The sequence below is a fragment of the Sinohyriopsis cumingii genome, chromosome 7, assembly GCF_028554795.1.
Source record: "Sinohyriopsis cumingii isolate HCF-2022 chromosome 7, ASM2855479v2, whole genome shotgun sequence".
Lineage (NCBI taxonomy): Eukaryota > Metazoa > Mollusca > Bivalvia > Unionida > Unionidae > Sinohyriopsis > Sinohyriopsis cumingii.
Genome location: NC_142967.1, coordinates 39,807,624 through 40,376,351, shown reverse-complemented (window position 1 = coordinate 40,376,351; position 568,728 = coordinate 39,807,624). Strand labels below are relative to the sequence as shown.

The 568,728-nt window shown below is 35.2% G+C and overlaps 8 protein-coding genes, 1 long non-coding RNA gene and 1 other non-coding gene across 16 annotated transcripts in view; 5 read left to right on the top strand and 5 right to left on the bottom strand.

The window, feature by feature from the left end:
- The first annotated feature begins 10,623 nt into the window (after positions 1-10,623).
- Positions 10,624-20,903, top strand: LOC149795080 (free fatty acid receptor 4-like). The gene is made up of 2 exons (XM_089964030.1): positions 10,624-10,878; positions 19,597-20,903. Exon 2 carries the CDS (start codon positions 19,659-19,661, stop codon positions 20,769-20,771), a length of 1,113 nt encoding a protein of 370 aa, XP_089820156.1. The 5' UTR covers positions 10,624-10,878; positions 19,597-19,658; the 3' UTR covers positions 20,772-20,903.
- A 48,707-nt stretch (positions 20,904-69,610) lies between these two features.
- Positions 69,611-69,683, bottom strand: LOC149795079 (small nucleolar RNA SNORD36). The gene has a single exon (XR_016422511.1). It is a non-coding gene; the product is annotated as a small nucleolar RNA SNORD36 (small nucleolar RNA).
- Positions 69,684-72,499: 2,816 nt separating this feature from the next.
- On the top strand, positions 72,500-76,199 carry LOC149795078 (galanin receptor type 1-like). Of its 2 annotated transcripts, XM_089964786.1 has the most exons (3): positions 72,504-72,655; positions 73,380-73,531; positions 74,783-76,199. In XM_089964786.1, exon 3 carries the CDS (start codon positions 74,837-74,839, stop codon positions 75,980-75,982), a length of 1,146 nt encoding a protein of 381 aa, XP_089820912.1. In that variant the 5' UTR covers positions 72,504-72,655; positions 73,380-73,531; positions 74,783-74,836; the 3' UTR covers positions 75,983-76,199. The 2 variants fall into 2 exon arrangements, with proteins under 2 accessions (XP_089820911.1, XP_089820912.1); XM_089964785.1 differs by lacking the exon at positions 73,380-73,531 and having other exon boundaries at positions 72,500-72,655.
- A 12,850-nt stretch (positions 76,200-89,049) lies between these two features.
- Positions 89,050-176,168, bottom strand: LOC149795077 (PACRG-like protein). Of its 3 annotated transcripts, none has more exons than XM_089964781.1 (8): positions 176,102-176,168; positions 127,893-128,128; positions 122,477-122,544; positions 119,853-119,943; positions 115,293-115,427; positions 114,320-114,427; positions 96,678-96,758; positions 89,050-94,369 (listed from the first exon to the last, which is right to left on the bottom strand). In XM_089964781.1, exons 1-8 carry the CDS (start codon positions 176,106-176,108, stop codon positions 94,313-94,315), a joined length of 783 nt encoding a protein of 260 aa, XP_089820907.1. In that variant the 5' UTR covers positions 176,109-176,168; the 3' UTR covers positions 89,050-94,312. The 3 variants fall into 3 exon arrangements, with proteins under 3 accessions (XP_089820907.1, XP_089820909.1, XP_089820908.1); XM_089964783.1 differs by lacking the exon at positions 176,102-176,168 and adding an exon at positions 134,829-134,873; XM_089964782.1 differs by lacking the exon at positions 176,102-176,168 and adding an exon at positions 134,764-134,851.
- Positions 135,070-353,518, top strand: LOC149795075 (cilia- and flagella-associated protein 46-like). Of its 2 annotated transcripts, XM_089964779.1 has the most exons (71): positions 135,070-135,232; positions 136,535-136,668; positions 142,278-142,409; positions 143,612-143,676; positions 147,096-147,260; positions 152,996-153,119; positions 161,533-161,627; positions 163,709-163,873; positions 165,274-165,354; positions 167,634-167,666; positions 176,120-176,197; positions 180,154-180,253; positions 181,203-181,301; positions 182,629-182,819; positions 185,498-185,594; positions 187,859-187,990; positions 194,483-194,600; positions 196,273-196,284; positions 200,236-200,365; positions 204,594-204,728; positions 205,675-205,855; positions 207,144-207,277; positions 216,286-216,498; positions 218,867-219,095; positions 219,709-219,858; positions 230,878-230,988; positions 231,896-232,074; positions 232,741-232,872; positions 234,844-235,015; positions 237,628-237,795; positions 240,220-240,290; positions 244,544-244,619; positions 258,778-258,885; positions 260,372-260,528; positions 261,888-261,938; positions 267,745-267,936; positions 270,295-270,464; positions 273,168-273,392; positions 275,257-275,325; positions 279,261-279,409; positions 280,323-280,421; positions 284,624-284,777; positions 285,311-285,406; positions 289,023-289,076; positions 289,466-289,573; positions 291,154-291,252; positions 291,836-291,942; positions 293,218-293,308; positions 293,877-294,020; positions 294,518-294,598; positions 295,856-296,002; positions 297,367-297,437; positions 300,885-300,963; positions 301,511-301,597; positions 305,118-305,234; positions 307,821-307,910; positions 309,501-309,590; positions 310,834-311,016; positions 311,993-312,090; positions 315,116-315,213; positions 319,544-319,737; positions 328,200-328,318; positions 334,594-334,820; positions 337,741-337,844; positions 341,200-341,260; positions 343,773-343,808; positions 345,262-345,364; positions 346,812-346,924; positions 348,312-348,393; positions 351,074-351,210; positions 351,872-353,518. In XM_089964779.1, exons 1-71 carry the CDS (start codon positions 135,184-135,186, stop codon positions 352,183-352,185), a joined length of 8,655 nt encoding a protein of 2,884 aa, XP_089820905.1. In that variant the 5' UTR covers positions 135,070-135,183; the 3' UTR covers positions 352,186-353,518. The 2 variants fall into 2 exon arrangements, with proteins under 2 accessions (XP_089820905.1, XP_089820906.1); XM_089964780.1 differs by lacking the exon at positions 196,273-196,284.
- LOC149795076 (uncharacterized) lies at positions 210,174-211,525 on the top strand. Its single transcript, XR_016422084.1, has 2 exons — positions 210,174-210,267; positions 211,079-211,525. It is a non-coding gene; the product is annotated as an uncharacterized LOC149795076 (long non-coding RNA).
- Positions 353,519-362,959: 9,441 nt separating the features above from the next.
- Positions 362,960-375,642, bottom strand: LOC149795074 (synaptic vesicular amine transporter-like). The gene is made up of 12 exons (XM_089964029.1): positions 375,268-375,642; positions 373,833-373,922; positions 373,505-373,545; positions 372,619-372,682; positions 369,981-370,076; positions 369,163-369,241; positions 368,674-368,725; positions 368,133-368,196; positions 367,561-367,680; positions 366,437-366,482; positions 365,972-366,059; positions 362,960-364,372 (listed from the first exon to the last, which is right to left on the bottom strand). Exons 1-12 carry the CDS (start codon positions 375,356-375,358, stop codon positions 364,268-364,270), a joined length of 936 nt encoding a protein of 311 aa, XP_089820155.1. The 5' UTR covers positions 375,359-375,642; the 3' UTR covers positions 362,960-364,267.
- A 16,951-nt stretch (positions 375,643-392,593) lies between these two features.
- Positions 392,594-420,248, bottom strand: LOC149795073 (uncharacterized). The gene is made up of 2 exons (XM_089964778.1): positions 420,114-420,248; positions 392,594-397,296 (listed from the first exon to the last, which is right to left on the bottom strand). The coding sequence occupies exon 2, from the start codon at positions 397,292-397,294 to the stop codon at positions 395,747-395,749; it is 1,548 nt and encodes a 515-aa protein (XP_089820904.1). The 5' UTR covers positions 397,295-397,296; positions 420,114-420,248; the 3' UTR covers positions 392,594-395,746.
- A 29,971-nt stretch (positions 420,249-450,219) lies between these two features.
- LOC149795072 (rab3 GTPase-activating protein catalytic subunit-like) lies at positions 450,220-550,333 on the top strand. Of its 3 annotated transcripts, none has more exons than XM_089964774.1 (25): positions 450,220-450,253; positions 454,956-455,008; positions 457,063-457,138; positions 459,244-459,412; positions 464,691-464,769; positions 465,818-465,937; positions 468,782-468,947; positions 469,772-469,871; positions 472,973-472,999; positions 479,421-479,502; positions 482,748-482,816; positions 494,412-494,485; positions 495,625-495,714; positions 500,971-501,137; positions 501,404-501,520; positions 504,322-504,494; positions 505,619-505,673; positions 507,363-507,994; positions 513,782-513,863; positions 514,843-514,948; positions 516,534-516,655; positions 525,975-526,071; positions 529,980-530,080; positions 532,832-533,050; positions 545,537-550,333. In XM_089964774.1, the coding sequence occupies exons 1-25, from the start codon at positions 450,239-450,241 to the stop codon at positions 545,777-545,779; spliced, it is 3,234 nt and encodes a 1,077-aa protein (XP_089820900.1). In that variant the 5' UTR covers positions 450,220-450,238; the 3' UTR covers positions 545,780-550,333. The 3 variants fall into 3 exon arrangements, with proteins under 3 accessions (XP_089820900.1, XP_089820903.1, XP_089820902.1); XM_089964777.1 differs by lacking the exon at positions 545,537-550,333 and adding an exon at positions 535,692-535,961; XM_089964776.1 differs by lacking the exon at positions 472,973-472,999.
- A 9,322-nt stretch (positions 550,334-559,655) lies between these two features.
- Positions 559,656-568,728, bottom strand: part of LOC149795071 (C-type lectin lectoxin-Enh6-like) — a 14,806-nt gene continuing 5,733 nt past the window's right edge. The window contains exons 3-4 of the mRNA XM_089964028.1: positions 561,682-561,873; positions 559,656-560,053 (exon numbers count right to left, since the gene is read on the bottom strand). Of these exons, the coding sequence (XP_089820154.1) occupies positions 559,821-560,053; positions 561,682-561,873 (425 nt within the window). The 3' untranslated portion in view covers positions 559,656-559,820. The remainder of the gene's footprint in view (positions 560,054-561,681; positions 561,874-568,728) is intronic.

Below are 568,728 nucleotides of genomic sequence, written 5' to 3'. Positions count from 1 at the left end.
GTGGAAAATGTCCATTCATTTCAAGACTGAACCTTGCAGACCTCTAACATTTATAAATATAATTGTTATGTTATAACAATAACATAACATAACATGATATGACGAAATTGCTTTTGTCGTCGTCAGAACATACGAGGTGCATGAAGGGTACAACACAACAAAGTTAGTTTCTTCGATACGTCTAATATAATATATGGTGTATTTTAGAAGTGTACCTGGAAATACTAAACTACTTCATTACCAACAGTTAGTTCCAGAGAAATTAATTACATATCAATAGGATGGCATGTGTCATGCGTGACATAAATGTGTGCTTAGCTTTTGTCCATGGTTGGAGACTGTACTGTAAGAAAGGGTCATTTATAAATAACATATTTACATAAGCTATTGTCCATGATTTGTTGCTTGTTAAGATAATGATCATTTGTAAACGACGTGTTCACATGGCCTTTTTGCTTTAAGAATGTTCCGGACGCAAACTACAATTTGATGGAATCATTTATTTGAATGCCTAGATCTTGGTCAATGGGCGTGTGTATATAAATATAAGCCAAATCTTCATTCATGTTGTACGATCAGTCTGTGGAATCATTTTCAGTTGTGTTTAGATATAATTTTAGCTCAGTCATTAATTTAAATTATTCACTGGAATTAAAAAGAGATCATTTACTTTTTAGACTAAAACACTACCTTATGATTATTGAAAACTCATTCAAAGACATTCTGTGTTTCATCATTGTGAAACATCGGGACATTCAAAACTATTGCAATTCATTTAAAGAGAAATATGTCGTTCACTACAGAAATTTGAAGTTTTGCGAGTAACTGCGATTTAAGGTGGCACATATATCTTATTTTATCAGCAACTATTGTTTAATCCACATAATAAGAGTTGAGATAAAAAAACATCAATAAATGAATTTGAGATTTTTGTTTCTGAAACTAATGTATAGCAGTGTATTCAGTAAACGATGGAATATCTCAGGAAAATAACAACGGTGCAATTATATACAGGTGATATTTATTTATTTATTTATTTATTTGCATGTTATAAAGATATAACTTTTGCAAAGAGAACAACTTTTGTTGATGGCATAGTACTGTTCATCTTTACAAAGCAATCGAATCAGATTAAATAAATCAGTTAATAGTGAATTCACAGCGTTAATCCAAATGGTGAATGTATGAATAAAAACCAACAATGTGAAAAATAAATACGGTGAAAGAATGACAACTGGTATTTATTCCTTGTGATAAAACAGAAAACTGACATGAAGCATATCATCAAGCTGTATGTTGTTGTTGTTGTGGGGTTTAACAACATTTTTCAGCACAAGATAGGCTATACATGGCGGCCAATATTAATGGTGGAGGAAGAAAGGGGGAAACCCCCGGAAAGAACCACCGACCCATGAGAAGCTACTGGCAAGCTTTCTCACATACCCACATAGGCCGAACCCGAGACTCGAACCCACGCAGACAGAGGTGAGATGGCAGTGATCCGTAACGGTGAGCGCTTTAGACCACTCGTCAAGTTGGATGACTCTAGTGGCTATACAAAAAGATATCCGACAAAGGAATGAAATAAGTTACAGGACTGACTTAATTAGAGAGTTTGGTGAGATAAGATCAAAACTATATTTTTATAAGATGGACAAAGAAGAAAAGAAAATTTACAAAGTAACACAAAATATGTGATTGAACAAAATGCAAAATATGAAATGTGCACAACTGTTTTCTCAATCGCAAGGAAGATATGAATTAACTCAGGTCATGTAATTGCTAGATGTAGAGCATCTAAATGAGATTAAAAGAGTTGTGTTGTTTTGTTTTATTAGCAGGTTAATGACAACCTGTTGACATTACCTTACGGTCACATCTTTACCTTGTAATAACAAGGTATTAACGTCTCATTCAAATATGTTTCTTTCGTTCACTTTCAAACTTTCTACAATTTCTTCTTTTGATTGTTTATGAATAACATGGTTTTCTTCAAACGCAGTTTCCATTTCTTCCTTCCTGTACAATACAACAACAACAACAACAACACACACACACACACACACACACACACACACACACACACAACAGAGTTGTACTTTTTCACGATCATTCAAAATGTATATGTTATGAGGTGGTGATGGTGGTTATCGATGTCAAGAGGATGATCGACCTCGGGGTCATAACCCGAATCGAGTGAATAATAAAAATATGAAACTATTGGATGGAATAACTTTAGATCTGGGCAGAGATAGCGAATAGAGCAACACGATGCCACATATACAGAATATAACAATTAAATTAATAAAATCAACAAAATTAAAGTGTACGAAACACTTGAAGGATAGACTTCTACGATATAATAATTACGAAAAGTTATTTTAAAAATGCAATTAGCAGTTCCACTTACACATCTATGACAAATTTCATCACAAAACCGAGTAAACGTTCGAACCTAATTGTCCAGCATGACTTCATAACCTAATTTTGTTGCTGGTCACCCTCTAGAATCAACGTAGCTTGATGGTTGGAGTCCACTTGTACAGCATCACTGCTCCCTATGGTCTTCTTTTTATATTCAGGCGTGGATTCTTTAATCAGCCCGTGATCCTTTCTAATCGCTGTGGAATCTACCCAACGTTCTAATATTCTGACGTTAACGCTTAAAATATGATAATGTAAACTAGAATCATGTTCTACATAATTCTCTGGCATGAACTAACATTCCATCTCTTATCCCCTTCAGAGTTAGCCTTATATTACAAACAGGCGCTAACTGCTAAATTTGGTTTCAGGACACAACTTTTTATACTATACAGTAACTTTCTTACATATCGCTTCATTACATTGTACAGGAACTTAATGTACTCGCCTAATACATACAGCCACATTTACTAATTGATTTAAAGCATAGACTGCTCTAGCCTATTAACAAATAGGCACCTGCGGGGTGAACTATGTATTAATCACTATCTTGACTAATAGGACACATGTACACATACGAATGACACTAAATAGATGCATGGTCTATCTTGTTACTCCAATGATAATTCAACTAATTCTTGGTTTAAACAAATCAGATCTTAGTTATACAAATGAATTAAATAAATTCAGTTCTTGTCTTAATTACTTTATTTGCCAACTAACGATTCATCAGCATAAACATCATTCAGACCTGATAATAATCAATTCCTAGCATACATTATTCGCATGACATATAAACAAATAAATTCAAACTGTTACCTCAAGATACCTATGATGTAAATAATGCATGAAATTCTTAGAATATGAGTCCTATAACATTCAAGACAAATTAATTTAAACAATTATTTTAAGACTGGTAGAAAAGAAATACTGCATGAAATTTGAGTCGCCGTACTTTGTGGTTTCGAGAATAGCTGGCTCCCAATTAGCAGAGTCGTCTCTTAAAGACTTTCAAACCCGTCCTTTGAACAATTTTTAAGTGAAACATACTTTATATTTTACTCGGAGTCAAGACTTCTTTGCCTTCTGCAGGAATAGTTAGACTGACTAAGTTTGCGGTGTAGGACATTTATAAAACAGAAAACTTCACTTGCAAACACACCAAAAACCGTTACTTATCCAATCAGACTGACATAAGTTTCAAGTTATGACAAATATTTCAGCAAGTACAAACGCCGTTTGTCGTTTATATATAGCATGAACCAATTCACATACTCTTGAACAGTTCCCAGACACAAGTATTAGAAGGACACTCATCAAGAATCAATCATGCTTCCACCAGATCCATTAAAATACTGTATCCTTTACTCTGACATGGATGTATTTCCGTGCCTAATCACATGTGTTACAATGCCATCTGCAAAGTTTACTCAGTTATTTTTACAATAACATCTACAAAATTTGAGCTGCTAAAGTCTACCACTAAAAGCTTCATTTTTACATCGTAAAGAGTATCATACTCACCAATCATAACTAAGTATGTGTATCTTGATTTAAAAAAAAAAAACATAATTAGATGATTTCTTAACTTTAAGAAATGATGATTTTAGGAACTGCTAAACTCGGCATTAACCTACATTTGTACCTCAGTTTGATGGGATTAAAGCAGCACTGTAAATATTCGAAAATAAAAGTTCCTGTTTTCAATAGTATTACAGCCGCTCTGTTAATAACACCCAAAAATGGTGAATTGGGAGGGTTGTCACTATAGGTTTTCTACTTTAATTGGGATATCGCTTCGATTACTTCAATCCCACTTGAACCCTTATGGGAATACTGAGGTCTAACAAAAAGCTACGTGCTTCTGAAGTAATCCAACCCACATACATTTTAAACTGTTCCAGAGATTAAAAGTGCATTGGAGTTTCATATCCCTTGTTATCCGAAGCAATGTCAAGTCATTCCCTTGAAAGAGGTTTGACATAACCGCACTAACTTGCAATATATTCAATCCTTTTGCAATGTCATACTGGATCATGACTCGACAAGAGAAAGCTGGCGTGGTCATTTATTAATTGCGCTGGACTTATGTTATACTCGTCATGTGACAAATAAATGTTATGCTAGTGTGTGGTTAATTTTTCAGCGCGAACATTTCAAAAGCACGAAAATCTCTTTTCATTATTTTAGATTGTACTAAAGAAAGCTGGTACATAAATACTTTAGTTAGTTATAATATACTTTGTAAATTCTCCCGTTCGTTTATTTCCTTTTATAAGATTATTTTCAACAATCTTTAACAAAATATAATATCCTGGCCTTATTCTTGTAGTATTTATATTACTTTCATATTAGCAGATAACTTTCTTTATAGCCGATGTTATTTTTCCGGTTATAGGCGCTTGGTTGAAAGATCATTGCGTTGATATCACTTCAGCTATGGGACCGTCCACAAATAATTGATACACATTTACATACATTGATTAAAGGTACACGCTCTGTCCAAACTAATCCTCTCAAAAAGTTGACTTTAAGTTCTGTTGTAGAACAAACAAAAACGAAACGATGAATGTGGGCTTTCACAACCACGACATTCTGACAATGTGATTTGGAGTAATTTGCAGCACCGCCTAGTAAACAGTTGTATTTGTTTGACATAATGGCAATATCACGTTCATCTACAATTATTATATGCTGGAACGATGTCTCAAACATACATCTCAAAACGACAGTCTCTCTCTGTGATTTGAATTTTTAAGGTAGCTTTAAAATAACTTCAGTCATATCGCTACTGTGTCTGTAGCGTGGCAGTTTCTAATGATGTCTAACACTAGGGCATTATGTCGCAGAAATATAGCATCATCCTGACACCAGACCGACCAGTCCTAACACTAACCTCGTAAAGCTGATGCCCTAGCCAAGCAACTGTTAGTACCATTTTTACAAGTTTTTGGTGTGACTCCGCAGTGGTTTTAACCTGCGACCTCCCACATCCGAGGCTGACTCTCTAACCACTAGACCACAGGAGCAGTGTAAAAGCTTCGTATACCATTGCTGGACTGAAATTTGCTCCTAACATTATGAAATCTGTTTTGCAATGACTTCAGACAAAGGCATATACTTTTCTGCATGTAATGACTGGCCATTTAGTTTTATGGAGTGGAATGGGATAAATTCAAGATAGCTTGTAATGAACTAATTGCATCCATTATGTCAGTTCAAAATTCAAGTGATTTTGGGATGAAGGAAAAATAAAGCATAAACTGGTTAGAAAATATTCCATTTCCCAACCACTCATCCCGGAATATTAATTGGTCGGTCGCTATATACATGAAATTTTGTGACTCCCGTGCTAGTGTTAAACAATACTAAAACGCACAATACATAACACAAATATTCAACACAATGAACACAGGCCAAAAGTCGGTGTCAATCAACTGTTGTCTTTTTTGCGCTACATGTCTGCGGCATGATGCCACAGTGCTAGACACTACTGTAAATTGCCACATTACAGACATCGTAGCGATATGACTGCAAAATACGTTAAAAATCTAAATCACATCACATCACTTTTTGCGCCAGCGCAAGGATATTTGTGATGAGGGGTGAATGGGTCTTGTTGGGCACTGTAAATAAAACAGTACAAACCCTCTGGGGCCAACCAGACACAGGAATGGGTCACGTTACTCGTTCAGCCAATGGAATATAGTTTTAGGGCGTGCCTTGCAGTCCTCAGCTTAATTTTTTTTAAAAATGATTTTGTAATCTAATTGTTCCCAAATATTGTACTTCGATTTCTTGTTAACTTCTCATACGCACTTCATCACAAACAACTTTATACATTTTTTCCAAGTCATCGAACATTATGCTTGATCAGTTTTCAACTTGATCATTATCAAACTCATGTCGCATGAAAAATAAACTTTATTAATATCCTGGTATAAGTATTTTGCACTGACTGTGGCTTTTTAATCGTACATGTACCATTAAGGGCCTCTGGCGGCCTAGAGGTATAGGGCGTTCGCTTGTACGGATCATTGACATTTTACCTTTGTCCTAGTGGGTTATTCTTGGGCTCGGCCAACGTTCTTACGTGAAAAAGCTAACCAGTAGCCTCCCGTGGGTCAGTGGTTCTTTCTATTTTTTCTCCTTTACTTCCTCCACCAGTTAAACTGGCTGCCGTGCATAGCTTCTCATGTGTTGACAAATTGCTTTCAGCCCACAAACCACTGGATGTACTATGCACGTTGTATCTTATCTTTCAAGTTTATCAGATCACAGGCATGCTTTATATTTTTATGTAATGTTTAATTCTTTTCTCTGGGTCGAGTATTCCTATAATTCAGTAATATTACTGATCTCTGGGATGGACTATTATTTACTGAAATTACGGTGACACGTGCACTATTCTTTCGATGTTTAAAGGAGACCAGAAACCAATGGAAATATAGAATAATAATAAAAGTACTATAGTAGAAAACCTTATTCTGAAGTATCATCTGCGACCGTAATGCCAGTATTAAAATATTGGCCTATCTTCTAGGAGCTGAATTTCCGTGACCTCGTATGCAAAATTTCCGCGCCTATTCGGTTACTTTCGGGATGTGACGTCATAGTAGCGACTCCAGCAGCCCAAGTGGGAGTTGCCAGAGTAAAAGACAATACCGTTTTGCGTTGCTTATGGGTGTAATAGAACATTAAGAAAAGCCTGTGGACAACATTTTTTTTTCTTTCCGAAAGATAAAGGCATAATGAAAGAATGGATACATTATTACAAACGAGTCGATTTCAAAGCAACACCATACAGCACTGTGTGCTCGTTACATTTCTCAAAGGACTGTTACGAGAGGGATTCTGAAAAAATGGCAGCTCAAGGATACTCAAATGCTAGGCCTAGACTAAAAGTTGGCGCTGTTCCAGACATAACGTTGAATATTTTAAATCCTGGGAAAAGTGTTAAACGTGCGAGTTACGAAAATAGGCAGAAGGCCGAGTAAGTGACCACAAAATGCAACAATCAATTCACAGATCTTTTATCTACACCAGCAGTGCTAAAAATAAATCTGATAGCCCGACACCCTGGGCCCCTCTGGTTTTAGTTCCGGCCCATCCTGTATTCAAAGTGAGGTGCCCGTCAGGCTTGTCGAAACAAAAATTGTTTGCCTGAGGAAACTTGGATCGCGCTGGTGAAATTAGTAAATGTATTTTCAAGATGTTGACATACATGCCATAACACGGCACAATCTAAATCAAATCACTACTGTCCAAGGTGAAATTTAGATTTGGTTTTAATCAAATGGAAGCTTTGCCAAAAATAATATTCTAAACCTGTCGTGTTTCGAGAAAACACAATTTTCAGTAATCTTATAAAAATTACAAATTTAAAAAAAAATCATTGTATACATATAGTATGTATAAACGGTAATCTGTAATGATTGGAACTGATATAAAACTATTCCTTGGGCAGTTTAAATAGTATCGATTAAAAGAAAAGAGGTCAAAGTTTCACATTAAATGGCTGACAATAGAAACGGGGGGGGGGACTATTGACCCAACCCCCAACCCCTTGCCCCAATGTGCGAGCGCCCATGGGACGTACCATTTCTCCATGTGATACGCCTTATTATTCCCCCAGGACAAGCCCATTTTGCATATTCTGGTCAGCTCTGGCTAAATTGCAAAATAGCTAAAGTTTTGATTTAAGTACGCAAACAATAAAGCCGGTGTGACTAATGAACATACTCCTTATCCTTGCATTGATCTTGTGAAAAGGACTGCCCTTCGGACATACTTCAAAGAAACCATGTTCGACAGTGTGTGTATGTGTAAGCACCAGCAACTGATTGCCAAAATAAACGATACCTATTTTGTTGTTACTTACGATGCCATGGACTTCAGGTTTAAGTCTTAATGCATGTAATCCTGTTTGCTGAACAAAATATTTATTCAGAATTAGTTCTTTAGGGCCACATATACTGCATGGTATATTTTGTTTTATTCCTTGTAATTTAATCGTGGTAATTAAACTTTACATATACGGTAGAGGAATGTCAGGTGTTAACTGGCCGAGTTTTTTTGACGGAAATGGAGATGCGATTTTGTTTGCAGAGAAAATTTCACAGTGATCATTCATTTAAGCTAATTGGTGACAATTTTATTCTTTTAATTTTTTTTTTATACTATAGTACTGTTGTAGTTGTTTAAAAACATCTGAAATTTACTTGAATAATGTTTAATTTTCACGTTCTATTTACTGAAGAAGAAAAAAAGAAAAAAACTGTTGTGTGATATTAATTATTTCTTCCAGTGCCGGATTTAGACGTGTGTGCGTGTGATTTGAATTTTTAACGTAGCTTTAACAATTTTTCAGTCATATCACTACGATGTCTGCAGTGTGGCAGTTTAGACTTTGGATTGCATACGTTATATCTATTTATAAATGGTTTGGGGTTGGGTTTTTTTTTTCTTCTGACAAATGAAAAATGACAGACATAATGTAATAATCGGGACTTCGCTGCGAAAAATTTAGAGATATTACGAGATCGGGATGTAGATGAGGAAATACCACCAAAATCGGGAGGTTTTTCTCCCGGCTTGAGAGTTGACACGTATGAACTGTCTGGGCTTGTGGAATTTCAGTCAGGGCTTGAGTTTATTTAAGTCACCAGCCCGGGGCCTGTGCCTAAAAAAAATTCTTTTAGCACTGACCAGTACAGTACATAAACTATTATATCAGACTGCAGATTCAAGTTTTGAATGTGCAACCCAAATGTGGTCTCCTCCCGTCTGCCTCGCTCGCCAATGTTTATGTTTGTATTCGAGGACTGGCTAGTATTGCGTCACGGTACCACGTGATCTGTCATCTCATTAAAACTCGGAAAAACTCGGCAATTTACGGAATCGTGGTGACTTCCATGCAATAAAATCACTACCCGCTTACGATATTTAATTTATAAACATGACAGTCGAATTAAAATCTGTAGAGAATTACATACGTAGAAGGAAAATTTTGATTTCTAGTCTCCTTTAAGATATGTTATGCCCACCAAGTAAGAAAGTGCAGAAATGTAGTTCTCGTATTTTATTTTGCAAAGTGTATGCAGTGCAAGCTTATGATTATTATCTTTATGTCTACGTTAATACTTAAAGTGCTTTTTTCTTCCTGTGATGTTTAAATTGTATACAATTGTCTTGGTTATGAAGTTTCCAGTCTTTGTCGTATGCTGCTCTGGTAACTGCACAGGGCTGTACAAAGGATTGCGGGTCAGACTACTGCTGTTAAACCTGCATTATGTTAGCCAAATACGCACCCCTTATCTTCATTTTCTCATATCTCTCACTTGCCTGCATCCGGCGAGTGCATGTTATCTTTAAACTATAAGTGTGAAGGAAGTTATGATATGGGATTAATAAAGGCAAATGAATTGCACGTTGGTTGGCAAATAACTGTTTTAGCAGAAGTTGTAAATGTTTTAAATCTTCATAATTTTTTTTAAAAAAACGAACACACTAATGTACCTTCGATGGTTAGTTGAAAATCCCTAATCTTTTCACGTGTTACCTAATGTGATACAGGATACCTTTAGACCCACAACCACCACCACCACCACAACCACTCCGACGCAATAATCGGTACCCATCGTGGACTATACATAAATCAAGAAACATAAGGTAATAAACACTTCACAGTCCGTTTGCTCGTTAACACTATTATCTTTAGTTCTCTCCATCTTAATCAAAATCGGAAAATGTCAGAGTAATTGAAATTGTACCATGAATCACAGAGAAGCGAACCCCTGCAGGATAGTTGCTTGAATTTTAGTCCAATGTCTTAGGATGAGGAAACATAACGGACAGATAGACAAATGTAGAGGAAAAGGACGAATTTACTTATTCTTTTTTCAAGTTTGTAAAATGCTCAAAATATACAAGAAAAATTAATGAAAAGGAAATGTTACGTAAGACAAATGGGAACAATTAAACTGTTACATTGGTTAGGAGATGCGCAAAGACACTTATCTACACACGCACTCACGAACAGATACCATAATATCATCTTTCGAAAAGTGGAGAGCTATAATAAGATCAAGTAGCATTTTCTTGGTCTCGAGGTTAACTTATAATGTGTTGTCAACAGGTTTTTAAGCGTGATGTCCTTCCCAGTATCTGATAAAATAATCATAACTGTCGTCAATTTCAAGCTCGAGTCAACCTGTTATCATTCGATGTAATTAACGGATATAATAATAAGATTATAGAGACACATCATCATACGATAAGGTAAAGAGGTGCTTGTAAATCGATAAAATTTTTGTGATAACCGACTTTGCACGCAGTTTCTTCACGGAAACGAATCTTTACACAAGGAAACAATCACTCGTAGCATCTTTTATCGGTCACATCTGCGAAAGGAGGAGAGTCATGAGTCATCCTCTTCTGCACTCCGAATTACAGGTAATATATACGAGAGTGGGGTGGGTATATTTATAGGTAATGTATACGAAGATGGGGTGAGTAACAATAATATTTATGGTATCCGTTTTCCCCTAGATTTAGATGGTTCCTTTTCAGGATTCCGTCTTTAAACATTCTAATAGTGGCTTGACCAATTTTCCACGTACAGTATTATATCCGTCGGTAAATACCTCACTTCAGTTTGATATTATTAGAGATACGACAGTTTCTTCTTCATCGTTTTCTTTTCTTCTTTTTTGTGGCTTCTTCTTGCTTTTCTTCTTCTTCTTCTTCTTCTTCTTCTTCTTCCTCTTCTTCTTCTTCTTCTTCTTCTTCTTATTATTATTATTATTTCCATCATCATTATCGTCACCTTGTTCACTGATGTATTAAGGACCCAAGCTGTTCAGTCTTTTTTTATACAGTTGATAAACAACCCTGTTCCGATTCTACTTTATTAAATTTTAAAATAATTGCCCAAAGTTTTTGTTTCAAGTACGTATGTCCAATTTATAACTGTTCAAAGTAAGTGAGAAGTGTTTTCTTGCATTTAACTGACACAGTATTTGTATTTATAATCTTTTGGATCTAACGTTTCATAATTCTTATTTCTTGACAACTATTAAATTATGAACTAGACGTGCGGAATCAAGGTTTCCTGCACGATATAATATTAGCTCTGGTTTAAAATTGTAGATTTGCTTTCCACGACCAACATATGGCATTTTTACAAGGTTTTCATGCATGCACTTTAATTTCACAATAATATATCATGATAAGGGAATGGATGTGATGGCTCAATTATTGTTTTCCTTCACATTTAGTGATTATTATGGCATAGTCAGATTCTTAAAGGCAAAGTTATTGTACCAAACATTAGCATGTTACATAAAGAATGCTCAAAGTCATCAGTTCTAATTTATCATGCCTTCAGTGAGACTTTTGTTGTTGTTGTTGTTGTTAAGTTTAAGGAAATTTGTTATTAGTATTTTCTATAATGGTATTTGTTACTAGTTGTTTTCTTCAATGGTATTTGTTACTAGTGTTTTCTAAAATGGAATTTGTTACCAGTGTTTTCTAAAATGATATTTGTTACTAGTGTTTTCTAAAATGGAATTTGTTACTAGTGTTTTCTATAATAGTATTTGTTACTAGTTGTTTTCTATAATGGTATTTGTCACTAGTGTTTTCTAAAATGGAATCTGTTACTAGTGTTTTCTAAAATGGAATTTATTACTAGTGTTTTCTATAATGGTGTATGTTACTAGTTTTTCCATAATGAGATTAAACATTTAATGAATGGTCGCAATTTAATGTTTATAATATATACATCTGGATCACTTTCAAAACAAAGAAAATTAAAAGAAAAGAAAAATAAACATTCAAGTATAGAACTTAGATAGCATTAAAATAATCTTTTCTATAGTACTGAACCCAAGGCGAAGTTAAAATTTTGCTTGTAAGTCAAAATTAAAATGATAATGTATACAACTGGCCCTTGTAACGAAAGTAACATACGATGTTTAATTGAACGCGTTCTGAATATTTTATTGTAAATTTTTGGTTTCTTTGAACCAGCTAACAAATTTAAAGTCAATCGATGGGCAAAATAACATTCTATAAACTGATCGGCCGCTGTACTGGATGCACACCGGACGTATGTAGATATATGCGTGACGTATGTTTGTAATTATGCTCGCACAAAAAGAATAAAGAAATTATAATTTTTTAATGAGGAAATTAATAATTTAATTACTAGAAATAGAGAAGTATACAAAACTGTTACTTCCCCTTAGTAACGATATCCCATCTATAGAGGAAGCCAACAGGAAATGACGTATATATTTATCCCCACCAGACGAAGTATATGCCTCCTGTTGGCGAAAAATAAAACATTATGAACTATGGATAGGGAATATTGAGATGAAACTATTGAAAACTAATTTAATGTTCAGCCTTATATGTGTGTACGATGCACTAGACTGTGTCGCTTTCAAAACTGTTCCGTTGTTTTGGCTTATTTTCAAAATTCCCGTTAAACAGGTAAAAAGGAATTAATGCTGACTTCCCTATGTCGCCCGACTTTGTAAAAAAAAATCGGCACACTTAAAGAATCCAAAGTCAGTTTCTGGAATTGACTTGCTTTGTAACAAAATAACTTTGTATTTAATATCCTGTCGGCAAGTTTAAGCAAGGAGTTTATTGCTCGCTGCCAGTTTTGTTTATTCATCACTCGGGCGTCTTTTTGTATGCCATATGTAACCATAGTTGAAGTTTGCAGGGTAAATATTATACAGAGCCAAAACTTGCTTTAATAATACTTTTGTAACACATGCTAGCGAAAAGGTTATCATTTGCACTCACAATGAATATATTTAAAAAAAATGATTTTATTTGCGAGATACCATTGTATAGTTAACCTGAATACAATAAATACAATCTTGGTTATTTTGAACCTTATAACTTATCAGGGGTGAATGACAGGTGCCTTCAAGCAATCGGGCGATATTTTCGTCTCTTTTTCAGTTTTGTTATTTGATATAAGCGATACACACTACAGTAAGGATGCATATGACAGCTGGCATCCGCTACGTATACGGAGTTCGTGGATGTTTTTTTCTTTAAAAAATTTCGCATGACGAAAAAAGAAGGAATGAATGATAACAATGCAAGGTTAGTTTCTTTATTTTATTTTCAAATAAGTGTTTATCTATTTTTTTGTACAGTGCGGGGGTGGTGAGGGTGGGGGCAAAAATTCAAAACAAAATTATTTCCTTTCTTGTTTGTTTGAAATAACGAAGCAAATCTGATTGGCAATAATGACTAGTAAAGACAATCTTTCAGTTCAAGCGCGCACACAATAAGACATCAACTCGAAAAATAAAAACAAACAATAAAATTAACTGGTAAGAGCTTCATCCTGCAGCAACTAAACACTGACAAAATGCTCAATATTATTCTCTCTCTCTCTCTCTCTCTCTCTCTCTCTCTCTCTCTCTCATGTAATCCAGTGTGTATTATCGGCAGCAGTGTTACAACCTGAAGCCTAAAATTAAATATATTTGTTATAATATCTCATGTACTGTACGCTACTCTTACAAAAATGCATACGTATTTTAGCATAAAAATAAATGTATATAAGTATTTAATTAGAATGAGCAAGATATGTCAGTTTGTGTTTTCTCTCATAAATATGTACGTTACGAAGTATGATTATTTTCTTTAAAAAGAATATCAAGATAGTTCAGTTTAAATTGGTTAATTTTTTTCCTAAAACCTATTATATTTCACAACCTGTAAAAATTGTCAAAAACATATATATAATCTTACATAATATCTACTTGTTGTTTGAAGAAAAAGAACTTATTCAAACTACTGTTAAGTTGGGCAGAATTGTCCTTCAAGTCGGGACGAATTGTCTTAATTTCGGCCAAATTTGGGCCGAATTGTCTTTTGGCCAAATTGACTATAATCCGGCATAAATGGTACAGCTTTCCCATCCCTCACCCTATTCGATCCCCCAGTTTCAACCCACTTTTTTCTTCTTCTTCTGGTAAACAAGATCTTCCGGAAAAAGAAAGATCCCTTTTGTCCAATGATCACTCGTTTGGTTACATCCATATGTAACACAGTGCACCACATTTGCTGTACAAAAGCACGATCGTAAGATATATCATATAGACATTTACGTGGAGAAATTAAACACTTGAATTGCTAGGTTGAATAGAAGGGATAAATGTAAGCCATATCCGTTTTTTGCACGCGGAAACTACCGACTGTTTACGGAGATTAACGAGTAATTGTTTCATGTTAAAAAGCGGATTTTCAAGTCTAATTAAACATTTTTATTGTGTGCATACATAACAAATGCGTTTTGTTTATGGTTATAATATCACAAGTTTGTATAATATAGGTGGCCAGTTACCTTTGAATAACAGTGACGTGAAAATGTTAGAGAAGGAGAACAGTGCTGCAATTGTGCAAAAAACGTAGCGTAACATCTGAACGTTCATAGGGTACTCCCCGTCTGATACAAGGTCCACATGGATGAAGTGTAAGGACTTTATTCTCTGTCATATCCTTCAAATTTGAAGGGGCTTCAGCCTTTTAAAGATGGTCGCGAATCCATGGAAGATGACCCACTATTTGGAAGACTTGTCTGTGATAGGTTAGAGGGAAATGGTTACGGTAAGGATGCTCTCTATACCGTAACAAAATATTTCTACTATCACGTGGATTAATTTGTCATTGTTTTTAATTCACTGAAAATTTATTTGAAGCTCTGTAAGCATTGTATAAGATGGGTCCCGCTTTTGTCGACGGCTCATAAAACCAGTCTCGGGTTGACATCTCCAAATTGCTATTTGACAAATATGAAACGAGTGAATAGACGTTTAAATGAGATCACCGCATGTGATGAAACACAGGTCTTCTTTTTTTTTTAAAAAAAATCCGACTCAAGAGAAAATAATAAAGTTTAAATCCGAAAAAAAAAAAAAAAGAGACCCAAAAAAATTACTCTACGTCGTCAGACTGTCAGAAAGGTTTAATGCGCATTATTGTTTTATGCAAATGGACCTGTCGTCCAGGCATCTGTGTCTGACACTGCCGGTGTTACTGGTCAGTTTTATTCCTACAAAATGCCGCCAAAAGTTGTGGAACACTACCGAACCACCTGCTCGAGCAATGATACCCGATGCGTTCATCTCTATGACAACGCACCAGCGTGTAAATCTGCTGCCGTGACAGATTTCTTCCAGGAGCACATAATCCAAACTTTACCGCATTCATCCTTGACTTAGATCCAAGTGATATCTGGATGAATTCCGTTATCAGAGTTTCGCTGATATACGAACGAATTTAAATCTGCCATGCAGGCGCAAGTGCAGTTTTCCAGTTCATGAATAACATACAAAAAATTGAATACATAATGGCATTTAATAATTGTAAAGGGAGAAAGTGTGTCATGTTCCTGGGAAGTACTTTTAGGGATGAACTGACTGACATGCTATTCACTAAAAAAGAACATCGTGCTACTCGAACTAATATTCAGAACTTGTCACATACCGCTCGTATAAGTTAAAGCTTGCAAGAAAGAACAAAGATTTCTAGACAAAAACAAAAGTGACGACACAAATATTTTCAACTAAACAATATGGTATAATTTAAATCTCGTGTTGTTCAGGTTATAAAAATCTCATAAGCGTTTTAAACTGAAGAATCTTCAGAAACTTTATGTCTTAAAAATATAAGATGTTTAACCGTAATACAAGAGGTAGAGTATTAATTTATTTGCATGTACTATAAATGTTTGTTAAAGACTGTTTCTTTGATCGTCTTTTGGATATTTTATTCAATAACTTCATTTCTCCATGTGGGATGTTGTTTTTAAGTTGAAAACCTGATGAAACATTCAACTAATTTTGGTGTAATTTTGTATATTTTCCTCGTAGACTGTACGTGCGTTATATAACGTCAAGTCAATCTATATAAAGTCAGGTTCCTTGACAATTAACTTCACATCGTCAAATTGGATGCTACCTGTAACTAACAGAGCTCAAGAACCACTCAGCATATCCTGAATTTAACTTTGCACGAACATTTTCTCAAAGACTTGCTCATGCCGTTGATGGGTTTAGTCTCGTTTATTCCATTTTCGATAGAGTTATGTCACTTGTCGAGCGTATTTTTGTCTTTACATATATCTAGACCCATTCAACATATTCTGATGGAATTGTGTAACAATATTGTCTTCTAAACATAGATGCGCGTTTTTTAAAATAGGTTTTGTTTCGTCTACATCATTTTAGATAGAGCTATGTTCGTTGTCAATTGAGTTCATATCTTTACATGAGATGTAGATAATCAATGTAGCACAAGAACCAATTAACATGTTCAGATGAAATTTGTCGTAAAAGTTGTTTCGTAGACCTATGTGTTTGTTTGCCCCTTTTTGGACAGAGTTATGGTCCTTATTAATCAGCTTAATAACTGCATCATTACATGAGATGATTTAGTGACGAGAGTTGGATTTCTAAAATTCCTCATCGTTATGTAGAGGAGTTACGGCTCCTGAATACTTACTGTCTCATGTCTTTGATTTCCTCCAAAATGGAGAGCTACTATTTAAGGCACAACAGAGTAAATTGTAGTGAGCGGGGACTTTTGCAACTCACATGAATAACTCAGGTTTATTTTATAATCATACTACATTTTGTGACAAATTCGGCCAAGTTGTTTTTGTAATTGTTAGTAATATTATTTTGCTATGCATTGCAATTAGTATAAATGCAAATTAACTCTCTGCAGAACCGATGTATTACAAACAAAATTGTAATTGTATTTATTTGGCTAATAGTGTGAACTGTTTATCCTTAATAATTTTCTCAAAATAAACAGATAAATAATAAGACACTAAATGAATTAGGACAGATAAAAGTGGTCTCCATAAAGCATGAATTTTGCCATAGCTTGTCTTTGTAGGGGCATTTTCACGGACGTGACATTCTTGTGAAGAAAACAAATAGGTCAGATTCCCCTTGGTACTGTTTCGGTGTCGGGATAGGGACCTTACAATGATCTTTCAGCACAGATGTGTGTGTGATTAATAACTGTAATAACTACTGCAGTTAATTTGAAAAATCATTTCATCTTAACTTTTAAATTTCAAAATGTTTATCATTTACATTTGTAATATAAAAAATGGTCGTATGAAAAATGTGTTTTTTCCCCTTTATTTATACCCAGTTGAAATTCTGATATGAATACGAAAAGTTGTAGTTGTAGTTATTGTTGTAAAATAGTTTCCTCTGGTTGTACTGGACATTTTTTTTTTGGAAAGAAGTAGCAGGTCTACGATAAAACCGAAGAGCCATTTGTCAGTGAACCGATCTCAGAATTTAAGAACAGATTTTCGCAAAACTAAAAATCAGAGAAGTTAACCAGATCACGACTGATTGCTATGGAAACAGTCATTGATTGAAAGATAAGTGTCATAAATACGTCAATACTAATCCTCGCATGTACCGACATTTGTTCGGGCCTTTCTTGTCAGCGGGTAACGCAGCCAACTTCCGCGGAATAAAGTGCTCTTGACTGTTGGTCGACTTTAGTTACAGCTCTTATTCAAAGTGAATATATTTGTTTTAAAACACCAAGTAAATGTGCACGATAATATAGTTTTGATAAATCTATTTTGGATTTGTTTTACAACGATTTAAGTGAACGAAGAATATAACTGGGTTGCAAAGCCACTGTCTGGTTGGACACAATGGAAATCAGATTATCGTCTGGACGCACAATTAATAATAATAATAATAATAATAATAATAATAGGTTCTAGCGTGGTTAAAGACATTATGGTTAAAAGGACCTCTTATTCATCCGATTCTTTGTTTCTGTCTGTAAATCATAAATATGTACTACCAAAAATAGTCACGTCTGCTCTGTATTACGACTCCGTCTCCTTAAACCAAGTAATAGTAAAAGATCGAAAACCAACAAGCTTTATAAAAGTCAACAAATAATTCATTTCTCCAGAATACAAAATGAAAATTTAAAAAGAACTAACACTATTGTGAATCAAATCCTAAGATAGTCCAAAAGGTTATATCAACAGTCTTAATGATTAAGTTCTAATTAAATGTCAGTGGTGTTCAAAATAAGATTCAACACTGAAGGTGCTGATGTGCCTGTAGTAGCCTGTGACGTGAAGATGTGCCAAACATTTTTTTGATGAATCTCAGTAATATAATCCAAAAGTGTTGTTATCGCAATTCACTATAATTTTAACTTAGTGTTTCCTTCTAAGAATATTATTGAAGATCATTTTGTATTTCCAGTGTCTAATAATTTAATAATTAAACACAAATCAAAATCGGAACACAGCAATACTAATGATTCTGCTAAAGATGATAAATTCAAGAATGAACAATTTTTCAAGTAAACAAGATTATTTAGTTACAAAAAATACTAAGACACAAATGAAGAGCCAGAATGTTGGTCAAAAGTACATTTCTGGAAAATTTCCAAGTTGTAAAAGACAAATTATGTTACTAAAATGATAATAAACAACGTGGTAAAAAAATATCAGGTACAACAGGTTCTTCATGGCGGAATTCCAATAACCTAGACCCAGACCCCCAAAAGTGTGTTTACCTATATTGATAATGATCTGAATGGTTTATTCCACTCTCAAAGAGATATATTAACTATGTTTTATTTGTTTACCAAAATCAAAACAACATCAATATCCCTAGTCAGGTACACAGTGATCTTGATCTTGTCTTGGTCAAGGTCAAGTCCTAATTACAATTATACATAACTTATAATTATGGCTAAAAAGACTAACAATCAATACAAATTATATATATATATATATATATATATATATATATATATATATATATATATATATATATATATATATATATATATATATATATATATATAACACCAGATTACCAGATTATGGTCTATATACATGTTGTCACGTCCGCTCAAAGTTTGATCTATAAAGTGAAAGATTTGCTATTAACAGAGAACTTGAAAAAATGTTTTATATGGACAGAGAAGGAAAGACTCACTTGAATGTCTTACGATCAGTATCTGTATTCGTTCCGCCAAAAAATACTTCAAAATATGACAATAAAGTTCCACATCTATATCAATAAGAAATGTTTCCCCGATTTCAGATGACTCATTTTTATATTATCTCAGATGCCACAAAGTCAACGGATCTGAAAGTTTGAGGTCGAACGAACAGCAACCGGGAATTCACTATGATGCAGACAACCAACTCATCGTATCTCTACGGACTTTACACGCACGACGGCTGGGGCAACACCACATTCTTTACGTATTTCGCCGAGTTCAACAGACCTTGGCGTGGTGTAGCGTATGTCGAGGCAACTTTTCTTGTCATGTTCTTCCTCATATCTCTGGCGGGGAACGTCGTGATTATTTTCAAAGTCATCAAAGACAAGAGATCTCGAAACATTACAGACTACTTTGTGTGTAACCTGGCACTAGCGGATGTAATGTACACTCTTGGTGGACCGTTTATAGCCGTCGTGAGAATCACAGAAACATGGACACTGGGTGAATTTATCTGTCACGTTCTGGCCTTCATGGAATGCCTCTCAGCTTTTGGCATGGTATGGACAATGGCCGCCATAAGTATTGATCGATATATCTGCATCAACTTAGATATGGCCTCATCCAAGAGAATTCGACCCAGAAGTGTTGCTCTCATTTCGGTCTTCATCTGGGTTTTTGTGGGAGCACTATTCATTCCGATCGCTGTTTTCTTTTTGGTGGTGGATGCAAAACTGGGAGACTCTCGCGTTAAGATCTGCACTCTCGTCTGGCCCAATTCAGAAACATTACCCATAGGGAGTCTATACGTCTGGATAACATTTGTCATGGGATTTCTTCTGCCCTTGATGATTATAGTAACTAACTACATCCGGATCTTCAAAAAGTTTTGGTTATCTAGTCGAGCTGTTGCCAATGCACAGATTCGCGAAGTGAGAACCGGTTCCATTGCTCAGAAAACGCGCATAATGAACCAAAAGAATTTAAAAACTGTAAAAATGTTGGTACTTCTCGTTATTCTGTTTATTCTTATGTGGTTACCAACCTTTGCAATGTTCGTTGCAATAACCCAAGATTATGCTAGTAACAGAATGGTATTGCCATCATCTGCAATGATATTAGTGATTCTGCTGGGATTTATTAATGCTTGTATAAACCCCTTCCTGTACGGTCTAATACACAACCGTTTTCAGGGCGGCACCTCTCTCTGCCGATGTTGCTGCCATCGTCGACCTTCCTTGGTAAAAGCACGTAGTCGCAGCAAGAAAATAATTTGGACTGTACGGCAAGAAACATGAAGAGTCATATTTCGACGTAAATAGCGAGAAACATATAGAGCGGCTAAATTCTGAACATTGTTTGACATGCATTGAATGCTTTATGCATAACCTGTAGCCTTATGTAAGTACATGTAACTGAAATATTACGGTAGCCAGTATAAAGTTTTCTAAATTCTGTCTATAATTATTTGCAGTGAGTGAACGATCTTCGTAAATTTCTCTTTGTGTGTCGAAACTATATATATATATATATATATATATATATATATATATATATATATATATATATATATATATATATATATATATATATATATAATAACAACACCAACACGTAGAAAGCGTGACCGGTTTCGCTTTAATGCTTTTTTCTGTTATATTATGTCCCCTGTTTGCAATTAGTTAAGAATATGTTTATATTGTTCTACTTTGCAGAATAACTTAGTGAAAGTATAAACTAATATCATATAAATAAGTTTACTAATTCTTTAAAAGTGAAAGTGCATTTTTAGAGTAATTCTCATTATACTATGATTAATTATTTATAAAATACTTGATAGTAAGTATTATGCACGCCATAATGTTTTATTATATAAATTTAGTTCTGATTATTTAATAGAACATTCGATTATTTTTTTAAATACAAGACGGACTGGGTTTTAGGCCTATTAGGCGCTCCAAAGAGAAAAACATAGGCCCCACCCCCCGTAACCATAAATAACAAATTAATAAGACAAAACAGCACAACACAAAACACAATCTATTAAAAAAATGTACGTGTACTAAGGTACAATACAATACATAACCTATAGTTATACACCCTATCAACAATTTGACATATTTACTCAATTTCACTAATTTCTAACGCGTACAAAATTACAAAGTAAGCAACCACCAACTCCTCTCCTGAGTGAAATGGAATGCAAGAATACGGCAGAAAGCTACACACTAAAAACTCTCGAAAACTTTTGCTAATTACCGGTTCACCCAAAGTGCCATCCGGGAATACTGTCTACAGTTTGGTAAGGGGTCACAAACCCAATATCCCTTTTTCTCCGATCTCTAAAAAGACAATATCTGTATCAGCTCCATAAACAAGAAAATTATGCAAAAATTATTAATGGTCGCTCTAGATCGCCCCTCGAACTGCAGAATTATGTCTCTCGGTACACACGATCGATGTAACCAAGGCATCCTCCCAAGACAGGTGACTAAACTGTGTCCAACCACTAATAACTGCATCCTCCTCTTATTCTTGTATTAACTCAATTACTCTAATTACTAACAATTGCACCAAATTTCTACACATGTTTTCAATCACGTCCGCGTGATTGAAAATTTCAATCCTTTTTCAGACAAAAAGCGTCAAGATGCTTCCAAATGACACAAACTACATACAAAAGGGGACGTTTTCCATCAACGTCCGCGTGATGGAGAATTTCAATCCCTTTTTGTACATGAGGAGCCAAGGTACCTACTCACAACTATTTGCAAAATACACAATAATTTAAATAAGCACTTAATCAGAAATGAATATTTCCAACAAAACACGCAAGTAAAATCCAAATCAGATCAATTAATAAGTGCTACGGCACTAAATTATACTAAGCCTATAAGACTAATAACAAACCAAATAATTATGCTAAGGCATAAAACAGAAACAAGCAACACGCACTCACAAACAGAAAAACAACGCATTATAGACACCTTATTATTCTTGACTTTTGGATACAAAGGATAAGCCCTTTCAAAAATGTTAAGATCTAGACAAGTAACAAAACTATATAGAATTTGACTTAGATAATGCCGTCCATACAAACAAATGGGGACAACTTACAACATATACACCACGAACAACACACACTGGACATTTTGACTCTGGCAGAGTCACTAATATCAAAACTATACAAGTATAATAAGGGGAAGAAAACTACACCAGGACTATCATAACCCTCGAGGGGGCTAGTACTATTCAAGTGCGGAATATGGAAATCAGGCCCACTGCCAGCCCAGGAAAAGGGAAGAAAGTACATTTTTCCAAACTCTAATGGGATAAACAAACTTAAAATATATGACGAACAAAACAAAGAGTAACCCTGCTAAATTCTTTATTATTTTATTATTTTTGAAAACACAAACATTTATAACACAATAGTGAGTGGACAGGGAAACCCATAGCATACAACACTATTTAGAAAAAACCAGGGTGCCACTTCAAAGTCCTAACCAACTATATATGTTGGGATGGGGCTAAGAGGTGTCAACACCTTATATTTTCTTTTAAGATTTATTTATTTATTTATTTTTTATATCATATCTTTAATAAGTGTGCATTATACGTAATACAAATACTAATAAAACTGTTTATTTCTATTTAGTCATATATATATATATATGGTAAATGACAGTCCTTTCAAGTACAATGGATCCAGCAAAGGGTACGCGTGTGTCAAGTGTTGACTAAGATCCATGCAATCAGCCGACAGCGAACAGTGCAAAACTAGTCTAACTTGCTTAAGCGTTTTCGATTCTAAATGAATCTTTTTTTTTCTTCTCAATAACAAATACGAAAGAGACTTGACAAACACAAAAATGATAGAAAACACGTTGAGGTTACAAAATTATGCATGACTATTTCTTCAGTACTGCTCACAAGAACAAAAGGAGTTCCGAAACCAGGAAAGAAAAATAATCTTACTGGATACGCCGCCTTAGAACATTGAAATCAAGCGGTTTAAGCAAAAAGAATAGAAAAGACAGCCGCGTACAAATAAAATCATCATCGTTTTGCGTCGGCACATTTTCATTTAAATAATTCTTTCAATCTGCTTATTAGTCACCGAATAACCTATAATTACTATTTACACAATGAAATATCGGAGAAAATGTCATGTACAATTTTGTAACCTAAACGCTTTTTATATTTTTTTCCTCTTTTTTCTGGTTTTTGTTTGTTTGTCTTGCATTTTGAAAAAGACTCATTTAGAGTCGAAAGCGCCAGGGGTAAGCTATATATATATATAATAATTAGGACTTTGTATAGCGCCTAATCTTTAGAAGCTCTAAGCGCTTTACAACATTAGACAACACCTATAACATAAAAAACATATATAATGATATGATTACGAAAAACAAACACCATGAAATTAGAAAACATAAAAAACATGCTGAAATATTTAATGTAGGAAACATTATTAGGTCTTTAAGTTTGTTCTTGCAGTCGAAATAAGTGAGTTTTGAGAGCACTCTTGAATAGGATCACTGTGTCTTTGTGTCTAAATTCAGTGGGCAATTCATTCCACGTTGCTGGGCCCTGGTATGCAAAAGAACGTTGTCCATATGACTTTGTTTTCATAGTGGGAATAATGAGTATACGATTGTCAGAAGAGGAGCGTAAGCATCTTGCTGGTGTGTAAACATGGATGAGGTCGGATAGGTATGTTGGACTAGAAACGTAGCACAGAGAACACATTTTGTGTTTGATTCTGGATCGAATGGATAGCCAGTGTAGGGTACAGAGCAGCGGAGAGGTGTGCTCTGATCGTGGCACTCTAAGTATGATCCGAGCAGCTGTGTTCTGAACTTTTTGAAGTTTCTGGAGTAGATATTGAGATGAACCAGACAGAACTGCGTTACAATAGTCCAGTCTTGAAAGTACTAATGAACACACAAGTGTTTTAGTGGCATCAACTGAAAGATATTTGAGAATGGAGCTGATGCGTCTCAGCTCAAGATATGCAGCCTTGCATATGTTCATGACATGTTGGTGCAATGTGAGAGTACTGTCCAGAGTAACATCTAGGTTTTGTACTGATTGTGTGAATTTAATGTTGGTGTTGCTGATATTTATTGTTTGAGGTAAAGGATGGGAATGATAAAATCTTTGTGTTGTAATCAGAATGGCCTCAGTTTTATCATGATTCATCTGTAGCTTGTTACATGTCATCCATGATTTCACATCAGAAATGCACCTCTCTACATCTTGGATGGTAGCATCAACTTAAGCTGGGTGGCTATATTTGTATATTTGGGTGTCATCAGCGTACAATTGACGAGACACTGGATGATGATCTATGGCACTTGAGAGGCGGCTGAGTTTATAGAATGAAGAGAACAGGTCCAAGAACACACCCCTGTGGAACACCACAACATATATTAACTGGGCTGAAGTGTATTCCATTTGCAGACACAATTTGTGTCCTGTTGACCAAGTAGGACTTGAACCACAGTAAGGCTGTATCATGAATGCCAAATACATGCTGGAGACGGTGAAGTAATATATCATGGTCTATTGTGTCAAATGCTGCAGACAAATCAAGGAGGGTGAGGACTATAATCTTTCCGCTATCCAAAGCAGAGATGATGTCATTAACTACTTTTAGAAGAGTAGTTTCAGTACTGTGGCAAGGGCGATATGCAGATTGTACATTGGTAAAAAGACTGTTTGAATTCAGATGAGATACAAGCTGGGATAGAACAACCTTTTCTAAGAATTTTTATATGAATGGGAGATTAGAAACTGGGCGGTAGTTCTTTAAATCGTTATGGTCTAGTGTTGGTTTCTTCAGCAGAGGCTTTACAATGGCAGTTTTGAAAAACGATGAGAATTCCCCGGATGAGAGAGAGGTATTAATAGCATCAGTTAGTGAAGGGAATACTGGATCTAAGCACTCAAGCAGCAGTAATTTTGGAATTGGATCAAGTTCACATGACTTTGGTGCACTCTTCATCAGGATTGTACGTACGAAATCCATAGAGACAGGTTCAAATGCTGCTAATGGTTGCCGCTCAAATTCTGTATCCCAACTGTATGGTGACGACGAGTCAATTGAAATTGTGGTGTCAAGCTTATCTCTAATGGTTTGTACTTTGTCAGGGAAAAAATTTGCAAACATGTCCGGAAGGTCGACTGGAGAGAAAGTAGTTGGAAGTGGTGTAGATTTGTTCCTTGACATTAGCTTGTTAGTAATCTCGAAGAGCTCTTTGTAGCTGGAACTTTCCATCATCTTAGTAGTGTAGTGGGCTGATTTCGCTGCATGGGCTATATTTGTGACATTCTTCTTAGCGGCTTCATAGATTTGCTTATGAATAGTGAGTCTGGTGGAAAGCCAAAGCCTCTCAGCTTTACGGCGGTCTCTTTTAGCAGTGCGAAGCTGGTCCCTAACACTGCTATACCATGGAGAACACTTTTGAATTGATACTCTGCACTTGGCAGCTGGGGCATGTTTGTCGATCAATGAACGCACGCAGTTATCGAGTTGTTCTGCTGTAGGAGGTAGGCAAGTTGTTATGTTTGCTTGGATGTCATGCATTAGTTTGGTTCCATTTATTACACGGAGGTTTCTCTTAGTACCAGATATATATATATATATATATATATATATATATATATATATATATATATATATATATATATATATATATATATATATATATATATATCACTGCCTGATTATCCATGAAGCACACTAAGCACTTGCTTAGGGCAACGGCCAAGCAGGGGCACCAGAAAAAATTCAAATTAATTGGTGATGAGCAAAATTTAATTAATTATATATGAACATTTCAATCTACATATACGAGTATTTTGATTTCGAATGAAGCAATGAAGCGATAGATAGATAGATAGATAGATAGATAGATAGATAGATAGATAGATCATAACAAAAAGTATACATATGTCAATGCTGACATTTTCCTCATTAACTCCTAGGAATTGGAAGGATATCTGTATGTACTTGGCAGACTTTGTACACCGTAATGATAAAGGTATCTATATTCTTAGAACAACTTCGTTATACAGATTTTTACCTGTAATAATTGCTATTAGGAGAAAGAAAGTCACGATTTTTCTTAATGGAAATCCAATCTAAAGTTTCTATCTGTATTTGTGAAAAGGAGCGCCAAGGGCGAAAACCGTTGAACCATAACATATTTCGTCTTAGATCACCACAAGCAACTTTGTAAAGATTTTAAGAAAATCCTGGACGTTCAAGAGACTGATACTTGAAAACTAAATTTAGAGTACATTTAAACATTGTTTGCAACATTCTTAAAACGTCTTGTATTGTTCGTAGTATGCTTGAAACGTCTGGCATTGTTCGTAGCAAGCTTAAAACGTCTGACATTGTTCATACCACGCTTAAAACACCTGGCATTGTTCGTACCATACTTATAACTACAATCGGTGGCACATACACTTACCAATTAATCGGTGTCGTTACTAACCGGACATTTGCCAATAATTTTGCCGATATATATCGTTGTGCAGTATTCTGCCTACAATAAGTACCGATCAAATTTCACTTCTCAGCTCACACCTACCAGTGCTTACCGATCATAAATTTACTTCTCAGTTCATACCTACCAATGATTACCGATAAAAATGTCACTCCAGAGCTTATACCTACCAATAAGTACCGATCCATTTTCACTTCTCATTTGATACCTTCCAATGAGTACAGATCAAATTTCTCAGCTTATACCTACAATAAGTACCGATCCAATTTCACTTTTCAGTTCATACCTAATAATGATTACCGATCCAAGTTCACTTCTCAACTCATACCTAATAATGATTACCGATCCAAGTTCGCTTCTCAACTCATACCTAATAATGATTACCGATCCAAGTTCACTTCTCAACTCATACCTAATAATGATTACCGATCCAAGTTCACTTCTCAACTCATATCTACTAATGATTACCGATCAAATGTCACTTCTCCGCTCATTCCTACAGTAAGTACCGATCAAATGTCACTTCTCAACTCATACCTACAGTAAGTACCTATCCAATTTCACTTCTCAGCTGATATCCACCAATGAGTACCAATCAAATTTCACTTCTCATTTCATACCGACCAATAAGTACCGATCCAATTTCACTTCTCAGCTCATTCGTACTAATAAGTACCAATACAATTTAACTTCTCAAATCGTACCTACCTTTCAACGCCTTTTCTATTATCTGCACTTTGTAAACTCATACATCAGTATTCTTCATTGGGTAATGGTTGCAGGTATCATTGTCAAGAGCCCAGTAGAGGGTTTTTATCTACTCTTCCTGCTATTAATGTGTTAAGGTTAGGGTTAGGGTTTTAATTTATCCTTGCTGTAATTGTTGGACAAGGGTTAGGGTTTTAATATACCCTTTCTGTTGTTATTGCTGGGTTAGGATTAGGGTTAGGATTTTAATCGACCCTTCCTGTTGTTGCTGGTTTAGGTCATTACTGTTAAGAGGGTAACATGTCATTACTCTAAGCACTACTCAAATTAATTATTCCCCATGTGTGGCGAATCTAGGAACCTAGATTACCACAAACACCCTCTAGCGCTGAATAAGCAATTCAATAATTCGTTGCATAATAGGATTCGAACCTAGGGCCTCTTAGGCGAGATATGGCAACTATTGCCTGCCTGTACGTTACAGCGTCCATACTGCCACGGCTATCGAGTCATCACCATAAAATGATGTTCTTTAGCCGTTCATATAGATTATAGAACCTGACAGTCACTCTCGAAACTTGTATATATTGGTCACGAAACCTTGGCACTGGTTACATTATGTTATTATTATTAAGAGTGTAATATATTATTAATCTAAGCATTGGCATAAGGAGAATTACTCAAGACATTATATTACGAGGTTTATTTATTCAATGGGTAAGGGCTAGGGTCTAACCTTCCCATTGTTTCTGGGTAAGGTTAGGGTTAGGCCTTGAATCCAACCTTCCTGTTGATGCTGGGTTAGGGTTAGGGTTAGACTTTTAATCTACCTTTCCTGTTGTTGCTGGGTTAGGGTTAGGGTTTTAATCTACCCTTCATGTTGTTGCTAGTAGTCGACTGTTTGAAAGAAGCTAAATAAATGGCATTAAGAAAAGGTTAAAAGAAGATGAGTAAAAGGTGACGACATTCCAAGTGGCTGATAACCAGTAAGAAAAAGCAATATTGCGCTCTTGAGTTTTAAATTACAAATCAGATGTGAATGACTGGAATTGTAGTCAAACAACTAACAGTGAACATATCAATTTACAAGATATAAACAGTACATACGTTATGAACTTGTTTTTAGAAGCACACACACACACACACACACACACACACACATATGCTTTAAGAAGCTTAAAAATATTTCATAACAAAGTTTCCACAACGCAATTTATCGTCAGACCTATTAATAGCTGAAGTAATCGATAGTATAAAATAAGTGTATAAGTGGAGCAGACATGGATGGAGGACAGCAGGATATCCTCTCGTGACCACAGAACGTGAGAACTTACTTGTGTAATACTTGATACAGTACATGTCACAGAGGGCATTTAAGCGTGTGGTGAAAATTTCATCAAAACTGGGGGATAATTGTTGATGATGATTTAATAATTAGGTGGGTGAAAAAAGTTGAAAGTATAAAAACTTTACATTTTATTTGCTATATAGTACAACCGACATAGATGAAACGCGTGGTCTGACCGTTGACCAACCCTAATACGTAGAGTCTAGATATACATTCACACCTACCTGGCTGATTCGATGGGTCAGCGTGTCTCATCCAATCTGATTTGGATTTAGGTCGTGTAAATACTATCATACATGTTTGAGAATTTTAAATCGTACCGGTACTCTTTGGAGAATCAAACCCTGGTCTATGGGTTACGGCACCTATTACTTTCCCTGTAAGCACCTACCCCTAAACAACCTCGAACATGCACACGTCATCTAAAAATGTATGCCACAAAATCAGTGGTGTACAGGCAAGGTGACTAGAGTAGTTGAGTGGATTCGTACAGGCAAGGTGACTGGAGATGTTAAGTGATTTGTACTGACAGGTGTCGTGACCCGCAGACCCACGTTCGATCCTCCGTAGAGTATTTGTTTCGTATTTACTACTCTGTAAATGCTATCAAGCATTCTCCTGTGCGATCCGGGGCTAACTCTTCACTTTCATGTGTGTGTGTGTGTGTGTGTGTGTGTGTGTTTGTGTGTGTGTAATATACAAAATGCAAGATACCCAATGCTACAACTGCCATTAAAATAAAATATCATACTGTACCTGCAAATTAAGGCTGTGTTGTTTGTTATACTGGTTACTCTGAACAAAGTGTACAAAACCAGATCTGCCGGCAAATTATTAGCGAGTAAAGACGATAAGACTTTCAGCAGTTGCATTGGCCTTGAAAACTCTAAGGACTTCTCCCGTTTAATGGTAGTACATTGCAAACATCATTAAATCATGGCTTGTCGACACGTTTAGGAACCGCCCAAGTGTTTGGTATTGTATTTCCATCCACTTCCTGGAATATATTAGCAAACAAGTTTCGGATTCAATCCTCAATCAGTTTCCGTCTCTGTCCTAGCCCTTGAGGTTTGAGTGTATTACCTGTTAAGGACATGTGAAAGTGATCATTGTCTCCCGACCTTAACCTTTCGTTACTCAGTCCAGTATTTGCCACGATTCCACAATCTCTTCCATGAGTTGTTTTATGATTTTAATAAACTGAAAGCCGTTGAGTACTTGATGATTTGAAAGTAGATTAAAGAAAATGTTTTGTGAGTCTCCTGATCTTTTGTATTTTACTGTCTTGCTCAATTTTGTATCACTTTGACATAATGTGGGCTTTATTTAAACAAAAAATTATTATAAATTATAATTAAAAAAACCCAGAATTTTCTTACTATTACGGCGTTTGACAGCTACGTTTGGAAATACGTATTTTTCATAGAGCACTCTGAGTTTGCGTGATGCAATATACCCTTTATATTTTGGAGGCGATCATATTACGATGGACATCAAATCTTTTCTTTTTTTTTTTTTTGCTTTTTTGTGCAATATAACAATATAACTTTTGACTCTTCGTTTGTTTGGGGTTCTGATACATTTTAAATGCAAGGAATACAAAATAAAAGAAAAAGGAAAAGGTTGGTAGCATGCAACGCACTTGATATTGTTAATATGATAAACTAAACCTTTCCTCACCATTATCCTTTGCAATTGCCCCCCCACCACCACCACCACCACCTTTCTTGTACTCTTTTTATTTTCCTTATTAGAAAGAACTGTCCTGTTCGCTAAGTCATCATGCTTATGCAGGCAGGTAGCAAAGGTTTATGTCATTTATTTTGCTATCTTTTCTCCATATCCACATTTATGGCTATAAATGATGCCAACGATATGTCTAAACTAGAAAATAAAACATGGTTGTAAAAACTGTGGTATTTTTTTTATCTTTTGCAGTTGTTACTTTATTATTAAGTGTCAGGCCCTCATTATTTCTCTTGTTTGAAGAGGGTCCTAAGTACAAGAAGTGTAGTCAACGGAGTGGACTACTTAACTTCTCAATAGTTTCTTTGGCAAATATGGTAGCAGGAAAAATTATGATTAAAATAGCTTTTGTTTGAAAATGTTACCAACATCCCGAAAATTGCACATTATACGGTACTGTATAGTTGTTTTGTGTTTCTCATTCTTATACTGCAAGATTACATTTTTTAAATACTTTTTTTTTTACGTCAGATGGAAAACCAACGTGACTAAAGGTTGATATCGCCAAGCATGGAAGTTTGTAAGTGAAACGCTGAACTAATTACGATCAACATTAGGAAGTATCCGATTATATCATTCGTTTATCGAGTATGAAGGGGTTACCAGACACTTTATTCCGGTGTAAAGCTTTTGAACTTACCGATGTCGCGTGCCACCTTTCAAGCGTCCTACATTGAACTATTACAGTACAGTCCTTCAAATAACTTTCCCAAATATGATTTAAGTGTAACTCCATTCTCGTTATTGTTTTGATGTTCTAAGGGCTGATTAACAAAGCTCTATGACTAAATTTAACAAGATGTATTGAATATAGCTGACAGTAAATTGTATAGTAAATTGTTCTTGTTCCGGTGGAATAGAGATAAAAGGAAATTAAACATATTAAATACAAGTGGTTAAATTGATGCAAAATTATAAACAAGCTCAAAACATTGACAAAAAGTCTCCCGAAGCAGCAGAAAGGGCGAACAGACCCAAGAATTCCGACAAAAAATAAAACCTCCATGAAAAAAATCATCTCGTAGAAAGGTTTAGATTTACAAATAAACGCTTCCTGGGATGTTTTATTTCTGTAATGGCCGATTATATTAATAAAACCTTAGTTCGAAATAGTAGTTGAAAAATAAAGTACTCTACGTGTTTATTTATTTTTTGTTTATTTTTTTTGACGACCAACGTTGGTAGGCGCCCTTTCTGCTGCTATCCAAATATTTTATCAAGACCTACACGATATCTTGTTCTAGGATCGTGCAAATTTATTGTTATAAATCCATGCGGAGTAGCTTGCGCTCGTGAAAAGAAATTTCTGAATTTATTATAATCCATATCACCGCTGCACCGCTGCACCAAGTTTGATGAATATTTCTCATCGTGTGTGTATCAACTCCATTAAAAACAACTAAAATATTACAGTTGTCTCTGATCACTTTTGGTATTTGTATATACCGTTGAGTAACATAGATCACATCTGTATTTTTATGTCTACCTCGAGAAAATATTCTAGTTGGATTTGTTTGTTTATCCAGCATCACATCGTCGTACACAACTAAATTATTAATAAATCCGTCTAAAACATCTACGGACGGTACTTCTTCGATATCTGTTACAAAATCAATAATATTTTCACCGTCATTTATTAATCTTTTCGTTGAAATCTTGTAATACTTCATAACACCTCTGATCACGGATGGTGCTACCAAATACAATTTACCCCATTTCACCATCTCATTATCAAATTAAGTAATAATTGCGTCTTACCCGATCCAGATGGTCCTATGATAATCATTCTGATGGAATTTGGTAACGCAGGGTGGTGTTTAACTGGCTCTCGTCGCCGAGTTGCTGAGAAATCAATTATAATCATATATTTTATATCATGAATCTATATTGTTTACGCTGTAAAGTTAAAACTCCAAATACTGATTTAGCTACGGTTACAACAAAAAATACAAAAATAGCGTATGGTGGAAAATGTTCTGTATGCGGTAGAAAGAAATTTTCATTTTTACCTAATAAGCGCGGTGGTGATATTGCTAAAATGATGTCAAAGTTTCCAGGTGCTCCATGGGCTAAATACCCAGGAGAAAAACATCTACCAGGATATAATTATTGCGGTCCTGGTACCAGACTTTATATCAGACTTGATAATCAGGATCAACCAAAACCAGGCGAGGAACCAATAAACGCTACTGATCGAGCTTGTCATGCTCATGATGTTGCGTATAAAAGTAAAAATCTACAAGACAGACATATTGCAGATGTGAAATTAATTCATGCGTTTATTCTATAAAAAAAAATAAAAATATGAGAGAAAAATTAGCTAATTGGTTAGTAAGATCTGCGATGAAAGGTAAATTAGCGCTTGAGTCTGGTAATATATAATGGATTCAATTTATTATTCACCAAGAGGATACTGGAAAGGTAAAGCAGCAATTAGTAAACTTGCTGATGCAGCAAAAGTCACACGTGTTACTGCTAAAAAATGGTTATCCAAACAGGCAATATGGCAAATTTACCTACCACCACCGAAACGAATTCAGTACGCGTATTTCGATGTTAGTGTTCCTAATGAAGTTCATCAAGCTGATATTCTGTTTTTACCACATGATACTGTACGTAGAAAAACATATAAGTACGCGTTAACTGTTGTTGATGTTGCAAGTAGGTATAAAGAGGCAGAGCCGCTATCAACGAAAACATCATCTGAAGTAGCCGATGCGTTTGAACGAATTTATCAACGAGGACCGTTACGATGGCCACAATTATCACAAGCTGATCCTGGTAAGGAATTTCTTGGTCCAGTATCATCGTTGATGAAACGACATAATACCAAAATACGACGAGGGCATACTGCAATTCACCGTGATCAGGCAACTGTTGAGCGATTTAATCGAACACTTGCCGAGCGGTTATTTGGATATCAATACGCGAAGGAATTTGCTCAAGATAAAAGATCTCGCGAATGGGTTGCAAGATTACCAGGTGTGATAGCTGCGTTAAATAATGAGATCACACGAACAACCAACATGAAACCCATTAATGCAATTACAAAAAAAAAATATACCAATACAACGACGTGATCTTTCAGCACAGCCAGTATTAGGTAATATTACTGTAAGGTATTTATATGAACCGGGTGAACTTGAAGGTGGTAAAACGAGAGCAACTGATCCTATTTGGAGTGTTACCACACATAAGATATCCACCGTGACAAGATCTTCAGGTAGACCCGCAATCTACAGATTAGATTCGGCTGCTCCTCAACGTGGATTTGTACGTGAACAATTACAAGTAATTCCCGAGGATACACAACTACCACCGCGATCACTTAACTAGCGCCAAGGGTGCCAGCACCCCGACGTCGATTACACTCAAGACAGGTCAATATAACATTTTAACGTGTATGACCGCGACTATTATCTTTTCTGTCTACGGTAAATTGTCTTGAATCATTATTTGAATACCTCCACAACATTATACAATTACAACTTGCGCAATGATTATTCTGCTGTTGTTTATCAGATTGTTTGTATCCGGTTAATTTTTTTCTTATTATATCATCATCGATGATGTTAAATTTATTAATGATTTCAGGAATTATAATTCTCCGTAACTGAGATATTTTTCTACCCTTGATACCGCTAAATAGACTAAATTTGACCACTCGATACGATCGTCTACAATCCAGACTCGTGTATCAAAAATAGTTAATCCCTGAGACGAGTGGATCGTCATAGCGTATCCCAACACCCATGGAGATTTGTCAGCGCGTAATGCATCTTCGACCACACTGATATCAACAGCGACAATATCATTTAATACGAGATTTTGTTTCTCAGTCTGCCCTGGAATATCAACATTAATATTCTGTTTTCGTGTATCTGATGGTCTATAACATAACGGAACGGGTAATTCTGAATATTTTTCTTTATGAAGCTGAAATAACTGCTGTTGTAAAGCATCTCTGATTATTTTTCTGCTTGCCACTATTAAATCGCTGGGTCTCGATAAATTCAAAAAATCGTTCATTGAGGTTTCTGAGATCACTCCGCGTATTATTTCACACTGAATTTTGTTTCATTGTAATCTGATTAATTTTTTAAACTCCTTTAAATTTACATCAAGAGCTCTATGATCATCATCTATTTCTTCGTAATAATCAACGAAATTTTTTAACCAATCATGTGGAGATGGTCCAGCAAAAGGCGGCGGCTGACCATGATCGCCACACATTATTATAGCGGTATTTTTCGTCAGCAACCAATCAAGAAACGTTTTTAATGTATTCAGTGACACCGTACATATCTCGTCCCAAATAATTATTTTAGGTATATATTTTTCTCCCATTCGTTCAGGAGTCCATGTATCCCCGCGCCACCGAAAGAAACTATGATACGTGCACGATTGTACTTGTCGTTGTTTCATCTCTCGTGCAAGTCTATGTGTGGGTGTCAGCACGATCATATCTGAATTTATAAAAGCATTAATTGCTCGAGTCGTCTTGCCGCATCCACCAGGTCTATTGAGATATACTGTCTTATATCTAGTTATTGGATCACTCACTGACGGCGCTTTCGACATTTCTGATATTTTATTACCCTTACGATAAAAATCTTTCATTGGAACATCTGCTGATTCTGTATAATTGTGTAATATTTCCTTTTTTATTCTCCACGAACTCCATCGTTCATCATTACTTGTAAATTCCATAACAGATTCTAAATATTTACTCGAAATATAAAAAGAATCTGTTGCGACTCTGACTCGGTCTCAGGAAATCTATTAATCATCGATAGTAAATTTATAGAAACATAAGCCAACATAGAAGATCTTAGATGAGTATACTGTGGGCAGACATCATTCATGTAACTAATGATCGTACCCAATTTTGTTCCGTCTGATAAATAAACACTTTCTCGATTTACAAATATATCTCTCGCTGTTGTATCAGCAATTATAAAATCGTATTCGGCATCATCTAGAATTAATCGTGCGTGATGTCTTTTATGATCATATGCACCACCCTGGGTAAATTTACCTATAATTCTTCTACCGAGATCTTTTGCGGTTTTTTCGTTATTTTTAAGTTTAATCTCGAGAATTTTAGGAGCTTCTTTGAAAATATCATCTTCGGAAACACCAGGACATTTTTCCTTAAATTCCTTAATAACTTCATCGACACTAATAGATTTTGGCATGGGTAACCAAACTTCGGTCTGCGCGTGATATGGTATAATTGCCTCACTGACAAACAACGATGTCAGTACCGCACAATCTAGCATATATCGTAATAAAACTATGGGCGCCCAACGTTTTTCATAAAAATGTCTACCGAACCAAACATAACAAATCTTGTGAAGATTTTCGTTAAACTCGAATGATTCAACACGAGCGAATCCAGTCAGATCAAAATCAGGTAATGGTCCATTAATTGCCACTCGCGTCATCTCGTTTGTTGGGTGACCAAATCTTTTAAAGTACACAGAACAATCTCCGTATGCTAGAAAACTTCCCGGATAACATGCAACCATATCAACCGAAATCACATCATTGTAATTATATTTGGTATTCCACAATCCGCCGTGTCCGTATTCGACGCAACTTGCGCGTACGTCCTCGAGTAAATCAAATCGTGTTGGTTTCCATGAATTTTTTTCTCTAGCAAAATGAGCCGCAACAGATGGAACGGTAAAGCAATTAGTTAGTAACTTGTTAGTATTTTTCGTGGAGTGCTTACACTCTAAAAACTTCTCCGCGAGATTTTTCATCTCGTCGTGGAGAGTTCTATTCGATATATTTCACCGTTTGGTCTAACAAACTGATCAAATCCACCTTCCTCATCACTTTTAAATAACCATACCGATACAGGATCGTTTTTACTTATTTCGTTGATAAAATCAAACATACTTCCCCCATATCTGAGGGGTAAAATCTAACAGTTCGATCACGTGGAAATATTGTTACTGCGCTGGTCCATGCATGCGCATTATGATACATAATATTTATTGGAGCTCCTTTCGATTTATATCTTGATTCGTACAGTACTTCTCCCGTTATCGTTGATATTTTTATTGGAAATTTTAATATTTTTCCTAATTCAGCAACATCTTTTATTGTAGCACCGGTATCCTTAACTGAATCAGCCCACGAGTTTATTTTTTCACGTCTTAAATCAGTTAATCCGTTTCCACGCATCGCGTTTGTAAAGTGTTCTATTACTCGTTCGGCTACACAATTTAACCTTGAAAATTTCATGGGTTCCAGTATATCAACGCTGGTTTTTTATTTATCTCATAGATTCCATAAATAACTGCTGTTACAGGGTACGCTCGCTCATAATATGGTTTGTCAATACCAGTCAATAGACCCGGTCTGGAATTTTTACTTAATATGGCAATTTTATTATTACCAAGGACAGGAACATATCTATCACGGCTAATCCAACTACCTGTTTCTGTTAATACAATAAATTTTACTCTGAAGAAATAATTTTGATCGCCCTCGTACTCAGCGATGTAGTTAATGATAATTGACGCTCGTTTGTCATTCATTGTAGCGTCCATGACAGTGTTCCGAATAATCTTGAACGTTGACCATACATGAGATGCACCATCCGTGTAAAATTCTTTCTTGGAGTCATGAATTTTCGAGATCAAACTTTTATTTTTCGGATCAACCAGATCTCATACTGGTAAGTCAGAAGATAATCTGTCGAGATTAAATTTATATTTAGAAGGCCTAGTTTGGGATAATCTCCCAAACTCATCCATATAATTAAAACAAATATTTAAATAAAAAATATTATATATATACATGATGAATCATTGTACTTGGCTCATGATCGGTTCAGTAAATCGATGCAACAAATCATGTAGAAAGGACTTTTGTTGGATGCACTTACAAAGTATACGGCGAGGAAGTCCAGGACCAATAACGTGTCTGCGATGTGGTGTTGGAGTGCGAGGAAAAACAGAATTATGCGGAAAGTGCGGTGGAAAATGGTTCAGAGAACTTAAAAGATATTATGACAACAACAAAAAATAATGGTGAAAATGCTATAAAATCCGTGGAGGATTATGTATCAAGATTTCAGACAAACAATGATTTAAGCAAATAATATTATTATAATGCAGCAAAATAAATTTGTCCCACATCCTGTTATCAAGAATTACGAATCCGATCGTAATGGTGTGATCAGAAATTGCAGGTTGAAGAGACCGGTTGGTTATATTAATAATCATGGTTATCTATTGTTCACATACGAGGGAGGAAAGAAACATTATCTCTGTCATCGATTTACGTACGAGTGTCACAAGGGGTTGATCAAAGACGGTCTTGTAAACGATCATACTGACGGGGATCCTCAAAGTAATAGTTTATCTAACCTTCGAGTTGTTACACAGAGCGAGAACTCTGCACGTGGTAATACTGGAAGATGTAAAACAACCGGAAAGAGGACGGTAAAATCTACAAACGCAGAAACTGGCGAAGAAATTATATTTCAGTCTATGAGTGTTGCTGCGAAATACTTTGATATTCACTCGTATTCGGTACAAAAAGTCGCGTAAAATATATATAAAACTGCTTTCTCAAAAAATATAACAAAAAATCACCTTCCGATATCAATAATTATTATCACTAACTCGAATTATATTTATTAACTATTTATATTTTTTGTCAGAAATTATCATTATTATGCTACTTATTTTTTGACTTGAGCGAGGGGAGGTAATTTTATGATTCTCGGTATATGGTCATAATCATCTACATACCCGTTTATGGTTTCCAACTTGCAAAAATATATAGTTCGTGTATTTTTCTGCTCTATTTGTGAAATATTTAGAATAGCGCACTACACATAGACAGCACATACATTACATGTATATTTCATCTAAAATACAGAAAAGCGACATGTATATTTCAGCTTACTGAGTGTAGAAACCAGCGTCTAGTTTGTATCGATCGCATCGGGTTAATTTTAGATCTACAGTACAGGGATCCTGCATGTATTTACTTGATTACAGAAATATGTGTATAATAATGTTTGGAATTAAAAATTAGTTGTATTTTTCTTGTTCAGTGCAGAAATATATATAATATATATTTTTGTGCGTATGTGTGATTATTTATTTTTCTTTTTTTATCGAGTAATATTTACAACTAAACACTCCCTTGACTATATTTTTCACGGATACAGATTTACGAGTGGAAAATCTCGTAATATATATTTCTCCATTGAACAGTTATAGAGAGGATGGAAAAATCTAGCAGTTAGATGATCTGGACCGGATTGTTCCATCATAGATGGTGTGGATCATAAGCGGTATATTAAATAGGAAATTCCTTAATCCAGCTTTATAAATCTAACTTGTTTGGTGAAAATATATTGTATAAACGTATTTCTTGAATTCAGAATTGTATTTTGAGCAAAAATGCTTGAAATTAGTTCCTTTTCAATGATTATTAGCCATATATTAATTTCCAAAACATATACTGTTAACTGATTCGATAGCTTAATTGGCATCGTATTGGACTGTGACGATCGCGGTCCAGGATCGAATCCCCATGGCTGACAACTGGTCGGTGGTTACGCATAATTGCGATTTTCATAATAATTGGGTGGTACCGCCAAACCGCCCCCCCCCCACTCAGCAGATCCCTCCAACCACATATCAACTGGTGGTTGATACATGTTTTGTATCACCCACGGGCTGATTATTGGGGGGTGTTCTTCTGAGCGTGTGTGTTTGTACTGTCCTTCATTCATTGTATGTTTGTACTGTCCTTCATTCATTGTATATGCCCATTTCATTGTATATACCAATTTCATTGTATATATCCATTTCATTGTATATACCCATTTCATTGTATATATTCATTTCCTTAATTAAGTTATATGTTTGTACTCTCCTTAATTAAGTTATATGTTTGTACCGTCCTGAGCTCGCTAAAATACTCGATAGGGGCTCGTCATTCATTGCATATATCCATTTCACTGTATATATTCATTATATATGCCGTCCTTGAAACATCCCGACGAACTCGCTAAACACTCGATAGGGGTTCTATAGGGATAAAATAACTATTTTAAATATTTATATATTATATAATGAACCATGAAAATATCAAAGACATTATTTTCGCTATTAAAAAACTAGAAGAAAACGGAATTAATATATCTGATGAACTAAATCCTGAAAACATAATATCTGATTTTGAAACGTTAGAAGAACTTAAAAATGAAAATAAGTATCATCTCAATATAAGTTCATAAAGCGAATTCAGGCAGCTATGTTCCAGTCACTAGCTATGGTGAACGATGATCAAGTAAATGAATTTATTCTTCTTTCTGTTGCAGTAGAAAAGGTCAGATCGGGATTATCCAACGAGTACGAAACGAAAAAAACAATCAGTACCCGCATAAGATACTTAAGAAAAATTATGTCAGCGGGTAACCTCGAGTAGCACAAAATAATTCTGGTGAAAATAAAAATGAAAGTTTCGGTAACTGGGAAGATCTTTGATCAGAAATATTATTCTGAGATTATATTTATTGTGAGATTATATTTATTCTGAAATATTTTATTTTTTCTGAAATATTTTATTTTTTCTGAAATATTTTTTTCTTCTGAAATATTATATATTTATTCTGAAATATTATATATTTATTCTGAGATTATATTTATTCTGAAATATTTTATTTTTTCTGAAATATTATATATTTATTCTGAAATATTTTATTTTTTCTGAAATATTATATATTTATTCTGAAATATTATATATCTATTCTGAAATATTTTATTTTTTCTGAAATATTTTATTTTTTCTGAAATATTTTATTTTTTCTGAAATTGATGGGCTAGTTGATACTCACAATCATGCAAACCAATCAATTTCGTAATTTTGATGGGCTAGTTGGTACTCAGAATCATCTAAAAGGATCAATTTCGCAATTCTGATGGGCTAGGTGGTACTCAGAATCATGTAAAATTATCAAATTTTCAGAAAAAATGAAATATTTCAGCATTTGTCAGTGAAAATTGATGAATTTTCCAACATTATCAGGGTCAAACCTCAAGCGGTTCTCTGATTGATTTATCGATAAATCGTCAAAAATCAGTAAAATTAGCTCAAAAAATGAGATTTTTCATGCGATTTTTGTTAATTTTTCTGGCATTTTTCTAAAAAGATGAGGATTTTTGACGATTTATCGATAAATCAATTATAGAACCGCTCTAGGTTTGACCTGACCAAAAACTGTAATGTGACAAATTTTCCTTGACAAATCGACTAAAATAGCTGAAAAAAAATAACAAATTTGTTGAAATGTTGAAATATTTCTGATAAAATAAAATAAAATAAAATAAATATTTCTGATAAAATATAATAAAATAAAATAAAATATTTCTGATAAAATAAAATAAAATAAAATAAAATAAAATATTGAGATCAAAGATCTATGATAAAATATTTCTGATCAAAGATCTAATCACCCCATCAGAATTACAAAACTGATTAATTTACACTAATTTGAGTACAGTCACCCCATCAGAATTACAAAAATGATTGATTTGTACCAATCACCCCATCAGAATTACAAAACTGATTGATTTGTATCAATCACCCCATCAGAATTACAAAACTGATTGATTTGTGCCAACCACCCCATCAGAATTACAAAACTAATTGATTTGTATAATTCTGAGTATCAATAATAAAAATATTTTTATTTATTTATTTATTTAGAAATATTTTTTATTTATTTATTTATTTAGAAATATTTTTTTTAAGTCGATCGAGTTTAATACAGGAGTGTGCATAATTTAGAATCTGATCTCTGCTACAAATGATCTCGATAATATGTTCTCGACGAAGCTCATCTAACTGTTCTTGTATTAATAAGAAATCCTCGTTTCCGTATTCATCAATAACTAAATTAACGTTAAATTCCTCCATATTTGGAGGTTGTGAAAACGCTGTTCTGATGCCGTTTTCAAGTACTTCTTTGTCATGTACAAAAACCATCACGTGCTGGTACATTATATAATATTTACTGGATTAATTAAGATTTCATATACAGATTTATTACAAGCTCTTCTCCACGTATGTCAATTAAGCGATTAAGGTGATCTGTGAGCTTAAAATTTATTCGTGTTAACATATTATTGTGACACCGCAGATACACAGGATTAGTTGGTTCTTGCACGATTAAACTTCCAGGGGATACTTGTGGTGTAAATGTATATAAAATATATCCTTGTTGAGCCTGATTTGATCTTCCGAGATCTATTTGATAGCTACCATCGACTACGTCACAAACCAGATTGACCACGATCGCGCTGGTTATATTAATGATTCCGGGAGATACGTGTCTGCCGCCGCCATGTGGATCATTATTGTATCTGAGAACAGTTGGAGGTGGAGATAGTTTTCTCCGCGCATCGAGTATTTTAGGAAAATATTCATCAATGACATCATTGACAGATTTTCTTAGCTCGGTTACGTTATACCAAGGAAGTTTAAAATTCGGTAAATTCGCATCTGGTATTCTAAAAAAGTCTAAAAATTGCTGCTTCTATTTATTTTTATCGCTGTCAACATGATCGATTATCGCCTGAATTAATCGCTGGTTAAAATATTCCATGTCATGTGCGAGCTGATTTAATATCTCAATTTGTTTAATAATTTCGCTGCGTAAAGTTATATCAAAAAGATGTTCTTGGAAAAGTTGCCATAGTTGCTGTAGTTGTCTTCTGTGCTCTTGATCAATGAATTTGAAGTAATCATTGATCTCATCTAGGCGCATAGTCATGTATTTAGCTGTTCCTCTTTGGAGATTTCGCTCATAATTAAAAACCATATGATATTATCCTTACTGTGAAATTCAAATATACTACCCAACGTTGCGTTTTTTTAGCTTAGTTAAATTTTTCCTCGTATAATGCTAAAACTCCGGGGTATGATTTATTGCCCGTGACATAATCAGACTTTTTTGGTTCTGGTGGTCCTTCATACACTGGGGGAACATCCGGCCAACCTAGTACGGATCTTATCGTGGACTGATAAATATCAACGACGTAATCAGGAGAATGTATTTCAACCGTCGAGGACAGCGTCGGTTCATGAACGTTAATTGATATTTTCGCTTCTTTTCCGGATATTGATTTTATTTTACGTTGAAATTCCTCATTGATCTCTTCAATCTCATAACAACCAGTGGGTATTCCAACACCTATCCAGTCAGGAGTACCATCTGGTTTGTTCTTGTTAGCAAATACAAGCGAATTATTTGCTGGTGTACCATTAAATGATTTTGATCTGATATTTGGCCAACTGTAATATACTCGTAATTGCGCTAGTGCTATTTCCTTTACTGGAATTGCAGTAGGAAAGTTAATACTAAATTCAGGATTAGTTGAACTTACCGAGATCATCATTATCTTTGGCGGAGTTGTATTAGTCACGATCTGCTGGAGTAATTCTGTCATTATTAGTACTTGTATCTTTAATACCGATACCTTCGTGATATATTTTAGTTATCATTGAAAACTCGAAATCAGATATAATTCCATCACTGAGACTCGCTGATAACAACGAAGATAACTTCGAGTACGCGACCGTCGTTGTGTGTAATTTTATTATGTAATCGGATTTTTCGTTCGTGCAAGTACATATTTTTTTTGCGATCATATTGAGCACACCTGCAATAGTTGTTGCTGCTGAAATACAAATAGTTACGGCTACTGGTGCCATCATTGTCACCGCTGATAATATAACACCTGTTCCAGCAACAACAGCGGATACTGAAAAAACAATCACATCAACGATAACTAATCGTCGTCGATATTTCTTTACTTTTACTGTATACTGTTCGACTCGATCTTTTAATGCAGCCTGCCATTCACGCGCTTGATAATACCTGTATTGTGCACCATCCATATATTTTTATGCAGTAACCAACTGAGGTGTTTCAGCTACAAATTCCAAACACCACCAGTAAGATGTTGCGGTTAATTTCTTATCAGCTGCTTCCAGAATAAACATTTCTTCGGTTCCGCTATTTAATGTAACAGATACAACCCCGGAAAACTTATCCGTTGAATGACGCCATGGATACGTTGTAAATATTTCAAATTTTGCAGCACTGAACACAGATAGCCTGTACACGCCAGTGACTGTTGCGGTATATTTGATAGTTTTATTTTGCTGAGACCACGTTGAGAATCCCGATGATACAGTGCATACGATGTTGGTAATATGTCCAGGAGTTATTCCGGCTGGAATTTTAATCAAATTGGTTTTATTAACGATATCAGGAATCCCCGCTACGATGTCTTGCTGTGTTCTTTTGATCGTGTCTAGGTTAGTTTTGATATCAGAAAGTTTTATGTCAATGGCGTGCGGAGTGCCGAAGAATTTATCTATTGATTCATCGGTTTTTTGATGTTTCTGCGAAATCTTGCAAAAGCGCCCACGTAAACGTCATACTCGGCCCGCAACGTGGATAGTTTACCATCTATGGTGTTGTAGTTGACGTCGACGTATTTTTTTGTTGCTGCGTCTTCGTCGGATGTTGGATCTCTTAAAACTACTATCTTATTCCTGTTCATGCTGAGTTCACCCGTCATTCTGTCACCAGTGTTTCTTACACGATTAGCAACGCTTCTTGCAATTTCATCTCTGATGGTTGTAAACGATATACTTGAATCCCTGATTTTGCCGCTGTCAGTAAATATAGGAATATTATCCGTGACCGCGCCAAGTACTCGTCGAACTATATCATTCCATCTGATGTTGCTCGTTTTTAGTTTACCATATCGATCCTGAAAAATAACAACCTCATCTGGGTCAACTCCAGCAAGATTCATAATATCAGCGAGGTCATCCTTTGTTGCGTAGTTTGACAGATCAACGTCGGATTTTTTTTCTTACTGGTAGAAGAAGATCTTCCGTAAATATCAACCATTATATTTTAAGATCTGTTTAAAACGAATCGGTTGCTTGTATAATCATGCACGACTTTATGTGGCGGTTTGGATGATTTTGATATAGCGTTAAGTACATTAATTACCTCACGGCCACATATTGGCGGATCTGTCATTGTCTGTGTGGGCAGCGTTGAATACCAAACTTGCGCGTGAAGTGGTGCGACATACTTGATAAATTCAACAGGTGGAGCTAACCCGTACGAATCAAAATAAACGATTCCACGTGGATCAACCGCGTATGATACCCAATGAGTACCGGGTTCTGAATTCGAGTCTAGATTAATAATACCTGTTTCGAGTTTGTTTGGTCGGTCCGGCAATTGATCTCGCATAAAAACACCTCTAAAGGCTTTTATTTTTAATTTTTTAGCAACATCAAGTAAATCAAAATTTGATGCTAACGAATCTAACGTGGAAGCCTCAGACCTCTTCCCCAACGAGATCCCGGTAATCTTAGGCCGCGTCCCTGTTTTTTGTATCCCCTTCCTGTTGCTTTCTTTAGAGCCATTCCAGCAGCTGTTCCAACAGCACCTAATGCGGCTGCTTTTGCTATGGCTGGAGCAGCAGCAGCTATTAACGCTGGAATAGCCGCAAGAAGTGGAAATATACCACCCGTTTTAACCATATCCTTGATGGCGCTCGGAGAAAGATGGAATTGAACTCCGGTTTTTGCTTCTAGGGCTTTATTGAAATGTTTAATCTGATTATTTGTCAACGATAATTTGTTTGGACCACCACCAATCTGATCTCGTTTTAGTGATATTTTAGTTCCGCATTTGTTGGCGTTTTTTGATTGAAGCTTTTTTACCTGACCAGGAGTCAGAGTAACATTAATATGACTATACGACATTTTTATATAAAATATATTTTTCTAAACAACATGATTAAATATTTTCCACTGGTGCATCAACGACTCTCATTCGACCACTACCACCTTCAAGTAACATGGCTTTATCGCTGAGTATGACCGCGATTGCTCTATAATCAACACCACGTGTATTTAATGTTGCTTTAAGATGTATATCAACGACAGATTGTTTTGATAGATCAAGATGCTCCAATGAAAAATAATAAATCGGATATAAAGTTCTAAAATGATGTTGTGATATTTGCAACCCAGTATCAACATTTTAATCACGTCCCATGAATGACATTAAACGATGATATACACGTCCTATACTATTTTGTTCATAATTTAGCTGTATATCCTCTGTTGGTTCTTGTTGTGCGTTTATCCGTAAAGAAATATTTGTGACACCTAGTTTATCAAATATCATATGAGAGCGAGTTTGATCACCTAATCGATCATGGTTCTGAAACGCAATAAAAATATGCCGTGGTGCAGAAACACCTTGTTGTGATGCTATATGGCACGTAAACTGACCGTTAAGGTCAGTTTGTTTACTATCCATGTTTGTTGTTAACCATGACAACAAGGATTTACCACCAGTGTCCATAAAAGAAATCAACTTTTGTTCTTCTGCGATCGTTGGAGTCATTACCGGCATCCACAGTGAAAGTTTTCATAATACTACTTTACCAGCATCACCATCGGGTCTCCACAGAGCATCGTTATCATCACCCTTTCTTACAAGAACAACCGTGTGTCTAGCTCCAAAAATAATCTTTCTAACATTTCTACAAAATCCAAAAATATGCGATAGTGGAATTGTACATGAAAATCGTCTATTGGCTCCTAGCAACATATTTTTAAGCGTTGTAAATCCCAAGTTGAAATCTGGATTAGGACTGGCCACACTTCAGCATCAGCATTATCGGCAAAATTTCTTGGTCGTCTTATATTATACGGATTATCGTTGGGGTGACCAGAATTATCTTTCACAAACATCATTGTGGGACCTGCTGATCTTGTATAATCATCAGAATATCTTGCTAGACCAATTATTGTTGTAGCAACGTCGACATCATTCTGAATGGATTCAATATTTTTTCCATCGATCATATACGTGGCGCTATTAAATAATGCCATAATCCCGTTGTTGACAAAACCAACTTTTACTGAATCTCCGTAATTAGCATTAGTTGTTCTTACAATTGTACCTTCTACCTCAAGAAAAGCCTCAGCAGGTAAAAAGTATCTACTTGTGTCATGAACTTGTAGTTCAATTCTTCCTCCACGTTGATCTGGTGTTCGTGCTTCATAAGAATAAAACTGATAATCACGCACAGACTCATCTTTAAGCACAGGTGCCTCCATATCAAATGCTGTGTCTGATATACGCTTGAACATTTTATTATAATTATTTCCGTTTAACACGTTGATTACCGGGTTTGGAAACTCCACTTCCTGATATCAAGCTTGAAATATTATTCCCTGATTCACCGAGTCCTTGATCTGCTAACGCTGCTAGATTTTGATTTGCAGCCTGATTTATTATTTTACTGATATCTGCTGGCATCACTTCAGTACTTGGTAATTTTACTGATGGCTATGATTTTCGTCGCAATAATCGTGCTAGTCTTTCTTTCATTGCCGAGAAAGCCCTACCAGAAAACATTAACAATTGCACCTGGAACTTTTTCACGAACAACATCAATAGCCTTCATCGATAATTGTTTTGCAACAGACGCTACTTTTAGGGCTAACCGTCTAAACAACCCCTGAATAACATCACCAAGCCCATCTCCGTAAATTGCTTTATAGGTTGGTAATCGCGAGTTTACTGCTCTGACCGGTATGGATTTACGATGATTATTATGTATGATCATCTTATTTTATTTGTTATTTATCTAACAACTAGTCATCAGCAAGTTCATCGATAAGTTCTCGGTAAACGCCGATATCCATGATACCACCTTGAAATAATCGCCGACAAATATCAGCTGCTTCATTAATTATTTCTGGTGAATTATTTCCGGCATGTTTTCCTCCTATGAGAACTTCTAACCGTGATACGTCATTAATGATATTATCAGGACAAATAAAATTATTTCCCAGACCACTCCCCCATACTTCTTTTTCTTCTTCTTCTGATTTTTTAGGTGGTGTTCCAAACATCTCTTTAATTTTCGACATCAGCGGTGAATAAAATTGTTTTTATTCTCTTCGTTGCAGAGGTGGAGGAAGCTGATACTGGGAGAGTTCTTCTTGTTTTTGTTGTCTTATTTTCTCTCTATAAAATATTTCTACTTCTTCATAAAGAGCTTTGTATTCCAAATCATCACCTCTAACCTGTTTTTTGTTTGCATATATGCGATATATCCATTTAATAAGATCATCACTTTTTACTTTTTCATGGGGGGGGTGGGGGGGTTAAAATACCAGATTTGTCAGATATATAAGATATTATTTTTTCGGGTAATTTTTCTCTTTCAGTATTTCTAATTTCTTCAACAACCCCTTCTCTGAATCTTGCAATCACTTTTATATTTTCTTTTACTGGTTCGGGTTCAGGTGTGTGTTCTTTTCTCACGTCGGCGACTTCAGTATGAAGTTTTCCAATATCTTCAAGTATTTCTTCACCAACGGGTGGAGGTTGAGCCGCAGCTATATCAGCTGGAAGATCTCGTAAAATCTTCTTTGTCTGTTTAGTTCTTTTTGCTATTTTTTTAGTTTGTGCCGCAGTTTGTTCTAATACCGGAAAAATACCCTTTTTCCTCCTCTCATCTTCCTCCGCAATATCTCCCCATATAGCTTTTTCAACAGCCGTTGAAACTTTTTCAGTAGCTGCAGTGACGGGTTTAAATAGTTTTTTAGTGTCTTCTTCGTACTCAACTTGTGCTTCTTGCTGCGCTTGTAGATTTTTTCTGAAAGAATCCCTGACAGGAAGAAAATCCTTGATTGCTGCTAGTCTTTCTCGTGCTATTCTTGCAGTATGAGATTCTGGATGTACCATTATTTTGATATAGCAATTTTTTAATTAATATAGCAGCAGAAAGGGCGCCTACCAACGTTGGTCGTCAAAAAAATAAACAAAAAATAAATAAACACGTAGAGTACTTTATTTTTCAACTACTATTTCGAACTAAGGTTTTATTAATATAATCGGCCATTACAGAAATAAAACATCCCAGGAAGCGTTTATTTGTAAATCTAAACCTTTCTACGAGATGATTTTTTCATGGAGGTTTTATTTTTTTGTCGGAATTCTTGGGTCTGTTCGCCCTTTCTGCTGCTCCCGACAACCAGCACGAACGATTTAGGCAGGGCATTCTATAAGTAATAGAAGATTTCTAGAGGTCTGAATTTTGATGTTTACACTTCTATCAACAGCAACTATGCCAACCCCGGTCAGTAAAATCATTAATGAAGCCGCTCAACAACGTTTTGCCAATTCGACGATTGCACATATGGTGATGGAGAACGAATTACGGTTGTCTCTCAAAAAGTATTAGAAGATTCCTTTATGTATAAACAGTGGGACAATTCAAAGATGTATCCAATCCCGCATTTGACATGGACGCGCCCTTGTTGCAAATTAAAGGCATTCAAGATTACCAAAATGATACGTAAGATGGTAGGATGCCAGACCAGGACGGGACAATACAACTTTTAGTTCAGGACACGTATCGGTATTTTCTTTCAAACGAAGCTTATTGGAAGTCCAACAAAAAATTATAAAGAGAGACAAAATGCTGCATAAAGCGAGGACAATAAACTCGGATCGTCAACAAAGGCATCTTAGTGTTGTTCAACAGGGAACGTTACCTCACTGACGGAACCGAAATCGATGTATATTTGCAGACGTTGGCATTGCCAAAGTAATTCTCGGACTCCCTAGATACAGCGATGACTCTGCAAGATTCGCTGTTCTATCTATGATTTTCATCAAAAACGCAAATGCTTATCTAATACGACAGTCTATAGACCACTCAACGTCCCCCGTCGCTGAAGCTATAGAAAACTTACAGTTTATAGCCATATTTATAACTTGGCTTTGCCGCGCGATGAAAACAGAAAACCATCGCATGGAGTTTTCCTGCACGATTCCACTCTCATACATATTTGGATTTTGCAGAGACGTTTGTTAGGTTATTTTTGGGGCCAAACACATTAAATGGTAAAAACTACACCAATAATGATGGAATTCGGCGCGATACTAATGCCCCCTGACAAGGTAAAGTTGAGTTATCTAAAGTAATGCTTTGGACGCCTTCAATTTGCTTTGCATTGGTGCTTTCTTGGAGCCTTTCATTAAGGGACAATATAACTTTTGCTAGTTTTTGCTAGTTGAATAAAGAATGTCCTGCCCAAATCGTTCATGCTGTTTATACATAAAGGAATCTTCTAGAACTTTTCATAGTCATCGCTATATCTAAAAAAAAAAGTAGCCACAGACGAACATTTGACACCATTTATTGGGTCTGGTGGAACATCTACGATTTCATTCCTCATGAAGACCACAGACCTAAAACCAGGCTCTACTCCATGAGAATTCTCATGGCAAATAAGTATCCAACAAGGTATTAGCGCACCACGGTAGGTGTTTACAGAATTTCAAGATATGGCTAATATGGACGCACCACTAGCAAATTTGATATTTTTAAATCTGGGAATGACTGAGGTCTCGCTGATGATAAACGGTCGCCTAGAACCTTCCCAAGACAGTTTGCTTGGTAAGTCGGCTGTTGAAATACCTGGACCGAAACTAAAACATTAACATGGCGCTCAACAGTTTCGTATTTTGCATAGGTTAGAATTTTAAAGAAAAAGAATTTCCCCGGCTTTCCTCACTAGTTATACTGGCTATTTAAAAAAGACCTTGTATATCTTAGGTATAATTCAAAGAACCTTTAATTCCCTTTATTTTGGTGTATGATTGATGGGTGTAATATGGGATAAAGATTATACAGCTTGTCCTTACTCCAGTTGTGCACCTTTCAAAAAAGCGCTAGCTCCACTTGGTCATTGTCACTTCCCGAACTTCAGAGGTAAATTGCATTAAAAAAAGGAACCGATAACTTTTTTTTACATTTTATATATTTGCTAATGCATTCATTGCACTTTTAGAAGCTGGCATTGTCTAGTCTGGCAAAATTCATTTTCCCTATTTTAATAGCTGCTATGGATAGTGTACTTCAGACTAATTCAGGATGATTTTTTAGCACAAGGGAGCAGTCATTGTAGTTAGCAGTGTGCATAGATCATGTACAATTTCCAAAAGTACAATATCCAAAGAAATATCATCCACATTATATTAATGTAGCATAGAGGTATGCCAACATTCTCTCCAATGTGCATGTTTTAAATGCAAACAACTTCACCTTACATATGTCACTCTCTCAAAAGTACATAATAACTAGTATGCACGGTCTTGCATATTTTCCAGCAGGATTTTACTAGAGTGTACTCGATTTATTACTTCAGCCTCGAGCATCTAGACATGGTTCAGCAGTCCGTGATAGATATGTACACAGGAATTGTTTCAACAAGGATGAAGTGGAGTTCAGCGCTAAAACCACCACGATTGCGTTCCCCGTTGATTATGTTACACCAACATTGACTTAACCATGAAGAGTAGACTCTCGACTGTTATTCAGCAAGAACGAACGTTGTCAGTGTAACATATTTTGGGCGAAGACGAGAATGAATGTTTAAGAAACTATTAAATGTTGTAATCAGTATGATTTAATATGAACCTATTGAAAGGCTCCAAGGAATAATTGGTCAGAAGTGTGTGTGAGTGATGCACCTGAAGAAAACCAGCTTGTAGAGTAATTACATTTGGCGATTTACATCATTAAGATAAGAACTATGATAGACCCTCTAATCTACCGACTCGAAAAAACAATCTAAGCAGAACAAGAGCTGCCAGATGAAATCACCAAGCGAGCCGCTTTACTAGTGCAATGCACACGCATGTGTGTGGCTGTAGATGCTATTTATATGCAAACCAATTGGAATTTTTGTTGGAACCACACCTATAATAACCGGCGTGACTTGCGGCGCTGATAAAATAATCACATTAATATTGCATTCGCGAATACGTGTCTATTCAGAACTTCTCGCGGCGGCACAAAACAGTCTCATTACAAGTTGGACATCGTGTAGTTGGGAATAGAAAACGTGTAGGCGGTAATGGAACCCCCCCCCCCCGGCAACTCTAAGCACAGATACGGAACCAGGGCGAGCCAAAAGATTTGGTCGACTTACAGGCCGTAATGGTCGAGTAATTTCATTCGTAAACAAAATTATACAGTCCATCGAAAATCCTGCTATGTATAAACTGGAATGCGTGAAAAACGTGAAACTAGAGTAAATATCGAGAGCAGTATGAATAAGCATGAAAATTTTGAATTTTTGAAATATAATGAATTCATAGAATCTGACAGATGTGATAAACAAACGTTGTGATAGAAAATGAAAACAAATATGCCTGGTATGTGAAAAAGCCGATGGAAAAAGAAAGGTAATCCAAAACATCACAAATAAGCAACAAAATATAGTGTACATGAAAAAAATGATACTGCGACTAGAATGCTCAAAGTGCCCTTACAGGAAAATACAGGACGCAACAGAAGAAATGACAGGAGATGAAAGTCATAAATATAATGTTGATTCAAATATCACACGCAGACACAGTCACACACACACACACACACAATAAATGCTATAAGATATTCTGCTAGATTTTCAACTAAATAAAGGAAAGTGACAATCGCATAAACATTGGTGCAACCATTGGATCAGTTAAACATTATTCAGAATTTACAGAAAGAATTTAGCTCAGTCATGTCAATTCACACAATCAAATTCGCATTTCCTTGACATAATTTTTACTATTTACAACTTTAACGTGTCTATAAAGCCTTCAGTCACAAATAATTTACTCCAAATAACTGTGTGTTGGTAAACATATTTAGAATATTAATTTTTTTCTCAAAACATTCTTTTGACATTTTGCTAAAACTGAACTTAACTACGGAAATCAACGATAAACTCAATACTAGGAGAAATTCGTCCCGGAAGTGGGCTTTAACAATTGTGCCAAAGGTATCAATGGTACAAAAAGTCTGTACAGTTTTACAAAAGCAACAGAGTAAAGTTGTTTGAGGAAATAACAAATACGAAATACAAATTGCGACAGATGTAAAGATTACGTAAATGAAAAAATATTAAAAGGGAATTTTAGTGGAGGAAAGGAACCATTGAGCGACAGAATGAACATATATTTTCATATTAACGTGGAGAGAGGTAAGATAACCCCAGTTTCATATAACAAATATAGGTGAACATTGTTCAAAACATTAGTTTGTTTTAATTTGTGCCAAAGGCACACATGCTGTTTGCTTGTACTAAACAATGGACATCATATTTTTTTAACAAAAAGGACAGCCCCTTACCATAGGTCTCCAATTCATTTTACTACTAATGTCAGTGCTGATATTGCAAATATGTCTAATGTGATAAAAACTTAATATAGCTGATTTTAAAATTTGACATACACCTCACAAAAATACCTTTAAGTAATATATTTCGGAGTTTGAGAACGAAGATTCTGTGCATGCATAAGGAAGATCACGTGATATGAAATTTGGGCGGAGTAGGTTCAACTAGTCAGGATGGATGGCAACAACAGAAAATAACATATCCTCTAATACGTCGATTCCGGCATACGATGTCATCTTTAGAATCAAATTGCGAATCCTTTTTCATCAAAACGTTCTGATCTAGAGGCAGCACAAATTAATGCTGCAATGTTCAATATTCCCAAATACCACCTTGGTAATTACACACACACACACACACACACACATACACACACACACACACACAATTGTAGTTGATCTTAGTCAATTCAAAAGGTTCTTTACCAGTACTCTCCTTTTTCAAAGTGAAACAGTGAATTTTAAGCCACCTGTTGAGACTTTACATCCCTGTTTCCTAACGATTCTAAAGACATATACAAGGTTATATTCACCGTTGTAATAAGACACAATCTCGAGCAGGATACCGAATAAAGCTTTTGTTTCCACATACATTCCACGTCACCTTACCCCCAGAGTAATTAAACAACATGGAAACCTCTCATAAACAAATGTCATTATATTTTCAGATACCATTTCCATATTAAAACCCTTAAGAAAATTTAACAATTGAACACACGTTGATATCGCAGATTATATAAAAACACAAGTTGCTCGTGAAATTTAGGGAAAAATTATTTTGCACTGTTGACTAAATGGTCCCATTTAGCATCCGGGGTAAATAAATGGCATAAAAGGCAGCCAAAGCTTCCCTATAATTTCTCTTTTCTGAATAGAAATTCAAATATTATTAACTTAGCAACTATGAGAGAATGAAAACTCCAACAATAACCTTCGGAACATCAAGCCAACAAAGGAGAGTGTCATCCCACATATAGAACAAGTCAGAGAGCTTACATTGTATTATATGCCGCTAAGACACACATACGTAACCAATGCATAGCTCTGGAGTACCAATGCCTATCGACAGTAGAGCAAGTAGTGTATGTGGGCGATATAGCGTCAATGGAAACTACATTACAGACCACCTTGGGCCTGTATAGAGTCGAGACTTTTTAGATACCCTGGGCACGTTTAGCTTCAAGGGGAATATTTGGCCTGTATAGCGTAAAGTGAAAGTGGGGTTGCTGCTTAGCGATAATAGGAATGGAACATGTGAGGAGACGTTACGGTACTGGACATTGGTAACAGTGTAGCAAGGGGCTGACCTTAATCGGGCGGAACACTGGAAACAATGTTGTAAGTGGCTGACCTGAATACGCGCTACTCTAGGGAGAGACAAATACATTAGAGATATAGACATAGACATAGACATATATAACACATACAACACATAGACAAAGATTAATTAACATCAATCTTTCAAAACTTAACAACGAAATTGATTTTTTAAAATTTGGCAACAAAGCAAATTTTTCGGAGCATATGAGTGGCCCTGAAAAGGGTCATTTAATTTTCTTCTACTTTCTCTCTTCCCTTCTTTTTTTCCACCAGCACCTCATTTTTGTGGGGGAGGGGGAGGACATGACATCGTTCTTCTTCTTCTTCCTGTTCTTCTTCTTCTTCTCATCGTTCTATTTTTAGCAACAACTTGTGGTAAATTCCTTTGGAAAGCTCACTATTTATAGCCTCAAAATTACTCCAACATTTACTATCAACCTTCCCCAATATCTACTATCCACACAAACGTACGCGCACGCATACAAACATATACTCTACAATCCACACAGAAGGGAAGGGAGAGAAAAACACTATAGTATCCACACAAACGTATGCGAACGCATACAAACACACAAATACACACACATACACACATATCAGTAAAGGAGTGAGTGTTTATGGTCACACTCCTCCACACTTAAGCCAATTGGCAGTTTGAATAGTCTCTTTTCTAGAGATCTGGGTAGCCCTGAAAAGGGCTGTTTTTTGTGGACGAAGATTATGGCAATATTTTATCTTCTAAGATTAGGTAAATGTCTGGCTGCAGGCTTTTTCATAGGATAAGGTCTGCTTCTTCGGGAAAAGAATGAGAACTCTTTCGTGTCTACAAGGCAGTCGAAAAAAAACCTGTCTGGTTTCTGCTCTTGTTGTTGCTGCTCTCTCTGCTTCTGAAGTCTATACTTCTCCGTCCATTCTTCTTTCTCATTCTTGATTTCCTCTCTGAAGACCTCTTCTATCTGGTTTTTGGCCACTTTCAGCATCCCGACATTCTCTATCTCTTCAGGTTTAGGCATCAGGCTTTCCCTGACACGATGCAAATGCACGTAGGCTTCGTTTAGTTAAGCTAAATTAGAATGCATCTTCATAGGTGAACTAGTCAACAATGGATAGTCAGACTGCTTGCTTGCATCGTTGGATTAACGTGGTTTGCGCTCATACTGAGAAGGTACCACGAGTTACTGCACGTACAGCGTGCTTGTTAATTACTCCTGGGGGAAGGAAAGAGAGCCACATCCCCCAGGCTTTTATGTGTTCAAAGAACACTAATTAATTCTAGCCACAAATTGTAGGACTATTAGAGTCCTTAACAATCTGAATGAAAGGCTTTTACATGAAGGGGAATAGACCCACGTACACTCATGTATATAAAGTTGGAATTTCAGCCTGCGATTGAACGCACCAGGTGTCAACGAAAGCAGTATGTAACGTCCGCTACGATTGGTCGGCAGCGATGACGTCACATTAGGACACCTGGTTTTCTGACGGGTGGAAATGGTCCCACATTCCGTCAATGGTACGATGTCCGAGCTAGTCAAGGTAGAAAGGTGTTCGGAAAGCCAGCCATGGATGTCGTGTACTCCCAGAAACGCCAGCCCGTACTTAATTCAAATCCAGTCCAGTTTTACTAATGGACAATAAAAGATACCAATAATGTGTTAGCCACCTGTGCAATTAGATCAAATCCAGCAAGTCTGAAAATGTTCCTGCTTCCTAATTAATCTAATACTAGTACATAGTGTACATGCGAATGCCCTAAGAATTCCTATATAACTAATATGTCTAAGCGACATTTAAAAAGTTTGGTCACTGTTAGGTCATAAAGTTTTTAAGCTTGTTGTGGTAATCCAATGAATCAAGTTTGTGTGAATATAGTTTTATCAAGGAGGGATACCAAGCCAAAATGGTTCCCTATAGATAAGAGACAACTTGTAGCCCTGAGAAGGGCTTTTTAGGCGACACTATTTTGGTGGAGGACCCACTATCGTAAACTCAGCAGTAGGAACATATGTCCTCCGTCGTCGCTCTTTAAGCGGACTAGGCTCGATCAGATCCATCCGTATCCAATTGTTAAAACCTGCGGGGTAGCGTACTGCCGGTCTGGTAAGTTGATGGTGATGTTTTAAAAAAGCCCCAATCATGACGGACAGGTTTACTGGGAATTCTAGAAGCATTTCTCCCTTCTTCTTGAGGTTTGCTATTACTTTTTTGAGCCTTGATTTGCTAGGTATGATGCAATCCTCTGTGGTTTAGTCCATTTACTGTTTATGAGGGCGTTCAAGTCTTCCAGTTGGGTTTGTGCCGCTGCTGGTCGCTCCACAAATTTTCCAAACCGTAGTCTTGAGAATATCCCCATGCGATGTGCTTGTTTGTCTGATACAAGTCACTTTGCAGCGCCCTTGGATATGTTGGCTTAGGAGAAGATGTTGCTAAAGTCCCTGATGGGTCAGAATGGAATATTTGGGGATGTAATCTTGGAGTTGTTGGTAGTGGTGATGGTGTTAATGCTACCTTCCTTTTAGCAATGGGTTCCTGTTGTTTAGTTAGGGCGGTCCGCTTTTCCAGTGTAGCTTTAGCCCCTTTTTGCAGTTGAGTAGTTGCTTCCATGATTTATTTCATCTGAGGTGGAGTAATTGTCCACGGTGTTAAAGGCGTAGACGCTGGCAACTGCTGGGTGGTTGATGTATTTGCAATGGCGGCTGTAGTTGTAGTTCTAGTAGTCTGTTCTTTAGGCTGCTGCACATTTTTTCCATCTTTCCATACTTTGTTATTATTGCCATTGCTCCTTCTTGGTTTTTCCCATATCAGGAGTAAAGTTGTTCTTTTGTCCTGAGCTCTCAAGCTCCAACCTAATGCTACAGAAAAACCTAGGCCTTTCAAGGAATTCATGGCTTGAGCGGGAATCATTTCCACCGCTAGCGTCATTACTGCTGATAGGTGCTGCTTGTTGCTCTGTTCGCTGTCGACTGAATGATGGTCAGACTGGAGACTTCTTCGATTTATATGGTTCAAGCGCGGACGTGATAGAAAACATCCTACGATTTGTTGGGTCTGAACGCTCTGATTGTTTATTTTAGGGCGAGGGATAGAGAGAAGTCAAAGAGCATATATAATCATATAAATTGAAAACAAACGACAGACACAAATTTTTTCAAAATACATTTTTATTCAAACAGTTAACAACCAACAATTAACCATAAAACATGTTTTCAAACAAGCAAACAAACAAACAATTTTTCAAACAAATAAACTATTTTGGCAAGGTTGACAACGTTGTGAAGTGAAGTGAGATTTACACCGATGGAAGTCATTGGGTCATTGATGTACACTACGTTCCCAAGCTAAAGACAAGAGCTAGCCATAATGGTCACAAGAACATCGATTTACTTTGTCATCGTTTCTAGAGGAATGACGATCAAAATAAGTCACTAAATGTTCCAAAGAATATCCAAGATTCCGTTGATGAAGAAAATACACACAATATATTCCACACATAATGGAATGCGTACCTTGTAATTTTACATTATTGAATCGTGTCGTCTGGGCATTTCTTCTCATAAAGTCGATGCTGTCGTCTTTAAAAGGTGGCACTCCACACGAATCAAAATACTACACACAACCCTCTTTAGGGAAGTAGACGGCTACCCAGTGGATTCCTGGGAGATGACTGTCGTTCGTGTTGATGACATAAGCTTGATGGTCTTGAGGTTTGCGATGAGGCAGTTCATCTTTAGCACACACCATTGGATTCCAAGATGCAATCTACGAACTGTTATATAAAAGGTAATACAGTTCCCAGTTATCCACTTTTGTGGGGTTTTTCTTGTTTTTTTCTTCACAGGTAATGTTAAGTCATCAATTCAATCCTCACCTTTTGCTTGAAAATCTCTGACAAGTAACCGTTTCTTCGCTTCGACTCCGTACTCTGGGCCAAGAGAGCTTCGATGTGATAGATCTCTAGAGCCATCAGTGGAGGAGAGGAATGATCACGCAAGTCTTTATACCACTGATGCAACACGGCTTCTTCCGAGATGAGACCCAAAGCGTCTTCCAGATATTCGTCCAATTTTTCTTCTTGACTCATCATCAGACATTTATCGTGTTAAATTTGACCGCCATGATTGTTTTGACATTCATAGCAATCTTTCTTGATACATTTCGCAATTTTTCTGCCAAGTGTTTGGCAAAACAGGAGACTAAACGTTCCTCTTTTTCTGACCATCTGGACCTCATCACCACGTCCTCTTCTTCTTTGTCTCGGGGTTATGCTTCCACTGTATCCTCCCATTCCATCTCCTTAGATTCTTCACCATTCAAAGAGGAATAAGTGTCTTCCATAATTTCTAATAATTTAGAATGACTTCTCTCAAACTGCTGATTCCTAATGTATTGTCGATTTCGGCATACAAGATGACGTTCACGTGTTGTTTACGGGTATTGGCTCTGCAACCTGAAGTTCCACTCGAATTATAGGGTGGAAATGTCCTCAGTCGCTGCCTTGGTCTGGATTGAAATCAAAGGCCCAGAACGTGTAACCTTCTGCATAAACCTCGTATGTAATGCCCTGACCGGTGTTGGTTTCTATCTGTCAGGTGGCTTCGTACAGGGACAATTACGATCTCAAGTAATTCTTCTTCTCGTCACTAAAGTCAGGTTCGAAAGGCCTGGTACACAAAGTTTTGTCAATTCGACTGACTTCGATCTTAGACGCGTTGTAGTGCTGAAGCTCAAAAAGGATTTTCCATTGAAGGTTGTATTTTTGACGGTACCAATGATCAAACTTGTGGGTATCTGTCATTGGAACAGATGATCTTCGATCACTGATTGATGTCCAGCGGGAATGGTAATTTTTCACTTCCACGCGTCGTATTGGATACTTGGCGTTCGTTCTGCTCAAAGTGTGACTGGTATCGTTTCCCACTTTAGGTAACACTTCCACGCGTCTTACGTAAAGTCTGGCTTTTTGAATGACAGTTTTGTAAAAGGGAGACTCCGCTATCAAATGAAAAGCTGCAATGCTACGATACAGTCTCAGGCAGACATACACTCCGTTCAGCAAACACTTCTCTTGCAACCACATGTCTAAATACAAACGATCCATCAGTTCTAAATTTTTGTTGGGTCCTTTGATTTTGTTTTGTCGACTGTTGAATCCCACACTGTGGTTTGGTACTTTATCTGTAATCAAATCGGTATCGTTGAATTTTCCTGCTGTGTCAGGCTTCCATACCACAAAAGCATCCAGATGGGTGTTCTTGGCTTTTTTCCGTACGTCAAGAGATTTTTCAGGTACGATCGGTAAGGGTAAGTGTCCATGCTGATACTGGCCAGTTTGTTATTCAACAACAAATCCACTCCACTGAACAAGGGATGCGTGAAATTGTTGACGGGGGCTACATTATCTTCGTTCTTTACATCGGGGCCATTAGTCGATGTGTCGATCACTTTCCCTTTCAGGTACAAGTAACTGCTATTCAGATCGATGTAATCTTCGGGCTGTCCTTTGATTTCAAACTCGATGTGAGCTGACGGAGGAGATGGGATGAAATTCGACCCATTGGAATTCTTGCATCGTCATCATGGTGGGTGGCATGGCAAATAGATCTAGTTCCGACTTGGAACAGACGAAAGACTCTCGGTGCCTCATTTTCTTTCTTTCTTTTTTCTCTCTGTTTTTAAAAAATCAAAAACGTTTAAGTCTCAGATTGTTCTTTATCTCTTGGTCTTTCTAGCTCTAGGAGTGTGAAGTCCTCTGGAAGGGTGTCTTCGTCGTCTCTTTCTGCCTTGTACTTGATGTAGCGTCACGGAATCAGGAATGGCTGACTCGGCAGCGTCCAGGGCATTTATAGAAATTTATCGTCGTCCTAAAATGTCTTTGTCCTTTTGAAGCAAGATATTTTTGCCTGCTCTCAAGAAATCTTCTTTGGGGTTTGATTGTCGATGATTACATTTTGAGAAATTCTTTGCCGTGCGTCAGTACGGCGTCTTTTAAAGCGTGTTATCCTTATGTCACCAATGGTGTCAAAACCGGGGACACCGAATGAAAGGCCGATTTCTGCATATCTCCTAAACCATATCCTTGCTGTCGAGCGACCCCTCAGTACACAGGATACATGACTTACGAGTCGTTAGAGATTCTTTTTCGAAAATGGAGTTTCACCGTGACTTTCCCTTTGGAGAATGGAATATTTTGTCCTAGATCTCCTTTGAAAGTAATGTTGACAGTGTCAAATTACAACTTTCTGACGGGATGTACAAATTTGCGGTGAACGTGATAGAAGTTTCCACCTTCCTGGTCATTGGTCGTGGTAGAAACCACTTTGAAAAGAATGACACGTAGTAACGGTGCGGAGGTGTGTCCCACTACGTTGTACTCCACCTTATCGGAATACACAAAGATCAAACTGAGTCCTTGGTTTAGTTCTACGGGGGATCCAAAAACCCTGTAAAAATCTATATTACTTTTGATCTTCTGGCTCAGAATCTGTGCTACCGTCTGTGGATGTCCATCCGAAATTTCAAACGAACTATCAAACCTGATAGACAACGTTTCAGTATTCTGAAATTTCATCAGTAGGCGACGAGCCACTTTATGGTACTCAATCTTAGCATTCTTTTTTTACTCTGTTCAGGGCTTTGCCAAACGCTGCCTCGAACCTGTCAGCAATTGTGTCCACCAACTGTTCACCTCTAAAATAATAGCCTGCCGAATTTTTCAACGTGTAGATGCTGAATGATGGATTGCTTATTAACTTTGTGTCACCTGATAAACCTATTTTATTCATTTCTTCTTGCAATTGGCTGTTAGGATTTCGACCTGGAAATTGTTTTGAGTTTCAGTGATGTTTTTGATTTGTGTAGGGTAAATCATTTCACCAAAGCCACATCCCAATGGGCTTCGTGATGTAACTGGAAGGCCAGATGTAATTTGGCCGTGTAACAACACAAATTATTATTAGGAAACACGTCCATGGAACTGTCACTGGGTAACGTTAAGTAGAATTGGTTGCTGTTGTTCATAATTTCAGAGTTTTTCTGCTGTCCGATTGGTCAACCGAAGTTAGAGCAGTGTCTGAAAGAAGATTGCTGTTGTGGTTATTGTTGAAGTGGTTATTGACGTTGGACAGAAGATTCCCGTTGTTCCCGTTTTATGCGTATTTCAGGAAAGGTGTGGGGAGAAGGTAACCAATGCAACAGCTCAGTAAAATGGTCCAAAATTGTTTGTCTCCTTGTTGCAACTCGAATTGGCAATCACCGCACCGATGCAACAATACACCACAAATATTTGGCAGAAAAAGACGATCTGAGTTTTAGATACACTTTCTCAGCACCAAACAGGCAATGGGTTGTTTTTGTAGATCTTACAGAGAAGAACTCGGTGAAGGAGTGGTCACTGTGGAGGTAGCGGTTGATGCTTTGTTGAGGAGCATGGTGGTCACTTCTTTTTATAGTCGATGATTTGCGACGCATCGATTTAAGAATCAAATCTTGGCGGATATCCTTTCCAATGCACTTTGACTTCTTTGACACGGCGTTTTCCCACTTTACGAGTTCTTCGTTCTAGAATAATTTCTATGTCGTACACTTAGTCTTCTTTTCTGGTCACGCGTTGTTACTCGGGCAAGTAAAACGTTCCTTTTAACACTTCCCCGTTCATGTCTCCCAATTTATAGACGACAGGATGACACCACGCACTCGTCCAGTCACACGACACAATTCGGTCGTCCAGTTGGGTAAGTAATCTTTGTCGAAAGTGCGTTTGGTTTTGCCAATGCGCACCCAATCTCCTGCTCCCAACACTCCACCACTTTTTGGGACAGCCACCGTCGGGTACGTATTAAACAGGCGCTCAAAAACAGTCACTTCTTTGTCGGGAGTCACCTCTTGGAGAGCATATCCGATGTTCCGATGGTAAGATTGGATGTATGATTCGATAAGGTGCTGTAAGACGTCGTTTTGATGCGTAAAATATTCCCACATTCGTTTTTTCAAAGTGCGATGAAAATGTTCCACGATGCTGTCTTTGGTTTCTGGATTCTCGGTGGCGAAAAAATAACTGTCTCATTTCTTTAATTCTTTTTGGAAAGCTTGGTACAGAAATTCGGTGCCTTTGTAGGTTTGCCATCGAAGAGGTGACGACAACTCTTTATTTCAACACCAGTTTGAGGGCTCGCACTAACTCACTGCTAGAGTTGGAAGTCAATGGTACGACCCAGGCAAATTTGGAAAAGACGTCCATGACACAAAACAAATATTTGTAGCCACGATTGTAGGTTGCCAAATGAGATACATCGGCTAAAACGGTTTGCCATTGATAATCCATGCCAACCAATCGGGTGCGACGTCTGGAAAATTTTCGTTGAACGAGTTTGTGTAACCTTTGTTGCACTTGAGGTAAACGGAGACTTTTTGGACGGTTTTTGGCAGCACGCTACAATTTCTGAACTCCTCCGTAACCTGCAGGATGGGTTGGATTGCAGTAAATGCTGGCTAACACCCTCTCCATTTTTTAATAAGTCACCCACTCTTCGCTGATGCTACTTTGGGTAAGACGAACTGATGGTTTGGAAACGGCTTTACGTGTCCGTTGTGCCACGGGAATAGAAGTCAAAGGTGGTGGTGGTAGTAGTGGCGGTGGATAATGGGATGGCTTTGGTCTTCTTTTCTTTTTTCAGTTCTGGTTTACCTTCTTTCTTTTTGACCTCTGTCGAAGGAAGAGTGGACGTCATCTTTTTAACCCAAGCTTTAAGGTCTTCTCGTCGGGGAGTGGGGGATGGGGTCAACAAGGACGCTGAAATCTTAATAGGAATGGGAGTTGCTGACGGTGTTTGAAAGGCTTCTCGTACCTCTTCTTCCTCAGGCATTCGTGGCAATGCGTCAGTCTTGACTGCTTGGGGTAGTGGTGGTGATGGACCTTTCATCTGGGTCTTAAAATCTTTCAGAGTTGGCAGAGCTGTTTCGTCTAAAGCTCTCTGGTGAGAGTTGCAGTTGACACATTTTAGGACAAATCGTTGCGATCCATCAACGATTGGAGGCTGTTGAGTGAGTCGTTTTCGCATTGGTGAAGGAGCTTTGGACAGAAACAGGCAACTTGTCCCAATGTTTGGCTAAACGAGGAGGCAGTCCCTATCTTTTCTTTGCTTTTTTAGCCAGATAGTGGTGTGCACTTCTTTTAGGAGACATCTTTGGGCGTTCAGGATCACAAAAACACTGATCCCCATCTTTATCGCAGCAATATTTTATTGTGAAATGATTTGACACTCATTGTCTTTGCGTCGTATCAACTTGATGACAGGCATCACACATCGTGGAAGGTCTCGCAACGGACTAAATCGGTACAGTTATTGCTTGGACAAATCCAATAAACCCTGTAATATGCCCGATCTCTCTTGGTCTTTGATTTTGGGGCAGGTACTTTGTAAGCAGCTGCCACTGCAGCCAAAGAGGAGGAGGGCGTCACCTCTGAAGAATTTCTTGTTGACGCGGGTTTCGATTGTTTCATCAAATGAGGAAGAATGAGGGTGAAATTGGGCTTGGCTGATATCACTAGCAAAGGAGAAGTGGAAGAACCTGAGGCTAATGACGGTCGATATAGGTCGTGGGGTCTTGCGGAAAGAAGCTGTTTTCCGGGTGATTTTCTGGAGGATTTTCTTTTTCTGTTGCTGTGACCTGGTCTTGACACCACTGCTCTTTTTCTTTTTCTGGGTCTGTTTGGCTTTTTGTGAGTGGCTTTTGTCTTGGGGAGGACTTTGCGAGGCATTGAGATCCCATTTTAAGAGAGAACGAACGATGACGCCTCCTAGAGAACCGCTACCTCCAGGTTTCAAAATGATTTGATTTTTATTTTGACTGTCCATGCTGAGATCGGCCAGTTGCGCCAAGGCTACTTTGTTTCTCACAAAGAAGCGTTTGGTTTGATGTGAAATGTGAAAGATGCCTTGCAGTAAATCACGCGCTGTCACCGTAAACCATCGTAAGAATTCTTTGAAACTGGTTTCTAAGGCACGAGCACGTCTTTGTGGATTTTTTCGCTACTGATGCCGTACAAGGCATGAATCAATCTGACGAGAAGATGAGACTGAAGGGAAATCACGTTGACACTGTGTGAGACGGATCCAAAGTGTCCGAGGATTTTTTATTATATAGATTTCTTTGTCGCTGTTGTTGAAATCGCAAATAACCAGGATTAGTATGTTTTAAATGCACGAGTAAATATGCATGTATGGTTTGAGTGACATTGTCGTACGCATGAGTCAGCCATGGCGTTCCTAACGTTTTGGCTAAGATATGCACTTGCAATTTTCCTCTAGGGATTTTAAACACGACCACGTAATGAGCATTGAGAATGAAGGTGCGATGGGCTTTGCATTGTTGAAATAAATTTTGAGTGATGTAAATTACACTGGCATTACGATGATGCCCTTTGCGCGTAAACTACACTTTAATTTCTTCTTCGTCTTCTCCTGTCATGTCGTCGAAAATGACCAGATGAGTTTGACTAGTGTCAGACACGATCTCATCGTCTTCGCCAGGAATGCCTTCCACAAAAACGATGGAATCGCCTTTATTTTCTCTCAAGAGAATGTGCTCCGATTGCCACTCTTTATAATGCCACACGATCCATTGAGGTGGACGATCGATCAAATGATGTTTATGTTCGATCAAACGTTTGACAAATTCGGTTTTGCCTGAACCGCTAGATCTGGCCATTAACATGTTAAAGGGATGTCGAATATACAAGGCCTCCCAACTAGCACGATCTAACTGTTTTTGGTAACAAAGGTACCCTAGGGACAGTGTGTAGTATTCTTACAGTCTCTTAGTGTCCTCCCACAATCAGTCTTCGTTTACTTTGGAAAAGAGCATATATTAAATATGGAGAAATGATTCTGAGTTTGCGTTTCATTTGTATTTTGTCCAACTCTCGGTAAATACGTTCTCTCACTCCACAAGCAAACCATAAATGTTCTCTTGTAAAGTATCCATCCAGAGATTACTGAGGTCGTCCTACTAAGTTTGGTAGTGACAATATGGAGACCATCGAGCATGTTCCAGGTAAGCCGAATCTTTCTGCTTACACTCGTGAAGTGACACACCGCAACTGAAGCACTTGACTTTATCCCCTTCGCCCAAGTAGAAAAATCCAGCTCTGGCTAATTCTTCGGAGGTAGGTCCTCTCAGATATTTAGGCTATTTTCATTGGAACATTTGAAATCGACCTTCAAAGTTGCAGTATTCAGGCAAACGCACACGAAACGAATATTCATCTTTCACAGATTAATTTCGATGAGGGTACGGTGAGATCCGCAGAAGTTTAATTAGGGTTGGATGACATCCGTAGGGTGGAAGCTGCATTGATTCACGTGGAGGATGACATTGACAATGAAAACCAGTAAAGTGATAACGTGTTCTGTAACGAGTGGCATCGCTTTCGCATCCGTCAGGTTTGACACGCCCACCATCACTTTTCGATGTATATATGGTATTAGTGGTATTTATAGCAAAGTTCCCATGATGTGGTTCTGAATCCCTAAAGTTACAGCGTACGGCATCCCTCCAATCGGAAGGCACAGCATCGCACTCCACTTGAGAATCCCCGAACTTGAATGATGTCTCTTTAAAAGTATTCATCTTACTCGATTGACGTTGGTAGTTACAATAAACTATTGGTCTTGGACGTTTTCCCCTTTATATGCTGGCCAATATCGGCGTGTCCGTACGGTAAATTGAAGAGGTTGAGAAGCCGTACTCGCTTCGGGTACACGATTTGATACACTTTTTCCAAAGGTCGACTGACGATTTGGTGTGTGGGTAAACGTACAATCTTGTGCTGTTCGTAGTTGGTTACTTTAAGGTTTTCATCCTGTCCAGTCTGTAAGGCTTCTTTCAAGACCCTCAAGATCACCACTCAACTGGTGGGATAATTGGGAGTCAGTCCTTTCACTTTACACTCGGTGTACACTTCTCTTTGTTGGTTTCAGTATTCGTAGCCGTAATTTTTAGGACCGCCACTAGCAAAATATAGAATCTTGTCGTTGGAGTGCTTGTCCGTCAAGGCTCCTAAATGGTCTTCTTCAATGTCAGGGTGCTGTTGATGTAGATGCAACTGTCCGTGTCAAAATATAGGACGCGATCTCATAATAGTTATATAGCTTCGTACAATTTTAAGCGAGCATATGGGCTGTCACGTAAGCCGCAATGATGACATTTCCAAATTCGTCGGCTTATACAAAGTCAAGTTCCTCTTCTTATTTGACTAAGATCAAGTCCTCACGAAAGATGTCAAAGTGTTTCATGTATTTAGTTTTGTCGTGAATCATCTGGAAGTAGCTGGAAGGTTCTGTCAAATACTCTGTCTTGGGTAAACACCGTCGTTGTGCCAATTTGCCGGACAAGCAATTTAACATCACTTTGGCAAACGATCGCCTTCCTTAGCTTTTCTCCACTTAGTCTAAAGCGCTGCCTTCCTGCTCCCCGTATTTGTCTTTGAATTTCTTTTGGTCTTCGGGAGTGTGGCACCAGGAAGGATAGACACTGGTTTCTTGTTTCAGTTTCAAAAGGGCATCCACGTAGTCTGCGAAAATGTCTTTCTGAGTCTCGTCGCCTTTGTGGTATTTTTGTGTCTTGGGAAAGTGGTAAACTTTGTACACTTCTAACAACCAGTATCCCAGGTCCAGAGCTTTAAACAATTCCACGCTGACCCACGTTCCCTTCAAGGTGCGTTCTTCCTGGGTGTGCTGACAAGGTCGATCTTGGTTGCACGTTTCAGCACAAGTACTGCACAAGGGAAACATCAGTTTTCCTTGGCAATGGTGAGGTAAAACGGGATGGTACATGTCCGTGGGAGGCAAGGCTTTGCATTTGACCAATCCTTCGTATTGTCGAATGTTGTCCAGGTCTATGTGTCCTATCAGCAATTGCGGATTACCTGCGTGAAAGTGACAATATTTGCACACTTAAGGATACAGCGAACACACGTCCAAGTATTTGATTTCTTCTCCTTTCTCCTCGTCGGCTTGGTACAGCAAACAGGTGGCATTCGTCCATCCTCCGTACAAACTATTCTGCGGATTGAGAGGGTCCACCAGCTTGTAACTTTCCACGATACGTCTAAACTCGGGATCGGTTTTCAAACGGTATTCGTACTCGTGTTCCCACATTTCCACCACTTGATATCCTTGCTGTTCTAACTTCAAGCGTCGCTGACAAGTGGCCTCGTACAAGTCTTCCATGGTATGTTGTAAAAACTGATTTTTAGGGTCACGTTGATGGTAACAGAGGGGACATTCGTGAAATAAGCAACCGTTAAACTCGTGCACGATCTTGGGGTTTTCTAAGTCTCAGTCATCAACCAAATGCGTTCCAGTGGTCTTTTCGCCTCCTTTGTTTCGGGCATGTTCAATCCATTTGTCTTCCTTGTCGCACAAGTAATTTAGCCAACGTAGGGCTTTGACCGTGTATCGACGTTTGACAAAGTTGGTCGTTTGAGGGCTGATGACAGCCAGGGTGTTTTCGGGCACGAATCAGTGGCGGTATACTAAGGAACACGCTTTGGTAATGGTGCAGGCTTCTTGCAAAGGATCGATCCCTCCATGTTCCATGAATAATTCTCGAAATTTTCCACAGCAACGCCGTAAAATGTCCACGTCGGAACGAAAATACTTTAATATTTCTTCCTGAAAGTCGAAGGCGTCCGAGGCGTGAGTCTGGCACCAAGTGTAAAAAACTTGTCGTTGTTCGGTGCGCATGTTGTCGGGGTCGAGTAAATAATGAGCCTCATGCAAATGGGGTAGAACAGCGTGTTTATTGACTTAGGTATTGAAGAAGTGTGGAAAATAGCCTTTGGCCGTTTCTGTCATTCCAAACTTTCAGGCATTCGATTCAAAGGCATGGCCAAGTAACTCATCGAATCTATAAATCGTTCTTGTCCCACTTGCATGTAGATGATTTGGCTCCGTTCGAAGTCACTTTAGGATGTTCGTTACTTTGTTCCGTATACTATTTCAAAAGAAACTGTCTATCGTATCCAGAGAAATCGTGAGTTATTACCGTGAAATGGCGATGAAAATCTCCGTAACGTTCGATGTCCTCTTGGCTCCACGTATCGTCAATTAGGTCTAAGATCCATTGGGAAAAATCGGCTAACGTGTTCACGTCCTTCAAGAATCTTGCTGCAGTGAGGACAATGACTAAAGATAGGTTTTTGGATGCTCTTCTAGCACGCTTGGTGAGCCACGTAGAATATGGAATGTGAATACCGGTCTCTTGCATGATTTCGAAATCGAAAAAGATGAAATTCCCTTTCTTCTGGTGATCGTCTTACTCTTGATGTTTGGAATGGTATTTTTGAATGAAGCATTTGTGTTCCACGTCCAAAATTTGGCGACAAATGTGACATCGTTTCTTTCCTTGACAACGTGTGCAATATTGATACATATTCCTTGTCCACTAGTAGGGCACAGTCTCAGCAGTTCACAAGCATTTTTCTTCTTGAACATTGCGTCTTCAGATATTGTTGGTAACAGGTTGGACTGACAAAACTGCGCTTACAAGCTGGGCACTGCACCCGTTCTTGTCCTTCGTCAAGACAGGGGCGAGAGGCCAAACATCCTGAGCATTTCGATCAGCAATGCTTGTGTCCCTCTCGATTGTTATAGCCATAGCCACATTTCTCACAGCAATAACCGTATCCCAGGAATTCAGCGATACTGGTAATGGCATCGAAATGTTCATCGTAATTATAGACGTGAATGTATTTTCCGTCTTTGAAATCTTTGCCTAGAAACAACAGAGGTCTGTGCACTTGTTGAGGGGGGGGGGGCACTTTTAAGGTGTAGCGTGGAACCAGGGCGTCTTACAATTTTTGCATTTCAGGAATGCCACGGGGCGTGTCTTTGGATAGATCCGCTTGCTTTAACAGGATTTCTGCTTCACTTCGTTGTTTGGACGAGGCTACGCTTAATTCTACGAAGGTCGTCCACCAATAACACTTTTCTGCGTTGTTCGGTCCCTTGGGGAAGAGACACATGGGTCATAAACAGTGTAGCTTTTCCATCGGTGATGTGAAACTTGTCGTTGGATTGTTGCGCTTGTTGAATCTTGTCGATGACTTTGAAAGGAGTCAATTCTGTCCGGATGCTAGTGCGGTTAACAAAGAATCTCACACCTCAGTGATAAAACCCTCTGCTTTCTGCAACGGTACTTCGGACTTGAAATCTTTAAACATCACTGTGTACGTGTAAGCCGTAGTTCTAAATTTTCTAGAGGAGCGCTTTACCGTCTCTTAAATGTGGTAGTACTTTTCGGGTGACACCGGTGAACTTTGGTTGGGTGTAGACTCTCTGGGTCTGGATTCGGGCTCACTCATGTTATCTTGAAAACCCGCTGGCATGAGTATATGCGCCAAGACTTCAGCTACTGCGCGAAGAGATAAATCACGTTTCTGCCTCTTACTTTCTTCTCCTTTTTCCATGAAATGATGCGATCGTTTCATCTTGACAGCAAAACGTCAAATAGCTACATTTTAAACGCCATTGGTTCCTATATCCATGCCAGACCAGTGTCTTCCCTATATACAAGGTGAGTGTCTTCCCTCCCAGTATTCGTTTCACTCTCAAACCGACCAGAACGATGGAAGAGCCCACACAGATCGAACTTCTGATCAGAGCTTTGCAAGGTGTCATACGAAAATTTTCTTCAGACAAGCCGACGGACTACCTCCCCCTCCTTTCAAAACAAATGTCAAGATACTTGCTATATCTGTAAGAAGAAAGGGCATTGGGCTACGGAATGTCCAGACTTAAAAAAAGCAAGATAGGTGTCAGAAGAGACAAAAGTCAAGATACCTGTTATCATTGTCAAGAGAAAGGACATTGGTCTTCAGAATGCTCTAAAAATCAACAGGGGGAAAAGGAATAGAGGGATTCAGTACAGAAAGAAGAGGTACCCTCCCAAAATGAAAAACCCAGACACGTTCAGAAAGAAAAAAAAGAGCAGAAAAAAAGACGAGGAGAAAGTGAAAATGGAAAAACCAGTGAAAGTGAAGAAATTCAAAAAGGAGAGAGTGAAAAAAAAAACACAGAAGATGTTTATGAACTTTTGAAAGTGTTGTGTTGTGAATTGGATTGTAAAATTTGTAGCAGAATAGACCAGACAGAAAACGCAAGTGTCTCTTGGCTTTGATTTTTATGATCATAATAAGAACCTACACTCACGCACTAAATCACACTCACGTACATTGTCGGGCAAAAAAGGGATTATGAGTTTTAATTGATTTTGGCAAAATGAATACTATCTCTTCCTGAGAGAAGTGGGTGGCCCTGAAAAGGACTGTTGGGTGTTGCCTAGGAACGAGAAGAAATCAGCTTTAACTGCCTTAAGCCTTTGCCACGGCCAAGGTCTACTTCTGGACTTGCTCCTGTCGATTATGATTTGGTAGAAATCAATAGGGCTGGTGTCTCAGGCGTAGTAACAGGGTTGGGCTGTTTGGCTCGGGAAAGTATTTTTATCTTGGGTCGTATTAAAGAAGTCTGATACATTTAATTCAGACTTCTTAACTCTGCCAAAATGTCTAAGAGTACAGTCACCGTTTGACTTTCACTGTTCTCCTTCTCTCCTTGACCTTGTTTCTTCTCTGCTGCTTCTTCTTCATGTCGTTTCCTTCCTCTTGCCTTTTATTCTCATATGCCTCGAAAAGATTTGTTTTTTTCCTATCTTTTTGTGATCAATTTTATAGTTAAGGTATGATAGATTGATGTTCCTTAAAATATGTATATGTGTTGTATGTGTTATATATGTATATGCCTATGTCTATATATCTCCTGTATTTGTCTCTCTCTAGAGTAGCGCGTATGCAGGTCAGCCACTTGCAACATTGTTGCCAATGTTCCGCCCAATGGAGATCAGCCCCTTGCTACATAGTTATCAATGTCCAGCACCATGACTCACCTCACCTGTTTCATTCCTATTATCGCTATACAACAAACCAACTTTCCCTTGACGCTATACAGGCCCAATATTCCCCATGTTCAATTCCGCTTGACGCTAAACGTGCCCAGGGTGATCTGAAAAGTCTTGACTCTATAAAGGCCCATAGCGGTATGTAATGTATTTTCCATTGACACTATATCGCCCCCATACACTACTGGAAACTATTCTTGTGCGGTCTATCTACTTCAACCCTTTGTGATAAAACCTTTCTTTCTGTGAGCTCATTTGCGAGGATTTGTGATGACGTACCACCAATTTCGGATATTTTTTTAAAAAAAAGGATGCATTTTATTTATATTTTATTTGTATTTTCTATTTAAGGATTGTATTTTGATCTTTATCCCTTTTTAATGTACCTTATGAAGAAATTGAAATCTTTGCCTTTTATTGTTTGTTTTGCAAGACTACATGTTTTAATCTATTTGGAAAGGTTTAAATTGATGCTGTTATTTGAAATTTGTTATTTTTATAGTTTTAGAAATTAAATATTAAATGGTTCCGATTTGTCATTATTGTGTTGATGTGCCGCTAAATCACATGCATACGTCGAGAGATCACGTGCCTCGAAATCAGTATGTATTTGAATCTGAGTAATACCTTGAGGGATGTATCAAGTTTTGTGACGACACTATAAACACGATTTTAGTTGTTCTAGATTGTAAACTCGTATGGATGACATCAGAGCAAGAATTGATGGAGGAAATGCTATAGAACAATACTAATCTAATATGTGCACGTATGCGTGACATTGTCTAAGCTTACTATGCCATGTTTCCGTCTTTTTAGACCAATCTTGCCTGAGTATTTTAAAATGTCATGCACCTAGTGTAATTGTCCACGCCAACAGCGAAACGCATTTGTCGCATGGAAATTAAACTTTCAAACCACGTTTTGTGAAAAAAGATAAATAATTATTCATTTATATATTAATGTACTTGATGTCTGTAGCCCTGTAATAAAAAGCATTATTACTACTTGTTTTAATTGCTGTGCTGTTTGAAGCCTTAAGGAGAAAAGTTCGCCTTGACTGAGAGTGATTCCGGAAGAACGACGGTATCACGTGATCCCAGGACGGAGCTAATTTATGTGCATCTGCTTGTTAAGGTTTATACGACAAAGAGAGGCAGAAGGTGGCAAGACTGGCACATTTTCCGTCTCCCAGGCGTCCTCTGAACAATGAATTAAGTGTTCTACAGCATGCACTCTGTGCAACGAAGGTAAGTATCTCGTTGCCATGAGATTTGATAAAAACAGATTACAAATTAAAATAGATCTTTCACTGGAATGTAGCTTCGTTGCAAACTTTTTGGGAAAAATTTAAATTAGGCATTCATGTAGCATCAGTTTTTCAATGACTCTATAATAAATTGGAGTACATTTAAGGGTTTGTTTTCTTCTCCATAAGGTCAGGAGTAAGTTTAGGCTTGTCTATCATGAGAATCATTCGCTAACACACTCACAGAAAACAAAAATGTTACGGCGTAATGGTTCTTTTCTAAAGCCCATTTATTTCTCTATGTGTGGAGGATTTGTTGTAAGCCAAAAGAAGTATCAGCAAATATATGTTTCGCCCCTTCAAATGATGTGTTTGGTATGAAGTTTGGGTTATCGTGTATATCGTACGATTTCTTCACCAAAACAATAAAAGATATATTAATATTAAAAATAAAATATTAATCTAAATTTTAATATGGATATGATTTTTGCCATTTGAATAGTTTAAATAAATTATATTCATTTATATATTTTGAATTTACAAAGTGCTGGTATCGTTAATAAACTGGCTTGATTACAAGAAGTTACAATGTTTCAAACAATACCCTTTGGCAAAAAAAATCAACAATGGACGAAATTAACAGTTTAACCCCGTTTATTACTGACGAATGCCAAGTGAAGTATGATCAGCTGTTTGGACTTTTCATGTTCTGCCTGGTTCCTAAGATGAGATAAGGAAGACTGTACAGATCCTGCCAGGTTCCTAACGTGAGATGATTCACCATATTTAGGAAGACTGTACACATCCTGCAAGGTTCATAAAGTGAGATAATTCTGCATACTTCGGAAGACTGTACAGATCCCACCATGTTTATAAGGTGAGATAATTCGCTGTATTTAGGAAGACTGTACAGAACCTGTTAGGTTCCTTAGGTGCTAATATTCACCATATTTAGGAAGACAGCATAGACGGTGCCAAGACCCTTAGGTGAGAAAATTTACTGTATTTAGGAAGACAGTACAAATCTTGCCAAGTTCTTAAGGTGAGAAAATTCACCGTATTTAGGAAGTCTGTATAGGTCCAGCCAGATTCCTAAAATGAATTAAGGAAGACTACATATTTTGCCAGATTCCTAAAGTGATGTAATTCTCTATACTTATGAGGACTGTACAATTTTTACTAGGTTCCTAATGTGAAACGAGTCACCAAACTTTGGAAGACTGTACGGTTTGATTTGTTGTTTTGTTTTCTTCGGGGCAGGGGTTGAGCCATTTTTCATATAGGCTATACAGTCTATTTGGTGGACAGAAACCATGGGAAGAACCAAAGACCCATGGCAAGCTACAGCAAGGTTTCTTACATACCCACGTTTGCTGAGCCGCATCTCGATAACACACGGACGGAAGTGAAATGTCAGTGATCCGTACGGGTGAGAGCCTTAGACCATTCGGTCACCTGGAACCCGAAAACTGTACGGATCCTGCCAGGTTCCGAAGCGAAACAATTCACCAAGTTCATAATGTGAGATAATTCCTCATATTTTCTTGGAAATGTTTGCTGTCCCCCTTCTTCGCCGTGTTCAACCATCTTGTTTATTCAAGAATAAAATGGATATCATCCGAGAGTTGACCGTTTATAGCCCGTCCTGTTAATGTTATTTCTCCTTCTAATTTGTAACAAGCGTGTAAATACTTAAGCGTCGCATATATTTCATTAGTTTGTAAAGGGAAAATTATTTTATTTATCTGCACGAGGCAATCATTATAGTAAAAGATGATCAAAAGCTACAGAATTCTACATTTAAATGTTATTTTATTTTTTGGAGGCATGAGAACGGGGTGGAGTGAGAGTATATATTTTCGTTAAAAATATAAACAAGATTTTAACAACTAGTTATATAAATAACTGAGTATGTATGTATGTATGTATGTATGCATGCATGTATGTATGTATGTATGGTTCTTAAAGTAAATCGTTATTGTGTTGTTTACAGTCTGTCTATAGTTTCAATGAGGTAATTTTTTAATGTAATTGCACACCGACTCAAAATAAAAATGTGTCGTTGCCTTTTCAAGCCTCTTCATCCCTATTTATTTATTTATTTATTTATTTATTTATTTATTTTCAGCATGAAGTGAGATCCAGCCAATCACGCACTACAGAGAAAAGTTCCATCCAAGTCATGTCTCGTTTAAATTACTCCTACTTTTACGAGTTAGGGACATCCACAGAGGACGATGGCGCTGTGGCTCACTTCACGTTTTTCACAGAGTTCAACAGACCCTTGCCTGGCCTTGGGGAACTTGAAGCCGTCATTCTTGTGTTACTTTTCCTACTGTCCACTGCTGCAAACTCACTTCTCATTTTCCACCTTTGCCGCCACAAGGGTTTCAGGACGGTCACCAACTTCTTCGTGTGTAACCTTGCCTTGGCTGACCTTCTTTTTACATCCGTCGGGCCATTTCTGGCCGTTGGAAGGATCATGGAAACTTGGGTCCTGGGAGGGGCAATGTGCAGAATCCTTCCCTACATAGAGATGGTTTGCGGCTTTGTGATGGTCTGGACAATGGCAGCAATTAGCATTGACCGCTACAAGTGTGTCATGACCAATAAATTCCCAACTAAACAGATACCAAAGAGTTTTACCCTAGCAATATCCGTAGCTATTTGGCTCATTCTGTTACTGACTTTCACGCCAATTGCAATTTTCTTCCAGATGAAAGATGTCAAGCATGGAGATACCGTTTTCAAAATATGTACTCTTGCTTGGCCACAATTTCCAAATTTCAGAGTCTCTTTGATGTTCACGATGATCGTACTGGTGATTGGGTTTCTTATCCCATTTGGAATAATTTGTATAAACTACAGCCGAATTTTCAGGAAATACTGGAACTCCAGACAGAACGTGGACAGAATACCGAGCGAAAGTGATGGCTATTCAACCGGGAGGACAACTCTCCAACGTGAAAAGCGTTCTCGTCAAAGGCTCAGACGGATCATCAAAACCTGGTTCTTACTGGTGGGTCTTTTCCTGCTGATGTGGAGTCCTATCTTCGTAGTGTTCATGGTAATCCAGTATTACGGCTCTAAAGACATATATGTTGTACCATCATATGCTTTGATACTAGCCCTGATTGTTGCGTACATTAACGCGTGTATCAACCCAGTGATTTACGGTTTCATGAACGCAAGAATAAGAAAGAGCTTGAAAAGTGTATTTAAATCTTTCAAAGGCTTTCAAGGACAAAGCACAAGAAAACTTAATCACGAAAAGTCATCAGAACGAAAGACATGTTCACTTAGGGTGTCAGTGACTAGCAGTCAATAAGATGAACGCATACTGATGTTTACAGTATATTTTAAAGTGCGTGCTGGCAAGTGCATAAAATAACAGTACAAATATCCTATATATACTAAACTGAGAATGCGGGACGTACTTTCAAAATTATCGATCTATTTATTTTTGTCAAAATCATAGATTGTTGAAATTATGTAAAATTACCTGGTTTCAAAGTTGTATAATAAAATGTGTATTTATAAATTTATGTATATTTTAGTGCACCAGTATTAAAAGCAAATCAGCTACAGGGTTAGGGTTAGTTGCGTATAATGTTTAGATGTCCCCCACCCCCGACACGCCATACCATAGCTGTATTAGGTCAAGTCATATTCGTCATGTTTTATGCGATGACTGCTTCTGCAGCAAATGATATTTAAATATCCAAAGTGTGTGTTTATGTGGGGGGAGGGGAATAATGCGACCATTTGCTTTGCAACATTCAATCATAACATCATTTTATTTTCTGAAAAGAAAATAAAGAAGAAAGAAAACGACAACTTTTATGGGAAAGGTGGATTGTTGGTTCGTATTATATACCATCAAGATAATTGGGGATAAGAAACGAGGAAGTACACTTAAAACATGCGGCCGAAATCGACACCAGTATATATAGTTTCAAATTCAATTCATCTTTATTTCGAGAGGTGTGGAGTTTGTGTATCCTGTAGTTACTACAAACCAGTTTATGACGAACATTATTATTGCAATGTATTATAAAAGACTGACCAGTGCCTTAAAATCGAAGTGTGGTTGATTTTTAACTTCAGTCCTTTAAATGCTAGAAAATGTTCTTCTCTGCGTTAAGTGTACGAGTAGTTACTTGCCATAGCTGCAATCATGATCTGCCAATACCGTATATACTTGCTTAAAAATCGAGTAAAACTGCATAAAACCTCCCCAAAACAAAGATATTGATCTGCCGTTGCATAATGCGCCTGCAGATTAGGGTCTATGCTGTTTGTTCTACTGATTGCTCTTAACAAAATGCACAGACCTATATCTGCCAGCGCATTATGTGACGGCAGAGCTGGGTTTGCACATTTTGCAGTTGGATTCGGCTTATAAGCGAGTACATATGGTTTCTCAATATATTAGAGGTTATACTGGACTTGTCGCATACAGAATTGGGGTTTGCAATATACTGAACTCTACTAATCAGAGACTCCCCTGGGCCTCCCCCCCAAAAAATCAAGCAACCTCCGCATCATTTTCTTAAATGTATTTCTTCTACCAAATGAATTTTTCTTACAAAAGAAATAAATTATAAAAAATGACAACCAAATATGTGTGAAAAAGTGAAAAATATAAAATCTTTCAGAAGTAAGTCACAATGCATTTATATGTTATTAACGTTTCAAAGTACAAAATATGGATTTAAAATTGAGTGGCGGTTTTCTTTTCATGGGTCATTTGTATATTGAACGGAAATATTTGTAACTGAATAAAGAATCGATTTATTATCTAGCAAGAGCACAAATTTCAGCATTGCAATTCTGAATAACCCCGAACGGGCGAGAGATTAAGTTTTTGTTTGTTTCTTTAAAAATGAAACATTGAACAAGTGTAGTTATCATTTTGAAATCGATGCATCTTTTCAAGTCCTTAACCAAGCGTAAATAATTAACCAAAATTTCGGCTTGTTTGCAAAAGTGTATTTTGTTAATGTAATAAAACAGCACACGAGCACCTTACTTAAATATTTACTTAACTGCTATGATGACATCACAATGTAACATCATTCAGGACGTTACTGTTGATGCATCTCTAGAAGACGTATCTGTTTTGCAGCATTTATACCTTTTTTCTCTCCACACTCTTGCGAATGGAGACGAAACGAGTCCACGTTATAATTTGCAAATATTAGAGTGTCTGGTGTATATATGCATTAACGAGCAGAAGTACAAAACAAAATTAAACTGTCTGATTTTCAGAAAGGAGAATTTGGAGGCATTGTATGAATACCCAAACATATTGTTTCCTCCTATGAGTGTCTGTTTGAAAAGAGACACAAAAAGTTCTTAAGCCCGTCAAAATTTGCATTCCTGGCTACCGGACAAGCGACCTTTTAATAAACGTCTTATGAGGCATAAACAAAGTTTAGTAACGGAATGTATAATTATGGGACTAGCAAATTTAAATAACTGGCAAAATATAAGAACAAGTGCCCCAAATAATTCAAATTGGATTGCATATAGAGTAGGTCAGGAATATAGTATTCTTTAGGATTTTGTCAAAGAGCAGAAAGTCAAGTACCACTTAGTGAAATGGAGGCTTAAAACGAAAGCCCCATCACTTAGGGTAGACTGGTCATATTTCGACCACTGAGGTCGCTCGAACGAGATCAACAACTATATTACTGAAGCCGACTATTGTGCCTAAGGTCTCACTAGATAGTTTCGTATTTTGACACACACACACACACACACACACAAACACATACACACACACACACACACACACACACACACACAAAATTGTTATGGTAGAAGGCATGAGCCTAATTATCACAATCCTAGCATTTGTAAATTCACACATAAGCTAAATCTGTAATGTGGTTTATATTTACTTTGAGTTAGGCTTGGAAACTGGTTGGCTTGTTGGTGACAGCCTATCACAGTTAAACGAGCATTGGAGATCGAATGCGTAACTTGGGCTGCAAATGAGCAGCCAACTTGGCTTACGTATTTACGTGTGTCTGCTACAGAGGTAAATATCTAAAAAAAATCAGGATGGTTGAGGAGTGATGAAAAGTATGCTAATTTGTTATAGTACTAGTGAACTTTATTCATGTATAAGGCACATACTGATTCTTTTAGCTACCTTGTCACAGGAAAATATTCAAAATAGCTCTTTCCTGTCAAAATGAATGTAAAAAAAGAGGGATTGGTGGTAGTGTTGGTTCAGTATAAAAGCCACCAGTTGCATAAGGAATTAACCTTAATACCTCAGTCAGAATCTTACAAGCATCCTTTTAACAAAAATCATTAGTTAGTTTTTATTTGTATCTTTAATGTAATGTTATTATCATTTTTCTGCAATAGGTCATCGTCGGATGAAAATGTGCCCCCAAAAATACTGTCCAGTTAGACCTAAGTACGATAAGGGGAGCAGTCTATCGGGCTTCTTGCAACAAGTTTCATTATTGAAAAAGTATATAAGTTTAGTTCTTCTCGCTGAAACGTGATTCTATTATGACTATATACGCAGGTATAAATCCGACCATGTTGTGGCTTATTCGAACCTCTGATATGTGTAACTCCGGCCACCATATATGGACCGTAAATATAAAGTTTCATATGTAAATTGCAAAGATTTTGTTTATCTTGACAGTTTTAAAGCTTTTATTTTATATTTTTTAAATTTCAGACAGAGATAGCAGATATAAAGCGATGTTGTTATATACATAATTGTGGAGATAATATATATAATTATGGAGAGAATTAACATTTTGTTTGTATTAAGATTTATACCTTTACTATTTTATTTATTTCTTCTCAAATACATATTTATTCCTGGGTTTTTTCCCCCTTCAAAGTCTAATACATACTAATCCTAATTCTACATTGTCTTTAAGCTTGTTCACTTGGTCGGAATTGCCCTCTTATGAAAAATAACCTGGGTTAAATCCGACCACTGTACAGAACATTGTATACTTTTGTTATTTGTCATAAAACTGATGTCATTTTTACTTTTTTTAGCGAGAGAAAGCATTATTTTAAAGCTATTATTATATTATTGAAGGCTATACAAATCTTAGATGACTGATGCCTGACTAGGGTGTTGAATAAAAATTGTTGGGAATGCCGCTTCTGAACTCGTGCGGACGAGTCAGTGCCAAAGCGATTACGTCATTTTGTCACACGATGCCCCCGTCGCCTGGAAAGATGTTTCCTAATTTGCATACGCATTTGCACAAATAAAAACAAAGAACACAGCAAGTAATTTGCATTTGCTGTAAACAACTGGAATTACATCTACAGTCTGAATTACCCTACTGGTCGGAATATAACCATGTTACCCTAGCTTTCTTACTGTATGCACTATAAAAGAAACCCGCAAATTACCATTATTAATACATATGAGAGAGAGAGAGAGGAATAATTCAGGATACAGTAACGAGAAGTGCACTTGGACCGCATTTTACAAGCGCTGTCCTAATATAGTAGGAAGGCCGTTTACGTTTCGGATGTCTGTGCAGCGAGATTATTTAACATATTTACACACATCGTTAATACTACACGGTTATGCGAGTTATATAAACATGCTTGTTTTCAACTACCTCCACTGACATCACACGGACATCCCCATCATCACCGTCGTTCATCGAAGTTATCCATGAAAGATTCGTTCGTGCATATGTTGCATAGTTAAACATTCTTCAGATAAATATAACCTGGAAACTTTTTAAAAAGTCTAGTGGTATGTGAAAGTTCGATTGATTTACGTCTGCAGCAGATTGACTTTATATCCTCCCTGTTCCAAAATTTATTTTGTCTCATCACCTATCTGTTCCTAAACTAGTTGATGGTCTTTAAATGGATCTACTGCATTTGATGCGGGAGGTCGCGGGTTCGAACCCCGGCCAAGTCATACCAAAGACTTTATAACAATGGCATTAGTAGCTGCCTCTCTTGCTGCTCAGCATTAAGAGGTTAGTGTTAGGACAAGTTGGCCTGGTGTCTGGATAAAGTGACTGGGTTGGGCATGATGTTACATGTCTGCGGCATAATGCCCCTATGCCAGACCACAGGAGTCTGACGTTTTATCAGTAAAGTACGGCGAAATCTCTGACAACATGAAATCACTTTATCGGTAATATAAATGAACACATTTATAATACCGATAAGGTGATTTCATATTGTCAGAGATTTCGCCGTACTTTATTGATAAAACGTTAAAACTCCTGCAGCCAGACATCACTCTAATCTGCCGCACTGCAGATATCGTAGCGATATGGCTGAAAAATTGTTCAAGCTATGTTAAAAATCCAACACACACACACACACACACACACACAATTAAAAACCATAAACGTTAACTCCATTTACAAATATATTAATACGGACATGAGCTAATTTAGTAGCAGTCAAAAGGTCACTAAATGATTTTATCATTATTTACACACTTAACTCAATATCTTAAGTGATGTGTTCGTGTGTGATCATTCGCCATTTTTCTCAACACTTCTCGGGGACGTAGTGATAAAAATCAAGCTAATGAATAAAATAAAATCTTATCTGCCCCTTTATATATAAGATTAAAGGCAACAACCTCAATTGCCTCGCAAAATCATTTAGTAAACAGAAGAAAAAAAAAGTTTGAATAGAAAAATGTAGACATTTCCACAGGACTATGGTCAAAGACAGACAGCTGGTGAAATTCCTAAATTGATTTCAGTGCCTAAAAGGTTGTCATATAGTTGTTCTCTTTATCTTATATCCGTTTTTCCTAAAACAGATGCTGTGCTGAACACCAATCGCTCTCAACTAATATTTACTGCAGTTTGTACTAAAACGTTTAGACATTTATCGTTGCTGATATATGTCGGAAATGTAAACCTCCGCCTCTTTACAATTTTCTTTCGATTTTCTTCCCATACATTTTGCATTTTACAGTTATGCGCTACGTAGATAGAGATAGATAGATAGATAGATAGATGTGTGTGTGTGTGTGTGATTTTGATTTTTAACGTAGCTTTAACAATTTTTCAGTCATATCGCTACGTGTGTGACAGTTTTTTAATGATGTCTAGCACTCGGACATCATGCCGCAGACATTTAGCATGTCCCACCCAGTCATATTATCCTGACACCAGGCCGACCAATCCTAACACTTACCTCTTAATGCTGAGCGCCAAGCGAGGCAGCTGTTAGTACCATTTTTATAAGTCTTTGTTATGACTCGGTCAGGGATCGAACCCACGACCTCCCGCATCCGAGGCGGACGCTCTAACCACTAGGCCACCGGAGCGGTCCAGATAAATAGATAGATAGATAGGCAGACAGCATTGGCGCTCGCACATAAGGGTAACGGGGGAACACTTGCCATGTTGATTGATGTTGAATAGATGATACAAAAAAAAACAAACAAATGTCGATTGATTGGTAACAAGCGAAGCGAATCTGGCGTTATTTATTTCAAGTCTGAAATAAATGCTACACGTATACCATTAAATTCATTAATGACATAGACGTAGTATACTCATATACCACTAAATTTATTAATGACATAGATCTAACATACACATATACCATTAAACTTATTAAATACATATACGTATCATATACATATATCATAAAATTGATTAATGACATAGACGTAGCATACACATATATCATAAAATTGATTAATGATATAGACCTAGTATACACATATATCATTAAATTTAATAATGACATAGACGCAGTATACACATAAAGCACTAAATTTATTAATGACAAAGCTCTAACATACACATATACCATTAAACTTTTTAATTACATATACGTATCATATACATATATCATAAAATTGATTAATGACATAGACGTAGCATATACATATATCATTAAATTTAATAATGACATAGACGTAGTATACACATAAAGCACTAAATTTATTAATGACATATGCGTAGTATACACATATACCACTAAATTTATTAATGACAAAGATGTAACATACATATACACCATTAAATTTATTAATTACATAGACGTATCATATACATATATATACATATATCATTAAATGTATTAATGCCATAGACGTAGTATACACATATATCATTAAATTTATTAGTTAAATAGATGTAGAATAGTATTAGGTAAAGGTAAAGAGGTCACTATTCCAACAGTCACATTTCCGGAAACTAAGTCTGATGCCAAATTCACACAGTGGAGAGGAACATTAACAAAGCCGCACTCTACACCCTGAAAAAGAACACGTCACCTAATAGCAAAAGATTCTGAGAAGCTTATATGTTACATAATATTTTTTATTAGGAACAGGCTAGACAGAATCAACAACAGCTTATATAGAACCTGCTAACATGAATGATTCGTAAGTCTCCAAAAAAGAATTAGACTTGTGTTTGTTAGACCCAACAAACTGATTGTTATTAAAACAAGACTGAAACTTTTATCTCTTTAAAATGAGAACATTTGGAAGGCTCTGTCTTTATCCTGTTGCTTATTTTTCAACCTTTAGCAATCAGACACAACATGCCTTTTCTTTTTATAAGTGTACATAGAAAGAGAATATGATTTCTGATGTCTTATCAAAAGTTTGATTTCTAAACGTTGTGACAGACTGAAATTTGGAAATACTTGTATGAGCATGAGATGATTTTGACAACCCCACCAAAAAAATAACTGCTTTGAGAAAGACTTACTGACAAATGAAAATGTGTTAGTCAAGGAATACTCGTCAGCTGTGCGAGCAGCTTTTTCCAAAGTTTAGACTTTTTGCTCATAAAGATAGTTCTTGCCATTACTATGGATGTAATTCATTTACTACCTGTCTGTGGCATGATGCCCCGGTGCTAGACATCACTATAAAATGCCCCTATTATTGATTAATAAATAAATATATGGATATATTTGTGAATTAGGTGTCACGGGCTTGTGTAGTTCTTGAAACTGACGTGAGACATGTACACCTTACATAGTTACTTTTCATTTATGTAGACAGTGAAATATCTTTAATCGGCTAGGAAGATGACCTAGCCACCTATAGCAGTAGACATGTAGGTTCCGGGCAAGTGTTTGCTTGTTTGTAAAAGAATTTGGTGGTGATTTTTAGCATAGCTTTAACAATTCTAAAGTCATATCGCTACGAACTGTAATGTGACAGTTTATAATGATGTCTACCACTGGGACATCATGCCGCAACATGTGGCATCATGTCACACCCAATCATATTATCCTAACAGCAGGCCGACTAGTCGTAACACTAACCTCTTAATGCTGAGCGCCAAGCAAGGCAACTGCTAGTATCATTTTCATAAGTCTTTGGTATGCTCGGCCTGGGTTGGAACGCGCGACTTTCTGCATCCGAGGCGGACGCTCTAACCACATAGGCTATCAGAGCTGTCTGGTTCAGGAAAAGTAGAATAACTATCAAAAAAAAAAAAAAAAAAAAACGGCATAGATGGCAACTATTTTTAATTGCATCAAGCTGTTTAGTACATAATGTTTTGCAGAATTATCACCTAGGAAATGGGATTATGTTTGCACTGTGAGCATCACTTGGTGTCAAAAATGACCATCAGACGTTTTTAAAAAAATGGGATGGATACACTTCTTTTGCTACGAACTGCCATTGACTTCTCTGGTTAAATGAATAATATTCGTATGCTTTGTTATGATCTACCAAAAATACGGATCTTTTTGTCTTCACTTGTGTATTTTATTTTTTATGAATTTTTTTTAAAACTATGCAGGTGAAGGCGACATTAAATTTGTGAATAAAACTGTCCTTTGCACCCTTAACTGCAAAAGACTACTCTCATGGTCATCGTGTGTACAAATTACGCAGAGCTAGCGATTGGTACAATAAAAGGAAAAATATAACATCCTGCCATAAACTAACATATGGAAAGATTTAACGAAGAACAACTAAACAAAATAATGCCAATACAAATAAATGTTTGTACAAAAGTTAATTAAAAAAGAAAAATCCCACTGGTGTAGACGGGACGAGAGGGGGCTAATCTACTGAAAGGGAGTCGGCACATTAGTGATTGGCGTCGCAAATGCGTACAGGCTCTCCTTCGGTGCAGATGGATACATGGGCGCCCGCATGATTTTTTGCGGGAGGGGGTCTGTCAGTCACGGCCGGGTCAGTTAGGATAGTAAGCAGTCTGAAACTAACGCTAATATTTACTAAGCGTTTTGAACAGAATCTCGTGACATATTTTCAGTTTCATTTGCATGATTAAACTTGTCGGAATTTATATATGTATTTGCAGTATGATTTCGGGGGGGGGGGGTGTCACGTGAAGCCCTTTGACCTATGCTGCGGGCGCCCATGGATGGATACGTACAGGCTCTCCTTCGGTGTAGATGGATATCCCCACTCCTCATATAATGAAATACAAGGATGTCTCCCAACTAACAACTCAAATACAAAATGTACACGACAAAAATAACAAAAAAATATCAAACACCCACACCGCCCTACACTATACTAACCCACTAAAAAAAACCTATCTTTCAGTAATTAGCATCGGAGATATGCCAGAATAAACAACCCAAACAAGCAAATATCCGAACAAATAGCTAAACCATGTAAGTTGATCATAAGTCCAGACCACCAGGCCAAGCTACAGAAAGTGGCAAAAGATTGATTCATCATAACAATCCAAACTATTTCGTTGAAGATGAGGCTACGACATCGTAGATAACCGTGAATGCATTAGAGTTTCCTAAGATGAATATTACAGACTAGGCAACTCTGATAACACTTGGTTTTGCCAAAAATGCAACGAGCGCCTGCATAAATTCTCCGATTGCTTTTTCTACACGTCGAAAGCAACCGAGGAACATTCACGAATTCGGTACCGGCCTTAGCAAACGCGGAGCCCGATTTGGATTATTTTGGCGAGCCCCCTCCCCCGGATTTAAGCGCGGGTCCCCCTTTGAGCACGGTATTTGGAAATAAACCTTTAAACAAGTTTTATATGATATTGAATTTAAAATTTTCTTTCATCGCTTTAAAAATTACTTTTTCTCTATATATATATTTTTAAAAATTAATAACACGCGGGATCCCCGTGAACGCGGGCCCGATTGGGCTAAATCAGTCCAATCAGCCTAATTTTACTAAAACATCCCAACATTTTCTACTAGCTCAATTCAACATAAACAGTATCCATTACAAATTTGGTGAAGTTACAGAGCTTTTGATAAATAAAAAAAATCGGCAGCATTTTTTGGTTTAACTGAACCAAGATAGACTAATCCTTCCCCAATGCTTCAACTCTCGGCTACCGTATGTCCCAAAACGACCATACCGCACAGAACCGTGATGTCCTAATTTTTTGTTCGATCAGACACTAAATGGATGAAGAACGGATCTCGAACCAGAGCTTATTTAATGTGTATTTACAGAACTTTCAAAAGCATAAATGGCTCATACGTAGAGGTTATAAACCACCAAACACGCTTCAGACTAATTTCATTAAGGTCTGTATTTCGTTATTAGATATAATTGCTGTCCATTACGATCATTTCATGCTGCTAGGTGACCTAAAGTTTGACCTTCTAGCCCATAACAAATGTCAGCCCCTTATCGATATTTGTAACACGATAAACGTAACTTCTGGATCAACCTGTTAAAAAAATCAGGACAAACCATCACATATAGTTATTTTAGTAAATAAAAAGCAGTAACTATGTAAATTTCAACACTGGTATCAGAGACTTTCCTAAGATTTTCACAATGATCAAAGGATTTTATTCAAGAGAACTTTAATGTAAAACCTACGGTCTACACCTTTTCATATAGCTCATATATTTGAGGATCCCAATTATGTCTATTGGTCCTTTACACAAATGCTTGAGGACCATGCTTCTCTTAAACAAAAACGACAAAGAAAACAACCTGCTCTCTTTATCAGTTTCAACCTTAGAAAAAGCAATACATTGCAAAGCTCAACTACTCCATAAATAAGAGTGTTATAAAACATCCAAAAACTGCAACAACAACAAACAACAAAGAAATTGAGTGATCCAACTCGAATGTGAAGCCATAAACGTTTACTTTAAGTTTGTCGAACGTTGCTCAATGAAAAGTAAGAATTTCTGGTCAACCATTAGGCTAATCATGGTAAACAACGCTGTTTTATCACAGAACTCAACTATACTCTGGCAAAACGATGAGATTTTCTCTGATCATGCATGTTTGGCATAGGTCTTCAATAGTTCCTTCAATATTGCTAAAGACATAGGCAATAACCAAATACAGGTTATCAAAAAGAACTTCAACAAAGCAATTTCAAACATCAGTATTAGAAAGGTAAATGGGATTGATTTTATTTGACCAAGCCTATTACAACAAGCCTTTAAACAAACTCGTGAACTATAGCCTTGATCAAAACATTTTCAAAACAAGACTCAATGAACAAAATTATCATCCTGTCAGTACTCTTTCAAATATATAAAAACTCTTTGAACAAGCTAGCTGTTAGACAACACTATGGTGATTACTAGAAGACTTGCTTCAAGACCTTGACCAAAACAAATAGACTGCAACTATTTTGAGTGATTTATCCAAAAGCATTCGACTGTTTACCCCAAAAATTCGTCCTCCAGAAACTGGAATCATGTTGACTTTCAAATTCAGCAAAAAATTTGGCAGTAAATACTATCACAGATTAACTCTCAAACAGAAGACAATGTTTCAAAATAGGAAAGTCAAATTAGTTCATGCACAAATATTTACAAAGGGTTATCCCAGGGATCAGTTCTTGGGCTCATATTTTTTAGTCTCTTTATTAATGACATCTTTGTCATAAAAGGTTCTGATCTATACAACTATGTTGATGGCAAAACATTTGCCTATGTTCACCATGATTTTAATACAGTATTATTAAATCAGCTTTGGCAATGGAGTGCAATAGCTTGATTAGGTCGTTTACCAACACAGATCTGAATGGAAACCTTGACAGGTTCCAATTTACTGCACTTAAATAGGACACCAATGATGAACTTGAGACTTTAGCCTCCAGCTAAGTTTAGGTATCTTACAAAGATTCTGTAAAACTTCTTGGAGTCACTTTGGACTTTATGCTAAGTCACTGAATTTGGTTTTGCTGATAATCCAGATCTGCAGCAGGTCAAAATGCTTGGCAAAATATGCAAAATCTATGTAGATTAGAACCAGAATATAAACACAAAACACACTGACAAATTATCTATCTTCACACTCACTTTAACTAGTCTGCATGTCTAACTTTTGACAAATTATCATGAAGTGCACAAATTCTGTAATGAAATCAATTGGTGGACTTTATTACATCACTCTCATGATGTTCTTTCAAATTTATAAAGTGGTGTTGATTTGTCCTTTTTCTGATCAGACATATTTTGAAGTTTAAAAAGACCAATCTGCTCAAAGAATTGTCATGCACAAATCAAACTGTAGAATCTCATTTTGTAAAAAAAATATGACTTCAAAAAATAGACTGGACCACTAACTTTCTTATCAATATAATAAATCTGTGAGGCAAAGTTTACAATTAAAGAAACCCATCCATTTTCATGGAAATGGGTGATATAGAAAATTAGAAAAGTAAATGTTGGTCTATAAATGGCAAATTCACTCTTACGCTATTCTTAATCAGCAGTGACTGTCTTTCTTTTCAGAATATTCTCAAAGACATCATAAAAATGACAAACAAATTTTTAATGCTTTATTTTTAATTTTTACCCTGCCGGAAAAGTACAATCCATATAAAGGTGAGCTCAAGACATAATTAGGTGGAGAACAGCATAATGATTATGCCAAAAGCATAATGGTTAGCACTTATGGGACTAAGATATCAAAATCAAATATTATTTACTGCCACTTCTGTGATGGATGATTCTACAGCATTAGCAAGACTGATCTTTGCAGTTTCTATACGAGGTTGAACTTGTATGCTAAAAGGTAGAAAGGTGGAATAAAAATTGGTTTCTATATGAGGTTGAACTTGTATGTTAAAAGGTAGAAAGGTGGAATAAAAATTGGTTTTTGACTGTACAAAGGTTAAGTATTTAGACCTAAAAGTGACATCATGTGCACGACTGATTGGATCCAAGGAAAGTGTGGAAGTATACACAGGAACCAGCTTAATTTATTTGAGGTAGCATATTTGCCTCAAAAATGGAGGTTTTCTGATGCTTACACATTTATATCCCTGATTGCATATCAGATCAACCACCTATAAAATTCATTAAAGGATAGAATTTTATGACTTTAAAAAGAACTGTTGATGTAGATAGGATTAAGTACAGATCATAGTTATACTGATTTTCTGGGAATGCTTTTGATATTTATTATATCAAGAAAACACATCAAACTAAACAAAGAGGAATAAATATACATTTTATTTATACAAGAAGCAAAAGCAAAACAAATAATTCAACATAACACATTACTCCAACGGGGCAAAGCAAGTTTCCACCTAAAAAAAAAATCAGGTCACATATCTCTCTGTTGTTACAAACAACATCACTGAAATTCACATACTGAATAAATGTTAGGTATTAGACAAGGCAACTCTTGGTGGAAGATGAGAAAGCTCTAGGCATGGTCTTAGGTGGGGGATATATTTATGTCTGCTTTAAGTACAGTTTTGAAATTATACCATTCTCTAGGATGCCAAGAAGGCCAAATCCAATCAACTCTACATAAAATAAAAAAACTCTAATTTCTATGCATCCTTTTATGTTCATGTGATATAGTTATAACAAAAGAGCAATCATCCCTGAGGATCATATACAACCTTTGTACATGTTCAACTGTTATCAAAATTCTTAGAAGTCAGCACTGGATCAGGAGTAAAAAAAAATAGATGGACTGTAAAATACATTTTGCGGGACAAGGTTACAGTGTATCAAACTTGATATCTTTATACAGTTGTATCACCTCTATCCACATATAAAAAAGACAATGTAATTACTGATTACACAGACCTCTTCTATAAGGCTTTTAGTAGTCTTCATAGAGAAGAGCTAAAAATCATTATAAAATCTGTTTATAAACTACAGAGTCAACATGCAAGAAATTTCAAATCAATACCATCTGAGAAACAAACTGAAGAATGAGTGTTTTTAATCTATATCGGTGTTACACTGAAAAAGTTTCTATTTGATGTTGTGGGTTTATCACCATTTTTTAGCACACATTAAGCTACACATGGCGACAGTATAAATGTTGGAGGAAGAACCCTAGAAATTCTCTGCAGAACCACTGACCCATGGGAAGCTGCTGGCAAGCTTTCTCATATTCAACAATGGATAAGCCCAATCTATAAATTGGGTGGGACATTCCTTTGCTTCACAAATGTATACACAAAAGTTCATTGAAGTGATTGACAGTCTTAAAGGAATGTCCAGGAATTCAAGATAAGAACATTTCTTCTTTTTCACTGCTGAACGCTGAAAACACCTGATATTCTTGAGTGATAAAAATTTTCTACTGAGGCAAACATATTGAATGTATGATAGGAACCATTTTCATTTAAGCCAAACAAGACATCATCATAAGACTTTTGGTAAAAACCTCATGTCAATATGACCAACTATTCAGGAAAAGTAGCAATAACAAGATGCTGATATGGTTTCCACAATGGGCATCATATATGTACTATTTTCTTTTAGGATTAACTTGACATCACAACAATTCTTTGTTGTGATAATGCCATGTTAATATGACCATTCATTGAGGTGATAATGCCATGTTAATATGACCATTCATTGAGGTGATAATGCCATGTTAATATGACCATTCATTGAGGTGATAATGCCGTGTTAATATGACCATTCATTGAGGTGATAATGCCATGTTAATATGACCATTCATTGAGGTGATAATGCCATGTTAATATGACCATTCATTGAGGTGATAATGCCGTGTTAATATGACCATTCATTGAGGTGATAATGCCATGTTAATATGACCATTCATTGAGGTGATAATGCCATGTTAATATGACCATTCATTGAGGTGAAATAGCAATAACAAGTTTTCAAGATGGCTGCTGTAGCAAACATATTAGATGTTGAAGCAGCACCTTTTTCTTTTAGGACCAACTAAATCTTGGGATGAATGTGTGTTTTAAGTTTTATGACAAGTATATTAACAAGCCTAGCCATAATAGACTGACATGCTACGGACTACGGACAAAAAGCCATCCCATAAACTCTTCTTTTCTATGACCAGTAGGGCTAATATAAACCAATAATATATCAGTCATTGATTATTGTCAACAAAAATGCTGCTGTAGATTTTGAGAAAATTTTATCACATTGTTTTATATAGTGACTAACCACATAGGATTGTTATGTGTATATGTTATAACAGTAATCATATATGACTGTATGTCTGTGTTATGACAGTAATCATATAGGACTGCATGTATGTGTTATGACAGTAATCATATAGGACTGCATGTAAGTGTTATGACAGTAATCATATAGGACTGCATGTATGTGTTATTACAATCATGTAATGCCATGCACTGATTAAACAAGACCTGCAAGACAAGACTAGTGATGCAAAATAAATGTGACATCTTTATATAATAACAAAACCCCAACTAAAAAAATTGTGCAATACAGAAATAATATCGATGAAGAAGAAAAAAAAATACTTGAAGGCACATTTATTTGGCACATGCTGACTCCTTTTATCTCTGATATTGATTATTTATCTTTGAGATACAAGATACCATTACATGACTCTTAATAAAATAATACAAGATATGCTAAGTATATCTTCATGAAATAATAAAAGATACATTTAAGTGTATCTTCATGAAATAATACAAGACATATTTAAGTGTATCTTCATGAAATAATACAATATACATTTAAGTGTATCTTCGTGAAATAATACAAGACATATTTAAGTGTATCTTCATAAAATAATACAATATACATTTAAGTGTATCTTCATGAAATAATACAAGACATATTTAAGTGCATCTTCATGAAATAATACAACATACATTTAAGTGTATCTTCATGACATATTTAAGTGTATCTTCATGAAATAATAACAGACATAATTAAGCTATCTTCATGAAATAATACAAGACATATTTAATTGTATCTCCATGAAATAATACACGACATTTAAGTGAATCTTCATGAAATAATACAAGACATTTAAGTGTATCTTCATGAAATAAAACAAGATACATTTAAGTGTATCTTCATGAAATAATACAAGATATTTAAGTGTATCTTTATGAAATAATACAAAACATATTTAAGTGTATCTTCATGAAATAATACAAGACATTTAAGTGTATCTTCATGAAATAATACAAGACATTTAAGTGTATCTTCATGAAATAAAACAAGATACATTTAAATGTATCTTCATGACATATTTAAGTGTATCTTCATGAAATAATACAATCAACTTCCATTACAATGACAAATTTTGTTTCCAGCCATTTTGCTGCAGTAACAAATCTATCATTGTAATGATAATAGGCTTAACTAAGAGGAATTATCGTTGTCTAATTGTTGTCAAACATGAACTTAAAACAGCTGTATTGAGATCCCCACACTCTGAACACAACACCTCAATTTATGACCTAATGATAAATGGATGCATTTTAGAATATAAAAATGGCATGTGTGTATGTGTGATTTGGATTTTTATTGTAGATTTAATAATTTTCAGTCATATCACTACAAGGTCTGCAAATATAAGAGGCATGTGTTTGTGTGTGTGATTTGGATTTTTAATGTAGCTTTAATAATTTTCAGTCATATCACTACGATGTCTGCAGATATAAGAAGTATGAAGAGCTGAATAGTTTCCAGGTTATATCCCAGGGTCTACGTTCTATGGTAGGGATTATCACTGGGTCAATGACAGTTACATGCAAAAAATTTGTTTTTAATGTCCAGTAAGTGGTATATATTGTTATTGGGTAGGAATCTCAACAGTTTCTAAGCCATCAACCAGGGGTTAAAGTTCACAGGGGTGGGGGGGGGGTGGGGAGACCCTAGGATCATTGTCACCTAGATGAATAAATTTGTCTTTTCATGCCCACCTCCAATGCAATTAAAATTTTAAAAAAATGTGAAGGCACAATCTACACATTTCCCTAGTTATGACTGACCCAAGTTTCATGCAATAAACTTGAATGGTATAGGAAGAGAATGTATGCACCCCCTCCCCATTCCAACAGATTATCACATTATTATCATGCTTTTGAAGAAATAAGAATGAGTCTGAAATATAAATTGATACTTCATATGTAATGTGATTGTATTTATTTGCACAAAATGTCAATCATGTTTTCATACATTTGTCAGCAATGTTACAATTAAAATTCTTACACTCTAATTACCTTGTGAGTTAAAATCAGAATTTCTGGTGATTTAGCCGTTTATAAAATTTGGCTCAAAGGGAAGTCCTCTGCCCAGGCACATGATTCTGGCCGATGCACAAGTGCTTTTATCTCCTAAAGCCCACTAAATGTTAAGTTAACCATAGTTATCATGTGGAAATTTGAAATTTTTCCAACTCATGAAAAAAGGGCAACAAGTTTCCAAATAATAAGTTTCTAGGCCAGCATTCCTGGGCAAGATCAAAAAGTATAATCATAAAAAACATGTCTTAAGCATGTTTGTATCCAAATTTTTCACAGTGATGCATATCAAGTTTTAGACCACCACCATATGAAAGAAATTATTTGAGATTTTAAAAAAACATGTCTCCTGCCTACCTAGCCCCAACCCCTGGGTTCACATAAAAATTGTAGAAATATTTGTACATACAGACGACATGCAATCATATATCACAATGGTTCAAGTCTGTACCTTCAACACTGTAGGAGGCAAATACATTACATTACCATTACATTACTCGGGGCCCCGAGTGGCCGAGTGGTCTAAAGCGCTCACCGTTCCGGATCACTGCCATCTCACCTCTGTCTGCGTGTGTTCGAGTCCAAGGCTCGGCTAGCGTGGGTACGTGGGAAAGCCTGCCAGTAGCTTCTCGTGTGTCGGTGGTTCTTCCCTGGGTTTTCCAGGGTTCTTCCTCCACCAGTTATACTGGCCGCCATGTATAGCCTATCTTGTGCTGAAAAATGGCGTTAAACCCTAGAACAACAACAACAACCATTACATTACTAACAGATGGATGGAACTAAAGATGAGCAAGAAATAGTCCCATTTTTTATATAAATAGAGCAGCGATAATAAAAATGTTGATACAATTGCATCATAAAATCTTTATCAAAGGGCAATAATTCAGTATCCAAGTGAGGGCAATAAATAAAAGAACAAGAAATTTTGACAATACCTGACAATACTGCCATCAGAGGACAGTTTCATGTACTTAGGACTTTGCAAATTATTCAGTAATACTAAACGTGTACACTGTACAAGTAGTTTCCAATGACTTAATGCCACCATGATTATAATTCTGAGTATCTATAACTTGCAACTGTGCCGTAATACTGCTAGAATTGTGTATATTATCTCCCCTTGCCACAAATATCAAAGCCGATGATGTGAAGTCCAAAGGTAAAGATCACTGGTACTTCTGACAATGGCATACATTCAACAATGCTCACACATAATCACAAAGGCATCACTTGAATGTCGATCAGCCAAATATGGAAGAATAAGTTGGTATCTTACTTTTGATGAGGGGACAAGCCTCCTGAAATATAGAAAGAAATGATGTTGTTACAAGAAATAAATGTGCAGCCATCTGATTATCTTCCGAAGCAACTGGCTCAGATTCTAAAGTACAATACAATCATAAACTAAATATCACAGTATTGTAAATGCCAATGCCAAGCTATTTTTCTCATACTTTCAGGATGTTCAGTCATTCATGACTTATAACTTTGAGTCAAGCAAAATTTCAAATATAATTTTTTTTATAGGCCCATTTTTCCAGGCAATGAGCAAAGACTGTCAAGGTGGGATAAAGCATGTTGGGTGACACATAAGTTGACACTGATGAAAAATACAAGCTGCATATTTATAATTATCTGCACCAAACTGGTCTGATTGACTCACACCAGGCCTGTTTGGGGGGGGGGGAAGAGAGAGAGAGAGAGATAAAAATGCCAATTAAACTGAAACTGAACACCGCCTAAAGTATCAAGAGCCATCCTGCAGCCAGTAATTGCCCTTTTACTGTCAGTATGATGGCCAAAAGGACTGCTCAAGTGTGGTCTCCAGCACAATTGCTATTATAATCCTGATTTGGTGTTTTGGTGAAATGTTCTCAGTAATGGCTTTTCCTTCAGGGTGTACAGTGCCCCATTTCACTTATCTCACCAAATTCATGAGCCAAATTGTATTCTAAAATAATGCGACAAACTGTTGTAATGCAGTACTTGGCCAGAAAAACAGGCATGCTCTTGGTGATTGTTCTGGTGAGTGGGCTGAAGAATACATCATTACCAGGTGTCTAGGTATTAAGGAAACTGACATATTCAGTAAATGTGTGTGTGATTTAGAGTTTTAACATAGCTTTAACAGATTTTTTCAGTCATATCACTACACTGTCTAAAGTGATGCAGTTTATAGTGATGTCTAGCACTGGGGCATCGTGCCACAGAGAAGTGGCAGCTGTTAGTACCATTTTTATCTGTCTTTGGTATGACTTGGCCAGGATTTGAACCTGCAACCTCCTGCATGTGAGGCAGATGCCCTAACCACTAGACCACTGGAGCGGTCTACATATTCACTGATCCTACTGGTATCTTACCTATAAGCCACCAAGGCAGGTTAGAGGGCCATGCACACACAAGGAACTCTCCCTGCTTCCAGAAATTAAAATTCTATACTATGCTGCTTATAAAGCACTTGTAATGTTCTACATAAAATCTCAATGATCTGCATGACATTCAGCTGAACAAATATAGGTGGGTGGCATAGATGGTTATATCCATTTGTACTGGCATAGCATGGGTTGGTCAGCTGTCAACATCATCTTGCACCCATAGCATTCCATAGAGACCATGACAGTGGGCAACAGCCTGTTTGTGGTGGCTGGCAACCCACAATGGCCAGAAAGCATGAAAAAATGTGTGTTCCGGCCAAAAGTAAGCTTGACTGAAACAATGAATACATGTCACATGCTGATCCAAAATGATTACCAGTAATACGTAAATGAGATAAACCAGATCCAACAGGCTGTACTAAAGGCAAACACTGTTGTCACAATTGACAAGGTAGCAAAAGACGAGTTCATCAGGTCTTGGACTAAGTCTAATTATGCCTGCTGACAGAGAATCAAACCGTAAAAGCTAAACTCACTCTGACTGGATTAATATGCATTTTAAAAACAGCATAAACAGTGTATTACCAAGGCCTATTTTGGCATTTTCTTCAGTGCTTCCAAAAGAATGTTGGCCACCTTGTGAGCTAGCGCCCTCATTTAGTATGGCATGCCAATACATAAGAAGGGGGTGGTAACTGATGTGTACAAACAATGTCCTCCCTAATATCTTTATAGTCACTGGAATACCTCCATCCCATCCTCTCTAGGAACATGGACTAAATTTATATTAGATTAGAAACACGGAATACTTAAACCCCACCATCTCTAGCAATATGGATTGAATTCATATTAGATACATTGAATATCTCAACCCAACAGTCTCTAGCAATATAGTTTTGAATTTATATTAGAGACATAGAATACATCCACCCACCCTCTCTAGCAACATGAACAAAAACAAAACAGTCTGAATTTATATTAGACATAGAATACCACCACCACACACTCTCTAGCAATACAGACTAAATTTATATTTGAGACACAAATACTACCACAACACTGTCTCTAGTAATATGCATTGAATTTATGTATGAGACACTCAATACCACCCCCCACTGTCTTTAGCAATACAGACTGAATTTATATTAGAGACATGGAATAAAACCACCCCACCCTCTCTAGCAAGATAGACTGAATTTATATTACAGATATGGAGGATGACAATTCTCACCTGGCCACCATTTTGTTCAAGGCATTGAAGACAGTTCATCACTTTCTCTTTGTACTTTTTATCCATCATCTTTTTGGAAATCTGAAATGGTGAATGGAGATCTAAAACGCAACTCTAATAGTAAAAGAATCTTGTAGAATTCTAACTGAAACATTATCTTGTATAACTATAATGTTAAATATATCTTGTATAATTCTAACTGTAAATATATCTTGTATAACTCTAATGTTAAATATATCTTGTATAACTCTAACTGTAAATGTATCTTGTATAACTCTAATAGTAAATATATCTTGTAGAACTCTAACTGTAAATGTATCTTGTATAACTCTAACTGTAAATGTATCTTGTATAACTCTAATTGTAAATATATCTTGTAGAACTCAAATTGTAAATGTATCTTGTATAACTCTAATTGTAAATATATCTTGTAGAGCTCTAATTGTAAATGTATCTTGTACAACTCTAATTGTAAATATATCTTGTATAACTCGAAGTGTAAATATATCTTGTATAACTCGAATTGTAAATATATCTTGTATAACTCTAATTGTAAATATATCTTGTATAACTCTAATTGTAAATATATCTTGTATAACTCTAATTGTAAATGTATCTTGTATAACTCTAACTGTAAATATACATGTATCTTATAAAACCCTAACTGTAAAGTATCTTGCAGAACTCAAACTGTAAAAACATCTTGTAGAACTAATTGGAAAAGTACCCTTTAGTACCCTAATTGTGCACACACGTGTGTGATTCAGATTTTTCACACAGCTATAACAATTTTTCAGTCATATCGCTACAATGTCTGCAGTGTGGCAGTTTTTAGTGATGCCTAGCACTGGGGCATCATGCCACAGACATGTAGCATCATTTCCCACCCAGTCACATTATCCTGACACCAGGCCGACCAGTCCTAACACTAACCTCTTAATGCTGAGTGCCAAGCAAGGCAGCTGCTACTACCATTTAAAAAAGTCTTTGGTATGATTTGGCCAGGGTTCAAACCCTCAACCTCCTGCATCTGAGGTGGTCACTCTAACCATTTAGGCATCCGGAGCGGTCCAACTGTCTGTCAGTTCACATCTGAATCAAACACAAAGTCTGTTCTCTATGCTACATTTTGTTGGCTGCCTCCAGTCCAAAATAAATATCTGACCTCACCCATATGTACATCCCTTCTAGATACTTGCATTTCTCCACTGACACTTATACTTGCTATAAATCCCAATACCAAAACTAAGTCCTATAGGCAAGGTTCTTTTGCATAACAAGGCACACCATCTGGAACAAATTGCTTCTTGAAATTTTACACAATGATGATGTGATCTCATTCATGAGTGCTCTAAAAACTCACCTATTAGACTGTAACACAAATTTTCAGACATAGCAATGCTTCATTACCCTTCATAGCTATGTGTGTGTGTGTATTTGTGTGTTAAGTAATATAGTAAAGCACCTTTTTTCAAAGATTAAGAACTGTATTGCTGAATTGGCCTGAAAATATAATCTCTTCATCTACACAACAATACAAATAAGCCTAAAATATTTAATTTCTCTATCTCATGGCTTTTGCTTAATCATGTTTACCATGAAGGGGAATCAGGCATAATTCTACATTCTATGCATATACTTTAACTAGCACAATATAAATTCTAATCTGCACATTTCTATTTTTTCTGTTTACACTGGAAGTATATTCTCATTGAATCTGTTAAGTGTCTTCAGATTCCATGTCAGTGGTTTTATGTACAAATATGTCAACATTACACAGTTTAACATTCTTAATTGCCCTGTTTGGCTCTAAATTTCCTTTTTGCACTTGACAATTGCATTTGACCTCATACTATTAAATATTATACTGGTACAACATTAACATTCTGGGCTTTACAATGGTAGTTATTAAAGGATGCAAATAAGCTGTTAACATGGTGCATGCTTCATTTCTTGTTCATGGCTCTAGTTTATTTTTTTGTCTCGTCTCATTCTTTGTTCACAGCTATATTGTTTGTTTTTACTTTATTCTTTGTTCACAGTAAGAAAACTAAAATCTTACTCCCTACTCAGAACTGTACCTTATCTTTTTATTAAACGCATTTTCTGTAAATGTTTTATACTTAGCAAGATATTTAATTGAAATATTAACTGAAATCATTGTCACTGATTTAATAAAGATTTTATGTGGCAATTTCATATGATTGCTGATACAAACAAAACGCTATACACAAAACCTGCTCCATTTCATGTCAGTCCTAAATATTTTAAACTGTGATGATCCGTAAAAAGAACAGTGTAAATAAACTCATTAAGGAATTAGATAATTAATAATTGAGCAGGGTACTCATCATGAAGTGGAATAACACTGGATATCATACTCAGTACCTGGAGATCTGACTCGTGTTTATTATATCAGGAAGTTTTCTTTTTTAATTTTTGGAAACTTTCTGTGAAAATAAAACAGTGCTCAAAATTTATTTTTTTTTGACACAGGAACAGGACTGGTGACTTTAAAAAAAAAGTCACAAGCCCTGACTGAAATTCCACAAGCCTGGACTCAAAATTTCCCCATTTGTAATATTATTTGTTACACAACTGCAATTTCTATGGTTCAAATATAAAATTGATAGAGTGTTTGAAGGTGATATAAGTTTCATTAGTGTTCATTACTGCATTCTCTGAGCAAATTCTGGTCAGAACCAAGTTGACATATGTCAATATGTTGTTTGTGGTATGTCCAAAGAATTAATTGCCTCTCCAGCCACCTTATAATTTTTTTTGCTGGTGTGAAGCACAAAGTAAAACCCCGTCAACCAGTTCTGAAATTTATTTTTGTAGAGTTTTGCTCAGGCTACTGATAGCCAGGGTTGCAACTAGGATTTGATAAATGTGGGTACTTGCCTCCACTGAATCTGAAAAAAATGGGGGGGGGGGGGCAACATAGCCGTAAGTGGGGCCTTCCAGCATGGTGTAAAAAGACCTCAATGTATTCAAAAAGAGTAATAGCAAGTATAATAAGTGCATTAAATGCATCTCATATCTTCTGAATATGCTCATTTTTTTCCCCGTTAATTTTACATTGTTAGAATCGTGCAGTATTACCCGATATTTAATCCGCAAGACAATACACATATAGCATTCATGTGCATAAAGGAACTACTATCTATTGGAAACAAACAATGGACGCAGACACCAGCACTTTTGATTTGTACACAAATCATGTTGTTGTTGTAGTATGGTTTAACGCCATTTTTCAGCACATGGCTATACATGGTGGGCAGTATTAATGGTGGTGGAAGAACCTGGGAAAACCCCGGAAAGAACCACCGACCCACGAGAAGCTACTGGCAAGCTTTCTCACATACCCATATTGGCTGAATCCGAGACTCAAACCCACGCAGACAGAGGTGAGATGGCAGTGATCTATACGGAGAGCGCTTGAGACTACTCGGGACCCCCACAAATCATATACACTCGCTAAGAGGCTCTTTACATTGTGATTGTTTAAATTTGTTTCTGAATGAAATAAAACAGATGTTTCGTGGACTGCCGCATACCAGCTGCTTTGGCACATTCCATGTTGATACAATGTTACGGATTTAGGATAGCTACAGTATATAACAGACGCAAGATAAGGTTCTTACAAATAACATTAAAGTGACAAGTCATATACTCTCTTCTTTAGCTGGTGATAAGAATGGCAAAATAAAATATACTTAGTTTTACATCCTGAATTACATCAAAATGTATTTTCTTAATTTTTCAAATCCAAATTACACAAGCCATGTCATAGGTTTTCAATCTGGATTACACATTTCGAAACTGCATTAATTTCGATGATAAGTGCTACTGCATCCTCCTTACTGCACTCAAAATGAAATAAGCATTAAATTCCATAGCGTCTTTTTGATAATTGCAATTGAAAGACTTCATATGTTTCCCACATTATGATTTCAAACATTCAATGACAGAAACAGAAAAACATCTGCAGATGTCAACACGCTTCTCCCTAGCTTCTTCAATCTCATGTATTTCATGTGGAATTGTCACATACAAATCGAGTCCATAATCATGAAATTTCCTAGAATCGAGAAAAATACCAAAATCTATTCATTCCAGATCAAATGGAAAAGTTGTTGCAATGCACATTGATTCACAATATGACTCCAAATTTCAATTTTAACTAGACACGCCATTTTCTTTCGAAAGTTATGTCGAGTGCGCGACTAAATTTAAATTTATCTGGGCAGAGTTATGTGCGCAGTAATAATGTTGATTTGTCTAATGATGAATATGTGCTTGTGTATTTAGTTTGGAATGCGGCATACATTCAGTTACGTTGTTTCTTGTAGTGTATTTTGTTTATATAATTAAACCTTAGGTAGAATAAAGAAATGAGCATATAATAAAAAGGTTACTGCATTTGTATGTGGAAATATGAACTATTTTTGTCGGAAGGATATACTGCACTCCAAGGTTGTGCAGTATTCCGTGCAAAAAACTCGTTTATATTTTCCCATACAAATGCAGTAACCTATAAGTATAACACTTAAAACTGAAATCAAAGCTTTATGTTTTCTAATAACAATATTCTATCTACACACTAACCATTAAAGAATCAAACCATAGACTGCAAACAGTGTCACTCCTCTGGCCAATCTTAAAAAAGTGTCATGTACTTCCTGCGTGTCACATGCTCAATTCTGACTGGTTACATATCCATACTAAGAAAGATCAGAAGAGCACATATCTTCCTTTCAAGGATGACAAAGTTATAATTTTTAAGTACAAGTCCAAAACTCAAAATGAATTAGGGAAAGTATACATACAGTTTGTATAACAGTTAACTCTTAACTGGAACAAATATACATCTGCATCCAGACAGAATGTAATTGTGACTGCATTATTCTGCAAATATGATCTCTATTTCCTAAATAGCCCTCTGTCCTTCCTCATCCTCCACTCTACCATTTGCCTTGTTAAAGTTGAAGTCTCTCAAAGGAGGTCTCTCAAATGAAATCGTCATGGTAAGTTGAGAACCCTTTCTTCTAGACGGCTTCTTCCTGCAGTTTTGGTTCGATTTTGGTTGCTGAATCCTCTCTCACAATCAGCGGTTTGGTACAGCATAACCATGGTCACTGATGCTAATTAAAGAAGATTTGGAAATGTGTCTGCATGATGTTGATGTACAGTCCACACATTCTGTCCCTAGGGTACATTTCTCTTTTAATGATAGTCTGAGCAAGAGATCACTCTGTGGGGGGCCCCGAGTGGCCCAGTGGTCTAAAGTGCTCTCTGTTACGGATCACTGCCATCTCACCTCTGTCTGCATGGGTTCGAGTCTCGGATTCAGCCTATGTATATGAGAAAGCTTGCCAGTAGCTTCTCGTGGGTTGGTGGTTCTTTCCAAGGTTTTCCCGGGTTCTTCCTCCACCATTAATACTGGCCACCATGTATAGCCTATCGTGTGCTGAAAAAATGGCATTAAACCCTACAACAACAAAAAAGATCACTGTCAAAACATGTTTTGGGTCACACTAAAAGGGACTGATAGCGTCTTTTGATTTCTTCTCCTGACCAAAATGATCCATAAAGGGGGACTGATAGCTTCTTTTGATTTCTTCTCCTAACCAAAATGATCACAGAGAGTTTTTATCTGGTCATAACCATAAATTTCTTGTTCTTCAGAAGATATGAATGTGATGTTACATAGACCAAGAACCTCAAATGCTGTTGCCATCTGTGTGCTGCTCTTTCGAAATTTTGCAGCCATCTACACCTGCAAATTTGTACCAAACTTGTGGCAAAGGTTAGACACATCAACTGAAAATTTTTTCAAAGTGCTCCTGTGTAACTTGAGTTCAACACCATTGTAAGTGATTTTAGTTTTGTCTCCATCCTTAGATGATTTAAATTTTTCAGACAAACAAGTCTGGTGAAAGGATTTTCCTGTGTCTGCTTTCTGTAAGGTAGAATTCAAAATATCAAGTGCCGGTGACACAGCTGCTATATCCAAGTCAGATTTCTGTAAAAGCATATTTAGCTGTGCTAAGTGAAGTATGATATCCATCATAATATTCATGCATGCCATAAATTTGTAGTCTATGAGTTTATTCAACAAGTCTTGATGCTCTTTTGTCTTGTTATTCTTTTTGAAATAATTCATGAGAGCCCCTCAGGCTGTGAAAAATTGCATACAGTGCATCATAAAATGCCAGCCATATTATTTCATGCACCTCTCTGACCTGCAGTTGAGGACTGTCCAGAACATTCTGGATTTCCTTCAATTTGCTGTTCTGAAGGCATATTTATTAAAAAAATACTACAGGTCTTTAACTCTGCCTTCAAAGGTTTCGTTGAGGTACGGAATGTTTTTCGATGAATGAGAGGTACACAAATTCAATACATGAGCCATACAATGAATGCTGATCAAGTGGAGTTTTTCTCCTTGAACCATGTTGCTACACCACTTTTGCAACCTGTCATCACTGATGCCCCATCAATGCCAAAACCAACAACTTTTTCAAGAGGAATCTTCCTTCTTTTCCAAGAACGTGACTTCTCTGAAAAGAACTTCAGCAGTGTGTGATTGGCCTTCCACTGACACATTACCAAGAAAATGAGTCGTAGAAACAAACATGGTTGGTTCAATGATTCTGGCATAAATTATCAACTTCCTGGTATTTGAAATGTCTGTACTCTCATCAATTAAGATGCTAATGAATGTACTACATCATACTTTCTGCAGTAACTCTGATTCTATCACTGTTGCTATGCAATCCTGGAAAAAATAAAGCTCAATGACAAATCAAAGTATAAAATTATTTTATTATCATTATTATTATTATTTTATTATTATTAAAGTATTTGAGAAATGTAAAACTAATATATAAAAAACAAAACAATAAAGTAAAATGACCAAAATCAGATGCGAATTCTGCAAGAATCATAACCTAAGACCATGGAGTGTCTAAGGATGTTGCCTTGTGATAATTGGGTCATTTTCAGAAATCCCATCAAGGTGTTTAAATGCTAAAATAATATAGTGCTACAGTCTGTCTCTCTGTTAGTTCAATTATAGTAATGAAGGAAGTGATTATGCCTGTGACTGTCTGTATACAACGTTTTAAAAAACCAAAAACGTTGGTATTATATACATCATTGATGGGTCCCTACATATACACATATACACAGTTGTGATATAAGCAGATCAGGGTCAATGTCATTTGCTGCAATGATCATCAGAGCAAATAACTTATTTACTAAAGCATAAGTTTCAAGCGTTGGGATTTGTCTGACTAATGTACTGTATCATGATGTCGACAGCAACTCCTTACATGCTGAGACCTTATTCAAACAATAATCCAGATTGATTAAAAAAGAAAAATACTATCCACCTTTAAATGCTGACATGATGTTATGATGACTAGCTACCAAATACTTATTAGTAAACACCATTTTTCCATCTAAATTTCAACAGAAAAAAACGTAAATAAAATAATAGAACTTACCTGACATTCCTCTACAGAAGCCCCTGATGAATATGCTGCATTTCCTCCTACTCTCATGTTGCCAACACCTACACCCAGAAAGTCAACAAAACCCAACAGCAAGTCATATCTTAAAGAAACAATATTCTCCTTTGCAAAGTAACAGCCAACTGACATAGCATGAATAATTGATTCAGATTTCTTGCTGATAGCTGCTATGCATGTAGTTTTAAGATTTTCATATAGTTTCAAGTCCCAAATTACCTGTTTGTGAGCTGGTAATTCAACATGTCTGTCATGGGTTGATGTCCTGAAACTAGCATTTCCAAGTGTGAAAACTTTTTTTGCCCAGTTTTTACACACCATCAGCAAAGCATCTAATTTTTTTCATTCACTTCCAGCTATGGTTGATTTTGTTTCCAGCCTGAATTTAAAGAGTACTTTTTTTCTTGGCATTAGATGGACCCTAAGTTTCATTGCCGCCATCTTTAAGCACATGATCACTAGCATCGTCCAACACGGGATTTTTAGCCTGAGGAAGTGTTTGTTCACTGTCATTGTGCCTATTGACAGAAACTTCTGCACTCAAAGTGTTACTGCTAAAATAATGAAAAAGTGTCCGAGTTTTAACTGATTTTGCCATTCAACACGTCCAGCAAAGCCAGCCTCTGTATCAAACATGCTATTCCGACCATTGTTATTAACCAATCAGAATCGAGCACATGACACACAGAAATACATGACATATTTACAACTATACAAGTACAACATATCTGCAGAGAGTGACAACCGGGAATTATTCAACAATAAAATAATATTAAAATAACGCATTCTTAACCAAAAATGCAAACAATTCTTATTTTTTGCATGATTTTGCCTGCATAGGATTAAAAATCTTGTGGGAATTCTTAAAAAAAAATTTTTTTGGGGGGGGTCGCATGATTGTGCATCCTAGATGCAACCCTGGATAGCTAATTACTTTCTAAATCGGTTTTAAAAATGAACCATACTTGAATACTATTCTGACAAATGACACTATTATGCTTTGTGTTTTATATATGCAGTAAAATCCAACTTCAAAGAAACATTGCAGCTGTTCATAAACTTGTCAAAACCCCATAATAAGTACGGCTTAAACATTTTCATTCAAAGCAGTGATATGTAACAACTTTAATTTTTCCAACATGCATCTAGCATCTCTTTGATTTACCTATATTGGGTTGTTCCATGTCCTGATCATACCTATGCAAAGTAGTACAATAGGCTCACCCACTGCAGTCTTCAAACACATCTTGCTAGCTACTGTCAGCCAGTTAATATGTGAAATTGTTTATACCTGACCTGTTTGCCTTTTAATTACCACTATTTAAACTGCAAAAAGGATAGTTTTACATCAGCTCCAATCATGACTGCTTACCGCATAAATATGCTACATGTATCATATTTATGTTTTTTTTTATCCTATAGGTGTTGTCTAATGTTGTAAAGCGCTTAGAGCTTCTAAAGATTAGGCACTATACAAAGTCCTCATTATTATTATGTAACAGGCGTATACTGAAAGTGGTGTTTTTTCTTTTTTCGAACATTACTGAAAATTGTGTTTTATCAAAACACAACCATGTCAAGGTTTTGGGAGTAAAAAAATGAGCTTTTAGCATTACACACCACGTTACAATTTGATTAAAATCAGATCTTCACTTCATACAGGATAGTGGTAATCTGATTTTAATCAGATAGCATTGTATTATGGCACATATGTCAACATTTTGAAAATACACAGCTGCATTTCATCAGTGTGATCAAACTAATTCTCAGGCAAATTAGATGTTCTTTCATCAAGCCCAACAGGTACCTCATTTAGAACACAGGACGGGCCCAGGGTGTCGGGGTATCAGATTTTTTAAGCACCATAAATAAACAATTTTGATTTTTTTTATGCAGGTTAAATTATCTTGAACTTACAGGTGCAAACCAAATTATTAAGGAAGCTATTATCTGTATCTTATTTTTGGGACACTGATCTTGAGAAAATTATCTGAAGCACATAATTTCCATTTTTCACTTACTTTAATCAACGACATGTGTTGTTTCCTGGGAAAATGAATTAGTGGTCTGATCCCTATAGGTAAAGCACCTACTATCTATTACCTTCCAAATAAAAACACGTAATTTAACTGCTGATATATTCATCTGTAATGGTCTATTTATATACATATATCATAAAATGAATCACTCTGTTGCAAGTTGATGAAAAGTTGTGTTTTTTTCATTTTTAAATAGGAATATAAAAGCATCCTGTACCTACAACACCACACAAGCCAACCCCTGGCAAGGAAAATGTGCAATCCAAGTGGACAAAAAGAGTAATCTAAGCAGAAAAAGAGGAATCCACACATAACATGATACAAATTCAATGAGCATATGTACAAAATGATTTATTTATCCCTCTGGACTTTTAACATCAATTACTGCTTCAAGTTTTTGTACATAACACTTGGATCTTTCAGAAGCATCAGACTCTCATACTGCGTTTCAAAACACTTTGTACCAGCTGAGACTATGAATGTTTTACGCACCAGTAGAGCACTAAGTGCAGGGTTACAGAACCGGGACCTGAATTCAGTTTTACTTTTGTTAACAATACTGAACAATCTCTCAGCCAGCATTAGAATGGTAAAGAACCAATATTCCTTTCATAACCTGACAAAGAGGAGGAAATTTATATCTTCTAGTTACTGGGTCTTTTAGCTAGGAAATAAGATGAAGATAATGAACTCTGTCCACATGAAGTACATTGTCATGCAGAGTGCCAACTTGATACTTCAGGAGTTCTCCTAATTTATCAGCAGCCTTTCCTGCAGCATGGTGCATCATTTGACAAAGACAACCTATGTACAATGATGGAGACATTTTTCAAAATATATAATGCAACTCCTTTATGAATTCAAGTCATCACTGATGAAGTATCAGCTGAAAAACCCACACAGTTCTGCCAACTTGTGTTTATTCAAAGCATTATCAAGCAAATAAAAAAATGTTTTCTCCAGTGGAATCGACTGTTAATTCTGGTAATGAAACAAGAGCACTCTGAATTTACCCTTTTCATTGTCAAAGTTACATAGAATGTGTACAACTTTTTGTCATCATAATCACTAATCCGGTCTGCTGCAATACTAAACAGCCCAATTTTCATGGCTTCTGCAATTTTACATGAAGTATATTCTGCTAAACACCTAAAAATATTAGATGATTTTGTTCTTGCACATGCATATTTTCTGCAATTTTGGAATCAGGAAACATCCGTTTGAACAAAGGACCAATGCAGTCTTCACCTGCTAGGGGCAGTCCGTTTTCTATTAAGAACTTGGTACATAACACCTCTGCATTTATAAAATGCATTGTCCACAATTTAGTTCTGATGTAAAGAAAGAAGTTACCTTAGCAGACCTGCCAACCCTGAGGAGTCCATCTCAGTAAGGCAGCTGATTTCTTCCCATAAGATTGACCAGTTATCAGTAAGGTGTAACAAAATATCAATAACTGCTATTGTAACGATGGAAAACATAAAAGTTTGATACAACAATGATAACATTATGTTCAACTGAAAAGTTTGTAAAGTACACGTAGACTTTATGTACTTTATGTACAGTTGCACAAACTTTAATTCAAGTTCCAAACCCTATGCAACTCAATAGCTTGTTGCTATCTCTCAACTTGATGTAATTCTTGGTAATTCTTTTTCCATTTCATATTACGACGGCAATCATATTCCCTGCCACGAGACGTACTCAAACTGGCATGTGATGTCCAATAAACGTAATTGTGTCTTTTCCATCTGTAATTCACAAGAATCTGAATATTACTTTTTATTCTTCTGTGTTGAGTTTTAAAACTTTCCTAGAGGCTTATTTTCCCTTTCTTCTTAAACATGCATCACTTTCGAGACAACATTTTTATACAAATTCTATAACCAACAGTATCAATATCCAGATTTTTCGACAATGATCACTATCCTGTAGTTTTGATTGTATGCCGTAAGTCTGTATTTTGAGGGTAATTTTCGTAAGACTTACGGCAAAATCGTAAGGGTTGGCATGTCTGCCTAGGTACAGGAGTTAGTAAAACAAGCTAATTCAAGGTTCCTTTGTTTTACCACCATGACCAATATTAAAATCCTTTCCACATAGCCTGCAAAGGGTGTGAAACTGCCATAGAATGGAATGCTGTATTGTATAATTCATGTATTCATCTCTGAATTGGTTTTTCATCTTTTCCTAATCCATCTGTGAAATTATTTGAAAAACATTTTTGCTCTAATACATGCATTGACTAGAATAAATCTAACTTGACTTTTAGTGCCAAATACCTACAGACTGGTTCTGTACAAGATTATGAATTAGAAGAAGAATCTTCGAGCAAAGATTACAAGTTAGGAAACCAGTCTGTTCTCTTCTAACTAAGCCATGCAGCTGCTATAAATAGAAACAGAGGTCAAAAGTTTGAAACTTGTTTCTTGTAAATAGGGCAGCTGCTATATATGGAACATAATACTGTTAGGAAAGTGCATGCAAGAGTACAGACAAGTGTACTCTTATGTCATAGTTACATAGATGCCATCTTTTCCACAATACAGTCTGTGGGATTAATGGGATGTTAATAAAAATGAGAAAACAAATTATTAATTTTTTTGAGAGGGGGATATACAAAAAATGTATAAATTGAATACATTTATGCTTAAGGCATAATTTAGTGAATAAAGTCTAATGATTACACCAAAAGCATAATGGTTGGCATGTATGCAACACAGATACACAAAGATTGTTGTGTAGCACATATTAGAAGAGGCATTCATAGCTGCCAACCTTCCAGGCTCACAATTAGTGAAAATAGGGATAAAAAGTAGTGAATCTGGACATGAATTAGTGAAAAATACCATGACAATAACTCCATCCACTCTGACCATCAATACTACACTATATCAAGATTGCAATATAAAACTAAAACTCTACATATATGCAGAAATATTTATCAAGACATGATACTGTGGCAGACTTGAACTTCCTCAACTGCTTGATCGTAAATTTGTTTTCTAAACAGTTCTGACTTCTTGCCTGCTGGTTGATCTTGGTGACTAAAATTGCTGACAAATTTTCTGCAGCTAAGGAGGCCCTAAAGTCTGTCTTATTTTTCCTCACTCGAGAAAATAGTCTTTCGGTGTCATTGTTGCTGTGAGGAATGCACAGGAGCTGCAGCACTTTTGGTTCTTCCACAGGAAAATTTGGAAGCGATTTTGGAGTCCATGTACATTTATCAGAACAAATGTTTAGCATGGTCTCCAGCTGATAAAGGTAGATTGTGTTCGACAAGAAAACTCACAAATAATGCTTCAGCATTGGTAGCCTGCAGGTCTTCCGCCAATGGCTTAAAATATTCCAGAGCTGAAATCTGCGAATTCTTAATTTTCCCAACTTCTACGTGCATTTTGCAACCGATGTGCTTCCTCACATCATCTCTGCGATGTGTGTGATTTGGATTTTTAACGTAGCTTTAACAATTGTTCAGTCATATCGCTAAGATGTCTGCAATGTGGCAGTTATAGTGATGTCTAGCACTGGGGCATCATGCCGCAGACATGTAGCATGATGTCCCACTAAGTCACATTATCCTGACACCGGGCCGACCAGTCCTAACACTAACCTCTTAATGCTGAGCGCCAAGCGAGGCAGCTGTTAGTACCATTTTTGTAAGTCTTTGGTATGACTCGCTGGGGATCGAACCCATGACCTCCATCTCTGCGATGGCACACTGAGTGCAAAAAGCATGATGAACATCAATGTTTAATAGCAGAATGCATGGCCAATTTTTGATATATTCCAAATTAAACTTCACTTTTTGAGTAATACATTTCTTTCTCCTTGGTGGTGAAGACATTTTCAAAATCTTACATGAGATGCTGAACGGTAACTCAAATCAGTGTTGGTGACGCATGCACAGAGCAAAATTCTGGTTAGGCCCCAGTTTCTCTTAAAAGCATTTGTAAAACTACTCTTATACATATAGATTAAGATAGGCTAAAATGCTTGCTACCGGGCCAAATGTACTAATCGGCCGTAGATCTACTAATATCGCGACCAGCAGTACTGGACCATTTCGGAAACTGCGAATACCACGACTAGTGCTTAACGGGAAATCTGTTGTTTTATTAAAGATTTAAAATAATTGAGGATTGGAGAATTTGTGAAGTTTTGGCTTGCGACGTGAATCAGTGAATCGCTGAAAAAGTCGTGCAATTCACACCAAATTCGTGAGGGTTGGCAGCTATGGGCATTACATATAAGTTTTTAACAGGGCTCGAGTTCATAAACATAAAACAAACATCAATTTTCGAATCTTCTTTCTGAAATATCATCCATTCTGATTGAAGCAAAATTTAACAAATGCTGAAATCTAGTTTTCAACTGTTTATATACCTGGAGATCATGACAATATGAAAACTTGAGTTATCAATAGTTATATGCCTAAAATATGAACTTTGTTGTGGTATACCACATCTTGTTGCCTTGAATATCTTAGGTTGCAGGTTTTAATACTGGCCAAGTCATACCAAAGACTTATGAAAATGGTACGAATAGCTGCCTCACTAGGTGCTCAGTGTTAATAGGTTAGTGTTGGGACTGGTCGGCCTGGTGTCAGGATAATGGGACTGGGTGGGACATGATGCTACATGTCTGTGACATGATGCCCTAGTGCTAGATGTCCCTATAAAATGCCACACTGTAGACATCATAGTGATATGACTGAAAAATTGTTAAAGCTACTTTAAAAATTCAAAACACACACACACACACACACACAAACCACATCTTGTAATTTAAATTGAATTTTATGGACATTTTCGTATTTCCTCACAAAGACATCTCCATCATTTCCATGTTTTTTTAGGGTGGATTAGTACCCAGAGACAGAAAAATAATGGCAATTTACATACTCATTTTTCTTTAGGTTGAAAGAAAAAAATGCTGCATACTTTTGTGAATGGAGATATTTAACTGAAAGACTGAAGTGGAGGGCTCAAAGAGTGATTTCCCTCTTCTTTGTAGTTCATTATGCAAGCATAAATATGATGCTGATATAAGCTAGGAATGCATAATTTTGCAGACAGAAAGAATAGTATCTTGATGGCATGGAATTCTGCAAAAAATCACCACTATTTTCAATATTTCAAGCTGTTGACTGATCAATGTAAAGACCACTGATTACAGCAGACAAAAATAATAGTATCTTCATGGCATGGAATCATGGTAAACATCATACCACTATTTTGAATATTTCAAGCTGTTGACAGATCAATGTAAAGATCACTGATTACAATAGATACAAAGACTTTGTGAAAGAAAGGAACAAGATAAAGGTGGAAATACTGGTGAAGTACACTTCCCTGAGAAGAGAAACTTACAACAATAATGTTGAACATCTTCCATAATTCTTGAAGATGCTTTGTGAGGCCTCTCAACAGGAGACAGCATTGCTACTTGACATGAGTGAAAATATTAACCAAGGTAGACGCAGGATTTGGCACTAGTCACTAATGCAAAGGGAGATCACTCTTATTGTCACCTGTGGCCAGACAACATTTAGCTCCCATAAGTAAACAATTATAGCTGAGGGCTGGATTTGTGATGTTGTGGTAGCAATCCTCAGGTATTATGACTGCATAGTGTATTTGAAGAAGAAAGGAATCAATAAAATAAACACTATCAAACTGCTTAAAAATGACATGAAAATATTTAATTGGAACAGGTAGTTCCCTCATCACTGATAGCCATGTGCATGTTCATTTACTTGGATACCTATTTCGTAAAAGTAAATTAAACAAAGTTATTTATATGTGTAAACATTGCAGTTATGGTCCATACAGACAATTCAATAGGAAACTCATGTACTTTTCAAGGACAAAATTCACTTTCAAGCACTCTAAGTAAATACATATAAATCTAATAAAAAAGATGATTACCATGTATATAGTCCGTACAATTTCACATCTGAGTATTAGTCAAGAACTCCAAAATATGTTTTGTTGAAAAAGTTTTGGTGAAGATTCTGTAGTTGTGTGGGCTTTGCATGTGGGAGTAGGGAAGTGATCATCTCATTGGGAGTTAGCAGTCTAATTTACCTGAATTTCAGAATCTCTCTCTCTCTCGTTTGTCTTGTTTAAGCAAAAGAATTTTCTGGGTGTGTTTGTGTGTGACATTTGGATTTTTAATGTAGCATTAAATATTCGTGAGTCATATCGCTATGTAGTCTGCAGTGTGGCAATCTGTAGTGATATCTAGCACTAAGGGCATCAAGCCACAGACATGTAGCATGATGTCCCACCCAGTCACATTATCCTGACAACAGGCCGAGTTGTCTTAACATTAACCCTTAATGCTGAGCACAAAGCATGGCAGCTGTAAGTACCATTTTTGTAAGTCTTTGGTATGACTCGGCCTTGGTTCGGATCCGTGACCTCCTGCATCCAAGGCGGATGCTCTAGCCACTAGGCCACTGGAATGTTCCAATTGGCAAGTGACTAAAGTTTAGTTGGTTCATTTGAATATTTGATAATTCAACTTGTGGAATAACTACCACTTCAGAAGGCACATCAGATATTGATGAGTCAGTGTCAGAACTGCCAACCCTGACGAGTCCGTCTCAGTAAGGCAGTTGATTTTTTTCCGTAAGATTGACCAGTTATCAGTAAGGTGTAACAAAATATCAATAACTGCTATTGCAAAGCCGGAAAATGTAATTAAAAGTTCGACACATCGATGATAAACATTATGTTCAACTGAAAAGTTTGTAAAGTACGCATAGACTTTATTATACCACAGTATAGTTGCACAAACTCTAGTTCAAAACCCTATGCAGCTCAATGGCTTGTTGCTATCTCTCAACTTGGCATAATTCTTGGAAATTCTTTATCATTTCACATGTAGACGGCAATCATATCTCCCGCCATGAAACATACCCAAATTGGTGTGTGATGTCCAATAAACATGACTGTGTCATTTCCAGCTTTTGTTCACAAGAATCTGAATACTCCTTTTTATTCTTCTGTGTTGATTATTAACAGTTTTCTACATGCTTATTTTCCGTTTCATCTCAAACATGCATTGCTTTCTGGATGCCATTTAAAAAAGTTCTATAATCAACAGTCTGATCATGCAAATGCTTCACATGAACAAACAGGTACAGTTTAAAGCATCTGGGGTGCTGCTGTAAAGTTAGTCTGGTTCCCTGACTAATTTCGCTAATTCTAATAAGAAACCCAGATCCAAATAAAACACAGATGTACCAATTATCCGGAATTTTGGTAATGATCATTTATCCATAGTTTTTACTAGTATGCCATAAGTCTGTATATTAAGGGTAATTTTTGTAAAACTTAGGCAAAATCATAAGAGTTGGCAGGTCTGCAGTGTACTCTGTGTCTCCATGTATAAATTTAGCAAATATTTCCAGAATTCTGCCGTTTTGGGCACAACAGCTGCTTGCAGAATATCGGTTGGCACAACTGATCAAAGCATACATGCAACATTTTCCTCTCAGATTTAGATCAAATCTAGTCAAGGAAAGAATTATTTATTTTCAGAAAAAAATAAAAAGATTTCATCTTTGATTCTTTGAGAATCAGATTATTCAATGTTCAAAATCGAATCTAAACCCACCATTTTTGATTCATTTTAAAGGTATGCAGTGTGTATGCCTTCTGTTTTAGAGTTTATATTAGTTTCTTTGCACATGACTCTATTTATATAAGTGTATAGGACAGTTACAATGTTACAGTACAGTTTATAGAGAAATAAACACAGCTCAGTTTGATCACAGGTTATGTTCAGATCAATGGAAATCTTCGATACATTTACAAACTAATGCGACTGCAATTATAAATTAATAACTTCAGTTTCTGCATCACATCATGCAATTTGAACCTAAATGCTTGTCACAAAGGTTTGGTAAATATTTTAACTATTTTTGCACAACTGAGCTTATCAGATGCTTGGGGCAAACATATTAAACATAAAAACGATTTTGGACAGAACTAAACCACGATGGTTCCCACCCCCTCCCCACTCTTTCTTCCAGAACCTGAGTAGTAATACTCACAGGAACAAGGAGATTTTTCAGGTATGGGTTTAGAGCTGGACCAACAGCATCACTTAGCTGCATCAGTGCATCCAGACCGGCATCAAACACTGATGTTTCAGTATGGCTCTGGAACAAAGATGATTAATGTCACATTGCATAAACAGATTTTTGTATACAGCAAACTGTATAATCTGATGACATCATTTGTGATGAGGTGCCATATAAATGATGTCATTACAAAAGATGGAGCCATCAAGTAATAGGTATCCAATTATCTACAGGTAATTTCATTACACTTGTTCTTTCAGTCATACAATTTTTAATTTTTAGCATGTGATAACAAACAAAATCTTACAAATATCCTAAAGGGCCATCCATTTAGTACAAAGGCAAAAATCTGGCAAAGCTTGACCCCTCCCTGTACACATGCATACTTTTTAACACCCCCCACCTGTGTATGTATGCTTGATGCACACCCATCCCCGAATTCTAAAGAATGACCTATATTTAATCCATGCAGAAACGATCATGGATCAATAATATTAACGTGTTTAATAAAATAGATAGTCCACCAATATTGAATGTCTGAAATAAGCTGCATAACATTAAAAAGTTTGTCTAGTGTCCGCTGAAATTCAAGCGCTAACTGAACCCAGTCGAACAGGTTACATATTAGATAAATTATTATCGAGGTTTCACCTCCCCCTTTTCCATGTGTACGTACATTATCAGTAGACTCCTCCCATACACAAGCATATGCATCTCAGTTACCCCCCTCCACCCTTCATGTGTACGTACTAAATGGACGGACCCCAATTTGTAAATTTGGTAAAGCATTTGCAAAAATTTCAATACTTTATTCGCTAAAGCTCATTAAGTAAAACAATGGAAAGGTATAGCAAAATACAAAACTGTCCACTACACCTTTGAAATCAGACAATTGAAACATCTATAAATGGATAAAAATGAATTACAAATGAATAGTTCTCACCAGGGCTCCACGGATGGCAATTGCTACCCTGGGTAGGAGAGGGAAAGCCTTTTGACCAGAGTTTGGGACTTGCAGCAGCTCCTTAAACCCTTGTCTGGACACAAAGGTGTATGGGTGAACTGTCTCACGGATACCCTGAAAATACGATTTCCAACAATGTCTCACTTAATCATCATTATAAAAGAACTAGGTCAGGGACATGAAGATGTCTCCTAGATACCCTGAAAATACAATTTCTGAAAATGTGTCACTTAATTATCATTATATGAAATAGGTCACAGGCAAGATCTTCCAGAAACCATGAAAATATTATTTCTAAAGCATACTTAATTTACTTAAATATCATTATAGGACAAGGTCAAGAATAAGAAATCTCCCAGATACTATGAGAAAACCATTTCCAAAGCATAAAATGTGTCACTAAATCATAATGACAAGGTCAAGGATAAGAGCTCTCCCAGATACTATGAGAATACCGTTTCCAAAGCATAAAATGTGTCACTAAATTATAATGACAAGGTCATGGGTAAGAAGAAGTAAGCATCAAGAGTCAACTTAAACCCTTCAAAAAGTATCATAAAGTTACTTGGAAAAAAACTAACAAAAAAAAGTGATAAAATGAAGCCTGCTGTGAAACATTCAAGTTGAGGTTTATTCAAAAGATTGCAAGAAAGAGTCAACAATACAGCTGATAGGATTTTTCATTTCTCTATTTCAGCAGCAGAGAAAGAATGGAGAGGATTCAGAAAAAGTTGCTCTGCTCTCTTTCCACATGTTCTGATTGAAAGTGGCGTTGGTATAGTTGGCACGCTTTACTGTTTATGGCCCGAACAAGCATGCATTAAAGAGTTACACTGAGTGAGAGAGAGAGAGAAAGAGAGAGAGACAGAGAGAGAGCTTCCTAATGGGCACCAAGTTATTTATGTCATTGCCTTTATAGGTATTAATAAATTAATCAATGTCTTTCATTTTTGTACACTGTAGACGAATACTGTGCATTTATTACAAGATCAGATGCTCCAAGACTTATTTTTGAAAATTTTTCATAAAATCCAGTGTATTTATTAGACATTCAGAAGCACCAAGACTATCCTATGTTAAGCACCAAGTTCCTATGTTTGTTAAGCACCAACTATGACGCTGAATACAGAGTTTGATATTGCTCACACTGCTGACATCTACCAAATGCAAGAGCAGTTGATAAGGAAATCGAGGTCAGTGTAGTGCATTCTGTCAAAATTTATCCAATACTGTTGACTGCATATGTTCTGAAAACTATTGTTTAAAGATTTCTATACTATCTGTATCTTCATCCATATTTAATTGCACACTAGCATCATCTGTCTGGTATGTAAAGGCACCTATATGTGGATGCATTGTATCCAAGTTCATCAGACTTGTTAAATGAAGTCTAAATGTTAGTAACAGCAGAATGCCTTCTAAGCGCCAATCTGGTAAGCATTTTGCTTCTTGCCACCAGTTTCATTCTCTTCCTCTCTGTCAAAAGCTCTGGTCCAGATGTATAATGTGTCACTATTTACACATTAAGTTATTGCATTAGTTATATGTTTACAGATTTGTTTAGTTAAATATTTACAAATCAAAATCTAACAAGGTTTGTAAACTGTGAACTGGGATTTTTCATTTGGAAGTTCTACTATCTTTTAGTACATGAGGGAGAACTAACAAAAAGTGACAATGTTGGATACTGAAAATGGCCAAATGAAATTTAAAAAAAAAAAACAAGTTAAAGGATTTTTTTTCGTATAATTAAATGTTCTAAGAGTCACAAAAAGGACATTACTTAATATTAGCAAAAATATAATGATAGTACATCTTTATTATGAGGGGTTATAACCTGATTATATTGCAAAAAAATATATTATTTCTTGTACAAAATTTAGGTCTGTTGTAGTTATCTCCCCTTCCCAAAAAACCAGACAACAAACAAGAATAGGATACAGATGGAGAAACAGATCTGAATTGCACATTAGGCAGCAATGTTTCACCTAGGATCCTAAGAGTATGGGAAATTATGTCCCCTTGCTGTCCATCACATTTGGAAGACAAAAACAGTCAATGGTACAAAAAAAACCCCCACACACTTGTTAGTACTTAGTGCACTTGTAGTAGTAAAAATGTGATAATTGTATCGCTTTTACATTTGTTTGTCACTGGCTTAGCACTATCATACTTTTCTAATATTTATGTAATAGTTATGAATGCTCAAGTAACCCATAAAATATTAATATCTGAATGGCTAGGTACCTGAAAAATAAGCTGCACTTTGGAATCCAATTTTAATGATCAATCATTAAATGACAGCATTATAATAATTAAATGCCAGCATTATAATAATTCATATTGTTTTTGAATTATTTCTCTTTCAAACTAATAATTCATTGACTAAATGCAGAAAAAAATATTTTTGCAAATTTATCTCTGCAAATAATTAGTCTCTTCTATCATTTATTCAACCTCTAAAATATGTTACACTAGGTCGTCAGTGACTTTGTCATGTGTTTTCTATTTGAATTTTTAATGTATCTTTAATAATTTTAGTTATATACTAGAATGTCTGCAATGTGGCAGTTAATAGTAATGTATAGCAATGGGGCATCATACTGCAGACATCTAGCATAATTTCCCACCAGGTCGCATTATGACACTAGGCTTACTAGTCCTAACATTAACCTCTTAATGTTGAGTGCCAAATGAGGCAGCTGCTAGTATCATTTTAACAAGTCCTTGATATGACTCAGCTGTGATCTCCCACATCTGAGGTTGATGCTATAACCACGTAGGCCACAGGAGCGGTCATCACTGATTTTGCATTGCAATTCGGAAGGCTGCTACAAACATTAAATGTTTTTATTCTCCCAAAAAGTTTGTTTCAAAATGGATATTAACTGCAATCTTAATGTTTTTAATGTAAGCCTTTAGTGACTGCCTATTGTCAGAACCTTCACAAACATCAGCAAAGGTGTACTAAAGAAAAACTGAAGATAGATTTTTTTTACCTTGAAAATGAGCAAACAGGAGTCAATATTCATTACTTGCATTTGTTCAAAAGGAAAAAAGAAAATTCGATTTGCAAAATTGTATTTTTACTGTAAGTTGTTGTTTGAACACATTGCTGTTACTACATATACTGCAATCTACAAGTCTAATAATATGAAGGAATACTAATTTTCTATTAGTTTCAGCTTAACTTTTATTATCAATTTGAATATATAAATAATAATAATAATAATAATAATAATAATGCTTTATTTATAGAGGGTGACTCATTAGTCAAGGACTATTCTCCCTTGAGGCCCTCTTAAGGAGAGTATAACAATGCACATTATATGAAAATGGCAATAATTACTGTTTATTTTAACATGTTTAGTATTAAAATACTAAATTTCATTATCTGTTAGAAACACATACATGCTCATGATATCTTTTCTTAAATATTCTAATATTTTCAGCAGATTTTACATGTAGTGGAAGCTTATTCCACAGAACTGTGCCAGAGTATTGAAAACTCTTTTTAAATTGCTCTGTTCTTGGTTTTGGTATTAGAATGTTTCCATGTGATATTGATCTCAACTGGTATTGTGCTGAAAAAGGCCTGAATAAGTCTTGAAGATACTCTGGTGCAGTTCCATGTAGACATTTATATAAAAGAACTGCCTTGTGAAAATCTATCCTGTCATATATTGTGAACCATATAAAGTTACATCAACAATAATATATACTGAAAACCATGTTGTGTGTAAAAGATTTCTTACCTAATTGAAGATAATATTGTCAATGAAGTGGTTGGGCAATAATGATATCCTGTTTACCCCTCAAAATATAATGGTTGTTCCCTAATCCTCCGTGTATTGTAAGTAGGTACATATATGATCACACAATCAGGTTATACATAGCATATCTTACAGTTCAGGAATCTATGCCAAAACAAAATTCATTTTATTTTTTGAAATTATCCATGTATAATTTTGCAAAAACTGCAGGAAACCACAATACTGCAATAAAGCTGCAACATTGGGGTAGACCTTTTCCAACCACAAACCATTGCAAATCTTAGGACTAATCATTGTAAAATTTAAAATACCTGCTTTACTTGTCAATCAAATACATGTGAAACCACCCATCCATACCTTCTCCACATTAAAGGTTCATACCAAACAGTACAGAGTTGTGATGGCAGTTGATTGTTGATTTATTCTTTCACTGTGGAAGCTCTGTGTGGAAGGGTTTAATTTTACTACCACAATGTGTGAAGAAATAAAAGATCATGCAAACTAAACTGTAGTTAAGCAGTCTGTTTACAAAGAATATTATCTACCAATAATACTGTTGACATTAATCGAGAACTATATACTACTATGTTTTCTGAAGGCATGTAATATTGACTGCTCAGTCCATAAAATAAGGTATAAAAATGAGAAAATTGTACACAGTGCTGTTACTTTAGGTACTTTTGTTCACCATTTCAAATATTCGTACACAAGATGTCCTGTCCAACACTCGTTCTGAACAATGTCCAAATACATTAAGTTGTCTCACCTCAGCCAGGGTCACCAGGACTGGATCAAAAGATACTTGTTCTGGTGCTGGGGTCCATGCAAGCTTGTGTTTGACAGACCCATGTACAAGTCTGCAAGGTGAGGAAAACAACGATAAAATGGAACTATTACAGTCAGGTTTAGTAGTTTCATATTGATTTTTCAAAATAATAGTAAAATAGATAATATTTAAAATTACTATTTCCCACAAATCTATTTCTGTAATTTTAAGTGAAATTTAAATTCCCGATTAATTATAATAAAAAAGTCTCATATTTACTCTTTTTCATATCTAATTCATTTGTTTAAAAAAAAAGTTTCATTTTATTTGTCTGCAATATGAAAAATTCAATGAAGTTCATCACAGCTGTGAATGTGATTGTGGATTATATTCCCATTTACTGTAAAAATTCCAATTCTGGCACCATTCCAAAATATGGTACCTTTCCATTTGAACTAGATAAAACAGTCTTTAAAACAGGCACTTGCACATTTTAAAATTTTGAGCAAATTTAAAACAAAAATGAACAATGAAAAATGCACTGAGATAACTATTTCCATCCTTTTGTACATCAGTGTCATTTAGTTTTATGTTGGTTGTAAATTGATTTTTTAAAGTGTGAAAGATTATCATGCTGAATATACCACAGCTAGGAAAATACAGAAGTTGATCAGAATCAGGTGTGCCACACTTGACACAACACATAAATGTTGAGCAATAGATAATGCTGATAAAATATTTTGTGAATTATAATATTTACTTCAGAAAAACATTCTTATCAACAGAGCATTTGATGAGTGGCATTTTATTTAGAATATGCCCTGTTCCAGGTTTGTATGCCACTGTGCTGTTTCCTTGCCAATGTAGAACCTATAAAAGCAACAAACCCTGCACAGCTCAAGGATAAATAAAACAGGATCAGAATCAACAATATATAAATTTTTATATTTCTAAAACAAAATTATTTATTTTTTGTTTTGAAGTGACAATGCTGCAAACAATGTGTGTGATCTTTCCCATACATGCAATCCTTTGTAAAGTCACATGCACAAAGATCAAGACTTTGAGACTGGGAATATGATGGGGGATGACATAGATGTGCACAACAGTTGTAGAATTTTGTATGCTGTCACTTGTGGTGGGGCAATGAGAGTGGGGTACTTTTGTATAAACCTGAACTCACAAATAATCAAACCAACATGTCTGACCATAGCCATACACATGCAATCACCAAAGTGTCAAGACATTTTAGGTAAGGGAGTAAAATTAGATCTCTGGGTCACAACTTAGAAACCATTCTGATAACCACCCTATGCAGTATATACACTTATTGGGCATGACAAGATAAACAGACTTGGGCCCTAGAACCTTCTTACCCAAGGGACTTTGCCCCTGGGTCATAATTCAAACTATTAACATCACACCCTATAACAATGTTTAAGCTTACTGGGCATGGCAATAAAAATTTACATTTGTACCTTTTATTGACCCCACTATACCCCATCTCCCAGTCATAACTGATATTGACCACAGGGGACCCCTACCTCCTGATCACAACCAATGCTGACCACATGAAACATCACCTCATAACTGATACTGACCCCATGGTATCATACCTCCCTGTCATAACCAGGAAAATACTGAGATCTCCAGCCTATAACCATATACATGTATACTTCATGGTATCATACCTCCCTGTCATAACCAGGAAAATACTGAGATCTCCAGTCTATAACCATATACATGTATACTTCATGGTATCACACCTCTCTATCATAACCAGGAAAATACTGAGATCTCCAGTCTATAACCATATACATGTATACTTCATGGTATCACACCTCCCTGTCATAACAGAGAAACAAAATATTGAGATCTCCACCATACAACCAGGTACATGTATACCCCAAGTTACCCATATCAATGGGATTCCTCTATTAGTATATGCAAAGGTGCATGTAAATCAAGGCTACCTGTTATCTGATTCTGCTGTTAGCATATACTGTACATGCAGTACATACAAATGAAGACCTACTTAAATGAGATTTCTCCATTAGTATATAATGTACATGAAGTGCATACAAATTAAAGACATACCTACATGATATTCCTCCATTAGTATATACTGTACATGAAGTGCATACAAATTAAAGACATACCTACATGATATTCCTCCATTAGTATATACTGTACATGAAGTGCATACAAATTAAGGCCTGCCTTCATGGGATTCCTCCATTAGTATATACTGTACATTAAGTGCATACAAATTAAAGACCTACCAACATGAGATTCCTCCATTAGTATATACTGTACATGATTGCATATAAATTAAGGCCTGCCAACATGAGATTTACCCATTAGTATATACTGTACACTAAGTGCATATAAATTAAAGACCTACCTGCAAGGGATTCCTCCATTAGTATATACTGTACATGAAGTGCATTCCTCCATTAGTATATACTGTACATGAAGTGCATACATATGAAAGACCTACCTGCACGGGATTCCTCCATTAGTATATACTGTACATGAAGTGCATACGAATGAAAGACCTACCTGCATGGGATTCCTCCATTAGTATATACTGTACATGAAGTGCATACGAATGAAAGACCTACCTGCATGGGATTCCTCCATTAGTATATACTGCTGCAAAAGCACTCTGATGCTTAGCTGAATCACTGAACTGAAAGCAATAATAAAAGTCAGTGAAAAATAAAATAATGAGACAATTTTTTTTTGCTAAGTCATAAAATTCCTGGATTTACGAACATAATTTTGATAATTCACTAATATGGAATACCAGAGATATTTTTCACTGCCCCATCAACAGGCATTGATAACACTATGACCAAGGAATCTGAGCTAACTTTATATGCATTCTTGGTCTAGTGGTAAATACTGCTGCCTTGCATGCAGACAAACCAAGTTCAAATCCCACAATGTGCACATATTTTTTTTATTGTAAAAAGTCTTTGTTCTGTGTTGTTTCTACCCTGAATTAAGAAGGAGAATTATCTTGCAACTGATTATTCCTGCACAAATATACATTAAACAAGAAAGGACAGGAAACTGCTGACATTATTACACTGGATACAGTAAGAAATCTGCTATTTCAATCTATTATACATACTGCTAGCTGATATGTATCTGTGTGTGATTAGGATTTTTAACATAGCTTTTAAAAATTTAGTCATATCGCTGTGATGTCTGCAGTGTGGCAGTTTATAGTGATGTCTAGCACTGGGGCAACATGCCCCAGACATGTAGCATGATGTCCCACCCAGTCACATTATCTTGACACAAGGCCGACCAATCCTAACACTAACCTCTTAATGCTGAGCGCCTAGTGAGGCAGCTGTTAGTACCATTTGTAAGTCTTTGGTATGACTCGGCCAGGGTTTGAACACATGACCTCCCCCTTCTGAGACAGACACTTTAACCACTAGGCCACTAGAGCGGTGACATGTTTCAGCATAAAGTAAATAAAACCTCAATCTGTTATACATATTGCTAGTCAATACATTTGGGCATGAAATAAAAATACCATTTGCTTCTTCTGAGTGAATAACATATTTCACTCATGGCTTCACCACTTGTGAAAATACCAAGTTTTTCTAACTACAGTACTTGATTAAATATATACATTATTCAGTTGTTTCATGCAAATATTCTCAGAACAGCTGGCAGGAACTGAAGCCAGCAAGGACAGACTCAGTGCAGGGCTGAATTTAGCTTTTCATACTATTTGCACATTTTTGGTAAGTGGAAAAAATAACAAGTTGCAAAATATGATTTATAGTAGCGATTTTTTTTTTAAACAGTTACTTTTATTAATTTATACCGTAAGCCATATGATTGGAATTTTTAAAAAAAATTCTATCATTTTCAACTGTAATTTCATTTTTAAGATAAATTACTACATGCACAACAGATCTGTTTTTCTTGTGTATGACTTAATTCCAATTTTTAATGGGCATGGAATTCCAACTCCAAAAAAGCAATAATGATTACTTTTCAGGTATATTCTTATAAATACGACATTCTTTTATTATGCACTATAACATCTTTTTGTACCGCATGATGTATGGATATGTATCATGGATTAGTGGCCTGGGGAGGAACAGTGTTTAAAACTTTAACCAATTTAAATACTTGGACTTAACACTTACAAGCAATCTGAAGCTGAAACTTCAAATTCAAGAAACAAAGCACCAAAGCAAATCATACTTTAGGTCCACCATACCTACTTGTTCATTCTGTACACAAAATGTTAAAAAAATAGCTCTCATAAGTTTATTTTGACTTATTTTAGAATATGTTTGCATAAATTTGAACCCCCTATACTAAGGTATTTAAGAATAAACCTGAAAAAAAAAAAGGCAAACAAAGCAAGCTGCCAAACCTTGCCTCTGACTATGATTACCTACAACTATGACCTCAAAACCGAAAAACTTGTCATGAAATTTTAACCAGAAAACGGATTAACAGCATTCTATAAAAGTTTTAAATGCAAAAATCTTGATCAACAATTTGACAGAATCCAAATAAACAAATAGAAATCAGTTTGAGTATACCTACAAGATACCCAATGCTGGAATCCATAGTTACAAATTTCATTTTTTTCCCCCATGAACCATCAAAGATCAGAACTTTACAATTATTAGACACAACAGCTTAATCTCTGTTCAACCAAACTGATGCATTTTAAAATTAGTACTGTAAAAAAAAAAAAAAATTTGGGGGTGCGTGCATTTATTTTGACACTGCACAGGTGTAGAAAAAGCTCAATATGATGTACTAATGGACAGATAAAGCTCATGTGTGTCCATGTGTGAACATTGCACCAAGAGTTTTATAGAAAATCAGTATGATTACATGCTCATGTGATCCACTGCTACAAATACCATTTCTTTTTCATGCAGTCGAGTGAGCAGTGGAGATGAATAAACACATGATGCAGCAGTGTACAGTAGAGACTACTAAGAACTTCATGTACCAGAGTGTACAGTGGACAATAAAACACATCATGTAGCCAAGTGCACAGTAAACAGTAGTAAACATTTCATGTATACAAATGCAGAGTAGAAAGCAATAAACACTTCATGTAATAGAGTGTGCAGAAGAGTAACACAAACTTCTTGTATCAATGAGCCATAGTGCAACAGAATATCAGCCATAGTCATACCTGACAAACAGAAACATATCAGGTACATCCATTTTATTTTTTGGGATAGTCAGGATAACATTAGACACAAGTATATGTGATTGTTTGTCTTACAAAAATACAGGCAAAGCAAATCATCTGATGAGATGCAGTAACAGAATTTACATAAATTAATACAATATTGGAGAAGAAAGAATTTCTGTAGCAAAATATGTTTCTTCAGAACTACTTAACCAATCATAACTACTAGTACCTCAAAAATCAAAAGTAATTCTCAGCTATAAAAAAATTTGTAACCTGGGATGGCTAGATTTGCAAGGTAGTATTAGTTCTCAAAGGTAATATGGTCATGTAATATATTTGATGAAGAAACAATACTTCTGTATTTGTGAATGAAAATGGTTGGGAACATTAAAGATATTCTGCTTTCCCTTGACAATACAATTGTTGTGCCCTAGTCCATTGTGTATTATTAGTACTGTAGGTACATGTATGGCCACAGTATGAGGCTAAACAAAGTTAAAAATGCCTGGACTCCCATTTAAAGAGATGTTAATCCATACCAGATGTAGAGTATGTAATTTGTGTATCCAAATAAGTTTTCTATCTTTCCTATAACAAGTGCTAATAGAGAGCTCTGGATCATACTTAATATTAAATTTCTATTATCTGATATTTCACACAATCTGATGTGGTCAGATTACAATGCCTCAACACTGGCGAATCTTTATGATTATGGATATCCCTCAAGTGTTCTCTTATTCTCATTTGGAATTCCCTTTTAGTCTCACCTATGTATTATTTGCCACATTTAGTAAATAGATGACATTAACATTGACTTACATCTGAAGTTCCTAAATGTGCTTCTAACGATTTTAGATTTATCCATTTTCATGCAGAAACTGCAATTAATGGTCTTGTATTCTAATACTTTATTTGTGAATGTTTTACCCATTAGGCCAAATTGCTGGATTAACTGAATAAACGAATCTACCAGATGAATTCAATCTGATGATTTACAATAGTAACGAAACCAGTCAGGGACAGGGGGTGACTAGACCATCCAAACAGATGGGAGAGAATCCCTCCACATCTAATCAGTTGTCATCTTCACTATAAGCCAAACAGCTGATGGAATTAATGTAAAGAAAACATCATTTTATGTTTCCGAATTTTGGAAATGTATTTTGCTGAATTTATGTACTTTATGGAGTTTTACTAATTATTTGCTATCACTGGAAAATTTGCAAAGATATACAAGCACCTGAAATCTAAAAACAGCATTTTATTAGTATCCAAGCAATTAATCGGAACCTTGCAATGTAAATCAGTGTAAAAAAATATATTCACAAACAGTTGCTAAAGGCATAATAAACCTGCTCTAACAGGTACTTAAAACAATTGCTAATGACACTACATGTAATAAGAAACTGCCTTTTTATTGAGACTGACTTTTTATTTAACTTGCAATTGAAAAGATATATAAATCTTAGCTTAATCTATAAAATTTAACACAGAGTTTAATTCAGAGTTTACACAAACACATGGATGTCCATTTAACATTGATTTTAGTTCAGGATGTGCAAACATATATGGATGTCAAAGTAACCAAAATGTCAAGCTTTTGCAATAGCTGGATAGGCATAACAGGATAGGCATAAATTATCAACAAGGTTTCCATGGAATAATGTCTCACTTGCAAACATATAATTCCTTCCCTGTACAAACATATGACTTAGATATAACTCCTTAACTGTAGAACTATATGACTTAAACAGAAATATATACTCTGTCCATGACTTAGATACACTACCTTCTCTATAAAATTAAATGACTTAAAATGATACAATACCTTCAGGGTTCATGCTACCAGGCAAAGTGGGCAACTAAGTCACCTAAAGAGTGTAAACTTTGTCTTCTTCTGTTAGGAAAGCATAAATGACTGTGCCACATTTTTTATATATAGAGGAACACTGAACGACCATCCCTTTTGAGATGCTCCCTCACCTTGGCCAGGTTAGTTCCAGTGTTATGTTATATATAGCTCAAGGCTAAAAATAGATGCACTTGGCTGTGCCGATTCAGTTGAAAATAAGTTTTGTTAATTTATATACTGACTTTAATTCTTCAGTGTGTTGTCTATGAACAGTTACGGTAAAGTTTTATGGGCAACAAAGAAATTAGGACAAACAGTATTATCTGAAAGATGTGTGCATTTTCTGTCATGTACATGTGTGCAGAGGTTGTTTCAAACAAGTTTAGAAATCTTTTCAAATGCCATTTGTTAAATGGACTTGCAGAAAGTAAAAAGAAAAGTGTAGTTGATTAAGCATTTGTACTAACTTGCAATTACACTGTAATCTAGTTACTCAGTTAAAATTCATTACAATGTATAGCTTTTGTTGTTCTCTTTTTAAGTCATAGTGCCAAAATACACAGAATATGAATATGATAGTTTTTAAACATGCACCAAATGTGTTTATAATATAGACAGAACTCAGAAAATGTTCTACTTAAAATAAAGTATTGCTTAAAACCAATGTCAAATGCAAATATGCATACTGGGAAATTGATGGCATAATTCAAATAAGAGAATGAAAACAACACACACATACATACACACACCTAAACACACACATACATATTGCATGTCTTGCTTTGCTCCCACTTATCCCTGTTTAGCTCTCACTTTTCCCTGTTCTGTCCCAAAGGAGAAGTCACTTTTCCCTAGAATTCATGTCCTGACCTTTCCTGTACATAACTTCCATTTTTTTGTGACAATGACAATTACATTAGTACTGTTGTGAAGGGGTAATACAAATTTGTACTATCAGCTACAAGTACACAGTTAAAACAATAATGCTTACTGGATCAATAGTTTTCGGGTTTAACTTGTCTGAAGGTTTTGGTTGTCGTGAACCTGATTTTCCCACACCACTGTCTGACAAGCTGCCACCTGCAGCTCTTTTCTGTACCCTGGACACACTACTAGGTGGTGTCCTGGCATCACGAGAGCCAGCAGACCCTAGGGAACTACTGCTTTTAGCACTTCCTGGTTGAGAACTGGCCATTAATAATACCAGATTCTGCACATAATGGTCATCTGAAAAATAAAGCAATGAAACTATAATCTTATAGGAATGAATATTTAGTTTGCCTAGATTATTATTGTGAATGATATAATTAGCTGGATTTGACAAAACAATGAAGCATACACCAAAATATACATAAATGACCAATGCTCTGTGACTGCAATCATTCTCTATAAATACCTGATGTAAACCAAGAATATTATGTTGTCTTCAAAATCTGATTGCTGCATTATGATTAGAGGCAATGCTAATTGTGAAGTAATTTTTAAAAATCAAATCATATGTACATAAATGCATCTGTGCAAAATACGAATTTCTTTGTTACATAAAATGCGAACATAGAGTCTGTTAAGTTGAGGTAATCATTGATAAAATGTAAAAAGTTCACAAATCATTTAATAGGTAGAAAGAAGTTAATGATGATTAAAGATTAAAGACTGGTTTTTCATAGGACTTCAGTACCATGAGTCCTGTCAAGAGTCCACATGCTATTTGAATGGCAGTTTTATAACTAAAACTAAGGGATCATTAATTCTCTCCTAAGATAAAGGCATTTATTTCTTTTGTTTTTATTTTTTCAAAGCAAGATTTACCAATGGAGAAAATAATGAAATACCTTTTTTCAATGTTGAACCTGGTGATAAAAAAAGCAAGCCTCTATGGTGGAACCACACAGTGATCTTCACTTTTGAACCCCAACATCAACAAGCTTATTTTGTACTTAAAGATTCAACCATCAACAAGAACTGAAATGTTTTTTTTATACAAAAACCATCTTTCACCTAGTTGACCTCTGAACCCTAAATCAACAGGCTTGTATCTTACTGGCACTACAAGCTATCTCAAAGTTTAGTCCATGTCTGTTTAGTATGTCTCTGGATTTAATGGCATGTCAGCATGAGACTGGCTATATAGTGACAATAAAAAAAGAACATAACGGAACTAATGTTTCTGTGCAGAAATCACATTGGCTTTGACCTTTTACTTGACCTTCACCTTCTTCTTTACCTCAAATGCAAAGCATATCATTGCATAGGAAACCATTTTTCTTCTTTCAAAGTAGGGGTTGATTTAGTCACTGACTTTCCAGCCCATGATCTAAGGCTTTTGAAGATAGTTAATTTTCATGGCTGCAGGCATGGAGGGCCAGTTAAATCTTCTGAACTCACTATTTTAGCCAGCTAATTTGCTACTGGGCCACTTTTGATTTCTATGTGAGCTAGTCCTGCTGCTCAAAGGTAAAATCGGTGTTAACACCAATGACAGTTACCTTGAATTTGACTTATAAAGTAACAGGCTTCTTAACTACCCAATATGCAAACAATTTACAAAGTTTGGAAACAGTACATTGTACAAGGAAGAAAGAAAAAACTGAATAGTTTGGTTGGTGTGTGGGGTTTAATGGAATGTTTCAGCACACAATAGGCTATACATGGCGGAAACTATATTTGGTGGAGGATGAACCCAGTAAGACCCACCAAGCAATGAAAAGCTACTGGCAAGCTTTCTTACACACCCACACTGGTTGAGCCAAGCCTTAAACTCATGTGAACAGAGATCTGTCAAGGCAAATGCGTCAGACATGGGCACCCACACATAGGGGCAAGGGAATGGGAGCACCCCGGATTTTACCTCTAAACATATTTTGGCCCACATCAGTAAAACTTAATAGATGACCATTACATATTCCATCCCACCACCACCAATAATTCTGTGGATGATCCTGGCATTCAACCACTCTGCCACCCGAGGGTTCCAAATTTGTGTGTGTGTGTTGATTTTGAATTTTTAACGTAGTTTTAAAACAATTTCAGTCATATCATCATGATGTCTGCAGTGTGGCAGTTTATACTGATGTCTAGCACTGCATCATGCTGCAGATATGTGACATAATGTCCCACCCAGTCACATTATCCTGACAACTAGCCCACCAGTCCTAATACTAACCTCTTAATGCTAAGTGCCTAGCAAGGCAGCCGTGTAGTGTAAGCCTTAATTTAATTAGCTTTGTAATATCACATGACAGTAAAAATAATCAGATATTCCACACTGGATTAGAACTGATACACATTGACAGCTGGTTTATGTTATATGTTCACTAGGGTTTATGTTCCATGCGAAAATACACTCAGGACAGTCTTTACTCCTATTCCTATCTGTATTGATGCCTTGTATTTAATAAATAGTACAGAATGCCTTCTGCAGTTATTCTTCTATAACAAATAACATTACATAGCAGCAGTGGTAAAAACACAAGACTGAAAATATCAGAGCTGAAAATGGCTTCATTTCAATTTACAAATCCGGACAAATTTGACTTTTTGAGACCTGAAACTTTGGAAAAGTGGTTTCAGTGCTTTGAACACTTTTGTCAGGCATCTGGACTTAGTGAAAAAGAGGAAGAAATTCAGGTAAATACCTTGATTTATTCCATGGGAAGTAAGACTGATGACATTTTGTCTTCATTCAACCTGAGAGAGGAAGATCAAAAGAAGTGGAAGCCTGTGACAGATTCATATGATATTTCATTCCAAAGAGGAATGAAAGTTTTAAAAGGGCAAAATTTAATCAAAGAAAGCAGGAAGAGGGAGAAACAGTAGGCAGTTTTGTTAAAGCTATCTATGTGTTAGCAGATAATTGTAATTTCGGGTCACTACATGATGAAATGATCAGAGCTCGACTTATAGGTGGACTGTGAGATTCAAAACTGTCAGAAAAATTGCAGTTAGATGCAAATCTAACTCTATAGTCTGCCGTTAGTCAAGCTTGACAAAATGAGGCTGTGAAAAAGCATCAATCAACTATATGAGCAACTGGAGAACGAATGACTGCAATGGATGCAGTAAAATCATCTTCACTGAAATATGGGAAACAGGAACATAAAATCCCAGAAGTTCAACAGAATAGTGTCAGCAGAAAAGGATGCATGAGATGTGGAAAGAAAGTTAATCATTCTTGAGACCAATGTCCAGCAGAATGCTACTAGTGTAAGAAAACGGGACACTATGCAAAATGCTGTCAAAATCAGCAGTTTGCACAACTGAATTGAGAGCGGAACCTGGATTTCTAGGGACTATTAGCACAAAGAAGGGTCAGGTGTGGATAATGAGTGTTTCACTTTCATTCAAGACTGATACTGGAGCTGATGTGACTGTAATTCCTGAGAGGAATTTGCAAAAAATTGGAGACCAAAAACTATCAAAGTTTGATGGAAAACTGTATGGACCTGGAAACTCTGATCTTAAACTGCTGAACTTAAACTGCTGGGGAAATTTACATGTGGACTGGAATTGAAAAATGCGCTAAGTGTACAGGACATATTTGTTGTAAAGGGACTGAATCAGGCACTCATGGGCAGGCCCACAATTCAGGCTCTCAAGATTATTGAACAGGTAAATATATCTCAGTAAATGCCTCAGATAAAAACTCACAAAATGGAAGCAAAAGTCGTGATAAATATGTTTAAAGGTCTAGGGACAACAACAAAAATGCCAAACCTTATGCTTATCTACCCCAAGAAAGGTTCCTATCCTTTTACTGAATAAAGTTCAAGAGAAGTTGGATAGAATGGAAAAATGGGTGTTATTTCAAAAGTAGATGAGCCTATTGAGTGGTGCATGGCAATGGTTGTCATTCCGAAACTAAACGGTACAGTAAGAATTTGCGTGGATCTGATTGAACTGAATGAATCAGCATAATGAAAGACTAAAATGGTCATGAAATCAATTCAAAAGGCTGGCATCACACTAAAGTGTTAATTTTTGAGACCATCCATTAGGTTTCTTAGGCATGTTGTTCATGAAAATGGTTGAAGACCTGGACCTTTAAAAGTCAAAGCTATAACTGAGATGGAAACTCTGAAATGTGTAACAGAGATACGACGATTTCTCGGTATGACAAATCAGCTTGGCAAATTTAATCCAAATTTGGCAGAAAAATTAAAACCATTACCTGAGCTTTTGAAAAGTAAAAACTCATGGACTTGGGACCCAGATCAAGAACAAGCTTTTAGAGATATCAAGCAAGAAATGATATCTTTACCAACTTTAGCACATTATGATCCGAACAGAGAAATAATTCTATCTGCAGGTGCATCTTCATTTGGACTAGGTGCTGTGCTATGGCAGAAGCATGGTAGCACTGAGACCGGTGGCGTTCGCATCACAATGTATGTCAGAAACTGAGCAACGCTATGCTCAAATAGAAAAAGAGGCCCTTTTAATCACTTGGGCTTTTGAAGACTTCAGTAGCTATTTAATTGGGTCACAATTCAAACTTGAAACTGACCATAAACCATTAGTACCACTAATGAGCACAAAATTCTTGGAAGATTTACCCCCTAGAATTCAATGCTTTAGAATGCATTTGATGAGATTCAACTTTTGTATAGTTCATGTTGCTAGCAAAAATCTATTAACTGCTGATGCTCTATTCAGAGCACCTTTAACTCATCACTGAGAGTGGCAGTGAATTTCAGGCTGAAACTAACGCCTGTGTTGATTTCGTAGTTAGTAATTTGCCTGCATCAAATACTCGACTTGAACAAATATAGTCTGAATATCGAAATGATTAGATCTGCAAACAACTTGTACAATTCTGTTAAAAGGGGTGGCCAGAGAAATCCACTATTGACGGAAAACTTCAATCGTACTGGGCAGATAGAGGTGAATTTGCAATTCAAAATGGTCTTTTAATGAAAGGTACATGCCTGTTCTACCAGAATCACTTAAAAAAGAAATCCTAGAGAGAATTCACTATGGTCACCAAGGCATAGTTAAATGCTGAGAATGTGTCAAAACGTCAGTCTGGTGGAAAGGACTAAGTACTCAGCTAGAACACTTGGTAAAGTCTTGCCAAAACTGCATAAAAAACTCAAGAGATCAAGCTGAACCAATGATACCAAATGAGTTTCCAAGTCGACCTTGGCAAAGAGTTGCTTCAGACTTGTTTGAACTGAATGGTCAAACATATCTCTTGGTGATTGATTGTTTCTCATGATACATCAAAATAGCAAAATTGCAAGGCACTGGTTCAAAAGCAATTGTCAATCATCTCAAATAAATCTTTGCACGACGCGGTATACCAGAAGTATTCAAGTAGTCCAAATTTCCACAAAGCAATGGTATCACCGAAATAACTGTTCAAACAATTAAAATAATGCTTAAAAGAGCAAAAGATCCTTACATAGCTCTTTTGACATATCGTGCAACACCATTACCAAATGGATACAGCCCTGCCGAATTAATGATGGGAAGAAAATTACAAACTACTTTGCCAATGGCACCAAACAACTTAGAGACAAAATGGCCAGATTTAATTAAACTGAAGAAATCAGAAAACTATCAAAAGCAAAGTCAAAAGAGAAATTTTGATCGTCGACATTGCGCCAGAAATATGAAACTTCAGGTAGGGAATAAAGTACGGATTAAAGATCATTTTTCTTCAGGAATTATTAAATCTGAGGCATCTACACCTTGTTCATACATGGTAGTAACTGATGAGGGAGGGTTACAGCATAATAGGAGAAATTTAATTCCCATGCCTACTACATTATCAGAGTCTCTCAGAGTGACTGTTTCAAACCCTGATACTTTGACTCAGATGAAAGCAAAGCAGTGCCAACCGGTCAAAATGGATATTTCACCCATTTGGGAAGATTGTCAAAACCACCTGAGAGACTGAACTTGTAAAAATGAAGCTGATGTAGCTTATTTAGAAATGCGGTCATCAGATCATGTATCATTTTAATGTAAACTTCTCAGGAGGGGTGATGTAGATGTAGATGAGATGGAGCCTTAATCTAATCAGCTTTGTAATATCACTTGACAATAAAAGTGATCATATATTTATCACTGGATTAGAACTGATACACGCCAACAGCTGGTTTATGTAATACATTCACTAGGGTTTATGAAAAATACTCTCAGGGCAGTCTTTACTCCCCTTCCTAGTTGTATTGATTTCTTATATTTAATAAATAGTGTAGAACGACTTCTGTAGTTATTCTTCAATAACAAATAACATTACAAGCTGTTAGTACCATTTTTATAAGACTCTGGTATGACTCGGCCGGGGTTCGAACCCGCGACATCTCCCATCCGAGGACGCTCTAACCACTAGGCCATGGAGCGGTCCCCGAATTTGGGAACATATAGATGGATGGATTTTATGACCTGAATAGGTCCGCATGATTGCGGGCACATATTGAAAAAGAGAAGAAAACAAATCTAAACGTTTTATTTTTGTTTATGCATAGTACATATGTGTATGTTTATGCATAGTACATATGTGTAGGTGACCTGCAAGCAACCATACGAATCTGCGATGAGGTTGTTGATGCATTGCTTCTGAAGACAACGACAAGCGTAAAGACCCCCTTTTAAAATACATACACATGAGCGAAAACATAAAATTTATTATTTGCATACTTTATTAAAATAATACATCTGGATTAAAATATTAATGGCATTGACATGAATAGAAGATATTTATGACGAAATTAAACATGTGACTGACTGCGTCAAAACCATTCACATCATGTTATATTTTGTGGTTTTAACCTATATCAGCATCACATTTGCATACGTTTAATATTTTTAATACATGTATTTTGCCATATGTAATTTATTCCTTGATTAAACCTTACTTCCAACTTCAGTTTCACTATTCAACTGCAATGTAATGTAATTTTAAACACTGTCGTCAGCCTACCGGAAGTGCAACCACATTGTGTATGGCGGGAAAGTAAGTACCTTCTCGTTGCTAGGATACAAAGTTTGGAGATATTCTGGTGCAAGCTTATCCTTATTTAGTTAAAGTTACTGAATAAATATAAAGAAAGATGCTAAAGTATAATCAATATGATGCAGACTTATTTTAATTGAACTAGAAAGGTGGACTAAGCTGGGACAGATGAAAATAACAACAAATTTAATTTTCGCGCAAACTTCCGGCGCATTACTGGTTGCATTGGTAAACAAGATGGCAGCCTTCATGGTGTTTACAAGACACTTGTGAAGATTTGAAACACAGTTCAGCGGTTTCAGTTTGGATTTTAGATCCAAATATGGATACAAGTATTCGATCACTTCTCATTGCAGCCCAGAAGAGTGCTGGTAAGAACATATATTTTTTTTTCGCTTTTGCAACGCGAATATGTTCCAGCGTTGTCACCACAGGTGCTCGACGCGAGCATGATGTTGAGGAAAAGAAAAAACAAACAATAATGTGAAGGGAAGAAAAATCATACAGAGTGACAAAAATACCTTAGATTACTCCCATGACCCGTTCTGACATAGGACCCTCTCTAACATACTATATAAGAGAGAAGGCACGTAACTTCCAAATACTTCGTAAAACCCATGACCCTCGATATCCTTCTGCTATTTCCGTCTTTAAAGTCACACGACCATTCTTTATGGCTTGTTTTACTCCTGAGATAGTTTTCTATTTGTCACTCTGTATTATTTTTTTTCCTTCAGATTTTTTGTTCTCTCAACATGCTCTCGCTTCGAGCACCCGTGGTTATCACTAAGCGAGACCACTTATAATATATTCGCCGTCCCTCCCATTTGTTTGTACTCCTACCAGTTTTAAAAACGAAAGGCATCAGTGATATAAAAATGCACAGAACTGAATTATTTCATTCGTTAATCTGTATATTTTTTACTTAATTGTTGCCACTGGGTCCCTAACACTTGTCATCTTATTATCTTTTAACACCAAATAATCATTAGTATAAAGTTGAACATATCTAAAGTATATGTTGTTGTGGTCATCAAGGTGCAATTATTCAGATTAAATATTAATTGTGGTGCTAAAATTGAATACTAAAATAATTCAACCAAAGTCCATTCAATCTTGATTGTTAAATGCCTGTCTTAAATGTTATCTGAAAACTTCCAGAAGAAAATTATTGATCAGTGTGGACTTTTACAGTGGTAGCCAGGTTCTAAACTAAGTCAAGAAAATGAGGACAGCAGGTCCATTATAACAAAAAACATAATTACTAAAATAGCTTGTTCTGAATTTCTACACGACATGTGTAACTTTTTCTTCAGTACTGACTATTTCAGTAATGGATATAATTTTTTAGAATTTGATTAAACTTACCTCATATATTGATTCCATTAGAGGATTATTATTTACATACCCCTAGAAATACTTGCAGCAAAAATCAATGTTATGTGTACATTTTCATTGAGGTCAACTGAAAGGTGTTAACCACTACAAACTGGATTGATTGTGCATGCTGGAGGTCTGCCTCTTACCTGTGGCAGTTGAATTATCAAGTGAAGCAATCTTTCAATTGTTGTGCTTATATCTTACACTTGACAAAGTAATACCATGTCTTAGGCCTTGGTAAGTACTCTGAAAGCAACAACTATAACTATAGTTTTCAATCCATATGACTTCAGGTCAAGAAAAGAATCCACCTTTGGCCCAGGCGTATTCCATGCTTAGGAATGTTGCTGAAAACAAGCCAGCTGTTGACTCTCCTGAATCCTTCAGTCCAGATCTTTATGTTCTTTGTGCCGAGGTTGCATTTCAGGTAACAGACAATGTAAACATAATGTATGTAAAGATCTAATGCACCAGTCCTTTGTCAGTATGTATATATCTAGTTAGCTATATGATCAATTATAAGCTAGGATGATGAGCCAAAAATCTTCTGACCTGCAAGATCTATGCCACCCAAAATGATGGCAAAACTATTGAATTCATAAAGCAAATGAATAATCATATAAGCTACATTTGCACACACAAAAAAACTGTGCAAGTCACCAACCAATTGAACTTGATGAGACATTCAGTCAGGTCCCTTGAGATGCTGCCAGTTGAATCAAGCCTAGACTGGACTGACATAGAACTCACACATAAGGAACAATACTAGATACTACAGTTCAAAATTCATGAGGCATTTGGCCTAAATGAAAAAAATCTGTCTCAGTTTATCTTATAGAATTTACTGCCAGTCATCAGTTTTTCATCTGTGTGCAAATTTTGTGATAATATTTATCCTAGAAAATTACATTATTATTCTTTTTGCTATTGTTGTTGTTCTTCTTCTTGTTTTTATTTACTTATTGTTCTTGTCAGTTCTCCTGCTACGTCATTCTTTTGAGATATTTCCTTTTTTAACCTTTATCCATCTACCTGGGTAGAATTTCTTTAGCAATTCTTGTGGATAGCATTGACTTTTGTATCACATGTTTTTTTCTTCTTTGTTCACAAGCTTGAATTACCAGTAGGTTAAAGTATGTTGGTTTTCTGTGTGATAGACACAATAACCTGCTCATCTATTATTGCTACATAACTTTTTATATCACTTATTGTAAATTCTCTCTAGTTATTATAACATGTTTGAGTCCAGAATTTCATGTATAATATATATTTTGTAAGCTGTTTGTTCCCTTGATGAAGAGTTTGTTTAGCTCAAAACATTGGGAAACCATATATATATATATATATATATATATATATATATATATATATATATATATATATATATATATATATATATAAGAGATGGCAGTAATTCATTATCATAACATTTAAATAAAATAAGAGCTGGTATTTTACCACTTTATAATAGGTACTCTTATCAGCTTTTAACCACTTTATTATAGAGTACCATTTAGTCTTTGGAAAAGATTTCATGAATAGGAGATGAAAGACAGTGACACAATTTAAATGTTTTGCCATGAAAGCTCGAATATGTGATGATTAACACAGTCTGGGCAGAGACTGGCCAGCATTTAAAGTTTTAAAAAAAGAAATTGAATGAAATGAAAAATATTTATTTAAATTTTTATTTTATGATAATTAGTTATAAGCGAAGTAACAGCTAATATAATTTAATAAATCTTTTAATATTGTTTTTATTGGCATTGTCATAAGAATATATTTTAGTCTGTTTAACTGTTTGTTTTCTATTTGTCCATTTATGCCTTTTATTCGTTCACACCACCTTTTCTTTGATTGGCTGCATGGAGCAAATGTATCTAAACAGAGAAGTATATTTATCTCTTTTTGTACACATCCATAATATAAGTGAAGTAATATGCATACAGTATGTCACTGCAATAATGTAAAATCTAAACTGCATTGTAGCAGAATTCTCAATACATTCACAATTAAGCAATCCTATTTTTCTTGAAATGGACAAGAAATTGTTCTTTCTCAAAACAGTAAAGAAAACGTTTTTTTCTTTCTTCAGAATTGAGTTTTAAGTTATGTGGGAAGGTCAAAGTCATGGAGTGTAGATGCATTGTATACTGCATTTATTTATCTTTTCTTTTTAAGATTTTTAATGAAATATTCTATTTGAACCAGCTTGGAAAAGAAATATTTTGATGTCATATATAGAACCAAAAATACAACTTTAAGTCTAAATGCTGACATGTTATCACATTCAATCCAGTCAATGCAGAGTCACTTGCCTCTTGCAAATACATGTGGTGCAGTCATGAGTATTGCCTAGTGACAGATACTGAAACATACAGAATCAACACAATGTGCACAAAATATTTGTCACTGGCCTCAAACAATGCATTTGGTATACTACAAAAGTATGAGTGTATTACATAGAGACAGTTACTGTACATCACAGAATGAACAGAATGTGTACAAAACAGTGGGTGACATGCTTCAAACAAATGCATGTGGTATAATGCACGAGTATGAGTGTAATATATGGTGATAGATACTGTACCTCACAAAATCAAAACAATATTTAAAAAACATTGGGTGACTTGCTTCAGACAATGCATGTGGTATATCATATCAAGGTATCAATATGTTCTATAGTGACAATGCATGTGATGCAGTTGTGTATCAGAATTGACAGATACTGTACCTGATACAATCAACACATTGTGTATGAATCATTGGGTTGCTTGACATTTGCCAGATCATGTGTAACAGGATAGACCTGAATGGATGCTTGAATCAAACAACAACACAACACAATGTGATGAAAGATGGAAGTTTATGAAATGAATTAATATAAATATCTATATACTCTATAAATACAGTGTACTGATTCTTTCATGCTCTACAAACAAACATTCACAAATAGGAAAACAAAAATGTGATTCATATATTCGAAAATGAAGGTAAGATTCAAATAATCTCATGTAACAAAAGTAAGATTCAAATAATCTCATGTAACAAAAGTAAGATTCAAATAATTTCACGTAATGAAAGTGACTCAGTTGTATTCAATTGAAACAACATAATCAATTGAAACAAACATATGACTCGTGACTCAGTTATTTGTACAGCCCGTATGATTTAGAGATAAGAAACTTGCCTTGAATCTAACAGAGAATGAGTATTAGTAAGGGTAAAATACCCATGCATACCATGCTTTTAGTGTCTCTCACTGCATGCAATCTATGATGAGATACATGCTAGTTCAGTCGCTTATTTAGAAGAACAATTATCCTTCCTAGGTAACGTGCTATGCAAGTACGACAAAAATTATCAAATCGTTCTAAGGTGAAGCCAAGTTATTTCTTGCCTTATTCTGTGACAACATGTGGTGCAGTCCTGTGTATCAGCAGTGACAGATACTGTATCTGATACAATCAGGATACTGTGTACAGATCATTGGGTTACTTCCTCGTGCCAGTACATGTGGTGCAGTCATGTTTATCAGTAGTGGCAGAAACTGTATCTGGTGATGAAACATATATGGCAAGACATAGTCATGTTGAGATCTAGATATGGTGAGTCATGGGCATAAGTTTAAATTATTAAATGATGAATTCACAAGTTCACTGTACTCTGTGCAATTTTCAAACTGAATAATCTTTCATTTAGTTGCATAGGCATGTTGAGACATATATATGGTGAGACAGATATAGTGAGACATAGTTATGTTGCGACATAGATATAGTGAAACATAGTTATTTTTGTGTTGGCATCTGCAGTGGCATAATCTTTGTCAGCATAAACTTTTGTTAGTCTGAATGGGGTGTTGTTGGGGAAATTAGAGTTTATGGGATGGCCTACTCATAAACTACTTGGAGGGATGGCCTACTACAAGGCTTTTCATGGTATTGGTCATAAATGGTGACAATCTGAAGCCCACAATATGGCCATCACCGCAGCCATCTTTAAAATCTTGTTGTTGTTACACTGACTAAATGGAGAGTAATATCAATACTCAGTTTTTACCAGAAGATTTTATATGATGCCTAGATAGTCCAGAATGAAAATGGTGTTGCTTAGACATCCAGTAAAGCCAATATGGTGGCCATCTTGAAAATATTGTTCTTTATACTCCATGTGGATGGAGGCTTATATCAGCATGTAGTTTTCACTTAAAGACATTGTATTATCTCTAGTTGGCCCTAAACAGCATGTTGCTGATCTTATATCTAAAATGGCCATCACAGTGGCCATCTTGAAAATCATGTTATCACAATGCCTTCTGAGTTTTCACTGCAAGACTTGTTATGATGTCTGGTTGGTCCTAAATGAATATGGCGCCTATTGGACATCCAATATGCCCAACACAGCCACCATCTTGTAAATCTTGTTATGGTTATATTGTAATTGTTACTCATTCTAAATGGAAAATATATCAACGTAGTGGTATCACTGGGAGACTTCTTATGGTGTTTAGTTGTCTTAAATGAAGATTGTTCTGATCTGTACATCCAGTATGGCCACAACAAAATAGTGCAGTTTTATATCAAATATAGCTGCCCATTTTAAAAATATTACCACTAATCCTCAGGGTATTATCATATTGGCATGGAGTTTTTACCAAACGTCTTCAAATGATGTCTGGTGTGTCATGAACAATAATGGTGCTGATCTTGAATCCAGTATGGCTGCCACAATGGCAAATGTGAAAAATGTTGTTGCTCAAGAATATCATACATATTTACAACCCTTGACAGTTTTAATGTTGAAATGTTTTTATCTTGAATTTGTGGATTTTGTTTTTTTGGGCAGTAGAGCATTGGCCTCTGCAAGGGACTCTTGTTTATAAAGCATAAGGGATAAATGTGACCTTTTGCCTGGATGTATTACTGTCCATCTATTGCCTGTTCTTCATCCAATATTGACCGCTCCGGTGGCCTAGTGGTTAGAGCATCCGCCTCGGATGCGGGAGGTCGTGGGTTTGATCCCTGACAGAGTCATACCAGAGACTTACAAAAATGGTACTAGCAGCTGCCTCACTTGGTGTTCAGCATTAAGAGGTTAGTGTTAGGACTGGTCGGCCTGGTGTCAGGATAATGTGACTGGGTGGGACATCATCACTATAAACTGCCACATTGCAGACATCGTAGTGATATGACTGAAAAATTGTTAAAGCTACATTAAAAATCCAAATCACACACACACACACATCACACTCATCCAGTATTGCTTCTTCTGGACTACTGGTTGAGAATTCACCAAACTTTGTCATAGATTGCCAGATTGCCCATACTTGTAATCATCTATGAGAGAGGTCCCATTTTTTGGCACATCCCCTAGGGTCCATAGGAGGGGGCCAGAGATTTAAAAGAAATACAAAAGTGTTGTTGCAGTAATGCCATTGTTACTATTTTGTGATGAACACAACACCTGTATATATAATGGCTTTCTCTACGTAATAGATTTCAGTACCTGATCCTTGGGTCATGGTACAGAGGGATAGCATCTCAGATGAGTGTTGGCATTGTGGTAGTAAACATAATAAAACACGTGGGCATTTGCAGCGTTGAGTCTTAGAAGTATTTTAGGTGTTCCGTTCTATGGCAACCCTATCTGCATGAACGGATTCATTATTGACTTCTATGCCTGGCATGCAAGGGAACATATTGAATGTCAAATGTGTAACAACTTAAGTTATAATTACATTTTCAAATGTTTTCTTCTCAAATATTTGTTATACAGCCATAGGTTGAAGACACATTATATATTGTAAGCGATTTCAGTTTTTCTGATTTTTAATGTTGATGAGGTTTTATCACCCTGCATGCATATATATCATTATTAGCATTTCTTTTGCTATCTGATTATGATATATTTGCATTTAAATCTTATACACTCTTACATATTTATTTTTGATTACTTACTTTTTACTCATTATTGATTAATGTTCTGATAGATGTAGAATTCATTTGTATTTATTATTTTGACTACTTTTGCTTGTAGAATGGGTTCCACGACATGGCCAGAGAGTGCCTGAAGATGTATTTTATGAAGCCTGCCCCAGCTAATCAGTTTCTTTGCAGAGCTTATCTCTGTCAGGCACAGTTGTTAGCTCCACAAACAGCCAACAATCCGGTAAGTGGCAGATTATATAAAGACATCTCTGTATGGGATGACTACAAAGATGTAATGAAAAACTCAGTAAGCTGTATCCACCAAAAGTATAGATAAAATTTAATGGACATTAAAATTATTATTTGAATATTCAGTTGACATTGAAACCATCTGTGTTAGCAGAGAGCTCCTAATAAAAAAAAACACCTTTTGATTGCAACTTAAAAATCCATTCTGAATTTCACTGAAAATCAAACCTTTATGAAATGGACACCTGTCCATAATGACACATTTTTTAGTGTACTTTATAGATATGTTTTACTGTCCTATAAAAAGATTTTTTCATTTTTGAATACAAGGAATATAGTATTTTCAGTGGTTCCTAGACAGTACATAGCTACTTTGACTTCTGAAAATCATATAATGGATCATTGTGCATTTTAGAATTGCATTCTTTATTCATATAAATAGTTTAAAATATGTGGTAGATGTAAGCAAAGTCTTAATTAATAATTCTTGTATCAGAATTTTTAGTGTTAAAGATACTTGAGATACACAGAGTGTGAAACAGATGGTGTTCGCTAAACACCAGTTAATGTTAAGAGCATGAAACAGAGTGTGCATTCACTTAACTGATGTAAATATATGTAAATATAATGTTTACAGAGTATGAAATAGAATCTGCTCATTGAACTGAGATGAATGTTTAGAGTATGAAACTGTGTGTTCACTGAACTGACTTAATTGTTCCCCAAGTATGAAGCAGAGTGTGTTTACTGAACTATATGAATGTTCACAGTATGATATAGTAATTTTACTAAACTGATTTGAATCAATGAACACTGACTAAAACAAATGAAAAATTATTGACAATGTACATGTCATAATTGTGAGCACACATATTCTTGAAATATTTATTCTGCAAATCATCCAAAATTTAAATGACTCCAAATACTCATCCCAAATTTTAGCCACTGACACACAGTTCATTGATAGAGATCTTGAATGGAGATTTATTTTAGCCATTGACACCCAATTCATCCACAGAGATCGCGAATGGAGTTTACCTTTATCCTTTGATACCCTATATATTCACAGAGATCTCAGATGGAGTTTACCTTTACACCCAATTCATTCATAGAGATCTTGAATGGAGATTACTTTTAGTTGACTCTTTTGGGTTGTTATATTTCATTGTTCATAAGGTTTTCATTAATTTTCAGGATCAGTTGGAGAAAGCAGTCGTCTATTTATTAAAGGCTATTACCTTTGCCAAGATGAATCCCAGGTAATTTACAAAGATATCAGGTTCCATAATGGTTGTATTTGATGGACACTTTTTTGATAGATAAATGGATTGATAATCAATAATGACCAGACACTAATTCATCATGTCAGACACGGGACACGTGGTGCCTATAGTTATCTGATGCAGTTTTTCAGTGATTTTATTTTCCTAATTATTTAAATGCTCTATAATCACAAAATATAAGGCCATGGATGCATTATAGTGAATCTCCAAATCTTTAAGACTTAATAAAATCTTACAATTTACTAATGACCATGTTGTCTGTAGGACTTAATTTAGCAAAATTACATCAGTCCTTCCCACCATGAGATGTGTGGCATCATGTCAACATGCCAACATTGCCTTTTTCTTTTGAATGCCAAATATAATTTTCTTTATATGTTCAAAGAAAATGATTGAAAATGAAAAACAATGTCCAAACATTTAGGTTTATGGCAATATAGACCACTGTTTTTCATTTCTAGAGTCAGCCAATTTGCAGTTGTGTTTGTAATGTAAATGCATTGAAATTAGATTTGTTTATTTACTGGTTTCTTTTGACATCTTATATGTAAATTCGTTTGTTTCTGAATGAGAAAAAAGTAAGAATCTAGTGAAACTGAAATTTGTCAAAAGCAATGAATAGCTAGTTCACTAATTAGAACTGTTGTCCGTGTCATCTGACTGTTTATAAGATGGAACTGTTGGAACTGCATCCCATCCATCTGACTATAAGAGTGAACTGTTATTGGAGATCAGCTGTTGAACTGCAGCCTTTGTCATCTGACTGTTTTTAAGACTGAACTCTTGCTGGAGTTCAGGTGTTGAAACTGCATCCAATTCATCTGACTATAAGACTGAACTTTCATTAGAGTTCAGCTGTTGGAATTGCATACCATGTGATCTCACTGTGTCTAAGTTTTAACTGTTATTAGAGTTCAGCTGTGGAAGAGTATCTCATGTGATCTCACTGTGTCTAAGTTGTAACTGTTATTATCTTTCTGTTTTTCCTAATGCAAATACTGGACACATATGAAATTATATTATCTTTCTGTTTCCTAATGCAAATGCTGGACACTATATAAAATTATATTTATCAGCTCAATTCGCAAATATCTTTCAGTTGATGCCACTAAAACACTTGTGTATCCATTAGTACTTTCAAGACTGGAGTATTGTAACTCAATTCTGTCTGGTTCATCTCAATATCTGCTCCAGAAACTTCAAAAAGTTCAAAACACAGCTACTCGGATAATACTTAAAGTATCACAATCAGAGCACACCTCCCCGCTGCTCTGTACCCTATACTGGCTATCCATTCGATCCAGAATCAAACACAAAATTTGTTCTCTGTGCTATGCTTCACTGTTGGACTCTAGTCCAACATACCTATCTGACCTCACCCATGTGTACACACCAGCAAGATACTTATGCTCCTCTTCTGACAATCGTATACTCATTATTCCCACTATGAAAACAAAGTCATATGGACAGCGTTCTTTTGCATAGCAAGGCCCAGCAACGTGGAATGAATTGCCCACTGAACTTAGACACAAAGACAGTGATCACATTCAAGAGTGTTTGTTTTTGTAATCATATCATTATGTTTTTTATGTTATAGGTGTTGTCTAATGTTGTAAAGTGCTTAGAGCTTCTAAAGATTAGGCGCTATACAAAGTCCTCATTTTTGTTATTATTATTATTAAAATTATTATTATCAATGCAAATACTGGATACTATATCAAATTATATTATCTTTCTGTTTCCTAATGCAGATTCTGGACACTATTGAAATTATATTATCTTTCGGTTTCCTAATGAATACTGGACATGATATGAAATTTTATTATCTTTCTGTTTTTCTAATGGAGATTCCAGACACTATATGAAATTTTGTTATCTTTCTGTTTCCTAATGCAGATTCTAGACACTATATGAAATTATATAATCTTTCTGTTTCCTAATGCAAATACTGGACACTATATGAAGTTATATTATCTTTCTGTTTCCTAATACAAATGCTGGACACTAAAAAAAATTATATTTCTGTTTCCTAATGCAAAAACTGGATACGATATGAAATTTTATTATCTTTCTGTTTCCTAATGCAGATTGTGGACACATATGAAATTATATTATCTTTCCGTTTCCTAATGCAAATACTGGACACATATGAAATTATATTATCTTTCTGTTTTCTGATGCATATTAACTAATCTTATGTGGTATGTCTGAAAATCTTGGTCAGTAATAACATTAATAAAAGTACAATGCCTGACCCCAAAATTTAAATTCAGTTTAAACATTGTTTTGAAGAAAAGTTGTGTCAGAAAATATAGGGTGTAAATGACTTAGGGTAAAAATGGTATAAAGGTCTTTAAAACAACATTTATATTTCACCTCCAACTTTAGTAGAATCAAGAATTAAAAAAAATAAAGTTGCCTTTATTGTGATCAGCCTCATATATCTCTGTCTACATGTTAGTGGGAAGTGAGAGAAAAAAGTCACCATTTTGGATCTAGAGGCAGCAGCATTAGCATTTTATTAAGGTTTTTGTTACAATTTTTCATTGTCTTATATTACCTAAACCCCTTCTTATTTGTTACGAATCATTATGAAGGTAAGACAATTCTTTCTACATTATACTGACTTGCCGCTTTTGCCTTAGGGTCAAGGCCATAGTCATAGAAGTTTGTATTAAGATTTCATTTAAGAAATTTTCATTTGCCAATATTTCCTAAACACCATGAAAAATAAATTCTCATCATACTTGGCACTGATCATTATGTAGTTTAGGTAATTCATTCTATGATACACTTGCTTGCCTCATTTTCTTATTTATTATAATTGATTACTCTTATTTTGAATGTATTTATGGTTTCAAATATGTCCAGCAATCACATTAATCATTTTTTGTTCTGAACAATGTCCTTTAGCAGCTATGAGAATTTTTTGATTCCTGATACAAATTTTTAGCAGTAATTCATATTTTCAGGGTTAATGTTAACACTTATGTTTTCTTGCGTCGTATCACTGTTTTTTTGTGTGTATTTGTAAGTGGTGGTCCCGTTAACATTGATGGTGAATTTTCTGCTGGCACTCTGGTTTTTTCTTCACCTTGTGTGAACAACATATAGTGCTAATAGTTAACAACTGTGAGTTTGTTGTACAATCAAATTAAAATGCATTTAGTCTAAAGATGGAAAATATATTTTAACTTTTATAAAGAAAAATTCAGGTCATTTTAAATAGTTACTTTATGTAAATTCATGAAAATTTCTGATAATGTAGATGCATTAGAGTGTTCTTTCTTGACTGTTATGTTTTAATTTTAAATTGTTCTTGTTTCTCAAGACATGACAAATGCTACTTTTTCAAATCGATTACTTTCTAAAATATCAGATGTCTCTTTCAAAAGGTATCACTTCCTGGTGTACAATGCCTCAGTGATTTACTGGCAGTTTTGTAGACCTTTCCTTAAGCAGAACTATCGTCAATACCTGGCACGCAGTCTTCACCACGTTGTCAAAGCGCTTGATGACATTGATGATAATGACTTTGAATGGAGAGCTCAACTCATGATGTGAGTATTGACAGCTGTATACCTATGAGATAAAACCTCAGAAATATGGTAACTTTTACTGTCACAGTTGGAGCAATGATTCCTTATGGAGCAAGGTAAAACCTCAGAAATATGGTAACTTTTACTGTCACAGTTGGAGCAATGATTCCTTATGGAGCAAGGTAAAACCTCAGAAATATGGTAACTTTTACTGTCACAGTTGGAGCAATGATTCCTTATGGAGCAAGGTAAAACCTCAGAAATATGGCCACCCTTACTGTCACACTGTCAGAACAAGGATTCTTTATGGAGTAAGGTAAAACCTCAGAAATATAGTCAGTCTTATTGTCACACTTTTAGAGTATTGCTGCCCTATGGTCACTCTTACTGTCACACTGTCAGAGCAACGATTCCTGATGGAGCAAGGTAAAACCTTAGGATGTGGTCAGTCTTAGAATCACTTTTAGAGCATTGTTACCTTATGGAGCAAGGTAAAATCTCAGAAATGTGGTTAGTCTTTACAATCACACTGTTAAAGCAATGATGTCATATGGAGAAAGGTTAAACCACCAAAATATAGTCAGTCCTACAGTCACACTGTTAGAGTAATGATGTCATATGGAGAAAGGTTAAACCACCAAAATATAGTCAGTCCTACAGTCACACTGTTAGAGTAATGATGTCATATGGAGAAAGGTTAAACCACCAAAATATAGTCATATGGAGAAAGGTTAAACCACCAAAATATAGTCAGTTCTACAGTCACACTGTTAGAGCAGTGATGTCATATGGAGAAAGGTTAAACCACCAAAATATAGTCAGACTTACAGTCACACTGTTAGAGCAATGATGTCATATGGAGAAAGGTTAAACCACCAAAATATAGTCAGTCCTACAGTCACACTGTTAGAGTAATGATGTCATATGGAGAAAGGTTAAACCACCAAAATATAGTCAGTTCTACAGTCACACTGTTAGAGCAGTGATGTCATATGGAGAAAGGTTAAACCACCAAAATATAGTCAGACTTACAGTCACACTGTTAGAGCAATGATGTCATATGGAGAAAGGTTAAACCACCAAAATATAGTCAGACTTACAGTCACACTGTTAGAGTAATGATGTCATATGGAGAAAGGTTAAACCACCAAAATATAGTCAGACTTACAGTCACACTGTTAGAGCAATGATGTCATATGGAGAAAGGTTAAACCACCAAAATATAGTCAGACTTACAGTCACACTGTTAGAGCAATGATGTCATATGGAGAAAGGTTAAACCACCAAAATATAGTCAGACTTACAGTCACACTGTTAGAGCAATGATGTCATATGGAGAAAGGTTAAACCACCAAAATATAGTCAGTCCTACAGTCACACTGTTAGAGTAATGATGTCATATGGAGAAAGGTTAAACCACCAAAATATAGTCAGTTCTACAGTCACACTGTTAGAGCAATGATGTCATATGGAGAAAGGTTAAACCACCAAAATATAGTCAGACTTACAGTCACACTGTTAGAGTAATGATGTCATATGGAGAAAGGTTAAACCACCAAAATATAGTCAGTCATACAGTCACACTTTTAGAGTATTGCTACCCTATGGTCACTCTTACTGTCACACTGTCAGAGCAACGATTCCTGATGGAGCAAGGTAAAACCTTAGGATGTGGTCAGTCTTAGAATCACTTTTAGAGCATTGTTACCTTATGGAGCAAGGTAAAATCTCAGAAATGTGGTTAGTCTTTACAATCACACTGTTAGAGCAATGATGTCATATGGAGAAAGGTTAAACCACCAAAATATAGTCAGACTTACAGTCACACTGTTAGAGTAATGATGTCATATGGAGAAAGGTTAAACCACCAAAATATAGTCAGACTTACAGTCACACTGTTAGAACAGTGATGTCATATGGAGAAAAGTTAAACCACCAAAATATGGCCAGTCATAGAGTCACACTGTTAGAGCAATGACTTCATATGGAGAAAGGATAAACCACCAAAATGTGGTCAGTCTTACAGTCACACTGTTAGAGCAATATCCTATAGAACAATGTTCAGAACTGTGGTTAGTCTTTATCTTTTATTTTATATACATCTTACAGAATTTGACATCATTTCCTTTTGTATTTAATTTTATCATACTTAATTTTTCTATTTTTTAACAAAGTTTTCTGTGCATTTCTTTATAATTACATTTTTAGGTCTTTACTTGTAATCAGCATCATATAGCCATAAATGTGCTGATGTATCATTAAATGTTAATACTTACACATATACCCCAATTCTGTACAATTACTTTGCCATACTTTATTATAAGGCCAAGTAATCGAGCCACAATAACTCGTCTTATAGGGCATTATATATATAATGCTAGGTTCCCGGGTTTGATACCTGCCCAGACCAGATGGGGTTAGCTACCTCAGTGTTACATTAGGAAAGACACTTAGCTTTCATTTCCTTGCATGATATGGCCAGCAAATGTGTTAAAAATGCAGCTAAAACCAATAAACAAGAACATAAGGTGTATACTCAATGACTCTTGACAGCATCATAATGAGGGAGTAATGTATTATCTACTTAATTATAATATGGTATACTCTGACTCCTATTGACAGTGTTATATAAGGAGTACACTGTCACGTAATTTGTTATAAGGTGTTAGAGTCGATGGCTCCAGTAGACAGCATTATAATGTTGTTGTTGTTGTTGTAGGGTTTAACGCCATTTTTCAGCACACGATAGGCTATACATGGCGGCCAGTATTAATGGTGGAGGAAGAACCCGGGAAATCCCCGGAAAGAACCACCGACCCTCGAGAAGCTACTGGCAAGCTTTCTCACATATCCACATTGGCTGAATCCGAGACTCGAACCCACAGCATTATAATGAGTGAGTACTGTATCATGTGCTTAATTATAACATGGTATACTCTGACCCCCTATTGACAGTGTTATAATAAGGATTATATTATCATGTATTTTGTTATAAGGTGTTAGATTCTATATCTCCAGTAGACAACATTATAATGAGGGAGTATTGTATCATGTATTTCATTATACAGCAGTATACTCTTTGGTTCCATTGAGTGTTATAAAGAGGGATTACTGTATGGTATACATCATTATAACATGGTATTCTCTTTTGTTTCTAAAGACGTTGTACTGAGGGAGTACAGTATCATGTACTTCATTTTAAGGGTGATATACTCTGGTTCTCATGGACTCAATTATAATGTGAGAGTACTGTACTGTATCATATACTACATTATAAGGTTGAATAATATATGGTTCTTAAACACAATACACCACTCCCTCGATAACTCGCGCACATCGGGGTCCAGAAACATCGACCGCACTATAAGCGAGGGGCGAGTTATCGAGGGACCTATAAAATAAGCCCAAAACCAATAAAGTGATTGACGACATAACGGAAAAATAAGGGGGGGGGGGGTAGGCAGATTATACTGTTGAATACTCACTTTATAATCGTTCTGAGATTAACTGTTAATAAATATCTCTTCATAACGGTGTACTTTATTATTTTCTCATAGGACAACATTAAAAATTTCAGGATAAATTACAGTATATTGAGGCGATCATCGAAAACATTATTCCACGTGGTTTACGTTCGCTGAACATGTGTACCACTTCACACATTGTGTACTACGTCACTAAGTTTTATGTTGAATTGTATACATTTTAGTTTTATTGTTTGAGCCAAATTAGAAGTTTTTTATACACAAAAGATCGACTCTTTTCGAGAAACAGTGTCGATCGAATGATAGATAGATAGATTTGAATGCGATAGAAGTAAAATGGAAAACAAAAAGAAAAAAGAGTTAATCAATACTGACATATTTAATTGGTCTACAAATTTAAAACAACGTAAATTAGAACAAGTTAATACTTGCCGTTTGTGCCACGCTTGACAAATATCAATTCACTTTTTGAAAAAAATCAGTTAATTTTTTTTGTGTGTTACTCCTTGGTTTCTCTGCCGCCGAGCAAAATCCCTCAGATTTCTCAACTGCATGAGCTTTACATAGTCGACATTTTGGGTCTCCAGCCACTTTATGGCAATATCAAAATATTTGCTTCCTGTACAGAGGGGTGGGGGTGCAACATCTGTGTCTGCATCACTTTCAACACTTGTGTTACTCCAGTTAGAATCGTCTTCTGCTGCAAATTTGTTCGCTATAGAAATAATTATAGTTTCATCTGACATGTATTCGGCTGTAGGGCAATCATTGTCAGCACAAATCCACTCCTCCATCAAGAGAAACGCCCATCTCAGGACCATGAGTCTGTACTAATTTCTCCCAAACAGCCTCGGCATTAATGACATCAGTTTCACTGAAACATTCGAAGTCACTATCGTCGTCGTTGTCTCTGTTACTGTTTTGCTTTACGTCAAAGGCAGCTCCAAGACCCTTAATCCAGCACCCGAGGTCTCTTGTAATCGATTTAGTTTTTTTAATGCAACAAACACTTCCCCAAGTTGTTGATCAAAACAAAGCCGGCATGTACATGTAATTAGGTTCTCACAGAAGTACTCACGGGTTTCGATGTGACGGTCGATTGACTCTTTTTATGTTTTCAATGAACAGACTATGTTGTGATTATAATGTTTACACTGAAACGGAATTAAAGGATTAGAACGTGACTTTCACACAGGAAGTCGTTTAATTGGTGTTTATTTCATTCTCTGTTGCCACCTGTTAACATTTACCAGAAGTTTTCATTGATCGCTATTTCACCAGACTGTTTATTTACAGTATAATGACAACTATTTATCCTAAAAACTTACATAATATATGATATCTTTAAACAGAGGTCTCGCTAGAATTTTAAAACTGGGTCTTTCTGCCTCTGAATTCAATCACTAAATATCAGTATATTTTCTCACTCGGCCACCAAGTCAAAGCCTTTGAACTAGCCGCCTAGCTGTTGCATCATGTTCTTTTTTTTTAATGTACTCTTATGAAATAGCAACAGTACATCAAAGAGTCTTTCAGTCACTGAATTCTGTCATTGTAAATATCAGCACAGCAAACTGATCAACACATTTTCCCACAAAGCAGGTGGCTGAAACAGGACCGGCAAATCTTTGAATTTTCCCGCGCACCTATTACATGCGTACGGAGGACTCCCGCCTCAGTGATTTTCTGCGTCCCAGATCAAAAATTGGCGCCCAAATACGCGTAATTAAGCGTTTTCGAGATCTCTGAAATTAATTCTTCTCTAGAACTTGCAAATTGCAAAATATGGATTATATTTTTACGGGCATTAATCACCATTTTCGATGATAAAACGAGCAATGTATCAAGGTTTAATTTATCAATTCTTATCGTAATCTTTTTCATGTTCAGCATATTTTAAAGATATTTTAAATACATTTTGTCTGGAAAAAATCGGGAGCCAAGACGGACACCGCGTTATAAGCGGGATCGTGAGTTATCCGGGCGCGAGTTATCGAGGGAGCGGTGTATTATAATGAGTGAATAATGTATCATATACTTAAGGCAGTATACTGTGTGGCTACCCTTGATAGGATTTTATTGAGGGAGTATGGTATTATGTACTCTATTATAAGGCAGTATACCATGTGGCTACCCTTGACAGCATTGAAATGAGGGAGTACTGTATTTGTTATATTCTTCACAATAAAAGCAATCTCATTAAAAGGAAATATACTCTATGGTCCTCACAGACAGCATTATAATGCGGGAATACTGTACTACATTTTGCAGAGCGTTGATTGAATGTCACCTGGATGCTGGGAGGAAGCAGGATGCCAGTCAAATAGCAACTGCTGCTGCCACCTTCATCAAACAAAATGTCCCTAATCTTTACAAACAAGTATTTGGCCTCATTGTGAGTATGGATGTTATGGTTGATTGAAATATTGCTGAAAATATTTTTGCCTTGACATTTTATCAATATACTTGTTTTATTCCTTTGAGAGTTTTATCCTAAACAGATAATATATCCAAAAGAGCTATATTTTAACCAGGTGATATTTTGATATATCAATTTCTCACCCATGCGACAGAGAAATCTACTTGTTTTGCTAACCTTACTTTTCTTGTCTCAGTCTAGTCATATCAGACCATTCATCTCAGTCAAGGTGTCCACGCACTGTTAACTACTTTTAAAAAAAAGAAACCCTTGTTGTTTTCTGCTGTGCCTGACGTAGTTGTACTAAAATCAAACAACAACAACAACAAATATGTAACAAAAACATAGTAACTTAAGTTAAATCCGTCTTTGAGAACACACCATACAAAAACAATTCGAGAGAGACAAAGACAAACGCATATGAGGTCAAGCTTTTTGGTATTATGCTAGTTCGTTCCACACAGCATGGTCAATTTTATTCTATATGCAGGCCTAGCTCAATACATTTTTAAATCAGTGTCATTAAATGTAGCTAAAGCTACCTAACTAGTTTTAAATACTTCATGTGAAACAAATTATATACTGTTAGCTACATTTAATGATGCTGACCTGAAAATAACTGTGCTACAGATAGGATAAAATTCTCAATGCTGTGTGAAATGATCAATATAACAGAAAACACTTATCCATGCATAGACCTATGCACTTCATAGCCTCCCTACTCTCTTAACAACTACGGAAAACTTAGTAACAGCCAGAAAAATGTTATATAAAACATGTTTTTTCTCTTCTAATTTTGTTAAGCATCTCCACTGTGCCCTGGTTGAATCAAAAATATACCTACAATATTTAATGACAAATAATACACTTAACAGCCAGAAGGAATAATTTATCTGTCAGCACATTAATCCATAAGCAAATTTCACTGTAGCACTTGCCAATACTTTTTTTTTGTCAGTAGAGCATCAGACCTTTCAAGGGACTCTTGTTCATCTTATAGTAGCAGGATAGAGAGCTTAATAAAAAATGACTGTGAAAATTAGTAATTCAACAGACATTATCATCATTTCACCTTTTCAGTGCACAGTCTGTAGATTTAGTATTAAAAAAAACCTTCTGATATATGAAATTAAAAATGCTAATAATGTCCTAAGTTTTGAACTTACCATTAGACATGTTGTGCCAAAAAATATCTTGTTCTGTATACTAGATTATAGATCATGCCTGATCCATGCAACACTAGATCATAGATCATGGTTGATCCATGCAACACTAGATCATAGATCATGCCTGATCCATGCAACACTAGATCATAGATCATGGTTGATCCATGCAACACTAGATCATAGATCATGGCTGATCCATACGTCTCTGTCAAGTGTAATCTTTTTGCTGAAAAAGTTAAAGCTACATGTACATCAATAAAACAGGTGAAAGACCCTTCCATTTAGTATATTTTTGATCTCATCCATGTTGACTTAAATAATCACATTTACAAAGATAGAAACAGGTTTAATGTAGTCTGTTACTTTGTGATGTCATATAAGGTTTATAGATGTGACTTGATCTAAATATCAAGCTCAAAATATAATTGGATGTCATCAAAGGTAACCCATTCTAGTGTTTACACAGGAGTCAGGATTTACTTTCTAGCTGGAAAAAATTCATATTAAGCGTTCTATGTTACAAAATTAGAAATAAAAAGAATTTTATTGATGAAAACCATTTGATAATAATTCTCTTAATAATTCTGTGATTATTATTATTATTATTATTTATAGTTATGCTATTGTAATGAATGTATGATTATTACTTAATTAGACTGGTCTGCTTGCTTTTCCATGGATTTTTCATGACTTACCAACATTTCAAGGTGTCAAAATGACAGTAACAAGTATTTATGGTGTTGGGGATATTTCAGATATAATATTTCGATGATAAAAAGCTCATTGCACTTTCACAGGATCACTTAATCTCATCTAAACTTATTCAACTTTTTCACTGAGCTGTATTACTTCCTGTCCCATTTTCTCGTGTATTTTACTTCAAATGTGAAATATGGCTATTCTGCCTCTGTATGCAAGATTTATGTTAATAATTATTTATTGGTCAATGGGGTCCAGGGGGCACAGTTGTCTAAAGCACTCACCTTTACCTATCACTGATATCTCACCTTAGGCCATGTGGGTTAAAGTCTCAGACTCTGCCAATGTGGGTATGTGAGAAAGCCTGACACTATCTTCCCTTGTGTCAGTGGTACTTATCAAGGGTTTTCCAGGTTCTTCCTCCACCTGTAATATACTGGTTGCCATGTATAGCCTATTCTTTGCTGAAAAATAGCATTAAACCCACAACAACTTTATTGGTCATATTTTTGCATAATTTTGCAGTTTCACAGTATTATTGGTTTGAAAGACAAATCTGCTCTGAATTATATCATGTACATATGCATTATAATACTAAACGTGTTACTTCCAGTATGATCACAGCATGTAAATATCCATTATAATACTAAACGTGTTACTTCCAGTATGATCACAGCATGTACATATGCATTATAATACTAAAGGTGCTACTTCCAGTATGATCACAGCATGTACATATGCATTATAATACTAAACGTGATATTTCCAGTATGATCACAGCATGTACATATGCATTATAATACTAAACGTCTTACTTCCAGTATGATCACAGCATGTAAATATCCATTATAATACTAAACATCTTACTTCCAGTATGATCACAGCATGTACATATGCATTATAATACTAAACGTGATACTTCCAATATGATCACAGCATGTACATATGCATTATAATACTAAACGTGATACTTCCAGTACGATCACAGCATGTAAATATGCATTATAATACTAAACGTGATACTTCCAGTACGATCACAGCATGTAAATATGCATTATAATACTAAACGTGATACTTCCAGTACGATCACAGCATGTAAATATGCATTATAATACTTAACGTGATACTTCCAGTATGATCACAGCATGTACATATGCATTATAATGCTAAACGTGTTACTTACAAAAATGGTACTAACAGCTGCCTCGCTTGGCGCTCAGCATTAAGAGGTTAGTGTTAGGACTATTTGGCCTGGTGTCAGGATAATGTGATTGGGTGGGACATCATGCATGATGCCCCAGTACTAGACATCACTATAAACTGCCACACTGCAGACATCCTAGCGATATGACTGAAAAATTGTTAAAGCTACGTTAAAAATCCAAATCACACACACACACACTATTTCCAGTATCATTATAACATGTGCATGTTCATTATAATATTAAACACACTACTTCCAGTATCATTATAGCATGTACATGTACAGGATAATATTAAACACACTACTTCAAGTATCATTATAACATGTGCATATACAGTATAGTATTAAACACACTACTTCCAGCATCATTATAACATGTGCATATACAGTATAATATTAAACACACTACTTCCAGCATCATTATAACATGTGCATATACAGTATAGTATTAAACACACTACTTCCAGCATCATTATAACATGTGCATATACAGTATAATATTAAACACACTACTTCCAGTGTCATTATAACGTGCATATACAGTATAATATTAAACACACTACTTCAGTATCATTATAACATGTGCATATTCATTATAAAATTAAACACACTACTTCAGGTATCATTATAACATGTGCATATACAGTATAATATTAAACACACTACTTCCAGTGTCATTATAACATGTGCATATTCATTATAAAATTAAACACACTACTTCCAGTATCATTATAACATGTGCATATTTATTATAAAATTAAAAACACTACTTCCAGTATCATGATAACATGTGCATATTCATTATAATATTAAACACACTACTTCCAGCATCATTATAACATGTGCATATTCATTATAATATTAAACACACTACTTCCAGTATCATTATAACATGTGTTTAAATAACACACAATACATAGGTTCAGTATTAAAATAATTGTAAATATAAATAATCTTTGTCATAATGGGGGCAAATCAAGTCACAGCACACTGCACCAACCGAACTCTGAATTGTTTCTATAGGAATACCTTAGGAAGTGAGACTTGGATGAGTTTGTAGGGTTGTGAAGAGTGTCCGACATCTGTATGTGGAGCCTCAAGAGGCTGATAACCAGACCTCAGTAAGTCTGATATTGAGGATTGCTATGATAACAAACATCAGCCAATACTCCATACATGCACCATAGGAAGCGGATATGAAGTATATGAACATAATACTTTAGTACATTTAAGTACTGACACAAATTGGGGGTCAAAAACAAAGTTGTGAATGCATGAAACTTGGCAATGGTCCAATTTAAGGAAATGTAAAGATAAATAAAGATAATAATGATTGAGAATGCAATAATGTGGAAAACACAAGAACTAGGTTTTGAACCACATGATACTCCAGATGTGCCTAAAGGTATCAATGTTAGATATATGTATTTGATAACCAGTTAGGAAGTTACATGTCCACTAATTGAAGATACAGCTGAAATGACAATGTAGCAAAGGATGTGAAAATGAATGACTGGCATGTACAAGCTGTTAAATGTCTCTTAAGTGTTCCAAAATTGAATGATCGTATCACTAAGTAAAGAAGCAGAATAGTGCATTGATCGACACAAGTGTGAACTGAAAAGTGAGGCACACACTGTGACATCTGCCTCTACACAACACTAACTCTATTGGGGTGCACCTGATTATATCTACAATATACATTAGAGGACCCTTGTTGGATCAGATGGTCTGGAATTCCAGCCTTAGCAGAAGTGGTAGCTGCCCCAATGCAGAAGGTGTGTCCATTATCGCGATGTGAATCATAACCTAACCTGAGCAAAACAGCCTTGATGGTAGCGATAAAGATAGTTCTACTTAAGGCATGACCATTGTTCATGAGGATCACCAAGGCGAGTTCCAGCTAATATCTGAATATGATGGAAATTCCTCATCACATGTTAAGGACATACAAGGACATCATAGTTCATATCATTACTATGAGATCCACACCTTGACGGAAAATGTAATTCTTAGACTTACTATGATGCAGAAGAAATAGGCATTTATCCATATGAAATATCATGTCTGACATGTACAGATCGTTTGTTGCAGAAAAAATGGCTCCATGAATAGCAAATTATCCACACTGCAAAAAAAAGCATAAGAAGCCATTGCACAAGTAGTTTGTAGTAAGAGTTCAGTGCACTCAGTTATAAAATATATCAAATTAGAGGCCACCAAGAGGATGCCAGTTTGAATGTGACAATCCATTTGGAAGGAATGGTGTCCAAAGCACATGACACTAAATGTATGTACACAACTGTTCTGAGCATAAAGAAGATGGTTAGGATGAACATTGATGTCACGCATATAACATGATGAAGACTATTGTCCTAAAGTCTTAATTCGATGGTACTCCATATCGACTCCAGCTGCAGATGAGGCTGCACCATGACCTCCAGCCAAAGCACTTTGCTGCTGCAGACTCAAATACTGCTCCAGACAGGACATGGGACACAACCATGAGTTCCAAAGGATTGAAATGTTGACACCAGCGTGAAAAAAGTCCTTTTTTTGTATAAAAAAAATTAAAGATGGCAAGGTTAGTATAACATAAATTTGTCCATTGACAATGTCACTAATGTCACATCTCGAATCTTCAGACAGTTGCATGAGGAATTTCTCTGCAATGATCGAACCATAAACTCACCACATTGCAAGAATCCAAGAAATGCCACCAGGCACATGTTTTGCAGCAACAAGTTCACAGCCTGTGAACTCCCTCTCGCAGCATAGGTGACAACTGCACCACCATATGTAATAGAAAATCTTGGCTTACTATGAAATGTTGTTCCTTTTTATCTCACGAAGTCTACTCTGTAACCTGTCAACTCCTGAAAAGGGTTACTATCACCAGCCGGTATAGTTCAAATCAAATTCCTGCAAGGTGCAGGTTAATTGTGGAGTACTGCAGCTGCAGCTGCATCAGGGTGTGACAGCATGTGATAAAATAAATCAAAACATCTGAGAGTTCATGTACAGAGTATGAATGAAAATCAAAACATCTGAGAGTTCATGTACAGAGTACAAATGATAATCGAAACATGTGAGAGTTCATGTACAGAGTATGAATGAGCATCAATGCCTGACATTGCCAAAAATTCAAGAAATGCTTGAAGCCAGTTTTGTACACTGACCTAGTATTATTGGACACAGAAAAACACAAACTCCTGCACATGTTTTGTCAAAATAGCATCAATTCTGAAGTCAGGGGGCACACAATATCCAGAATTGTTTGTATTCCATGTCACAGAATGCCAGTGGGAAACTGAAGTGTTGTAAGATAGTCTCGTCTTCAATGATCCCATATGAAGTGCTCTTCAGTGAATCCATATGAAGTGCAGTGCCATATGATATGGATAGTTCTATCGGACTGTGCACCCACAAGACTGCCAAACTGTGCACACAATATCCAGAAACGTTTGTATTCCATGTTACAGAATGCCAGTGGGAGATTGAAGTGTTGTAAGATGGTCACGTCTTCAGTGAACCCATATGAAGTGCAGTGCCATATGGTATGGACGGCTCTGTTGGTCTGTGCATCCGAGAGACTGCCGAACTTTGCACACAATATCCAGAAATGCTTGTATTCCATGTCACAGAACACCAGTGGAAGAATGTGTTGTAAGATGGTCATGTCTGCAATGAACTCATATGAAGTAAAGTGCTCTCCAAGGAACCCATATGAAGTAAAGTGCCTGTATAATGTGGGTGGTGTATCGATCTGTGCACCCATGAAACCTGACAGCAGAAAAATTGGAAAACAGAACCAGGCAGTAGAAAGTGCTATGGTAATGTGTAGACTAAGACCCAAATAAGATTGATAGACCCTTCTTAGCACCCTCCATTTCTGCCCCAATCCTAAAACTATGTCTTGAATAATTGAGAATTAAAACCACATAGAAAGAGCAATGTGGGCAAGGATTGGTTGAACCCCTGTTTAGTTATGGGCAACACATTCATAGGTGAAGAAGAGTACGTCCAAATGACAACCCAGCAATTGTAAATATTCAAGCAGTGCATGGGCAGAGCACTGGTCTTGTTATTTGGAGGGATGACACTTAAGGCAATAAAGGGTACCCTTGGAGTGTTTTGTATGACAGAAAAATCATTGTCACTGATCGGAACCTGAAAGAACTGAAGTTAAGTTTGGGTTTTTGCAACCAGGATGTCTTACTGTCATTTCCCCTACCCACAGGAATGCCCAAAATGCAAGTTCAAACATGGACTTAAATACACTATTTCCAGTATGATTATAACGCATACATATACATTAAAATATTAAACACACTACTTTTAGTATGATTATAACATGTGCATATTCATTATAATATTAAATACACTATTTCCAGTATGATTATAACACGTACATATACATTAAAATGTTAAACACACTACTTCCAGTATGATTATAACACATACATATAAATTAAAATGTTAAACACACTACTTCTAGTATGATTATAACACGTACATATACATTAAAATGTTAAACACACTACTTCCAGTATGATTATAACACGTACATATACATTAAAATGTTAAACACACTACTTCCAGTATGATTAGAAACATTAAAAAACATGTGCAGATCAACTTTAAATAAATGTACAGCTGCATTCCCCCCAATTATGTAATAATTGCATTCCAAGGAGTGGTCACGTCACTTGAAATCATGTACATTCAAAGTTTTTGGCTTCACTGCCTTTAATTTTAATTTAAAAATACATAATTCAGTTAACTGTAAAACCATTCATTTTAGCCATTTATGAAGACTAATTGTTTTTGATTTTGGAAGTAATGCAGATTATTTTTTGGTCTTCACTAAGGAGATTAAATAAATTTCATATGAAAAGCACGTAATAAGCAGATGCCATGCAGCTTCTTGCACACATTGGTTTTACTTCAACGGTATGTGTAGGATGTGCATTTTACCTCACTTTCCTGGACATGTCCATTTTTTTTATCTTTGGTGCTACCTTAACCTTGCTGCCTATGTACAGCATGTGTTGTAAGCATGCAGCAATGTTTTGTTTTGTTTGCACTTGAGTTACAGCCTCATTTTTAATCTTTTGAAAGTGATACAAAAGAGCTATGTCAAACTATTTGTTTTGTTCATTTTTTTCAGGTACGTAACCAGCTTGTAGATACAGCATGTGTTGTAAGAATGCAGCAATGTTTTGTTTTGTTTGCACTTGAGTTGCAGCCTCATTTTTAATCTTTTGAAAGTGATACAAAAGAGCTATGTCAAACTATTTGTTTTGTTCATTTTTTTCAGGTACGTAACCAGCTTGTAGATAGCACCAAATTACACAAAGATGTTAAGACCTCTGCTGAGTTGACTATTTACTACAAGATCTGTAAACTGAAACTGTAAGACAATTTTTTTTAAAAAGACATTGGTGTTTCAGTAACAAATTTTGACTATGTCAGTGCTCCAAGTTGTTAATAAAATGGTTGCATTTGTGACTGAAATTTAGAACTGGCAAGTGTCAGTAAACTAGTTGTTTTCTGACCTTCAGAATTATAATGTGACAACTTGAAAATAACATCAGCATTTTCTGATTACAAGTATATACAGTCTTATGCTAAAACGCAATTGGCAGATTTAGTTCACACCATTATCCCATTTTTATTGTGATACTGATAGTTCTTTCAGTTACAAGTGACTCCTACTTTGAATGAACAATCTAATACATGAACTATGCATTCAAATTAAGTTAATAGTACAGATCCAGAAAAATGTGTACAGTATTACATGGAGAAAATGCAGAAAATTTAGTCAGCAATAAAATCATTGTCATTTTAGACATCATAGGCACAGATATGGGTAAGATTTTAATACAATAATTTATCATAAGAAGAAAATGAATGTTAAGTTTCTTTATCAGTGAATTTAAGACCAGGTAATATATGGAGAGGTGATTTTGAGAACTCCAAGTAGTGAATTGTAATTGGCTTGACCAAATTTGAAGCAGTTGATACAGTTCTGTGATCTCTCTCTCTCTCTCTCTATATATATATATATATACATATATATATATATATATATATATATATATATATATATATATATATATATATATATATATATATATATATATATATATATATATATATATATATGTATGTTATAAACTGACAATGAACAGTGCAAAACTAGTTTCTAATTTGCCTGAGCACTTTTGACTCTAAATTAGTCTTTTTCAAAGGCAAACAGAGACAAGACAAACAGAACACAGAAAAATCCTTGAGGTTACAAAATTTTACATAACTATTTCTGCAGGAATAAAAGGTTGATTTTTTATGTTTTAACTAGTTTACTTGAGCTTGATGCAGATGCTGAAAAATATTGAAACTTGAAAGGACTGTCATTTGCCAATATATGTATGATGATTTTGATCATGACATTTAATGACATACATTGTTTTGCTATGTCATTTTTCCTGTTACCTTCTTTTGGCTTAGGGTGGCACATTTATGGGACAAATTGAACATCCTTGGCCCTTTACTTGAAAAAGCAATGGATGTGCTGCAGTGGTAGTCATTTAATTCATGAAAACAGCATTCACATGGTGGAATCGCATAATGAAATATTATGTCACTGTCAGCATAAAAACTTAAGTATTGATTCAGAAGCTACTTTCAGTATATTTCTTGGCTTGAATATCTTTACCTGACCTGTTATTTGAAAATCTTTACCTGACCTGCTATCTGAATATCTTTACCTGACCTGTTAACTGAATATCTTACCTGACCTGTTATCAGAATATCTTTACATGACCTGTTAACTGAATATCTTTACTTGACCTGTTATTTGACTATCTTTACCTGACCTGTTATTTGAATATCTTTAACTGACCTGTTATCTGAATATCTTTACATGACCTGTTAACTGAATATCTTTACATGACCTGTTATTTGAATATCTTTACCTAACCTGTTATTTGAATATCTTTATTTGACCTGTTATTTGAATATCTTTACCTGACCTGTTATTTGAATATCTTTACTTGACCTGTTATTTGAATATCTTTACCTGACCTGTTATTTGAATATCTTTACCTGACCTGTTATTTGAATATCTTTACTTGACCTGTTATTTGAATATCTTTACTTGACCTGTTATTTGAATATCTTTACCTGACCTGTTATTTAAATATCTTTACCTAACCTGTTATTTTAATATCTTTACATGACCTGTTATTTGAATATCTTTACCTGACCTGCTATCAGAATATCTTTACTGATCTGTTATTTGGTCCATATACATTCAGGAAACAGATTGTATACTGCATACTACTTTATGGAGTGAAGAATTTTGTGCAGTTTGAGTTTTTTGTTTTTCCCCAAATTGGGGATATGAATCAAGTTTACACATCTGAGTATTTTTTGGACTGACAGAAAAGGCTGAGATTGCTTTAATTGATTTATGGTATTCAAAATTTCCTCAGGTCAGTGGAAACCGGGGAGAGCAAGGAGTATTACAGTGAGATTCAGAGAATCCTGAACCAGCTGGGAATTGTGACCCAAGGTGAGCCTATCACATCCCTCAGCAAGAGCAATGCTATGAGGAGTGGTCAAACACAGTCACCGTCATCAACAGGGGATGCAGAAAGGTGAGAAAAGTTTTTTTAAAAACATCTGAAATCTTCACAATAACATATTGTCATGGATTAAACACAGTTAAGGAATCCTTGCTTCAAAATTATCATCTCTGAACAGTTTTTTTTAGTATATTTGCCAAACATTCTTAGTATGAAATCTTAGTGCTTTCAGGATAACATCATGATATGCTCAGTGGACCTGTCTTAAAATTTTGTTTGCAAAGTGAAGATAAAATGGTGTTCTTATAATTATTTAAAGTTTTCTTAATAAAAGTTGCTAAAAGTGTTTAGTTCTGTTCTAGTAAATAAACTAGGGACCCAGGGAAGGCACTTTCAGCATGGAGCAATTACCTATGGATGCAGTTTAATTTTGTACCAATGAAAACTCTTAGAGTAATGAGTGTACCCTGGCATGTAATCTTAAAAAACTACCTTACCTCGGTACAGTGTATATTTAAATGTAACAGCTCTAAAATTAGGCAGTGTGGTGCTCACAAAAAATTATTAATTATCTAAGAATTAAAGTATAAGAATATATATATATATATATATATATATATATATATATATATATATATATATATATTTTACATTCATGTTTAAAACATATTTTTACTTTGTGGTTGTTTGTGCCTAGGCACTTAACCTAACAAGAGGGCAAACATGTCTACAACAGGGCGTACGTATATTCACAATGTGTCTATGTATTTTATGCAGAAATCATATTTATTCATTGGGAACTGTTGTAGCTCATTTGGTATAAGTTGGACACCTAACTAGGGTGGCTGGTGTCCTTGAGAAAGGCACTTTGCTCCAATTTCCTTGGCATGATATCACCAGTAATGTATTAAAAGTGGAATTAAATCAAACAAAACAATCCATCCGCTCATCAGTAATAACCATGGTTCATCCTTATCTGTAAAATTCCCACCATAATCCTTGATTTTCACTTTTGACATTGATCTTTTTGACCAGAAATGTGCATGTTTGATTCCCACCATTGACTCAGCACAGATTGGCTTCCATGGTGTGACCTTGGGCAAGGTCAAAATGATATAACCTTCACTGTGTTGCTGCACCATAAAAAAAACCCAAAGCAAATCAGAACCCAAACCTGCATTTAATTTAGTGAATATCAAGGCATAGGTCTTGCCATCATCCTTGTTAAAACAGTTTTATAAAAATAACTTTCTTATTTCTCACTTTTTTGATGTAACAATATTAAAAAGGGGTTTTTCAACATCAGTTCTTGAATTGTATGGGCATATTGGTGTAGTCGGGTAGGTTTTAGTGGTTTAGCAGATTTTGAGATTTCCTTTTTTGTATACAAAGTTACTAACCCGTGTTAAGAGGTAATGTTTCTTTGTATATCATATGGTATTGACATAAATTTCACCATTGAACTAATTCAGCATACCATCTCAATCTCGGGGAGGCACACTTGAAGGTAGCTTTGTTCGGTCCCGTACACGGACCTCCGGTCATGAACGATCGTAAGTCAGTCATTGGGAATAGGGGTAGAATTTCTATTTACATTCACAACAGTCAGTATCTTCAGAATTTGGAATATTGCAGAGGTTTTTCTATTATCTGTACAGAAAACTGAAATCTGACTTTAAGAGTACAACACTTTTCATTTCTATAATCATCAAATAGATGATTCCAGATATTTTCTCTTCAATATTCCACTGTCTGAATTTATCAGTATTGACTGTTGAATTGGCAAAACGTCTGACATTTATTGGAAATGAGGTAATTCTTTCAATTTATTATGCAGAATGATGATAGTACAGCAGAAAAAATGTGAATGCTTTAATATAATTTTCTTGAAAATTTAAAAGAACAAGAAAAAACAAATTACTAGAAAAATGAATGGATCAAGCCTTTTCAAGTGAACAGAAAGTTTTTTTAATCATACAGAATTACCTCTATTTCATCCTCAGTAGTTTTCTAGCAGGCGTCAGCATGGAAAGGTGACTGAATGCTTTGATATTTTACAATGCACTTTACAGCTGCTTGGTTATTTAGTAACAAATCTGCTAGTCCACTTTGTGGGGCTGTTGGGTAAAAATAAGTTATTGTCATAATAGACAGTTTATGTTTATTAAGCATTATTAGCAGTTTTATTTTGTACATTGCTTCAGTCGGCTTCAAATGGGTACATGTCTTAGTGTGAGACAGCTGTTTTGACTTTCCCAACTCCATAAATTAGTTTATTGTTTTAGGTATACAGTCAAACCTGTCAGTAGCGGCTTCCCATAGGAAAAGGCTAAACTGACCTTTGTACACATGTGACATCTGAATGCTGGTTGATGTTTCAGACTTAGTTTTTAGCCGATGCCATGTATTGAATACCATTATCGTTATTACATAGTTGTTTGAATGAGCCAATTTACTTAATTTTGTATTCAATCAATTCACTGTATAAATTTATCATTCATAAATTCTGGTGGAAAAAATTAATTTCAATCATAGATATCTTGAAACTTTCCCTCCCTCATTGTTCATGCAGTACCTTTTTGAAAATATATATATATTTATTCAGATTCTTTTATAGTCATATAAAGTGAATTGTTTTATAAAGTGAAAACAAAATCATTTAAAGACATGACTGTATCTCAACCAGTGTTATTCCTTTGTTTCTTCATATTACCTTGATTGGCAGACACAAGACCATTGGAATACCACTAAATCTATGTTGTTGGTGCAGATCGTAAGCCGAGAATATGAGTAGCTGAAAGTAATTAGGGCAAGAGGGAACCAGACTGGATACAAAACATATTGGCTTGTGTAAAGCTGTTGATCTTGGGCTCATAAGCAGAAATATATTATTGCCATATAAACAGTATTGGTAAAAGTTAGAATGTTTGAGAAGATTAAAAAACTTTTTTTTAATTTTAAGATTGAAAGATTCCTTTTTTCTTTTCTCCATTTATACTTTATAGTATTCAGATTATCTAAATAATTATCTCTCATTTCATTACTACCAAAATTACTCTCCGTTTTTTGCTTACTCATTATTCAATATTTTAAAAATTTCTTTCATAATTTTCTGAATTGATTGCAAGGATCTAGTTGCAGTTAAATTAGTGCCAGTTTTGTTGCAGATTTGTTTTGCCAAAGTTTATATGTGTCATCAGTGGTGTAGTTTCTTGTAAAATTTCTCAATTTCTGTCATTTAGTGATCTCAAGTCAGTTGAATGGGTGATGGATTGTAAACATTCTTCCTTTTGCTTTTATTTACTTACAGTTTGCACTTGTTTCATTAGTTGTAACGTTTCTTGTTTATTTCTTGTTTTCACTTTTGAAATGTACAGGTTTCATTGTTATTATTTATTTTTACATTTTACAATGTTTTATATATAGTGGGATTCCACTTTGACATTTAAGCGATACTGTATTTTATACATGTACATTGAGTTTGTGCTTGTTTCCGCTTGTTATTTTATGATATAAAGTTTATTACAGGCATCATTTACATTTATGCTCTAACATTCTATTAGAGTTTGTTCAAGTCTTGTTCAGAAAAGTTGGTATGCATTTAAAATATTCGTGTTCTACCTTCTTAGTCTTGCGAAGAAATAAATTCACCACATATAAAAAGGCGCAAGTCTAAAAAACTTCAAGTATAGATACTTGTACTGTATTGTTTATCTTAATATCTATTAAATTAAGAAATCAGTTACATGTACATTATTTAATTTCACTGATTATAAGAGTTACTATGTAACTGCTTTAATGTACTTGTAATATGCATTTCATAAAACAACAGTTCATCTGGTACAAGTTCTGAATCCAGACGCAGGTAACAAATCTGTATTTCCCTACAGCCTCCAACCCTTTTACATTTATATTTCATGGGCATAGCTAACTTTCTACTTCCCTTTTTTTTGAGTTTTCTACTTTGAGGTCATAATTTTTATTTCTCCTTTTAGAACAGCTAAGATGTAATGCTAATGTACTCCCACTACAACTGACCATATCATCCTGTCTGTGTATAACACATAAACAGCATAGACCTGGATTTGCTGTCACATTATATAGACAAAGCTGGGATGTAATAACCTACTTCTACTACCATTTACCACATTAACCTGTGTATAACATATGAACAAATGTTTACAGCATAGACCCATTTTTTTATTATCACTTTTATGTACAGGCAGATGAAACTTTTATTCAAGTCGTATGTAGATCAGGCTTCTGTTTCACCATGAATTTGTATGTCTATATTTAGGGCATTTGATTGGTCAGCTGTTGGTTAAATGTTTTGCCAATCAGATCTCAGGATTAAAAAATAATTTTGGTGAACTGTTGGACAAATGGCATAGAACCTTATCTGCTATCCCATTATTAATGGCAAATCCTGGTCTATTCTGTTTGCAATTGGCCAATCTTTTTACCTGAGCAAATAAAGTTTCTTACCACAGTACATGTATGACAGCTGACCAGACTACATATTAAATATCTAGCCTCTTAAATGGCATTAGAGGATAACATTCTTGTTTTTGAGGAATGGTGCTTATTAGTAGTGGTTTTACTGCTGCAAAAAGGAGTTATGCCAGTGACTCAGGTAAAATGGATATTTGAGACAGTAAAACTGTCCTTAATGGTCCCCTCATATATTCATATGCAAGAATGTTATACCCATTATAACAAACATTTTTAAAAGTGATCTCAAGAAGTACCAGAATATGTAATTCTTAGTGCTGAATCATAGGGAGTGTCAATACATTATAAAGATAGTAAAATTACCCACAGTATATTGTCTATACTGTTGCAAATGTTAGATGTTCTATCAGTCAGAAAGTGTGAGTTTTATGTTTTAAATTCAGCCCATCAAAAAGCATTTTTTGCAGGTGTATTAGAACACACATTTGATTCTGCAACAATTATTTTTGATGTAACACTGAAGCAGTATAATTTACTAGCAGAAACCAACATTATTATTTACTTGCAGTATCAAACAGTATCATTTACTTGCAGTATCAAATAGTATCATATACTTGCAGTGTCAAACAGTGTTATTTACTTGCAGTATCAAATAGTATTATATACTTGCAGTATCAAACAGTGTTATTTACTTGCAGTGTCAAACAGTATCATATACTTTCAGTATCATACAGTGTTATTTACTTGCAGTATCAAATAGTATCATATACTTGTAGTATCATACATTATTATTTACTTGCAGTATCAAATAGTATCATATACTTGCAGTATCAAACAATGTTATTTAATTGCAGTATCAAATAGTATCTTATACTTGCAGTATCAAACAATGTTATTTAATTGCAGTATCAAATATTATCATATACTTTCAGTGTCAAACAGTATCATTTACTTGCAGTATCAAATAGTATCATTATACTTGCAGTATTAAACAATATTATTTAATTGCAGTATCAAATAGTATCATATACATGCAGTATCAAATATCATATACTTGCAGTATCAAATAGTATCATATACTTGCAGTATCAAATATTATCATATACTTGCAGTATCAAATAGTATCATATACTTGCAGTATCAAATAGTATCATATGTGCAGTATCAAACAGGTGGAATGAGAGAATAAGGAAAATATGATGAATACTGGTTTGTATATTGGGAGTGGGGAGAATGCTTATCACAACTTCTGACATTATTATATTCTGAATTGTGTTATAGTGGGGATGATTTTTAAAAATTGATCAATACATGTATCTGTTTTTTTTGGAATGAACAAAATGCCAGTTAAAACTGCTGATAGTGTTATTTACATGTATAACTAAGGTGTAATTAGAATGATAACAAATTTGATTACTACATGTTTTTGTGTGGGAATAAAAAAAATATCAGTTAAAACTGCAGATTTCATTTAATGCCAAACAATGAATGAAGAAAAATGTCTGCACTTGTATGTGTTTTAGAAGGGAATAAAGAAAAATGTCAATACTTGTATGTATATTTGAAGGGAATAAAGAAAAATGTCTGTATTTGTATGTATATTAGGATGGAATATGGAAAATGTCTGTATTTGTTTATATATTAGAAGGGAATAAAGAATAATTTCAGTACTTATATGCATATTTTTGAGTTGAATGAAGAAAAATGTCATTACTTTTTTGTATATTAGAAGAAATATCAGTACCTGTGTATGTGTGTGTGTGTGTGCATGTATATATATATATATATATATATATATATATATATATATATATATATATATATATATATATATATGAGGGAAATAAAGAAAAATGTCAGTACTTGTTTGTTTATTGGAAGGGAATAAAAAAAATATCAGTTAAAACTGCCAACTGCATGATGAACTGAGCTACATTATAGAAAGATCAGTACATGTGTACTTGTTGATTGGGGAAAGGGGGAAAGACATGAAATGCTAGTAAAAAATGTAGTTATGATTTTAGTTTACATAAATGTAATATTTTTTATATAACCTCATGGTATTTGTTTATTTACTTTTGCCAAGAAAGATATAATACTCAGACTCATGATAATTTCTTATAATCCATAGTATCATATTATCATACACTGGATACACCACTTTAGACAGAAATGGTTTTCATGTAAAGTTTTCGTTAATAGATGCTAAGAAATCAATTTTTTTTTAGCTCTACTGGTCATAGAGCAGAAGAGCTTATTCTGTTGCCCATTGTCTGTTGTCCATACATTAGCTAACAAAAATATATTGTTATTGGACATACATTATGGCCACCACAGTTGCCATCTTGAAAGTCTTGTCATTGCTATTCCTTCTGAATGGATGGTCATATCAGCATGGGATTTTTACTCAGTGTTTTCTTATGAGGTTTAGATGGTACTTAACTAACATGGTCCAAATCTGACATCAGTATGGCTGCCATGGTAGACATCTTGCAGTTCTTGTAATTGATACTCCTTCTGAACAGAAAATTATATTGACATGTTTTTCTTTCTTCACCAGAAGACTCTTTATGATGTCTGGTTGGTTGTAAATGAAAATGGCGTTGTGATGAATCCAATATACCACAATGCAGCCATTTTGAAAATCTTGTTATTGTTACTTATTCTAAATGTATGACTTATTGGCATGAGGTTTTGACCAGAAGACTTCATATGATGTCTAGTTGGTCCTGGGTGAAAATGGTTCTGGTATGAGGGAATTACTTGTTTGTATATTATAAGGGAATATAACAAATATCATTACTTGTATGGCCATTATCTTGTTGTCACTATTCCTTCTGGTCATATTGACATGATGTTTTCATCAGGAGACTTCTTTATGCCAGGTTGGTCCTAAATGAAAAGTGCTGATCTGATAGCCAGTGGTCACCATGGTAACCTTTTGAAAACCTTGTTATTGCTACAGTACTCCTCAACGGAATGTCATCTTGAAAAATATGTTATCATCGAAGAATATCAAAGATAGTTTCAGAGCCCATCAGCTAAAAGAAGAAACAGTCTTACCTTGGATTCCTGGAAATTCTGTTAAGCCAGTAGAATTTCAGTCCCTTTGAGGGACTTTAATTCAAATTTTTATAATTTTTGCCATGGGGTTAATGGTGGTACTGTAGTATATTTGGAATCATGTTGTAATGAAGCATGTTATAATGAGTGCAACAGCTAAACTATGGAGACGAGTCTGTTTTCCTCCCTTTTTTAAATTTTTGTTATGTATAGTATTTCCTCCCCCCTTGTACAATGGCTTTAGCATTGTTTGATAGATGCAATCTATAGCTTGTTAAATATTGCTTGTTGATGTTAGATGAAATATTTTGAAAATCTCCTTGCTTCAGTTTGATTTAACTTTGCTTGTATTTTTATATTGTTCCAGTTTTAATTTCTTCAGATTTTAGATTGAACAAAAGCTTGTTTTTGTATTTTAACATTTATTCTCCACTTTACGTTGAACTGAATCTCTCAATCTTCAGATTAAAATGATAACCTATATAAGTCACTTGACCTTGCCTGTAGTGTTGACTTGGCTTACTGTAGTACACAGGAAACAAACCTTGATACAGTTAATTTCACTTCCACAGAAGTGTCAGGAAACAAACCTTGATACAGTTAATTTCACTTCCACAGAAGTTTCAGGAAACAAACCTTGATACAGTTAAGTTCAATTCCACAGAAGTTTCAGGAAACAAATTTTGATACAGTTAATTTCACTTCCACAGAAGTTTCAGGAAACAAACCTTGATACAGTTAAGTTCAATTCCACAGAAGTTTCAGGAAACAAACCTTGATACAGTTAAGTTCAATTCCACAGAAGTTTCAGGAAACAAACCTTGATACAGTTAATTTCACTTCCACAAATGTTTCAGGAAACAAACCTTGATACAGTTAATTTCACTTCCACAAGAGGAAATAAGTGAGTTTCTAATAATACCTTCAAATAATTTGATAATTTTAAGATGCAGTTTGTTTCCTATACAGAGATTTAATTTCAGAGCAATGTACTTGCCATTGGGCTGGGAAGGTGTATGTCTTTAAAAAAACATAACATCTTAATATCTATTCCATATGCATTTGTGTCTGTGTGTATGTCTTGCTCAGCCACTGATATCATTTGCATCAATTTAAATTCCAACTCTGAGTGAACATTCCAAATACAAAATTAATACCATTGGATGGAGTATCTTTTGCATATTAACACTGGAGTTGTACAAACATTTCACAAAGTAAAAATTTCCTCCAACCTACAAGTTTCATACCTGATCACCATCACATTAATGACTTGATTTAATCAGCAGAGTGTGTATGAAATATTTCATTTCTAAAAGAAATATTGCAATTTTATATTTCTGTATTATATATATATATATATATATATATATATATATATATATATATATATATATATATATATATATATATATATATATATATATATATATATATATATCAAGTCACATTTGTTTTGCATTGAAGTAGCTATTCGTTTTTTGTACCACGCTGATCATAGATGAAGTCATCTTGTAGCAGTCAAACTCATGCATATAATGTAGAATTACTTTTGTTTGCATAAAAGATGCCATACTTGAAACACTGATAGCAGGGAAATAAATATCCCAATATTTTAGTTTGAAAGGAAATTTTCAGTGTGATCCATGCTGGCAGCAGTATCATGGGACAATTATTATTGACCAAGTGACAATCTTAGTTTCAGTTTCACTTGCAAGAAAATAAAATGACTGAGACAGATGTAAATCCTTTCTAGATGTTATTGTAGTTACAGTTGTGTGTGTGTATATATATATATATATATATATATATATATATATATATATATATATATATATATATGATGGTAAATGGGTTCTCTATTCATATAATGTTTTACTAATGTTATGTCTTCTAATTTTCCAGTCTTATGTTTGTCCCAAGTTCAGGGCTAATCTAATATAAATAGTCCCATTTAGGAGGAATTCCATTGATCCTACACTGAAAATTTTAGTGAACACCACATTAAGCATAATTTTTGTTTTTACCCTGAATGATCTCTGATCTTATGGAACTCAACATGACTATCTCTTTCTCTTGGAGAAACTATAGATCAGCCTTGGCTAGATGCAGAGTGTTGTATTCTGTCCTGACTAGGTTAGATGCAGACAGGTGTATTTTGTCCTGACTAGGCTAGATGCAGACTAGTGCATTCTGTCCTGACTAGGTTAGATGCAGACTAGTGTATTCTGTCCTGACTAGGTTAGAGGTAGACTGGTGTATTCTATCCAACCTAAACTAGGTGTAGATTGGTGTATTATGTTCTACCTCAACTAGGTGTAGACCAGTGTATTATTTACTACCTAAACTAGATGTAGATTGGTGTATTCTGTCCTGCTCTATGTTAGATGTAGATTGGTGTATTATGTTCTACCTAAACTAGATGTAGATTGGTGTATTCTATTCCACTTAAACTAGCAGTTTATTTGTGTATTCTATCCCACCTAAACTAGGTGTAGGACACACAGTACTAATTATATGGAAGAACTGTGAACCAGTCTAAAAATGGGTAAAGAAAAATAGAGTATATACGGGTTTGGTGGTCCATAATTGGTTAATAATGAAAATTAAAATTTTAGTGAAAATATCTTTTGAAAGCTTATCCTGTCTGTAATTTGAAAAAAGTATAGACAAAATTCTGTTGATGCAATTTTAGTATTTTTACAGGCTTGACTTAGGAGTACCCAATAATGAAAGTAGCATCTGATTCATTTGGTGCAGAATCAATAACATGTGTTTCATGCACATGTAGATTAAAAAAATGCCGCGGGTCATATGGTGTTATCCACACAGAAGCTTGCACCAAGGATAGTTGTGCATGGAGAAATGTCAGTCTGATCATCATCACCCAGAAATTTTTAAGTTATTGAATTTTGAATATGATGGTGTTTCCATGTTTACTATGGGAGTTGAATTAGTACCGTGACTCCTACAGATGTATGTATTCTGTTTTATGTAGTCTAGGTGTAGATTGGTGTATCCTGTAGTACCTTGGCCAGATGTAGATTGGTGTATCCTGTAGTACCTTGGCCAGATGTAGATTGGTGTATTCTTTTCCATCTAAACTAGTTGTAGTGTGTGTTTTTTTAAAGTATTAGTTTAAGAATTGAACTTCATATTTTATAGGAATAATGAAGTCTAAAATATAAACTTCATATTTTATAGGAATAATGAAGTCTAAAATATAAACTTCAGTTCTTATAAGTACAAATAGTTATTTTAAATTTGGTAAGAGAGTTGACTTTTTCATTTTAATAAAAAATGCATTACTTTCATAGTTGAAAAGCATTCAGTTTCTGTTTAAATTTATAATTGAGTCTTGTACAAATGGCAAAATATTTGCTGTTTTGTACTCGTTCTCCACTTCAGTTTTAACCAGTTTGGACTGATTGCTTTTTATTTACGAGTCCCAGTTAGTTCAGTATTAGGCTCCTAACCTAAGGATCTCATGTTCAATGCATGCCCAGGCCAGCCCACATTGCCTGCGACTGTCGTTGGGATGGGCATGTATCTCCGATTTCCATGGCTTGATATAGCCAGTAATTTGTTACAAATGCCAATTACATCAACAAAACCAACCCCAACCACCCCATCCACCATCATGGAAAATTTGGAATTAGACAAAGCACTATGAGTGTCAAGATAAGGCTCATCATTCCCTCAACTCCTTCCAAAGAATTACTGTCTATATTTGGTTTTAAGTCGAGTCCAACTGCAAACTGCACAGACCTAGATCTACCATCATGTAATGTGCCAGCAGATCTGGGACTGTGCAGATTGTCAGATAATAATCAGTAAAATAAACAATAAAGATCCAGATCTCTGGCACATTATGCTACAGAAGATGAGGATCTTTGTTCTTTGCAGTTTGATTTAACTTATAAAGGAGTATATATGGTACTTTCAAAAGCAAAGAGAGGACCCAGACAATGAAACTATATATTGAGAGAATGCAAATTTGAACTTGGAAAGAGGTGCTATGCAAGTCCAAGAGATGACGGAATTCTCATCATTAAGTATGATAACATAACATTGCAGACTTAGGGGGTCAAATATGGAGTATCTGTTTAAACTTATCTTTGAATCTTCCATGCTTGAAAACCACATGATCATTGTTAATATAGATTATATATAGCATCATTTATGAATAACTGCATTAAAAGTATGGCCCTCACACAAGTTGGTGCAGTTATTACCTGCCCCTGATATATATCCATAGGTGATGTATTACTAGAAGAATGAACTCAGTCAGTCATTAATTGTATTCTTGGACATTTGTGGTTGGTTATTAAGGGTGACAGAATGGTAAAATATATACTATTGTGGTGGTAGGCAAGGTGGTCTTGGATCAGGAGATGACCAACCCTGAGAGATGGCCAAGAGGAGGGTCACTGTATAAGATACAGTATTGCAGTATGTTTTGTGTTTATTCAACAACAAAGAATGAAAACTATGACATAATGCTTGTGATAGAGTTTGACTGAAAACATCATGTAGACAACACTTGTATAGAAATATAGTTTAAATTTGCATAATTGATTTGTATTTCTTTAAATTTATCTTTCATGCACATTTTATATTTGATTTATTAATAGATCCCTATTATTCAAAATACTATTCATTATAACCGCTTTAATTAGTAATTAGTTCTGTCACAATATATCCTAATTATCAATAGCATATCATATAGTTCACATGATGTTCCAAATATAGATATTTTTCAGTAAATCACCATATGTTATTGCTCACCTTGCATGCTTTCACCAGGAAAAGCCCCTCAAAGGCCGGCCGTAGATCACCCACACCAGTAACATCTAAGATACTGGCTGCTGATAGCGTAGACAAGTGAGTTTATGTTCAAAATCAGGTCAGCAGAGACCTGTGCACAGCTCCCTTTTCCGCTTCTGCACCTAATTCATTTAATAACCACTTGTAGTTCTTGATACAACTTTTGTACACATTTTGCAAGTGGTTGAAGCTGTCATTAATTCTGTCAACTTTGTGCAAGCAAGCCTCACTCCATTTTCTGCATTTTGCACTGTTCTAACTTGTAATCAGCATTTGTCTAAACCACCGTTGCACTTTTTTACATGATCTATGGTGATAGTTCTCAACAGATCTGTATAACTGTAACACACAAGTTCAGCTTCCCATTCCACTTTCCACAGTTATCTAACTTGTGTTATAGTTATCTCTAGTAGCTCTTTAAACAACCCCTGACACATGTTTACCATTGGTAGTCTTTCTCAGTGATTATGTAGAACAATCTTCAAATCTTCAACATTTAGGGATAGTTGTCACTAACCAACTCTTGCACACATTTTACATATGGTGATAGTTGTCAGTGATTATGTGTAACTGTAACACACAGGTTCAGCTTCACTTTCCACTTTCTGTGGTAGTCTAACTTGTGTTATAGCTAGCACAACCCTTTACACATGTTTAACCCTGGTAGTCTTTGTCAGTGCTTATGTGGAACACGGTCTCTACATGTTGAACATTTAGGGATAGTTGTCACTAACCAAATCTTACATGCATATGGTGGAAGTTGTTAGAGATTCTTTTGAACTGTCCTTAAATCTTGAGATTGTTGACATAAACTCTTGCACATGTTTAACATATAGTTATAGTTGTCATTAGTTCTCTACAACAGTCTTCAAATCTGAAACATGCAGTGATTGTTGTTACTAACCAAATCTAGCACAGATTTAATGTATGGTGGTAGTTGTCAGTGATTCTGTATATCACTTTCTTCAAATGTTTTAACTATGCAAAAAGTTGCTTCATAAAACCACCATGTTGTGGTGGTTGCAATGGTAGTTATCATTTATTTCTGTTTAACGCTCTTAGTTGGCAGTTTTGCTCATTTAAAACATCAGTTAATTGATCAGTCATGATGATTTCTACTACTTTCTGTATTTTATCTGAGTGTGTTTTGCATCCATTTAAATGAAATCGATGTTGTGTTTTGCATCCATTTAAATGAAATCGATGTTGTGTTTTGCATCCATTTAAATGAAATTGATGTTGTGTTTTGTTTTATATGTACTTGGTGTGCCATCTCATTCACTTCTATGTCATAATGTTCAATCATCATTTTTACTTTCATTTCACATTGTCACACTTCTTCATCAGTAATTTTTTATCTGTCAGAACTTTTCATTTTTTACATTGTAATTTATTTTCTGTCCTCAGAGCTTCGGATAATTTTCCTGTTAATGAGTAAAGCACTCATCTTTTTGAAATTTAATGAGTAACTAGCAATTATCATTGAGTATGGAAATCAATTTTTTATGACTCATTCTATTAAGAATAAACCTATATGTACACATTTAAGACATGTTCTATTTAGGATCAAAAATAAATGTAAATGGACCAGACATATATGTAGACATTTAAGACATGTTCATGTATGGACCAAACATATGTATAGACATTAAAGACTCTTTCATTTATAGACCAAACATGTGTGGACATTAAAGACTTGTTTATTTATGGACCAAACATATGTGTAGACATTTAAGACTTGTTCATGTATGGACCAAACATATGTGTAGGCATTTAAGACTGATTTTAATATGGACCAATGATATTTGTAAATATTTAACACAAGTTCAATTATGGACCAAACATTTGTAAACATTTAAGATTTCTTCAGATATGTACTGAACATATGTATATGTTAACATTTAAGACTCTTTCTATTATGGAACAAACGTATATGTAAAATGTAAGGACTTATTCAGTTATGCACCAAACAAATACATAAATGTTTAAGACTCATTATATTATTGACCTGACAAATGTGTCAACATTTAAGACTTGTTCTGTTATGGACCAAACATATGACTGTGTAAATCTTGAAGGCTTATTTTGTAATGGACCAAACATTTGTGTAAATATGCTTATATGCATGTTACTGAACTCTTTATCTTGGTGTAATGCTGTTGTCATCTACTGTCTCTGATTCTTTTGAAACTGTCCTGTCACCACCCACTTCTTCAAAAAAATGGTTAATATATTTTTCTTCAGTATAGGCCTACATCTCATATAATGTTTGAGATTGTCATATCGAAAGTTATGTGATGGAGTTTGAGACTGTTATATCAAAAGTTACTTGATGGAGTCTGAAATAGGGTGGCATTGCATTTTCAGTTCATTCAGTCAGTAGTACAAATATACTTGATTGAGTCTGAAATAGGGTGGCATTGCATTTTCAGTTCATTCAGTCAGTAGTACAAATATACTTGATAGAGTCTGAAATAGGGTGGAATCGCATTTTCATTTCATTCAGTCAGTGGTACAAATATACTTGATGGAGTCTGAAATAGGGTGGCATTGCATTTTCAGTTCATCCAGTCAACAAAGGCTATGTCAGCTTGAATTCTCAGATTGAAACTGTGAATCAACCTCAGAGTTATTAAAACAGAGTCCACTTCATCAGTGTCTGTTGACAGAGTCATTAAAACTCTGACTCCACCACAACTGTTTGCAGTGAAATATTCATTGAATCTTCAAACCCACCACTGTAACATCTATTTCTAGTGATAGCTTACCCTTAAATGGAATTGTGCATCCTCCACAACTTTTTCTAGTGATAGATTTTAAGTGAAATTGTCAATCCACCAGAACCGTGTCTTGTGAAAGATTCATTGAAATTATGTATCCACCATGACTGTTTCTAGCAAAAGAGTAATTTAAACTTGTTAATTTTAAAGCATTTGGATATAATATTTGGTTGCAGATTTGATGTTATCAAAGATACCCGTAAATTCCACTAGTTGCACCATTCCTTTAGATTCTTTAAGTCTTAGTAGATTATTGTATTCCTCTGTAAATGAGGATTTAAATTTATAGTAATTATCTGGTGGCAGTTATGGGTGTGTCATTGTGTCATTTGAAACTGTGTCAATCCTGTTGAAGATCTTTAGACCCTTAAGCATCAGGTATCTACCCCTCTGTTTTGTTATCTCATCTTAGCTTATGTAGTCTCATCAGATATCTACCTCTCTGTTTTGTTATCTCATCTTAGCTTATGTAGCCTCATCAGGTATCTACCTCTGTTTTGTTATCTCATCTTAGCTTATGTAGCCTCATCAGGTATCTACCTCTGTTTTGTTATCCCATCTTAGCTTATGTAGCCTCATCAGGTATCTACCTCTCTTTTGTTGTCTCAGCTTATGTAGCAGCATCAGAAACCTACCTCTCTGTTTTGTTATCTCATGTTACCTTATGTAGCCTCATCAGATATCTACCGCTCTGTTTTGTTATCTCATCTTAGCTTATGTAGACTTATCAGGTATCTACCTCTCTGTTTTGTTATCTCAGCTTATGTAGCCTCATCAGGTGTCTACCTCTGTTTTGTTGTCTCCTCTTACCGCATGTATCAGCTTCAGATATCTGATTCTGTTTTGTTATCTGAACTTAGTTTACATAGCACCATCAGATATCTAACTCTCTGTTTCGTTATCTCACCTTAGCTTATGTAGGTTCTTGCTGAGTCCATATTATTCTTTCATATAGGTATTTCTGGAATATTTTTGCCTTTCATCTCTGTATTCCATTTTCTGTTCATATATTATGCAATAGCACTATTAAAATCAATTATTGAATACAGTCTTATTTAAAACACAAATAGGACTTTCCTTAACACAGATCATTTCCTTTTGCATTTAACTCTTGTTTTCAATGCATTAAGAATGTTGGATTTCCTATTACTTTCTGTGCAGGCAGGTCAAAACCAAAACATCACCATTTTTGCAACTTACAGGTAATTGTATTTGTATTGTCTTGTGTTTTAGACCATACTTGCTGCTGGAGTTGGGCAGACTATGTTTGGAACTGGATTTTCCAAACTTGGCACAGGAGTGTGCTGATAACCTGAAAGCTACTAATATTAAGGTGAGTGAGTGAGTGAATGAATGAGAGAGAGAGAGAGAGAAAAAGAAAGAATATTCAGTCTTTTGACTTTGGTCATATTTTGCACATACCAGGCTAATTCCTCCAGAATTTTAGTTCTGTCTTTATTTTCAGTAATTTTAACAAATGCCTGTCTTTATTCACATTAAATGAAACCTTAGAGGTGTATCGTTAGACTTATAGTCATGGTCACTCTAAAAACTTAACCTAATTGAGAAATGAAATCTCTAAGGCATTTACTTGAACTGATAATCACTATCACTCTGTGGAGTATAAAATATATTACCCTTGAATGCAGAGTAAAAATTTAAAAGGAACTTGCATTATTGTGAATTAAAAGGCAGATAATCCTAAAAGTTCTAGCACATGTCCAAAAGAGTAGAGTGTTCTGAATGAATTTTAAGGGTGTTGCAAATGAATTCCAGTCCTGACTATGTTGATGTACCAATAGTCTTGATGTATCACAATGATATAATACAGAATGTCTTTGAATGAGTCCTGAATAATCCCATAGTAGTGTTTTCGTCCAAATTAAACAACAAGCACTTTGTAATTCCTATGAATAATTTTTACATTAAAGATTCATCTCAGATTATATCTGAACACAACAGTAATTCTACAGACTGAAATTAAAGAAGGAAGGAATAATCTTGTTGATTTCAAACTGATGTGCATCTACACTTGACCCAGATTGAAATAACATTTGTGAAAAAACTAATGGAAAATTAGGCCAAACTGTAAACAGATTCATTTCCAGAATATTCTAAGGTCATAATCAAGGTTAGGTCTTGAACTCAAGCCCAATTAAATATCTATCGATAACTTACAAAGAAGACAAAGAGCAGGCATGCATTAAAACTTATACTCAGTCATGGAGAAGGTGGATAATTTATTATTATTATAATGATGACTATTATTATCATTATCATAGGAACCAGGATTTTTTCTGGAGCTTGAGTTTATGCAGTGTGAGATGACTGTAAAAGGTCTGGGGGACAAACAAGAATCTTACCAGAAGAACACTGTGGAGGTATGTGCACTATAACAATTACGTAAATTTTCCACTGAATATGTTTAAAAAATTGTCATAGATTTATAATTAGTTACATTTATGTAAAACTTGTCTTGGCATCAAGAGGCTTGATTCAAATAATCTTCACAACATTAAAATACATTGAAAATGTAAGTGTGCTGAGTAATTTATATTCACACCAAGTTATTGAAAGACATTCAAGTCTCTTGAAAATGTAACTGTAATAAGTAATTGATATTCACACCAACTTTTTGAGAGGCATTCAAGTCTCTTGAAAATATAACTGTAATGGGTAATTTATATTCACACCAAGTTTTTGAGAGACATTAAAGTCCTTGAAAATGTAAGTGTACTGAGTAATTTATATTGTTTTATCTGTGGTCTTAAACCAAGTAACAGGCAAAGCAAAACCAACAAGTTCAGTAAAATTCAACAAAAAGAAGGCAATGTAATAATTTAAAAGGACATTAGAGTTTTGTGAATTAAATACAAAATAATCCTAAAAGTTCTACCACAAGTTCAAAAGTAAGAATTTTCTGAATGAATTCCAGTCTTGAATTGCTGATGTACTGTTAGTCTTGAAAGTACTGTTGTACTAATAGTCTTGTTGTATCACAATGATAAAATAAATACAGGATGTCTATGAATTAATTCATAATAATCCCCAAAGTAATATTTTTTGTCCCAACGTCAATGAACACTTTGTAGTTCCAATGAATAATTTAAATAAATGATGCCTCTCAACCTATATCTGAACACAACTAAAAGTGATTCCACAGAGACTGATATTAAAATAGGAATGAATCATTTTGATTTTCAGAACATAATATAAAAACCTATGACACAACAAGATGATCAGGATGTGGGTTATAAGTTCGCTTACAGAACTTTTTAAGGTTGAAACACAATGTTTACAAATATTATCTTAAAGTTAAGCTCACAGCCATGGACAAAAGTTACCTATTGTTAAAAATTTATTTACAGATGACCATTATCTTAAACTACAACCTACAATCATGCATAAAAGTTAAGCAGACACTATAGATGCACATTACAATATTCACACCAAGTTATTGACAGACAATCAAGTCCCTTGTAAATGTAAGACTGCTGAGTGATTGATATTGATGCCAAAATTTATTTTAAGATAAGTATGACATGCAGACTGGTTAAAATGAAATATGACATTAGCTTAATGCCTAAAAGTTTATGTTAGCTTTTTGCAGCAAGGTTGTTCATAATTGGTTTAATTAGAAATATTAAATTTACAAACTGGTTATCATCTCATATATAATTATTGTATCCTCTGATTTGTTGTATCTAGGTCCGACTTCAATCGATCAAACAGTGTGAGGAGGCAATCATGAATGCAGTTCGTTTGGGTAATCCAAACGTGATCCAGGTGGGATGTGTTACCCAGTGGAATTTGTGTCTACCCCTTTTACAAGCCAACCTACGACACCATGTCCGGAAGCCACTTACACAGATAGCAGAGGTGCTGGAAAACATCCAGAGGTAAATAAATACACCACCAGTTACCCCAGCATGTGGCAATGTTGTGTGTAATTTGTTAAATGTATTTTGTTTTTAGATTGGATATTAATACTCATATAAGTAGGTCACAATGACTTTCATTTTCTGGTATATTATATTATTGTGTGCAGTGCATGCTTAGCCATTTAACAATGTCATCATCAGCAATGTGCAGAGCCTGCAGTCCACCGGAGAACTTTGTCAGGGAACATTTGTTCACAATGTGTGACATGGTCTGAATAGCTCCACAGTAACAGGAAGAGTTAGCAGCCTGGCCCCATTGGACAAGGTTGACTACAGAACAACCCTGTCCTGTCTGAAAGCTGTTCAGTGTGGTCCACAGATGACATGGAAGGTTGAAGCCAGGAGGGCAGACAGATGGCACAGCTACAAGGGGGTGGTTTAAAACATCTGTTGAAGACCACTCAACCCTCCATGCAGAAATAGTTGTCATATCCTCCAGCAATGGACCTAACCAGGTTGGGCATCTTGAAGTCAAGCAGACTGCTGGATGTGAGGTGATGTCTATGTACAGTGGATGTTTCTCATTGGCATAGACCTTAGCCAACACTTTTGTGGTTGCTTCCTGGCCACGTAGAGGAGGAATATTGCTGAGTACTGGCAGCCATGGTAAAGGAGTAGGATGAAGTGTTCCAGAGATTATGCTTATTGTTGTGTTGAACTGGACATCAATTAACTTGGTGTGGGATGATCAAGCCCAGACAGGAGCACAGTACTCAGCTGTCGAAAAACAGAGGGCCAGTGCTGATATCTTGTATGTCTGAGCACTAGTGCCCCAGGTTGAGCCAGCTAGTTTGCAGAGTAGGTTGTTTCGAGTGCTAAATTTGGCTGCAGTTTTCTTCAGTTGGTTGTAGAATGAAAGTGATCAGTCCAGAGTCACATCTTGGTATGTTGGTGTCGGGTCATATTTTATTTGCTGCCCATTGAGGAGGATGCAAAACTCATGGTTACCTTTTGCATTGTTAAGGTGGAAGACGCTGGAGACTGTCTTTGTTGCACTTGGCTGTAGACACCATTTCTTGAAGAAGTCTGTCATATCATCCAGGTCATTGTTCAGTATCCCCCTCAAGCTCAGCAAATGAGCGACTTTGGGTCCTGAGAGCAATGTCATCTGCATACATGAACTTGCGCAACTGTGTTACAGGTAAGTCATTGATATAGACCAATTCTTTGGAGAATCAGGTGCTCCAGTACCTTAGAACAGACTGAAAGTGAGGAGGTTGGCTGATAACTCGCTGCATTGTTGGGATCTTTGCCAGGCTTTTGTATTGCAATAATCTTTACTTGGTGCCACAAAGTCAGCATGCACTTTTCCCTTACAAACCAGGTGTGAAAAGCAGCAAGCTATTCTTTTGCCTTCAGGCCAAGATGCTTCAGGAACTCAGGCAAGATGTTGTCAGATCCTGCTGGTTTGCCTGATTTGATGCTGCATTGCACCGTTTCAAGTTCTGTTGTAAATGCCTCTGGAGTATTTTGATCTAGTTCATCTGACTTCCAATGACAGTATTGTTGCCACTCATCTCATATCTGACGTCGGTGCTGTTTCTCTAGGGGTGCTTTTGCTACTTGTAATAAGTGACTAGCTACAGCATTTGGCTTGATGACAGGGTGAGCATGACCTGGTGGTTGCTCAGCGGTGCCAAGTCTTCGAATCAAGCTCCAGCATTTCTGGCTGGAGCGCTTAAAGTTGAGTGATCTTGTAGTTTCCACCCAGTGAGTGCACCTGGCAGTGTCCAGGGAATCAATCAGGTGATCAGCTATGTCTATGTCCAGATGCTTCATATTAGTTACTGTACTAAAGTTGAGAGTCATGAAGAGACTTGAAGTGAGATAAGGCATTCTTGAAATTCTTATTTTTATGGGTTGTTATTAATAGATTGAGTCTATTTGTTATAGCAATCTATTGTTTTTATGTGCTGTTATTAACAAATTGATTTTGTGAACATTTGTAATAACATTCAGTTCTTTTTTGGGGGCTGTTATTGATAAATTGATTCTGTGAATGTTTGTAATAGTAATCTGTTGTATTTGTGGGCTGTGTTTAATAATTGATTCTATGAATATTCATAAGTATATCATTCTGATGGGAATACTTAACATTTTACATATTTCCATAGGAGCAGATGTGATGGTATTTAACTTGATTACTGACATTGAATGTTCATTTTTCCATACAAGACAAAGAATTTTTGACTGGAATTTTCAATTATTAGTTACTTTTAACTTTCAGCAGATATTCTTTATCAGGAACTGGTTCCAATTATTAATTTCTCCAAAACATGTCATTAAATTATCAAGACGTACCTATTAACAATTTGCATATGTCATAAATATATTTAAACATGACTCTTGACAATTGGCATGTGCCATAAAATTATCAAGGCATAACTATTAACAGTCTGTGTCATAAATTATCTAAACATGACTATTGACAATCTGCATGTAACATAAGCATTTCTAAACATAATTTACAGTATACACATATCATAAACATATAAAGACAACTGTTAACAATATACATGAATCAGAATGTCAGGATGTAACTAATGACAATGAACACATATCATAAAAATTCAAAACATTATTGTTGACAATATAGTTTTATCTATGACAATAATGGTGACATCTTTTTTTTATAGCTTGCTGATACAGTTACGATGTCAGGTGCATACTGAGCTTGCTAAATGTGAGGAGGACAATGAGCAGATACAAGGTGCCATGGACCACCTCAAAAAGGTAAATAACTATAGCTGGATGGGCAGTACCACTGAAATTTACTGCAGATCAGCTTTTATATACATCCTTATATTTTCTTGAAAATTTGTGAGGGCATTCTATTTATGAAATTAGATAGAGTAGTATAGAATGTTCCAAACGAATTCCAATAGTCTTTAATGCGCTGATTAACTAATAATCTTGAATGTGCTGATGTACAAATTGTATTGAAAGTATTGATGTACTAATGGTCTTGAATGTGTTGTTGTACTACACCACACTGATACAGTCCAGTATGTCTTTGAATTTAGATCTCATTGATCCCAAACTAGTATTTTCAGTCCAAAATATTGGTGAGCACTTTGTAATTCAAATGAATAAATTCAGTAAATAATTCTTTTAGAATTACATCTGAACACAACTACAAAGTTCAGAATGAATTCCAATAATCTTGATTGTGCTGATGTACCAACAGTCTTTGAATGTGTTGTTATATCACAATGATACAATCTGGTATGTCTTTGAATAAGTTCTCACTAATCCCAAAGTAGTGTTTTAGTCCAAAATATCAATGAGCACTTTGTAAATCAGTAAACTACAAACTCTGATCATAGATTCTCAAAGACTTATATGAAACAGGAATAAATAATTGCATGCCAAATCTTCTATACTAATTTTCATGACATAAGACAACACAATTTCCTGGGCAAAATCCAAGGGCTTGAACTCAAATTTAAGTGAATATCTTGTTTACTGCTTAAAAAGCTTTACAAAAATCAGGTATGCATTACCCTCAATCATGGACCAAAATTAAGCACTCAATATAGATAAACATAACACATGCTGTACCAGTATTGTATATGAGATGTCACTCCTAGCATCAGTATGGCTCCAATAACAAACCAGGGGAAGATTTTTTTTATATAGATTTCTTCTCCATGATGGCCAAGCCACTTTTGATCAAACTTGGTAGCAATGTTTCTTAGGACATGTTCAACCAGAATTTGTCTTTATGGAACCCCTGGCAATGGCGTGGATTACATGGCAACCAGATAGAGAACATGTTTTTGACATCTTCAGCATGGCTTAGCCAATTTTTATTAAACATTGTAGGACTGTTCCTGAGATTATGGTGTGACATAATTGTATTAGGAGTGGCTGCCCTTGCAATGGTGGGATTTGCTGGCAACCATTTGGAGAGCCTACAAATTCTCCCATCAAGTATGGCTGTTGATACTAACGTATAGAAATATATAATGACTTTTGTTTTTAAACCTTCTCTATTATGTAAGATCCATTTTTTATGCAGAGTCCCAGCATAATCACCTTTCACATTGATTCTAATACAATATCAGGTTAAGGTGAAGTTAGAAAGAGTAGAAACACTGTTAAATAACATGTCAAAGACTACTAGGTTCAATCATATAACTAGAAATTACCTTAACAAGGTTGTTTTTCAACTCAAGTTACCAACCTTACTACCACTACATTTGTTATTTAACTAATGTATGCCAGGTGAGTAGTGTCAGGCCTTCTTAGGCCTCTTGTCTTTTATTCTATTTCCAGTCTTGAACATCTTTTCCTCAGCTGCAATAGGTAAGAGATAGGGATCTCTTTTAAAGGCATTGTCATCATTGTTGTAGGTGTGAGTCTTAAGCTTTTGCTTCAAGTTCAGTTTCTTTGACACAGTTAAGTCATCTTGGAGGGTACTACTCACCATGGGCAAAAACAGGTCATGGTGAACTACTTTTAATGCTTCAGTGATTACTTCAGGTTTTTACAGTCAGCTCAGTTTCTCTGACACTGTTGTTTGTACACATAAAATACGATGGGCATGTTGATGTTTGAGCCACTGTTCACCATCCAATGGCAAATGTTTGGTCACAGTGGCTTACATTTCACACTCCAGTGATTATGTTAGTTTCTATAAGTAGCTCAATTTCTATGACACTGATGTATGGACAATCAAAACACTTGATGGCTGTATTCATTTTAGAGGGTACTACTCATCACATACAAATGTTAGTCACAGTTATCTACTTTTTAAAGCTTTGGCAACTTTGAAAGGTTTTTGGATTATGCCACTAAGGAGGAGGCAAGACATAGCATTCCATATACTTTTTGTTTTAGTTTTCTTTGAAAAAAGAAATTAAAGATTCTTATTAACAGAATCTGAGAAATAAAACAGTTATGGTATTCAGTCTCTAATTGTTCTGTTCCATTTATCACATATTCAATAAATTTTCTTGTGCACTTAATTTGTCTATTTTCCATCTGTTTATAAGGCTTTAGCACTGGATGATGGCCAGATGTACAAGGAGAGACTGGAGGTGGCTCTACACCGCCTGGAGGTTAGATCAGAGCTGTACAAGCAACCCGAGAAGCCAGAAGATATTGCAGCTATGATCATTGAGCAGGTGGGCATCCATATTTTTGTCTGTCTGTCTGGTCAAAGTTTTAGCAATACTCGTCATCAAGCATTTATATACAAATTGTCTACTCATGACCCCTTTCAAAAGTTCTGTGATATTCCTTTCTTTGTAGAATTATTTTCTACCAAAAACAATATAGACCAGCAAATTGTTTGAATGTTTTAAATAATATGTTCAATTTTGTGGTAAATATACAGAGTTTATGTATGTTTTTGTATGGTGATTAAATTTTGCCCTTGATGATAGAAACATGCACTGAAATTGTTCTATCAAACAGTAAATGGTATTTAGTAGCAGAATTATCAGATATATAGGTGTAACATTTCACTTTGTGTTTTGATATCCAGATAATTCTGTGTTTATGCCAGAAAGTCATATACATTATGTATTATACTTGCTTCCTATGATATTGCGGGTTATATGGTATCATAGTATTTGAAGTTTGCATGTTTTTCTGTGTAGTGCCACATATTATGTTGTTATCTTATCGGTTGATTTCAAGAACATGTCGGGATTACTGTCAGATGCACAACTTTAAAAATGCATCCATGAAGATCGCCGTTTCCAAACATGGTCATACACAATGTGCTCAAATAGAATTTATATCTTCATAAAATCGATATCACTTTAACAAATCAATTGACCAGTTTGTTGTCTAATAATGTCCAGAGATGTTATGCAATAGTCAGATAACATGATTACCATATTTGTCAAGAACCAAAAGATCAAATTAATGGTAGCATATGGGAGTATATGCCATCACAAATATATTTTTTCTTTATTGCTGCAATATCAAAGTAACTTCCCTTGCATATCCTGGAATCTACATGATGTCTGTTCATCAGTAATTTCCCACAATCATCTGATATAACTGGAAATTAAATACATTTTAATATATAGCAAAGAACAAATAGTCATATATGTTGAAGTTCTGTGTCTTTATTTACTTATTCACCAATCGCTAACTTTAAGACACATGATACCATAGCATTCCAGTATAATATAGCTATTTCTTTTTTTGTGTGGGTAGAGTTGGTTGGTTACATGGTGTTGAATCTGAGATCAAAGAAATTATTCCTTTGGCACAAAAAGTTGAAGTTTCTTTAAACACTCAAAAACAGAACAATGTATAATAATAATAATAATAATAATAATAATAATAATAATAAAAATGATAATCATAATGATGATAGTAATAATAACAATAGTTCTAGCTCTTGCTTCACTTAAACTATTTTAATGTTTGTTCAGCAGACTTGGTTGATAGTTTTCAAAGTTCTGGCTTTTGAGTTGAGTTCAAATAGTTTAATGACTTTGAAAACTGTCATTCATATAATTATTTATTTTCAAACATATTAGCCATGAAGCTTCATAATTAGCAAGATCGCAGATTATGTTGATTTCAAGAAAGTTATTGGACTATTATATTGAACTGCTATCTATGACTAGATAATATTGACCTGCTATGACTAGATAGTACTGATTTCAAGAAAGGTGTTGGACTATTATATTGACCTACCATCTATTACTAGATAGCATTGATTTCAAGAAAGGTATTGGACTATTATATTGACCTGCTGTCTATGACTAGATAGCATTGATTTCAAGAAAGGTATTGGACTATTATATTGACCTGCTGTCTATTACTAGATAGTACTGATTTCAAGAAAGGTGTTGGACTATTATATTGACCTACCATCTATTACTAGATAGTATTGATTTCAAGAAAGGTATTGGACTATTATATTGACCTACCATCTATTACTAGATAGTATTGATTTCAAGAAAGGTATTGGACTAGTATATTGACCTGCTGTCTATTACTAGATAGTATTGATTTCAAGAAAGGTATTGGACTATTATATTGACCTGCTGTCTGTGACTAGATAGTATTGATTTCAAGAAAGGTATTGGACTATTATATTGACCTGCTGTCTATGACTAGATAGTATTGATTTCAAGAAAGGTATTGGACTATTATGTGGAACTGCTGTCTGTGACTAGATAGTATTGATTTCAAGAAAGGTATTGGACTATTATATTGACCTGCTATCTGTTACTAGATAGTATTGATTTCAAGAAAGGTATTGGACAGTATTATATTAAACTGCTGTCTGTGACTAGATAGTATTGATTTCAACAAAGGTATTGGACAGTATTATATTAAACTGCTGTCTATGACTAGATAGTATTGATTTCAAGAAAGGTATTGGACTATTATGTGGAACTGCTGTCTGTGACTAGATAGTATTGATTTCAAGAAAGGTATTGGACTATTATATTGACCTGCTATCTGTTACTAGATAGTATTGATTTCAAGAAAGGTATTGGACAGTATTATATTAAACTGCTGTCTGTGACTAGATAGTATTGATTTCAACAAAGGTATTGGACAGTATTATATTAAACTGCTGTCTATGACTAGATAGTATTGATTTCAAGAAAGGTATTGGACTATTATGTGGAACTGCTGTCTGTGACTAGATAGTATTGATTTCAAGAAAGGTATTGGACTATTATGTGGAACTGCCGTCTATGACTAGATAGTGTTGATTTCAAGAAAGGTATTGGACTATTATGTGGAACTGCTGTCTGTGACTAGATAGTATTGATTTCAAGAAAGGTATTGGACTATTATGTGGAACTGCTATCTATGACTAGATAGTGTTGATTTCAAGAAAGGTATTGGACTATTATGTGGAACTGCTGTCTATGACTAGATAGTATTGATTTCAAGAAAGGTATTGGACTATTATGTGGAACTGCTGTCTGTGACTAGATAGTGTTGATTTTCAAGAAAGGTATTGGACTATTATGTGGAACTGCTGTCTATGACTAGATAGTGTTGATTTCAAGAAAGGTATTGGACAGTATTATATTGAACTGGTATCTATGATTAGATAATATTGATTTTAAGAAAGGTATTGGGTAGTATTAAACTGCTGTCTGTGACTAGATAGTATTGATTTCGAGAAAGTTATTGGACTATTATATTGAACTGCTACCTATGACTAGATAGTGTTGATTTCAAGAAAGGTATTGGACAGTATTATATTGAACTGGTATCTATGATTAGATAATATTGATTTCAAGAAAGGTATTGGGTAGTATTAAACTGCTGTTTATGACTAGATAGTATTGATTTCAAGAAAGTTATTGGACTATTATATTGAACTGCTGTTTATGACTAGATAGTGTTGATTTCAAGAAAGTTATTGGACAGTATTATATTGACCTGCTGTCTATGACTACATAGTATTGATTTCAAGAAAGGTATTGGACAGTATTAAACTGCTGTCTATAAATAGATACTATTGATTTCAAGAAAGGTATTGGACTATTACATTTACCTGCTGTCTATGACTAGATAGTATTGATTTCAAGAAAGGTATTGGACTATTATATTGACCTACCATCTATTACTAGATAGTATTGATTTCAAGAAAGGTATTGGACTATTATATTGACCTACCATCTATTACTAGATAGTATTGATTTCAAGAAAGGTATTGGACTGTTATATTGACCTGCTGTCTATGACTAGATAGTATTGATTTCAAGAAAGGTATTGGACAGTATTAAACTGCTGTCTGTGACTAGATAGTATTGATTTCAAGAAAGGTATTGGACAGTATTAAACTGCTGTCTGTGACTAGATAGTATTGATTTCAAGAAAGGTGTTGGACAGTATTAAACTGCTGTCTATAAATAGATAGTATTGATTTCAAGAAAGGTATTGGACTATTATATTGACCTGCTGTCTAGGACTAGATAGTATTGATTTCAAGAAAGGTATTGGACAGTATTAAACTGCTGTCTATGAATAGATACTATTGATTTCAAGAAAGGTATTGGACTATTACATTGACCTGCTGTCTATGACTAGATAGTATTGATTTCAAGAAAGGTATTAGACTATTACATTGACCTGCTGTCTATGACTAGATAGTATTGATTTCAAGAAAGGTATTGGACTATTATGTGGAACTGCTGTCTGTGACTAGATAGTATTGATTTCAAGAAAGGTATTGGACTATTATATTGACCTGCCATCTATTACTAGATAGTATTGATTTCAAGAAAGGTATTGGACTATTATGTGGAACTGCTGTCTGTGACTAGATAGTATTGATTTCAAAAAAGGTAGTGGACTGTTATATTGACCTGCTATCTATGACTAGATAGTATTGATTTCAAGAAAGGTATTGGACTGTTATATTGACCTGCTGTCTATGACTAGATAGTATTGATTTCAAGAAAGGTATTGGACACTATTATATTGACCTGCTATGACTAGATAGTACTGATTTCAAGAAAGGTATTGGACAGTATTAAACTGCTGTCTGTGACTAGATAGTATTGATTTCAAGAAAGGTATTGGACTGTTATATTGACCTGCTGTCTATGACTAGATAGTATTGATTTCAGGAAAGGTATTGGACAGTATTAAACTGCTGTCTGTGACTAGATAGTATTGATTTCAAGAAAGGTATTGGACAGTATTAAACTGCTGTCTATGACTAGATAGTATTGATTTCAAGAAAGGTATTGGACTGTTATATTGACCTGCTGTCTATGACTAGATAGTATTGATTTCAAGAAAGGTATTGGACTGTTATATTGACCTACCATCTATTACTAGATAGTATTGATTTCAAGAAAGGTATTGGACACTATTAAACTACTGTCTATGACTAGATAGTATTGATTTCAAGAAAGGTATTGGACTATTATGTGGAACTGCTGTCTATGACTAGATAGTATTGATTTCAAGAAAGGTATTGGACTATTATGTGGAACTGCTGTCTATGACTAGATAGTATTGATTTCAAGAAAGGTATTATACAGTATTAAACTGCTATCTATGACTAGATAGTATTGATTTCAAGAAAGGTATTGGACAGTATTAAACTGCTGTTTATGACTAGATAGTATTGATTTCAAGAAAGGTATTGGACACTATTAAACTGCTGTCTATGACTAGATAGTATTGATTTCAAGAAAGGTATTGGACTATTATGTGGAACTGCTGTCTGTGACTAGATAGTATTGATTTCAAGAAAGGTATTGGACTATTATGTGGAACTGCTGTCTGTGACTAGATAGTATTGATTTCAAGAAAGGTATTGGACTATTATGTGGAACTGCTGTGTCTATGACTAGATAGTATTGATTTCAAGAAAGGTATTGGACTATTATGTGGAACTGCTGTCTGTGACTAGATAGTATTGATTTCAACAAAGGTATTGGACTATAATGTGGAACTGCTGTCTATGACTAGATAATATTGATTTCAAGAAAGGTATTGGACTATTATGTGGAACTGCTGTCTATGACTAGATAGTATTGATTTCAAGAAAGGTATTGGACTATTATGTGGAACTGCTGTCTGTGACTAGTCAGTACTGATTTCAAGAAAGGTATTGGACAGTATTTAACTGCTGTCTGTGACTAGATAATATTGATTTCAAGAAAGGTATTGGACTATTATGTGGAACTGCTGTCTGTGAAAGGTAGTATTGATTTCAAGAAAGGTGTTGGACTATTATATGGAACTGCTGTCTGTGACTAGATAGTATTGATTTCAAGAAAGGTATTGGACACTATTATATTGAACTGGTATCTATGATTAGATAATATTGATTTCAAGAAATATTTGGACCATATTGTATCTAACTGCTGTCAATGATTGGCTAGATAAGAAACATTTTGGACAATATTATATTAAACTGCCGTCTTTAATTGATTTAGTACTATTTACAGTTATTATTCCTCTGACCTTTTAGTGGGTGGTGGGGACAGTGACCATATAGGTGGCAACTTGTTTTTCTAAACTTTAATTCAATGGCAAGTATATAGTATATTAGTATAATATTATAATATATTATATTAGCATTAGTATATGGTATATTAGAAATTATTAGCACATAGGATATTAGTATAGCATTAGTATATTAGTATAGTATTAATATGCAGTATATTAGTATAATATTAGTATATAGTATATTATTATAGTATTAGTATATAGTATATTATTATAGTATTAGTATATAGTATGTTCTTATAGTATTAGTATGATTCCTGGGGTTGTGGGATGAAAGATGACTTTCCTCCTCTAAGTTTTGATTTAGGATTAGGATTGGTATATTATAAAACAAAGACTTCTGTTTCCTGTGTTTATATTGGGTATATTTCAATTTGTGGCTCAAAATATATTTAATTTTAATATGTGGCTTTCCGCTCATTGAAGTATCATGCTTGTTATTATACATGATGAAGTATACATATATCAAATATTAGTGCATTAAAAAATATCCTGTGTTTATTTATATAAATTAACTCAGATAGAGGACACCCTGCCCTCGATTGAGGTCTTATCTTAATCATTATGTTCTAGTATCCACATATCATTGGTAAGAAGAGATGACAAATCAACAATTGATGAGCAAAACTCCCACTTTTATTGTTTGTTTTCAGGCAAGGAAGGCTGACTCCGGGACAATTCGTATGAAGAGATCCCTGCTGGTAAAGGCAGGTGAGGCCCTGGCCCCTGATGCCTTCCAACTTGTCTTGGACAGTGAAAGTGACACTAAAGGTTAGTTACCTAACATGTTTATTTACATGAGGTCTTTACTTTAACATTACGTAAACCAGATTCATTTTTTGGGTCACAAAATCTAAGCATAATTGTTATGACATGACATAAACCCAATTCGTGCTTTCCTTAAATGAAATGTCATATATCATTTTGTCACAAAATCTCAGCATAATTGTTATGACATGACATAAACCTGATTCATGCTTTCATTAAGTGTCATGTATCATTTTGTCACAAAATCTAAGCATAATTGTTATGACATGAGATAAACCCGATTCATGTTTTCCTTAAATGCCACCTATCATTTTGTCACAAAATCTAAGCATAATTGTTATGACATGACATAATCCTGATTCATGCTTTCCTTAAATGAAATTTCATGTATCGTTTTGTCACAAAATCTAAGCATAGTTGTTATGACATGACATAAACCTGATTCATGCTTTCCTTTAATGTCATATATGATGTTGTCACACAAGATCACAGCATAATTGATTGGACATTACACAAACCAGATTCATTTGTTTTTGTCTAAACATAATTGATATAACATAAGCCAGATTCATATTGTCATATGTCATTTTGTCACACAAGATCTAAGCATAATTTGGTATGACATGACATACACAAAATTAATTTGTCACTTATGTGTCTATGTCATTTTGTCACGCAAGATCACAGCATAATTGACTGGACATTACACAAACCTGATTCATTTGTTTTTGTCTAAACATAATTGATATAACATAAACCAGATTCATATTGTCTTTATATCATATGTCATTTTGTCACACAAGATATAAGCATAATTTGGCATGACATGACATATACCAAATTAATTTGTCCCTTATTGTAGTATATCATTTTGTCACAAAATCTGAGCATAGTCTGGTATGACATCTAAGCATAATTTGGTATGACATGACATAAACCAAATTCATTTGTCCCTTATCTGTTGTCCCTTTTGTCACACAAGATCTGAGCATAATTTGGTATGACATCTAAGTATAATTTGATATGACATCAAAGTATAATTTGTTATGACATGTAAGCATAATTTGGTTTGACATCTAAGTATAATTTGGTATGACATCTAAGTATAATTTGTTATGACATATAAGTATAATTTGGTTTGACATCTCAGTATAATTTGGTATGACATCTAAGCATAATTTGGTATGACATCTAAGCATAATTTGATATTTCATGTAAGCATAATTTGGTTTGACATCAAAGTATAATTTGTTATGACACCAAAGTATAATTTGTTCTGACATGTAAGTTTAATTTGGTTTGACATCTAAGTATAATTTGGTATGACATCTAAGTATAATTTGGCATGATATCTAAGCATAATTTGGTATGACATCTAAGCATAATTTGATATTTCATGTAAGCATAATTTGGTTTGACATCAAAGTATAATTTGTCATGACATCTAAGTATAATTTGGCATGATATCTAAGCATACTTTGGTATGATACCTAAACATAATCAAGTCAAACCACTTGATATTTGTCAGCTGTGTTTGCCATAAATTAGTGTGATTTTTCATATGATAAAAAGAATCTTATATTTTGCATTTTTAAAATGAAATGCAAATGAATTACACAATTTTCTTGATTTGTGAGCTACAGACATTTACATATGATCCACTTTATATTGACAGAACAAGAGCCGGGTACTTTCACCAGATTTTTTTTTTTAATTTATGTTCCAGATGTGTTGCATTTGTGTTTGAACTTTGATCAGATTTTGCTTCTGTATATTTGAATTATATTTAGTATATTCTCACCATTTATTGTTTATATTCTCAGAAAAATGGTTATTTGTTATGCATCTTTTTCGTTTTCTTTGTTTCACTTACTTGAAATGCATTTTTGGTTAAATGTTGATTTTGCAATTCCCAAGAGTATTAAAGGGAAGAAAGAAAGCTTGTATGGTTAATCTGTTTAAAAGGGCAGTTTAATAAATGAACGACTTTTTCATTTGCTCATATTTTATTTGAACAACACAAAGACCAATGATTTTGAGGCAAACAAGTAAATGACCACTGGATCCAACATTGTAACTTTTTTGTTTTTCACTCAATAATTCAAACTGGATATATAGTCTACACTTGGGCTGTGGCACCTTCCTGTCAATTTTGTGCCTTTGCCCAATTAGTCAAACATTAAGATTACTGGAGTTAAAATTGTCATTTTTGATTTACTTGTGATAAATCCTGTTTTCTTTAGTTTCTGCATCTAGTTTTCACAGACTTGAAGTTCATAGTTTAAATCAAACTTGGCTGTTCCTTATCAGGTCCGTAATTGTTGCAATCTGTGATCAAGTTAATTACATATAAAATTACAAAATAATATTAATTTTACATTTGTAATAGCTTCAGTCAGTCAGAAGGATCATCCAGTTTTGGGTCCGGTGTAGACTATATATGGAATTCAGGAAATACAGATTAGGTTAATCTTTAATGTAAAGTTTAAATATTATTGAGTTAGTCAGTTTTGTATGTTTTAAGATATTTGATTCTTTATTTTGACCATGATCTGTTGTATGATTCTTCTTAGATGTGACAGAAAATAAGGCTTTTTGAACATTATCTGTTGTATGGTTCTTACTATAGTACAAGTTACATGGGTCATGTATGCACATTTGTTCATTTTAAATTAAATATAAATTATTCTCTTAAAATTTAACAGTAATTTTCGTTAGCCTAAGTCTATTCAGTCCTGATTATTGAATCCTCTGCACCATAACTGTCACCAAGAAACTTCCTGTGGACTTTTACAGTGGGGGCCATGTACTAAACTTGGGTCAAAATGAGAGTGCAGCGAGTGGAATCGTCACAATATAGGGTAGTACGAAATTTGTTTATCAATATGTGTAGCTTTCATTGTGACATCATAATGTGCAGCATTTAACCAGGATTGTACTGGTTCACACCTTTAGGTTCATTTTGTCCAAAATTGTTTTTGTACTTTAACATTGATTTTGCCACATGCACCTCTTGGGGCATTTGAATAATGACCTTTCAAAGGGATATGGATGTATACAAATCCAAATGAAGTGAATACTTACCACTTAAAGGTATGTAGAATAAAATTCTAAAAAATTACACCCATTACTGAAATAGTGTTCAATGCCTATAAGACCCATGTGACTTGTACTATAGAAATGATGTGAAGGAAGGTTTTTTGAACATTATCTGTTTTTTGGTTCTTACTAGACGTGACAGGAAGCAAGACATTTTTGAACATGATCTGTTCTATGATTCTTGCTAGATGTGACAAGAAGCAAGACTTTTTGATCATGATCTGTTCTATGATTCTTGCTAGATGTGACAAGAAGCAAGACATTTTTGAACATGATCTGTTCTATGATTCTTGCTAGATGTGACAAGAAGCAGACTTTTTGATCATGATCTGTTGTATGATTTTTGCTAGATGTGACAAGAAGAAAGACTTTTTTAACATGATCTGCTGTGGTGGTACTCTACAGTTTCATATTTTGCATAGGATTAGAATTTTAAAGAAAAAGAATTTCCCTGGCTTGACTCACAGATTATACTGGCTATCATAAAAAGACCTTGTATATCTTAGGTATAATTCAAAGAGCATTTAATCCCTTTATTTTGGTGTATGATTGATGGGTGTAATATGGGTTATAGAGTATACAGCTTTGCCTTATTTCAGATGTGCACCTTTCAAAAAGTGCTAGCTCCACTTGGTCATTTTCATTTCCAGAATTTCAGAGGTAAATTGTATAAAAAAGAGCCAATAACTTTTTTTTTACATTTGATATATTTGGTAATACATTCATTGCACTTTCAGAAGCTGGTTTTGTCTAGTCTGGCAAAATTCATTTTCCCAATTTTAATAGCTGCTACGGATAGTGTACATTAGACTAATTCAGGCTGATTTTTTTAGCAAAAGGGAGCAGCCATTTTAGTTCGCAGTGTGCTTAGATAATGTACAATTTCCAAAAGTACAATATCCGAAGAAATGTCAGCCACATTATATTAAAGTAGCATAGAGGTATGCCAACATTCTCTCCACTGTGCATGTTTTAAATGCAAACAACTTCACCTTACGTATCTCACTCTCTCAAAAATACGTAATAACTGGTTAGCACCCCCTTAAAGAGCACATAGGTATTATTATTGTATGATTTAATTTTGAATGTATGGCTGAAACATTTAAGTTGCAAGCATAAAAACAGTCCTTTTAAATAATTCTCCTGTATTTCCCCCCACAGAAAGTTATTTTATTAGTGTCAGAGTCTCTAACAAATCCAGCCCCCCATGATAAAAGTGAGCTATTTTAAAAATTCACGTTACATTTTGTCAACATAGCAGCCAATGTTATGCTGAAAGACAGGAACATGAAACTAGCCAGAATTATTCCTGAGATGTCAACAATGATTTTTACAGTTTGAAAAGAGATGGAACAGATGAGGTTCATAAAGATCAAAGGTCAAAGGATAAAATATTTTCCTGTTGTTTAATATGGAAGAAACAAATTTGCTTTGTCGTCATTGATTTTTTAATTCTATTGCAAATAAATGAAAAGAACCACTTTCACTATATATTTCTTTTACTTAATGCAACAGTTTTAAATTTAAGTTGACTTTATTCCTATATTCTAAGAATTCTAATTTCCCGATAATTAAAGTCACTACTCACTCAAACATGCCTCATGGCAAATTATGTAAGCAAGAGAAAAATGAGCATAATTAGCTTATTTTCATGCTTAACATCAGTATTAATGTACCATTTTATTCAGAACATCATGCATAATGATATGAAAATTAAAAAAATAATTGCATACATTTTTATATTTGTTTTAAGGTGGCACTCTACAATTTCATGTTTTGCATAGGGGTAGAATTTTAAAGAAAAAGAATTTCCCCAGCTTTCTTCACAGGTTATGCTGGCTGTTTAAAAAAGACCTTGTATATCGTAGGTATAGTTCAAAGAGCCTTTAATTCCCTTTTTTTTTGGTGTATGATTGATGGGTGTAATATGTGTTATAGAGTGTACAGCTTGGCCTTACTCCAGATGTGCACCTTTCACAAAAGTGCTAGCTCCACTTGGTCATTTTCACTTCCTGAACTTCAGAGGTAAATTGTATAAAAAAAGAGCCGATAACTTTTTTTTGACATTTGATATATTTGGTAATTCATTCATTGCACTTTGAAAAGCTGGTTTTTGTCTAGTCTGGCAAAATTCATTTTCCCTATTTTAATAGCTGCTGTGGATAGTGTACTTTAGACTAATTCAGGCTGATGTTTTTAGCGCAAGGGAGCAGTCATTTTAGTTCGCAGTGTGCTTAGATAATGTACAATTTCCAAAAGTACATCTTGCAAAAATGTTTCAGCCATACATTCAAAATTAAATCATACAATAATAATACCAACATTCTCTCCACTGTGCATGTTTTAAATGCAAACAACATCACCTTACATATGTCACTCTCTCAAAAGTACATAATAACTGGTGAGCACCCCACTGTATGATTCTTGCTAGATGTGACAAGAAGCAAGACTTTTTGAACATGATCTGTTGAATGATTTTTGCAAGATGTGACAAGAAGCAAAACATTTTTAACATAATCTGTTGTATTGTTCTTGCTAGATGTTACAGGCGGCAAGGCTCCTCTGACCCAGATCAAGAAGCTTGCCAACAAGGCACGTCAGTTTGTCAAGTGTGTGAAAAAGGCTGAAGGTCACCTTAAAAGACTTGGGGATGAAAATGACAGGGAAAGGTTAGTTCAGTGCTGAAATACTATTTTTAGCTGTGGAAGATAAAGTTGCTGATTACTCAATATAAGAAGAGTATATCAACATAATAGTTCCAAAGTCCTAACAATATACTCAACCCATTCTGCATGGTGTGGTTATTTGTGACCTTTTTTCATTAATAGAGTGAATATTTGTACATCCCTGCTACAAGTGCAATGGGAGAATTCTTGATTTTGCACCTGTCTGTCCATGCATCACAGTTAGCTCATTAGCATAATTACATCCAAACTTCTTGATAATATTTACAATTTAATTTAGTGGAAATGTTTCTATTTATATGGTATATCCGATTAGATTTTCTTGTCATTTGAGTGACTGTTGCATTTTGTGTAATTTTTTAAAATAAAATATGCTATTTGGACACAGGCTTTTTCAATAAAATTTTGATGACTTTAGTAAATGATATTGGTAGGATTCTTAAATCAAATAATATATAGATGACATGTCCAAAATTTGTATGGTATTTAAATGTGTTTGGGAAGTGTTCTTGGTTTCTGGAACTTTTTGGAAAGAATTTTTAGGCTGCAGAGGGGGCAGATGTGCTTTACAAAGACAGATCTGGTATTTTATTTCATTTCTTATTATTATGAAGGCATATAAACCTTACAATTTGTCATATGGGTCTATTAAGGATGAAATTTTGCAGGTACTGTATATACAGTAAATATTACATCCTTGCATCATGTTGTGTGCTTCAAAGAAATATTTCCTTAACCCCATATATATATATATATATATATATATATATATATATATATATATATATATATATATATATATATATATATATATATATATATATATATACAGTATTCCATGTATGTGTATTTTTTTATTTATGGCAAAAGTTTTACCATTTTCATATTCTTTTCTAACACTCATTCAGTTCCCTTGTACCAATAAAATTTTACATAAGGAATGGAAATTTGTTGGTTTTGAATGGGGTGATTGGGAAAGGCCCACAACCGGTATCCAAGACTAATGTCGAATTCAGCATGACTGTTATGTGTCAGTATCAGTATCATCATGCAATGACAAAGTAGGAATGGTTATAGTACAGTTTACTACAGACTGGTATGACAACTAATGTCATATTAGCAATGACAAAGTAGGAATGGTTATAGTACAGTTTACTACAGACTAATATGACAACTAATGTCATACTAGCAATGACAAAGTAGGAATGGTTATAGTACAGTTTACTACAGACTAGTATGACAGCTAATGTCATATCAGCAATGACAAAGTAGGAATGGTTATAGTACAGTTTACTACAGACTAATATGACAACTAATGTCATACTAGCAATGACAAAGTAGGAATGGTTATAGTACAGTTTACTACAGACTAGTATGACAGCTAATGTCATATCAGCAATGACAAAGTAGGAATGGTTATAGTACAGTTTACTACAGACTAATATGACAACTAATGTCATACTAGCAATGACAAAGTAGGAATGGTTATAGTACAGTTTACTACAGACTAGTATGACAACTAATGTCATACTAGCAATGACAAAGTAGGAATGGTTATAGTACAGTTTACTACAGACTAGTATGACAGCTAATGTCTACAGACTAGTATGACAGCTAATGTCATACTAGCAATGACAAAGTAGGAATGGTTATAGTACAGTTTACTACAGACTAATATGACAGCTAATGTCATATTAGCAATGACATAGTAGGAATGGTTATAGTACAGTTTACTACAGACTAGTATGACAGCTAATGTCATATTAGCAATGACAAAGTAGGAATGGTTATAGTACAGTTTACTACAGACTAGTATGACAGCTAATGTCATATTAGCAATGACAAAGTAGGAATGGTTATAGTACAGTTTACTACAGACTAATATGACAACTAATGTCATACTAGCAATGACAAAGTAGGAATGGTTATAGTACAGTTTACTACAGACTAGTATGACAGCTAATGTCATACTAGCAATGACAAAGTAGGAATGGTTATAGTACAGTTTACTACAGACTAATATGACAGCTAATGTCATATTAGCAATGACAAAGTAGGAATGGTTATAGTACAGTTTACTACAGACTAGTATGACAGCTAATGTCATATTAGCAATGACAAAGTAGGAATGGTTATAGTACAGTTTACTACAGACTAGTATGACAGCTAATGTCATATTAGCAATGACAAAGTAGGAATGGTTATAGTACAGTTTACTACAGACTAGTATGACAGCTAATGTCATATCAGCAATGACAAAGTAGGAATGGTTATAGTACAGTTTACTACAGACTAGTATGACAACTAATGTCATACTAGCAATGATGAAGTAGGAATAGTTTATACTACAGTTTACATAGACTTGAATGACAGCTGTTATATCTCAGATGTGAAGTTAACACTGATAATGATTATAACTGAATGACTTATACAGTACCACATGACAATAAGAATGGTTATAACTAAACAACTTTTACAGGATAAAACAACAGTAAATAATGGCTATAACTGAATGACTTATTCAGTATCTCTTGACAATAACTAAAGGCCTTAAGTGAATGATTTATTCAGTATCACACAACAGTAAATAATGGCTGCAAGTGAATGACTTATACAGTACCACTTGACAGTAAATAATGTCTATAAACGAATGACATAACGGTACCACTCAACAGTAAATAATGGCTATAAGCAAATGACTTGTAGGGTATCACTTGACAATAACTTAAGGCTTTCAGTGAATGACTTATATGGTATCACATAACAGTAAATAATGGCTATAAGTGAATGATTTATACAGTACCACACAACAGTAAATAATGACTATAAGTGAATGACTTATACGGTATCACTTGACAGTAAATAATGTCTATAAGTGAATGACTTTACAGTACCACACAACAGTAAATAATGTCTATAAGTGAATGACTTATACAGTACCACACAACAGTAAATAATGACTATAAGTGAATGACTTATACGGTATCACTTGACAGTAAATAATGTCTATAAGTGAATGACTTATACAGTACCACACAACAGTAAAAAATGACTATAAGTGAATGACTTACATGGTATCACTTGACAGTAAATAATGGCTGTAAGTGAATGACTTATCCAGTACCACACAACAGTAAATAATGAATATAACTGAATGACTTATACAGAACTGCACAACATAAATAATGGCTATGAGTGAATGACTTATACAGTACCACATAAGAGTAAATATTTGTTTTTAGCTGATCATTTCCAAATTTATAGTTGTTCTGGTCTAAATCCTGCAGAAAATTAAGTACATGTGCATTTTATAAAACTTGTTTATTAATATATCTTTTGAAATAAACACTGCTAATTAATGCCAGTTTTAGTTGACTACATTCTATGTGTGGTAAAATTGCTGTTACTTTTTGTAATAATGCCTTTAAAAAATAATATGAGCAAGTGATCTTATTGTTGACTTAAGTTTTCAAACATGATTTAATGAATGTAACAGTCATGTAGAAAAAAATTTGGCTGTGTCAAAGTGTTAATCAACAGATTCAATGAATGTAACAGTTATTTGTAGAAAATACATTTGCATATGTCAAAATGTTCATCAGTCAACATGATTTAATGAATGTAACAGTCATGTGTAGAAGATAAGTTTGCATATGTCAAAATGTTCATCAGTCAACATAATTAGATGTCATGTGTAGAAAATAAGTTTACTTATTTCAAAATGTTTGCCAGTCAACATGGTTAAATGAATGTAACATTCATGTGTAGAAAATAAGTTTGGATATGTCAAAATGTTAGACAATTGCCATTGATATGCATTAAACAATATACAGTGGGCAGGTGCATGTTTACGGCAGGCAGTAAATTAGAACTACCCAGTGCCAAATTCATGAAGTCACCATCTAGGGTCATGGATATTCACACTTGATAGTGGTAGATGACCAGTGGTCCAAGGCCCTTCATTTTAGGAACAAATAGACTGAATAGTGACATTTTTATTCAGGAGTAAGCTTTCAAAAATATAAATTCTCTATAGTTACAAATTATTTTTCAAGGGTAATGGGTATATAGATATGGCCCATGATAGCTGCCTAAAATATCTCTGTAATAAATGATTGAAATCATGATGCCTTTATGTCAGTAAGTATCATGCCATCTGTGTCAAGACTTTCCACATCCAGCGTCAACCATTAAATTGCCACATTTTTTTTAGGGCTCGATTATGGGGTGATCTGGCCAAAACAGCCAGGAAACAAGAAGTTTGGGACGTGTGTCGTGTTGCTGCTAGGTTCTGTCTGTTGTATGATGATAACAGGTGGAAAAATGCCGCTCCTGTCAGAACAGAGAGGTAATTAAGCACATCAGCAATCATACTTTATAATGTCATCTGTTGCAGGCTTAGAACAAGGTGACTTTGTTAAATATTATAGATTTAAAATTTTGGCTAGTTATGTATAAGCTATACAAGATAGAGGGGTAGGTGGCTTTGGTATAATATAACTTTAGGAGATAATAATATTCACATAACACGTGGACACAAAGACGAACCTGTCAGTAGTGGCTACCCTGTACACAGGTTCAACCTTCCAAACTGTTTTTCTATGAATAACGTGCACCAATTATTATTATTATTTATTATTATTATTGTTATTATTATTATTATTATTATTATTATTATTATTATTATTATTATATTTGCATTATTAAACTAGATCATAAAATATGTGTATTTGTTGTCCTCTCCCAAATTATTTTGTGTGAGAGGCCTGTGATGAATAGGGAATCAAAAGAACCTATATGTGGCTATTCTTTGTGACCCATGACCTAAAATATTGACTGTCTTTACAGAAATGTTTTAAATATTGAATTACCCATGACCATAAAGAACAGGGATGTAACTCATTTCTTGTCTCAAAAACAAACTGTTTTTTAAAATTAGAAATAGTTTTAGGTCACTGGCAGTAGGTAAAGATATCTAACAATACCTGTCACACTACGGAAAAAGGCAACTTCTGTTCTGTAATAAGACAACTACTTTTCCCATCATCCAGCAAATCAGTTGGTTTAAACCCCTTCCATAAATACTGCATTTCATTCATTCATATATATAGCAGTAAATAAACACAGGACCAAGAAATTGTTGCCACTAGTTGTGCTGAGCAGAGGTTTGATGCATGTAAATTGAATGGGAAATATTTTAGGGTATTAAAAATATTGGTCTCTATGGATTGAGATATGCTGGCAGTTGATAGACCAGATTTGACCGTAATGTCTTACTTTTACTTTTTTGCCAGCGCCAAGCTGTCAGACAAGGCAAAAGCAGCAGACAATGCTCCAGGAGAATCAAGCAGTGCAGGCCAACTGCAGGATAAACCAGGAACTGGAAGTAGACCCACAACCCCAGTCCAGACAGTCCGGTTGTATGACAAGGACCTTGTCCGTATGCTGGCAGAGGTCAACTTTATACATGGAGAGGTAACATCCTAAAATTCAGCTAGTAGTTGCTTTGCATTTATATGGTCTGGGTTTAAAACCTTGGTTCTGGTTCATGCTTTGCATCTCTGAGGTTTGGGGTTTAATCCTGGTTTCTGGCACATTCATTAGTGCTGTAAAATCTGGATAGTTAGCTCATACATAAAAATAAGCGTCTGCAGAAAATATGCACACTCATGTACTCTGGTATATTTAAAGTAACCTAAGCATCAACAAAAAATAAGCACAAACAGGCCCTCTGGTATTGTTTTTTAGCTAAATAGGTCCAGATGCATATCATAAAGTAAATTTTTTTTTATTAAAGATCAAAACTTTCATCTTCTAAAGCTATGATCTTCTTGATTGTGTAATTTGCAAAAATATGTGTGTTTGTTCTTCTCTCTCAAATTCTGTTTGCCCCATTATGCCTTTTGTTTATTAACTGTATTTATAAGGCATGCTTTTAAATTTGATGGCTGAGGATAAATATTGAAACTTTAGATTTATTTATGCTGAGAAAAGAAACACTAACAATGAACACTCATAAAAAATAAGTGTAGATTCATGCTTGTTATGCAAACTTTATATGGTTACCTGTGGTTCTGTGGGATTAACTAAGGTATGTGGTTTCTTCTGGGTTCTCTGGGGGTTACCTGTCTAAGGTAGGTGGTATATTCTACATTTTTGGGAGTTACCTGTCCATGGTAGATAGTATGTTCTGGGTTCTTGTGCATTTCTTTTCTGAGGTAGGGGGTATATTTTGGGTTCTTTGAGTTTACTTGTCCAATGTTGGGGATATCTTCTTGGTTCTTTAGGGTTATTTTTAAGTTGGGTGTTGTTGTTGTTGTTGTTGTAGGGTTTAATGCCATTTTCCAGCACAAGATAGGCTATACATGGCGGCCAGTATAAGTTGGTATGTGGTATTGTCTGGATTCCTTGGGATTTCCTGTCCCAGGTAGGTGGCTGGGGGCACCTATCCAAGTTAGGTGGTATCTTCTGGGTTCTGTGGGGTTACCTGTCCAAGGTAGGTGGTATCGTCTTGGTACTCTGGTTTTTGGGTGGGTTAGGCATAAGTTATAGTATGGATACATTTGAGAAATTGGGTTCTGTGGAACAAATCTACTGATATATGAATTATTAGAAATGTTTCATTGTCATGTATGAATCATAGGATGAAACAGATCAGTGGAGTGGAGTTGGATGGAATGATTGCAAATGTAGTAGCTCTGTCTCTGCTTTTAAGCAGCCAGCTGCTTCCTGTAATCATGGTGATTTATTTTCTGTTGTACAGTCCACTGTTCATCTCCTTCGCTCTGAGGGGGTGCAGCTGAATGACATGCCAATCCCACCAGTGGACAGAAGTAAACATCCAAAAGGTTATGTTGCCAAGAAACCTGAGGAGGACCCAGACTGGATAGAATACTGGTGAGTTAATAATACTGGTTTTAATTTCTCTGAAGATAAACCTTGACTGTGTAGTTTGATGTGCTGTACAGAGATATACTTATATTGATCATTTTACTTAATAGGGCCACAAGGGAGAATAGTTTTAAATGAGTTATCCTCCATGAATAAAGAATAGTATTATTATTATTATTATTATTTTGTAAGGGAATAGATGTATGAATTATACAGAAGTGCCTCCTTGCCCTAGTTAGCATACAACATTCGCTATTAAAACAATGAAATTCTATGTGTCAGCTTTTGCAATATAGTCTGCTGCTTACTGGAAATGACAAATATGTCTATTTATCAAGATAGAAGTTATTTGTTCAGAGAGAGAGAGAGTTGCCATTGTTTATGGACCTCGTCAAAGCATGAGTGATAAAAACACTATACACTAAATCAGTTTTGGTTTTTATTGAAAGACTTGTTATGATATCAAGTTGGTTCTAATTGAAAATCATGGTGCTGGTCAAGACTTGTTATAATATCTAGTTGGTGCTGATGAAGACTTATATAGTTTGAAGTGAAGAGAGGTGTTGATCAAGACTTGTTATAATATCTAGTTGGTGCTGATGGAGGCTTATGATATATAGTTTGAAATGAAGAGAGGTGTTGATCAAGACTTGTTATAATATCTAGTTGGTGCTGATGAAGACTTATATAGTTTGAAGTGAAGAGAGGTGTTGATCAAGACTTGTTATAATATCTAGTTTGTGCTGATGAAGACTTATATAGTTTGAAGTGAAGAGAGGTGTTGATCAAGACTTGTTATAATATCTAGTTGGTGCCGATGAAGACTTATGATATATAGTTTGAAATGAAGAGAGGTGTTGATCAAGACTTGTTATAATATCTAGTTGGTGCTGATGGAGGCTTATGATATATAGTTTGAAATGAAGAGAGTTGTTGATCAAGATTTGTTATAATATCTAGTTTGTGCTGATGAAGACTTATATAGTTTGAAGTGAAGAGAGGTGTTGATCAAGACTTGTTATAATATCTAGTTGGTGCCGATGAAGACTTATGATATATAGTTTGAAATGAAGAGAGGTGTTGATCAAGACTTGTTATAATATCTAGTTTGTGCTGATGAAGACTTATATAGTTTGAAGTGAAGAGAGGTGTTGATCAAGACTTGTTATAATATCTAGTTTGTGCTGATGAAGACTTATATAGTTTGAAGTGAAGAGAGGTGTTGATCAAGACTTGTTATAATATCTAGTTTGTGCTGATGAAGACTTATATAGTTTGAAGTGAAGAGAGGTGTTGATCAAGACTTGTTATAATATCTAGTTTGTACCGATGAAGACTTATATAGTTTGAAGTGAAGAGAGGTGTTGATCAAGACTTGTTATAATATCTAGTTTGTGCCGATGAAGACTTATATAGTTTGAAGTGAAGAGAGGTGTTGATCAAGACTTGTTATAATATCTAGTTTGTACCGATGAAGACTTATATAGTTTGAAGTGAAGAGAGGTGTTGATCAAGACTTGTTATAATATCTAGTTTGTGCTGATGAAGACTTATATAGTTTGAAGTGAAGAGAGGTGTTGATCAAGACTTGTTATAATATCTAGTTGGTGCCGATGAAGACTTATATAGTTTGAAGTGAAGAGAGGTGCTGGTCAAGACTTGTTATAATATCTAGTTGGTGCTGATGGAGGCTTATGATATATAGTTTGAAATGAAGAGAGGTGTTGATCAAGACTTGTTATAATATCTAGTTGGTGCCGATGGAGGCTTATGATATATAGTTTAAAATGAAGAGAGGTGTTGATCAAGACTTGTTATGATTTTTAGTTAGTTCTACATGAAAATGGTGTTGATGTTTTATTGTTGTGGAAGTGTCAGCTTCATTGGGGAATTATCAGTTGGACCAAACAAACAACATTTAGGCTACATATTTAACAGTTGCTTTTCACTATGCCCAATTTTAAATTCAGAGACTCTCCTGATAACCATTGCTGCAATCTACACATATCAAGCTAGCAGACTTCTCAAGAGACATCCTGATATATTTCTCTTACTGGTTTGAGTGTTTCTGATGCACAGATATGTTTCCTATCTTAAACCTTCGATATCTCAATAACAAATTGTCCAGACGTTGATTTATTAACATATAAATGATTACTACATATCTACACTCACTTTCAACCTCTGCAGCAAAATATCTGCAGTTCAGTAAACATTCTTTATATGTAGAGGGATGGCAAAGATTGTCAATGATAAAATAAAACTCTATACAAGTTACTATTACTAATTAGAGTATGTACTGGCAGCCTCCCTTAAGACGTGTAGCACTTTCGACAGAGCAACGTAAAAACGATCATCTTCTACGAGCTATATCGTCATTGTTAGATGAACCACCAATATTACAATTTATGCTGAAATAAAGTTCATTTCTTGCTCTTTTTAACTGTTTGTTTGGTTTGTTGATAAAAATAAGAGAATGAACATTAATTTTCATCTAAAAAAAACACAGTTTCATTGTTGGGCACGATTCGGTCAGCTGAGCGCCTCGCAGTGAAAGCAAGAAATATTGCCTTCGCTAGGGAAATTCCATTTAAACTCCGAAGTCACCGGGTCAACACCTAAAAATAGCACCACATGGTAGAGCAGGGAACGGCCTTTATTTTCATATAAGTTTGAAATATGTATGTTTAAATTAACTTTTCTTGGTAAGCATTCAAAAAATAGGTTCATTTTCCCGGCTAAATATCTCGGCCATTTTTAAAAATTGATATATGATACCTATATGCGCTGGAAAGCCCAATTTTCGCTGAATTTAATGATATGCATGGCTTCGAGATCTTATTAAAGGCAGCCAATTGCAAGCGTGTAAACCGCAAGGTCATATTCAGATATCTCGAGTCACGCCCTGTGAGGTGATTCCGAATGAAATGGCTGACCTCTCATCAACAGGTGGTCCAGATTTTGGTCTCGTTTGTGAGAAATTGCAAAGCACATTGGTAAGTATTGTTTTTCTTGCTTTTCCAAACATTCATGAATATTTTTATGCATTTCTTTTATTTTAATTTTAATGGATTAAATAAGATACTCTTCGATAAAATGCGTGTATACTGCGACAGGAAGTTCACAATTACCGTATTTTAACCTATCTTGCATTCCGAGACTGCGAGAGTGATTAAATTTTAATAAATAGTAACTACCTATATTGATTCGATGAATTAGTAAAATGAGTGAATAATTAATCATTCTGTTCATAAATATTTTGTTTTTTTTGCTCATTTTCTCACAGTTATTGGACGTTTATAAACTGGAAGTAGGTTTCTGTTACGATGTATTTCTTCGTTCTGTTGTTTTCATCCAAATATTTTTCTTGGTCGAAGTTTCGTTGTTATTTTTAGTTGGTCTCTCTGGGAAATCAACACTTTTATACTGTTATCATACACAAATAGTAATTAATCTCTGTATGTCTGTCTGTTTCTTTGCTATAAAAATAAACAAAAAACACATTTCCATCCTCCCAATCTAGCAATCAATCATTCAATGTCATGATTTGGTATTATGTATAAATATATCAAAACGTTTTTTGGTAAAGTAAAATAAAACAAAATATGCTCACAAAGTTAAACATTTAAAATTCTACCACCTGAATATCTCAATCTAGAATATACACAAAAAAAATATTAAAAGTTTGATAATTTTTGTTTGCAATGTTTAAGTTTCAAACTGTGGAAGAAAAAAAATCAGTTTCCCAAATCTTGCACTGATAAAGGTCTTATAAATTATTAACTGTGCTGTTTTGCACTTTTACAGAGAATGAAGACTTCCACCGTATGTCTACATGGTTGATTAAAAAGGGCAAAGGAGAAAAATAGCCCTTGAGCATCAAGAGCAAGATGTCATCACCTTCAAGTTTTTTGATCCAGCTCCATCAGCTTAAAAGTAAATTTCCGGTCACTTCTGATCAAATTAAAGAACTTTTTGAAAAGATTTGCTCAGCCTCATGTCAAGATGATTTTAGGCATACAAATTTGCAGAAGGAGATGCATCATGCGCTGAGAGCTGCTGCAGAAGCAAATTTAGAATCAATTTCTGAATCAGATGTTTTGTTGTTTCTTAAAGATTTCCTGCAGTATTTGTTTTATTGAGATTTTGATATTATGCAAAGCTGACTGGGGATTTTCCAAACAGACATAACATTTTGATATTGAATTTGTTAAATAACATGAATTTTTATATTTCAATAAAATTTTGTTACTGGTTGTGCAGATTTTACTTTTTTGTGTGGTTGTATGTTGACATCATGTAAGTTTTGCCCAGGGGGTAGGGAGATGTTTTTTTTTAAATTCTTTTAAATCCACGGAATATAGAATCGTTAGATAGATTACAGCAATCTGAACACAATACACCTTAAATTTTAAAAATTGATAAATAAATGGCCAAGATATTGAATTTTTAATATTTGTGGCTGTATTTGCCGCTGACCAGTTTAGTGAAGATCGTTAATTTGGGGGGTCTGCTACATTGTTATTTCCGATAATTGAGTTCCCAAAAAAATTGAGCAATGTCTCTGTATAGAATGTAAGAGATCTGGAAAGTTCCAGACTTAAACTGCAATTAGTTTCGATAATATCAACTACTTAATTTGGCCATTTATGCAATTTGACAAATTTGAAGAAAATCTCTGCATTTTATGGAGAATATTTTTACCCATAACTTTTGAACCAGACGAGGTAGACATGTAATCTTTGTTTTGTTCTTTTAGTTTTATAAAGATCTATCTATTGGTTATAAAATCCACACAGAATTTCTAAGTTGAAATTTTGGCTGCCAGTACATAATTAGAGCCACTTAATCTTGCCCTACTATTATTGTTTTCGACATCTAAAGTTTATTCTAAGTACTATAAATAACCCTTTAATTAATTTACATAAACACACATGCCTGTTGTTTTCTGTGCTATATAAGCCAGAGTTAGACCAGTGAAACCATATCATTAATGTCCATAAAGTCGTGTGGTGAGCATGCTGTAAAGATTTTTCTGCCATGTTTTAGACTGCAGAAAGGAGCAAATTTCTTGAAACGTGGATTCTATTGAATATGATTATGTACAAGACTAGAAAAATTGAAAAAGTTAAATTACATAAACTGTCCCTGCTACACTTATCAAGAGCTGTTACGATAGTGGTTAGTTCTAAATGTAGATAGTGCTGATCAAGACTTGTTATGATATCAATTAATATTAATTAGTTCTAAATTAAAATGGTGTTAATCAAGACATGTTATGACAGTAGTTCTAAATTAAAATGGTACTTGTCAAGACATGTTATGACAGTAGTTCTAAATTAAAATGGTGTTAATCAAGACATGTTATGACAGTAGTTCTAAATTAAAATGGTACTTGTCAAGACATGTTATGACAGTAGTTCTAAATTAAAATGGTGTTAATCAAGACATGTTATGACAGTAGTTCTAAATTAAAATGGTACTTGTCAAGACATGTTATGACAGTAGTTCTAAATTAAAATGGTACTCGTCAAGACATGTTATGACAGTAGTTCTAAATTAAAATGGTACTCGTCAAGACATGTTATGACAGTAGTTCTAAATTAAAATGGTACTCATCAAAACATGTTATGACAGTAGTTAATTCTGAAATTAAATGGTGCTGATCTTGACTTGCTATCACAGTAGTTAGTTTTAAATGAAAGTGGTGCAGATTCGACATACAGCATGATGGCTTTTGAAATCTTGAAGGTATGGTCACATAGATGTAAAATTTCCACTAAAACATGTCTCTATTAATGATGTCAGTTTAACCACACATATCCACCCAGAATATAAAAAAATCATGACTGCTGCAACAATGATTCATGCAGTAGGACTGTCACACAGCCTTCATTAGAATGTTTCAAAACTCATATTTTTGGGTGATGTTATATCAAAGGATGGCATGGTGTCAGATCCATAGAAGATCAAGGCAGTTCATGGAGTCAGATCCACAGATGGTCAGGACTATGCAATGTAATGCATTAAGAGACAAACATGCAAGAAAATCTGCAATTATTAATTGGAACAATGAACAACTTGGTACATTGTTTGGCCAGATCTGTCAAGTCTCACTGCAATATTAAAATCACTTAGCAAAGAACATTCATAGGGATTTAACTCTGAAATCGTAAACAAGATTTTGAGGATGTAAAGGTTCTTGTATCAGGTGAACTAGTTGATGTTTCCTTGTTCCAGCAAAAACGAATTGCGTTTTCAGCTCAATCATAAGCATGCTTTTTGAGTATGTAAATCACCAGTTCTGTGATTCAGAAAAACCAATCAAGATTTTAACAGAATCATAAGCAAGCTTTTTGAGGATGAAAAGGACCTTGTATCAGGTGAACCGATTCAGCATTACCAATCAGGATTTAAGCTAATGCTAGTCAAAAAGGGACAAGGCACCATACTGTTACTGGAGCAATATGAGGCCATGACTTTCAGCAGCTTATGCTTGCATTTTCACCAAAGTATAGAACCATTGTTATCCATGGCTTTCAGCAGCCTATGCTTGAGTTTTCACCAAAGTATAGAGCCATTGTTATCCATGGCTTTCAGCAGCCTATGCTTGAGTTTTCATCAAAGTATAGAGCCATTGTTATCCATGGCTTTCAGCAGCCTATGCTTGAGTTTTCACCAAAGTATAGAGCCATTGTTATCCATGGCTTTCAGCAGCCTATGCTTGAGTTTTCACCAAAGTACAGAGCCATTGTTATCCATGGCTTTCAGCAGCCTATGCTTGAGTTTTCACCAAAGTATAGAGCCATTGTTATCCATGACTTTCAGCAGCCTATGCTTGAGTTTTCACCAAAGTATAGAGCCATTGTTATCCATGGCTTTCAGCAGCCTATGCTTGAGTTTTCACCAAATCATAGAGCCATTAAGCTGCATAACTTTGATGCTCATAAATGAACATCTCATCAATAGAAATATGGTCAATCTGTGGAGGTTGAAACATCTGTTTGTTTTGTTGGTTTTGATATCACTTTTAACACATTATTGGCCACATCATGCTGATGAAATGGGAACTAAGTGTCTTTCCTAAGGACACACCAAGACAGCCCACACCCACCCTGGGCTGACCTAGGCAGCTATAAAACCCACAACAATTGGATTATGTCCATGGTATCCTGGAAGTTGAAACAGATCATAAACTGTTACTTACATTTTATTTTTGAAAGGACTAAATGAGTGCCCTCTGGAAGAATTCACAACCTCCATCTTTGAGTGAAAAATTTTTATATTTGCTTTATTTTCATTCGTGGAAGTCAAATGTTTACAGCTGATTCTTTATCTTGGGCACCACAAAACTCCAGAGATGTCAGACATCAAGAATGAAGTAAATGCATTTGCTGATGTTTTCATGATGACTGTATTTGAATCAGTCTGGAAACAGGGATATAAGACACAAAACTGCTTCCGATAGATTTTTAAACTCTGTTGTAACAGTTTGAAACTGATGGCCAGATAAAACAGCCTGATGTCTTTGAGATGTTAAGTTACATTGGAATTGTACAGATGAGTTTTCACTCATAAATGTCATAGTATTCCAAGGCTCTCAAGTTTTATCCCATATAATATAAGGTCCTGAAAGTTTTATCACAAGTTCAAAAGTATCCCAAATGAATTCCAGTAGTGTTCTGAATGAATTTTAATCTTGAATGTGATGGTATACCAATTACCAGGAATAGTGCTGACAGTCTTGTAGTCTTGATGTGTCACAATGATATATTCAAGAGTGTCTCTAAATGAATTCACATCATCTAAAAATGTGATTTAATCCAAAAGTATTAATGAGTGCTTTGTAATTCCAATGAAGAATTTAAATTAAATAAATCCTCTCAAATCATAACAGGACATTACTAAAAGACTCTTTCCACTACAGATGTCAAGATAGGAATAATAATAGGACAGAATGAGGGTCAGAAGTTCATTTCCAGAACTTTCTAAGTTATAAACAAGATCAGGTCCATTACTTAAACTTTAATAAAGAACATGGCAAACATCAGGTAGACCAGGAGTTGAGGGGAAAACCAATGTCCTGAACTCAAATCCAAGTGAACATTAGTCATTTAATCCAAAACTCCTACACTCAGTTATGGACAAGGTCAATCACACAATACAAATTTAATGTATGTAACACATTGAAACTCAAGTAGTTATCACATTTAAGATAAGACATTAAAGGAATTCTTGCACATATACATCTTGTCACATGGGAGATAATACAAGGAGATCTTTCTCAGATGCGTCTGCCTTGGATACGGGAGGTCGTGGGTTTGATCCCCGGCTGAGTCATACTTAAGACTTACAAAAATGGTACTAACAGCTGCCTCGCTTGGTGCTCAGCATTAAGAGGTTAGTGTTAAGAAGGTTGGCCTGGTATCAGGATAATGTGACTGGGTGGCACATCATGCTACATGTCTGCGGCATGATGCCCCAGTGCTAGACATCACTATAAACTGCCACACTGCAGACACTGTAGCAATATGACATTAAAAATCCAAATCACACACACACTCTTGCACACATGCATCATTTCACATGGGAACTAATTTACCCTTTTATGATATCAGACAAGTAGGTATTGCAGAGATACATCATGTCACATGGGAACTCGGGAAGTTACCCCATATGAGATAAGACAAGGAGTTCCTGCATAGATACATCATATCACATAGCAACTCAAGTAGTTACCCTGTATGAGACAAGTCATATAGTGAAGTCTCACTGAATATAAATTTTTCATTACATTGGCTTTGAAGTGAACAATAGGGCACACTTTACATGCTTATACTCTAAGACAGTTCAGAGTATTATAATTAACTTTTAACTTTGCTTTAAATGAATCTGTTATCATACACTTGTCTTTTAAATTGATTTTCAAAATTTATCATTTATTACGTTCACTTTTTTGTTTTGATCACTTTGAACTTTTATTGTAAATGATTCATTTTCCTTTCTGCCTCCAGTGACTGGATCCATTCTCTGACAGATCTTGCAATTAACAGCTTTCTTCGAGGTCTGAATTTGGGGGTGGAACTTGAGGAGGCATGGCTTGTTTGCTGTGCTTCTGCCTACATATGGAACTACAACAACCATATCTTTACACAGAATCGACACCGTGAAATCCTGGACACCCTAACAGCTGTGTTTGATGGACTTAAGATTGTGGGACATGCTAAGTAAGGCCAGTTGAAATAACCTTAATATTAAACATGTAACAACAATTAAGTAGAACTGGTAGAACTAACATGTACAGTGTGACCCCGCTATAACACGGTAATTGGGAGCCATAAAACCCGACCGCGTTATATACCAAACCGTGTTATATGCAACCAAGTCAGTTAGCTGAAAAAATGTACCCCCCCAAAACAAAAAAAAATTGGTGGGGGGGGGGTAATAAATGCGGGCGGTAAAATACGTGCTTCGTCAGCACAGTTACCATCTTGAATTGATGCATATTAAATGAGAAATACACCTGTAGTGAAAACAGAGAAGACATAATATAATAGTTTACTTTATTTAGAGAACCATGAATTGGTACATATACGTGAATCCTGTTTATATATAAATGTCTAATGTATAGCATGAATAGAGTATCAACACCGTGTACTCGCTTGCGAACCTCATCATATACATTGAATCCACAATACAAGTGATTCCATCGAAAATATACACACACAGCTTTAAAATATTCATTAATTTTGTAACAGGTCATATTGGTCTGAATTCAGTGGAAAAACATAGCACAATCACGTAAGGAATGACGAAGCACATTTACTTTAAAGTACGTTCCAGGTCGGTAAAAGTTAGTTTCCATTTTAAGCCGCCGTTGGCATAAACTTTTCCCTACAAAAAGGAAACTTTCACAGCACAGTTAACGTGTTCCAGTCACATTGGAAAATGCAAAATTCCATCAGATTCCATCACTTTTATTTAAGATTGGTACTGACTTCCTTTGAAGAAAAGTTCTTTGCTGTTATTGAAAGAATGTAGTCGGCTTTCTTTGATGAAGGGAGCATGTGCTATTGAAGTCACCGCTAAAGGACAGCTTTGGAGAACCAAATGAATGCCCATTTCTTATTGTGGCGGCAACATCAAATAATTGTATTGCATGATTGAGACTGGTATTTTTTCCATTTGCTGAGCACGTTTTCATAACAGTCTTTGCTTCAAAGGTAATCTGTTTCCTTTGAAATTTCAGCAAACTATTTTATCTAGGTACAGTTTTAAAAAGGAATTGGCCATCGTTTAGACATTTCTAATTACTGTCCCTCCATGCCTACTGAATAAACTAATAAGTAACATGTATTTTTTATTTTTTTTAAATTTATTTTTTTACATTTGTGGTAGCACTGTGATGCTGCCTTCCACGCATGCGTCTGAAAATTAACAAAGGGTCAATGGATGATAGAGACGCAGGTGTTCTGATGACAGGGATTATTACAGAAAATGTGAGCGTTCTGAAGAATTTAATTCTGAGTGAAACGAAGAGGAATTTTACTTACCATCCACATACAAATGTCAGTCTTTGTAAATATATTAATTACTAGCGAGCAGCCGAAAATCCGATGAAAGATAGATTATGAGACAATGCCTCATCCGGTTGATCTCCATTACCAGAAATGTCAACAACAAAAAATCGGATATTTCACAACATACAGAACTCATGCTAGATGTCAGGATAAGCAGATTATGATATAACAGTGCACTATTTAGATGGTTTGTCAGTATCGACAAAGAATTTGTTTATGTATCAATAGATAAATTTCAGTGCATTTTATGTCCAGTTTGCGGCTTCCTTTCATGGGGTCTCTGAATTTCTGCACTCCAAACCAATGGTTGTATATAAAAATTTAAACAGCCAACAATGTCGCCAACAAATAAAAAAAGCCACATGGTATATTTTGCAGCCAATAAGGAAAAACAATCCAAGTTTGCGACATTGGCGACCACCTACACGATCCCAGAATAAACTTTTTATGCATTTTTTCTTCTTCTTGTACGAGAAAAATACTTTTTCGTGTACGAGAAAAATACATATAAAATTTCAGGAGCCAAGTCATGATCGTCTTGTATTATTCATGCGCGATCTCTTCCCCAAAATGATAAGCAAATTTTTACTTTTTTTTTTCCGTACTTTTTAAGATTTTTTTTTGTGTACAAGAAAAATACATGTATATGAAATTCTGGGAGCCATGCCACGACCGCGTTATATCCGAATTCGCGTTATAACGGAGCGTGCTATAGCAGGGTCACACTGTATAAGGACTGCTATTTAATGGAGGTAGATGCTTGAATTATCACCTCAGCTATAATATTTTGATTGTTCCTTGTTAGGTAGATGGAATAGTCTATGTTCTTTATAGAGACAGGGATTTTCATTTCACCCAAGAAAGAATGTTTGACAGATGGGAAGGATATCAGACTAGACCATTTTTTAATCAAAAGATATCAGTTAAGAAAAACAACGCATACAAGATAACCCTTTCCTGGCAATATTTTAGCCCTAATGCTATACCATACAAACCATTCTTCTTTTTCTTATAGAGAGACAATGATGCTCATCAACATCTGTAACTCCATGGCTTATGCCCTGATGAAACCCTGGATCCCAGCCCCACACAAAGAGAGTACTGAAAGCAGCTCCCCAGCACCCTCTCGCCCTGAGTCACTCTCAGGCAAGAAGGGGAAAGCTGCCCCTCCCAGCCAGAAGATTAAGACTACAGCTGTAACTATTTCCCCAGAGGCCATGCCTGATCTAAAAAAGGCTGTGGAGGTGATCGTCATGTAGTGTTGGAAAATCGATACAAAAAATTTCAGACTTGTAAATTTCTGCAGTAGAATTAACCTCAGTTGATTTTTTTGTTTGAAAACAAAGAAATTGAACATTAAAAGATCCAGAATAATGTACATAAATCAATGTTGTAATCAAAATGACTGAAGATAAACAGTCTTGGAGACCCAACAAAATGTACTTTCTCACACACAATAAATATTGCAAACTTGTTTAGTCTCTGTAAATTATGTATGACCTTGAATTAAGGTACATTTAGTTTTAAAGTATATCAGAGAATTATATTAACAGACTGTATGCTAAATATTTCCTCTTGTTTCATGAAAGTACCTACCATCCCATATCAGTGGATCTTATTTTCATGTTGCTTAAGAGAACAGCTATGTTCTTTAATACTTTCTTGCAAGAATAGATTATGGAAATTTTAAAAAGTACTTGCAACAATTCAGCAAAATCAAATAGCAAACAGAAGTCATAAAATATTTTTTTTTAAAGACCAGACTAAATATTTGGATTACCTACACAAGATAGCATTTACTTGTTGTCATTGGTATATTGCTAAATTATTATGGATAAAAATAGTTATGTATTGCAGGTGTGTGAGTATGTGATCGAAGTGACCAATGGAAGTATCCCCGAGGATGTTGTTCCCATCGCTGTTCGGATGCCAATTCTGCAAACTTGGGTCCATGTCAAACAGATGGCACAACAGCAGATCAGCAAGTCATTGGGAGCTGAGGATGAGGTCTTAGTCAAAACTGTTAATTATCTTTAGTTTTTTCTCCTCCATGCAAAGCATGTGGTCATAGTCACAACTGTTAATGGCCTTGAGCTGTTTCTTCTTCATGCAAGGCATAATAAAAACAAAGGTGTCGTTTTTCCAGATGCTATCGAATATTAAAGACAAGTAGGGGATATAATAGATGGATTAACTCAGTAGTATTTTTTTTCTCTGGCCATGGTAGTGAATAGACAATGGAAATATTCTAAGATAAATGAATATGCTAAAACATTTATAAATGTAAGTCCTTTATAACTTTGAACTCATATAATTATGGGTGAAAATATATTTATTTTTCTGCATAAATTTGAACTTTTGTTTTTTTTTTCAAAATTGGAATTTATAAAAACGTGAACAATTTGTCCCAGTGCTCAGGAATTTTTTTGTTGTCAGGACTGGAAGCTGGTAAATTATTGATGTCATATGTGATCTCACCAGAATAGAGTCTAGGTTGATGAGTTAGTGTGTATAATCTAGTTGTCCAAGTTGATGGGAGTAAGGTGTATAGTCTGGTCAATAAAAATTGATGATCCAAGTTGATGGCAATAGGGTGTATAGTCTGGTTGATAAATATTGATGATCCAAGCCGATGAAAATAGGGTCTGTAGTCTGGTCAATAAAAATTGATGGTCCAAGTTGATGGGAATAGGGTGTATAGTCTGGTTGATAAATATTGATGATCCAAGTTGATGGGAATAGGATGTATAGTCTGGTTGATAAACATTAATGATCCAAGCCGATGAAAATAGGGTCTATAGTCTGATCAATAAAAATTGATGATCCAAGTTGATGGGCATAGGGTGTATAGTCTGGTTGATAAACATTAATGATCCAAGCTGATGGGAATAGCGTGTATAGTCTGGTTGATAAACATTAATAATCCAAGCCAATGAAAATAGGGTGTAAAGTCTGGTCAATAAAAATTGATGATCCAAGTTGATGAAAATAGGGTGTATAGTCTGGTTGATAAACATTCATGATCCAAGTTGATGGGAATAGGGTGTATAATCTGGTTGATACAACCTTGATGATCTAAGGTGATGAGAATAGGGAGTCCAGTATATTCACACTTGTTGACAGTTAAAGTTGATGAGAATAGGGAGTCCAGTATATTGACACATGTTGACAGTCCAAGTTGATGAGAATAGGGAGTCCAGTATATTGACACATGTTGTCAGTCCAAGTTGATGAGGATAGGGTGTATAGGCTACTTGATACACATTGATGGTCAGAGTTGATGGGAATGTGGCATATAATCTGTTGATGAGAATAGGATACATAGACTGTTCACTACACCTTTATGGTCCATGTTGATGAGAATAGGACACATAGACTGTTCACTACACCTTTATGGTCCATGTTGATGAGAATAGGATACATAGACTGTTCACTACACCTTTATGGTCCATGTTGATGAGAATAGGATACATAGACTGTTCACTACACCTTTATGGTCCATGTTGATGAGAATAGGACACATATACTGTTCACTACACCTTTATGGTCCATGTTGATGAGAATAGGACACATAGACTGTACACTACACCTTTATGGTCCATGTTGATGAGAATAGGACACATAGACTGTACACTACACCTTTATGGTCCATGTTGATGAGAATAGGACACATATACTGTTCACTACACCTTTATGGTCCATGTTGATGAGAACAGGACACATAGACTGTACACTACACCTTTATGGTCCATGTTGATGAGAATAGGGCACATAGACTGTACACTACACCTTGATGGTCCATGTTGATGAGAATAGGACACATAGACTGTTCACTACACCTTGATGGTATATGTTGATGAGAATAGGACACATAGACTGTTCACTACACCTTGATGGTCTATGTTGATGAGAACAGGACACATAGACTGTTCACTACACCTTTGTGGTCTATGTTGGTGAGAATAGGACACATAGACTGTTCACTACACCTTTATGGTCTTTGTTGGTGAGAATAGGACACATAGACTGTTCAGAACACCTTGATGGTCCATGTTGATGAGAATAGGACACATAGACTGTTCACTACACCTTGATGGTCTATGTTGATGAGAACAGGACACATAGACTGTACACTACACCTTTATGGTCCATGTTGATGAGAACAGGACACATAGACTGTTCACTACACCTTTATGGTCCATGTTGATGAGAACAGGACACATAGACTGTACACTACACCTTTATGGTCCATGTTGATGAGAATAGGACACATAGACTGTTCACTACACCTTGATGGTCCATGTTGATGAGAATAGGACACATAGACTGTTCACTACACCTTGATGGTATATGTTGATGAGAATAGGACACATAGACTGTTCACTACACCTTGATGGTCTATGTTGATGAGAACAGGACACATAGACTGTTCACTACACCTTTGTGGTCTATGTTGGTGAGAATAGGACACATAGACTGTTCACTACACCTTTATGGTCTTTGTTGGTGAGAATAGGACACATAGACTGTTCAGAACACCTTGATGGTCCATGTTGATGAGAATAGGACACAGACTGTTCAGTACACCTTGATGGTCTATGTTGATGTAAATAGGACACATAGACTGTTCACTACACCTTGATGGTCTATGTTGATGCGAATAGGACACATAGACTGTTCAGTACACCTTGATGGTCTATGTTGATCTGAATAGGACACATAGACTGTTCAGTACACCTTGATGGTCTATGTTGATGTAAATTGGACACATAGACTGTTCACTACACCTTGACGGTCTATGTTGATGTGAATAGGACACATAAATCTGTTCAGAACAACTTGATGGTCCATGTTGATGAGAATAGGACACATAGACTGTTCAGTACACCTTGATGGTCTATGTTGATGTGAATAGGACACATAGACTGTTCACTACACCATGATGGTCTATGTTGATGTGAATAGGACACATAAATCTGTTCAGAACACCTTGATGGTCCATGTTGATGAGAATAGGACACATAGACTGTTCACTACACCTTGATGGTCTATGTTGATGCGAATAGGACACATAGACTGTTCAGTACACCTTGATGGTCTATGTTGATGTGAATAGGACACATAAATCTGTTCAGAATACCTTGATGGTCCATGTTGATGAGAATAGGACACATAGACTGTTCACTACACCTTGATGGTCCATGTTGATGCGAATAGGACACATAGACTGTTCAGTACACCTTGATGGTCTATGTTGATGTGAATAGGACACATAGACTGTTCAGAACACCTTGATGGTCTATGTTGATGTGAATAGGACACATAGACTGTTCACTACACCTTGATGGTCTATGTTGATGTGAATAGGACACATAGACTGTTCAGTACACCTTGATGGTCCATGTTGATGTGAATAGGACACATAGACTGTTCAGAACACCTTGATGGTCTATGTTGATGAGAATAGGACACATAGACTGTTCAGAACACCTTGATGGTCCATGTTGATGAGAATAGGACACATAGACTGTTCAGAGCACCTTGATGGTCCATGTTGATGAGAATAGGACACATAGACTGTTCAGAACACCTTGATGGTCCATGTTGATGAGAATAGGACACATAGACTGTTCAGAGCACCTTGATGGTCCATGTTGATGAGAATAGGACACATAGACTGTTCAGAACACCTTGATGGTCTATGTTGATGTGAATAGGACACATAGACTGTTCACTACACCTTGATGGTCTATGTTGATGAGAATCGGACACATAGAATGTTCACTACACCTTGATGGTCCATGTTGATGGGAATCATACACATAGACTGTTCACTACACCCTGATGGTCTATTTTGATGTGAATAGGACACATAAATCTGTTCAGAACACCTTGATGGTCCATGTTGATGAGAATAGGACACAGACTGTTCAGAACACCTTGATGGTCCATGTTGATGAGAATCATACACATAGACTGTTCACTACACCTTGATGGTCTATGTTGATGTGAATAGGACACATAGACTGTTCAGTACACCTTGATGGTCTATGTTGATGTGAATAGGACACATAGACTGTTCAGTACACCTTGATGGTCTATGTTGATGTGAATAGGACACATAGACTGTTCACTACACCTTGATGGTCTATGTTGATGTGAATAGGACACATAAATCTGTTCAGAACAACTTGATGGTCCATGTTGATGAGAATAGGACACATAGACTGTTCAGTACACCTTGATGGTCTATGTTGATGTGAATAGGACACATAGACTGTTCACTACACCTTGATGGTCTATGTTGATGTGAATAGGACACATAAATCTGTTCAGAACACCTTGATGGTCCATGTTGATGAGAATAGGACACATAGACTGTTCAGTACACCTGGATGGTCTATGTTGATGTGAATAGGACACATAGACTGTTCACTACACCTTGATGGTCTATGTTGATGCGAATAGGACACATAGACTGTTCAGTACACCTTGATGGTCTATGTTGATGTGAATAGGACACATAAACTGTTCACTACACCTTGATGGTATATGTTGATGTGAATAGGACACATAGACTGTTCAGAACACCTTGATGGTCTATGTTGATGAGAATAGGACACATAGACTGTTCAGAACACCTTGATGGTCCATGTTGATGAGAATAGGACACATAGACTGTTCAGAGCACCTTGATGGTCCATGTTGATGAGAACAGGACACATAGACTGTTCAGAACACCTTGATGGTCCATGTTGATGAGAATAGGACACATAGACTGTTCAGTACACCTTGATGGTCTATGTTGATGTGAATAGGACACATAGACTGTTCACTACACCTTGATGGTCTATGTTGATGAGAATCGGACACATAGAATGTTCACTACACCTTGATGGTCCATGTTGATGGGAATTATACACATAGACTGTTCACTACACCTTGATGGTCTATTTTGATGTGAATAGGACACATAAATCTGTTCAGAACAACTTGATGGTCCATGTTGATGAGAATAGGACACAGACTGTTCAGAACACCTTGATGGTCCATGTTGATGAGAATCATACACATAGACTGTTCACTACACCTTGATGGTCTATTTTGATGTGAATAGGACACATAAATCTGTTCAGAACACCTTGATGGTCCATGTTGATGAGAATAGGACACATAGACTGTTCAGAACACCTTGATGGTCCATGTTGATGAGAATCATGCACATAGACTGTTCACTACACCTTGATGGTCTATTTTGATGTGAATAGGACACATAAATCTGTTCAGAACACCTTGATGGTCCATGTTGATGAGAATAGGACACATAGACTGTTCAGAACACCTTGATGGTCCATGTTGATGAGAATCATACACATATACTGTTCAGTACACCTTGATGGTCCATGTTGATGTGAATAGGACACATAGACTGTTCAGTACACCTTGATGGTCTATGTTGATGTGAATAGGACACATAAATCTGTTCAGAACACCTTGATGGTCCATGTTGATGAGAATAGGACACATAGACTGTTCAGAACACCTTGATGGTCCATGTTGATGAGAATAGGACACATAGACTGTTCACTACACCTTGATGGTCTATGTTGATGAGAATAGGACACATAGACTGTTCAGTACACCTTGATGGTCTATGTTGATGTGAATAGGACACATAGACTGTTCAGAACACCTTGATGGTCCATGTTGATGAGAATAGGACACATAGACTGTTCAGAACACCTTGATGGTCTATGTTGATGTGAATAGGACACATAGACTGTTCAGAACACCTTGATGGTCCATGTTGATGAGAATCATACACATAGACTGTTCAGTACACCTTGATGGTCCATGTTGATGTGAATAGGACACATAGACTGTTCACTACACCTTGTTGGTCTATGTTGATGTGAATAGGACACATAAATCTGTTCAGAACACCTTGATGGTCCATGTTGATGAGAATAGGACACATTGACTGTTCAGAACACCTTGATGGTCCATGTTGATGAGAATAGGACACATAGACAGTTCACTACACCTTGATGGTCTATGTTGATGTGAATAGGACACATAGACTGTTCAGTACACCTTGATGGTCTATGTTGATGTGAATAGGACACATAGACTGTTCAGAACACCTTGATGGTCCATGTTGATGAGAATAGGACACATAGACTGTTCCGAACACCTTGATGGTCTATGTTGATGTGAATAGGACACATAGACTGTTCACTACACCTTGATGGTCTATGTTGATGTGAATAGGACACATAGACTGTTCAGTACACCTTGATGGTCTATGTTGATGTGAATAGGACACATAGACTGTTCAGTACACGTTGATGGTCTATGTTGATGTGAATAGGACACATAGACTGTTCAGAACACCTTGATGGTCCATGTTGATGTGAATAGGACACATAGACTGTTCACTACACCTTGATGGTCTATGTTGATGTGAATAGGACACATAGACTGTTCAGAACACCTTGATGGTCTATGTTGATGTGAATAGGACACATAGACTGTTCAGTACACCTTGATGGTCCATGTTGATGTGAATAGGACACATAGACTGTTCAGTACACCTTGATGGTCTATGTTGATGTAAATAGGACACATAGACTGTTCAGTATACCTTGATGGTCCATGTTGATGAGAATAGGACACATAGACTGTTCAGTACACCTTGATGGTCGATGTTGATGTGAATAGGACACAGACTGTTCAGAACACCTTGATGGTCTATGTTGATGAGAATAGGACACATAGACTGTTTACTACACCTTGATGGTCCATGTTGATGAGAATAGGACACATAGACTGTTCAGAACACCCTGATGGTCCATGTTGATGAGAATAGGACACATAGACTGTTCAGAACACTTTGATGGTCCATGTTGATGAGAATGGGACACATAGACTGTTCTCTACACCTTGATGGTCCATGTTGATGAGAATAGGACACATAGACTGTTCTCTACACCTTGATGGTCCATGTTGATGAGGATGGGACACATAGACTGTTCAGTACACCTTGATGGTCTATGTTGATGAGAATAGTTCACATAGACTGTTCAGTACACCTTGATGGTCCATGTTGATGAGAATAGGACACATAGACTGTTCAGTACACCTTGATGGTCCATGTTGATGAGAATAGGGCATATAGACTATTCAGTACACCGTGATAGTCCAAGTTAATGAGAATAGGGTGTACAGTTTGGTGGATGGTCTAAGCTGGATGGTCTAAATTGATGAGAATATGATGTTTAGTATGGATGATATACTTTGTCTGTCCAATTTTTATGTTCATAGGATGTACATACTAGTTGATACACAATACCCAAGTTAATGAGAATAGGGTGTACAGTTTGGTGGATGGTGTAAGCTGGATGGTCTAAATTGATGAGAATATGATGTTTAGTATGGATGATATACCTTGACTGTCCAATTTTTATGTTCATAGGATGCACATACTAGTTGATACCCAATACCCAAGTTGATGAGAATAGGATGTATTGTTGGTTGATATGTTGACTGTCCATAAAACTGAAAGTGTACATATGAGAAATCAAATTTAAGCTTACTCAAGTTTAAATACAAGTAAGCACTTGGGCATGTGAGGAATTTTTGTTATCATTTTTATGTCCATCTGATACAACTGGTTGTTGATTGGAAAATAGCCAGTAGCAGGGATCCACCAGTCTGATTATAGTACCCATGTGCCTTCAGTTTTTGGAATGATGCATTTGCTAATGTCAAGTGCAATTTATTGAACCTAGTTATGAAGTAGTTGTGGACAAATTATTAATTTGAATGGGAATGTTATTTACTAATTTCATTTAATTGACAAAAGACAAAATGGAGACTGGTTCCCTATATGTTTTATAGTATCATGATACTTTTAAAAGCATAGGAATATGAATATTAATGTGTTTTGAATGTCACAACTTGACAGTATGATATGGTATAGCCTACCGTTTTAAAACTACATTTTTATTTTTATTTGGTACAGTTTATCTTCTTATAGCTTTAGTTCTTTTTTGGAATTGGACCTTCATTGTTCAGTACAGCCAGGATTTTGCAGACTTATAATAAAAACCTATATATCCATCCATCTATTCATCCAACCCTAGCTCCCATTCATCCATCATCCATCCAACCCTACATCACTACCTGCCTACCTACATATCTAATGTATGTAATGTCATAAGCACCAAGGGCACATAGAAATATCATGGGGGGGGGGGTAAAAACATGAACAGATTCTTTGTTCCTTCAGTTGCACTCCCTCCAAAGTTCAGCTGTATTAAAAAATGCAAACAATCAATTAACCAGAAAGAACAATTTCTAAAACTTAATTGTGACAAAAATTCTTTTTTAGTTTTCAGATTCAGAATGATTTTACCATAGGCATCGGATTGGTCACTTTTACACATGATTGTGTCAAAGCCAAACATTGTACACACTTGTACAGGTTAAACTACATGGTTTTAAATTCCAATCTTTCAGATTCTGTGTTAAACTTGTGTGGGTCATCAAAATAGGGCTGTTCACAAGCAGTCAGGTTATGTGTTAAACATTGGTAAATTATCAAGATAGGATTGCTCACAAGCAATCAATTTAGGTGTTAATCTTTTGTAAATCATTAATATAGGGCTGTTCACAGCGATCAGATTGTGTGTTAGATGTTTGTAAATCATCAATATAGGGCTGTTCACAGGAATCAGATTATGTGTTAAATGTTTGTAAATCATTCATATAGGGCTGTTCACAGCAATCAGATTGTGTGTTAAATGTTTGTAAATCATCAAGATAGGGCTGTTGACAGCAATCAAATTATGTGTTAAATGTTTGTAAATCTTCAAGATAGGGCTGTTCACAGCAATCAGATTATGTGTTAAATGTTTGTAAATCATCAAGATAGGGCTGTTTGCAGTAATCAGATTGTGTGTTAAATGTTTGTAAATCATCAAGATAGGGCTGTTTGCAGTAATCAGATTGTGTGTTAAATGTTTGTAAAACATCAATATAGGGCTGTTCACAGTAATCAGATTGTGTGTTAAATGTTTGTAAATCGTCGGGATAGGGCTGTTCACAGTAATCAGATTATGTGTTAAATGTTTGTAAAACATCAATATAGGGCTGTTCGCAGTAATCAGATTGTGTGTTAAATGTTTGTAAATCATCAAGATAGGGCTGTTCACAGTAATCAGATTATGTGTTAAATGTTTGTAAAACATCAATATAGGGCTGTTCACAGCAATCAGATTGTGTGTTAAATGTTTGTAAATCATCAAGATAGGGCTGTTCACAGTAATCAGATTGTGTGTTAAATGTTTGTAAATCATCAAAATAGGGCTGTTCGCAGTAATCAGATTGTGTGTTAAATGTTTGTAAATCATCAGGATAGGGCTGTTCACAGTAATCAGATTATGTGTTAAATGTTTGTAAATCATCAAGATAGGGCTGTTCGCAGCAATCAGATTGTGTGTTAAATGTTTGTAAGTCATCAATACAGGGCTGTTGACAGCAATCAAATTGTGTGTTAAATGTTTGTAAATCATCAATACAGGGCTGTTGACAGCAATCAAATTATGTGTTAAATGTTTGTAAATCATCAAGATAGGGCTGTTCGCAGCAATCAGATTGTATGTTAAATGTTTGTAAATCATCAAGATAGGGCTGTTCACAGCAATCAGATTATGTGTTAAATGTTTGTAAATCATCAATATAGGACTGTTCACAAGCAATCAGATTCTATGTTAAATGTTGGAAGTCATCAAATGAGGGCTGTTCACAAGAATCACATTCTGTGTAAAAACTTTTGTAAGTCGTCAGTGTAATGTACTTTCATGTGTCTGCCTTGGTAATGATATCACATATGTACATTATTGATTTCGAAATTCTCCATTTTCCAATGATGAATGACATTAGATTTTTCTTTTCATTCTTCTGCCTTGTCATCTTTGAACCATTCTTAGTGAATAATTTTCATCCGACCTGTGAAACATAAGCAAGACATATTGATGAGTTTCCAGATAAGCTTTTGCATTTAGGTTAGTTTTTCTTTCACTTTTACATGTACAGCCATAACATTTTAGGCTGATACTCACCAGGAGTAAAATATAGGACATAAGCAATTTTGCCAGGTTTATGGATTATTCCTGGGTGAAGCAGGTGAGACATAGTATTCTGTTGAAATCTTTTTTTGTGGAAATATATTTAAAAATACTCAGCATGGGAAGGTGATTTATTACTAAAATGCATTAAATGGGAACAATATTTTTATTAAAATACTTAATATGGGGAGGGTATTTATTTTATTAATGATGTTTATTTTTATGATATTTATTACTAATGGTATTTATTATCAGAATAAGTAATATTTAAAAGGTATTTATTATTAGGGGTATTTATTACTAATATAATATGGGAAGGTAATTTTGTATTAAAATACTTAATATGGGAAGAGTATTATTATATTTACTAAATATGTTTCAGAATACCTAATATTCAGTGGGTATTTATTATTAGATGACTCCATGTGCAGATCTAGATATAGATAATTGTTTTGTAGTGAGACTCGTTATGGAAAGGGAAGTTATTATTAACCATGTGCAGATCTTAATTTAGATATGTCTAGTAATCCTATTTTTCCATATTATTTTTAATATCTTATTTTTTTGTAATGCTTTTATCTCTGAATTTTTGGTTTTGCCAGTGTGTATTGCAGATTATTATGACATTTTAATAAAAGTTTAGTTTCTCTTCTGGCAACTCTGTTTATCTCTCTTTTATATTTCTCATTTTATATAATTTAAGTAGGGATGATGTATTGAAACTTGTTGACAATGAAACATATTTTCTGACAATCCAGTGTTGTCGTGGTTACAGTTTACATTGTGTTTATGAGATTAGTCTGCACTCAGTCTCATTGATTTGTTTGACAAATAATTACAAGGAATTTCATCTGTATAGAGGATGTGGTATTTATGCATATACCTTTTACTACAGGCTTATGCTGAAGGGCAGAAATTGATGACAAGAGCCATTGTTGCTGTGGAGATGCTGAGTGTAAACAAAAATGGAATCATGGAATTTAAGGAGATTCCGCCAATAGCAGATGTAAGTAACTTAAAAGCATGGAGACTTTCATTTAGAGCTTATATTATTATGCAGTGATCAGAATTGGTCAGCTCCACGTGAAATTCTGTACTTGGAGGTTGGGTTTGAACATTACAATAAACAAAGGAAATGCTTGTAAGAGTTTCCCTCTCACTAGGTCGTACTCTTGTTGTGCTAAAGAGAAATATAATTATGTTCTTCAGTAAAAACCTGAATAATAAATTTGTCATTTTTGTTGCAATTTTAAATCGGCATAAATTCCTGATTGGGTACACTGATGCTGTCACATTCCTAATTATGACAAGCAAAGAGACTGTTGCCCCATTTAAATATCCATCTTTGATTAAATGTTGGATTTTACATCTTATTTAATTGAAAACTTGAAGGCTGCTCCAGATCAACATTTTACCGAGATACATTATCTTTGTTAATGGTATCACTGCAATGCCATCATCCATTGGTATTGGTAAGTTTGGACTTTTGTTTGATAGAGTTAATTTACATATTCTTTTAATACGTGAGATATAATTTCTTAGATTTTGTTTTTGTCTTGTTAAACCCATTGAACATTTTTCAAATTATTGATATCCAGATTTGGAAATCTCTAAATCCAGTATTTAAGTGCCAGATTTTTCTTAATATTCTGTATCTGTGTTTGTCAATAATTATTCCACATGGTATTAAATTGAACTCCAATGAGACAAGTTGTGCACTTACAAGTACATCAAACTGCATTTCCTGTTGATCCTGACAAATTCTATTCTTTAATGCATGCAGTTTAAGTATTTTGGACTGGTGTAACTTTAACATAAGTAAACCTACATAGTGGAAAGAAAGTGGCTGTTCTTGACTTTGGGAATTTGTTTCTCCAAACTTCTCAACTATAAGATGTATCATATGTTTGCAGGTAGCCAACCTGGTTGAGGAATGTATTTGGACAGACAAGTTTGTGGAACTCCAGCTGTGGACTCGTCTTACAGCCCTGGCTTATGACCAGAAAATACACAACTTGGTTTTACAATGTAGCAAGAAGGCACTTCGCTTCGCCCATATTGGGACTCAACCAAAGCACAGACAGATGGATGCGTAAGGGAACATTGAAAATAATGGATTTCTGAAAGAACCATATTTTTTGTTGTGGGTATCTTACTAGCCAGATGTCACAGTGGCCAATGAGAAGGCATGAAAGGATGATTAAGGGTCATTTAATAAACTGTCTTTTAGGTGTTGCATGACTTTGATTACATGTACATCTAACCCCCCAGCTTACACAATAGTTGCATTCCCAAGAATGGTCGCCTTACTAAAAATTGTATGACTGAAATTATTGGTTTCATATCCTTGAAGTTTGATTAACAAATATTTAATTAACTTTAATGTCATTCATTTTATCTGTTATTGAATATTTTCTTTTTTTATAGAAAAATTATTTCATTATTTATTTTTGGCTTTGATAAAAAAATAAAAAAATTCATATGAAATTATGTTAATGATAAATTAGCATGATTTGAAATTGTGTTGAATCAGCAGATACCTGAACATGCCAGATTTCAATCAATTTATCATAAAACTACAAGGATGTATAACCGGGGAATCCATGTGAGAAATTTATTTTAAGGTGAGAAGTTTCTTTAACAGTAGGAGACTGTGAGAATAGACAAATGTTTGTTTGATTTTCATCTTATGAGACATTATTGGCATGCCGTTACTGTATGTTGTCAATATAACCTTGATTTTTCCTATTTTTTTCAGCCACCGGTACATGGTGGAGCAGGAGATGTTGAGTTATGCCAGTGGAATTCAAGGCCAGAGCCTGGTTGATAACATGGGTGGGAAAAATTATGTGCGGAGAGAAGCTCTTGAAGCCTTCCTCAACAGTGCCATGTGGGTTGTATGGATTGGTCTATATAAATATATATATATATATATATATATATATATATATATATATATATATATATATATATATATTGTCTGAAGTCATTAGTACCATACTAATGAGAAAAACATTTATATACCAGACAGATAACTTTCCTGTCTGAATACGTGCAGTCGTATATTAATGAGAAAAACATCTCTATACCTGACAGATAACTTGCTTGTCTGAATATGTGATATACTGCATAATTTCAAGTTTTAATTTTGTTTCTTCCCCAGTCACTTCAAGAACTGAAAAATGCATTGATTCTGTGAATACATTTAGTTTTTTGGATCATAGTTTTATTGGATTGTTGAAATATGAAATTGTACTAGTTCCCAACTAGACAGAATTCACAAGCTTCAAAAAATGAGCAACTTGGCTGATTCTTGATGTCGCCATTGATTCATCATCATCAGACATGTTCACTTGATGTCCCCATTGATGCATCATCATCAGACATGTTCACTTGATGTCCCCATTGATGCATCATCATCAGACATGTTCACTTGATGTCCCCATTGATGCATCATCATCAGACATGTTCACTTGATGTCCCCATTGATGCATCATCATCAGACATGTTCACAGAATTAAAATGGTTAAGAACAGATGAAAGAATAAATTTTCTGAAAGGAGATGTTCCGCAGTACATGACTATGATATTCTACAAAACACTCCTACCTATAATCTAAGATCAAATTTTAACAACAATTTAGAATTTCCAAAATCTTGCATTTAACAATTCAAAGGAAGTGTACAGTATTCAGGGTCTAAATTATGGAACTCGTTTCCTGCTCACATTAGATCTGCTGATTTAGTTAAATCCTTTACACAAATGTACATGCAGTATTTCGAACCTGCATATTAATTAACTAGAAAAATATAATTTTGAGTTCTGGGATTTATGACAATCTTAGTCTTCAGATTCATCTCTTGTTTGTTTGCATCATTTATATTAGAGTATTTATAACAGTGTATAGATATATATTAATAGTGTATATAACAGTTTATATATATGTTATATATGTATGTATATATACATTCATTGTATGAACATCTATCTTCTTTAGTACCTACTAATGTTTTATGACAAAGTATATTACTGTGAATGTCTCTACATGTTACGTCATTTGCAGAATAACCTAAAGGTATATCTAAGCAGAAATGATCATTAACTTCTTTAATATAAAGGAAGATCTTGCTGAAAATCATTTGTAAAACAGTAATTGGAAACAAAACTTTACATATGCAGTTAAATCCTTCCTCCTACTTTCATAATGTAGTTTAGTATGTATTTGTAGATGTGCTTACTTGTAAATAGTTATTTTCATAAGAGAGAAACATTTGCATGAGATTTTTTTTTAGAGGGCCTCAAGCGAAATTAGTGTTTATTTAAGTAATTGATTTGCCCTCTTTAAATAAAGACATTATTATTATTATTATTATTATTATTATTATTATTGTTGTTGTTGTTATTGTTATTATTATATTTTTGGGGTACTTAACATTCATTCATTGTTTTGAAGTGAATTTCCATTGATGGACCATTATTTGATTTGTCCTTAAATTTGTGCATTATACCCATCATGCAATCCACAGAAAATACCACATGACGAACAGTAAGTTCATAGTAAATGTTGTCAGGTTGGAAATTGATTAATGAAAGTGTTTCATTTGATGGTGTAATACATCCATGTAAGTTATTGATTAAAGGGAATGATTCATTTTTGGGGTTTATTTCTGTCTCTCTTTCTTCAATACAAAACTGGAAAGAAACATGTTAGCATAACTAGGTCACTACTATCAGTATTTTATATTAGTTATGTTTAGTTTTGTTTTGGTCACAGCCAGCATCTGTCTTACATTTTGTATGCATTTCCAACTGAACACCATGTAGACAAGAAAATTAAACAATTTTTCATTATTTTCTTCAGATTTGCACGAAATGCTGAAAACTATGAGATGGTAATGACTGCTGCTCGCCACTACTGGAATGCATGTCTCCCTCTTGTCAGTCAGCCATTGGAACGTGAATTACTACGGGAGCCTATCAGAGCAATCCTACAGAGTATTACTGCTACTGCCGAGAAATTAAAGAAAAAGGAGGTAGTTGTAGATGACTGTAGTGGACAGTTTATTATGTAATGTTACCCTATTATAGCAACGCATTCCTGCTATAGAAAATGTGAAAAGGAGACTGTGATTGTTTATTTTGTATCATTCATACAACAACATTTAACAGTGTAAAGATAAGAATTCAGTCTGGTGTGTCCAGTGGCTGTGGCCCAGACAACTACCTTAAATAATTGATGTAAGCATAATCTCCTCATGAGTGTGGGTTTAGCACTTGTGGATTTATTTGGATTTTATCTCAGTAAGGAAAAGTCTTTATTTTATTCTTTTCTGTGTATTGTAATCACATTTTATGTCACTGTCATTTGTGTTGTCCTCATATTAGGAAAAGCAGTTTATTCCTCATAGTGGCAATCCAGCTGTTCTTCTTTTGAAGGGTAACTGTGGTACATGATGGATGCTGATGCATTTCTCTATCCAGTTGACTAACGATAATGTATTTGATGGAGAACGTCGATTTTTTAAGTAAATTATGCTTCTCATAAATTTCTTCGCCATATTACTTTTAAACCTTCACACACCTCCCTGCAAATGTGAGCATCCTTGTTGATGCATTACTTAATTTAAAAAGGTGTACATCTGGCTGATGGATAGTCACCAAGCAAATGTCAGGGGAGGTAATGGGTAAGAGTTTTTCCTCTTGTCTATTGAGTATAAGGAGGGAAAAGATGAATTTTTTTAATGTTTTTAGTTTATTTCTCAATGTTAAAATAATAATAATAATTATTACTATTATTATTATTGACTTTATTTAAAAAGGAGCTCATTTGGTCAACTGACCAATCTTTCATGAGGCCTTCAACAGTGATTGGACAAGTATTATTTGAGAATCATACTTTGCTCAAATATTTACTTTTTTATGTGTTAGAGTAGTATATATTTCTGTAATTTCTCAAGGATGTACAAATATGCAAATTCCCTCAAAATGTAATGCATTTCAAAGTGAGCAAGTATGTGACAAACATGCAGGTTATTTGCCATGATTCTTACAAAATGTGTAACCTTTTTCATTATTGTCTAGCTCAATCTGGTCATGTGAGCACTTGATCTGAACATCAACCTCCATGACCTAGCACTTACTAAGTGACATTTTGTCATGTAAACACTTGATGTGAATATCAACCATCCTGATGTAGTGCTTACTAAGTGACATTTTGTCATCCAAGCAACTGATTTAAAGATCAGCCTCCATCATCCAATGCTTATGAAGTGACATTTTGTCATGTAAGCACTTGATTTGAAGATCAAACACCCAGATATAGCCCTTACTAAGTGACATTTTTACATGTAAGCACTTGATTTGAAGATCAAACACCCAGATATAGCCCTTACTAAGTGACATTTTTACATGTAAGCACTTGATGTGAATATCAACCACCCAGATATAGCCCTTACTAAGTGACATTTTGTCATGTAAGCACTTGATGTGAATATCAAACACCCAGATATAGCCCTTACTAAGTGACATTTTGTCATGTAAGAACTTGATGTGAATATCAACCACCCAGATATAGCCCTTACTAAGTGACATTTTTACATGTAAGCACTTGATGTGAATATCAACCACCCAGATATAGCCCTTACTAAGTGACATTTTGTCATGTAAGCACTTGATTTGAAGATCAAACACTCAAATATAGCCCTTACTAAGTGACATTTTGTCATGTAAGCTCTCTATTCAAATATCAAACTCCATGATCTAGTGCTTATGAATTGTCATTTTTTATTGTAAGCACTTGATTTTGAGATCAACTTCATGATCTAGTGCTTAGTGACATTTCACAAATGAGCAATCAGATGCTTTCTGTAATTATTTCTTTTTAAAACCATTTTAACAGTTGTACTTGGCAAGGATGCACAGTGTCTGTTGTTACATTAGAATTTTTGGTATTGAGTGGTAATATTTATGCTAGTGCATGTAGTTCTATTCAGTATGACAAAGTGCCATTGTTTTGACACATAATAGCTGCTGCTGTACTGATATAAAATTCTGTTGCATGTGACACAGTGCTGTTGTTGTAACTTGATTGCTGTGCTTTACAGAATAGTTTTGAAGCACATGGCATAGTGCTGTTGTTGTAAAACATAATCACTGATAGGTGCCAATATGCAGCTCTGTTGTATATGACATAATGTTATTATTGTAACACATATTCATGGCTGCTGTGCCGATATGCAATTCTGATGTGTATGAAGTAATTCCATTGTTATAATCACTACTGCTGTGTCAGTAATTAAGATAACAAGTGTTGGTTTTATCTTAATTCATGAAATGTTATTTATCATGCATACTGATGTTTGCACAGACTCTAATGGGTGTATTCATATATACTGTTTTCATATAAAAATGCCACCCCAACCCCACCCAAATAAATACTGAAAATCCCTAACAAAAATGCAAGTGCAGAAATTCCTCCACCTTGTGAAAATCATGGTGAAAACATTTTTTTCTTTCTTGATTCCCGTAAAGCACAATTTGAAATTGATCTTAATGCCTGAGAAAATAATTAATTTGTAACTGTTCTCCATTTTTAAAAAATAAAAAGGTGACATTTCATTGTTTTGGGGTCTTTTTTGTCGTGCAGGAGAAGAATGAGACAGAGACAGAGGGTAAATCAGAAGCTGGGTCTGCAATGGGAGCAGAAGTAACAGAGGATGAAAAGCCTACTACCTCCACAATTGGTGCTCCTGAGGATGATCTTACTCTAAGAGCTACATTGTATGGTGTCCTGTTCCAATCCTATGCTGATAAGGTAATTTCATTTGGGGCAAATAATGAAGTATGATGAAGCAGTTATTAGTAATTCTTGTCAACAAAGTTGTTTTTAGTCATACAGTCAACTCATAAATATTCTGTTCAAGACTTTAGGCTCTAGTACTTGTGAGTAATGTTTTTGGATATATTCGTATATACCCACGGCTTGAGAACTTCTTGAGGAAAGAATATGTCCCTTGGCATAACTTGTAGATGAACAGTTATGTTACAGACATATAGGTATCACTCGTTATAATATTCCATGTCAGCTATACAAGTGATATATGTTCTAGGCAATAGGACAGTAAGGATGTACCATTGTGAGTTATTTTATACATAAAACCACAAAAAAGATTAGAATCTCCTATATTTGAAGCCATACAGTAATTGGTCTTCATCAGCCAACAACTATTAAAAAGGAAATTAAGTAGCAATTCGAAAGCTACAGTTTGTTAATTTAATGAGAATCATGACAGTACACTTATTATATCACAACTGTGGCGTAAATCTCACCTTTATTAGCATCATGATGTCATATCGTAAACATTATTTGTCAGTTTTTGTTGTATAACACTTAGCAACATGACAAAGTATGCCAAGTCCTTAAAGCTATGTGTAACTTGAATCTCCAACTTGTATTCATTTCATATGAAATTTATTAAATTTGTTGAGTAATACAATATGGCACTTGTGAGCAGTGTGTGCCATTATATATGCCATGTTATAATGGCAGGTACTCATAGTCAGGAATATTACAGAGAAGAAGTCTTCATAAGAGACTGTTGTAATTATCTGCACTCGTAGCCCAGGAATATTGCAGGGAAGAACGTCTCTGAGGTCATATCTTGACTTTCATTTGGAATAATTTTCTATGCAAGAGTCTACTCTAGCATTTGTGCTCACAGTCCAGGGATATTACAGAGAAGAACTTGTCTGAGATCTTGGTGTGACCTTCAGCTAAATTAGTTTTCTATATAAGAGAATACTATAGTTATCTGTACTCATAGTCCATTAAAATTACATGAAAGAACTTGTCTGAGATCTTGGCTTGACCTTCAGCTAGAGTAGTTTTCTATATAAGAGAATATTGTAGTTATCTGTACTCATAGTCTATTAAAATTACAAGAAAGAACTTGTCTGAGATCTTGGCTTGACCTTCAGCTAGAGTAGTTTTCTATATAAGAGAATACTGTAGTTATCTGTACTCATAGTCCATTAAAATTACAAGATAGAACTTGTCTGAGATCATGGCTTGACATTCAGCTGGAGTAGTTTTCTATGCAATGACTGTTATTGTATCTGTACTCATGGTCCTGGAACATTGCATAAAAGAACTTGTCCAAGGCCATGATATAACTTCCAGCCAGAGAAGTTTCCTATGTAAAGGACTGCAGCTTTACTTATCTGTACTCATAGCCCAGAATTTTGTAGGGAAGAACTTGTCCAAGGTCATGACTAAACTTTCAGCTGGAGTAGTTTCCAATGTAATAGACTACTGTAGACTGTTTAATGATAACCTAGGAACATTGTAGCGATGAACTTGTTTGTCATTGCTGTTAACACTCTTATGTTTACACATGTTAATGACATTTCAGATTAGCTCTGTAAGCATTTACGAAATCTGCCTTCTGTTTAAATGACATATAAAACATATAACTGTATGTATTTATAACATTATATCTCAGTCTTGTTCAAAATGGCTGAAAGTGAGCAGCTGACTAAGTGGTGGGAAAAAAGTTAAGCCTGCATATTGTTTTTTGCATAAATGTTAATGCTAAGTGACCTCCAAATAATAAAAAAGCTGTTCATGAATATTGAATGCAATAGTTATGAAAATGTCTGTAATTGTGTCCTTGTAAATTTAAATGAATATGCATGTATTCACTATGTCTATGTTGTAATATTGTGGATGGGCCTAACATTTTAACACTAATCATGGAATACACATTTTTAATAACCTTAAAATCTACATGTACAATTTCTAGATACATGTAGCAGTCATTGTTCTGTTAGAGTTCAAGTGGAAACTTATGTTAACAGCCAACTAGTCTAATCAGTTAATCCAAATTATAGTGGAAAACGATTATTTTTTTACTTAATTAGACTTTACTTTTCTTATCTGTTTCTTTAATGAAAACAATTTTGTTTGCTACAAAGTACTGGTTCTGGCATGCAAGTGGAAATCACATTTAATTGGATTCCTTTGGAATTCTAATTGTCATGTAAACATTTAAAATGTTTTGTAAATGTAACAGCCTTATTTTCTGTTACTATAACCATTGCAATGCAAAATGTTCTGGTGTGTTTTTTGCATCATGGGAAAAAAATTATTTCTCTGTATGTGATTAGTATAGAAAACCTAGTAATACCTTTTTGTGGATAGAATAGTATATAAAACCTTGTATTACTTTTTTGTGGATAGGGTGAATGGGAGCAGGGACTACAGGCAATGGACCAGGCCATAGCAGATATGCCACGAACCAAACACAGACTGTAAGTATAAGTATTAATAAATAAAATTATTCATTCAGTTATCATGAGCAAAATATTTATTTTTTAAATTTAGTGAAAAAATTTTAGAATGTACTTGAGGTAAATAGCAGTATAGTCATGAATATTTTACTTTCCCAATATGAAAATTACAAAGATTTTATTTCATGAAAATATTGAATTCACAACATTTTTGTAAATAGATTGTTGCTGAAATGTTTCGATTTTACAGTATTCATACACCCTTCCTTGTGTCACCATGTAATAAATCAAAAACAGATAAACAAGTAAGGAGATTCATAGATAGTTGTTTCTCCTTTGAATACGTTCCCCAATCACATTATGTTAGGAATATTAGCCTGCTACTTAATGAATCCAGCGCAATTAAAAGACAAAAATTATCGTTTATTTTCTGTTTCATATAGTCAGAGTGCAATAACTCTTGTTCATTACCTCCTCTTGCCACCACCACCAGGAGTCACTAGTATTTCACTTCACTGCTGTGCTGGTAACATCATACAGTTATCCTTTGACATCCAAACTATTTTTATGTTCTGATTGAATCATCCAATGTTCCTTTTGGATTTATTGTGTGGGTTAATCATTCTGCTGCAGGTTGTATAAATTCTTTACAATATACATTCTATTTGTGCAATTTCAGCCAATTTAAGTGATTTTGTCACCTTTAGGGACTTTGTCCTTTTAAGACTACATCACACCATGCTATCATAGACCTCGGCAAGGTCATTAGAAGTTAGCATGACTTTTTTCACTAGTTCTGTTCATAACATAGTTGGTTTTAGTGAGTTATTTATATGCTTCATTGCTAATTTATGCTTTGTTTTCCCTTGTATGTGTCGTTTGAGTAGAAAGGTCAACTAAATACTTGACAGCATAAGTTCAAAGCATTGTCAATAAGTTTTTAATACAACACTAACTTTTTTGATCACTTTGTTAGTAATGGGGAATATATTTATATTTTAAGTTTTAACATGATGAATTGCTAATTTATGCTTTGCTTTCTCTTTATGTGTCATTTCGACAAATTGTCATCCATTGCTATAATGCAACTTCGGAGCATGGAAGTCTATCATGTCTCTTGTTTTGTATATATTTAGTGTACATCATCTATGACATACAGCATTATAATACATGGTCAGAGGAAGTTTCGGCTACAGTATTAGCTAGTTAGTCACATACTAATTTGCTAATCTATGTTTCGTTTTCTCTTGTGTCATTTTAGGGGAAATGTCTATTAGATGCATGATTTGCATGTTCAAAGCAATTGTCCATACAGGACTGAAGGGAAGGACAGATAAAATAAGTCAAGGAAGACAACTTACAGTTCATTGTTGGTGATACTGATTCATTGGGAAATGTTCTTCAGTTTTAGGCAGCCCAGTGGGCGTAAGTACCCTTGCATGTCCAAGCATGGCCTTCATCCTGTAAGTCAGGGCACATGGGACTCATACCAGATTCATTAGAGCTACCTCCTTATACCAGCTGTCACTGGCAGTACAGCATTCACCAATTGTAGAGTTGTCACTGACCATCAAACAGGGAGATCTTTTGAAAAGACAGCACAGTCAACTAATTCATTGCTTGCATTTCCTACTCATTTGGGGGGTGTTCCCCAATGTTAGTCAATCATAAGCCCCCCTGCATGTCTGAGCATTGCCTTTCAGTCAGTAAGTCAGGTACATTGGAATCATACCAGATCCAGCTATCACTGATTATCCAACATAGGAGACCTTTTAAGATGATTCAGCCAACTAGTTTGTCGCTTGCATTTCTGACTGATTCAGGGAGTGTTCCCCAATTTAGTCAGCCCAATGTGCATAAGTCCCCCATCATGTCCAAACATGGTCTTTGGGCCTATAAGTCATGATGCATGGAGTTTGTACCAGATCCATTGGATCCAATACATACTAAAACCACATCATTGCTGGCCATCTGACTGTTCCAACATGGGACCTTTTTGTTGAATCAGTCCAGCCAACTATGTTTTGCTTGGATTTTAGTGACACATCCATCCATCTGACCTTACTGTTGATGACATACCTGTACTATGATGGAGATTTCACTGAGAATCTGTCCAGCCAGGCCCTTGGAGTGGCCATCTTCTATACCGCCAGCTTCCAGGCCTACCATTCAGTGAGCAAACTAGCCAGCAGTCTCGGCAGTGCCGGACTTCTTTATGTTCACTGCTTGTCCACATGTGAGAGCTAGTGATGTTTCTATAGGGATGGAATTGAGTCTTCAATTCCACCTGGGATATCTTTTCCAGAGCTGCAAGTAGACCCGGATTTGGCCTAGACACTCAGTGAGTGCAATGAAACTCCTTCACATCAACCGTCATTCATATCATACTCAGATCCATCCATGGAACAGACTGAAGTTTTGCTTTCAAACCAACGTCAAGGACATTTATAGGGTGTTTTACTTCAGAATGCCTTCCACCTCCTGCCACTATTATAATGGTAAAGAATTGGTAGATTTAGACAAGGAGGAAGAGATGCCATCCTTCTGGTTCCTTCCCCAATCAACTAGACTTGAGGTGATAGACGCCATCATTACTGATCTCCTGGCACTTGACAAGAATATAGAAGCCATTGATATGTCCACTCGTCTGTTTTATAAGGTGGACAAAATGTGCTCCATTTCATGTCAGAGCTGTTGGATTTGGTCTCATTGGCACTTCTAAGACACAATGGAGAAACCTGGCAATAACCACTCTTGGGAGGCAGTGATCAGGATTGCTAAGGTAAGTGAGCAGGGCTGCTTACCTTACCATGGCCAATACTTTAATGGCTTCAGCTGATTTACACCTGATATGACATGTCATATGTCTGCAATCCATATCACTTAAACCTTGTCATACCCTCTCTTTCTGGACAAACCTGTTTGAAACACAATTGCTTTTGAGGAAGAATAGAGAAAGTTTTCCATAGTCTGGTCAAGAATGGCAGCCATGCAAGATCCTATTCACACTCGCAAGCACTACTTGAAACACAGAGACAAGTTGTGGCATGTGCAAACACCTCTTCTGCCGAGAGCTGGGACATAGGATTTCACCCCTCCAGCCCAGTGGGTTGTACACTTGGTGTACTTGAGCATATCACCAGATCAGAGTCGCCTCATGCAGATTACAGCTCAGAAGCTTCTAGCTATCACTGTGAGCCTCACATTCAGATGTAATGTTTTGGTCTAAGATATAATAAAAGCTGCTCACTGGCATGCAGAGTCAACCTTCTTAAGTATATCTCTTAGAGACTAGCAGAGGGAAATCTTACATCTGGTTGGGTTGGCCTTGTGGCAGCACAGATGGCCACCAGAAACAACTAGATCAGTCAACACAGCCTGTTAGCTTCACTGGATTCACTGGTGAAATTTTGTAGGTAAGAAGACTTCAGTATACATCTTCTTAACTGAACATAAGGGTCACAGATCAAGTGACCCCAGGCTGTGTTGGTTAGTAATTAGGGGAACGAGTTACCATTCACATATGGAGCTAGCCATCATTCCTTAGAAAGATACTCAAGGTCGGATGCTAAGCATCTCCCCTCCTATTATTTATTCTCCTAATGCAATGTGAATGTGGAACATATTCAAAGGAGAAAGCAAATTTTTTATTCAAAGGAGAAAGCAAATTTCAAAGTAAAATATGTTTTTCTGAGAATACTTACCCGATTACATTACTTACAAACCCTTCCATCCACCCTGCCACGAAGGCATCATCATGAGTATATCACTCAGCTAAAAACTAGTGACTCCTGTGGTGGCAAGGAAATGTAATGTGTGATAGCAGGCTAATATTCCTAACATAATGTGATAAGGTAAGTATTCTTGGAGAAACAGTTTACTTAAAAATTTGCTTTCTCCATTTCACAACATGGGGTTATTCTTGTTAGCATCTAACAGTTTCTTGGATTCAAGCAAGATATTGTTTGTGTTTTATTGACTCAGCACATGCTCTATTCATCCTTGAACCCAGCTTTGAAAAATAACAGTTAGCAATAAGATCATTAAACACAATTTCACAGGACCAGATTTCTCCAAAATTATAACAAAGACATTGAAAAATAGCAGCCACTGAAGTGCAGTTATTAAAAGTATTTAGTTCTTGTGCACATTTTCTGCTTTAAAATTTAAAAATTGTTATCATTGTTTCATTGAAGAGAAAGCAGCCTGTTCTAGTATTATTTTGATTTTGGAAATCTATACTAAATCAAAATGCTGTGTTGTTGTTTTTTCAGATTGATTTTTAAGCACAGAGTGATGACAAAAGCTAAACTTGGCAGAAGTGTTGCTATGGATATACAGAAATTTAAGGTAAGAAACCATTCTTAGGTGGATAAATTTTGGAGAATCAAATTTGAAATTTTTGTATGCATGAAAATATGATTCATTTTTGTCTGGTAGGCATGTAAATGCATGTTTTTCTAAATCACATTTTCATAAATATTTTTTGGGACATTTAAAAAAGGCATTTCACATCTCCAGTTGATCTAGATCTTTGTTTATTTGTTTTTTTAACATTTGATTTTATTGCTTAATGCCAAAAAATATTATACTAGAATTAAAAATTGTATATGCCATGAAAGTTTTGTTAAAATTCATAATTTTTATAAAGACTATCAGCTTCCTTCTATACACACAGTCCAGGTACCACAAGTCTCATTGAATGTGAGCTTCTATGTACATATAGTCTATTGACCACAAATGAGTCTCATTGAATGTGAGCTTCTATGTACATATAGTCTATTTACCACAAATGAGTCTCATTGAATGTGAGCTTCTATGTACATATAGTCTATTTACCACAAATGAGTCTCATTGAATGTGAGCTTCTATGTACATATAGTCTATTTACCACAAATGAGTCTCATTGAATGTGAGCTTCTTTGTATCATATAGTCTATTGACCACAAATGAGTCTCATTGAATGTGAGCTTCTTTGTATCATATAGTGTATTTACCACAAATGAGTCTCACTGAATGTGAGCATCAACCATTTTTGATGTTTAATTCTTTTTTAATAAATGAATTCCATAAGTTAGGTTGAAATTAAACAAGGGGAATATTAAAGTAAAAAAAATACAATCCATATTGTTTCAATATAATGACTTAATACATTTGAATTAAACATCCTTGTATTTATTCATTTGAAGATTGTTTACATTGTATTTCCAACTTTCAAGATAGCTCAAAATAGAAATAGTATATTACATAATGTCAATACTTGTAATTCATGTCTGGAGTTATTTATTCTATTCTACGTTTCATTAGTCTGAAAATGAGTTATACACAAGGAAAATTCTGCAGTAAAAAAGTTACCTTTGAATTAATTGAACTTAATTACCATAAATTTTAACTGAAAGATATAGTGCTAAAACATTTTCACATTTTGCTGTTTAGATTATACATTTGTATGGCATTTTATAGTAATTGCATGTTTATATATAAATTAACTGGTAGAAAGATTAGGTTAGTTGCTATCTACTGAAACTTCTTTTTCTTATTTTTTTTAAATATTTTATTTTTGTAAGTTCCTTTTCTGTGCTACAGCAGTAGTTTAGATTGTATAATTTTCCAGATGTCTCTATTAATATTTCTTTTGTTTGCTGGAAGTTTATTTAGTTTACTGTCTTCTCTTGTTGTTATTTGTGTTATGTTTGTCTACCTAATTTCCTAACAGGATGAACTTCATCAAATGTCAAAACGACGTACTGGTGTCAGATTTAAGGTTTGAATCCAGATTATTGTATGTTTTGTGTGTTGACATAGTTCTAGGCTCTATTTAGTTAGCATCCTGCTGGTTGGTTAGCACTGGTTACAGCTGGCCATGTTTAGTTAGCATCCTGCTGGTTGGTTAGCACTGGTTGCAGATGGCCATGTTTAGTTAGCATTTTGCTGGTCATTAGCACTAGTTACAGTTGGCTATGTTTTATCAGCACACTGCATTGGACACCAAGTCTAGTCTTTGCCACTGCAGAAGCAAGCTTAAAAATCTTATGCTGCAGGAATATGAAGAAATAGATATTTTCTAAGAGAAAATTTCCACAGTTATGTAATCTTTGGTTGATATGCATCTAAATATAAAACAAGTGTATATGGAAATTAATTATGCAGGTATCATACAGTTGTTGTGTAGTAAATATAAGTGTTTATGAAAGGTAAGTGTACATGGACCATACATTATTTATGTACCAAAATTAAGTGTTTATGTAAAGTAAGTGTACAGGCATCATATAGTAGTTATATAACAAAAATAAGTATATATGTAAAGTAAGTGTACAGGTGGCATACAGTAGTTGTATAATGGATATATATATGCATAAAAAAATTAATAAGTGTACAGGTATCATACAGTAGCTGTATAGCATAAATCATTGCATATATCTGTATGGAAGAATATAAAAAATGTAATACTTAAACTTGGCTCTTGTGATACTATTTTAGTGTCAATCATCAAAACATTTTAAATGTATCAAAATAATTTTTTCTGGCAATGAGTATACATGAAAATATGTGCATATCACTTTCACTAATTGGACTGGGAATGAGTGCACAAAGAGATAAGTGTTATGAGTGCACATAACAGTGACTGCATATAACCTTCACTAATTTGACTAGAATGATGCAATAAAAAATAAGTGCAATTAACATTAACTATTTTGTCTGGAATTATACATATCTATATGGCATATAACCTTCATAAATTTGACTGGAATGATACATATCTATATGGCATATAACCTTCATAAATTTGACTGGAATGATACATATCTATATGGCATATAACCTTCATAAATTTGACTGGAATGATACATATCTATATGGCATATAACCTTCATAAATTTGACTGGAATGATACATATCTATATGGCATATAACCTTCATAAATTTGACTGGAATGATACATATCTAAACGGCATATAACCTTCATAAATTTGACTGGAATGATACATATCTATATGGCATATAACCTTCATAAATTTGACTGGAATGATACATATCTAAATGGCAGATAACCTTCATAAATTTGACTGGAATGATGCGTATAAAAATAAGTATATATAACCTTAGGGCTGTTCCATTTAAACATGATACCCAGGGAAGGCAGTCTTTTTAAAAAAAAAGATATATGCCAGGGGACTTTGAATTCACATAGTTCATATTAAAATAATAAGAAAATCCTAAATTGCATTTTTGGGTGCATACCCCACATTAAAAGTGCCTTCACTAGGTCCCAGGTATGTTTTACAGGAACAGCCACAACTAATTTGACTGGCATTGATACATATAAAAATGGCATATAACCTTAAGTAATTTTACTGGAATAATGTGTATAAAAAAAAGTGCAATGAGGGTACAAAAATAAGTGCATTAAGTGCACATAGAAATAAGTGCATGTAGATATAGCATCCTTTACTTTGCAAAAACTGATATTTGTTGTCAGGACTTAATTCTTTGAGCAAGGAAGAATCATATAGCTTCAAAAGAGGGATACCTGTATGGTCTTCAAATTCATGATTTGAAGCCACCTCAGAAATACACAGAAATAGTTCACTATAAATAACACCCAACAGTACTAGATTGACAGTAATTAAAAAAGATGCAATTTAAAATAATGCATCTGTTTTGTTAGAATAAATTATTGAATGATATAACTACTTCTATAAAGTAAAACAGAATGTTTTTAGCTGCAATTGTGTGACCCATTATTGTAGATCGTTTAACTTATATGCACCACAAGTAGTGCTAGCTGCCATTTTGTATTTATGAGACAGAGAGACCATGGTAAATAATTTTTGTAATGCTTGGTACTTTTCATGGAAAGCAAATGCAATCTTCAGTTGTTTTTTAAAATAAATTTTAAAGTCATATTATAATGCGAAGTTCAATCTCATTTCAAATTGAATGCATATTTCTATTATTTGAAGCTTCTTCAATGTCATGCTTAACGATAACGTACGTAATCATATTGGCACAGACAACTAATTCATTTGCCAGACACCATAACAGAAATGTTTGGCCAAATAACTATACTGCTATGGTAAGATGTGTACATCATGCTTATATCCTGTAAAAGATCCATCCAAGAGGAAACTTTTGAAATGATGAAAATGATATGCCGCTTGCCTGGTTTTAAAACAAGAATTCCCTTGTCAGTGTCCACTATAAAAATCCAGTCCATTGAAATCTCCTTGATTACATCAAAAATACCCATGCTGTGGCAATGATAGAATAAAAATGGTTATACGTTGAAGCCTATTAATGCAAACAATTTTCCCAAATGCAAGCTTCTTCAGAAAAATTACATTATTTTATTTAGAGTAATTATTTTCAGGCAGTAAGTGACATCAGTCTTTAAAATACACTATTTAATATACCTCCACACATAGGCTGGTTCAATAGCTCATATAATTATTAGTCACTTTTGACCATATGTTGCAGTACTAAGATGACTCTTAACGAGAATGTACATGGTCATATGTCTCAGTACCAAGATGACTCTTAATGAAAATGTACATAGTCTTATGTCTCAGTACCAAGATGACTCTTAATGAGAATGTACATGGTCATATGTCTCAGTACCAAGATGACTCTTAACGAGAATGTACATGGTCATATGTCTCAGTACCAAGATGACTCTTAACGAGAATGTGTGTGATGAGGGGAAGAAATTTGTTTAAAAAATGTGTGACGAGGTGGGGAGGAGTAAAAACTCAGCCAAAATCGCGTGATGTCATTTATGGATGGCCCCTAATGAGAATGTACATGGTCATATGTCTCAGTACTATGATGAATCCTAATTTAATATTAGAATGTATATACATGTAGTCCTGTCTCAGAACCAAGATGACGCTTAATGAAAATATACATGGTCATATGTCTCAGTACCATGATCAGTCTTAATGAAAATGTACATAGTCTTATGTCTCAGTACCAAGATGACTCTTAATGAGAAGGTACATGGTCATATGTCTCAGTACCAAGATGACTCTTAAGGGACCGTCCATAAATGACGTGACGCACCTGGGGGGGAGGGGGTCACACATTTGTGACAATGTGTGATGAGGGGAAGAAATTTGTTTAAAAAATGTGTGATGGGGGGGGGGAGGAGTAAAAAATCGGCCAAAATCGCACGACATCATTTATGGATGGCCCCTAATGAGAATGTACATGGTCATATGTCTCAGTACCAAGATGACTCTTAATGAGAATGTACATGGTCATATGTCTCAGTACTATGATGAATCCTAATTTAATATTAGAATGTATATAGTCCTGTCTCAGAACCAAGATGACGCTTAATGAAAATATACATGGTCATATGTCTCAGTACCATGATCAGTCTTAATGAAAATATACATGGTCATATGTCTCAGTACCAAGATGACTCTTAATGAGAATGTACTTAGTCATATGTCTCAGTACCAAGATGACTCTTAATGAGAATGTACTTAGTCATGACTCAGTACCAAGATGACACTTAATGAGAATGTACTTAGTCATATGTCTCAGTACCAAGATGACACTTAATGAGAATGTACTTAGTCATATGTCTCAGTACCAAGATGACACTTAATGAGAATGTACTTAGTCATATGTCTCAGTACCAAGATGACTCTTAAAATGAGAATGTATATAGTCATGTGTCTCAGAACCAAGATGACTCTTAATGAAATATACATGGTCATATGTCTCAGTACCATGATCAATCTTAATGAAAATGTACATGGTTATATGTCTCAGTACCAAGATGATTCCTAATGGAATATATGGTCATATCTCATAGTACCAAGATAATTCTTAATGAGAATGTACATGTTCATATGTCAATACTGGAATGACTCTTAATTTTCAACTGTCATTGAATTAATATATACAGATTTAGTTCTATGCCATGCTTCCATACTTATTTGTTTGAGGAAATCTTATCAGTTTATCAGTTTCAAAATTTACTAAATGTTAGGACGTCTTGCTTTAAATCAAAGAAGAAAAAAAACATTCACTATGGTTCAGGTCAAATAAAACTAGTTTCTGAGTGATCTGAATTCAAAGTTGTTGTATTTTATATATATTAAGTTTATTGGTGCAAGTCCGACAGACCATCTACGTTAAATAAGGTGTGACACTATATACACGCTGATTTTTACACAAGGATGAGGAATGGGGTTCACAGCTTTACAGCACATAAAATTGTGTCAAGTAGTTTTCACTTATCACACTTCTCTTGATGAAGGGAGTGGATCTTGTGTTCAAGGTGATTAAAAGCCATTTCTGTCAAAGTTGATTAAAAGCCATTTCTGTCAAAGAAGAAAAGCGTTTGAACAATATTATTTCTTTTCAGCAAATTGACAAGAACGATTGCAAAACTTCCTCTCATTCACCCCATGATTCTTGGAAATATAAATTTGTGTAGTGACAAAATATAAAGGCTCAAATATATGGGTTTAAAAAAATATTAAACATTAAGCTATATATCATATTATGTCATCTGACTTATTATACATATTTTAATCACATAAGATGGAATTATTGGGTTTCATTAAGCTGCATTTAGAATCTTTTCAGAAGTTCCTCAGCATGTATTTTGATCCATTTAACTTCACTACTTTTTTGTTTAAAAAGTTCCTTTATTTCATTCATTTGAAATTTAAGGTAGAGCAACTTTAATCCAGCATTCGTGAATGATGGATGTATGTTGTCACAATGTATCATTGTATTCATGAATGATGGATGTATGTTGTCACAATGTATCATTGTATTTGTATCATGTTGTTAAATTGCATTAGAATGCTAGTATCATCTTATTCTGAATCAGTGTACTAGTAGTATGTTATTACACTGTACAAATGTACTAGTATTATGTTATTACACTGTCCAGATGTACTAGTATTATGTTTTTACATGAAACAAATATACTAGTATTATGTTATTACACTGTAAAAAATACTAGTGTTATGTTATTACACTGTACAAGTGTACTAATATCACATTATTATTCTGTACAAGTGTACTAATATCATGTTAATACACTATTAGTTTATCATGTTATTACATTAAATCAGTGTACTTGTAACATGCTATATTTGATATTTTTGTTTTAATGATACTATAATCACTTTTCTTTTATGTGAGTTTTATAGGGATACCATTGTATAAACATGGTATTTGGGGGTCTACATAGTGCCATAATGTTATTTAACATATTATAGGGAAATCCTGCCATTGTCTTATGTAGCATATGACAGGGAAGCTCAGCTATAACATATATGGGGTTCATAGAGTCCCATTGTTATGTAGCATATCACAGGGAAGTTCAGCTATAACATGTATGAGGTCAATAGAGTGCCATTTTATCATGTTGCATATCACAGGGAAGCTCAGCTATAGCATGTATGGGGTCAATAGAGTGCCATTTTATCATGTAGCATATCACAGGGAAGCTCAGCTATAGCATGTATGGGATCAACAGAGTGCCAGTTTATCATGTAGCATATCACAGGGAAGCTCAGCTATAGCATATATGGCTTTCGTAGAGTGCCATTGTTATGCAGAATATCGTAGGGAAACCCAGCTATAGCATGTATGGGGCCCATAAAGTGTCTCCGTGTTATGTAGCTTATCACTGGGAACCCAGCTATAATATGTATGGGGCCTATAGAGTGTCAGTGTGTTATGTAGCATATTGTCCAGTATTGAAACAAGTCAGTTAAATAAAGAAAATGTGTATGTTTATCTGCTTAGTTCAACAAGCCAGTGGGAGTGGGGGCTGATAGTGCAAAGCCCCAGGCTTCATTTATCTATGAATTTAAATTGATGAATATTAAAAACACAATGATTACTGCTTGATATTTTTGGAGAGGATAATGAATTGGTATATATATATATATATATATATATATATATATATATATATATATATATATATATATATATATATATATATAAAGAGCAGCAACTGAATAGTTACAGTACAGTTCACATGGCAAAGCCACATATGCATGAAGGTTGCTTTTGTTTTGTGATCTTCTTTATAAACAGTAACACCTGATAGTTGCAGCTACCAGTCACTATGAGATTGGCATTGTTGTAGGTAAAGTGTGTAAATTTATCTGTACCAAATATTAGTAGATAATTGTGTTTCGTTTTGAAGTTTTAATTATCATTACAATAATTATTTGCCTACTGTATAACTAGCTCACTGTATTTTTGTCAAACATTTTTTCATTAATACTGTTTTTCAAATGACAGATTATGCAGTTTCCAGTGCAAACAATCTAATACATTTCATTGATCTGATCACTCAGCATTTATTGCAAACAATTGTGTTTAATTTTCTTACATACAGTTGTTTTTCTTATTGTACCACACAGCAAGACTTTAAGGTATGTTACATGATCCATTTTGGAGTGGGCCACTTTTTTGGCTAGAATTAGCTACTTGATAAATTCCCACCTATAGAGCTTAGTTTTATAATGTCTGTTGGCTTTTATCATCACTGTCGGTTTTTTTTGTTTCAGCCATTAACATCACTTTCTGGTGACAGAAGCAGCTCCTTAATCTGGAATCACTACACTGATTATGTTCCTTATATCCATAATTAGGCATTACTGCACTGATTAAGTTACTTATATCCATAATCAGACATCACTACACTAGTTAAGTTTCTTATATCCATAATCGGGCATCTCTTCACTGATTAAGTTCCTTATATCCATAATCAGGCATCACTACACTGAATAAGTTCCTTATATCCATAATCAGGCATTGTTACATTAGTTAAGTTTCTTATATTCATAATTAGGCATCACTACACTGATTAAATTCTTTATATCCATAATCAGACATCACTACACTGATTATGTTCCTTATATCCATAATCAGGCATCACTAAACTAGTTAAATTTCTTTTATCCATAATCGAGCATCTCTGCACTAATTAAGTTCTTATATACATAATCAGGCATCACTACACTGATTAAGCTCCTTATATCCATAATCAGGCATTACTACATTAGTTAAGTTCCTTATATTCATAATTAGGCATCACTACACTGATTAAATTCCTTATATCCATAATCAGGCATCACTACACTGATTAAGCTCCTTATATCCATAATCAGGCATCACTACATTAGTTAAGTTCCTTATATTCATAATTAGGCATCACTACACTGATTAAATTCCTTATATCCATAATCAGGCATTACTACACTGATTAAGCTCCTTATATCCATACTTTAGGCATCACTACACTGATTAAGTTTCTTATATCCATAATCTGGCATTACTACATTAAGTGTATTATATCCATAATCAGGCATTTAAGTTCCTTATATCCATAATCAGGCATTGCTGCACAGATTAAGCTCCTTATATCCATACTTTAGGCATCACGACACTGATTAAGTTCCTTATATCCATAATCTCACATTATGACATTGATTAAGTTTCTTATATCCATTATCAGGCATCACTACACTGATTATATTCTTTCTATCCATAATAAGGCATCACTACACTGATTAAATTCCTTATATCCATAATCAGGCATTACTACACTGATTAAGCTCCTTATATCTATTATTTAGGCATCACTACACTGATTAAGTTCCTTATATCCATAATCTGGCATTACTACATTGATTCAGTTCCTTATATCCATAATCAGGTATCACTACACTGGTTATGTTCCTTATATCTATAATCAGGCATCTCTACACTGATTAAATTCCTTTTATCCATAATGAGGCATTACTACACTGATTAAGCTCCTTATATCCATAGTCTGGCATCACAACATTGATTAAGTTTCTTATATCCATAATCAGGCATCACTACACTGATTAAGTTCCTTATATCCATAATCTCGCATCACAACATTGAATAATCCATAATCAGGCATCATTACACTGATTAAGTTCCTTATATCCATAATTTACATCAGTAATGTTAAATGTCTGCTTTAACATTTCTGGTTTTGTTCTTGCTGATCTTAATGGCATTTCAAATGCTTTGACTATATCATAACAAGGATATGGGAGCTAAGTGCCTTTCCTAAAAACACAAAGATGTAGCTGACCTGAACAGGCCATGGTGGGCATGGCCCAGACTGACCATGGTTTATATGACCTGAACTGGCCTGGGTGGGTATGACCCAGACTGGCTTTGGTGGGTATGACCTAGACTGGCCTGGATGAGTAAGACCCAAATTGGCCTGGGTTAGTAAGACCCAGACTGGCCTTGTTGGGTATGACCCATACTGGCCTGGGTGAGTAAGACCCAGACTGGCCTTGGTGGGTATGACCCAGACTGACCTGGGTGAGTAAGACCCAGACTGGCTTTAGTGGGTTTGACCCAGACTGGCCTTGGTGGATATGACCCAGACTGGTCTAGATGGTTATGACCAGGACTGGCCTTGGTGGGTATGACCCAGACTGGCCTTGGTGGATATGACCCAGACTGGCCTATTGGGTATCAGACCAAGACCCTTTGATTACTAGTCTGCAACTCTCTGAAGCTGTTGAAGGTTACATATCTTATATATCAGTGGCTGCATTCAAACTAAAACTTTAGGATAATGTTACAAAAGACCAACATATTGTCTACATTTGTTATATTCAACTGAAACACTTTCATATTATTTTATATATCTAAAGTTTATATGCTGATATGTTAAGAATGTCTATGTCTGTGTCTTCTTTTCCGTGGTGTTGCATAATGGACATTCTTCATATACATCTCTGTCTGCAGAGGGGGACCACAGTAGGTGTTCATCAGATAAATCTATGTCAGCATCCCCATTGGGGTCTGCATTAGGCGTTCTTCCCCTGAATGTGGTGTACTTGATGGCATATATATATTTTTGACACCCAAAAGACTTTTTTACTGTGTAACTATCAATTCAACTGCGCCAGTGGCCTAGTGGTTAGAGTGTTTGCCTCGGATGCGGGAGGTTGTAGGTTCAATCCTCAGCCAAGTCCTACCAACCAAAGACTTACAAAAGTTATACTAACAGCTGCCTCGCTTGGTGCTCAGCATTAAGAGGTTGGTGTTAGAACTTGTTGGCCTGGTGTCAGGATAATGTGACAGGGTGGGACATGATGCTACATGTCTGCAACTTGATGCCCCAGTGCTAGACATCACTATAAACTGCCACACTGCAGACATGGTAGCGATATGACTGAAAAATTGTTAAAGCTATGTTAAAAATGCAAGTCTCACACACACACACACACACATACAAACTCAATTCATGTCACATAGCACATACAGTTGCATCTGGACTTGTCAAAAGTAGATGGTACTGGCAGGGACAAAAAATAGGTTTTTACAGCAGAACATTTCGGAATATTGAAAATGACATTCAGACTTGTTGGAATAGCACAAAATTGAATATTACAGTAACATAGTATTTAAAGGTCTACTGAAGACATGACATATTGGTACAGTACTGCTGCTCTGGACTTATATGCCCTGACATGTCCGTTGTGACATTATATTGATAGAGACACTGGAGACATGTCAAGGTGATACATTACTGATAATGACATGATGTTATTATATTAGGATCAGCATTTAGCAACACTGATACACCAGGTCTACAGAATGACACTCATTGACCATGTTGACAGGACATGTAATAAATTTATCATTGACAGTGACAATAGAAAATGCAGATAGCATGTTATTCATAATTGAACCAAGAAACACATGAAGGATGGCACAAGTAATGACACTAAAAAAGAACATGTTCAAGTAACAAATATTTCACAGGGACATTAATAGGTAATAATCTCAACAGTCATATCAATTTTTTGATGGCTGATATGTTAATCAAATATTCACTAGGACATGTCAGTGATAGCAATTTATATGAGGAGTCATGTGTTATTGAAAGGCTCTCCAGGACATGTTGGTGACAACATGGTTCTGATGGGGATACAGAAAGGAATAACATTTAACAATAATTACTGTAGGACATGTCAGCAGCAACATACTGACACTGATGTCTTAATTATAGAAGTAGTGTACAAATTTATTAACAGTGAAAGTAGTTAAATGAGCAGATATTAAATATTAAAAATGAAGACAAATTTGTGTAATGTATATTCTTTAGTAGTACCTTGTATACCTGTAAGATGAGCCCAACTGCAAATTGCACAGACTCTGATCTGCCATTGCATAATGTGTTGGCAGATCTAGGTTTGTGCAGTTTGTTAGGAGTAATCAGAAGAACAAACAGTAGAAACCCTGATCTGCAGGCACATTATGTTATGGCAGATCTGGAGCTTTGTTTACAGTTTGACCAGACTTAGAGACAAGTATATAAGTTAGTTTGGAAAGGTGTTGGGAATTATGGGATGGTATGTTTTGTTAGTATTATGCACATTCTTTATGCTTGATCTGCAACATTACCATGACGTCAGGTGGAGGAGAAGTTTCATATCTGTTTGTAGTACTGGTTTTGTACCATGGACCGGAAACATCACATGGAAAAGTAGTCACATAATTATTGATTTGTAGTTCTGGATTGTTACCAGTAGGGACCTGCACATCTTTAACACTTCATGAGAAACACTGCATGGACATCAGGTGGAATTGCAGTTACATATATATTTGTTGTGTTGGCTTTATACCTTTTTTACTTCTGTTTATTTTTTCTGGCTCTCTTTATTCTCTCTCACTCTCTCAACCTATTTTGCAACACAGTGCAGACATTTCTGTTTAATTCCATTTTCAGTGCTTGTAGCTTTGATCTTAAATTTAGTTAAATCTGTATACTTCAACATATTGCAAGTGACAAAGTAAAATATAGAAAAATATCATGTTTCATCATCAGCGGATTTCACTGTGCACAATAGCAACCACTGCTTTTCATAAATATGACATCAATCCTTTATAATGGAAAGTCTTGATGATACAAGAGTAGCTACTGAAACTTTTATGGCTCTAAATTCAAAGAAATACTGGAAATAGAAAATTTTAAAATGTTTACACAGTAACTCAGCTGGAAGAAAATGTTCAAAGATCATCAATATTTTAAGTCTTTTAAATTTGCTTTAATGCTTATAAACTTCGTTTATTATTTTTATGGTAAAAGCATTTTATTTGGATAATAAAATGTCAGTCATCGCAGCTTGTCAAGGAACATTATTTGGATAATTTGAGTGTGTGTGTGTGTGCACAAAATATGATTTTTAAAGTCATGTTATAAAGCAATTTTTATATACCACTTCTGTTGGTATATCAAATTGTGATCAGTCCAAAGTGCATGAATATGATTGTCAACTGTAAACAATTGAAAATTAATTGCCAGTTGTAAGCAGTTGAAAATAATTTGCAGGTTGTAAATAGTTGAAAATTAATTGCAGGTTGTAAACAGTTGAAAATTAATTGCCAGTTGTAAGCATTTGAAAATTAATTGCCAGTTGTAAGCAGTTGAAAATTAATTGCCAGTTGTAAGCAGTTGAAAATTACTAAGAGTTAATTCCCATTTGCCATTGTCTTGAAAGCTTATCATACCTCCTCCTTTAATTTTCTTTTTCCTTCTCTGACTGTTTTGATTTAATTTACAATTATGCTTAAAGCACTTCAGCAGCACATTTATACCATTGACTCTTGTTGGACAATTGTATGAATAATCAGATACATTGTGGAGGAGGTTGATTAAATATGCAAAATGAATTGTGTAATTTCATTCAATTTAAAATTGAATGCTGAGTGTCATGTAAGAATGTTGTTTCAAAGGTAAATTACCTTTATTTAATAGTTTAACCAATTTTGATTTTTCACAAATTCTATTAATAATTCTGACAATAAGTAAACTTAGTATTCCTATTTTCAGTAATAATCATTTATTTATTCTCCTTTGGGTTCATTTTTGGTTCCTTTACATTCATTTATGGCTGCAGTTCACTTGTTTTGGTTTCTTTTTTATTCATTCCAGTTAATTTTGTTCAATTTTGCTAATTTTCTTTTTTGTATAGTGATTAGTCATGTTGTACATCAACCTTGTACCACTGAGGATCGCACACACACATGCATGCATGTATGCACATGCACACACACACACTATGATCTTACAGTTATTTTCATTGATAAGAAAACTTAGAGTACATTAATAGAGCAAAAATTTTGCATATAAGCTATCTGTTCAGTCTTTAAGATCTTTTATTGAGTCAGTTCCCTGCCATATTGAGTGTAATCAAGTCCCTGCCATAAATTTTATTGATTGTAATCAAGTCCCAGCTATAAATTTTATTTAGAGTAATCAAGTTGCTGCCATAATTTTAACTGAGTGTAATCAAGTCTCTATCTTAATTTTTATTGGTTGTAATCAAGCACCTGCCATCAGTTTTACTGATTGTAGTCAAGCCCCTGCTGTAATTTTTATTGAGTGTATTCAAGTCCTTGCCAAGGTTTTTTATATTAAGCTATTGGAGTTGAAGTTTTTGCATAATCTTTGTTCTAGGATGAGAGTGAGGATTATGTGGCCCACATGTGGCGCAGGGTGGCTCTGAGCTCCAAGGAAACAGTGGAACAACTCCTTTCCTACCAGAATGCCATCGAAGCATTGAATGTGAGAAATATGTCATATATGCACACACACCCACACTTGTAAAGAATCACAGATGCACACGGACATGAAAATTAATAAATGGGTTTATAGGATTTTACATGCATTCGCATTTCATTAAAATGTATGAAACTGTTTGAATTATTTATATATTTTGCAGCTTAAGTTTGAAATTATTCTAAAGTTTTATAAATAAGATGAAGACGGCACAACATTGTTTTTGTTTATTACATGGTGATAATCACTGAAGTTAGTCAAGAAATCACAAAGGTGTAGACCGCTCTGACGGCCTTGCGGTTAGAGCATCTGCCTCATATGTGGGAGGTTTCGGGTGTGAACCTTGGCCTAGTCATACCAAAGACTTAAAAAAATGTTACTAGCAGCTTCTTCATTTGGCACTCAGCATTAGAGGTTAGTGTTAGGATGTGTCAGGATAATGTGACTGAATGGGACATGATGCTACATGTCTGAGGCATGATGCCCCAGTACTAGACATCACTATAAACTGTCACACTGCAGACATCGTAGCAATATGACTGAAAAATTATTAAGCTATGTTAAAATCCAAAACAAACACACCTACCCCCCACACCCACCCACCCACCCCCACACACACAAATGGTGTAGCAAAGGTCTGAAGTTTAGTCATTTTAATATTAAATACAATAAAACAAGTTACTATTAAAAAATGTTGAATTTAATTTTGATGCCCTAAACATCATGCCTTTGTCTTGAGAGACATCATTACATCCTCAGCATTGTGATTTGTGATTATAAATATCTAATAAGTCAAATATGAGATTAGTTTATTAAAGAAATGTCATGTGATGGTTGATATGAAGCGATAAAATAGATGCATACAACTTCTAAGAGGAAGTCATGTTAACTCAGTTAGGGCATCAAATTCATAATCCATGGTTTGCAGTTTTGACACCCACTTAAGCCAGCATTGATCAGAAACTCTGCTGTTTTCTTGGAAAATACAATTGGCTCCCATTTCCACAGCATGATATGGCCATTAATGTGTTAGGACATGCTGGTTTAGAATTTCTTTTGGGATTTCAATGCTTGCATAGTACTTGATTATTTCATTAATATCTGTCAGCTACAGTTTCAAATTCTGCTATTTTAAAACAGGTATAACCATTTAACTAGTTTAAAACAGGTGTCACCAGTTAACTTTTTTAAAAATAGATGTCACCAATTAACTATTTTAAAGCAGATGTCACCAATTAACTCTTTTAGATAGGTGTCACAAGTAAAAAAGAATTTATAATCAAATAGTCACAAAATCAGGTAATATAGGTCCTTTATTGTAATTCATGAATCATATAGTCTTTATGAATATATATTGAATTTTTCATTAATATTTAAATAATGTGATGAAATTGTCCTCCAGATACTGTGAAGAAAAACTGTTTGATTTGGGTTGAAAAATAATGCTGTGGAAGCTTCTGGTATATATAATGAAAACCTTTTTCTATGGCAGAGTCATTCCAGTGAGTGGTTAAAGGTAGAGCTTTTGATTGAATTTGGACAATGGCTGTATGTACGGGATTTTCCGCTACAGGATGCGGTAGACCAACTAGAATGGGCAATTGATATCATGCTTAACATGCAGGCTGAGGAAGATGAGAAGAGGGAAGGTAGAAATATTTCAACATGTTTGAAATTTTTTTAAATTAAATGTTATATATGATTTATTCTTTCATTGTTTCAAACTTATTGCATGGCATGAGAATATTATGATCATTTCAAAAGTGTGATTATATCTTGTGTTTTTTTATTAGGCAGTTAATTTAAATAAATCTTGCATTATTTAATCAGACAATTAATTGAAATAATGTGATCATGCAGATGATATTGTAGCAAAAAATAACATACAAGAAAATTAATCTATCCCCCAAATCAAAATCTTATGTAAAATGTCTCCTCAAGGCCAAAATTCTAATTAATTCTATGTAAAATCTGTCCTTAAGGCTAAAATCCCATTGAATTCCATGCAAAATCTGCAGGCTAAAATTCCATTAAAGCTCATGTAAAATATATCTTCCAGGCCAAAATCCCCTTGAATTCTATGTCAGATATGTTCTCCTGGTCAAAATCCCAATCAATTCTATGTAAAGTCTGTCCTCCAGGCCAAAATCCCATGGACTCTTATGTAAAACCTTTATCCAGGCTAAAATTCTATTGAATTCTATGTAAAGTCTGTCCTCCAGGCCAAAATCCCATGGACTCTTATGTAAAACCTTTGTCCAGGCTAAAATTCCATTGAATTCTATGTAAAGTCTGTCCTCCAGGCCAAAATCCCATGGACTCTTATGTAAAACCTTCGTCCAGGCTAAAATTCCATTGAATTCTATGTAAAGTCTGTCCTCCAGGCCAAAATCCCATGGACTCTTATATAAAACCTTTATCCAGGCTAAAATTCCATTGAATTCTATGTAAGGTCTGATTGATAAAATCAGTTTATAATGATTTCCATTGTAACTAAACTAATTTAGCAATGCCTTATTTTTCATATTCACATACATACTATGGAACAGTCTTTGACTAAATTTACATATAAACAGTTTGTGTAGTCATCTACATTATATACAGTATATGTGCCTCATCAGTGTTAATTAACTGCAGTTAAAATTTTAGATAATTTTGAATTTTCTGAGTTATTGCATGTATAGATTTGTCATCACATATTCTTTTATTTGCATGTATGTTCTTTTGTCCATAGCTGGGTATATGAAGTGCTGATAATCTTCCACATATGCATGTTATAGCATGCATAATTTGCCATGCTGTGGGAGTTGCCACATTTCTCTGTATGCATGTTAAAGCTTTCATATTTTGCCATGCTATGGGAATTAACGCTTTCTGTAATATAGCATTATCTCAGAGAAGCTTATTTTTATAAAATCATTTTATTTTTAAAGCTAAGAGATTCATTCAGATAAGATTTGTGTATGATTGGCTAATGTTATATATAATTTCTTTGTTTATGCGAACAGCTGAGAAAGCTGCTGCTGCTGCTGCAGCTGAAGCTGCCAAAGCTGCAAAAGGTAGGATAGTCATGTGACCATAGTTATCCATTAATCCTTTAATCTGACCCTGGTTTCTTATACACACACACTTCTTGGATGTATCCACCATACTCAGTTTTTAGGTTTTTGTTATCTCTTTTTTGCATGATTTATGTGCCACTGTAGTAGAATAAATTGTCTCCCTTGACCTGCAGTTGTCTGCTCTTCATAATGCAGTTACTACCCTTACACCCATATTTCTCTGATGATATAGTCAAGAGACCTGCCTAGCAGTTTTTTAAAAAAAAGGGGGAGCATTGGCCTAGTTTAAATAAGGCAATAAAAGCTGAAAATGTATGAGGCAGATATAGAGTGAGTGAGACAGGCAAGTATAAAGTGAGAAAGACAGACAAAAAATATAGATTGAGAGGGACAGGCAAATATAGAGTGAGGGGGACAGGCAAGACAGGCAAATATAGATTGAGAGGGACAGGTAAATATAGATTGAGAGGGACAGGTAAATATAGATTGAGAGGGACAGGCAAATATAGATTGAGAGGGACAGGCAAGACAGGCGAATATAGATTGAGAGGGACAGGTAAATGTAGATTGAGAGGGGCAGGCAAGACAGGCAAATATAGATTGAGAGGGACAGACAAATATAGATTGAGAGGGACAGGCAAATATAGATTGAGAGGGACAGGTAAATATAGATTGAGAGGGACAGGCAAATATAGATTGAGAGGGACAGACAAATATAGATTGAGAGGGACAGGCAAATATAGATTGAGAGGGACAGACAAATATAGATTGAGAGGGAGAGGTAAATATAGAGTAAGAGATACAGGCAAATATAGAGTGAGAGGGACAGACAAATGAAGAGTGAGAGGGACAGACAAATGAAGAGTGAGAGGGACAGGCAAATATAGATTAAGAGTTTCAGTCAAACATAGTTTGAGAGGGACAGGCAAATATAGAGTGAGAGAGATGGGCAGATGTTGAGTGAGACTGATAGGCAAATATAGAGTGAAAGGGTCCATCCATCACAATTGTTGTTCAACTTATGCTAGTACCCTATTTTCTAGTACTGTCAATTATATACTGCTTATGGTAAATATACAATGCTAGTACCTTATTGTCTATTACTGTCAATTTGTATATTGCTTATGGTAAATATACAATGCTAATACCCTATTGTCTGTTACTGTCAGTTTGTATACTACTTATGGTAAATATACAATGCTAGTACCCTATTGTCTATTACTGTCAATATGTATACTACTTATGGTAAATATCCAGTGTTAAGTACTGTTAATATGCATACTGGTTTATCTGGTAATGTTTGGTATAGAATTGTCATTTTATGCACTATACATTACTCTGTGATAATGAAACAAAAGTATTTCCTTATATGCAGAAAGTTCTAAGTATGAAAATATACCTCCATGCAGGTTGCTTCACTTTTCTACCAAGTTCAGTTGAAATACTTTGAACAGTTATGAGTTAAACCAGGGAGATAAATTACCTTTTTCTGTGATTTTGGATTCCTCCAGTAAACTTATTATTCTTCTAAACTTACATTTTCCTGGCATTCAAATTTAATATCATTGTGTATAAGTTGGCAATACCCGATAGTAAAGTCTTTGCTATATCTATTTTACTGTTGTTGTTGTTTAGGGTGCAACTCCATTTTTAAACAATTATGTTGGTATAACTGGTGGCAGAAAAACCCAAGAAAAAACCACCAACCCACAGGAAACTACTGGCACGCTTACTCACATACCCACATTGCATTGGCCAAACCCAAAAATCAAACCCATGTAGTCAGAGGTGAGATGACACTGATAGGTAAAGGCGAATGCTTTAGACCACTCAGCCACCTGGGGCCCCTCATTTATGTTACTGTCATCTTTCTTACATTCATTTATCTTGACGGTTGTTTCAATGCAAGAACACAAAATGAATTCAAACAATATAAGTCTACAATCTGTTTACTAATGTACAAACCAATTTATCCAATAATCTGTTTAATAATGTACATACTCATTTGTCCAACAACTGTTTAATCCTGCACAAACTCAATTTTACAACTGTTTTATACTGTACAAAGCCATTTATCCAACAATATGTTTACTCCTGTGCAAATCCATTTCTCTAACAATCTGTTTGCTACAGTACAGAACCATTTATCCAACAATCTGTTTACTACTGTGCAAATCCATTTATCCAATAATCTGTTTACTTCTGTACAAACCCATATATCCAACACTATGTTTACTACTGTGCAGAACCATTTATCCAACAATCTGTTTACTCCTGTGCAAATCCATTTATCTAACTATATGTTTACTACTGTACAGAGCCATTTATCCAACAATCTGTTTACTCCTGTACAAATCCATTTATCTAACAATCTGTTTACTACTGTACAAAGCCATTTATCCAACAATCTGATTATTCCTGTGCAAATCCATTTATCTAACAATATGTTTACTAATGTACAAATTCATTTACCCAATAATCTGTTTACTACTGTACAAATCCATTTATCCAACAATATGTTTACTACTATACAAATCCATTTATCCAATAATCTGTTTACTTCTGTATGAACCCATATATCCAACACTATGTTTACTACTGTATAAATCCATTTACCCAACAATCTGTTTACTAATGTACAAATCCAATTACACAACAATCTGTTTACTAATATACAAATCCATTTATCCAACAATCTATTTACTACTGTACAAACCCATTTATCCAACAATATGTTTACTACTGTGCAAATCCATTTATCCAGCAATCTGTTTACTACTGTACAAATCCATTTACCCAACAATCTGTTGACTACTGTACAAATCCATTTATCCAATAATCTGTTTACTACTGTACAAATCAATTTATCTAACAATCTGTTTACTACTGTACAGACCCATTTATCCAACAATATGTTTACTACTGTGCAAATCCATTTATCCAGCAATCTGTTTACTGTACAAATCCATTTAACCAACAATAAAAGGTAAGTCTAACCTGAAACCTAGGATCCAATAGTCAGATTGGATTAAATGTAAATCTGACCAGAAGCCCAGGATCCAGTAGTCTGATTGGATTAAATGTAAATCTGGCCTCAAGCCTAAAATCCAGTAGTCTGATTGGATTAAATGTAAATCTGGCCGTAAACCTAGAATATAGTAGTCTGATTGGATTAAATGTAAGTCTGACCTCAAGCTTATAATCAAGTAGTATGATTGGATTAAATGTAAGTCTGGCCTCAAGCCTAGAATCCAGTAGTCTGATTGGATTAAATGTAAATCTGACCTGAAGCCTAAAATCCAGTAGTCTGATTGGCTTAAATGTAAATCTGACCTGAAGCCTAGGATCCAGTAGTCTGATTGGATTAAATGTAAATCTGACCTGAAGCCTAGAATCCAGTAGTCTGATTGGATTAAATGTAAGTCTGGCCTCAAGCCTAAAATCCAGTAGTCAGATTGGATTACATGTGAGTCTGACTTAAACAATAAGATATCTTAAGTCTAGAATCGATTCATAAGACTAGTTCATGAAATTTTGGCCAGGTGACATAATTATCTCCATGACAATAACATGCATGTGCTGGCTGTTTCAGAAATTATGCAGAGGGCTACATCAGGTTTGGAATAAGTTTAATTTCCATAGTTGGGCTAGGTTTTGTTATGGTACAATTACTTTTTACTTATTGATCATTTATGGTTCTTTTCAGTGGTGGTTTATGGTATTGTCCATATGTCTACCTTTCAGTTAATAATTTCATTTGCACACAATAACTCAGGTTGGCTAAAATCTATAATTACCAGACTTTGTTGACTGTTTGCACTTGGCATAAGGAAAAACCCATATCAATTTTGGGATCAAAAGTTCAAAGGTCAAGGTCACTGACCTAAAGAAGAAAAATGGTTTCAGCACAATACCTTAAGTCTTCATCATCCGTGGTTACCAAACTTGTGGAGGGTGGGCAGTTTTGGTAAGAAGGAAGAACTCAATTGATTTGGGGGTCAAATGTTTGAAGATCATTGTGACTGAAAGAAGAAAATTGGTTTCTGTGCAAAATTTCAGTGATCTCCATAGTAGAGTATGGGATGAGCATATAGTGTGTCATTCACATACCTTTGCTCTTTCTGTTTGATTTGTTTTTAAGGTGAGATTATATGTTTTAAATTAAATATTTAGTTTGCATGCAAGGTAAGAATTCTTTTCAAATGAAATCAGATGGCCACAATTTCAAGGTGCATTAATATAACAGCTAAAAGTATGTTTTGATTTTCACTGCCATGTACTATGACTTTCTTTCAAACTAGGTATATATATGTGTCAATTATACATAACCCATTCCTGGTGCTTTTGTAGCTGTAGTTCTAGGTAACTACTTTAGTGGGGAAAGGTTAAGGCAATTGTATGATGAAAAACAAATTTTAATTAAAGTGGCATTATATAATAAATGCCATAGAATGGTTTGGTATATAGTAAGAAATTATATAAATTGTGAATGGATTTAATGTTTTGGATGGATATATGGTAAGAAAAAAATAAATTATGAATGGAATTATTGTTTTGGTTGGGTATATGTAAGAAAATAAAGTATAAATGGAATTATTGTTGTTGTTGTAGTTGGGTATATGGTAAGAAAAGATGAATGGAATTATTGATGCTTGTAGAATGGTTGGGTATATTGTAATAAAATAAATAAAGTAAGAATAGAATTTCTTGTTTTGGTTGGGTACATGGTAAGAAAATATTAATGGAATTATTAATGTGCCTTTAGAATAGCTGGGTATATTGAATTAAAATAAATAAAGTATGAATGGAATTATTGTTCTTGCTGGGTATATGGTAAGAAAATATGAATGGAATTATTGTTGGTTTGGTATATTGGTAAGAAAATATAGAATTTAATCATTGATGTGCCTGTAGATAGGGTGGGTATATAGTTAGGAAATAAATAAAGTATGACTGGAATTTGTTTTGGTTGGGTATATGGTAAGAAAATATGAATGTAATTATTAATTTTCCTGTAAGATGGTTGGATATATGTAAGAAAATATGAATGTAATTATTAATTTTCCTGTGAGATGGTTGGGTATATGGTAAGAAAATATAAATGGAATTAGTCATGTGCAGTGCCTGGTTGGGTATAGGGTAAGAAAATATTAATGGAATTAGTGATATGCAGTGCCTGTAGAATGGTTGAGCATAGAGTAAGAAAATAACTAAATATATTATTTACTGGGTTTGATGAAGTCACTAGAAATATATCATACATTTGAGTTTTTGTGTGCAAACCATGCTTTATTGACATATAAATTAACTCCATACTGTTTTTCTTCTAACCTGTGCACAAAATATGTTTGATTTTCTTTTTGTTCCCTTTTTTCACCAAATAGGACTTTATGGAAAAAGTGTCACAGTACTTAGTGAGCTACCCTCTTTAAGGGTATTTAAATTATGAAATTTTTCTCTAATGGTATTTCAGTTATCAAAAGATTCTACAATGTTGGTAGAGTTATCAAAGTTTTCTATAATGGTCTTTGAGTTATCAAAGTTTTACTTAATGTTTTAATAATCAGTATTTTGAAAATTAAGTACATTCAGCAAATGTTTGAATATGACATTTTTTCATGAAAAAGTTATTGACCTAATATATACAGCATTGCTTCAAAGTATTTACAATTAATAATGATTTTGCTAATTTAATTTCTTTGCTCAAGTTGCAAAAACAATTGCACTCAAGAACATTTTTTAATTTACTGGACACATTTGATACATTAATATTGGATGGTATATTATTAATATTTTTTTCTAGGTAAGAAGGACTTAAAGAAGGGTCCACCTGTCAAGGGACCCAAAGCGAAGAAGTCACCAACTCCAGATCTTCAGGTCAAGAAAACACCAGACCCCATGGGGAAACCAACTGACACAAAGAGTGAAACTAGTGAGACAGAGAGTGAGATGAACATGGAAGGCATTATACCTATTGCTAAAGAAGCTGTCATTGGTACATAAATCAGCTTGATCTTTCCCTTAGGCTAATTGTCAACACTTTTTCATGTTTCCATTGATTTAATTCCCTTACGCTAATTGTCAACACTTTTTCATGTTTCCATTGATTTAATTCCCTTACGCTAATTGTCAAAACTTTTTCATGTTTCCATTGATTTAATTCCCTTACGCTAATTGTCAAAACTTTTTCATGTTTCCATTGATTTAATTCCCTTATGCTAATTGTCAACACTTTTTCATGTGTCGTTTTATTTATTGCAGCTTTATATTGCTGTTTCATATCATTTTAATTTGTTTAAATATTGTATCATGTTTAATTTTTTGGTCTTTGAATGGCCTTTAACAAATTATGATGTAATTTCCTCTTAGATAATTGATTAACAAATTTAACATATAATTTCACGTCTGTTCAAAGTATAATTTAAAAGGTAGTAAAAATTAAGTAAAAAATGTTATGAATTGACTTTTACACAAACTTTTACTGTCTTGTATAGCTGAAAGAATCTGTGTATGCCTCACTCATCATTGGTTATGTGAATTTTCATCTACACTTTGTTCATAGCTAAATTGTTAAGCAGAGTACAAAAAATGCAATTCATAGAAAGAGAGGATAGAGATGTTTATGCAATTCAAAGCCTGTTTCCTTGCAGAGATCTTTCCCTTTGAAATAACTATTATTGATGAATCAAGTTTTGCATGTAATATTTTCTTACAAATTGATACAAGCAGTAGGAAAATGCATGGTAATTTGCTGTAGGAAAATGCATTGACACAATAATTTGAAGTAGGAAAGTGTATTGGCACAGTAATCTGCATTAAGGAATTGCATTGACACAGTAATTTGCTATAGGAAAATGCATTGACACTGTAATTTGCATTAGGGAAATGCAATGACACTGTTGTTTAGGCTCTCATAAACAGTAACAAGAAAAAAGTGAGGACAACAAGCTTTGTAAAATTTAAGTGATTTATTTCTCTAGAAAAAACAAGGTAAAGATGAGGAAAAGAACTTGCAGTTTTAAGAATCAAATCTAAAAATAATCCAAGAATAATCCAAGAATTAAAAAATAAAAGTCCTAGTAAGAAAATGCTCTAATGAATTTGAGTTCGAGTCCTGACGAAATTCCACAATGGAAGGTGATGAAGTATACTGTAACCAGCATAGTACTGATGTGTTTACAGTTGTTTGTTGAACTGCAGAAAGTAATATTTCCGTTTTGAATTCCAAATAAAATTTTAATAAATGTCTTTGTCCAGGATTGTATGAGCAATTAAATATTCCCTGGGAAAAGATTTAATCTCTTAGAATCCAAATAATTTTAACAAAAATTAAAATTTAACTCCAACTGGTCACAACAAAAACAAACACCTTGATGTCAAAGTGTTTAAAAGCCAGACTCAGATTATCTCTCAAAACACCACTATAAAATCTGACTACAATGCAATTCTGGTAAAACTAGAATTTTGAAATAGAGGCTGTTTACATGTCTAAAGTCATGTACACCAATGTACAACCTCGATTACATCCTATAAATCACACTTTAAGAATGAATAAAATAAAAAGAATTTAAAAAGCTCAACTCTTACTAATTCTGTATCAAGGTCAGGAACTAGGTCAGCATTAAGATACAAAGTTCTAATGTTTGGTGTTCACCAAAAAACAGTCAGGTCAAACTCATTTCTGGAAAATTTAAAATTCCTGTAAATAAAATTACATTATAATAGCATGTAATGGAATTTTAAAAAATATAAAACTTACAAACAATTAAATTAGATCAAATATAAATGAAATCAAATATGCATAACAACACAGTAATTTGCATCAGGTAAATGCATTGACACAGTAATTTGCATTTTGGAAAATGCATTGACACAGTAATTTGCATTAGGTAAATGCACTGACACATTAATTGGCATTAGGAAAATGTACTGACACAATAGTTTACCATTAGGAAAATGTACTGACACAGTAATTTACATAAGGGAAATGCATTGAGAGAATAGTTTGCATTCAGAAAATGCATTGACAAAGTAAAATTTGCATTTTGGAAAATGCATTGACAGTGATTTGTACATCATTCATTGACACAGTAACTTGCAGAAGTAAAATGCATTGATACAGTAATTTGCAGATGATAGAATGCTGTAAATCATACTTTTGACTAATTATCTGAAATAAGATTTCTCTAACTTACTTAAGAGTGTCATATTCCTGGCATAATCAAATTTGATTTTGCAAATAAATGATCTGTCTAGTGTATGATATTTTGTATATTATTCTTTTAAGTTAAAATTATTTGTGAAACTTTTCTTTGATAATGTTGAGTATAATATAGAAATGGTATTTTTCTAGGTGTGTTGCCATTAAACCCAAGCATGGTGATCCATGATGTAAAGAACGTGCGAATCTTGGATACATTACTTCGTGTCTATGTTCTCCTCGCAGAGATCTTGGGTCCCAGCTCTCAGTTCTACAAGGATTACCTACTCCTGGCCCATGCGTGCCTCATCAGACTCTGGCAGGTGAGTGAACCAGTCAGGTTAAAGCTTTTAAAATTCCTAACTTCTTTTTTTTTTTTACCTGAAAGCATTATGAATATGAATATATATATATATATATATATATATATATATATATATATATATATATATATAGACACACACACACACACACTACAACCCTGCTATAATGTGCCCCTCTGTAAAGTGAATTCAGATATAACGCGGTCATGGCATTGCTCCTGAAATTTCATACATTCGCACATGAAAAAATGTTTTTTGTTCAAAGTACATGAAATAGTGTATACAAAATTTATTAAAATTTTAAATGCATTTATGTGTATTTTTCTCGTACCGGGAAAAAATATTTTTTTTGTAAGTAGAGAAATAGTGCGCAAAACATTTATTATCATTTTGGGGAAGAGAGATCGCGTATGATTTTTAATATAACATGATCATGGCGTAGCTTCTGAAATTTAACATTATCACCAGGTTCTTGAAGTATTATGCCAAAATAAACATTATCAGAAATGTTACTTATTACTGGTCCATGAGTAAAGTCAGTAAGTCATCTTTATGATTGTCTTCAATTAATTCTGTATACAGTCGTTGCTCAAACAATAGCCAGCATGTGTTTCTTCTTTAGCTGCATACACAACCAAGCAGCAGACAATGCAGTGGCTGATAAAAGATTCTCACAGTTTAATAAACATAAAAAACAAAAGCCACCAACATGTTTGCTGGGCTTGTCGGTGTTATTAGACGCAATCATTTAACCAGTAAATAATGTCCGCTTTATTAGCTGGAAATTGAAAGGGTATGAAATTGTACATGCTTACAGCTTTTAAAAAAGTTAATAAAAGTGACTCATGACCATTGCAGGCCTACTGCACTTAGTTCTCGGGTTTTCATGGGTATGGTGTTTGTTTATTATCTCGTTATTTATTTCCTATTTTTTATAAAAATATTTTACCATTATGGAAAAGCAAGTTCACAAACACAAGTCGTTCTCTGCACTTTGCGTAATGATTAGTGTAGTAGTTTTCACACGTTTCTTTCGATATTCACAAAATCTGAAGTAAAGTTATATGCATGCTGAAATCATGTGTTGATTGTTAATTATTCTTGCTGTAGTCGTTCAATGAATAGGCGTATATGCATTGATTATTGGAAATTTGCAATGGTTGAATGTACACGGAAACCAGTTATGCATGCTATATTATTCAAGATCCCCACCCCACTCCCAGCTGTTTGTACCTCTCTTCCAACTTAAAATTTAAAAAAAAAACAAAACATAACAACCTGAAGAATATTTTAAAAAATGCACAATATTATTCATTAATTTATAATTTATAACCTTTTTGTCACATGGGCTACAAACACTGTTATCATCTTTGCATTTAAAACCAGACAGGAGTTTCTGTTATCTGTATTTATATGATTTGTACAAAAATATTACAATCTTTTAAACTATTCACTGTGTTTTCAAATTTAAAAGCCATTTGTTATATTTCAATTATTTTTCTTCAATTTTTTGAGAAATATTAGAACTAGAAATGAAAAATATTCTAGATGCATATTGTGTGCTTTTATATGTGTGTTATGCAAAGATCCTATCCCTTCACTGAAAATGGATTTTCTAGAAACCAGAAAATGACAATAAGCACTCTTGTTGTTTACATTGAAATATTATGATTGCTTTAAAATGCTAAGATAACAGTATTAGTGAATGAAACAACCAAGTTTTATGCATTTTGTTATATCCTTAAGACTTTTCTCTAAAAACATTAGTTCGGGGTTACAATTGCCAGGAGGAATGGTGGTGAATACCAGAGCTAAATATAGCATCTTACTTGCCAGAAAAACTGGGGCCCTGAGTGGTCTAAAGTGCTATCCATTATGGATCACTGCCACCTCACCTCTGTCTGCATGGGTTCGAGTCTCGTATTTGGCTAATGTGGGTATGTGAGAAAGCTTGCCAGTAGCTTCTCATGGGTCGGTGGTTCTTTCTGGGTTTTTCCCGGGTTCTTCCTCCACCATTAATACTGGCCGCCATGTATAGCCTATCGTGTGCTGAAAAATGGCGTTAAACCCTACAACAATAAAAGCCAGGAAAACTGGAATTTTCAGCTTTTTTTATCGTTCCCATTGCTTGCAGAGGGACATCGTTTTTTTATAATGACCATCCATGTGTGCATTCATCCATATGTCCTTCTATTGAAGATATTTTTAAGCAGGATTGCACAAAACCACTCAGTGTTGACCAATCCAATGATTTTGTCAGCATATTTTGTATCCTTATATAGGTTACCCGTGTCCATGTGTATGTAACCTGATGAGAATTAGGCCAGTACGGTTATGTTTCAATTTTTTTTACTCATTCTTGGATTTGTAGGAATTATATTATTTTTTTTCCAAGCATTTTTTAACACAATTAAACAAAACCCCAATTTTGGTTAAAGACTTTAAGATATATTGGTCAACAAATGGTGTTTGTATTAATTTGTGGATATAACCAGCTCAGATGTTTATGCCATTATGTTAGATTTATTATACATTTTGAAACCTTTATGTTTTCAGTCTGTACTTGTGGGTAGGGGACATGTATGTTTAAATACATTTTGCAAACACAAATCTTGTCCTGAGCAATGTTGAAAACAAAATTAAATTCATTACAAAGTATCACCTCTGGGTAGTTGACATTACCAACAAGTCAATTTTCTTCAGACTACAGTCCAACAATCTGGTCCTACTATGAAGGAAATAGCTAAGAACCCCCCACCCCCTGCTGAGGTGCCAGGAGCCACAGGTGCGAAGGGATCAGCCAAGAAGAAGCCTGGGGGTAAGGAAAAAGAGGCAGCCCCAGTTAAAGAGAAACCCAAAAGAAAAGGTCCACTGGATGTTCTCCCCTCTACAACTGAAGACTGGGCTGTGTATGATATTCCTGATGAGGTAAGATGATGACTCCATGTCATTTCAGTAAAAGAGATTTTTAATTTGTTAAAATTTGCCGATTGTAGAAGATAAAAGCAATAGAAATGTAAGTGACCACAATTTCAACATTAGACAGGTTATTTAACAATTCTGTGAGTATTGTTTAAAAAAATTATCAGATGACAATTCTAGGAATTTTAGGTTCAAGAAAGTGTTCATTCTTTATTAGTTACTATACATTAAATTTTTTAATATAAACATTGTAAATGAAGTTTGGACAATCTCATGTTTTTGGAAATACTTTAGTGTAAGCTTCAGAAAATTTAGCCTGTTTAATCTGTATATGGCACCACCATTACTGTAGTGATAAATGATTGATATGAAAACATGGGAAGAACCTTGAATGGTTCATAACATCATCAGGTTGGTTTACTGCTGTGCTATATGTACACTACAGCTAAGACTGAGCAGATTTAATCTAGTGTTACGTTTCCTCTTAATTCAACTAGTACCTCATTTTGCAAACAATGGTTCAAGTTTATAAAACCTTTTGACTCAAATGAAAGTGAAAAGATGATTCTGTGATCTCACATGAAAACAGTGTTAAGTGGACCTTGCATGAGTTTTTATTAAAAAGGAAAATTTCATGTGCGAGGAAAGATGTAAAGTGACCTTATGTGATTTTTATTGGACATCAAAATTTCACAAACCAAAGGGATTTGTCTATGCACAACAACAACCAGACTGAGTTAACTTTTATTAGAAAAACATTCTTTGCTCTGGGTTAGTGTCTGCTGTCTGAATGTTTTGTTCCTTTAGTTTGGTATAAAAAAGTTTCATGAACAAGAGTGGGTGTAAAGTGCACCTTGTATAAGTTTTTATTTGACATGAAAATTTCATTCACCAGAGTGGGTCTAAAGTGGACGTTGTATGAGTTATTATTAAACATGAAAATTTCATGCACATGGACCTTGTTTGAGTTTTTATTAGACATGATATTAATAAGGTGACCAAAGTACAGATTTTACAGTGCTTATAACATTGCTATGTGACATTGCTGCTTTGCAACATACACTACGTACTCACTATGTAATGTTTTCCCACTGTTATACTTATAACACCCTGCTTTCTATGTTATGCTACTGTTATCTGGACAACATTATAATCTTATGCCAGTGACTGATATAATACTCTGCTCATGATGTTATGTCACCATTTTTGATACAGTACACTGTTAGCTATATGATGTTATACCACTGTTATATACAGTATTCTGCTAAATAATGTTATGCCACTGTTAGATACAATATTTAGCTAATGATATAATGTTATGCCACTGTGTTACATACATTTCTAGCTATTTAATGTTATGCCACTGTTACATACCATGCTGCTTACAATATAATATTATGATTCAAATATTACATTAGGTACAACCAATCATACATACAGATGATGAATATTTAAATGTGAAAATGTCCATCATCTGGTGAATACAGTAAGTCTTTATGCTATACAAAAAGTTCTCAATTGATAATGACCATATATAACTATGTATTCTGTGTTTTTGAGTAATATTACTTCTTTGGTTTGAAAATACTGGTAAAGTGCAAGTCCTACAGTTTTTTAATGGGAATATCCTCAAATAAATCTCTCATCCTTTTTGTTCTGGTTTCATAAAAGAAACTTCGTAATGGTGATACCCACATCTTTATTTTGGTCTGCTGTCATACAAAATCTTCATAATAACTATACACTCATGTAAATCTCTCATCCTTTTTGTTCTGGTTTCATACACAAACTTCACATGCACTTAAAGTTAATGAAGATATGAAACTATCATTAGGGATCTGTTAGAAAACTAAACATTTGTATGTTTCAGGTTATGGAAGCTTTCAAACACGAGATGATGAAAAGTACAGGAATTAATGCTAATACTGTTGTCAAACCCGTAAGTATATGTAGCCAATCAAGTACAAGAATTAAAACTAATATTGTTGTCAAACCCTTATGTATCTGTTATTGGTCAAGCACAGGAATTAATGATAATACTGTTGTCAAACCCGAAAGAAACAAGAAAGCTATTCCAGATTCGAGGAGTTTTCAGTTTATTGAGGTTTCAGTCTTGTTGAGTTTTATTCTGTGTTTATGTGTGTGTGCATGCATGCATGCATGTGTGTTTGTGAATTATGGATGACATGGCAAATAATGGTCTTTCCATATTGCACTTGTTCCTGAAGATAATGTTGTCAGGAATAATTGATTCTGTGACACAAAAGCTTACGAAAAATACTGCAAAATATATGTGAAACCAGTCCATATGCTTTCAAAATTTTATGATTCCATGCTCAGGAAACCAGTCCATATGTTTTCAAAATCTTATGATTCCTTGGACTATGACACAGATATGAAACAATTACAAAACACAGAATTTACAAAAATTTAAGTTTTTTATATTATTTAATGTCAGGCACTACAGCCATGCTGTGCACTTGTATCACTGGAAGCAGTCAATGTTTATAAGAACAGGTTGACATAATTTTACAGAAAGAATGGAAAATAAACATCAGAATTGTAGAAGAAAATATGGAACCATTATCATGCAGGTGTTCTTTGTTGTCTAGCCAGACACATCATTGATCATGCCATACAGATCTATACACAATCCAGACATTATACATATTAATTAAGGGACAAGATATTCAGGAAAATGTATTATTTTCATTACTATAGAAATTGCTTGGACAGGCATCAAAGTAATTATTTGCATGTGTATGCACACACACACACACACACACACACACACACACACACACAGATACACACACAACTGTTAGACTCTCAATTATTTGAACTCCTGTTATCTGAATGCCCAGTAATATCTGAACTGTTCATCTGGTCCTGGATAAGTTTTCTCTTTGTTTGTATCTTTTTTACATCTATTATATAAACATTGATTAATTGAGTACACCTTCTTTAAAAGCTACATTTGACTTCAGTCATGTATTTTTCAAATAAAATCTGTAGGAAGTATGTTTGCTTATTACATAATATCCGAATCACCAAGCCATGGAAACTGGAATAGGTACAAAGGAGAAAACGGAGCCATGATGTATAGAAACCAAATACAACACCATTGTTATAGCAGAGCTAAAATAAACAATGTTATGTAGGAAAAGAAAGTTGTTGCACACTTGACCCTACATGACCTTGAGTAAATCAAACCCCCATATTACCTGGTCCCCCAGACTTTGGATAATTGAGAGTCTACTCTGTGTATGTGTGTGTGTGTGTGTGTACATATATATGTTGTCAATTGAGACAGAGTACATTCATACTAGAATTCAGGTATTTAAATTGTTGTTGATCTTTTATTTTAAATTTTGCTTGGTCATGTTTCGTTTTTGTAGATCCATTGAGGCATACTCAACTCATATAGCACACTTAAGTATTGTTTGATATTATATGCATATTACTCATATATATATATATGTGTATATATATATATATATATATATATATATATATATATATATATATATATATATATATATATATATATATATATATATATATATATTATTTGTGTTAAGATATGTTTGATCATGGGTTTTCTTGATAAAAGGATGACCTAATTCCTGGATTGTCTAGCTGCTAAAGTACTTATACTTATTGACAAAATTAAAGTGTTTTTAAAATGATTATTTCAACCTCATTCTTGTTCTGAAAGTTTGTCTTAGTTTTTCATATTTGGATGTTTACCTGATAAGTAGCTATATCTAGCATAAACATCAGTCTTAGAGACAAATAGCTGTGTTTATCTTAGTTGAGAGGATTTAGTTATTTTAATTATTCATTGGAATTACAAGGTGCTCAGACTTTAGAATTTAGTAGCTGTTTTGAAATCACTGTGAATTCATTTAAAGACATTTTGGATTCTATCATTGTGATACAGCAACACAATTGGCACATCAGCACATTTTGATTGAACCTCATTTGGGACACCACTGGAGCTCATTTGGTATACTCAATATATTTGGACTTGTGATATAACTTTTAGGACTGTTTTGGATTTCATTCACCATACTGTAAGTTATTTTTTGGTTTTCACTTTCTGTTTTGGGGAAAAAATTATATATGTTGGTTTTCACTCATTTTCTTTACTTAGTTTAAGACCATAAAAGTATAACAATTACAACTTGACTTAATATGATTGTTACAAATAGTAAATGCATATTACAAATATCCATTAATGGTATATTACAAAAAGCTATTATATACATATTGCAAATAGCCATTATAGGCATGCCACAAATAATCATTTTATTCATATTACAAATGGCCATTATATGCATATTACAAATAGCCATTAAAGGTCTATTTCAACAGACATTATAGACATATTGTAATTAGCCAATATAGAGATATTACAAGTAGCCATTATTTGCATATTGCAAATAGTGGGAATCACACTACCAAGTGAAGGGGAATTAAGTTGCCTAAAAAATGTAAACTTTGTTTTCCTTTGTTTGAAAAGCAAAAATTACTCTGCCCTGTGATTTTTTAGAGGCACATTGAGTTTTCATAGTACTTTTTTTTAGATATTCACTCATCTTAGTGTGTTTTGATAGCAACTATCACTGCTTGATTTCTGAACGTTATCCTTTAAGGATGAAAACATATAAATGTATGTTTCAAAACTTAAACAATAGTATGTAAATAGCAATTTGTTTTTTAAGAACAGAATCAGTAAATTGAATATTGTAACTGCTGCAGTACATTATTTTGAACCTGTCATAGGGATATAATGGCTGTATCTAGGAAATACAACATTATTGGATGTCTGTTTTTGTAAACCATTGGGAAAATATACAATTCATAGAAAGAAGAGTCTATATATTATGTTATTGAAGATTTAGCCATCAAATGCAATTATGTAGGTCAGAAAAAATATGGGACAATGATGTGTTGTTTAATTCACGAGGCGCTGAAAGGTCAAAGTTGTTTTCTGACTTCGCTCATTTTTTGTGAAAATGTGAAGAAGAAAAAAACCAGCAAAGTAAATACTATTTAACCAATGCCTAACATTGCTACAAGTACGTAGATAAATATTAAAACGTTACATTTTAAATCTTATCTGATTAAATGGATTGTTGTATCTACAAAATCAGTGGTTACATTTTACCCTCTGTTAAAAAAATAGACACACTGACATGTTGGCTGTGTCTGTTCTGTTGGAAAGACAGGTTTAGTTCATTCATATACTGACTTTAATTCTTCATTGTGTCATATATGGACAGTTATGGTAATGCTCTCATGTACATGATACAGAGGTTATTTAAAACTTTCAAGTGCCATTTTATAGGGAACTTTGAGAAAGTAAAACAATTTTTTTTATTAAGGGTAGTTGATTAAGCATTTTTGCTAACTTGCAATTAAAATACTGTAATCTAGTTACTCAATTAAATTTATTACAATGTATAGCTTCTGTTCTCTTTTTAAGTCATATTGCCAAAATATACTGCATATATATATGATATTTTATAAACATGCATCAAACGTGTTTATAATGTAAATACAACTTTTCTACTTGTAAATAAAGTATTGCTTAAAACCAATGTTAAATTCAAATATGCATACTGGGAAGTATAGGGCATAATTAGGTAAGAGATCATTCAAATAAATGAAAACAACACACAAGCACATGCATACATACACACACACACACACTGCATTTGTTGCTTTGCTCCCACTTCTCCCTGTTCTGTCCAAAAGGAGAAGTCACTTCTCTCTAAGCGTCAAGTCTAGCTTAACCAGTGAAATAGCCATTCAATACATGTTACAAATAGCCATTGTTTATCAATATATGATGTATTTTTATTTTAGATGCTGACACTACACTACTTGGACATGTTGTTTGACATGCTAAGAGATCAGGGGTACAACCATCTGACCCTCTCAATCCTTGCATTTGAAGATCTTCTGTCACGAGATTTGCTGAAAAGTGACTGTCTTAAGAAACTTGTCCACCTCAAGTAAGTCCAGAGGCTTTCATTTTTATATATTAGGTTGCATGCATTTGTTCAAGTTGCAGTTTACCATGTGTTTATACATTATGTTTTATGTATTTGAATATCAATTTAGTATTTGTTTGTCCATTAGGCTGTACACATTTGAATTGTGATTTGCCTATGTTTTTCCATTAGGCCGTATACATTTGAATTGTGATTTACCTGTGTTTTTCCATTAGACTGTATACATTTGAATTGTGATTTACCAGTGTTTTTCCATTAGGCTGTATACATTTGAATTGTAATTTACCTGTGTGTTTCAGATAGGTATGTTTACATTTGAATTGTAATTTACCTGTGTTTTTCCATTAGGTTGCATTTATGTGAATAGCAATTTACCTAGTATTTATCTCTATATATCAGTTTTACTATCATTCTTACAAGCTTCAGTTTTCTTATTTATATTTATCATATAGTAGAGTTATTGAAAAGTTTTTAAGATATATATATTATCAAAGATTTTTACTTTGTAATTATTTCATGTACATCCCAGTCATTATAGTCAATGTCTGATATATTTTGTCTGTAACCCAGGAGCTACCAGAATATGAGTTCAACTACTATATGTTGAATTCAGGTAACTTAGTGGAAAACTAGATGATGTCTTATTCTTTATATTTTTCAAAAAACATAAATGTAAAACAATATCTGACAAGGAGTTTATTTACTAATGACCCATACAAGAAAAATTGAATTAGCAAATCCAGTCAATTATTATAAAGTGCTAACTCTGGGCTACATAATTCAAGTTGAGCTAATGGATTTTTTTTAATAGGTTAGAACCATAGCTGTTTCTGCAATGAAATGACATCTCTTTACGTAGCAGAGGAATAGCTTCAGTATTTTAAAATATCACCATTCTTGTACACTTTCACAGGGCTTATGAAGTGTGCCTAGAGCTGAACATGAAGAATGGTTGCAATTTCCATGAAAAGATCACAGGAATAGTTGTCATTAATCCAGATGACCAGTCTGTGTGAGTATTTGACCATGAGGCTGTAAACTAAGCTCTCTTATCATCAACTGATATAGTATACAGCTTCATAGACAGATGTTGTATTCAACTAGATAATTGCAGTCAAACCTGTGATAAAGGCCACCTACATTATACAGTCATCTGTGTGAAACACTCATTTAGGGATCCCATAGACACTATATATATATATATATATATATATATATATATATATATATATATATATATATATATATATATATATATATATATGTGTGTGTGTGTGTGTGTATGTATGTATGTATATACACACACCTTTATTAAACATATTAAACAGCCATATGTCTTGAGAGATAGTTTTCTCACTTCCCACAGGTGGCTTTGATGTGACAGACCATTGCTATCACTTTCCACTGATGGCTTTGTTGTGACAGACCACTTTTCCATAGATGACTTTGGTTTTTTTATACAATTTCCATAGATGGCTTTGTTGTGACATAGTTTTTGCACTTTCCATAGATTGCTTTGTTGTGAGCAACTGTTTTTCTCATTTCTAAAAGATAATGGCTTTGTCTTGACAGACCATTTTTCTTACTTCCTAGCGATGACTTGATCTAGAGAAACAACACTTTTTGCTTCTCAGAGTTAGATCTATTTTGTAAGACAATTTTCTCACTTCCCAGAGAAGACTGTGTCATTACAGTTTTTCTCATTCACATAGGTATCATGGTCATAAGAGACTTGGTGTTTTGTTTTACTTCCCAGTGATGACTGTCTTGAGAGACTGGGGGGGGGTGTTACTTCCCAGAGATGACTGTCTTGAGAGACTTGGGGGTTTGTTTTTAGTTCCCAGAGATGACTGTCTTGAGAGACAGTTTCTCTCACTTCCCAGATATGGTTGGTTTGAGAGACAGTTTCTCTCGCTTCCCAGAGATGACTGGCTTGAGAGACAGTTTCTCTCAGTTCCCATATATGGTTGGCTTGAGAGAGTGTTTACTTCACAGAAGTTTGATGCAATTACAGAGTCATACATACAAGACTTATATAAAATCTGCCATCAATGGCCATTAGCTATTGTAAAAGACAACCTCTGTTTGCCGGTAGTACTATACATAAAGTACATCTTCCATCTAAGAAACAATGCATAGTAATCCTTTTAATGAAAAATTTATACAGTGAGTGGTATATCATTGATACAGCATACATACTATATGTATATTTTATTTATTACAAATACACATATTTGCCATTTGAACTGAGTTAAGATATGCTCCAGGCAACTGTGTATTGACAAAGTGAATGAACTCCTCACATCCCTGTGAGTGTGTCTGCAACAAAGTGTAGTTCTATGCCTTTTCTTGTTGTTCACAATCACATTTGCAAAATGATAAGTTGATTTTTTTCATTTTAAGTTTCTATTTTTTATTCACATTGATTAAATCAATATAAGACACACTTATGGTTTAAACATGAAAGATTGTTTTTATGAAGAAAGCACAGCACTACAAATATGTTAGCTTCTTGTTCACACTAAACACTTAGACATTCATGTAGTCTACTGGCATATGGAAATTAGTGTGGAATAGAAGCTAAGCAAAATGACGAACCAACAAGAGGTAATTAAAATTCTGTCTCTCTCTCTTTTCCTTTGGACGGTTTGACTTCACTTTACCATCATTCATAGGTCCAGAGACATCATTATATAACAAAAGTTAAAATCTCTAACATTCCTATTGTCTTGGATCTTTGCCTGTATCTTGCTATGTTGGGGGAGAGAGAGAGAGAGAGAGAGAGAGAGAGTAGTTGTGGGACCGTTTGAACATTTTCATATTTAGAATAATAAGAATCAATTTTTAGAACATTATAATAGGTTTAAGGAATAACAGCAACAACAGTAAAGCATTAAATAATTTAAAGTATGTGTGCCTCATAACTGACAAATTTGACTTACAGTGTCGACCAGCTATTGCAACTATGTATCATTGATATTATGAACACTGTAGATAGATCCCAAGGAAGCTGTAAACATACTGTTATGACTAACCATATTCATTTAGGTTACTTGGTGCAAGATCAGTTTTAAGGTTTTCATCCAACCCAAACTGTGTTTTTCTCTTACTCCATATTTCTGCTTATGTTGCCCCTTATAGATGATAGGGGAATGGAAAAAGAGAGGATTGCAATGAAATTGTGTACCATTTTAAAAATTCATATTAAAAACCAGGACTATTAATACTTTGTATTGTTATTGTTATTTTATTAATGATTAATGAGTGGAAATTCGTCATTGATCTATAGGCCTGCTGTTGAAAGAATGTTCATATATTTGTATTATTGCACCATGAGCAGATCACACTTTGATATACCAATAGTATTGGTATATCAATTTGCTTTATACCAACACTTTAAATGCCATGTTATTTTTAATGTATGTGATATATATATATATATATATATATATATATATATATATATATATATATATATATATATATATATATATATTACAGCACATACTGCTAAACCTGTCCCTAATGGTCAACTGGTCACAATGGCCATTCTAATTTCTCCCCTGCAAATTTCTTATAATAATGCCTGTTATTTAATGATGACCTGCCTTGGGTCAGGGGCCAGGTATTTCCTAAACCAACAATGATTTCGCTCTGCCTTAAGATGTTCTTGGAGTTTATCAGTGGTGACTGCTCCACGTATCCAAATTAAACATTTGGTTGATGAGCAAGGCATTGCTTACATATAGGCATGTCATATGACTCGATGTTTTAGAATTTCATATACTTACCATACTCCAGTCACACTGTCAAGCCAAACTCATATCAAAGCCATGCATTTGCTGAATGATGGAAAGAGTATTTGTGTTATCATAGCAGAAATGGAAGTTAATTTCTGTGCCAATGTGACAGGTTTAGTAGAAATCTTCATTTTTTACCTGTGAATTAAAGCAATCTCTGCAGAAAAAAATGTTCACCTTTGAAAAGAGATACAAGTTACATCCCTTGTCATTAGCATCATGGGTCATTTCAATGTTCAAAATGTGACAGTGAAGGCAGGTGAATTTTTGGTTTATGGTTTACAGTTAATAGCCATGTGCAACTTCTTTTGATTTTCTGTTCATCACAGGCTTCTCAACTGTCTTTTGATCTTGGCAACTAGTTCAGGTATTGTTTTCATGGCATGAACAGTGTATATTTTTAGGTTGGTGATCATTTCACTTTTAGGATGGATTTAAGGGAGCAGGATAAACTATGTGGTACATAAATTTGGAAGAGGACAACATATATCTATAGTTATGATTTTTGTTGTACACTGCACATAACACAATTTTGATAATATTGATATTAATGATAATAATAATCTGTGCATGGTATTGTGCAAAGTCAATTTTAAAAGGTGAATCTGTGTACATTTATCACCTGTGTGGCAGTTGTACCTTTACCTATGACTGCTATTGACAGGTTTGACTGTACAAGCAATCAGCAGTGAGTTAACAGTGTAAACACTGTTGCACAAACTGCTTATTTACCTGTTAATTTGCACACATTTCACTTATAAATTTAGGATACAAAATTTGAGAGTCTATAAATATCTCAATGTTATGAATAAGGTGTACATAAAAATACATTGCTGCCAAGAGGTAAATTAAGGAATATTCCAAGTAGACTGACTTGCACTTCACAGGATAAAATTTATGATATTTTAAGATTTAAGGAAGAATATACAAAGGGTCAGAACAGTCACAAATATTTTATCTAGGTTTACCTTAACAAGTCGTATTGATGATGTCATATTGCAATAAATATGTCAGTTTGAACTGCACAGTAAATATAGTTTCAAAAAAAGTTTGACCAATCTAGTGGCCTAAGTAGCTGGAGTATCCACCTTCAATGTGGGAGGTCACTGGTTTGAACCCTGGCTGTGTCAAACCAATGACATAAGTAAATGGTACTAGCTGCTGCCTCACTTGGTGCTCAGCATTAAGAGGTTAGTGTTAGGACTGGTCAGCCTGGTGTCAGGATAATGTGAGTGGGTAGGACATCATGCTACATGTCTGCGGCATGATGCCCCAGTGCTAGACATCACTAGAAACTGCCACACTGCAGACATAATAGTGATATGACTGGAAAGTTGTTAAAGATACATTGAAAAGCCAAATCTCACACACACAAAAGGCGACTACTTTAAATTAAATTTTGCCCTCCTTGCAGGTCTCGTGATGAGATCAACCTCTGGAAGGAGAAACAGGCTCAAGTGGTAAAGGAGGAATTGAGAGCAAAGGAGTCACTGGCCAGACTGGTTGCTGAAGCTAAGTCCAGTGAGAAGCCATCACTCACTACACGACCAACAGCCAAATCTCAGGAGGTACAGTCAACTTGCATATCAGATCAGAATTAAAAGTTTACTTTGAGTGGAATAAGTGGAAAATCAATTTAGATTATGCCTAAAATATGAAAATATTGCAAATGTGCACAAAGTAGGAATCTTACAGATTTTAAGTCTTCAGGTACATAATTTCATCTTGAGCAAATTACTAAAAAAAATATTGTCCTTATTTTTACTGTGGACATATTTCACATGTGTCTTACCCTTATCTTGTTGGCAGATTTTCTCAAAGACAACATGGCATCAAGAATTAAATTCATCAGTTCATTTCACTTCAAATACAGATTACTTAATTAGAATTGCAGACTTCATTGAACTTTTTGACACATTGTGTAATGAATTCAAAATGATATTCGAATACAAAAAAATATACATGTAGCTATTTCTAAGATTATTAATTTGTGTGCATATGGGATTTGTAAATATACTTGTTCATTTGCAAAACAAGACATATTTGGCTAAAAAAAAGATTTTTCTTAAAGTAACATGGTTTTTAACTACTTTTCACACAGGTAGAAGAGCAGGTTCAGTCCCATCTGGGACGTGTCCTGGGCTCTGTCACGTACCGAGAAGTCTGGACAGAGACAGCCATAGTTCTTATTCGACAGGTCAGAATCAATCAAGCATCATTTTTTTAATACCAGATCTTAATAAAAGTAATGTAAAACTTCAGTTATACCAAGATCAATTATTCAAATACTGGCAAATACTCAGATGTCAGTTAATCAGATACGCGGAAATTAGACATCAGTCACAGAAATGCTGGGTAATAACTCAGACCATTTATCACTCAAATGCTTTGCAATTATTCAGTGACTCATACAGCCTATATACAAGTTCATATCTCTGTTATAACAGATAACTAGCAAAATGTCAAAACAAAACTTTGTATTCATAACACTTTCACTTTTCAAAGTAAAACTAAGAATTTACATCCATTTACCGAGTGGTCTAAAGCGCTCTCCGTTACGGATCACTGCCATCTCACCTCTGTTTGTGCAGGTTCGAGTCTCAGATTCAGCCAATGTGGGTATGTGAGAAAGCTTACCAGTAGTTTCTCGTGGGTCGGTGGTTCTTTCCGAGGTTTTCCCGGGTTCTTCCTCCACCATTAATACTGGCCGCCATGTATAGCCTATCGTGTGCTGAAAAATGGCGTTAAACCCCACAACAACAACAACAACATATTAAACAAACATTACATTTCTCAGGCCATATATATATATATATATATATATATATATATATATATATATATATATATATATATATATATATATATAACTCATCAGTATTAATGCAGACTACTTTTGCATTTAGATCTACATGAAATTGAATGATTGTGATTGGGTCATATAGTGTGTATAAACTGTGCTTAAACAAAGCACATTAGCACAATTTATGCACAACATAAGCCAGGTCAAGTTAACTTATATTCAGAAAACATGTAGGTTTGCCAGGGGATGGATAGGGTTGCCTGCTGTTACTGATGAATTTTGATTGATTCTTTCTCTGAATGATTAAGCAGTAAGTAAATGGTCACAAAAATGTTGTACAAAGCTCACAGCAGGGCGTGGAAAACTCCATAACAGTATGTGCTGGAAAACCTTGAGTAAATGATAACTGAAAGAACCCAATGAGGAATGGTATGACAGTGGTAACTATGTAGAGTTCATTCAGTGTATTTAGTTCAGATATGCAATTTAGCACTGACAGTTGATTTTTGGGTGAATAAATGGAATGAAGTGAATATACGCAGATAAAAAGATGGATAGTAAATATTGTCCCAATATATATATATATATATGTGTGTGTGTGTGTGTGTGTGTTATTATGTTGTAATAATATTTGGATATACAGATTTTTTAATTACCAGAGCCCAGTTTACTACAAAATTTCTTGTCATTATTTCTTAAATTATACTTATGACAGCTTGGAATGTTTGAAGGACTAGGCATGTCGCTGTATCAGTGGTTAAACATAAATGCATTATGCCATGTCATCATTTGCTCAGCATACAAATAGTCTAAATAAGTGTTTTATTTTCTCAGTTTTGAAATAGATGTGAATTACTGTTTGTAATGATATTTATTACATAATAGAAGTAGTTTTGTTAAATAATTCACTTGTGCCTAATATCAAGGAAGTTTTTGCTTAATTGTAGGTATGCATGAAAAGTATTAAATATTATTCCTGTTCAGGCATGCATTATCATGTGCATTATCCTCTTTATTATTCATTATCCTCTTGATCATGCATTATCCTCATTATCATTCATTATCCTTTTTATCACACATTATTCTCATTATCATTTATTATCCTTTTTATCACACATTATCCTCATTATCATTCATTGTCCTTTTTATCACACTTTATCCTCATTATCATTCATTATCCTTTTTATCACACATTATCCTCATTATCATTCATTATCCTTTTTATCACACATTATCCTCATTATCATTCATTATCCTTTTTATCACACATTATCCTCATTATCATTTATTATCCTTTTTATCACACATTATCCTCATTATCGTTTATTATCCTTTTTATCACACATTATCCTCATTATCATTCATTATCCTTTTTATCACACATTATCCTCATTATCATTCATTATCCTTTTTATCACACATTATCCTCATTATCATTTATTATCCTTTTTATCATGCATTATTCTCTTTATCATGCATTATCCTCCATTCGCAAATATCTTTCAGTTGATGCCACTAAAACACTTGTGTGTTCATTAGTACTTTCAAGACTGGAACTCAATTCTGTCTGGTTCATCTCAATATCTACTCCAGAAACTTCAAAAAGTTCAAAACACAGCTGCTCGGATCATATTTAGAGTACTACAATCAGAACACACCTCCCCACTGCTCTGTACCCTACACTGGCTATCCATTCAATCCAGAATCAAACACACAAATTTGTTCTCTGTGCTACGTTTCACTGTTGGACTCAAGTCCAACATACCTATCTGATCTCACCCATGTGTACACACCAGCAAGATACTTATGCTCCTCTTCTGACAATCGTATACTCATTATTCCCACTATGAAGACAAAGTCATATGGACAGTGTTCTTTTGCATACCAAGGGCCAGCAACGTGGAATGAATTGCCCACTGAACTTGGACACAAAGACACAGTGATCACATTCAAGAGGGCTCTCAAAACTCACTTATTTTGACTGCAAGAACAAACTTAAAGACCTAATGTTTCCTACCCGAAATATTCTCAGCATGTTTTTTATTTTTTAATGTTTTTCTAATTTCATGGTGTTTGTTTTTGTAATAATATTATTATATGTTTTTTATCTTATAGGTGTTGTCTAATGTTGTAAAGCGTTTAGAGATTCTAAAGATTAGGCACTATACAAAGTCCTCATTATTATTATTTTTATTATTATTATTATCATTCATTATCCTTTTTATCACACATTATCCTCATTATTATTTATTATCCTTTTTATCATGCATTATTCTCTTTATCATGCATTATCCTCATTATCATTCATTATCCTTTTTATCACACATTGTCCTCTTTATCATTTATTATCATCTTACCATTCATTATCCTTTTTATCACACAGTATCCTGTTTATCATTATCCTCTTTATCATGCATTATTCTCTTTATCATGCATTATCCTCATTATCAGTCATTATCCTTTTTATCACACAGTATCCTCTTTATCATTTATTATCCTCTTTATCATTCATTATCCTCCTTATCATTCATTATTTTCTTTATTATTCATTATTCTCTTTGTTATGCATTATCCTCTTTGTCCTCATTATCATTCATTATCCTTTTTATCACACAGTATCCTCTTTATCATGCATTATCCTCATTATCATTCATTATCCTTTTTGTCACACATTATCCTCATTATCATTTATTATCATTTTTGTCATGCATTATCCTTTTTATCACACATTATCCTCTTTATCATTCATTATCCTCTTTATCATTCATTATTTTCTTTATTATTCTTTATCCTTTTTTCATGCATTATCTTCATTATCATGCATTATTCTCTTTATCATGCATTTGGTATTCTTACATCTGGAATTTAATGTTTTATATATAGGGTATTGAACAAATTAAAACAAATCTTTAAGTCACAAACTGTGAAAAATTAACTAAAATGTAATGATCTGAAATAACATGATTGACAGTAATTACCTCCTCTCACCCCTTCTTTCTTTTTCCTCTAGGGTCAGTACCAGAGTGCTAGGGAATTTCTCAATGAAGCCCATGAGGCAGCTGTGGTAAGTTCATCCTTCCCTTCATTCAGTAGTTGCAGTGCTGTTTTTCTCTCCTACACATGGTAAGAGGAGATCATTTGAAGGCAAGATATAGTCACAGCAATCATAAATATGAAGAAAGAAACAATTTACAAAATGAGATTAAATCAGGTTTGTTACATTGCTTATCAATAGTGTGGACTATAATTGGCATGTATATTTTGAGAGGTTCCATCACAGATTATTTCCATTATATTTAGTTTTATGTGCCTATTTTGACTAAACTGTTTTGGGTTTTTTCTTCTGCAGCAAGGAATATAACCTACTTATGTCATATGACCCTTGTATTTAACTGATTTACACAATTGTTAGTTTTTCAGAACTGTACCTATTTGTAACTATTCTCATTGCAGGTATTTAACGATGTTTCTCTGCAAGCCAAGATCCTGTATTACCTTGGAAAACTTGCATTAGAAGAAGCACAGTTTGGTCAGACCATTAACTTCTGTAAGGCAGCACAGGTAACGCAACATTTCATGAAATATACCACAATATATATTATTCAGGAAACTCAGTTTGATTAGGCCATATTTACAAGAAAAAATAATACCCAATCCAATAATTATCTCTTCAGTTTAACTCCTTTAAATATCTATGCATTATTTAAACTTGATAGTTTCTACTCTTTTTTGATTACTTTCAGAATTGATTAGTCTCATTAGTCAAATCCTGTGCGTTCATCCTTTACAATAGTTTTGTACATCTGCTTGATTCTTTCATGCCATACTCAGATTTTGTATGAAATGTCACTCTTCTAGCTAGTACAATTATAGTGTTTTTAACAAGCTATTTGGGACCATCATAAATACTTTCTTGAATCTAACATTTATTGAATCTCTTTGATGATGTATACTAGCATTATCTGGTTTAAATGTCACTTTGCACTCAAATTTCTTTTTATTGTAATATATTAGCTCTTCATGAATTGGATTCACTTTCTGAATGCAGAGCTATACTGACACAATCAGATTGAGGTCAGATCAGATTTGAACTGAATTTTACCTGGAATTTAAAGTACTATGGAGATGTTGAACATAGTTGAGATATCATCCCTTTGCATCAAGTAAAACCAAGGTTCCCAGCAAAAGCATATAATTATGGATGTGGTAAACTCGGGGCAAGGGAAGACAGAATCTGTTAATGGTGGTCAGAATAGGTCTGAACTTCCCCACATGTAACTTGTAATTGAGCAGACCGTAACTCTTATGTCTGTTTTCTTTGAATGAGTTTTATTGAACTAACTAAATTAGATTTTATATACTGTGATTATTTTCAAAGCATCAGTGGTCGTGATTTTGCCAAAAATGATATTTTTTATTGGTACTTAAATTCATGGGTTGGGAAAATGGTCAGATTGCTCTCATAGAATGATCATTGTTTATTTGACAATTAAATGTGCAAATTTCCCCACCCACCCCAATTTGTTACCTACAAAAATACTGACTTTACAATCAGAGGTTCTGGTAATGTAATCTGTAGTGGACATCTTGGGACAGCAAGCATGCCAGTAACAGAAGTAGCTTAAAAGCAATCAGTTTTTCCAAAAACCAATAAAGTATTCTGATTTGCATATGAGAAAATTATAGTGGTATGAAATTTAAATATTCACCATTTATTGCCCTTGGGACATATTGAACCATAAATGTGCTTCATCATCTATTCATACTATAGTCATGCTATACATTAGACATATGTAGATATCCATGTGTGGTTCTTCAAATAAAGTAAAGTATTATATATGCAATATCTATTTTCACTATATGTGTATTTCTCATTTAATATGCATTGATTTAAGATGGTAACTGTGCCAACATACATATTTTTGCACCCAGTTTTTTCCCCCACCCACCAGTTTTTTGTTACATGCATGAATCATGTTATTCAACTGACTTGCTTGGTTATAACATGGTTTGGTACATAATGCAGTCACATTTTGTGGACCCTGACCATCATGTTATGGCAGGGTCATACTGTCTTAATTAGTCTAATTGTTGTGATGCCCATGTTTTATGTGGATTATTTCTCTGCTCTGTAATTGAAGGAATTGTACCATGGAGATGAAATGTTCTGGTATGAAACAACCGTATTGATGGTGGATGCAACAATGAAGGACTATGAGAATGCAAGAGCCAATAGAGTTGTAAGCTTTTTTTCCACACTTTTTTTTTCCTTAACAATTTTACAATCAAAAAAGATTTTGAAATTTGTACAGTATTTAATAAAAGAGCATATTTTGTGAAACAAGAATGTTTATTACACATCTGATGTACTGTATCTTGTATCAATGTTCTTTGGGTGAAAATATTAATTGGATTTTTCTCATTTTATTTAACTTAAAAATACTTTATGATTGCTGAAAGATTTTGAAGTAAGGCTGTATCTTCTCTGAATGATAGATATTGATATTTTCTTTTTCTAAAGGTCCATGTATGCTTGTTTGAATTCACACCAGTATGAGCTATACTTAGTTTGATATCTTAAACTTTCATGAACTGATGAAGCAATAATTTAGTATAAACCTACTTTTTGAGAGTTGATACAGCTATATTTGAATTTGAATTGATAAATCAACTATTTTTCTAATTTTTGTCTTGGAATAATTTTTTATCATGCTACTTGTTTAGTTTAAAACATTTTAAAAATCTTTTCTCTACTTATAATTTAAATAACTAACAGTTCATCTTATTATATAAGACCAATGAAAATTGTGCCTGTTCTCATAGGCTAGGGGGATCATTATCCATGCTTTGAATGAGTTCAGCAAAATCCTGGAGGAGCGCCCAAACAGAGCAGGACCTCTAGGTTACATTATGGCCATGCTGGAAGCTAGGTAATTAGAAAAATGGTTTTATAAACATTTAAAATTGCCATGGCAAAAAAAAATCATCAGAGTTTGCTTGATTGGAACAGTGCTACTTAAAAGCAATTATATTTACCCGGTATCACCTTTTACTGTCTGTCTCTCTTTACCTTTTGTCACTTTTTACCATCTGTCACCTTCTACCATCTGTCACTCTTTGCCAAATGTCACCTATTACCATGTCACCATGTCAGAGTTTGCTTGATTGGAACAGTGCTGTATCATTATTATCTAGCAGTGTATGTTTTGTATTAAAAACCTTCTCATTTTAAGTTAATGATAGCAATCTCTTAGTACTACTGAAAAGCAATTATATTTACCAGCTATCACCTTTTACAGTCTCTCTTTACCTTTTGTCACCTTTTACCATTTGTCACCTTCTACCATCTGTCACTCTTTGCCAAATGTCACCTTTTACCATGTCACCTTTTTCCATCTTTCACCTTTTATTATCTGTCATTGTTTACCTTCTGTCACAATATCATCTATCACCTATTATCTTCTAAAACCAATTACTATCTATCATCTTTTATCATCTGTCACTCTCTACCATCTTTCACCTTTTACCATCTACCACACCTTACCAGCTACCTTTTACCATCTGTCACCTTTTACCATCTATATCTTTACTATCTGTCACCTTGTACTGTATGTCACCTTTTACTTATTCCCCTTACGATCTTTCACCTTTTACTATCTACCACACCTTACCATCTACCTTTTACCAACTGTCACCTTTTACCATCTATATCTTTACTATCTGTCACCTTGTACTGTGTGTCACGTTTTACTGATTCCCTTTTACCATCTGTCACTCTGTTTTAATTTTTTCTCTATTGAGCCTATAAAATAATAATCACTTTAGGTATATTTTCTGGAAGATTTCTTTAAAAGAAAAATGATTGATGCTGCATCCATGAGTTTGAATTTGATGTTTCTTTGTATCAGTAGAACATAAGCCGATTTGATTATTCTTTGAACATAATTCTGACAACTTGTATACAGAGTACTAAAAGTAATTGTCATGTAAATTATAATATATTATCATGAAAAGTTTTGCACAGTCCAGTAAATTTGATAATAAAGCTACATAATTGTTTTGTGATTGAATCATTAAGGTAAAAACATTGGACGCATATGTTGACATTAAAATAATTCTGAATTTCTATAATACTAAATTTCCTCAATTGTGTGCTTGTGAAAATGTTTATGATATACAGAAATCAATTCCCAGTGATTTTTCAGATTGGCCAAAACCAGTGTGTCAGTTATTTTATCTGAGCATCCTGACATTAATGTGCCCAAAGTCATGAAGCGAGTCCACCAGATTTGTGAGGTATGCATTTTCAGAATTCTTCAAAGATGATAAATGTTTTGGAACTTAAGTTTTTGATATAAAGAAATTAAAGTCAATAAAACTGAATATCAAATAGCTTTATTTTGGAATGCTGATTATGTCATGTTTTTTCAGTAACATTATTGTGGCAATTATCAAACAGATAATTATAAGTTTAGATATGTAATAAATTAAGAAAGGAACAATATTTTGATTTATTTTTCAATATTAAGACTGTTAATATAGTTCTTATAGTTTCATACTCTGTATTGTTTTTTTTTAATACCTCACTATATTCTGTGGAGGTGCTCTCCATATTCATCTAATGTATACATATCATTATTTTATTTCCATGCATCAAAAATTCCATTCCCAATGACCTTTAAAGGTTATAATGGAATGAAGGGAAATTCAGAACTTCATATTGACAAGATCTTAATCAGGTTGAGTTTCGTCCAATAAAACCAGTTTTGTAAGGTCGTTTAATATGATGTACACATAAATCAATATTTTGCCAAATCCAGATTTCTGATAAATGTCTTCCCTTGTTTATTTTGGTGAATTACAGAGGTTTGAGAGTGCAACAGAGAAGCTGACACGTCTTGGCTACAAGAGAGAGGCCCTGCCTATCATAAAGGAACATGCGGCCATTTTGTGCAGGATGGCTAGGGATGCAATTGAAAAGGAAATTAAACATACATATTACCTACAGGTGAAAACAAACATTTCTGACTCAAGAAAATTCTTAGGGTTTCAAAATAATGTTTTTTCAAGGTTTTTTGCTTGTAAATATAGCTAATAAGGAATCCCTTGTGAAGATCACAATAATCTCTGTTTTATTTATGATACTTCAACATCTTTGCAAGATATAATTTTCAGAATATGCTCATCTTCAGTATGCATAAATCACAGTGCTTGACCAATTCTTATTAAAAAGAATACAATTATAGCAAATTTTTAGTTACAACAGTGAAATCATAACTAATGCCAATATATGAAGAAAAATTATGTCTTAAACATATTTTCAGGGTTCCCAATTGTTTTTTTGCTTTGCTTTTCACCTTTTATATATTTAAATTAGTGAAAAGTAATCCATTTTTGAAATCCCAGTAATCTACGATAATAAAAAGTATGATTTACAAAATAATCTTTCCAGAGGACTGTTGAATGTTGGATGAAAGTTTCAGAAATTTTGTGATTTTATTTCAGGCCATGTTGGTGTTGAAGGATGCTGTCACTCTGTCTGAAGATGTGTTACAGGATGTACAGACTCTCTTTCCTCTACAGGAGGTTGGTAGCAGAACATATATATAATTCAGTTTGACCATATATCCATTTGTTTTTGCATGTGTATGTCCATCCCTTGACCCATGCATTTAACAATCTGGGCCTTTACTCTTTCTTCAATATACTTCACACCTATGCAGGGCCATTTCAATAAAAATTTGCTTAAAATTGTTCTGTGAGTCTAATTCCAATACATTTTTGTTTTACCATCAAAATTGTAATATGCATGCATCTTGGAATGAATTTGTACATGAATCTCATACAGAAACTTGGACCACTTTTTCCTTCATCATAAATGTAATCAAAATATAAACTGACTTGTGTAACATAATCAGGGTATCATGTGATAGCATTTTCAGCCACATAATTGGGGATATCATGAAGATGACTCATGCCACATAATAAGGGTATATTGTGAAACTTACTGATGCTGCAAAATCAGGGTTTCATCTGAGTTCCAATTTACGTTTAATTTGTAATCCATGTATTCCTATTAGGTTTAAGAATGAAGGGTAGTGTTCGTTCCCAGATTAATCACACTGTGTTATAAGTATTTCATATACTAGCAGCACCTTAAAATATTCAGTTTCTAGATTGTGATTTTGTCTGAAGAGGCGTGATTTTAGCCAGTAACACTGATTCATAGTGTAGATAGCAAGTTAATTTTTCTTTCTATCATTTAACAAAGTAAAATTGTTTTTATGTTAATAAATCAGTCATTATTCTTGAAAAGTTTGCCTTTTAATATAAAAGCATCAAACAAATGCTTTGTCTACTTGTTAAACAAAAAATAAATATATATTTCTTGTGTTGGATGATATATATATATTGTTCACAAGTAGAGAAGGTCTGAAGGGAGAATAGTTGTGTTCTAAATTTGTTACCTTTTTTATAAAAACCATTAATTTACTCTTCTTTTTCTTCTTATTATTATTATTAATAATTTTAATCATATACTGAGGCAAGTCTGCCCTTAATTGTAACCCTTTTCAGTTTATATTTTCATTTTTAATCAGTCTGCAACATTTGCTTTAGATCTGTCATATGTAATATTTGTCTGTTTAAGAAAGGAAACTTGCTTCCTAAACATAAAGACTGGCAAGCGACAGCTTGATAAAGGAAACTTTAGGTTAAAAGCTAGGGATTTTCAACTGTTATTGGAGTACAACCAGATATAATGGATCCATTATCTTTTCCATTAAAGGTAGGCACAAGTGTCTCAAAATGTTTATTTTCTTTAAAATATTTTAATTCTTTTAGATTCGCAACATAAGCCTGCCCATCCAGCGTGAAGTGGCGGACATTAAAATTGAGTATGGCAACATACTGTTGGAGATTTTCCGCACCCATGCCAAGGAAGTAAGATCTCAGCAACTTGAAGACCAGAGAAAGGGATCTGTTCTCAAGGTCAGGTCATGTTATCTCATCAGCAAAGTAGTGGCATCAGTATTTTTGACAATCTATTACAGTTAAAAATGAAGAAAAAAATAAATTCATTCAGTACAATGTTGTGCCTGAACAAGAGGTTTTGAAAAAGTCAGTCTGATTTGAGCAAAATGAACCTTGATGTGCCATAATTAGAGTTCCATCTATTTATTTTGTACAGTTACATGCATGCCAACCATTAGACTTTTGGCGTAATCATTACACATTTCTTCACCTATTTATATCTTATGCTAACCTGTAAAGAGACTACACATTTTTGGTACATTAAAAAAATAAAGCAATAACATGTTTTGTCATTTTTATTAACATCTCCTTAAAATGCAATTGAAAAATACTTGCTACTTCAGACCATGAAAGCTGCTGATTTCACCTCATATGTTTAATTACTGTTATATTTCTTCATTGGATTTATATATCATCAGAGATAATGAGTGAGTACTTAGTGCAGATGGGGCAGTGTATGCATATCCTGGTTATGCAGATTGGAAGATTTCTCTATTTGCTATAGGTTATATGTGAAGTGTATTAACAAAATTGTGTGACAGTCAAGTTTCTTTGTATTAAAATACTGAACTATGATGTATCAGTATGACCCTGAAAAGTACACATCCGTTTCCTAAAGAAAAAATATGGACAAGATTTTTGACATTTATTTACCAAGTCCTCACTTGTTTTTAAATTTCTTAGCCCATATTTTTCTGGTATAAGTGGCTTTATTTCTGAGCTATGATAGATGTATAGTTGAGGTTTTTATTTCTGAGCTATGATAGATGTATAGTTGAGTTTTGGATTTCATCATTGGAAGATAAAATGTGACATGCTATGTACCTGGTCTTAAAATAACCTGAGTCTGTACTGAGTGAAACATTCTGGCTGTTAACATTTTTTATGCTAGCTCTGGCAAACTGATCAGGCAAAGGCACAAGCTAATTAGAAACAATGTTCATTTCAGGGTTGGTTTTGTTCTGACAGATATAAGTGTAGAGTCAAAACAGATGGTTTTGTTCTGACAGATATGAGTGTAGAGTCAAAACAGATGGTTTTGTTCTGACAGATATGAGTGTAGAGTCAAAACAGATGGTTTTGTTCTGACAGATATGAGTGTAGAGTCAAAACAGATGGTTTTGTTCTGACAGATATGAGTGTAGAGTCAAAACAGATGGTTTATGTGATGAGGTATCTGTCCTAACAGTGGATTTTGGCTTTTGAATCTATAATCAGATCAAAAACAAAAACATTGAAGGTCAATTCATGAGACTTTATTAACAGAATTTTAATTTTAATTTCTACTTAATATCTCCACTTGTTATCATTTTATATTTCAGATGGTGGAGGATTTCATTCGAGCCACCCCAAACTACACTCACATGGAGAAGGAGTGGGTAGAAATCATAAAGTAGGTTGTCTTACATTTTACTATTGTATATCAAACTGAATTGTTACAGTATCATTTTATTTTGTCAGAAGAAAACTGTTTTATTTTGGTTAAATATTTGTTTGATAGTCTTTTTATTTGTATAATCAAGCCTTGTAATTGTTCATGACATCATATTGTAGATGATGACATTATAGAGTGCAAACACATTTCATGACATCACATTTTAGATGATGACATTTTACAAGGCAAACAACATTTCATGACATCACATTTTAGATGATGACATTATACAAGGCAAACAACATTTCATGACATCACATTTTAGATAATGACATTTTACAAGGCAAACAACATTTCATGACATCACATTTTAGATGATGACATTATACAAGGCAAACAACATTTCATGACATCACATTTTAGATGATGACATTATACAAGGCAAACACATTTCATGACATCACATTTTAGATGATGACATTATACAAGACAAACACATTTTCATGACACATTTTAGATGATGACATTATACAAGGCAAACAACATTTCATGACATCATATTTTAGATGATGACATTATACAAGACAAACACATTTCATGACACATTTTAGATGATGACATTATACATGGCAAACAACATTTCATGACATCACATTTTAGATGATGACATTATACAAGACAAACACATTTCATGACACATTTTAGATGACGACATTATACATGGCAAACAACATTTCATGACATCACATTTTAGATGATGACATTATACAAGACAAACACATTTCATGACACATTTTAGATGATGACATTATACATGGCAAACAACATTTCATGACATCACATTTTAGATGATGACATTATACAAGACAAACACATTTCATGACACATTTTAGATGACGACATTATACATGGCAAACAACATTTCATGACATCACATTTTAGATGATGACATTATGCAAGAAAAACACATTTTCATGACACATTTTAGATGATGACATTATACATGGCAAACAACATTTCATGACATCACATTTTAGATGATGACATTATACAAGACAAACACATTTCATGACACATTTTAGATGACATTATACATGGCAAACAACATTTCATGACATCATATTTTAGATGATGACATTATGCAAGACAAACACATTTTCATGACACATTTTAGATGATGACATTATACATGGCAAACAACATTTCATGACATCACATTTTAGATGATGACATTATACAAGCCAAACACATTTCATGACACATTTTAGATGACAACATTATACATGGCAAACAACATTTCATGACATCACATTTTAGATGATGACATTATACAAGGCAAACAACATTTTATACATTTCATGACATCACATTTTAGATGATGACATTATACAAGGGAAACACATTTCATGACATCACATTTTAGATGATGACATTATACAAGACAAACACATTTCATGACACATTTTAGATGACGACATTATACATGGCAAACAACATTTCATGACGTCACATTTTAGATGATGACATTATACAAGGCAAACAACATTTCATGACATCACATTTTAGATGATGACATTATACAAGGGAAACACATTTCATGACACATTGTAGATGATGACATTATACAGTGCAAACACATTTCATGACATCATATTTTAGACGATGACATTATACAAGACAAACACATTTCATGACACATTTTAGATGACGACATTATACATGGCAAACAACATTTCATGACATCACATTTTAGGTGATGACATTATACAAGGCAAACAACATTTCATGACATCACATTTTAGATGATGACATTTTACAAGGCAAACACATTTCATGACATCACATTTTAGATGATGACATTAAACAAGGCAAACAACATTTCATGAAACATTTTAGATGATGACATTATACAAGACAAACACATTTCATGACACATTTTAGATGACAACATTATACAAGGCAAACAACATTTCATGACATCACATTTTAGATGATGACATTATACAAGGCAAACAACATTTCATGACATTACATTTTAGATGATGACATTATACAAGACAAACACATTTCATGACACATTTTAGATGATGACATTATACATGGCAAACAACATTTCATGACATCACATTTTAGATGATGACATTATACAAGGCAAACACATTTCATGACATCACATTTTAGATGATGACATTATACAAGACAAACACATTTCATGACATCATATTTTAGATGATGACATTATACAAGACAAACAACATTTCATGACATCATATTTTAGATGATGAGATTATACATGGCAAACAACATTTCATGACATATTTTAGATGATGACATTTTACAAGGCAAACACATTTCATGACATCACATTTTAGATGATGACATTTTACAAGGCAAACACATTTCATGATATCACATTTTAGATGATGACATTATACAAGACAAACAACATTTCATGACATCACATTTTAGATGATGACATTATACAAGGCAAGCACATTTCATGACATCACATTTTAGATGATGACATTATACAAGACAAACACATTTCATGACATCATATTTTAGATGATGACATTATACAAGACAAACAACATTTCATGACATCATATTTTAGATGATGAGATTATACATGGCAAACAACATTTCATGACATCATATTTTAGATGATGACATTTTACAAGGCAAACACATTTCATGACATCACATTTTAGATGATGACATTTTACAAGGCAAACACATTTCATGATATCACATTTTAGATGATGACATTATACAAGACAAACACATTTCATGACACATTTTAGATGATGACATTATACATGGCAAACAACATTTCATGACATCACATGTGTAACATCATGTTGTGCTTCAGAGTTATTTTACAAAATCTCTTTTGTGTCTGTATGCAAGTAACATATGTAATTTTCATCCAGTACTTGATAGTATCCTACTTGATTGCTCCATCTAGCCAAGGATGTCCATACATAGAAATTATGTAATTCAGTTTCACAAAATTTATTTAAACTGACCACTTCTATTTATGTACCTTTTTATTCTGATTCTATATTTTTATTTCTCTGTTTTACCTAAAACAGGGATATATTTTCATTGTCAGAGTAATAATCAAGTAGATAAAGCTTAGATTCTATGAAACATTCTGAGTGTTTGGAGATTGAGCGAGTCCAAGTCTATAAATAGATTGCATTCTGAGTGTTGGAGAAAGGAGCGAGTCCGTGTCTATAAATAGATTGCGTTCTGTATTCAAGATGTATATTTCATAAGCATTTAAGCACTTCTTCCGTCTCATTTTGGACATATATATGAGAATTATTTGTGTCAGATAATAAACCTGTGAATATGTAGTGTCAATTATATTGTATATTAAGATCACATTGTGTACTGACATTTAAGTTATTTGCCTGTTTGGACCTTGGAAAAACTATCTGTATATTAAATTTCCCACAGAACAGTGGCAGAGGATGGTCTTGTGAAATTCATAGATGCTCACAACATGGCCTGCAGTATTCCTAGGATTAGAGCCAGGGTAAAGACCTCACATTACAAACAAGATATAGAGTTTCGTCATTTAAGTTTAGTTTTCTTGTATCATATAACATTTAATATTTCTAAGATTTTAAATCTCTTCCCTGTACCATTGACATGAATGTGTCACAAGTGATATTTTACATCAAAATATTGGAGGACAATGTAACTGAAAACTTGTGCTTTCAGATATTGCATCACTGTTGCTTGAACCAAATCTTGTTACATTATTTTTGATGCATTATTCAATTGTTCTTTGTCTTTTTGGAAATTGACCATTAAATAAACCGACTTAGAGACAAGGAAGAAAATTCTATTATTTATTTTATTAAGAATATTTATACATTTTATAGATAAATGCATATGATTATAGCATAATAAATGTAGATTATTTGACATATATATAGTATGGTTTTTATAGGCAATATATAAACATATTTTTAATTTATACAATGGACTTGCTAATTAATAGTGCCGATATAAACATATTTGTTCTTTATTAACTCCATCAAATTTTTTTAATAAAAAACTCCTTGTTTTCTCTGCAGGCATTGTGTGGTATTGGCCAGAGTCTTAGGGCACTGTCCATGTATAAAGCTGCAGACCAACCCACTGAATGGAATGTTCAAGATATGGTAAGTTGGTACAGCTTTCCCCATCCAAGGGCTTAGCCACATTGTATCTTATCGGCAGATCTTCAGCAGAGCTGAAATTACTACATACTTATTAGTTCTGCTTTCCTATCCTATTGTCCAGTATCATTTCACTTTATTGACAGATCTTTAGAGCTGAGATAGCGATAGCTACATTATACTCATTACAACTGTCTTTACCATCAAAGTCCCTAACACTCTTGTATCTTACTGACAGATCTTTATAGCTGAGATAGCTACATTATACTCATTTACAACTGTCTTTACCATCAAAGTCCCTAACACTGTTGTATCTTACTGACAGATCTTTAGAGTTGAGATAGCTACATTATACTCATTTACAACTGTCTTTACCATCAAAGTCCCTAACACTCTTGTATCTTACTGACATCTTTATAGCTGAGATAGCTACATTATACTCATTTTTACAACTGTCTTTACCATCAAAGTCACTAACACTCTTGTATCTTACTGACAGATCTTTATAGCTGAGATAGCTACATTATACTCATTTACAACTGTCTTTACCATCAAAGTCCCTAACACTCTTGTATCTTATTGACATAACTTTAGAGCTGAGATAGCTACATTATACTCATTACAACTGTCTTTACCATCAAAGTCCCTAACACTCTTGTATCTTACTGACAGATCTTTAGAGCTGAGATAGCTACATTATACTCATTACAACTGTCTTTAACATCAAAGTCCCTAACACTCTTGTATCTTATTGATAGATCTTTAGAGCTAACATAGCTGCATTATACTCATTACAACTGTCTTTACCATCAAAGTCCCTAACACTCTTGTATCTTATTGATAGATCTTTAGAGCTAACATAGCTACATTATACTCATTACAACTGTCTTTACCATCAAAGTCCCTAACACTCTTGTATCTTACTGACAGATCTTTAGAGTTGAGATAGCTACGTTATACTCATTTACAACTGTCTTTACCATCAAAGTCCCTAACACTCTTGTATCTTACTGACAGATCTTTAGAGTTGAGATAGCTACATTATACTCATTTACAACTGTCTTTACCATCAAAGTCCCTAACACTCTTGTATCTTACTGGCAGATCTTTATAGCTGAGATAGCTACATTATACTCATTTACAACTGTCTTTACCATCAAAGTCCCTAACACTGTTGTATCTTACTGACATCTTTATAGCTGAGATAGCTACATTATACTCATTTTTACAACTCTCTTTACCATCAAAGTCACTAACACTCTTGTATCTTACTGACAGATCTTTAGAGTTGAGATAGCTACATTATACTCATTTACAACTGTCTTTACCATCAAAGTCACTAACACTCTTGTATCTTACTGACAGATCTTTATAGCTGAGATAGCTACATTATACTCATTTTTACAACTCTCTTTACCATCAAAGTCACTAACACTCTTGTATCTTACTGACAGATCTTTAGAGTTGAGATAGCTACATTACACTCATTTACAACTGTCTTTACCATCAAAGTCCCTAACACTCTTGTATCTTACTGACAGATCTTTATAGCTGAGATAGCTACATTATACTCATTTACAACTGTCTTTACCATCAAAGTCCCTAACACTCTTGTATCTTATTGACATAACTTTAGAGCTAAGATAGCTACATTATACTCATTACAACTGTCTTTACCATCAAAGTCCCTAACACTCTTGTATCTTACTGACAGATCTTTAGAGCTGAGATAGCTACATTATACTCATTACAACTGTCTTTAACATCAAAGTCCCTAACACTCTTGTATCTTATTGATAGATCTTTAGAGCTAACATAGCTGCATTATACTCATTACAACTGTCTTTACCATCAAAGTCCCTAACACACTTGTATCTTATTGATAGATCTTTAGAGCTGAGATATCTACATTATACTCATTACAACTGTCTTTAATATCAAAGTCCCTAACACTCTTGTATCTTATTGATAGATCTTTAGAGCTAACATAGCTGCATTATACTCATTACAACTGTCTTTACCATCAAAGTCCCTAACACTCTTGTATCTTATTGATAGATCTTTAGAGCTGAGATAGCTACATTATACTCATTACAACTGTCTTTAACATCAAAGTCCCTAACACTCTTGTATCTTATTGATAGATCTTTAGAGCTGAGATAGCTACATTATACTCATTACAACTGTCTTTACCATCAAAGTCCCTAACACTCTTGTATCTTACTGACAGATCTTTAGAGCTGAGATAGCTACATTGTACTCATTTTTACAACTGTCTTTACCATCAAAGTCCCTAACACTCTTGTATCTTATTGATAGATCTTTAGAGCTAACATAGCTGCATTATACTCATTACAACTGTCTTTACCATCAAAGTCCCTAACACACTTGTATCTTATTGATAGATCTTTAGAGCTGAGATAGCTACATTATACTCATTACAACTGTCTTTAACATCAAAGTCCCTAACACTCTTGTATCTTATTGATAGATCTTTAGAGCTAACATAGCTACATTATACTCATTACAACTGTCTTTACCATCAAAGTCCCAAACACTCTTGTATCTTACTGACAGATCTTTAGAGCTGACATAGCTACATTATACTCATTACAACTGTCTTTACCATCAAAGTCCCTAACACTCTTGTATCTTATTGACAGAGCTTTAGACCTGAGATAGCTTCATTGTTCTCATACCACAGTTTTTGTCATCGAAGTCACTAGCCCTGGTTTATCTTATTGACAAATCTTTAGATCTGACATATCTATTTTATACTGTTTTTGCCATTGAATTCCCTAGCTCTGATATGTCTTATTGACAGATCTTTAGTGGAACTGAAATAACTATGTACTAGCCATTACTACAGCTTTCCCATTCCTAGTGCCTAGAATCATTATATCTTATTGACAGATTTTCGGAGCTAAAATAGCTCCAGAATACTTGTTAGTTCAGCGTTGCCCATCCCAGTGCCTATCCCTCATTGTATCTTGCTAGGAAATCTTCACAACTGAGATCACTATGTATATACTCATTAGGATAGCGTTTACTACAAGGCCTAAGTTTATCCTTTGAAATTATTATAAAGGAGAATTTTAGAGGTGAAAATGTTGTTGAAATAGAAATTAAAATAGTGTAGTTGTAACAGTTTGAAAATGTGCAACCTCATATAATGTAATAAAGTCAACAAGGACTGTCTTCACCATTCAGGTACAGTTATGTAAAGACAGCACTCTTGAATAAATTAATAATTGGTCAATGGCTTATTGGAATTTAACATTTTATTTGACGGGCTGAAAGCTGATGGCACATTGATACAGATATGTGATTCAATGATTTGCACATTTATGTTAATTTGGAAGTTTTTCCAGAACCAGATTTTCAAGTGAAGAATGCAATCCAGCTTGTCTCCTTGACTGAGGCATAACCTGAAATCCTTATAGTCACTGGAGTATATTATTATTATTATTATTATTATTATTATATATTATTATTATTATCATCATCCTTCCTGTTGCTGTAGGAACTGGCCAGGATGACAGGGGACCAGACTGAGGAAACTAGTGAGATGAACACTCATGATCTCGACCCTCACTCACGCCAGGTCTTGAAGTATGCCAAACAAATAAGGGAGAAAAAGGTAAAATAATGAATTTAACTCTATGATTTGAAAATTAAAAAATTAAATTTGAACCTTTTGTAATACATTGAAATTTAACAAGTACTACTTATGACAAAATTCTGGTTTAAGGCAAGATATATGCATAATATATCTATGTAGATCTTTTTGGGAAAATCTGTTTATTTTGAATTTATATTTTCATTTATTCATATTTTGACAGGGCTGGGCAGCTGATCAAGTCTGTAAATGGCATCTCACTCTCTACCACATGATACATGGATTTTAACAGTCAAGATTGGGCAGCTGGTCATGCCTATATTTAGCCCCTCTCTAGCATATAATATATCAATTTTGACAGTCAAGATTGTGCAGCTGGTCATGCCTATATTTAGCCCCTCTCTAGCATGATACATCGATTTTGATAGTCAAGACTGTGCAGCTGGTCAGGCCTATATTTAGCCCCTCTCTAGCATATGATACATGGATATTAACAGTCAAGATTGTGCAGCTGGTCATGCCTATACTTGGCCCCTCTCTAGCATATGATACATGGATTTTGACAGTCAAGATTGTGCAGCTGGTCATGCCTATATTTAGCCCCTCTCTAGCATGATACATCGATTTTGACAGTCAAGATTGTACAGCTGGTCATGCCTATATTTAGCCCCTCTCTAGCATGATACATCGATTTTGACAGTCAAGACTGTGCAGCTGGTCAGGCCTATATTTAGCCCCTCTCTAGCATATGATACATGGATATTAACAGTCAAGATTGGGCAGCTGGTCATGCCTATACTTGGCCCCTCTCTAGCATATGATACATGGATTTTGACAGTCAAGACTGTGCAGCTGGTCATGCCTATATTTAGCCCCTCTCTAGCATGATACATGGATTTTGACAGTCAAGATTGTGCAGCTGGTCATGCCTATATTTAACCCCTCTCTAGCATATGATACATGGATTTTGACAGTCAAGACTGTGCAGCTGGTCATGCCTATATTTAACCCCTCTCTAGCATATGATACATGGATTTTGACAGTCAAGACTGTGCAGCTGGTCATGCCTATATTTAACCCCTCTCTAGCATATGATACATGGATTTTGACAGTCAAGATTGTGCAGCTGGTCATGCCTATATTTAACCCCTCTCTAGCATATGATACATCGATTTTGACAGTCAAGACTGTGCAGCTTGTCATGCCTATATTTAACCCCTCTCTAGCATATGATACATGGATTTTGACAGTCAAGATTGTGCAGCTGGTCATGCCTATATTTAACCCCTCTCTAGCATATGATACATGGATTTTGACAGTCAAGACTGTGCAGCTGATCATGCCTATATTTAGCCCCTCTCTAGCATATGATACATGGATTTTAACAGTCAAGATTGTGCAGCTGGTCATGCCTATATTTAGTCCCTCTCTAGCATATGATACATGGATTTTGACAGTCAAGACTGTGCAGCTGATCATGCCTATATTTAGCCCCTCTCTAGCATATGATACATGGATTTTAACAGTCAAGATTGTGCAACTGGTCATGGCAATATTTAGCCCCTCTCTAGCATATGATACATGGATTTTGACAGTCAAGATAGTGCAGCTGGTCATGCCTATATTTAACTTCTCTCTAGCATATGACACATGGATTTTAACAGTCAGGATTGGGCAGTTAATGATATAAAACAAAATTATATTTGTTTTTTCAACAGCTAAGAACTAATTTAAAAATAAAGTGAATTTGTTTGTTTTCATTTATTGATTTTAACAGCACCATAAAAATATTATCAGCTGTGTTATGCTGAGGTAATGAGAACTAAGTTCCTTTCACAAGGACAAACCTAGGCAGTAGGCTTGGGTGGGTTTTGAACCTGTAACTCCTAGATTGTGAATTCAGTGCTGCTCTGCTGGCTGAGCTTTCATGACTCTGTAAAATCATGTGAAATAAATTTAGTGACAATCATTTAATAAGATATAACTGTAATGGTATCTGTGACCATTTAGCATTATATGAGAAAAGAAAATGTACATAAGCTTTTTTAATTATAATGAGATCCTTGACCATATGGCATTGTAAGAGAAAAGACAATATACTGAGGTTTTGTTTTAATTATAACGGGATCCTTGACCATATGGCATTGTAAGAGAAACGACAATATACTGAGGTTTTGTTTTAATTATAACGGGATCCTTGACCATATGGCATTGTAAGAGAAACGACAATATACTGAGGTTTTGTTTTAATTATAATGGGATCCTTGACCATATGGCATTGTAAGAGAAAAGACAATATACTGAGGTTTTGTTTTAATTATAACGGGATCCTTGACCATATGGCATTGTAAGAGAAACGACAATATACTGAGGTTTTGTTTTAATTATAATGGGATCCTTGACTGTATGGCATTGTAAGAGAAAAGACAATATACTGAGGTTTTGTTTTAATTATAACGAGATCCTTGACCATATGGCATTGTAAGAGAAAAGACAATATATGAAGGGATTTTATTATGAGGGACTACTGTAACAAGCTTTGAGAATTTCTAACGTTAACCCAGTGTCTAAAACACATTTATTAGCTGTAACTGATTTTTCTGACAGGAAGCAGATGGCAGCAGTAGATCTTACCTGTTGCAAGCGTCAGAATGTCTGCTACAGGCGCTCAGTCTCTCTCTACAGAGGAAGTACATTGTAAGTTTATTGTATTGTACATTGTATGTAAATTGTCAGTTTATTGTATTGTACATTGTAACATTGTAAGTAGATTGTATGTTTATTGTATTGTACATTGTAAGTACATTGTCAGTTTATTGTATTGTACATTGTAAGTACATTGTAAGTTTATTGTATTGTACATTGTAAGTACATTGTAAGTTTATTGTATTGTACATTGTAAGTACATTGTCAGTTTATTGTATTGGACATTGTAAGTTTATTGTATTGGACATTGTAAGTACATTGTCAGTTTATTGTATTGGACATTGTAAGTACATTTTAAGTTTATTGTATTGGACATTGTAAGTACATTGTAAGTTTATTGTCTTCTTGTATATGTGCATGAACAAATTTTGTTGCTGTTCTTGTCTTCAGAACATTTCAGTTGAATTCATTTTATTTCTCTCATTTAGTATTTCTCCATATGCCTGATTCCAGTATTATAGAGAATTGATGACTAAAGATCAACATTTGAACAACAGATAAATGGTAGAAGCCTGTTCTTTGACCCTGTTCAGATAGAACATATAACCTGTTAAAATAGATTACAGAAGCCTGTTCGTTGACCCTGTTCAGATAGATCATATAACCTGTTAAAATAGATTACAGAAGCCTGTCTTTGTCCCAGTTCTGATATAGAAGCATATCATTTGACCCTGTTTATATCGAATATAGAAGCTGGTCACTTACTTGATCCTTTTCAGACTGATAATAGAAACATGTCATTTGACCATGTTCAGACATAATAGAAGCCTGTCCATTTGACCGTGTTCAGATAATAGAAGCCTGTTGTTTGACCCTGTGCAGACAGACAATAGAAGCCCTGTGCAGACAGATAATAGAAGTCTGTCATTTGACCTTGTCCAGACAGATAATAGAAGCCTGTCAATTGACCCTGTTCAGTTAATAGTAGCATGTTGTTTAACCCTGTGCAGACAGATAATAGAAGCCTGTCATTTGACCCTGTCCAGACAGATAATAGAAGCCTGTCATTTGACCCTGTGCAGACAGACAATAGAAGCCCTGTGCAGACTGATAATAAAAACATATCATTTGACCCTGTTCAGACAGATAATAGAATCCTGTCATTTGACAAAGTTTAGATATATATTAGAAGCCTGTCATTTGACCCTGTTCAGATATATAATAGAAGCCTGTCATTTGACCCTGTTCAGATATATAATAGAAGCCTGTCATTTGACCCTGTTCAGATATATAATAGAAGCCTGTCATTTGTTCCTGTTCAGATATATAATAGAAGCCTGTCATTTGACCCTGTTCAGATATATAATAGAAGCCTGTCATTTGACCCTGTTCAGATATATAATAGAAGCCCATCATTCAACTTTTTTCAGTTAGATTACACAGCTTACTGTGCCTTCAGTATTTTTCATTAGGTAATTGTAATGGGCGTCTAAAAACAAATTTAATGAACAACGCAAAACAATAGCATATCTTTCCAAATCTTCACTTTAAGTACTGACACAACTGTAATTTCTTGCATGACCACAAAACTTGATGCCCAAGAATAGAAATGAATTGACTGTATTATTTTGCTTTCTGCAGGACATTGCTGCTCAGGTCTCCCTGGAGCTGGTGGAAAGTTGTGGTCAGTTTGATGCATCAGCTACCAGCCTGTTTCTAGCTCTACACCAGGTATCACATTAAAAAAAAACATCTTTTATTCAGAATTACACTAAAACCCTGTTAATCCAGACACTCATTACTATTGTACACTGAAACCAGCTAATCCAGACACTTGCTACTATTGTACACTGAAACCCTGCTAATCCAGACACTTATTACAATTGTACATTGAAACCATTTTAATCCAAACTCTTATTACAAGTGTACACTGACATGATGTTAATCCATACACTCTTGTTACTATTGTACACTGAAACCCTGTTAATACAGACTCATATTATGTTAGTACACTGAAATGCTGTTAATCCAGACATTCTTGTTACTATTGTACACTGAAATCCAGCTAATTCAGATACTTTGTTTTACTGTTGTACACTGTGGATTGTGAATAAACAGTGTGCTGATAAACAAGGTACACAAATATTTGGTAGAAAGGTTTTTATATTAGAAGTTTATTTTTGTTATATACTTCAGCCATTTATAATTATATTTGCAACATCACAATGAAAAACATTTTTAAGTTTATCTGAAATTTATATTAATGCCTATATTCAGATACAAATTTTCATATTTCACTATTGTCACCATATCCTATCAAACATCTGTCTGATAACAGTGAAACCTATCTGTAAGGTCCCTAATATGGAAGTTCAGTATGAAATGAAATGGAGAGAAAGGAGATTAAAAAACAGTGCCCTTTATATAAAGGCCTTCATATGAGTGGTTGCATTGATTCATTCATTCTAGATGAAAGTATGATGGATGTTTTTTATACTGATAATTGTTAACTTGCAGAATATTTATGAGGGACCACTGTGTATAGCACTCTTAATCAACATCTATCCATATGATTACACTATGATTTTAGAGGGACCACTGTGTATAATACTCTTAATCAACAGCCATCCATATAATTACACTGTATGATTTTAGAGGGACCACTGTGTATAATACTCCTAATCAAAAGCCATCCATATGATTACACTGTATGATTTTAGAGCGACCACTGTGTATAATACTTTTAATCAACAGCCATCCATATAATTGCACTGTATGATTTTAGAGGGACCACTGTGTATAATACTCTTAATCAACTTCTATCCATATGATTACACTGTATGATTTTAGAAAGACCACTGTGCCTTAATCAACATCTATCCATATGATTACAACGTGTATGAATTTAGTGTTTACATAAATATAGAAACAATACTTAAGGACTTACAGAGGTAAATCTCTTCCAATTCTTTAGAGCTGCCAGGCCTCCCTTCATCTAGAGAAACTGTTGAGAAAAGCACAACTTGACCCAACTCAATCCAAACTTGCAGCTCTTCTCAACCAGCAGGCCCAACTTCTCACTCGAGATGTGAAGTACAACACAGCCAATGGGAATGTAATGAGCAGCATATATACTGTCTTGGACCAGGAATGGCAGGTTGGTACATCTGATTTAGTTTACATGGGCCCTTGGCTCAGGAATGGCAGGTTGGTACATCTGATTTAGTTTACATGGGTCCTTGGCTCAGGAATGGCAGGTTGGTACAGCTAATTTAGTTTACATGGGCCCTTGGCTCAGGAATGGCAGGTGGGTACATCTAATTTAGTTTACATGGGCCCTTGGCTCAGGAATGGCAGGTGGGTACATCTGATTTAGTTTTCATGGAACATTGGCTCAGGAATGGCAGGTGGGTACATCTGATTTAGTTTTCATGGAACATTGGCTCAAGAATGTCAGGTGGGTACATCTGATTTAGTTTTCATGGAACACTGGCTCAGGAATGGCAGGTGGGTACATCTGATTTAGTTTACATGAACCAGTGATTGACCTGTTAACAATATTAATATATGAATGAATATTTCTTGGTTGTCGTTTCAGAGAAATGTATTGTTAAAATTGTTTCCTTACTATAGTTTACAAATAAATGGAGTTAATCAAGGAAGTTTTCTGATAGCTACCTTAGATACAAAAATTATTTTGTTGGAACTGTTAAAATTTTACACAATGGCACAAAAACCATGCTTTCTGTTCTTTGGTCAACAGGTTTCTTTCATAAAAAATGTTTGCATTATTATCAATAAATATTCTGTGACTCAGTTTTGCTGTTCTGTCAAATCTATTTCTGTCAAATATTATGTTGCTTTAACTTCTCTCCATATATCCTTGACTAAGAATGAATGCACCATGTACTGTGCAGCATTTTGATGAAAGAATTGCACATTTAAATGAAAACAGCCATCAGTATATCATCAAGTAAGATACTTTTCTTTTCAAGACCCTTGCTAAATAAATGCCCCTTGAGTGTGAGAACTATGTTATTTGAAGTATAGGATATAAAGCATACCTATACTTATCCCATTTATCTTCATTGATAATTGATATTAATACTGACGTTTTTACATCTAACATTTAGGCCTGGAAGAGGATGGAGGTTTTACCCCAGCATCTGGATCTAATTAAAGAGTTCCCTAACAACTTCAACTTCATCATTTTACAACATTCCCCTGACAAGTGAGTTAACTTCTGCTTCTGTTTCTGTGTTTTAATTCTCATCAACGATTCACACACTGTCAATCCCCTTTTTATGTTTGCCATTTTGCCAGAGCATATTATGCTATGACCCTGTCTATCTGTTTGTCCACATGTACATTAACATTTCATATTCTGCATAACTTCAGTTCTGCAGCACACACCTCCCCCCAAAAACATTGTGGATAGGTTGCTTTTGGAGCAATGAAGAACCTTATTAATTTTTGAGTCAGAGGTCATGATATTTGTGACTGAAAGAAGAAAAATGATTTCTGAACAATAATTTGTCATATATTAAAGACCTTGCTGTAAGGAAGAAGTCTATTGATTTTATGTTCAAATTGTCCAGGTCATTGTGACTTGAGGAACAAGAATGTTTTTTTACATAATAAGTTTTGTTCCAGACCACAAACCTCAGCCAAAATTTCTAGAGTGCTTATGCATGAGATAAGGAAGTCTATTGAATTAGAGGTCAAAAAGTCAAAGGTCAGGATCATTTTGGCTCAATGAAGAATGGGCCTTGCAGGCTAACTTTTATTCTAGAGCAAGGATGTTTGTAAAAATATTTTTTGGATTACTTGTCGTTAGAGTAATCATGTGACCTATAGATTATGAGGTCTAGAGGACAGAGGTCATGATCATGGCATGCCTAATGAAAAAGTTATGGTCTTGTTACAGTAACTTCAATTTAGAACTGCATACTTTAACTAAAGGTTCAGGTCCCTGAGACCCTGTTAGTATTTTTTTAGTTAGTCATGTCCTCCTAGTACTTACATAAAGGACTGTTAAGCATTGGACAGACAGACAATGCACCATTCAATGTACTATTTTTTTATATGGCTATAATACCAGGAGTGGCATGCTTCCAAGAAGTTGCTATTCTGGCTTATTCTAAATTATTTTAATTGTCTCCATTACACACAAACACTTATTTTTTCTGATTATCTGCTAGTAAAAATATCCCATTTTAACATGAATTTTGCAGATTGTTTTTGTTCACAATGACTTCTGTTTTGTGTTACAATTATACAACTTGATCCTGTAGCCAGTTTCACCCTCTGTAAGAATAATTTTCATATTTAAATTGAAAAACCACTGTTATAGAAAAGCTAGTTGGAATGCAAAAGTTAATACTTAGCCCACAAAAATGCAGTTTTAGAGAAGATCATATTTTTGAATGACATTCCTTCCATCCCTTTTGATAGAAAAGTTCTTTACAAAGTTAGGTTAGTTGCATTATTATGCCAAGTACTTTACATGATGAGATTAGCCACATTATTATGCTAAGTGCTTTATGAGGTGAGGTTAGCCACATTATTATGCCAAGTACTTTACATGATGAGATTAGCCACATTATTATGCTAAGTGCTTTACAGAATGAGATTAGCCACATTATTGTGCCAATTACTATACAGAATGAGATTAGCCACATTACTATGCCAAGTGCTTTATAGAATGAGATTAGCCACATTATTATGCCAAGTACCTTACAGAATGAGATTAGCCACATTATTATGCCAAGTACTTTACAGAATAAGATTAGCCACATTATTATGCCAAGTGCTTTACAGAATGAGATTAGCCACATTATTATGCCAATTACTATACAGAATGAGATTAGCCACATTACTATGCCAAGTGCTTTATAGAATGAGATTAGCCACATTGTTATGCCATTTACTATACAGAATAAGATTAGCCACATTATTATGCCACATGCTTTACAGAATAAAATTAGCCACATTATTATGCCACGTGCTTTACAAATGAGATTAGCCATATTATTATGCCAAATACTATACAGAATGAGATTAGCCACATTATTATGCTAAGTGCTTTATAGAATGAGATTAGCCACATTATTATGCCAAGTACTTTACAAAATAAGATTGGCCACAGTATTATGCTAAGTACTTTACAGAATGAGATTAGCCACATTATTATGCTTAGTGCTTTACAAAATGAGATTAGCCACATTGTTGTGTCAATTACTATACAGAATGAGATTAGCCACATTACTATGCCAAGTGCTTTATGGAATGAGATTAGCCACATTATTATGCCAATTACTATACAGAATAAGATTAGCCACATTGTTATGCCACGTGCTTTACAGAATAAGATTAGCCACATTATTATGCCACGTGCTTTACAAATGAGATTAGCCACATTATTATGCCAATTACTATACAGAATGAGGTTAGCCACATTATTATGCTAAGTGCTTTATAGAATGAGATTAGCCACATTATTATGCCAAGTACTTTACAGAATAAGATTAGCCACATTATTATGCTAAGTGCTTTACAGAATGAGATTAGCCATATTATTATGCTTAGTGCTTTACAAAATGAGATTAGCCACATTGTTATGCCAAGTACTTTACATAATTAGATTAGCCACATTATTATGCCAATTACTATACAGAATGAGATTAGCGACATTATTATGTCAAGTACTTTACAGAATGAGATTAGCTACATTATTATGCCCAGTACTTTACAGAATAAGATTAGCCATATTATTATGCCAATTGCTATACAAAATAAGATTAGCCACATTATTATGCCAAGTGCTTTATAGAATGAGATTAACCACATTATTATGCCAAGTGCTTTATATAATGAGATTAGCCACATTATTATGCCAAGTGCTTTACAAAATGAGGTAAGGCACATTGTGATATCAGATGGTTTCTAAACAATTTTAAGTACTATTATGCCAAGTAATTTAGAGAGTAAAGTTTTGCCAGAGAATTAACCCATAAAAGTGATCTCAGATTATTTGTAAAACAGACCTTGACCTTGATGTATATATTTGGCAGTCATTTAGATAGAGAGTAAAGTCTGCTTCTTACAGTACAAGGTAAGTTGAATAACTAATCATAAATTGCTTTTTAAATCAAAGACATAGAAATTAGCATGAACTCTGTTCATGTTTAGAGGACTTACTGTATGCTTTTTAAATCAACATATATATTTAGCATGATCTCTGTTCATGTTTACAGGGACTTCCTGTATGGTGCTGTATTGGACAAACCCAAGAGTGGCCCAGGTGGTGTTGCAGACAAGAAGGGATCCAACCCTAAACAACATACAGCACCAGGTAGGGACGTTTCTCTGCCATAAATTATAACTTTTCAACACTGATCATGGCTAATTTTTGCTTTGCCCAGGACAACTGAAACTTGAATTTGTACAAGTTGCATGGTTTGTAGAAGTTGCCTATAGCTTTGAGAGACTAAGCTACACCTGGATCTATTCTTTTTATTAAATTCTCCACATATATGTCCTCACATATTCAGCAGTGGCTATACATTATCAGAGCTTCCACAGGTTTGAAAAATTCAGGGTATATTCAATTTTCAGGGTAGTCAGGAAAAATCATGGTAAGTCAGGGAACATTTACAATGAGGGGGAAGACATGAAATGTTGCACCCTTAGTCCAGGAAATTTTAAAATTAACAACCTTGCATGGAGATGTTTAATTTTAAATTAGCTTTAGAGCAGAATGTTTTGAATAACTCCTGTTGACATTTGGTTTCTGGATTAACTTCTTTGGCTACTTGAATAACTCCTGTTGACATTTGGTTACTTTAATAACTCCAGGAACTGTAAAGATTTGGTTTCTTGAATAACTTCTGAGATTTTGCATTACTTGCATTTAATATAAAGTTTATTTTCTTAGGAAACTGCGAGAAACATTTTAATCTATGCATAATAATTATGAATATCTTTTGTTTGATTTTTGGTTATTTGGATACCTCAGGATCTGTAGATTTCTGGTTACTTGAACAACTCCTGTTAGCATTCAGCTGCTTCTTGAATAACTTGCATTTATCTCATCAATCATTGATCTTTCTCATTTTAGGATTAAGATGTAGATTCTTAATGCAGTCTCTCTATATGACAATTTGTTCAAGGCGACATTTTTATTTTTATTTTGATATAATTTCTCTCTATGAAAGTTTGTTCTAGGGATATTTTTAGTTTGATCTCAGTACAGTCTCTATGTGACAGTTTGTTCAAAAGGATATGGTTATTTTTATCTAAATACACTCTCTCTGTATGAAAATTTTGTCAAAGGGGATATGGCTATTTTGATCTCAGTACAGCATCTTTATATGACTGCTTGTTGAAGGGGATATCTTCATTTTGATCTCAATACAGTCTGTATATGGCAGCTTGTTGAAGAGGATATGGTTGTTTTGATCTCCATACAGTCTTTATATGATAGATTGTTCAGGATGTGGTTATTTTGATCTTAGTACACTATCTATATCATAGAGTGTTCAGGGAAGATACAGTTATTTTTATTTATTATTAACATTTTGTGTAACATTACATAATCATTATGATTATAATTTATAATCCTAATGATTATATAATGTTACACAACATCAGCAGATATTGGAAACATCAGAGGCATGTATGATGGCATAAAGACAGCAATGGGTCCCAGGAAAAAAGTGACAGCACCAGTGAAGTCTGCCGCAGGCGATACCATCCACGACAAGGGCAAGCAGATGGAGCATTTGGTGGAGTACTGAACTGTACTCCAGAGAAAACCACATGACCAACGATGCCCTCAACACCACTGAAAACATCCCTCTCACAGCCGAACTGGATGAGAAACCTACTGTGGCAGAACTAAAGAAGGCCTTAGAGAAACTATCCTTAGGTAAAGCCCCAGGGAAGGATGGCATCCCAGCAGAAGTCATCAAGTGTGGCTGCAGCGTGCTGCTCACACACCTGCACGACCTCATCTGCCAGTGCTGGGATGAGGGTGCAGTGCCTCAGGACATGAAAGATGCCAACATTGTAACCATGTACAAGAACAAAGGTGACAGAAGTGATTGCAACATCTACAAGGGAAAATCCCTTCTCAGCATCATGGGTAAAGTCTTTGCACACATCATCCTTAACAGACTGCAGACGCTTGCTGACAGAGTGTATCCAGAGTCGCAGTGTGGGTTTGTCGCAGAGAGGTCTACAATTGACATGATCTTCTCCATCAGGCAACTGCAGGGGATATGCAGAGAACAACACATACCCCTCTTCCTGGGCATTTTAGACCTCACCAAGGTCGATCTGGTCAGCAGAGACAGACTCTTCACAATTCTAGAGAAGATTGGATGCCCTCCAAAGCTGCTAAGCATGATCCAGTCCTTCCATGATGACATGAAAGGCACAGTGCAGTATGATGGCTCAACGTCTGACCCCTTTGACATCCAAAGCAGAGTGAAACAGGGCTGCATCCTTGCCCCCATGCTCTTTGGCATCTTCTTCGCTGTCCTGCTGCTCAAGCATGCCTTTGAGACATCCACAGAAGGGATCTACCTCCACACATGATCAGAAGACACACTGTTCAACCTGGCACAACTGAAGGTAAAGAGCAAAGTGTGTGAATCAACAACCAGGGACATGCTCTTTGCAGATGATGCTGCTCTAGCCACTCACACAGAAGCTGAACTACAGCACCTGATGGATTGCTTCACTAAAGCATGTGATCACCATCAGCCTAAAGAAAACAAATGTGATGTCTCAGGACTCGGACCACCCAAGCATTATCATCAACAACTACGAACTTGAGGTAGTCGCTCAGTTCACATACCTTGGCTTTACCATCACCAAAAACCTCTCACTCGATGCTGAGCTCAACAAGCAGATTGGAACTCTAAGATCTCCGTGTACCATGCCTGCATGCTAAGCACTGTCCTGTATGCCAGTGAAACCTGGACTCTGTATGCCTCACAAGAGAAAAGACCAAGTGCCTTTCACATGCAATGCCTCCAATGCATACTTGGGATCAACTGGAGCAATCGCATAACAAACAACGCATGCTCAAACATGCCAATATTTCCAGCATGGTCACACTCCTCCAACAATGTCACATCAGATGGCTGGGCCATGTACATCGGTTGATGATGGACGCATCCCCAAAGACCTTCTTTATTCAAAACTTGCCTCTGGCAAAAAATCAATTGGACAGCCACATCTCCACTTCAAGGATGTCTGCAAGCAGGACATGAAAGCCCTTGACATCAATCTCAACACCTGGGAAGAGCTTGCTCTAGACAGGTCCAGCTGGTGACACGTTGTGATCACTGGCCTAAAAACTGTCGAGGACAAGCTATGCTTGCTAGCTGATGAAAAGAGATCTCGGAGGAAGAAGCAGCTCCAACCTACACCAGACCCAACCTTCAAGTGCAGCAAGGACTGCCACTCCCATGTTGGGCTCCATAGCCACAGCAGACGCTGCACAACCACCAACCGGGACATCTCTCGAGACTTACAAATGCCAATGCACACATAATTTATATAAATGCTTATTAGTTAGATTCACAATTACAAATTGTACACCATATCTAATCATTAGTTTTTTATGACACACACTCAGCATTTTTATGATAAAAAGGTTAAGAGAGATTGGTATGGGATTTGTTGTTGGGGAGGTATAAGCCAACTTTAGTGACAGCATTTCTCCTATTATTTTGACCAAGGAGCTAGATGCATCCATTCTTTTTTTTTACAAATGCGGGTCAGCTAATCAGAAGATGTATCTTTCCTAACATAAAAATTTGGTAATTTTGTTTTAGTGAGATTAGTTGTATAACAAAATCATCAGTTTATAATTAAAGAAATATGATCAGTTCCATTAGTTATGTTTAGCAATGGACGTTGTGTTCTGTATTTAACATGGTAGGGTAAAATGTGATCTAGTCAGATTGGTCAGGGAAAAGTCAGTTAATTTTAGTTTCAGTATCCTTTGAGAACCATGTTTATATGCAAGTTAGTACATTGATGGCAGAAGAACTTTTTACATTCATACCAGTCTGAAATACCTTGCATTATATTTCAGTAGAAAGTCACTTCCATGTAACAGTCAGTTAAACCAACAGTTTTATAGATATTATACATCTAAGAACCAAGGGAATAAACTCATACCTCATACTGATCAAATTGATTACCTATTTTGAAAACTTGTGAAATTACTTTTTATAATTTTTAAGTCCCAAGTTGAGTTAGAGTGTTTTAGTGCAGAAACCAGCTCAGTTTGGATTGAGTCACTGTTGTCCCATTTCACCATTGTCAGAATGTTTCCTCATAGTCCCATGCTGAGTTAGAGTGTTTTGGTGTGAAAACTAACCCAGCTCAGCTTGAGTTATTACCTCATAGTCCAAGATGAGTTTAGAGTGTTTTGGTATGAAAGCCAATTCAGCTTGAGTCATTGCTCTCCCAGTATATCACTATCAGAATGTTTTCCTTACATGCCAAGTCAAGGTATTGTTTTTGTGTCAAAAGTAACTGTCATTGCTGTCTCAGTGTATCATAATTTTCAACAGTTCCTTATGAAATCTGCTCTTTCTTTATTGTGTCAGATGATTAACTATGTTGAAAACTCATATTGCATGAAATTTATTTTTTTACCTTAGTCACAAGTCGAGCCAGAGTGTTTGGTGTGGAAACCAGTCCAACTCAACTTGAGTCATTGCTGTACAAATGTAGAAGTCATCGTCAGAATGTACAACAGATGCTCCTGAAACACGAGTACCAGCGTTCACAAGTTGCTATGAGGGCGAAAATGTTGGCAAATTTATCTGATGAAGTTAAAGACCAGAAATCAAAGGTACTTAGTCTTATTGCAAACTACCTAATAAATGACCATACACAGAGGTGGTGTAACACACTGTCTGGTAAGTAAAATGTAAAAAAGAGAAATAATTGAAGTAAAATTCACAGAATGAAATAGGAAATTTAACAGCATTTGAATTGATGTAAAGATGCAGTTATTTACATAATGTTGTGTTATACACAGCATGTTGAGTTACTTCTCCTTGTATTTGTATGGAAATATATTTCCGAGTCTTTATTTTGACTGTTCCTCTTCAAAGACACATAAAAATACAGAAAGTGTTCTAAATTGTTCCAGATGGAAACACATGCAGTGAAAGAATCAGGACATAAAACCAGTAGATTTCACATTTTGATCAATCAAAAAATATCTACAAATTTTTTTACATGTTTTAAGGCAACTGAAAAGCAAATAAATATTGTCCTTTCCCATAATATGTATTCTGTTCTTTCAGTCATGAGTCAGATTATGATGGAAAATGTTACAATAATAAGGAATGAATACTAGTTGGTATATTATCAGTTAAATGAAAAATGAAGAGTTATATATCATAGTTCACTGTAAAGATTTTTAAAAATAAAATCCGCAAACATTTTTTGTTTCCTTCACAAGATCACTAACTGATGTCATTCATTTTGATTAAGTTTCAGATTTAACAGGCTCTCAGTAGTTTTGTGGTCCAGATTTTCCTCTAAATCACTTTGTATTTTGTGTAGAATCGATAACGTACACTGTGTGTCAGCATTAGAATGTGGCAATGACAAATCAATCATACTCAGAGTGCCAAGAAGTTCAAACTTCAATTTCCTGTGGCTGGGTTTTTAAGGCAGCTGACTCCTCCTGGCAAAGTTCACCCTAAAGAATATTCCTCATGAACAACACAATACAAATTAATGCAAAATCTTCAAATGCTAACTCCAATTGTTATGTTGAAATAATTTTTGGGTCAGTTTCTCATTCTTATCTCATCTCTACCACAGGTTGGTCAATTTTTATCCAAGGACTTGAAAGCCATCATGGATCAACTTGGATCCCTTTATTACTTTTAACACCACATAAAAAATACTGCATTTAAACATACCACATTTGGCCTTAAACTCTCCAGATTACAACAGTATCCTTCTTAAGCTGATTACTCAGCCACACATCATGGCACTGGTGTACCATTTCCAGTCTACAGTAGACTCATTTCCACTGGATTCTGTAATGCAAGTGTAGAGTATGTAAAATCTTGGGGATTTTTCATTTAAAAGAAGACCTAAAATTCTTTTATTTTTCAAAAGTGATAAATTTTACCTACAAAACAGTGCAGTAGACTTTAAAATGGTATTCTACCAACAGCAAAATCACATGTATGGAAACAGGAAACTTGCACTGCAGAACTTCATGGCCTATTCATAACCTCACCAAATGTGATTGATAGTGGATATTGGAATTGATAAAAAACTCTAACGACTGATGAGTAAATAAAAATTCCAAATATTGCTTGAAAATTCCAGACATAATTTTTTTTACCAAAGATAAATTACATATCTTTAGTTTATGAGTCATCACATCACCCAAATGTACATCACACTGCTGTAGGAAAACATACCTGCCATAACACTCCATGTCATACTAAGATATTTTTAACTTCCAAAGCCGCTGACAAAGTGATGCTTCAAAAAATACAATTTTCAGTAATCTTTGGGAGAAAAAAAACAAAAAACACTTAAGTGGATGCCTATAAAATATATCATCTATAAATGATTAATATTACTGATTGAAGTAAAACTATTCTTGGGGCAGTATAAAGAGCAGCAATCAAAAGGCAAAGAGGTCAGGTTTAAACAGCCACCAATTTCACATATTACTTATTTGGCTGACAATAACTAGTAAATGTTAGGCTCAAGTTATCAATACTAATGTTATTTTAAGTCTATTATAAGAAAAAAATGTCATTAGATAATATTTTTAGTGATCACTAATAGTATTAATTGTTCATTACCTCTGTGTTTGAAAATGTAGGAGGTTGCATTGGAAGCATTGGTAAGGATTATGTTCCTTTGATGTTGGACAACAACAGTGTTAAATCCAAATTATTTTCAGGTTGATGTCTTTTTGGATTAGAACAGTTGACTGGATTCACGTTTTCCATTTAAAATTTTGCACTTAGCATAGTTATATTGAATTTCTGGGATTACATCTGGTGATCCATTCTATAACTTCCACTTGCAACATTAAATTGAATGAAACAATTTTAATATGGAAAATTTTAAACTGATTCAGGAAATTGAGATTATTTCACACAATTTTTTAGAAATAGGAGGACATATTCCATTTATTTAAGATTCCATATTTACACATACATATGTCTCCACATCTGTCTGTTTTATTTTTTTTGTAAATACAAAACATTTTTACTTTTCATGATACAGCAGTTAAACTTGGCAGGTGACTTTTCTTGATTTACAGTAAGTTTTCTGAATTTCTATGTGACCCAGAAGAAGTTTAAAGGTCCAAAATTTATAGAATGTTCTTTCTTCTTGATTGATTATGCCCAGGGGTTCAGGATCAGGGAACTGGGGGTCAGCGAAATCAGTGGATCAAAAACTAGGACATCACAAAAAAGTCATATTATGAGTATCAGATCAAAAGTCTTCTGAGCATTTTTATGCATGGTATAAATTTTCATTCCTTCATCGATCCCAGGGACTCAAGGGCAGGGTCAAAAGTCAAATACAGATAATGGGGTCAAGGGCAGGGTCAAAAGTCAAATACAGTGACAGTCAAAAGTCAAATACAGATGATGGGGTCAAGGGCAGGGTCACAAACCATGTTGTTGTGGGCATTAATTTCGAAACTCATTAGGAGACTTCCCAGTGTGATATCAGCTGTCAGTGAGCTTTCAGATTTAAGTACATTCCAAATCTCTCTCCTGCCCACCTATTCCTTCCTCCCCAGTTATTAAAATGCTTTTTTTGGCCATGGAGGCTTTGTAGAATGGGATTTAAAGTGTGAAACAAAGAAGACATCACCTGAGTTTCTCATCACATGGGTAAATTCTAATGTCTTCAATAGTACTTTAGTATGGAAAGAATTTTAATCTTTAAAAGCATAACAAGAGTAAAGGGCTTGGGATCTAGAAGGTCTAAAATATTTGTTGCAATGATGTGGAAGGGTTAAGGGCTGGGAATATAGAATGTATATCTAAACAGCACTGTTTCAGTTTGTTCTCACATGTAAAACAGACACCATTTTCAAACATCCATTATTTTTGAAATGGTGTACAAATAATTTTCTTATAGTTACTTTTTTTTTTTGCTTGAAAGAAAAGAAAAATAATAACACATTTTTTACTTGAGATATGTTGTTTTCTTTCTAAAGAAATCGAAAACATTGTTAATATGCACATTACTGACATCTCAATTTTAATTTTACAATAATATATAATTTGAATTTTATTTGATGTTGCAGTGGGACAGACATCATTACTTCAATTTAGCAAAAGAATATATTGAGATTGGTCATTTATTTTTTGTTGGATTAAATAAATGTTCAGTCCACAGTAAAGTATATCAACCTGTCTTCTGCTTGGCTCAACTGTTACACTTGGACCTTACCAAGTTTTTATTTGTTGTTTTGTTATTGCTTGACAAAGCAAGGAAGAGTTTCATATCTTCTCATGTAAGAATTTTTCACCTCTTTATGCATGATGTTAATATACAGTCTAATCTTGTTAATCTTAAGGTAATCATTCCGATTCAAATTAATGGATGAACATCACGGTCGGATCAATGGATAAGATTTTTAGTGCACCTAACCATAAGGCAAAGTGAGCTTACAGCATGGTCCTGCATCTGGCATGTGTCATGTCATATCCATCATACATCATCTGGCATGCGTCATGTCATATCCATCATACATCATCTGGCAACATTTGCTATTGCCAACTTCTCAAAATAACCAGACTAATTTTTGAACTAAGTTTGGCAAAGAGCATTCTGGTATGAAGGCCTTTCAAGTTTGTACAAATAATGCTAATCCAGAAATGGACATAATTTTACAAGAAATTGAATGACTTTATCACAAAAACTGCTGAATAAAATTTGACCAAATCTCTTAGTTTTGTACAAATTGTGCTGATCCATTTTTTAATAATGCTACTAATTGCTTTAAATAGAACAATTTGTTTTGAATAAAAACCTAGCCAGAATTTGACCAAATATGAAAGAAAGCATCCTGGTATGAAAGCCTTTTATGTTTGTGCTCCTGATGCCAATCTGCGTCAAATATGAATGCCATTACTAAATAAGAAAAACCTGTAAATAGCTTCTTTAAGAAAAAAAAGATGAAAAGAATTTGACAAAAATTAGCACAAATCATTCTGGCATTTAGATATGTAAGGATTTAAAAATAATATTATACTATCAAGAAACTGAGCTGCCAATTCTAATTATAGAAAACCTTGACAAAACAACTTCTCAAAAGCTACTGAACAAAACTATACCAAATTTAGCAAAATGCAAATTGGCACAAACTATCAAATATGTCAGTTTTCATCATGAGCATCAAATTTCATGGATTAATGAAAAACATTTTCGTCAATACTAAAATTCTTGGAATGAAAGATGTCTTACTGTCTTCGAAGATGAATCATCTTTCTCGGGACCTTTAAAATCTTGGTTTCTAGCAACCATGAGATCTATAGATAATTCACGAAAGCTGGATTAACAAGAATAGACTGTATTTTCTTTAATTTTTCAAAGCATACTTGGTTTTTGTTAGCTGTACTAGTCATAGACTAGAAGAGCTTATGGGATGCCCTGTTGTTCATTGTCCATCCGTCCATTAGCATAGGGCTGTTGTTACTACCCCTCCTGAAATATGTAGAGGATTACCTTGAAACTTACACACACATTCATCCCAAGGTTTAGTTGGTCCTAAATGAAAATAGTGCTGGATGGACATCCAGTATAGCCATAACAGTGACCATCTGAAAATCTTGCTATAGCTACTTCTGAATGGAAGCTGTATTGACATGGGCTTGTCACCAGTGGACTTCTTATGATGGCTAGCTGGTTCTAAATGAAAATGTTGGCACTCAGACATCCAATATGACTTCAAAAGTGGCCATCTTGAAAATACTATTGCTACTACTCATGACTGGATTGTCATATCAACATGTTATTTTCACTGAAAGACTTCTTATGATGTCTAGTTGGTCATAAATGAAAATGGTGCTGATCTGACATCCAGTATGGACACCATGACAGCTATTTTGAAAATCGTGCTATTGCAGCTTCTTTTGCTGTCTAGTTGGTCCTAAATGAAAATGGTATGATTGGGCAACCATGTTGCCTATTTGGAGAATGTTATTATAGCTGCTCCTCTAGAATTGATGGCCATATCAATATAGAGTTTTCACCAAGACTTCATATGATATCTGGATGGCCCCAAATAAAAATGGTGGTAATCTTATATCAAATACCACCATGTCGGCCAATTCTGCACGTTGGGTAATTCTGTGCAACGATACATCATTTCTGTAAACATTGGATCACGTGCTATTTTGGGTCAAAAATCCATTTTGTATCCAGAAAGAACAATCATACATTAATTAAGAAAAGTGATATTCATAAAGTGTACAAAAATATCCCACATTTAGACTCAAAAGGCACATAAAAATGTGATTCTAAATGGCAAAGTGAAGACCCACTCCATGACCTTCTTTAACCTGTAACCCAGAAATTTCGATTTACTATGCATCTTTTAGAATCATACAGATAAATACATTATATAAAAGATGGAAATGTGTACCTTAAAACAAAACTGTATTTTAATCCAAGTTTCCAATTTTGCAAGAAGTTGTCCAACACGTACAAAATCGTCTGCTACCCAACGTGTCTACTTGCCACTAGAACATAAATTCCCAACAAATTTCCCAGCGTATAGTCTGTTTCTAAATTCTGTAGTAATTTTTCCCCATCAACAAGATGTTGTAATTACATTACATCTGTTCATTGTTGTTTCTCTTCCACATAATAGCTTATTTTTCATAAAATGTCGAACTTTACTAACTTTCTTACAATATCGGTATAGTTTGCTTAATACATCTTGCCATTTATTGGCATTTTTACATTGGATTTTGTAAAACTAGCTATAAACTTGACCTAATTACTCGACTGAACTGCTGACAGAAACAGTCCAAAGTAATATATGTAATTTCTATAGCCAGATGGATAAACGTTACATCTTTTCAAAGCTATGCGCAGAATAGGCCAACATATCGTGAGTCAGGAAAACGGGGCGTTATCCCCTGTGTCCAAAATTAATATTATTTTGAACAGAATATTCTGGTGACAATTGCATCTTTTCAAATGGTAAACATTGTTGTATTTTATTTTTGTCAATCGCTTGAATTCGGTAGGCATTTTGCTTCAGTATTGGAAATGAAAACCTTAGGTGTGCAGAAATGCCGGACAGCAGTGTATAGCTGCCACAATGACCATCTTGAAAATCTTGTTATCACTACTTCTTCTGAATGGATGGTTATATTCACCAAAAGCCTATAAAGCATGTCTGGTTTTTTCCTAGATGAAAATGTTGCCCATCTTACATACTGCATGTATATGGCCTCCACAGTGACTAATTTGATCCCTCTGATTAAAATCAGATCTCCACTGAGTTAGGTGAAGATCTGACAGTAACCACTCAGGGGTCATGTTCTGGTGACCTATATTATAATTATAATCACTAATTTTATCATCCAACCAGATGAAGTTTTATATATTTGCAATTGGGAGATTGAGCAGTGTGTCAGAAGCACATGAATGTGTTCCGAACAATCTGATTCACTTTCAGATTTTTGAAAGCTGAATTCCTCATTGGCTAATTCAAAGTCATCAGAAAATGACCACTAAGTAGTCACTGTCAGATCTTCTCATAGGACAGTGGAGATGTGATTGTAATCAGATTGCTAATTTGATAATCCTATCACTCATGAATAATAGAGATGCTTTCAGTGTTAAGCATTTTAAAAGCAGATATGATCTTATCTTGAAATCCAAGGACTTTTTTCCATAGAATGCATAGAGTGATAGAGTGCATGTGAGATTTGTTATTCATATAGGTCTGAGCAATCCTTGTCTGTTTTACTAGAGTTTGAATGAGAGTTAAGTTGTTATCATCCAGGTCTGAGAGGTCCATGGATATTTTATTGAATAGAGTGTATGTGGGAGGTATTATTCATACAGGTTGAGGCATCCGTGGATAGTGTATTGGATAGAGTACTTGTGAGAGTTGTTATTCATACAGGTTGAGGCATTCATGGATAGTGTATTGGATAGAGTACTTGTGAGAGTTGTTATTCATACAGGTTGAGGCATTCATGGATAGTATATTGGATAGAGTATGTGTGACAGTTGTTATTCATACAGGTTGAGGCATCCATGGATAGTGTATTGGATAGAGTATGTGTGAGAGTTGTTATTCACAGAGGTCTAAGGGATCCATGGCTGTTTTATTAGAGAGTTTGAGTGAGATTTTAGTTGTTATTCATGAAGGCACAGACATCCATGGATATCTTTCTGGACAGAGTGTATGCGAGATTATTTTTTGGAGAGGTCTGCAACATCTAGTGACATTTTATTAGGTAGAATGCATGTGAGAGTTTAGCTGTTATTCATGGACATAAGAAGGGTCCCTGTCATGAATATCAGCATAACCATTGTGGCCATGCTAGAACTCCTAAGGCTAGAGCTTATCTTGACTTATTTGAGTGTTAGACAGTAAGGATGGTGCCAGTCCATAACAGGTCATCTGTCTAGCAAATGCATGTACCCATTCACAGCTAGTTTGTCTAGAGACACAAGGCTGTGTGCAGTGCTTAAGAACATCATGCATCTGTCAAGAAATGCCATCTAAAACTAAAAACCATTTGGCTAAAGTTGGCAGAGAACATGCTGGCATAAATGGCTTTTATATTTTAAAGATTATGCTGAGAAATATTGATTTTTGGATGCAGGGCTTTCAGATTTTTGCCAGTGTTGCTCATGTGCCATTACTAAAATTGAAACCTTTAAATGACTGTTCAAACATAATTTAACCATCTTCAGCATCTTGGCATAAAAGCTTTTCATTATTTGACAAATGATGTTGATATACTCTCTGATATGGATGAGGAACAGAACTGTTTTCATAACATATGCAATCAACATCAGTGAATAAAATTTCTACAGAAAGCATCTTACTGCCACAGAATTGTTGGTCATCAGCTCAAGCTGTGATATGTTAGGCAGTGTCAGCCAGGTGAGTAATTTTAGGCCCACTTGGGTTGGTGGGGGTTTGGGGATGGAGTGACTTGGGTCACTGGGAGTTTGGGGTGGGTGTTACCATGCAGAGGTGGAGCTGACAAGTCATACAATTCAATAAATTCTTGTCAGTTGGTACTCATGTGTCATTTTTTTTATACCCAGGCTATTTTAGATGACAGTGAGGAAGAAGAAAGGTTGCTACAAGAAGAGTTCAAGGATTTGGTTATGGCCGTGGAAATGTACCTGAAACCTATCATGGCTGAGATGGAAGGAATACTCATGTAAGTGCTGTCAGCAGAGTAGATTTGTAACAAGGTGTCATTAGCTTTATTAGGTCATCTTTCAATGTGTATATTGAGGACATCCTTAATATTAGAACCAGATGGACTGTATGTAAGAATATCCAGTTGAATGAGTTAGAGCCAGATGGACTGTATGTAAGAATATCCAGTTGAATGAGTTAGAGCCAGATGGACTGTATGTAAGAATATCCACTTGAATGAGATAGAGCCAGATGGACTGTATGTAAGAATATCCAGTTGAATGAGTTAGAGCCAGATGGACTGTATGTAAGAATATCCACTTGAATGAGATAGAGCCAGATGGACTGTATGTAAGAATATCCACTTGAATGAGTTAGAGCCAGATGGACTGTATGTAAGAATATCCACTTGAATGAGATAGAGCCAGATGGACTGTATGTAAGAATATCCAGTTGAATGAGATAGAGCCAGATGGACTGTATGTAAGAATATCCAGTTTAATGAGATAGAGCCAGATGGACTGTATGAAAGAAAAAATAGTTGAATGCGATTAGAGCCAGATGGACTGTATGTAAGAATGTCCAGTTGAATGAGATAGAGCTGGATGGACTGTATGTAAGAATATCCAGATGAATGAGATAGAGCCAGATGGACTGTATGTAAGAATATCAAGTTGAATGAGATAGAGCCAGATGGACTGTATGAAAGAAAAATAGTTGAATGAGATTAGAGCCAGATGGACTGTATGTAAGAATATCCAGTTGAATGAGATAGTGCCTGATGGACTGTATTAAAGAAAGATCAGTTGAATGAGATTTGAGCCAGATGGACTGTATGTAAGAATATCCAGTTGAATGAGATAGAGCTAGATGGACTGTATGAAAGAATATCCAGTTGAATGAGATAGAGCCAGATGGACTGTATGAAAGAAAAAATAGTTGAATGCGATTAGAGCCAGATGGACTGTATGTAAGAATGTCCAGTTGAATGAGATAGAGCTGGATGGACTGTATGTAAGAATATCCAGTTGAATGAGATAGTGCCAGATGGACTGTTTGTAAGAATGTCCAGTTGAATGAGATAGAGCTGGATGGACTGTATGTAAGAATATCCAGTTGAATGAGATAGAGCCAGATGGACTGTATGTAAAAATGTCCAGTTGAATGAGATAGAGCCAAATGGACTGTATGTAAAAACATCCAGTTGAATGAGATAGAGCAAGATGGACTGTGTGTAAGAATATCCAGTTGAATGAGATAGAGCAAGATGGACTGTATGTAAGAATATCCAGTTGAATGAGATAGAGCCAGATGGACTGTATGTTAGAATGTCCATTTGAATGAGATAGAGCCAGATGGACTGTATGTAAGAATATCCAGTTGAATGAGTTAGAGCCAGATGGACTGTATGTAAGAATATCCAGATGAATGAGATAGAGCCAGATGGACTGTATGTAAGAATATCCAGTTGAATGAGATAGAGCTAGATGGACTGTATGTTAGAATGCCCATTTGAATGAGATAGAGCCAGATGGACTGTATGTAAGAATATCCAGTTGAATGAGATAGAGCCAGATGGACTGTATGTAAGAATGTCCAGTTGAATGAGATAGAGCTGGATGGACTGTATGTAAGAATATCCAGTTGAATGAGATAGAGCCAGATGGACTGTATGTAAAAATGTCCAGTTGAATGAGATAGAGCCAGATGGACTGTATGTAAGAATATCCAGTTGAATGAGATAGAGCCAAATGGACTGTATCTAAAAACATCCAGTTGAATGAGATAGAGCAAGATGGACTGTGTGTAAGAATATCCAGTTGAATGAGATAGAGCCAGATGGACTGTATGTAAGAATATCCAGTTGAATGAGATAGAGCCAGATGGACTGTATATTAGAATGTCCATTTGAATGAGATAGAGCCAGATGGACTGTATGTAAGAATATCCAGCTGAATGAGATAGAGCTAGATGGACTGTATGTTAGAATGTCCATTTGAATGAGATAGAGCCAGATGGACTGTATGTAAGAATATCCAGTTGAATGAGATAGAGCCAGATGGACTGTATGTAAGAATGTCTAGTTGAATGAGATAGAGCTGGATGGACTGTATGTAAAAATATCCAGTTGAATGAGATAGAGCTGGATGGACTGTATGTAAGAATATCCAGTTGAATGAGATAGAGCCAAATGGACTGTAATTAAAAACATCCAGTTGAATGAGATAGAGCAAGATGGACTGTGTGTAAGAATATCCAGTTGAATGAGATAGAGCCAGATGGACTGTATGTAAGAATATCCAGTTGAATGAGATAGAGCCAGATGGACTGTATATTAGAATGTCCATTTGAATGAGATAGAGTCAGATGGACTGTATGTAAGAATATCCAGCTGAATGAGATAGAGCTAGATGGACTGTATGTTAGAATGTCCATTTGAATGAGATAGAGCCAGATGGACTGTATGTAAGAATATCCAGTTGAATGAGATAGAGCCAGATGGACTGTATGTAAGAATGTCCAGTTGAATGAGATAGAGCTGGATGGACTGTATGTAAAAATATCCAGTTGAATGAGATAGAGCTGGATGGACTGTATGTAAGAATATCCAGTTGAATGAGATAGAGCCAAATGGACTGTAATTAAAAACATCCAGTTGAATGAGATAGAGCAAGATGGACTGTGTGTAAGAATATCCAGTTGAATGAGATAGAGCCAGATGGACTGTATGTAAGAATATCCAGTTGAATGAGATAGAGCCAGATGGACTGGATGTTAGAATGTCCATTTGAATGAGATAGAGCCAGATGGACTGTATGTAAGAATATCCAGTTGAATGAGATAGAGCTAGATGGACTGTATGTTAGAATGTCCATTTGAATGAGATAGAGCCAGATGGACTGTATGTAAGAATATCCAGTTGAATGAGATAGAGCCAGATGGACTGTATGTAAGAATGTCCAGTTGAATGAGATATAGCCAGATGGACTGTATGTTAAAATGTCCAGTTGAATGAGATAGAGCCAGATGGACTGTATGTAAGAATATCCAGTTGAATGAGATAGAGCCAGATGGACTGTATGTTAGAATGTCCAGTTGAATGAGATAGAGCCAGATGGACTGTATGTAAGAATGTCCAGTTGAATGAAATAGAGCCAGATGGACTGTATGTAAGAATATCCAGTTGAATGAAATAGAGCCAGATGGACTGTATGTTAGAATGTCCATTTGAATGAGATTAGAGCCAGATGGACTGTATGTAAGAATATCCAGTTGAATGAGATAGAGCCAGATGGACTGTATGAAAGAAAAGTAGTTGAATGTGATTAAAGCCAGATGGACTGTATGTAAGAATATCCACTTGAATAAGATAGATCCAGATGGACTGTATGAAAGAAAAATAGTTGAATGAGATTAGAGAAAGATGGACTGTGTTTAAGAATATCCAGTTGAATGAGATAGAGCCAGATGGACTGTATGTTAGAATGTCCATTTGAATGAGATAGAGCCAGATGGACTGTATGTAAGAATATCCAGTTGAATGAGATAGAGCCAGATGGACTGTATGAAAGAAAAATAGTTGAATGAGATTAGAGCCAGATGGACTGTATGTAAGAATATCCAGTTGAATGAGATAGTGCCTGATGGACTGTATTAAAGAAAGATCAGTTGAATGAGATTCGAGCCAGATGGACTGTATGTAAGAATATCCAGTTGAATGAGATAGAGCCAGATGGACTGTTTGTAAGAATGTCCAGTTGAATGAGATATAGCCAGATGGACTGTATGTTAAAATGTCCAGTTGAATGAGATAGAGCCAGATGGACTGTATGTAAGAATATCCAGTTGAATGAGATAGAGCCAGATGGACTGTATGTTAGAATGTCCAGTTGAATGAGATAGAGCCAGATGGACTGTATGTAAGAATATCCAGTTGAATGTGATAGAGCCAGATGGACTGTATGAAAGAAAAATAGTTGAATGAGATTAGAGCCAGATGGACTGTATGTAAGAATATCCAGTTGAATGAGATAGTGCCTGATGGACTGTATTAAAGAAAGATCAGTTGAATGAGATTCGAGCCAGATGGACTGTATGTAAGAATATCCAGTTGAATGAGATAGAGCCAGATGGACTGTATGAAAGAATATCCAGTTGAATGATATAGAGCCAGTTGGACTGTATGTAAGAATGACCAGTTGAATGAGATAGAGCCCGATGTAAGAATATATAAGATTTACCTGTAAAATGCAATTTAAAGTCAGATGGACTGTATGTAAGAATGTCCAGTTGAATGAGATAGAGCTGGATGGACTGTATGTAAGAATATCCAGTTGAATGAGATAGAGCCAGATGGACTGTATGTAAAAATATCCAGTTGAATGAGATAGAGCTGGATGGACTGTATGTAAGAATATCCAGTTGAATGAGATAGAGCCAATTGAACTGTAATTAAAAACATCCAGTTGAATGAGATAGAGCAAGATGGACTGTGTGTAAGAATATCCAGTTGAATGAGATAGAGCCAGATGGACTGTATGTAAGAATATCCAGTTGAATGAGATAGAGCCAGATGGACTGGATGTTAGAATGTCCAGTTGAATGAGATAGTGCCTGATGGACTGTATTAAAGAAAGATCAGTTGAATGAGATTCGAGCCAGATGGACTGTATGTAAGAATATCCATTTGAATGAGATAGAGCCAGATGGACTGTATGTAAGAATATCCAGTTGAATGAGATAGAGCTAGATGGACTGTATGTTAGAATGTCCATTTGAATGAGATAGAGCCAGATGGACTGTATGTAAGAATATCCAGTTGAATGAGATAGAGCCAGATGGACTGTATGTAAGAATGTCCAGTTGAATGAGATATAGCCAGATGGACTGTATGTTAAAATGTCCAGTTGAATGAGATAGAGCCAGATGGACTGTATGTAAGAATATCCAGTTGAATGAGATAGAGCCAGATGGACTGTATGTTAGAATGTCCAGTTGAATGAGATAGAGCCAGATGGACTGTATGTAAGAATGTCCAGTTGAATGAAATAGAGCCAGATGGACTGTATGTAAGAATATCCAGTTGAATGAAATAGAGCCAGATGGACTGTATGTTAGAATGTCCATTTGAATGAGATTAGAGCCAGATGGACTGTATGTAAGAATATCCAGTTGAATGAGATAGAGCCAGATGGACTGTATGAAAGAAAAGTAGTTGAATGTGATTAAAGCCAGATGGACTGTATGTAAGAATGTCCAGTTGAATAAGATAGATCCAGATGGACTGTATGAAAGAATATCCAGTTGAATAAGATAGATCCAGATGGACTGTATGAAAGAAAAATAGTTGAATGAGATTAGAGAAAGATGGACTGTGTTTAAGAATATCCAGTTGAATGAGATAGTGCCAGATGGACTGTATGTTAGAATGTCCATTTGAATGAGATAGAGCCAGATGGACTGTATGTAAGAATATCCAGTTGAATGAGATAGAGCCAGATGGACTGTATGAAAGAAAAATAGTTGAATGAGATTAGAGCCAGATGGACTGTATGTAAAAATATCCAGTTGAATGAGATAGAGCTGGATGGACTGTATGTAAGAATATCCAGTTGAATGAGATAGAGCCAAATGGACTGTAATTAAAAACATCCAGTTGAATGAGATAGAGCCAGATGGACTGTGTGTAAGAATATCCAGTTGAATGAGATAGAGCCAGATGGACTGTATGAAAGAAAAATAGTTGAATGAGATTAGAGCCAGATGGACTGTATGTAAGAATATCCAGTTGAATGAGATAGTGCCTGATGGACTGTATTAAAGAAAGATCAGTTGAATGAGATTCGAGCCAGATGGACTGTATGTAAGAATATCCAGTTGAATGAGATAGAGCCAGATGGACTGTATGAAAGAATATCCAGTTGAATGATATAGAGCCAGATGCGCTGTATGTAAGAATGACCAGTTGAATGAGATAGAGCCCGATGTAAGAATATGTAAGATTTACCTGTAAAATGCAATTTAAAGTCTTCATCAACTTTTAGCTCTTCTTGCTTGAAGGTATGTCAAGCATACGGTATACATTCAAGCATTACATAGTGAATTTTGATAAAACTTGGTATGTTGGTGTGTGTAGAAAATATTTCAAGACCTAGCAGTCCCAAACAGAATGAGAGAATGACTTTCCAAGAGGACCAACAAAATTCTCTGGCCTGTGATTCAGCCCCTACAAGAGAGATTTTTTTAATAAAGTTTTAAATACCTCATTATTGATTGTTACATATTTTAAAATAGGCCACAGTCATCAACTCCTGCCAGTTTGATAGATAAACCTGGTAAGGAGCCAAAAGAGCCCCCACCTCCACCACAAGAGTACATGGTGCTTCTAGCTGACCCTGACCTAATGGAGTTCCCCCTTGAGGCAGTGCAGGTCCTTCAATTAGAGTCGGTTGTGTCACTCTCACGGGACTTTTCCTTACAGCTTTTCTACCATAGATATTATCAGGAACAGGTTCAAGCAGGTATGGTACCTCTCATATGCACTGTAATTTGTGTTTTTTATACACTTAAAAAAATTATTTGTTAACAGTACAAAATGTTAAGTATGAAAAGTATCATTTTTCAGTGGTGATTGTGTATGGAAAAAATGGAACCTGATGTTGATGAGGGTTTGAAAACATGATTGGCATTCTTAAAGTTAAATGGATATCATGTAACTGCGCTAAATACATTATAGACAAATAGTATATATTTTATTTTAATCTGCTCATACACTTGTGTACATTTCATAAAATGATCCAAAAGTTCACAGCAGCAACAAAGATATTTGCTCAGTGACTATTTTCTGACTGATAGAAGAAAATTGGTTTTTGCGTAAGAACTGTATACCAAAAGTATGGTAAAGGTCTGATTATTTGAGAATCAAAAAGTCCAATTCATTGTGTCTATGGAGAAAAAAAGACTAAACTTTATGGAGGGGTTGCAGTTACGCTAATAAAGAGACCTCTAGATTCTTGGATCTAAAGGTGTCAGAGGTCACAGTCATGGCAAATTTGATAAGAAAATGATTTTGCACAGTATATATTTCAAGATTTCACACCATGACCAATGATCAAGGTCACTGAGACCAGTTTGTCAATAATCTCCAAATTAAATGCAGGGTGGGCATATAATGTAGTGTTCATGGTACTCTTGTTATATGTATTGTGGTTACTTGTCCTTGGTTCATGATACTTTTGATATATGTATCGTGGTTACTTGTTCTTGGTTCATGGTACTTTTGATATATGTATCGTGGTTACTTGTTCTTGGTTCATGGTACTTTTGATATGTATATTGTGGTTACTTGTCCTTAGTTCATGGTACTTTTGATATATGTATTGTGGTTACTTGTTCTTGGTTCATGGTACTTTTGATATATGTATCGTGGTTACTTGTTCTTGGTTCATGGTACTTTTGATATGTATATTGTGGTTACTTGTCCTTAGTTCATGGTACTTTTGATATATGTATTGTGGTTACTTGTTCTTGGTTCATGATACTTTTGATATGTATATTGTGGTTACTTGTTCTTGGTTCATGATACGTTTGATATGTATATTGTGGTTACTTGTTCTTGGTTCATGGTACTTTTGATATATGTATTGTGGTTACTTGTTCTTGGTTCATGATACTTTTGTTATGTATATTGTGGTTACTTGTTCTTGGTTCATGGTACTTTTGATATATGTATTGTGGTTACTTGTCCTTGGTTCATGGTACTTTTGATATGTATATTGTGGTTACTTGTTCTTGGTTCATGGTACTTTTGATATATGTATTGTGGTTACTTGTCCTTGGTTCATGGTACTTTTGATATGTATATTGTGGTTACTTGTTCTTGGTTCATGGTACTTTTGATATATGTATTGTGGTTACTTGTCCTTGGTTCATGGTACTTTTGATATGTATATTGTGGTTACTTGTTCTTGGTTCATGGTACTTTGATATGTATATTGTGGTTACTTGTCCTTGGTTCATGATACTTTTGATATATGTATTGTGGTTACTTGTCCTTGGTTCATGGTACTTTTGATATATGTATTGTGGTTACTTGTTCTTGTTTCATAGTACATTTGATATGTATATTGTGGTTACTTGTCCTTGGTTCATGGTACTTTTGATATATGTATTGTGGCTACTTGTTTTTGGTTATGGTACTTTTGACATATGTATTGTGGTTACTTGTTCTTGGTTTATGGTACTTTTGTTATATGCATTTGGGCTACTTTTTCTTGTTTCATGGTACTCTTGTATGCATTGCAGTTATTTTTTCTTGGTTAATGGTAACCTTGTTATACGCATTGGGGTTCCTTTTTTCTTGGCTCTTGGTACCCTTGTTACATACATTGGGGTTACATTTTTCTTCGCTCATGGTACCTTTTATTACATGCATTGGGGTTACCTTTTTCTTGGCTTCTGGTTCCCTTTTACATGCATTGAGGTTACTTTTTTTTGGCTCATGGTACCCTTGTTATGTGCCATAGGCTTTCTCTTTCTTGTTTCAAATTATCAGAAAACACTAGAATGTATAATCTCCATAATGAGGTAAGTTATAAGACGTCACATTAATTTTTAAGGCTTTTCATCCAGCCCAGTCAATTCTTCTGGAAGTTTTGGACCAGTGTCATCAAGACCAGTGGATTTGTTTAGGGCTTTTAGACTAATTTTTCATGAAGCCCAGTGGATTTTATTTAGGGCTTTTGGACCAATTTCACCAAGCTCAGTTTATTTTTTAAAGGCATTTTGACCATTTTCATCAGGCCCAGTGGATTTATGTTACATTAAGTATCCTAAGTTTACTGTATATGTCATATTCACTTATATTAACTTAAAACAAAATTTCAGAAGAAGAATCTTTTGGAACTTGAGCATTGACATAGTTCAGGGGCTTCTCATGATCAGAGGTCTCGGTTTTCTCCCTGTCATATGTTATGTTCATTGAGTGATGGTTAAAAATATCTGCTATCTAATGTACGTTTGTTTATAAGACTTCATTTGTAGACTAATAAGGTAGAGACATGATTGGTAGCACTCTTGACAGCATAATTATAAAAGTATTTATTAACTTTATGCCATTGGTGTGATTTAGAAGTTTCCAGAAAGTCACTTGCATTAAGGATTCAGGTCCCAAATGAAATAATTAATATTGATCTTATGTGGTCAGGAGAAGAAAAATATACCAATAAGGCAAATCAAATTAGTTGTATATTTGCCAGAAAAAGTGCTGATCTTGTTGATTAAATACATGAAAGACAGTGCCTGTGAAGCAACATGAGCACAATCATTCTCACTTGAACTTTAGATAAGAAATATAAACACAAGCAATTCATTGCCATGTTTTTCTTAAATGCACATATATGTTTATATCAGTGCCCTCAGCCAGTTGTAATTTTATTCCAGATGACCCGAATGGAGACAAGAAGAAGCAAAAACAAAAGGGACTTGACCAGCCCTTCTCCCGGATCCCAGGGCTCCGAGATGCCAGCAAGAAACAGTCCAAGATTGTAAGTTTCAAGCTAGATCAAGTCTAAATCACTTACATGCATATTGCTTGGTAGAGTCTTCCATGTCTGTATGTGACTCAGAATTAATTACCTATCTCAATACTACTAGGTAGACTACTTTCTGTATGTGACTCAGAATTAACTGTAATTACCTATCTCAATACTACTAGGTAGACTACTTTCTGTATATGACTCAGAATTAACTATAATTACCTATCTCAATACTACTAGGTAGACTACTTTCTGTATGTGACTCAGAATTAACTGTAATTACCTATCTCAATACTACTAGGTAGACTACTTTCTGTATGTGACTCGGAATTAACTGTAATTACCTATCTCAATACTACTAGGTAGACTACTTTCTGTATGTGACTCAGAATTAACTGTAATTACCTATCTCAATACTACTAGGTAGACTACTTTCTGTATGTGACTCAGAATTAACTGTAATTACCTATCTCAATACTACTAGGTAGACTACTTTCTGTATGTGACTCAGAATTAACTGTAATTACCTATCTCAATACTACTAGGTAGACTACTTTCTGTATATGACTCAGAATTAACTATAATTACCTATCTCAACACTACTAGGTAGACTACTTTCTGTATGTGACTCAGAATTAACTGTAATTACCTATCTCAATACTACTAGGTAGACTACTTTCTGCAATTGGTTCAGAATAACCTATATGCATATTACTGGATAGTCTTCCATGTTTCCATGTGGTTCAGATTAACCTGTATGGATACTACTGCACACAATTTCTATGTTTACATGTTTCATAGAATAACCTGTGTGCATACCACTGTGTACAATCTTCCGTGCTTACATGTGGCTCAGAATAACCTGTGTGGATACTACTGTGCACAATTTCCATGTGGCTATATGCATATTATTGAGTACAGTGTTCCATGCTGATTACAGTTCCATTGTAAAGCCTCTGCTGAAGAAACCAACACTAGACCATAACGATTTAAAGAACTACCACCCAGTTTCTAATCTCCCCTTCATCTAAAAAATCTTAAAAAAGGTGTTCTATCCCATCTTGTATCTCATCTAAATTCAAACAGTCTTTTTAGCAATGTACAATCTGCATATCGCCCTTGCCACAGTACTGAAGCTACTCTTCTAAAAGTAGTTAATGACATTCTCTCTGCGTTGGATAGTGGAAAGATTACAGTCCTCACCCTCCTTGATTTGTCTGCAGCATTTGACACAATAGACCATGATATATTACTTCACTGTCTCCAGCATGTATTTGGCATTCATGATACAGCCTTACTGTGGTTCAAGTCCTACTTGGTCAACAGGACACAAATTTTATCTGCAAATGGAATACACTCCAGCCCAATTGATCTATGTTGTGGTGTTGCACAGGGGTCTGTTCTTGGACCTGTTCTCTTCATTCTGTACACTCAGTCACTCTCAAGTGTCATAGATTATCATCCAATGAGAGTGTCATAGATTATCATCCAATGTCTCACCAATTGTACGCTGATGACACCCAAATATACAAATCTAGCCACCCAACTGAAGTTGATGCTACCATCCAAGGTGTAGAGAGGTGCATTTCTGATGTGAAATCATGGATGACATGTAACAAGCTGCAGATGAATGATGATAAAACTGAGGCCATTCTGATCACAACACAAAGACTTTCTCATTCACATCCTTTACCTCAAACAATAAATATCAGCAGCACCAACATTAAATTCACACAATCAGTACGAATCCTAGGTGTTACTCTGGACAGTACTCTCACATTGCACCAACATGTCATGAACATATGTAAGGCTGCATATCTTGAGCTGAGATGCATCAGCTCAAGTCGCAAATATCTTTCAGTTGATGCCACTAAATCACTTGTGTGTTCATTAGTACTTTCAAGACTGGACTATTGTAACTCAATTCTGTCTGGTTCATCTCAATATCTGCTCCAGAAACTTCAAACAGTTCAAAACAGGGCTGCTCGGATCATGCTTAGAGTACCACGATCAGAGCACACCTCCCTGCTGCTCTGTACCCTACACTGGCTATCCATTTGATCCAGAATCAAACACAAAATTTGTTCTCTGTGCTACGTTTCACTGTCGGACTCTAGTCCAACGTACCTATCAGACCTCACCCATGTGTACACACCAGCTAGATACTTACGCTCCTCTCCTGACAATCGTATACTCATTATTCCCACTATGAAAACAAAGTCATATGGACAGCATTCTTTTGCATACCAGGGCCCAGCAACATAGAGTGAATTGCCCACTGAACTTAGACACAAAGACATAGTGATCCCATTCAAGAGGGCTCTCAAAACTCACTTATTTCAACTGCAAGAACAAACTTAAAGACCTAATAATGTTTCCTACCTTAAATATTCTGAGCATTTTTTTTAATGTTTTCTAATTTCATGGTGTTTGTGTTTGTAATCATATCATTATATATGTTTTTATCTTACAGGTGTTGTCTAATGTTGTAAAGCACTTAGAGCTTCTAAAGATTAGGCGCTATACAAAGTCTTCATTATTATTATTATTATTACTATTTATTCATGTGGCTCAATTTTAGCAACAACTTGACATATTTGTCCCATAATTTTAAAAAAGTCATATATTTTAGACATTTATCTTGCAATTCTTATATTTTAGAAATTTGTTCATGATTTCCAATAGTTTAGAAATTTGTCCTAGAATTCCAATATTTTAGAAATTTGTCCTAGAATTCCAATATATTAGATACTTTCAACCTGCATGCTACTTGCTATGCCAACATCCTGTTCAGCTCTTCTGATTGATAGAAAAATAAGAACTATATTGGTGTCAAAGAATGTGAATTTTGAAATTTTCTTGTATCTGATAAATGGGGTGGCAAGCTGCAATGATGCATCTGTTGTTGGGTATGTTTGGGGTTTTTCGCATTGAATAAAATGTTTAATTTGTATCCTATAATTATCCTTATTTTCTAAGAAAGTCATATTGTCCTTTACTTCATGTAAGAAATTCCTATGTCACCTTTATTTTCACACCAAAAGTGATTATAATCCATGCAGATGAGAGTGCATGACTCCAGTACATTGAGATGCCAGTCTGTTGGAGGTTAACTCATTCAGATTCTGGTATCCATTTATAGGAGGTGCTAAAGCATTAATTTTCTTTCAAAATGTGTTTAGTTCGTATTCAAAATATTGTTAGTTCTTATTGCATTAAAATGGGCAAGAAATCAAGGAGTACTGTATCGGTTGTTTACATTACCATAGCTATGCAAAAATCTTTGACAGCTCAGTAGAGTTGTCTCCACTAAGGACTCTTCTCCAAGGAAAACATGTTGTACATCAAATTATTTTTATTTCAGATTCCTATAAATAGACAGCTTAACCAATGGTGCCAGCCAGTAGACACAATGAATTTCAGATGTATCCTTTCATCAGCAGAAATTTTTTTTTTTTTAGATAAGAAAACCAGCAATAATCAGTACTTTCTAATGTCATGTCAGTTCTTTTAATGTTATTCAGAATTTAACAAAACATGAAGATTGTAGTTGCAGACAGAATTTTTGTCTACTGATAGGATTTTATTAATATGACAGTAGTTACCAAAATGAGTTAATGCATAAACTTGTCTTTAAACAACTCCACCTTGATATCACTTTTTTGGTTTGTCTTAATGCAGCTTCATCAGCATTTTACTTTTTTAGGTTTGTCATAATACAGCTCTATTTGGCTTATCATCTTTTAAGGTTTGTCTTAATACAACTCCATCAGCATATCACTTTTTTAGGTTTGTCCTAATACAGCTCCATCAACACATCACTTTTTAGTTTGTCTTAATGCAGCTCCATCAGCATTTTACTTGATTAGGTTTGTCTTAATACAGCTCTGTTTGGCTTATCACCTTTTTAAATTTGTCTTAATACAACTCCATCAGCATATCACTTTTTTAGGTTTGTCCTAATACAGCTCCATCAACACATCACTTTTTAGTTTGTCTTAATGCAGCTCCATCAGCATTTTACTTGATTAGGTTTGTCTTAATACAGCTCTGTTTGGCTTATCACCTTTTTAAATTTGTCTTAATACAACTCCATCAGCATATCATTTTTTAGGTTTGTCTTAATGCATCTCCATCAGCATTTTACTTTATTAGGTTTGTCTTAATACAACTCCATCAGCATATCACTCTTTTAGGTTTGTCCTATCAATCTTTCAGGTTGTTTTTAAATATAGATCAGCACATCACTTTTTTAGGTTTGTCTTAATAAAACTCCATCAGCACATCACTTTTTTAGGTTTTTCTTAATACAACTCCATCAGCATGTCACTCTTTTAATTTTGTTTTAATACAGTTCCATTAGCTTATCACTCTTTTAGGTTTGTCTTAATATGGCTCTGTTTGGTTTATCACTCTTAAAGGGTTATTTTAATACAGATCAACACATCACTTTTTTAGGTTTGTTTTAATACAGCTCTATCAGCTTATCACTCTTTTAGGTTTTTCTTAATACAACTCCATCAGCTTTTCATTCTTTTAGGTTTGTCTTAATGTACCTCAGTTTGGCTTATCACTCTTTCAGGGTTATCTTATCTCTGTTTGGTTTATCACTCTTAAAGGGTTATTTTAATACAGATCAAAACATCACTTTTTTAGGTTTTCATTCTTTTAGGTTTGTCTTAATATAACTCTATTTTGCTTATCACTTTTTCAGGGTTATCTTAACACAGATCAGCTTATCACTTTTTTAGGTTTGTCTTAATACAACTCCATCAGTTTATCACTCTTTTAGGTTTGTCTTAATACAACTCCATCAGCATATCACTCTTTTAGGTTTGTTTTATCACTCTTTCAGGGTTATTTTAATACAGATCAACACATCACTTTTTTAGGTTTGTCTTAATACAGCTCCATCAACATGTCACTTTTTTAGGTTTGTCTTAATACAACTCCATCAGCACATCAGTTTTTTGGGTTTGTCTTAATACAGCTCCATCAGCACATCAGTTTTTTAGGTTTGTCTTAATACAGCTCCATCAACACATCAGTGTTTTAGGTTTGTCTTAATACAGCTTCATCAACACATCACTTTTTTAGGTTTGTCTTAATACAACTCCATCAGCACATCACTTTTTTAGGTTTGTCTTAATACAGCTTCATCAACACATCACTTTTTTAGGTTTGTCTTAATACAGCTCCATCAGCACATCACTTTTTTAGGTTTGTCTTAATACAGCTCTATCAACACATCACTTTTTTAGGTTTGTCTTAATATAGCTCCATCAACACATCACTTTTTTAGGTTTGTCTTAATACAGCTCCATCAGCACATCAGTGTTTTAGGTTTGTCTTAATACAGCTTCATCAACACATCACTTTTTTAGGTTTGTCTTAATACAGCTCCATCAACACATCACTTTTTTAGGTTTGTCTTAATACAGCTCCATCAGCACATCAGTGTTTTAGGTTTGTCTTAATACAGCTCCATCAGCACATCAGTGTTTTAGGTTTGTCTTAATACAGCTCCATCAGCACATCACTTTTTTAGGTTTGTCTTAATACAGCTCCATCAGCACATCAGTGTTTTAGGTTTGTCTTAATACAGCTCCATCAACACATCAGTGTTTTAGGTTTGTCTTAATACAGCTCCATCAACACATCAGTGTTTTAGGTTTGTCTTAATACAGCTCCATCAGCACATCAGTGTTTTAGGTTTAGTACATCATTCTTGCTGAAATACATCACTGTCATTTTGAAAGAATATTTTGACTTTTATTATATCCAAAGGTTGAGTTGTCAGTTGCAATTATCAAAAGACTGCTTAAATTCCTGTTTGCTCCAAATAATTTCTATTATTATGGCCTAGTTAGGTAACATTTTGTAAAAGGTACATACTCGTCTAAGTTTTTGTATTGTATTTCCCTTAACAAGTGTTAGATATTGTTGATCCATATCTGGAGTGTGCTGAAACAGGTAAGCACCAATGTGTATGTTCTTGCTGCCTGACATTTTGAAGTAAACACCAGACCATGCATAAATCATTAAGAGTACACTTAGTTTCAACTTTTAGATGGCAAATAATAAACAAGTGGATTAACATAAAAATATTCAAAGATTGTGGCTTACCTACATGAAAACTACTGTCAAAAATGGTTATGTTAGAGGTAATATTTAAAGACAATAGTTGATATGAGTGTACTCAGTTATAGAAATTTCATTATACTGACCCAGAATGCTTTGTTAAGGCATAATATCGAACATATCCAGAGTCAGAGAAAATACTCAGAATAGCAACATTCAGTCGGCTTTGTTAAGACATATTATGGGACATTTCTATGGCTGATATAAGGCTCAGAATAGAAACATCCAGAAGGCTTTGTTAAGACATATTATGGGACATTTCTATGGCTGAGATAAGGCTCAAAATAGAAATATCCAGTCGGCTTTGTTAAGACATATTATGGGACATTTCTATGGCTGAGATAAGGCTCAGAATAGAAACATTCAGTCGGCTTTGTTGAGACGTATTATGGGACATTTCTATGGCTGAGATAAGGCTCAGAATAGAAACATCCAGAAGGCTTTGTTAAGTCATATTATTGGACATATATAAGGCCTAGATACAGTTCAAAAACATCCTTCCTTAAGGCATATTATGGGACATATTTAGGGCCTATATACAGCTCAGAAACATCCAGAAAGCTTTGATAAGGCATATTATGGAACATATCTAGGGCATAAATACAGCTCAGAACAGAGACATACAGAAGGCCTTGATGAGGCATGTTATGGTTATATCTGTGGCCTAGATACAGCTCAGAACAAATACCCAGAAAGCTTTGTTAGGACATATTATGGTACATATTTAGAGCCTAAATGCTGCTTAGAAATGTCCAAAAGGCTTGTTAAGGCACATTATGGGGCATATTTAGGGCCTAGATACAGCTCACAACATAGACATACAGAAGGCTTTGTTAAGGCATATTGTGGGATACATCTATGGCCTAGATACAGTTCAGAATAGCAACATCAGTGATTTTCTTATGAAAATAATGATACAGTCAGCAATTCACAACTGGAACTTTGAAGAGCAAAGGAAACTTATTTCTACAAACTTATTATCTGCAGGAAAACTACATTAGCATACTGCCACAATGAGAATGTTAAAATCTTGTATCGATTATCAGTTGTTGCTGGAGAAATCAACTTACAGACTTGAGCATTTTCAGTACAGTGTGGCACTTTGTTCATGGTTAACATCATGATCTGATCACATGAAAGTTGAAATTTATTAATTGAAATTCCCTTTCATAATTTATAAGGGCAGAAATATTCATTTGGAATGCTAAGTTGCATTATTGTTAGTAAAGTTCAGTCTGTTTCAGTATATTTGCATGATGATGATGATGCCATTTCATATTTGCAGAGGAAAACAAGCCCATTGAGGTAATGACCAAGATCCTACTGGAGAATGAGCAGCAGTTTACACCACGCTGGCTTGGTGTCATGGGAGATGAACATGCACCAAGGTATCTTTCCAATCCATAGCTGTACTCCATTATTTCACATGGTCTATTACAAAGGGTTCCAAACTCAGAAACCATCAGTAAAATGATGTAACTTGTTGTTTATTGCCATTCTTTTTGACAGGAAAACATTATGTTCCTCCATCAAATCTGTAACAACCACTGCAGAAGTAGCCATGCTAATGACATTGTAAATGAATTAAGTAAAATACTGACATTCTATTTCATTTTCATTGGAAACAGTTGCATGTTTTTTTGTGAAATATTACATTTTCTTTGACATTTAAATTCATGGGATGGGGAAGAGGTTCTTTTGTTTCAGAGAAAAACAGTTCTTTTGTATTTAAATTTGTGGTTGGTATCAACCATTAAATCCATGAAGATTGATACCCCTTGGACAATAATAACTGCTCATTAGTTGGCCTCATGAAAATTGGTACCCCACAAACAATAAAGACTTCGCAGTAGATACCCTCATAAAATTGGTACCCTACAAGCAATAAGGACTTTACAGTAGATGCCCTCATGAAAATTGGTACCCTACAAACAATAAGGATTTCACAGTAGATGGCATCAGTGTCAAAATTCCAATCTATGTCCAATCATATATAGCAAATAGGTAGAGCATTTGGAAGGAAGTAAAATAAAATAATACCACATACTTTAAGTGCTTTTGGTTTGTTTATTTATATTATAGAAAGTTAAAATTGTACCCTTTATTCCCTATGGAACTTTAAGTATGGGACAGTTCATTTAATCAATGTCTTTGATGTAAACTACAATGCACATGAACAGGGATGAATATAAATGAAAATAAATTAATTTGAATTTTGCAAAAATAAGTCTTGGGCAGGGTTATTCACCCTACCATCAGTTCAAATGATCCACAGGTTAAAATAATTTGAAACCACATAATCAACATTTCACTGTAATATATTTGTTCTTTTTTTAAGTCATTTAGGTTCATCCTGACAAAATTGTAAAATCATGAAAGTTTTTAACAGATATCATTAACTTTGATTCCCCAACTGTCCAAGTAGAAAAGTTGAACATGGATACCAAACTCCAAATTTAAAATGAAACTCTTGAAGCCTCTCAGTATCATTAGAGTTTGCCAAGTACTGTACTCCCACATTATAAAGTCCTCCTTCATTATATGTATTACAGATATAAACAGTAAGGTAATAACAATTGTTTATATTCTAACACTTGATGTGAAGTTTAAAACTATCATAAGTTTTAAATATGAATATAATTTAACTTGTTGTGCCCTTTTTTCTTGACTACAGAGTTGATACTTCTTTTAGGGCATAGTCTTATGCTAAATTAATTTTGAAACTTAAGAATTTTTTTTAAAGATGACTGAAAGAATTCATTCCCTAGGATATACTGAAGTAATGAAAAGATGTAGTCTTTAAAATATACTCATTGCTATTTATTCCCTTTGCAGTGTTGGTGAATGGGAAGTTTACCTTAAGGAGAACAGTTCATTTATTTTCTATGGCATGGAGAAATTACTGTCCTATATACCACCAGAGAAACTCTCAGCACTAAACATTCCAGGTAGGTAGCAAAACATTCTGTCACCAAATTTAATTCATGTAATTCATAAGAAACATATCTGTAAATCATTTGATCTTCCGCATTATGACAGCCTCTTTAAACCAGGCCATCTTTTGAACATCTCCATGATGACAGTCTCTGTAATTTTTCTGTCTTTTTTATATCTGTAACAATGACATGTTATTTAGTTGGTTAGCCTTTCATATGGTAAAAAGGGGTACAATCATTCAAACACAAAATGAAATTTACATAAACCACACACTTACAAAAAGTTTTATTAGCTGGAACATCATCACAGGACATATCCCAGGGCAGACAGCTCCTTTAGTCACCTCTTACAGCATACAGGAGGGACCATGAAACCTGTTCTGTATTCTTCAGCCCACATAAGGGTTTTAAAAATTAAAAAAAAATGAAATGCTTATTTTGATTTCCAAGCTCATTTGGTTTTAGCATTGTTTATTAACAGCTGAGGTGTGGATTCAGTATTAACACTTACCTGTCTTCATGTCACTCAAAATAAAATACTATTCTCAGCTGTAAAATGAGACAGTTAAATATCATAGCTAAAAGCACATTAGACAGTCCACATTATTTCATTGACTTCATGGCTTTTAGATTGTAGAAAGCAGTACAGTTCACATTATATCATTGATTACATGGCTTTTAGATGGTTGAAAGCAGTACAGTTCACATTATATCATTGATCTCATGGTTATAGCTGGTAGAAAGCAGTACAGTTCACACTGTATCATTGATCTCATGTCTTTTAGAGCGTTGAAAGCAATACAGATCACATTATATCATCAATCTCAAGTTATAGATAGTAGAAAGCAGTATTGTTCAGACCATATTGTTCTGCTTTTGAATGGTAGAAAGCAGTACAGTTCACATCATTTCATTCATCTCAAGTTATAGATGATAGAAAGCAGTACAGTTCACATCATAAAATTGATCTCATGGTTACTGATGACAGAAAGTAATAGACTTCACACCATATCGTTAAGCGTATGGGTATTAATTGTAGAAAGCAGGAAAGTTTACATTATATCATTGATTGCATGGGTATTGATGATAGAAAGTAGTACAGTTCACACCATGTCGTTGTTCTCATGGTTATTAATTGTACAAAGTAGTAGCCTTGACTATAATCAGAGCTATCAACCCACTGACAGGATTTTAGCATTAATTTTGTTGTTATTTGTGTGTAATATTATATGGATTAATAAAGAAAAGCGATTATTATCAGTTTTCTCTTAGTATTCTTTGAAAATTAATATCTAACTATTTTATTAAAACAACTGCAAATTTTGTAGGATGGAATTTTCCAACAGATTAGCAAACATTTACATGCATCTTGCAAATAAAGTCTCTCTTTTTTTAACAGACTGTCTGATAGTTTATCTTCTGGATTTGGCACAGACTACCAAGAGCTTTACAAGGCAGTCAAAATTAGACGTCCTAAAGAGGTAATGTCACATATGAACGGGTCTCTGTTGTAATATTTATTTATTGCTGTTTGACACCTTAAAGAGGTAATGTCATAAATGAACAGGTCTCTGTCTTAATATGTATATGTTGTTCATTAAAAGAGCAATTAGAATAGGAGTTGACAGAAATTGCTTTGCTATGCAACACATCCATTTAAAAGCACATTGAAATCACCTAAATATCCAAATTTGTGCATCTCCACCATAATATATGGAAGTGTCATATAGTGCTACATATGTCTATGTCTGTTTGTCCCAGTTGTACATTGCATCTGTACATATTGCACAAGTTCAGTTGCTGCTAAGGAGACTGGATAACTGATAATTTAAATTATGTGTCCAGGACATGATCCATTGATTCACATAATTGAAATGCTAGAGATATGGCACCCTGTGCCCAGGGCATGGTCCATTGGTTCATATAATTGAAATACTAGAGATATGGCACCCTGTGTCCAGGGCATGATCCGTTGATTCATATAATTGAAATACTAGAGATGTGGCATCAAATACCCAGGACATGATCCATTGATTCATATAATTGAAATACTAGAGATATGGCATCATGTGTCCAGGGCACAATCCATTGATTCATATAATTGAAATGCTAGAGATATGGCATCATGTGCCCAGGACGTGATCCATTGATTCATATAATTGAAATACTAAAGATATGGCATCATATGTCCAGGGCACAATCCATTGATTCATATAATTGAAATGCTAGAGATATGGCATCATGTGCCCAGGACATGATCCATTGATTCATATAATTGAAATACTAGAGATATGGCATCATGTGTCCAGGGCACAATCCATTGATTCATATAATTGAAATGCTAGAGATATGGCATCATGTGCCCAGGGCATGATTCATTGATTCATATAATTGAAATGCTAGAGATATGGCATCATGTGCCCAGGGCATGAGCCATTGATTCATATAATTGAAATGCTAGAGATGTGGCACCCTGTGTCCAGGGCATGATTCATTGATTCATATAATTGAAATGCTAGAGATATGGCATCATGTGCCCCGGGTATGATCCATTGATTCATATAATTGAAATGCTAGAGATGTGGCATCATGTGCCCAGGACTGAAATGCTAGAAATATGGCATCATGTGCCCCAGGCATGATCCATTGATTCATATAATTGAAATGGTAGAGATATGGGATCATGTAACCAGGGCATGATCCATTGATTCATATGATTGAATTGTCTAGAGATGTGGCACCCTGTGTCCAGGGCATGATTCATTGATTCATATAATTGAAATGCTAGAGATATGGCATCATGTGCCCCGGGTATGATCCATTGATTCATATAATTGAAATGCTAGAGATGTGGCATCATGTGCCCAGGACTGAAATGCTAGAGATATGGCATCATGTGCCCCGGGCATGATCCATTGATTCATATAATTGAAATGCTAGAGATATGGGATCATGTAACCAGGGCATGATCCATTGATTCATATGATTGAATTGTCTAGAGATGTGGCACCCTGTGTGCAGGGCATGATCCATTGATTCGTATAATTGAATTGTTCAGAAATGTGGCATTATGTGTCCAGGAAATGATCCATTGATTCATATCACTGAAATGTCCAGCGATATGGCATCATGTGCCCAGGGCATGATTCATTGGTTTATATGATTGTAAATTCCAAAGGTGTGGCACCATATAATTCACACATTTACTGTATAAAGAAAACCTAGTACAAGTTCAGTTTTCTCCCTTTTCCATTACAAATTTGACAAAGTTATAGCTCCTTTGTGACATAAGTTTCCCAGGGATATATAATCAGTATTACTTGAGTTGCACCATATTCACAGGGGTATTACAATCATAAGAACAAATTTTTGTAGTTTGATTGAGACATGTATCATATCATCTAAATAATGTATAATACAAGAGTGTTCCTTTCATATAGGAAGATTGTGTCATTTGATTTTTATTATTTTATGTTACATGCTATAATACAGTGTATTCATTTCATATCAAGATTTTATCATTTATTTATTAATATTGTCTGTTGTATGCCATATTACAGGATTGTTCATTTAATATTGTCTATTACATGCCATATTACAGGATTGTTCAGTTACTATTGTCTGTTGTATGCCATATTACAGGATTGTTCATTTACTATTGTCTGTTATATGCCATATTACAGGATTGTTCATTTACTATTGTCTGTTGTATGCCAAATTACAGGATTGTTCATTTAATATTATCTATTACGTGCCATAATACAGGAGTACAGACTGCCATTCTGAGTACAAACACATCTGTTTGCCAGCCTAGAGAGAAAGCTCGGAGGCCAATCAACAATTCAAGTTGTTTGTGCTAGCAAATGAACATCATTTTGTTCTTTATTCACTCAGAAATTTCACTATGTCACCAATTGTATGTACAGTGTTTTAAAGTTTTGTCTAAGTATTCACTTGACTATGATTGCTGTGGTAGTGTTATAGAAATAATGGCAATAATGACACTTAACAGCTTTTGTTGACTGCAGTTACACATAGATTTTGTATGTTACATGCTCTATTGTGTCATTCACTATTTATGACATAATGTAATGACATGATTACAAGTAACTGGTATCTAATAGAAACTGTAATAAATTGATTTATGTGTGTATATTTCAGCTCTAACATGTTATCCCTGGAGAAGCCAGTAGAAACAGCCATGCTGATAAGTCTGACTGGCGTTAAGTGTGTCCTAGAAAATCAGTGGCACTGTACATTGGCAGAAAATGCAGAGAAACTCAAAACTACCATGAAAGGTAACATCAGAACTTATATGGATTCATTTGCAAAGAGAATTCTGGTATGAGTGTCCATTAGATACATAATTTATGCAACTAGTTATATTGTATATTTCACTGATGTTTGTTGGAATTTTATATGTAGTCCATGATGAAAATGAGATAAGCATTGGTTTGTTACTTCAGCCTCACATATGACATAATGTACTTGTGTAGCTCCATTGAACAGACAACCTCACATATAATGCACTTGTATGGCTCCAGTGAGCAACGTTATAGCGAGGGAGTACTGTGACTTGTTTATCCTCGGGTAAAATAATACTTCCAAGTTTAGACCACTTAAACTGCAGAAAATGGTTAGAATTATGATGTATCCTGATTTGGAGGAACAGTTTTAGCTGTTTCCTGAACATAAACACAATGTGATTGTTTTGAATGGGTGGTTTTATGCTGAGAGTGGTCAGAATTAGCTTATAATGTGCAGTGTAACCTCACATAATGGTCATATTTTAACAACTACCTATGATATTTAGCCAGAGTCTGACTTTTCCTTCTTTTCATTTTATCTACATGCTTAAACTCTCCTGAATACCCTTTTTGGTCACCAGCCATTATCTATCCTATCAGTCGCTACTTGAGACAGGTCACACTTAGTGTTAATCTGTTTCTTTTGCTGCAGATCTGCTGGAGGGAGGTAAATCTACTGGTGAGGCAGTGAGGTTGCTGTTCTGCCCATACAGGAGGAAGAAGCCCCAACCTGAAGGGGAGGGAGAAGGTGCAGAACATGATGCACAAAGCGAAGCAGGGAAAAGTCAGGGAGACAAAAGCCAGCATGACGATGGCAAGAGTCAGATATCAGCAAGTGAGCACTCACATGACATGGCTGAAAAGGTGTTGTCCGGTGGAGAAGAGGCAGAAATGATGGAGGTCAACCGTTCCTGGTTCAATTTGGTGTGCTATGGACTGCCTAACCTTGTAGTCACACAGACGTAACATGGGGGATGAATAATGACAGTTTTCTATACGGCATAGAGAGCATTGAGGAAAATGTAGCATTTTACAGATTATTATTCAAAAATATGCAAACATGTTAGTGCTGTTTCTTTATAAGTTATTGGAATATCACCTTATCAAATTGACTATAGTTATGTAAAGAAATGTCAGTTTGACCAGTTTATCAGATTGGTATATATCATCAAAATCTGTGTTTACTTAAAAAATACAATAGTCATCTACATCAATCTTGCATCCTTTCTCAGTTTGGGATCTTATTTATATCCAAAGAGTCAGCACTTTAATGTAGGTAATGATTGTAACTTTGTGCTTTGTTTCAAATCTGCAAAATATACATGTACTAGAATCTGCAAAAATTGCCTGTTACATGATACTATTCTGTCTGGTGTGCAACATACTAAAGTGCTTATTATTACTGTATATAACGGAAGAACTATTTTCTTGTACTTCTGTGATGAAGATTTTTATTTAATTTCACTTCTTTTTTTTTACCCATGTATGTTAAATGAATCAGTAAGTACAGTACTTCAGAATTATTTTTCACCTGTTTTAGTGTTACTGCATGATATAATAAGGATGCACAGCTTGGTAAATGGTTCTTCACATTTCTGTATATTTTCTATGATAAAATTTAGCCATTTGCAATGTACATAAGTAATTTTGGGAAAATTACGTCACTTTTTAATAACAATTTGATTGCATAAACAAGTTAATATTGACAGTTTTTCAAAATTTTTTTTAAAGTAGGTATAATAGCAGAATGTTTCATTTAGTCTTAATTTTTCAAAAACCTTTTAATTGCCAAACTTGTTCTTTGTCAGAATTTTTAAACCTGAAAAAGTAAATTATTCTTTGCATGTGTTTTGAAATAGCAAATTTTTATGTTTTCTGCCATTCTCTCCTCATAATAAAGAAGTGGAGTGCAACAAACTGAAACACATTTAGATGTTTGTGGACACACACGGCTTCCTTAAAAAAGAAAAGAAGAAAGGAAGTGTTATATATTGAATCAAATGCATCTTTCCTGATCTTTCTAAAAATAAACTTAAAGTAGAAAAATTGTTGTAGTTTTTAAAATATTCCTGTATATGATTTGAGTAAAAATGCAAGTGTACAAAGACGCTGTGAAAAATACTTCATCTGTGATATGACTTTATTATTTGCTTCATTAATCGTTTCTTATCGTTCCTTTTGCTGTCATCTCTTATAAAATTGAACATTTAGCATATTATTTGCAGAATTTAAATTTGTTATTTTGTTTCTAAGAAATGTTTAAAACCAGTTTGTTAATAAATGTTCTAAACATTTTTCATTCTTTTATTATGTTTAATTATTTACTTTAAAGGGGAAATTTGTGGTTTACTAATGAAACATTATACCTTGATCTGTAATAGACCTGTTTCATCACAACTCTTGTCTGGTATAGAAAATATTTCTCAATGATGGAAAACTCAACGGCTTTGACATGTGTCACATTTTTTATAGAATGTATGATGAGTAACATTCTCCTGGCCCTTAAGTTCTTGCACAGCAACAGTCTCCTAGAGGCACTTACTGCATTTAAAATTAATTGGATATGCAGAAAATCTGTCTATTCATTGTATGTATATATAAAATATAGTAGAAAGACTATTTCTAATTTTACATCATAAACATGCCATATTATTTTATACCTAGTTAAAAAAAAAAATTGTTCCAAGGTCCTGTGTACTGCAGAAGTGGCAGAGTTGAGAATCTTAGGTCTTATCAACTCTTCACAATGTCACAGATCAAAGCTTGATTTCTAGCTGTAAATATGAAGACTCAAAGCTTTATTCATGATCTCCAATCCAATAACATTTTTTTAGAGCTAAGTAGATAATGAATCCATAAAACAGGGATTGAGAACTTAAAATTGTTCTGATTAGTTGAAGTATCTCAAAGTATTTCTTATCTATCTGTAGACACTTTTTCTGTGTAATTATATATATATATATATATATATATATATATATATATATATATATATATATATATAATGGCACGTACTTTAGGATCAAGTAGAAATATTGATTTTCAAAATGGGGTCTTATCTTTGGTTCTTTGCAGCATCAGGAGATATAGATAAATTTATCAAAATAGTAATGATATTTGGAGCATTCTAGTTGATGGTGCCTTTCTGATTCTACTGATATCAGACAAAACTTACAGAATTTTTGTGACCTGAGAATTTTAGGATTTTTATTTCTCCAGTTTCAATCATCAAACACTGAAAATGTGGTAAAAGTTTGATTGTGGCCGATGGGTTTTTGATTAATCAGTAGTTTCAAGATTCTTATACATTGAACACAATTGACAGTCAAGATTGTGCAGCTGGTCAGGCCTATATTTAGCCCCTCTCTAGCATGATACATCGATTTTGACAGTCAAGATTGTGCAGCTGTCATGCCTATATTTAGCCCCTCTCTAGCATATGATACATCGATTTTGACAGTCAAAATGAAAATGTGGTAAGAGTTTGATTGTGACCGATGGGTTTTTGATTAATCAGTAGTTTCAAGATTCTTATACATTGAGCACAATCAAGTTAGGTTGTTATCATTTGCTTTCCATAGGTTTTAACTCACCATGACCAAAGGCTTATAATGTGAATTTATGGCTGTGCATCTATTATTTGTCCAGATGAGTTTACTTATGAGTGACATCCATGCATAATAACGAGGTCATCTTGCAACTAATTGGTTATGCTTGTGGACATGCTAGAGGCCATATTTTTTGGGGGGTGGGGTGACTTTTATGAGATTTGGTATGTAAGCTTGTACCATCAAAATCTTGGATGAGTTTGAGTCTGTGTGACAGTAATGAAGTAATCTTGCATATGGATGACTGTGAACACTCAAGTGGCCATAATTCTAATCAAATTGTGATCAGATCTGGTAATTGTAAGCTTGTACCATCATTATCTTGGATATGTTTGATTATGAGGGATACATCTATGCATATTGTTGAGGTGGTCTTGTATCATTGTCAGAGCTTGTGAACACTCCAGATAAGTTGTATTTCTGAACAATGTTTTTTCACCCTTCCTATGTGAGCTCATTTCACCAAGATCTTGGATGAGAGATCATGAGCAATGTCCATGCACATTAATGAGACAATAATGCATTTGATTGGCTGAACTTGTTACCATGATAGAGTCTTTATTTTCTGTTCAGATTTTTATCAGATTTGGTTTGTTAGATTTTTGTTTATAGCACTTTTAGAACGTCAAGAGAGTAATTTAATATTGACACCATGTATCAACATATCATACATTGCTATACAGATAAACAAGTTCTTTCTATGGCAGAGTGTGTGTGTGTGTGTGTGTGATTTGAATTTTTAACAGCTTTAACAATTTTTCAGTCATATCGCTACGATGTCTGCAGTGTGGCAGTTTATAGTGAATCTAGCACTGGGGCGTCACCCAGTCACATTATCCTGACACCAGGCCGACCAGTCCTAACACTAACCTCTTAATGCTGAGTGCCAAGCGAGGCAACTGTTAGTACCATTTTTATAAGTCTTTGGTATGATTTTTAGATTTGGTATGACTTAGTCGGGGATCGAACCCATGACCTCCCATATCCGAGGCAGACTCTCTAACCACTAAGCCACCGTAGCGGTCTTCTATAGCAGAAAAAAAAACTAAAAAAAAACATACTTTAAGAGTAAAAGATTCATAAATTTCAATCAAACAGGAGATAAAACAATATCAAAATAATAGATGGTAAGAATTTTAATGAATGATTGGTAAATTAAACTATAGAAGTGTAATTGCATCTTGGATGAAGTATTTCTTCCAACCATTCAAATGGCTTCAATCACAACACAGAAATGTAATCGCGTTCTCTCTCAATTATTTCTGCCATTGCATTTGAATGGCTTCAATCACACTATACAGGTATGAGCATCCCCACTTTAAATATTTCTTCCACTCCATAGAAATGTCATCAATCACACTATATAGGGGTAACCCCCATTTTACATAGCTGAATGAAGACATATATATATATAAGTTATGCTCCTAAGATACTAGTAGTGCAGCCCTTAGGACTTTTGAAATTTGGTGTCAACCATGCTTTAATAACATCTTTCAAAACTGAATTAACTGAATATCATTTGCAATTTTACTTAGAATATATCCTTGTCATAGAATATCCTTGCCATAGAATATCCTTGCCATCATAGAATATCCTTGCCATAGATTATCCTTGTCATAGAATATCCTTGCCATAGAATATCCATAGACTATTGTTATAGAATATCCTTGTCATAGAATATCCTTGCCATAGAATATCCTTGTCATGACCTAATATAATTCTGCTAAATATTCATAAGATGCACACATGTTGTGTCATAATTTGGATATATAACTTTAATCCACTACACTTCGTCAGCTTCAAAATAAGTAGCTATATGTGCTACTTTTCATTCAATTCTTCCATCTCTTTTACTGTTCCCAAAGAAGTTATACAAAAATAATATTTGATGTTTGGATTAAATTACTTTGATGGTTTGGAATGGTGTTGGGCACATAAACAAGTATTAGCAATGCTTTTAAAGACTGGCATTTTAAAATTATTAATAATTTCTAGCAGACCAATTGCTGATGATTTTTGTAGCTGACTCGGCCTTGACATACAAGTTTTGAACAGTAACTTTAACATTTAATATAACAGTAACTTTGACATTTAATATTGTAAATTGTTCATATCCAGTTCACTTAAACTTACTACGAGTAATCAGTTCTTGTCCTACAGCCCCTATTGGCACCAAACCATATAACAAATGTCTTGTCCTAATAAGTGTTCAAGCCAGGGCAATCCACAAAGTGATCCGACCAGTAATGTATATTCTAGGAATTGTCTGGTACCATAAAGCATTACATTTTTATCTTCAACATACTGGTTTAAAGAGGTATTTACCTCCATTTAAGTAATTTCTCTAACATTTGCTTTTACTGTAATTGCTGCACCAATTACAGACAAACAATAATTAGAAGAAAAGTTCATCCTGTCTCACCCCAACCTTCAACATTTGAAGCAAAAACCATTATTGATCATGCAACTCGAGATATCAATATAGAAGGTTTTGCCCACTAGGGAAAATGATTTCCAAAACTGACAAACTCTTAATAGTGAAAGGGAAACTTCCATTGCAATGCAGCAAAAGCCTTATCAATATTTAATAAAATTAACACACATGGTACCATAATTTTTTCTATACATTTCATTACATCGTAAATGAGATGTATGCAATCGTCAATATGTGTTTCTTAAATTCCTTTTGCAACTCACTTAATGATTAATTCAGTATTGGTTTCATCGGATCACATTAATTGGAAGTACAAGTTTTAAGTCATAACTTCTTTGTATTTGACAGCAGACCAGAATTGGAGCTTAGTTTATAGACTGGATAAAAAGCAGACAATCTCAGCGTGCATATCCTTCTAGTATAGTTCAAAGACTGCATAAGATCTATGTGCTATCCTTCCAGTATAGTTTAAATACCGGATAATATCAAGGTGGCATATCCTTCCAGTATTGTTTAAAGACTAGATAATATCAAGGTGCATATCATTCCAGCATAGTTTAATGACTGGATAATATCAAGGTGCATATCATTCCAGCATTGTTTAAAGACCAGATAATATCAAGGTGCATATCATTCCAGCATAGTTTAAAGACTGGATAATATCAAGGTGTATATCCTTCCAGCATTGTTTAAAGACCAGATAATATCAAGGTGCATATCATTCCAGCATAGTTTAAAGACTGGATAATATTGAGGTGCATATCCTTCCAGCATAGTTTAAAGATAGGGTAATATCAAAGTGCTATCTTTCTAATATACTTTAAAGACTGGATGATATCAGGGTCATGTCCTTCCAGCATAGATTAAAGACCAGATGATATCAGGGTGCATATCCTTCCAGCATAGATTAAAGACCAGATGATATCAGGGTCATGTCCTTCCAGCATAGATTAAAGACCAGATGATATCAGGGTGCATATCCTTCCAGCATAGTTTAAAGATAGGGTAATATCAAAGTGCTATCTTTCTAATATACTTTAAAGACTGGATGATATCAGGGTCATGTCCTTCCAGCATAGATTAAAGACCAGATGATATCAGGGTGCATATCCTTCCAGCATAGTTTAAAGATAGGGTAATATCAAAGTGCTATCTTTCTAATATACTTTAAAGACTGGATGATATCAGGGTCATGTCCTTCCAGCATAGATTAAAGACCAGATGATATCAGGGTCATGTCCTTCCAGCGTAGATTAAAGACCAGATGATATCAGGGTCATGTCCTTCCAGCATAGTTAGAGACCGGATTATATTATGGTGCATATCCTTCTTGTTACAGAAATAGGTCTTATAACAAAAACTGATAATATCAGTTATTACTCTCACATACTCGTAGATAAGTTTGAAAACTCGTAATATCAGTATTTACTTTTTGTCTTTGTAATATAAGTTTAGTTACTCTTAATATCAGTAACCATTCTTCCATACTCGTCGATGTGTTTAATTATTACTCTTAATATCAGTAACCACTCTTCCATACTCGTCGATGTTCTATTACTCTTAATAACAGTAAACACTCACCCATAATCGTCGATGTGTTTATTACTCTTAATATCAGTAACCACTCTTCCATACTCGTCGATGTTTTTATTACTCTTAATATCAGTAACCACTCATCCATACTCGTCGATGTGTTTAATTATTACTCTTAATATCAGTAACCACTCTTCCATACTCGTCGATGTGTTTATTACTCTCAATATCAGTAACCAATTTTCCATACTCGTCGATGTGTTTATTACTCTTATCATCAGTAACAATTCTTCAATACTCGTCGATGTGTTTAATTATTACTCTTAATATCAGTAACCACTCTTCCATACTCGTCGATGCGTTTATTACTCTTAATATCAGTAACCACTCTTCCATGCTCGTCGATGCGTTTAATTATTACTCTTAATATCAGTAACCACTCTTTCATACTCGTCGATGAGTTTAATTATTACTCTAAATATCAGTAACCACTCTTCCATACTCGTCGATGAGTTTAATTATTACTCTAAATATCAGTAACCACTCTTCCATACTCGTCGATGAGTTTAATTATTACTCTAAATATCAGTAACCACTCTTCCATACTCGTCGATGCGTTTATTACTCTTAATATCAGTAATCACTTTTCCATACCCGTCGATGCGTTTATTACTCTCAATATCAGTAACCATTCTTCCATACTCGTCGATGTGTTTATACCTCTTAATATCAGCAACCACTCTTCCATACTCGTCGATGTGTTTATCACCTTTGCTATCAGTAATCACTGTTCCATTCTCGTCAATGTGTTTATTACTCATAATATCAGTAGCCACTCTTCCATACTCGTCGATGCGTTTATTACTCTTAATATCAGTAGCCACTCTTCCATTCTAGTCGATGTGTTTATTCCACTTAATATCAGAAGCCACTCTCCTATACTCGTCGATGTGTTTATTACTCTTAATATCAGTAATCACTCTTCCATACTCGTCGATGTGTTTATACCTCTTAATATCAGTAACCACTCTTCCATACTCGTCGATGTGTTTATCACCCTTACTATTAGTAACCACTCTTCCATACTCGTCGATGCGTTTATTACTCTTAATATCAGTAACCACTCTTTCATACTCGTGGATGCATTTATTACTCTAAATATCAGTAACCACTCTTCCATACTCGTCGATGCGTTTAATTATTACTTTTAATCAGTAACCACTCTTTCATACTCGTCGATGCCTTTATTACTCTAAATATCAGTAACCACTCTTCCATACTCGTCGATGCGTTTAATTATTACTCTTAATCAGTAACCACTCTTCCATACTCGTCGATGTGTTTAATACTCTTAATATCAGTTATTACTCTTTCGTCCTCTGAGATGCGTTTGAGACTTTTTTGTCAATATTGTTTCTTTTTCAGTATTCTATATAATCATGATACGTTCTATTTATTTTGTACGGTTTTCATGTTTTATAATTGTTTATAATTGTTACTCCAATTCTGCTTTGTGATTCATCTTCAAATCTATCCATTTTCTTTAGTGTATATATTTTCGACTGTAATTGTCCTGATCCCATGTTACTTTAAAACATTTTAAAGATACATTCTTATCTATTTCTCTCCTCCTCATTATTTTCCAACTCTCCCGAAACAAGCTGGTCATCTATGCTATAATTTATATAATTCACGTTGTCTAGTTCAATACTGGTATTTGAGTGTTTTGGTAAACAGTATTCATCTAGTGTGTATGTAATGCAATTATTTATAATTTGAATGAATCCCTGATCCGTTGAAAATGAATTATTAAATCTGAAAAGGTATCAAGTCCCCAAAGTTGATGACTATTTGTGTATAGTACATTACACTTCGTCAGCTAATCATAGGGCGATCAGACTTAGAACTTAGGTCAATAGTATTACATTCAGCAGTATAATTCAGTAGATTTCTTTCTCTTTGGACTTTCCTAATTGTATTAGCTTATGTCTGGACTATAGCTTTCCGCTAATAACAATGAAATTTAAGGTATGTTTTATTAGGTCGAAATTTCATGACGTCAGCTATGCCATGTTGAGCACACCGTTCTCCACACTATAAAATTCGCATTAGATGTTATGCATGTATTCCGATAAGCATTGATAAAGGTTATTACGTTGTAGAGTAGGTGATTTCGTGTGAAGATAAAACGCTATGTACAGGTGAGACATTTGTTTTCATAATTTCCCATGAATTACCTTTGAGAACTATTACTCTGTAACAAACAGAAATAGTGACATGTTTCCAATCACATTTTTAATGGGTAAGATGAAATATCCAAATATTTGCGTAAGATCTGAAGTCAGTCTAGCAATGCATTATTCTGAAATGTGGTTTCTTGAAGCAAGGCCTACATGCTTTTTTTTATTACTTTACAATGTGTCCTGAGTAATGTATGTGAACACATAATAATGCTTATCTATCTTTCTGAAAAGACGACTTTATTGAGCATAAAGCTGATAATGAAATTGACAGAAGCTAAACGAATGGAATGACTCTTTTGAAGTTAAGTTTTCTTTCGAACAATTATTGCATTTTCATAATGGTTCCTACGTGCAAATATTATTACATCAGCGCATATGACTGCTGTACTTTTAGAAAATACTAAAACAACATTAAGGGAAAGATTTCATTATTTTTCTTGTTCTTCCTCAGATTCGACAAAATCAGGCAGAATCCAGGTATGTGTAACTAAACGAAAGACGACAATGCAAGTTTCTCAGAATCCAGATATGTGTGACTAGGAAAAAGACGACAATACAGGTTTATCTTTTGATCAGGTCCGGCCTTGGGCCGATTGGACCGATATGGCCCAATCGGGTCCCACGCTCACTTGGGCCCCTCGCATCAGTATTTTAAAAAAATATATCTATAGAGAAAAAGTAATTTTAAAGGAATGGAAGACAATTTTAAGTTCAATATCATATCAAACTTGTTTAAAAGTTTCTTTCCAAATGCCTTGCTCACATGGGGTCCCAGACGTAAATCGGGGGGGGGGGGGGGGCGGAGGAGGGCCCCCAAACTTATCCAAACGGGGCCGGTGCTGTTTTTAATGGTTAAAAAATTTTGCTTGGAAAAGGTAAATTCAAAAAAAGTTCAGCTTATACATAAAATTACGTACATCAATAAGAAACTTTAAAATGACACTTTGTTCTGGTACATTTTTAATGATTGAAAGGTGACACTGTAGTACATTTTTAATGATTGAAAGGTAACATTCTGGTACATGTTTAACTTTCGAAAGATAACTTTTAGTTCCATGTTTAACCATTGAAAATATGGCATTCTGTTACATGTTTAAGCCTTAAAAGGTGGCATTCTGGTACTTGTTTAACCACTGAAAGGTGGCATTCTTGAACATGTTTAACCATTGAAAGGTGGCATTCACGAACATGTTTAACAATTGAAAGGTAACATTCTTGAACATGTTTAACCATTGAAAGGTGGCATTCTTGAACATGTTTAACCATTGAAAGGTGGCATTCTTGAACATGTTTAACCATTGAAAGGTGACATTCATGAACATGTTTAACCATTGAAAGGTGACATTCTTGAACATGTTTAACCATTGAAAGGTGGCATTCTTAAACATGTTTAACCATTGAAAGGTGGCATTCTTGAACATATTTAGCCATTGAAAGGTGGCATTCATGAACATGTTTAACCATTGAAAGGTGACATTCTTGAACATGTTTAACCATTGAAAGGTGGCATTCTTGAACATGTTTAGCCATTGAAAGGTGGCATTCATGAACATGTTCAACCATTGAAAGGTGGCATTTATGAACATGTTTAACCATTGAAAGGTGGCATTCTTGAACATGTTTATTGGTTAAAAGTTGACATTCTGCTATATGGTTAATGATTAAAAGGCGACATCCCGATACATGTGTAACCATCGAATGATAACATTCCGGTACATGTTCAACCATTGAAAGGTGACATTCTGGTACATGTTTAAGCACTAAAATGTCACATTCTGGTACATGTTTAACCTTTGAATGGTCACATTCTGGTACATTCTGGCACATGTTTAATCTTTGAAGGGTGACATTCTGGTACATGTTTGATGATTCAAAGGTGACTTTAATGATTGAAAGATGACATTCTGGTACATGTTTAACCTTTCAATGGCCACATTCTTTCACATGTTTAAACTTGGAATGGTCACATTCTGGTACATGTTTAACCTTTGAAAGGCCACATTCTGGTACATGTTTAAACTTGGAATGGTCACATTCTGGTACATGTTTAACGTTTGAAGGGTAACATTCTGGTACGTCTTTATTGATTGGAAGATGACATTTTGGTACATGTTCAACGTTTGAATGGTCACATTCTGGTACATGTTCAACCTTTGAATGGTCACATTCTGGTACATGTTCAACCTTTGAAAGGCCACATTCTGGTACATGTTTAAACTTGGAATGGTCACATTCTGGTACATGTTTAACGTTTGAATGGTCACATTCTGGTACATGTTTAACGTTTGAAGGGTATCATTCTGGTACATGTTTATTGATTGGAAGATGACATGTTGGTACATGTTTAACCATTAAAAGGTGACATTCTTTTACGCGTTTAACCATTCAAACGTGATATGATGGTACTTGTTTAAGCATTGAAAGATGACACTTAAATAAATAAATAAATAAAAAATGAAGGAGAAAACATGGAGTAAATTGTCGTTTGGAGTTTATCGCACTTTTTAGTTTATGATGGTAAATAAAATGAAACCAAGGCAATGATAAATTGTATGGAAATTACAGAGCATTCATTTTCATTGATTATTTTGTTTCAACACCATTTATTAATCACAGCGTATGCAATAATATGCAAATTATTCCATGTAATAGCTTGAGCTTCAACTTTTAGGTGTGATTCACAGAACTGCTATTAAGAGGTGTTTTATTTTTATCAGAAAATATTGAATAAAATCTCTATGCAATCACATTAGTTTTCTTTTCTATTTAATAATAATACTAATACTAATACTGATAATAATAATAATAATAATAATAATAACAATAATAATAATAATGACTGTCATAAAAACAATAGTCATAACAATTATTATTACGATTAGAAGGAGAAGAAAAAATGTATTGCTTTACCAAACGTATCTCATTTAGTTATGTACATGTATTGTCCCTTAAAGGTTTTCTCCTATTTACCAAATTTACAAATTATATACTCATAAAACAGGAACCGTGCTCATTTATTCACATGTTCAGACTCTCTCTCTCTCTCTCTCTCTCTCTCTCTCTCTCTCTCTCTCTCTCACTAGCTACATTTTTACTACGAGAGGAGCAGAAGGATTTACTCCATAAAGAATACAGGAATCACATGGGGACTATTTATTTCAATGTTATCATAAGCTACACTACAGTTCAAACCACTATTCCATCGAATTCTTCCTCCACCACAGCCACAACTAATTACTTTGTTTAAAGGTCGAATAGCTTCCTAAAAGAAATTCTTGCGTGTCTTCCAAGTCCCCATCACTTTTGGTGTCGCTATCTGTATCCGGTAAAATTGGCTGTGGAAACAGAGTTGAATTTGTAAATTATTTCTTTACACTTTTCTTGAGAGCAGAGTTTTTCAGACTTAAAAAATAATCGTACGATCCCAGGGGTCTATATATCCTTGACATTATCTTTCCGTTTTCTATATCAGAATTAAAAGAGTTTTTGTATATTTTGTTTATTAACAAACTATTTGATTTTACATGCTTAAATATTTGTAATAGATCATCATCATTGCTGTTATGTACCACCAATTAATGTATCACATTATTAAAATGAAACAATTAACTAAAAACAACCTTCACTATGTTTATATGTAAAAATATTAAGTAATCAACAGTACCTAGTACTGAGTACTAAAATAATCTACCATTATTACACAACGATATGATTTTTTAATATGTTGACCGCTTGGGTACAAATTTAATTGAGTTTGTCCTTAATTCACGTGCAGACAATTGAAAGAATTTCTTGATAGATTTATGACTAGATCTGGAATACAAAAGTAGATAATAGGTGATAATTTTTGCACTGTAACCAAAATGCGATAATTTAACTGGAGTCAACGTCTAAAACGGCACATCAATTGGTCACAAGATGACCACAACGTATGTTTGTATATGCACAGGCTCCTTTAAGTATCAAGTACAAATTCCAATTCAATAAATAACTGGCAACCTTAAACATTATCAGATTTATCAGGAAAAAATGTAGGTAAATATACTTCAAAATGATGGATCTCAGGAGATCTCGTGTGGAAAAAGGAAATTGTTGTTTTGTGCGACCAAGTGCCAAAGTAAAAAGTCGTAAGAGAAGTTTATTAAATAAATGCGCAAGAGATAAAACAAAAAATATTTACTGATTTCATATAAATTCCGAAGTACAAACCAAAATTTAAAACAATCAATGTATCCGCCACACCATTTTTTAAATACAAATTTCTAATAACAAACTAAAACGGCAACCAAACTGCATTAGATACATCAAAAAGTCAAAAGAACTCGACAATAATTACTCGGATGTCACAAGATATATTTATCGATTTGCTAAGTTTTGTGGGTACTTTAGGTTTCCAGTCCATCTATATGCGTCTTTAAGGCCATTTCCGTTTTGGTTACATCATTTTTGTATGATTCTTTTAAATTATGTTTACAATAATGCTTGATAAACGTACAATACAAATGCATGCCTAAGTGTAAAATAACACTGTTTAATCGATAAAATGGCATTTGCATACCCGAACACATCTTGAGCTATATTGTTATCTTGTGGTATCTTGCACTCATCTTGTGGTATCTTGCACTCATCTTGTGGTATCTTGCACTCATCTTGTGGTATCTTGTAGCTAATTAAAGCATACAAACACATTTTGTGGCATTTTGTGGTATCGTCGCGTAAATTGATGGCCCCGTAAAAAAGGAAAGGACTGTGTCATTGGTATCGGCTAAATTGCTGGCCCCGTATAAAACAAAATGATTTTGCCATTGGTATGTATTTTGACAAACAGGTAGCTTTAAATTCTGCCTGAAACGTACATAACGATTTATTTGTATCCCCATTAGTACCAGTCGCAGTTTGGATGTATTCCATTAGAATGCGATATCACAACCTACCTTGTGTTCCTCCTGAATATTTGGATTTTTTAAAATGAAAATCAATGGTGCAAATGCTACGTTGATGAAAGCCATACCCCACATGGACCTGTAAACAATATGGCATAGACATTCATTTCAATATTGCACAAATATTGCTTCACGCATCAAGATATACTTATTATTGTAAAATGCAGTCAATATAATATATTGTATTGTTAACATGGAATTGCTCACTTTCAAAATATTTGAAAATATCAACGGGAGATTATCCTCAACGAGGAAACTTTAATCGGCTGATATAGGTGGAATTCATGAAAGAAATAAGGAATGTAAGATGGTTTAACTTGATCACCATTTACTCTTTGTTTTGTTTCAATGAAACGCGTTCGCTAGAGACAGTTTGTATCGTTCATGTTACAGGATGAACACATTTTTATTTGTAATACGTGCTAGAAGGTATCACTTAAGCAAAAGTGTACTTGCCATTCGAATCCAGCACTTTTTACTATCTGCCCTGCAACAGCTGGTCCTAAATCAATAGAAAGTTGGTGAGAATACATTAAACTACAAGAACTACGTTTCCTGGAACCATTATTTTACAAGATGGCATCACCCTAATTTGTATTACATTTTTCTTTTTGAACGATACATGAAATGAATAATCAACTGAGAAATAATGTTTGAAATACGACTTAAATTAATTGGATAATGGTCATTAAGCTACAATTGTAAAAGTCGCAAATTTTAATTATGCAATTGTTTATGGAATTAAATACTGAATTAGACATATTCAATATTCATTGCAAAAAGTTACTGCTGCCATTTTATAAATGTGGGATTTCTCCACCAAAAAAGGGTAGTATTTGAAGCACAAAACGTTACAAACAACTTATAATTATGATCAATACAAAAATTGTGAAATTTCACTGATAATGAAAACGACGATGGAGAAAGGTAATTCATTGAAAAATCGGGTTGGACGTATTAATATTCGATTTGATAAAAACAGTTTCGACGTTTCTTTAAACAGTTATTTAATATACTTGAAATACATATTTTATGCAGGGAACTTAAAACGAATCTGGTATTATGAACTTCACTAAACGCTTCGTGAATTTTCAGAAGAAAAGGATCGAACTGAAGGAATCGGTCTACTTCTGAAACAAAAGAAGATGCAAAGACTTACACAATCAGGTTTATCTTTCATATAACCCCTTAACTTGACTATGTACTCAGCTCATAGATTATTTTCATTGTATAGGTCTGTCGGGTAGAATTTAGTATCAATATCTCCGTGTGAACCATGAAATATCCAGCATGTTTCATAAAATAGGTTCAACTGAATAATCTTTTGGAAGTGCACAAGAAATCAATATGCAAAATTTGACGCGATAGGGATGAAGTAATCTTGTGTTTTTTTATGCAGGTGTTATTCAACGGTTGAAACATTTTATAAAAGCGAGGCCACAGAAAGGATGTAATTGGAAGCAGTACAAAACTATTCAGTATGGCAGAAGAAAATGCCCTCCATGCGTAGAAACTAAAATCCACTTTTAGGGCCTATCGGAAAGAAAAATATGTCTGCATAAAATCATTCTGGTACGAACCTAATCCGTAAGCTAGACACACTGCTAGTTGCACTATTGCATAAACACTTCCGTATGCTGCCACGTGCCTCTGGTCGACAAGCAGAGCTAGCAGTGGCATTACGGCTGAATCTGTAATACCTAAATGCAGAGGGAAAATGTTTGTATGTTCAGCTATAACTTTTATTGTGAGGACTCAACTTAGTACAAGCTGTTCCCATAATTTCGACTGATCTTTAAGTACTTATAGAAATAATTTTATAGTTCCGTTAAATCTTAAAAATGAGTCACCTCTTTCAAAACTTCAGGAGGATATTTAAGTAATTTAACCGATAAAATATAAAGCAATGAAGAATCGATTTTACAATCTTACCAACTATAGTAGGAACTAAACAAGACGATAATAAATGTCAGAAATTGCTAGTTCTTTAAATACTTAGAACGAAAATATGTATTATAGTAATGAGCGCCCATCAGTCACAAAAGGTATAAAGCTAAGTTGACTGCTCGGTCCGTAGTTACGTAGTATATCTGATTCGTGGCGCTTGTTAATCAGTCGTGAAAAAGTTGAAGAAGAAATATAATGTGCCTACCTACTCCAAGTCCAAGACACAAATGTGGAACAGTCAGGTGATAGAATGACGAGCAGAATGGTAGCTAAATAGAAAATAAATATTGATTAGAATATGTTATTTTCAGGCTTTAATAATGAAACTTTATTTTTACAATGTTTTAACTTAACAACTTTGTATAAATAGGTCCAAACACTTCCCATTACTTTTTCAAGGACAATTAATATTACATTTCGAAAGGAGAGAATTAATATTACGTTTCGAAAGGAGAGAATAAATATTACATTTCGAAAGGAGAGAATTAATATTACATTTCGAAAGGAGACAATTAATATTACATTTCGAAAGGAGACAATTAATACTACATTTCGAAAGGAGACAATTAATATTACATTTCGAAAGGAGACAATTAATAATACATTTCGAAAGGAGAGAACATCAGACAAGATGATGATTATGATGGACAATCATGAGTAGGAACTAACATAACAACGAGGATGACACTTTAAAATGAATAAGAAAACAGGTCATTGTACATTTAGAGGGGAAACAAAAGACTTACGCTTACGAGTCCTAAAGCAATTAGGCACAGAGATCCAACAGTAAACACCCATCTGAAACAGACATTAGCATTGTCAAATTTTTAAATGTTTTCAATGCAACCAATGATAGAAATATTAGTGTCTCGTTACGTTAATAATCCACTGAAATCTGAATAACTAGTCTCAAAGTAAGAACACTTAATTATCTACATATTTAATTGTAGGCCTCTCCAAAAATAGTTATGGCATCATATCACGTTACTGATGATCCAATCTGGATTGCACATTTAAATTGATAGGTTTAAAGTTAAAGTTTATATAAAAACAATCGACTGGGCAAAACGGCACCAATAAATACAATACAATTTTGCATTTTTTTCATTATTTATATTTTAACAAGGCACGATTAGAGAAACCATGCTAAAGATTGTATTATGGTGAGTATAGAATGAATATTTGTGTGTTTTGTTATGCCCGGTGTTGGAAACCACGTTATGTGAAATACAAACCTTCCATAGGTCTTGGCAAGGACAGGAAAACAATAAGTTCCCACCAGATAGCCGATGCTGTCGGGAAGAAACACCAATCCTGTCGTAAAAGTAATAAAGAAGTAGGAAAGGTAGCTACAGAATTTATCACATTGCCACCTTTTTTACCTACTTTTCTATAATACGTCATTATTTTATGAATATGTTAAAGAACAATTTGTCTCCTTGGCAGACTGATTATACTATTGAATTCACGGCAAACTGAAAAAGAGAATAGTTTTTTTTTCTGGATTGCAATGGAAATGTTGTTATTTTTACGTTTTGATATTTCATTTAAAAAACACAAAGTGGACACAATTAACAAAATGTGTATCGCTCCATATTTTATACACGGACACAATACAAGTGAACTAATAAAATTCCATATATTATTTTTGATTCCATTTTCAAGATATTTCAATTGAAAATTAAAGAACAGTCTCTTTTACTTCATACCACATGCTTTTCCGACTCAGATGCCGTCACACTTCATGAAACCTTTTGTAACGTTTCTTAATATATGAACCTTTAAAATAGCATAAAAGCAATTCTTTGTAGACCATGGACCGCAGATAATGAAATGCGAATGTAAATATGCATGTATGTAAAAAAAATTGTGCGAAGTACCCAGCACTAGGTTTTCATTGTACATGGTGTCCATGATCTCATTGAGAAATATGGATTCCAGTACATGCTGGTCAACAGTGTGTGTGTGTGTGTGTGTGTGTGTGTGCGTGCGTGCGTGCGTGCGTGTGTGTGTGTGTGTGTGTGTGTGTGTGTGTGTGTGTGTGTTGGACTACCCAGCTGTAGATGGTCCGCATGCATAGTGTCCATGATCCAAATGGGAACAGTGGATTCCAATACAGCCAGTGACATGCTGGTGAACATTATGGCACCTGTAAGAAGATACGCCATACAAACATTATGTCATTGATTAAGACCCGGTTAATTTTTTTAAATTGGCTTTCTTCTTTACTGGATAATTTTTAGACAGACATTGTCATACTATCAAACTTTAATGATTCTAAGTCGGTAGCGACACTGTACAGGAGTAATGTTGCTTACAAAAAGGCAGGAGTTAATATTAAAATAAAAAAATCCTTATAGACGTCAGTACTGTGAGTGATATTAGACTAAATATTTTTATTCTGCCTAGTTCTGAGACTAGCATAGCTTTATATTTTTCGGTATAAATATCTTATATCAAAGACCAGACTTGAGAAAGATTCCTAAATAAAATATAAATAAATTCCATGGAGAGAAGATTCGAAAAATTAGCTAATATGAACAGTAAAATAATAAAATAGAGACAGTGATACATACAATTATATTTTTTATAAAGGATAATACAACATATCAATTTTGTAATTAACATTTTATACAATTTATATAGTGCCTTGGTTCTAAGGATATTAGGATACAAAGTATCTAATTTATGAATACAATAACTTTCTTTGATGAGACTATTCATGTCTCCATGCACAGTATCTATTGGCACAAAGGACACATCGAGCAGAGAGTCATTATAGGTATTAAAATATACTGAAATATTAGACGAGAACTGAAGATCTCTGTAATTTGTATATGAAAGCGATGATTATTTATTCTCTTAGAAACTTGTTGAAGTGTTTGTCCAGCATACTGCATGTTATATTTTGTACAAGTTATCAAATAAGTCACATCAGTTGATATGCAGTTAGTATGAACAGAAATTTAAAATAGCGTGTGCATTGTGCTAATTGCTCTTATTATGATTGTTATTCTTAACAAATCAATGTAACATTTAATGTAATTAATGTGAAAATCTACATAATCTGTGCAACAATTCCTATAATTATTGTTGCAACCCATGTAATCAATGTAACAATTCATGTAACCTATCTAGCGATCCGTGAAATCATTGTCGCCGCCCATGTAATCAATACTTCCCCCCATGTAATCAGGTTAGTAATTCATGTAATCAATATAAGAAACCACATAATCATTGCCACAATCCACGTACTCGTTGTAATAATCATTGCAACAATCCATGTACGCACTGTAATAATCCATGTAATGATTGCCGCAACCCATGTAATCATTGCAACAACTCATCTAAACATCGCAATAATCCATGTAGTCATTATAACGTTATATGTAATCATTGGGGAGTGTGCGAGGCCTGGGCCTGACGTTCCGCTCGCCAAAGGAAAGTGAAGCGTCTCTCACAGCCTATCCTTCCCAGGTGTAGTGATCTCCGCGGGACCGCTGTCTTGCATCTGCTGGGCAGGAGGTTACTTGCATATGGCCTATCCTACACTATTGTGTCCACAGCAGCACCTTCACGCGGGGCCCCCTGTTTACAAAGAGCCTGCTGTGTGGCGCGACTTCCTTCCGGCAGCTCCTGCATCCGAACTGGTGCCAAATGTCATGCTCACCATTCCTTTGGACCCTACCTGCAAGGACGAAAGGGGGATCCTGACGTCTTGGCAGCCCAGGATCACCATACTCCAAGCCCAGGCTTGCGCCCTGGAGAGGTCACTCCAGTCTCGCTACTGAGCGAGGAAACAACACCGAAGCTGGCAGTTTAAGTCCCACCCGACTGGTGTACTAATCAATAGAATTATTGTAACATTCCACGTAATCATTGTAACAATCCACGTAATATATGAAGAAATCCATGTGATCATTGTAGCAACCCATGTAATATGTTTAACAATGGATGTAATCATTGTCACAATCTGTGTAACAATCCATGTAATCAATATAACAAAACAGGTAATTACTGTAACAATCCATGTAATCTATGGAACAATCCAAGTAATCGTTATCACAATCGATGTAATCAGTGTAACAATTGATGTGTGTAAAAATCAATATAGTTTGACAGTCCATGTAGTCTGTGCAGATATCACATTAATCAATGTAGCAATCCATGTAACACTCAAACACTCCATATAATTAATGTATGAATTCACTTAATCAGTGCAACAATCCATGCCATCACTGTAACAATCAATCCAATTGTTTTAATAATCGATGTAATCAGTGTAATACTCCATATAATTAATGTAATAATCCATATAAGCAGTGTAACAATCCATACAATTATTTTAACAATCGCTGTAATCTGTGTAACAATCTATGAAATCAGTTAATCAAACAATGTAATTAGTGTAACAATCGATGTAATCAGTGTAACATGCCATGTCACAAGTGATCAGTTCCATGTAATCATTATAACACAATGCAATAAATCAGTGAACCAATCCAGGCAATCAATACATATAAACATATAATCAATGCCAAAATCCATATAATCAGTGTAACAATGCATTTATTCAATCTACGTAATCAGTGCACACTCTGCTGAACGTAACAATCCATAGAATCAGTATAACATAGTTATTATAATAACAACATATGTCAGATAAAATTTAAAACTAAGAAAGAACGTACCTGCACATATATCGATGTAAGGGTCCAACAATAATCTCGTGATTGATGACGGTTTGGCAAGTTTCTGGGGAAAAATCGCAAAAGCATCATGTTAAAGTTCTCAGATGTTGAATCCAAATGATACAAGTAACTAGTAGCAAAAACATTTGCATCTCGTTTTGTGGCCTGGAACAGCATTATCTAATGTAATGATCTTAGGTAATCGCATTGCATATTTGTCCTAATTGTAACTGTATTGGTTTCATTGTCTTAACTACAATTATATTCATTTACCTGTCTTGCTCGTGATACACTGATTTAATTGTCGTAGTCATACATATAGTTATTAAGCTGTCTTAATTGCAAGTATACTGATTTTAACTTTCTTAATTATAAGTATAAATATTTACTTGTCTTAATTATAAGTATAGTGATTTAATTGCTTTAGATACAAACATACTGATTTAATTGTCGTCACAACAAGACTTCTGATTATAGCTGCCTTAACTAAGAGGAACACAATATAATTGTCTTAATTACATGCACGCTGATTTATTGTCTTAATCACATGCACGCTTATTTTATTGTCTTAATCACATGCACGCTGATTTATTGTCTTAATCACATGCACGCTGATTTATTGTCTTAATTACATGCATGCTGACTTATTGTCTTAAACACAAATGTACCGATTTACTTTCTAAATTATAATTATGCTTATTTTAGCGTGCTAATTACAGTACACTTATTTCATTTTGTTGATTTTTTTAAGAAGAATCGACATTGCAATTAAATTATTGAGCTAGAGTCATATTTCCGAAATGTGTTGAACGAGCAAGCGTAATAAAAAGACTAATTATCCACAAAGACAAAAGAAAATACATGTATTTCATTTTAATTTACTCACTAAATTTCCAACGGTGTCCTCTAGAAGTGTTGTCTGAAGTCCTATGTAAACAAAGCAGTCGTCATAAAAATATATAAATAATCGCATATATAATGTTGCAACATTCAGTATATATAGCATAAAACTAAACTTAACGGAAACATCTCTTACAATGTTTAAAGTATTTATAAATTACTGCATCTATTTGGAAACGGATTTAATATTTTCTCCACCTTATGATTCCAAACTATCAATGACAGTTCAAAGCTCTTTCTTGACCGTCACACTTATCAATGTAATAATAAAATGGACTATGAATCACGATTTCCTCTTTGACCGTCACACTTACCAATGTTGATCAGAACAAAACAAGCAAGGATTGCAAATGGGATGTCTTTACCAAACACGGCGTAAAGAAGGCCACCAAAAGGATATCCAACTGAAATTAAAAATGTTTTTAAGTAGTCCCAGAGCTCCATTTAGTGACAAAATGTCCAATGCAGAAAAATTCACGTTAAAAAATATATTTATAAAATCTGCACGGACGAACATATGTTTGTTTTGACAACGATCAGAACTCTTTTCAAGAATCTATGAATATGTATCACAATATGGAGCAAATCATTAAATGCATGTCCATATACTCTGCTAAAACGTTTGGTCTACAAATCACCATATGCAAGTCCATATACTCTGCTAAAACGTTTGGTCTACAAATCACCATATGCAAGTCCATATACTCAGCTAAAACGTCTGGTCTACAAATCACCATATGCAAGTCCATATACTCTGCTAAAACGTTTGGTCTACAAATCACCATATGCAAGTCCATATACTCAGCTAAAACGTCTGGTCTACAAATCACCATATGCAAGTCCATATGCTCTGCTAAAATGTTTGGTCTACAAATCACCATATGCAAGTCCATATACTCTGCTAAAACGTTTGGTCTACAAATCACCAAATATAAGTCCATATACTCTACTAAAACGTTTGGTCTACAAATCACCATATGCAAGTCCATATACTCTGCTAAAACGTTTGGTCTACAAATCACCAAATATAAGTCCATATACTCTACTAAAACGTTTGGTCTACAAATCACCATATGCAAATCCATATACTCTGGTAATATTTTTGGTCTACAAATCACCCAATGCAAGTCCATATACTCTGCTAAAACGTTTGGTCTACAAATCACCCAATGCAAGTCCATATACTCTGCTAAAACGTTTGGTCTACAAATCACCCAATGCAAGTCCATATACTCTGCTAAAACGTTTGGTCTACAAATCACCAAATGCAAATCCATATACTCTGGTAATATTTTTGGTCTACAAATCACCCAATGCAAGTCCATATACTCTGCTAAAACGTTTGGTCTACAAATCACCAAATACAAGTCCATATACTCTGCTAAAACATTTGGTCTACAAATCACTAAATACAAGTCCATATACTATGGTACAACGTTAGGTCTACAGATCACCAAATGCACGTCAAGCCAATATACACTGGTCAAACCTTTGATCTACACAGGAAACTACAATTATGTCAGCAAAATTAAGATTACACATTTTCCTCTTCACGGCAACACATGTTAAATACATATGTTTGATCACGAGAGAAAATAAAGATATATATCCTCTGTTTCAACATATTTTCCAAAAGGATAACATATGAAAGATTGCATTGAACAACAATTATGCTGAGATTTGTGTTATATCTGAGTTCATTTCACACTTTCCGTCTTTAAACAGAAAAAAAGAAAAAGAAAATTATACCTAAAATACCGACAGCCAATCCGCTCATAGCAGTTCCCATGGCTCGGCTCCTTTCTTTGTCATCCGGATATCTCTCGGCTATCATGCTCATTCCTGAAAAGCGTAGCAATATAACTGAGTCTTTCGCGTATCTCGTCTATGAAAAGTTCGTGTTAATCTCTGGTGCCAAATCTGACAGCGATATTTAAGATTATCATATTACCCTGAAGTGTGATTTAAAACGTAACAATATAAATTTTAAAGAAGTTTCAACAAGTAGACAATGTGTACCATTAAAAATGGAAAACACAGTCATGTTTCTTTGTGTTCTTGAGCACCAATTTGGAAAACTTAACTATCGCATTAAGAATGCCAACGGCAACATCTCTGAAAGCTATCATAAGTCTCATGCCTATGTGATATTGCCTTGTTTAGCTATAACTGCTTCCCGTCATCATTTCCTAAATAATTTAGACTGAGATAATATTATTACTGTATCAGACATGAAGATTGTATGCATCATGGTAAAGTAAACAACATTACCAGCAATGGTGGTGGCTGCCGAAGCTATTCCCTGAAGAGCACGAGCAACGAGCAACGGGGCATATGTTTCCGAAAAGGTGAAGGCTGCAAACGAGAAAAATAATAATAATAATAATAAGAAGAAGAAGAAGAAGAAGAAGAAGAAGAAGAAAGAGATTTGCATAATATATAAAGACCGTATCTTCAACGAAAGAAACAAAATGTGTCCAGAGGCTTGACAAGATCACTATCTTGCAACCAAAGACCACTAACAACGAACTTACCTCAGAAACAAAGACAAAAATAATCATCAAAGGCTATGCAATAAGACGATAATAATAATAATAATAATAATAATAATAATAATAAACATATTATTATTATTATTATTATTATTATTATTATTATTATTATTATTATTAAGAGAGATAACCTATTGCTTTATATTTCATCAAACGGAAACTTGTAGGCTTTTACAGTCGTGATGCCTGTGTGTTATCTTTCTTTTTCTTTTTTTAAATAAAGCAGAATGATGCTGAAAATGATGCTACTTTTATTATTAATCCTAAATGTAGGAGTGCCCTTAGCACGTGACCGATATGACCTGTTTATTTAGTCTTCAACACGTAGACTGTTTATTTAGGTTTCAAAAATGATGGACAGCTTCCGGATATTCATGAACATATATATGACATACGTCTCATCTTTTGTTTTGAAAATGTTTGGTAAACTATGAACCCCAAAAGAACAAATTTTCTTACTTATAGCAGACACGAAGAGAACCAATGATCCGAACACCAACAGCTTTGCATAGCCGAACCTGTAACATGAAAAGATAGATTAAAACGGAACCAGGAATTATCGAATGAGATAATATTTCAAAGATTATTACAGATCTTCGCCGTGGTTACTTATTTAGAAGACCGAAAGAAAAAAGAATGCACATCAATGGGTCAATATTGACGTATGTAAGACATTAAACCCACGGTTAAAGAGGAGGTAGTGGGAGGGGGACCGCACGGTTAAAGAGGAGGTATTGGGAGGTGGACTTTAGATGAGAATTTAATCGAATTGGAATTGTAAAAAAAAAAACTCTTCTCTTGTACTAAAACATGATGTAATTTACATTTGGCTTACAACCAAATTTATATCTGTATTTATAACAATATATAATATTACGTGTTTAGGCTCGAATAAACAGTAACACAGAAAATGTGAAAACAACAAGCTTTTGAAAATTTAACAAATAATTTATTTTCCTGGAAAATTCTATAAAAATGGAGAAAAAAAGAATTTACGGTTTCAAGAATCAAATCAAAAAAAAATCTAAGAATATTCCACGAATTAAATTGCAAAAGTCCTAGTAATAAATGTTCTAATAATTTGAAGTTCGAATCCTGATGGAAAATCCAAGATGGATGACAATGACGTATGCTGTAGTCAGTACTGTGCTTATCTACAGTTCCTTGTAGAAATACAAATAATGGCACCCCGGTGTTGGAAATCCAAATTAAATTTGTAAGTAATCTCTTTCCAAAATTTATGTGTGAGCACTCCTCAAAATATTTCCAGAGAATAAAGAATTAATCCTTTTGTAATCCAACTGTTCTGAAGAAAATTATAACTTAAAATCTGGCTACAACAAACTAACTTGACATCAGTGTAAAAAGCCCCAAAACTGAGAAATCTCTCTCAAAACAAAGATTATATTGTATCATAAGACGCAGTTTCGAAATTCACCCAAGTTGCGAAATCGGAGGGGAGTCACATGATCATGTTTATATCACATACACAGAATATGGCCTTGATTAGAAAAATGATTTTATTCCCAGAATAAAAATTAAAAGAAAGTGTTTACTTCTTAACCCACGTAGTCCCATCATGGCCTTGACAACAACCAATCATTTTAAAATAAACTTTGTTTACTAATTCTGAATCCAGGTCAGAATTTAGATCAACACCTGTTGTTTATAAACTAACAGTCAAGGTCAAACAATTTTCTGAAAGAGTATCATCTCTAGTGAAAAAATTTACATTACAATAGCATGTAAGAAAAAATAAAAATTTAAAACTGACAAACAAACAATTAATATAAAATCAGATATACGTAACAATAATACGTGATATAACATTCGTTTCATTGCCTGATAATGAATTCGTTGACGAATATGTCTTAAATTATATTTCCGGAAACTAAAGGAATACCTCGTAAAATTCTCATACGTTTTACACATTTATGTTGCTATTTTCGAGGTCTGAAATGTACTAAAATATATATTAGTAACGTGGTAAAATTCCATAAAAAATATTATTCGCATAATCCGCCAACACGGAAAACGCTATCGCTATCATATATACCTTTCGGTCCGAATTCACCAAAGTGTTCACACACACACACACACACACACACACACACACACACACAAACACACACACATTATGACCTAATAATTATTTTCACTGGTAATAAAATAGAGTACATTAGTAGAGCAAAAATCTTGAAAACAAGTGATATGTTCAGCCTTTAAGTTATTTTATTGAGTGTAATCAAATCCCTGCCAAATTTTTATTTAGTGTAATCAAATCCCTGCCATACATTTTACTGAGTGTAACCAAATCCCTGCCATAATTTTATTGAGTGTAATCAAATCCCTGCCGTAATTTTTATTGAGTGTAATCAAATCCCTGCCATAATTTGTATTGAGTGTAATCAAATCCCTGCCATTATTTTTACTGAGTGTAATCAAATCCCTGCCAAATTTTTTATTGAGTGTAATCAAATCCCTGCCATAATTTTTATTGAGTGTAATCAAATCCCTGCCAAATTTTTTATTGAGTGTAATCAAATCCCTGCCATAATTTGTATTGAGTGTAATCAAATCCCTGCCATTATTTTTACTGAGTGTAATCAAATCCCTGCCAAATTTTTTATTGAGTGTAATCAAATCCCTGCCATAATTTTTATTGAGTGTAATCAAATCCCTGCCAAATTTTTTTATTGAGTGTAATCAAATCCCTGCCATAATTTTTATTGAGTGTAATCAAATCCCTGCCAATTTTTTTATTGAGTGTAATCAAATCCCTGCCAAATTTTGTATTGAGTGTAATCAAATCCCTGCCATAATTTTTATTGAGTGTAATCAAATCCCTGCCAAATTTTTTATTGAGTGTAATCAAATCCCAGCCATAATTTTTATTGAGTGTAATCAAATCCCTGCCAAATTTTTTATTGAGTGTAATCAAATCCCTGCCAAATTTTTTTATCGAGTGTAATCAAATCCCTGCCATAATTTTTATTGAGTGTAATCAAATCCCTGCCAAATTTTTACTGAGTGTAATCAAATCCCTGCCAAATTTTTATTGAGTGTAATCAAATCCCTGCCATAATTTTTATTGAGTGCAATCAAATCCCTGCCATTATTTTTACTGAGTGTAATCAAATCCCTGCCATAATTTTTACCGAATGTAATCAAATCCCTGCCATAATTTTTACTGAGTGTAACCAAGTTCCTGCCAAATTTGTTATTGAGTATAATCAAGTCCCCGCCATAATTTTTATCAAGTGTAACCAGGTCATTCCCATAATGTTTATAGAGTGTAATCAAGACCCAGCCATACTTTTTACTGAGTGTATTCAAGTCACTGGCATTATATGTATTAAACTATTTAATGATGATGGTAACTGGTGATGAATTTTCTTGCATACTCTTTGTTCTAGGATGAGAGTAAGGATTATGTGACCCAGATGTGGCGCAGGGTGGATCTAAGCTCCAAGGAAACAGTGGAACAACTCATTTCCTACCTGAATACAAATGAAGCATTTAATGTGAAAAATGTTGTACATGCACACATGTACCCGTAAATGTTATTTGTATGAGGGGCGGAGTCTGTATTATATACCTGCTACACAGAACTCCAACGATAGGGTTGGCCACGAGCTGTACAAAAGCTTTGGAAGACAACAGCAGCCCAACTTCACTGTTCTCGTCTCTGGCTTTCATTGCAATTGTTAAAATCCTCTCAACCAGAATGCCAGAACCCGTGCCGTTTCCAGAGCCCCCCGTGACGGACTCGTTAACATATACCAAAACTTTCCCCGTCTCCTTCATAGTGAAGCTGTTATTGTTTTGAGTCACTTCATGTTCTAGTTCACTTGCTTCTACGTTCATCAGATATTCAGGAATTATCGGAACTGGTGATAAGAAGATTTTTTTTATATAAAATTTACAATAATTGGAACGAAAAAATAAGTAAAACTGATGTGTTCATCCATGCCTTATGCAGATGTGACATCAGGTTCAGAAAAGTTTCCGAATTGCGTTCACTTCTTAGCTCTAATTCTCTAGTGTCATGACTTTTATTCACTTGATTAAAATAAATTTTATTGACAAAGCAACATTATATCTCAAATATACACGTCGCTCTTATTAAAACGAGAATTTAAATCTATATCAGGCTCCAATTTAAGATATAAAAAATCTATTAAAAATACTGGAATCAAACATTTCAAAACAGATTTAATCAGTTATGTATGATTTATCGCGATAACAAAATTAACTTTAAGAAACTATTTTCTTGTACAATTTGACACTTTTTCTTGACACAAATACCCTTGAGTGCTTGCAAGCGTTTGTGTGTTGGACGCAAAATTTAATCACACCTTGTTAACTCTCTGGTGGGTGGGTGTGTCTTCTCTTATTTGTAGTATATTTGTATGTTAAAGCTGGCTTAAGATTCTGCTTACCGACAGCCGTAAGGAGAAGGTAGTCCAAACAGTTGCTATAGAAGACTATCACGAGAACAAACGTTCTTGACTGCCGTAGAAATGTCATAATCTCCCGCATGACGTTCCAATTTTCTCCTGAACAAATCCACCACATTAAGTCAACCTAAGAATGACAATATAATTCAAAAGAAACGACAAATTTCTGGGAAAACAATTGTATCGTGATCAGTTTTAAATATTTCCAAGTTCAAATATCTAATTTGTGATGGTTATACAAAATAAAACGATGGGGTGATTTTCAAGATACAGATATCGGATGATAATTCATTAAAAAATAAACCTACTCTTCCTTAAGGCCCCTATACAAGCTACAAATGCAATATTTCACTAGTAGAAAAAGGCAATTATTTGATATATAGTTTAACATTCATGAAACTCCTTAAATCAGGTACATACCCTATAACTGTCAATATTATTTGTGAAAATGACTATTCCCCATATACATATAGTTTCTTTTTCCCATTCATTTACAATATACAAATGTTGTTAAATATTGATATGTTTTTTCAAAGATAATTCAATAAAACTAGAAAGTATTTGGAGTAACAAAATTGCGTTAGAGCGAATGATTACATTCAAAAGCCATTTAACATATCGCTCTATAAAATATAAAGTGCTTGACTTTGACCTTTTGACATTTAGTTCTTTAAATAACATAAATTGTTACATAAGTCCGAAAGCTGGAGCATATAACCCTTGACCTTAATAATATTTAAGGAAATTGTTGTTAAATTTATATTTTTTCAGGGGTTTTAATTTTGGCTTGCACGAGTGTAGCCAAAAAAGCCATAATTCAATCAAAACCATTTAATATTCAACTTACCTAACGTAATGGAGTAAACAAGCACGAAGTGATTTTTGAAACAACTTCCAACCAGTGCATCAGATAGCCAGTGCGGCACGCGTGTAGAGATTTTCAGGAATGGTCATGACTGGTGTGGGTCTGTAAACGAGATTTATATGGGGCTCTGAACGATACCATTTCATGGTACACGATAAACAAGTACAATCATAGTGGGTGCTATTGATCTCAACACGTGTGGCGGGGGAGTTCCAATGCAACGATATCAAAGGATTCATCGTATATCTACTGAATATAAAACAAATTACTTGAATATTAGCATAAATACATCTCTCTCTCTCTCTCTCTCTCTCTCTCTGTTGTGGCAAATATACAACAGCAGTACCTGAGTAATCATCAAGCACACTAAGAACGTGCTTAGGGTACCAACTCAACAGGAGCACCAAAAAATATTGAATTTTCTATAAATGACCATTTCAATCTGCATGTACGAGTATTTTGATTTTGAATGATGGCAAAACTGGTATTTTCCCACCATTTTAGCTTTTAATATTTTTGGGGGAGTTTCGCAGTTTGTTGGTCCAATCGAGCAGATATTTCCATACTTCGGCTCTGTGAATTTCATTAGATGCAGCGGCAAATCACCGCATCCAATCAAAATTAAGTTGTTCACATTTGAACACTATTTCTACATCATCGAGACAAGGGGCACACATCTTGAGTAAATAAGCAATTTTTTACTGCCGGACCGTGTTTGTAAAATACATTTCACTCAAATACACCCGTAATGGTGTCTCTCTGGAACGTAGCCGTACTTTCGATGTTAAACTTAAAAAGTATCATTTCAAAGTCAATTGCCTCCACCATTTTCAGCAGTTGCAAAATGCACCGCTGTTGCGCGCTACTGGTCAGTTGGCGTTACATACTAAGGGAGGCAAGTCGTGGAATCCAATAGATTTCGCTAGGACAAAGAACTAAAATATCTACTCGATCCACCAAGGCGTATATAGGGTTAACGTATCAGAACCTTAGCTAGCGAAGATGTCCAGCCTCATATCCTAAGAATATCAGCCCAGTTTTTCCTCCCACTTGCCAGCCTCCGTACACGATTACCGTGGAATACATGGCAAGTAAAAGCACCAGCCCAGTGTTCTCTCCACTAGCCAGCCTCCTTACTCGATTATCGTGGGAATACATGACAAATAAGAACATCAGCACAGCTGTCTCGCCCCTAGACAGCCTCCGTTCACGATTACCGTGGGAATACATGACACGTAAAAAATACATTAGCCTAGTGTTATGTCCCCTGGCCAGCCTCTGTACTCGACTGCATTAGGAATGCATGACGCGTAAGAACACCAGTCCATTTATCTCTCCCATAGACAGCCTCCGTGCTCAATTACCGTTTGAACACTTGACACATATGACAGCTTAATAGATAAATTGTACATAGTTGGTTACCTCTGATAATTGAAAGTGAAAATTCTCTTAAAGCCCGTCCTCTCGTGTCGTATCTGCATGTCCGCTGTTGGATGGATCTAAGAAAAGGAGCTTTGTCCTTATCACGTCACATGACTGCTCGAGCGGAAAATTCCTCTCTTCTGCTGCAGAAACTTTCGCGAATCTTTAACCGAATAATCTATGAGAAAAATATAATTATTTCGAAATTAATGCTGTGCCGAAAAAGAAACAATACATCGATTTTCATCTATTTTCGCATTTTACATTTACTTGTTCGCAACGTCACATCAAGTTCATTACAATACAAATAACCAATGAAAGACTGAACTATCATATAAGCGTTAGCTGTTTTCGTGACTAGACAGATTTCTGTCAGGTTGTTAGTTATTTGACTATTTAACAGTATGATGAGATAGCAGAATTGAAAAAGAAAATCTACTTGCATATGCAAGAATTCATAAACGTATCACAAATTCAGGTGATTGCAGTGTGAACATTATAACCGTTTTTCACATGTTCTTTATCAGAGACAACAGCATTGAAAAAATCTACTTGCATGGACAAGAATTCATGAACGCACCACAGGTCTGATGATTACAGTGTAAACATTAAAACTTTTGGCCATGCTTGCGTTCAGAACACAGAGTTGGAGTTAGGGTAGGATCAAATGATAGTGAAAATGGTGATAATTTATTTGTCTTGCTCCAATAATTTATTTGACATCTGGTCCAAATTTATATGACTTTGTATGCGAATTTAACCACCACAACCCTGGGACTAGTGCTAACTGCATTTCACCTGTTTTGACTTGTTTCACCTTAGCTTTAAAAGCTGTGATTGGTGATTTACTTTAGAAATATGACTACAAATTAGACGAAACGGTGGAAACGTCTACCCTTCAAAAAGCGTGGATACTGTTCAAAACAAAAAAAAACAAAAAACAAGACTAAGGCAGGATAAAGGATAATAGCGAAAGGAACGGTGGAATTGTATTTTTTCTCAATTTTTTCTAAAACAGGATTGTACTGGCTTCACTATTGTATTTGTTTCATTACCATCAATAACATCATAAAAATTTTGTATGAAGCATGTAATATTTCTATAAATCATGTGCTTTTTCTAATATTTTTCTAATTCATGTAATATTTCTATAAATCTCGTAATATTTGTGAAATATATTATTTATACACAGTTTGTACATATAACCAAAGTTTATGTTGAGATATTAGGAAACCCCAATCCCTTTTAGTTATAAAAAAAATTGAAATTATAGCAGTGAAAAATTTGACGGTTGCTTTGTATATAGCCCGAGAATGGGGAACAGAGCATGGGAAACAGAGTGTGTGTAACTCTTACTTTACCGTATACGTGTGACGATCTCTCTCTCTCTCTCTCTCTCTCTCTCGTAGATAGGATAGATCGGTTTACGCGTGACAAAGAATATCTGGCCAGAGAAAGTTAAGAAAGGGAGTATGAAATATAGCAACAGATAAGAAGAAAAAATATGTAAACATATATTTTACAGGGATATTTATTATCGTTTCCATTAGTCAATACACTTATCACATACAATTAAATAAAAACATAGTTCCGTGTCCTGTAAGAAGTTTACAAATTTTGAAGTAAAAAAGAATTGTTATCTCAGTACTTAATGATTAGTAATATGTCGCGAACTTCTGATAAATAAAAACACGAAACTAATTATTGAACTACGTCAGCAAATGGTACTTATATTTCGAAGTATGGTGTCATTTTTGTTCCTAAATGTAGTGACTCGATTATACGCTAGAATGACAGTGTTTCCAATAACCGATTCAGTTTAATTGAAATGACTTCTTTCCATTTGTATAATGAATACATTATCTCGTGAACTGTTGTGTAAATAATATAGAAAGTTTTTCCTTGTGGCGAAATACAAGACTACGCCAAACTTGTAAGATATAACAGAAAAATAAAAAACATCTATGAAATATGGTAAAAATGGAACTACAAGTAAAAAAACAAATACAAATATATGTGATTTATACTAAGGACGACACTACCAGTACAAAAATACAAATATCTATGATTTATACTAAGGATGGCACTACCAGTATAAAAATACAAATATCTGTGACTTATACTAAGGACGGCACTACCAGTAAAAAAATTACAAACATCTGTGACTTATATTAAAGACGGTACTACAAGTATGAAGATTACAAATAAATAACATGTGTGATTCAGAGTTATGCTAACGAAGGAACTACGTGTATGAAAATAAAAACATCTGTGATTTATGCTAAGGACGGCACTAACAGTAGAAAAATAAACACATCTGAGATTTTTTCTAAGGACGGTACTACAAATATAGAAATGCAAACACCTTGTGATTTATGCTTAAGACGGCAATATACACATATAGAAATCGAAACATCTGTGATCTATGCTAAAGACGGTGTTATACAAATATAGAAGTCCAAACATCTGTGATCTATGCTAAAGACGGCAACGCAAGTATAAGATACATACATAAAAGAGTTATGCTAATGCAGTACTGCAAGTAGAAAAATAATTCTGAGATGTTTGTTAAGGACGGCACAAGATTCGCATAAGGAAGATTGAAATGTTTGCCTCTTGTGTCTGACTCAAGGCATTAATAAGAATAACAAATATTAGACACTGTACTATAGTCAACATTGAATAGTGTGCTACTTGTGACTGACGAAAGGCATGAGTGGGACCAACAAATGTTAGACACTTTAATGTAGAGAACATCGAAATGTGTGCCACTTGTTGGATGCTGTACTATAGAGAACATATTACCCGTACTAAACTAAATCCGGTTGCGATACATGACACTAGCACGTAGTACGTATGCCATGTCACTAAAGCAGGGCAAAACAATCTACAAGGTCATTCATAGCTCTCTTTTCAAGTTTTTCTCGAACATTGCGATCTAAGTTTTGTGCCATTATCCAAGAATAAAGTGCCATCAACCATTTTCCAGGAATAAAGCGCCATCAACCATTTCCCAGGAATAAGGCGCATCACTAAACAGATAAACAAGGGCTGCAAGTATGACGTATTTGTGAACTTGTGGTCAATAAAACTTCATATTAGTGGAATAATTTAATTTCATTTTTTTTATAATAAAAAAGTACCACGAGGCGTTTTAGGCTGTCAATATTACTAGTATACAGATGGGTCTGAATATAATTTGTATAGAGATGGATGTAAGTGTTACTTGTATAAAGATAAGTGTTAGTGTTATTTGTATAGAGATGAATGTAAGTGTTACTTATATAAAGATAGGTCTTAGTGTTATTTGTGTAGAGATGGATGTAAGTGTTACTTGTATAAAGATAGGTGTTAGTGTTATTTGCATAGAGATGGATGTAAGTGTTACTTGTATAAAGATAGGTCTTAGTGTTATTTGTATAGAGATGGATGTAAGTGTTACTTGTATAAAGATAGGTGTTAGTGTTATTTGCATAGAGATGGATGTAAGTGTTACTTGTATAAAGATCGGTCTTAGTGTTATTTGCATAGAGATGGATGTAAGTGTTACTTGTATAAAGATAGGTGTTAGTGTTATTTGCATAGAGATGGATGTAAGTGTTACTTGTATAAAGATAGGTGTTAGTGTTATTTGCATAGAGATGGATGTAAGTGTTACTTGTATAAAGATAGGTGTTAGTGTTATTTGCATAGAGATGGATGTAAGTGTTACTTGTATAAAGATCGGTCTTAGTGTTATTTGCATAGAGATGGATGTAAGTGTTACTTGTATAAAGATCGGTCTTAGTGTTATTTGCATAGAGATGGATGTAAGTGTTACTTGTATAGAGATAGGTCTTAGTGTTATTTGCATAGAGATGGATGTAAGTGTTACTTGTATAAAGATAGGTGTTAGTGTTATTTGCATAGAGATGGATGTAAGTGTTACTTGTATAGAGATGGATGTAAGTGTTACTTGTATAAAGATAGGTGTTAGTGTTATTTGTACAGAGATGGATGTAAGTGTTACTTGTATAGAGATGGATGTAAGTGTTACTTGTATAAAGATAGGTGTTAGTGTTATTTGCATAGAGATGGATGTAAGTGTTACTTGTATAGAGATGGATGTAAGTGTTACTTGTATAAAGATAGGTGTTAGTGTTATTTGTACAGAGATGGATGTAAGTGTTACTTGTATAAAGGTAGGTCTTAGTGTTATTTGCATATATATGGGTGTTTTGTATACAGATGGGCGTGAATGTTATACTTGCATACAGATGCGTGTGAATGTTGTCTTGATAAAGATAGGTGTGAATGTTATTTGTATAGATATAAGTTTGAATGTTATTTGTATATAGATAAGTGTGAATGGATATTTGTATATAGATGTTTGTGAATCCTATCCATCTGTACACAAGTAAAATTCACCCATCTGTATACAAATAACATTCACACCCATCTGTATACAAATAACATTCACACCCACCTGTATGCAAATAACATTCACACCAGTCTGTATACAAATAACATTCAAATCCATCTACATACAACTTACATTCACACCCATGTTTTGTTCATCACCATTATATTTATTATTATTATTATTATTATTATTATTATTATTATTTAAAAACTGACACATGCATTGGAGCCAAAGCAAATCTTGTAAGAAGAAACTTGGACTGAGATGACTTTCCCGTATTTGACTGCAGTTTCTTGGTATCTTATTCTCTCCTTTTTTATATTAAATCTAGAACGAAAACTTTGCACTTTTTGAAACGATCTAGGGTAAATCAAAATATGCATCGCCCCACACCCAAACAGAATGGAAGTAAACTACAGATTTTGAAATATCCCCAATAGAACGAAACAATATTACGGTGTTGATGCCTTTCAGTACCCATTTCCGTACAGCCAAGACTCTAAGTAAAAGCCTGACTGCCATGGAAAGTATATATTTTTAAAGAGAATAATGTAGACAATCCATTTTACTATTAGCATTCCGTGTGACTATTACCGTTCCGTGACAACTAAAATTCAGTGTAACTATTACCATTCCTTGTTTACCATTACGTATCACTATTATCATTCCGTGTGACTACTAAAATTATGTGTGAATATTACCATTCCTTACTTACTATTCCGTGTGAATATTACCATTCCGTGTGACTTTTACCATTCCGTATCACTATCACCATTCCATATGAATATTACCATTCCGTGTGACTATTACCATTCCTCGTGAATATTACAATTATGTATGAATATTACTATTCCTTGTGAATATTAGACTCCGTGTGATTATTACCATTTCTTGTTTACCATTCCCTATGACTATGACAATTCAGTGTGACTATGGCAATTCCGTGTGACTAGTACCATTCCATGTGACTATTACCGTTCCGTATGACTATTACCATTCCGTGTAACAATTACCATTTCGTGTGACTATTCCCATTCCGTGTGCAACATTCCGTGTGATTATTACCATTTCGCGTGTACCATTCCGTGTGACTATTTCCATTCTGTGTAACTATTTATATTCTGCGTGTACTATTCCATGTGATTATAACTAATTTGTGTGTACCATTCTGTGTGACTATTTCTATTCCGTGTAAAATTCCGTGTGATCATTACCATTTCGCGTGTACCATTCCGTGTGACTATTTCCATTCCGTGTAAGTATTTGTATTCTGCGTGTACTATTCCATGTGATTATAAATAATTTGTGTGTACCAATCTGTGTGACTATTTCTATTCCGTGTAACATTCCGTGTGACTATTACCATTTCGTGTGTACCATTCCATGTGACTATTATGATTTCGTGTGTACTATTCCGTGTAACTATTACCAGTCCGTGTGTACCATTCAGTGTAACTATTACCATTCCTTGTGACTATTACCATTGACGTGTTCACGGATGTTAACAATATTTTGCACGCACAGTGATATTTCTTTAGATTTTGTTTACCCATATGTTAGAATGCCAACCACACAGCTTCAATATTTACCCATGATTTAGAATATCAACAAAGATACCAGCTTTTAATTAAAAGAAACACAAAAAAACATTGCAACGATGTATTTATAAAACTATGAATTCATAGGTGTTCAGATACTATTCAAATTAAATTATTTTGTCCAGAATTTGCATGTTTTCAGTACTATAAAATTCTGCAAACTGTCGTTTTTAAAATTCAATTGTATTTCACAAGAAGGTACGATTCTCAAAGTTAGAAAGTTAATGTGAGATTTTTTTAAAATTATCACTTTCATATCTTTATTACAACACGTTAAAATAACACTTTATGTGATTCTGGTTGGTAGAAATAAGCCCATGAAATTATTATGCAGTTTTCTTTTTTGCTGACTGGATGCGATTGTGGGAAAACGTTTTTAACCCCGCCTTCTATAAAATAAAAAAAATTCAATGAATATTTTGGGCGGCCATTTTTATTATCGGCTCGTGAAAGGAAAATGGGGTGGGGGTGGGGAATATGGTCTCGTCTGTTTTAATATGGCCAATTTATCACCACAGGGATTTGTTACGTCATGCATGCCATATTATAATACTGAAAATGGCTAAAACCACAAGACAAAAACAATAACAACAAGTTGTTTCGCTTGTGTGGGTTTCGCTTGTGTTTGTATGGGTTGTTGGAGCCGGTATATCTGTAGCATGGAATCCACCCTATATACAAGCGTGGTTTAAATGTTAATTCACAGAAGTAATTAAACTCATCTCTGTTCACAAAAGAATGTGGACCTCCAAACAGACAGAAGTTTTTCTTTCTCCAACCACTGCATACTGACGCGGTAAATATATGATGCAATTCTGAATCAAAATGAAATTTGTTTACATATTCTGTAGTCTACTATTCCAAATCAAACACAGCAAATATCCGGTCACAAGTACATTACAGTCAATATAGAAATTTCTGCATCCAGTAAACCGCTTTTCACATTAATATCGCAATGTCAATGTAATGTTTAGTTGTGAAAGTGACACTTTAAGGTTACGTAAACATGGATCGTCAACTAGACGGGTAGTGCATCAAACAATGTGATTTTGTCTGTGTAAAAATGTTCTGTTTATTCGGAAGGAGGCTTGTTCTTTGATTTATAGTTTGTAAGAAAAATATAATCTACCTTTAAACGTCAATACTAGTTAAAATTTGATTGGGACTATTATTTACTCACAACAAATGAAATGTGCAACGTCTGTCTGGATCAACGAAATTATCCATTCATCTTTCCATCTAAATAATTTCCACTGAAATAAAACTATTTGATTAAGAATCTCAGATGGTTAATGATTTAATATTAAATTTATGAAACTCGTCGAATAATTTCCAGCTGTTGCTAGGCTCGCAAATGCTGGACATTACTCAACTCGTTTCATACATTTAATATTAAATCATTACCCATTTGAGATCCTCTATATATGAAACAAAGTTGATAGTTGGAACCAAGGAGTCATCAATAAGTGAATCCGAAGCAAGCATATGGCCACCGTTGAAGGTTTTTCTGTCTGTAAATTAGAAGTGGACAATTTTTAATTCTATTGATTTATTACGTCATTAGACATAACATAAACTTGGCAAAAGTTTACTGTACTACTATTTGAAACAAACATACGTTATTCCCTGCCAGGGATATCGTTCTTTTAACTGTAAAAAAAACCACACTTTATTATCTGCCAGTGATTAAGTTATTTCGAATAAAAAACACACTTTGTTCCCTGCCAGTAATATCGTTCTTTCAAATACAAAACACACTTTATTCCCCGGGTTAAATTTATTGTATTGCCATATTTACAGCACATGAGATAGGGCAACTTTATTCAAATGCAATTTATGTCGTTCTTTGAAGTATAAAAACAGACTTGATCCCATGCAATTTATATCTTTCTTTTAAGTATAAAAACAGACTTCATCCCATGCCATTGATATCATTCTTTTAAGTATAAAAACAGACTGTATCCAGTGCCATTTATATCGTTGTTTTAAGTATAAAAACAGATAAAAACAGACTTTATCCAATGCCATTGATAGGCCTATTGTTCTTGCATGTATAAACTTAAACATAGTTTATCACATGTTATAGATAAATGGAGTCGTAGATGAGTGATCCTCCCCCTGGCCTCACTTTCAGTGATAAAACACTTATTGCAATTGCTCACAACCCCAACTGCTATACCCAAACTAGGAACGAAAAGGAATCTTACTGGATATGCTGCCTTAGAACATTGAAACCAAGCGGTTGAAACCAAGAAGACAGAAAAAAAGACAACCTTGCACACATAAAATTATCTTTTGCAGCCGACACATTTTCTTTCAAATAATTCTCTCTATTGGCTTAATAGCCTATGACTACTATAACAATGAAATATCCGGGATATAATTTGCGCTTACATAAATTTACATAAAATAACAGATGTCGTTACGAGTCATCAATTTCTAGGTCAATACAAATATTTTACAGCATCAGCAACAAGCTGAAATAAGCTAGTTGAAACATAATAAAGTTAAAAGGTTGAATTCCTGTAGAAACAGCCATGTAAAGTGTTGCAAACATAACCGTTTTTCTGTTTTATTTGTTTGCCTTTGAAAAAGACTCATTAAAGAGTCGAAAGTGATCAGGTTAGCTAGATACTAGTTTCGCACTGTTTGTTCTCAGTTTATTGCATATATATATATATATATATATATATATATATATATATATATATATATATATATATATATATATATAATTCAGGGCCGGATCTGAGGTTCCAGGGTCTCGATTGAAACTGGACCATCGTTTTATTCTTGTGCACGTTTATTGGGTATTATGCAAACTTTGAGTAAATAGACACAAATACGTTTGTTTTGGCCTTACGAGAAAAGTCTTGACCCTTTTACAAATTTTAACCATCCCCCCCCCCCAACAGTTGACCTGTCACTTCAATACAATTTCGTAACATTAATTACATTTAGAAAAAAATGAATGTTTGAGAGTTTTCTAGATTTAGTTACATTTCATTACATACTATTTTTTCCACATGAACCCTATATCTTCTGTTAAAAGTGTCCATTGTTCAAATTAAAAGTCGCCATGCGGTTGGAAGTGCAGTTTTGCAGTGTGTGAACAACATGCAAAAGGCGAATGTAAGAAATTATTTAGTAATTACTTTGACTGGATATTCACTAATAAAGAACTTTGTTGTTTCAGCGGACCAATATTCAGAAGTTTTTAGATACCCCCCCCCCGTTTTACAGCATAGCAAAGCCAGATGTTGTGGTTAGTTAAGGTCCATCCATTTCATTTTTGGGGGTGGGTAGGGGTCTCTTATATCTATTTTTTTTTCTTTTAACCTCAATGGATATAATTGATTTCTTGTTCTTTTAACCTCAATAGAAATTGTTGGTTTCGTTGATATAAATATATAAATAAAAACAAGTTTATTTTGTAAAGCTATTTGGAATCTATTACACCTCCCCCGCTACAATTAAATGATTAAATGATCGGTCCCTAATCTGTCTGGTTCTTTGTCATTAGGCTTTGTTTGCAAGCCAAATGTCTGGAACATGGGACCAAAAGTTCGGTAGTACACGTGCACTATTTGTAGGAGTGATGTGTGGTATTGACGAACCATTGTTATGAACGTTTACCATGCCAGCCACATTGCATGGAAAATTGTTGTTCACTTGACGAGTTTGCCTCACCTTCAAGCTATGATTAAAAGTTTCTGGACTTGGACAAGACATAAGTAAACAACGGTATTAAATGATATTGAAATAATTGAAAGTGCGATTTTTATATTTCATTTATTTCTATGCATTCACTTTTTTCAAATATAAAACGCAATACATTGTAGTTCCCCGTATTTTCCTTAAATTGTATCGATAATTCGAACCATATCTCCTGTCCACTCGTATCACATAGCTTGTTGGAATAATAATCTCATCTTGAATTGATCAAACTTCTGAGACTGAGACAAATAATTTATTCTAAACTTCGAGATGTATTATCTTCAAGACTTTTCAAGATTCATCGAAGTTTAACTTACATTTTTGCTGCACTACCTGTCGGGGAAGTTCGAAAATGTAAACTGGGAAGAAGCTTTGATTTTTGAACATAGAAATATGAATAATATAGTCTTTTACTCAAACTTTTGCACTAAATGAACATTAAACGGGAGTGAGGGCATCAATTTAAGTACCTCAAGACGGGATCGAGAGCATCCACACAGTCACCTCAAACGGGAGTGAGGGCATTCTAAGTACCTCAGACGTGAGGGAATTCATTCTTAGATTATTCTCCGCTGGTGTAAAATGGAAAGAAAAATTCTACAGGTGTGGAATTGTGAAAATGTCCATCCATGAGGCAAAAACTAGCCTATTCATATTTATTTAGCAAATGCTCACCATGAAAGCGGCAATGAATTCATTATCTCTGTGATCAAAAATACACAAACAAAAACAATTCAAGATAACTGCAAGGATTTCGATTATAAACAAAACCAATTCAACACAACTGGCAACGACTACAATTACAAACATGTTATGCACAATAAAATAACGTTAATCAATGCGGAAACTATTTTGCTTCTAGAACCGAGGAAAGTATGTTCTTACAGTATTTACACAACACTACAGCATGTGGATGGAACACGATGGTATAATTATTATTTTTTAGGTTATAATTTTACCGATTAAAAAAAAATATTTCTATGATTCACGTTCTCTTTTGATAGCTATAACCAACAATACATATGTCACTGTAGCATTTTTACAAAAAGGTAACATAGTTTGTAATAGGTCTATAGTCAAAATTGAATTCTCACAATCTATAATAAGCAGTATGTGTGTGTGTGTGTGTGTGTGTGTGTCTGGTCATCTGATTGCCTGTTAAATGTTTTGCTTATAAAAAAAATTCTTTTGAAACAAAAATCACCTTAGAGGTACTGTGGTACCTTCTCGAAATCCGGCATTAGCCCCCTTTGTGGAATTAAAATCCCAAATAATCTGTCAGAAACTTTGGAACCAATTAACGTAATAATACAGAGAATTAAGTTTCTGACACTCTATGCAAGTTTTTTTTTTTTTTTTTTTTTACATCAAATCGCCAGCGGAAGGCCTGAAGTGGCCGGGTGATGTATTATAGCAATTTTTTTCTAGGGAAGAAGAAAAAGCAGTATGGAAGGTAAGTATAGTACAAAATCTGACTTAAATAGGAAGTCAGAACAGATATGAATGTAAGTGTAATACAAAATCATAGTTAAATATACAAACAAATGAGTGTAAAACCACTGACACATTGATTCGAAACAAAGTGATCGAGCAGAAAATAATACTGTATGCTGCTGTATTAGAAAAATATTAACCTAAAAAAAACCCTTCAGATTAAATATATATTGTATTTTATGATGCATATTAATGATTGACACCGGATGTGAGAGAATGAATTAATGTAGCGTGGCCTGGATCAGTTATAGTGAATCCCGCACATTTCTACCACTCCCTACACCACCCGTCCCCGATCATCGTCCCTCGGAACGTTAATTCTAATAGTTCCCCATTTGGTCTTTTGTTACGTTTTGTAGTAAGTACATAGCTATGGAACTTCCAATATGCATAAACTCTGACGATATCCTTTTATTTTCTTAAAAGTCAGTAACGCAGATTTCGGTTTTGTACCAAATAAGATGCATATTGTCCAGGTGACATGATTTTGGAACAGACTAATTTTATGTTGTAGGGATCGAGAATTTGCTCTTACAATAAAGCTGGTTTTGCTGTGCATTGGCACACAATTATACCTATCAGTCTATATAGTAAGTTGTGCAAGGACCACTTCATGATTTGTCCCTATGAATTGTTGCAAATGACCTAACTGCTAAGAATCCTTCTTTACCCAGGAAACTGAATTGTCTACCCACAAAGTATGTTTGGGATGGAACTAGTTGCCGCGTAACTGGCCCAGTTAGATGTTACATTATAATGTCTATAAAAGCCACAAGGACATTTCACATCTATCGCAATTACACCTAGTGTACAAGATGAGATCAATATCCGTGTATAGGTTATCCTGCCTACAAAATGAGGGCATTACCGGTGCGTTAATTTTGAATAAAAATAGTTATGTAAATATTAGGTTCTTGCCTATATATCAAGAATTTAAAATATGAAACCAGAAGACCCTTTGAATGAAAAAGACACACACACACCAAAGTGAGTGAATTCCATCAGTAAAAAACAAGAACTGGACTAGTTTCCTTATGGAACTTGTCTAAGTTTCCATTGCTGAACTGTATAACTGTATAAAATGTATATTCTTGTGTCCTACAAAAATGTATTCTGAAGGATAATATTAAAGACTCGTTTGAGAAATACAATCGTTCAAATCAGGTAATTACATTCTTCCGAAACAATTGATGATCGTATCTCTGGTTTCCACTAGTATCAGTGTTAATGAATAATAGGAAAACCTCTAATTTCCTATCGTAAGGGACGGCCTAACTTCCTATTCTAATGATCGCTTAAGAATCAAATAAATTAATATATCTGAACATCACACTTAGTGAATCATTCGTTTCATATCAGGAGTTTGACAGTAAATGAAGATTGTTACACGTTAATTTACTAAGATGTTTTACCACATTCTTCTGAATATTAACTACACAGATAGCACAGCAAATATTTGAACGTTAAAATGTTAAGCTTGAGGCTTGTTCTATTACTTGAAATAGCACTGTCAAGAACTAACTTTTTAAAGTCAAGTACATTTATCAAGCTTGATATTTTGCTCAAAATAGAAGAATTTTGACTACCTGAAGTTATCTTTGAGCTAGTGTTTAGCTCGACTCACAACACAAAGACACAATCTTGCAATTAATTGAAAATAAAATCATTTTATAACAAATTCTGTATTTTGAGGGACCGTAACTGTTCAAATCCAACGACTATGCCGTTCTTCCCGTTTCAAACCCTGATTCACTGGCATTAATATCAGGAGTGTCTCGCATTTCCGGGAGTGTGAACTGAATTTTCAATGTTTGTTCCGAGTGGCGTTTTGCACTTCCCTTTCGTATCATATCATTCACAACGGGGTTGTCTTCCTTCTCAAATGAGTTTGCGTGAGTGGTCTCTCTCTCCCTCTGAACAACAGAATTGTCAGTTATCTGTACGACTTTGAAATCGGAGTCTTTATTGTTCGCCTTGGCCTTTGTTAGTGCAGCACTGACGTTGTTGGTTTGAGCTACCAATGCAAGTTCCATTTCCATTCGACAAAATGTACATTTACAGTTCTCAATGTCTCTGGCCGTGATGTTTTGAATCCCGGGAGAGCACATATTTATTCCTGGGGTCCGAAGATAAAACTTCCGCTCGTGTAATCTGGAACGTCTGTTGAGTCTCATGTATTGGTCAGATTCGTAGTATTGATCTGGTGTCGAGGATCGGGAGTTTTCCCGGGATCCTGACCTGGATGGGACCGGTGTGGGTGAGAGACAGAGACCTTTCACAACGCCTACTGTCAAAGATTTGACTCGAGCTTGTTCGCTTTCCTGTAAACGCTCTTGCTCATGGATCGCCTGTTTATCTTGCTCATTGCAACTGTAATAATCCAGGATGTACCCAACTCGTCTGTTATAGTCCATCCTCTCGCGAAGAACCATTCTTTGTTCTTTGACGTCACCAGGATGTCGTCGCCCGTAGGCTATGGCTTTGGGATGCTTCAGATATTCCTGTCTTAGGCCGGCAAGAAATGCACCTTTGCTTGTTTTAATGCTATGAGTATTGAGAAGATTCGACAAGTCATGTCTTGATTTCCGGAAAAAGATAACTTTCCCATTATCAATATACATTGTACCATTATCGACCTCTTGTACCATATATTTCTTCTGTGGCCTTTCAAGGCTGTTTTCAGGTGGTTGCTGTTTGAGTGACATGTTTGTGATGCCAATAACTCGTGTGGCATCGGTGCTTTGTTTTGTTTTATTTCTTGCGGAATGCACTAACATCCTCTGTTCTGTGTCGTGTTCCCTCGTCTTTACGAAATATTCCTTATAAGCGCTCGGATTTGTGATTGGAAAGTTAGGTGCCGTCTTAGCACGTGTGTTCTGTGCAAGTGTCATGCTACCAACGGGTGACTCAGCAAGTTTTATCCTAGCGGAATTAACTCGTCGCTGAATCTTTATATGGTCGACATACCCTGATCTTCGATTTGGAAAAGAAAATTGTGACTGAGACACAACCACTTGACGTGTCGGCTGTTCGGATCTCACGGAGGGGTTGTCTTCTGATGACATTACAGTTGAGAAAGAGGCCTCGGATGGTGCGGCCGCGGAGTAGGGACGCTTTGCTGCCGGAATGGTTCGTGCAGACACAGGGGTGTTTGTCCTTTCTCTTAGGAGTGTTGTTTCTGCCTCCTCCTGCTCAAGTCCCCTGGTAGTGAACTGATAACGTGGTGGCATACGCTGCCACAGGGTCCATGACGTGCCCGCCGACATCGCTGAAATGAGAAAACAAGCGATTTTAATTTTATTCTACGACTTTATATTTTTAAAAAGTCTCAATCCGGAGTAGAAAGGTTATATAAAAAGAATGTCGAAATATAAAACTCGTTGTATGTTAAATACGACAGAAGCGGATCAACAGTATTTCACATAATGACACTGAGATGTATTTTCAAACAAATTTGCCAAGTTCAGAGAAAAGAAAATTTACGCATTATTTGAGATCAGTTATACATATTGGCGAATTTTTTTTGCAGTTCATTGAACTCTGCTTCAATTACAAACGATTCAACTATTATAAGTTTCTTAAATTTATATTTTCAAAAAAATTTCTTAGCAGAAATGTCGTGCGCTGGATAGAAACACGATAAAAAGAAAATGTACGTAACGTACTTTCAGGATTTAAAATTTTGAAAACAACGAATTGCAAACTTGACATATTTCAGAAATTCTTAATACAATGACCATTTTTACAAGAAATTATTTAGTACCTTGACCATTTTGCAAGACAATTCTTAGTACATTGACAAATTTGCAAAAACATTCTTAGTACGTTGACCATTTTGCGAGAAATTGCAGAGGTCGGGGAGTTTTCACTTTTCAGTGTGGGAGAACTTAGCACATATACCTGTAGAGTATCATTATTTGTGCTCCTGTCGCTTTAATAATTCAGGCAACAGCGATTCTTCTAAATATTATCAGATTTTGCAGTTCATACATTCAGTATACAACATTTTGATGCCTATCAAAATATTTAAATTACCAATTTTGCAAGTAAAATAAATAAATGAGTTATAACCGATCGACATAAATCATGCTTTGTTTGCGTATTCTTCGTTGTATACGTCACTGTTTATCAATTATGCGTGTTGTCAAATAGCCAGTTATATTTAAACGTATTGTATATGCATTCAATTTGTGGTCACAAATCGCGTATCACCACACACACACACACACCGATCGAAAACGTTCATATTTTTTAATTAACAAAAGGCTAGAATGTTATAATGGCATACAAATTCAATGAGGTCATGTACATACAAGCATGCATGTCAAATTTAAATTTGTCAAATTTTGCTTAATCATCCAATATTTCTTTTTTCTGGACCCCTCACGGCTTGTATCTCGCTCTAGATCTGAATTAATGAGCAACACAATTGCTAACGACGGGATCAAAATTATTCGCTTCTGTACATTACTTAAATTTTCAAACTGATGTTCCGTAATGCAAAACCAAGACTGTCGTATCTGATCCACTCGAAATGAGATGCGTTAATTCCACGCCATCTAAATCTTGATGACTTGGACGTATATTAATGATATTGATCCCTCATGCGCTTCTATGTTTGGACGAGTTAATCAATTTGTGCAAGTAGGAGTTAACTGTTTTTATACTGTTCTAAAAGGGTTGGCTGCATTCATTCTGCTATCAAAAGCAAATTGGATAATTATTGTAGAAATCCACCTATTTTTAAGATAGACTTATCTAGCATATTAGTGTAGATTTGGACGAAGACAGTCATCCTCACCAAGAGGTACGTCGAATTACTATAGAATAGTGCCGAACTAAAATTACGAACTGACGGACTGGACCAAATCAACATTCCACCTCAAGCAGCGGGGGGCATTAAAAATAAACTGCAAAAATGGTACTGATATCTGCCTCACTCGGCGCTCAGCATTAAGAGGTTAGTGTTAGAACTAGTCGGCCTGGTGTCAAGATAATGGGACTGGGTGGGACATGCTGCTACATGTCTGCGGCATGATGTCCTGGTACTAGACATCACTATAACTGTCATGCTGTAGACATCGTAGAGATATAACGAAAAAGAAACCTGGAAGAAGACATAATCTAAAATCAGAAGTTTTGATCCGGTATGGTCTAATTGAGTTAATAGAATTTTTGAAAGGAAATATTAATCAATAATTATAACTTTCTGAAGAATTACAATAATCGAAATGAGTTTGCTTGCAAAATAGTGTGACACGCAAGGGTCTCACAACCGAACGAATCGAACATTTGTGTGATTCTGGCACGAGGACGAATGTTTCCACTATTTCTAAATATCTCATAACAAATTTGTTGTCAGCGAAGGGTTCTTAAATGCACAAATACTGCAGATAATTTTCTTCTAATCAACTTACAATGACACATTTATTAAAACTTTAATTGCACACTTACATTTTGTTAAAAAAATGTTTGCTTCACATTTGTATCATTCAATGGTAAATTTGTACAAGCCGTTGATCGGTACTTCACGCCACGCATCACAAAACATAACCCAAACACGTAATACAAATATTCTTCAGTCATCAAATTACTAAACAGTACGTGAAAATATTCCTCGTGTTCAGAAATGAATCCATGCTATTATAAAGCCTCGTTAATACTATACATTACGACATTTACTCTTAGTAATTGGCTAATTATAAAGCCTCGTTAATACTATGCATTACGACATTTACTCTTAGTAATTGGCTAATTATAAAGCCTCGTTAATACTATGCATTACGACATTTACTCTTAGTAACTGGCTAATTATAAAGCCTCGTTAATACTATGCATTACGACATTTACTCTTAGTAACTGGCTAATTACTCGGTTTGAGAAAAGTCTTCCCAACACCAGGTCCCATGATCAAACGAAAATAGCTAAAATTTAAAAAATAGCACGTATCCTAGGTTTGCTACAATAGCAATTGACACATTTTGAAAATAATTTAACTATGCACACTTCACTGCTTACATTTACAAGGTCTTCAGCACAAGGACGCTCCCGCCCCGTTTTCAAACTGTGAAACGATGGAAAGGTCGCATATAGTCTTAAAAATACAGGAAAAATTTTTTTTCTTCTTCTGAAGTTACAATGAAATCTCAGATTTGAACAGACCCTCGTTTTGGCCACGCGAGATATCTTCTTGAACATGACTAGGACAAGAACAAAGAATAACGATTACATAATTATTCATTACGTGCATCATGAATTAATTTTTGTGTCATATAATTTATTCATTGTTTAGAATAATTAGAGTTTTACCTATTTTTTTAAATTCTACGACAATATCAATGACAATTTATTTCTTCGAACTCAGGAACATTACTCTACCGGGCAGACAACGGGTACAGGGCATTGCCTTAAATATCGATGATATGACGCGACGTCAGTAAGAACATGTACATGTCCAACAAGCTTCGAGATCTATGCAAGATTTGACATACGTTTATTTCATAATAACGAGTGAAGCTAGCTTATTGAGCTCTATAGGTAATACTAAGCCAAGGTATGTAAAAGCTATACTCATGCAGGCTGACAACAATGGCACCAGAAGTACCTTTAGTCACCACCATTATCAGAAAAGAATGAAGAAAGACGAGCAAGCGTTTTTAACGTTCATCGTAGCTTGTTTTTATAGCCATATTACGTATTCACTGGTTAACATCTCCAATAATTTTGTTTTTGTAGCTACTTCAACACAAGCTTCAATTAATATTATCTGCAGCTCGGGAACATTGTTTTACACAAAGAAAGTGTACGAAACACAATTCGTCACATCACCATGACGTCACGCGACGTTAGTCGGTACACGCATGTTCAGCAAGATTTACTTGCATCTAGGCCTTACAAATTTCGTACTCGGGGATACCACGTTTCTTCGATGTCGGGCTTCTATAAGAATTAAGTTCTTGGATACAGCAAAACTTCAATGTGACGTATTTACGCAGTGACAAGATTTGAATATTTTCATTGCAAACGTTATTACTGAGATTACATGCATAAACAATTATAAACATATTCCAAAATAAGTTCATGACCTCGTGACTGAAATTAGATAGATCCCAAATGATGTTATCAGCAGCCATATTTGAGGTAAGCTGGCGTATTTATCGTTGAGTTTATATGGTGTTTGAAAGTTGAAATAAATTATATGAATCTTGATATATTGTTACAAAACATACATACATAAACAGAACGCAAATCAGGCTTTCTGTTAGTATCTAGACTTGTAATTTATAATTTGATTTTGCTTCAGTGTGCCCTGTTCAAAATGGTTAATTTTGGTGGTTGCATATAGGAGAAACTGCCAAGTTGTAAATCGTTCAGGTTCAATGGGCAGAACATCATCTATCTGTAACCTTATCGGGAAGCATCTATATAGCTTCTACCAGTTACTACATAAACACAATTCAGATAACAGAGAAATATATTAACACGAGTTGATATTTGATTGGCTAGTCAATATGTGCACATCAATTAAACAACCCATTATGTATGCTAGTCAACCGTCCAAAAAGCTGAAACACCAGTCCATGCTAATGCAGAATTTCGTAAAGTGACTGTAAAAAACTACCATGTGAAATTACTTTAAAAGTTCAAATTCATACTTTACTTCACATGTTTCCAAACAGTGTGCTTAAATGTTCAAATAAAATACACGAAAACACTTTCATTTTTCCCCCGTAAAAATACCTTTATTTCCCCTAAAATAATCATAATCTTTATCATAAAGACTTTTTTCAGAAGGTAACTAAATTAGTTACAAATGAGAAACTTAAGGCCCTCTATTGTGTGCATATAGGATACAAGCTAATAAGTATATTGTCACGCACATACGCGCACACACACACACACACACACACACACTATATAAACAACTTTTCACCTAAATGCTACATTGCTGCAGAAAAGAAAATGAAGCACATGATATGTGTGGTGTTAAATGTACTTTAAAAAAACTTGTACATTAGTGTGGCCTTTCTCAAAAGTATTCTTTCGTGTATTGGTAATACATTGACCGTAAGCATTGCAGTTTGAACATTTTCTGTTTTTAATCCCTTGCCTGGAGTCTGTACATTTTTTTTCTTCACATTTGTAACAGTTGTGCTTCCCCAAATTATATTACAGTGGTCAAGATGCAATTAAATGTAACTTTTGTAAAAAGTAAATTTGTAATGTAATGGAATGAAGGCCTTGATTTTCTAAGGAGCCAAATATATTGGTTTATTTTCCTTGAAATATAATTTATATGATGAGACCATTGAAGTTATTATCTACAAATATTCGAAGAATTCTATCTAACCCGTCATTGGTATCATAGAGAACATATGGCATATCAGTTTGCAATCTTGCTTTTTTCTGCCTCATAGTTGTCAAGAAGACTTTTGTTTTGTCCGTATTGAGTATCATACCATTTCCTTTCACCACATTTAAAGACTGTTGAGGGCAGTTTGAACGTTGTTTTTTCTCAACTTCAGCTTGGTTGCTTTGAGCATCAAACAAAGTAGTGCCATCAGCATTCATGTCCGTTGATGAGACTGTATCGCCTATTTTAAAGGGTAGGTCATTTATGAACAAAACTTATAACAAGGGTCCCAAGATAGAACCTTGTGGCACTCCACAAGTTATCATCTTAGTTTCAGATAGGTGTCCATTTAACGTTACCTGTTCAGGTTTATTGCTAAAGTAGAATGTGAACTGCTTAAGAGTACCATCGCTACAATAAATAGATTTTTAACTTTTCAAGAAAACAATTCATGCTCTACTAGATCTAAATCCTTTCGAACATCAATAATTACAGTGTCAACTAACCTTCCTTCATCAAAGTCTTTCAGCCTATTGTCTATCATTGAGATACGTGTAGTTTCACCAGAATGCTCTTTTCGAATGCCGGATTGATTTTATGAAGTAGATTGTGATCATTGAGATAGTTCATAAAAGAACAGTGTACACGCTTTTCTAGATTTTTTGGAAAGGGATGAAAGAATTTATATTGGTCTATTCATGTTCTCTTTTGATCCAGTTTTATGTAGTGATGTTACTTTGGCAGTTTTCCGAGATTGTCGAAATTGACTTGTTCTCAAACTGATTACACAGAAAGGTAAATACTATCAGCAATGGCAGATGCAACTGCCTTAAGAAGTCTTGGACCTATTTTGCCAAGTGCTGTAGATTTAGAAACATCAATGACTTTGAGGTAATTCAAAACAAATTTGAATTTATATCCTGGCTTTCAAATTTAGTATTATTTGGAAGTTTTTCGAACAAGAACGTTTTAGAAGAGATACCTATATTTCCCCCAAAATAATAACTTTCTCAAAAAGGATACATGAATTTTCCCAGAAATAATACCTTTATTCCCCAAATGATACCTTATTTCCAACAAGGATACCTTTATATCCCCCAAAAGGATACCCTATTCCACCCCCAAGATACATTTATTTCACCACAAAAAGTCACCATCATTCGCAAACAAGGGATACCTGTATTTCTTAAAAAAACGATACCTTTATTTGCCACAAATTATACCTTTGTCTCCCCAAAAGGATACCTTTATTTCCCAAAAGTAAATATCTTTATTTCCCTAAAAAGAATACCTATATTTTCAACAAAAGGATACCTTTATTTCCCCTAAAATGATACCTTTATTCCCAAAAAAGGATATCTTTATTTGCCCCAAAAAGGATTATTTCCACAATAGGGATACCTGTATTTCCAAATAGGACACATTTATTTCTCCAACAAGGATATCTTTATTTACCCCCCCCCCCCAAGAAAAGATACCTTTATTTCCTAAAATGGGATACCTTTTTTCCCCGATAAAGGCTACCTTTATTTCCCCCAAAACGATACCGTTATCTCTCCCAGAAAGCTTCCTTTATTTCTCCCAAAATATATATTTATTGTGCCTACACCTAATGCCTTTATTCCAAAATGATACCTTTATTTCCGCCAAAAGGATACTTTTATTTTCCCCTAAAATGAATACCTTTATTTCCCCCCAAATAACACCTTTCTCAGAAAAGCATACCTTTATTTGCCGGAAAGGATACATTTATTTCCGCCCAGAAAGGATGCCTTCATTTCCCAAAAGATACCTTTGTTTCCATTAAAGGTATAGCGTTATCCCCCCCACCCAGGATACCATTATTTATTATCTTTGGCAGCACCGAGCAAATTTGTATGATTAGTACATTCTTCTTAATAATAGATACATTGATAAAATTGTCTCACTCTGTCTCCAGCATTATCAGCATTGCTTTGATGGATATGTGCCATTCTTTGGTAGGCTTAAGAACATAGCTGCAAAGGCTGCTAGATATTTCCCAAAGAAAGTTTTCCTCAAACAAATGTCCGATAGATTGTCCACTTTTCAATTAATTTCTTATATATTTGGATCTCGCTTTTATATGCCTTTCCAAGAGTCATTTCCACGATTTTGTTTGTCATTGATTTGTAACGGGGTTGGAAATGCAAAAATCTTTATTTGAAGTGGGGTTTTGTTTGTTTTTGTTTTCAAGAAGTAGCATTAGCTTTTATCAGTTATTTTGCCACATCCTGCGGGGTTCTAACATATTAAACTGAAGGAAAGAATATTTTCCAAAATGTTTTTGAAACGAGCCGTCGGTACCGATGTTTGAATTCGCGATCCAACCGTTACCAGTCGGGTGCTATGCCGACTGAATTATCAAGTTCCTGGCAATAAGTGGGTGAAATAACCCAAGAAAAGTTTTTGGTGAGGTGATTTTCCTAAGAAGTAGAACATGCTGGTGCATGGACTGGGAGCAATATTGTTTAGTACCACCTTCATTATGAAATATACTACGATAATGCTGAAATACAGACGCAGTGTAGTTGACAAAATATGTACCATAACTGAGCTTTTCCGGTCCCTTTAAAAAAGAAAGTCTCATAGATCTCAGTATATTAGGAACCTCATTTGCCTACCAATAGGAAACGATAGATCTAGAGGCCTTGATAGCGAGTTTCTAATTACCTGTATATTGGAATCACGTATCGCATAATACCCGTTGTAACAGCAGTACACAATAACATTAGGAAAACGGATGCTATTTGGTAGGCTTAGCGGGGAGTTTCTGATCTAACTTGGTTATTAGTCTCGTCTCTTCGTGCTGTATCGCATAAATAGCAGTACAGTAGTCTCGCTAACTATTACGACTGATTAAGACTAACATATCTCGGATGCCACCAAGGCGACAACAAATGAAACCCCTAATTTCAAAGTTCTCAGACACAAACTATCGATTGCACAATATCGGTTGGCGAAGGAACTCCAGTATCGTTCTCCCCAGTTGGGTAAAAGACCATGTCAGACAGGTTGTTCAGAAGAGGAGACTTCTGCACGAAATGATAAATCATCCCTCCAGATATGCCATGGAGCTCGACTAACCACTCCGGATTCTGATTACATAGTAGCTGGAGCTCGCTCAGCAGTTCAAACGAACAACAGTACTATGTCCACAAATCAGTAAGTACATTCTTGAAAACTGAAAATCATATGGCGCGAAAATGAAGGGTTTCCTAGACTGAATTAGGACATGTTTTCATTCACGTTCGCGCGAAATGAAATCTCAATCTTCTAAGTAACGGAAACTGCCGAATTTGACAACACCAACCCAAACAGATGCTGCTACAACGATATAAATGGATTAAAACCCAATATGACGTGCTCTTTAAAGTCACAATCCAGCTTACAAATAATCCTAATCATATAAATAATTATTTGATATTGATGTATAACGGAATTTCAATTCCATATGTGCCCGATTAAACCCAACACGTAATCCAAGAATTGCCACCTCTTAAATCTTCTGCGAGCAACCTAGTAATACAAACTAATTTGATGTTAGGAAGTGTGCGCCAAGGCACGCAAAATACAACCTCCCTTTAGAAGCAAACACTCAAGCACAAACAGTAACAACACAAGCACTGAGGCATCTTATTTTATTTTTATCTTTATCTCATATTTATTTTGGACTTAATAAACCAAAATCCAAATTATATATTCTACTAGGATTTAGATAGAATCAGCAACTCCAAAATAAATGGTGCCCGTCCTAACACTGTCATGGGGCGCACTAACAGCAATGCAAACATAATAACACCACACAATGACCTATATGACTCTGGCAAAAGTCAATATAAACCAGCTTTCTGAATTTATGTTCAGAGCGAGGGTAGTAGGAACCCATGTTAAAATGTGGAAGCAGGGACAAGGAAACCATGCCCAGCGGTAAAGCGCGCCGCAAGGAAGGGAGCACATTCCCAGCAGAAGCTTTTAGGGATAAAAAAAACCTAAAAAACAAATATGACAAAACAGAAAAAAAAACAATTCTGACTAAATTTCTTCAAACTGTATGCACTTTATTTTTCTAAAACATATGCACCACCAAGGGATGACAGGGATCAAACATAACATTTTAAAAATATTGTAAAAAGTGTTTTCATTTCGGAACACAGGATTCCACTTCTAAATCTTAACCAGCACGATATGCTGGGTTGGGGCTAAGAGTTGTCAACATATCATAATGTCCGATTAATTGCACGGCAAGACGAAATAAAAAATAATAATCAAGATAACAGATTTTGCAGCCAAGAAGACCATACGACGATGTTTGGTTTTTATAAAAGGCGTACTTACATGTTTCCCTTATTTCTGTACTTTTGTCCAACACATCAAATATAATCTGGTTTTTAGCAAGAATATGAACTTTCCAGACGCTATATCTTTCCGTCTGTAACGTGCCCTTTTGTGTACATAGCTACTACGACCACGCATCTAGGTAAACGTGACCAGTAAATGTTATCAATTATTTCAACTTTTCTTATTAATGGGATGGTTTCATATTTATTTACATTCAATCGTTGAACTTCCATTGCACACCATTTGGCCGACAAAATTATGTTGTTATAATATAGTATAATTCAATTACACAGAACCGCTTATCAAAGCCTTCTTTTGCACCTCCCCGTTCCAGATGCTACCACCTGATAAATGTTATTATTAAAGAATGTAATTCTATTACAAAAATGACATACTTGAGTCCAATTAAAAGTTTTTTTTTCTGCTTGCAATACGACATCATCTTTTACAATTCCAATCTTAACAAACTTAGAAAAAGGATCGGTACGAGCAAGAGAAAGCCACGCACTATTGTGTCGATTAATCAGAACATAATCTATTATATCGATTGATCAGTCGTACTGCATGCTTAGCAGTGTCAAATTAATAAGACGGCAATAACGATATTGTGAACAAAGGAGAACCGTGTGTGTGCCCTCTTAATGCGCAGGCATGTTAGAGTCTACGTAGTAAACACTCAGTAGCAGATCTAACGGCTTTTATTGTAATTTACTTGTGCATAACGCGATGGCAATACAGAAAGTTACATACGTGTTACCGTCTGTACTCGCTTATAAGTCGAGCTCAACTGCAAAACACAGATCGTGATCTGTCGTAATGCGCCAACATTTCAGGATCTATATTGTTTGTTCCACAGATTACTCTTTACAAACTGCACGGACCCAGATCTGCCATCGCATAATGCGATGGCAGATCTGTGCCTGTGCAATTCGCATTTGGATTTGTCTTTTAAGCTAATATAAACAGTGTTTCAAGTTGGCGGACAAAACGAGTTTTTTATTTTTTATTTACTGGGGATGCGTAAAGTTGTCATGCGAAGAAGTATTCATACAGCACTGATCGGAATATTGCTCGGCCATTTCCGTCCAGTCGAGAAACAACCTTTGATGTACTTGTAGAAATATACTAGTTTGATCGGTTTGGTGATTCTATCACAAAGGAATGCACCTCCTACGTTACGACTTAAAATGCCGACAATTTTCCGATGGTAATTTTTTCTCATTCCGCCACCATTTTGTACCATGTGAACAAAAGTGAGAAATTAAATCCGAGGTTTCTTTCATACAAGATCAAGTGGGTGTGCGAATAAGAGCTGGATATACAGTGTTGATAGTATGTAATAAGAGCTGGGTGTACAGTGTTGACAGTATGTAATAAGAGCTGGGTCTGCAGAGTTAACAATATGTAATAAGAGCTGGGTGTACAGTGTTGACAGTATGTAATAAGAGCTGGGTCTACAGAGTTGACAATATGTAATAAGAGCTGGGTGTACAGTGTTGACAGTATGTAATAAGAGCTGGGTCTACAGAGTTGACAATATGTAATAAGAGCTGGGTCTACAGAGTTGACAGTATGTAATAAGAGCTGGGTGTACAGTGTTGACAATATGTAATAAGAGCTGGGTGTACAGTGTTGACAGTATGTAATAAGAGCTGGATGTACAGAGTTCACAGTATGTAATAACAGCTGGGTATACAGAGTTGACAATATGTAATAAGAGCTGGGTCTACAGAGCTGACAGTATGTAATAAGAGCTGGGTGTACAGTGTTGACAGGATGTAATAAGAGGTGGGTGTACAGTGTTGACAGTATGTAATAAGAGCTGGGTGTACAGTGTTGACAGTATGTAATAAGAGCTGGATGTACAGAGTTCACAGCATGTAATAACAGCTGGGTATACAGAGATCACAATATGTAAAAAGAGCTGGGTGAACAGAGTTCACAGTGTGTAATAATAGGTGGGTGTACGGAGTTCAGTGTATAATAAGAGCTGTGTGTACAGGGTCCACAGTCGGGTTGGTATTGTACAAGTGAAAATATATTGTAATTAAGTAACTAATCCAGCTGTACACCCAGATATGCCAAGAGGGACCGTTTAATTACACACCTATTTCGTTGCTATTCATACCATTGGTGTGGCCAAATTAATGTTATTCCAGTCAACGACGAGTTAGAATCCTCTGATACTATTAAAATCAAAGTTTCTCCACCCGTTTTATATGAAAATATTCAAAAAGAAGCGAGTCTTTAAATTGTGAGAAAGACCGACATATTTGTGAGATAAAAATGATAAACCTTTCAGTCGGAATTGTGTGGGTATTCATTAATAGAAATAGTTTGGCTACGTGACACCATCTCCAAACACACACACACACACACACACACACACACACACACACACACACACATTCGCTCTCTCCTTCCTGCACGTGACGGACTGTGCTTTTGTCGCTTTGTCGTATGAAGTTCTGTTATTGGATTATTGGATGTTTGTATCTGGCAGACACATGTCTTACGCAGATAACGGTTATATAATTTATTTCTTCAATGTTACATGAAATGACATGAAATTAGCGGACAAGGTAAGAATTCTTACACAGGTCACATTTTTCTAGTTATCATTAGTTCACCTGTGTATCTTGTGTTAGTTTTGCTTTGTGAACAGTTTTTACTTTGATTTTCTGGAAAACTTTTTTCGTTTTTTTGCATCCTCATTTTAGTATGACCACGTGATATATTTAGAGTTATTTATAACCGATAAAGTAGCAGTTCTGTCCGTCAAATTCCGCAAATAAAACGACTTCCAATAGTTAACCAAGAGCATCCTTAACAATTCAATTCAATGTTGACTTGTCTAAAAGAAAAAATGGGATTGTTTAAATTTCCTGATCGTATCTGGCCAGTCAGCTGCCATTTCACACATTTTTCATGATAAAAAATTAATTTTACCTATCCCATGTGAAATATATATATATATATATATATATATATATATATATATATATATATATATATATATATATATATATATATATATATATATATATATATATATTTGATTGGTGATAGCAAAATACATTTGAGACATTATTATTGTAATCTGCCCGTGCATTGCACGATGGCAATACAGAAAACTACATAAATAATCTGTTCTGAGTCAGCGGAAAGAACGGCTCTGATATAGCATGGGGACATGTCAAGGCTGATTCATGATGCCATGATGTATTCATGCGCCACATCAAACTAATTCTTTATCTTGACTAGGAACAAAATATGAATGCAGCTGTATTGTTATTACAAATTCACACAAATACCCTCCTAAATATTTTTACTCTTTCTAAATATTTATCGCCTTAGAGTACGAATGAAATTCAACACAAGTTATGAAATGAATTATTAAGTTCGAATCGGCGCGTGAAAGAATATCGACGCGGATCTATGCGAAATCACCCAAATAGTTCCAATCTTGATGTATAACGCGGAAATAGGAATTGAATAACTGTATCGAACGTCAAATCAACCATGTTTGATTAAATGGATATGTAACAAGAGCTGAGTGTACAGAGTTCACATAAAGGGTGGGTATTGTTCAGCAGGTGTAAATGCGGTGTAATGAAATATTTCCTTAAGCATTCACTAAGTGAAATAGTCTGATTTGCCTCACCCTATCTCTGTCTCTGTCTCTGTCTGTCTGTCTGTCTCTGTCTCTTCCTACCCAGCACGTGATATACAGATTTGTATACTACCGTCACATTGCCGCATCAACTCATGTTAGATGGCATCTGTCATGCAGACACGTCTCTTACGCAAATAATGATTATAAAATTTATTTCTTAAATGTAACATGAAATCACTTGAAATTTGCAGACAAGGTAACAATTCTTACACAGGTCACCATTTCGTCATGTATCAATATTTTATGTACATGTGTTATATTCGTTTTACTCAATCGACAATTTGCAAGTTTATTTTCTGGAAAATTTACATAAGCTTGCATCTGCATTTTAATATGACTATGTGATGTTTTAGAGCAATTTATAAATGATACAGTAACAGGTTTTGATTTTTTTCTCAATTAAATTTCACAAATAAAATGACTTCCAGCTTTTAACCAATGGTTATACTCAACGTCATTTTGAATCAGCGGACACCTGTTTACAACGGACAAAACTAGTCAGTCCCTATCCATTATATACAAGGTTGCTGCACGTCACTTACCTCTACGTTTTCCATTGGAATGGAAGATAAGAACATCCTCGACATTAAGCTCAAGCTTGACTTGTCTTACAGAAAGAAGGGAACGTTTAAATTCCTTCTTCATATGTGAAAAACCAGCAGCCATTTCAAACATTTCAGGGTAAATATTGAAATTTTTACTTTTCACTATAGAAAATATATATTACGTGCTGGGAAATTCCATATAATAATGAGACCAAAAAATATGTTCCTGCCATTTCACTAAATACACAAGTAGAATGTTAAATCTACAGTCCTTCACGCAGAATATGGAAACGTTCGCGTACATGTACGGGTGTAATAGGCGGTATATAGAGCCCGTTAGTCATTGTGATTGACTCGTTGGAGAGGATGCACTTTCTTGCAGATTATACAGTTCAAGTCTCGAAACAGCCTATGCCAAAAGCTAAGAAATATAGCTTCTAAGTTTGATTTCTTATACATTGATACATGAAGCTATATTCTTCTGACATTCTATTCAAACTGAACGAGCGCAGTTCAAACAAATCCGTTAACTTTCACTGCAGAATCAATAGTTTGTATTTGTTTCTTCCATTTTCTTTAGAAGTGTATTGAGCACGATAGAGCAATGTCATTATGATATTATGTCAATATTGAAAGCTAGATGGTGGTCGAATACCACGTTGCACCACGAGGTCCCACCTGAAATTCAATCATATATATTCCGTTTTTTTTTCTTCCAACTCTGATATAGTACTTTACTTTCCTAAAATCCATTTACCAATAATAAAAAAAACAATACCGAACAAGATCATTCTTGAAGATTAATAATTTATGACCTTTATTCCGGGTTGGTTCGTGGTCAATAACGCTGTAATTTTTTAACGTATTGTACAAAACAAATACGTCGAGGGCATGGATGTGCACGCGAGAGTAGCTACATATACGCCAGTCAGTGAATTCAATTCTACCAAGTATCATGCATACATTTTTCTCACAGCAAAACATAGACCTTGACACAATGGTAAATACTGGGTTATCTTCCGACCCAATGGTAAATACTGGATTATCTTTTTGAGTGTATACCTGCACAAGTGTACGTACGGTATTGATTTTAGGAGAAAGAATACTGTAAGTGTTTTGTCAATATCCAAACCCGTGGCTACTTGGATCAACATTCAATCTGGCTTATCGCTGCTCTTAAAATGTACAGTGAATGTATAACATCATATACATGTGCAAGACAGTTTTCATATACATGTCCAAATCAGTTTTCGCATACGTGTCCAAATCAGTTTTCATATACATATCCAAAACAGTTTTCACAGACTTGTCTAAATTCAGTTGGCATATACATGTCCAAATCAGTTTTCATCAACAACCACTTTCAAGTTTTTCCCCCAAACGCATACATTCCTTTTCCTTTATGAATTTTAAGTTGACTATATATATATATATATATATATATATATATATATATATATATATATATATATATATAATGAACAAAGATGATACAGGTATTTGGTGTGGACTTTTTGTATTTTGTTTTACAGCGTCAGAAAGTATTATAGATGAGCCTAATATTACAGAAGGACGCAAGTTTTGAATAAAATAAAAAGATAAAGGAGGATGGCCGCAAAAATGAATGAATGAATGAATGAATGACCATGCTAATAGCTGGTGACGAATTAGAAGCTTGATGAATGACCGTGAGCATTCCATGACGTAAAAATTTGGATATAAATCTCAGAAGAAAAAAAATAATGAACAAGAGAGGAGAAAGATAATGGTTAGGAGACCATTTTAGATAACAGTATTTAACAAGCTGAATAGTCCAGATATGTGACAAATATAAGTTGAATATATGCCAGTTAATTATATACTACTGTAACATTCAAAGTGACAAACAAACAAACAAACCGGAATCACTATAATACGCGTGAGCCTCATGCGTGTCGAAGTATGGGAAGGAAACACTAAAAGACATAAACAGCACTCAATACTACACTGTCACAATGATACAAAATGACAACAAATCCTACAGTGATATGTGATAACATAATACCATTTGAGTAATTTCAGATTTTCTATCATACCGTGCATGTTAATTTAAAATAGGTGAATTGTACACGGGATAGGCAAGAATACGATGAAACCAAATTGGATATTACAGGGATGATATAAATATTCAGCCAGGTTGCGAACATTTTACTTTCAAAAATATGTATCACTTTTCATGAAAATTTGCAGTTTTGACTAAACACGTCTTTGTGAAAAACATTGTTTTGTCATGAAGCTTATTGTGAAAGCTTTTCTTTGTGAAGAATCACTACATTAATAACATGAACGAACTTTCGAAGCCATTGCAAGGAAAAAAAATTCATAGCGCAAGAGAAAATCATAGCCGGAACCAGAGAAAATCATAGACAATAATTCCCGAATGCTCCAGCAAACGTTTGTGCACGACAAATCGTGTTTGGTAGTTATTCTTACAAGATTGATTATGGTGTAAATAAACTGCAAATAACGTTAATAAAATACTAATAATAACACTAATAATAATAATGATAGTAATGATGATGATAATTATTATTATTATCATTATTATTATTATTATTATTATTATTATTATTATTATTTGTAAAGCAATGCCTGTAGTCAAATAGCACGTACAATCCCCAACGTTTCAATACCTCTGGCAGCATGTGTCAAAGCAGAAAAACCGGTCTAATCATGTAAATTCGTAAACAAAATCCAAGCTTCTCGCTTTTGCACATTGTTTTGACAAAATCCATGGCGTATGGATACAAATCTATATGGGAATTAGACTTGTATTTGCAAGGATCAAATATTTGTCCAGTCATGGAGCATTATAAAGTATATGATAGCAAATAAATCTTGACCCGTTTTGAAGTATTAGAGAATTATACTAACAGGTAGGTGGTGACCGATAGGTAGTCTGTCGTAAATATTCGGCACACTATTCTCTGTGACTGATACGCAGTCTATCTTTGATATTCGGCATATTGTACTTGGTGATCGATATAGTCTGTGGTAAATACTCGGCACATTGTATTCCGTGATTTACACTCCGTCTGTTGTAGATAATCGGCACATTGTGCTCGGATCAAACAAGACTTGCACTATCCATAGTTTTACTATTAAAGTCAATACTGGCATTAGATCAGTCCGAATTCACTAGTTATACTCATTCTTTTAAACATTGTGATTTATTATGTGCTGATTCGTTTCGGTTCTTCGGTTTTGATGACGTTAGTTACAGGGGACTGTATGGTGGAATAATAATAATAAATAATAATGAGGACTTTGTATTACGCCTGATTTTTAGACAACACCATAAAACATATATAATGATATGATTACAAAAAAAACATGAAATTAGAAAACAGAAAACATGCTGAAAATATTTAAGTTAAGGGAGCATTATTAGGTCTTTAAGTCTGTTCTTGCAGTCGAAATAGGTGAGTTTTAAGAGCGCTTTTGAATTAGATCACCGTGTCTTTGTGTCTAAGTTAAGTGGGTAATACATCCGAACACAAATTAATGCAGCATGCTAGAAACAGTGGGAAAATAGAACACTCACACTAACTCCGTTGTTGTTTATGATTTTGATAATGATAATAATAATAATAATAATGAGAACTTTGTATAGCGCCTAACCTTTAGAAGCTCTAAGCGCTTTACAACATTTGACAACACATATAAGATAAAAAAAAACATAATGATATGATTAAAAAACAAACACCATGAAATTAGAAAACATAAAAAACATACTGAGAATATTTAAGGTAGGAAACATTATTAGGTCTTTAAGTTTGTTCTTGCAGTCGAAATAAGTGAGTTTTGAGAGCACTCTTGAATGGGATCACTGTGTCTTTTGTGTCTAAGTTCAGTGGGCAATTCATTCCACGTTGCTGGCCTCTGGTATGCAAAAGAACGCTGTCCATATGACTTTGTTTTCATAGTGGGAATAATGAGTATACGATTGTCAGAAGAGGAGCGTAAGTATCTTGATGTTGTATACACATGGGTGAGGTCGGATAGGTATGTTGGACTTGAGTCCGACAGTGAAACGTAGCACAGAGAACAAATTTTGTGTTTGATTCTGGATCGAATGGATAGCCAGTGTAAGGTACAGAGCAGCGGGGAGGTGTGCTCTGATCGTGGTACTCTAAGTATGATCCGAGCAGCTGTGTTTTGAACTGTTTGAAGTTTCTGGAGCAGATATTGAGACGAAACAGACAGAACTGAATTACAATAGTCCAGTCATGAATGTACTAATGAACAAACAAGTGTTTTAGTGGCATCAACTGAAATATATTTGAGAATTGAGCTGATGCGTCTCAGCTCAAGATATGCAGCCTTGCATATATTCATGACATGTTGGTGCAATGTTTTGTGATTTGTTTTTGTTTTATTCTTTCTTCATACTTTCTTAAATATTTTCTAGGTGAGAACAACTATATTTTGTTTTCTTTTCAAGGATGGAAGATTTTCACGAACACACAAACACACTAACATTTTTTTGTCTGATTTGTCTCTGGCAATAAAATATTAGCATATATTCTATGAAATATATGGGTAGCAATGAAAATGTCCTTTTCAAATTGGTCCAAAATGATAGTTTTTATAATGCGCTGTAACTGCTTGAATCAAGTTCTCTCACCGAGTCCAACCGTCGCTGGCATTATAGTCTAGGTTTTTGTTCTTGCATTTCTTGTAACTCTTGCTGATAGCTTGGATTATTTTGGATTATTTTCGAAATGTAGTTCTTTTCCTCTCAGGCTCCGTTAAAGAGGCTTTAAAGTTGTTGTTGTTGTTGTAGGGTTTAACGCCATTTTCAGCACACGATAAGCTATACATGGCGGCCAGTATTAATGGTGGAGGAAGAACCCGGGAAATGCCCGGAAAGAACCACCGACCCTCGAGAAGCTACTGGCAAGCTTTCTCACATACCCACATTGGCCGAATCCGAGACTCGAACCCACGCAGACAGAGGTGAGATGCCAGTGATCCGTAACGGAGAGCGCTTTAGACCACTCGGTCACTCGGGGCCCCCAGGCTTGATAGAACACTCTCGTCTCCTTTAGTTCAGTCAAAATCTGGTGTGCGAATCTTCGAAACTATTTTTCTTGTTTCTCTTGAAAGAGTCATATTCTAAAATGGTTAATACCGAACTCCTTTTAAATTCCTGCGATGATAAAAATAAAATAAATTGTCTTGAAATAATGATGTCATCAGCTGAGTAGTAGTGGTAGTAGTAGTAATAATGGGTATAAGGAATTAGTGCAGGTCCACCCCATCTCATCGTGTTAATCTTCATCTCCGTTATGGTACTGTACTGAACTGTAGTCTGTCGTTCCTTAACGCAAACATTCTGTGGCGGAGGCTAAAAAAAGACGCGCTAACGTAGACAAAGGGTTTTCGCCATACGCATACTCACATAAACACCGTGTGATTAAGTGTACAGAGCTCCAATACGATCTCAAGTATGTTGTTTGTCCACATCCCTACCTGTGCCGTGGCCAAACAGACATTTGAACTAACTACACAGCCAGCCATCTTTGTCAGAATGGTTTTATGTGGAACGACAGGGTTGCTAAAAAAGAGTGCTGATGCAAAGAAGCTTATGCTAAAGAAATGTGAATAACTGACATCTGTATTAACCATGTTGGTTAACAAAAACGAACTCATCCGACGGCCCTTTTTTCGAGGTTACCCCAGTATTCTTCAACAGACACAAACTCATCCAGCGGTCCCTTTCGGGGACACGTCAGTATTCTACAACAGAGAATACTAATTATTTATTGGCAGCTCATCTATGTTTGTGTTGCTTTGTCGATGCGTGTATGACAAAAATAATGTACCCTACTCCATCCCTGTGTGTGTGTGTGTGTGTGTGTGTGTGAAAATAAAAATAATACCATCCCTTTGGATGTGCGATTGTTTGTCGGATATTAAGTCTGAGTATGTTAGTTATCCCCTTCCCTTTGTACGTCTGATGTTATGTTTAATAGCAGTTAAATTAGCTACCCTCCTCCTTTATGTGTGGTTGTGTGTTGGATGGCAAGTCGGAGCATGTCAGCCTGCACTAACCCGTCATTAACATTAGGTCATTGGTCCATAATTAGACAGGGGTATCGAACCTTTTCGCTTGAGGGGACACATTTATTCCCACTCACAGGGTTGGTTAAAAACTTGTCCTACGTTCCCCACTACCAAGTTATTAAAGATTGACGGGACGGATAGATACCTTAGGTGGGCTGGATTCTGACCAGTGGGTCGTATATTGGACAACCCGGGTCAAGACAAATGTAGGCCTGTCACAATGCTTGTCTGCCACAGTCATTTAGTTTTGAGCTTTCATTTTTTTCCCCATCCATGAACGTTCGCCAAGCACCTAACCCAACCCGAATAGTTCTTATGCAAAATCTCATAATCTTATTTGTTTTTTAGTGTTAAGCTCCTCTATTCCCCATAATGTCATTCATAATGTTGAATTTCCTATCCAACATAGTGTCATTTCCGTAATGTTAAATTAACATTCGCGCTCCCAATGTTCATTTTCGCACACACACACACACACACACACACACACACACACACACACACACAGATGCTGATAATGGCGAAAAATCCTTTTAGACTGCTACATTTGTTTTGGGAACATATATTTAATGCAAACAACATGTTGACATTTTTCGCTCAAGCTTAACTACGAGAAATTCAACGATTACGGCATTTGAGCCTTTAATGGTACACGTTTCTGTCTCAGATCCCCTTGTATCTCAAACTTTGGTGGTACCATAGGATAGTCTGATTTCGCAGAGGTAATTTGGCCTGAAACATTTCTTGTTATTCATAACAATGCTGAGGAATCATTCCTTTTTTTTAAATTTAACTTGATTTAATCTCTCTCTCTCTCTCTCTCTCTCTCTCTCTCTCTCTCTCTCTCTCTCTCTATATATATATATATATATATATATATATATATATATATATATATATATATATATATATATATATATATATATATATATATATATATAGAGAGAGAGAGAGAGAGAGAGAGAGAGAGAGAGAATCCAGCCCACCTAAAGTATTGTATATATATATATATATATATATATATATATATATATATATATATATATAGCGGCCAGCTGCTATGATTGCAGTAACCATACATTAAGGTATATTTTGAGAAGTTAAATCATTTGTCTCAACTTATTTTGTATTTACAACAAAGTTTGTGATTGCTGGTGTAGAAACAAAGTGGCAAGAAATAAACTGTAGAAATGTAACCTAATTATCAAGATAATGTTAAGACATCACCAAAATCCTAATTTTCAACATCTCAAGAGATCTGAAGACACGATATTGGCAGTGAAGCAGTTTAATTACAAAAAACAAAAGGGGCCTGTCAGTGAGCGCATGTTTTGATACGTGTACAAGATGACAAGCGGAAAAAATTGGATTATGACATATACGATACTTCATAACAAAATATATTAGAAAACTATTTGGTAAATAAAGTACCACATTATTGTGATGATGTCAATTTTATACGTAATGCGCTGAATAACAGCTTGAGCAAAAAATAACAGGTAGGATAAGATTAAAATAATGCTAATTCGCAATCTCAACTATGTTAATATATCTAGTAATTAGTAATTAATCTCACAATTTGTGTTGGTAAAAGATACAGCAAACTATATTCCATTATCAAATAGTAATAATAGGATAGATTTAACATTATGAATTTGCAAACATGCTTTATCGCCTTTCCTTGCCTGACAATTTTCTAACATATTCAAGACTAGAACAGTGTTACAAGTGTAACGCTTAAGTAGGATGTTTTCTCGCACTACCGTCGATTGATTCATTGCACCAAAGATACAAATACGAGCTTTGGACCAATCATGCACGAGAATGGTTAGATGGCGCTGATATCCATTAGAAACTGGGTCAGCATGTAGTTGCATGGTTCCGCTATTTATTTTAGAGGCAGCTGTAACACAAAATAGGCTATATCATGCCAAGGAAATGGGAGCTAAGTGTTCTTCCTAAGGAGACACCGATGCATCTGACCCGAGATGATCTCGGCCGGTATCGAACCCACGACCTTTAGAATACGCGTCCAACGCTCCACCAACTGAGTAACCTCGGATCCCGGCTTCCTATTTAGGGAATACTTGCGATTTTTATGAGAAATTCATGAAGAAAACAGCTTCTTTTTGTCTTTTTCTACACTCTTCAACACAGCTTTAAGAATTACCATTTTTATCAACTCTACCTAAAATACCGCTTCGGTGGGCTAGTGGATAGAGCGTCCGCCTCGGATGCGGGATGTCGTGGGTTCGATCCCCGGCCGAGTCATACCAAAGACTTGCAAAAATGGTACTAACAGCTGCCTAGATTGGCGTTCAACATTAAGAGGTTAGTGTTAGGACTGGTCGGCCTGGTGTTTGTGGCATGATGCCCCAGTGCTAGGCATCACTATAAACTGCCACATTGCATACATCGTAGCGATATGACAGAAACATTGTTAAAGCTACGTTAAAAATCCAACTCACAACCACAGCTATACTTAAATACTTAGCTTAGTGCATTTTAAAGACATTTATTCTTCTCAATATGAACTTTAAAAGTAAAATGCACCCAGTCTTACTTGCCACTTACTGACGTATTGCGCTGAACATAAATATTGGAAACATACTAAAAATTACAGACAATAAATTAGGAATTCAGACTCTTTTAGAATCGAGCTAATCATTGTTCGTTCTCTCAATATTTAAAGGATTTCCCTTGTTTTCAAAAGTTTTCATGTATAACTTGTAAAATTATTATTGTTGGGTCAAGATTACATTTTAATGTCCTAATATTTTCTTGATTACTCACCTTGGTTGTATATCATATTTTTTTCACTTTCTTCAAAGTGCCAGGCATTGTAAATTACTTAGCAAAATGCGAAACCTCAAATCGTCTCAAGTAGCGAGAAATGGCTTATTTTATTTTGGTTTGTCTTGACAAAACATAACTTTACTGGGAGAATCGAGAGAGATTTCTGTATAATAACCTTGTGCATATATTTTGGCATCTTCAAAAAACTGATCAAACAACTGTCAATGAAATTATCACAACATACTTACCTCCTTCGCGAAATATCTCACAGCTTATGTTCTGAAATAAATCCTTTTTTTGTTGGATTGAATTAAAGTAGATCCTAAAGGACCCAATATGGTCTATATTTCATCCATGATAGTATTTTGGACACAACATGGCTGCATTTTCATTAAGTAAGCAACGGTTCAGGCAAACAGTCCAGAAAATGGTCAAGCAACCGTAAGGACAAGCTATAATAAATAGTTGCTGCATGCACGTTTTTATTTGAATTTCGAGCTGATAAAAAAATGTTATGTACTTAAGCAGAAAAAGAAATCTGGGTCCCTTTTCCAAGAATGTGGACAAATGTTCAATATCCGATAAGCAAATAAAACCAGTTTGAACGATTATTTCAAAATAAAAATCGAATTTATCCATGTCAATTTGAAGCCATAAACATCTATTTTAGCATTTTATTTCTGTGGCCTGGCTTTGTAAAAAAAGGCCAGTGAAGCAGACGATATTTTCTTAGTAACGTAATCAAGTGTTTGCGAAGCTATCAGAATTTTACGATATTCGCTTGATGGATGAATTTAAAAGGAGATTGTTCTTTTCAATTTCGCTGATATCCTATCAGAATTCAAGCAAGCTATTGTTGGCAGGTTGAAGTAATTTAGGGGCATGTCAAGACTGACGTAATAAAATTTCAATTGCATGTACTGTAGTGCTGTGTATTTTGTATAATCGTTGTAAAGAATGACTGTTAAAGACTTCCACACGGGCAAATACAAGTCAACCAATTTTGCATCCGATTGAGGCAGTAATTGCTTGATCGCATTCCAACACCTGCGGCACGCGATGCTTTGCATTCGAATCCTATTACAATAGTAGGATTAATAGTAGTCGTAGAAGTAGTAGTAGCAGCAGCTGTAGTAGCTGGCTAATAGTAGTAGCAGTAGTTTTGTTGTACCAGCTGTTGTTGCCATGGATTTAGATGTGACATTCCAATAATACTTTTTTCATGAACTCCCGCATTCCAATAATACTTTTTTCATGAACTCCCGTGCTGCGAATCTGCCTCAATAATGGCGAGGACCAACCATTCTAAGCTAATCTCAAATGACTTAATAAACCCCAGTGCTGAGAATCTACCTCAGTAATGGCAAAGCCATTCCTATAGTAATCTCAAATGACTTCAAAAATCGAGCTTTCATTCCTTCTTTTCCACCGAAACTACTCGACTCTGTATTTGTATTCTCTTTTTTGGTCTTTATGTTTGTACGTCAAATTCGGCAAAACGATCAATCACACAGCTATTGATTTGTTGTCTCCATGCAAAAATATAAATTCTAATGATTCCTGTTTTGGCATTTTGGCGTATATGATTATGCTACTCTTGGACTTTTATCGGCAAGTCGCAGCCTGTTACGAGTACGTTTGAAACAAATTATAGTTTTTTGTTTTAATTAAAACTTTAAAGGTCAAGGCTTATGATGCCTGTTCTTTTTAAAATAGTCTCGTTTTTATATAGGAATTATAGTAACTTCGATCATTATGGTAAAACAACCTACTTATGAAAAACAAGCTTCGATGGAAAAGTCCGCTGCCACACGTTTGATCTACTCATTTCAACGAACGTCAAATAACTGATTCTTCCTTATAAACTGGTAATTAGAACAACTAACTAAAATAGTAAATTAAGTGAAAATATATTTTTATCTGTACTATTATTAAATTTGTTAATTAGCGCTATTATCCAACCGTTGCTTATCACTACTGTTTTAACAAAATAATAAAATGTTTATTTAAGAAACCCGATAAAGTGCATGCGTCATTTTGTCTTTTGTTTTTAAAGAATCAAGAACGTTATATTGCTGATAAACACGAGTTTATCAATTGAAAAATAAAATAAAAGAAAGAATGTAACGGAGTACAACATATAATCCTGACAGATAACGCGTGATGTAACAGGAGGAGATTGCTTGGATATTTAGTATAAATGATGATGGAAGTAACGTGGAATGTTAACCCTAATTCACACCAGGACCACTCAAAGAAGTGGCTTGAATTATTCGTGAACTAGCCTCGGGTAGCTTTTGATGACCAAAACGTCCCTAGACTGAAGCTTCCATCACAGAGGTTTTAATTCTTTCTTGATTCAGCCTGCCACGATTCCAATGCTTATCGGTCATCTTCAGATCAGAAGAAAAAAAACAAAGTACTATCTTTCTGTTATTGAAAATACGTTTTGCGAAATTCTCGCTAAGTTTCTTTGCGAGGAACCCTTACGTACTTAAAACTTTTACGGTTTGATTATTTCAAATGGCACGCATAGCTCTGGTATATGAGCAGAATTACACAGGATACTCCTCTCTTGAAGGTAGAGGCATGATACGTAAATGAGTCGATACGATGCCTTAACAAGATGACATACGACTGTCTGACCTCTTGTGGGGCAAACCGAATTTCCGAACTTCAGAGTAACAAGCAGTGCTGTCCTTAATTACTCACTAGTTATGCTAGATGTTGAAATGGCTCAAAGTAGATCCGACCAATGCACTATTCATTATATAAAGAAAAGCCAAATATAATTGACCAAACCGACACTAACAATCTTTGGCGGGGTTGGCATTTACTCTGCAACAATCTTCATAATGCAGTGAAATTTAGCAGAGAGCGCAATCTACTGAAAATGGGTCGGGCGAATGAACCAAGAAGTTAGCATGTCCGTTTCTTTCTCTCTAGGAACCTTAAAGTTCAATGCCTACAATCCTGATACCATTCTGAACATTAGCTAATGAACTTATTTGCTACGGCGTTCCACACAAATTCCTAAACGAGATCTTGGGGGATCACAGTGATTGAGCAATACTAATTTGACAATTTTCTCCCTTTAATTATTTTTTGTTTCTATGCAAAGTGTGTCCTGTAAAGATGGCAACATGAAAAATGATACGTCTTGGGAGGCTAATCAGTAGTTTACATGTTGACAGTTATTGCGCAATCATGTGCATGTCAGTTTATGTGTGTGTTTTTGTGCTAAAATATAGGATTTGTGTGTGTGTTTTTGTGCTAAAATATAGGATGCTTTGAAAAATCAACATTAAATATCACTGACAATTTGTGAAACGATAACGCCATATTTCAAATATTAAAATTATACCCCATTATTTTAGAAAATATGCAGACATACAGATTACTTCGTCAATACCCTGATAGCAAGATGGTTAATACATAAAAAGTATTCCAAAGAAATAAATGGCGCATTTGATGTGGATAAATGCACACATTAGTATTCGGCCACATCTACAGTACAACGTGAACATCGCAACAACTTTACAAGGTCAATATACAATAACTCGACAAAAACAGAGAGAGAGAGAGAATTGTGTAAAATAAAGTCAGATTTAAAACAATAAGAATTGTGACTGTATATGAAGTAACACTAGAAAAATAACAACAGAAATTTTAAAATCCTGTATAACTCTAAAAGTTTGAAAGGATTAGAAGAAATCATGCAAATTGTTGAAAAGAAAATTATTTTTGATGCATGCTTTGTTGGATTGTTAACCACACTTGAATATATTTTCTACTGTTTTAAAAAGTTAACAAAGAATAGCAATTAACACATTTTATTTGTGATCCTAACATTCTAGTTGCTTTCACAAAAGGTAATAAAATGAGGCAACAAATTAAACGAGACAAATGCACATACAATGAATTCACGGAATGGTTAACTGAACACCCTATTTAGACATTGCAAATGCAAGCAAGAAGAGGTTTCCGTATTGAAATACCTTTGTTAGTCACGTGGATGACTAGTAGCTGGAAAACATTAATGACATGCAGACACATGAAATGAATATAAATACATAAATATGGAGATATTTTCTCATAGAATAACATAGAATAAAATATTTAAAATCAGTCAAGTAAAGTCTGGTGATTTATGTGTTTACAAATTGGAAGGAAGCAGAGGTGGTTATTGTGCAGAACTAATGACCGAAGAGTTATCTCTAGAAGGCAAACAAGATGATTTATACAAAGCTGAAAAGATTTTGAGTATCAAAAGAATGAACAGTCTGTATTCATGAAATAGAATGGCTATAATGGATCATTTGATAGGTACGAACCAGCAGATAAGATAGTGCAAATTTAATAATAAATAATAATTTAAAAATGGTTATGGTGCTTGAAAAATACACCATTCCTCACCAGGTGACTGGAGACAAGTGAATAACTTTCAATATTAATTGGCATGACAACGCTATGTTTTTGAAAGATAATGTTTTTCTAACACGTGACAGTCGTGGGGCAAACGCATACAAATGAGCATGAAGGAGTCAAACCATGGGATTCTATTTTAATCTCAAAACCAGAGGAGCAAAGAAAGTATATTGAAAAAAACAAAAATGCATAAACAATAATTGGTAGTGGAAATCGAAAAACGAAATACAATATACCAGATATGCAAAAAGTGTGTAAAATACGCAATAAACTGAAATGTAAAGATTGGAGAAAGATACCGAACTCACGCTGATACGGTTAGATGTGTTCGTATTCTAAAAATGCGAGCGCCTTAGACCGTTTGGCCACTCGGGGCCATAGAGAAAGAATTCAGCAAAAATATTCAACGTTCACAATGATACAATAATGATGTTATATACCGGCAAGTATTGCCCCATTTTCTTTCAGAGTTTGAAATCATCTAGATACACAATGAATAATACAGATCTTGACGTTTCATATTCACACAAGTCCTTTTGAAGTTAAATTTGTTTTTGTCTTACGATCAATATGCAAAGGATTGGCTACCAAACGTTTAGATGTAACTACAGAAATACGAGACACAATTATTTTTAAACCTATACAATAAAATGTCAAGATATTGCCGATCTATCTCTCTAAATACTTTAATATTACACAGGGACGATCTATGGACAAGATGGGAAATCCTGTGTTAAATCGTTTGCTTTCCCGTAGGATTAACACGGCGGTTTGGGTCTGTATGGGGACAGGATAGGAAATCCTGTGCTTAAAAAATGTCCATAGGATTAACATGATGCGGCCCTATGGGAACAAGATGGGTAATCTCATGTTAAATATGTCCATATGTTTAACATTATTGGGAAATCTGTGGACAAAATGGGACACGTAATGTTAACCAATGTTCATATATTTAACATCATAATGATATCCAGAGTCATGATAGGAATATATTCTTAGACTTTAAAAAAAGAAATCCTATTTTAAAAATGCTCATATGTTTATTTCGTGAAGAAAAAAAAAAACACTTTTATTAAAACAAATAATAAAATAGAACGATTAGTGAAATGTTGTATATGAACAGATGCAATAGTTTCATTTGCTACATATTCAAACAAGGTCAGAATTCGGCGCGACGCTAATGGTTTGCTGTTAGTTTGTGATATTCAATGTCTGTGTATTCTGATTATGGCTACATTTGGGTACATTGTAGCTGTGCATCTTACAAGAAGTATTTATATTTGTTTAGAAAGCAATTTTTATCCTTCAAAATGCAGCGTGATCCCCTTCTTCTTTATAACTTCCACATCCCCTCCTTCTCGACACAACACCCCCTTCCGACCTTCCAGTTTTTGACATTGTTTTCATTGCTTGAATGCTGGAAAATACACATATAATAGTTTCGTGTACAGATGGATGTTCTGAGACAATGTCAAGTACGATGTATAGCCAAAGAATGTTCTGTATGGAATGTACAACGTTCAATGTATTTTATGATGTCCACCATCTTTGTTTTGGAGGCAATTTATGTACTGGAGGCACCTCATATTTTCACAATACAGTGTGTCAACACCAATACACAGTTTATATAACTGGATTTTACGTAGAATAAGTTATGCTCAACAATAAAGTACTGCACTTAACATCTGCAAAGATAACGCATCCGCATAGTACTTGTTGTAGTGTTTCCGCACCACCAAGTCACTTGGAGGCCAATGTTTATAGTACAGCTATGATTTCAGTGTTTGGTCATACAGTTGTAAATAAGAGTGTAATAATATAATTAGTATTCATTATTTGTCTTGAATCTCAATATTTTAACGATATATATCACATTTATTGAGTCTTAAAATCCTATTAGCAATATGTACTATTTTGCGGAGTGTTACATTGTGTAGAGTAAACAAAGGTTATAAATAGGGTGTCGTGCACACCTGTCAGTTTCCCTTCAACCGGAATCAGGTTCTCATGTAAATGAAATTTATAGTGTAAGTAGTGAAGGGGGATACTATACTGACAATGGGAAAATACAGAACCCCCTGGGATACTATACGGACAAGATTTTTTTTATGGACAATGGAAATCTCAGTCAAAAACACATTGGGACTATATACGGACAAAAGGTTGGGGTTATAAACGGACAATAGAAATGGAACAGGTAAGGTGACGTCACAGTACTGAAGATTGGTAACAATGTAGCAATGGGCTGTCCACAATCGGGACCAAAGAGCGGGAAAAAAACTCTAGAACGTTTTGGCGGGACATATACATATATAACACATACAACATACAACATAGAAACACAAACAACCATACAACCGACTAAAACAAATTTTAGGCAAGAAAGCAAATCTTTTCGAGGCATATGAGTGGTTCTGAAAAGGTCCTTTGGGTTCTTCTTCTTTTATGTTCTTCAGTTCTTCCACCATTTCCTCACTTTCTCAATAATTCCTTTCTTCTACGTTTCATTCTCTGGCATCCAGTCAGGATATCCCATAGATCTAAATTTTTCCTGCACCTTAATCCAGTTTTCATTCAGTCTTTCAAACTTCTCTTGTTTCTTTCTGTTTTCTTTTTCCTTTCTCTCTTTAGCCCAGTTATCTTTAATCTTTTTCACCTCTTCTTCTAGCACTTTTCTCATAATTTCCTCTCCTTTCTTTAGCTGATCTAAGCCCACGTTACAAAAGACCACTCTGTCAAATTCAATATGTCTTCGAAAAAGCACTTGACTTTGATGGCACCATCAAGTGCCTCCTTCAAGGTTCCATTTTCACATATTTTAGTTGAATGAAGCCTCTTAACGTTTCTACTTCCTCCTCTATCAGGACTTGTCAGAAAGTCTTTGGTAACTGGATACCTCCATTTATGTTCTAGCCTTTTCACCACATTGACGGCATCCACCATCCAGTAGCAACTGTCTTTTAAGTCGTTAAACAAATCCATTTTGACCATTCAATGTTGAATGGCGCGAACGACGAACTCTTTGACTTTATATGTGCCAAGCACGGACGTGAAGGAAAACACTCACTCACATATTATCTACTATCCACACACGGTAAGGAGAAAAAACAAACCCAAATAATATCCACACACGGGAAGGAGAAAAACCCCAAACCAAAATATACTATCCACACACGGGAATGAGAATAAACAACCCCCAAATATACTATTCACACACGGGAATGAGAAGACAAAAAAAAAACAACAAAAATCAACCCCAAATATACTATCCACACACGGGAAGGTGAAAAAAACAAAAACAAAATATACTATCCACACACGGGAAGGAGAAAAAATAAACACAATATCTACTATCCACACACGGGAAGGAGAAAAAAAACCAATATCTACTATCCACACAAATGTACGCGAACGCTTACAAACCCAAAATATACTATCAAAAACCCCAAATATATTATCCACACACGGGAAGGAGAAAAAACAAACAATATCTGCTATCCACATAGGGAATATGAAGAAGAAGAAAACAAACATATCCTATCAACACAGAAGGGAAGAAAAACAAACCCCAATATCTGCTATCCACACAAACTTAGGTGCACTCATACTTACGTGCACTCATACAAACACAATATGTATCCACAAAAACTTACGCTGACTCGTACAAATACACATACAATAACATCAGCAAAGGAGTCAGAGTTTATAATCACATCGCTCCACATATTCACCAATTGGCAATTTGAATAGTCGCTTTTCTAGAGATTTCAGTAGCCCTGAGAAAGGCTGTTATTTTCGAACTTTAGATGCACAACTCCCAGGCCGAGCACCACAGACACAACGTCGACTCCAATCGTTGTCCCAACTGAGTGTTGTGGTTGGAAGTGCAGACGGGGCTTCAGTGGTTTCACTATCCCACTTCTCCGTTTGAGGGATAGTAAAGACTTGATCCTGTCTCCTTCTTCTATTATGCAACTGTGGATGTTGTGGTCGCTGAGACTCCCACTCTTGTCTTTGCCTCTCCAGTTCCGAGTCCCAATTTTTTCTATCTGGGGAACCACGGGCCTTGGTGGTGGTGGTGGTACCGCAGCGCTTGTCGCTGAGGCAGTGTCCTCACCATAGACTTGACTTAGCTGGTCTGTCTCAGGATGAGGTGAGGTAAGATATGTCTTTTCTTTACCTCCTCTTCTTTATTTTTCTTCTCCTCTTCTTCTTTATTTAACTCTGGCACTTTCTTCAATGGCCTCCATGGCCAGCTCATCCAGCAGGCGCCGGGCGTACTCCAGGTGCATGACAAGTTCCAGAAGCTTGGTTAGTCTGCTGCTCATTCTTCGTAGAACGTGGGACAATAAGTCCCTTTCGACCTATATGAAAAGCTATCTCGAGTTGGATTGGGCCCAACACGCACTCACGATAAATAAATAAATGTGTTTGAAGGCATAACTGCAGGATAAGACGTATCACAGGATTGGGCACTGGTCTTATGACGTCACTCCGTTTCCGTGCGTACACGCTCGTCGGGGCACCTGATTTATAGACGAGTGGGAATTTGCCCACGCACTCATCTTTAAATGTCCGAGCAGACAGGGAGGAGAGGGACTCGTAGGTGAGGTCCAAACGTCGCCAGAATGTACCTGAAATGGCAACATTAATATTACAAAATTCAACCCAGTTACTTATATAATGGGTAATCCTTTTTACCAATTATGTGTTAGCCACAATCGCAATTATAGTCTCGGATTTAAGTTTAAAATTGTCCTATCTTTATTAATTTCAAAAGCACATAGTGTGCATTAATTATTTAAATTAAAAGAAATTTAGGTCTGAGAGAACATATGCGTATTTTTGAATGTCGAGTTAGGAACTGTGGTTTTGATTTAGAACGGTGGTCAAAGGATCATATTAGGTATTATAGTATTATCAAGTCGAGATTTTAAGCCAAATTGAAATCTCTTAAATTAAATGAAATTTTTGTTAGCCCTGGAAAGGGACGAGGGCTACCCCTCGGAGAATGCATACAGGAACGGCTGAATGTTTGATGGAGGATTGAAGCTTTCTCTTCTTCGTCCTGCGTATCCATCAATACCGCATAGGTCTCCCAAGACCAGGAGTTTCCATTGTTGGTGTCTTTTGATTGGATTGGACTGCACTCGCTCCAGGATACTGCTGAAGCTCGTTTATCAGCATCGCCAAGATTGGTATTGGGCAGTCATAAAATTCTTCTCCCCGGGTGCTGACGTATACGATGGCTTCCTTAGCATCTTCAAAATTTTTATTTGATTTTATATGGTGGAAATGTCCCTCGTTGCTGCCTTGGTCTGGAGTGAAATTAAAGTACGATCTCAAGTAATTTTTCTGTTCAAAGTTAGGTTCGAAAGGTCTGGTACACAAAGTTTTGCCATCACGACTAACTTCGCACTTGGACACGTCAAAGTGTTGAAAGTTGAAAAGAATTTTTAGTTTGGTTCCATTGGAGGCTTCATTCTTGACGATGCCAATGATTCAACGTTTGGGTAACTGTACTTGGAATAGATGATCTTCGATCATGGATCGATGGTTAACGGGAATGGTGAACGTTTTCACTTCCACGCGTTGTATCGGATACTTGGCAGTCGTTCTGCTCAAAGTGTGACTGATGTCGTTTTCCACTTTAGGTAACACTTCCATTCGTCGCACGTAGATTCGGGCTTCTTCGATTTTGGTTTTGAAAGCGGCATCAATTTCAGTTATCAAATGGAACGCGGAACTGCTAAAATTCAGCCCCAGGCGGACATCTACACCATTCAGCAAATACTTCTTATGCAACCACATGTCAAAATATGAACGATCCATCAGTTCTAAACTACGTAATTGCATGATTTTCTTTCGTTGTTCGCTGAATCCCACAATGTGGTCCGGTTCTTTTTCTGCAATCAAATTGGTGCCATCGAATTTGCCTGCTGAGTCAGGTTTCCATACCACACATTCATCATTATGGGTTTGATTCCTTTCCGTACGTGAAGAGATTCTCCAGGTACCCTCGGTAATGGTAAGTTTCTATGCTACTACTGATCATTTGTTATTCAAGTACGAATCGACTGAGCTGAACAAGGAATGCATGAAATTGTTGAAGGGATATATTTCCTCTTTGTCTATAAAACCTCCATCCTGATTGAGAACATTGACTTTCAGGTACAAGTAACTGCTATTCAGATCGATGTAATCTTGGGGCTGTTCTTTGATTTGAAACTTGATAAGGGCTGATTCTGAGTCCTTGACAGAGGAAACGAGATGAAATTGGACCCATTGGGATTCTTGCATCGTCATCATGATGTATGGCATGGCAAATAGATCCAGTTCCGACTCGGAACAGGCGCATGACTCTCGGTCCATCATTTTCTTTCTTTTTTGTCTCTGTTTCGTTTTAATAATAAAAAACGTCTAAGTCTCGGACGGTACCTTTTTACCTCCAGGGGTATGAAGGCTTCTGAAGCGGTGTTTTCATCGTCGTCTGTTTCTCCCTTGTCCTTGCTGTAGCACTAAGGAAACATGAATGCCTGTCTCAGCAGTATCCAGGGCATTTATAGGCGTTTCTCGTCGGCCCAATATGCCTTTACCTGTTCGCAGCAAGAAAATTTTGTCAGCACTCCAGAAAGCTTCTTTAGGGTTTTGTTTATCGATGATGACATTTTGGAGAAATTCTTTACCGTGCGTCAACGCAGCTTCTTTCAAAGCGTGCAGTCCTTGTGTCACCATCGTTTTCAACACAGGGGCCACCGAACGAAAGACCGATTTTAACATATCTCCTAAACCAGGTCCTCGTTGTCAAGCGACGCCTTGGTACACAGGATACGTGAATTGCGAGTCGTCAGAGAATCGATTTTCGAAAATAGAGTTTCACCGTGACTTTAGTAAGTGGAATATTTTGTCCCAGATCTCCTTTTATAGCAATGTTGACAGTGTCCAAATACGACTTACTGAAGGGTAAATAGTGAGGATGTACAAATTCGCGGTGAACGTGATAGGTGTTTCCACCTTCCTCGTCATTGTTCGTGGCAGAATCCACTTTCAAATGAATGACACGCAGTAACGGTACGGAGGTGTGTCCCACCACGTTGTACTTCACCACATCAGAGTACACAAACCTCAAAATGAGTCCTTGGTTCAGTTCTACCAGGGAACAAAACCACTTTCCGAAATTCGGGTGGTCGTAAACGATTGATAATTCGCCTTTTCCCTCTACTTTCTTCACCATCTCCATGTCCCCACCTAAAATGTCAAACAATGGAGGACAAAATTTAATACCTATCGTTGTTTTTTTTCATCCGGAAATTTCATCAGTAGGCGACGAGCCACTTTATGGTACTCGATCGTGACACTTTTTCTGATTCTGAGGGCTCGTACTAATTCACTGCTCGATTTTGAAGTCAATGACACGACCGAGATCAATTTGGAAAAGACGTTGATGACACAAAACAAATATTTGTAACCACCATTGTAGGTGGCCAAATAAGAGACATCGGCTAAATCGGCTTGCTTTTAATGATCGATGCCCTCCACTCGGGTGCGACTTCTGGAAAATGTTCGTCGAGTGGGTTTGTGCAAAGTGTACATGGTTTGTTCTTGTAACCATCGTTGTACTTGAGGTAAACGGAGACTTTTCAGACGGATTTTGGCAGCACGAAACAATTTCTGAACTCTGCAATCTGTAGGATGGGATGGATCGTAGTAAATGCTGGCTAACACATTCTCCATTTTTTAATAAGTCACGCACTCTGCACTGATGTAGCATTGGATGGTGCGAGACTGTGGTTTTGAAACGGTATTATGTGTCTCATGTGCCACGAGAGGTGAAGTCGAAGGTATTGGTGGCAGTGGAGGTGGTAATGAAATGGCTTTGGTCTTCGTTTCTTTTTTCACTTCTAGTTTCCCTTCTTACTTTTTCACTTCTGTCAAAGGAGGAGTGGACATCATCTTTTTAACCCAAGCTTTCAGTTCTTCCCGTTGGGACGTGGGGAAAGGGTCAACAAGGACGCTGCAGTCTAACTAGGAACTGGAACTTGAAAGGGTGTTTGAAAGACTTCTCGTACCTCTTCTTCCTCAGGCATTCATTGGGCTGCGTCTGTCTTTACCGCTGTAGGGGTGGTTGTGGTGGTGATGATGGACATGGACTTTTCATCAACACCTTAAAATCTTGGTGAAAGAGTTGTAGTCGTTGCAATAGTTGGCCGCACTTTTGGCATTTTTCTGTTTCGACAAATCGTTGCGATCTATCAACGACTGCAGTTCGTGTTGTAACTGGGACATCTCGGTCAAATGAGGATTGGGAGGCAAATGCGGAGTCCGTTGTTCTTGCCAACGATGGTATTCTATACATCGTTTGTAAGGCGCTAAAGCCAGTTTTCGTCCTTCCGTTCGATTTGAATGGTCACGTCTGAGATTTTTGGACTCCAGAGGTCCCTTTTATCATGATCCCATGAGCCCTACCAGCATTGTTCCCAATACTCATTTCAGCAAGGGTCCTAACAACAGAGGCAAAATTCATTCGCGTTGTACCACCATCTTTTCCTTTTGATAGATGGGTATTTTCTTTTTAGCCATTTGGCGAAAAACGTGACGATGTTTGGCAAAGCATTTTTTTCTGGTGTTTAGAATAAAGTATCGTACCTTTCAAGACATTCAAACAACATTCGCGCACGGTATCGATGATGTCTTTGGAGGATGTTTGAATGAGTTTTTTTTCGCATGGGTGAAGAAACTTTGGACAGACGGACATGTCCCCATGTTTGACTAAACGAGGAGGGAGTCCTTTCCTTTTCTTTCCTTTGGGGTTAAAAGAGGAATGACTTCTGTAGGGTGACATTTTTAGGTGTTCAGGAGCACATAAACACTGATTCCCATTCTTTTTCTCAGGTCTTTTTAATACTGGATCGCGTCGCCACTGATTGCCTTTACGTCGTATCAACTTGATGACAGGCATCACGCGTCGTGAAGGTGTTCGCAACGGACTAAATCGGGATAGTTCTTGATTGGACAAATCCTGTAAACTCTGTAACATGCCCGATCTCTATTGGATTTTGATTTTGGTTGCAGGTACTTTGTAAGTAGCTGCCACTGCAGCTAAAGAGGTGGAGGATGTCACCGCTGGAGTAGAAGTTTTTGGATACGTGGGTTTCCATTGTTTCATCAACTGAGAAAGAACAGGTGTCAAATTGAGTTTGGCTGGCATCACCAGCAACGAAGAAGTAGAAGAACCTGTGGCTACTGCAGACGCGGTCGCCGTCTCCGCAGGTCGTGGTTTGCGAATGTAAGGTTGTGTCCTCGCCGAAGTGTCTCTCTCGTGGGTAGAAGCTGTTCCCCGGGGGATTTTTGCTGGGGACTTTTCTTTTTATTTTTGTGTGGGCTTTTTTTTTTCTGGGGCTGTGACATAGTCTTGACACCGTTACTCTTTTTCTTCTTTGGGGTCTGTTTGTTTTCTTGGGAGTGGCTTTTTTCTTGCGGTGGACTTGGGGGACATTAGATTTTTTTTGTTAAGTCGACGACGAGGATGTGTACACAACAGGCCCTCTGTCTTGGCAAATGTGTTGAATCAGATGAGTACGAAATCGCAAATAATCGGGGGTGGTGGGTTTTAAATCCACGAGTAAATAGGTGTGTGGAGTCTGAGTGGCATCGTCGTACGCACGAGTCAGCCAAGTCTATTTGGCTAAGACAAGCACTTGCGATTTATCTCTAGGGCTTTTAAACAAGAGCACGTAATGAGCATTGAGACTGATGGTGCGATGGGCTTTACGTTGTTGAAACAAACTTTGAGTAATATAAATGACACTGGAATTACGATGATGCCCTTTGCCGATAAACTACATTTTAGTTTCTTCTTCGTCTTCTACTAACATGTCGTTGAAAATAACCAGATGGGTTTGACTTGGGTCAGACACGACCCCATCGTCTTCGCTAGGAATACCTTCCACAAACACGATGGAATCGCCTTGAGTTTCTCGCAAAAGGCTTAACTCCGATTGCCAATCTTTGTAACACCACACGATCCGTTGATGTTGACGATCGATCAAACGATGTTTATGTTCGATCAAACTTTTGACAAATTCGGTTTTGCGGAACCGCTAGGTCCGGCAATTAACATGTTAAAGGGATGGTGAAGATACAAGGCCTCCCAACTGGCCGATCTAAGTGTTCGTCAATAACTTTGAAAATGGAGGAAGAGGGAGCAGAGACAGTAGAGGTGGCCATAGTGCAGGGAATGTCACTTTTGACACGAAGACATACAAGACAAGAGCTTTTATACCTTTTTCAATACACGTTTATTGATTTTTTTAAAATGGAACAACAAGAAAGGCAAAAATACATAAAAGCCAAATGGTTAAGTACAGCGATAAAATACACATTAAAACGATCAAAGTGGAATGTAAACAAGTAACTGTACAACATGTTAATTTATTATAAATAAAGTGTCGTAGGGACAGTCTGTAATGTTCTTACGGTCTCTACATTGGGTACATCCACACAGGGGTCCTCCACGAATGGTCTTTCGGGAATGTCCATAGTAGTCCTGTCCTGACGGGAGTGGTTGTCCTCGGTGACGGGTTCTTCTAGCACTGTCACTAACACACGTTTAAAAGTTATTTTTTTCACTGGACGTGTTTAAATTGAGGATCACAACTCTTGAGCACAATTGGCCACTTCTTTGGTCAAAGCCTCGAAACCCAAAAGGTTTCAGTCACTTACAACTGTTCAGTGAGGGTGTAAGTCACAAGCTACACACACATCGTCGTACACATCTTCAGTACCTAAAAGTTGACGAATCTTTTTTCCCGTAGAGATCGAGAAGTATCAAGATGAAAAAGCAAGACATTTAACAAAATGAGTTTCTCGTGCTCATTGAAAGGGACCACTTTCATGTTTTATTTGGTGGCAAGTACTGTTCGTAAAGAGTCCACAAGAAATCCCAGAAAGTAAGTCACTAAGACACACAACACATGTCGACCCGAATTCAATGGACACAGTTCTCGTAATAAGTGTAATCTTCCACCGTTTGAATGCTCTCATTGATTTCCTTCCGCGGAATCTGTTGTATCACCACTGATAAAGGTTGTGTCATGGTAGCCTGTTTTTATACCTCTTTTTGTCGAAGGCAAGAAGTGTACTTTCTGCACAGAGATGATCGTACTCATTGGCAAATCTAAATGGCTTAGTCAGTAACTTGCACATCACACCCCGTTCAGAAGTTTCCTCTTGAACTAAGTTTATATTGTGTAAAAAAATTTGTAGCCCTCTAACTCTTCCTCCGGAATTTGTTGCAGTATGTCTAACTTGTAGTAAAAAGAAACAGTCACAACAAACTAATACATATGGCCAACGTCCAGTTTAACAATGTCTAACCACTGGAACACTTTCATCTGATTCAGTCCTCTTATAGTATTCAAGTACCAGTGGTTTAAACATCGGTGACGTGACGGATGCAATTGCTCTTTGCGTTTCACTTGTATTTTGATCAGCTCTCGGTAAAAGCGTTCTCTCAACTCCACAGGCAAGCCACGAATGTTCTCTTGTAAAATATCCATGATCATATCAGTCAGTATTATTTTATTTAAAATCTTCTCCTAGAGCTAAACTAATGAACATAGTGAGTAATTTCTGACCACTGTCAATCAGGGTAGTGGTCTGGAATTTCAATAAATTCTTCTGATGTAAACGGTCTAAAGAGGAATAATCGGATGAACGCAGACTTGATCCAGAGAGATTTGACGGGTTTGTTGACTTTTTTCACTTTCCTCTTGTGAATTTCTCGACACAAACGTTCTACAGTCACCAATTGAGATTTTGCTCTGGCAAGTCCCTGTCAAACTTCCTTGCAGATCTTCTCTTACAATTCGCTTGGTAATCCTTGAATACTATTTTTGAAATGGGGTTAAATGCTTGTCTAGGGGTTGTCCAACGTTTGACTCCTAGCCAAGCTGCTTTCTTAAACGACATGGTATGCGACTTCAATGACTAGGTCCCACTAAACGTAGGTAGTGACAATCCTGAGATCATCGAACATGTTCCAGGTAAGCCGAATCATTTCTGCTACCACTGGTATAGTGACACACCACAACTGAAACACTCGACTTTATCCTCTTCGCCCAAGTAAAAAAATCCAGCTCTGGCTAATTCTTCGGGGGCAGTTCCTCCCAGATATTTAGGCCATTTTCCTTGGAAGGTTTGGAATCGAATTTCAAAGTTTTAGTATTCAGGCAAACGCACAGGGAACGAATATTCGTCTTTCATAGGCTCATTTCGATGAGGGTACGGTGAAACCCAGGAGTTTCCTCATTTTTGATGACATCCGTAGGGTGGTAGACGCGTGGTCTCGCGTGGATATTAACATGGACAATGAAAACCAGTAAACAGTCCACCATAACGAGTGACATTGCTTTTGCATCCGTCAGGTTTGACGCGCACATCATCACTTTCCATGGTAGGTATGGTAGTAGTGGTAGTAGTAGTCATACCAAAGTTCCCATAATGATTTACTGCATCGCTGAGGTCACAGCGTACGGCATTGCTATCATCTCAAGGCACATCATCGCACTCCATTTGAGAATCACCGAGCTTGAATGATGTCTGTTTAAAAATATTCATCTTTTTCGCTTGGTCTTGGTAGTTACAATGAACTTTCGGTCTTTGACATTGTCCCTTTTTATATGCTGAAAAATATCGACATGTACGTACGGTAGAGTGAAATAGTTGGGAAGCCACGCTCTCTTCTGGTACACGATTTGATACATTTTTTCCAAAGGCCGACTGACGATTTGGTGAGTGGGTAAAGGTACAATCTTGTGCGGTTAGTAGATGGTCACTTTAAAGTTTCCATCCTGTCCAGACTGCAACGCTTCTTTCAATGCGCCAAAGTTCCCCACTCGACTGGTGCGATAATTGAGAGTCAATCCTTTCACTTTACACTCAGTGTGCACTTCTCTTTGTTGGTCCCGGTATTCGTCTCCGTAATGTTTAGGTCCGTCACTAGCAAAATATAGAATCTTGTTGTCGGGGTGCTCGTCCGTCCAGGCTTCTAAACGGTCTCCTTCGATGTCAGGGTGACGGTGACCCAGGCTATCGATGTAGATGCGACTGTCCATGTCAAAGTACAGGACCCGATATCCTAACAGTTCTAAAACTTAGTACAATTTTAAGCGAGCATGGGCTGTCACGTAATGCAATGATTACATTTCCAAATTCTTCGGCTTCTACAAAGTTCAGTTCTTCCTCGTAATTGTCTAGGATCAAATCCTCTCGAGGACGTCCACGTGTTTGATGTATTTGGTTTTGTCGTGAATCATCTGGAAGTAGCGGGAAGGTTCGGAGAAATACTCCGTCTTGAGTAAACACGGTCGTTGTGACATTTTACCCCACAAGCAATTTAACATCTCTTTGGCAAACGACCGCCTTCCTTCGTTTTTTCTCCACGTGGGCAAAAGCGATGCCTTCATGCTTCCTGCTCCCAGTATTTTTCTTTGAATTTCTTTTGGTCTTCGGGAGTGTGGCACCAGGAACGATATCCGCTGTTTTCTTGTTTCAGTTTTAAAAAGGCATCCACGGAGTCTGCTAAAATGCCTTTCTGTGTTTGGTCACCCTTATGGTACTGTTCTGTCTTGGGAAGGTGATAAATTTCGCACACTTCTAACAGTTGGTATCCTAGGTCCAGAGCTTTGAATAATTCCACACTGACACACGTTCCCGTCAAGGCGCGTTCTTCCTAATGTGCTGACATGGTCGGTCTTGGTTGCACGTTTCGGCACAAGTATGGCACAAGGGAAACATCAGTTATTCTTGGCAATGGTGAGGTAAAACGGGATGGTACAGGTCCGTGGGAGGCAAGACTTTACAGTTAATCAAACCTTCGTATTGTCGAATGTTGTCCAGGTCAATGTCTTCGGTCAGCAATTGCGCGTACCCTGCCGGAAGGCGACAATATTTACACACGTATGGATACAGCGAACACACATCCAAGTATTTGATTTCTTCTCCTTTCTCCTCGTCAGCGTGGTAAAGCAAACAGTTTGCATTCTTCCGTCCTCCGTACAAACTGTCCCGTGGGTTCATAGGGTCCATCAACTTGTAACTTTCCACGACGCGTTTAAACTCGGGATCGGTTTTCAAACGGTGATAATACTCGTGTTCCCACATTTCCACCACTTTACATCCTTGCATTTCTAACTTCAACCGCCGCTGAAAGGTGACCTCGTACAAATCTTCCATGGTCCGCTGTAAAAACTGATTTTTGGTGCCACGTTGAGAGTAGCAAAAGGAACATCCGTGAAATAAGCATCCGTTAAACTCCTTCACTATCTTAGGGTTTTCAAAGTCCCAGCCATCCCCCGAATACGTTGTTTTCGGGCCTGAATCTTTAACGGTACAATAAAAAACACGCCTTGGCAATGGTGCAGGCTTCTTTCAGAGGATATATCCATCCATGCTCCATGAATAATTCTCGAAATTTTCCACAGTAATGCCGTAAGATGTCCACGTCTGAACGACAATACTTTAGAATTTCTTCCTGAAAATCGAAGGAGTATGATGTGTGAGTCTTGTACCAAGCGTGAAAAGTTCTCGTTGTTCGGTACGTATGTTATCGGGGTCGCAGTTGAGAGCCTCAGGCAAATGGGGTAGAACAGCGTGTTGATTGGCTTCGGTATTGAAAACGTGCGGAAATAACCTTTGGCCATTTCTGTCATTCCAAACGTTTTAGGTATTCTACTCAATGTCATGGCCAAGTAACTCATAGAATCTTTAAACTGTACTTGTCCCACTTGTATGGAAATTGTTTTGGCTCCGTTCAAAGTCACTTTAGGACGTTCGGTACTTTGTTCCGTATAGAATCTCAAAAGAAACTGTCCATCGTATCCCGAGAAAGTGTGAGCCATCACCGTGGCATGGCTATGAATATCTCCGTAACGTTCGATGTCCTTTTGGCTTCACGTCTCGTCGATGGGGTCTAAGATCCATTTAGCGAAATCGGCAAGCGTTTTCGGTCCCTACTAGATTTTTTCACGTCCTCCAGGAATCTTGCTAAAGTGAGGGCAATGACTAACGATAGGCTTTTGGATGCTCTTGTATGCACTTCTAACACGCTCGATGAGCCACACAGAAATTAGGAATGTTAATGCTGGTCTCTTACATGCATTCGAAATCGAAAAAGATTTAATTCCCTTTCTTCTGGTCATCGTCTTCCTCTTGATGTTTGGAATGGTATCTTTTGAATTTAGCATTTGTGTTCCAAGTCCACAATTTGATGACAAATGTGACATAGTTTCTTTCCTGAACATTCGTGAGCCTTGGCATTATTGCGACGTTTCACTTGTCCACAAGGAGCTCACAGTCGCAGCAGTTGAGAAGCACTTTTCTGTTGTGATCTGTTGTGAACATTCTATCTTTAGATGTTGTTGGTGTAAGTGCGTTGACAATCATGTCAGTACAATCGTTATTGTCCTTCGTCGAGACAGAGTTGAGAGGCCAAACATCCCTCACATTTTGATCCACAATTCTTGTGTTGCTCTCGATTGTTATAACCACATTTCTCGCAATATTATCGGTATCCCAGGAATGCAGTAATATTGGTAATGGCATCGAAATGTTCGTCGTGATGATAGACTTGAATGTATTTTCCGTCTTTGAAATATTTGCCTCGAAAGAACAGAGGTCCGCGCACTTCTTGAGGGTTTACTTTCAAGATGTAGCGTGGAGCCAGGACCTCTTGCAATTTTTGCATTTCAGGAAGCCGCAGGGTGTGTCGTTGGATATCCCTGTTTGCTGTCATTGGAGTTCTGCTTCTCTTCGTTGTTTGGCTCGGTTCCATTTTTTAATTGTTTACCAAGCTCTTTTCCATTCTACCGTGGCGTTCTTGTCAGCATAGGTTCGTCCCACCACGATGGCACGGGCTAAACATACATGGTCTTGAGGATTGTTAATTTGAACAAGATTACGCTTGATGCTACGAAGGTTGTCCACCAGTAACACCCTTTTTTCGTCCGGTCCCTTGGAGAAGATAAACGGGGGCCATGCACAGTGTGGCTTTTCTATCGGTGATGTGAAACTTGTTGGATTGTTGCACGTGTTGAATATTGTCGATGACTTTGGAAGGTGACAGTTCTGACGGGCTGCTAAACTCGACCCAAACGGGGACTTCAAACTGTCGTGATGAATGGAAAGTCTCAAGCGGTCGTCTTCTTTGGCTTCACATTGCCGTTTCAGTGTGGTTAACAAAGAATCCCACACGTCAGTGATGAACTCCTCTGCTGAGATTTCCATCGTCCGTATAAATCTCGTCCGTATAGTGTCACCGGGGGTTCTGTAATGTATTTTCCCATTGTCCGTATAGTATCCACCTTCACTACTTCTGTATAATCAGCTTTTGAAAGTGATAATGAATGTTATCATTCTCTGAATAAAAAATAATTGAAAGTAATTATATGATAGAATATACATTAATTTCTGCAATATAAGCATTAATTATTGTACTAAACAAAATAAAAACTAAAGATATAACGTAGAGTACTTGTACGCAGGGATATAGGGCCTCCATACAACTTAGACTATTCAGTACATTTGTATGACTTTTTATTTTTATTGTAGCAGAAATGGTCATCCATTTCGCATATTAACGCTGTTTATTTGAATTCGTTTGTTAATGGGATTTTAATGTTACTCATATGATTATTCTTCAATCCTAATAGTAAATTCAATGTGATCGATATTATTAAATTGTTGAGACTGTTGGTTATAAGTACATGTAATGAAATAGAGGGAACAGAATATGAGCTTACGTAAATATTTATGTATTTATTGAGATTTGAAGACTAGAATAAGTCCTCTTTTCTTCTCATTCAGCGTTTATATATATATATATATATATATATATATATATATATATATATATATATATATATATATATATATATATAAAGTAGCTAATTTAAGAAGCCATAATTAATTTTTACGAGCATTTCATCTTTTATCAGACTACTTTCTATATATTACCGGTACATCATAACATTGCAACCAATTTAAGGTTTTAATTTAAGGATTGCTGAAATCCAGAAACAGGAAGTAGCTTGCGCTAGAAATTAAACCTGGGTGAGCACGTTACGATACTTATACTATGAGACATGTTACTAACTTTATTTATTTATTTATCAAACTAGCTCTTTTTTAATTCTTTTACTTCAAAAAGTATAATTTTCCTAATTCAGTGTTCTAAATCCACAAAACATCTTGTATACAGATCCAAAGTGCGAAATAATTTTGATCCCGATAACGTGTTTAATTGTGCTGACAACCGATATTATCAGACACTACTGACCATAGCCAAATTGTACCAACGAGCAAAAGTTATTTCCCTTTGAAGATCTTCAGCAATGGCAGCTGACGACGTAAGCTATCAATTAAGTTTGACATTTCTGATTTCTTACTCAAATTTAGAAATTTGGAGTGTATTTTTGCTATATACACTTATCCAGTTTAATTAATTGCGTGTTCCCTTGCACGCCAAAATGATTAGTCACGCATACCCATATAAAACAACTTGCTATTTTAACTGTCATATTGCGATCCCTTCGGGGATTTTGCGAAAGTCGGGCTTATTTTGTACTTGTATTGGATTATTATCAGGCAAAAGGGAGCAATAAAAATCCAATAAAAAATGAGCGCTAGTCGAAGTCCCCTAGATGGGTGGGGCTCTCGTTTTTTTTTCTTCCTGCCGGGTTATTTTTTCTTTTCTTTTATCAAGATAATTTTTACTATTTGATTGATAAAAATATTTATTTTTTTAAAACAAATTTCTTTTCTAACTGATTTGTTTTAAGGGTGTTTTTCTTCTTCAACATATTCCCAGACCCCCATCTCCCTTCACCCCCCCCCCCCGCCCCGCCTCAAAAATCAAATGGTTCCATGGTCAAGGACTGTAAATTGTAATAAAAGTTGTACAAGTCATGTGACTGTTATACTAGCTATAGGTGTCATTTTTTAGAATTTAGTTACACATACCTTTAAGTGGCAATTTTATTTTACTCACTTATCTTTCACTATGCAATGCAAGATAAGTATATAACCGCCAAGGACATACATGCAACATAATCAGTGTTAATGTACATGGGCATTTTTTTATGAGACCAACCTAGATGTGTTATCAAATGTAAACTGAATTGAATGTCATGCTGCAATAGTATAGTTACATGCCTTCCAAGCCTACAGACAGTGTTGGAGATATTTTTTAACTCTGTGTTTTGTGGGATTGGTCAGTGCACTTTTGCTAAAAGCAGTGTTGCAGTATAATTCTGAATAAGTTATGTACTCATATAAGCTTTTAGACCTAGCACTGTCATATACATTATGACACATATACACCAATATGAATTTATGACCTAGCACTATCATATGCCATCACTACACACACTAGTCTTGAGTTTCCTCTAACCCTTACCATCCCTTTTTTTATATTTGGACATTTTTGTTGAGGTATAGGGTCAGAGTCATTTGCTTGTTGAAAAGTTAGAATTTGCTATGTGTTCTCATCAGGCCGCTTGTTACATGAATACCCAAATCTTGCAGCCTATATGTCCAAGACATCAGAAGTCCAATGAACATGTGATATCAATGATAAACCAATTTCCAATATTGATGTACACAAAATTTGAAAATATTAATGAAAGTAACATAATTTTCATAAAAGAAAATGAATGTACACATAATTTTGAACATATTTATTCCAAGAACAATGACCAGAAACTTTTCGGTATTGCAGCAACCTGCAGAAAGCCAGATTCATCAAGTGTTGAGCATGTGTCAGCGATGTTTTTGTTGGTATCACATAACTGGCTTTCTTCAAGTTGCTGTGACAGAAAAGTTCTTCATTCTCATACAAAATCCTTCCTCTTTTGAAGTCAGAACTAATAACCAAATTTTGCAAATTTCCTTTGTTGTTTCTTCACTGACTTCTTTATTCTATCACATGCATACAAATGCCATTATAAAAGTCCATAGTGATCACTAATTGTCATCTGGAATTGGGTACATCCACACAGGGGTCCTCCACGAATGGTCTTTCGGGAATGTCCATAGTAGTCCTGTCCTGACGGGAGTGGTTGTCCTCGGTGACGGGTTCTTCTAGCACTGTCACTAACACACGTTTAAAAGTTATTTTTTTCACTGGACGTGTTTAAATTGAGGATCACAACTCTTGAGCACAATTGGCCACTTCTTTGGTCAAAGCCTCGAAACCCAAAAGGTTTCAGTCACTTACAACTGTTCAGTGAGGGTGTAAGTCACAAGCTACACACACATCGTCGTACACATCTTCAGTACCTAAAAGTTGACGAATCTTTTTTCCCGTAGAGATCGAGAAGTATCAAGATGAAAAAGCAAGACATTTAACAAAATGAGTTTCTCGTGCTCATTGAAAGGGACCACTTTCATGTTTTATTTGGTGGCAAGTACTGTTCGTAAAGAGTCCACAAGAAATCCCAGAAAGTAAGTCACTAAGACACACAACACATGTCGACCCGAATTCAATGGACACAGTTCTCGTAATAAGTGTAATCTTCCACCGTTTGAATGCTCTCATTGATTTCCTTCCGCGGAATCTGTTGTATCACCACTGATAAAGGTTGTGTCATGGTAGCCTGTTTTTATACCTCTTTTTGTCGAAGGCAAGAAGTGTACTTTCTGCACAGAGATGATCGTACTCATTGGCAAATCTAAATGGCTTAGTCAGTAACTTGCACATCACACCCCGTTCAGAAGTTTCCTCTTGAACTAAGTTTATATTGTGTAAAAAAATTTGTAGCCCTCTAACTCTTCCTCCGGAATTTGTTGCAGTATGTCTAACTTGTAGTAAAAAGAAACAGTCACAACAAACTAATACATATGGCCAACGTCCAGTTTAACAATGTCTAACCACTGGAACACTTTCATCTGATTCAGTCCTCTTATAGTATTCAAGTACCAGTGGTTTAAACATCGGTGACGTGACGGATGCAATTGCTCTTTGCGTTTCACTTGTATTTTGATCAGCTCTCGGTAAAAGCGTTCTCTCAACTCCACAGGCAAGCCACGAATGTTCTCTTGTAAAATATCCATGATCATATCAGTCAGTATTATTTTATTTAAAATCTTCTCCTAGAGCTAAACTAATGAACATAGTGAGTAATTTCTGACCACTGTCAATCAGGGTAGTGGTCTGGAATTTCAATAAATTCTTCTGATGTAAACGGTCTAAAGAGGAATAATCGGATGAACGCAGACTTGATCCAGAGAGATTTGACGGGTTTGTTGACTTTTTTCACTTTCCTCTTGTGAATTTCTCGACACAAACGTTCTACAGTCACCAATTGAGATTTTGCTCTGGCAAGTCCCTGTCAAACTTCCTTGCAGATCTTCTCTTACAATTCGCTTGGTAATCCTTGAATACTATTTTTGAAATGGGGTTAAATGCTTGTCTAGGGGTTGTCCAACGTTTGACTCCTAGCCAAGCTGCTTTCTTAAACGACATGGTATGCGACTTCAATGACTAGGTCCCACTAAACGTAGGTAGTGACAATCCTGAGATCATCGAACATGTTCCAGGTAAGCCGAATCATTTCTGCTACCACTGGTATAGTGACACACCACAACTGAAACACTCGACTTTATCCTCTTCGCCCAAGTAAAAAAATCCAGCTCTGGCTAATTCTTCGGGGGCAGTTCCTCCCAGATATTTAGGCCATTTTCCTTGGAAGGTTTGGAATCGAATTTCAAAGTTTTAGTATTCAGGCAAACGCACAGGGAACGAATATTCGTCTTTCATAGGCTCATTTCGATGAGGGTACGGTGAAACCCAGGAGTTTCCTCATTTTTGATGACATCCGTAGGGTGGTAGACGCGTGGTCTCGCGTGGATATTAACATGGACAATGAAAACCAGTAAACAGTCCACCATAACGAGTGACATTGCTTTTGCATCCGTCAGGTTTGACGCGCACATCATCACTTTCCATGGTAGGTATGGTAGTAGTGGTAGTAGTAGTCATACCAAAGTTCCCATAATGATTTACTGCATCGCTGAGGTCACAGCGTACGGCATTGCTATCATCTCAAGGCACATCATCGCACTCCATTTGAGAATCACCGAGCTTGAATGATGTCTGTTTAAAAATATTCATCTTTTTCGCTTGGTCTTGGTAGTTACAATGAACTTTCGGTCTTTGACATTGTCCCTTTTTATATGCTGAAAAATATCGACATGTACGTACGGTAGAGTGAAATAGTTGGGAAGCCACGCTCTCTTCTGGTACACGATTTGATACATTTTTTCCAAAGGCCGACTGACGATTTGGTGAGTGGGTAAAGGTACAATCTTGTGCGGTTAGTAGATGGTCACTTTAAAGTTTCCATCCTGTCCAGACTGCAACGCTTCTTTCAATGCGCCAAAGTTCCCCACTCGACTGGTGCGATAATTGAGAGTCAATCCTTTCACTTTACACTCAGTGTGCACTTCTCTTTGTTGGTCCCGGTATTCGTCTCCGTAATGTTTAGGTCCGTCACTAGCAAAATATAGAATCTTGTTGTCGGGGTGCTCGTCCGTCCAGGCTTCTAAACGGTCTCCTTCGATGTCAGGGTGACGGTGACCCAGGCTATCGATGTAGATGCGACTGTCCATGTCAAAGTACAGGACCCGATATCCTAACAGTTCTAAAACTTAGTACAATTTTAAGCGAGCATGGGCTGTCACGTAATGCAATGATTACATTTCCAAATTCTTCGGCTTCTACAAAGTTCAGTTCTTCCTCGTAATTGTCTAGGATCAAATCCTCTCGAGGACGTCCACGTGTTTGATGTATTTGGTTTTGTCGTGAATCATCTGGAAGTAGCGGGAAGGTTCGGAGAAATACTCCGTCTTGAGTAAACACGGTCGTTGTGACATTTTACCCCACAAGCAATTTAACATCTCTTTGGCAAACGACCGCCTTCCTTCGTTTTTTCTCCACGTGGGCAAAAGCGATGCCTTCATGCTTCCTGCTCCCAGTATTTTTCTTTGAATTTCTTTTGGTCTTCGGGAGTGTGGCACCAGGAACGATATCCGCTGTTTTCTTGTTTCAGTTTTAAAAAGGCATCCACGGAGTCTGCTAAAATGCCTTTCTGTGTTTGGTCACCCTTATGGTACTGTTCTGTCTTGGGAAGGTGATAAATTTCGCACACTTCTAACAGTTGGTATCCTAGGTCCAGAGCTTTGAATAATTCCACACTGACACACGTTCCCGTCAAGGCGCGTTCTTCCTAATGTGCTGACATGGTCGGTCTTGGTTGCACGTTTCGGCACAAGTATGGCACAAGGGAAACATCAGTTATTCTTGGCAATGGTGAGGTAAAACGGGATGGTACAGGTCCGTGGGAGGCAAGACTTTACAGTTAATCAAACCTTCGTATTGTCGAATGTTGTCCAGGTCAATGTCTTCGGTCAGCAATTGCGCGTACCCTGCCGGAAGGCGACAATATTTACACACGTATGGATACAGCGAACACACATCCAAGTATTTGATTTCTTCTCCTTTCTCCTCGTCAGCGTGGTAAAGCAAACAGTTTGCATTCTTCCGTCCTCCGTACAAACTGTCCCGTGGGTTCATAGGGTCCATCAACTTGTAACTTTCCACGACGCGTTTAAACTCGGGATCGGTTTTCAAACGGTGATAATACTCGTGTTCCCACATTTCCACCACTTTACATCCTTGCATTTCTAACTTCAACCGCCGCTGAAAGGTGACCTCGTACAAATCTTCCATGGTCCGCTGTAAAAACTGATTTTTGGTGCCACGTTGAGAGTAGCAAAAGGAACATCCGTGAAATAAGCATCCGTTAAACTCCTTCACTATCTTAGGGTTTTCAAAGTCCCAGCCATCCCCCGAATACGTTGTTTTCGGGCCTGAATCTTTAACGGTACAATAAAAAACACGCCTTGGCAATGGTGCAGGCTTCTTTCAGAGGATATATCCATCCATGCTCCATGAATAATTCTCGAAATTTTCCACAGTAATGCCGTAAGATGTCCACGTCTGAACGACAATACTTTAGAATTTCTTCCTGAAAATCGAAGGAGTATGATGTGTGAGTCTTGTACCAAGCGTGAAAAGTTCTCGTTGTTCGGTACGTATGTTATCGGGGTCGCAGTTGAGAGCCTCAGGCAAATGGGGTAGAACAGCGTGTTGATTGGCTTCGGTATTGAAAACGTGCGGAAATAACCTTTGGCCATTTCTGTCATTCCAAACGTTTTAGGTATTCTACTCAATGTCATGGCCAAGTAACTCATAGAATCTTTAAACTGTACTTGTCCCACTTGTATGGAAATTGTTTTGGCTCCGTTCAAAGTCACTTTAGGACGTTCGGTACTTTGTTCCGTATAGAATCTCAAAAGAAACTGTCCATCGTATCCCGAGAAAGTGTGAGCCATCACCGTGGCATGGCTATGAATATCTCCGTAACGTTCGATGTCCTTTTGGCTTCACGTCTCGTCGATGGGGTCTAAGATCCATTTAGCGAAATCGGCAAGCGTTTTCGGTCCCTACTAGATTTTTTCACGTCCTCCAGGAATCTTGCTAAAGTGAGGGCAATGACTAACGATAGGCTTTTGGATGCTCTTGTATGCACTTCTAACACGCTCGATGAGCCACACAGAAATTAGGAATGTTAATGCTGGTCTCTTACATGCATTCGAAATCGAAAAAGATTTAATTCCCTTTCTTCTGGTCATCGTCTTCCTCTTGATGTTTGGAATGGTATCTTTTGAATTTAGCATTTGTGTTCCAAGTCCACAATTTGATGACAAATGTGACATAGTTTCTTTCCTGAACATTCGTGAGCCTTGGCATTATTGCGACGTTTCACTTGTCCACAAGGAGCTCACAGTCGCAGCAGTTGAGAAGCACTTTTCTGTTGTGATCTGTTGTGAACATTCTATCTTTAGATGTTGTTGGTGTAAGTGCGTTGACAATCATGTCAGTACAATCGTTATTGTCCTTCGTCGAGACAGAGTTGAGAGGCCAAACATCCCTCACATTTTGATCCACAATTCTTGTGTTGCTCTCGATTGTTATAACCACATTTCTCGCAATATTATCGGTATCCCAGGAATGCAGTAATATTGGTAATGGCATCGAAATGTTCGTCGTGATGATAGACTTGAATGTATTTTCCGTCTTTGAAATATTTGCCTCGAAAGAACAGAGGTCCGCGCACTTCTTGAGGGTTTACTTTCAAGATGTAGCGTGGAGCCAGGACCTCTTGCAATTTTTGCATTTCAGGAAGCCGCAGGGTGTGTCGTTGGATATCCCTGTTTGCTGTCATTGGAGTTCTGCTTCTCTTCGTTGTTTGGCTCGGTTCCATTTTTTAATTGTTTACCAAGCTCTTTTCCATTCTACCGTGGCGTTCTTGTCAGCATAGGTTCGTCCCACCACGATGGCACGGGCTAAACATACATGGTCTTGAGGATTGTTAATTTGAACAAGATTACGCTTGATGCTACGAAGGTTGTCCACCAGTAACACCCTTTTTTCGTCCGGTCCCTTGGAGAAGATAAACGGGGGCCATGCACAGTGTGGCTTTTCTATCGGTGATGTGAAACTTGTTGGATTGTTGCACGTGTTGAATATTGTCGATGACTTTGGAAGGTGACAGTTCTGACGGGCTGCTAAACTCGACCCAAACGGGGACTTCAAACTGTCGTGATGAATGGAAAGTCTCAAGCGGTCGTCTTCTTTGGCTTCACATTGCCGTTTCAGTGTGGTTAACAAAGAATCCCACACGTCAGTGATGAACTCCTCTGCTGAGATTTCCATCGTCCGTATAAATCTCGTCCGTATAGTGTCACCGGGGGTTCTGTAATGTATTTTCCCATTGTCCGTATAGTATCCACCTTCACTACTTCTGTATAATCAGCTTTTGAAAGTGATAATGAATGTTATCATTCTCTGAATAAAAAATAATTGAAAGTAATTATATGATAGAATATACATTAATTTCTGCAATATAAGCATTAATTATTGTACTAAACAAAATAAAAACTAAAGATATAACGTAGAGTACTTGTACGCAGGGATATAGGGCCTCCATACAACTTAGACTATTCAGTACATTTGTATGACTTTTTATTTTTATTGTAGCAGAAATGGTCATCCATTTCGCATATTAACGCTGTTTATTTGAATTCGTTTGTTAATGGGATTTTAATGTTACTCATATGATTATTCTTCAATCCTAATAGTAAATTCAATGTGATCGATATTATTAAATTGTTGAGACTGTTGGTTATAAGTACATGTAATGAAATAGAGGGAACAGAATATGAGCTTACGTAAATATTTATGTATTTATTGAGATTTGAAGACTAGAATAAGTCCTCTTTTCTTCTCATTCAGCGTTTATATATATATATATATATATATATATATATATATATATATATATATATATATATATATATATATATATATATAAAGTAGCTAATTTAAGAAGCCATAATTAATTTTTACGAGCATTTCATCTTTTATCAGACTACTTTCTATATATTACCGGTACATCATAACATTGCAACCAATTTAAGGTTTTAATTTAAGGATTGCTGAAATCCAGAAACATAAAGTAGCTTGCGCTAGAAATTAAACCTGGGTGAGCACGTTACGATACTTATACTATGAGACATGTTACTAACTTTATTTATTTATTTATCAAACTAGCTCTTTTTTAATTCTTTTACTTCAAAAAGTATAATTTTCCTAATTCAGTGTTCTAAATCCACAAAACATCTTGTATACAGATCCAAAGTGCGAAATAATTTTGATCCCGATAACGTGTTTAATTGTGCTGACAACCGATATTATCAGACACTACTGACCATAGCCAAATTGTACCAACGAGCAAAAGTTATTTCCCTTTGAAGATCTTCAGCAATGGCAGCTGACGACGTAAGCTATCAATTAAGTTTGACATTTCTGATTTCTTACTCAAATTTAGAAATTTGGAGTGTATTTTTGCTATATACACTTATCCAGTTTAATTAATTGCGTGTTCCCTTGCACGCCAAAATGATTAGTCACGCATACCCATATAAAACAACTTGCTATTTTAACTGTCATATTGCGATCCCTTCGGGGATTTTGCGAAAGTCGGGCTTATTTTGTACTTGTATTGGATTATTATCAGGCAAAAGGGAGCAATAAAAATCCAATAAAAAATGAGCGCTAGTCGAAGTCCCCTAGATGGGTGGGGCTCTCGTTTTTTTTTCTTCCTGCCGGGATATTTTTTCTTTTCTTTTATCAAGATAATTTTTACTATTTGATTGATAAAAATATTTATTTTTTTAAAACAAATTTCTTTTCTAACTGATTTGTTTTAAGGGTGTTTTTCTTCTTCAACATATTCCCAGACCCCCATCTCCCTTCACCCCCCCCCCGCCCCGCCTCAAAAATCAAATGGTTCCATGGTCAAGGACTGTAAATTGTAATAAAAGTTGTACAAGTCATGTGACTGTTATACTAGCTATAGGTGTCATTTTTTAGAATTTAGTTACACATACCTTTAAGTGGCAATTTTATTTTACTCACTTATCTTTCACTATGCAATGCAAGATAAGTATATAACCGCCAAGGACATACATGCAACATAATCAGTGTTAATGTACATGGGCATTTTTTTATGAGACCAACCTAGATGTGTTATCAAATGTAAACTGAATTGAATGTCATGCTGCAATAGTATAGTTACATGCCTTCCAAGCCTACAGACAGTGTTGGAGATATTTTTTAACTCTGTGTTTTGTGGGATTGGTCAGTGCACTTTTGCTAAAAGCAGTGTTGCAGTATAATTCTGAATAAGTTATGTACTCATATAAGCTTTTAGACCTAGCACTGTCATATACATTATGACACATATACACCAATATGAATTTATGACCTAGCACTATCATATGCCATCACTACACACACTAGTCTTGAGTTTCCTCTAACCCTTACCATCCCTTTTTTTATATTTGGACATTTTTGTTGAGGTATAGGGTCAGAGTCATTTGCTTGTTGAAAAGTTAGAATTTGCTATGTGTTCTCATCAGGCCGCTTGTTACATGAATACCCAAATCTTGCAGCCTATATGTCCAAGACATCAGAAGTCCAATGAACATGTGATATCAATGATAAACCAATTTCCAATATTGATGTACACAAAATTTGAAAATATTAATGAAAGTAACATAATTTTCATAAAAGAAAATGAATGTACACATAATTTTGAACATATTTATTCCAAGAACAATGACCAGAAACTTTTCGGTATTGCAGCAACCTGCAGAAAGCCAGATTCATCAAGTGTTGAGCATGTGTCAGCGATGTTTTTGTTGGTATCACATAACTGGCTTTCTTCAAGTTGCTGTGACAGAAAAGTTCTTCATTCTCATACAAAATCCTTCCTCTTTTGAAGTCAGAACTAATAACCAAATTTTGCAAATTTCCTTTGTTGTTTCTTCACTGACTTCTTTATTCTATCACATGCATACAAATGCCATTATAAAAGTCCATAGTGATCACTAATTGTCATCTGGAATTGTATTTTGTGATGGCATCTTTGGTGGACAGTGAACATTGAAAAATGAACAGACTTTGGTATAACTGCATTAATATTAAATTTTAGAACAACAACTGATACTTTACTTAAGAATAGTAAAGGCACCTGTATGGCTACAATGACATATGCTTGAATCCAGGGATTGGCATCACAAGGTGTAACGAGAGATGATAAAGGTGGTGCAGCCCTTGGGCCATGGAAAATGTGCACATGTGGCCCTTAGGCTGGTTTAAGTTGGTGACCCCTGCTTTAAGTCAATACAAACAGGTGTTGAAGAATTTGTTGGTATAGGGAAGGACTAAACTCAGAAGACTTTGAAATCTAGGGATCAGATTTAGTCATTCCATCCCTCAGTAGTGTTAGATAGAATCTTAATGAAACTTTGCAAAATTTGCTCATAGCCCTTCCCATGCTCATTTGTATAAATAACATTTTTTTTTGCACCCAAAAATATAAACTTTGCAGACTCATCTCTTAAACCAACATCATATGCCAGACATGTGATTTTATTGAAATCAGAGCAGCAGTTTCTGAGCACAAGACTTCAAGTTTAATTGCATTAAATGTATGCAAGCATTAAAAGCTGAAATATATGTTTCATTTAATACCAATTAACATTTTAAACTTGAACGTAGGTACTCTACAGAATCCATTAAGCCAGTGTGCATTGGAGTGTAAAATGTTCCTTGGTGCAGTTAAAACCCAAACATGAAGAAAAAAAATACATTGATTCTGGTAGTTCATTAGAAAGTGCATTGCTGGATGTCTTACTTTTAGACATCTTGACTGGGGACTGTCACTACTGATTTGAAAGTGTTGGTGTCTGTAGAAAGAATGAGTGTTAGTACATGTTATTACATTGATAAGTGTTTGTATGTGTTATTGCAGTGATGAGTGTACATATTATTAGACTGATGAGTATGTGTACATTTTATTGCACTGATAAGTATTTGTACATGTTATTATACTGATGGTGCCAATTGTCTTGGAATGACTGCATATTGTTGATGTTAAACACTATTTTCAAAGGTTGGTATATCACTGGGATGGCAACTGAGTTGTTCATAACCTTGTAGAGAAGTATGACAGCTGCAGTTGGTAATAAAAACCTGTTTCAACATTCTGATGCATTAGTGTTTCATAAAACTGAGACAAAAATTGGGGACATAATTCTATTTTGACAAATGCTAAAACCATTTTAAAATTATGACAGTCACCAGAATTTCTCAACAAGTCACCAGCAAAAAAGCAATGACATGTTCGAGGTTTTTGTTGTACTAGAAAAGGGCTACACTATGGAACTTTCCATTCCAGATCTTGCAGTCATAGAAGTTTATTGTTTGCCCATTATGCCTGTGTTTTATTTAATTATTCCTTCTTTGTCTGAAATATTCTTTTTTTCAGATTGATAATTTATTGCTTTAATACAAAATTATATACATTTGCAAATTTTATCTATTAGAAATTGAGTTTTGTTTGTCATTACTTTGACTTTGAAAAGACACTAGTAAGCAGCAACAGCAGCTTTGGACCATTACTTGGCAACAACTTTGGACCATTAATCAGTGAAATCTTTGGACTGTTACTTGGCAACAACTTTGGATTGGTACTTGGCAACAACTTTGGACCATTAATCAGTGAAATCTTTGGACTGTTACTTGGCAATAACTTTGGATGGTGGTTCAGTAGACAATAGACCAAAACTTACATTTTTAGAAACTATATCAGCTGTTTTAATTAAACTTAAATATTTGATCACCTTTGGTAATTTTCAATCACTAACACCATAGATGGTGTTAAATTCTATCATTTTTCAGTTGGAATAGTTGATGATTATCAATCGGGTATTCCCTGTTTTCATACTAAAGTATTAGCTTTATACAGACAATGATGAATTATATAATACTAAATTATATAATACTAGAGAGTTGGAATAGTTAATGATTACCAATAGGGTATTTTCCATTTTCAGACTAAAGTATTAGATTTATTGGAGACATTGATGAATTATATAATACTAGGCTGAAAACAGATTACTTCATGATGTGAAATTCATCTCGTACATTTTTATTCAAGCAGAGATTAAAATAATTGTTGCAAACATTTGGAATAGTAAATAGTTTTCATGTTCTTAGCTCCATTTGAATAATAATTACTGATCCTCATTATACAGCAGTACAGACATGTATACTTGTGTGCAAGTCATATTGAACTGCATAAAACATAGATCTGCCATTGTATGATATGCTGGCTGATCAGTCTCTATATTTTTTTGTACTGGTTACTTTTAATAAACTGCATAGATCCAGATTGGCTGGTTATATTATATAATGGCAGATCTGGGTATATGCAGTTTGTAGTTGGATTGTACTTGAGAATACATGGTAAGTGTCATCTTTTATGTAGTCTTGTTATTAGTGTCTTAAATGACTTTCCTTGTATTGCTAATATGTACTTGGCTAGTCTTGTTATTAGTGTCTTAAATGACTTTCCTTGTATTGCTAATATGTGCCAGGGTAGTCCTGGTGTTAGTGTCTTAAATTACTTGACAGTATTGCCAATATGTACCTGGGTGATCCTGATATTAGTTTCTTAAATTACTTTCCTTATATTGCCAATATGTACTTGGCTAGTCTTGATATTAGTGTTTTAAATGAACTTCCTTGTATTGCTAATATGTACCAGGGTAGTCCCGATATTAGCGTCTTAAATTACTTTACTTGTATTGCTAATATGTACCTGGGGTAGTCTAGATATTAGTGTCTTTAATTACTTTCCTTATATTGAGATTATATACCACAGATATTCCCGATAAAAGTGTTTTAAATCACTTTCCTTGTATTGTCAATATGTACCTGGTTGGTCCTGATATTTTCTTAAATTACATGTATTGCCAATATGTACTGGGGTAGTCCTGGTATTAGTAATTTATAAATTAATTTCTGTTATATTTAGAATATAGCTGTATGTGAAAAGTCAGTGTTAAAAATATAACTTTGAATTTCTGTCAAAATGAATAATATGGTAACTGTATTTTTTGTTTGTTTTAAGGATGGTGAGGTATTTGAAATAACAGACTTTACAACAGCATCAGAATGGGAGAGGTAGTTATTTTCTTCTCTTTTTACAATTCTGTGTTTAGTATTATATTTAATGTTCGGTAAATAATGTTATATTTAAACTTCTTCATTTAATATTGTTATTTTTGAAATTCTTGGTTTAATATTGCTATACAGCTGTGCCTGTATTTAAAATTCTGCATTTAATATCATTATTTTGTGTTGCTGTCCTCTTCTTCTTTGTGGAAACTCTGTGAATCTTGGAATAGACCAGGAATAAAGGTAATCTATTATCAGATTTTTTTATCATCAAGAAGTTTAAACTGTTCAGCAACAAATATAAGTTACAGCTTTATTTCCTGTTTGCTTGAACCTTACATGAAGATTTTGCACATGAGGGGATGTAGAAACTGCTAAAAAGAACTTTGATCAAACAGGTCAAGCTTAAAGAAACTGGTGCAGCTTAGACATCTAGTATAGCTGCCACAATAGCCATTATGAACATCTTGTTATCACTACTCCTACAGAAAAATAGTCATACTGACTCAGGGTTTCTACTAGAAGACTTCTTATGATGTCTCAGTGGTCCTAAATGAAATTCATGCCAATCTGATGTCCAATATGTCCACCATGGCAGTCATCTTGAAATTGTGTTATCAGTACTTCTCCTAAATGGATGGTCATATCATCATGGGGTTTTCAGTTGAAGACTTCTTACAGTGCTTTGTTGGTCCTAAATGAAAATGATCCCATTCTGATGTTCAGTATGGCTGTCACAGTGGCTGTCTTGAAAATCTTGTCACTACTCTTTCTGGATGTATGGTCATATCAACATTGGTTTCCAGGAAATGACTTTCTGTGATGTCTGGTTAGTCCTAAATGTAAATAGTTCAGCTTGCACATCCAATATGGCCACCACAGTGACAAGCTTGAAAATCTTGTTATTGCTATTACTGAATGGATGGTTGTATCAACAATATTATTTTGCTAAATAACTTCTGATGACCTAGTTGGTTCAAAACGAAAGTGGTGCTTTCCAAACACCCATTATGGCTGCAACAGTGGATGGCTTGAAAATCTTGATATAACTAATTCTGAATAATTGTCATATCAGTGCAGGGTTTTCATTGACAGACTTCTTATGTTGTTTATTTGGCCAAAATTGAAAACAGTGCTGATATGACTTCCAATAATGCTGCCACAATGGCCATCATGAAAATCTTTTTATTGTTACTTCACTTAGATAGCTGGTCAGATTGATTGATTGATTGATTGATTGATTGAATGGATTTACGTCACATGCACCCAGAAGGTCATATTAATGTTGTGCTTCCACCAAAAGACTTCTTAAGATGTCTAATTAGTTATAAATGTCCATCTGATGTCACAAATGGCCACCATGTCTGCCATCTTGAGAATCTTTTTTTGTTACTTCTCCAAAACAGAAAGTCATATCAACATGGGCTTTCCACCAGAAACTTTTGGTTTAGAATGTTGACTTGTTGGTCCTAAATGAAAACTGCACCAATTTGACAACCATTTGTCCACCAGAGTGCTTAGTTTGAAAATTTGGTTGTTGCTGAAGACTGTTTGAGATGGTTTCATCACACTGCAGTTAAAAGGAAGAAATGGTCTTATCTTGAATTTCAGGACATTACAAGTATTTTGGCAAGTAGTGTAAGTCCCTTTAAGGGTCTCTTGTTTCAGATATGAACCCACAGATTCAGAATACCAGGGGTCAAGAACACTCGTTGTTAAAGACCTACATAGAGCTGTGTATTGTGCTTAGGCAGTTGTAGCAAAATGTCTTGCCCAGAGGCACCATGGCAGCCAACCATGCCTGGTCAGTGCAGGATTCAAACTTACACATTTCTGATTGTGAGTCCATTAAGCCAACCACTAGGGTTCTGTGGCTGCCTAGTGCATGAATGGATAAAGATTTTGTATCACTGAAGTCACTTTTTCCATTTTTGCAATGAAGATACTTTAATTTGGATTAGGGGTTACATTTTCGAAATCATAAACACTTCAGAGATTTAGAATTTTCTATAAATAGTATGTTTTGTTGTTCATGGACGATATTTTGTTTCTTTGTGTAGGTTCATTGCAAGAGTTGAAGAGATTCTGCATGAATGGAAGCTTGTGAATTGTGAACCAAAACCTCCAGCTAAAAAGGTATAAAACAATAGCTTGTACATTATTCTGTGGTTGACAGTCGTGAAGACTCACTTAAGGTATAAACAATATATTGTACATGATTCTGTGGTTAGAACTATGAGACTCACTTAAGGTATAAAACAGTAGATTGTACATGATTTTAATTGTTAGAGCCATGAAGATTCACTTAAGGAATAAAACAATAGATTGTACATGATTTTAATTGTTAGAGCCATGAAGATTCACTTAAGGAATAAACAATAGATTGTGTAATGTGGCATACGAATGTGTTTTCTGAACATTCAACAAAATGTCCATCTGTCTGTGACACCTTGGTTATTTTTTTCATCTTCATCAGTATCAGGCAATGTGGTGGGGCATCCTTGATCCAGAAAACATTTACATTTTTTTTAGCTATCCATTAAACACATCACTCCCTTGCTTTAGCATGCCTGCATAACTCAAAAACCTTTTTATTATTTGGAGGTTCAGGTGTTGACAGGAATGAAAAACAGTCTGCTTTTGCTTGATTTTAAAAAATCATAATGAAAATAGGTACATGAAAGCTTGACTTGTTTTATTATTAAAAATGGTAGTTAGTGTAGAGAAATTTTGGAATCATCATCAAAATTGAAAATTTTAATAAGAATTCTTTTTTTTGGTAGGCTTGTTTAATATAAATATTTTCTCAATAAGGAATATATATGATAATAAAATCATAGTCACTGGTAACAACACTAGGAAATAAGTACCAATTAAAGAAGTCTTGTTAAGTGAAATTCATTTATTAATTTGATCTTTTAATTGTAATCATCACAAGTATGATACGATATGCCATATTGTATTCAAATTAGACAAGGGTCAGTCAGCTGTTACAGCACAAACAATTATGTGATAACCTAATTCAGTACTTACTTAGTATATAAGTTGGCTTTATTTTGATATGCTTAGAAGGTCATGATCTTTCAAGACACTGACACTGCTAAATACTATACTAGTTGTCCCCAGCCATTTATAGTGCATGAATGATGCTAACATAACAGTAGCACCCATACGTAGATTGGTGTTTTTTCTCATTAAAATCACACCATAGACAACTCCTGTGTTCACCTTTGGCTAATCCATAGATTGGTCTTTATACTGTGAAGTGATACATTTGACAGTAACTTGAAAGTTCAAATTAAACATGTATTTCTGGTTTCATTACACAATTCTCCTTTTTCTCTTGTTGATATATTTTTATTTAGTCCAGATGTAGTTTCCCAGGACATTGAAATTGCCACATGCTGACTGTCTTTTAGCACAAATGACATTGCCATGTGCTGTTGATGAAAATATAATATTTAAAAATGCTATCTTCAGGTATTAACGAATGCAGACTTTATTAATGAGTTTGGCTCCAGTGGTTTATAAATGTAATCAAAGTTACGAAGCTTTCGTTCATTTGTATAAATTTTGTGATTCATGCAAAGAGAAAGGCAACTAAAACTTGTCTTCCTTTATTTTTAGAATTGTTGTTTTGAACTTGTATGCAGACTTCTTGTATTATTTTAACTAAAGCCATGGGTAGGGATAGTGTATATTGGTGGGAGTGAATCCACCTCTTCTTTGATAACTCATGAGCAATGAGGTCCATAAACATCAGTCATAACTTAAACAAAGGTGCAGAATTGTGAAGGAAACAATTTTAAGTAAACATTGACAGCTTATGGGTGGGGGTGGAAGCAGTCCTGACAACTGTTGTTGATACATGCAAGTTATAATTTTTTATCTTACAAAATTATTTTAATATAATCTTTTAGCCTAAACAACTATTTGTATAATGGATGGTAATATAGTCATTTATTGTTTAATATAAATGTATGTTGGATCTGAAGAATTCAAATATAGTTACAGCATGATTTATATTAAATGTCTGTCTGTCTGTCAACGTATTGTGTAGGATAAAGGTGATTACAGTTGTTATTGATGGAGAGGTGGATTCACTCTATCCCTGCCCAATTTGCATACAGATTCAAAACAATGCTTGTGCTATATCAAGTGTGCATATTTTAAATTATTTCTGTTGAAATTCTGTCAAAAAGAGGATGCAAAATTGTTCAGGTGATCAATATTTGTTGTAGGGGGAATATGCTAATGGAGTATGGGAAGAACAAACTGAGGAATTGAGCTTTGCAGACTACAAGTTTTGTATGACCCATATCTGGCTGAAACATCCCCAGGAGGAAGATCGGAAAAAATCTGAGGAGAGAGAAACAGCTGAGAATGAGACAGAAGAGGAGGAACAGGAAGGTTAGCACATGCTTGTTTGTGTCTGTGTTTGTCATGTTCTTTCTTGATGTATATATCATTCTTGGAAGCAATCAGTCACCAGGGGATCTCTAATCATGTGCATATGTTACCCCTTTCCTGCAAATGTGGTAGGGACATATAGTGTAACTGTTACCCATGTATCCCAGTCCTCTATCCACCCATCCTACCTTGGTTAAATGTATTATTATGCCCTTCTGGCTGCATTGTCATGTAACTTTTGGGTAGAATGCTTCTTGATGTACCAAAAAGTTGTTCAGTGTGTTCTATATGTACCTACTTCAATGACTTTGGTTGCATACTGCAAAAAGAAGGGTGTTCTGTGAACACATTTTAATATTCATGGATTGAAGGTAAATTTATGCAGAGCATTGACTTAGGATACATCTACATGAGAATTTGAGCGGCAACCATTAGCAGCATTTGAACCTGTCTCTTTGGATTTTGTACGTACAATCCTGATGAAGAGTGCACCAAAGTCATGTGAACTTGATCCAATTCCAACATCACTGCTGCTTGAGTGCTTAGATCCAGTATTGCCTTCACAAACTGATGTTATTAATACCTCTCCCTCATCCGGAGAATTCCCATCATTTTTCAAAACTGCCATTGTAAAGCCTCTGCTGAAGAAACCAACACTAGACCATAACGATTTAAAGAACTACCACCCAGTTTCTAATCTCCCATTCATATAAAAAATCTTAGATAAGGTTGTTCTATCCCAGCTTGTATCTCATCTAAATTCAAACAGTCTTTTTAGCAATGTACAGTCTGCATATCGCCCTTACCACAGTACTGAAACTACTCTTCTAAAAGTAGTTAATGACATTCTCTCTGCATTGGATAGCGGAAAGATTACAGTCCTCACTCTCCTTGATTTGTCTGCAGCATTTGACACAATAGACCATGATATATTACTTCACCATCTCCAGCATGTATTTGGCATTCATGATACGGCCTTACTGTGGTTCAAGTCCTACTTGGTCAACAGGACATAAATTGTATCTGCAAATGGAATACACTCCAGCCCAGATGATCCATGTTGTGGTGTTCCACAGGGGTCTGTTCTTGGACCCGTTCTCTTCATTCTGTACACTCAGCCGCTCTCAAGTGTCATAGATCATCATCCAGTGTCTCACCAATTGTACGCTGATGACACCCAAATATACAAATCTAGCCACTCAACTGAAGTTGATGCTACCATCCAAGGTGTAGAGAGGTGCATTTCTGATGTGAAATCATGGATGACATGTAACAAGCTGCAGATGAATGATGATAAAACTGAGGCCATTCTGGTCACAACACAAAGACTTTCTCATTCACATCCTTTACCTCAAACAGTAAATATCAGCAATGCCAACATTAAATTCACACAATCAGTACGTAACCTAGGTGTTACTCTGGACAGTAGTCTCACATTGCACCAACATGTCATGAACATATGCAAGGCTGCATATCTTGAGCTGAGATGCATCAGCTCAATTCGCAAATATCTTTCAGTTGATGCCACTAAAACACTTGTGTGTTCATTAGTACTTTCAAGACTGGACTATTGTAACTCAATTCTGTCTGGTTCATCTCAATATCTACTCCAGAAACTTCAAAAAGTTCAAAACACAGCTGCTTGGATCATACTTAGAGTACCATGATCAGAGCACACCTCCCCACTGCTCTTTACCCTACACTGGCTATCCATTCGATCCACAATCAAACAAAAAATTTGTTCTCTGTGCTACGTTTCACTGTCGGACTCTAGTCCAACATACCTATCAGACCTCACCCATGTGTACACACCAGCAAGATACTTACACTCCTCTTCTGACAATCGTATACTCATTATTCCCACTATGAAAACAAAGTCATATGGACAGCGTTCTTTTGCATACCAAGGCCCAGCAACATGGAATGAATTGCCCACTGAACTTAGACGCAAAGACACAGTGATCACATTCAAGATGGCTCTCAAAACTCACTTATTTCGACTGCAAGAACAGACTTAAAGATCTAATAATGTTTCCTACCTTAATCTCAGCATGTTTTTTTTATTATTTTTTAATGTTTTTTTCTAATTTCATGGTGTTTGTTTTTGTAATAATATTATTATATGTTTTTTATCTTATAGGTGTTGTCTAATGTTGTAAAGCGCTTAGAGCTTCTAAAGATTAGGCGCTATACAAAGTCCTCATTATTATTATTATTATTATTATTATATCAGTGTTGATTTAGCCTTCATGCCTAAAGGACAAGGCTTGTCGAGTGTTTTTACTTTGCCTCCATGAAGTTAAGGAGACATATTATACTCCATACATATAACAGCATGTACGTGTGTCCAGCCTCACTGCATCTCACCCATTCTTTCTTCCTAGGTCTGAAGGAGGCTAATATTGCACAGATTGTATAATTTGCTAATAGTACCACACCCATTGAAAAAAGAATGTCACAGTAACCTGCATTGCATATTTCACTGGCTTATGTTACATGTTTGCATTTATCTCTTGACCATACAGGTTTTTGTATGCTTTGTTCAAAATATCTTATCTATATTCTAAAGTTGATGAGATTATTACAACAATGCATCATTATGGCCAGATTTTATTATTCAGTGACTTTGATTCATATTTTTTAGTCTGATGTTAATTTCTAAGTTGCTATTCATTGTAGAATCATGAAATTGGTGATGATACGCATCTCTCTTAGTACCACACCATTACCACAAACTTAGGATGCTCAGTATAACCAATTGCTTTCTATTTATGGATTATTTTTTTTCCTTAGGATGCAAGTGTTTTCCATGCTATATGCATAGTCATCCCAATAACCATGAAACTTCATAAAAGATTTTGTGTTGATAATTTGGTAAACTTTCATTTGAAAAACTTAACATTGTATATTTTAATAGATTATTTATTAATGAGAATGAGTACAAAAATTAGATGAGTTGACTGGATGCTTTTTCTTTGAGGTAGCAGCTGTCATGGCTTGGCTAATCAAGGTAATTGCTGATGCACAAACTATGCTTCCAATACTGACTGTCACTCCAAGGTTACTCAAAGCCTTTGTCATTGCATCCATGTCCATTTTTATGAACTCATTATAGATCCATTGCCATCATTACACGACAAAAGTCATATATGCCAAATCATCTGAATAATACAGAATCCTAAACATTGTTGGATTCCATTAAATCCAGATAATATCAGTGCTTCATCACATTATGAACCATGTAATTTCTCCCTTGAACTGAGATTCTCTGCCATTTTTCATGTGTATGAATTAATCTGACTTTGATCGGTGACATCTGTGGGTGAACCAATTTAAGTAGAAAGCTGGCAGCACACAAGATTGGATGATGTGACCATTGTAAACAAGAATAGCTAACACATGCTATGTCAGATTGTCTTCAGGCCAAGTTTGCCTTTCATTTTATATTTTAGTTGATCATCCGTATTCACCCAAGTCTTATTTGTATGTATGTAAATCTGAATGTCATTTAAACCTAACTTCTTGATTATATTTAAGAACGGTTTATGTCCAATTGCTTTTTTAACAAATCATATCATTCCAAACACACTTTAGTTAGTTTGGAAGAGTGGTGAAATTTATGATAAACAGTGGAATTGGGGCTCTGCTTTTATATCAAAGAAAGAATTTTTGTTTTTGTTTCTATTGTTTTATGTCTTTTACACCTAGTCATAGCATGTATGCATGTATGTAAATGGTTTAATAGAACATCTGTACAATGCTGGCTATTCAGTCCTGATTAAAAGTTTTAAAACATGTAAAGATAAAACATTCCAAAATAAACTTAAGTGGAAAGGTGTCCAGCATTTTGTTTTAAAGTTTATTTTAGTCTGAAAGTGTTTTCTGTAGGATAATTAACGTTTAAAATGGCTACTGGTGACTAATAAAAGTTCACACAGATGAGATACGTAATGTTTGATTACATTCTGATTTCAGCCTCTTTTCTCCTTATTCTCTGTTTTAATTAGATGAAAACCATTATGAATCTTAAAAATTAAGGCTTCTGCTTTCTCTGTCAGACCTGGTTTTAGCTGCTGACCCATTTTTTTTGCTAACTCCAGATCCCCCCAAAGATTATAGAAAAGGGAGTAAAAATATTTTATGTTGTGAATATTGTCCATATTTTCCTCTCATTCTGATACCATTTTGTCTCATTTTGGCACTGTTTCATCTCATTCCACTGCCATTCCATCTCATTCTCATACCTTTTCATCACATTTTAGTAGTGTTATTTTCTCTCATTTCAGTATTATTTTGTGTCATTCTGATACTGTTTGATTACATTTCGGTAGTGTTTCATCTTATTCCGGCAGTATTTATAGACAGTGACTCACATTATGTGTAATAGTCAAAGTTAATAATTGTTTTACCAGTTATGACTATGATTAAATAAATGGCAGTGTCATTATCCTAGATGGTCAATTTTCTCTGACCCATCTCACCTCATGTCCAAACAACCTGAAATTGATAAGCAGTTTATTTAGTTTCTCATTTATAACAGTTAAATCATATTTTGTCTTTTTAATAAGCCAACAGATGAGCCCAAATTACACTGTTCACAAAATGGTCCCAATGCCAGATTGTTTCTCATATTTCTTGGTCATGTGATTGATCAAAATCTTGCAGCCTACATTTTTCATGATGTTAGAGATGAAACAGTTATGTATTGCAGCAAATGATGTAATTTATGTGACTAAGGAATGGTGGATTGCAGGGTAGATTCTGTTAATAAAAAATGGATATTGGCTCATATTTTGCTTTATTAAACTTACCAATTTTGTTTTAATCATTATAACCTGGAAGATAAATACTTATTATTGATTTCAGGCAGGTAGGGGTCGATACAAGGCCACATAAATTTGCTAACCTCAGGGTAAAGAGACTACCCTATGCAGCTGCCTTGTGAGATTCCCTTCCTGATTGGTCATTTACGGTTAGTAATTGTATACCTTTAGACCATTTAGAGGAGGGGAATCCTGTGTAGGGGGCTGTTGCATACTTTTGTGAAAAAGAACTATGAAAGGCAATTATTTGCATATGCTCAAAGAAAGGAGTTACAGTGGTCCCACTCACTCTAGCCTTACTTGTAAGGAATTTGCCACTAGTTCTGAGCATCATTCTAATGTACATCTTGAATAAGTAGGCAACGTCTGCTTGCTTATTGAAGACTTTTACATGTCATTGATACTGCATGTGTAAGTGGTGATCTTGGCTTACTGCTTTTTTTAATTTGTTGCAGACAAGACAGCCACAGTGTTTCTTGATCTCCAGAACATGGATAATGACTTCCCATCTCGAGCTCACTGTATCTGTAGATGGTAAGTCTATAGCTATTTAAACTCTTCCCATGTTGTTTTATCTTCATCTGTTAGCATGGGACATAGAAGAAATGGCAGATGTTGGTCTGCCCATCCATCAATATTTCTTTCCCTTTTTCTTTCTTCTGTATTGCACCCCTTTATCTTGTCTATTTTATGCAGTGTAACATAGCATAATCCTAAATATTTTCTAAGTAAATAGTTTCTATTGTCAAGCCTACTCCATACTTGATGTGAATTATTAGCTAAGACAATTTATTCTACAACATGCACACTTGTCTCTTTACCTTGGTGTCAAGGTTATAGTGATAGAAAATTTGCATTATGGTGTTGGTTCAGATTTTTCAATTTGCTAATATTTCCTAAACCCCTTTAATAGATTTTCATTATACTTGGCATTAATCATTATGAAGATAGGGCAATTCATTCTACCACACAGTTAGTTACCCCTGTGACCCTGTGATCAAGGTCACAGTCATTGAAAGTTTGTTATGATTTTGATTAAAGTTCTCCATTTGCTTATGTTTCCTTAATCCAGTGATGGATATTATTAATAATTGAGATGACTTATTATGAGACAAAGACAGTTTATTTTGGTGACATGCATGCTTGTGTCTGTGACCTTAGAGTCAAGGTCACAGTCATGGGAACTTTGCATTAAGGGTTTGGTTAGCTTTTTCATTCACTTATGTTTCCAAAACCCCTTGATTACTTTGCATCATACTTGTGATGAAATAACTAAGATCATTCATTCTGTAACATGCACTCTCAGCCCATTAATCTTGGGGTTATGGTCATTCATAAAATATTGGCATTACGGTTTTGGTTATTTCTGTATACTTCCTGAACCCCTTTAATTTATTTTGTTCCTACTTGGCTTGACTCATTATGAAGCTAAGAACTATTGTGCAATATACTCACTCAGTCTTTTGATCTTACAGTCAAGGTCACACTGTTAACAGCAAAACTTTGATTTTTGGTTTGACATATAGCCATTGGCCTTCTTGTTAGATATCTATATTCATAAGGCCCCATTTCTCCATTTCAGGTATGGGTTACAGGAATTTGTAACATTATTGCCAGTTGTAAACGAAGAGCCCATTGACACAGAGAGTCGAGTTAAACTTCTTCTATCTTCTGTCTCCATTGCCCTCAGTAATGCAGGATGGTAAGTTGTACTAATTGTTGGTCTGTATACTCTAGGGATAATATATGTACATAAAGCTTTTTTGCAAAATATTAATTTGTCCAAAATTCAGTTGGTATTATCAGGTTTGACTTAAACTTTGTTTAGAGGCATTGCAGAATATTAAGCAGCTTTTAAATAGAACTGTGCAAATTTATTGAGGTTTTTTGAAGAGGCCAAAGTACAACAATAACAGTTTTGTCTATTCTCATCATATTTGCATGCATATTTCAAGCGTAACAAGCCTTAAGAAGTCCACTTTTTAAAGCTTGCATGTTTTTACCTTTGCTATAACATGGTTGATTGAGCTCATTGATAGTTTTGACTAAAGTATTTAAATTTACATAATCCATAAATTTGTTATAATCTAAAAAAATTTGGGCTGGGTTAAATTTAGTGATGTTATTTGCAAAAGTGGGTCAAAAGTTTCTCTTTGTTTTCATTTCATGTATGGCTTCTCAGCAGATTAAACTGCTTTTGAGAATCTTAACATATATGGTCTTGAATCATCTTTATCATGGCTTTTCTGTCTAGCCTGCTTTGAAGCAAGATCAGTATAATATGTTCACCAAGATTTCTAACAAAAACCAAAATAGTACTGTTTCTTCAAACTGATTCAAAGTCCAATCTATTCCATGACCTGCATGTTATGCTTATAGCTGACAGCTGTTTATATGGAACCCAAACTGTCTCATTTACTGTGCATCTTACCTAATATTATGATAGGATTCAGTTTGTAAGACAAGACTTTGTTGGGCCCCGAGTGGTCGAATGGTCTAAAGCGCTCTCCATTACAGATCACTGCCATCCCAGCTCTGTCTGCGTGGGTTGGAGTCTCAGATTCAGCCAGTGTGGATATGTGAGAAAGCTTGCCAGTAGCTTCTCATGGGTTGGTGGTTCTTTCTGGGGTTTTCCGGGGTTCTTCCTCCACCATTAATACTGGCCGCCATGTATAGCCTATTGTGTGCTGACAAATGGCGTTAAACCCAACAACAACAACAACAACAACAACAAGACATTTTTGAATCAGTATAGGATTGTTGTGGTATTGCTACATATACAAACATGAAGAAAAAATCTAGAATGCAGCCATCCACACTATCTGGATACGCACATCAGCTAACACCAGGTGTACTTTACTGTTCATTTAAAAAGTTACCAATTTTACATTTACAGGCATTAAAATAATATTTGTTTTTATATGCAATAACATCTTACAGGGTTGCTAGATGCCTTTATGTAACGATTTCAGCCTGAATAGTGATATGTATGTTCATCCATCCATATCCTAGACTGACCTCAGATTGACCTCAGTGTTCAAGTCTTAATAGCACTGTTTATATACATCCATCCACATCCTAGACTGACTTCAGATTGACTTCCGTGTTCAAGTCTTATTAACAATATGCATATACATCCATCCACATCCTAGACTGACCTCAGCGTTCAAGTCTTAATAGCACTGTTTATATACATCCATCCACATCCTAGACTGACCTCAGTGTTCAAGTCTTAATAGCACTGTTTATATACATCCATCCACATCCTAGATTGATCTCAATGTTCAAGTCTTATTAACAATATGCATATACATCCATCCACATCCTAGACTGACCTCAGTGTTCAAGTCTTAATAGCACTGTTTATATACATCCATCCACATCCTAGATTGATCTCAATGTTCAAGTCTTAATAACAGTATGTATATACATCCATCCACATCCTAGATTGATCTCAGCATTCAGGTCTTAATAGCACTGTTTATATACATCCATCCACATCCTAGATTGATCTCAATGTTCAGGTCTTAATAACAGTATGTATATACATCCATCCACATCCTAGATTGATCTTGGTGTTCAAGTCGTAATAACACTATGTATATACATCCATCCACATCCTAGATTGATCTCAGTGTTCAGGTCTTAATAACACTATGTATATACATCCATCCACATCCTAGATTGATCTGTGTTCAGGTCTTAATAACAGTATGTATATACATCCATCCACATCCTAGATTGATCTCAGTGTTCAGGTCTTAATAACACTATGTATATACATCCATCCACATCCTAGATTGATCTCAGTGTTCAGGTCTTAATAACACTATGTATATACATCCATCCACATCCTAGATTGATCTCAGTGTTCAGGTCTTAATAACACTATGTATATACATCCATCCACATCCTAGATTGATCTCAGTGTTCAGGTCTTAATAACACTATGTATATACATCCATCCACATCCTAGATTGATCTCAGTGTTCAGGTCTTAATAACACTATAATAACACTATGTATATACATCCATCCACATCCTAGATTGATCTCAGTGTTCAGGTCTTAATAACACTATGTATATACATCCATCCACATCCTAGATTGATCTCAGTGTTCACGTCTTAATAACATTATGTATATACATCCATCCACATCCTAGATTGACCTCAGTGTTCAGATCACTGAAAATATTTACAAATAGCAAACGTTCTAAGAAAACTCAGATTTTAAAACAGCAAAGAATATAAGAGGTAGATGATACACTTGATGATTCAAGTTTTGATGTCCTAAACTGGCTGGTTTTGCCACATGTTTGAAATGAGCCTTATATTGTATGATTTACATTAATATGATTCCTGTCAGTTGACAATATTTATTTACCTTTGTACAATTTGTATCACTTGACAGTATTTATTTACATTGGTATGAGTCCTGTCAGTTGACTGTATTTATTTACATTGGTACAAGTACTGTCAGTTGACAGTATTGATATACATTGATACAATTCCTGTCACTTGACAGTACTTCTGTATATTTTTCAGCTCAGTACCAGTCTTTGCACAGATTCAGCAGCGGTGGCAGAAGTTGTACATAGGGACATGCATTATGCCAGGGGCAACAGTAGAGTTCAAAATGGTCTCCTTAAAAAAGATTCCACAACAATACAACCATCTTACAGGGTTGCTAGATGTCTTTAAGTCCAAACTGGTAACGATACATACATGGTCACCTGTCATGTAATATTGTATTTACTTTACTACTAACATTATCTTGAACATCTATGATATATATTGTAATTATCTTACTGCTTACCTGACCTTGAACTTCTATGACACATTCTGTAAAATATCTTACTACTTACTTGACCCTGAACTTCTATGACACATTCTGTAAAATATCTTACTACTTACTTGACCCTGAACTTCTGTGACACATTCTATAAAATATCTTACTACTTCAGTTACTTTGAATATCTACGATATATATTGCATTTGTCTTACTACTTACATTATGCTGAGAATCTATGACATACTGTATTTGCCTTACCACATAAATTACCTTGAACATCCGTGACATACTGTATTTACTTACTTTTAAATTATCTTACACAGATGCGACATATTATGTTTACCTTACTATTTACAATGTCTTGAACAGATGTGACAGTTTGTTCACTTTACTCCTTGAATTACCTTGAACATGTGTGACATACTCTATTTATCTTACTGTTTAAATTGTCTTGAATGGTTGTAACATACATAATTACTTTACTAATTACATCTCTGTTAGGTCACTCAACATATATTTATTATTCTGGTTAACCTTTTTTATTTAGCTCAGATTTGTATTTAGGTCATAGAGTCCCATAAGCTGGTACATAGATGTGTCAATATTTGGTTCAAAGGAAGCCAAAATTTATAAAGATTGCTGCCCTATAAAAACATGAAGTTACCATATTTGTAGTTTGCAATCTGGCCCTAGTGCCATGGTGGTTTTCTTGTCGGTTCTATTTTAATGTATTTTTTTTACAGGGTCCTGCTGTGGATCAAAGGCCTCCTGTTTCTGTAACAGTCAGATTTATGTATGTATTACAGGACTGGATTAACTCCCCTTGGACACAATCTTTGCCAGGTAAATGCATTCATGTACATTTATTATATCATTTAAAAAAAATACTATGCTGTTTTAAAATGAAAATTGTATCTTCTGAGTATTAGTTGTAGTTTATTTTACCCATATCTTTCAAAAGAGTAGATGGGATTTTGTTTGTACATTTTGAGCCAGTCTCCTTCAAAGAGTAAATGAGACTTTTTTGAGAGATGTACTTTTTAGCCCAACTCTTTCAGTGAGTAGATGGGACTTTGTTACTTAAAAAGCAATTGTCAGGTTTATCATTGGTACCACTGATACTCCTGAAGATGGCAAGTGTATGAAACAGCTAAATTAAATTACCTCGTACAGCAAGTTCTTTCAAAACAAAACTAAGTTTTAAAGTCACAGTTTGAGGCTTTGTCAGGGTTTTAGTATCTTATGCATTCATCATTGTCATGTGATGTGCTCTCAAGGTCATGGTATGGGAGCTTTCAGCATCATTGGTTGGGGTTCCCTCAGGGTCATAGTGTGGGTGCTTTCCACATCATTGTCTGGATTTCCCTCAAAATAATGGAAAGGGGTACTTTCAACATCATTATCTGGATTTCCCTCAATTTTAATGATGAAGGTTGCTTTCAGCATCGTAGGTGTTTTTCCCTCAGGGTTATGGTATGAGGTGCTTTCAACATCATATTTGTTTGGGTTGACCCAAAGTGGAGAAACCCACAGAATCTGGAAGATACCACCAGTAGTTGAAGGAGAGCCCCTATTCTCACACATGCTTCAATAAGGGATTGAACTCGGGACTACAGACATGAAGAACAGTGTCATGACAGTGCTGTCTAATCCTTGCAAAGATGTTAGTACTCTATGTATTTAGCCATTACTATTGCATATGAAACTTGTCATGGTTTGCTTGTATCTAAGTATCATACAAAAAACACACTAATGACTTCAGTAGGGATTTGCTTTTCATCGTTAAATGTTTACAACATAATTTATGTGGTTGTTTATACAGCCAGGTGCAGTTTTGTTTTATGTTCATTAAAAACAACATTTAAATATAAATGAGATAAAAATTGTCAATCATTTGTTCAGACATAGGACAATTTAATTCACCATTACCAATGGAAGCAGGGACCCCGAGTGGCCAAGTGGTCTAAAGCATTCATTCACTGCTGTGGATCACTGCCAGCTCACCTCTTCCTGAATGGGTTCGAGTCTCGGGTTTGACCAATGTGGGTATGTGATGAAGCTTGCCAATAGCTTCTTGTGGGTCAGTGGTTTTCCCAGGTTCTTCCTCCACCATTTATATGGTCACCTTGTATAGCCTATCGCCTGCTGAAAATGGTGTTAAACCCTACAACAACAACAACAACCAGTGGAAGCATTGTTGTTACTGTCTGTGAGATTCTCATTTTCACCTAGTTTATGTTTTAATTTCATTTGCATTTGAAATGCATTTGTTTTACATTCCATTTGCATCTGCATTTTAACTATTATCTCACTGCTCATCATTCGTCATCTCAGAAATGCATTTTAATATAGCCCTTTGCATTTGAAACACAGCTTGGAAATACATTTCATAGAGTCTGTATTTACATTACTGAAACCATTCAAGAGAGAGAACTTTGGAATTTAATGTACCTAATTTAGAACCAGAATCAAGAAAGATGAGTAGAAAGGGAATACTTAATGCCTTTTCAAATGTATAAATCAAAACTGTTTCCAGTGCCAACACAAATGAATGGTAAAACAAGCTTAAGTTGAAATGAATATCTGCACAGATTGATGAGAAATATCTTTTGTTCTCTGACTGTTGTTATTCTATAAATAAAAAGAATCAAATCACAAATATGCACAAATTCAAGCACTTTTCATCAGTATTATGGAGAACCAAGTGTGTCCTTCATTTGATCATTTGAATGATTGATCAAACCTCCATTCCTCCAAAAATGTAGTTCATATTTCTTGCATGATGTCGATATAAACACACAAAATACTATCAAGAAGTATATTTTTTAGGAAATATTTTCAATTTGGCAAAAAGAACCTCAGATGTTTTCTCAGTTTTAGAAAGCAAAATCCTGTCAATAAACATAAATCCTGTCAACGATCACACTTGTTTCTTGTGAAAACAGAGGGGGAACTTTAAACTGGGCCTGTCCATCCATCCTTCTGTCTGGTCATTCTTCCTTCCAATCATCCATTGTACTTTTGTTTACACACAATAGTTCCCTCAATTAGTTTTGTATTTCAACCAGGTATGATGATGATGAGCCCTTGGTTAAATTCAGTTTTTAGTTTTTCATCATATAGAAGGGTTATAGCCCTTGATTTATAGACTCATCCACTTTTATTCTTGCTCATTGACTCCCTTATTTATTATTAGATTTCATCCAGATTTGGTATGCAACATGTTGATTATGAGTCTTTAGCTGAGTTATGTTTGTGGCCTTTTATAACATTGTTAGCAGAGTTATAGACCCCAACTGTTTTTCATACACAACCACTTTTTTCTGCACAGTAAATCTTGTTACAGTTATTTGATTTCAACCAAATTGGGTATGATGCTTGATATTTTGAAGAGACTTTGGCAGAGTTCGGTGACAATCAATCTATAAGTATTATTGGCTATTAACAAAATTTAGATTCAGCTTAATATTGCCAAGATAAAGTGATAGACACCAATTATTGCAGTTAAAATTCATAGGTGTAAGAAATGCAGTTAAACAATGTGTCATATACCACCACTTTCAACCTTATGGCTGGAAGTTATCCTGACATGTCTTTGAACACAAGTTAACTGCCTTACAATACAGGTGAGTGATATCAGACCCACTTGGCCTTGTCATGTTGGCTAGCGAAGGTGTACCATCTGTTTGTGGCTGTATTTGCCATCAACTGCTATTCATCCAATTCTTTATCACTCTTTGGAATTATAGTTGTTGTCCTCATTTTTTGTTTTGCCTCATAATTCCCTGTTTTCAGTGATGTCAAATGGTGAAGTAAATAAAAGACGACATAATAACTGTAATGGTCTCCCTCCATTGATATTTGCTTATAGCTTCTGCATTTGTCATGTCTTATTGTAACTATTTAAAACTGATGCCTCTCAGAGTAAATTTTGAATGTCACAGGTTCTATGGAAAAGTCAGCTGACTCGGGTAAGAATTCTGAAATATCTGAGATGTTTGAAGCATGAAATGTTTTTTTTTAAAACAGGCCTGACTAACTTACATAAGTGTGATCTGTTTGTGTCCTCTTAAATTGACATGTATTTGATAATACCATATTTACTGTATATATTGGGACATGATAAAATAATTATCTTGGAACTTTTTTCACTTCAGTCATATGTAGCAAGACTTCAGAAACAAAATAAATTTGTGTTGAATTTGTGACCCCTTCACTGCACATTGCAATAAAATAGATACACAAAACGTTTCATTAAGATAAAAGAAACAAACCTTGTTTTCTTATCATTTAACACTTGTTTTAATTTTAATTGTTTGAATATACAAAGTCAGCTGAGATATGGAAGCTAACTTTGGTTCCTTTTCACTGGTATTCACATGAATTTTGAAAATGAATTGAAACAGTGGAACGTGCATGGACATCAGTGACCTGAGTCTCCCAGAAGATTTGGAGAAAATAACATCGTTTGATGAATTTGTTAAGGTTGGAAGAGACACTGATTTCGCTGACAGTATTATCATTAACATGGATGGAATTCTAGTGAACTTTGATCTCACTGCTGGGCAGGCTGACGATAAGATGGTTAAAAGTGTGAGAATTAGCATGACTGGTGCAGATTTTAAAAAATCGGATTTTAGTCATTGCAATTTCCACTTCAGGAGATCTGTAATTTTTCATGGCGTGAACAAATATTCATGCACCGAAAGATTGGATCGTACTTGTGCATGAGATGGGTTTTGTTGAGATGCTGCTTCAATGGATTAAAGTGTTTTATCTCAAGTAAAGTTTTATATTTGTTAAAATAAAATTTTGGTTGGAGTGCATTTTCCAGCATGTAATTTTTGAATGATTTATTAGGTATCACATATCTTACAGCTTGAACAAAAAAATGATGTGTCACAGAACATACATTGCACAAAAAAATTACTTTAAAAATTACTTTATGCTGTCCCAACAAATACAGTGTCCCAACATATACGGTAGATACAGTAGTACAGTGTGACCCAGCTATAACACTGTTGTTGATCCATAGGACTTGGCTGTGTTATAAACCAAACTGTGTTATAGCTACCCAAATCAGTTAGCTGATGAAAATGATGCATGCAGCAAAAAAATCGAATGGTGGGAGTGGGGTAATAAAAGTAGGTGCTAAAATATGTGCTTTTAATTAAGTGGAAAAAACTAGCTGAAATACACTTGTGTATTGACAACTTACATTTGTGTAGTATAGTCCACAACGCATTAAGTACTGTACAAGTAAATGAAACATCCATGAATATAAGTATAGATCACATGTTAAAAATTTCATGTATCAGTCACATCCCATTAGAAAACATAAATAACATGTATATAAAAAATGGTAGTCCTCATTTGATCTGTATTCTATTGTCAATAAACATGTGTCACTAAACAATTCACTGTGATATTGTCACCAGCAGCACATGGCTATAGTTGTTGACATGGTACATGTACATGTACTTAAACTGGCCTATAATTTGGTGAGCTGGAGACAGCTATCATCTTGCTGAGGCTACTCATGGGATGATGTTATTCATAGGGACATGAAAACATGTGATCAAATTAAAAAAGTAACTTGACAGCCAATTTATATGGTTTTAAAATTTTGGAAATTTAATTTGCATTTCATGTCGCTGTTGGTAGCAATCATAAGCAACATGTTTTTCCAGCAGTAAGGAAATTTTCATGGCAGAGTAAATGTCTTCCAGTCACTTTGGAAAATGCAACAATCCATCAGATTCCATTGCATTTGTTTAAGTTTAGTACTAATTTCCTTTGTTGAAAGGTGCTTTACTTTTATTGAAGATGGTAGTAGGCTTGCTTGATAAATGGTACATGTGTTATAGAAGTCACTGCTAACGAACAACCTTGGAGGACCAAAATTCATGTTTGTTATTCTGGTGGCAACATCAGTAATGGTAGAACATTGACTGAGATTGAATTTTTTCATTTGCTTAGTGTTTATACAGAAAAATAGGTTCTTCAAAGGTAATCACTTTTCTTTGAAGTTATAGCAAAACTATTATTTCTGGGTAATTTAAAGAAAACATTAACCATCGTTTGGTCAATTGTAGTTGTTCCTGTTCATGCCTTCAAAAGTTGTTGATTGTAGCTGTTCTGGTAGCATGACTGTTTGAGTGTATCACAGCATACAGGTACTCTGGTCCAATGTCAGAATAAGTGGATTATAAAATAACAGTGCACTATTAAGATGGTTTGTCAATATGAACAAAGGATTCCAGTGGATTTTATATCCAAGTTTGCAGCTTCCTTTCATGGTGCATTTGAATTTCTCCATTCCAAACCCAAGATTGTATATACACGTTTAAACAGTCCACAACATTAAACAAATGCCTGACATATTTTTTCATTTTAAAAAAGTGCAATTTGTGACATTGGCAAAGACCAGCATGATCCCTGAATAAATTTTTTAAATGTTATTTTTCATACTTTTAAGAAGAAGAAAATCCTTGTTTTGTTTATGATAAAAATACAAGTATGCAATATTTCAGGAGCCACAACACGAGCATCTGGTATTAGAATTCATACAAGATCTCTTCACCAAAATGATAGTTTAACTTTTCACACATTATTTTTATACTTTTAAGAAGAAGAAAAAAATCTTTTTGCATAAGAGAAAAATACATGCATATGAAATTTTAGAAGCCATGCCACAGTTGTGTTATATCTAAATTTGTGTTATTAAGGGATCATACTCTTTTGATATACATTTGATACATAGTATGTATTGACATTATTTCATACATAATATTAACACATTGGTACATAGTATTAACATGTATTTGATACATAGTATAAACATGGATTTGATACATAGAATTGATATACTAGATACATACCATTGACAAGTATTTGTAACACAATATTAACTGATTAAATACACATATTGACATGCATTTGATACATAAAATTGTCATGATTGTCTTTACAACATGCTTTTGGATAAATATCAGATAATATCCCACAGCAGAAAAACTGGACCCTAAAATATCATTTTATTGATATAATTAGTAGTGTAAATTATCTCAAAGATGTAGTATTGACTTGGCCAAATTGTCACATTCTTACTATGTTTTAAAGAAACAATAAAAATGGTTTAGTCAATCTCTTGCCAAACTTCATTGTTTTCTTTGTAGTTTGTAGTGGCTTGTATGGAACAATGTATTTGCAGTGCACTAACAAATCACTGAATGTGTATCATGTTAAGATGGCTGACTGTACTCTTTGCCATAATATTGTTATGATGGCTGACTGTACTCTCTGCCATAATATTGTTATGATGGCTGACTGTACTCTCTGCCATAATATTGTTATGATGGCTGACTGTACTCTGTACCATAATATTGTTATGATGGCTGACTGTACTCTGTACCATAATATTGTTATGATGGCTGACTGTACTCTCTGCCATAATATTGTTATTATGGCTGACTGTACTCTGTGCCATAATGTTGTTAAGATGGCTGACTGTACTCTGTACCATAATATTGTTATGATGGCTAACTGTACTCTGTACCATAATATTGTTATGATGGCTGACAGTACTCTCTGTCATAATATTGTTATGATGGCTGACTGTACTCTGTACCATAATATTGTTATGATGGCTGACTGTACTCTCTGCCATAATATTGTTATGATGGCTGACTGTACTCTGTACCATATATTGTTATGATGGCTGATTATACTCTGCCATAATATTGTTTCGATGGCTGACTGTACTCTGTACCATAATATTGTTATGATGGCTGACTGTACTCTGTACCATAATATTATTATGATGGCTGACTATACTCTTCCATAATATTGTTATGATGGCTGACTGTACTCTCTGCCATAATATTGTTATGATGGCTGACTGTACTCTGTACCATAATATTGTTACGATGGATGACTGTACTCTGTACCATAATGTTGTTATGATGGCTGACTGTACTCTGTACCATAATATTGTTATGATGGCTGACTGTACCCTCTGCCATAATATTGTCATGATGGCTGATTGTACTCTGTACCATATATTGTTATGATGGCTGATTATACTCTGCCATAATATTGTTTTGATGGCTGACTGTACTCTGTACCATAATATTGTTATGATGGCTGACTGTACTCTGTACCATAATATTATTATGATGGCTGACTATACTCTTCCATAATATTGTTATGATGGCTGACTGTACTCTCTGCCATAATATTGTTATGATGGCTGACTGTACTCTGTACCATAATATTGTTACGATGGCTGACTGTACTCTGTACCATAATGTTGTTATGATGGCTGACTGTACTCTGTACCATAATATTGTTATGATGGCTGACTGTACTCTCTTCCATAATATTGTTATGATGGCTGACTGTACTCTGTACCATATATTTTGTTATGATGGCTGATTATACTCTGCCATAATATTGTTTTGATGGCTGACTGTACTCTGTACCATAATATTGTTATGATGGCTGACTGTACTCTGTACCATACTATTATTATGATGGCTGACTATACTCTTCCATAATATTGTTATGATGGCTGACTGTACTCTCTGCCATGATATTGTTATGATGGCTGACTGTACTCTGTACCATAATATTGTTACGATGGCTGACTGTACTCTGTACCATAATGTTGTTATGATGGCTGACTGTACTCTGTACCATAATATTGTTATGATGGCTGACAGTCTCTGTACCATAATATTGTTATGATGACACTATTCTATACCATAATATTGTTATGTTGGCTGACTGTACTCTCTGCCATAATATTGTTATGATGGCTGACTGTACTCTGTACCATAAAATTGTTATGATGACTGACTGTATTCTATACCATAATATTGTTATGATGGCTGATTCTAGTCTCTGCCACAATATTGTTATGATGTCTGACTCTATTTTCTGTCTATACCATAATGTTTTATGATGGCTGATTTTTCTCTATACCATAATATTTTTATGGTGCTGAATCTAGACCATAATATTGTTTCACCATCTTGTATATGCTTTAAAATATTAGATTCCCCTCATGCAGCCTTATAAATGTGTTTAAGTAAAAGACTGCATGTGAATTACTGTACTGTTTTTAATGTGGAATTTTATCTGCCTATTTAAACAAATAAGGCATGAATTAAAGATGCATGGATTTTTTTCTATCAGTTAAACAAGGTTGTTACAATGTTTTTAGTTGCCCTAGTCATTTAAATTTAATTAGATATGCATAATCAGGAACAGTGTAAGGAATTTTTTCCTACCAGTCAGCAGTGATATAAGCCATTTCTTCTACCAGTCAGCATTGTGGTAACATACTTAATCCTAGCAATCAGCAATGATGTAACATTTTTTCATACCAGTCTTTAACAATATAAGGTGTTTCTAGCTACCAATCTGCAACAGTGTAAAGTATTTCTACCTACCAGTCAGCAATGATGTAAGTTACTTCTCCTGCCAATCAGCAACAATGTATAATATCCAATCAGCAATGAGGTAACGTTTCTCCCTACCAATCAGCAAGGATTTAAAGTATTTCTACCTACCAATAAACATTGGTATAAGGTTTTTCTTCCTACCAGTCAGCAACAATGTGATAAATTTGTTCCTACCAATCAGCAATAATGTAAGGTATTTTAAGTTGCAGGAACTTGTAACCAATTCCTGTTGTTTTACTTGGCAATAATAGATGTTTGAATTGAATAAGGATTTATACCAATGACTGGGTGATGGCATGGTCAGATAGATTTGCTTACTGCCTTTCATAGAGTATGGTCAGATAGATTTCCTTATTGCATTTCATAGAGCATGGACGGATAGATTTCCTTATTGCCTTTCATATGATAGCATGGTCAGACAGATTTCCTTATTGCCTTTCATATGATAGAATGGTCAGACAGATTTCCTTATTGCCTTTCATATCATGCATGGCCAGACAGATTTCCTTATTGACTTACATATAGCATGGTTAGATAGATTTCCTTATTGCCTTTCATATGATAGCATGGTCAGGCAGATTTCCATATTGCCTTTCATATCATGCATGGCCAGACAGATTTCCTTTTTGCCTTACAAATAGTGTGGTCAGATAGATTTCCTTATTGTCTCACTTGTAATAGCGTGGTGAGACAGATATCACTTTTCTGGAAATGATTGGTTCAGAATTAAGATCTGCCATTTGCTTTAATGTTGTTATTCTGCTTACACATATTTTTTTTTTACCCAAGATCATTCACATTAGAAGATACAAGGGAATATATCTTTGGAGGGGTCACTAGCATGACAGCATATTCTACCACTGTCTTGTTCTCATCAGGACATTTATCTTATTCACATGTATGACCATATGTTCATAAATTTCAGATCTGAGCTCATCATTTGATGAAGAAGTGGGCTGTTCCAGTTTTGAACAGCTTCCATTTGGGGCCTGTGATGATCCTGTCACGTATGTCACTTGATAGTTTAATCTCTAGTTATGAAAACATTGCTGTGAGACAATTACTGTATGTTAAATTAAAGTGATTTTGTAATTGAGTACACATCAGATTGAGTCAGACTTGCATATCATAAAATAGAAAAATTACAAATTACAATTTTAAGCAAAATTCTACTAAATACAAATCTTCTTGAATTATGTTATGCTTATCATTGTATATAAAATATTTAAAACTTTTTAATGAATATTAATACATGCCAGAGTTGAAGACAGAATTGCTAAGTTTCATATTTTGTGTTAATATATTTAGATGGGTGGATAAGGAGTTATTTGTTTTCAAACCAAGGCTGTCCATGTAGTCAATACAGTGTATCACGGGGGGTTGCAAGACAGTAAAAAACCACCTTGATGTCAAAACTGGGGTCAGACTGAGTAAAAAACAAACTTTGATACAAAAAATTGGGGTCAGATTAAAAATGTGGGGGTCTCTGAAGCGCAAATGAGGGTAAAGGTAAATTGCAGAGTGATCTTTAATGATTATTTTTATAGCTTATAGTAAATCAAAATATTTAACTGTCATCAGTGTGGAAATATTCAACCAGTTGTATATAGTGTATTGTACTAAATTGTTGATTAGGGACGTGTTTTTGTAACTTTAACATATTTAATATATTTAGATCCATGCTAAATTTACAAATATATTATGTTCATTATAACATCGTATATTTCATTTGGGTATTAATACACATACTTAAATTAAAAACTTTAATATACAAGTTACTTTTTTTCTCTGAAAACACTGGTCAACAGTGAAATCATTACTGACTTGAAAAGGCCCTAATCTGTAGTATTTTGGTGTGCCGAACACGAATATAACCGTGAAAAATTTGTATTGGCTCTCGTTTTGAAGATATTCATATACCTCATTTTCTATGTTTCACTGTGTAAATTTCTCCAGTAGGACTGCAGCAACATCCGGAATAATGATGTAACATTGCATAATACCATCATGCTCACATCATCCACAGTTGATTGCATCATTTTCTGATGCAGTGCAATACTAATGCCATGCGGCTGCTGAAGTAAGTTGACGTCAGCAGTGTACTATACATGTGTAGGCCTATTATACTAATGCCAGGCGGCTGCTGAAGCTGACGTAAGCAGTGTACTATATAAAGCCCAATCAGATAGGTTCAGCATTTAAAATATTTTAGACGTTGTGCGAGACAGTTCAAGCTACTGTTACATAAAACTTATTATTTTATCCATTTACGTACAATAAAGAACAGTAATGCCTCGAAAGTGTGTTAATACCGCGGACAATTTTTGCTATATTTGTGGGGAAGTGACATTTGCCAACCAGAAGAAAAGTATCAATTCTCAAGTGAAGAAGGCATATCATCTTTACTTCGGATGCAAGGTTGGTGACCAAGACAAGCCTTGGGCTCCGCATATATGCTGTGCTACATGTACAACACAGCTTTCACAGTGGTTGAATTGCAAAAGGTCGTCAATGCCGTTTGCAGTCCCAATGGTGTGGAGAGAGCCAAGCAACCACCTAAATGACTGTTACTTCTGCTTGGTTCCTCCTCTTTCCGGCGGAATAACGAAGCGAAAGAAGTCGAGAATAGTCTACCCAAACATTCCGTCTGCATTGAGACCAGTTCCACATGGTGAGGGACTTCCTATTCCAGAACCTCCAGCAGAATATTCTCTTGATTCATCTGACGAAGACAAAGGTGAGTCGACCTGTTCTTCTCCTGGTCCATCAGCATGCAGTGATCCAGATTTTCACTGTGGTGCATCATCAACCCCACACAGAATAACACAGGAAGAACTAAATGACCTGATTCGTGATTTGGACTTATCAAAGAACAAGGCAGAATTGCTAGGATCAAGACTCCAACAATGGAATCTTCTAGAAGAAGATGTCACAATTACTGCATATCGAAAGCGCCACCAGCAATTGGAGCCTTTCTTCAGAAAGGAAAGTAATCTGATATTCTGTTCCGATATTGAGGGCCTCATGAATGCTTTAAAAATCACTCATGACCCACAAGAATGGAGACTATTTGTGGACTCTTCGAAACTGAGTCTCAAGGCTGTGCTTTTGCACAATGGAAACATTCTTCCATCTATTCCAGTAGCGTATGCTGTCCACATGAAAGAGACATACGATAACTTAAGGCAGCTACTGAATTCCATTGAGTATAACAAGTACAGCTGGCACCTCTGTGGTGATTTGAAGGTAGTTGCCCTTTTAATGGGACTGCAGCAAGGATATACAAAATACATGTGTTTCTTATGCGAGTGGGATAGCCGAGCAAGGGAAATGCACTACATGAGGAAGGAATGGACTCACAGGCAGAATGTAGCCATTGGAGAGAAGAATATCCAACACCCAGCTCTGGTTGAGGCTCAGAAAATCTTGCTACCACCCCTTCACATCAAACTAGGTTTGATGAAGAACTTCGTGAAAGCCATTGACCGGACTTTGCCAGCATTCCGATACCTGCATGAAAAATTCCCTCGACTCAGCGAAGCAAAGATTAAAGAGGGAGTTTTTGTGGGTCCTCAGATTCGAGAGCTTTTCAAAGATGACCGGTTCAACAACTTGCTGGAAGGTGACGCGAAACAAGCATGGAATGCTTTTCGCCTAGTTTCTACAAACTTCCTCGGAAATGTTAGGGCAGAAAACTATAAGGAACTAGTAGAAGACATGTTGATGAAGTATAAGAAACTTGGCTGCAATATGTCTCTAAAGATTCACTTCCTTCATTCCCATTTGGATTTCTTTCCTAGCAACTGTGGTATTGTTAGTGATGAACACGGCGAACGTTTTCATCAAGATATCGCAACAATGGAACAAAGATACCAGGGAAAATGGTCCACTACAATGCTGGCTGACTACTGCTGGACACTCTCAGAGATGCTCCCGAACAGCTGTACAAGAGACAGGCGAAGAAATCTAAGATGTAGTCAATGACTTGATTTTTTATAGGTAGGCTATTACAGTTGACCTTTTACTATTGGAATGCATTTCGTTATGTAAACATTAATTTCTTGCAGATTACAAAAAAACTAGAGCCAATTTTGCAATTTGACTGTCATATTCGTGTTCAGCACATAAAAATTGATAAGAATTGACTAATTTTATTTCAGTAACATGACTTTTGTAAAAATTTGTTGTCCAGTGAAATACAAGATAAATATGGTCTAACATAAATTATAATAAATTATTGTTCTTATTTCAGTCAGCTTCATCTGTCTTGCACCTGGCCAAGCCTCTCAGAGGACATCATAGTAGAAAACCAACATTACTCGTAAGTGTTGAGCACATACAAATATTTAGCCATGATCTAATAGTAAATAGTGAAGTTGAAGTCACAATAAACCCTTCTTTATTATTCTAGACAGGGGACACATAGGAGTCCACATAGTTTGCACAGTTGAATAGTAAAAGCTTTTTTCAATGCTGAATAGGAGTCCCTAGGGTCTGCATTGTTATAGAGCAGTCTTCAATTGCACTTAGACTAGCAAAGAATGTTACATCTGCTATTATATATTCAACAAATTATTTCAAAGTAATAATCGATATAAACTTTGACTTTTTATTTTTAACATTTTGATTTTTTGTTAATGAACCATACTTGCGAACTTGAAGGGTCATACATGGACTTTTAAATGTTTGATGATTCCATCACTGAAAAAATGAGACAGATTCTGTTGGGTTTTTTTGCTCAACCTCAGCGCACATTTCAGAAGCACTCAAAATTAAGTAGACTTAAAATTCTTAGATAACTAAATAGCATAAAGTATACATTAGGTTTGAATACTGAAAAACATTCATCATTTTAGGATACATCGAGTTGATGCATAGCACCAATCATTTTATAATAGAATCAGTTATTAGCTGTTACACTCACTGTATAATATAGTCATTAGCTGCACAGCATTAGCCATTTTATATAAACTCACTGTATAATAGTCATTTTCTGCATGGCATTAGCCATTTGATGTAAACTCATTGTATAATAGTCAATTTCTGCATGGCATTAGCCATTTGATATAAACTGTATAATAGTCATTTTCTGCATAGCATCAGCCATTTGATAGTGTGTCATTTTCTGCATAGCATCAGCCATTTGATGTAAACTCATTGTATAATAGTCATTTTCTGCATGGCATTAGCCATTTGATATAAACTGTATAATAGTCATTTTCTGCATAGCATCAGCCATTTGATATAAACTCACTGTATAATAGTCATTTGTTGCATAGCATCAGCCATTTGATATAAACTCACTGTATAATAGTCATTTGCTGCATAGCATCAGCCATTTTATATAAACTCACTGTATAATAGTCATTTGTTGCATAGCATCAGCCATTTGATATAAACTCGCTGTATAATAGTCATTTTCTGCATGACATTAGCCATTTGATATAAACTCGCTGTATAATAGTCATTTGCTGCATAGCATCAGCCATTTGATAGTGTCATTTTCTGCATAGCATCAGCCATTTGATATAAACTAACTGTATAATATAGTCATTTGCTGCACAGCATCAGCCATTTGATAGTGTGTCATTTGCTGCATAGCTTCAGCCATTTGATATTGAGTCACTGTATAATAGTACATTTGCTGCACAGCATCAGTCATTTGATATTGAGTCACTGCATAATAGTCATTTGCTGCATAGCTTCAGCCATTTCATATTGAGTCACTGTATAATAGTCATTTGCTGTATAGGTGGCGCTCACCAGATAATATGTACTTTTGAGAGAGTGACGTATGTAAGGTGAAGTAGTTCGCATTTAAAACATGCACAGTGGAGAGAATGTTTGCATACCTCTATGCTACATTAATGTACTGTGGATGATATTTCTTTTGGATATTGTACTTTTGGAAATTTTACATGATTTAAGCACACTGCTAACTAAAATGACTGCTCCCTTGTGTTAAAAAATCAGTCTGAATTAGTCTAAAGTACACTATACATAGCAGCTATTAAAATAGGGAAAATGAATTTTGCCAGACTAGACAATACCAGCTTCTGAAAGTGCAATGAATGAATTACCAATATATAAAATGTAAAAAAAGTTATCGGCTCTTTTTTACACAATTGACCTCTGAAGTTCAGGAAGTGAAAATGACCAAGTAGAGCTAGCACTTTTTTGAAAGGTGCACATTTGAAGTAAGGCCAAGCTGTATACTCTATAACCCATAGTACACCCATCAATCATACACCAAAATAAAGGGAATTAAAGGTTCTTTGCATTATACCTAAGATATACAAGGTCTTTTTTAAATAGCCAGTATAACCAGTGAGGAAAGCCGGGGACATTCTTTTTCTTTAAATTCCTAACCCTATGCAAAATGCGAAACTGTATAGCGCCACCTTAAAGAAAATAAAAAAATGTTTGCAATTATTTTTTTTTATTTTCATATAATTATGTATGATGTTCTGAATAAAATGGTACATTCATATTGCATTTAAGCATGAAAATAAGCTAATTATGATCGTTTTTCTCTTGCTTACATAATTTGCCATGAGGTATGTTTGTGTGAGTAGTGACCTTAATTATGGGGAAATTAGAAGACTTAGAATATAGGAATAGAGTCAACTTAAATTTAAAACTGTTGCAATAAGTGACAGAAATATATGGTGAAAATGTTTCTTTTCATTTATTTGCAATGAAATAAAAAAATAAATGATGAGAAAGTGAATTCACTTTTTCCATATTAAACAATAGGCAAATATTTTACACTTTGACCTTTGACCTTTATGAAGCTGATGAGTTACCTCCCTTTTCTAATTGTAAAATTCATTGCTGATATCTCAGAAATAATTCTGGCTAGTTTCATGTTCCTATCATTCAGCATAACATTGGTTGCTATGTTTACAAAATGTAATGTGCATTCTTAAAATAGCTCACTTTTATCATGGGGGGGGGGTAGGCTGGACTTGTTAGAGACTCTGACACTCATAAATACTGTTCTTTGGGGAAAAAGGCAGGAGAATTATTCATAAGGATTGTTTTGATGCTTGCGACTTAAATGTTTCAGCCATAAAAACATAATTAAATCATAAAAAATAATACCTACATCTTCTTTATGGTGGCGCTCACCAGATAATATGTACTTTTGAGAGAGTGACGTATGTAAGGTGAAGTAGTTCGCATTTAAAACATGCACAGTGGAGAGAATGTTTGCATACCTCTATGCTACATTAATGTACTGTGGATGATATTTCTTTTGGATATTGTACTTTTGGAAATTTTACATGATTTAAGCACACTGCTAACTAAAATGACTGCTCCCTTGTGTTAAAAAATCAGTCTGAATTAGTCTAAAGTACACTATACATAGCAGCTATTAAAATAGGGAAAATGAATTTTGCCAGACTAGACAATACCAGCTTCTGAAAGTGCAATGAATGAATTACCAAATATATAAAATGTAAAAAAAGTTATCGGCTCTTTTTTACACAATTGACCTCTGAAGTTCAGGAAGTGAAAATGACCAAGTAGAGCTAGCACTTTTTTGAAAGGTGCACATTTGAAGTAAGGCCAAGCTGTATACTCTATAACCCATAGTACACCCATCAATCATACACCAAAATAAAGGGAATTAAAGGTTCTTTGCATTATACCTAAGATATACAAGGTCTTTTTTAAATAGCCAGTATAACCAGTGAGGAAAGCCGGGGACATTCTTTTTCTTTAAATTCCTAACCCTATGCAAAATGCGAAACTGTATAGCGCCACCATAGCTTCAGCCATTTGATATTGAGTCACTGTATAATAGTCATTTGCTGCATAGCATCAGCCATTTGATATTGAGTCACTGTATAATAGTCATTTGCTGCATAGCATAAGCCATTTGATATTGAGTCATTGTATAATAGTCATTTGCTGCATAGCATCATTGAGTCACTGTATAATGGAGTCAGTTCCTGCATAACATCAGCCATTTAATATTGAGTCACTGTATAATGGAGTCAGTTCCTGCATAGCATCAGCCATTTGATATCAGCTAACTATAATAAAGTCAGTTCCTGCATAGCATCGGCCCGTCAGTGATTGTTATTCAACCTTATGGGCCGATTCAGACTGCTTAATTTGATCAAGTGCAGGATTCTTCTTGGTGACTGCAACCTTGTTTTTAACTGCAGGAATGCTTTTAAAACATTTTATTACCAACTTAATGTCTGCACTTAAATTTGGAAGGCATTATAGTGTTATCATCAAAACAGAAGAAATAGTGCAGTTTACTCATATCAGGAAAAACATAGGTAGAACAAGCCTGAGTATAGAAGGAGAGATAACCAACAATGAAATCGTACCGCAACAGATGCAAAACAACTGCTGTGGATACAGACACTCATTTCTGTGAGTGCAAAAGGGAAATTATTGATGACACCCACTCCCCTTCTACAGATGAATAAGGTGATTAATACTCTTTTTTTATCCCGTCTGCTTATTCAGTTACTGATTACATATATCAGCATAAAAGGAGACATTCCAGACTTGTTCCCTATGTACAATTTAAGTACTGTACAGTTCATTTAATAGCCACTTTTGCATGAAGTTTCTTTGTTGCTTTGTGTAGATTTAGATTGAGTTTGGATGCCAATGTTTCTCCTTCAAATACGTTCCCCGATCACATTAACGTTAGGGATATAAGCCTGCTACCTCTCGAATCCAGCCCTACTAAAAGATGAAAATTCGTCTTTTCGGTCTATCCCATATAGACCAAAGGGCAATAACTCTTGCCCCTTACCTCCCCTTGCCACCGCCAGGTGTCACTAGTTTTTAAGCTTCGCTTGTACTGATAACACGTACATTATACCTCCAAACAATCCAAGCCATCTTAGCGTTAAATTGGACCATCCAAAGTTAAATTTGGATTTATTGTGTTGGACAATTATTCTTCTACAGGTTGTATACATCATTTTAACAATTTTTTTCAAAATTGAGTGACTTTGTCACCCTTATGGATTTCGTTTACTGAAGACCATGTTACACACGCTATCGTGGAACTCGTGTTGTCAATTAAGAGTTAACGCAACACTGACTAATTTCGCTTACTCCATTAGTAACGGTTGTGGTATTAGCGAATTAATAACATGCTGAATTGATAATTTGTGCTTTGTTTTCTTTTCTTGTGTTGTTTCAGTAGAAATGTCAACCAAATGCATGAAATGCAAAAAGTTCAAAGCAAAAGAAGACAACCATGACTCTTGTATTGTATGTACCAAGTGTACATCATCTATACTACGCAGCGTGTGTAATACTTGGACAGAGCAAACGTGGGCTGATGTAGTCCAGAAGGCAGCAAAAGGGAGGGATAGACGGAATAAGTCGAAGAAAGATAGCGTTGATGTCCTTGGTATACATCTGAAGACAGCCTCCATTGCGAGCCTTGTGGGGGACGTTGGGGTCCCCCCCTCCACCTAAAGTTCATCGTTTGCAACTGTCAGCCACAGTAACATCAGCGGCAATGGAGGAAAATAATGTTGATGGGGTACAACAGCCCAACTTTGAACAGATGCGTCGTTTGGTCCAGGAAACGACGACGCAGCTATTGACATCAGGCCAGATATTACCCTTATTTCCCTTGCTCGCTTCCACAGCTTTTTCTGACTCTTTGGGGGAATGTTCCCCCAATTTTAGGCTGCCCAGTGGGTGTAAGTCCCCCCGCATGTTCGAGCATGGCCTTCGGGCCTGTAAGTCAGGATGCATGGGGTTTTTACTGGATCCACTGGATCCATTTCTTTATACAACCTCTACATCACCGGCCATCCGGCTGTCCCAGCATGGGGACCCTATTGCTAAAACGGTCCGACCAAACATGACTTACGGGGATTTTAGTGATAAATCCGTCCGTCAAGCTGTACTGCCGGCAACATACCAATACTATGGCGGAGATTTTAGTGAGAAATCTGTCCGTCTAGCCAGGCCATTGGAGCAGCCGGTACCGGTGATAGCAGGACCGTCGCCAACATTCAGACCGACCACAAGCCGTACAAGCCAGCTGGCAGGGCCGGCCGTCCATATGTTCATGGCTTATCCACAAGGGAGAGTTAGTGACAGTGTTAAGGATGACTGAATCGCGTCATCTATGCCACCTGGTATGCTCTATCCAGAAATGCAAGCTATTACAGAACACGACTCGGCACACAGTGAGGGTGACGAACTCCTGCAAATCAGCCGTACACAGATCCAACCATGGAACGGACTGAGTTTGGCTTCAAGGCGGCAGTGGAAGAAATTTATAGGGTGTTGGCAACTTCAGAATGCCCTCCACCTCCTACCACCACTCAAGACTACAAAGTTAAGACGTCTGTAGATCTTGACAGGGAGGAAGAGACGCCGTCCTTCCGGCTCCTTCCCCAGTTGGCAAAAATTAAGGAGATCAGTGATCGTCTATCAGGACGAATAGGTGATCCGGGGAATGCTAATGCGTTCTTTTCAGAAAGCCAAGTACCAGCGACGTTCTCTTGTCGCTGGTACAAAACTCATTCAGACGCCCTCAGTACGGATCTTCTGGCCCTGGACAAAAATATGGTAGCAGTTCACATGTCCGCTCTACTGTTTTACAAAGTGGACAAAAATGTGTTCCATGCCACGTCAAAGCTAGTCCAGAATGTAGTCACTACGTCTTCAATGCTAGACTTGGCTTCATTAGCCATTTTTCCAACTCGCAGAAAAATCCGACAATGACCATGCTCGGGAAGCGACGGCCCGGATTGCTAGAGTTATTAACAGGACAGCTCACCATTCCATGGCTAATGCGTTGATTGCTTCTGCCAACTTAGACCTGATACGACGTGATGCATGTCTATGGTCCATGTCGCTCAAGCCCCATCATACTCTGGCTTTATGGATGACTCCGTTTGTGTCACCTTTACTCTTTGGAGGAAAAATTGAAGAAGTTTGGAAGCAGGCAGGTCAGGAACTGCCCCTCCAACTCGCCGTCCAACCCTCGCAGGCGTTTAGAAAAAAACAGCCCCTGCCACAGCGGAGGGATGATTGGCGGACCAGGGACAAGGGATCCTTACAATCAAATGTGCAGTTTAGATCCCAACCCAATGCCAGGAGACAACAGTCTAATCAAGCTAGGAGGCAACCATACAGAGGCGGTAAGAAACAAAGTTTCTCCGTCTTCAAGCCTCCTAACTCTAAAAATTGACATACCCTCTCCACCATCCGCGGACAGCCTACCTGTGGGCGGCTGCCTCCTGCAATTTCAGGACCACTGGACCACCTTTTTTCCTCAGAACGATTGGGTGATCCAGGTCATTTCGGAGGGACTTTGGATTTCATTTATCCAACCCCCTCCCCTGTCCTCCTCTCCCCTCTTCACGAACGTACTGTCCGATTGGGAGAAGGATACCTTTCTACAACAGGAGATACGGTCGCTCATAGAAAAACGGGCGGTGGAGATTGTGAAGAAAAAATAAAAAAAACAAACCACAATCGCCGGGGTTTTATTCCAGGCTGTTTCTTATCCAGAAGACAAAAGGCAAGTTGAGGCCGATCATCGACCTGAGTTGCCTCAACCAATACATTTTACCACCGAAATTCAAGATGGAATTGCGAGATCAATCCGTCTTTCCATCCGGCAGGACAAGTATGCCATCAGTCTAGATATGACCGACGCATATTTTCACGTCCCTATCCACCCCGCATCATGGAAGTTTCTCCAATTCGCTTACCGCGACGCGGTTTATCAGTTCCAGGTCCTACCCTTTGGCCTCAACGTCAGCCCTTGGGCTTTTACCATGGTTATGGATTGCGTCGTCACCCTGTTCTGCTTGACTTCATCTACAGGGATGGCAGAGTACTTGGACGACATCCTCCAGAAACATATGGTAAGTTCTATTCTGCTCAAAAACAGAAACAATCTTTTAGCACTTTTAGATCATCTAGGCTTTCTCGTGAACTGGGAAAAGTCCGATCTCTGTCCATTCCAGCGTTTTGTTCATCTGGGTATGGAGTTTTTCACCGATCTGAATCTAGTATGGCTTCCTCGCGCTCACGTAATCTGGATCATCGAACTCGTCGAGACCATTTCCAACAGGACGTGGATTTCAGCGAGAGAATTCTTGCAACTCTTCAGATTATTGAATGCGGCAACGGACTTGATCCCGCTTGGCCGTCTTTTTATGCGTCCCTTACAAATGACGTTACTGGCACAATGTCGCCCCTTTTCAAGTCTCCTCAATCAAACAATAATGATCACGCCCGAGATACGATCATTCCTGCGTCAATGGCATAACCCCGGTTGGCAGTCCACGGGGATTCCTCTGGAGATGCCCCAAGTGGAGATAATGGTATGTACCGACGCCAGTACCTATGGTTGGGGTGCCCACCTGTTGCTGAACTTCGCTACAGTCAGCGGGATGTCGGAGCCAGGGGAGAGGCCTCTCCACTTCAACCTTTTAGAAATGAGGCTGTCATCAATGCCTTTCATTTATGGAAGGATCAACTCTCAGGAAAAACTGTCCTCATTATGTCAGACAACTCTGTGGTGGTGACTTACCTCCTCAAACAAGGGGGCACCAAAACACCAGACCTGTGCATTCTGATCTGGCAGTTTCTACGTTGGTGCGACAACCTCCACATCAACATACAAGTCAGACACATTCCCGGCAGACTCAATGTCTTGGCCGACACTCTATCAAGGAAAGGTCAAATCATTCACACGGAATGGTTGCTCCATCAATCAGTCTTTCTTCGGATTTGCACACTTTGGGGGCATCCAATGATCAATCTTTTTGCGACAAGGTGGAATCGCAAGTTGCCCACCTTCGTCTCTCTGGTTCCAGACCCAGAGGCTTGGGCCGTGGACGCTCTGTCAATCAGCTGGGAGGGGTTGTGGGCATTCGCCTACCCTCCCATGGTTTTAGTACCGAAAATAATCCAGAGGTTAAGGGGTCAAAACTGTCGGATGATTCTGATTGCCCCTCTCAGATGGAACAAGTCCTGGGTCACTGATCTACTCGATCTAGCGATAGATCTACCCAGGAAGATTTCAACCAGCCCAAATCTTCTCAAACAACCGCGGTCACAGGTGTTCCACCCCTGCCTGGACTGTCTTCTTCTTCACGCTTAAGGCTCTTGTCCGGGCAGCCTTGCGAGACAAACAATTTAAACCTTCGATTGTGGAAAAAATCTCAAGAGCAAGAAGGCCCTCCACTCTGAAGGCTTGCGAGGTAAAGTGGCATGTTTTCAGGGACTGGTGCCATATCAATAACATCGTCCCTTTGAGTGTCTCAATCCCTCAACTGGCCGACTTTTTTCTCTGGCTTTTCGAGGAGAAACAGTTGGCCCCAATTACTATCAAAGGCTACCGCTCCATGATATCAGACACATTCCGCCATCATGGTAGATGTGATATTGGGCATAACAAAGATCTATTAGATCTTTTAGCCAATTATGATTTCAATCGACCAAAATCCCTCACCCTGTTTCCAAAATGGAATCTGTCCTGGGTTTTAACATGGCTCAATTCAGACAAATTTGAACCTTTAGCCCACACTTCGTTAAAGCTACTATCATACAAAACATGTTTCTTGATAGCCTTAGCTTCAGCATGCAGGGTGAGCGAGTTACATGCCCTTTCCAGTGACCCGAACTTTCTTCAGTCCAGATCAGATGGTTCGGTGGTCCTCCTGATGCAACCAGGCTTTGTAGCCAAAAATAGGTTACCATCCATTGGCAATCAAAGAATCATCATTTGCTCGCTCTCTTCCATAGATAAGTCAAGAGCAGCAGCCATGCAAGATCCTGTTCGTACACTCAGGCACTATTTAAAACGCACAGAGACATGTCGGAACACACGTAAGCGCCTCTTCCTTCCGGTCAAAGCTGGTAAACGGGATATCACCCCTCAAGCCCTTGCTTCATGGCTGAAGTGGGTTATACGCTCAGCGTACTCTGAGGTCTCACAAGATCAGAATCGCCTCATGAAGATTACAGTTCATGAGATTAGAGCAATCTCGGCGAGCCTGGCATTCAAACGCAATGTTTCGATCCGAGATATAATAGAAGCTGTTGGCTGGCATGCAGAGTCAACCTTCTCCAGTTTTTATCTCAGAGATTTGGCTTCGCAGAGGCAAACCTTGAATCTGGTAGGTCCGGTGTCAGCAGCCCAGATGACCACCAGACCCATTTAAATCAATCAGCACAGCCTATCAGCTTCGCTGGATTCGCCAGTGAAATTTCATAGGTAAGAAGATTTCAATAACTATCTTCTTAACCGTATATAGGGGTCACATATAACGGGACCCTAGGCTGTGTTGCTGATGAAATTAGGAGAACGGGTTATCGTTCAAATGGGGAATCCAGCCATCATTCCCTAGAAGGTACCCCGGAGTGGAGGTAGGATGCTCAGCATTCCCTCCTCCTATTACTTATTCTCCTAACATTAATGTGATTGGGGAACGTATTTGAAGGAGAAAGCAAATTTTTAGTAAATTGTGTTTCTCCGAGAATACTTACCCGATCACATTACTTAAAAACCCTCCCAACCACCCTGCTATGCGAGCATCCTCGTATAATATATATCGCTCAGCTTAAAAAACTAGTGACACCTGGTGGTGGCAAGGGGAGGTAAGGGGCAAGAGTTATTGCCCTTTAGTCTATATGAGATAGACCGAAAAGACGAATTTTCGTCTTTTAGTAGGGCTGGATTCGAGAGGTAGCAGACTTATATCCCTAACGTTAATGTGATCGGGTAAGTATTCTCTTAGAAACACAATTTACTGAAAATTTGCTTTCCAGTGTATCATGCAGTAAATAAGTTACAATTCTGATTGGTGGTTATACTCTGGACAATAAACAGAAAAAAAAACATTTATATATTAATGAGATTTAACCCTCCTTGTGGTCACAGAGATATTATCAACTCTTGTTGGAGATCTACACCGTAAAAGGAAGGTACTTGCCAGATTTGACTACTGTATCATGAACATTAAGAAAGTTTTACACTCACAAAAAACATTACAAATGGTCATAGCATGATATTACATACAAGCTTCTTATGATGTCTAGTTTCTCCTAAATGAAAATGTTGTAAATGTAACATCCAGTATTGCCACCATGATGGCCACCTTGAAAATCTTGTTATTTCTACTTCTTCTCAATGGATCAATATATCGGTATGGGATTTTTGCCAAAACACTTATAATATAGCAGTGGCCTTAAATGAAGATTTTTACTGTTACATCCAATATGGTTGCCACTGCTCTATTGGCCTAGTGGTTAGAGTGTCTGCCTTGAATGCGTGAGGTTGTGGGTTCGATCCCTGGCAGAGTCATACAAAATACTTTAAAAAAATGGTACAAGCAGCTGCCTCGCTTGGCATTCAGCATTAAGAGGTTAGTGTTAAGACTGGTTGGCCTGGTGTCAGGATAATATGACTGGGTGCGACATCATGCTGCATGTCTGGAGCATGATGCCCCAGTGCAAGAAATCACTATAAACTGCCACATTGCAGACATCGTATTAATATGACTGAAAAATTGTTAAAGCCACGTTAAAAATCCAAATCAGATCACACATCACACCAATATGGTTGCCTAGATGGCCAATTTAAAAATGTTATCATTGCTCAAGAGGATCAGAAATGGTTTCAAAATACAGCAGTTAAAAGGAAGAAATGGTCTTATCATGGATTCTTTCCATCCAGTATAGTGCAAGTTCCTTTGAATGACTCCTGTTAATTTTAGTATGAAAGCCTTCAGTTTTCAGGGATCTTTGTTAGCACTGTGTGGCTCTTATTGTAGCTTAAAAAGAAGGAATATTTCTTAACCATGTATGAAGTAATTGTGACCTTGTGAATTGTTGACAAGTAATTATTTATTCTGGAATATTATTTTGAGATTTTTATTTACAAACTTTGTAGGGATTTGGACCCTCTGCAGGCACCTCAGTGGTCAGTGAGGGTGCAGATGGCAGATGACCCACAGTGTCTCCTAGGTAACATTTAACATTTTCTGAATGTATATGCTAAATGAATTTTGAGTTGAGAAAAGATAGTGTATAAAGGAGCAAATAAAGTTTTTTGCAGTATTGAGGTACAAGTGAGACCTTTATGAACAATCTGACCTTGAAGAAGTTTTTGTTGCAATAATATAAATGGATTGCCACACAGTAACGGCAGAAAAGAGAGAATATTTTAGATATACTATATGCTTATTTACATATAAAACCCTGCCTTGCTGTTGATTTTACAGAAGGATTTTGTCACAAATTTGTCAGATAGCTGTAAAAAGTGTGCCTAAGATTGCTTAGCTAGTATAATCATGTTTTGAAAGTCCTTATTCTTCCTTTTCTTGACAATATATTCAATGTTAATTACTTTTACAACACAAAAGTAAGTATTTATCAGGTTATTTGTAGTTTTATCAGGAGTTAACAAATTCAGTAGCTTATTTTATTGAAACTTCTTAGCACATGCAACATCTTTTGTAAATTCCTTTGCACACAATACCTGTTCTCTTTTGTAATCTCTTTGGTACACACAACCTGACCCCTTGTAACCTCCTTAGGACACACAAGCTGTTGTCTTTGGAGACTCCTTTGCACACACAATTTGTCTTTTATAATCTCCTCCTTGTACATATCCTCATTTATAAACTCCTTAAACCCTACAACAACAACAACAACTTTGCACACACAATCCATCCTCTTTTATACAATTTAGGTTATGTTTTACTTCACACACACAATCTGTCATCTTTGGAAATTTTAGATTAGGTTCTCTGAAAACTTTTGCTTTCCACAGGCAATTTATTTACAGTAAAATTTCTTGATAATGAACATCAGATGACCACATAAAACTACTTCATTCTGTGCAAAATGTGTACCATTCTTAGAACATCAATGGTTTCTTTTTCAGGTGTATGCTAAACTTTTTTGTTGATGTATTCATGTTTTTACTGATGGTGTTTTGCTGTAATGAAATTGAACAAAAGTTTAGTCTTGCTGTGTACCAAGATACCATTAAATTTTCATTTTCCTTTCAAATATCTGAAATTTTCATAATGTAAGGTGAACATTTTTATATTGTAAGATGAATATTTCATATTGTCAGATGAAATTTTTCATGTTGTCAGGTGAATATTTGGAGGCCTTTCTGCAGCTATGTAAAAGAAAGGAAAGCTGGGATCAAGTGATAGGAAACCTGCAAGTAGAGGAAGAAACAGGTTACAATTGCTATGAATGTAGTTTACATCCATTTACATTTATTTCAAATTCAGCCAGCTCAACCTACATGGATGTCTTCCCTGCATTAAAATATTGTCGTTTGTTTCATTATCATTGTTGTTCAATTTTCAGCCAGCTGAACCTTGGGGATCACCTTTGCACTAAACTATTGTCCTTGTTATTGTTATCAATATAGTACAGTCAGATATCTGTGTGAAATTCAAGTCCTCTAAGGAATTGACATTTTGTGAACCATATTTTAAGCATTGTTGAATCTTAAATAAATTTTTTAAGAGTTCATAATAGTCACAAAGTAAAGAATTTAGTAATTGATCATCAGTAGTATGTCATATACTTTTACATGTGATCATCAGTAATGTGACATATGCTTTTACATTTGATCATCAGTAATGTGTCATATACTTTTACATGTCATCATCAGTAATGTCATATGCTTTTACATGTAATCATCAGTAATATGTCATGCTTTTACATGTAATCATCAGTAATGTGACATGCTTTTAATGTGATCATCAGTAATATATCATGCTTTTACAAGTGATCATCAGTAATGTGTCATATGCTTTTACATGTGATCATCAGTAATGTGTAATATGCTTTTACATGTGATCATCAGTAATGTGACATATGTTTTTAATGTGATCATCAGTAATATATCATACGCTTTTACATGTGATCATCAGTAATATATCATATGCTTTTACAAGTGATCATCAGTAATGTGACGTTTTTAATGTGATCATCAGTAATATATCATATGCTTTTACAAGTGGTCATCAGTAATGTGTCATATGCTTTTACATGTGATCATCAGTAATATGTCATGTTTTTACATGTAATCATCAGTAATGTGACATATGCTTTTAATGTGATCATCAGTAATATTTCATGCTTTTGCAAGTGATCATCAGTAATGTGTAATATGCTTTTACATGTGATCATCAGTAATATATCATATGCTTTTACAAGTGATCATCACTAATGTGTCATATGCTTTTACATGTGATCATCAGTAATATATCATGCTTTTACAAGTGATCATCAGTAATGTCACATATGCTTTTAATGTGATCATCAGTAATATATCATGCTTTTACAAGTGATCATCAGTAATGTCTTTTTCTTTTACATGTGATCATCAGTAATATATCATGCTTTTACAAGTGATGATCAGTAATGTGACATATGCTTTTAATGTGATCATCAGTAATATATCATGCTTTTACAAGTGATCATCAGTAATGTGTAATATGCTTTTACATGTGATCATCAGTAATATATCATATGCTTTTACAAGTGATATCAGTAAAGTGTGTTTTTCTTTTACATGTGATCATCAGTAATATATCATGTTTTTACAAGTGATCATCAGTAATGTCATATGCTTTTACATGTGATCATCAGTAATATATCATATGCTTTTACAAGTGATCATCAGTAATGTGTCATATGCTTTTACATGTGATCATCAGTAATGTGTAATATGCTTTTACATGTGATCATCAGTAATATATCATATGCTTTTACAAGTGATCATCAGTAATGCGACATGTTTTTAATGTGATCATCAGTAATATATCATATGCTTTTACAAGTGATCATCAGTAATGTGTCATATGCTTTTACATGTGATCATCAGTAATATGTCATGCTTTTACATGTAATCATCAGTAATGTGACATATTCTTTTAATGTGATCATCAGTAATATATCATATGCTTTTACAAGTGATCATCAGTAATGTGTCATATGCTTTTACATGTGATCATCAGTAATATTTCATGCTTTTACAAGTGATCATCAGTAATGTCTTTTTCTTTTACATGTGATCATCAGCAATATATCATATGCTTTTACAAGTGATCATCAGTAATGTGACATATGCTTTTAATGTGATCATCAGTAATATATCATATGCTTTTACATGTGATCATCAGTAATGTGTAATATGCTTTTACATGTGATCATCAGTAATATATCATATGCTTTTACAAGTGATCATCAGTAATGTGACATGTTTTTAATGTGATCATCAGTAATATATCATATGCTTTTACAAGTGACCATTAGTAATGTGTCATATGCTTTTACATGTAATCATCAGTAATGTGTCATATGCTTTTACATGTAATCATCAGTAATGTGTCATATGCTTTTACATGTAATCATCAGTAATGTGTCATATGCTTTTGCATGTAATCATCAGGGGGCCCCGAATGGTCTAAAGCGCTCACCGTTTCGGATCACTGCCATCTCACCTCTGTCTGCGTGGGTTCGAGTCCAAGGCTCGGCTACTGTGGATATGTGGGAAAGCCTGCCAGTAGCTTCTCGTGGGTTGGTGGTTCTTCCCTGGGTTTTCCAGGGTTCTTCCTCCACCAGTTATACTGGCCACCATGTATAGCATATCTTGTGCTGAAAAATGGCATTAAACCCTAGAACAACAACAACAACAACATGTAATTATCAGTAATATGTCATGCTTTTACATGTAATCATCAGTAATGTGACATATGCTTTTAATGTGATCATCAGTAATATATGTATTTACAAATGATCATCAGTAATGTGTCATATGCTTTTACATGTGATCATCAGTAATATGTCATGCTTTTACATGTACCGTATTTACCATATATGTTGGGACACCGTATTTGTTGGGACACCATAAATTAATTTTAAAAGTAATTTTTTTGTGCACTGTATGTTCTGGGACACAGCGTTATTTTCAAGTTGTAAGTGGTGGGACACCTTTTAAATCATTCAAAAATTACGTCAGAAATTGCACTCCAGCTGAAATTTTATTTTAAAATATATAAAACTGTGTACTTAAAACTCTTTAATCCACTGCAGCAGCATCTTGTCAAGATAACCCTTCTCCTGCACATGTACGATCTATTCTTTTGGTACATTAATACTTTTTTAGCGGAAACTGCAAGGACAAAAGTCAGATTTTTTCAAATCTGCACTAGTCTTGCTAATTCGCACACTTCTGATGCCCATCTTATCGTCAGTCCATCCAGGAATGCAATCAAAGTACACTAGAGTTTCATCCATGTTAATGATCATATTGTCAGCGAAATGATATGTTTCTCATCTGGCCTTCACAAATTCATCACTTGATTTTATTTTCTCCAAATCTTATGGATGATGCTGGGTCATCAATGTTCGCGCACGAAGCACTATATTGTGTAACTTTAAAAACTGCTGCATTGTTTCACTTTATTTTCAAAATTTTCATGAATAGTGGTGAAAAGGAACCAAAGTTGGCTTCCATATCTCGGCCATCTTTGTATATTCAAAGCTAAAAAATAAAAAATTGGCACACTTAAAAGAATCCATAGTCGGCTTCCAAGGTCAGCTTGCTTTGCAATAAAATAACTTTGTATTAATATCCTTTAAAAAATATCGGCTTCCAAGTCCAAAGTCGGCTTTCGACGTTGGCTTGCTTTGTAATAAAAATAACATTTGTCTTTTATGTCCTGTCAGTAAGTTCAAAGAAGAAGTTTACTGCTGGCTGCCAGTTGTGTTTATTTACCACCAGGGCTTCTTTGTGATTGAATTCAGTAGTAATAATTAATATAAAGCTGCACTGATGTCTGCAGGTAAATAGTAATGATACTTTTGTAACCCACACTGGCGAAAAGATTGTCACTTGCACTCAAGTGAATGTGTTTTCAAATGATTTTTATTTGCGAGATACTGTCATACAGTAGATCTGGTTATAAATTAATCTTGGCTATTTTGCACCTAACACCATGCCATGCGTGAATGGCAGTTGTCTTCAAGATATTAGTTATTTCCCTCTTGTTTGCGAAATCATTTGCTTCTCTTCTGGCCTTCACGAATTCATCACATGATTTTATTTTCTCCAAATATTGCTGGGTCATAGACATCTGTGCACAAAGTACTATATTGTGTCACTTTAAAATTTGTTCCATTGTTTCAATTTATTTTTGAAATTCCCGTGAATACAGGTGAAAATGAACCCAAGTTTAATTTCATATCTTGGCCAGCTTTGTATATTAAAAAAAAAATCAGCTCACTTCACAGAATCCATAGTCAGCTTCCGATGTCGGCTTGCTTTGCAATAAAGTAACCTTTGTATTAATATCCTTTTTAAAAAAAAGTAACCAAAGTCAGCTTCTGAGATTGGCTTGCTTTTTAATAAAAATAACCTTTTGTCTTTGATGTCCTGTCGGTAGGTTTAAAGAAGGAATTAACTGCTTGCTGCCTTTCGTGTTTATTCATCACCAGGGCTTCTATGTGCTTGGCATATGTGGTTACAATTAATACAAAGGAGCATTGATGTCTGTGGGTAAATAGTAAGGATAATGTTGTAACCTGAGCTGGTGAAAAGATTGTCAATTACACTCAAGTGAATGTGTGTTTTCAAATGATGATTTTTATTTGCGACATACTGTCATACAGTAGACCTGGATATAATTCAGTCTTGATTATTTTGCACCCAACACTGTGTCATGCATGTATGGCGTCTTCAAGATATCAGTTGACTATTTCCGTCTTGTTTGCGATTTTGTTGGCTCCAGTTTTCAGTCGGATAACATGTTCAAACCTTTCAGCACAACCACACACAACTGTTAGTGTTCATGTCAATGAACAACATGGTGTGTGGTATCGGACATAATTGATACACGCTACAGTATGGAAGCCTACGCCACTTATACGGATTTTGTGGAAATATTGTATTCTTTAATGCTAGTGTTGAAAAAAGGAATAAATGATAACACAAGGTTAGTTTCTTTCTTTTAATTATCAATTAAGCATTGTATTTATCTATTTTATTGCAACGTGCAGTGGGGGGGGGGCAAGCACAAATGCAATACAAATTTATTTCGTTTCTTAAGTCTTGGGACATAAGTTCTGGGACAGGAAAAAAATAATTTTTTTATCGTGTCCCAACATATTTGGTAAATATGGTAATCATCAGTAATGTAACATATGCTTTTAATGTGATCAGCAGTAATATATCATATGCATTTACAAGTGATCATCAGTAATGTGTCATATGTTTTTACATGTGATCATCAGTAATATGTCATGTTTTTTCATGTAATCATGTCATAATATTTTACATGAACAATATATTAAATTATTACAAAGTTGTTGTTGCTGCAATTTTTTGATTTACATTAATTATTGTATGTCTATGTTTAATTAATATTTGGGTGAAATAGATGTGAATTTTACCATGCAATTTTTTAAAACCCTTCCAGAGAAAACTAGTGATATAAGCCAGGCTCTTCAAAAGCTAACAGAACCCTCTGTCTCGTACAGCCTTCCTGCCCTTGGGTCATACATGACTCAGGCTGCAACAAGACACACCCACATCACACCCAAACATCTGCCACTGTCACAGGATGTCATCAATCAGATCATTTTCGTGAGTGTGCTTTACAGTATTTTTTAGTTTGGTTGCATGCAATCCATTTGCATTTTGTCAGTTTTTCAACCAAAAAAATTCTGAAAATTCTTGCCTACTTGGCAGAGATAACTTACTTGATATTAAGTATATTTGATAATGGATGTTCAGGGTTCGGCTTACTCTGATATATCAGTCTTTCTCTCTAAAACTTATCAACATTTACATCATGCAGTATAATTCCTTTCAAACAATTGAATGCCAGAATCTATTGGGGTCTTTTTCAGTTTCTGTTTCCTGATGCTTCAAAAACTTCCAATGTTGCCAAGGAAAGAGATGTTGAAAAAGCAGAGTCTGGAAAAGAAGAACAAGAAATCACCACAGTCCCACATGGAAATGTCAAGGTAAATATATCAGTATGCCTGCAAATTCTTTTCATCAAAAGACCTAATTGGTTTTATTATCCCTTGTGCAATGAAGTTGGTAGGGATATAGAAATAGAAACTGATTCATTCCATCCATCCCAGTTTTATTTCCAGGATATGACTCAAAAATTGTTCAGGTTATCTCATTGATACTTTGTACATATATCAAACTAGCTGTCCAGTTATGCCTTTTCCTATTCATAATTTTTCAGTTTCAATATTTTAAACATTTGTCAGGGTTTTTTGGGCCATGATACACACTTTTGTTTCTGGAGTATATATGTTAATGTTCTGTTGGCTATTCAATATTCATCAGTTGTAATATTTTTAATTAATTGGTCCATTTATCTGTTCACCAATTCATCCAACATTCATGCCATTGCTTTTGTTTCTGGAACATAATTCTCAACCTGTCAAAAATATCTCTTGAAACCTGGTACACATATTATATTATTTGTCCAATTATACCTTTTACTTTTCACAATCTTCAGTTTCAATTTGTCAACGAGTTTACCTTTCATCTTTCTATCTATTCATACTTTATCCATACTTGGTTTCTGAGGCAAAACTCCAAATTTAAATTATCTCTGTCAAATTGTGTACATGTATTAAACTTGTAGTGTCTTGCTCTGTTTATAGTTATTTAGTTTTAACATCTTTTAACCTTTTTTCCTCTTGCCTGTTATTTTTTCCATCAGTTCACACTTGTTTCCTATATATACAATCTTAAACACAGTGCTGTGTCTCCTAACATACATTTTTGGGGGCTATGGAATATAAATAGCTTCATCTTCTTGCTTTTGGCTTGGATCCCTCCATGCTTATCATACCATGTCTTTCTCTGTTACCAAACATGGTTTGTATTTCTAAAAGAAAGAAAAAACTTACGGTTTTACTAACTTTAGTATAGCCAATTATATAGCCACTGATTTTAATGTTAATTTTATTTTAGGGGAGGCAATTCAAATTTAGGTAAATGATCAGACAGGATACTATTTATCTCCCATGGATTTGTTTCCCTGATGACATTGTCTGAAAATGATAGCAGAAATTGCTTTTAAAAGGAAATTATAATAATTTCTCTCAAAAAATGTTTCAGATATAAAAAGGGGGACCAATAATATTAATATCTATTGTGTTCTGTTCTTTCATCATACCTTGTTTAGACTGGCATCACTTAAGTCATCCTTACCATCAGTATTTACCGTACTTTGATTCTTGGAAGTACTTCTCTCAAAAGAGTAAGTGTAAATCACAGAACACTGTTTTGTGTTTCAAGCTAGTCTGTGCTATTATCTGCTATTCGAAACATTTTAAAATTGTTGTTCATGGCATGTAAATGTTAGATGTAATGTATATCTATATTTTTGTAACTTCTGTGACATGACTTTATCTCATTTTTATAATTATATTCTTGTTCATGGCTGTAATATGTATATAATATCTTTAGTTAAGTCTGGCCTACATGACTTGAGTATAATTTTGCATAGATCTGTAAATAGATGTTTAATATGTGTTGACAATTATTAATAATAACCTTAATAATAAAACTTAAAATGGCACCTATGGTGTGGTTTCTCAGTAACTGATGGGATAGCAATGTTTCCAGAATAATTCTGTGGCTTTCCGTTGGTTGTGCTAGGTCATATGAATATGATTAATTTGATGTAAAATCAGTAGTGTATGCTGTCATGTTTGGTCTGTTGTAAAGTACATTTGCAATCTATGGTGTATATAGGAGAAAAATAATCTGGTTCATTCTGATTTTTTGAAGTCATTCACACTTAATGTGTTTTTGTTGTAAGTCTGCAGACATGTTTTATATTGTACTATATTTTTTGAGGGGAAAAACATTTGTTATACTGTTCAGTGGAAATAGAAAGTGCTTATTATTTTGACAGTAATATTATTAGAACTGTTATAAATTATTCGAAGGAATTCTGGACAGTGCCATCTTGACAACATCACTGTTCTTGGAGGACCAGTACATATCCAGTATTGAAATTTATAAGGGACTTTTCTTTTGTTTAGGACTTTATCAGGACAAGTTTGGATTGACTTTATAATACTCTAAAGTTCCTCTCACATTTTTCATTTATAACTTTGATAATTAAATTGTCTGTTAAGTTTTATAAAACTCTTTGGTTTTACTTCATTTAAGTTTGTGACCAAAGAATATAACAAAGATTTAAAACTTTCATTCTTAACCTACAGTTTCGTGAGAGTATTAAGCAACTATTCGTAAAATAAATTTATGGTCAATGATTGGTTAAGAAAAGGAGTGAAATTTGTTATGGTTATTTTTCTAGTCACTCTTTAGTGTATTAATCTGATGAATCATAGGTAAGCACCCTGAAATATTTATGTAAACCTTTGAAATGCAAATGGAATGATGAATGAATGAATGGTCAACAGACACTAAATGGGTGATGAACAAATGCCAAATGAAGATTAACATTATCTGTAATTATTAATTTGTAAGTGATCCAATGGTGATATAAAGTGCCCTATACTGTTAATATGTGATGTGCGATTTTGATGGCGGTAGTGATTTTTGTGACATTGATGGGGATTACATTCTCATTGATAACGTTGATGATTATGATGATAATAATGGCAATAACTGAATGAAAACAGTGATGTAACTATGGAAGAAAATCATTGAGTGATATAGATGCTGATGAAGAAGATTGGTGATAATTGCAATGAATATCAAGGACATGACAGGCTGATAGTGATTTTGATCTTTATGACATAAAAGGTATACTTTTCTGCTCAAGGAACTTCCAAAGCAGTTGAAATCGGCTCCAGTTGGCAGTCTGCTCAACCGTCTGTCTGTGTGTTTGTGTGTGATCAACCAGAATTACAGTGGATTACATGCTGTCGGACAAGTGTGGCAGGAATTCTTGCTTGAGCTGCGGTACAGATGGGACTACAGTTACATCATTGATGAGTGAGTGGAAGTCCCTGCTTTTCCTGTCTAAATAAAACAACAGATTGACAATAACAAACTGAAAATGAAAATTAATAAATGGTGCAGACTTATATATCTATATATATATTGTTTTTAAGTTCTTTCACACCTGGCATCCCTTTAGTATGTGGGGTCAGTAATATTAATCCAGTAGGAGTTATTTCTTAACGCAAACTCTGATCTCAGATGCACACTTTAGATGGCCTATACTAAACCTGGAAGCTTGGTTTGCATATACCTGAAGAGTCTTGTGGTTTGAATCAGCTAAAAATTTGAGCAAACCTGTCCATAGGTGCTTTTTAAATTCGAACTTAAAAGTTGTCATCCATCTTGATTTTACACAATCTCACACAGTACAAAAGTACCATTTTCAGCATCAGACTGAAGTTGCTTTGCATTTCAGCAGCAGTTTGGTATCTACATCATGTAACAATACCCAGTTCTGTAGAGAACCCTCAATGGCCCGTATCAATTTCAGCAGCAACACGTTTTATTGGATTTATCAGTTAGATACTCAACAGGTGCTAGGGATCATCATGTCTGTTTAAATGGGAGTCCAGGTATTTTTAACTGCATGCAGTAGTCAGTCTGAACCTAAAACCGTTTGCAATTTGTCACTGTCACAAAACATATACTACCAGATGTAAACGGGGAGATCTCACTGAATCTAAACCCATTTTCAATTTATCAGTGTCCAAGCACATGTACTACCAGGTTTTTATGGGGAGATCTCACTAGACCTAAAACTATTTTTAGTGTATCCCTGTCACAACACTGGTAGTATTTGATGTAGATGGGGAGATCTCACTGAACTGGGTTTCTTACAGTCGGTACCTACCAGGGATTGTTTCTCAGAAATGAGCCATGTAGCAGATAGTTTTTATCATTTTGAAAGTTTCTTCTTGGAAATATAGTTCATAATATGGAAGCCAGTCTTACAGTATAGTAATTTGGACAAATGTTGAAATTATGGAAATAGAATTGTCCATGTCCAATGATAATTTTTATTAGAATAAATGAGGAAAGTTTGACTTTGGTTGCTAAGCAGAGTTTTAAGTATCAAATGAGAAATTATTTATGCATATTTTGTTTACACATTTTAGAATAGAGAGAGGACCCCCTAACTTGGGAACATGCCTTTTGTATCAGAAATTACAGGTAAGCATGGATACTTCCTCTCCCATTATTGATAAAACTGATACTTTCATTCAAGCTAGATATTAAATTCTATTCTCACACTTCATCATCTGACAGTGATTTTGTGCTCTGATGCCTTAATTTATTCCATCCATCCGTCAGCTCATAACTGTGTCCTCCTAAATAGCTGAGGATAGATTCACCAAACCAGGTAATTTTCCTGTTCATTTAGTAACCATCACAAGAAGAGATATTGTTTACCCCCTGCCCTGGAGCACAGAGAACAAAATTGGATTGGATTGGAATTTGTTAAAACCTAGCATTAACAATTTTAGTTATATTGCTACGATGTCTGCAGTGTGGCAGTTTATAGTGATGTTTTAGCACTGGGGCATCATTCCCATAGACATGTTGCATTATGTCCCACCCATTCACATTATCTTGGCACCAGGCTGATCAGTCCTAACAATAACTCTTAAAGCAGAGTGCCAAGTGAGGCAGCTGTAAGTACCATTTTTCTAAGTCAATGGTATGACTCAGCTGGGGTTTGAACCAGCAACCTCCTGCATCTGAAGTGTATGCTGTTAGGCCATGAGAGTGGTCAGAGAACCAAATGTTAATGTACACAAATCTCAGTGATTTCAATCTTGTCAATATATTTGATGAACTTTATATGTATAATTTTGTAATAAATGTAGTGGGATTAACTAATATTGGTTCTGACCCATAGATAAATGTCCATTGAACCACAGAGCAGGACAGTTGATGTTATAAAAATTATCGTGATTTGTGGTGGTGTCTGATTAGGAGGTACATTTAGTTGTTGTTGTAGGGTTTAATGCCATTTTTCAGCACATGATAGGCTATGCATGGCGGCCAGTATTAATGGTGGAGGAAGAACCCGGGAAAACCCTGGCAAGAACCACCGACCCTCGAGAAGCTACTGGCAAGCTTTCTCACATACCCACATTGGCCGAATCCTAGACTCGAACCCACGCAGACAGAGGTGAGATGGCAGTGATCTGTAACGGAGAGCGCTTTAGACCACTCGGCCACGTGGGGCCCCAGTACAGTTAGCATTAGTAAATTGTGTGCGATTTGGATTTTTAACATAGCTTTAACAGTTTTAGTCACATTGTTAACAATGTCTGCATTGTGGCAGTTCATAGTGATGTCTAGCACTGGGGCTTCATGTAGCAGACATGTAGCATCATGTCCCACCCATTCACATTATCCTTACACTAGGCCGACAAGCCCTAACACCAACCTCTTAATGCTGAGCCCGAAGTGAGGCAGCTGCTGGTACCATTTTTATAAGTGGTATGACTCAGCCGGGGTTCAAACCTGTGACCTCTCGCATCCAAGGCACATGCTCTAACCTCTTAGGAGACAGGAGCAGTCCAAAACAAATTGCTGGGAACTCTTTTCGTAGCACTGATTGATATAGTACTTAATTACTGCAAATTATCAAATTACAAAGCTGTTCTAAGCACTTGAAAGTCATTTCATAATTCTTCTATTAGTCAAGTTAATAAATTAAACAATATCAAATATTGTTTTCTAGCGAAAAGAGGTTCAGTATCTTCTTTATTTGAAGATTAATATCAGATTTATATAGGTGTTGTAGAAGTCTATATATTAAATACTTTTGGGGGGGGCTAAGCAGGCTAAAATATCGAATATATGGTCTTAATTTAATTTAACTTTCAGATGTTAAACTGCTGTATTGAAAGAAAAATAAAGAGGGAACAGCTTCACAAAGGGTATACAGGTGAACCAGACAGTCCATTAAGTTCACCTAGAGATAAAGTAACTGCTTCAACTGCTGCACACAATTCCGGTCTTTCTCAGCCAGGGGGTAAAGGAGAAGTGAAGACAGTTTACAGTTCCAGTCCAAGAAAAAATCCTAAAAAAGTACAGTCTTTTGACAGTTCTAGTGAAGATGAGTTTTTTGAATGCGAAGAAGAGAATGATACAGTCAAAGAAAAAGACAGCCAGTTTGAGATTGAAAAAGAAAGCTTAGAACAGTCTGAAACAGAAATAGAGGCTGTTGATGAGTCTACTGTTGAAATTGAGACTGCAGACCAGTCTATAGATTCAGAAAAGGAAGAGAAAGTCAAGGGGTCCAGTGCAATAAATTCCAAGACAGAAGATGACACAGTGTCATTGACAAGTGAGTCATCATTTAAAGACAGCTTGACTCATAGACCTGAGGGCAGACTTGCTCCTCATGGGGAGTTGAAACTACTGTACACAGGGGAGCAGATGTACATTCCAGTTACACAGGAACCAGCACCAATGACAGAGGACATGCTTGATGAGCATGCAGAAGTTCTAGCCAAGTAAGTTCCTTTAACCTTTCCTGTGCTTCTCTGTTTTTCTTTTTATGTCAACGCCAGATGCAGGGATATAACAGAAACCTCATGTCCATCCTTACTTCCATCACACAGTCTTGTGGATGCAACAGGTTATGTATTGCTATGAAACTTGGTAAATGTCATGGTCATTACCCATGAATTTCAGCAAACCACTTAACAACCTGTATTAGAGTTACTGCCCTAATTGACTTGAAACCAAATACAATGTGTAAGAAACTCTTGTGCATGCAACTAGTCTCAGTTTTCAGTGAATTTCCATGAAACTTTGCAAATGTTCTGAACCTCATCAGAAGATGTATATATAGACAAATCAGTTTGCTCCTGCAATTTGGCCAGAGTTCCTAGTGGTTAGAGCATCTGCCTTGGATGCAGGAGGTCATGGGTTCGATAACCAGCTTGAGTCATACCAAAGGCTTATAAAAATGGTACTAACAGCTGCCTTGCTAGGCACTCAGCATTAAGAGGTTAGTGTTAGGACTGGTCGACCTGGTGTCAGGATAATGTGACTGGGTGGGATATGATGCTACCTACATGTCTGTGGCATGATGCCACAGTGCTGGATATTGCTATGAACTGCCACACAGCAGACATCATAGCGATATGACTGAAAAATTGTTAAAGCTATGTTAAAACAAGAATCGCACACACAAGCACACACACACACACACACACACACACACACACACACACACACACAGAGTTATTGCACTTAATGACTTGCAATCAGTGTATGACAGAATCTTTTGAATACAACTAGTCTTAGAGTTTCTAATGGGTCACTATCAAACTTGGCATATATTATGATCATCGTTAAAAGATCCACATGTCAGCAACTCACTTTACTCCTGGGATTTTTGTTAGAAATATTGCCTTTCTTGACTTGCAGCTGTATGTGGTATATGGCAGAATCTTATGAATGCTATTAGTCTCATGGTTTTCATTGGATTGCCGTGAAACTTTTTACATGATTTGGTCATCGTCTTAAGATATGCATATTGATAAGTCACTGTTCTTGCATTTTTGGTTAGAGTTACTGTTATATTTTTCTTAAGGTGCACTGCAACACAGCATCGTGTGAAGGCAACTTATCTTGTACTTTTGATAGATCTGTTTCAGCTGGGTAATCTCTACCAGACTGGCAAATTTTCATACAACAATATGCCTCCAATACACTGGCAAATTTCAATACAACAGTATATCTGCACCAGTCTAGTAAATTTCCATCAACATTACATCTCTGCCAGACTGGCAAATTTTAATACAACAATATGTCTCCAATAGACTGGCAAATTTCCGTACAAAAATATGCCTCCAATAGACTGGCAAATTTCTTTAAAACAATATGACTCCAATAGACTGGCAAATTTCTATTCAACAATATGCCTCTAATAGACTGGCAAATTTCCATACAACAGTATGCCTCCAGTAGACTGGCAAATTTCAATACAACAGTGTATCTCCACCAGTCTGGTAAATTTCCATCAACATTACATCTCAGTCAGACTGGCAGATTTCAATATGACATTATGTATCCACCAGACAAGCAAATTTGAATAAAGTATATGCTTCTATTAGACTGTAATAATACAATATATATATGTGATGGCCAGGTAAAAGATTCATTGTTGCACACATTTTTTACTGCTTTGTCCTTTTAAAAACATTGTATGGACATTTATTGGCCTGGAAGGATAATTTATTATCATGGAAGGATAATTCTCAGTTTGGAAATTCTGTTGCAGTACCTGGCCACAAAGTTTCATCAAAGATGCTGACACACTTTTCAGAGTCAATAGTGCTCGCAACTGAGTCCAGTTTTTAAAGCTCTAAATAATATAGCCCAAATACATTGCCAAAATATTTTTTAATGGCATGTATGCAATATCCAGGCGTAAACATTTCATTTGACATTCTTTTTTTGGGTTTCTTGAAACATAAACTTATGATTGTTCTCCAAATCAGCTGTACTTGTTAAAATATATGCCTTATCTCTATCTCTACACTAGCCTAACAAATTTCCTTGTAGTACATCTCTCTACACTAGCCTGACAACTTTCATTGCAGTATATGTCTATACTAGTGTGGCACATGTCATTACAAGATATATCTCTACCAGCCTAGCAAATTACATTACAGTATATGTCTGTAATAGTGTGGCAAACTTCATTGCAGTATATGTTAATACTAGTGTGGCAAATTTCATTACAAAATATATCTCTACCAGTCTGGCAAACTTCATTGCAGTATATGTTAATACTAGTGTGGCAAATTTCATTACAAAATATATTTCAACCACTCTGGCAAACTTCATTGCAGTATATGTCTATACTAGTGTGGCAAATTTCATTGCAGTATATGTTTATAATAGTGTGGAAAATTTCGTTGGAGTATATGTCTATACTAGTGTGGAAAATTTCATTACAAAATATATCACCACCAGTCTGGCAAATTTCATTGCAGTATATGTCTATACTAGTGTGGCAAATTTCATTGTAGTATATGTCTATAATAGTGTGGCAAATTTCATTGCAGTATAAGTCTATAATAGTGGGGCGAATTTCATTGCAGTATATGTCTTTACTAGTGTGGTAAATTTCATTGCAGCATATGTCTATACTAGTGTGGCAAATTTCATTGCAGTATATGTTTATAATAGTGTGGAAAATTTTGTTGGAGTATATGTCTATACTAGTGTGGAAAATTTCATTACAAAATATATCTCCACCAGTCTGGCAAATTTCATTGCAGTATATGTCTATACTAGTGTGGCAAATTTCATTGTAGTATATGTCTATAATAGTGTGGCAAATTTCATTGCAGTTTAAGTCTATACTAGTTTGGCGAATTTCATTACAGTATATGTCTATACTAGTGTGGCAAATTTCATTGTAGTATATGTCTATAATAGTGTGGCAAATTTCATTACAAAATATATCTCTACCAGTCTGGCAAATTTCATTGTAGTATATGTCTATACTAATGTTTCAAATTTCATTGCAGTATATGCTAATACTAGTGTGGCAAATTTCATTACAAAATATATCTCTACCAGTCTGGCAAACTTCATTGCAGTATATGTCTATACTAGTGTGGCAAATTTCATTGTAGTATATGTTTATTCTAGTGTGGCAAATTTCTTTGCAGTATAAGTCTATACTAGTTTGGCAAATTTCATTGTAGTATATGTCTATAATAGTTGGCAAATTTCATTGCAGTATAAGTCTATACTAGTTTGGCAAATTTCTTTGCAGTATATGTCTATACTAGTGTGGCAGATTTCATTGCAGTATATGTCTATACTAGTGTGGCAAATTTCATTGCAGTATATGTCTATACTAGTGTGGCAAATTTCATTGCAGTATATGTTTATAATAGTGTGGAAAATTTCATTGCAGTATATGTCTATACTAGTGTGGCAAATTTCATTACAAAATATATCCCTTCCAGTCTGGCAAATTTCATTGCAGTATATGTCTATACTAGTGTGGCAAATTTATTGCAGTAAATGTCTATAATAGTGTGGCAAATTTCATTGCAGTAAATGTCTATAATAGTGTGGCAAATTTCATTGCAGTAAATGTCTATAATAGTGTGGCAAATTTCATTACAAAATATATCCCTTCCAGTCTGGCAAATTTCATTGCAGTATATGTCTATACTAGTGTGGCAAATTTCATTGTAGTATATGTCTATAATAGTGTGGCAAATTTCATTGCAATATAAGTCTATACTAGTTTGGTGAATTTCATTGCAGTATATGTCTATACTAGTGTGGCAAATTTAATTGCAGTATATGTCTATAATAGTGTGGCAAATATCATTGCAGTATATGTCTATAATAGTGTGGCAAATTTCATTGCAAAATATATCTCTACCAGTCTGGCAAATTTCATTGTAGTATATGTCTATACTAATGTGGCAAATTTCATTGCAGTATATGCTAACACAAGTGTGGCAAATTTCATTACAAAATATATCTCTACCAGTCTGGCAAACTTCATTGCAGTATATGTCTATACTAGTGTTGCAGATTTTATTGTAGTATATGTTTATTCTAGTATGGCAAACTTCATTGCAGTATATGTCTATACTAGTGTGGCAAATTTCATTGTAGTATATATCTATACTAGTGTGGCAAATTTTGTTGCAATATATGTATATAGCTGCATTGCAGATTTCATTACACTATGTATCTCAACCAGCCTGGCAAATTTCATTGCAGTATATGTCTATACTAGCCTGACAGTTTTCATTACAATATATATCTCTACCAGCCTAGTAAATTTCATTGCAGTATATGTCTATACTAGCCTGACAGTTTTCATTACAATATATATCTCTACCAGCCTAGTAAATTTCATTGCAGTATGTGTCTATACTAGCCTGACAGTTTTCATTACAATATATATCTCTACCAGCCTAGTAAATTTCATTGCAGTATATGTCTATACTAGCCTGACAGTTTTCATTACAATATATATCTCTACCAGCCTAGTAAATTTCATTGCAGTACGTTTCTAAACTACCTTGGCAAATTTCATTACAGTATAATTCCCTACTAATCTGGCAAATTTCATTACAGTATAATTCCCTACTATTCTGGCAAATTTCATTACAATAGTTCTAATATGTGTCTCTTCTAACCTTGCATATTTACATAAAATCTGTCTTTAGCAGACTGGCAAATTGGAATACAACATAAGGCTCTATTAACAATGGCAGATTTTATTACAACATATGTGTCTACTGGCCTTGCAAATTTTAATACATGTCTCAGCTAATCTGGCAGATTTCAGTGCAACATAGGTCTCTATTAGCCGATCAGATTTCAATAAAGGATACGTCTCTCCACTAGCCTGAAAAATTTTGTTACAACAAGAGTCTCTACTACCTATCAAATTTCATTAAACCATATGTCTTTCCACTATCCTGGAAAATTTTATTACAACATTGGTCTCTAATAGCCTATAAAATTTCATTAAACCATATGTCTTTAAAATATCCTGGAAACATTCTTTACATTGTTGATCTCTACTAGCCTATCAAATCTTTTTAAAGGATATGTCTTTGCACTAAACTGGCAAATTTAATTACATCATGGGTCTTTGCTTGTGGGGCAAATTTCTGTAGAAAACATGTCTGTACAGGGCTTGCAGAATTCTATGCGACATATCGATTTACACTAGCCTGGCAAGTTTCATTACAAAAGATGACTTCACACTAGCCTGCATAAATTTTATTACAACATATATCAACACTAGCCATCCAGATTTCAATATAATATCTGTTTTTACTAGACTGTTCAATATCATTACAATATATGTCTCTACTAAACTCACAGATTTCAAAACAACATATTTCTCTACCAGTGTGAAAACTTAGCCAGGAAATGGTTGAGTTACTGAGTAAAATATTTAATAGGTAGAACTAGGCCAGGATGGGAAATCATTGAATTCCTGAGTAAAACATTTAGACAGAACTAGGCCAGGATGGGAAATGGTTGAATTCCTGAGTAAAACATTTAGACAGAACTAGGCCAGGATGGGAAATCATTGAATTCCTGAGTAAAACATTTAGACAGAACTAGGCCAGGATGGGAAATCACTGAATTCCTGGGTAAAAAACATTTAGATAACTAGACCCAGATAGAAAATCATTGAATTCCTGAGTAAAACGTAATGCATCACCTTTTGCAACAATTTCTTGTAAATAAACAGTCCCATGACTTTACCACCTTGTTGATTATTTCAGACTGGGCACATCAACAGAAGGAGCACAGCTCCGAGCCAGAATGCAGAGTGCTTGTTTGCTGTCTGATATGGAGTCCTTCAAGGTACAGGTTCAATAAAATAGACAAGGCTGCTTCATGATTACATCTAGCAGTACCTCCACTCACAGATTTCCCAATTTCACATTGAGTATCACAAAGAAACACTGATTTTGTAGATATACATTTATTCACAAATGTATCACTTCATTTGATTCACATTTCCCTCTTTTTCACTAAGTTTCCAGATTGATTCTTTTGAAAATTTCACATTTATAAGCCTCACATGAAGATGTACATGAAGTGCACAGGGCACATATGTAGTCTGGTATTAAGCTTGTAATAAAACAGAATCAGTAATAATAATAATAATAATAGGTTCTAAATGAAAATGTTGGGTTCTGTGCCTTTTAAACAGGACAATGAAAAAAATGACAACTTTTTAAAGTCTGTACAGTGACGACAAATGTGTCTACTTTGTGTAAGACTATATGAATGTAAAGTTTTCAGGTTGTATAATAATATTTTTACACATACACACAGACACATGCAGATGTGTAAAAAGTGAACAAGAGATACTGTGGCAAAATAAAGACATTTTCAGATGGACATAGAAGAACAGAAAAGTAGATAAATAGCCATGTGGCTAGACATTGACAAAATGAGCACAGACTGGCAAGAGGACAAAGAATGAGACATTAGCACAGACAGGCAAGAGGACAAAGAGTGAGAGATTGACACAGACAGGCAAGAGAACAAAGAGTGAGACATAGGCACAGACAGTCAAGAAGACAGAGAGTGAAACACTAGCACCAACAGGCAAGAGGACAAAGAATGGGAAATTGACACAGACAGGCAAGAGGACAATGAGTGAGACATAGGTACTGACAGTCAAGAAGACAGAGGGTGAGACATAGCACAAAAAGGTCAGGAAAATAGAGATATAAACAGATGTAGAGACCAAAACAGAAACTGAGGCAGGATTCCCAAGACAGGGAATGAATTAAAAAAAATATTGATTTGATCATCATTATTCTTGCTTCAGGCAGCCAATCCTGGTTGTGCTTTGGAGGACTTTGTTAGATGGTACTCTCCTCGAGACTGGATTGAGGATGAAGTGGAAGAAGAGAATGTTCAGACTGTGATCAAAGGTGAATAGCATGCTAGCAGTTATGTGAAGGTACTGTAAGTAAAGACCTGTAACTAGTTTCAACACCACAAGTCTTAAAGCCTATACTTGAGATGTTTGATTGGTCAGTTTTAAGCTGGACTTAAATGTTGGCCAATCAAATGGTGAGACTGTAGACTTAAGTCCAGACTCAAGTTTCATTGGTCATTCTACAGTTCATGACATTTTGGTGAAATTGTGGTCTGGTCCAATGTTCACATAGCTTCCCAACTTAACTACACACTCTGGCAAAATAAAATATTTCTTCTGTTTATATAATCTGTACAAAGGACCCCTCTTTATTAGGAAACATTCTTTAAATTAATAAGACAGCCTAATCTAACCATTGGCAACCATGAAAATTTCACTTGTTGAAAGTTAAGTTGAGCTCACTTGGATCTTAGGCCAAGTGAGCTTATGGTATGGCCTTTGTGTGGCTCACGTTGTATGTCAGCATTTGCTATTCTAAACTTTATATCAAGAACCATTAGATCAGTATCAACCAATTCTGATGTGATATTACATGTCATTTGTACAAATCATGATTGATTATTACATATGTAGACAATGAACCTGTTAATTTAGACTTTGAGAAAGGTTGCAGTTGAACACAAAACTTAAGTGACATGACTGTGAAAGAATGTTCTCATTTTGTTTAAAGCATATCAAAAGTTATTTGGTAAACAGTTACTATTCAGCCATATAGTTCAGATTTTGTGCTAAAACCTTTCTATAGAAAATGTGCACGTGTACAGCAAGGGACAAACAGTTGAATTTAGATTGAACTGAGCTGGCAGGTCTGTTAGTATGGAGTTGTCAAGGTAACAGTTGTTCTGTTTATAGCACACTTAACTTGTCTTTTTGACACATGTATTGTGTGCCAGCCAGCACAGCAACAGACTACTGCTCTGGTGGCCTAAGTGGTTAAAGCATCCACCTTGCAGGAGGTCATGGGTTTGAACCCTGGCTGAGTCTTACCAAAGACTTATAAAAATAGTACTAGCAACTTCCTCACTTGGCACAGCATTAAGAGGTTAGTGTTAGGAATGGTCGGCCTGGTGTCAGGATAATGTGACTGGGTGGGACATCTTGCTACATGTCTGAGTCATGATGCCCCAGTGCTAGACATCACTATAAACTGCACACTGCAGACATGGTAACAGTATGACTGGAAAATTGTTAAAGTTATGTTAAAAATCCAAATCAAACACACAAATCACACACACAACAGACTCTATGAGGTAGGTGTTAAATTATTCAGGACTATATTGAACATCGATTTGACAAATTAGCATAACTTTGAGACAACTGAAGCCAGCAACAGAACAAAGTGATGAACAGAAATTACTGTTTCCCTTTAATAACATTTCATGTATTTAAGATCTTGAAAGATGCTTTAAATTTTCTCATAGCAAATAGGCTTTGTACCCATAGAAAAATGCTAGAATGAGCTTTGCTTTCCTTGTAATGTGCTGGCTGTCTTGTTTCTTTTTGGGCAGGGATATAATAAATGATGAATGGCGAATATGATAAAATTGGGATTAAATGATTTTTGTAATTTCTTGTAGGTCATCTGAGCCAGCGCATGGAGATTCCAGGCAACATGTGGGTTGAAGTTTGGCAGACAGCACGCCCTGTTCCTGCCAGGAGGCAAAAAAGACTTTTTGATGACACTAAAGAGGCAGAAAAGGTACACTTTTTCATGCTGAATAAATTACAGTTACTGTAGATTTGTTCACTTTATTAGCAACCTCTGATAGGTTACTTGGTCATATAATAGGGTCCTTAACTTAGCTACATTCCTAACATAATTGGGTCCTTAAGCAGGCTGCGTACCTAACATATCATAGGGTCCTTAACCCTTTACCTCATAGAGCATAATGACAAAGTGCAGCACGCTATAAATAGAACACCTGTTACCTAGTCGACAGCATATGCATAGGCCTGCCTGTGAATTGTTAAGCAATGTAGTGATCTTACGTTTAACAGCAGTTTTAACCATTTTACATTTTTGGTACACATCTATTATATGTGGAAAAATTTAAGAGTAAAGTCCGATTGTTATAGCTGTGTAATTATTTTTCACGGAAGAATTTTTTTATGTGCTTTAAAATCAAGAGAGAACTCATTCACCGTTATGTCAGTGAGGCCGCGTGACCAACCGTAGCTGCCATTTCTCATACTCGAAACTTACATGTTTTTTGTCTGCGTCTACATCACTAAGTCATCTGAATTTGATAATTAATAAAAACTAATTGCTGCCTACATAAATATCAGAGCCTTTACCTAAGTTATTAAATCTTTCATAGTTGTGATTCTAATCATGAAAACTTCATAAGTTCTGAATGAAATCCTGCCTGTGAACTGTTAAGCAATGTAGTGTATGTTACGTTTAACAGCAATTTTAACCATTTTACATATTTGGTACACATATTATATGTGGAAAAATTTAAGAGTAAAGTCCGATTGTTATATCTGTGTAATTATTTTTCACGGAAGAATGTTTTATGTGCTTTAAAATCGAGAGAGAACTCGTTCACCGTCATGTCAGTGAGGCCGCGTGACAAACCGTTGCTGCCATTTCCGATACTCGAAATTTACAAGGTTTTTGTGTGCGTCTACATCACTAAGTCATCTGAATTTGATAATTTATAAAAACTAATTGCTGCTTACATCAATATCAGAGACTTTACCTAATTTATTGAATCTTTCGTGGTTGTGATTCTAATCTTGAAAACTTCGTACGTACTGAATGAAATCCGTGGCCGCCATTTTGGAGAGTGGAGATTACGACCCAGTTACTTTAAATAGCAGATATCGACCAGTGCATGAATAGCAACCACGTGATCTGACGTAATTGTCATTTGCAGAAATGAATGTAGTATCTAATGGGGGGTTTTCCCTGAAGGTGGCACTACAAAAACCAGCTCAAAATGGCTGATGTTTACAGCAGGCGTCAGAAGGCGCTTCCATGCGAATCTTGTAGAGGCATCAAAAGGCGCTTCCATGCGAATGGAGTAGAGGCATCCAAAGGCACTTGCATGAGGTAAAGGGTTAAGTTGGCTGCATACCTAACATATTGTATGGTCCTTATGCTGTTTGCATACTGAATAAAATTGGGACGTTGATATGGCTGCATACCTAATATATTGTAGGGTCCTTAATCTGGCTGCATACCTAACATATTGCAGGGTCCTCAAGCTGGCTGCATACCTAACATATTGCAGGGTCCTCAAGCTGGCTGCATACCTAACATATTGCAGGGTCCTCAAGCTGGCTGCATACCAAACATATTGCAGGATCCTTAAGCTGGCTGCATACCTAACATATTATAGGGTCCTTGAGCTGGCTACATACCTAGCATAAATAAAACATTCATGCTCTAATAATCAGTTTTTGGCATTGATTTCTGTACCCATACACTAAATAGCCACATAAATTTGAAATTGTACAATAAATGTAACAGAGCATTTATTCTAAAAACTGATGAAAACTGGCCATGCTTTACTTGTTGGATACTATTTTTATTGTGTGTTTCAGTAAGATTGACAAGGCTCTAACTGAAGGATACTATTCTACTTAATATGTTTATTGTGTGTTTAAAGAAGAAAATTGGCCAGACTTTACTTTTAGAATCACTAATTTTATTGTGTGTTTAAAGAAGAAAATTGGCCAGACTTTACTTGTTGGATACTATTTGTATTGTGTGTTTAAAGAAGAAAATTGGCCAGACTTTACTTCTAGAATACTACTTTTATTGTGTGTTTAAAGAAGAAAATTGGCCAGACTTTACTTGTTGGATACTATTTGTATTGTGTGTTTAAAGAAGAAAATTGGCCAGACTTTACTTTTAGAATTACTAATTTTATTGTGTGTTTAAAGAAGAAAATTGGCCAGTCTTTACTTCTAGAATACTATTTGTATTGTGTGTTTAAAGAAGAAAATTGGCCAGACTTTACTTTTAGAATTACTAATTTTATTGTGTGTTTAAAGAAGAAAATTGGCCAGGCTTTACTTATTGGATACTACTTTTATTGTGTGTTTAAAGAAGAAAATTGGCCAGTCTTTACTTCTAGAATTCTATTTGTATTGTGTGTTTAAAGAAGAAAATTGGCCAGACTTTACTTGTTGGATACTATTTGTATTGTGTGTTTAAAGAAGAAAATTGGCCAGGCTTTACTTATTGGATACTACTTTTATTGTGTGTTTAAAGAAGAAAATTGGCCAGACTTTACTTTTAGAATTACTAATTTTATTGTGTGTTTAAAGAAGAAAATTGGCCAGGCTTTACTTATTGGATACTACTTTTATTGTGTGTTTAAAGAAGAAAATTGGCCAGACTTTACTTATTGGATACTATTTGTATTGTGTGTTTGAAAAAGAAAATTGGCCAGACTTTACTTATTGGATACTACTTTTATTGTGTGTTTAAAGAAGAAAATTGGCCAGACTTTACTTGTTGGATACTATTTGTATTGTGTGTTTAAAGAAGAAAACTGGCCAGACATTACCTTTAGAATTCCTAATTTTTATTGTGTGTTTGAAGAAGAAAATTGGCCAGGCTTTACTTATTGGATACTACTTTTATTGTGTGTTTAAAGAAGAAAATAGGCCAGTCTTTACTTCTAGAATTCTATTTGTATTGTGTGTTTAAAGAAGAAAATTGGCCAGACTTTACTTGTTGGATACTATTTGTATTGTGTGTTTAAAGAAGAAAATTGGCCAGACTTTACTTTTAGAATTACTAATTTTATTGTGTGTTTAAAGAAGAAAATTGGCCAGTCTTTACTTCTAGAATACTATTTGTATTGTGTGTTTAAAGAAGAAAATTGGCCAGACTTTACTTTTAGAATTACTAATTTTATTGTGTGTTTAAAGAAGAAAATTGGCCAGGCTTTACTTATTGGATACTACTTTTATTGTGTGTTTAAAGAAGAACATTGGCCAGTCTTTACTTCTAGAATTCTATTTGTATTGTGTGTTTAAAGAAGAAAATTGGCCAGACTTTACTTGTTGGATACTATTTGTATTGTGTGTTTAAAGAAGAAAATTGGCCAGACATTACCTTTAGAATTCCTAATTTTTATTGTGTGTTTAAAGACGAAAATTGGCCAGGCTTTACTTATTGGATACTACTTTTATTGTGTGTTTAAAGAAGAAAATAGGCCAGTCTTTACTTCTAGAATTCTATTTGTATTGTGTGTTTAAAGAAGAAAATTGGCAAGACTTTACTTATTGGATACTATTTTACCCTTGTTTGAAGGTCAGGGTCATATAGTTTGGGTGGCATAAGGGTCTAGGTACAGTTATATACATTACTTCCATGATCTTTCAGACAGTCCAAAAACAATTATAGCAGATTTATAGGTGTTGGTATATTGAGATTGACCAGGAATTTATTTTATTTGTATGACACATATAAATATGTATAATTTGTAACTTTAATCATAGTAACTAACGGTTAATTCAGTTAGCCAGTGGCAGGCATAGTACCCAAGAGTGAATTCAGTCAGTCAGTGGTAATTATAATAACTGTCAATTCAGCTAACCAGTGGTAATCATAGTACCCAGCAATGAGGTTGGTCACTCAGTGGTAATCATAGTACCTAAGAATCAAGTCAATCAGCCAGTGGGAACCATATTACCTAACAATCAAGTCAATCAGCCAGTGGGAATCATAGTACCTAAGAATCAAGTCAATCTGCCAGTGGTAATCATAGTACCTAAGAATCAAGTCAATCAGCCAGTGGGAATCATAGTACCTAAGAATCAAGTCAATCAGCCAGTGGGAATCATAGTACCTAAGAATCAAGTCAATCAGCCAGTGGTAATCATAGTACCTAAGAATCAAGTCAATCAGCCAGTGGGAATCATAGTACCTGATGTTCTCCTCATTACCATGTGTAAGTCGTGCTCTTTATTAAACTCGATGGAAATCTTTATGACATTAAGTCCATGTTCCAAGTTTGATCAAAATCCAATCTGAATTGACCAACAGCTATTTTTGATGGACAGGCAATGCATACATGGAAAGCTTCCTACATTTCTGCCTTACACAATAAATAATCCATGCACATAAAATATTACCATAGTGCTATTTGGCATTGGTTACTGCCAAGATAATCTGGTCACTGGCTTTTTTTCAATTGTGAATCATCCAAATGCTACTCAAGCTGCTCACTGGCAAATCTGTGACTAAACACCATTAATATCAACTCCTATCCAAGGCACTAACTTGCCAGTATCTAAGTAAATTATTTGTTAAATATCTCGAGTTCTAACCGGATAACTACCAGGATTTACTTGAGAACCTCACTTGTTTCCATCTTGACTCAGGGTATACTATATCTAGCTCAAGCTAGTTTACCTGTCACATCATGACATGATAAATGCTAAATCTTCCTTGGGAAGTCTTTCCTACAGTTTTGTCTGGTTTGATGTATTGCTGTTGTCTTCAGCTTTATATAATTATACAATTATGAGCAAGACCCTTGCATATTAATGAGATGAACTTGCATCTAATTGGCTGAACTTGTTACACTCCAGCAGTTTTACTTCTGTTGAGATTTTTATCAGATTTCTTGTGATGGTCTTGTATTATCAAGATATTGGATATGTTTAAGTGTTAGGAAGCTTTATGCTTTGTTATTATGTGATCTTTTATCTTATTGGCTGAGCTTTTTGTCAGTCTGGAGACTTAGATTTGATTGTCAAACTTTGTAATAAGTTCATGTAATTATGGTCTTGGGCAGCTTCTGCAATAACTGAGATCGGCAATTGTATACAAGATGACCTTATATTTGACTGGTTGAGCATATTACTTCTCAAGGACTTCACATTTCTGACCAGTAAAAGCAGCTAAACTGGGTTATGGAACCTTGATGGGCTAAAAATATGCATGAGAACTTGACATAGTAAAATAGGTAAAATTGACATAATGAGAAGGTTACAAAATAGTTTACATAGGGTTGAATTTTTACAATACTTCATAAGCATGGTTAGTGAAATGGTCAACTGGTATGTAAGCCTGGTTAGCAATCTTGTTTATAAAATCTTGACTTTGTAATAGTCCTTTGTTAGGACAGGATATGCTCCTGTTGTATTTATTCAAGCTGAGAAATTAGATCAAAATGTCACACGTCACACATCAGTGTACAGGGTTCATACAGATTTGAAAAGTACTTGAATTTTCAATTGCAGGATGAAAAGTGCTTATTTTTTGAAAATCCTTTGGAAAAGTGCTTATTTTTAATGTCAGTGGGAAAAAGTTCTTAAAAAGTGCCTGAATTTGTAAAAAAATGAAAGACCAAAATTTTATTTAAAAAAGAAACCTCAGTGGAAAAATTTCAGAAAATGTGCGATTAGCTACATGCCTTTTACTTTCTGTGGCCTGGTGGGTAACTAAGGAAAGGGAGATTACTCAAGATTTCCATTTAGCAGCATTGTGGGAATGGCAGTATGGTGGCTTTCTATTTCTTACATCGCACCTCGTGGCATTGGTGCTCCAATAAGTGGGTCAAGGAGATCCAGGACAGACATAAAGCTTTGTGTTGTGTATCCAACAAACTTATAGACATCGGGGCTATGGGTGAGAGTGCCCTTAAATCACACCATAAAGGTGCAAAACACCAGAAAAGTGAAGCTTCAATGTCAGCAATGAGTTTGGATTATTTTGGAATAAAAACAGACAAAATCAAAACATGTGCCAGAGACACTGACATTTTATCTAAGACAGTCGCATTCTGATAAATTAATGACAGGATACCCCCACCCCTATCTGATGCAGCTTTAATCACACAGTCAACATATGCAAATATTTCCAACTTCCTTTCCAAAAATAATGTTGTTCTGAAGTCAGAAATTTTATGGACATTGCATACTGTTGTCACATATGCATCCTACAAATCAAATGACCATATTGCTGATGTTTTTCATGCTATGTTCCCAGACACTGCTCTGGCTGCAGAGTTTTCATGTGTAGAAACAAAAACATCTTACTTGTGTTTTTGGCATTGCGGAACACCTTAAAATGTTAATTCTATCAGGTGACAGTGGTGTGTTTGCAATTCTGTTTGATGAATCCTTGAACAAGAAAATGCAAGAAAAGCAGATGGACATACATGTCAGATTCTGGGATGGAGGGACAAACTAGGTTGTGACCATATACTTGGGATCATACTTTTTAGGTAAGTATATTGTTTATTATTGTTATTTAAATTTTATTTTTATTATTAGTTTCTTTGAATTTTTTTCATCAGCTGTCAAGTTTATAAGTATTGACTGCATTCACATTTTCCTTGAAATTACTAAAGATAGGTGGGAAAAAAATAAACTAAATGAGCATAAATCGTACATACATGTATAATGAAGTGCATGAACTAAAATAAATTGACACTTTGTACATTAATTATTACATGAACTAAAAATAAATTAATTGACTTTGTACATTAATTATTACTTAGCGTGGACCCAGGCAATTGGTGAATATTTATATGTATTTATCCTCTCTGATTGCAGGCCATGCTACAGCTGATGATATAGTCGATCATTTCAGATATGGCCATGATTTAATTAATATTTTCTCATATGGACTGCATACTTTGCATAATGCATTTAAGGCAGGTGCACTTGTTACAGAATGGGAATCTCTTCACTTCTGCACAGTCTGTAATATCTTTTTAAAGACTCACCTACCAGGAGAAAAGATTACCAGAAATTGGCTGGCAATAAAATCATGCCACTATAATTTGTGGACCACAGATGGTTAGAAAACTACCCATTTCCCAGCGAGCATTGCCAGTGTGGGATTCAGTTGAACTATATCAAAAACGTTTAGTCAAAACAGTTACCTAAACCTACCAACAAATCATTTGATGTAGTAAGTCAAGCAGTGAAGGACAAGCTAATCAGAGCAAAGCTAGGGGTTTTTTTGTTTCATTGCAACCATATTTCAGCCTTTCTTGGCTAACTACCAAACAAATAAGTCTATGGTGCCTTTTTTGGTGGAAGACTTGACTACAGTCATCAAATGTTTGATGCGGAAAGTTGTCAGGTGTGAAGTTTTGGACCAGGCAACCACATCAGAAAAGTTGCTAAGAATAGATTTAGAGAAGACCAATCTTTTGACATACAATCTTTTGACATTGGTTTACTAACTGAAGGAATATTGAGAAGTGCAACCACGAGTGAAAAGAAAGGAATGGAATTTAGAATGGAATGTATGGCATTTGTGATTGAAGTGTTGAAAAAGGTTAATGTAAAATCCCCAATCACTTATTCTTTAGTTAGAAATATGGTATCTTTGTGTCCAAGGGAAATGGCCAGACATTCAGATCTCAACAGGGACAAATTTAAGAAACTTATGAAGTTGATTATTGCAACAAAAAGGATCAGTGTGCTTGATGGTGAAGTCATCCTGCAACAATATAAAGACTTTCTTGACAGTATAATAGTTATTGGTACTGATTAAGTTACAGGCTTTGATCCATACAAGGATAGATTGGACAGTTTTTTGTGTGGAGTCAGATGCTAGGTATGGGAAGCTGCTGGAGATTGTTATGCTCCTGTTGATCCTCTCCCATGGACAAGCAACAGTAGAGTGTGGCTTTTCTGTGAACAAGGAAGTAGAGAGTGAATATTTGAGGATCATATGTGATTATGTTAGAAATGTGGGAGGAGTGCTGAATGTTCCAGTCACCAATCAGCTTCTTGTAGGTGCAGCTTCAGCAAGACAGAAGTATGAAACTTATTTAGAGAAGTACAGGGAAAGGAAGCAGTCTGAGTCTGGGCAGAGGAAAAGAAAGCATGTTCTTGATGACATTGAAGATCTGAAAAGAAGAAAAGAGCAGGCCAGATTAGATTATGAAATACTTGTGAAGAAAGCAGATGAACTGTCTTTAAAAGCAGAAAAGACACTAAAGTGGCAACTTCTTGCACAGGCCAATGCTAATAGAAAAGGAGCTGAGGAGAAACTCGGAATTTATGAAGGTCTTTGCATTAAGCTGGATGCGGCTAAGATCAAGGAGCTGAAGAGAAATTAAGTTCAGAGGAAGAACTTGTTAATAAATTTTTTTTGTTAGTTTGACTTTTTGTTAATTGTACCTATGTTAGTGAACTTTATTTGGAGAGGAAAATGAGGTTCCATGAGCCACAAGTCAATCTAAAGGTTGTTCCAAATGTAGATATCTATGGTGAGTTCAAATATAAGACTCCTTGAAAATCAAAATAAAGTCCTTGAAAAGTCCTTGAATTTTGTCATATTTTGCCTGCATGAACCCTGATGTACTATGATGGATAGAACATTTCTATCAAATTACCAGATTGTACAACGTCTGTACTATATATCTGTCCTTGTAACTTTTGTAAGTTCATTCAGAATAACAGATTGTATAACATCTGCACTGAATATCTGCCCTAATAATTTCAGTAAGTTCAGTCAAAACACCAGATTGTATGACATCTGCACCATAAATCTGCCCTTTCTTCAGTCATATCTGTATACGGTCAAGTTCTAACCTTTGACTTTTTCAAGCTTTCCATAAAATGAGAAAAATCCACTATTTTTAAGGGCACAGCAATTGGATGACTGGAAGTGGCATTTGAATTTTAAGGTTGATGTTCAGGAAAATGTAACGTAGCTCCACAGTAAATGATAATTGCCCAGTGTTTGTAGATATGGGATAAAAGGTAGCTAAAAAATAAATGATTAATTTCCAGTTTTTTTGTAGAAATTGGGGAATGATGTAAGGTAGCTCAGAAGTTAATGACTGTTGTCCAGTATTTCTAGTAATGGGTAAAAAAAACATTAGGTAGATTAGAATTAAATGATTATTGTCCAGTGTTTGTAGAAATGGGGAAAAATGTATGGTAGATCCACAGTAAATAAATATTGTTCATAATTTGTAGAAATGGGGTAAAAGGTAGCTCAGAAGTAAATGATTGTTGTCCACTGTTTGTAGACATGGGGAAAATGTAACATTCTGAAGTAAATGATTATTGTCTTTTTTTAGGTTCTGCATTTTCTGTCCAGCTTAAAGCCTGCTGATATTGTGTTGCATCTCCTACCAGTGCTGACTCATGCTGCAATTCTCAAGGTCATGGAAAATGGTAAGAATTCTCGACCCTATGTTTAAAGCCTATGAGATTTAATTTCCATATATCACTCATTTCAATGAGTACTTGCCCATGTGCATTATACATAAACATGCAAACTGCTCTGTCATGACATATTTGCAGAAAGAGAATATGTCGCTCTGTCATGGCATAAATGCAAAAAGGGAAGACCTAGATCTGTCATGGCATACAACAATCAGTTGTAGTTCTGTTATAGCATAAATGCAAACAGGGTAGATGTAGCTGTGTTGTGGCATAAATGCAAACAGGGTAGATGTAGCTCTGTCATGGCAATTTTCAAAAAGGGAAGACCTAGGTCTGTCATGGCATAAATGAAACAGGTTTCACCTTGGTCTCCTGATGTTTATTGCAATGTTAGATCTTGGTCTGTGCTGTTTGCAGTTGGACAGTATCATCAGAGGATACAGTCCTGACGTAGCACATGGCAATTTCATATTGCAGTACTGGATAATGTGAAGTCTTCCTGTTATGTAATTAGTATAACCAAAAATAATGTGAAGCCTGCCCATTATGTGATTAATATAACTGAATAATGTGAAGCCTGCCTTTTAGGTAATTAATATAACCAAATAATGTAAAGCCTGCATGTTATATGATTAATATAACCAAATAATGTAAATCCAGCCTGTTATGTGATTAATATAACTGAATAATGTGAAGCTTGCCTGATATGTGATTAATATAACTGAATAATGTGAAGCCTGCCTATTATATGATTAATATAACCAAATAATGTAAAGTCTGTCTGTTATGTGATTAATATAAATTAAACTTGCAACAATGAGATGATTTTTTAAGCACAAGAAATTTTAATTTTATGATACCATACAGTACAATTTCAAGCAAATCTAATCAGAACAAAACTTAATGGTCAAAACTGATTTAGAACAGCTGTACATTTTCTTGATCCATCTATGAAAAACAGTTATTGATGTGATAATTTGTCTAAAGTTAAACCAATAATGGTTGTCAAATCCTGTCACTAAAATCATTTTTAAAGAATATTTGACTTGTAGATCTATTGGTTATAGACCATCAGAGTTTATTGGATGGCCTGTCTTCATTGATCTATCCATTAGCACAAGTTTGCACTACTCCAAAACTACTTGAAGGATTGCCATGAAAGTTTGCGCGCACATTCATCTCAAGATCTAGTTTGTCGTAAATGAGAATAGTATTGCTAAGAAATCCGTTATTGCCACAACAGTCACCATCTTGAAAATCTTGTTATTCTTACACCCCCTGAATGGAAATTCATATTGGCTTAGGGTTTTCACCAGAAGATTATGATGTCCTTTTTGTCCTAATTGAAAATGGTGCCACCTGGACATGCATTATGGCCACCACAATGTTCATCTTGAAAACCTTGTTATTGCTACTCTGCTTGAATGGAAAGATATAACAACAGTGTTTTCAATGGAAGACTTTTTATAGTGTCTAGTTGGTAGTAAATAAAAACTATTCCAATCTGACATTGAATATAGCTACTACATCAGCCTTTTAGAAAATCTTACTGCTACCTTTCTTAAATGGAAAATCACGTCAACATGGGGTTTTAACCAGAAAACTTTTTATGATGTAATGTTGTCTTAAATGAAATGGTGCTGATCTGACCTCTAGTATGGCCACTAAATCACCATGGTAGCCATCTCGAAAACCTTGCTATGATTACTCCAAAGAAAGGAAAGTCATATCAATATAGAGTTTTGTCTGGAAAACTGACAATGATATCTATTGGTCTTGAATGAAAATCATGCTTAGTTCAAATATGGCACTATGTCAGTTATCTTGGAAATCTTGTTGCTACTTCTCCTCTCTAGAAAGTCATATTGAAATAGGATTTTTACCCTAAACTTCTTTTGGTGTCTAATTGATCCTGAATGAAAATGATGCTGATCTGACATCCAATATGGCCATCTCACAGCTATCTTGAAAATCTCATCACTATTCCTCCAGAATTAATAGTCATATCAACTTAAGGTTTTTACAGTAAAACTTGTTATGATATCTAGTTGACACCATACTGGAATGGTGCTCAGCTCACAGCCAGTATGGATACCATAATGAACATATTGAAAATCTTGTCACTTATTCTCCTAATTGGATGGTCATATTGGCATGAAGTTTCACCAAAAGTCTTTTAATGATATCTAGATTTTTCTGAATGAAAATAATGCCAGTCAAACAACCATTGTGGCTACCACAGTGGCTTATATGAAAATCTTATGACTCAAAAATATAGAAGATGATGTCAACACTCAGTTGTTATAAAGAATAAAATGGTCATATCTTGAATTCCTGGAAATTCTTTATGGACAGTTGAGTGTCAATTCCTCAAAGGGATTCCTGTTTGTAATTTTTCATGCTTTGCTCAGTTTAATAAAGTGTGCAAAAGAACTTTTTTTTTCAAGTTAGAGTGCTGAAGATAACTTTCAAATGCAGGAGACACCTGCTGGTGTGGAAGATGAAGAATATTTTAAGTGAAATGTTTGTAAATATTGGCAAACAAACAATTCAGATTATTCCACCTGTGTTGTTTATTTCTTATTTTATGAAAAATGTTGTCAATCACATCATAAAAAGTCTGATTTTATTGTGAACTTTCAAATGGTCATGTAAAGTGATTTTGAAGATGCCTTGATCTACATAATGTCATTTTGTCATTTAATGATGGTCTGCATAGTTAACTCAATTTGTTTGAAGTTTTCTACAAGAGAGAAGAAACTTACTTATTATAAAATAATTAAAAATTAGTGTCACCAAGAGAAAAGTAACTTGTGCATGGTTGAAATAATTAAAAGTCAGATTAGCAAAATAATTTTCTTCATGTTTAAATCATGAAACCATGATTCGCTAAAGAGACATTTAGCTGCTGAATGTTGAAAATCTAACACTTCTTATAAAAAGATCAAATATAACAAAAGGGATATGTGTAAATATTTTACATGTACAAATGGAAGAGTTCCTTCATTTATATTTGTTGTTGGGGCTGCAGGTGACCGAGTGGTCTAACTTAAGCCACTTGCTTTTACAGTTTTCCTTGGTTCTTCTCCACCAAATATACTGATTATAGCCTATACACTGTACCATTTAGCCTATCCCCTGCAGAAAACTGGCGTTAAAACCACAAACCAAACTCATATTTGTTGTTGGGATACCTAGCTAAGTAATATAATACTGAAAAATTAGAGAATCCTGTCGATTATAAAATTTCTTACCATGACAAGAAAAGTGAAAATGATGCCTATTACAAGAAATATGAAAATCTTACCCTTCACTAGAAAAACAAAACTTTTGCCCATTTCAAGAAAAATGGGAAATCCTACCCATTACAAGAAAAATAAAAAATCCTTCCCATTACAGAAACTATAATAATCCTACTCTTGACAAGAAATATGAAAATCCTACCCATTGCATGAGATATACCAATCCTACATTACTAGAACTCAGAAAACCCTACCCACTTGCAAGAAAAAATGAAAGGATTACATTGCTTTAAACCAAAGAAAGTTAAAATTATTTCTGCTGTATATCAATCAGGTGCATATTTCCCCAAAGTAAATAATGTGCAAATCAGTCTGGTGTTGTCATTATCAATCAAGTTTTGTATATCTTGATTATAATTCTGGTATACCTAATGTTTGTTATAAAATGATGCAACAAGTGCAAATAAATATAGATCTTAAACTTGCCAATATTTTTTTTTTCTTTTAAAAAAAAATCATTGTCCAAGATATGAAAATAAAATCAGTGCATGGAAATAATGCTTTGTCCATAAGATTTAATAAAGTGATGTTGGATATATTTATAATTATGTAAATATGAAATGGTTTTGTAATAATTTATGGGATAATTAAGAGCCTAGTTGTATGGTTTTACAGAAGATCAGGAGTTGCCAGTGCTACAGCAGCTGTTGGACAAGCTTTGTTCAAAAGCTTCAACAGTGACACGATCTCCTGTCCAGGATGTACGCAGCTATGATGTAAGTCTTGATCTGGTGCTAGAATGTATTAAGTTGTAGTAAAAATTTTAAATGAACATATCGGACATGTTTGCTTATTTAGTGTACTAGAAAATTGCTGTCTGGATTCGGCTTCTATTTAAGTTTAGTCATTACCTCATATAAACTAGTATTTCCTTTGATAATTCCACATTATTAAAATGATATTTGTTTCTTTGTTGCTAAAGTATGCTTTTCTTTACATTATGCTGTTAAAAATATAGTTCCTGGCATATTTAATATAATCTCAAAAATACATTACACTTGGAGACAGCATGCAACTTAATACCAAAATATGCAGACAGCAACACAAGCTCCTACATTTTCAGTCACAGGATCTTTTGCTTTGTTCGAAATGAATTGCCAAGTTTTGATCACGTTTTGGTGATTGCTGGCGCTTGCACCAATATGACATCATTGTTGTCTCAGTGCTCGCAAGTAGTAGGACATATAGCTCAATTGTTAATTGGTGACAAGTTCAAATGTCATGGGGAAGGGTCTGTTTAATTGATTTATGTATGTGTAGACTTAACAGTGAACTATACAGATGCACATCTTGCAGTTTCCAGGACAGTTATTTTAATTAGTAAGTTAGACAAATAAGAGATACAAAAACATTGTAATATGTTTAAGGTGGCACTCTACAGTTTCGTATTTTGCATAGGGTTAGAATTTTAAAGAAAAAGAATTTACCCCGGCTTTCCTCACTGGTTATACTGGCTGTTTAAAAAAGACCTTGTATATCTTAGGTATAATTCAAAGAACCTTTAATTCCCTTTATTTTGGTGTATGATTGATGGGTGTACTATGGGTTATATAGTATACAGCTTGGCCTTACTCCAGATGTGCAACTTTCAAAAAAGTGCTAGCTCCACCTGGTCATTTTCACTTCCTGAACTTCAGAGGTAAGTTGTATAAAAAAGAGCCGATAACTTTTTTTTACATTTTATATATTTGGTAATTCATTCATTGCACTTTCAGAAGCTGGTATTGTCTAGTCTAGTAAAATTCATTTTCCTTATTTTAATAGCTGCTATGGATAGTGTACTTTAGACTAATTCAGACTGATTTTTTAGCATGAGGGGGCAGTCATTTTAGTTAGCAGTGTGTTTAAATCATGTACAATTTCCAAAAGTACAATAACCAAAGAAATATCATCCACATTACATTAATGTAGCTTAGAGGTATGGCAACATTCTCTCCACTGTGCTTGTTTTAAATGCAAACAACTTCACCTTACATACATCACTCTCTCAAAAGTACATAATAATTGGTGAGCGCCCCCTAATCTATATTTGAGTAAAGCAATTTTCATTGACCATTGGTATCTGTTATTTGCTTTTGGTTTGCATCATTTGCTTTTGGTATCCATTATTAGCTTTTGGTATCAATCATTAGCTTTTGTTATTCAGCATTTGCTTTTCATATTTGTCATTTGCTTTTGGTATTCATAAATTGCTTTTGGTATCCATCATATGCTTTCAGTATCCATCATTTGCTTTCAATATCCATCATTTGCTTTCAGTATCCATCATTTGCTTTCATTATATATCATTTGCTTTCAGTGTATATCATTTGCTTTCAGTATCCATCATTTGCTGTTGATATCCATCATTTGTTTTCAATAGACATCATTTGCTTTCATTATACATCATTTACTTTTGATATCCATCATTTGCTTTTGGTATCTATCACTTGCTTTCAGTATCCATCATTTACTTTCAGTATCCAACATTTGCTTTTGATATCCATCATTTGCTTTTGATATCCATTATTAGCTTTCAGTATCCATGATTTGCTTTTGGTTTCCTTAATTTGCTTTTGGTATCCATCATTTGTTTTCAATATACATCATTTGCTTTTGGTATCCATCATTTGCTTTTGATATCCATCATTTGCTTTCAGTATCCATCATTTGCTTTTGGTTTCCTTAATTTGCTTTTGGTATCCATCATTTGTTTTCACAATACATCAATTTCTTTTGGTATTCATCATTTGCTTTTGATATCCATCATTTGCTTTTGGCATCTATAACTTGCTTTCAGTACCCATCATTTGCTTTCAGTATCCATCATTTGCATTTGGTATCCATCATTTGCATTTGATACCCATCATTTGCTTTTGGTATCCATCATTTGCTTTTGATTTCTTAATTTGCTTTTGGTATCCATCATTTGTTTTCAATATACATCATTTGCTTTCATTATACATCATTTGCTTTTGGTATCCATCATTTGCTTTTGGTATTCATCATTTGCTTTTGATATCCATCATTTGCTTTTGGTATCTGTCACTTGCTTTCAGTTTCCATCATTTGCTTTCAGTATCCAACATTTGCTTTTGATATCAATCATTTGATTTTTATATCCATTATTTGCTTTCAGTATCCATCATTTGCTTTTGGTATCTGTCACTTGCTTTCATTATCCATCATTTGCTTTCAGTATCCAACATTTGCTTTTGATATCCATCATTTGCTTTCAGTACACATCTTTTGTTTTTGGTATCCATCATTTGCTTTCAGTATCCATCATTTGCTTTGATGTCCATCATTTGCAATTGGTATCCATATTTCTTAATAAATTATGTTTAAATTATCTATAATCTGATTATGGTTACAGCGTGGCAGTCAGTGCACCACAACTGATTTATGGCTTGATTTCTCCACTATAGCATTACCAAATATATAAACAGTGCAGATACCCACTATATTATCATCATTAATATTTCCAGGAGTTAGTTCGAATGATAAGCCATGCCGAGATTGTGATTGCCCGCAATCAGTCATTGAGAAGCAAGTTTACAGCCAATTTGCTTGACCGTAACGATGCAGAAAGTGAACTGCGTCACTTTGTGAACAGCATTCTGAAGAATTCAGAGGTTGCTGTAAGAGGTGGACCGCAGGGCCCAGCAGGCACTATCATCCATAAACTTTTCATCGCAGCTCAGAAGGTTAGTTGTGTTGCAAGTCTTATCTTGTTGTGTTAGCATTTGTACATCCCATCATGAATGTAGGAAGGGGAATATAGTTTTACCCTTCATCTGTCTGTCCTCTCATCTCTCCAGCCATTTGAGTTTCATGTTTTAAACATTGTTAGCTCCGGAGTCTTGCAACTTAGCATGCACAAGAGTCACAGTGGGTACAGCAGTGAACAGCGTTCCACTAAAAGTAGGTCACATGGGCCACTCATAATTTAACTAGAACTTGACAAATCACCCAAGCTCCAGCTATCAGTCAGTTAGTCATTGTACAGTAGAACAGCAATATACTAGTCTCAGTAGCTCATTACCCCACAAGTCCAACAGCTTGGTAGTCCCCAAAAGCTTGGTAGTCCCCAACAGCATGCAGATAGTATGATCACCTTGATAGTTACAACTTTATCAGTGCCTGTATGCCAGAGACACACTGACAGTACACAGTTGCCAGAATTTTAAAAAATGGGTTACTTTTTCCTTATTTCTTGCTTTCTATTCATTTGAGCTGAAATTTGACAGAGTTCTCAAAAAAAATTACCATAATAATGGTTCTTGCTGAGTGGTAAAACTGATTTACTTCCCAATATTGATTCCTGTGTCATAAAAATAATTATTTGATCTATATAGTTTATAATTCAACGAAATTGATTGAGAATTTCAAAAGAATAAAATACAGTCTTCAACACAATCAATGTAAAATGCTGAGAAACTAAAAACCATTTGCATTTGGGTCTAAATCATGAAAATTATCCCTAGGATCAGCCAGTAAATCTTCTGCTCCCAGTTGCCAATTTTCATAATTTTCCGTTGCTTTTAAAAACTGATTATTTTTAGAGCATCTGCCTCAGATGCGAGAGGTTGTGTGGTTTAATCCCCGGCTGAGTCATACCAAAGACTTATAAAAATGGTACTAACACCTGCCTCACTTGGTGCTCAGCATTAAGAGGTTAGTGTTAGGACTGGTTGGCCTGGTGTCAGGATAATGTGACTGGGTGAGATGTCATGCTGCATGTCTGCGGCATGATGTCCCAGTTCTAGACATCACTATAAACTATCAAAATGCAGACATCATAGCGATATGACTGAAAAATTGTTAAAGCTACGTTAAAAATCCAAATCACACACACACTGCATGGCCAAAGCCTCACTGTGGATTTTGACAAGACATTTGCACATGGCTGTATACTGTATGACCAAAGCCACATTGTAGTTTTGACATGACATTTGCACATGGCTGTATACTGTATGACCAAAGCCACATTGTAGTTTTGACATGACATTTGCACATGACTATACTGTATGGCAAAAGCCTCATTGTAGTTTTGACAAGAGGTTTGCACATGGCTGTATACTGTATGACCAAAGCCTCATTGTAGTTTTGACAAGAGGTTTGCACATGGCTGTATACTGTATGACCAAAGCCTCATTGTAGTTTTGACAAGAGGTTTGCACATGGCTGTATACTGTATGACCAAAGCCTCATTGTAGTTTTGACAAGATATTTGCACGTGGCTGTATACTGTATGACCAAAGCCTCATTGTAGTTTTGACAAGACAATTTCATTTGACTGTGTACTCAATGGCCAAATCTCATCCCATTAAAATTTTGACAAGACATTTTCATGTAACACTACAATACTGGCAAAGTCTAATTGTGCTTCATAAATGTACCATTTGAATCGGTCACCATTTTTATTCTTTGGAAGCCAGAGAGGAAATGTCAAGACTAAATTAAAGAACTGTTGCTTGGCATAGTTTAGTCATCAAAAGCCACTGCATATGGTTAACCTTGAGGGAAAAGAGGTGTTGAAACTATTCGACATGGCCTTCTTCTTCAGATATGTTACATGATCATAATACCTTAGGAGACCATCAGCTTCTTCACTAATCCATCCCAAGCATATAAAGCTGTTAACCATGATATTTACTGTCCTGGCTATATGGAGGATGTCCAGCATAACGTCACCCAATTCAATCAGCTAGTGTCCCACAGTATCCAATAATGGACCTGTCTAGGTATCAAGAACCATAACCTACTAGTGTTACGTATATTTGATTTAATTTGTGTTTGATTTGATTTGATTGTTTGTGGGTTTTGGAGTCTTTTTATTTTCTTTACATTGTCAATGTAATGTAATTTTGTTTACTAGGAATTTGATATTTTCCAGAAAATTCAGTTTGACCTGAATTTTTCCATAAATGCCTAATAACAGAAACACTGTTTCTGTTTTTGATTTAGTTCCTGGCCTTGATTGAGGGTCAAGTAAACAACTTTTATTCTCAGAGTAAAATGATTGGTTGCTATCAAGGACATACAGGGGCTACATGATTTTTATATGTAAACATGATCATGTTATCCTGTATTTTGCAATTAGGCATTTCCAAAATTGCAAAATACTTATTATTAATAGTGATGTTTAGATCTCTCTCTCAGATTTTTGGGTTTTTAAACACATGTCATATTGTTTTCTTCTGTTCTGACTAGTATTGAGTTTTTGAGTTTTATTTTAATTTTTCTGATTCTAGAAGGTTAAATCTTTTTTCCAGGAAAATATGTGTGCTCATACAAAACTCTTTAACAAAGACATTTTCTTTAAAATTTTATTTGGATTTCCAGAACCAGAGGATTAATTATTGTGTTTCTACAAGGAACTGTAAACTTCAACACAGTACAGGTTGCAGCATACGTCATCGCCTTCCATCTTGGATTCTTCATCATGACTTGAACTTGAATTCATTAGAACATTTTATTATTAGGACTTCTAAAATATTATTCTTGGATTATTCTTGGATTATTTTTGGATTTGATTCTTAAAACCATAAGTTCTTATTTTTTTCATTTTTACAGTAATTTTCCAGGGAAATAAATAATTTTAAATTTTTCAAAGCTTGTTGTTTTCACTCTTTCTTGTGTTACTGTTTATTTGAGCCTAAACACGTAACATTAGACTAGGTCTTTGTCATGATTTAGAAGCTGTATACTCTTCACTCCCATTTTCTTTATCAGTCAATGTGCAGGGAAGACTCAGCCCACTGTACATGCATGAAAGAAATCTTATGGCTTTTGCTTCCAGAATACACCTCTCCCTTGATATCTTGTGCACAACGGGGTCCACAAACATAAACCGCACTATAAACGAAGATGCGAGTTACCAAGCTGACCTCCAAAAATTGAAAAAAGTCCGCTTGGACATAGAGAAAACCTGGGTGGGTTAGGAAACTTGGTGGTTTCCAGACTGAATACTTGTTTTAAAATCATTTCGATAATAACTGTTAATAATGCACTTTTCTAATGAAGTGGTTTGTTATTCTGTTTAAATGACATTTATTTTCAAAATGTCCAGCATGTGTAAGATTGTTTAAATTGGTTTCAACAACCATCACGTTTATGCCAAAACATTTGTGTTTTACATCGCTTCTTTTTGTTTTGTTGGTTAGTTTGGCTCCCAGAGTGGTATTTAATAGTATACTGCCAGGTGAGGAGTCAGTGTAGCAAGGAACTAGACTAACTGTTGATACACCACCAAACAAGATTCCTTTTCTTTTAAAAACTGGAGACATTTATTTTGCGAGACAATCATCTCATTGAAACTCAATTATTATATTGTATACTTAGTACAATATGTCATGATTTCATTGGAAGTAATAGTGAAACTTCTTATCATCCTTGAGTACCAGTATATCTCTAAATGCCATTTCAGGAAGCCTCTAAAACTCGCTTGCCCACAATGGTCCGTATCTGTGAAACCAAGCTTTCTTTTACAAAGCATTCGTTTCGCTTGGTTGTCTTGCTATCTTTGATAGTTATGAATTAGTCTGTCAGTTTAAGGTAGTTTATGTTACATACACAATAACATTTATAACAGTGTTCAATTGATCAAATGAAGTGAGTTCACCCGACATACAACCTGGGCTGCTAGATTTTAAGTATGTAGGATTTGCATGCCTTTTACCTTTTCTTTTATTCCACCTCCTTTATTTGATTCAAAAGACTCAGTGTGATAATATAAAGGAGGCCAACATTTAATTCAGTGCAACAATACAAATACTTCCACAAATCAGTTATCAAAACACGGTCAGCACTTAATTAGGTTCTCAGAGAAATGCTTGCGGACATGGCTGTTATGATAGATTGCCATATTTTACATTTAAATACACATTGAATTTATGATGATTACACTTAAGAGGAATGAAAAGATAGAATTGAAACACAAATTTCACTTAATAAAAATTATTTAATTGGCATTGAAAAATTATTGTACTGCCTACAACTAGACATACGTGACATTATCATTGATTGAAATTTCCTTGAATTTCTTTAATTACGATGTACAAAGAACATCCTTTGGAGAAAAAAATGTAACTAATTATATGGCTTATTAAAAGTTGATTATTTCTAAATGTTGATTACAATTTCCAGGTCCTATCTACCGTTTGGGACCATAAAACGAGTGATATATCAACATTTCAATTACCAATTTTGATGCCCGATTTTCTTCAAGTTCAAGAACTAGGGATCAATTTTTCGTGTATTTTCTGGTTTAAAAAATGGGATACATGCCTGACCCCATGTTATAAGCAGGTTCATGAGTTATCAGGGTGCAAGTTATCGAGGTAGCGGTGTACTGCTTTGTCAGTGGTCTCTTACATAATTCCTGCATTCATCAACCTTCTAACCAAGAATGACTAGCCTTCTGTCAAACAAGTACAGTACAGTCTAGGCTAATTATTTATATTTTACACAGCTTTGAAAAGGCAGTGTAAGATCCAGTCATCAACAGAAAATTTCTTTTCACAACAGTGACTACAATGATTACTCGGGGCTTTAGAAATACACATGCCAGACTTCTTCATCAAAGTTCCAGGTGTGGAGAAAGATATTGCAGGCCTGATAATGTTGAAACCTTCCTCAATGCATGGACTAAAAATCTTTGCTTGATTCTACAAATGGTTTGCATATTTTATCTATTGGTTCCTTGCTCAACCTTGTTTTTGTTGTCATTTTTCAACAAGCTAACACTAGCTTAGATACTTTCTGACAGATATGCCTAGGAATCAGTCTTGCAAAAACTCATGTACTCAACAGGGGAGGTCAACACTTGCCTCTTGCTTTCAAGTTCCAAAAGCTGACCCATTTACCTCCATATCTCTCCAATCCAAGTCAGCACTGCAAAAAGACCTCCACTAGGTCATCCTCAGATCTCAACCTCTGTCTTCCAACCCCTTATTCCTTGGTCAAGTAGTGATCAGCAAACAGGCTAACAGAGATGCTAACCTTGTACAAGCCTAGCAACCCAAAGTCCAGCGCTTGTTTCACACAAGTGATAAGAGAAGTAGGAAAAAGATGCCTCATTGGCCTGCCAGATGTGGAAACCTTTCTTCAAACCCAACCTCAGAGAGGGCCATGTTTCCCAGAGCATGTAATGATAAAACAAAGAGTGGTTTTGACCAATTTGTTCTACATCATTCTCCCCATAGAGAACAATGACATGTTGATACGGCCATTTTCTGACATCTTGATGTTATGGGGAAAGACTTCCAACACTTTATTATGGATGGGAGAGACTCTGCCCCGGAGGCCATTCAGTCTTGTAAATCATCTTGGACAGCTTTCAGATCAAGTTCCTCAACCTTCTCCCAATATCAAGGTTTCTCTTTCTTTCAGACATCCCTATATCCAAGCCAATGTTCTGCAGCAAGAAACAAACACACCCATGAAAAGTGCAGTGCAAATTTTTAACAAAAAAGACTTAACTATCACTCTACCCAGACTTTTCCAAGTTCTGCAACCCATGTGCAAGCTCCAACTAGTTATAGATCTAAGGTTTCTCACATTTGGGTGCCAAGTTCAGACCCCAAGATCAGTCTTCAGCACCATTCATTAGGGAGATCTTATTGTCAGCACCATTCATAAGGGAGATCTTATTGTCAGCACCATTCATAAGGGAGATCTTATTGTCAGTCATAACCTCTAGTGGTTAGAACGTCCGCCTCAGAAGCGGGAGGTTGTGGGTTCGAACCCCAGACAATTCATACCATAGACTTATAAAAATGGTACTAACAGCTGCCTTGCTAGGTGCTGAGCATTAAGAGGTTAGTGTTAGGACTGGTCGGCCTTGTGTCAGGATAACGTGACTAGGTGGGACATCATACTACATGTCTGCAGCATGATGCCCAAGTGCTAGACATCACTGTAAACTGCCACACTGCAGACATCGTAGAGATATGGCTGAAACATTGTTCAAACTATGCTAAAAATCCTAATCTCACACACACACACACACACACACACATTGTCAGTTAGAATCTTGGTCCCGTGGTCCTCATAAGAATCATGGACAGAATTGTGCTACAACTCCAGATCACCTCCATGCTCTGTCTATCTGGATGACAGCTCATATCTCTTTAAATCAAGTTTGTTTCCTTCAAGAACATGTCTTGAAGGTCATCTTGGTTGTGTCATGTAACTGCTGTAGTTCTATAGAATTCGAGTAGGTGGGTATGCATACGTACGCAGGTGGGGTGTGTGTAAAATACCAGTAGTACACATGTGTACAGGGAGGGGAGATTGGTCAAGCAATGCCAGATTTTTGCATACATACTAAATGGATGACCCCTATAGTGTATGTGTTGAAAGTCCATTGAAACTAGCAAAACCGAAATGGGATCTACTTTGAGTTCTTAAATAAATAAACAAGGTACCCTTCAAACCTTTATTTAGAGCCACCACAACTGCTCTTTTGTATAATAACTGTTTTCTAATTACTTTTGCTACATCAGGCAGAATCATTGAAATTCACACCTTATTGGTTGACCCAAACTATCTGCAGTTTCACCACAAACTCATGACTGTCTCTGCTTTCATTTCCAAAAAACATCCATTCATCTTTTCTAAATACCAAATCTGAGTTTGACATTGCAACACAGTATGGACCATTTCTTAACCTGTGATGGTTTCAGTTTCACAATCAGGATACAGAAGACAGGAGTGATGCATGCACCATGCTGCACCAGGAAAGATTAACTAGAGCCTACCATCACAGTGAATGACCAACCCATCAAGCCACTGGACAAGTTTGCCTTTCTCAGCAATGTTTTGTTACATGCAGTCCACATGGATGATGAAACCAATAATAATAATAGTATACTTTATTCAGTAAATTTAGACCATTGGCCCATATTACAAAATACAAGCAAACATAATGTGTGCCATGGTGTAAAGAAGTTAAATATGGTGTTCTTCATGAATATACACACGTAATCGGTGCTTTATATTATAAAGATGTTGTTACCCCTAAGGATATTATTCACCATTCGTTTGAGTTATCAAAGATTGTCTAAGATGAAAAGACGAATTGATGCAGTAAGAAAGATTTCTTATAATTAATATATTGCTATGACTCATTAGGGGTACCCTTTTGTTCTAGATGGATAGAGATAATAACCTGATCAAAGTATTTTTTTATTAAATGGTCATAAGCTGGACAAACTCAAACCAGACCTGTGCACACTCCGTATTTTTCCGTATTTAGTACGGGAAAAAATATCAAAATACAGAAAAATGACTTCAAGAGCTAAATCCGATTTTGTGCGAGGTAAAATACGGAAAATTTGTATTTGGCAAGTACATAAAAAAGAAAGGAAAGATGTATGAAAGTAAAGCAATAGCAACCCGCTGTAGTTAGCTCTCAGCCTCTGTGTTAAATAGAAGGGTCATGGGCAAAATGCTCTGCAATGGCGCATGTGTAGAGCTTCTTTGTCGTTGCATCTGTAGTGTAAACAGCATCATGGCTGAGTTGGGTTTGGGAAATGTATTTGAAATGGTATCTGTGAGGAAGAGAGTGACTGAAGAATTAACTTCAATCAAAGACATGAAGTGATGAGTACAGCAGTTTCTCACATCATACAGCAAGACCTGGCTGTTCATTTCTCCCTGCAGAAAGGGCAGTAGTTATGCCTTCTGCAAACTGTATGAAACTGATATATCAATTAGGAGTGGTGGCGGGAATGACATCTCTCGCCACATAAAATCAGAGAAGCATAAAGTGATCGACAAGGCTAGACAAATGGCTCTAATTACATCATTCTTTTCAAATAATATGAAACGTTCAACTGAATGTGATGAAGACTCCTTGTGTATGACTCGTGCTGAAGTTATGATGTGCGAACTCATCTCTTACCACAATCTGCCACTAGCAACAGCTGATTCTTTGAGTGATGGCTTCAAACTTATGTTTCCGGATAGCAAAATTGCTGCAGGTGTGTAGATATTTATTTTATTTTATATCATGTATTTTTATGACATTTACTTACAAAAAAATATGCAATTACAGTAATCTAAAAATTTTTATGCATGTATTTTTACCAAGTGAAGCACATGTACACAGTTGGTACCAGGCATCTGTTAAATTTAATCCCAGCTAGTCATTCGAATTTGCTAAAACTTACAAATTCTAAATTAGAATCAGTTTCCCCATACCAATGCACCATTATTTAAATAGTTATGGTGTGAACACCTTTACTGACTAACTTGTATATTGTACAAATTAAAATTTCTGTATTTAAGTTTCAGATATGAAGTGTGGCAGAAAGAAAGCAACTGCTCTTGTGAAGACTTTGGGAAAGGCACAACAAAAGAGCATGTCTGAGAGGATGCAGACTGCAGCCTTCACACTTTCGACAGATGGCAGTAATGATAAAAGCAGTTCCCAATTGTAATTAGATCAATGGACCAAAACACTGGACTTGTTCACTTTGAGCTTCTTTCCCTTCTGCATTGGCTCTGCTACAGGAGAAAACATATTCAAAATCCTGGATGGGGAAATCAATGCACGCAACTTGCAGTGGAAATAATTGTTTAGCACTTGGATGTGACAATGCCTCGGTTATGACTGAGAACAAAATTGGTGTAATTTCCTACATAAGAAATAAGCATAACTGTGTATTCTTGGCAAGATGCTGTATCCATGTCATGCACAATGCAGCCCACAAAGGAGCTAAGTGTTTACCAGATGTGGCTGAGATCTAGCAGGATGTATATTATTATTTCCAGAAAAGCGAGAAACGACAGCACAAATTCTCTAGTGTTCAAGATATTTTTGACATTGAGCAGAAGAGAATGCTTAAACATGTTTGTACCAGATGGCTAAATATTGGTCGTTGCCTGGAGAGATTGCTACAAAATTGGGAACCTTTGAAAAAGTTCTTTAAAGCAGAATTTGATGATATCAAGACCAAGTCAGTTTCATCTTCAACACAGGTTGCTGAGATCAGTGACAAACCATATGCTCACAAGAAAGTAGAAAACATCCTTAGGTTCCTGAAATCGCCTACAGACAAGCTGTATGTTCTGTTTCTGGACTATACTGCCAAGATGTATGATGATCTGCTTGTCGGTCTCCAGTCAGATGAACCGAAGATACATATACTGAGAAAAATGCTGGTCAGCCAGATTGTGAAACTACTTGGTTGTTTTTTCAAACCAGCTGCCATGTCAAGTTGTGTGCCTGAAGCTGTTGACTTCAGAAGCAGCTACAATTTAAAAGACAACAAGGACTTAGTCATAGGTGATGCTGCCCCCAGTTTCGTTGCCATCTCTGACAATAATGGTTTGAGAGACATGCGGATCAAGCAGTTCTTTGGGGATGTAAAGTTGTACTTTAAGAGTGTCTGCAGTTACCTGATTGAGAAGCTTCCTCTCAAAGAACCAATTTTGAGACATGCAGTTGTAGCAGATGCTTCTTTGCAACAGACAGCCAAATTGAGTGATCTGACTTTCTTCCTGCATGGATTTCCAGTGCTACGGCCTCCTGGTTGCACTATTGACACTGTTGTTGAGCAGTTTGCTATTTATCAATATACAGACCTATCCACCTGCACCAGACAAAGAATGGATGAAACCTGGGCTGCAGCTGGCAATAAGAAGGATGAAGAGGGGGCATTGTTCCGTAGTGAACTTTCAGGTTGTAATGTGAGGAATATTAACCATTCCCCACAGTAATGCCCACTGTGAGAGAATCTTCTCCACAGTGCGTAAGAACATAACAGAGCAGAGGTCATCAGTGGGAGACGACCCTTTAGAAGCATTGTTGCTTATTAAATCAAAACCTGGTCATCCATTTGAATCCAAATGCCATTGCTCAGTTCAACAATTACAGAAGTTGAAAAGTGCCTACTATGAAATGAATAAGACAAGTCAATGATCCTCATTCCAGCATACATGTAGCACTTAACTTGACACTGCTTTACTGTAACCTTCAGCATCCAAGCTCAACAGTGATGATCATTAATAAATTATTTTTAACTGTTATATGTTTCAGATATTGTTAACATGAAATATTTTGCATCATGTTTGCAGTATGGATCATTGTTTGTAATGTCAGTTTGGTTGCAAGATGTAATAAAGATGCGTCAGTTATGTTGTGCATTACTATTGGTGTGCACTTGTGAATACTGAAAGGTGACATGAAATACTGAAAATATCCCTGAAAATACTGAAAAGCATTATAAGGGGGTGCACAGCTCTGCACAAACACAACAGAATTCATCTGCTACCAAATAAACATTATTTTTCTGACATAATTCACAATATCTATTATTTCTCTCAGTCCTGCTATGTCTAGCTGAGTAGCTGTCTCTGTTTTCAGTGTATGCACTAAGCATCTAAATTTAGCAAGTAACTTCCTAAGAAAATATGATAATTCACATGAGAGGTATCTTTCCAGTTCTAATTCAGTTTTATACATGCTATAATACACACATTTATGTGAATTGTTAATATCACTTTGCCAGTTTTGTAGTGTGGAATCCTTAATTCTTTGCAAAAATAGTGATAAAAATTGTTTTTCATCAATGAAACCAATGCAGACATTGAAAGAACAATTGTGGCCTTGGGCAACTATTCATAAATGTGGGGGAGCATTGAGACATCAGTCTGCAAAGAAGCTGAAAGTCTAAAAAAAATCAATGTGTTGCTGACCCTGCTGTATGGATGCAAAACCTGGATGGTGTTCAGACACCACATCAAGAAGTTCAACCATTTACACATGGGCTGCATGAGGAAACTGATGAGGACAATGGCAGAACAAGCATCAAACATAGATGTTCTCACAAGGACAGGCATTCCAAGCATCCAGACTCCGCTGACAGAATCACAGATGAAATGGACAGCCACATCACCTGCATATCAGACAAGTGACTACCAAAGATCTACAGCAAGCTGAAGGAGGGAAAATTATCCCAGGGAGATCAAACACATCCTTGAAATAATTAAGAATTGACCCTGAACTAGGCTATGAGCATTGCAGAAGCATGTAAATCTTGAAACTGCAGTATGTCCTTTATTGATCAAGCAGCCCCAAGTACATCCTGTCCAGTTTGCCACAGACAATTAAGAGTGCAAATGGCCAGATCATTGACTCACATGGTCATGGAAACCAGAACAGTAAATGATGTCATGGTTATCTGGCAACTCAAAGGATGAACAACAAGTACTTCATCAGCTCCAGTTTGGATTAAGTTTGAGCTCTTGACAATTAATTTCATATCTTCATATGGGATGATGCTTTCAACTGGCATACTCAAGTACCATTCAACATATTCTGATCCTATTTTTATAAACATCGTCTTTTAGACTTGTATATGTGGTTTATAACTTAGTCTTGACTACTCGCTTTTTGAAAGAGTTATGCCTCTTGTCAAACAAATTCTTGCCTTGACATGGCAACTTGGAATATTGCTTGCAATCAGCATGGCTCAAGAACCATTCAACATATCCTAATGAAGATTGATATGAATATTGTTTCAAAGACCTGGATGCATCTTTTATTGGCTTTGTTTCATCCACTCCATTTTTGGAGTGGGTTATGGCCCTTGTTCATCAACTTTTCATGGAATGTTTCTTATAGTAAAAGTATCCACATCATCATTTAGGGTAGTCATGGCAACTGAATGTGTACCTTTTAACTTTTGTTTCTCATGTTCCTCTCTTTAAGGCCCTATGGAGTGAATTATATTAGGCCATGCACTTTGCAGTGCATCTATTGATATTAGACCTAGTTTATGTTTCATAATGGTGTTGTTATAATAATGCAAAAAAATGTCCTTTATTTTAATTAGCAGTTTGCATTTTCTATTTTATTAGACTGGTCCTAAAATGTACATATATGCATGAACACTGTCAGAAAAGCACAGTAGAGTGGATCTTAAAATAAGTACATGTATAACCTTCCCACAAATAAATAAAATAGACTTTTCCAAATGGACTTTAATATTATCATATTCATCCAGTGGTCTAATAATGTGTATATCCAATATAAATCAGATTGCCTAACGAATTGTCAACCTTATTAAAATTGTGCTTCTTTTCACAACAGGAGTTGCCAATATCTTGTTTTATTTATGTTGCTATCTGAATGAATTGTGCTGACATTCTTCTATATGTGTGATTTATGACTGTTTCAGGCTTCCTACATGGTGTTGGATGAGGATTCGGCACAAGACAAAGAAAAGGACAGAGAGTCTCAAAAACATGAGCGGTCATTCCCTGATTTTCCCCGCCCATCAGCAAGAGAGTACATACTACGGACTGTGATACCTCGTCCAGCCCCTTATTCAAAGCCTCTTCCACAGAGAATGCATTGTGTTTTATGTGACAATGACTTTAGGCTTGCAGGGGCTTTTTCATCAGACTCTGTGTTTCAGTAAATACACTAAAATAAAGGTGCTTTAAATCGGTTTTCTTGCTTTCATCTACTTAGAAAAATTGAAGTGGTAATTGATGGGTATAACAAACAAAAAAGTCAAACAGAGGTATAGCTCTATAAGTATCCTGAAATATAGTTTATCTCAAATAAGTTCTACATCTTCCTTATGTAGAGCATCATAAAAAATTAGCTTCAAGCTACTAAGTACTGCTGAAGTTATGAAACAGAAACAAAATCTGTGATTTGCTGTGGTGTAACAATAGGATTGAGGACATGGCAAACATGCAATCTTCGTGGATGGGGGCATAAAATAGAGAAACTGTTCGCTTTCCATATCCTCATACTCTTGCTTACTTTGCTGTTTGTAACAGTGTTAAATTGTAGTAACATCATTAGAGTTATTGTGATGTTATAAGAACCACGGGCTTGAGGGCAGTTCAAAATGGACTGTATTTAGGTCATAGTTTTTTTTTCTAGTATGCAGTTGTAAAAGAGATTTCAGTTTGGAAGAAATTTTGTTGTGAGGTAAATGGTTTATCTACATAAGACTTCAGGATAATTTGCATCTCTTTTAAACCTTCCAAAAATATATAATCCGTCTTTATGAAACAGAAAAATGTTAATAATGCACAACAGATGAGATGAGATACAATTATAATCCTTTATGTATTATGGTAAATTCAGAGCTTATACATTTTCAACAACTGGCAAAGTTTCTTTGTCTTTGAGAAGTATCAGACTTGTAAGTAATAGAAATATACCTAGTCTTACATTTTTTCACTCTCTATTAAAATATCTACATCCATTATAACCTGCCTTAGTAGATACCTCCATATAACAGATGATTGTTTAAAACTGGCCATTTTCAGGGGTCATCATTGAAAATCAATCTTTGCATCTTCCTTGTATATTAGACATCTGTCTAACATGTACAATGGTTTTGGTCAACAAAAATGCATTTAACAGACATCATGACCAAACCTGTGCACAGTTTGCCTTCCTTGCAGCTCACCCACATACTATCCAGTATACACAGATTTATCTTCAGTTTTAGATCATTCACAGACTCTATCAAGTGTATGCAGGTTTTCCTTCCTTGTAGCCACCCATGGTTACTATGCAGTGTACACAGATTTGTCTTCCTTGCAGCTCACTCACGTGCACTATGCAGTGTGCAGATTTGTGAAGCGAAGCTTGGCATGCTTGTCACCTGCTCAATAAGCTTTTTCTACTAGGTCTGATTACATCATAAATTTGCTTAGCATTGATTTCTATCTTATATTGCTTCAAAAGTACATTTATGGTGATGGGCACACTACCAGTAAACAAACTGGCATTTCCTAATATCGTGTAAATTAATTGTTCATAAATGAGACTTGTTGACTAGATCAGACTAATATTTAATGTTTTGTGAATTGTATTTTGAATGAAAATCATTACAAGTCAGTAGGGGTGACTAGATCCAACTCAGTTAAAATCATCACAAGTCAGTAGGGGTGACTAGATCCAGCTCAGTTAAAATCATTACAAGTCAGTGGGGGTGACTAGATCCATCTCGGTTAAAATCATTACAAGTCAGTAGGGGTGACTAGATCCAACTCGATTAAAATCATGACAAGTCAATAGGGGTGACTAGATCCAACTTGATTAAAATGATTACAAGTCAGTAGGGGTGACTAGATCCAACTCGATTAAAATGATTACAAGTCAGTAGGGGTGACTAGTTCCATCTCGGTTAAAATCATTACAAGTCAGTAGGGGTGACTAGATCCAACTCAGTTAAAATCATCACAAGTCAGTAGGGGTGACTAGATCCAGTTCAGTTAAAAAATCATTACAAGTCAGTAGGGGTGACTAGATCCAACTCGATTAAAATCATGACAAGTCAGTAGAGGTGACTAGATCCAACTCAATTAAAATGATTACAAGTCAGTAGGGGTGACTAGATCCAACTCGATTAAAATAATTACAAGGCAGTAGGGGTGACTAGATCCAACTCGATTAAAATGATTACAAGTCAGTAGGGGTGACTAGATCCAACTCTGTTAAAATCATTACAAGTCAATAGGGGTGACTAGATCCATCTCGGTTAAAATCATTACAGGTCAATAGGGGTGACTAGATCCAACTCAGTTAACATCATTACAACTCAATAGGGGTGACTAGATCCATCTCAGTTAAAATCATTACAAGTCAGTAGGGGTGACTAGATCCATCTCGGTTAAAATCATTACAAGTCAGTAGGGGTGACTAGATCCAACTCAGTTAAAATCATCACAAATCAATAGGGGTGACTAGATCCAACTCGATTAAAACCATTACAAGTCAATAGGGGTGACTAGATCCAACTCGATTAAAATCATTACAAGTCAGTAGGGATGACTAGATCCATCTCGGTTAAAATCATTACAAGTCAATAGGGGTGACTAGATCCAACTCAGTTAAAATCATTACAAGTCAATAGGGGTGACTAGATCCATCTCGGTTAAAATCATTACAAGTCAATAGGGGTGACTAGATCCAACTCGATTAAAATCATTACAAGTCAGTAGGGGTGACTAGATCCAACTCGATTAAAATCATTACAAGTCAGTAGGGGTGACTAGATCCATCTCGGTTAAAATCATTACAAGTCAATAGGGGTGACTAGATCCAACTCAGTTAAAATCATTACAAGTCAATAGGGGTGACTAGATCCATCTCGGTTAAAATCATTACAAGTCAATAGGGGTGACTAGATCCAACTCGGTTAAAATCATTACAAGTCAATAGGGGTGACTAGATCCAACTCAGTTAAAATCATCACAAGTCAATAGGGGTGACTAGATCCAATTCGGTTAAAATCATTACAAGTCAGTAGGGGTGACTAGATCCAACTCGCTTAAAATCATGACAAGTCAATAGGGGTGACTAGATCCAACTCGATTAAAATGATTACAGGTCAATAGGGGTGACTAGATTCAACTCGATTAAAATGATTACAAGTCAATAGGGGTGACTAGATCCAACTCGGTTAAAATCATTACAAGTCAGTAGGGGTGACTAGATCCAGCTCGATTAAAATCATTACAAGTCATTAGGGGTGACTAGATCCATCTCGGTTAAAATCATTACAAGTCAGTAGGGGTGACTAGATCCAACTCAGTTAAAATCATTACAACTCAATAGGGGTGACTAGATCCATCTCAGTTAAAATCATTACAAGTCAATAGGGGTGACTAGATCCATCTCAGTTAAAATCATTACAAGTCAATAGGGGTGACTAGATCCATCTCAGTTAAAATCATTACAAGTCAGTAGGGGTGACTAGGTCCAACTCAGTTAAAATCATCACAAGTCAATAGGGGTGACTAGATCCAGTTTGGTTAAAATAATTACAAGTCAGTAGGGGTGACTAGATCCAACTCGATTAAAATCATGACAAGTCAATAGAGGTGACTAGATCCAACTCGATTAAAATGATTACAAGTCAGTAGGGGTGACTAGATCCAACTCGATTAAAATGATTACAAGTCAGTAGGGGTGACTAGATCCAACTCGGTTAAAATCATTACAAGTCAGTAGGGGTGACTAGATCCAACTCGATTAAAATCATTACAAGTCAGTAGAGGTGACTAGATCCAACTCGATTAAAATCATTACAAGTCAGTAGGGGTGACTAGATCCAACTCGATTAAAATCATTACAAGTCAGTAGGGGGGTGACTAGATCTATCTCAGCTTTAGGTTATTGCTAAGAGTTTTTACAGTTAAAATCCTTATATATATATATATATATATATATATATATATATATATATATATATATATATATATATATATATATCAAGGTACAAGGACCTAAATAAACAAAAAGTATTAAAAGCAATTGCAGATGAACTTGTCTGCCTCCAGTTCAGGTTGATATGGCATTACAAAGTCGAAGTTTTGTACATGCAGTGATTCCAATCTTTCCTTTAAGAAGGAAGATGGTAGATTTATTATAACAAAACTATAAATGGTGACAATTTTACATTTAATTTTTGCCCCAGGTCATTGTTGATTACACTACCTAATGCTATAGTAAAATAATGTCATAAAAACCTTTGACCTTTACATGTGCAAATTATTGTTTTTTTGTCTTAATTTGTTGATGACAGTGATTAAAAAATCACTAGCGCATGTGTGTGCATTAGCATTTTAAATACAATTTTTGTTTCTTTTTTAACAAAATTTGTATGCATTTAATTGTTTAGTTTCACAGCTACTTGATTTTCAGTCTTATTGAAGTTAGTTTTGCAGTAAATTTTTAAAGAGGAATACTGTTATCCCAAAGAGCCTCTGCTGTTTTCATGCTATGCATACTTGGTCATAACTGTATAACTTGTATAAAGAACACTTGTATACAAGGGACAATTTTGTCATGTCCCATGACTGTCTTTTTTGGTACAGGATTTACTGTACTGCATACTGTATAATTAATATTTATGTAATTTAAAGGAAGTGACCCCCTGGCACTGCCCTCTTTGAGAGTATACATGTATTTTTGTAATGTGAAAATAAATAATTTCACCTGCTGTAATTCTTATTTCATTTCAATTTACAATGTAGTACTCTTGAAGATTTTATGGATGTCTAATGGTTCTATGAGAGATTTTATGGATGTCTAATGGTTCTATGAGAGATTGTATGTGTAATGGTTCTACGAGTGGAAAGATGTTAATACTTTAGTATTCTTTTAGCTATGCATACTTATGTGAGCTCCTTGTCTTGCTATGCATACTCAAGTATTTGAGTGGTCATTGTGTAGCTAAGTATTTGAATGGTCATTGTGTAGCTATGCATTCTCAAGTGAGTGCTCATTGTGTAGCTGTACATACTCAAGTGAGTGCTCATTGTGTAGCTGTGCATACTTAAGTGAGTGCTCATTGTGTAGCTGTGCATACTCAAGTGAGTGCTCATTGTGTAGTTGTGCATACTCAAGTGAGTGCTTATTGTGTAGCTATACATACTCAAATGTGAGTGCAGATTGTTGCAATGCATACTCAAATGTGAGTGCTCATTGTGTAGCTATGCATTTTCAAGTATGAGCAAAAGAGTGGTCATTGTGTAGCTATGAATACTTGAGTGATTGGTCATTGTGTAGCTATGCATTCTCAGGTATGTGAGTCAGTGGTCATTGTATAGTGATGTATACTCAAGTATGTGTTTCTTATGTAACTATGCATACTCGAGTATGTGAGAGTGCTCATTGTATACCTATGCATATTCAAGTATGTGAGTGCTCATTGTGTACCTATGCAGTTTCAAGTGAGTGCTTATTATGTAGCTATGAACACTCAAGTATGGAAGTTGAGTGCACATTGTGTAGCTATGCATACCAAAGTCTTTGACTGCACATTGTATAGTTATGTATATTCAAGTGAGTTCACGTTGTGTAGCTATGCATATTGAGGTGAGTGTACATTGTATAGGTCTGCATTTTCAAGTGAGTGAGTACACATGTTGTTGCTATGGATATTCAGATATGAGTAAGTGCACGTTGTGTAACAATGCATATTTAAGTGAGTGCACTTTGGGTAGCTATACATATTCAGGTGACTGCTCTTGTGACCTAGTGGTTAGAGCATCCACCTCAGATGCGGGAGGTCGTGGGTTCGATCCCCAGCCGAGTCATATGAAAGACTTATAAAAATTATACTAACAGCTGTCTCACTTGGCACTCAGCATTAAGAGGTTAGTGTTAGAACTGGTCGGCCTGGTGTCAGGATTATGTCACTGGGTGAGACATTATGCTATATGTCTGCAGCATGATGCCCCAGTGCTAGACATCACTTTAAACTGACACACTGCAGAAATCGTAGCGATATAGCTGAAAAATTGTTAAAGCTACATTAAAAATAAAAATCACACACATATTCAGGTTTGTGAATAAGTTCACATTGTATAGCTATGCATACTCAAGTATATGCGTATACATTGTATATGTATGCATGCTCATGTGCATATTGTATAACTATGCATGTATGTATGTGAATGAGTACACATTGTGTACCTATGTATACTGAAATATATGAATTAGTGTGCATTGTACATCTATGAAAGTAGGTATGTGAATGAGTACACATTGTGTACCTATGCATACTGAAATATATGAATTAGTGTGCATTGTACATCTATGAAAGTATGTATGTGAATGAGTACACATTGTGTACCTATGCATACTGAAATATATGAATTAGTGTGCATTGTATATCTATGCATGTATGTATGTGAATGAGTACACATTGTGTACCTATGTATTCTGAAATATATGAATTAGTGTGCATTGTACATCTATGAAAGTATGTATGTGAATGAGTACACATTGTGTACCTATGCATACTGAAATATATGAATTAGTGTGCATTGTATATCTATGCATGTATGTATGTGAATGAGTACACATTGTGTACCTATGTATACTGAAATATATGAATTAGTGTGCATTGTACATCTATGAAAGTATGTATGTGCATGAGTACACATTGTGTACCTATGCATACTGAAATATATGAATTAGTGTGCATTGTATATCTATGCATGTATGTATGTGAATGAGTACACATTGTGTACCTATGCATACTGAAATATATGAATTAGTGTGCATTGTATATCTATGCATGTATGTATGTGAATGAGTACACATTGTGTACCTATGTATTCTGAAATATATGAATTAGTGTGCATTGTACATCTATGAAAGTATGTATGTGAATGAGTACACATTGTGTACCTATGCATACTGAAATATATGAATTAGTGTGCATTGTATATCTATGCATGTATGTATGTGAATGAGTACACATTGTGTACCTATGTATACTGAAATATATGAATTAGTGTGCATTGTACATCTATGAAAGTATGTATGTGCATGAGTACACATTGTGTACCTATGCATACTGAAATATATGAATTAGTGTGCATTGTATATCTATGCATGTATGTATGTGAATGAGTACACATTGTGTACCTATGCATACTGAAATATATGAATTAGTGTGCATTGTATATCTATGCATGTATGTATGTGAATGAGTACACATTGTGTACCTATGCATACTGAAATATATTAATTAGTGTGCATTGTACATCTATGCATAACCAATGATATGCATATTTTATATCTATGCATACTCATGTGAACAAGTGTACATTGTGAACTGTACTTGCGCAAGTATTATACAAGTGTGCACATGGTGTAGCTAAGCATAGTTAAGTATGTGAGTGTACATTGTATAGCCATGCATACTGAAGTATGTATTTGAGACAGAATTTGTTTAAACTACCAAAAAATTAAATTTAAGTTGGTAAATGGAGGATAATGTCTTCTAGTTACAGTTTGTGATGACTGCTGGAAAATGCCACAGGCAATGGCCATTTAACAGACGTTAAGTAACGTAAATTGCACCAGTTAGTAGAACTGACAAATTAAGAATAACATTGTGAAGCGGCTAACTCTGGTGTCTACATATTTTTAAATGACATTAATCCACAATTTTTAAAATCTCACTACAATACCACTGGAATTACCCCCCAAGGAAAGAAAAACAAAAACAAATGCTTGATAATGAACATAAAACTTTTCATAAAGGTTTTGGAGAGCCTAAACCTACAATGTGATAATAGTTTGTTGTTGGTGTTTTGGGTTTAGTGCCATTCTTCAGCGCATGATAGGCAATAAATGGCAGCCAGTTGAGGAAGAACTCGGGAGTAAAATTCCAGGTAAGAATCACCAACCCAATCGGAGGATATGGCAAGCTTTCTCACATACCCAACTTGGCCGAGCCAGAAACTCGAAGCAACGTAGTCAGATGAGATGGCAATGATCGGTAAAGGCGTATGCTTTTGATCTCTCGGCCACCCGTGGCCCCCGTTAACAGTTTATAACTATAAATATAAGTGGCCAGCAGGCAGTGATGAATACCAAAGAACGGTTTATTTGTAGATTGTATTCAATAATACGGAGGACTCTCACATGCATATTTCCTATGCATTCTCATATATTTTAAAGATTTAAAAAATGTTCCACTTGTAGACTTATGCAGATTTCTATTAGGTATACAAGTGATAGTATAGGAAATGACAGTTCGAAAGTTGCCTTTTGTTGTGCATATGATTGGCGGGGGGGGGGGGGGGCGGCGTTGAAATTCAATTTCAAACGTGAACTTTTAATGCTCAAAAATATTTTGGATATAATGTTGGCAGTTGTATGATACGATGTTGGGGGGGGCGGATACTGGAAATTAACATTACCGCAAAACTGGACCGGTATGGGGTTATGGGAATTTAACATTAGTGGTATGCGTTTCTCAATTAATCTGACATTAGCAGTTTAATGGGTTGTACTAGAATTTAATAGCGGTTTATGGGACCCTACCAGAATTTAACATGAATCGATGTGGATCTTGTTGTTGAATCCATGTGTGGGTTATGTAAATTTGACTGCAAATCTGGGCCTGTAATGGAGTTAATGAAATTTAATATTAGCTGTTTTATGGAATGTGTGCAGTTCTACAGAAAATTAACATTAGCAATGTACTGGGTCTTAGGGAATTCAACATGTGGACCGTATAGGAATTTAAAGTGGACGCGTTCAATGGGAATATCCATTGTGGCAAACTAAGGACAGTTAGACCCACCCACCCCAGAAATCTATGTTTAAAAAGGTATATGTTTATGGAATTAAACATTAGTTTTGGTCATATGGCCACCAATGAAATTAAAATTACGGCGAAAATTGGGACAGTATGACGACCTATTCAACATTACGGATGACACTATGACCCCATTTGGAAATTTAGCATTACGTTTGGGCCGCTACCATAGTGGTTATGGAAATTAACATTGCGGCAAAGCTGGGACAGCATAGTCGTCAACCGGATTTCGACATTAGCAGTTTATAAATCCATAAGAAAATTTAAGATCTGATTCCTGTGATAGAATTTAAACTCACGTTCTTTCTTGTCATTGTTTTTTAATCCCCATACCTGAAAAACGACTGGGGAGAGGAGGATGGAATGGGCAATGGAAATTAAACTAGAAAAATATACTGATTCAAAAGTTGTAATTAAATTAGGAATATTATAAACAAGTCGGAAATGTTTTATGTATTCTTCCGTCATGTGAAATAGAAAAAGGAAAAAAATGTGAGGGTGAGTATTTTTTTTTTTAAATAATGCACTTTGATATCTGTGACGCATACGTGTTGCAAGGCGATGAGATATCTTCTCAAATGTACGAAACACGCACTTTGGGGGAAAACCCACAAGGAATTTGTTATACAAAATGTAGCGCTTGTACAGTATGAAATTTTGTTTTTGTATGGTGAGAACTAGTTGATAAAATCTGCAAAAAATTTGTTACTGTATCACTTCTCTTGTATCATCATCTTCGCGTGGCTGTTGTTCATCCCCCATGGTTATTCCATTTTCTCTATACGATACTTTATTTGCCGATACTTTTTTTCTTGTTCCAGTTCTTGCTTTTATCAACCCAAAACTTTTCTTGTCTCAGTTCTCGCGTTTACCAACCAGATACTAGTTTTTCTAGTTTCAGTTATAGCTTTTCTCAAACCAATCCTCACTTTTCTCTCCTAAAGATCACTTTTCCAGTCTCATTTCTCGATTTTCTCAACCAGATACAAGCTTTTCTTGTCTTAATTATATTTTCTCAATAGTCCTCGCTTTTCTCAAGCACTTACTAGCTTTTCTAGTCTCAATTCTCGCTTTTCTCAACCACATACTAGCTTTCCTAGTCTCAATTCTCGCTTTTCTCAACCAGATACTAGCTTTCCTAGTCTCAAGTCTCGCTTTTCTCAACCACATACCAGCTTTCGTTGTCTCAATTATCGCTTTTCTCAACCACGTACCAGCTTTTCTTGTCTCAATTCTCACTTTTCTCAACCACATACCAGCTTTCGTGGTCTCAATTATCGCTTTTCTCAACCATATACCAGCTTTCCTTGTCTCAATTCTCGCTTTTCTCAACCACATACCAGCTTTCCTTGTCTAAATTATCGCTTTTCTCAACCACATACCAGCTTTCCTTGTCTCAATTATCGCTTTTCTCAACCCAATACTCGCTAGTAGCATCTAAGTGCCGTATTGGGTATTAAACGATATACTGCTGTTTTATACAAGTTAATTCACTTGCACAATCGGACTTGTACGAATTACAACAAATGTGCACATATATTTAAATATAATTTTATCCAGTTTCATTAAATCTTATAATAATTTATAAACCCGTCGTATCCCCGAGTTGTAGATTAAGTAGGCATAGACGAAATATAGTAAAAGTAACGCGCTTTTTGTCACGCTTTGCTGGTTAGAGCGTTCAGAAAATCCGTTCACATTTTGAATTATAAAGGTAAGGAGAAATGAAGTACATCTTGCAAGCAACAAAAAAAAAATAACCTGATATAACATTGTCGTAGATACAAATTTTTATACATGAAAAGTAAGTATTCTATAAGCTCGTCAAAGAAAGAGGTCTGTTTACTTTTGACTTTTACCTGTTGTAAATGTAAACATTCACAAATATTCCAACAAAAATAACTTTCCTATAATTTAGTTTTCCTTTCATGTGATTTGGATTCACTCCACATTTTCAAACAAAAAGTAAATGCTGGGAAATTTATTTCAATATTGTTACGACCACACCCTATTTAAAAGCGCCCTTGCAAGTGAACTATGTGTTCAGGTTATCTGTTCTTATAATATATTCGGTATTTGAATTGTTTGTCCATGACCAACATTACTTTAACGAATCTGCCAAATTCAATTCGCGCCGGATACGCTAGTACCTTTAACTTTGACCCTGCTGTATTATTATCATATTGTATAGAGCAAAAAGGTTAATTGCAAATCTGCCTTCTCGTATATCCAGATTGCTGAAGAACTGATCACCAGATTACTAGGGGATTATCATAATATATTTATGTACTTAACATAAAAAATGACAGCCTTGAATCTGAAAATATCCAAGACCAGACGGACACTTCTGGAGAAAGGTATCGCGTTTATTATAAACGGTGTTCTGCATGCTACAGGCCACTACAGATACTATGACTGCATCCTTATAAGCTTTCAAGTAAAGGCGCACCAAAGTAATAGTGTGTGTGTGTAGGATTCGGATTTTTAACGTAGCTTTAAAAAAAATTTCAGTCATATCGCTACGATGTCTGCAGCGTGGCAGTTTATAGTGATATCTAGCACTGGGGCATCATGCCGCAGACATGTAGCATGAAGTTTAATTGCAAATCTGCCTTCTCGTACATGGATGTCAGGATAATGTGACTGGGTGGGACAACATGCTACATATAGCATGATGTCCCACCCAGTCACATTATCCTGACACCAGGCCGACCAGTCCTAACACTAACCTCTTAATGCTGAGCGCCAAGCGAGGCAGCTGTCAGTAACATGTTTGTAAGTCTTTGGTATTACTCAGCCGGGGATCGAACCCACGACCTCCCGCGTCCGAGACGGACGTTCTAACCACTAGGCCACCGGAGCGGTACCAAAGTAATAGTGACACAAGCCGAGGAACAAACCCTGAGTGTATCAACTATATTTTCTAACCAAACCTCGAAATTTGATAACCATGGATTTAAAATGATTTGCAGCATTCAAAGTGGAAGCACAAAAAAATCTGCTCGTTTGTGCATTTTTTATTTTACGTCTTGATTCTTTATTTAATTTCTATTTATTGAACTATAAATATTTATATAAATATAATTAGGTTGGTTTTATCAAGTCATTTTTTGACGTAACATGTCACTTCTTTTGAGTCTTGACCTAACGTTATGATCTTTAGTTGTGTATTACATTACTGTTATTTGTTCAAGTAGTCCAGTCTATCAGACACGTTCAGTCCGATCAATTTCCAAAGTAGCATCAATGCTATTTAATTGGTACTTTATATTCGTGATTTAGATATAAAAAGCAGGATGCAGGTAAATGTACGTAAGCTCTCCTGAGACTATAAAGAGATGGAACTTGCAATTACATAACTGTACCTTCCATCACGGCGATTCGTCTCCAATTATCATTTCTATCGCTGTACTGACATTTATGATGTATTCAAAATGTCGTAGTATTTTGTGTTCGCCAATTGTTGTCAAAGTCTGACTGATCTAGTGATACTTTATTTGTGAAGTGAAGATTTAATAATTCTAGAATTTTGCATACCATGACAAAACTGTGATTTTATATCTTTATGCATATATTTATACAAATTCACTTACACAAAAATGCATACAAGATCGTACTATTTTAAATTTCAATATGGGTCACAGCTATTATTTCATCCACTACTCGTACTAAGCATCCAGGGCCGCTGACAGGGTCGAATAACTAGGACAAAATTCCGGAGGCCCACAAATGATAAGGCCCTACTGGATAATTTTTCCTCAGACCCACAGATCCTGTCCGCGGCTCTGTAAGCATCACGACAACCAACTAACAACCGTGATAATACATGACGCTGCAATTACCAAGATTATGTCACATTTAATCCACACGCAAGTAAAAATAAAAGCCGATAACTCTTACAGAAATAGCACAAACACGGATTTATCAATACGTGCGTTGATAAACATTAAGTTTCAAAACGATCCATAAATAAGTGCGTGGCGACTTGGGTTTATAAGATAACGTAGTTCACATCACTGACTTGCAGGCCATTAAAAGGGCAATAAATTCTTTAAAAATTTGAGTGGGTAAATTTGTTTATCGATATGCCCTCTTCAGATGACAACAATGACGTACAAAGTTTAAAGCTATCTTTGAAAACTCGAAGAAGAATAGTGATCACACAATCGTGTTATACACCAGGTTCTTATACTAAACTCCAGTTTAAAAAAGGGACAATAACTCGAACAATAAATGCAGGAGCTATTTATTTTTCGCCTACTTGCATCCTGTCTGCACCACGACTGCTAAGTACACACCTCTGCTCTCTGGCGATTTACTATCTGATTTTGGATATCATCCCTACGCCGACTAGCATGGAGGACAGGTCTGTATGTTAAAAACAACACAATAGTTCCAAGCACTTGACCACATTATTTTGTTTATTTTCATTACTTTGCTCAGGTCATCTTAATGCATGCTTAGTTGTAATTTAAATTAGGCAAACGTTCTTCGTATAAAAATGGTTTCCTGCAAAACAAACTTATGCATGCGTAATGGAGCACTTCCGTTTTTAAATTCAGTTTCAGAAGTTCGTAGCTTTTCATAATTTCAAGCTTTTCATTTTCAGAGGTAAGTAAATATTACATGTAGTCCCATAATGAATAAGCAGAAGTTATCAGCTTGGAAAAACACAAGATATGAAGTTTGTACACGTATCTTCAGACGATCGTCATAATATATACTAAGTTTCAGAGCGATCTATTGAAAATAGACTAGCTGTTTTCGTAATACCGTCGCGCATGCCCTTATGGGCGAAAGCGACGTTAATTAAATCATGTCAAGTTTTCGTAAGATTCCATCATGCACTGCATTCAGCGGCAAAAAGGGGGGCGATAACCAGCGGTGTAGTACTGTGGGAACGGTGTTCCTTACTTTTTTTGCACTCGACGTTGTCCTCCCGCATTTGAGTAACATGCGTTCCCTCACTTATTTATTGCGTTCTCTCACTTATTTATTTCGCACTACACAACAACCTATAACTAACGAAAATGCGTGTGTATTGTACAGTTATTCACCAAATATGCTGATCTTAAATGATTACCAAGCACTACGGCAATCCGTTAAGAACAATAGGACGGGACATTAAATAATGGCTTTGACCTAAAGACAGACGGACACGAAATTTTGTATGCGTAACATAAAATAATAACAAAGGGGGTAGCGCATATTTTTCATTTGCTATAGTTTTCTCTTTCTGATAGTCTTTCCCTGACTAACACGTGATTTACCAGAGGATGCCTAATTATCGGCAGGATATATTGCGGGACTATTTTGAAAGGGTTTATCGGACACAGTTCTATTTCACTCAAGTATAATAAATGAACTATGGATTCAGATATATTTGACATATAGCGGAATGAGAAATTGTACAATTACTCGCGACTAAATAGAAATTAGGTGCCGACATGGCAGCGCAGTCATTATTAGGGTCTTGAAGGTTAGCGTTTGATGACCAGATAGTGCTACTTAAACTCAGAGGATCGCCATTTAGGAACCTCCAGTTCCCCTCAATTTCTTTGTCCGTCAGTCCAACCCAGAAACTGCCGTTTCCACAACCTGCAAAAAGAACATTCAGTAAAGTATTATAAAGTTCAGTTCTTTTCATCTCAGTTCGAAACCATAGTAAGTGCCGTATTTGGTCATGTATATATTTAAAAAATCATTTCAAAGCACAGCCATTTGCAGCCTGCCTTCAACGAATGGTTCTAATATATGTGGTGAAAGATTTGTCGTTGCCCACGATAGGGTGAAATGAAAGAGTTGTTTTACCACAAAAACTGCTAACCTATTCTTCAAGCCCATGTGACTACTTTGCTAAAGATACACTCCTCACCAGTAAAAGTAGATCACACTACAAAGTGACCTATTTTGTCAAGCTCTATTGATTATAGTAAGCTTTTCCGTTTTGCATTTTTTCTTCTTACATTGTTGTTGTTGTTCTAAGGTTTAACGCCATTTTTCAGCACAAGATAGGCTATACATGGCAGCCAGTATAACTGGTGGAGGAAGAACCCTGGAAAACCCAGGGAAGAACCACCGACCCACGAGAAGCTACTGGCAGGCTTTCCCACGTACCCACGCTAGCCGAGCCTATTACATTGTTGTGAGTGCAGTCCTTAAATTGGTCCGTTTATTTCGAGTATTACTCGTTACTGGAAAAAGTAATCTCTTCTGCGTGTCTCGAGATCGCGTATTCGAGTTCGAGAACGCGCATCCATGTCTCGAATACTGTACCATTCATGCGATCTCCAATGCTTCGAGAAAAAGTATTAATTTTATCTGGAATATTTGATCATTCCATGCAAACGACTTTTCCAGTGGGTTCTCGTGAGGAGCTTAAACCAACACATTCAACCCAATTTGCTTGTCGTGAAGTTCAATTATGCAAAGTGGAAGTTTAGATTTCGCGTAATGGAGAACTCGACTGCCCGTAACAGAGAACTTGATTTCAAACTTTACAGAGATCATGTAATTGAAAAGTCTCTTCTGACTGCTTTTCTATAGTTCGCATGATCCAGTCGAGGTCGCGAAGTGTTTCTACTGTATGGCCTCAATGGCTTACGGAGAAGAATGGCATAATATGATACTGTCTTACAGAGTTAGTCCGATAAATCAACCCCCCAAATATGTGTTCTGATAAGTGGGTCTGATGTCAACTGTTCATTAAAATGTGTTATTTTACTGCATGAAATTCCTTTTGGAACAAACCTGCGTACACTTAGACACGTGCCGTTAATTGGTAACAACCATATATAGCGCGAAATTCAATATGGCCAGGACAGAGGGTTATGCTATTCCATGTGGATTTACAAGTCACTAAACTGCCATGAAAAGAACTCTCCACCCGACGGTATCTGCTCATCTGCGAGAAATAACGGTAAATGTGTTAAATGTACACTGATTTGTGCAGACAAGACTGGCTGCAGATTTTTGCATGTTTTAATGAATAGGTGATATCAATCCCTAAACCGCCAATCAGTATCACGGTTGATGGGCTGATTTATCGGCCTACTACAGAGTAAGCTATTCGAATCTTCTCTTCAATAAGCATTTTAAGACAAAAATCTAATGTAAAGATTCGACCCTGCCAAAAATTTTAATTTTAAACCTTCCTAATTTTAAAAATCTGCCCAGGAGAACAGTTTATGAAACACTGAACTATTAGGTTAATCAATAATACATACCATGATTAGTTAAATCTCTGGCCAGTTCTCGGAAAAACTCAAAATTGTGTTCTGTCAGACTAATAAGATCTGCCCCTTCATACTGACAAAAATCCCTGACATTCTGCCAATCTTCGCATAAATTTGGGTAAAACCTGTAGCAGAACGGGCTGTCACCCAACACATATTTCGTGTAGTGTTCCGGACATTGGTCTGAAATAAAAGGACAGTCCTTAAAATTATCACAATACCGACCGTGTGTTAGAATAATCTTCACAAAAGGGTGTGTTCCGGTCAACTTTGCGTTAAGCAGCACTAACAAAAAAATAAAATAGCCAGAATTAAACGGAACAAACCAAATTTGTAAAAATTAACAAAACTTAATGCGAACTCCAGTCTTGTGTGACGTTGAAACCGCCGTTAATTTTTTTTATATTATTATTATTATTATTTCCATAACTCGTCATTGCACTCATTTTCATCCCAGATCGGAGTGCATTCGGCAGTCTCAGATTTCGAGAGTTTTTTTTTTCTGTTGCAACCTAGCGGCGGTGTCTGGAGTGGTGTCTTTTATCTTAAGTCATGCTACTACCGATACAAAATTTGTATTTTAACATGACTACCGCAGAATGGTATATGCCTCGACTTATCCGCAGTGGAATCAACCAACAACCTTGAAGAGTAGTCATAACAAGAAATTCAGGTCATTGTGACTCACTTTTACGAGTGGTATCTTGCCAGATGAATACCTCAATCTCGTTTCCTCTATATACATACAAATCTGGCAAAATATGAGCTAAATTTAAAAAGAAACAATGAACTTCACAAATTTATCGAGTCATCACTTGAAACCAGAAAGTATGTCAATGTGACCAGCTTTGCCCGTTCAAGCAGTGACCTATTGTCCCTGTGACCTGCTATTCCCATGACCAGTAAGTCCACTGAAGACGAATATACCCATCAGGTTTTATGACTTTACATAAAGATGCGAGTAATTATCAAACTGATTTGTCTGATATCTTATTCGCAGATTCCTCTTGCCATTTCTGTAAAAAGTAACAGCGCTTGCATAACGTAGCTTGACAGGTCACGTTCCATATTAAGCTTCAAATCGTCCATGCAGTGCGCATGTATGGAGATACCATAGAATAACTCATGAAAGCTCATGTTCTTTGGGTGCAATATGGAACTAAATCGCCGGGACGTGAAGACGGACTACACAGTAAATCTTTATTCTCCAGCCACTGTGATAATATAGTCAAAGTAGATAGGTCTGTCCAAATAAATAACAATCTACAACCTTCTCAATAGATCTTGGCTCTCACAGTATCGCTCGTATATTCTAGGCTGGTTCCAAAGTTTTAATACGAAAGATAGCAATTAATAATAAGCCCCCAATTCACGTAATCGTTTATGGTAAAGGCGAACGAAAGAATATCGATAAATTTAAGCGACATTTTAACACATTTGATATTAGTTTCACAAATATTTTTTGAAAAATTAAAACTAAAGTCAAAATTGTGCAACCCATTCATAAACATTGGAACTTTGACACTCAGTTGTATCAACTTATCACCATGACAGTATTCGTATAGGAATTGTATGGCAAAACTCAAAGTACCGGGCTATTCAAGACTAAAAACCAGCAACTAAAGTTCAACTGAAGTAAAGATTAACTCCAGTAATATGGTGCAAGTATGTTAACTAATGATGAAAGCAATCTTATTAAAATCAGATCTCCGCTGTCCTACGTGAAGATATGTCGATGGCCGCTTAAGGGTCATGTATGGTGACCAAAATGCAGCTTTCAAAAATCTGAAAGTGAATCAAGTCGTTCGGTACACATTCATGCTCTTCTTCGACACTGTTCAGTCTCCAAACGCGAAGATATAAGACTTCATCTGATTGGTTGATAAAATTAACGACTATGGTAATAATATAGGTTACCAGAAAATGACCCCAGTGCGGTGTCTGACAGATCATCTATGGCATGCCAAATCGTTCGAAATGGATGAGCTGGAGTAATTGTAGGGTGAGCTTGGAGAGTTCTTACGGTGAACTGAAGTAATTGTAGGGTGAGCTGAAGTAATCGTAGGATGAGATGAAGTAATCGTAGGATGAGCGGTAGAAAACGTTCACAATGCAAACGATGCAAATTCCGTCTGAAGTTTAGATTAATATCTCTGACTTCCGGTCCTGCATTATTCGTGCTTTGATTTTGATTTGAAAGAACCTGTTTCCTTCAATGCATCTGTATGGACAGAAATGAAATTGACGACTTAACAGACCTCTATTCTTGTCTGCAGAATCTTAATAGATTTTATTTGACACAAGATTTGTTAGGAATTCAATACCAGATTAGAAAACTGGAGGACTACATAATGTTATTATCTGTCATAGAAGGTGTATACATCTTGTCAAAAGAGAAGAAGTGTTACAGACAGTACAGGAATTTAACTATTCCATCCGCGGAATACTTTCAGGTCTGTAAAATCTGCTAGACAATTCACAGAATCGTTTTCATATGAATGCCCATTTGAGGAGAGAACTCGACCTGGTCGACCATGTTATAGTGTTTCCTTCGATCAAATAGAATCATTACATGAAACTGTCATAACATGAAACATAATTGCCTCATGTCTGTCAATTAGGATCTCAACTTTATATAGAAGAAGGACCGGAACTGAATATACCGGACACAAATGACCGTGACCACGACAGTGAAGTTCGTGATATATTGCATAGCATGCATAACTTTGGCAAATCCTACATCAAAGGGAACCTTCTGGCTCATGACATACAGCGATGGCGTTTGCGAGAAAGTATTCAAAGAATTGATCCAGTGGTAAGAGCCATGAGAAGGAGGAACTGTATAAAAAGGAGAGTATATAATGTAATCATCTATTGCATGTCGATACCAACCACAAACTGATACACTGGCGCATCATTTTTCACGAAATAGTGGATGGTTACAGCCGACTCTATTCAGGTATTCATGCAGCTACATATAATAAGGTACAGACTGCGTTACAAGTTTTTAGAAGGCAGTGCATATGTACGGTCTCTCACGTCGCGTGAGAGGCGACAGGGGTAGAGTAAACAGAAATCGCTAGATTTATGATAATAAGACGTGGAGACAGCAGAGGAAGCTTTATTGCTAGTCACTGTTCATAATCAGCCTGTAGAAAGAATGTGGGCGAACTTAAAGTCGTGTCTAGGTTTTACAGTGATCCGTTCAAATTCATGGAGGATCAAATCGTTGGAAAAGTCACATTTATTTTAAACAGGAATCAGTTTTAATTTTAATATTGACGTAGATAAGAATATAATCGCAGCAGCTTCTAACAAGTTAGTGACAAGGCAGACAACGAAGAGAGTAAGGTTAGCAAGAATTATGTAGCAGAGTCGGTTTGATTTTATGGGTTTAACGCCCTTTTCAGCACCTGATTTGCTCTATATGGCTGCAGTTTGACTGTCGTAGAAAGAATCCTGGAAGAACCACCGACTCACGAGAAAGCTACTGGAAAGCTCTCTCACATATCCACATTGGACGAGTACGAGACTGGAAATCGTGCGAACAGAGGTGAGATGGCGGTGATTGGTAATTTAAACGCCTTCGACTACTCGGTTACCCAGAGCGCTAGAATAGAGGACAATACCAACAACTAATATACCTGATAACAAAAGAGAAAGATAATGAAATAAATAAGCGTTCATTATTAGGTTTATGCTTGCAAGGCTGGTTAATAGATTATGTAATCTGTAAACCTTTATTCATACAAATAAACTTCTCAGTACAGTTGCAGAGAACAAAAAAATTAAATCAATAATTTAGAAATGGCATAATCAGCTAATTAAAAAACATTTTTCCGGTCCATACGGCTTCTACCGCTTTCTGTTACTTGACCATCCAATGATTCGTTTTACTTTCATTTTATTTCCTCTGGAACTGCTATCCTTTGTCTGATATCAACTTCGGGCTCCAGAAGCTACTGTAATACTATAGACTTGTCTTCTTGGGATACCAACCACCTTTTTTATCCAGCCTAACTCTATTAAAACATAACTTCCACCCCTTCGATGATCTCTATAGCTCTATTATAATATCTAATTTGGTCTACCATTTTCAGAAATTTGAATTTTGTGTTCACCTATTTTTTTTGGTTAATATAATATTTTACCTTAAATAGAAAAATTATTTTATTAAAATTATCAAGTATCATTTATATAAAATTAACGTGAAATATCTTTTATATAGTTAAACTACTTTTATATTTAATTGTAGAAATGTTAATAATAATATCACAATTTTCTTGAAGAGGATTTTATTTTAAAAAGAGCTTTGTTTTTACTACTATTATGAAGATGATCATATTCTAGGTGTTGTATATTCAGGAAGCCACCTTGCCACAACATAAACAATTCAATTCCATCAAAATCAATTTGGAAAAAGTATTTAAAAAATCTAAACAAGTTAATAAATGTCAGACCTATATATCAAACAACCAAAAAATGAAGCCAACACAAAATAATAAAAAAGCAGTATTAAATGGAATATATACGCGGAGATAGACTAAACCAAAAAATGTATAAAATCCATTAAAAACAATTTTAAAAACATTAAGAAATATTGTCAAATTCAAGATTATCTAAAACATAAAAGTCTTTGTCAGATTTAATAATACATCTTTCACGATTAAATAAATGTCGTCTAGCTGACAACATCGCATAATTACAAAAGAGTTCAAAGAGGACTACTGAACTGCAAAAAGGAATTATACATTTTACTAGGTTTGGATTACTAATCTCACCACCGAGTGCAAGCTTGATAACTTTAAGGAATTATATATTTTACTAGGTTTGGATTACTAATCTCACCACTGAGTACTAGCTTGATAACTTTAAGGAATTATATATTTTACTAGATTTGGATTACTAATCTCACCACTAAGTGCTAGCTTGATAACTTTAAGGAATTATATTTTACTAGGTTTGGATTACTAATCACACCACTAAGTGCTAGCTTGATAACTTTAAGGAATTATATATTTTACTAGGTTTGGATTACTAATCTCACCACTAAGTGCTAGCTTGATAACTTTAAGGAATTATATATTTTACTAGGTTTGGATTACTAATCTCACCACTGAGTGCTGGCTTGATAACTTTAAGGAATTATATAGTTTACTAGGTTTGGATTACTAATCTAACCACTGAGTGCTGGCTTGATAACTTTAAGGAATTATATAGTTTACTAGGTTTGGATTACTAATCTCACCACTGAGTGCTAGCTTGATAACTTTAAGGAATTATATATTTCACTAGGTTTGGATTACTAATCTCACCACTGAGTACTAGCTTGATAACTTTAAGGAATTATATATTTTACTAGATTTGGATTACTAATCTCACCACTAAGTGCTAGCTTGATAACTTTAAGGAATTATATATTTTACTAGGTTTGGATTACTAATCTCACCACTGAGTGCTAGCTTGATAACTTTAAGGAATTATATTTTACTAGGTTTGGATTACTAATCACACCACTAAGTACTAGCTTGATAACTTTAAGGAATTATATATTTTACTAGGTTTGGATTACTAATCTCACCACTAAGTGCTAGCTTGATAACTTTAAGGAATTATATATTTTACTAGGTTTGGATTACTAATCTCACCACTGAGTGCTGGCTTGATAACTTTAAGGAATTATATAGTTTACTAGGTTTGGATTACTAATCTCACCACTAAGTGCTGGCTTGATAACTTTAAGGAATTATAAATTTTACTAGGTTTGGATTACTAATCTCACCACTGAGTGCTGGCTTGATAACTTTAAGGAATTATATAGTTTACTAGGTTTGGATTACTAATCTCACCACTGAGTGCTGGCTTGATAACTTTAAGGAATTATATAGTTTACTAGGTTTGGATTACTAATCTCACCACTAAGTGCTAGCTTGATAACTTTAAGGAATTATATATTTTACTAGGTTTGGATTACTAATCTCACCACTGAGTGCTAGCTTGATAAATTTAAGGAATTATATAGTTTACTAGGTTTGGATTACTAATCTCACCACTAAGTGCTAGCTTGATAACTTTAAGGAATTATATTTTACTAGGTTTGGATTACTAATCACACCACTAAGTGCTAGCTTGATAACTTTAAGGAATTATATAGTTTACTAGGTTTGGATTACTAATTTCACCACTAAGTGCTGGCTTGATAACTTTAAGGAATTATATAGTTTACTAGGTTTGGATTACTAATCTCACCACTGAGTGCTGGCTTGATAACTTTAAGGAATTATATATTTTACTAGGTTTGGGTTACTAATCTCACCACTAGGTGCTAGCTTGATAACTTTAAGTATGTTAATTTTAAAAAAGGAAAAGAAGCAAAGGGAAAAGTTCTAGAATACCAGGACGTGATTTATAGAACACCAAAACATGTTTATAAGCTAGTAAAACTCAGTATTTTTTTTTTCTTTTTAAAAAATGTATTTACACTAAACATAAACAAAAAAGTGTTGAAAGGAACTATAATATGATCTTAAAATTCCAGTTGCGTTGCAGATATTTATTGTGAAGGCAACATTTTACTGGGAATCGAGGGAAAAGACGAAGGCTACAGATATTTATTGTGAAGACAACATTTTACTGGGAATAGAGGGAAAAGGTGAAGGCTGCAGATATTATTGTGAAGACAACATTTTACTGGGAATCGAGGGAAAAGGTGAAGACTATAGATATTTATTGTGAAGCCAACATTTTACTGGGAATCGAGGGAAAAGGTGAAGACTATAGATATTTATTGTGAAGGCAACATTTTACTGGGAATAGAGGGAAAAGATGAAGGCTGCAGATATTTATTGTGAAGACAACATTTTACTGGGAATCGAGGGAAAAGATGAAGGCTACAGATATTTATTGTGAAGGCAACATTTTACTGGGAATAGAGGGAAAAGATGAAGGCTGCAGATATTTATTGTGAAGACAACATTTTACTGGGAATCGAGGGAAAAGGTGAGGGCTGCAGATATTTATTGTGAAGACAACATTTTA

What these genes read in the sequence shown, in the direction of transcription:
- LOC149795080 (XM_089964030.1), top strand. Translation starts at nt 19,659, where the DNA reads ATGATGCAGACAACCAACTCATCGTATCTCTACGGACTTTACACGCAC.
- LOC149795078 (XM_089964785.1), top strand. Translation starts at nt 74,837, where the DNA reads ATGTCTCGTTTAAATTACTCCTACTTTTACGAGTTAGGGACATCCACA.
- LOC149795075 (XM_089964779.1), top strand. Translation starts at nt 135,184, where the DNA reads ATGGATACAAGTATTCGATCACTTCTCATTGCAGCCCAGAAGAGTGCT. An exon ending in AAGATTGTGGGACATGCTAA is followed by an intron (nt 216,499 to 218,866) that starts GTAAGGCCAGTT and finishes TTTTTCTTATAG; the next exon opens with AGAGACAATGATGCTCATCA. An exon ending in CTCAGCACTAAACATTCCAG is followed by an intron (nt 346,925 to 348,311) that starts GTAGGTAGCAAA and finishes TTTTTTTAACAG; the next exon opens with ACTGTCTGATAGTTTATCTT.
- LOC149795077 (XM_089964781.1), bottom strand. An exon ending in AATGGAGGAATCCCATGCAG is followed by an intron (nt 119,944 to 122,476) that starts GTAGGTCTTTCA and finishes CTCACCTTGCAG; the next exon opens with ACTTGTACATGGGTCTGTCA. An exon ending in TCCTGGTGACCCTGGCTGAG is followed by an intron (nt 115,428 to 119,852) that starts GTGAGACAACTT and finishes TCGTATTTTCAG; the next exon opens with GGTATCCGTGAGACAGTTCA.
- LOC149795074 (XM_089964029.1), bottom strand. Translation starts at nt 375,358, where the DNA reads ATGAGCATGATAGCCGAGAGATATCCGGATGACAAAGAAAGGAGCCGA. An exon ending in TTTTGTTCTGATCAACATTG is followed by an intron (nt 373,546 to 373,832) that starts GTAAGTGTGACG and finishes TTGTTTACATAG; the next exon opens with GACTTCAGACAACACTTCTA. An exon ending in TTACATCGATATATGTGCAG is followed by an intron (nt 370,077 to 372,618) that starts GTACGTTCTTTC and finishes ATCTTCTTACAG; the next exon opens with GTGCCATAATGTTCACCAGC.
- LOC149795073 (XM_089964778.1), bottom strand. Translation starts at nt 397,294, where the DNA reads ATGTCGGCGGGCACGTCATGGACCCTGTGGCAGCGTATGCCACCACGT.
- LOC149795072 (XM_089964774.1), top strand. An exon ending in GCCTGTGATGATCCTGTCAC is followed by an intron (nt 479,503 to 482,747) that starts GTATGTCACTTG and finishes TTCTTATTTCAG; the next exon opens with TCAGCTTCATCTGTCTTGCA. An exon ending in TCCCACATGGAAATGTCAAG is followed by an intron (nt 501,521 to 504,321) that starts GTAAATATATCA and finishes TTTCTGCTCAAG; the next exon opens with GAACTTCCAAAGCAGTTGAA.